The 576,716-nt window shown below is 35.1% G+C and overlaps 3 protein-coding genes, 2 long non-coding RNA genes and 1 other non-coding gene across 9 annotated transcripts; 3 read left to right on the top strand and 3 right to left on the bottom strand.

Annotated features, from left to right (window-relative positions):
* The first annotated feature begins 8,563 nt into the window (after positions 1 to 8,563).
* On the top strand, positions 8,564 to 157,764 carry TSHR (thyroid stimulating hormone receptor). Its single transcript, XM_051977467.1, has 11 exons — positions 8,564 to 8,825; positions 9,331 to 9,539; positions 89,124 to 89,195; positions 95,137 to 95,211; positions 114,413 to 114,487; positions 115,777 to 115,851; positions 117,448 to 117,525; positions 120,709 to 120,777; positions 136,892 to 136,969; positions 152,667 to 152,855; positions 153,842 to 157,764. Exons 2-11 carry the CDS (start codon positions 9,370 to 9,372, stop codon positions 155,247 to 155,249), a joined length of 2,289 nt encoding a protein of 762 aa, XP_051833427.1. The 5' UTR covers positions 8,564 to 8,825; positions 9,331 to 9,369; the 3' UTR covers positions 155,250 to 157,764.
* A 62,146-nt stretch (positions 157,765 to 219,910) lies between these two features.
* Positions 219,911 to 269,301, bottom strand: GTF2A1 (general transcription factor IIA subunit 1). Of its 4 annotated transcripts, XR_007950607.1 has the most exons (10): positions 266,781 to 269,301; positions 261,806 to 261,907; positions 246,358 to 246,565; positions 240,237 to 240,301; positions 238,192 to 238,276; positions 235,976 to 236,109; positions 230,349 to 230,669; positions 229,642 to 229,731; positions 224,453 to 224,818; positions 219,911 to 219,997 (listed from the first exon to the last, which is right to left on the bottom strand). XR_007950607.1 is itself a non-coding variant. In XM_051977464.1 (9 exons), the coding sequence occupies exons 1-9, from the start codon at positions 266,808 to 266,810 to the stop codon at positions 224,711 to 224,713; spliced, it is 1,143 nt and encodes a 380-aa protein (XP_051833424.1). In that variant the 5' UTR covers positions 266,811 to 269,301; the 3' UTR covers positions 220,351 to 224,710. The 4 variants fall into 4 exon arrangements, 3 of the variants coding, with proteins under 3 accessions (XP_051833424.1, XP_051833426.1, XP_051833425.1); XM_051977464.1 differs by lacking the exon at positions 219,911 to 219,997 and having other exon boundaries at positions 220,351 to 224,818; XM_051977466.1 differs by lacking the exon at positions 219,911 to 219,997 and having other exon boundaries at positions 220,351 to 224,818; positions 238,201 to 238,276.
* LOC127552683 (small nucleolar RNA SNORA79) lies at positions 244,116 to 244,260 on the bottom strand. Its single transcript, XR_007951538.1, has one exon. It is a non-coding gene; the product is annotated as a small nucleolar RNA SNORA79 (small nucleolar RNA).
* Positions 265,227 to 378,561, top strand: LOC127549440 (uncharacterized). The gene is made up of 3 exons (XR_007950609.1): positions 265,227 to 265,512; positions 378,257 to 378,316; positions 378,466 to 378,561. It is a non-coding gene; the product is annotated as an uncharacterized LOC127549440 (long non-coding RNA).
* Positions 346,659 to 348,863, top strand: LOC127549441 (uncharacterized). The gene is made up of 2 exons (XR_007950610.1): positions 346,659 to 347,978; positions 348,413 to 348,863. It is a non-coding gene; the product is annotated as an uncharacterized LOC127549441 (long non-coding RNA).
* STON2 (stonin 2) lies at positions 364,195 to 555,140 on the bottom strand. Its single transcript, XM_051977463.1, has 7 exons — positions 554,955 to 555,140; positions 509,413 to 509,660; positions 507,197 to 507,472; positions 483,755 to 483,952; positions 387,170 to 389,014; positions 378,404 to 378,606; positions 364,195 to 371,793 (listed from the first exon to the last, which is right to left on the bottom strand). The coding sequence occupies exons 2-7, from the start codon at positions 509,498 to 509,500 to the stop codon at positions 371,710 to 371,712; spliced, it is 2,694 nt and encodes an 897-aa protein (XP_051833423.1). The 5' UTR covers positions 509,501 to 509,660; positions 554,955 to 555,140; the 3' UTR covers positions 364,195 to 371,709.
* Positions 555,141 to 576,716: the final 21,576 nt, after the last annotated feature.

Below are 576,716 nucleotides of genomic sequence, written 5' to 3'. Positions count from 1 at the left end.
ATTACCAGGCCCCCTGGACCACTCAAAAATTCTTGAAAATTTCCAGATGGGTACAGTACTTAGAAACTGGTTTACAATCCTTCCTTGTATGTGAAGGATGCTAGACCCCCTTACCCAAATTGACTACTCAGAAGCATCTTCAGATACAAACAGGAAGCAGTTATTCAGTCCTTGCAAGGAGAAATCCAAACATACCAGCAGAGCAGACCCAAAGCCTCTCAGCTCCCATCTCCCAGCATGGTGCCTGGCCTCAAGCCAGAAATGTTGAGTTGGTTAAGTAGCAAAAGACTTGGGTTCATTGGATGGACTGAAAAGGAACCATTGACCAGTGGTCAGCAATGCTGTCTACTTCCTATGAGATACATGACTTCTTGAAGCTTAGACCTAGGGTCTGACCTTTTCTGCCCCACAACCTTTGGGAATAGGGATCATGTGATTTCCTGAAACTTAGGCCTAGGGTCCCACTCCATCTCATAGATTTTTTGAGAGATCTTCACCTGGTCCCATTCACTCTTTCCTCTTTTTCATACATTTTCAAATGTTTTTCATATGTTTCTCACACCAATACTGATACATATCTTCCACTAGAACATCTCTGTGACTTAGGCCTTCAGTATGGTTGCTCTCTTCAGTATCAACTGTAACCTGCCCTCTACCATTTAGAACCAACACCTGCCCATCAGTGGAAGCTTTCAGGAACCATTTTAGCTAAGAAATCTTGAACTATTCTAGTGATTAAATGTATAAGCAAGGGGGTGATAAGATATTGCTGCTTAAAACAACGAGTAGGAATCAGAGACCCATCAACTCCCATTGTCTGTCTTGGAAACCCTGTCATCACAGACCAACAAACTGACAGTTGGCAGCCAATGTTATACAGTACTGTGGAGGCCGATGGTCTCTGGGCCATTATCCCATCACCCCCCTCTCAAGTAGTCCAGACCCAGATTCATTTGGGACAAAGGGACGGAGGTCTCATCTTCTGGATCTGCTTTAGGCTGATGAGGGGCATAGAGCAGTCCCTGCCTAGTGGGGTCCAGACTAAGGAGGGGAGACACATGACTTGTAGGCAGCATCAGCACATCTGGTGCTGAATGTCAGAATCAGATCTCAGGGGATTTCAGATTGACCAAGTGGTTGGAATTTCATGGCTTGGAGTTTGGAAGAAACAACTCTCACAAGTAGATTAAAAATGCAAGGACTAAATATGAGCAAAAGAAAAAGAATAAGCAAAAGTGGAGTTAGTATGGGGGTTACTGGAGACAGAAACTAGCAACCCCACCCAGAGGAAGACTAGGGAGAGGGGAAAATGAGGCTGTCATTAATGTCTCTCATCCAGATAGCTTTTCCTAGAATATCAAAAAATGTTTTTGCCAAATTCCTGCTTTTGTTTCTTTAAAGGAGTAGGGGCAATGGGTGGAACATTGTGTCCTGAAGGAAGTATGCTCTCCTTTAGCAAAAATTCTAGATCTTTTTTTTTTTTTTTTAACAGTCCTTGCAGAATTTAAATGCCTGGGAGCTATATGAGGGAATGTAGAGTGAGGAGTTAAGGAATTAAAAGTACCATGGTCAGGAGCAAACAGCAGGGGCAGCTGAATCTGCAAGTCTCTTTTCTTTGGCCTGAAGTGAATCCCCTTTCCTTTACAAAACATAACAGAAACCTCTCTAGGACCATGGACAGCTTGAAGTAATTGTTTCCCTGCATATTTAATGGGGAAATATTTGATTGTCAAATAAATAAATCCCCTTTCTTTCCATATAGCCCCATGATCATGTAAAACATGAAAATGTATTCTCATTTCTTTCCCCAATTCCAAAGCTCTGATATACACAAAAATGCTCCCAACCTGGTGTGGAGCCAGAATCTTAAGATTGACTCAAGATGAGCTTAGGGGCTTCTTCAATTAGAAGGGCTATGACAGATAGCTCTAAGGCCTCAGGATGGTCACCCCAAAGATTCCAGAGACTGAGTTGAGACTCCATAAGACCTGGCCCCACCTTCCATCAATGTACAGTGTAAAAGATAGGACTAAGGCAGGGGAGAGGTCAGTGTAGCTTTCAAGATTTTAAAAATCTTGGTCTTATCAGAGCATGATAAGATTGTCTGCTTCGTGTTATTACTGGGCTTATATCACAATGAGATCTTAAAAGAGGGAAAGGGAACCACATATGCAAAAATGTTTGTGGCAGCCCTTTTCGTACTGGCTGGAAACTGAGAATGGCTGAATAAAGTGTGGTATATGAATGCTATGGAATATTACTGTTCTGTAAGAAACGACCACCAAGATAATTTCACAGAGACCCGGAGAGATTTATGAACTGATGCTAAGTGAAATGAATAGAACCAGGAGATCATTATACATGGCAATAAGAAGACTATATGATGATCAATTCCGATGGACATGGCTTTCTTAAACAATGAATTGATTCAAACAAGTTCTAATTGTGCAGTAAGGAAGAGAGTCATCCACACCCAGAGAAAGGACTATGGGAACTGAGTGTGTACCACAACATAGCATTTTTACTCTTTCTGTTATTGTTTGCTTACATTTTTGTTTTCCTTCTCAGGTTTTTTTTTTTTCCTTTCTAGATCTGATTTTTCTTGTGTAGCAAGATAATTCTATAAATAAGTACATATATATTGGATTTAACATATATTTTAACATATTTAATATGTATTAGACTACCTGTTATCTAGGTTAGAGGGTGGTGGGAAGAAGGGGGAAATTTAGAATAGATGGTTTTGCAAGGGTTAATGTTGAAAAAAATCACCCATGTATGTGTTTTGTAAATAAAAAACTATTAAAAAAAAAAAAAAAGATTGTGTGCTTTATCTCCTAGTAAGCAAAAGGGAGGTGGGAAATGGGCCAAATACTTAGGCAAAGTGGGCCTTCAGACAAAGAAACTCTTTCCCTAAGAAGCAAGAAAGTTAAGGATTTTATAGCAGCAGTCAGAGAAGCCTCCAGGGCTGGGCTGCAGATCAAGATATCATCTACATACTTGTATTGTGCCTCATGTTTTCTACTGATCACTTGCTCTGATTATAGAAATTTTCTGTAAGAGGAAAAAGCAGGAGCATGATTATAATATAATATAATCAATCAGTCAAAACTGATTCTTCAGGGCCTCAATCTGAGAGCACATACATGACAGGATAAAGCATTCTTAGCTCTGACAACCAATCGTGCAGTAACAATTATATTCCATAGCCAGATTCAGAAATAATCAGGTGGGAAGCAAAGAAACAGAACTGGGAAACTAATTCAGAAGGATCCCACCTTAAGCAGAGGCTAAGGTTGTCCTCCCAGCTCCTGCCCAGATCCACCTGTATTAGTTCAGGAAAGCATCCTTCTGAATAATTTATGGCATTTCTCTGGAATAGTGGGTTACTGACTTTATGCTCCATCAGGCAATCATATCCAGATTTGAAACTCAAAACAATATTAGTTATAGTCCCAAGAAATTTCAACTCAATAGCAATTTTCACCAATCAAGGGCTCCAGGTCTATATAAAAACAAAACCAAAAAATCTTACAAACCATTGTGCTTAACCTATCAAATGCACCTTCAAGACAGTCAAAACTAGTACAGGGATATTAGGTTAAAATTCTGTTCTAAGTACTTCAAGAAAGCTATAGATAATATTTGTATCATATTCATTAAACAAGGAGATCACTATGAACTAAAATAAATATTAGATAATTTGCTGAATAGGTCTTAAAATAACTCAGAGAATTTGCAATTAATCAGAAATCTAATAAACTTCTCTTAGAAGTTCCTTGAATTGCTAAGTGGTAGAACCTTTGACACAGCATCATAAATGACTTTGTCTTAAAACAACCACAGACTTGAAAAATAAAAACAAATATTCAATTATTAACACCATGTAAATGTAAGCTATTCCTTTAAACAATAAAAACAATGTTAAAGTAATTTCATTTAACCAGCAAGAGAGGGTGGCAGAAATTGGGGGGAAAGGGGTTGAGCTTCAGTGAGTAGGTTTGTTCTCTCATATCTAAGAAGCATCCACACCTAGTGGGGGAAGGGTAGATTAAATCTTTACCATCCCAAGTGAACAGATCTTTCCCTTTCCCCTTCCCACACCCCTCGTGATATCTCTCCTAACTCTATACTTTCTAATCCCACTTCTCCTCCTTATAGCTAACTCTTTCTGGGTGCCAAGTCCTCCCAGGACCCAGCCCATCAGCCAAGGATATGCCCTAACCTCATGGGGTATCTCCTTTCCCCTGGCAAATGGCAAGTTCCACCAAGAGCTTGCCCCTTTCCATAATAAATCTACCTTTTGCCAAAAACAACAATCAATGTGAATTCCTCACACCCCAACTTTGGTGTTTATCATCATCTGGTATCTACATAACCCACATGATACCTAACATTTTTAAGTTTCAAAATTACAACCATAACCCCAAATAATTTAATTAGCAAATTTTATAATTTTCATAAGTGATAGCCAAATAAATATAACATAGCCTATCATGAAAATGGACGGGAATCTCATATAATTTCCAGTCATTTCCAATTTTAATATGCACAAATTAAAAAGTTACTTTAAAAATCAGTACTTTACCTTGTGATATTCTAAATAGATGTTCCATTCAAACTATCAATTGCTTTTGCAAATTAATTTTTCTTGTCACTTGTTTTTTTTTTTAATCACATTTTTTTAAACTTTAAGATTTACAGTATAGCTAATATCTAAATAACTTTGGACCTAATTTCATATACATGTGTCCAGCAGGGCTGACAAAATTTTTACGAATTACCCAATATACATTTTGGAAAGCAACATACTTCATTTAATTATGGGATGCAAATATATGACTCCCTAATATAAGCTACCAGAACTTTGTTTTAATAACATATTTTTTAAACCTAAAATGAAGTCAAATACAGATTTAAATTTCCAGTAGTAATGTTTCAATATTTGTACAAAAATTTCTAAGACCTTGTGCTTAAACAAACTCACAATTCTAGGACATACCATTTAATAGTGATCGTCTCATATAATTATAAGAGATTCATCATATAAAATTTACAACTCATATCTGAGGAGGTGGCCTTAAGCTCAACATTATTGATGAAAAATCCAATCATTATAAGTTGTTCCTACTTAACAAAATTGTCAATTATCAGTCAACTCATTCCTTTTTTGGGACCTATGTAATTCAAAAAAGTTATTCTTCAGTGGTAATAATCTTATAGTTTTAAGAAGCTTAATGAATTTACAATTTAAGAGGAATTCCAGAAAAAGACTCTTCTTCACTTCTTGTCTATTTACTTTCTTTGATTGACATTGGTTTTCTTTGTTCTCTTTTACCTCTCCCCATTCAGAGCTACATACTCTCAGGTCTCCAGACTTTTAAAAGGCCAACTTGATCCAGATAGGATTTTGTTCTTTTTTTTCTCCTCTATGAAGTAGAAAAGGTTTGCAGACTAAGCTGTTTGCTGACAGGTTTTAAAAATGCTTTTCTGTTTTCCCCAAAGTTCCCAAACTCTTAAATCTTCTGTTAACATAATTCAAAGAGATTACAATTTGTATAAAACTGCTTTTACTACCGTATCTCAAATAACAAATTTCACTGAACTGATTGAGCATATTTTCTTTCTCTTTCACTCACCCCTCCTCCCACATATCCCTTTATCCTATGTACTATCCTCCTTGTGGAGGCCTTAATTTAGTTGAATTTGCTTCCCAAATTACACACATACAATTCATTTATCTCAACATTGATATTGTATGTTGATCACATCTAAAAACCCACATAAATTATCAAAAATGAAGCAATTAAATCCAACAAAGAAGTTAACACTTATATAGCATTTGTTTTATGTTAAGCACTTTGCAATCTTGAAATGACCAATTGCCAAACTTCCTAATCATTGGCTCTCAAAACTTAGCTAACTTTTTCTATCTCCCCCAGCTTGGCCAGAGGTAGGGTCCAGGAAAAAGTCAGGTTTTTTTTTCTCTTAAACAAAATCTAGCTCACAGAACAGATATGACACAGACATTCTGCACAAAAACACAAACACAGACAGACAAAAATACATGGAAGAGGACTGTCCCTTCCCCACACAAAATAATATCTCAAGTGCATTCTCTGGTGGTATTTGAGATTTTTTGCTCCAAAGATTTGGATCTGGACTGCTCCTTCCCCTTCCTCTTCTGAGGAGAACAGCTCCAATCTTATGGTTTGAGATCCTGAAAAACACGGAACTTCTCGACTCAGATCCCCAAGCCCAGAGGGATTGCCCCTATCCAACAGTCATCCAGAGCACCCCTGCTCTGTGCTGTTTATCGGAACTTCCTTCTGGTTTACTAGATTTACAAGTTGTTTTTTTTTTTTTTTTCCTTAACCTTGGATTACCAAACCTTAATGATCCCTTCAGCCTAAATGCAGCCCAAGGCCATAGGCAGTGCCCTGAGGAGAGCAGCTCCAAACTCTGGACTGCTCCTTCCTCTTACCTCTGGATTATATGGCACAAGTTACCTGACTAGCCACTTCACTTGCCCATAGGCTTCTTCTTCTTCAAAGAATTGTGCTCCTCTTTGTATTTGAATGCCTGTCTTTAGGCCCATATTTCACAGAAAAAGAAACTGAGGTTCTGATTTCAAGAATGGATAGAAAAAACCCAACCTGGCCCCTGTTTGAATCAGAGCCCCAGCCATCTCTCTAGGAAGTCACAGATCCTGGAATGAGCCCCCATAAATGGTGTGGGACAGGTGCTAGACCCCCTTACCCAAATTGACTACTCAGAAGCATCTTCAGATACAAACAGGAAGCAGTTATTCAGTCCTTGCAAGAAGAGGTCCAAGCCCACCAGTGCTTCTTGGCTCCCATCTCCCAGCATGGGTGTCTGGCCTCAAACCAGAAACAATGAATTTGGTTAAATAGTTAAATACTTGGGTTCGATGGATGTACTGAAAAGGAAATTACCATCGACCAATGGAAAGCAATGGAAAGCAATGCTGTCTACTCCCTGTGGGACACATGACTTCCTGAAGCTTAGGCCTAGGGTCTGACCCATTCCATTTAATAGACTTTTTGAGAAATTTTCACCTGGTCCCATTCACTTGGAAGTGGAAGAAAGCTGTAGAAAAGTTGTGACATTGAAGAAAAGTAACAGTGTTCAAGAGTTAAAGTACAAGTATTTAGGTAATTTTTTATGTCTTGTTAGGGAAGGACAATACTAGTAGCTTTTTAAGTTTGAACAAATATTGTCAACTTTAGGTAAGGAGCATTTCTCAATGATGTGGACTTCCTGCCAGACCAAGACAGAGATTTTGAAAGTATTCTACTCAAAAGATGTCAGCTTTGGCTGTTATCGAAAATGTAGAACTATAACGTACTATCAGCAAGGGGATCCACAAACTGAATTGTTCAATTGCTCACTGTTAATAAGTTACAGACACTGGTTCTGGAACAAATTTCTCAGTAGACTCACTATGTGGTTTTCAAGAATTCTTGGTTCCAGTTCATTTCTAGGACTCTGTAGCTACATGAAACATGAAAGGTATTGTCTCTGGATCTAGTCTTATTAGAGCTGGAGGTAAGATTACAGAAAACTACAGAATCTTCTGTTCATTAAGGAAGAGGAACATCCTTACTGATTTATGAATCCTGCGTTAAAAGCTGAAAAGCACAACAGAAGTTTTTATAAACTTCCTAAAGAGGTATAAAAAAAATAGCAGAATCTGGGTTTTTCCCATACCAAAGCCTTGAAGCATGAGTAAGAAGCTTTAAATGGTAGGAAATAGCTTAGTGAGTAAAGATCAAGATTTTCCCTCTGAAGTAATTGGTCTCTAGAAAATTTGCATTCTATTTGTTTTCTCTTCTGCAGGTTTATTTGACCCTGATGTGAGTGAAGCTGTTGCTAAGGGATAGCTGAAAGGCATAGGTGAGGGCTATCTAAGCAGTAACTAGTGTTCTTGACAACCAAGCATCCCCACTTAACTCTTTTTTAGTTGATGGGTGGTGTTTTTGTTTATTACTTAAAATTTGAGAATTACAGGGCCTAGCGTATATTTGCTGGTTGCAGACATGATATGGAATCCTGGAGCTAATAGAAGATTGTTTCAGAGCTAGAATTTATAAACAGATACCAGTAGATGGCAAAGTTAAAACTGGAAGGAACCTGAGACATTATCCCATTCAGCTTTTCATTATTGAACAATGGAGATTTAGAGAGGTCACTGAAGGTGCCATGTAGCAAAAGTTACAGAAATGATATGAACCTAGGTTATCTTACTTCAAATCTACTACTTTTCCTATCACACCGGAAAGCCTCTAGATTTGAAGTCTGAGAACTTTCAATTCGAATCCTGGTTCTATTATCTGTGTAATGGGCCACAACATCTCAATTTCCTCTTTGATAAAAGGAGGTAGATTTAGGGATCCTAGGAATTCAGATTCTCAAGCCAGGGTTTATGCATTTCCAATTTCTGCCTGCAGATGGCATCAAACTCCTAGTTTCCTAAATAGTCTCCGCAATTTGCACTGCTTGCTAGAGATTTCTTAAATCATTCATCCCCCGTTGCTTAGAGCAGAATGTTTCGCTGAATTCTACTACCGTTTAGGAAGTTCTGATTAGACTAGGATGCTCTCTACAAAGACCTTACCGCTCTTCTGAATACAACCTGTGCTTTCCCAAACTGGGAACCTAGTGGATTAACAGCTCCAAGAAGATGCTTCTCTGAGACAATTAGGAAAAGCAAGATACAGATATTTTCATCCAAGAGATCAATTGCTCTCCCTGTTCGAAATAGTGCCCGACTCCCCACCGTATTGAAGCATCTCGAAAATCAGGTAAAGGAATTTTTTTTTCCCCCTAGGAGCAAAGAGTGGGGATGGAGCTCAGGAGAATAGTGTCCAAGGGAGCCTAGAAGATAAGGAAAGATGCTAATTGGGATTCAGGGACCGATTATTTATAGAAAAGACTCCAGGGCGAAGGAAATGGGAGTTTGAAGAGGAGGAAAAACGGGGAAAAGGCTTGTAGATAGATTGTGGGGGAGTTTGAAAAGAGGGACGAGAGAGACCTAGAAAAAGAGCAAGAGCTGTCTAAGGACCAGGAAAATATTGAAGCCGGTGTGGAAGATTAGGGGTCAGCGAGAAGAATAAGGTGGTGCTTGGATTCTATAGAAGAGGAAGTACTAAGTCTTCAGTTTGAGAGAATGCTGCCCAGAGAGGCGGAATCCTGAAAAGAGCTACCTCCTCACCTCCTTAGTAGTGAGAAGGAAGGTTCAGTGCTTTTCTAGAGACCTCTTCCTCAATCTTCTTTCTCCAAGTTATCCTCTTTCTCATTCGATTGCAGAAGAGCAGTGGAATGAAGAAATAGAGGTAGCAGTGGAAAATGGGGAAGTGCCAGCTGTCGCTTCTAGTGTTGCTGCTGTTTTTGCGGACAATCCTGGGAGGGAAGCAGTGCCCTTCCCCTGTTTGTGAGTGCTACCAAGAAAGTGACTTCCGCGTTACCTGCAAGGACATCCATTTCATTCCCAGACTGCCTCAGAATACCCAAACATTGTGAGTACTTGGGACAAGGGGAGGAGGACAACTCTGGTATATTGAGAACAACTGAAAAGAGTGGGGAATAATGGAAAGACCATTCCCCAGTGGAAATAACCAGAAACAAGGCAGGGATATCTCTTTTGAAGGGATTAAATGAAGAGGGGGATGGTCGAATCCCAAGCACCCAAGTTTAACCAAGCTATTAACTTTCAAAATTGTGCTTAACGCTGGGAACAAGTGAATCCTATAAAAACAACCATAAAATGTCTAACCATCGATAGGCTTTGTTAAAAATAATGTTGACGCCGTATTTTTTGAAATTTGGTTTGTAATTTGGTTATCAGCAATATAATACAAGGTAAAATATTTTTTAAGTGGAAATAGAAGCATCCTTTCTAGCGAACTAAAATGTGGGGTTTTACCTGCTCCCAATTCTAATTTTTGATCTACTAGCTTCCATAGTTTATTGTACCAAACAGTGTGTAATGAATAAATACCAACAATTTTTTTTTGGGGGGGACGATTGGTAATATATCTTTAATTTGTGTGTGTATGTGAACATGGAAACCTATTGTTTAGCAGAGAATGCTTTGCAATGCGGAAAAAAAAAAAAAAAAAAAAAGATGTGTCCACTAAGCATCTGCACTGAAATCTTTTCATGGTTCGGGTTACAGGTTGCTTTAAAGTTCCAAAGATATTAAATGGGGAGAAAATGCATCTGGTACCCATATGTAAAAAATTACTGAATTAGAAACATGATGATAGACATGTTTAATCTGTTTGGAAAATGTCCAGCAGTTCTTTGACAGAAGTTCAAAACAATGAATAAAAATGTTGAAATGTTACATGGAGAACAAGCCCTTGAAAACAGGAGGATCTAGTGGTTTAAAAAAAAAAAAAAAACCTTTAATTTCTTAAACAGTGTTTTGTGTTGAGGAAAAAAAAGTTTGTTGTTTTTTCTTTTTTTTAACAATGTAAGGGCAAGTAATAAAGCTTATCAGAGAGAAATTTACAGAAAAGTTTTTTTGTTTGTCTAACAAAGATTAATTACTGTTGGAAAATCATCTTAAAATTGAGTAAAACCATTGACTATAGGAGTGAATTTCTGTGTTTTGAATATGAACCTATTTTGATAGATTTTTCTGGATTTTTTTTTCATTTCAATTAATCTTTAAGTAGGAATTTGACATAATTAAAATGGGAAATGTCATGTGTATTAAGGTCCCAAAGTCCTGGAACTGAAGGGGAAAAAAAGGCAGCTGCTTAGGATATGATAGTAAAAAAGCTGTAAGAAGATACATATTTTAATACTTTGTATACATATATACATATAGTGTAATAATAGGAAGGAACAGTAGCCCTGAAGCCAGAAGGGATTTAAATTCAAATCTTACCCTAATGTTATGTGACTGTAAATAAATCATTTCCCTCCACTGACCTTGATTTTCCTAACGTGTAAATTGGGGCTAATAAAAACTGTACTGCATGCTTCATGGGCCTATAATTAGGATCAGATGAAGCAATTCAAGATGTCCCAAAAGTCTTTTGTTTTTGTTCAGCCATTTCAGTCTATTCAATTCTTTGCAACTCCATTTGGGATTTTCATGGCAAAGACAGTGTGATTTGACACATCCTTTTCTACAGCACATTTAACATATATGGAGACTGAGGCAAACCAGTTTAAGTGACTTGCCCAGGACCACAAATGTCTTAGTCATCTCTTAAAGCTTGAAATGCACTAAGATTTTTGGGATAGCCAATATATGTAAGGCACTTTGCAACTCTTAAAGTGATTTATATATTTATATTACATATACATCATAACTGACATTTAAAGATTTGTAAAGCACTCTGTATCCATTATTTTATTTGAGTCACATAATAACTCTGTGAGGAAGGCATCCCCTTCTATAGAAAAGAAAACTGAGGCTCAAAGATGTTAAGTGGTTTTTCTATGGCCACATAACTAGCAAAAGTCAGAGGTGGGATTTGGATCCATGTCTTTTTGAATTTATTCACTCAGATCTAGATTAGACAATAACACATAAAGAGTATGATTTTCAAATTTAGCCAAGGATTCCAAATGACTTAATCCAACATTAGTGTTATAAACCATTGATATGTGATTCAGAGATAATGGCAATGGTTTTTGGCAGTGGGTTTTTTTATGTCATCAGTTCAATAAAATTGTTCCAGCTCTGAAGATTTTCTGCAATGAGGCTTCTAATATCATAATAGCATTAAGAGAATTGAACTTCATTGACTCAAGGTAATATAACATATTATATAGTAAAACTTTGATGTTTTAGTCTCTGAAAATTCAGAAATTTGAATATTTTATTTCCCCAAATCTCTGGGTCCTTTAGCTTTCTATAAATGAATATTCCATTTCCAATTTGAATGTCAGGATGGAGTTTCAACATGGTGTCTGGTGACTGACAATGATCAGAAGAAATAAAGTATTTTCATTTTAGTTTAACTAGATGAACACCCATTAATTCAACAAACAATTATTAAGCCTATGTTGTGCTAGATAATATGGATAATAATAGGAATGATGGTGCATCCTAGTTAAAGTGCAGATTCTTTTCTATCCTGTCACCTAACAGGAAATTCCTTTTTCTGGTACCTGTTCTCAAGATACTTATAATTGAATTCAATTTATTTCACATTTTGGGAAAAAAATAAATTAAGAGTTTAACTTTTTTCTGAATTAGTAAAGTTTACTCTATTTGAACTTTTTGTCATTTTTAGTCATTTTCCTACCCAGATTATTTTAGGTGATGTATGTCAAAGCTAACAGAGAAAAGAAATTCATGATGTTTTCTACTCTGTCACTTAATTGTACACACACACACACACACACACACACACACACACCCCTGTATAGGTGCTAAACAATCCTGGGTAAAGGCACTTATACCCAAAAAATTGGTATAAAAAAGGAGGTGGACTGGTTGTGCAGCAATTTTGAGAGATAATGGATGGAATTAATGGGTTTCAGAGATAGAGGAAAGTATTTTTGGGACTGTGGGTTCCACTGCATTGTGAGCTCAGTGAATGTAGGCTACTCTATAGATGTAGAATCAACAGGAGATATATAGAAGATAGATTAAAACAGAAATTCCAGCATAAAGTGGCCTCAACTGTTCTAGAATAAGGCAATAAAGTCTGTTCTTGATAACACAAAATACTTTTGAAGATTTGAAGTGGGGAGGTAGGAATCACAGACCTGTGGCAAGGTCCTGATTATTCAATCTATGCCTAAATAGGCCAAGTTTCTAATAATCCAGTATTTCAGTGGATCTTTGATCTTATTTATATTGATCCTCCTTTTGGTAATGCACACTGAAACCCACTATATCTTTTCTTCTTGTGTGATTCTTGTCTACATTTTACCATAAGCTCTAATATGCTATATATTTTGCTGTAGAGTAAGGGTTCTTAATCTGGGTTCTGAGAATTTTTATTGATAAATATATTTCAATATAATTAGTTTCCTTATATTTAAATTAAATTATATTAATATAATTACATCATATGATATATGTGTATTATACACATCATAATTGACAATTAATATAATTAATACATAATATTGATAACATAATTATTATTAATATAATAAACTAATTAAACTAAATTAAATATTTTAAAACATTATTCAGAGATCCCTAGACTTTGCCACAATGCCAAAATGTCTATTACAATGCCCACCCCCCCCCAAAGATTTTAAATCCCTATTTCTAGGTGTTTTTATAGAGAATATCAGAAGAATATGGCATGTCTCATTTATTATTCCCTCAGCCTTGCTACACAACCATTCCACCTCCTTTTTATACTATTTCTTGTGTGCAAGTTTCTTTACCCAGGATTAAGTTTAGCACCTCGGTAGATAGGATATGTTGGGGGAAGAGGATGCAATTAGATGATAATATAGATAGAACGATAGGCCTGGATTCAGAATCTTGTTAGCTGTTTGACTTCCGACAGGTCACTTAAAGCTGTTTGCCTTAGTTTCCTCATCTGTGAAGTAAGCTAGAGAAGGAATGGCAAACCACTCCAGTATCTTTGCCAAGAAAATCCCAAATGAGGTCATGAAGAGCTGGACACAAGTGAAAGAACTGAACAACAACATTTATGCAAGGTTAATATTCAATTAAACATCAAAAAGTTGAATTAGTCCTTTAAATGTTTCAAATATACCAAGTATCTGGCATTTCATAGAAAAATTATTTAGATTATTGATTTTTCTTTCACTTTCATCTAAGTGTTTTGACAACTCTGTATCTAGGAAATTTGTTCTCATTTCTTGTTTACAAGGAGTCAGAATAGGTCAGACATCATAACATGGGATCATTTAAATGAGATTGGATAGAGATGAAGCAGCATGCTAGTTGGTTCTCTCCTCCTGCTTTTCTTCCTTTTCATTATGTTCCTTCTCTTCCTTCTTCTCCTAATAATAATAGCATTTATATATCCATTTGTGCTTTACAAAGCACTTTATATGTGTTAACTCACTTTATACTTATAACAATCCTGTAAGATAGGTGCTATTATTATCCCCATTTTACTACTGAAGAAACTAAGAAAAAATTTAAGTGACTTGAAAGCCACAAAAAGTGTTTAAAGCAGGATTCGAACTCAAGTCTTCCTGACTTCAACTCCTATGCTTTATCTACCTAACTGCTTATCATCCTTTTCCCTAGCAGCTCACATAGCTTTGTTTTCACCATTCTCCCTGGTTCTCTTTTAAGAATACTATCAAATAACAGTCACAAATAACATGAAAGGAAAGAAATATTTTTCAAAAAGATCCTTGAATAAAGCTTCTGCAAATATTATGCATGTAGATTTATATTCTACAGAGGGGTGGGGGTCTATAAAAGATCTGTAATTATTCTCTCCAATTTCCAATGGAATGCCTAGAATGTGGTCCATGTTGTCCAACAATTCTTTGGAAATATTCCCAATGACTTTTCTGACCCATCTATTGAAATCCTTCTCTTTTTTATAAGTCTAGGTAAGGTGCCATCTTGTCAATGAAATGTGAATTGATTCCTCTCTCTCTCTCTCTCTCTTTAACCTCTGAGACTCCTACTTCCACACTCTGACATGAAAGGATCTCCCATTCTTCATCTTCAGTTCTTTTGAGACTTACTTTATTTCATTTCTTCATTGTGTAGGTATTAACGAAATATCTAGGTAGTCTATTCTTTGTGACTCAGTGGACCATTAGCAAACTAATACTGTCCATTTTCAGGGATTTTCATGGCAAAGATATTGCAATGGTTTGCCATCTCTTTTTTCAGTGGACAGCATTAAGTGATTTGTCCAGAGTAAAACAGCTAGTAAGTGTTTGAGGATGCATTTGAACTCAGGTCCTGCCTCAAGGCCCAGTGCTTTATTCACTGAACCATCTAAATATCCCCAGGTTATCCAGTGTTTATCTTCAACTGTCTTTATATCACTGTCCTTTTTTATTTCCAGTTAATGAAATATATTGGGTGATTCTTTATGCTACTTCTGTAGAATTCTTCATTGATGATATATTGCAAATTATTCATGTCTACCATGTCCTTCTCTATTACTAATTGACTCACAATTTGGTTGACTCACAATTTAAATCTTCTCAAACTGTAGTGTTCCGTGTCTTACAGCAAGTCAAGAAACATTTATTAAAGCACTTAGTATGTACCAGACACTTTGCTAAGCTGTGTGTTATGAATAAAAAAATAAGCAGAAAGACATTCTCTACTCTCAGGGAGGTTACATTGATTTTTTGTTTGTTTGTTTTATAGTAAAAGCTAAATTCCTTGCTAAATCAATATGAATCCTGCTCCCAACCCTCTTTATTTTTCTATTTTTAATATAAAACTTGTTATTTTCAAAACATATGCATAAATTATTTTCAGCATACACCCTTGCAAAATCTTGTGTTCCATTTTTTCTCCTTTCCTTCTCCCTATCTCCTCCCCTAGATAGCAAGTAATCCAATTCTTAAACATGTGCAATTCTTCTATATTTCCACATTTATCATGATGCACAAGAAAAATTAGATCAAAAAGGAAAAAGTGAGAAAGGAAACAAAATGCAAGAAAACAACAACAAAGTGAAAATACTATGTGGTGGTCCACCCTCAGTCCCCACGGTCCTCTCTCTGGTGCAGAAGGCTCTCTCCATCACAAATATGATGAAATTGGCCTGAATCATCACATTGTTGGGAAAAGCCATGTCCATCAGAATTGATCATTATATAATCTTGCTGTTAATGTGTACAACATTCTCTTGGTTCTACTCACTTCACTCATCATCAGTTCATGCAAGTCTCTCCAGGCTTCTCTAAAATCATGCTGATTGTTTCTTTTCTTTTTTTTTTTTTTAATGTCTTTTTTTTTTCCTGAGGCAATTGGGGTTAAGTGACTTGCTCAGGATCTAGGAAGTGTCTGAGATCAAATTTGAATTCAGGTCCTCCTGACTTCAGGGCTAGTGCTCTATCCACTGAGCCACCTCGCTGCCCCTATGCTGATTGTTTCTTACAGAACAATAATATTCCATAACATTCATATACCATAATTTATTCAGCCATTCATCAGCTGATGGGCATCCACTCAGTTTCCAGTTCCTTGCCACCATAAAAAGGGTTGCAACAAATATTCTAGCACATGTGGGCACTTTAAGGAGCTTACATTGTAATGAAAGAAGACAGCATATATAAGAAAGCTGAAAGGAGATGGGGTGAAAAGAAGATACCTAATAGGGGCATGGTGCAGAAAATCTGTCTAGACAACCAGGCATGGAATCCAGAGAGGAATAAAGGCATCATCTCCTGCTTTGTGGAGGATACATGTTGCCCATGTGAATAAATGGGTCACATGTGGCTCACAGGGAGATATGAATAGATATCTCTAGACTCTTCTACCCACTCCTCTCTGAGGGAGATTTTGATTCTGTCCAAGAGGGAAGCAAGAGGTTGAGACCTCAAGACTATCTGTTTTGTTCTCCTCAAAGGTTGGTAACCAGGCTAGAATTAAGTCTCTTGTTGAATCATTTCACTTGTGTCCAACCCTTTGTGATCCCATTTGAGGTTTTCTTGGCAAAGATGTTGAAGTGATTTACTATTTCTTTCTCCAGCTCATGTTACAGATGAAAAAACTGAAGCAGAATTAAGTGACTTGTCCAGGGTCACACAGCTGGACATGTTGGAGGCTAGATTTGAATTCAGGAAGATGACTCTTCCTGATTCCAAACCCATTGCTCTATGTACTACACCATCTAATTATACCAGAATTATATCTTTCTTCCTTCCCCTCTTAATATTGCTTATGTGAGGGAAATATTTAGGCTCAATACTGGTCACTATATTTTTTAAGAGTACCCCAAGCTATGTATACAAAAGCTTAAAATTCTTCCCACTAAATATCAAAAATCAAAAAACGTTTGTGAGTTACTATTCTGAAATGACCAATTAATCATTTCAAAGTTATGTAGTTTTAGCATGACTATAAGAGGAATTAATTTTAGAGTTTTGCATGACTTTTAGCAGATTTGGGGGGCAAACTTAAGAAAAAAATTTATCAGAAATGACAACAGATACACAGTTAATTTCAACTATTATCTAGATAGCTAGCCAAAAAAAAAAAGAATTTTATTTGTATTTTTATTTGAAAGTTTATGAAAAGATGCCTTGATAGTGGCAGGGATTTTTTTAAATAGTATTGTGATGATTATCTTATAATTTGTCCCATGCCTTGAATAAGTATTTCATACATGTCACTAAATATAAACTGTTTTTCAAATTAGTAGTTTAAAATTTTGATTTTATAAAGTGTTTTGTGACCCAAATCTAATATTAAGTCCGGCACTACTAACCCATTTCTATTAACTCATATCTATGTGTTTTTAGGGTTCAAGTCTAGATACTTGTAAGGTAGAGCTCAAAGTCCAAAGTATTTGAAACAAAGTTTTGAAAGAAAGGGCAAAATATCAAAAACAAAAAACAAAAAAAAACCGCTATATCATCTTTCCTTCTCCTCTCTTGCTTCCCTTTAACCTCCCTTTTGGGAGGTTAAAAGAATCTTGAAGTTGAAAATTTTGTCATTTAGATCAGGGTTTCTTAAATTTTTTTCTGCTTGTGGACAAAGAAAAAAAAATTTTACTACTCTGGGTATATAGGCATACAAATCACATATTTACCGATAATAAAGCATGAATTCACTACCCCTACATTAAGTTATGAGACCCCTTATGGGTCATAACCCACAGTTTAAGAAGCTGGGATTTAGATTATATTGCAAAGAACTTGGCACCGAGGCATAAGACTTAGTTTTGGAGAGGAAAAACATATCACAATCAATGCTCTTACAACTGAAAATGTTACTCCTGCAGAGAAAGAAAGCAGGTAATGATTTTTCCTTAGTCTATTTACTAGGTGTGTGAGGGATTTGACTTTCAAAAAAAAAAAGCAATAATCTCTTATACATAAACTAGAAAAGAGATGATAGAGCTCACTCTCTCTTTTATGAGGAAAAAATTGTACCTCATCTGAGAATTCTAACTGAAACTGTAAGTGAGAAGCAGAGAGAAGGAAGGATATAAGCATTTACTAAGTGCTTACTATGTTTCAGGCACATGCTAAGTATTTTACAAATATTAACTCACTTGATCCTCACAACAATGAGGTAAATGCTATTATTATTCCCACTCATTTTATAGTTGAGAAAACTGAGGCACACAAAGTGATTTGCCTAAGGTCACACAGTCGATAAGTGTCTAAGGTCATATTTGAACTCAGGACTTCCTGGCTGGAGAAGGGTCCAGCTCTCTATCCATTGGGTCACTAAGCTTGCCCAGTGGTTTCAAACATGACAGCAACCATCTGTGATTCCTGAATCAACAGAACACTGTCCACCAATGACCACACAAAACCAGTATTGAGCAACACCTAGCATATATACCATGATTACAATGATTACAATGCAGCAGAGACCATATAGTTGACAGAGAACCTTACCAGAAGATACCTACAATTCTGTAGATTTAGAAGGATGTTACCCCTCTACACATGTATTCTGGCCACACATGATTCTTAGGGGTGTGATCTTCCACATGTGTGCCCTATTGCCACATACTCCCTGTATTCAAGAAGACTTGTGTTCAAATATGGCTTCAGACATTAGATATGTGACCCTGGTCAAGTCATTTAACTTAATTTTCTCCATTTTCTTATCTATAAAATGGGAATTACAATAGCATCTTTCTGGTTATAATGAAATAATTATAAAGTACTTATCATAGTGTCTGGCACATAAACGCTATATAAATGTAAGCTGCTATTATTAATAGCTCCCTGTCTTCCACATCCTTAAAAAACACATCCTTACTTGATCTATATCCATAGTTATCAATAGCTTTTGTTCTTTATTTCTCTTTCCTTTTATGGGTAAATTACTTGAGAAAGTTATATAAGTTCCTCTACTTTTGCTCCTGCATTAAAGGCTTTTTTTACCTTGATCTGATGACTAACTGGTTGTGTTAAAGCTTTCATTTTTCTCAAAGATATGTAAAAATGTCTCTGGATTTCAAGTAATAATAGTGCTCAAACCTAATCTTGATAGCACCTCCATTGAAGCTAGAAGCTGAAAGTAGGAAAAAATTACATACTCATATACAAAGTACATATGAAAGTGAACACTAGCAGCTATGGAGCTGGTGAAACACTGTCTAGTAGTTTTTAGCAGAAACTGCATGTCTAGTAAATATTCTTCTAACAGAGATGACATTCCCATCAAAGATTATGTATCCAGTAGAGACTGGATGCTTTTTGTAACTATTGGTGAACAAACCCAATGAGAACAAACCAACCCTGCCCCCCACAATATTCTTTCTTGCATATCAACCAAGAGTTTACTTTGCAGTTGCTTTTTCTTCAATCCTATCCTAAAACAGTAACAGATCTGAGATTTTGAGACTTGTCTTGATTTTAAGCCTTGGTGTGTTTATTACATCAATTTGTAAAGGGCAGAAATCCAAGCAGTGACCAGACAAACAGCTGTTCAGTTTGAGGATTAAAAGTTTGATTGAGAGAACAGGAGACTTGCCAAATTTTTGTTGTTTTTTAAAATAATTTCCTAGCTTCTTGTAAGGACTTTTCTCCCCCAATAAAGTTGTCATCATTACAGTGAAGAAACTAGAAATCAAATAGGAATCTGTCCCAAAAGATCCCACAAAATTTCTACCAAAAACATATCTGCATTGTGTCAAACTTTGGCTGAAAGATCTGGCAGGGTTTCCTGACTTCCCAGATCCCGTATCAAATGCTAGCTGGCCTTCCCATGGAGCATAATGAGGTTGCCATTTTACAACCATTCCTAGTGTTTGGAATCCAAGACAGCAAAGCCAGCAATTCTGAAATGTACCACATGAAACGCAAAAGAATTCCATAAAACCCTGGCCCCTACAGGTTTCTGTAACAATGGAAGGTGCTTAAATAATGCTGAAGAAATTACTTCCACAGGGGAAAAAAACCCAGACAGTTCAGAGGTAAACATGTATTTGCCAAATATAGTAAAGTTTTGAGTTTTGTTTTCTACTTTTAAGATGTATCTAAATCAGGTAAAAAAAAAAAAAAAAAGTGGTTTTCTCTTTTATCCCAGGAAGGGAGAAAATTGCAGAAAAGGAAAAACAGATGCTTGACGCCACATAAAAGTAAAATGTGCCTAGTCTATGCACTGCATACTTGGAACTGACTTTTTTACTATGTGAATGGCAATTATATATGTTGCTTTACCTCTGTATTGCAACTTAATTCTAATCTAGTTTGCTTTGTCATGTGATTTTGGGCTAGTCATCACATATTTAATTTTAATCCACAAAATGGGCATAAAATTGTTTTCCATTGTCTTTATTTATTAGGGGGCTATAGTGAATACAGTTTCACTCTTCAGAGAAAAAAATGACACCAAACTCAAAATTATAGAAAATTTTTTGCTGTCCAACATAGTTGGAAAAAAACTTGGTTCTAGTAAATCTAATATTCTATTCCAAATTCATTAATGCAAGTTTACAGAGCTAAGGTTTCTTTAAAAAATACTTCACAAATATTTATTAAACATCTACTATATATAAAGTTCTAGATAAAGGAATTACCTTAAGTTTTATTTAAATAAAATGCAGTGAACTTTACCAGTCTGGAAAAAAAGGACAGAATGCTGGCCTTGGAGTCAGGAAGAAATAAGATATTTGGTAAGTACCTGTTATGTGCATGGCATTGTGCTAAATACTTTTAAAATATCTCTTTTGATCCTTGGAAAAGCCTACAAGATAGGTGCTACTATGATCTTCATATTGCCTATAAGGAAACTCAGGAAGATAAGAGATTAAATGACTTGCGGAGAGCCATACAAATAGTTAGTGTTTGATTTCAGTCAGGTCTTTCTGATTCCATTCACAGGCTCTCGTTATTGTAACATCTATTTGCCTCTAAGGCAATAGCCCAACAAGATCTGGTTCAGTTCCTGCCTTTGGCCCACAATGTCTGTGATTCTGCCTTAGTTGTATTGATGAAGTTTGAATGCCCTCAATTCCTGGTGGTCATGAGGTTAGTGGCAATAAGAGAGTTGTTAAAATATCCCCTTTAATTGGCCACAGGTTTAAAAGTAAAAGAATTCACTTATTTCCGAATTATTAATTGCAAAATGAAAGTTTATTCTTGGACAGAAATCAATTTTCTAAGAGACTGACTTCTATAGTAGCAAAGACTAATAGGGAAATGGAATTCGGCACTAAGAATGCTTTCTCAGCAGGCAGAAAGGTTCTAGCAGCTGAGCAAACTACCTAAGGTCTTCCGCAAGGAGCTGGTCCAGATACTGCCTTTTTTTAAAGGAATCTTGGGGCTTCTGGAGCCAGAGTTCCCAGGCTTAGATTCTTATCAGTTTCCTGCCCAGATCTCCTATTGGAATTAACAACACTTTAAAGGGGTGCTTTTTGACCAGGATTTCTAATTGAATCAAAGGCTCTGGCATCCCAGAAAAATAACTTATCTGGGAGATATGCCTTCCCCAGGAGGGGCTGAGACTCTGAAAGGGAACACAATTTCAGTAAAGAGAACAGTTTCCCTCCCTCCTCAGTATCATCTGCTAGCTGTCATGGCCTCTTCCTCGGTGGGAGCCAGGAGCTTTAGGAGCAGCAGAATTAGTGGTACACTCTGAATTCCTCTTTGTCAGTTTTCTCATTGACAAAGCTGTGATGAAGAAGGTTTTTCTCTTCAACAGCAAACTTCAGGCAAATGAGTGAGATCACAGCTTAGTCATATACCTTGCTCCTGATCTCTCCAGACATTTGAGCCCCATTATCCATCCTGCTGTTGCATCCTGAGAACCAAGGAGCTTGTCATCCAATCTGCAGCCCAACCTTGTTCTTTGTATTTTCTCCTTCATTAGAATGTGAACTCATGCCATCTTCACTTTTGTCTTGCCCTTGGACTTCGATGAGTGGAAGAAAGAGAGGGACTTGATTTTTCAAAGCACCACCTCACTTAAATCCAAACTCACACAAATCAAGACATCACCCAAGTGATATCATTGGTTGAGAACAAAGAATGAATAACAAAAACAACAACTTCATGGAGATTAGACATTGTCTCACTTTTCTGTTTTTGTCCCTGGTGCTTAGCACACAAAATAAGTGCTTAATAAATAGCTATTCTTCAAATCCCTATGTCACAAATAATCTAATAATAGGGAAAAAGGAACTTGATGCATGGGGGGGGGGAGACAAAGAGACAGACAGACAGAAAGAAAGAAAGACAGATAGAGAGAGACAGACACAGAGAGACACACAGAGAGAGAGAGAGAGAAAGAGAGAGTCCAAATTATGTGGCAAGGAGGCCTAAAACAAGTTTTTCTTTCTTTTAGAAAGTAAGGGAGGTCAACAAGCATATAGTAAATACTTACTTTGTGCCAGGTAGTATGCTAATATTGGGATACAAATAGATAAAAAGAAAACAGTTCTTGACCTCAAGGAGATTAAATTCTAATGAGTGAAATAACATTGAAATCAATTCAATAAACAGTTAAGTGCCTACAATGTGTCAGATACTGGGCATATAAGTAAGAAAAAGAAAATCCCTGCCCTTTTTTTGATCAATAAATCATGATATTCTTTCTCCCAAGCAATATAAAATGTGAGCATAAACCAAAAGACATATGAGCTTGTCCCAGAAGAACAATTTTCTATGAAATTGTTCTGTAAAAATAGTCATGTCCTCCAGCATGTTCAAGGCTTCTAAACTTTCATCCTATGCTTTCATTCTAGATGCTCACACTTAACCAAAGCTGTAAACCACTAAACATAGCAAGGATCGCTGAAGTGTGAGGAAGAAATACTTATTTTTCAAACAAGTGGCTTAACCTACTTACAAAAAGTCTTGAGATTTTGGATACACTTCAAGATCTCCTGCATATTTTTCTTCAGAGATTTCAGCTCAGAAGTTCAATAGCTTCAATGTGATTTAAGAGAAAAGGTAGGGAAAGAAACTGCTTTCATCAAATAAAGTCAAATTGAAAGCAATGTTGATCTTTTTAAAGCTTTTGTCTCCTTTTATTAACACTACCACTACTTCTAAAATGAATAGGATCTGTTTCATTTATCCCCAGTATATTTTATTGACACCTTTTGTTTGTATATTACAGTCATTTTTAAAACATACTCTACTACTCCTTCTGCCATAGTTCCAAATTAACACTTTACTTGTAAAAAAGAAAAGCAGTTCATCGAGCATACTTGACAAATTAATTCAGTAGAGCAGTCCACACAACATTCTGTCCCCAGTAGTCCTGTACTTCTTTGCCTGGAAAAGGGATATTAGTTCTCAAGAGTCATTATTATGTTTTTTTTTAAACTCAAGCCTTGTCTTGCACTTAGTGACATTTACCTTATAAGTATTGAGATCAGTCATTGAACCTTTATCAAGCACTTAATATGTTCCATGTGTTTAGCATTGGGGATACCAAGAAAGGCAAAAATGGGGGAAAGGACATGCAAAAATAGTACATACAGTATATATATTGTTCAGATTTCACTCATAATCAATTCATACAAATTTTCCCATGATTCTTTAATTCCTTGTATTAATAATTTATATTTTTAATAATACTTAAAATATATTTTTTTAAAATTTTAATTCATGGAATGAAACCATCATTTCCATAACATAGTATATTTTTAAAAAGATGATTACATATGAAACTTCAATCTATTATGTATAACTTGCTATTCCTTTTAAATATGTAACAATATTATGATATAAATTTATTTTTTTTCCTTTATTTTTCTTACTTTCTCTCCTCATTTATCTCCCCTAGAGCTGATTACTATTAGACATAAGGCCAAATGTTTTGTGATTGTGATACAACTCCATAGTGAGTACATATTTTAAAACAAAATAAATGAATGAAATTGTATTTTTTTATGAACACAATCCTGAACTATGCTATAAGAACTAATTCCTTTAAATACTGGGAAATGAATGCTTAGAACTGCTACAGCTATGCATTGTGGGTGGACAAATTAGTTACAATCTCATTGTGAAGCGGAACATGTAATTATTTTATGTGCCTCTAAAATTTTAAAAATACTTTTTCTCACAAAGAAAAATCATCTGAATCTTATTGTTGGCAATTATTTTGAAAAATGAATGTCTTCATAAATTGATGATATTTACATATTTAAATAGCACCTGTCATCATAACAAATTGTTGATTATATATTGTTGCACAAAAAATATTCAGATGAGAATTCTAAGGGAAGATCTTTGAAAATCAAAAAGACATATTGTTGAACCACCAACTGGGGTATCTCTTAAAATTTCTTCTCTCAATTGCTGAATAACTTTATTTATTTATTTTTTTTACTGTCGACCCTATTTGCTTCACAGAGCTATATGCATGTAATTAAGAGTGTGATAGAAGAAATATGTGAACTGGTTCTTGAATGCTGATTGTTAAATTTTCAGTATAAATATTTTACATTTCAGAAACCTACAAAGAGTACAACTCAGTAATTGTTCTGTCAATTGTCTAGACCAGTGGTTTCAAACTCCAACAGAAAGAACTTTATACTGCTTCAGAAAATCACAAATTGATCTCTATGTTCTATTATATTTAGTTAAACATTTTTCAATATGCATGTACTCTCTTTTCCTTAGCTGCACTCTCTTGGCTGGATGACTAAAGACTAAGACTTATAATGTATGAGTAACCTCACCATCATCCATTTTTCTGGCAGGAAATTGGAAGTGTTTCTTCACTCATTTGATCTCCTTTAAATTCATCTTGTACATTTCTCATATATTCTAATTAACTTTGCATTTTTCTTTCTGTGTATCTCATCTCACTATGTTTGTTTATAAATAGCTTGAGGAGGTCTGTAACTCAAAGTGATCAAAGACAAAAGAAAAATACCTAATATGTATAAAAATCTTAATAGCAGTTCTTTTTATGGGGATAAAGAATTGGAAATTGAGAAAATGTCCATCAGTAGGGAAATGACTGAACAAATTGTGGTATGATTATGATAAAGTACTCTAAGAAATGCCAAGCAAGATGCTTTCAGAAAAATCTGGGAAAATTTACATGAAATGATACAAAATGAATAGAACATTGTAATAGCAATATTGCAATTAAGATCAACTATGAAAGACAGCTACTCTGATCAAGACAATGGTTCAAGACAATTCCAAAGTCCACATGATGAAAATTTCTATCTATTCACCTCCAGAGAGACAATTGATGAACTCTGACTATAACTTGAAGAATATTGTTTTTAACTTTATTTTTCTTGTTTTTTTTTTTTAATTGATGGAAAATGGTGCCTACATGAGAATTCAGTACAAGATAAAGGGCATTGAGGGGCTTAAAAATACAATGATTGAAATGGAAAGAAGATATTCAGATACAATGAACATTTTTCATATTTTAGGTTGGTTCAGTGGTTTTAATAATTTAATTGCTTGTGAAGAAAACAAATGAAACAATGAACTTGCCTTCATGGGAGAAATTATCACAAATTAGTCATAAATCTATGTAAGAGCAGCAAAGGACTATGGGAGGCAGACCTGTCAAATTGAAACCAATTACTGGAAGGCTTACTGAACGGCTTAGTAATAGCTTACTGAGGGCTGGGACTTTTGAGCCAAGAAATATGAGGGGCCTTGTCTCTCTGATCGCTTGCCTATAGATGATAAAGAATCTCTGAGCAAAGATTCCACAGATATTGGATTAGGTTCATTGTCCCAGCTGAAAAACAGGATTATAACATTTCAACTGAAGAGATTACAAGAACATTCAGTCAAGACAGTGGCTGAAGATGAAAAAGATTTCAGCTTTCTGTTGATCAAAAAACCCAGAGAGGTTAGCAGATCAGTTGATCAGCCAGTACTGGGGACACACACTCACTCACAAAGTTGGAGTGGGAGTAGATGGGAGTACCTGCTCTCAAGGACTTCATAATTTAATGGGGGACATTTCTATGTATGGAACACATTATATAAAAGATAAATTGAAAATAACAGAGGGAAAGCATTAGAATTAAGGAGAATTGGGAAAAGCTTCCTATAAAAAGATTAAAATTTGAATTGGGACTTGAAGCAAGCCAAGAAACAGATGCAGAGGAAGACAACTGTTCCCCCAATAAAAATCCTAGAAGTTGGGCAGAAAACAGCATTCTGAGAAGAGGCTAGAGCTCAAAGAACTTCCCTGATCTAAGCTGGCAGAAGTTGTTCAACAGCAGAAGTCACTATCCAGAGATAACATCCAGAGATAATGCTGTATCTGGTAGCTTTTGTGCAACAATAATCTGTTCAGTATAGTCCACAAGCCACTTAACCAATGAGAGCCAATGCAGCTGCTGAGTGACCTGCTTCATTCAGCCCAATAGCTAAGTCTTTTTCCATAGCAGAGATTTTCTGTCCTTTGAGAAACCAGCTCAGCTGAGTAATGAAGTAACTTGTCCAGACTTTATATGGACATCATAAGAACCCTTTGGAAAGAGAAATGACACCATGGTCTCAGGGTTCCAGAGTTATGAATTGCCTTGGCTATATGTACCTCACTACCATGGTATTTTAAACTCTTTTCCTTCCTCCCATACACATACACTTTATATATGATAATGAAAAAGTGCATCCCTCATTTGGTGAGGGGGGAAGGTTTTGCAACTTGTTATGGGCCAGAACTCTGAACTTGGAACAAGGTGTTAAGTCAGTGGAATTGATAAAGACAATGGTTATCTGCTTTAACATGGTTCAGTATGATTGATTTAATCTTACAACAAATAATGGTTTCCTAGTGATATAATGATTGGTTTATGCTCAGTGTGGAGCACATAAGCAGGGGCTGAGAGCCACAGAGGACAAGCACACTAGAAGCTCTTGGAGCCAAGAAGACAGAAATTCATTTCATCTTCAGTCAAGCTCCTGGTGGCTGGCCTGGACTCCTGCACTTCCCCCACTAAGACTAAGGCCAGACTGAAAGGCTCTCCAGAAGGCTGCCCTGCATCAGGCAAAGAGATAATAAAGGATCTGGACTATAAGAAAGCTAACTGGGACACAGGAAAGGAGACAAGACTTTGAAAGAGATAATAAAGGATTTGGACTTTAACATCTGGCTGTACTTGTGATGATTACTGAACTGAAACGAAGGCTGCTCCCAAGACCTTCAGAGACCCCAAGAAAACTGAACCAGAGAACATTACAGCAACTATTGTTCTTGCTATGCCATTTGAGTAAATATCTTTACTAAAAAATCAAATCTACTAGGCAATTGTTAATAGCAATCACACTGATAGAAGTTTTTGAACTAATATTAGGAGACTAGCTTCCTATAGGCTTGACACGAGTCCTGAAAATAGCACTAGCTATCCTTTCTGGGACACAATCTGTCAATGTAATTGTGGAATTAAGTGAGTGAGTCCCAAGAGGAATATTATTTTTTCTTATATTTTGTTTTATTTTATCCCTTTCCTTTTATTTATCCAGTGAATCATTCTTTAGCAGACTTAAAAAGGAAAAAAAAAAAAGGAGGGAGCAAAACCAACCAATTAAATCAACTGTATCTGACAATATATGCAATACCTTTCACTCATAGTTGCTCTCCTCTGAAGATAGGTCAGGAATATGAATTTTCCTAATTCTTTTTTTTGGAAGTCATATTTAATCATTATAACAATATAGTATTCACTTTCCTTTTATTATTCTTTCTCTTCGTGTTGTTATAATCAATGTATATATACTTTTCCTGGTTCTGCTTCCTTCACTCTGCATTATTTCATATGTCTTCTCTAAATTCTTTATATTTATTATTTCTTATAGCATACATTCCATTACATACATATAACAAAATTTGTTTAGCTCTTTCTCCCAATTTATGAGTATATACATTGTTTATCATTCTGTTACAGCACCAAAAGAAAAAAAAAAGGTGCTATAGATCCTTTAGTGCATATGGGCTCTATAAAGAGGTATACTGGCAAATGTTTAACAACTGACTCTGAAAATAAAATACATTTGTAAATTTAATCTGTATGATTAATATTTTCTCTATCATTTCCTTATGTTTATGAAAATTACCTAAATAATAAAGCAAACACTAAAATATAGCTCCCCAATATCCAAGTTTATACTGACAATAAACTCTTTTGAGTTGGTATAGATTGGCCCCAACACAGTTACGGACTTATAATTTACTTATATTCCTACCAGTAGGAGCAATGGGTTGAAGAGTATAAATATGTCAATCATTTTTTTGGAAGCCTCAGGAGAACTGTTTCCCTGGCCAACAAGACTGCTGATAGAGAATGAAGTATTAGGAAGGTTGTAAATCCTTTATATTTCTTCCTTTCTTTGGAAGAAATTTAGTACTTTACTCTAGCTCTCTAGTCACTAGAGAAAGGTAACTGAGTATGAATTGAGAGAATGTAGAATATTCAAACCTGAATTATTTTTCAGAGTGATGAGATTCCAGGGATCAGTTTATTGGAGATTGTGGGAAAGGGAAGGGCATATCTTTCCTTGTGATGGAATCCAAAGAGAGCTGCTGATGGAGATTGGGGGAAAACATTTATTAAGCATGTATTATATTCCAAGCACTCTGCTAAATGCTGGAGGTTGAGGCAAAAATACCAAATCCAAAAATAAGTCTGTCCTCAAAAGACTTGTACTTTAATAAGAGATGACATATTCAAAGGTATGATAACCTGGGAGGATAATTTTGGTTTGGAAAGAAATGATGAATAGTGTCATAAAGGGAATAGATTCAGACACACAATTTCCAGGAACGGTGATAAAGCTGATTTGGTAATGATAATTGAAAAGTAGCATAGGAGAGAAGCTTGGAAAATAAATTACAGGAAGTATAGTTACACCTATAGGACATTCAACCTGTATTTCTTAATGTGTCTCACCTTCTATTCACTCTTGACACTAACATTAGATATTAATCCAGCTCTGATTTCTAAGTCAGATGTTTGACTGCTTAATATCTTGGTTTGAGGATCTTCTCTTTGGGATCTATTTCTCTAAACCTTGACTGTAGCTAGGGAATTCCTTATGCATTGGGCAGAGCCTTCCTTCCTTTAGCCAAACAACTCAATAAATCTTAATAAACTTGACTCTAGAGTTTAATTCATGGTTTTAATAAGGCAACAAACCTTATTTCCTTTGCATGATTCCTAGTATTCTGACTCCTAGAGAGAAAATCATATTATCTTGAAACTAGACTGTATTTCAGAGTCTAGTCCAAATCACAGCTAAGCAAGATTCAACTTTGAATACTGTAAAATAATCATAAATCTCTAACTTGAAGGCCTTTAGTGAAAAGGAAGTAGCTATTTTATGCTAATCTCACATAAGATAAGATTTTCCTTATCAAGCTAAAATTTACCTTTTTTTCACCCTTTTTTCAATCTGCTTTTAGTTCTTCCCTCTAGGACCAAGTAGAATTAAAATCCTATAAGGCACTCCAAAATGTGGACGATTGGATGCTAGCCACATTTGCATGAATCTTATCATAGGATCCTGAGGGATAAGAAACTTGATTTAGGGAGACAAATTAGGAGGCTGTTGTGATCAATTAGGGGACAGGTGATGAGGGCCTCAAAGTGATAACTGTGAGATGAGGGAAAGATCAGATATGAAAACTGTTGTAAAGATAGAATTAGCAATATTTAGCAACTGGTTGGATTGAGGGAGAATGAGGAATGGAGGATTGTGCTGTTGTGTTGGAAGGATTGTAGTCCCTTGAACAGGAATAGGAAAATTTGGAAGTAGAGAAAGTTTGGGTAGAAAGATAAGTTCACTTTTGGAGATGATGCAGTTGAGATGTCTCAGAACATAATCTAAGTAGGAATGTTCCAAGGGATTTGGTTAGGGGAGGTAGACCTGAAGCTCAGAGAATAAATGGGGTCACATATATAGATCTAGGGGTCATGTGTATAGAGATGATTGTTCAATTGATAGGAGATCTGACAGAAACAGAGAGAGAAGAAGAGAGGGAGGGAAGGAGTAAGACAGAAACAGAGACAGAGAGATACAGATAGAGGAACAGAGGGCTTAGGATGGACAGAATTTGGGGTAATATCCATAGTTATGGGTCATGCTATAGAGAGCCAATCAAAGAGATTGAAGAAAGACAGCTAGGTAGGAGGAGAACAAAAAAAGTTGGGAAGGATGATGATTGGGAAATGATTATCAGATATGTCAATCAAGAAATTATGTGATTTATACTTATAAGGGACAATATCTGTATATTAATATAAGCAATATAAGTATGTAATTTATATATGTTGTTTAACATTTTATAACACATACTAATACATATGATTAATGCTATTTATAATAATAATATAGGTCATATAATACTAGTTATTATTAACAATAATATAATAATTAGCATTTATATTTACTATATGCCAGACACTGTGCTAAGCTTTACAAACATCTCATCTGAGCCTTACAACAATCCTTAAATGCAGATGTATTATTGTCCCCATTTTACAGATGAGGAAATTGAATCTGAAGTTTAAGTGACTTGCCCAAGATCACACAGATAATAAGCGTTTAAGGTCAGTTTGAACTCAGGTTATCTTGATTTCAAGTCTGGATAATATTTTAGTTTATTGTTGTGATCAGAAGTCAAATTGCGAAGAATTAAAGAGTTAGTGAGAGAAAAAGAAATGGAGATAACTGAGTATAGATAGCTTTTTCAAGGAGTTTCACTGAGAAAGGGAGGAGAAAAATAAGATAATAACTTTGAGGGATCATGGAGTCTAGAGAAAATTTTTTGTCTTTGTTTTGTTTTTAAAAATGCAGGAGACAGGCATTTTTTGAAAGCAGTAGGATAGAATGAATTGATAGGAAAAAGTTGAAAAATTGAGAAAGAGAGGGAATGACTGAAGATGTAGTTCTGTAGGAGAAGACAAGAAAAAATGGTATCAAATGCACATGAAAGTTTGTCCTTAGAAGGGCTACTTTGTCAGAGACTGGGAAAAAGAAGAAAAAGTAGGAGATGATGTCAAGGGGTTTTGAGATGAAGAGAACGGGAAAAGTTTTCAGATGTTGTGTGAGCTTGATTTTCTTCTGGAAAATACCTTGGATAAATGATTGCTATTGTTTATAATTCTAGATTATTACTCTTCTCTCACACTCCTTTACCCCTTTCTCTTGACATAAATGTCATAATTTCAGGGGGGAAATGACTTTTCTGTATATGGACCTTATAATTCATGCTCTTAATTCATCTCCTTGTCCTAAGGCTTCAGACTTTGTCATTTTTATCATCTATTATTTAGAGATGTTTCTTTCTCATCATTGGTAACATGGCTGAAAAATTAACTCAAGTTGACACTTGAATAAGTATAGTCCAATAGTTCTGAATAATTACTAATTATGGCTTGGTCCAATGTAAAGAGAAATAATTATATAGTGTGTTGTCTACACGTAAGATAAAGATAAAGTGGAACATGAAACAAATTTTCTTTTAAAAAACACAAAAAATAAAAACACAAGAATGAAAAATGTATTTGCAGTAAGAATCTGTCTACTTCAGGTGAAAATTTTCTACTCTTTTAGCCTTTGTCTAAATATCTAAATACTGTTCCATGGTATTTATATAGATATAATAATGATCAGCTGGGAGGTACAGTGGATAGAGCACTGGGCCTGGTATCAAAAAGATGAGAGTTCAAATATTATCTCAGATACTTACTACTGTGTGACCCATTGCAAGTCATTTAATCCTGCCTGCATAAAACTGGAGAAGAAAATGGCAAATCACTTTAGTTTCTTTGCCAAGAAGACCTTATGGATAGTCACAAAGAGTTGGACATGATTGAACAACAATAGTCATAGTCAGAATGTTCTTTCAAAAGAATTTTAAGAGATTATCAAAGAATTTTAAAAGCCTCATTTTTAAAACCCAATCCCTTTTTCTATGAAATGATTTTGATCCAAATTTCTCTATGTCATCTTGAAACCACAATAACAATAAAAAAACCAAACACATGTATTTTTTCTTTAAAAAAAGGAGGACTTAACGACCTACAAATTGTAGGTTATCTTATTCATGTAAGAATTATAAAAAAAACCATCTTTTGGGTTTTTTCCCCAATCTAAATCTGTCATTTCATTGATACAGGGAGCTACAAGTAAGGAAACTCTTTTTACCAATGCATATGGAAAAGTATTTGAAATTTAGATTGTTGAAGAGTTAGCTGGGAACCTGAAACTTAACAAAAATTTTACAAATGTATGTCAGAGGTGAGATTGAATATGCATCTTCCTAGTACTAAGATCAGCTCTTTTACCAATAAGCTATACTACTTTTCCTATTAGTCTCCTCTTGACTATTGATTCATTTCTTTGTCCAAATTCCAAATGAGTCTTAGCCCTGACCCGAGATAAACTCATTTATATTGTTTGAATATGAAAAAGATGTTATCCCTTAACCCTCTTAGAAAAAATCTGTTCAAGGACTTTCAGCCTTTATTTGGGGGATGCTAGCAAATGTTGAATAACCAGTTCTCCAAAAAAAAAAAAAAATGTATGCACAGTGCACATTAAGTTAAATATATATTATTAGCATTTTTTGCACTACTTTCTTTTTGTTATTTTAATTTTCTTAATTAAAGCTTTTTATTTTCAAAGTATATACATGGATAATGTTTCAACATTTATCTTTACAAAATTTTGTGTTCCAATTTCCCCCTCCTTTCCTCTACCCCCTTCCCTCTATGGCAAGGAATCCAATATATGTTAAACATGGCAAAAATATATGTTAAATCCAATATATACATACATATTTGTACAATTACCTTGCTGCATAAGAAAAATCAGATTAAAAAGGGAAAAAATTAGAAAAAATAAAATGCAAGCAAACAACAACAAAAAGAGTAAATTATGATCTCGGTTGCCACTTGGTTCCCATAGTCCTCTCTTTGAGTGTAGATGTCCTTTTCATCACAAGATCATTGGAATTAGCCTGAATTATTTCATTTTTGAAAAGAGCCACATCCATCATAACTGATCATCGTATAATCTTCTTGTTGCCATGTACAGTGATCTCCTGGTTCCACTCATTTCACTTAGCATCAGTTCATATAAGTCTCTCCAGACCTCTCTGAAATCATCCTGCTGAGAGTTTCTTACAGGACAATAATATTCCATAATATTCGTATATCATAACTTATTCAGCCTTTCTCCAACTGATGGGCATCCATTGAGTTTCCAGTTTCTTGCCACTACAAAAAGGGCTGCCACAAACTTTTTTGCACATGTGAGTCCCTTGCCTTCCTTTAAGATCTCTTTGGGATATAACCTAGTAGAAACATTGCTATATCAAAGGATATGCACATTTTGATAGCCCTTTAGGCATAGTTCCAAATTGCCTCCAGAATGGTTGGATCAGTTCACAACTCTATCAATAATATATCAGTGTCCCAGTTTTCCCACATTCTTTTGTCATTCTTTTCCTGTCATCTTAGCCAATCTGAGAGATGTGTAGTGGTACCTCAGAGCTGTCTTAATTTGCATTTCTCTGATAAATAGTAATTTAGAGCACTTTTTTATATAACTAGAAATGGTTTTAATTTCATCTGAAAATTATCTGTTCATATCCTTTGACTATTTATTAATTGGAAAAATGGCTTGAATTCTTATAAATTTGAGTCAATTCTCTATATATTTTAGAAATGAGGTTTTTATCAGAACTTTTGAATATAAAAATGTTTTCCCAGTTTATTGCTTCCCTTCTAATCTTGTCTGCATTAGTTTTGTTTGTACAAAAACTTTTTATCTTGATATAATCAAAATTATCTACTTTGTGTTCAATAATGAACTCCAATTCTTCTTTGGCCATAAATTCTTTCCTTCTCCACATATCTGAGCGGTAAACTATCATTTGTTCTTCTAATTTGCTTATAATATCACTCTTTATGTCTAAATCATGAACCCATTTTAATCTTATATTGGTATATAGTGTTAGGTGTGAGTCAATGCCTTGTTTCTGCCGTACTATTTTCCAATTTTCCCAGCAGTTTTTGTCAAATAGTGAGTTCTTATCCCCAAAACTAGGATCTTTGGATTTTTCAAACATAGATTACTATAGTCATTGACTATTTTGACTTGTGAACTTGACCTATTTCGCCAATCAACCACTCTAATTCTTAGCCAATACCAAATGGTTTTGGTGACTGCTGCTTTATAATATAATTTTAGGTTTGACCTAGATAGGCCATATTCATTTGCATTTTTTCATTAATTCCCTTGAAATTCTTGACTTTTTGTTCTTCCAGATAAACTTTATTATTGTTTTTTCTAAATCTATAAAATAATTTCTTGGGAGTTTAATTGATATGGCACTAAATAAATATATTAATTTAGGTAATATCATTGTTATTATATTTGCTCATCCTACTCAAGAACACTTGATATATATCCAATTGATTAGAAATAAAAAGGGAAAACAGTACAAAAATTAATTGGGAACTAAATAATTTAATCCCAAAGAATAAGTGGGTGAAACAACAAATCATAGGTAAAATCAATAATTTTTTTCAAGAGAAAGACAATAATGAGACAATATACCAAAATTTTTGGGATGCAGCCAAAGTGCTTATTAGGGGAAATTTTATATTTTTAGATGCCTATTTGCATAAAATAGAGAAAGAAAAGATCTTACTACTAGGGCTTACAACTAAAAAAGCTAGAAAAAGAACAAATTAAAAAACCCCAATTAAATACCAAATTTGAAATTCTGAAAATAAAAGGGGAGATTAATAAAATTGAAAATAAGAAAATTATTGAATTAATAAATAAAACTGAGTTGATTTTGTGAAAAAAAGCTCAACAAAATAGATATATCTTTAGTTAATTTGATTTGACTCATTCTTTGGGATTAGATTATTTCATTCCCAATTAATATATTATATTATATTATATTATATTATATTATATTATATATATTATATTATATTATATTATATTATATTATATTATATTATATTTTATTTTATTATATATACATATATGTATATATATATGTATATGTATGTGTGTATATATATATATAAAATAACTTTTTATTGACAGAACCCATGCCAGGGTAATTTTTTATAACATTATCCCTTGCACTCACTTCTGTTCCGATTTTTCCCCTACCTCTCTCCACCCCCTCCCCCAGATGGCAAGCAGTCCTATATATGTTAAATATGGCACAATATATCCTAGATACAATATATGTGTGCAGAACCGAACAGTTCTCTTGTTGCACAGAGAGAATTGGATTCAGAAGGTAGAAATAACCCGGGAAGAAAAACAAAAATACAAATAGTTTACATTCATTTCCCAGTGTTCTTTCTTTGGGTGTAGCTGCTTCTGTCCATCATTGATCAATTGAAACTGAGTCAGATCTCTTTGTCAAAGAAATCCACTTCCATCAGAATACATCTTCATATAGTATTGTTGTTGAAGTATATAATGATCTCCTGGTTCTGCTCATTTCACTTAGCATCAGTTCATGTAAGTCTCTCCAAGCCTCTCTGTATTCATCCTGCTGGTCATTCTTACAGGACAATAATATTCCATAACATTCATATACCACAATTTACCCAACCATTCTCCAGTTGATGGGCATCCATTCATTTTCCAGTTTCTAGCCACTACAAACAGGGCTGCCACAAATATTTTGGCACATACAGGTCCCTTTCCCTTCTTTAGTATCTCTTTGGTGTATAAGCCCAGTAATAGCACTGCTGGATCAAAAGGTATGCACAGTTTGATAACTTTTGGGGCATAATTCCAGATTGCTCTCCAGAATGGTTGGATTCATTCACAACTCCACCAACAATGCATCAGTGTCCAGTTTCCCACATCCCCTCCAACATTCATCATTATTTTTTCCTGTTGTTTGACTGACTCTTGAAGTCTCGTTGAGTTATTTGTTTCCATTTGTTAAATTCTAATGTTTAGTGAATTATTTTCTTCAATTAGCTTTTTTTTATCTCCTTTGGCATTTGGCCAATTGAACTTTTAAATGGGGTGCTTTGTTCACTGGATTCTTTTTTTCCATTTCACAAATTCTACTTTTCAACAAATTGGTTTCTTTTTCATATCTATTTTGTAAGGAGTTATATGCTTTTTTCCATTTCATCAAATCTATTCTGTAAGGAATTATTTGCCTTTTCCATTTTGTCAGATTTATTTTGTAGGGAATTATATGCTTTTCCATTTCATCAAATCTATTTTTTATGGAGTTTTCTTCAGATAATTTCTGTTTTTCCTTTTCTACACTCTCCTGCAAAGGTCTCATTTCCCTCCCATTTTTCATCTCTCTTATAAGATTCTTTTTGAATTCTTCCAAGAAAGCTTTATGAAATGGAGACCAACTCATATCACCTTTTTGGGTTTCATCTGGAGCTGATTTGCCTTTGGGATCCTCAGGGTTTGAGGGCTGTTATTCTCTTTCTCCATAAAAGCTGTCTCCAAAAAAAGCTTTTTGCTTTTTTGCTCATTTTTTTTAAAGTGTTGAAGTCTGCTTTTAAGGCAAAGGGGTGACAGCCATTTTAGTTTGCCTTGGGACCTGTGTTGCAGTGCTGAGTAAGTGTGGCCAGGTCCTGTTTTTCTGGGGTTCTAGAGTTCATTTACTTTTTGTTTGCTTTGGGTGTCTCACAGAAAATTTGCTGAACCACTGGCTTGTAACCAGGACAGAGTAGCCTAAAAATCTCAAAGTAGACAACATGGCTCCTCACCTCAACTACTTGTCCCAGGCTCCCTGCACTGCGGTCTGGGCTCAGGCAGCCTTTCCCCTTGCCCAATTGAAACAGACCTTTTTCTTAAATTCTTCCAAAGTATCTTCTTCTGGAAATTTGTTGTACTTCAAATATTTGTGTGTTCTGTCATCCAAACCCAGTTCAAAGGCTTAATCTTCTGTTGATTTGAAGGAAGCTCAGGGGAGCTCAGATAGAGATGTGTCCACTCTCTGCCATTTTTCCTCTGCCTTCCATCACTTTCTTAAGAGCACATTATCAGCAATAACGCTGATTTGAAACATTTACCAATTTTAAATATGTAAAAATACTCACAGTAAAAATTTTTAAATTGGCTCTCCCTAGCTGGTTCCAATATATCCCATAATGCAAGTCAACTTTGAGATCTTTCATCATTCTAGAAAATTCTCCAGTTTAACCTACTAATATTATTACAACTCAGTTGCCTAGAAATTGTAAGAATTATCTATTAGAGGACTGATGATTTTTATGTTACTGCAGAAAGTTTCTATTCTCCCACAAGAGTGAGTATAAAGAGAATTAACTAATCCTATTGCAGAACTATTCTGGCTGTCAAAATCTTAATAACTGCAGAAACTGATCAAAAGAAAAAATTCCCCCAAACTCTATCCTTACTCTTGTTATAAAGAAATGTTGTATTAGAATTCCAAGGATCAAGGCTTTCATGACAATCCTTAAATTCTGACTTTTGCATAAGATACTCTGTATCATAAATATAAAGAGGAGCACTATGATAGAATAGGAAGAGTAACAATCCTCGGTTCAAATTTATTCTTTGCTATTTACTATCTATGAGACCTTGAATAAGTAATGTCATCTGCACATTTTCCATCTGTAAAATCAGAGAATTAGATTAGAGATTTCTAAGGTCCCTCGGTAGCACAGTGAATATAATTGAGTTCAAATCTGACCTTAGATACAAAATAGTTGGCTGACCCTGGGCAAGTCATTTAACCCTGTTTAAGTATCAGAAGCTACATTTGAATCTAGGTCCTCCTTGAATATTTTATCTGTTAGGATACTATCTCTATAGTCTAGATGTACCAGACCTAAAACTATATTATAAAGCAGCAATCATCAAAACCATTTGGTACTAGCTAAGAAATAAAGTAGTTGATCAGTGAAATAGGGCAGGGTCATAAGACACTATAGTCAGTGACTATAGTAATCTAGTGTTTGATAAACCCAAAGACTCCAGCTTCTGGGTTAAGAACCCACTATTTGACAAAAATTCCTGGGAAAACTGCAAAATAACATGGCAGAAACTAGGCATTGATTCATATCTAACACTGTATACCAAGATAAGGTCTCTCTAGCTGCTCTTTCCCGTTTTTCTAAATCAATGATCCTTTGTCATTTCCTGCAGCACAACGGTATCTTCTCATAGTCATATACTGCATTTTGTTTAGCCATTCCCCAATTGATAAGTAGCCCCTTATTTTTTTTAATTCTTTGTCACCAGAAAAAAAAAAAGTATATATTTTTTAAACATGGAAGTCCTTTTTCTTTTCCTTTAATCTCTTTGAAATGTAGACATGGGCTAAATAACTTCTAAGGTGCCTTCCAACTTCAAATAAATGATCTTATGATCTTCTTTCTTCCAGAAAACACATTAGACTGTGGTATGCACATAATGGCTCATAGTTTTTCAGTGCATGATTTGCCAAACAAAGAAGCCAACTTGCTCTTAACTTTTAGAAAGTTTCTCACAATTGGGCTATCAGTTTTTAATCACTATTTTAATGTAATCATTAACATGTATGTAATAATTCATATAACAAATACATGCTGTATTTTCAGCCATTCTATGAAAGGCAGTTAAAAACTAAATTAAAGCCTCACTTGCATACTAGAGAACCAAAATGTTCCCCAACAATGAAAAACTTTAATCTCTTAAACAGCAAGGATTCTAAGGAGAAAGTAGTAGAGTTACATCTTGGCTCTCAACCTCTCTCTCTCTCTCTCCTACTTAAAGGGAATATGAATTAAATTATATCATTCCAGGCCCACTTACCTCTCAGCCCAAGATATATTGCGTGTATAACAGTGAAAGGAAGGTCTTCTTGATCATAGTATGTGATTTATAATGAATTCTGATGACTGCTTTTTTAGCCATGCAATTTCTGTTTTCTTTCTCATAATCACATAGTATTGGAAAGCCACATATTTGGACTGAATTTTGCCTACTACAAATTTTGGTTTCACTGACTAAGGCAATGGGCAACCCCAGGTTGGTTAACTTCCTGAAAAGAATTTTATTTCATCTTACTTTTTTTATTAAATTTTTTTCTGAAAATAATTTTAAAATTGTTTTCAGTTTTTAAAGATGAACATAGACCTTCACCTCCATTTAAATCCTATTTTACAACCTTTTTTGATTATATTACATTTTGCCTTTGATGATTGTCTACAAAAAATTGGGGTGGAAGAATTAGGATTTCTATAAAATTTTAAAGTTCAAAAGAATTTAAATAACTTCTTACCCAATTCCATAATCCTTTGTAGAACATCCTTGACAATGATCTAAACTTTGCTTGAGCCTTTTCAGGGATAGGAAATCCTTTGCCTCTTTAAAATCTGATGTAATAATAGGATTTGAGTTAGTGACAGAATGAATAGAGTGCTGCACCTGAAATCAGGAAGACTCATTTCGAATTTAAGTCTCGGCTCAGACATCAGCTGTATGATCCTGGGCAAGTCACTTGTTTGCCTCAATTTCCTCATTTATAAAATGAGTTGGATAAAATAATAGCAAACCACTCCAGTATCTTTGCAAGAAAACATCAAATAGGGTCATGAAGAGTTGGACAAAAGTGAAAGACAATTGAAGATCTAGACTCTTAAATAATTCAAAACTCATTTTACAATTCAGGAAGCTGAGGCCAGTGAAATAATGTTATTTTTCTAGCATTTCACAATCTAGAGACAAAATTATAGTCCAGATTTTCAGACTCTAAATCTGATATTCTTGCCACTGTACCATACTCTTTTTTTTCCTCCTGCTTTTTTGAGCAACTCAAATGATTAGAAAGTTTTCTTTTAAGCTGAAATATACTGTACCCCTCTGTCACTTCCACTCTGGAGCTAGATACAAAAAGGCCAAACACTTTTAACATGGTATATTATTATCAAAAGACCCTGTAGAATTTAGCAGAATGGGGGAATAAGTCCAGCATGAGCTGCTTCCCCATTTGCAAGCTAGTCCAGGAATACTATTACAACCATTCTATAGAGTGAAAGAAGAATCCTTTATTGTATTCTTGCTAGAAGCAGGTATACTCCCAAGGAGATACGTTAACTACAGAATCAGAAGCAAGCTTCTTACTAGTTCCTTATCCCTCCCTTCAAGATTCAGATTGGTTGAATTTACAGTCAGAATTAATTATGATTGATTGGATTTACAGTCTGAATTACAATTAGATTGGATTTACAATCTGAGTTACAATTGGTCAATTATACAATCTTCTTCATTCTCTCATTCCATATGTCAGTCCTGTTTTGAACTTAGCCAGTTTGGGCCATTTTAAGCCTGGGTCCCATTGTTAGGAACTGTTATTTAGCCAGTTCTTTGACTCACATGGTGATTGGATGGAAATATCTTACAAGATATTTCACCACTCCCTTCATCCAGTTTTGATAATATCCGTGGAAACCTTACTTCTCATACTTCTCACATATATCACATAAATGATACTTAAAGATAGTTATCATATTCCTCCATAAAGTTTCTCCTCTCCTTTCCCTAAATTAAACAATTTGAATTCCTTTAGTTATTTCTCATGCAGATACTTCCAGACCCTTTACTATCCCAATTACTCTTACACTTTTTTACATGAATTGAATTAATGCATTCCTTCTTTATTACTTGTTTTTGAAACCTAAGTTGTTGTTTAGTCATTTCACTTGTGTCCAACTCTTTTCAAAGATAATGGAGTGGTTTGATATTTCCTTCTCCAACTTATTTTATAGATAAGAAGACTGAGGCAAATAGAATTAAGTGACTTGTCTAGGGTCACATAGTTAATAAATGTCTGAAATCAGATTTGAACTCAGGAAGATGAATCTTTCTGACTCCAGATCTAGAGTTCTATCTGCTGGCTGCTCTTTTAAATCTAAATACTGGAACTTTTATTTATTTCTCTTTTTTACATTTCAGATTACTTCAATCTGTGGTTAATTGATCAAATAACAAGCATTTATTAGTCACAAGGTCCTAACTACTTGTCTGTTTGTATCCCAAATCTGTCTTTCAACATACTAATTCTTTTTTCCAGTTTGATTTCATTTGTACATTTGATAAGTATGACTTCTGTCTTGATCCAAGCTGTTAACATTTTCAGTAAGGAGCAGCTATTTTAATAATAAAGATGAAAGTAACATACTTCCTTATTCATGCTAGTCCAGAATACATTTTCTGGATAATTTTTTTTTAAATTAAAACTGATAAAACTTTATAAAATAAGACTTTCTATAAAAAGATCATTATCATACAAGGTTTTTAGGGAGGGGTGAGGTTAAAGGTAAAATTACCTGAAGTAGAATTAATTCTAGGATATCTTTTCCTGAACTATCCAGGAAAAAAAAAGCTAAACTGGTTCTGTACTTACTTTTAGATTTCTTATATAAAATCCAAGGTAATTCCTTTTTTGAATTAAAAATCACTTCAAAAAAGTAATGGAGTAGTTTATGTGTTTCTTTTTTTTTTTCCTTTAAAATTAATTGCAGAGTAAAACTACTTTGGGGGGAAGTTAGCATGTAACATTTCAAAGGGAATTTAGTGAAAAGACTCAGTCAGTTATATGATGAGGTTGATTTTATTGTAGTGTGTAATGGACTGAGGCTTGAGTTGATGCACTGAGGTCCCAAGCACATGAGGCTAAATAGTAATTGGACCATACTCTATTAATATATAAGCTTAGAGAAAGAATGGCTCCCACCCACTCTTTGTGCAAGTCCTGATGTGTTGTATAGGAAATGACGATTTTGGTGGGTGGAGGCAGGGGAGTGGAAAAGGAAGGGGAAGGAGAGACTTTTGGGATTGCTATTGGCATGATTTGCTCAGCTCAGACCTCTCTCTCTCTTTTCTGTTTGTTTCTCTTCTTTTTGCTGAGGCAGTTGGGGTTAAGTGACTTGCCCATGGTCATACAACCAGGAATTGTTAAGTGTCTGAGGCTGGATTTGAACTCAGGTCCTCTTGACTTCAAGGCTGGTGCTCTATCCACTGAGCCATCTCCTCCCCCTCCTCCTATCAATTTCTGAAAATCATTTAAGATGTTTAGCTTCTCTGTTCTTAAGGACAGTTTTTGTACTGTAAGCACCTTAGGGTATACTTCATATCCTAAATATTGAAAAGGAGCATGTCTTTGAATTTTCTCTTCAGCTATGTATAATTTGTAGTATCTTAGTGTTTCTATGGTCTTTTGTAGACATGCTTCTAGCATTTGTTCCTCAGGTGCACATGTCACTTAACCCCAACTGCCTTTTCCACTCCCCTGCCTCCACCCACCAAAATCGTCATTTCCTATACAACACATCAGGACTTGCACAAAGAGTGGGGGCCATTCTTTCTCCAAGCTTACATATTAATAGAGTATGGTCCAATTACTATTTAGCCTCATGTGCTTGGGACCTCAGTGCATCAACTCAAGCCTCAGCCCATTACAGTAGTGGATAAAATGGTACCACAAAAGCCCTACATGGATTCCTAACATGTATGATTTTTGGTTTCATTAATAATAAGAGCGACAACATTGCTATCATCTAGTTGCTCCATAATGTTACCAACGTATTGGTCAATAGACCACATTTAAAATGCATAAATTTACCTTATAAACACAAGTCAAGGTTATATATGTGTATGGGTGTATGTATAATAACACAGCATCAATATGAAAATTCACATGTTATACCTACACATGTTTATATTCATACATATACATAAACTTCGATCATAACTGAGATAAGTTTACATAATAGAATCTAGATTTTGTAGTGATTGAACTTAAGAAATGATTTATGCTTATGTTCCCAGTTAGAAAGCAGAATTCTCACTGAAGTTTTAGCTTCCACTGCTGTACTAAGAAAAGCTTTCTCTCTCCAGTGACTTCTAATGGTCTTCTCCAACATCAAGTAGCAAACAAAGGGTATCAAGCATCTCAAAGACAAGGTCAGGTACAAGAATTTACTATGAAATTAATATTAAAATCCAATAAATTTAGTCTTCTAATAATTTTTTTAAATACACAATTAAGTGGAAAGCATGAATCCACTGGAGAAGAAAATAGCAAATCTTTCCAGTATCTTTGTCAAGAAAACTCCATGGACAGTATTGGTCCACAGGGTTACAAATAGTCAAATTCTTCTTAAGAACTAAACAACAACAATAGTAACAAAAAGGCAGGTATGGGATAGGGATAGCCTTTTCCTTTTGTTAGGATTTCCCTTGGCACCCCTGCTACTAGAAAGAGCCCTGGACAAATTCCATTCACACACATTTTCTCCCCCAGTTACACAAACACATTCACACATATTTTTCCCCCACCTAATTACACACACACACACACACACACACACACACACACACACACACACACACACACACACTTCTCTGCTTGCTCATGGAGAGTCCATCTCTTAGGATTAGTGGGGGAATGAGGGAAAGGGAATAAAAAAAACACTAAAAAACAAAAAAATGGATCTGCAGATTCCATTGGTCTTTGGTTCTAACATTGCACTGCTTTCATCATCTGTCTTTTTTCCTCTTTTCTCACTCTGGCAGGATCCTCTATTGATATCTGTCAAAATTGCACCCTGCTTCCTGCAAGGGTGATCTTTCTCCCCAAATCTGAAAGAACTACAAATCCAGAGGACTTTGTGGCCAACCCACTCTTTGCTCTCAGTGATTACACATATATTTCTAAAACTATAAATACTTTTAGAATTTTCTGCCTCATTTCCGAGGCATTGTCACCTTGGGAACAGAAAGAAGTCACACAAGGATGAAAGACAAGTTACTTTTTATCTTTCTTATGGACTATTACACTAAAAGAATTCTTTCTTCTGGTTCAACCTATAGACAATTAACCTCTCAGTACTTAGCTAGGCAAGTCTTATCTAAATTAGAATAAATCAAAAGCAATTGGATGGAAGAAAAAAATTCTGGGCCAGAAAATTTTTTGATTATATTATTTAAGTACAAATAGGTGTAAGAGACAATCTTATTTTAAATCTCAATCAATAGAATCATTGTCACGGAACTACTTTTATTATGGAATCAGCCTCAGTGTGATTATCATAGAGTTTCAGGAGTAAAAATAAGAGAAATTTATGAAATTTTAAATAAGTTTTCTACAATTAATAAGATTTCTACAATGCTTTAAAGCTCACAAAGCAGCTATGTCAATGCAACCCTAGGAGAAAGATAATATGATTATTATCCAGGTGAGGAAATAGGTTCAGAGATATTAGGAGACTTGTCTTTGGTTCTGATGGTCAGTAAGTGTTAAAGCAGAAATTGAAACTCGGGCATCCTAATCTTGGTTCTCTTTCCAGTGTACCACATTGCCTGTCAATAAAAAGTATTCATGGAATTTGTTTACAAGAGTGTGCTAACAAATGTTTAACAACTAGCTCTCTAGGAAAAAAAAAAAATATATATATATATATACGTACATATATATATGTGTATATATATATATTCTACATACTTTTAAGTTTGAGTTGTATTTTAAACTTTTTATCTTTCACTTTCTTAGATCTAGACTTTGGACAATCAATAAAACAGTAAATCAAGTGTTTGCAAATTTCTTATATGTAAATGCTTACATGGAAAAATCTTCCCATACAAGCCAATATTAGCCAGCTTCAGCATATGGATGATTGTTATGTTCAAATTTTCTTAAAAATGAAAACTCAATTCCTAAATATATTAACCAGATAAAGATATGATTTAGATCCATGATTTCCCAAATGAGGGAACTCTATCACTGAAGCTTAGCACCATCTAATCTCAAACACTTGTTAAGAATAGTGAGAAGTTAAATGAATCTCTTAGAGTGATACTGCCTGTATATGTCAGAGGTAAGACATGAACTAAATCTGCTTGGCTTTGAGGCAAGCCCTCTATTAACTATACCAGACAGTCTCTTATTTATATTAATATTAGCAAATGTCAAGAGCTATCTTCTGTTGGCTTCTCAGGTTATAGCAAATCTAAAAAGTAGCACTGAGATTTTCAGAAGGACTCTATTTAATTTGCTTAAATTTAATTAAAATACTCCTTAATAAGTAGTGAGTTGTTGATTGTCTTCTTTTAAAATCAGATTTTTCATGGTGTATCATAATATCGTAACTTTTCTTGCCTTCTGGTCTGTTCAGTAAATGCTAATCTCTTAATTTAAAGAATATATTAAGGAGACTTCTTTTGAGAAAACTTAGGTTTCCTTTTTTTAGGCAATCATCAAGTACGCTTTAGGACCTAACTCAGCAATGATTGAAACAAAGGCTTATCCTTCAGAAATGTCATCATGGATAACTTTGTAGGACCAATACTATGTAGAAATTTAGCTAAATCTAACACCATTCGATCCATACACAGAAGTAGTGAAAGGCAGACTATGACCCCATAATATTGGGGAGGAATGTTTATGCTTCTAGTCTTGATAGTATAAAAGCTTATATTGTATAAAAGCTTGCTTATATAAAAGCAATTGATGTTAAATGGTTAAATGGAATGAAAATTAGTCACTGATGGTTAAAAATGGGAAACACCCTAGAATTGGGGCTTAGAGCCTGTAAGAGCCATTAGAAAAGACATTCTACCTCTCAGAAGCACCCCCATAACCTTAAGAGAAACTAATTAGGTCCTAGAATAGCAAGTCAAGATAGTACTTGTTACACAACTTTTCCAGCCTAAAGAACAGGTACCCAGTAGAAGGGTTCTAGAAGCTCATGCTACTGTCCTTCTTCCAGGATTTGAAAATTATCTTTTGAGAGGCAGGAAACACATAGAAATTACATATACTCATACTGAGCCCAGATCAGAGACTAGCAATTTGGACAGTGATGTGTCATTCCTTATTATCATAGCCAGTTATTTAAACAATGAAAGTCTGATGAGAAAAGCTACTGTTTGTTGAGCAACCCTAAAGTGTTTTTACCTTCCAGGTATTACCTAGACTACATAGTGACAGTAGGAATATAAGGATTTTGAAATATATTATTGAAGAGAAAAATTCATTGGAATGTCAAATGGTTGCCCCAGTGGAATTACCCATTTCTTTGAAAGTTCAGCCTAACTATTCTTCCTCACCTAATCTCAACCTTGCTTCATTCCTATATGTGTGCTTGGGATATTCCTACCATAGAATGTAAAGTCCTTTGGGCAGAGGCTGCTTCTTGTTTGTTTGTTGCTATTTCACTATTCCAAGCAAAGCATAGATGTGTAATTATTTGTTTAATTGAATTAAATAGGTTTTTGAGAAAGAAGAAATTAAGTAGGGTAGTGAATAGAGTGCCAGGACTTATCTTCCTAACTTAAATCTGGCCTCTGACATTTACTAGCTGTGTTACTCTGGGCAACTAACTTAACCCTGTTTGCCTTAGTTTCCTTATCTGTAAAAATGAGCTAGAAGAAAAAAATGGCAAATCACTTCAGTATCTTTGCCAAGAAAACCCCAAATGGGGTCATGAGCAATCAGACATGACTAAACAACAAAATCAAAAGTTTTTTTAAGAGTTTAGATAATTTTTTTCTAATAGCAAAAATTGAAAAAACAATCAGCATTCATATCTCACAACAACAAACAATATATTTAGCTATATACTCACAGAAAGGGGAAAATTAAAAAAAAGGAGGAGGGAAGAATAAGAAGAAGGAGAAGGAAAAAAGAGAAAGAAAAGGAGAAGGAGGAAAAGAAGAAGAAAAGGCGAAAGAGGGAAGGGAGAAGAAAAAAAGGAGAAGAAAGAGGAGAACAATAACAAGAAGAAGACTTTATAGTTTCCAAGGGATTATTATTTGTTTGTCAAAGATTACTAATTTTGTTGTCAGTAGAAGGAAAAATAAGACTTTTAAAACTAGGTCTTCTGTGGTATCCTTTAGTTTTTCCTTGATTGTGTAAAGAATGAAATTTTTAAAAATGTTATGAGATATTTTTATTGCCTCTTGAAAATAGCTACTGAAGACATTGGGGAAAAATAAAAATAAAAAATTCCCCCTCTTTTCTGTTCTTTGTCTCTAATCTTCCAAATATAATTGAGTCCTACTTAGGCAACATTATCTAGAATGGTTTGGATAAAAATATGATAATTAATCCAAAATCGAAGCCCAAGTACCTGACATTGTTATTTTTAAGTTTTAATAAGATGGTAACTCTTACACAACTGGGTTCAGGATTAAATCAAAGTTTCTAGCTGGTACAATTTCAGTTCAAACATAAAGGAGAATATAATCTTTTAAAAATAAAATTGTTACTAAATTATACTGAAGACATGTCCAACGTCTACCAAGAAAACTAGTTAAAAAACATAAACGACTTGAAACAAGAGGAAATTTTATTGTTTGGTCATTTTTAAGGGCTGTTTGACTCTTCATGACCCCATTTGGGGTTTTCTTCACAAAGATATTGATGTGATTTGCCATCTCCTTTAGCTCATTTTACAGATGAGGAAACTGAGGCAAATGAGGTTAAGTGATTTGCTCAAGGTCACACATCTGATAAGTGTCTGAGGCCAGATTTGAACTTAGGAAACCAATCTTCCTGACTTCAGGCTTAAACTAAATATGTATGCACTGCATCACCTAGCTGCCCCAAAATGAAATATCCTGATTAAATATTGAACATATGAGGTATGAATGTAGGGAAACAAGATGGTTTGTGTATGTGTTTTAAACAAAGCAGAACTCATATTTCCAAGTGAATGTTGTTTCTTTTAAAGATGTTACCTTAGAAGGCTATATACTTATACTATCGATGCTGTCAGTACTATCAGTATCTCTTGGAATTGTCTTCAAGAGCTTAACGCACATTCTTGGAGAGTCTCACTCTTTGGAAAGTAGATCTAATTTTTAGATGTTGCTAAAACTGATTTGATTACAAATTTGGTTAAGCAAGATGAGTGATACAGTTTGGTAATTTCAGTTTTGATTAAAAAATAAAAGTTTTAATTTTCACTGGGGGACATTTGGCAATGATTAATCATTACTCTACAGGACTAATGATCAATTATGCTACTTGTTGCCTGAGAGAGAGGTGAAAGAGTCCAGTTGCAGATTAAGACATACAGTTTTGGACATGGTCATTGTGTTGATTTGTTTTTGTCTGTGATTATTCATTAAAAGGATGTATTTTTCTTTTTTTTTCCACGGGGGAGAAAAAAAGAAGGAGATCTAGCAGTTGGGTTGCTAAAAAGAAGAAAAGATGAAAAGAAATAAGGGGCTTGGAAGCATTTTTTAAGTTCAGAGGTAAATAATCAAGCAGGACTTTGAAAGTAACATTGAATTTATTATACTTTTAAAAATATATATATTTATAATACAGATTTTTGCTTTTACATATGTTTTTCTGTTCTACTTTATATATGGCATGGGTTTTGTTGTTGTTTATTAAGTTCACAATTTTTAATGATAATTTTTTTTTTAAAAAAAAGACAGGACTAAAGTCTTTATAATGGGGATGTGTAAGGCCATAGGTAGACTCTGTCAGAAAAGAGCTGATATTAGGATGTCTAAATTTCCTTGGATGTGAGATGAGAGAATATTCAAGACAGGTCCAGAGAAGCTTCCTTCTTTACTGCCCAATTTTCATGTCTCTTTCCCATGGCTAATTCTAGAAATATTTTGTTTTAATACATAAAAATAATACGAATCAGTTATTTATGCAACCTACTTGCCATTAATGCCTACCTACAATGCAGCACAGTAACAATTATGCATATTATATTATTGTGTGCTAAGTTCACTTTAATTAAAGCTAGTTGACTGTACCACCACATTCCACATTAACTATATTAACCTTCTCAATTATTATGGGGAACAATACCATCATTCCAATACCTCATACTGACAACCTAGGAATTATCGTGGTTTCCTTATTATATTGTATTCTTCATATCCAAGCTGGTGCCTATGTCTGTTGATTTTTATCTTTGCAACATCTCTTGATATGCTCCTTTTCTCCTCTGATAGTTCCACCATTCTAGTACAGGTCCCTATTAATTTATTGTAGTAGCTTGCTGGTGGATCAGTCTGCTTCAAGTCTCTTCTCCCTCCAATCCATTCTTCATTGGGTCAATAAAGTGATTTTCCTAAAACTCAAATCTGTTCATGTCATTTCCCCTTCCCATACTCAGTAAACTTGAGTAGATCCCTCTTACCTACAAGATATAAAATTCTCTGTTTAACATTCAAGGTTCTTCATAACTTAGCCATCTCCCCCATTTTCTATGTTAATACAACTTACTCCCCAAAACATACATATTAATCTAGTACACTGGCTGTTCCCCAAACAAGAGACTCCATCTTTCAGCTCAGGACATTTTCCCTGGCTGTTCTCTTTGTCTAAAAAACTCTTCCTTCTCAACTCCAACTAATGACATCCCTATCTTCCTTTAGTAAGTAAAATCCTATCCTCTACAGAAAGCTTTCCCTAACCTCTCTTAAATCCACTGCTTTCTCTCTTCTAATTATTTCCTGTCTATCCTTTATTTTTATTCTTGATTTTTATATATTTATTTGCAGGTTATTTCTTCCATTAGATTGTAAATTCCCTTGAGGGCAGGGACTTTCTTGCTTTTTTTGTATCCATAGCACTTAGGACAGTGTCTGGCACGTAGTAGGCAATTAACAAATGTTTCTTGAATCAGTATTGAATGAATGTTGATTTACTCACACCTGAAAAAAATTAGAGGGAATATGCCTTCAAATATATATTTATTGATATCATTATTATTAGAAAAGCAGCATGGCATGGTAGATAGAGAACTGATCTCAATGTCAGAAAGACATGAATTTAATTATTGCATCTATTGCATACTGACTATATATCAAGCCACATAGTTTTTCTGTGCTCTAAGCCATTCTCTAACATAATAAATTGGAGAAAAGGTACTAAAGTATGGAAAGAGACAGTTTCCTCATTTGAAAGTTTTCTCTTCCATTGAAATCACATCCTTTATTTTTATTCATTAGTCATAATAGCTCTTAAGGTTATTATTATGTGGATATATAAAACCAAAGAGAATCAGAGTGCTGGAGTGGAAAGAACACTGTTTCCAGAGGTCCTGGAATCTAATTTTTACTCTTTTATTAACTAGCTCTTGACCTGTAATAGAACATTTGCTTTTATTTACTTTGTTTCCTTATTTGCCCTTTATTTACCTTTAGTTTCCTCATTTATAAAATAAGGTAGTTGGCTGTAAATTATTTCAAATGTCCTTCCCAGCTCTATGACTCAGTAAAATAGACAGTAATTGTCATCATTACATTCATTTTCTGAAAAGAAAATTTGAAGTCATTGAAAACCAAGCAGACAATACTGTTTTGAAGCAATTCTTTAAAATGTTAGGATTTTTATGGTAAATTCCAAAGGAAAACAACAAACACAGAGTGCCAGTCTTTCAGCTCTGTTATTAAATGAACTACGTAATCTCCTATATATATATATATAGTTCCTAACATAAACATTTGGCTTGGGCAGATCCCTAACAGCCACTTGGGTTGTTTACATTTTTTAACTGCATTTTGTAGTTTTTTAGTTTCTAGGATTCAATTCAATTCAATAAGCATCACATATCTACTTTAAGGACAGCTAACTGTCACAATGGATAGAGTTCTGGGGCTGGAATCAGGAAAACTCACCTTCCTGAGTTCAAATATGGCCTCAGACATTTACTAGTTATGTCACTTAACCCTATCTGTCTCGGTTTCCTCATCTATAAAATGAATGGGAAAGTAAATGGCAAACCACTCAAATAACTTTACTAAGATAACCTCAAAATGGGATCACAGAGACCAAAAAATTACTAAATAACAATCCACTGTATGCAACACACACTCCAACTGCATTAACAAGTGTTTCTTTTTGGTTTTTATGGGGGGTTGTTATATATGTATAATTTCATTAATACTAGGAATTTCTGATATAAAGAGTCTTCTATTGATACAGATTGGCAAGTTCTCTGAAACTTATAGTCATACAGTCAGTGCAGGAAGCTTCCATACTCAGAAGTGGAACTTGGACCTAGGTCTTCATGACTCAAAGCTGACTATTTATTTCCAAATACTTTTCAACTTGAATATATGGAATAAAACTCAAGTGGATCTTCAATGTCCTGTTCTAAGTTAAGCCCTTTAAATTTTTTTATTGGACTGATTTGAAAACTTTTATGTGCATTTATTATTTTAGAACTTCCTTTTCCTAATTAAAGGCTTCTTGTACATTACAATTATCCTGGGATAATAGACAATTTTCTTTTCTCTATAAAATTTTAGAAAGCTAATTTATAGTTCTCTAAGGCAACTTTCTTATTCAGGATTTTAGACGTCTATTTTCATGACAGAAATTTATCAAACAATTAAGTTTATAATTTTAATTGTGGGCAGTTTTCAAAGACAAAAATATTATAATATCCCATAAAATAGCTAAGTATTTTCTTGGAGAACTAATAATTAATCCTTACTTTCTTATGTTTTTAAGGTCTTGGGAAGATCAGAAAGGCATCATTCAGCCCTCTTGTTACTTTATTGTAGTCAGGGTCTACAGACATATTTTAACTGCTGGTAGAAGGACTCTCATTATAGGTTAATTTAGTGTTTCTGAGACTGTAGCTTGATTTTCTTTTTTTCTTCCATGGGTAATAGGCTAACATTGGTAAACTTGACAAATGAAGATTTATTGTAATAGAAATTATCCCATTTTAATGTAAGCTCAATGAAATCAGTGACTGCTTTACTTAGAATCCTGGACTTAGAATCAGATAGACCTGACTTCAAATATCATCTCAGATACTTTATTGTTATGTGCTCAGAGATGACTCACTTAATGTGACAGGTGGTATACAGGATAGAGCCCAAGGTCTGGAGTCAGAAAATTATTGAGTTCAAATCCAACCTCAGAAACTTGTTGTGTTAGTATGGGCAAGTCACCACCGTTTGTCTCATGTAAAATGTAAATGTAAAATGGGGATAATAGTAGCACCTACGTCTCTGGTTTGTTATGAAGATTATTATGTAAAATTATTGCTAAAAAGAAAACAAACAAAATAATTCATTTGGAAGAACAAAAGGTCAAGTATATCAAGGGAATTAATCAAAAAAAATTCAAAGGAAGGTGGCCTAGAAATATCAGATTTCAAACTATGTTATAAAACAATAATCATCAAAACTATCTGGTATTAGTTAAGAAACAGAATGTTGGATCAGTGGAATAGGAATCAATAACCATAGCAACCTAGGAGTTGATAAAACCCCAAATCCCAATTTTGACAAAAACTTCTGGGCAAACTAGAAAATAGTATTACACAAACTACATTTCACACCATATACCAAGATAAGGTCAAAATTGGTATATGATTTAGACATAAAGAATTATACCATAAGCAAATTAGAAAAGCAAGAAATAGTCTATCTGTGAGAGCTATAGGATAGGGAAGAATTCATGATCAAACAAGAGATAGAGAACATTACACAATGTAAAATAGATAACTTTGATTATATAAAATTAAAATTTTGTGCAAACAAAACCAATGCAACTAAGATTTTAAAAAGAAATCAGAAAGCTGGGAAACAATCTTTATATTTCTGATAAAGACCTCATTTCTCAAATATACAGAGAACTGAGTCAAATTTATAAGAATATAAGCCATTTATGACATTATGTGATGATCAACTGTGATGGATCTGACTGTTTTCAACAATGCTGTGATTCGAAGAAATTTTATTAGACTTGAGATGGAAAATGCTATCTGCATCCAGAGAAAGAACTATGGAGAATAAATGTGGATTGAAGTAAAAAAAAAAAAAAGAATATAAGCTATTCTCCAATTGATACACCATCAAAGGATACAAACAATGAGTTTTCAAATAAAGAAACAAAATCATGGGATTGGACTCATTAACATTCCACCTTATTCTAGATACATTGATATTGTTTGTGCAGAAGCTTTTTATTTTCGTGGAACCAAAGTGATCTATTTTATCTCTTGTAATTAATTGTCTTGTCCCTTGTTTGGCTAGAATACATCTTTTACCCATATCTATGAAAGTTATATGATCTGCATCTTTTCTAATTGTTTTATGAATCATACTTCATAAGGTTACCTATCTATTTTGAATTTGTTATGAAATGTGGTGTAAAGTAGAGGTCTGAGGCTAATTTCTACTATAGTACTTTCTAGTATTCCCAGAAGATTTTATCAAACATAGAGGGTTCTTTCCTAAATAATTTATATTTTCAGGCTTATTGAGACTGGTTGAGTGACTTGTATTTTTTTCTGACTCACCCTGGTCTACTCTTTTCCATTGAAATATTCTATTTTTTTTCCAAACTGTCTCCTTCTCTCTTTTCTAGTCCATCTTTTCCATTCCTATATCTGGCTGATATTACACTTTACACTTCTCTTGTACAATTACTTTTTGGTAATTTGTTCAAAGCTACTTATGTTCACAATATACCAATTCTTCAAAGACATTAACATTCCATAATTTGCAGGTGTTTGGCTCTTTAAAACAGTTGTGTTCAAAAAAAATCACAACAAATAGCTTTTCTTCCTTAAAAGGATGTGAACCCTCCATAAGACCTTGAGACAAAGCAAAAATTAATCTTAGATAAAATCCCGATTGAAAGCAATACAACCATTCATTTATTCAATTATCTGTTAATAGGAGCCATTTTAATGGTTGATTCAAATTTCTTTATCTGTTTAATACTCCATTGTAAAAATTCCAAATCCCATCTTGCAATGGATATTTGTCATATAAACAAAGCATGAACCAAGTAAAGGAACACTCAAGTAGATCTGTGATCTCATTGATCTGCACTTACCCTTATTATAATATGTGTATATTGTATGTAACCCACGTACCTGCCCCATCCTATGAAAATTTGGTTCACACCTTTCCATGAGTTCACCATACTTGATGCACTGGGTAAGGACTTTCCTCAGTTTTTCTTAATAACTTAAGGGTATCAGTAGAACATTCAGGGTTATCATTCTGTACCATGTAACTAGCTCAACTTCTTCTATCATACATTTTCCTGATTACATCATATACTCTTATTCTTCAATGTCCTTCTTTGATATATATTACAAACTTCTAATACTTACTGTATACCTCTCCATTGTACTGTGTAATATTCTTTTTCATTTGTTCAGAGGCTATTGAATTCTTTGGCTCACAATTATATAACAACACTGACTCATTATAAAAATAGAAAACATGTTCTTGTGACATAGGTGGGCAAGGAATCTGTGACTTAGAGCTAGAAAGGACCTTGGTAACATAAAGTATGAATTGAAAGTAGTTCATGAAAGATAAGGAGAAGATGTTTGTTTTTGAGAGCACCCTAAACAAAACAAAATCTATTCATTTTTCAAAATTTTTCAAAAATTTCCCCACTTATTTGTTGAAATAAGTACGGGCAATTCTAGGGAACTTGTCTGAAGCCAAAGACTTCAAGAAAACTGGTTAATACTCAGTGGTCTAAAGAGTCAATGGAGATTTTTGCTTTTCTTTTTCCCCAGGGATAATAGAGATAAAGAGAAATGGGGGTCCACCAAACTACAAATTTAGGAGCTTAGCATCATATAGCTTGTCTGGACTATTTTATGTAGATTGTTTTTTCTGTGGTCTCCTAGCCACCAAAAAAAAAAAAAAATCATTTACTGTCACTAAATGTTAACTACTATTTCCTGTAGAGCTATTGACAGGTTTTAAACACAAGCATTTTGAAATAGAGCTGTTGTCCATTGTTCTGGGGTACCCATGATGTGTAAGTACAGTTAAAATATTAGAATTTAATCTTTGTGGAGTCTTTCTCTTGCAAACTGCAGAGCATTGAGAGGTTTGAGGAGTGGAGTCTCCAGTGAACACTAGAGACTGGAAATGCAGAGGCCAAAAGTGATGTGTAAGCATAGAATTTGGTTGGGGGCCTGCTGATGCCAAGTGTTTACAAATGAAAGGCAGGCACTAGCATTCTAGTGTGAAAAGTGAAGAACTCTTAGAGGAAAAAAAAAAAGCTCACTTCATGGTAAAAGTCCAGTTAAGTGCTTTCTGATGGATGGAAAGCCTAATCCTTATGATCATTTTTTAAAAACTCATAGGTGAAAATAATAACAAAATAATTATTCCTTTTATTTCAGAACAAAGTATATGTACATAAGGAAAATTCTTTTTTATTTATAAAATAGATCGGGATTATTACCAATAACTGATTTTAAATAAAAGTAGAAAATTATTTGTCTTAAGAATAAATATTATGTAATACAGTAGAAGGAACAATGAATTTGAAGTTAGAAGACCTGGCTGGGAGTCCTGACACTAACTCCACTTGATCATGTGATCTCAGCCAAGTCCTATAAGCTTTCTGACCCCTAGTTTACCCATCTGTAAAAAAACAGGCGTAATAATATTTACACTATCCAGTTAATAGAGTCTAAGAATCAAAAGAGATAATTCGTCCAAAAGTGTTTTTTAACTACAGAATTAACATTTATGCAGCACTTGAAAGTTTCTCAAGTGTTTTATATGCATCCATTCATTTGATCCTTAGAACAACCCTGTTAGGTGAATATAATAATCTTTTTCATCATCTTTTTACATATAAGGAAACTGAGGCTTAGAGAGCTTAAGTATAAGAAATAGGTTGAATCTTGACTTTCTACTACAGAATTCTTTGTACTATCTAGTATTGCTTTTCTAGAAACATGCAAAGTGATATGGAAATGTAAATTATATAAAGTTGCTATTATGAGTTATTAATAAGAGTTCTTTATAATTTTCACAAGTAATAATTTTATTATGAGAAAAAATAAAAAGAAAGTCATCTTTGGACTCACTCTTATGTATCATATGTTCTATTTTATATATACTCTATATTTATACATATAGAAACAGTATGGTAGAATGGATACAGAGCCAACTTCAGAGACAAGACTGCCTGAGTTTTAAGTCTCTCTTCTAACACTTTGGTTGTAACCCTTTAGGCTATTACAATTAAAAGATCTACTTTGATAGAGGGAGTTTTCTTATCTGGGAATTACTTCAGCCATTAAAATCATAACTTCTATCCTTGTATAAATGAAATTAATAAATAATAAATCTCACAAGCAGGAATGAAATTTCCTTTACTTGGCCCCTTCATTTTGTAAAACCAGTATTTCATTTAAAAAATATTATATATGCCAGACATAGTCTTTTTTGCTAAGAATGAGGTTGGTGGATCACTTGAATTTGACCTTTTTAAAAATCCATATTATCTTGAATCAATCTAGTGAGCCCCTGGGAGCAAGGGGCACCAGGCTGTCTAGGGAGGAAACAGTTCAGAAACAGAAAAATTCAAAGCTTTCTTCCTGATCAAAATTGTGATCAGGCCCATGAATGGCCTTTCCACTTCTAGCCATGCAAGATAGGGAGACCTAATCTCAAAACAAACAAAAAAAAAATATCCTATAAAAATGAGATCTTATCATTGACAGGGAAACAAAATTATGTGATGATCAATTTTTATGGATGTGGCTCTTGTCAAAAATGAGATTATTCAGACTAGTTCCAATGATTTTGTGATGAAGAGAGCCATCTACACACAGAGCGAGGACTGTGAGAACTGAGTATGGATCACAACATAGCATTTTCACTCTTTTTGTTGTTGTTTGCTTGCATTTTATTTTCTTTCTCATTTTTTCTTTTTGATTTGATTTTTCTTGTGCAGCAAGATAATTGTATAAATATGTAATCATATATTGGATTTAACATATTTTTTACCATGTTTAACATATATTGGATAATTTGCCATATAGGGAAGGGGATGGGGAGAAGGAGGGGAAATTGGAACACAAGATTTTACAAGAGTTAATATTGAAAAATTATCTTGAAAATAAAAAGCTCTAATAAAAAATGAGATATTTTTCCTAGGCATATTATCTGAATTGCTTTATGGATTTTAATTTGTCTTAATAGTTGCTAGAGTTCCATGAATAAAATGTGAAGTGTCTTTTGAGCCTAAATTATCTAGTTTGGTTGTCCACAAATCAGTTGTCATGAAGTTGTAGATCTCCAGTATACTATATACTATATCTATAGTATAGATACAGCTCCAGGTCAAACAATTAAAAAAAAAAAAAAACCCTTGTCAAATACCTATGAAAGCTTTTGTCCTACTTTTCAAATTCCTAAATGTTTTTGATTTCTGGCAAGTGACTTTTGTGCAAAGCATATTTTTCTTTCATTTTGAAATCCATGTATATTTTAAAGAAAATTCTTTTCATGTTTCTTAGTCATTTATACTTTGCTTCCACAGAACACTATATCATATGTTATTCCAGATTCAAAGGGCTAGAGAATATTACGTTAGAAGCTTATAATTTTAAAAAATTTTACTTTGGTTTTACATTTTTTTAAAGTCAGAACTAAAACTTTTTAAGTTCTTGAAAGTTCTTTATTATGGAAATATCCAGGAGTGTGCTGGTAAACATTTAATGATCAGCTCTCTGGAAGAAAAAAAATGTAGGCAGGAAATACATATTTACATTTCCTTCATCACTTTCTTAAATCTAGACATTCAAAAATAATAATAAATTAATCTATGACTTGTAATCTTTTTTTATTTCTGAGGAGAGAAAATAAAATTAACAACTAGATCTCTCTGAAAAAGAGTAGGACCTGGCTCCAGCATACCTCCAAATTTATGAACTCATAATTCCAGGATTTTAATTATGTTCCCTAAATAAAGAAAGCAATATGCCTTCCTAAATGTGGAAGAGAAGCCCCTTACATCTTCATTTTGCACAAATGTTCACAATTATTTCAACAGAAAATAACTCTCCTGGAGTTGTTTCACATGGAACACTAACATATGCTGTCAACACAGCTTGTTTCCACCAAAAAAAAATGTACATAAAGTCCATCTAGCTCTACTTCAAGTTTGCTACAGATTTAAATAGAGTATAACATCAAACTACAGCATTATTTTTTCTCCTGATTGATGATAATAAAAAAAAGAAAAAAATCAGCCAGAAAACAGAAAGAATATGAAGCTAGTTCTGAAAATGTGTTTACCTAAGCCATCACTTTTTTGTCTAACTAAATCCTTCAAAATGTTTATCCTTACATGATCTTTGCCAGAAATGTCTCACAAAAGAATATTGGAAGAGTAGCATACAAGTACTTGAGGGAAAAAATACCCTCTCAAAACATCTTTAGTAAAAAACAGGAGCAACAACCATTAGTATGTCCTTCCTTATTTCTGAGAAGAACATTACTTTAAAAATGAAATAGCTAATTCTCAGCAATATAATGATCCAAGACAGTCCCAAAGGACTAATGATGAAACATACTATCCACCTCCAGAAAAAAAAATGATATTGTTTGAATAGGCTTCTGAAGTATGCTATTTTTTATTTTCATTTTTTCTTTTGAGTGCTTTTGTACAAAATGACTAATATGGAAATATTTTAGTGATTACACATGTATAATCTATATTTGATTACTCAGTCTTACTCTTGGTCTTAAGGAAAGGGAAGTGAAAGGAGGAAATAGGGATAGAGTTTGAAATTCAAAACTTTAAATAAGAATGTTAAAAAAATCTTTTAAAAATAGAGCACCATCAAGAAAGAGGACTATAGAGATTGAATATGGATCACAATATAGTATTTTAACCTTTTTTGTTGTTTTTAACTTGTTTTTTTCTTTTTTTATCTGATTTTTCTTGTTCATCATGATAAATGTGGAAATATTTATAAAAGGATTGAACACGTTTAACCCAAATTGGATTATTTGCTGTGTAGGGGAGGGGGGAAGGAGAGAGAAAAATTTGGAGCACAAGGTTTTGCAAAGGTGAATGTTGAAAACTATCTTTGCATGTATTTTGAAAATAAAAGGCTATTATTAAAAAAAAATTTTAGAGTACTAGACCTGCAATCACGAGGATCTTAGTTTAAATCTGGCCTCAGACACTTAAAACTTACTACTTGTGTGACCCTGGGCAAGTCATTTAACTCTGGAAGAAGAAGAAGAAGAAGAAGAACAAGAACAAGAACAAGAAGAAGAACAAGAAGAAGAACAAGAAGAACAAGAACAAGAAGAAGAACAAGAACAAGAAGAACAAGAACAAGAAGAAGAAGAAGAGAAAGAGAGAGAGAGAGAGAGAGAAAGAAAGAGAGAGAGAGAGAAAGAAAGAAAGAAAGAAAGAAAGAAAGAAAGAAAGAAAGAAAGAAAGAGCGAGCTATCAGTCATTTCTTCTCTATCTTGTAGTGTAAGCTGGTAATTTACCCTCACCATCAATCACCACATTTACCTGGAGATAGAAAAAAACAAACCAAATGAATTGTTGTTGTCTGAAGAGTCAGAAAAAATAGGAAAAAATCTAAATAGGAGTTCATGAATTCAAAATGTTTATTAGGAAGCCTTTAGCCTTTAGTGTGGACTCCAATTTAGGCAATCAACAAAACAATAAATGCAAGTCCTGACTTCTCATGTCTGCCAATTTCCAAGGGGCACAGACTCATGCTGACAATTTAACAAAAGGCCTTTGCAAGTCAGTAGGAGCTGGTTCCAGCACATTTAACAGTATTGCTATTAAAGACTGGGAATCTAAGGAAAAATGCTTATGCTTCAGGAGATAGAAGTTCAATTAGTCATGTAAATCATTTCATTGAGCAATAGATAATATTTTTTGGTTTCATTTAAAGTTGTTTCATAAGAGCTAACAATTTAAATGATTTCTAGAAATTGCTGCTACAAAGAAATTCCCTTCCAAGAGACCACATCTCATATGTGAGATATGCAAAGAACTGAGAAACTATATCCCTCTTGGCAAATATTGACTTTCAAAATTGTGATAAGGAAGCCAAATATAGAGATAGAGATATAATGATGAATGCATATGTATATGTACATATATAGAGATATAATGTATATATGTGTGTGTATGTATATGTAGTATATAGTATATGTAAATAATGTATATGTATATAGTGTAGATTGTGCAGCTATATATAGATATATGCATTATATTTCTACAACTGTGTCTAGTCTATACACTTACATAATACAGTATTATATATCTACATCTTGCCTCCTCACTACAATTATGGGTCATTATGTTATATAGATATATGTGTATACATATATAGTGTGTATATATACACACAATGTATCCATATTCATTATATATATATATACATATATGCTTTGAAATTTTAGTTCTTTTTGTAATTCTCCAAATATAAAGGACAAAATCAATTTTGCTGATAATCTGAAAGGTCTCTCCTTTCCCTTCTTCTTCCTGCTTCAAACAAAAAAGGGGACCAATGATATAATTAAAGTGCTGTCATTTATAAAAATCATTGCACTGCTATCACTTTTTTCCCTTCAAAGTTCCATGATATTCAGCATGGTAATTTTCAAAGTATTTCAAATGCAAACCTCATTTGTTGCCTGCAGTAGTCCTCAAAGGAAGATAGTGAATGTCCTTACTTGTCAAATGGTTGTGAAATCAAATAGAGTGTCTTACAGCTAGTTTATAGTATAATTGGAACTAAAACTCAGGCCGTGAAAACTCCTAGTCCACAGTATTACTGGTTCCCCTTCTCATTTTGGAAGCACAAAACCATAATTTACAAGTTCTTTTTAAATGGGATCATATCAATGTGAAGACAGCATGATACATTAGAAAGAACATTGGATTTGGAGTTAGATGATTTGGATTCACATTCAGGTTCTGTGTGACTATGGACAAGTCATTTTATCTCTCTGGGCATTATTCTCCTGATATATAAAAAGAAAGGTTAGGCTACTTTAGAGATAATCCTTAATATCCCTTTTAACTCTAACCCTATAATCCTGCAGTCATATAGATGCTCAATGAAACCTATGATACTAAATAATGAAGTATGATCCCAGTATTATGACTTCTCTATATATCCTTTCTCCCAGCAGTATCAATTCTCAAATCATTTTGATACCAGAATAATAATAGATTGTACATCTGAAGATTGACATCTCTTCCCTTGATGGTTCTTGGAATAATTTTGATACCGTATTGGTCAAATTTATTTCATCATGTTTCCTATTAAATGTTTCTTTTTTTTTTTAATTTTTATTTAATGATTACTTTATATTGACAACATTATCCCTTGCACTCGTTTCTTTTCCGATTTTTTCCCCCTCCCTCCCTCCACCCCCTCCCCTATATGGCAAGCAGTCCTTTATATGTTGGATATGTTGCAGTATATCCTAGATACAATATATGTTTGCAGAACCGAACAGTTCTCTTGTTGCATAGGGAGAATTGGATTCAGAAGGTATCAATAACCCGGGAAGAAAAACAAAAATGCAGATAGTTCACATTCGTTTCCCAGTGTTCTTTCTTTGGGTGTAGCTACTTTTGTCCGTCATTTATCAATTGAAACTCAGTTAGGTCTCTTTGTTAAAGAAATCCACTTCCATTAAAATATGTCCTCATACAATATCGTTGTCGAAGTGTATAATGATCTCCTGGTTCTGCTCATTTCACTTAGCATCAGTTCATGTAAGTCTCGCCAGTCCTCTCTGTATTCATCCTGCTGGTCATTTCTTACAGAACAATAATATTCCATAACATTCATATACCACAATTTACCCAGCCATTCTCCAATTGATGGGCATCCATTCATTTTCCAGTTTCTAGCCACTACAAATAGGGCTGCTACAAACATTTTGGCACATACAGGTCCCTTTCCCTTCTTTAGTATTTCTTTGGGATATAAGCCCAATAGAAACACTGCTGGATCAAAGGGTATGCACAATTTGATAACTTTTTGGGCATAATTCCAGATTGCTCTCCAGAATGGTTGGATTCATTCACAACTCCACCAACAATGCATTAATGTCCCAGTTTTCCCGCATCCCCTCCAACATTCATCATTATTTTTTCCTGTCATCTTAGCCAATCTGACAGGTGTGTAGTGGTATCTCAGAGTTGTCTTAATTTGCATTTCTCTGATCAATAATGATTTGGAACACTCTTTCATATGGGTAGTAATAGTTTCAATTTCATCCTCTGAAAATTGTCTGTTCATATCCTTTGACCATTTATCAATTGGAGAATGGCTTGATTTCTTATAAATTTGAGTCAGTTCTCTATATATTTTAGAAATGAGGCCTTTATCAGAACCTTTAACTGTGAAAATGTTTTCCCAGTTTGTTGCTTCCCTTCTAATCTTGTTTGCATTAGTTTTGTTTGTACAAAGGCTTTTTAATTTGATGTAATCAAAATTTTCTGTTTTGTGATCAGTAATGGTCTCTAGTTCATCTTTGGTCACAAATTTCTTTCTCCTCCACAAGTCTGAGAGATAAACTATTCTACGTTCCTCTAATTTATTTATAATCTTGTTTTTTATGCCTAGGTCATGGACCCATTTTGATCTTATCTTGGTATATGGTGTTAAGTGTGGGTCCTTGCCTAATTTCTGCCATGCTAATTTCCAATTATCCCAGCAGTTTTTATCAAATAATGAATTCTTTTCCCAGAAGTTAGGGGCTTTGGGTTTGTCAAACACTAGATTGCTATAGTTGACTATTCTGTCTTGTGAACCTAACCTTTTCCTATTAAATGTTTCAATAGAAGTCTTCATATTATGGTAAATCAGTGTTCATTTTAGTTTTTCTAATTTAGATTTATTTATTTTCCTCTATCACATTGCCCTTTCTCCCATGGCTTGCTCTTTCAATAGAGAAAAGCAGCCTGCATTTTCATTTCTTTGTTCTTGTTTTTAACTAAAATTCTAATTCTTAACTAAAATTGTGGGTCATCTACTAAAATAGAAGCACTTCAATTCAGTATTTTGGTTTAAGATTGCTACTGTTCTCATTTTGGACAACATTAAGTATTTTTAGAAATTCTCCATAGAGGACATAGCCATTAGGTTTTCTTCTTAATATTTTATGGATACCAGTGCAGTTCTTAGTCTTCTGACTACATGTCCAATCCATCTCCTTTGTCTAGCACTAAATAAAAAGCCATATGATTTATTATTTATTAAATTCATTGATATGTATTGTTTTAAAACAAGTTTCTTACAAATGTTACCAATACTACCATCTTCTAAACATACACATACAAGCATGATGAATTCATGAACATACACACACACAAAACCCCTGTACAAAATATATTCCGTGGGAGTAATTGTTGTTTGTTTTCAATTATATCTAATTTTTTGTGATACATTTTGGGGTTTTTCTTGGCAAAGATACTGGAGTGGTTTTCCATTCTTTCTTCAGCTCATTTTATAAATGAGGAAAGTGAGATAAATTTAAGTGATTTTTCCAGGGTCACACAGCTAGTCAGTGTCTGAAACCTAATTTGAATTCAGTAAGATGAGGCTTCCTGACTCCAGGCACTATCCATTGAACCACTTATCTGCTCTCAGAGGTGATTTCTATGCTTAGTTAAAGTTTTAGGTGAAACTATTAAAAAGTTGTTCATGAACCTCCCCTGCTAGAATGTTCCTTTTTGTTGTCAGGCAGATTTAATTACATTTTAGAAAGTATTTAATAAACATTATTATAGCATGAACGATTGTCAGTGAAATACCTAAACAAAGGGTTCACTATCATCCTACACACTCAAGATTTCTGGGAAGGTTGGATTTAAATTTAGCACAAATGACCAAAAGTCAAATTCACATCTTTTGTTTTTGTGTAGAGTCCTCATGAAGTTTTTCTTTTGGTATATTTTTCTTTGGCACTCAGAAAATTGGCGCTCTGATGACACTGCTTACCAACTTCAGTAGAAGCTGCTTCTGACTCTGATAGGAACTCTGGATCTTCAGGCTTTTTGAAATAGTTGAACAAAATGAACATTGTGTATGTTACTTTTCTGTTGGGTGGTAGATAAAATGCTTCACTCAGACTCTGGAAGTCTAGTTGGATTGATTAGAGTTCTAAAATCTTTCAAAATTTCAAATCAAAATTTTTAACTTGTACAAATTGTTCTCTTGGTTCTATTAATTTCACTCTGACTCAGTCTATACATAAATCCCCTGTCTGTCACAATTATTGTATAATAATATTGCATTATTTTGGCATACTATGGTTTATTTACTCATTTTCCAACTAATTAATATTTTAGTATATGAAATCCTTGTTTCTGGTTGAAGCATATAAATCATAAAAATGGCTTAATCATATGTCCTGCATAATTACAAATTAGACCAATTCACAGGTTCAACAATTATGCATTTAGTATATCAAACTTTCCCTGTTCTCCAACATTGAATGTCATCATTGTCAATTTCCTGGTTGTAAGGCAGAACCACAGAGGTGTTTTTATTTGCATTTTTTCTGTGATTTGCAACCTGGTTTTATGTTGTTGTTTATAGTGTGCTATTCTTTGGGAAAAAAAATTTTATATATGTCTTTTGATTTTATCTTTTGGGAAATTATTGTTATTAACCAACAGTTTAAAAAATTATTTAAATCTTAGAATTATACATTATGTACAAATCATAGTTATGGCCTTTATTTCATCAAAGAATAGTATTGTGCAAAGAGTGGGCAGCTACCTACCTACATGGGTTATTTTCATGGGAGATTTTACAAAAAAAATAGGAATCTTTTCCTATCTTGATCACTGAGACCTGAAATTCCTTCATTAGGGGAGAAAGCTCTTCATCCCAACCATAAGACAAAGTGATATACACTTGGGAGATGCAGCACAATTGACTTAAATTGACAAAATGCCTCTGTTGTTGTTCTTCACTTGTTTTCAGTCGTGTCTGATTCTTTGTGGCCTATTTGGAGTTTTTTTTGGTAAAGATACTAAAATGGTTTGCCATTTCTTTCTCCAGCCCATATTTCAGATAAGGAAGCTGAGGCAAACTTAAGTGACTTGTCCAGATTGTGTCCAAAGCTAAATTTGAACTTAGGAAGAAGATTCTTTCTGATTCCAAGCCATACATTCTATCCACTATTCTACCTAGCTGATCCTATTCCACAGTGTACATTATGTGTATACATTATGTACAAATCATAGTTATGGCCTTTATTTCATCAAAGAATAGTATTGTGCAAAGAGTGGGCAGCTACCTACCTACATGGGTTATTTTCATGGGAGATTTTACAAAAAAAATAGGAATCTTTTCCTATCTTGATCACTGAGACCACAGCTTTAATCATTGCAGTCTAAGAGGACAGAGATGCATTTTCAGAAATAATACAGTATAACACATCTTTACAGTTACATAATAAAACTGAAAATTATATAAGATTCCATTGTCTTTATTTTTTTACTGTTTTTTAAAAAGCATTTGATTCACCAGAGCAAAATGTCACTTTAATTTCTTTAACACATTTTCTCCAGTGCATATGTTAAAAGCATATAAAATTCCTTGAAAGATGCATCAATGAGATAATGTGGTTCAAAAACTCCCTGATTATCAATATCAATTAAATCATAGAAAGGGACATGAATGCTTGGAATAATTGATTGCTTCTGTCATGGTAGTTATTTAGCCCAGAACTTTATAGGTTCTCATCTGTATATTTGTGGTTTCCTTCCAGTAGAATGAAAGCATCTTACAAGTTCTCTTTCATTTTTGTTGAATCCCCAGAACCTAATAGTGCCTTAAATATCTCATAAATGTTTGTTGAAATGGAATCAGTTAAATTAAAGTTCTGTACAACTTTATCAGATGCTTCTGTTTGTGGGTATCATTATGCTTGATTCTTCAAGTATTGGATTATTGGAGAACACCTAAAAGGATCCACAACCTCTCAAGAGTTTGGCTTAAGTATCCCTCCAGAAAAACCCAAATGAATAAAGAATGTCTATTGTTATAGTTGGTTAAACAACTAGTTGAGCTGGTTTATCAATATGTATAAGTCAGATAGGCAACATGGATGGTTAATGAGTTAAGTCCAAAATTGAACAGAAGAAAACTGGCGTGGGTTACATTTAGGAAATTGTGTAACTCTGTAAATGATACTGAATTTATGCCCAAAATGAAAGCCCATCTTTTTAACAGCAAGATTTTTCTGGCAATATTGTATGGCTATGAATCATGGAATATCAATTTTCAAAGAATTAAAATTGTGGGTCACTAAAAGGACAAATGGGAAGGTATGTGGCAAATAGGCTGCCAAAATGCCTTGTGCATAGTAAGAGCTTAATAAATGCTCATTAGCTGATATGCAAGCAACAAAGGATTACTCAGGAGGAGCAGTATAAAGGATGTGATCAAATGCACGACTAGAAAAATGGGCCAGGTATGTAGTGAAAGCAAGGCATAACTTATGTGGCGTTTTCTTGCTCCAAGTCTCCAATCTCACAGTACCACATGCTGTTAAGAGACTTAGAAGGCCCATAGCCCAAAGTTGATCTTCTGTAGAGAATTTATAGGAGATTAAAGATGGGAAGGTGAGGATGGGCTGCTATCAACACCACTGGAAGAATTACCCACATTAATGAGATCACAGATCTCCTAGAGTTTTTTTTTTAAATAACATACTCTTAGTGAATTTGCCTCCTCATATTAAAATACCACCTTTCTCAGAAACCTGAGGGTTGCATTACTGGTTCTTTTGCTGTATTTTTGTCTCCTTCAATTTAATTTCCTATATATACACTTTAAAATAATGTCCACTATTGTGTTTAATAATAATAAAGCACGTAACTGTAGTTAATAGCACATATCCAAATTGTAAAACATTTTAATATCTCTAGTAGTTTTTTTTAAAAAACAGTCATAATTAGTTTTATTATTGGCTCTTTCAATTAAATAAAAATAGAAAATAATAAATAGTATCCTGACACTTATCTTTTGGGGGAAGTGAATGATACCTGTCAATTTACTTTGGATATTTGGAGAGCATGCTTCTAGACACAATCTCAAGAATAATGCCATCAGGTGAATGAATCATACAAGCAAAATGTAGAGATGAAAGGAATTTTAGAGATCATTTTAACAAACATTTAACAAATGAGTACATTGACACTAAGAAAAATAATTGGTCATATAAGTAATAACATAGTCAGGATTAGAATGTAGGTCTTTTGACTTCTAATATAGTATATTTATTGTATATTTTCCTTGAGAACAGCATTCAACTTTCTGTATTTACTGGGCAAAAATAAAGTTAAAAGTTGGGATAAGAATATGAATAATCATAGCCTAAAACTCACCTAGTAAATACACTAGCTCTGAATCTTGAATTATTTAGACTGAATATGTGTGTATGTACACACACATTCTGTCCCTTTACAGAATTTATGTAGCTTCAGACAAATATATTATATACATACACACATGCATGTTTTATATATATATATATGAATATGTAATTTCAAAATGTATTGAGCATAAAATATATTTTTAAAAAGAATATGAGCTTTGTTGAATTATTGTTCAATTGTTTTTCAGTAGCATTTGACTCTTTGTGACCCTATTTGGGGTTTTCTTGGCAGAAATAATTGAAAAGTTTGACATTTTCTTCTCCTACTCATTTTATAGATGAGGAAACTAAGGCAACCATGGTAAAATGACTTGCCCAATGTCACACAATTAAGCATCTTAAGGTGAATCTTCCTGACTCCAGTTCTGGTACTTTATTTATCTTTTATACCACCTAGCTGCTTCTATAAGCTTTACTTCCCTTATTGTGCTATAAATTACTTGAAGGCAAGGGCCGTGTTTATTGTTTTTATTTTTGTTTTTTTGGAGAGGAATGGGAGGCAGCATGGACAAAAGATAGAAGTAATCCTAAAAGATAAAATAAAATTTTCATTACAGGAAACTGAAAGGCTTTTGCACTAATAATGTCAGGAAAAAAACCAGTAAAATCAGAAAAAAAATTTATATCAACTACCTTTGATAGAGGGAATGAATATGAATGTGGATGAATGTGCAAAGAATATGAATAAACAGTTCTTAAAAGAAAAATTTTGTATTAACAGCATGGAAAAGATTGTGCCAAACTGATGGAAATGGCCACTGAGGCCCAGACAAGCATTCTGTATTATATAGTTTAGCCATTCTTCACAATATAGTCTGGTTTTCCTCTGATCATATGATATATTTTTAATCAGAGAAATACTCCCTGAGTTTACAATTCCTCTGAGTTTCATTTCATATGAAATGGTAGAAATTGTCAGTGTTGAAGGGGATGCAAAAAGACAGGCACATGAATATTCTCTTATCTATGAATTGATTTGTTTTGGAAATTATTTTGGAATTATGCTAAAGAAGTAATTAAAATACAGATATTTTCCCCCTCCAAGGTCACCTTTGATCTTTGAGGTCAAAGATAAAAACCAAGATCCAATATACACCAAAAATATTCATAAGAACATTTTGTGTGATAGCAAAGAAATGAAAACAAAATAGATTTCCATCATTTGCAATATGACAAGTTGTAGGATATGAATATTATTGATCATTTTTCTCATCCATAATAATATCTCCTAGGGCTATTTAGAGGACCAAATGAGATAATGTATGTAAGGACCTTGTAAACCTTTGAAATAAATATGTTAATATATTATAAATATCAATGTAAACTCTTTCTTCTTTGCAGGCCTCACATTATCTAGCACAGTACCTTTCTTGCATATAGTGGATGTTCAAAACTTTTTTGGTTTTGGTCAGTTAAGTAATTCATTACTAAGTAATTACTTAATTAATCATTCTTACCCTCTCTGATGTCCATATGATCAAATAAATGTTTTACAATTTCAAATAACTGATTTATGTGGTTAGATAATCAACTAACAAGAATTTGGTATGCAAAACTGTGTGGGAATGATTGGATGGAAAAGCATTTATTATGCACTTATTACATACAAAGTACTATGCTAAGCACTAGGAAGAAATGCTAATAGAAAGATGAGACAGTACCTTCTCTTTAGGAACTCACATTCTAATAGGAAACTAAGCCTAAGTGAGGTTTCATGTACCCATAATGGGATAGGAAAGAAATATAAGGCAACTTCCTATCCACAAGGAAATTTATAGCTTAAATGAGGCAATAAGATACCCACAAAAGAAAGCTCTCATTTGGAAATTGACATTATGAGCTTGACTGAATTGTATGGGATTAAAAAGCTCAATTGAATTTATTTGAAGGAGCTCATCTTGGACATCCCAGATATATATCAGTTCTGTCATTTATCAGTCCTCAGAATGGTCCTCTGTGCATCAGACTAATTACCTTTTGTGTCCCTACAGCTTACAATGTGGTGATCAAGAAAAAAATTATCTATGTCAACATTTTAAAATTTTTAAACTTTATTAACTTTTTTATATTTACATCACCTACATGTTCCAGCTAGGCAATAGTAGTTGTGAACTTTTCTTTCTCCAAATCATGAATAATGCCTTCACCATTAATAGCAAAATAAATAAATAAATGAAATGAAATGTTATTTTTCTAACTACATATAACACATGAGAAAGAATAAACAATACCTTGCTTTCCTAGATTCCTTAAAATGCTTCTACAAAGCAAAAGGGAAGCAACTTATTTTCTTTAAAAATATTTCACGGAACATACTGTTTTTATCATAATAAAGAAGATGAAAAGTGCCTATTGTCCACAGAATGGTATGCCATTGGAAGGGTAGCTCATTGACCCAGCCTATTCTTATATAACATCCTTGGACAAGGCGTAGTGCCAGACACAAAAACCATGGGGTTTATAGTTCTTTCTAGTTTGGAGAAAGAAGAAATTAATGTAAGATCATGTGTATAGCTATGGTAGGAGCTTGAGGACTCTCAAGAATGAGATGAACAGAAGGGAGGGAAGGCAGTTTCCCATGGCAACAATATGACTGTGACAACGGCTAATGTCTATCACTTCTGCAGTTATTTTCTTTAAAACCATGAGAGATGAGTTCTGAATGGAAACATAAAGAGGTGTGTGATTACATTTTTTCATTGCTGAGGTTGACTCCAGTAGTAAGAGCTCTGAGGAGAAACAAAGCTACTGGAAGAACAATGATGGATTATCCCTACTCCACCCTTTCTTTCCTCTTAAATGTGGTTTCTAAAAATTCTATTTAAGAATATGATTTCTCATAATCATATCATATTATTTCTCATAAATACTTGTTAGAGGACTTGTCTTTTCATTGCTTAATATCCCTTGGATGGCATCCTGAGGGTGCAGTAGGAACCATAGGAGACCTTTTCTGGCTCAGACCTGGGATTTTGTACCCCTCCTTCCTCCAATTATTAGAGTTCTGCTAACTAGGGACAGAGGAATGAGTCATTTCATAACTGTAATTTTGAGAGAAGAATTACTATGAATGGGGACTATATTTTATAAATCTGTCCTCTAGACACAACTCTGAGAATAACTAGATGCTATAAAATTCACAAAACAAAAATAGTTAACATTTATATAGCACTTTAAGGTTTATATACTTGAAAAATACCTCATTTGATCCTTACAATCAAGCATTCGGTGCTATATTCCAACTAAGGAAGGTGAGATGAGACAAGTTAAGTTATTTGCCTAGAATCACACAAATAGTAAGTGTCTGAAGCTGTATATGAATTCAGGTCTTCCTAACACTAGATCCAGAACTCAATCCACTGTACAGATTTATTGTACAGTGAGCCTAGGCTGAATTGAATAGGAAGACAATTAGCTAAATTACATTTGGGAATATCATGAAACACAACAATATCTGAAGAATCAAAATTGTTGATGGTCCAAATGGCTTGAAAAAGGCATGCAGGAAATGTTAAATACACTGCAACATTTTACCAGCAATGACTTGCATCCAAAAGACAAAGAAAAAGATAATTATGAAAATATATGATTAGAAAAGAGAGTGAGCTAGTCATGTAGAAAGAATGAATAGCAGAGAGAAACCTGAGTGATTCTCAGCAAAAATGAAATGTTGAAAGACCCAGAAAGTCCTCTTTTGTTGGGAGATTTTATTTGGAGATGGGTAAGAATCATACAGGATGAGAATGTATGGATGGCTTCTGGTTTACATTGGTGGAGAGAATATCTGAAGCAATGAGTCCTGGATGTATTGGAAAATTGAAATATATGTCAATAAAATAAAAAAATATATTTCATTGTTCTTCTTGTGGCTATCTCACCTCTTGCTCTTTCTCATTCTCTTTTTGGATTTTTTTCCAGCTCATCCCCATTAATGTTTGTCATTCCCCAAGGCTCTGACTAGGGAACTATTTTCCCTCTAATAAACTGTTTTGCTATAGATTGAAGCATCATTTCTATGCATATGACTCAGACCCATAAATGTATCCCTAACCTTTCTCCTGAGTTTTAGACTTCCATAATAAACTGCCTCTTCAACATTTTGAACCAAATGTCCCAAATTCAACATTTCTGTAACAAAACTAATATCTCCTGCAAAACTGTCTCCTTTTTTGAACTTCTGTTATTTTCAAGGTCTCTACTATTCTCCTTGTCACCTAGGCTTGCAACTTTGGTGTCTTCCTCAACTCCTCACTCACTTGCTCATATTGAATCTATCTCCTTGTCTTTGTTTTTTTCTATTTTTACAATATCACTCATGTATATCTACTTCTCTCTACTCCCACAACCACTCAATTCAAGCCCTCATCATCTGATGGCTAGATTATGGCAATAGACTTGTCATTGGTCTCCCTATTTCCAACTCTCCCCCCTCCATTTAGTTGTTAAGGTATTCTTTCTAGAGCACAAGTTTAACCATTATCACCCCTACTCAACAAAATCCAGTGGTTCTCTGCTGCCCTGGGATCATATGATAAAAGTCTTCTATTTGACTTTTCAAGCCTTTCTTGATTTGAATTCTTCTCTATTCTTATTTCTTTTTATATTTTACTTCTTTCCATGTGCTCTAAAATCTGGTAACTCCAGCTTTTTTGCTCCTCCTCCATACAACATTCCATCTTCTCCTTTTGTGCTTTTTCATTGGCTGTCCTTCATGCCTGGAATATATATATATATACTTCTCACCTTCACCTCATGGATCCCCTGGATTTCTTCAGCATCCAGCTTTAGTCCCAATTTCTTCAGGAGTCTCACTGGGCCTCTATTTTCTCTCTAAGCTCACCTCCAATATGTATGTATTTATCCTGTGTGAACAATTTTCCTAATGTTTTCCCCATCAGGATGTGAGCTCTTTGAGTTACAGGGACTTTTTTGCCTTTTGTTGTATTCCAGAATATAGCAAATTGCCTGGGAATAGTAAATACTTAATAAATGCCTCATTCATTCATTTTAATATTTTGAGGGAAAATTTGCTAAAACATTTTATATATTATGTAAGTCCAGAGTTCATGTAGAAAAGGGATTTCCTATAGATGTCAAGTTCTTCAGATGCATCTCTTTACAGGAGAAATTCTCTTGATTGTATCATACAATCACTCAAGGATGTTTAGCTTACATATCCACACAGAAAAGATCAAATAGATGAATATCTGTTGTCCAGATTCCAACATGCCTCTGAATGAACTCCCTATAGAGCTTATCCGACATTATGTACATCTGGAACAGACAATACAGATTGTGGGCACAATATGGATCCACAATTAAAGGAGACTGAGACTCAATTGCTTTCTGGAAAATACAAAGCAATTTCTTCAAGCTTTCCATTACTGCAAAGACCTTTCTTCTTCTTCCTTCTTCTTCTCCCTCCCTTCTCCCCAATATATGTTAAACATGTGCAATTCTTCTATACATATTTCTACATTTATCATTCTGCACAAGAAAAATCAGATCAAAAAAAGGAAAAAATTAGAAAGAAAAAAAACAAGCAATTAACAAATAATAATAATAAATAATAAAAAAGTGAAAATACTATGCTTTGATGCACATTCAGTCCCCACAGCCCTCTCTCTGGATGAGATTCTCTCCATCACAAGTCTATTGAAATTGCCTTGAATCACCTCCTTGTTGTAAAGAGCAAGTCCATCAGAATTGATCATTACATAATCTTGTTGCTATGTGCAATGTTTTCTTGGTTCTACTCACTTCACTTTACATAAGTTCATGTAAGTCTCTTCAGGCCTTTCTGAAATCAGCTGGCTGATTGTTTCTTATTGAACCATAATATTCCATTATATTCATATACCATAACTTATTCGCCTTTCCCCAATTGATGGGCATACAGTTCCTTGCTACCATAAAAGGGCTGCCACAAACATTTTTGAACATGTGAGTCCTTTTCCCTTTTTCATTATCTCTTTGGGATACAGACCAAGTAGAGACATTGCTATATCAAAAGATATGCACAATTTGATAGTCTTTGGGACATAGAATGGTTGGATCAGTTCACAACTCCACCAGCAATGTATTAGTGTCCCAGTTTTCCCACATCCCCTCCAATATTCATCATTATCTTTTCCTAAAAGACCTTCTTTTAAAGAGAAACATGTGTCATTTCATGGCAAAAAATCCTGTCTCAAAAGAACTAAAGATGAGAATCACAGAGAGGCAATGGAAAATCAAATGGAAAGTGGGCAAGCTGTATCATTTACAAATGAGGAATTCTGAGGAAGAACAGAAGTAAAGAATATCATCAAAGAAGTTATAAAAAAAACATGGACTTATCAATTAGTGAGAGCAATGGATAAAAGATGACAGTCCTAGTATTCCGCTGTTACCCTGGCATTGATACAATTGGGGAAAGACTTTATTCTGTGATTTGGGTAGACTCCTGTGGTAAATCTTTGGAAGGACATAGACAACAATCAAATGGAATGGAAATAGGATTCTGGAAAGCTGGCAGAAAACTTTCAGCTCTCTAAATTTCCTTTACAAGAAAAGTCAGAACTTTGCTTCAGAGCAGCAGAAATAAACCTGGGGTAAAGCAGCTAAATAACAAGAAGAACCAAGAAAAGAACTGACCTCTATGGGTAAGGTTCAGCCTGAATAGAGTGCAAACATCTATCCAGAATCAACAAAAAATAACTCCTGGGAGCAGCTGGATTGAGAGGCAGCCATGGTCTTTAGAAACTTTCATTTTGCAGATAGTATGGGGTCTGGCAGCTGACTGAAGTACTTTGCAATGTTGAGGAACCCTAAGCACAGTTATTCTGACTAGACAAGTCCTGAACTGTGCCTGTGGGGAGAAAGAGATAGCACAAACCTGATGAGTACAGTGGCAAAAGTCAGGGGTCTCTATTGGCTGTGGGCACTTGGAAGAGAGCAAAGTCTCTAGTTTTAATTCCAGGGCAGAGAAGACAGCTATGGTTTGCAACGTCAGGGAGCAAAATTATATGTAGCTGGGGGCTTAGGAATGGAGAGGACAGCCCAAGGCTGGGTCCTGAGATAGATCTCAGAAAATAACAGTAAAAGGACCTGAGACTTGGGGCATCATTCCCCCTATCTCAGGACTACAATTTGATTACATTAGTAGCTGCTAAATACAAAAAATAAATTGAGTAAGCAAAGGAGAAAAACCCAATCATAGTTACTATGAAGCTAGAAAAGATCTGGGTTCATATTCCAAGGAAGATAATGGAACTAAAAAAAAAAAAGTCACTCCTTTTTCAATGAGAAATGTCAAATGGTCCCAAGCACAAAAGAAATTCTTAGAAGAACTTAAAAATTACTTTTAAAATTAAGGAAGACAGATTGAGGAAAAATTGGGCCGGGGGCAGGGGGGAGCAATTTAAGAAAACCAAGAAATTATGAAAAGAAAGTCAACCAACTTGAAATAAAAACAAAAACTTAAGAAAGAAAATAATTCCTTGAAAATTGGGCAAGAAGAAGTTAGTGATGTTCTAAGACACCAAGAAGTCACAAAACAAAATTAAAAGAATGAAAAGATAGAAGAGAAGGTGAAATATCTCTTCAGAAAAACAACCATCTGATAAAAGATAGAGAAGAAATAAGAATAATGAGAATACCTGAGAATTATAACTTAAAAAAGAATCTTCATACAACATTACAAGAAATTATCAAGGAAAACTACCCCAAAGTTCTAAATTGTCCTGAATTGTCCCAAAGAAAGCAAAGCAGAAATAAAAATATTCACTAATCACCACTTAAAAGAGATCCCAGGAGGAAAACTTAAAAGAATATCACAGCCAAGTTTCAAAGCTCCCAGATTAAGGAGGAAATCTTGGAAGCAAAAAAGGGAAGAAAACAATTTTAAATATCATGGAGCTATCATAAGGATTACAAAGGACCTAGCAGTTACTACATTGAAGTACCATAAATTGTGGAATACTATGTTCCATACAGCAAGAGAGCTAAGATACTAAAGATAACTTACCCAGTAAAATTGAGTATAATCCTAAATGAAAAAAAAATTGGATATTTAATGAACTAAAAGATTTTCAGGGTTTTTTTGTGTCATAACTCTCAGAACACAAGGGAAAATTTCACCATATAGTATCCAGGAGAAATATAAGATAAACAGTAAAGATTAAGTATAATTAGTCTATAATTATAAGATATTCAATAAAATAAATCATTTATATATGTGAAAATATTAGCAGTACTCATAATTATCATTATTCAAGAAAGAAAGGTTTGGACTGAACTGAGTTTGATGGGATGATCTAAAAAATAAAACTGGTAGAGAGATAAAAAGTAGTAATCATATACAAATGAGGCATAAATGGAAAAATTGACACAAGACGCTAGTAGGGCAAGTAGTACTGGAATTGTACTTTCATCAAAAATGGGTTAAAGGAAGAATATATGTGTATGTGTGTGTGCATATGTGTAATGTATGTGTATGTATATATGTATAAAAGTTCTAAATTTAGAAAGAAATGAGAGGAAAAGGTGAAAAAGTAGGGGGAAAGGATAAGGGAGGGACTTTTAGAGGGGCAGGTAGATAAAAAAAATAGAACAAAGTAACATTTACAAGTAAAGCAAAGGAATGTGAGGAGAAAGTGAGAAAGATAGTGAGGAAAAATAGTAATTGTAATGGTAGCACAGAATGTGAATGGGATAAATTTATTCATAAAATGGGTAATAATGGGTATTATTAACAGATTTTAAAATTTGAATTCAATACATTTCAGGAAATGTTATAAATTGAGAGTTACAAAGATAAAATATAGAGCAAGAGTAGACTGTATTATGTAAAAAAAAGCAGGATAATAGTAATCTGATCTCAGACAAAATTAAAAATAAAATAGATTTAATCAAAGTGAAAAATAGAGAAACTATAATATGTGTCAGCAATATTATTCAATGTTATTTTAGGTCATTTAAAATACCCAGACAGTATAAAATATCAGAGCATATACCTGCTAAAATAGACACAGGAACCATATGAACATAAACATAAGATATTTTATATGAATAAACTCAGATATAAATAATTGAAGTAATATTTATTATTCATGAATAAGTACAGTTAATATAGTTTTTAAAATTACAATTTTATCTAATCTATTTATTCAATATCATACCAATTAAATTACTAAAAATTATTTTGCTGAGTTAGAAAAAATAATAATAAAGTTCATATGGAAGAACATATAGAAAAAACCAGGAAGTAGATTTAGCTTATCAAACTTTAAACTATAAGACAGACCATTGTTGAAGTGTAAAAAAGGTTAATTTTTATTATTTCAAATTAAAATTTTCTTGTATCAATAAAACCCATGAGCCAAGAATAGAAAATTGGGAGGGGGGGGTGGTCTTTCTTAGACAATCACTCAGATAGGATGTGTTTCAGTTGGAATACTGACCTTGCAAATAAATAATGTATATTCCTCATTTAATTGGCTAAATCTTGTCTATGCCACCCGTTTTATGTATTAATGAAGTCATCAAGATAGAAAAAAAAATTCTTCCTGAATTCCATCCCTAATCTCCATGACATTAAATCTGATCTGAGCGACTGTTACTTAAGACCCAAAGAAAAGGGACCTTAAAGTATCCTCAAAAAGATGCATCAATAATCTATATATATAAGTTGGGCCCAAACTAACATCTTCCTCCTCAATCCCCAGTTTCTATTCTGCATTACTTGAAGTTTAATGAAGTAAAGAATTCTAATGGTCAAAATGTAGCCCATAAAGTCAGGAACTATTCACATAGTTAATTCCATTAACATTATTAGAATTATCCAGCTGTCCCCAGCTGCATCATAATAAGCATGATATTAGCTTCGTTCAACAAATAAGCTTAAATTAGAATCCTTGGCATTTCTCCTTCCTCTTATTCAAGCTATATTATTCAAATGGTGACATTTTTCAAATAACTGCTTTCCCAAAGTCCATACAATCCTATTTTATTTGTTTCATCTTACTGGTCTTCTCATTGGTTGTAAAATCTGCTGCAAAGAACATCTTGTCTATTGAAATGGAGAGATTTCATCATTTCTCATCTGTTTCTTTCAAAAATCCTATTTTTTTTACTGCCAAATCCTATGCCAATTGAACCATGAGAAGAATGATTTGTCTTCTGACTTAAAATATTGTGTTTGTTTTTGTGTATGTGTGCTGCACAAAGAGAAGAGAGGCAGAGAAAGACAGAGATAGAGATACACAAAGAATTTATGATCAGGGCAAAATAGGGACTTCTACTTAGGGCATGTCAAATTTTAAGAATATTAAACTGGGTAGAGGGCACCAAATTTAGAAGGCTCAAGTCAAATAGCCCTCCTCACTCCTGCACATCTATATAAGGGAGGGTGATGACAGAAAGTATAGGTCAGCTAGCATTTCCTGCTTAGGTAGCCAACTCAATTTGCTAACTATTGGCTGGCACTGCTGCCAAATGCCAGCTGTTACTTCCTAAGATAAGGGAAGTTTTTAGCAAGGATCTCCTTTTCCTATTAATGGTGAAGGATTCAATACCTTGGACAATGCCTGTTTAATGCAAAACTAGGGAAATGAACGGGGAAGAAAAACTGGAGGAAGGGATCCTAATATTTAAATCTTTGAGCCAGGATGACTCTTAGGGTAAAGGTTTTCCTGAAGTCATAAAACTGCAACAGAACAGATCAAAGGAGTCATAGACCTACATGGCCTTCCTCCAGATGTCTGAGGAGCAGAAGGAATAGGAGGGGACAATAAATCATTATCTGGGGTACTTTTGCCATAAGCTCCTGCCTCCTGAAGCTCTCAGCTTTTTGCCCTCTCAGTCTGAATCACCTGGAACAGAAACTTGCCCTAAGTCCTTACAGAGTGAGGGAGAATAGAGAAACCCTATTTCACATTAGCCCCACCTGGTGGTAAATGAATCAGAGCAGTGATGGAGAGTTGTGAAGAGCAGACTTGTTCATCTTCTCCTATGAATCTATCTGGCTTCCCCAATCCTACTAGTGATTCCTATATAACTGAGACTCTTGGTAAAATAAACAAACAAACAAAAAACCTACTTCTACTCTGAGAAATTGTAATGACTCATTTGAGAGTCTCTTATCTTTTTAGCTCTGAGCCCCTAGCCTAAGACAGCATACTGGCAACATCTCAATATTAGGTCTCTTTCTCTCTTTTCTGAGGCTGTTCTTCCCACAGTTGTTTTCTCTCAAATACTTTTCTATTAAGTACACCCTAATTAGTATTGGTTTTTGGTTGGCAGCCCAACCACACTGTTGTTTTTCAGCGTGGTTTATCAGATTAGTTATTTTACTTTGGAAGTCATGGGATTTCTGATCTTTTTTCTTTTTTAATTTTTATTTTCAGTTCCAAATTCTCTTCCTCTCTTTCGCCTTCACCACCATTGAGAAAGCAAGCAATATGATACGCATTATGCATGTGAAGTTGTGTAAAACATATTTCCATATTAGTCATGTTGCAAAAAAAAAAAAAAGAAAGAAAGAAAGAAGGAAGGGAAAAAAGTGGAAAAATATGTTTCTTTTTTTGTTTGTTTTTGCTGAGGCAATTGGGGTTAAGTGACTTGGCCGGGGTCACACGGCTAGAAAGTGTTAAATGTCTAAGGCCAGATTTAAACTCAGGTCCTTCTGACTTCAGGGCTGGAGCTCTATCTATTGCACCACCTTGTTGCCCCACAAAATATGCTTCTATTTGTAGTCTGAGTTCATTGGCTCTTTGCAGACTAAGCATTTTTCATTATATATGTCCTTTGGAATTCTCATGGATCACTGTAATGATCAGAGTTACTAAGTCTTTCAGTTGATTATTATTACAATATTGCTGTTACTGTCTATAATATTCTCCTTTCTAAGGAGAACATTTCATTTCATTTAAGTCTTTCCAGGTTTTTCTAAAACCATCCTTCATGATTTCTTATAACACAATAATATTCCATCACTATCACGTAGAACAATTTGTTCAGCCATAACCTAATTGATGGGTATCTCTTAAATTTCCAATTCTTTGCCACCACAAACAGAGCTACTATAAATATTTTTGTACATATGGGTCTTTTCCCTTTTTCTTTGGTTTTTCTGAGATATAGATCTAGTAGCAATGTTGTCAAAAAGTCTGTGTGGTTTATAGCCCTTTAGGGATAGTTCCAACTTGTTCTCCAGAATAGTCTGACAAGTTTACAGATCTACTAACAGTGCATTAGTGAACCTATTTTTTCAATATTTCTAATTTTCCCTTTCTATCTCGTTAAGACAATCTGATCAGTAGAAGGCAGTATCTCAGAGTTGTTTTAAAATACAAGTTTCTAATTATTAGTTATTGAGAGCATTTTTCATATAATAATAGCTTTTATTTTTGTTCTAAAAATTACCTGCCCTTTTCCTTTGACCATTTATCAATTAGGAAATGGCTCTTGTTTTTATATACTTGTCTTAGTTCCTTTTTGAGAAAAGGGACTTTTATCCGAGAAACTTGACATAAAAATTTTCTCAATTTTCTTTCCTTATAAATTTTTGTTATATTGGATTTGTTTACACAAAAGCTTTTAAAATCTAATGTAATCATAATTATCTATTTTGTATCTTTATCTCTTGTAAGGTCATAAATTGATATGGAACTTGAACATTAGTAACTTTAATCTTTCCATCCTGTTTCCATTGTCTGGCAGACATAGACCAATTTCTAAGACCATCTTGATCAGCATATCAAAACAGACTGATACCAAGACAGACTGGTACCAAGTCACAAGTCATGTAGACTCTACCAGGCCCCTCCTTGGCCCCTTCCCAGTTTCTCTCTAACTCCTTCCCAAGCCCTCTTCTTTCTCTCTAGATCTTGCCCTTCTTCCCTCAGACTGAGTCAGTTCCACTCAGAAGATGTGGCTTAATCATATATGATTCTGCCTTTCTTAGTCATATTTGATTGAACCCATTAACTATTTCACATAATAAATATCTTGTGCTAAATGTCTCTCATGATTGTTTAAGATCTATTGAACTGCTATTCTAAAATTATGCTTTTCCATCTATTAACTTGGAAATTCTTCTAATAATAAATAATTTTCATTATCCACAAAACTGACAAATAATTTTCCTTATCCTCCTCTAATTTACTTATGATATCACTCTTTATATCCAAATCATGTACCTATTTTTGACCTTATCTTGGTTTATGGTTTAAGATGTTAGTCTATGCCTAGTTTCTGCCAAGACTGCCTTCTAGTTTTCCAGGCAATTTGTGCTGAATAGTGAGTTCTTGACCTAATAACTTGGATTTGGGGTTTATTAAATACTAGGTTACTATGGCATTATATACCTAATCTGTTCCATTGATCAAATACTCAATTTCTTATCTAGTACATATTGTTTTGATGATTACCACTTTAGTATGGTTTGAAATCTGATTCTGCTAGACCACTTTCCTTCATTTTTTTTATTGATTCCTTTTGTTATCATTGATCAGCCACACTGCTCATAAATAAAACAATTTTTTAAAAATTCCCAAACTTAAAAGGAAAGTTTCTGTGATTAGGGACTTTCAAGGACCATTTCTTTTAAACTGAAAAGTCTAAGAAGCAGAGAGGAGGGACAATATTGCAGAACAATAAAGAACAGTAGATGAAAAATGAATATAACATCACCTAGAGTTGCCAAGAATATTTAGGACTAAAGATGGAAGCTAATATTAGTCATGACAGAAATTCCAACTAACATTCCCTTTTTGAGCCTTCAAGGGGTTTATCCTGGCCCAGGGTTTATGCAGTTGGATTTGCCTAACAAACCCATCCTAAAGGAAAAGATTTTTTTCTATATAAATTGCAATATATATTTCAAAAAAAGTGAGAGATTCATAATTAGCAGATCTAAACTTAGCATAATTTTATCTGGAGAATCCTGGCTGTTCAGCTCAAAGCTGAACTAAAGAAAATTATGGATTTATCTTTTTTTATAACTTCCCCAAACAGGGATATATAAATCTCATTATGCTAGCAAATGAATCATCACTTTTGGTGGGGAGAAATTAATTAGTAAGCTGGGTATTACCTTTCCATTTTCTTTCCAAAGTGAGGCCTAAAGGAAAATCAACCCATGCCCAAAGAGCAGAGATAAGGGAATTATTCTAGAGAGAAAATCACACCCAAGGAGCAAATAGAGAAGTGACTAGGAAGTAATGATTCAAAGTACCAGAAAATGAGGACCAGATAGAGCTATAGTACCACTACCTTGTTAAATTCAGTTGGAAAAACAATGTTTTACAGGAATGTGGAGTATGTGAAAAGGAATAAGATGCATTAATTCAGGGAAGTTAGGTGTAGCCAACTTGTAAAGGGATTTAAATTCCAAGCTAAGGAATTTAAATTTTGTTCTTGTAGCAATAGGGAGCCACTGAAGATTTTCAAGCCGAAAACTAACAGAGCTGGATTTGTGACTTAGGAAGCTATGTGGAGGGTAGCTTGGAAAGGAAGCAATTGAACGTCTAGAGGGTAATTATAAGACTATTGCTTAGTCTCAGTGAGACAGTGAGAAGAGGATTATAATTAAATCAGGAAGAGTCAGCAAATGAAAGGATATTACAAATAAGGGATGGAAAGACATCAAGATGGCTCTGAGGTTGTGAACCTGGATGCCTGCGAAAACGGTGGTACTCTTAGCAGAAATAGAAAAACTTGGAAGAAAGGGTAAAGGTAATGAATTTGGTTTTAGACATGCTAATTGTGAGATGTCTATTGTGAAGAAGACCAGCAAGCAGAAAGTTAAGAATATCAAGTTAGTTCTCAAGAGAGATTAACAGCTAGGAATAGCAAGTTATTTAGCTGAAAAAGTATGGGCAGCTAGGAAGTGCAGTGCACAGAGTGCTGGATTTGGGAATCAGAAAGATCCTGAGTTTAAATTTGAACTCACTAGCTATGATCCTGGCCATGTCACTTAACCCTGTTTCTCTTAATTTCTTCAATTGTATAATAAGCTAGAGAAGAATATGGCAAACTATTCTGGTGTCCTTGCCAAGAAAACTCCAAAAAAGTCATCAGGAATCAGAGGTGACTGAAATGACTGAACAATAACAAAGCTGAAAAGGAAAACCATTAACTGTACTCTTTCATGTCTGGACTCCATCCTCATAAGTACAATCATTCCATTCCAAGTCCTTTAGGTCCTGTGGATGTGCCTTTTCTTCACTCAGGGCGTTCATGCTTTCAGAGGTAGATGGAACATCATGAATCTGCCATGGAAAATGCAACAATGGCAGATTTGCCTGAATCTACTAAAGTAACTGCCTCTGAGGGAAGTAATTTCAAATCTATACTCATCTATTTCTTTCTAATACCACAGTTTAGCTCATTCCTTTCTCAGGAGCATTTCAAATGGCTTAATCCTTTCCTTAATTCAGTTGTATGACAAGAGATGGTAGAAACTATAATTGATTAGATCACCAAGAAAATAAATAAAATGTAGAGAGAGAAAAGAGGACAGTCTTAAAGTCCGCTATGACTAGAACGCTAATTGTTCTTCATTCTTGAAAAGGACCATCACTGTGTTAGTTAAGTTACAAGGTGTCTGATTCTGACTGATCGGACAAATATGAGCTTGGAATGCTCTACCACAAGTCAGATACTAATAATCCCTATGAACATTTGGGGTGGATTCTCTAACTCTGTGCTCTCCCATTTCTTCTGAGCTAATTCAGTTCTACTTTGTTCATAGAGCACAGCACCTTCTCTGATAAGGGCACACTATTCTGAGCAGGACTGCTCAGAGAAGGCTACTAGTGTCTTCTGTGTTGTACCATCAATTCCAAGTTCTTGAGAGACCTTGAGAGTGTCTTTGTATAGCTTTTTCTGACATCTGAGTTCCCCATAAAACAATCTTTTTGGCAAGCATACATTTGGCATTCGAGCATTGTGGCCAGACCAACGGAGATGGAATGCTTGGCAGTTTAGTCCAAGAAAGGACCTCAGTGTCTGGTAGCTCATCCTGCCAGGTGATCTTCAGAATCTTCATAAGACAATTCAAATGGAAGTGATTCAGTTTCCTGGCATGGTGCTGGTATACTGTCCAGATTTCATAAGCCTATAACAATGACATGATCAGCCCAATGGCTGCTTCGGTTTAATAGCCAGTCTTATACCTCTTACCTTCCACACTTTCTTTCCAAGCTTCACTAACAAAGGGCAGTATATAGGTGAAAGGCCAGATAAGAAGAGATTGTTATGAATTCGGTACCGATTTTTCACATTTGTGTCCCAAGTTGGTCTCTGGCTCTCCTAACTCTGCCCCCAAGCCCACTAGCAGCTGATCAGGGCACCTTTCTTGCCTCTTGCCCCATGTTAAATGGATAATGACTCATTTGTGCATGTGTATGTATCTTTTGGCAAACTAAGTTATATACTGTAAAAATTGGTACTTTGGAAGATAGAGTATAAATATTATTAGAACTATAAGCCTCAAATAGAGTTTAAGAAACTTTTCAGTTTCAGTCCCAAATTCCATGCTAACTTTGTCACCTCCTTCTACTCTTTCCCTCTTTGTTTGGATATTAAGTTCTGACCATCTGTGCTAATCATTATTATGCAGAGACTAAACCCAAACTTTGTCTAGGCAGTGAGAATTGTACTTTCCCAGCAGTTTCACAATGAAAAAGTACCCTGGAGTCTGATTATATATAGCTCTGCTTGCAGAGTGTTGTCAAGTATTTAGAAAACGTTTGATCTATGACAATGGGAACATGGGTCACATCCCACTCTTCCTAAAATAGTCAATTATAAACTTGTCCCAAACACAGTTACATCACCTCTTTATTCATTAATAGGTCAAGACTCCCTGTTAGACTCCCCTGTCACCACTGGCCTCCTTTTATCACTATTGGTTCTTTAGAGGGATTTTATCCTAATCATAACACAGGTACTCAACTTATTTTATAATTTCATCCTCATCCCATTTCTATCTTTTGTATAAATTTTCCAGGTACATAATTATCAGCACAATACTACTTTTATATAATTCGTAGGACAGGAACTGGTTCTAGACATTGGAGTGGGAATTCCTGGATGAAGAAACTTGTCCTATCACTGCAATATCTTTGGTATAATTTAGAGGCTTTTTAAAAAAAAAATAGTATTTTATTTTCCAATTATATGAAAAGATAATTTAAACATTCATTATTTACAAAATTTTGAGTTCTAAATTTTCTCTCTTCCATTCATTCTTCCATCTCCCCTTCCTAAAATGATTAGCAATTTGATAGAGATTATATATGTGCAATCATGTAAAATATATCTCCACAAGAAGTAACAAGATGGGGTTGACAGAGAAAACCCAAAATACTGATAAAATTATTTCCTGAGGCAAACAGGGAAGGGAACTGATGGGGATCAATTCAATCTTATAATCTCACCCTCTGTGAAAATCGTGGGTAGCCCCACTTTGCTGTGTCCACTCAGAAATCTGAGTTATGTCAAATCCCTGAGGTTAAATTTTCCCTGCAAATCTGTCCATGGCTCATATCATCTTTGTTGAACCCCTTTGAGTTAAGCCTGTTAGGGCACTCTGCCTCCTGGTGTCTTTCTTCTCCTCTCCCCACCATGTTCATAGTGTCTTTCTCCTCTTATCGATAACTCTTTTAGGGTGCTAAATTCCTCTATGGATTTAGCCTGGCAGCCAAGGGCATACTCCAACCTCATAGGATTTTCCCTTTCTCCTGGTTAACTGTGAGTACCACTAGGAAATTTGTCTTTTCCATTGTTAATTGTTACATGCCCTCCTAACTCTTATTTCATATTTACCATTCCTGGTGTCTATTGTATCTTCTCATTTTGTCCACAACCTCTTCTTCTAAATAAACCTACCTTTTGCCAAAGAGAATGGCTATTATGAATTCTTTACATGAACAAACCCCAACATTAAGTGTCTATATCAATCACATCATTTAGTGCCTAAATTGCTCTCCTAAATCACATCACACATTAGTCATGTTGTGAAAGAAGAAACAGAATAAAATGGGGAGAAATGAAAAAAATAAAGTGAAAATAGAAGACATTAATTTGCATTCAGACTCCAAAGAAAGAACTTTGGATAGTATTTTTCATCATGAGTATTTTGAGATTATCTTGGATCATTATATTACTAAGAAGAGTTACCAATCATAGCTGATTATCACACAATTTTGTTGTATAACCTAATGAGTCTTGAGAATTGATCATTGCACTGAGAGATTAAGGCACTTGCCCAAAGACACATAGGATGTCTTAGAGATAAGACTTGAACATAAGACTTTTAGCCCATTGTTGATTACCCATGAAATCATGCTGCCATTGGAATTTATAGGAATATAGATTACATAACTTATATGTAAATTTACATACACACATATATGTATATATCAGAAGAGAATGTATATTAAGGACATAAAATAAAAAAAGTTTGGAGATAACTGATCTAATAAAAAGAATATTGGTCTTGGAGTCAGAAGATCTAATTTGAGTTGTAACTGTGCTGCATACTATCTTTGCAACAAAGGGCAATTCATATTACTTCTGTGTTCTTCATTTTTCTCTTCCAGAATATGGGAATAACAACACTGGCACAACCTATCTCAGAAAACAATTGTCAGAAAAACAATTTATAAATTTAAAAAATGCTACATAAATAATAATTAGTTATTGTTATTAATGGAATTTCCTTCAAGATCCAATTTAGGGGCTATTTCTTCCATGAAACCTATCTTGATTTCTTCCATTTGGTAGTAATATCTCCCTCTTAAATTAATCAGAACCCATCTTTTGCATTTTCATGATTCACAATTCAGCCATTTGTTTGGCATTTTTTTATCTTCTCTATTAGATTTTAAGCTTCTTGAGGAGAACTCACATCTGTTTTCATTTTTGTATTTTCAGCAGCCAGTAAAATGCCTGTCTATAGTTAAATGGGTACTCAAATGGAATATTTTATTTCATTTTAATTCAAAAAGTTGCCATGAGAATAAAATTAAATAATAGGTGTGAAAGCAGCTATTATTAAATGAGGGAGAGAATGTTTGAAGATTAGCACCCTCTTGAATGGTACCTTACTTTTTCTCTGTTATGAACACTGTTTTGTTTTGCAAACATTTTCAGCTTGGAAATCGGGTCTCTTACCTACCAAGTTGCCAGCTAGATCCAGTTTAAGTGAAGTTAAACTAAAGATTTCCAAGCTGAGACAAGTATTTGGTAGCATTTCTGGATTGGTGATAAAGACAGCATCATGCTTTATAATAAAATACCTTAGATTCTAAACAGTTAACAAACTACTCTTTTGTCATTAACCTCAATTCTTTCTTTACTGCCCTGAAGATTAGTAGGTTACATAAATAAATGAGGTTGGAACTGCTTCTTTCTTGATTATGCAGGTTACATATTCATTTCAATCATTGTAGTAACAGAGATCAAAGAAAATGAAACCCAGGGAAATAGAATGATTAATAATAATCTAACAGACTAAATGAAGGTTAATGTGGCTAATAGTTATGAATTGTAGTGAAAATAATGTGAAATTCAACTTACATGTAACAAATATTAATTATTTAGCATTTAGAATTATTTTCATTATGAATTCTTGTCCTCTATTTTCAAGGTTTTATGCCAGGCACAATGGGATACAAAGTTAGATTTAACAGTCTTCATTTTTAAGGATAGTGATGGAGGAAAAAACAAGGTATGTGAAGGCAATACCAAAGTAAGGCTCAAGTAATGTGCCAGTGAAAGGGTGTGTGTGTGTGTGTGTGTGTGTGTGTGTGTGTGTGTGTGTGAGAGAGAGAGAGAGAGAGAGAGAGAGAGAGAGAGAGAGAGAGAGAGAGAGAAGAAAGCCTTCATAAAAGGAAGGTATATGAGATGATGTTTGAAGAGAAGGACTTCAGCAGATGGAGATGGAGAGTGAGAAGAAAATTCATCCTAAACATTAAAAATGCCATTAAAAAATTATAAAGGAAGAATATGGGAAAGGGCATGATAAAAGTGGGCAATGGAGAGTAATACTTCTCTAAAATGCAGAGTATATGAAGAGGCGAGAAGCAGTGGTGTGAGCTGGAAAAAAAGAGGTTAGAGTCATTGAGGGTTTTGAGTAGATCAATGCCATGAATCACGTTGGGTAGAAATGTAGATAGAAATGGGGAAAACAGATTGGAGAGGTAATGGATTGAAGGTGGAAAATCAAGTAGAGTATTACAGTACTCTAGGACAAGAAGTCAGGACCTAAACTAGGGTGATTTCAAGGGGAATGGAGCTACATGTGACATAACTAGCTAGTTAGATTAGGTAGAAAGATAGATAGATAGATAGTCTATAGACAAACAGATAAATAAATGCTTAGATCTAGGTCGGATCTATCTAACTGCTAAGGATACAAACATAAGAAAACAATTCTCAAAAGAATTCCATTCAAGACACATTTAAAGTACCTAGATGGCACAGTGAATAGAGTGAAGGACTTGGAGTCAGGAAAACCTAAGTTCAAATTCTTCTTCAGACACTTATTAGATATGTAGCCCTGGGTAAGTTACTTAATCTCTCAGTTTCCTCATCTATAAAATAGAGATAATAATAGCATCTACTCACAGGACAGCTGTGAGGAATAAATGTAAAAACATGTAAGGCACTTTGAAAATCATGTTCTAGTTTCTACTGGGCTTATACCCCAAAGAGATACTAAAGAAGGGAAAGGGACCTGTATGTGCCAAAATGTTTGTGGCAGCCCTGTTTGTAGTGGCTAGAAGCTGGAAATTGAGTGGATGCCCATCAATTGGAGAATGGTTGAATAAATTGTGGTATATGAATGTTATGGAATATTATTGTTCTGTAAGAAATGACCAGCAGGATGAATACAGAGAGGACTGGCGAGACTTACATGAACTGATGCTAAGTGAAATGAGCAGAACCAGGAGATCATTATATACCTCAACAACGATACTGTTTGAGGATGTATTCTGATGGAAGTGGATCTCTTCGATAAAGAGCTAATTCAGTTTCAATTGATCAAGGATAGACAGAAACAGCTATATCCAAAGAAAGAACACTGGGAAGTGAATGTAAACTGCTTGCATTTTTGTTTTTCTTCCCGGGTTATTTATACCTTCTGAATCCAATTCTCCTTGTGCAACAAGAGAACTGTTCGGTTCTGCACACATATATTGTATCTAGGATATACTGTAACCTATTTAACATGTAAAGGACTGCTTGCCATCTGAGGGAGGGGGTGGAGAGAGGGAGGGGAAAAATCGGAACAGAAATGAGTGCAAGGGATAATGCTGTAAAAAATTACCCTGGCATGGGTTCTGTCAATAAAAAATTATTTAATAATTTTTTTTAAAATAGAAAAAAAATCATATTCTACAAATGCTAGCAGTTATTATTATTGCTAACTACTGCATTTGAATAGGGAAAGACAAAAATAAATGGGGAATATGGGGGAAGGGCTAAAAAGAAGGATGGAACACTGGGCTGCTGGTTAGGAGGAAGAAAAATCTGCACAGTAAGTTGAGGTGAGAGTGGAGTGAGCATGGCTTGGTACCTCATGAAATGGCAATCGCAGAAGAATGATGAAAATGTTGCAGAACTTGAAAAGTTAATCCTTAGCAACTAATTCAATACTAAGATTAGGCATAGTAACAAAAGGAGATCCTTTTTTTAATTAATATTTTTATCATTAGGATCAGTGTTTAGAATAACTCTATGTGCAATGCCTTGATCACAGCCTACTCTGCTTAACACATGTTTCTTAAACAGAACTCGGATGAATTAAAATTGTAACTGATCAACTTTGTTTTATTCCATAGGAAATTCACAGAGACTCATCTGAAAACCATCCCCAGTGATGCATTTGCAAATCTGCCCAACATTTCCAGGATGTAAGTTATACTTTACATTAAATGAATAAGCTTTCATTATCCATTTCTAAAAAGTTGCATAATATTCAAAGAAATAATTTATTACATACCCATAAAACCACTAAATTCCTAGCGATTTAAAGTTGTCAGAATCTAACCATATTTGTCTGGCTCTATGTTCCCATCTTACCTATTCTGATTAGAATTGTATGGCAGTTCTATTTTTTAAAAGTTGTAATTAACATAACACTTCCTAGTTCTATAACCCTGGGTAAGTCACTTAACCCCAATTGCCTCAGGAAAAAAAAAAGTTGTAATTAACAATTTTTAAAATGAAAAATTAATTCAAATTCACTTAGTCCTTAGACTTTTATAACATCCCTTAAAGTGAATCAAATTTCCTCAGCTTTCTAGTAGGATAAATAGAGATATGTCATGGAAAGAATACTGAGCTTGGAGTCAGAAGACCTGATTCTAATGCAGGTTTATTAAGACTGGTCACTAAGCAGTGGGCTTTAACAACTCTCAATCTCTCAGTATCTTGCTTTCTTCACCCATGAAACAGGATAAAAAAATATTTTCCAATCTACTTTTATTGAGATAAAATAAAATATGTAAAACATCTGAAAATACTATACAAATCAAGGCTAACATGATGCTTTCCTAAATTTTCACTCCCAAATCAAATGCACAATTCTTACCACAATACAGAGTTTTTAAGCATGCTCAATTCTATAGCAAACTTGTTTGATCTCTGTTACTCATGACCTCAATTTCTATGCACTTTATGCGCCTCCAATCATTTCAGTTCTTTTCATAACTTACCTTACCATTTAAAGATATTTTCTTCTTTCATTCATCTCACATATTCCAATCAATTCTTCCTCAGCAAATTTAAAACAGCAAAATTTTAGCTTGCTAACTTTTAAGAATATGCTGCAAGTTCAGTTAGATAATGCAATATTTAAAGGCCTGTTATTTTATTGATGTGATTGATCATTTCATCAATGTATCTTTTTTATTATTATAATAACTTTTTATTGACAGAACCAATGCCAGGGTAATTTTTTACAACATTATCCCTTGAACTCACTTCTGTTCCGATTTTTCCCCTCTCTCCCTCCACCCCCTCCCTTAGATGGCAAGCAGTCCTATATATGTTAAATATGTCTCACCAATGTATCATACTCCTTTGGCCAAAAATCTCCTCTGTCAGTGACCAACTTGATACCAAGTGTCTCTGAGCTTATCCACACTGGTCTTCAAATGAAAGACAGTATTCATTACTAGACTCTAACTTGATGTTCTTTCAGTTTGATGGAATTTACAAGTGTACAAAGTCCACTGATAGAGTCTTTGAAAACCCAGAGTCTCCTCCAGTTAACAGTGAAACATCAGAAAAAGAATTTTGTGGAGAAAGTACAAAAAATGCAAAAAAAAAATCATTGTAACAGCAAATCATTGGGGTAGCTAAGGTGGCACAGTGTGATAGAGTGCTAGATCTAGAGTCAGGAAGACCCATCCTCCTGGGTTCAAATTTGTCTTAAGGCACTTATTAGCTGTGTGATCCTGGACAAGACACAACCCTATTTGTCTCAGTTTCTCATCTGTAAAATAAGCTAGAGCAGGAAATGGCAAACTATTCCATTATCTCTGCCAAGAAAACCTCAAATGGAATCTCAAAGAATCAGTTACAACTCAACAACAATAACAACAAAAATAGCAAGACAATTAAGGCACCTTTCTGAAATAAGTTTTGCACCTAGTTACTCCTCTCAATTTAACTCAAATAAACACTTATTAAGTACTTACTAAGTTCTGGTAATACCAAAAAAAAGGGGAAAATACAGTCTATGCTTGTCAATTTAAGATAATCTGCCAAACACTTAAAATTTGGTTTCTGAACTGACTAGCTATTTTATAGGAGATCCCCAAGACAAGACAAGGATGTAGTTTTGTGCTTTTGGCTGATTGAACTCTATTAATAGAGCTGTTCTCACCTGATAAAACTATCAAAGCAAGAGATTTCATTAGTTATTTTAAGTGTAGTGAAATATTCATTGCCCTCCAATCTACTTTTCTTCTACTTTTTTTTTCTTTTTTTTTTCAAGGCAATTGGAGTTAAGTGACTTGCTGAGAGTCACATAGATAGAAAGTGTTAAGTTTCTGTAGCTGGATTTGAACTCAAGTCCTCTTGACTCCAGCATTGGTGATCCTCCTGCTTTTCAATGAAGCTTTATGTTGTCTTGTCATGTCACTAGAGTTAGAGATGATATAGAAGGCATAGGATATATTGTAAGAAAGCAAAAAAGGAATGTTATGTTGTTTTAAAATGCCCAACATTTTATTTCCTTTTTAAGTAGGACTTAACAATTTTGTTTTGATTTTTGACACTACTGGCCCTCCAAGCTAGCACTATATCCTATCCTATCTCTCTATAGTAAAATTTCTGACAATAGACTGATGCCTGGTTGTACAGATCCTAACATTTGTTTTCTCCACTAAATTCCTGGTCATCAATCCCCTATAATCACACACCACAAAATATCACAGGGGAGCTATTTGAGACCATGCCTCTAGAGGTCATTGCATTCAACATATCATCCTGGTGAGAGGACAGAAGGTTCCCCAGAATAGGGACATTGATGAGACTTCTAATCAGCCATCCTCTATTTGGTAATTTCTAAACCTGTTGGATTGAAACTGAAATCTAAAGAAAATTACCCTCCAGCCTTCTCCATCTACAAATAGATCATGAGAATCTTAGGTTTATGAACCTTTCTTTTGACCTAGTGCTACCTTTGGAGACAGAGGACATGGATTAAATCTTCTGTCATCTGCTACATAACCCCAAGGTTATTCAGTTTTCTTGGGATTCAAATTCCTCCTCTATGAAAATGAAGGGGTTAGGCCAGATAGCCTTTAAGTTCCTTTAAACTAAGTTTATGATTTTATGATATTTCATTCCATTGAGGCACCTTGGTAGCTCAATGGATAGAGCACTAAACCTCAAATCAGAATGACCTTAATTCATATCCAGAGTCTCTTATCTGTGTGACTCTGAGAAACTTACTTAACTCCTATCTGCCTGTTTCTTCAACTGAAAGAGAATAACACCCATCTCCCAGAATTGTGGTGAGGAACAAATGATAATATTTGTAAAGTGCCTGACACAGTAGATGCTTACTAAATGCTTCTTTCTTCCTTTCTATGAGATCTATGAGATTCACCAGGATATCTTCCTGAGTCTTTTGGGGACAAGGGTACAAATTCACCTAAGTAAACAAAATTGGTGTATGTTTTGTACTAGCTCCCTTAAACAATACCTACCCAAGTTATATTCATTCATCTTTCTAAGCAAAAGCTATCTATTCCAAAAGGTAAACAACTTCTTTCCATTATGTTTTGTTTTTAATTTGCAAATTCAAAGCAAGGATATTTTTTGAAAATATCACAAATAAAATCTTAGCAACAGCTCTCTCAATCACTTTATTTGCTTACTTTAACTTGCAGAAGGACCCATTTTTCCTTTTTCCTTTCTTGTTATAATAATTTGTGTGGTATTCAGAATTGATGTGAAATCATTTGTTTAAAGCACTTTTACAAAATTACCAGATGGGACAGAAGAAAAAAAAAAGAGAGAGACTAAATTTCCCAGTGAGGTAAATTTCCTTTGCTAATAGAATCTGCACCTGCTCAGTAACCTATAGTTTTTAAGACTTTTGGGGGGTAGGGGATGAGGGTGGGTAAAGGGGGCTGGGAGGTGAAGTGATTTGCCCAGAGTCATACTCAGGATGCTTTACAACAAAGTTTTAACCCTGACTATCTACTATGCAACACCACCTCTCACAATACCTTAGGGGGAAAAAATGTGAATGATAAAAAGAGAACTATTTTTTTTCCTTTCTAGAGGGATTAATATCAGCATTTATATCAATTTCCTGATTTGGAATGCTAACTATGCTAGAGATGTATGTAGTCCCATGTTCTCTTTACCAGATAATTGCAAAGCTCCTGTAGGCGCTATCATTCAATCAATGAAAAAGCAGTTATTGTGCCTTTACTATGTACCAAACTCTGTACTAAATGCTGAAAATACAAAGAAAGGCAAAAATATGGTTCCTGCTCTCCAAGAGCTTACATTCTAATTGGGAAGACAACACGTAAATAGTTAGATATACATATGACTATACATAGTATATAAGAAGTAGCAAGATCAAAGTTCTGTCCCTGACATATGGGCTATGTGACCCCCGGCAAAGTTAGCAAAGAAATTTTCTTCACTGGGAGTTCCCTATTCTGATTAAATTATGGATGCAATTTAAAAAGAAAAACAAAATCCAAACAACCCACAAACTTAACCCTATCCCTACACAGTGAAATTACTTTGTTTTAATGCCTTTCCTTTCCTCACAGTATTTCCTCTGACTCCCCACATAGGATTGAATTCTAAAGCATCTGATGTTATCCCATCTACAAAAGGTTCTAGGTCTCAAGACCTGGTCAATCAAAGGATGATCCTTTAAAACATAGACAATTCAAAAAGTAAATAAGGGCACCGTTAGTGAAATCGATCATAAGCATTGTGAAAATAATTCAAAAACAGTCAAGTAGCAATCCACTTATAAAGATTTTATCCATGTAATTCCTCTATAAGCAGGTGAAATTGAAACTATAATACCATTTTTAATGATCACATTTCTGAAATGTCATGGAAATATCTCCAATTAGAAAAGTCACCTAGATTGTTGCATCTGTAAAAACTTTAAAATTGATTTATGACATGGAAGATGCTGCACAGGATCACCCAGCATGGCGTGCCCCCATCAGAGAAGATTCTGCCCTCTATAAGCAAAGCAGAATTGAAGAAGCTCAAAAGAAATATAAGATAAGTAAAGTTAGAGTATCCACCCCAAATGTTCATTTGTATCCGACCTATGGCAGAGCACTCTGAGCTTGTATTGGTGTGAACAGTCACAGTCACACACATGATAACTTGATTCTAACATAGTATGTCATTTTGGGTCTCTTCTAGAATGAAGTAACAATCAACAACCAACCAACTATTTCCACCACAAAAGGAAATTTGAGAAAATTTTTTAAATCATCAATTTTCATTTTATTAATAAGATGATTTGGATATCTGTTCCTTGATGCTAAAAGTTTGAAATTTTTAAAGAGAATCTACATAGAGTAGATTCCTTGCTAAGTCCCTCAGGAAGTCACCTTTTTCTATGCTTCAGTTTCCTTATTTATAAAGTGAAGGGTAGATTCTGTATTCTCTAAGGCAGCTTCAAATCAATGATTCTCAATCAAGAAGAGATGACTATAGATTTTTAACAAGAGCTATTCTTGTAATTAGTCCATTAAGTACCCTTGCCTGAACTTGAAAGACCCACTGGAACTTACATAGCATATTTGCAATTTCGTGTACAATCTTTTTTTTTTTTTTTGAACTGTTAGGGAAATATTTGTTTTGTTCCTTGAATTGAAAAAATATCTTTTTTAAAGAATATGATGAGGGCAGCTAGATGGTGCAGTGGATAGAGTGCTAGCCCTGAAGTCAGTAGGACCTGAGTTCAAATCCAACCTCAGACATTTAACACTTCCTAGCTGTGTGACCCTGGACAAGTCACTTAACCTCAATTGCCTCAAAAAAAAAAAAAATGTGATGTATATACAAATAAAAAGACTATCTCTCTCCTCCCCATACTCTTTTCCATCTCTATGGCCCCACTGAGAGATGATGAATGTTTTAGAGCAGAGTACTTGTCTCTCATGATATTACTAGCAAAGTATGTGTATGCTCACATTATGCATGTACATATATATATTCTATATCAAAGTTGTCATGTTATAATATCTGAGGTCTTTGGCTCATAGGTTGCCATAAATTAACGGTATGTTTTTACTTCACAACTATTAATTCCCCTTTTTTGTCTTATATTTCTGTGGTGTTTAGCTACTTATCCATAGATGTAACTCTACAAAGACTGGAGGCCCATTCATTCTACAATTTGAGTAAGATGACTCATATGTAAGTATGACAAAATATACTATTTGGAAACAAGTCACATCCTCAAATAATTAACAAGGATAATGTCTTAAATTATGGTGAGCATCATAAACCTATAATGTTGGTCAAAATTATGAAATTATGAAGGACCCAATGCCATAAAGATTTAATTATACCAGTATGCTAATGAAATGAAAAGTATTGTTCTCAGGAGCAACTTTAGAATGGACTTTTTAGTATAAATAAATAGAAGGTTTATAATTTTAAGGCCTTTGGTGAAGCTAATAAATCAAATCATATAATATAGAAGTGTTGTAGTTATTTGGGATAATAATAAGTTCAATGTCTTAAAACTGAGAACTGGATTCAATGGAGGCCTGGTACATAGTAGATATTTAATATTGAATGATTGACAAAGAATATCAAACAGCTCCAGTAATGTTTTTAAAATGTAAAAATGTGAATATGCTAGATTTACCAAACTTCAAAACGTAATTTCTTTCATGATGTGTTCCGCAAATGCAAGTGTTTTCTTGAATCTTTTCTCCAAACCCAGAGATTTGTAAAATTTCCCTGAATTGACATTGGTTATGTTTATATAATTGCTAAAGTACAAGACATGCTGGGATATAAATACCTTCTTTGGTTATATGATTATTTTATGTTCTCCTGTTACATAATGTTTTTGGAGTCTTGGTGCTAAAACAAACATGCAGTGGTGATTATCAAAGTACAGTAAAACCCTACTAATTCAAAATCTGTGATAATTCAGACAGTATGCATGAAATTCTTGGGGGTTTTTGAGTTTTCAAAATCTTACTGGGAAGGAGAATCCAGTCCAAAAAATCAGTAACTCTTTAAAACCAAGGGTTTAATAGGCTAAAAAATCCTTTGAATATAAATTAAATTGGCTTAAGCAATTAATTTTTTGCATGTTAAAGGATTTTTAACCCATTATTGGCTTACTATAATTACTTGTTATGTTTATTATATCTATATGATGAACCAAAGAAAAATAGTACAAATAAAATGACATAATTTAATGGAAAAATTATAATTTATAATAACCTGTAATGGATTAAGTTTTTAATATGCAAACCTTTAACAAACACACCTACATATATATGCATAAATGACATATGTATACATATATATATGGTTAGGGAGTAGAGTTGTGATTTCATTTGTTTACAGAATTCCTAAGAAAGTAAATTTCCTTTTCCAACCCCTTCTCTGCAATTTCAATAGTTACTTGGAACACTTAAAGGTTAATTGACTTGTCAAAGATCACACAGATTATGCCAAAATATGCCTAACACAAATCTACCTGACTTGAGAGCCAGCTATCTGTCCACTATGCTATACTGCTCTCTCCACTATTCTATTCTATTCCATCTACATACTACCATAATATAACTTTATGTTATTCTATATTATCTTACATTTTATATAACATATTTATTGTTACATCATATTATATACTATATTCCATTATATTATGTTACATGGTTATTTTGTTATATTATTTTAGATTCAAGACTCAAAACTTCCTAGTATCACAACAATATAATATATATGTATGTATACATACATGTCATCACTTGGAAAATTATATTAAAGAATGAATGACTAATATTTATATGGTGCCCAAATCTGGAATTCTTTATTCAATTTTATCATTTTATTTTAACAACTCTGGAATATAAGAAGTGCAAATATGATTATTATTATCTTTAATTGTCTATATAAGAAGACAACTTCAAAAAAACCAAATGACGCTCCAAATCACAGTAACTAATCAGCCCTCAAATCCAGTTTTTTTGATTTGTAGTCAGTCCACTTCATAATTCTTTTCAATTAGTTAAAATCAGGTAGTTGTTTGTTGTTGGGTTTTGTTTTGTTTTGTTTTGTTTTTAGCATCTATCATAAGGTATTCTGGATAATGGGTAAAAATAAATGGGTATTCATGATGTAGTAGGAAAATTCCTATATTTGGAGTCAGAAAACCTGGGGTCATTTCTGATCTATTCCATTTATTATCTGTGTGATTGTGGTCAAATCATTGAATTTCTTTGGTTCTTAACATTCTTAATTGTAAAGTGCACAGTTAATGTCAAAATTCCTTAAAATACATCTGAGGATCCTTCTAGTCTAGGTGGTACAAATTTAAATCACATTTAAATAAAACAGATTATTATGCCTTGCTTAATAGATGTTTATGGAATTAAATTGAGCTCTTTGAGCTCCACATGTATTGAATACTGAAGGTCAGATTGACCTTTCCATTATTCTGAAGAATGCTTTAAAAAGAAAACAAAGTATGTAAGTTTGAAAAATACAGTGCCTGGTTAATGACTTCAGTGTTCATTTTGTAACTAATGGTCTTCTAGCTGGTTTCTTTTTAAAAACAATGTCCAAAGTCATTTTTACATTTGTATTTTTTCCCCTTTAAGATACTATAAGATTATCTAGTGCTTATGAAAGTTTGAGATTAATTGCACTGTTTGAGCAGGTGCTATTCTAGTTTCTCCCACCCAGCGCTCGGCCCGGTGTAGTCTGTCTTATGCTGAAATTTTCTCTAGTTACAGTCTCTCTTAACTGTCGGTTTCACTCCCACCCTTGCCTGGAATCTCAGTTCAATTTCATTACTTCCATCAACTTAGCAACCCAAGCCAAACTGAAGTGGAACAATTCAGGGTCATTTAAATCATTTAGAGGAACAATATTACTGGAGAAGATTTTTCTTAAATGTTGTACTCCATGCTAATGATTTCTAGTACTCTAGCTCTTCTTTCTGCTCTGTTCCTATATAGAATCCTTTATTCTTTCCCCAATTCCATTTCTTCCAGGATTATAATTTACCATGAGGCTTGATGGATTTATGTTCCTGCCATAAAGCTGATTTCATTGGGCAAGCAGATTTCTCGAGAGGCTTGTTCTTGGCTCTTCTTGAGGTTTAGGATGGATATTTGGAAGGAAAAAGGAACTGTAGACTCTGATATTTGATTAAATCAACAAACTATGCCAAATTAGTCTGCTGATTTGCAGTAACCCTGCCCCTTAAACAGTGAACAGTCACATTCAATCTGAATTTCTGTTTTTTTAAAATTCAATGAAAAAATGAAAAGTAATATATTAAAAAGTTCTTGTACAAAGTTCTCTTTTCTTTTTTTCAGAATAAAAAGAGAAGTAATGGGAAAGGATTAATAAAATATAGCATGAGTGACCAAGCAGGTTCTTTCTTCAGAGTTTTCCTGGTTTAGAATTAAGTAATGTTAAAGGCAACAAGGTAGCACAGTGTATAGAGTACTAGCTGAGTCAGGAAGACCCAAGTCTGGATCCTGCCTCAGCTAGCTGTTATGTTATCCTGAATAAGTCATTGAATCTCTTTCAGCTTGAGTTTTCTCATAAATAAAATGGAGATTAAAAACAGAACCTACCTCATAAGATTGTTTTAAGGATCAAATATGAGAATGTATATAAAGTGCTTTGCAAACTTTTAAAACAATATGATAATAATAACATTAATGATGATAAATTCGTGACATTAATTATAATCATCTTTATTATTGTTGTTGCTGTTATAGCAGGAAGGGATCTCAGAGATTATCCATTCCAACATTCTCATTTTACACATGAACCAAGGTTCAGAAAGGTTATAATACATGGGACAATGGCCAGTATTAATCTAATTGGTTTAAGAAATCTTAGAACTTCAAGTCCAATCTTCTTTACAATGCACTCAGATAAGAGGAACTGTGTTTTCTATTTATTTTATCTTTTATAGCAAGGAGGTGCTCAATAACTGATTGAAATGTAAAAAGGGAGGGCAGCAAGGTGGCACAGTGGATAGAGTACCAGCCCTGAAGTCAAAAGGACCTGAATTCAAATTTGATCTCAGACATTTAACTCTTCATAGCTGTATGACTCTGGGCAAGTCACTTAACCCGAATTGCCTCAGGAAAAAAAAAATTGTAAAAAAGATTGTATGACTCTATCCATCTTCCATCCCTCTATACTATCGATATAGATATGGAGCAAAGGACTTAAGAGAGTTATGAAGAGAATAGAAAGGCAGCTTTTATGGTCGGTGGCTGAATCAGAAATTACTTTTTTGATTGAGAAAGGAAGTTGATCTCCATTTAAGCTTTATTCTGTAAGTAGATAATTCATCTGTATTGGACTAAAGTTCTGATAGGTAAGTTGAGTTGGTTTGGGACACTAGACTAAGATAGGGGTAATTCATTTTTTTTAATGTTTTGGATATTTTTGGTAATCTAATGAAACCTCCAGACCCATTTTCTTAATAATGTTTTAAAATGCATAAAGTAAAATATATAGGATTATCATGGAAACCAATTATATTGAAATAGTTATCAAAATATTATTTAAAAAAACAAATTCATGCATCCCAAGTTAAGAACTTTTGGGTTATTTGGTTATAGACCAAGATTCAAAGGCAGGCACACCTTTTCTAGCCTTTCAGTATAGTGTAGAAGAAAGAATACAATCATGAGTATAGGGAGACAGAGAAATCATAGAATCTTACAACACTGGAGTTTGAAGGGACAGCAAAAGATCTTCTTTGGATCTTTCCATCAGGACCCTAAGAACCTCATCATTCAATTTGATCAAATGACTCAAAAGGCAGTGGAAAAGATATATGTTAAGTATATTCAGGCCTGGTCAATTAATAATGATGATCTATGCAAGAAGAAAGGTGGTGTATTAGTTATGACAAAGCAGTGATACACAATAAATAGATAATTTGATTATTGATGCCCTTGAAACACTAGAAGAATCAGAGGAAGATCTCTAGCATGTTAAGTGAATCCATTCTAGACATTTTGCAGATTCTAGGTGCAGGGGTCCTCAAACTTTTTAAACAGGGGGCCAGTTCACTGTCCCTCAGACTGTTGGAGGGCCCAACTATAGTAAAAATAAAAACTTTGTTTTGTGGGCCTTTAAATAAAGAAACTTTATAGCCCTGGGTGAGGGGGATAAATGTCCTCAGCTGCTGCATCTGGCCTGCGGGTCGTAGTTTGAGGACCCCTGTAGATATTTGCAGACATTATAGATAACTTGCAGAAGGACACAGGCAAAAACTCCACAGTAGAAAAGTATGGAGAGTTTCCAGTATAAATTGGTAGAGAAAGAAGTATCTACACTGATAAAATCATGGATCTATTAAAGTATTCAGTTTGTAACAAATGGACATAAAATATTTGTGGAAATTCTATTTTGATAATGAGAAAGAATTATAAACATGAAAATACTCATGTTAAAATTATAAGTATCATATGAGAACATGTGTTTTTGAAGATTAAATTATACTCTACAAGTATGAGATAATATAGGCAGCTCTATAATGTGACATATGCATTCTCTAGAAACAGTATACTATACAAACCTGAACCATAAAAACCATAGCACTTATGGGGAAATGGATGTGGAGCAAACATTCAAAAATATCAATAACATCAAAAAAAGATAGAAATCTAATGAAAAATGGTAGTACAGTTTTATAACTGTTAACTGGTTTAAAAGTATATAAAGAATACAATTAACAGTCACTGTGTCCATGGTCTTGGTCTTCTGCTGGGTCTCAAGCAAGTTGAACAGTATCAACTCCAGGTCTCCAGAAAAAGCTTGGGGTAGGAGAATAAGTGGGGGTTGGGAGTGGGGGTAAGAAGAATTCAAATCAGCCCTTCTTCTTTCACAGCTTCTACTGCACCAAAAAATAGACAATAAATATAGCATTTTTCCTTGACAAAGAAATGTTTGCTTGAGGAAGTGGGTATTGGAAGAGCAGTTTCTGAGTTATTGTGAAGCAATTCAATTTTCCATAATCTTGCTTTTTCTCTCAGAAAAAACTGAACAGATGCCAACTTGAAATTTGTGTTTTGCTTACATTGTTCCTTCATATATCAATCATGTTTGAATTAATTCACTTTTTCTAAAACATTGGATATAATAGGATTGACTATTAATGATTAAAGAATCACACTTCATACTCAGGAATTAATTAGTCCATCTCATTTAGAGTCCTATTACTTAATAGTATGATTTTAGCTTGATATCCCTAGTGGAATGAATCAATTGTTATGACTCTTAAAAACGGGGAAAACTTTTAGAAATCACTTAGATCATTGTTTCTCATCTTATAAATGAGGAAACTGAGGTCCAGAAAGAAGAATTTACTTGCTTGAGAATTGTAAGTGTGATTGCTAATCCATTTACTGTCAGTGACTTGAAAAAAATCATGGAGATTGAAAAGGTGCCACAATACTGGAGACAGACAAATGTCCCCAATCTCAAAAGAAGGCAAGCGGGAAAATGCAAAATAGAGGCCAATGAGCCTGTCAATTCAAAACAAAATTCGAGAATCTGTTATTAAAGGATAGCATGTGAGCATTTTGAAAAGGTAGAGGGCTGCCACAAACATTCTTGTACATACAGATCCCTTTCCCTTCTTTAAGATCTCTTTGGGATATAAGCCCAATCTGTTAATCATTTCTTACAGAACAATAATATTCCATAACATTCATATACCATAATTTATTCAGCCATTCCCCATCCAATGGGCATCTACTCAGTTTCCAGTTCCTTGCCACTACAAAAATGGCTGCTACAAATATTTTTGCTCACGTGGGTTTCTTTTTCCTCTTTTCTGATCTCTTTGAATACAGGACCAGTAGAGAGACTTTTGGATCAAAGGATATACACAGTTTGATAGCTCTTTGAGTGTAGTTTTATACTGCTCTTCAGAATGGTTGGACCAGCTCATAACTCAACCATGAATATATCACTATCCCAATTTTCATACATCTCCAACATTCATCATTATTTTTTCCCACTATCTTAGCCAATCTGAGAGGTGCGTAATGGGGCCTCAGAGTTGTCTTAATTTGCATTTCTCGGATCAATAGTGATTTAGAGCATTTTTTCATATGACTACAAATGGTTTTAATTTCTTCATTTGAAAATTATCTGTTCGTATCCTTTGACCATTTATTTATCAATGGTTTGTATTATAAATTTGAGTCAATTCTCTATATATTTTAGAAATGAGGCCTTTATCAGAACTCTTAGATGTAAAAATTTTTTCCCAGCTGACTGCTTCCCTTCTAATTGTGTCTGCATTGGTTTTGTTTGTACAAAAACTCTTTAACTTAATATAATCAAAATTATCCAGTTTTCATTCCATAATGTATTCTGGTTCTTCTTTGGTCATAAATTTCTTCTTAAGGAAAGCTTTTAAGATAGTATTTTGCTGGGACAGCTAGATGGTGCAGTGAATAGATCACCAGCCCTGTAGTCAGGAGGACCTGAATTCAAATCTGATCTCAGACACTTAACATTTTCTAGCTGTGTGACCCTGGGCAAATTGCTTAACCCCAATTGCCTCAGGGGAAAAAATTAAGATAGTATTTTGTCCTATATATCATTTGCTAGGGAAAAAAATTAATACATATAATGGAAGATTTTTTTCTCTATATCTTCCAGCTCTGTTGTGAAAAATAAACCTCCTGCTTTCACCCCTGTACAACTGACACAATCATACTTTCCTCTTAAAGATTTTATGAAAATAAGAGAATAGAAAAGTCTATACTTATTAATCATTTCTTCATTTCTTTTGTTTAGTTAAAATATTGTCCCTTAACTTTTCCCTTCCATTCTTTTCCATTCTATATATGTGTGTATATATATATATATATATATATATATATATATATATATATACACATATATATATATATATGTATATATATATATAGAGAGAGAGAGAGAGAGAGAGAGAGAGAGAGAGAGACAAACAGATAATTGGGGTTAAGTGACTTGCCCAGGATCACACAGCTAGGAAGTGTTAAGTGTCTGAGACCAGATTTGAATTCGGGTCTCCTGACTTCAGTGTTGATGCTCTATCCACCGCATCACCTAGCTGCCCCATCTCTATTTTGGAATAATAATGCTTGAGTGCCTTTAAAATTATGCTACCTCTAGTATGATCTTTCTCTGTGTATAATTGATCAGGTATGGCCACTTTACCTTTTTAAATACCATTGCTAGACCTCACATAATTTAGCAACCCAGTACATTGCATATAACAATCACTTAATGTTGGAATCTTTACAAACTATTAAATTATTAGAGTTGACAGAAACAATAATTATCTAATTTAGCATGGTTCAGTATCATTGATCTAATCCTCCAAAGAGATGTTTTGGGCCAGAACCTGAAACAAGGTACTAAGTAGAACTGATTGATACAATGCTTGTGTTCACACCAGTACTCACTGGAGTTCACAAGTATGGGGGATTCACAAAGTGAACTTTGTAACTTTGTGAATTCACACCTCCCTTGGCTGTGCCTCCAGAAGGAGGAGTCAACCTTTGGGAAATCATATATAAAGAGGCTCCTAGCTTCGGGTTAGTTAGTTACTTTGGGTTAGAGAGAGTTTAGCTGAATTACATTGGAGAAGAGCACTCTTTATGGGGCTACATCCTTTTATGTTAAGATGTTACTAGATAATTTGTCTTATGAAATCCTAACCCTGAATGACTGGAAATCCATATCTAGAACATGTCTAGAACAAGGACAAAATTTATTATGGCTTTAGGAGTATCATGAATTATGTAGGATTCAAGCCCAATGCAACAGGCAAACAGGAGCTATTGGACAAATCACTTTTGACCAACTAGCTGGTGAAAGTCAGTATAAAGAGAATTCAGAACAGATTTATTATCCTATAACAGTGTATGAGCAAATTTCTAAGGCGGCAATAAAAGCTTGGAATTCTCTCCCTGGACAGAAGGATGGAAGTAAAGCTTTTACAAAAATAGAGCAAGGTCCCAATGAACCTTTTGCTGATTTGCAAACAGCTGTAATAAGAACCATTGGAGACAATGCAGCAACAGAAATAATGACTGGACATTTGGTTAAGGAAAATGCCAATGAGGTTTGCAAAAGAATTATAGCGGGACTAGACAAAGATGCTCCTTTAGAGGAGATCATAAGACGCTGTACCACAGTGGGCACAAATGCTTATTACACCCAAACTATGATGAATATGGAAGACAGGGTCCTTCTTGGCAAACGAATTCTAGAGAAACTCGTCGATGTTTTCAGTATGGAAAAGTTGAACATTCGAGAGCTCATTGCAGAAATGGAGATAGAATGAGAAGACAGGGTGAGAAAAAACCCAAAACCCCATGTCCAAAATGTAACCGAAGCTTTCACTGGGACTCTGAATGTAGATTGACTCAGGGAAATGAGAGGCGGGGCCCAGCTTCAGGATCCCAGTGGGGCAAGATGGCAGCTAAGGTTACACTCAGAGAGTCTTTAGAAATTCGATAGTAAGACATGATCAATCAACTAAAAGGCAAGCAGATGGAAGAAGGAGATTATACAATCAATCAGCCCAAAGGCAATCGGAGGGGAAAAAGGAATTGCAATTAAGAAAAACAGAGTTGTATGCAGTAGATATCCCCTGGAGAGGTGAAATCTGTTCCTGTCCAGCCTATGGATCCCTTGCCTCCAAACACAGTAGGCTTGACCATTTCACCTCGCCATTCACACACTGATGTGGGAAACTGGGTAATTTGTAGCTAATATCCCAGTCACTAACACAGGTAGACAACCTGTGATTTATCAACCAGAAGAAGTAGTAGCATCAGGCTTACTGTTACATACCCCCAGTAGACAATGTGATGATGGTTGCCCAGTTTCTGACTTCAAGCAGCAGAGTCCAGGAATATTTTAGACTGCAGCTGTGACAGATGACCGACCTATGCTCATTATTTATGTAAATGGAATACCATTAAAAGGATTGGTAGACACAGGTGCAGATTGTACTGTCTTTAGAAGTGCCAGCTGGCCCAGTCACTGGCCAAAGATTAAGGCAGACACCTACATGTCTGGTGTAGGAGGATCAATAGCAGCAGAAGTTAGTGCTGCCCCTATGAAATGGACATTTGAAAATGAAACAGGAGTTTTCACTCCTTTTGTAGTTGAAAAAATCCCCATCAATCTGTGGGGGAGAGACATTTTACAGCAGATAGGATTAAAATTAAGTACTTCAGCTTTTTAGGCAGGGCTGCTGTTGAAGGCCTGCCAGCACTCTTACCGGTTCCTATTCAGTGGAAAACTGATACACCAGTGTGGGTAGAACAGTGGCCCTTAACAAGAGATAAAATTCAGGCCTTAGTAGATATAGTGCAAGAGCAACTTGACCAAGGACACTTACAACCTTCTCTAAGTTCTTGGAATTCTCCAGTATTTATTATAAAAAAGAAATCTGGAAAATGAAGAATGTTAAGTGATTTAAGAAAGGGAAATGAACAGATGAAAACTATGGGAACTCTTCAGCCTGGACTTCCATCTCCTACTCAGTTGCCTAGAGAAAGGCCTCTTTGGGTTATAGACATCAAGGATTGTTTCTATTCTATCCCTCTAGATAAGGAGGATGTGAAAAGATTTGCCTTTTCAGTGCCCAGTGTTAATTTAGCTGAGCCTTATAAAAGATATGAATGGACAGTTTTGCCACAGGAAATGAAAAATAACCCTGCTATGTGCCAAATGTATGTTGCTGCTGCTCTTGTAAGAAAAGCATGTCCAAAAGTTATGCTATTATATTATATGGATGATATATTGGGTTGTGCACCTGAGGAGCGAATGTTAGAAGCATGTCTACAAAAGATCATAGAAACACTAAGAAACTACAAACTTCATATCACTACAGAAAAAATTCAAAGGCATGCTCCTTTTCAATATTTAGGACATGAAATATATCCTAAGGCACTTATAGTACAAAAACTGTCTTTAAGAACAGAGAGGTTGAACACCTTAAATGATTTCCAAAAATTAATAGGAGATATCCAATGGATGTGTCCAATGTTAGGTTTAACTACCAACCAATTACAACCCCTATATGACATTTTAAGGGGAGACACTGCTTTAAATTCACCACACCAGCTTACAAAAGAAGCTCAAGAGGCTTTGAAAGAAGTTGAACTGGCTTTATCCAATGTGGTTGAAAGAGTCACTCAAAAACCCGTGGAAATATCAGGTTTTGCTACGAAAGAGGCACCCACAGCAGTCCTTCATCAAGGAGACAGTGTGATAGAGTGGGTGAACCTCCCAGCACAACCAGAACAAAGCCTTACTCCTTACCCAGTGCTTGTGGCTAGAATTTTATTAAAGGCCATTAAGCGAGCAGTACAACTTAATATATGCCTATTGATTGATTAATAGAGAACTGAGGTGGTAGAGTCTAAATGTGGCTGTTTTGCTATCAATATTTATAAGAATAAATCTTTATGGATGTTGGCTTATCTGTTCCATTTTACTTGTTTGTTAACCTCCCAGTTTCACATACAAAAGTACTCAGGATGATCTGATAGAAGGATCTCTTATCAAACCCTGCAGACTTATTTTCTCCTCAATTGCTTTTTACTCTTTTTCAAAGTGATAATGCCACCTACAACTTTCCATTATTCTTTTCTAAAATGTTTTTCAAAAAAGCAATTATTCTAAAGCAGACATCCTTCGTTGTTACATTTCTCTTCTTGACAAGATCAAGCAGCTACTTAATTTAAATTTTCATCATTTTCTTTTCACCTATTTTACTTGTCTCTCTTCTGAAAGATCCTTTATCATTTTGTAGATTAATATGATATTGAATCTGTCATCCCACAGAATCATTGTTCTCAAGATGATAAATTTTTTTGGTTTTGTTCCTTTAAAAAAAAATAAAATCCCATAAAGGAAGGTAGATGACCTGAGCAATAGGGCACTCATCCCTTGTAAAACTACTTCCCAACAAAACTTCCCTTAAACAGAGAGAAGTCATACCTGACTCGTAGGAGCATGCAAATAGTTTTTACTCCTTTCTCTTTCCTTGTCCTCCTTCAATCCTATATCCCTTTTCAAAAACAACAAAGACAAACTTGCACAATTTTTTCTCCTTAAAATCTTGGCCATCTAGTTCCAATATTTTATTGTTTTGAAGTTGTCATGTCTTTTGCCCAAGTCCTTCTCTAAAAACACTATCCTCAAAATTTTTCAATATTTGGCCAACTGTTTTGGTTTTGCTATTTCTATTCTTAAGGACTACAAAGTATTGATCTTTGCAAAGGTCACTAAAGGGAAAAAGGCAATTAAAACAGAATCTCACTAAGACAATTTATTTAGAATCAAGGCTGTTTTGTAAAAGTGGAGTAGAGATCAGGTTAGAAAGACAATAGAGAAAAGAAATATCAGAATATGGTTATCATTTCTACATCATGGGGTTTCGGGGTATAATGTCCCCACAATTTTTAAAATCTGAATGAAATTTGCTGGCCCTCCCTTCATACCAGAAGAGAACTTTTGAAATTATCAAGATATTGATAAAATATATTTATATTATGTAACACTACACAAATATTTTATGCATTTCTGAGTTTCTAAACTTTTTGTCATCTACTAGCCTTTGTATGTCGTCTTTGCCCCCCCAAAAAAAAATCCCATTTAATTTTTTTTGCCAAACCAGGATAAATCAAAACCACAGTAGGTAAAATCTTGATGTGAAAGGGATAACTGTTTTTCTTTTTGAAGAATTGAGCACAGTGGTATGCTTATGACAGAGTTTTTATTGTACTATTAAAATTCATATTTTCTTGAGTTTAGTCAAGTATTAATTGATTTGAATTTTTTTGTAACAAATACATTCAGGTACAATTTTTAGACTGTGAATATTGAAACAGAAAAAAACAATCTTTAAACTTATCTTGGACACATATTGTTCCTTTTGACTGAAAACTATATATGTAATGAACTACTTATATAAAATATTCCATGTGGCCAACTCTTTTAAAAAATTAATTTGATTTATTCTATCTTATTCTATCTATCTTTTAAAATCTTTATTTTGACATCCACCAGTTATTTTTGGTATAACAAAATGATTTCTTGGTTTTAATTTTTACTTTCTCATCTCTTATCTTACACTGGTTCAAGATTGCTACCACTCTATGCAAGTTGCACCATCCCATTTTTAAACATTATCTTTTCTTCAGCAAAGTATTTTACTTACAACAATCTTTATGGACATATAGAATTTGAAACCTGAGTAGCAGTTCACTCATTCCCTTCAAAACAACTTTATAACATACCATTTCTTGAACATAGAACTCCTACTTGTGGTTAGGTGTGCAAAAGATATTTTGTTTTGTTTTTTTCCTCTCTTAGTTTCTCTTCCTCTCCTATGTCTCTTTTGGAAGACAACACAGACAAACCAATAGTAACTAATTTCTTTCCTCCAGTTAGTCAACAAGTATTTATTAAATACTTAGTATATACTAATGTGACATGAAAACAGTTTGGGAGACATAATTTCTGGATAATTAATCACTTTATTAATTATGGCAGCAAATAATTAATACAAAGATGATCATTTGGCTTTCTCTCACAAACTAATGAATCATGAGGCTTCTCAATGCTTATATGTTCTTGGCAGAATGTATGTTCCCAAGAGAAGACAATCAACTCTGATTGGTTAGCAATTAATGAGAGAAAGAATATTATGAGGAGAAGTGGACCTATTCTAAGGAGAGGCTAGGAGGGACATGACTTGGATTCTATCAGTCTAAGATTACTGATTCTTAGATCAGTCTTAACTCAAACTACGCCCAGTTTCTAGCAAGCCAGACAAAGGGAGCTATCCTTCACCTAAATTTGCCTGAATAGAACACAATGACTAGAATGTATCTAGATTAGATTCTTTTTACTCTTTAAGCAGAATTAAGCTTCCCAACTGGGTGAGATCTCAAAAAGATTGAGGACAATGTTAAATCAAATCTCATCATCAATCCTGTTGTTCAGATTCGATTGAGTAGAGGATGAAGAAATAGGAAGGGAAAAAACCTGCATCCCTCAATATTAATGGGTTATTATTGATATAAGAGAAAAATAATTATTTCTCTCATTAAGCACTTAGAGATACAAAGAAAGCAAAAGACAGTCCCTGTTCTTTATATATATGTATATATGTATATATATATATATACATATATATATATATGTATGTATCTTTTTATTTACAAGATATATATACATGGGTAATTTTTCAGCATTGACAGTTGCAAAACCTTTTGTTTCAATTTTTCCCCTCCTTCCCCCGACTCTTTCCCCCAGATGGCAGGTTGACCAATATATGTTAAATATGTTAGAGTATATGCTAAATACAATATATGTATACATGTCCATATAGTTATTTTGCTGTACAAAAAGAATCGAACTTTGAAATAGTGTACAATTAACCTGTGAAGGAAATCAAAAATGCAGGTGGACAAAAATATAGGGATTGGGAATTCTATGTAATGGTTCACAGTCATTTCACAGAGTTCTTTCACTGGGTGTAGCTGGTTCAATTCATTACTGCTCTATTGGAACTGGTTCATCATATTGTTGAATCAGAATTGATCATCATATAGCATTGTTGTTAAGTATATAATGATCTCCTGGTTCTGCTCATTTCACTCAGCATCAGTTCATGTAAATCTCTCCAGGCCTTTCTGAAATCATTTGGTCATTTCTTACCGAACAATAATATTCCATAACATTCATATACCACAATTTATTCAGCCATTTTCCAATTGATGGGCATCCTTTCATTTTCCAGCTTCTAGCTACTACAAACAGGGCTACCACAAACATTCTTGCACATACAGGACCCTTTCCCTTCTTTAAGATATCTTTGGGATATAAGCCCAGTAGTAACACTGCTGGATCAAAGGGTATGCACAGTTTGATAACTTTTTGAGCATAGTTCCAAATCACTCTCTAGAATGGCTGGATGTTCACAACTCCACCAACAATGTATCAGTGTCCCAGTTTTCCCACATCCCCTCCAACATTCCTCATTATCTTTCCCTGTCATCTTAGCCAATCTCACAGGTGTGTGGTGGTATCTCAGAGTTGTCTTAATTTACATTTCTCTGATTAATAATGGACAATCCCTGTTCTTACAATTTATAAAGAAGAAATATGCAAATACCTATGTAGAAACAAGATATTTAAAAGGATAAATTAAAGATAACCAAAAAAGAGAAGGCCCTAATATTAAAGGAAATCTGGAAAGGCTTCTTGAGGAAGGTGGAATTTTAGTTGGAACTTGAAAGAAACCAGGAAAACCAAGAGGCAGATGAGGAGGAGGAGAATTCCAAGCATGGGGGACAAGGAGTGAAAATGGCCAGAGTTGGAAAATGGAATATCTGCTATAAGGAACATCTGGGAAACCAGCATCACTAGATCACTGGCTAGTGAAAGGGAAAAAAAAAAGTATAAGAAGACTGGAAAAGTAGGAAGGCTTTATTTGATCTTTTATTTAACAGGGAGTCACTGAAGATTATTGAATTGATAATTGTTAGGTTTACACCTGTCATTTAAGATCTAGGTGATAGTTGAGAGAAGGATAGACTACAGTGGGAAAAGACTTGACACAAGATCACTCAGCAGGCTATTTTAATATTCAGGAGTGAGGTAATAAGGGCCTGCACCAGAGTTGTTGCAGTGTACATAGAAAGTAGACAGTCTATATGAGTTATTCTGAAGATAAAATTGATAAGACTTAGCAACAGATTGAATATGGGGGAAGGGAAGTGCTGAGGATGACCACCTAGGATTTTAGCCTGATTGACTGGGCAGATATCCTCAATGGTAATAGAGAAGTTTGGAAGAGTGGAAGGTGCATGGAAAGAAAAGAAGATAATTTTTACTTTGGACATGCTGAGTTTAAGATGTTTATAAGATATCCAGTTGCAGATGCTAACCTTCCGGTTAGGGTATTGAAGCTAATCTGAGACTCTTGAGCAGAGATGATAATTAAATCCATATAAAATGATGAGATCTTCAATTAAATAGAATAGAGAGGAAAGAGAATAGGGCCCTAAAAGATATCCACCACTAGAGGGCATGATGAGAAAAAAAGATCCAAGTTAGAGACTGAGGAATTTGTAAATCAAAGGAGAGCTAGGATAGAATAGTGTAATGGAAACCTAGAAAGAATAGAGTATCAAGAAAAGAGTGATCAAAAAGTGTCAAAATCCGGAGAGGTCAAGAAGGATGAGGATGACAAAGTACCATTATGTTTTTTCAATTAACACATCATTGTTGAGAGTAATTTCAGTTGAATGTCACAAGCCAGACTGTAGAGAAGCAAAAGAAAACAAATGGAGGTATTTATTGTAGAAGACCTTCTCAAGGAGTTGGCCACAAAAAGGAGGAAAGATATGCAATAATGGCCAATAGGTTTGGATGTATAATAGACATCAATGTGCATGTTGAATTTTCCTCATATGAAGGCATGAACTGTAAAGGAGAGGAGATTGTGAATCAGGGACTAAAAATGAGGAAAAAAGGAAAATGTCCTGGAGGTCAATAGACAACAGTTACCAGAATTTTGATTGGTGAGTAAATGTGGATAGAGTGAAGCTCAAAAAAAAAAAAAAAAAGAGGTTACTGAACGTTGGAGATAGAGGGAGAAAATGGGAGTGGTAATAGAGAACAAGGAGCATTATTACTATTCCCCCATCTTAACCAGAGAGAATGAGTGAAAACACTAGCAGTGCTGGAAAAGTTAGCCAAGTTGTCCATGTCACCTAGGGGAATTCAGATCTCAGTGATAGTCAGAAGAACAGGAAAGGTTTTGTTACTTATTAAGTAAGCACTCCAAAAAGCACAGTAGAAGGATGAATAACTTTAGAGAAGGACACTGGGGGAGTTGGTTTGATAAGAATGGTGGTAAAGAAGCCTTCTCTTTTCTAATTCGCCGCTTTTTTTTTCTATGTTCATGTCTTTTCCTGCTTCAGAGTTCCCATTGGCAGCTGACAGCAGAAACAGCATGTCCTTGGCTAAAACCTGGCAGAAAATTAACCACAACTTTGTGTATTTGAATCCTCATGGTTTTAGTCCTACTATTGTTGTCCTTGAACATTTCCTATTATATACACATATATATGATTTGTGTCTTACCAGACTCTGTTTTCTGTCTTTTCTACTTATTGATCTTTTAAACAACTTTAACACTTCGTATGGGTATTGACTCCTCTCACTGGCCTCCAGTTATACTATTTCTCAGAATGTACCTCTCACTGAATCTACCATACTGTAAAGTATGATATGTAAAGAAAATATGTTTTTATGCCCAACAAGTTTGGCCTGGCCAAGGCTGCATAGTGAGAGTAGAAACAAGCTTTCATTCTTATGTGGCATCTCAGTAATTGGCAGCAACATACCTTTTCACCTTCTCATGTAAATGGTTAACTATCTCAAATTACTCAGTCCCTAGTTAATATGAACTTCTGTTAGTTAGATATGGTTGGCTAATACTGGTGTCATTCATATCTGCTTTGAGCTTACTTAGGGATTTGGGGGTTGGGGCAGCAAGGAGGGACAGAGGTTTTTCTTAACTCACATTTGAATTCCTATTCACTTTTTTCAGTTAATTGAAAAGTAATTAGCTTACTTAATTTTTAATCAAGCTCTATTATAAGCTCATTTGTATACCTATGTCTATATTATTTTATTTTTAAGAGTTGTCATTTTACATTTTGGTCCCGTTTGTTATCATAATATGATTTGATTTCTATTATTTGTTTATTAAATGCAAAAATGGATATGTGAAAGATACTGACTTTGGAAGTGCTGCAGATAGTTAATAGAGATAAGAAAACAAGAAGGCCAGAAAGCAAGAAAGAAAAAATGAAGGCAGGAAGACAAGAAGGAAGGAAGGAAGAAAGGAAGGAAGGAAGGAAGGAAAGAAGGAAGGAAGGAAAGAAGGAAGGAAGGAAGGAAGGAAGGAAGGAAGGAAGGAAGGAAGGAAGGAAGGAAGGAAAGAAGGAAAAAAGAAGGAAGGAAAAGGAAGGAAGGAAGGAGGAAGGAAGGAGGAAGGGAGGAAGGAAGAAAAGAAGGAAGGAAGGAAGGGAGGGAGGGAGGGAGGAAGAAAGGAAGGGAGGAAGGGAGGGAGGGAGAGAGGGAGGAAGGAAGGAAGGAAGGAAGGGAGGGAGGGAGAGAGGGAGGAAGAGAGGGAGGGAGGAAGAAAGGAAGGAAGGAAGGGAGAAAGGGAGGGAGGAAGGAAGGAAGGAAGGAAGGAAGGAAGGAAGGAAGGAAGACGAAGGAAGGAAGGAAGGAGGGAGGAAGGAAGGAAGGAAAGAAGGAAGGAAGGAAGGAAGGAAAGAAGGAAGGAAGGAAGGAAAGAAGGAAGGAAGGAAGGAAGGAAGGAAGGAAGGAAGGAAGGAAGGAAGGAAGGAAGGAAGGAAGGAAGGAAGGAAGAAAAAAAAAAGTTAAGCACTCACTATGAGCCAATAATTCGTGGGAAATGTCTCAAAAAACATTTAACTTTGAATTCTGTTGGCTCTGATTAGCAAGTCTGTAGATTATTCAGGTCCCTTATAAATCCCCTTCTCTTAGACATTTTTCTTATTCATTAGCAACACAAGCAGAAGCAAACTCTAGAAGAAACTCAAACTGGTTGCTTCTGCTGCAATCACTCCGGGAAAAAGTTTGATAGAGGAAGTAGCTAATTATAAAAAGATTCTGGGTTATCAATTAATTACCCATTTTAGTTTTATAATAACTGATAGAATGAATTTTAAAGATCCATTCCAATGTGAACTGGCAATCGCTTAGAAAAATAATGGTCTCCATAGCTGCACTTATTAATAATGATCATCTAAACCACTTAACCTTCTACTTCCCAGTGAGCTGTTTTGCTTTTTAATGTTGCTATTATAAATAACAATAATGGTATTTGCCCACTACCTCCAGCACCATACTGGATAGATTTTGTGTCTGTGTATGTGTGTGTTTTTAATTAGGCCCAAAAGGAAACAAAAAAGTGTCCCTGAATACAACCAAAACAAAGGTTCCCCCATTAACATAGTTTAGCTAGAATCAGGTGAAAGCTGGCTTTTTTTTTTTTTTTGAGAGGTCCAAGAAGCAGCCTAGCTACCATAGGCCACAAAGAATGAGCAGGCCTCTTGTCTCTGAGTTGAGAGCAATTTGTTACTGTACTTTTGCCAGTAGTTATTCTTATCTCCTAATTCAAACTCATTTATTTTTTCCTCTGGGGTTCTTTTAATGTATTGCTTCTTTGAGTTTTGTGACTAATAAATAAAGAACTGAGTTTTTCTTTAGCACAATATTTTTCAGCCTGTAAACTTGTTCATTTTAACTTTTGCAGAGAAATTCGAAATACTAGGAATTTAACTTACATAGATCCCGATGCCCTAAAAGACCTGCCTCTCTTAAAATTCCTGTAAGTATTGCAAACTTTGTTCTTTAGAGGGAAATTACTATGTTGTCATTTGGTCAGAGCTGAGACAAATCACACGATACCTCCCTCCCTTCTCCCAATAACCCTGATCATTTTTACCCAAATGAAAGCAGGTTCAAATGAGCATTAAGGCCACTCTTGAAGGGGAAAGAAGTCACAGATGGACAACTTGAAGCCTGAAGGGAATGTATGTAGAAGGGGGAGAATGGTAGTTCTAGTCCCTTTGCCATGGGAATGGCATAGGTTGATATGTGTGTGTGCATGTGTGCATGTGCCTGTGTTTGAATAGAGATACAGTGCCTTAAGGACTCAAATAAAATAAAAGATTAAGGTAGGATTATTATTAAAATCATTTCTAATTGTTTTCATTTATCTGAACATATTCATATTTGAAGTTTTATGACACTATACTAGTATTCCTGAGCTACTTCAGAGAAAGGCTTATTTCTTAATATCACTGTAAAATATGATTGAGAAAACCAAGGAATCAATATTATACATTATACATCAATGTACCCCTTCTCCACCAAAAACAAAAACCAAAAAAAAAAAATAATACATATCCAATGAGCACACTTTTTGTCTCACTGAATCCAGATGAATGTTGGTTTCCATCTAACTTGATATCTAGTAAGAAAAGTAGAACCTATGTGTCTTAATGCAAGCCCTTCTGAATGACAACGAAAATTTATTATTCATTTATTATGATTAGGTACCGTACTATGTACAGAACATACCAAGTCAAAAATAAAATATGCCCATATTCAAGAATCTTACATCTAACTGGAGGAAACAATATGTACACATATCAATAAATATATATATATGTAATACAAAGTAATTTTAAGACACACTTTATTATATGGGAAATCAGGAAAGGTTCCATGTAAGAAGTAATACTTTAATTGAAATGAGAAGGGAACTAGGGATTTTAAAAAGTGGAAGTGAAAAGAGAGTGTACTCCAAGCATGAGGAATAGCCTGTGCAAAGGCATGGAGATGGAAAATAGAATTTTGTGTCCAAAGAACAAGCAAGAAAGTTAGTAACAGAACTTAACTGTCAGAAAGCATTCTTAGTTCAAGAAGAAGAGGAAAAATCATGAAGTGGGGAAAAAGAAAGCAAGAATGAAGGAATGTCACATTTTTTGAGGAATCTAAACAATAAAAAAATGAACAGATGAATGATCCAGCAAGGGCATAATGTTTAACCCATGTCTGTGATGCTTTCTTAAATCTAACTTCTATTTTTGTCTCTTTGGCCGTGTAATTTAGTGGGATTTTCAATACAGGACTTAAAATATTTCCTGACCTGACCAAAATTGATTCAGTTGATGTGTTCTTTATACTGTAAGTATGCATATAATATTTCAATATTACTGACTCCAAAGATATCAGAGAAATCTCCGGGCCCCCCTCCCCCAAAGATACTGGAAGTATCAGGGAAACCTTGAAATTTAAAATTTTCTTTAACACCACATTTGTTTGGCAAACTTGTATTGGTACTTTGCATTTCATACAACAAAGCTTTCTTCTCTAGTATCACAAAACACTTTCAAGATCAGAATTCTCATGATATACCATACCACACTACATCTATTTGTAAATATTGTCTATATTATTGATATTTGTGGTGATTGCAGCAGTAATTGTAGTAATAATGCTTTAATATTGATATAATATATTCACATGTAAGTTTGTTTTTACTTAATCTTGGGGCAGTTAGATAGTACATCAGAGTACCAGACTAGAGTCAGCAAGACAAGTTCAAGTCTGACCTCAGACATTTACTAACTGTCCCTGGACAAGCTACATCACCCTGTTTGCCTCAATTTTCTCATCTGTCAAATGAACTCCAGAAGGAAATGGTAAATCATTCCAGCATCTTTACCAAGAAAACTCCAAATGGGGTCATGAAGAGTCAGACATGACTGAAAAATGATTAAATTCAGTTCCAGACCTGGCACTCTAACTACTGTGCCACCTACTGGCCTAAATGAGATGATAAAGTGCTTCCTAACCCTTTAAGCACTCTATAAATGCCTTTGCTGTTGTTCAGACTTTTCTGTCATTTAGGGTTTCCTTGGCAAAGATACTAGCGTGTTTTGCCATTTCCTTTTCCATTTCTGGTGTGGCCGTTGGGAAATCACTGATCCACTCTAGATGTCAGTCTGGAACTGAGATTAAACTCCAGGTCTGCATTCTTTTATTCAACCAAAATATATTTGTTGCCTACTTTATTGATTTCTATCCTACTCTATACTGTCTCTCTTCATAATCTTATCAGGCATTTTATAGTTCTGATTATCAATGTCTCAATGGGAAAAGTCAGTTACAGAGAAGTTCATAGGTCAAATTTTTGAAAAGGAGCCAGAAATACCCAAAGATGTTGCCAAAATTGCTAATTCCAAGTCTTTTATTTGATTAAATGGAATACACTGCTTCAGGGCGGCACTGTCCAGATAAAGGGACAAGTCATCTTTAGTAAATTTCATTGGTTTAGAGAAGTAACAAAAATCCATATGTCCAGCAAAATTACTCCAATAAGATAATTCTGGTTAACTCTTCAAAATTTTACATGTCCTTTTGTTTTTTTCTAATCTTTTTTTATAATCATTGCACAGCTGGAGAATTTCAATATCAACTAATATTGACCTTTCTTAGATAATTTGTCAGTTGATGACTATCGCTAATTTAAGAAATGAACAATTTTGCATTATAAATTATTGATCCACCCATGCTTATCAGTCTTCATACTGAAGCAAACTCAACAAGCAAACTAATCGACTTTAGAGGCTCTTTGGGACTAAAATAAAATGAGCTTAGCATTATCTTGGATAACAATTCTCTTGTAGAGCACTTATATAGTAAAAAATCTTGACTACATTAATTCAATGTTTTGATTTTTTTTTCTCATGATAGTTTTTCTTTCTTTCCTTATTGCAGTGAAATCACAGACAACCCTTTTATAACTTCAGTTCCTGTGAATGCTTTCCAAGGGCTGAGCAATGAGACCTTAACCTTGTAAGTTCTGCCAACTGAAATCCCATTTCCTCTACCTTTCGATTCAATTCATTACCATATTCCTGGTAAGGCTAGAATGAAAATGGCTTTTGCATACTCTGCTTGAACTCAATAACTCAAAGGCAAGTTCCCCCAGTGAAGTTTGTTAAGCTTCTGAAAAAGCCTGCATTGTATGGACCTAGTAGTGCTGCTACACAAGCCCTATTTGAATGGTTAGGTTCACTGTATGCTATCAAAAGCAGATTTGTTAAAAAAAAAAAAAAAAAAAAGCAGATTTGTTTTTAATTCTCCTGAAATCTGGGAAATTCCAAGTTTCTAACTGTGAGGATAAATAAGGTGAGGAGAAAAATAACTTAGCTCTTTATGCTTATGTGTAGCAAACACTGCTTTGACAGAAAAGAGCTACTCCACAGAAGCATTAAGTGCTCTCACAGAATTTACCTGAATCCAATCTAGGCCTGGGAAGTCCAGCTAATTACCTTGCCATCAATATCTGTCTTCCAACTCCTCCTCTTCCTTCTCTTCCCCTTTCTCTTCTTCTGAACTTCCCTCTCTTTTCAATCCCTCTCTTCTTTTCTCTCTCCCAATGGAAGGAAAATAAGTACACAAGACATAACTATAGCATAATGCCTGGGAACTACTTCTTCTTCCATATTTCTTTCCCTCTCTGTCTTTTCCCCATAATATCATTTTCTTCATTTGTAAAAAGAAGATCATAACAGCACCTAGCTCACAGTATTGGTGTGAGGATCAAATGAGACAACATATAAAAAACACTTTGCAAACCTTAAAACAATATAGAAATGTTTCCCATTATTATTATTATTGTCTTACTTGTCTATCCTGATTCAAATTAAGAGTATTTTAATGCCTAGGAGCTTCTTCTTTTCTTCATATTGTTGGAGAGAAATTACTAAAATATGACTCTCACTTCTGGAACACAGTGGAGATATATCCTATAAAACCTGGGATTTAGAGTTGGGAAAAAACTTGTGTATTGCCAGAGAAACTGAAGCAAGGCAGAGATTAGTTTTTAATATTTTAATAGTGGAGAATTTGGGCTAGCCCAGTCTAGCCAAAGCTAGTCAGCTGAATGGGATTCTTGTCTCAAAGAATCTAACACTGAGCCATCAATTCCAGAGACTTTTATAGGGCTCCAGTGGCCAGGGAAACAAAGGCAAGGGGGAAAGAACACTGGGTAAGACATAATTTAGTCAGGACAGGTTGGGAGCAGGAGACAAAGAGTCTAGGGCAGGAGACAGTGAGCAATATCCAGGCATTTGAGATAAGCCAACTGGGGTTTTATGACTCACTGGAATTTGAAAGTGGCCAGAGCTTAATAGGTAAGAAGGGGGGATGGCCATAATAATTTTATTCAGAGAATAGCATAATAATTCAGTGAAACTCAGGCATTACACTTGGAAATCATTAATTTATTCTTTCCATTTTACAAATAAGGAAATTTAAGCCCTCTTCTTACTTAAATATAATGTCATCAATTTCACCATCCTCCCTGTAGAATCCAGAGAACAAAAAAAGAGAGCAAAATATTATTCCTACCTAGTCATCCAAAACAGCACAATGACAGATTCAAGGAAGATAGCTTGAAACAATAAAAAAAATATTGACTGACTCTAAAGTTGCGTTGTTTTAGACAAGTCCCTTTCATGCTTCAATTCCCTCATCTGTGAAATTGAAGAATAATGCAGATGAGACTTCCTGAGTTGTTATATATTCTATGAGCTCATTTAAAAGTAATGTGATTTAAATTGTTTTAATCCATGTAAAGACTGAGAATAGTAGTATTGCCTAAGGTGGCCCACTCCCAGGTCCCAGATCTAAATCCTGTGATTCTAAAATCTCGCTATTTTTTTTTAGCTATATTTGACTAAAAGGTGACTATAGACCAACTTTTTTGGAAGAATAGTGAGTTCCTTGTCAGTGGATACCATCAAATGGACAATGAATATCCACTTGTAAGGAATTTAGTAAATAATATTCATTTTTGAGGTAAGGGATAGATCTTTGAAAACCCTTCAACTGTTATTCTTTGATTCTTAAAATATATATATATATATATATCAAACCATATAAATATATTTAAAAGAATATTTCTCTCTTTACTTTTATGTAATGCTGACTTGTATTTGAGGCAAATTTGTAAAATAGGATCCTAATTCATAATAATTCTAGACTTGAAAGGGTAGGTTTTAAATGACTTCTATGAATGCTCCCAGTTAGAAAGCAAAATTCTCTAGCAATGGACTAGATAGAGTTGAAGCTCCTAATTTTACACTAGAAAAGGTCCCTCTCTCTTTGAAGTTTCCCATTGTACCCTCATGACACAAACAAAGGAACACTCAAAAACAAAAGGACAAAGTCAATCATAAATATTTGTGAGAAAAAATATAAAATGTATTATTTGACAGTAAATTTAAGAAAAACAAAAATAGAAGTAATGTGCGGTGGGATAAATCCTTGTTAATTTGTTTCTCTCAGGCAAGCATGTATCTCCCAGCTTTTCCATTTAAATAGATTTCATCTCTCATAGTCTTAAAAAAGAACTACTGATATGGCAGATAACAGCTGCTGTTTCCAATCATGCTACTCCAAGGACCACTATTACCCTGTCTTTCTCCTCTCCTCATTCTCCTTAAGAGGTCTCCATAACTTCCACTGCTAGTCCTCTTTGAGAAAACCTCTGTTTCTCCTCTTGCCTATGCAAGATTTCTTTCTCTTAAGTTTCTTTTCTTTCAAACTACTTCCCAAAGAAGGGAAGGCTATGTCCAGTAAGCTATTTATCCAATTAGTCAGGAATTTTTACATCAATTTCCACTATTCAAAACATTTTAGTAAACCCTCTTTTGAAACTATCTTCAGTGCTTTCACCATACTTTTTTGACTATCCTCAGTGATGATAAATCCTCATCCTTTGGGAATAGGGTTACTTATTCAAAACTAAGTCTGAAGAATAAAGTGAGTTATCAAACTGGTTTTTTTTAGTTTTTTAAAAAATGAGCATAACTATGAAGTAATGAGATCAGTTTTCTTGAAAGACTCACAATTTGCTCTAAAAAGCATTCTATATTTTTCTGACCTTGGAGAAATAAAGACTAAATCTTTCAGAAAATGACCAACATGACATGTTCCAGGTCACTAATTTCTTTCCTTTATGACTTGCAGAAAACTCTATAATAATGGTTTTACCTGGGTTCAAGGACATGCCTTCAATGGGACAAAGTTGGATGCTGTGTAAGTAAAATTATCATCATGATAACTGTCCCCAAATAAGGAGAAGAATAACTTAGAATTGTGAATATGCTTCTAAGTTTTTTTTTTAATAGAACTATTAGGAAAAAACAAGTTTTTGATAAGTTAATAAATCAAGTATAAATACAATAAGCATTGAGGATGTGAATGATGAGTGAGAAAGAAAGGAGTTGAAGAAGATTTATAGAGAGAAAAGACCAGATGTTTCCAAATAAAATAGCCACACAGCACAACACCTGAAGCCAAACAAGAAGTGGAATCACAAAACCTCAGACAAACACAACAACCTTAAACAATCCATTCTATTTATTAATAGATTAATAGATATTACATCAGAGCTGCAAAGCTAGTTTGCCAAGAGGAATAATGAAGTGTTTATTTTCCTCCTGGAATCAAGAAGGTCACTTGGAGTCTATGGAGCATAAGATGATGATTTCATTACATATTGGGGCATAGAATATAACATACCTCATCTGGTTGGGATTCGCTAAGAAATTCCACAGAAAGCTTCTCAGTGGTAGAGTTCATATCATCTGGGTTAGGAAAATTGACAAAGGTGACAGTAGGTGGTGCAGTGGATAGAACACCAGCCCTGAAATCAGAAGGACCTGAGTTCAAATCTGACCTCAGGCACTTAACACTTCCTAGCTGTGTGACCCTGGGAAAGTCACTTAACCCCAATTGCCTCAGCAAAAAAAAAAAAAGAAGAAGAAGAAGAAAGAAAAGAAGAGAAAGAAAATTCACAACAAACAACTTAAGTGACTGATCACCCTGTTCCTAATTTTAACTAGACATGAAGTACCATTATCTCAAGGGGACATTTCTATAAGTGTAAGTGTGTAGAGGTCTGTGTGTGTGTGTGTGTGTGTGTGTGTGTGTATTCAAATCGTGATTTTGACATGAACTTGGGGATGATACTTAATCTTCTTGGCCCCTTGTTTGATCAATTATAAAATAAGATGATTAAGATACATGGCCTCAGGTATTTCTTCCAACTCTAGATCTATGATCGCTATCTTTTCAAGAAAGTGAATTATCAACTAAGTATTGTCAAAAAATAGGTTGAAGATTAAGATTTCTTACTTATTCCTTCATGATATATTCTCAGGAAATATACTTGATTTTATACTTGATTAACTTGGAAATGACCAGGAAGTCCACAGCCTACTTTTTCCCCCTAAAAACAAAAAACAAACAAACAAACAAAAAAAACAAAAAAAAAACAGGTCCAGCATAAATTACAAATAAGTAGATAAATGCTACTATGCATTTTTGTCTTCACCCCTTTCTTGAACATCAGAAGCAGTGGCCACTTGGAATAGAATGCACATTATAACATTCCAAGTTGGAAACATAATACCTTACAAATAAAATATTTTGCTTTTCACTGAATTAATACAAGTCTTTCATTGATCAACCATTACTGGGCCCAGGGGACCTGGGGCACTGTTACCACTGTCTTCTCTAAGGAGCTACTTTGTTTCAAACCCACGAATGAGGTCTGGACTGAGTTCAGTCTTGGGAGAAACCTGGCCTCTAATGAGAAGGGGAGGGAAGCTCCCTTTTCTTCTACTGTTCAGCTAACTAAATCATCATCTTGGTACTCCAAGAATAAATTATTTGAAGTTTAAATTGTGGCTCATTTGTAGATTTCTCCAAAGTTGGAAACAAAAAGGTACTTTCTATACAACAACAGAAATGGTATAAGGATATAACTTTAGTTTCATACATATAAAAGAAATTCTAATAGAAACAAAAGATTCACAGTGTGAGTCAACAGAATGATTTAAAACAAAATTCAGTAGCTTACAACTATAGTTACTGTTACCTGGCAAGGATACTTCAGCAGGACTTGGCAGGATTGCTGATTGCATATTTTACATTTCACCTCAATTAGTTGTCTTTACCAAGGTCCATGTAACCTGACAAACCAGCTCAAGACTTGTCTTATTCACTTGTTTATGGAAATCTTAAGAGTGCTAAAACAGCTTCTGAGAATTCCTCCCCAGGGTACTAGTCACCTCTTTTGAAAAAGATCTAGAATCTCTAAAACTTTCAGAATCAATAGGTACCTTCAATCCTAGACCCTGCCATCTTATAATAGATACTCACCTGCCAAAGTCAGGCAAGAACAAACAAAAAAGACTCATGACTTCGCAGGCAAGACATGCACTTTATCTGCCATATGCTCATGGCCTTCATGGGGCCTGGGATGAAGAATAGGGTAAGTCAAAAGCTTTTCCTCTTAGTGGTAGTCACTATGTCATATGGGTTAAGAAAATTGACAAAGAACAAATTAAGTGATTGTCTACCTTGTCTCTAATTCTAAATAGACATGAATGCATGTCACAGTGTTTCAATACTAAGATATTGGATAAGTTTCATTATCTTGATAGAATAAATGTGTACATACATGTAGAGGCATATATATATATATATGGAGAAGTTGGTAGGAATAAAGGGAAGGACCTCTCCTCAGGATGCAGTTTGGATCCCAATCTGGAAAAAAAGAGAATACTAAGGGTATGGTCACTCCTTTTATATATCCACTTTGTTATCAGCTCTTCCTGCTCAGAGTTCAATAAGGGGAATGTCTAAACATCTTATACTGAATCACCATATATCAGGCTGGAAGTAGACAAGAATTTCACCATCCTAAAATGGTCCAAGAATTGAATCACCATATTCCTGGAAAGCTCCAGATACATGCTCCCTGGGATGGTTCCCCATAGAAGAATTAAACTATCACTCTACAATATGACTAATTTTACTTTGATTTATTTCAATTAATTAATTTTATTTCAATAACACATGCAGTTTGCTTTGAACCAACCAAAGTCTAAGTGAAGAGTGTCTTGAAAGAAAAGGACTTGCATATAAACTCCTTAAAGGCAATGACTGTGACTTATGCATAATTATGCCCTCATAATAATTAGAATGTAGTAGTTGTTGAAAAGTACCTGTGATTTTACTGCTAAAGAGAAGTCCTTATAAGTAAATTGCCTCTCCCAAGATAGACTAGCACCTGCTATATAGCTTCCTGCATCATTGAAAATTTAATGTAGTTAACCAAGGTCACATATGGCATATGTCAAGAGACAGTATTTTTTTTTTGATTAAAGCTATTTTCAAAACATAGGCATAATTTTCAATATTCACCTTTACAAAACCTTGTGTTGCAATTTTTTTTCTTCCCTTCTCCCCACTGCTTCTCCAAAAGGCAAGTAATCCAATATGTTAAACGTACAATTCTTCCATACATATTTCCACAATTATCATGCTGCACAAGAAAAATCAGATCAAAAAGGAAAAAAACGAGAAAGAAAACAAAATGCAAGCAAACAATAATAAAAAAGGTGAAAATACTATGTTGTGATCCACACTCAGTCCCCACAGTCCTCTCTCTAGGTGCAGATGGCTCTCTTCATCACAAGACCATTGAAATTGGTCTGAATCACCTTGTCATTAAAAAGAGCTTTGACCATTATAAATGATCATCACATAATTTTGTTGTTGCTGTGTGCAATGTTCTCCTGGTTCTACTCAATTTACTTAGCATCAGTTTCTGTAAGTTTCTCCAGGCTTCTCTGAAGTCATCCTGCTGATCATTTCTTATAGAAAAATAATATTCCATAACATTTATATACCATAATTTATTCAGCCATTCTCCAACTGATGGGAATCCATTTACTCAGTTTCCAATTTCTTGCCATGACAAAAAGGACTGCTACAAACATTTTTGCACACATAGGTCCGTAGGAGGCAGTATTTAAATGCAGATCTTCCTAACTTTAATATCACTAAGGACTTGAAAAATATATATTAAATTAATGCATATTTTAAAAATTGTATATAGGAGAAGAGGTTCCAAAATAAGCATTTCAAAGAAATTATATATAGAGAGAGCAGAAGAATGGAGTATTCTGAATTTGCTACACTATATTAGGCTTAGATCCCTACCAAAAGCAGAAAACTATGAAACTTCTAAGTCTGCTCTGACTTGCTGATATGACCGACTCAGTAAGCTCAGTTTGCAGGATCATCAATTTATAGCTGGAAAGCTATCTGGTCCAAGCCTCTCATTTTATAGATGAGAAATTTGAGATGAGATACATTAAATGACTTGTCCTTAGTCACCCAATTAGTAAGTGGCAGAATTGGATTGCTGCTGTCAGACCTGGCAAATGTAGTTTTAGACTGGAAACTTAATTAGTTGACTATTTTATTGTATTTGATGAAGTAAATAATATCTATACCCTCCTCTCACTACTTACCAAGATACTGCATCAAGAGGTGATGTGGTGTAGTAGAGAGGAAGCTCACCTTCAAAGTCAGGAAAAGTTATGTTCAAGTTTGTCTCTGAAACAAAGTTTCCTTTTTTTAATTATAGCTTTTTATTTACAAGACATATGCATGGGTAATTTTTCAGCACTGACCCTTGTAAAACCTTGTGTTCCAACTTTTCCCCCCTTTCCCCTCATCCCCTTCCCTAGATAGCAAGTAGACCAATTGTCTTGTCTCTGTGACTTTGGACAAGTTTTCTCACTAAAGCAACATCTGCTTTGGTAGCATTCGTCACTGAAAGCTCCCTATGCTTTTACAAGTCTACTTTTTAAAAGTGGTGGAGGAGAGGCAGCTGTGCTACCAGCTATAAGTGCGTAAGTGTCAGTGTAGAACAGGCTTGGCTGCTGTGCAAGCCACAGACTCACTCAGTCAATCAAGCATGAACTACAGCCTAACCATTAGTGGTACTGACCAGAGACACAGTACCACAGAACAACAGCCCTGCCCCTGATGTGGGGCAGGGATAGAACAGCGGCTATCTCACTGCTCAGCAAAAGCACCACAGCATTAGGGAAATCTCCTATCTGTCCCAGTGTCACCCAGGAATACTCTACTGGAACAATTGGGTGGGATAGTAGATAGAGGGCTAGGCTTAGAGACAGGGAGACCTGAGTTAAAATTTGGCTTTGGATATGACCTTCAACAAATCATTTAACTTCTTTGTATCTCAATTGCTTCAGGATAAAATGAAGATAATAGTATCTGTCTTTTAGGTTTACTGTAAGGATCAAATGGGATAATAATTGCACAGTACTGATAGTTCCTGGCACATAATAGACATGCTATACATGTTAGTTATTATTATTACTGAATAACTAGGTGATGGATCAGCCCCTCCCAAACACACACTTAAATACTCCAGTTCAAGCTAGTTCTACTAGCTTTCTCTTGTCAAATCATAACTTTCTACTATAGAGCTCAACTACAAGGTTAGCCAGTGGTGATTCAAACCCTTCATCGAAGACAGAGCACTTGTCTCAACCTGGGATAGCAGAAAGGAGACATGGTTAGGCTATATTTGACCAGATTTACTGGAGTAATTTCACTTTTATGCCAAAATTTTAAGAACCAAATAAAAGTTTGACAAATTTAAATGTCTTAGGTGAGAATAATAGTGTCTTGATTTGAAAATATGGGTGAGACTATTCTGTGATGGTGATAATTTTATGATTAAATAATAATTTCAGAGGTAAAAAATTCAGGTTTGATTACAGGAAACAAGGGAGATTTTTTTTTCTATTAGTATTTTGGATCCAAACTGTTCTTGTCTATGAATTTTTTGCTCTTTCACTGCCAGTTTCCAGCTCTTGGCAAATTGCTTCCCTAGTGAATCTGAGTACTTCAACAACTTTAAAAAAAATACTATATAAATCTAGTGTATGACCTGATGTTGCTCATTATAAGGCATCAAGGAAGACAGGTTGGGATGGATAAGAAGGCAACAGAGAAGGAAATAAGAAAGGAATGATGTATTAGTCACTATGTTTTTTGGCTTTAAGGTTACATATAAACTTAAATGAATGTAAATACACTTTTCTGTTTATTACTGTATTTTGATTTGGAGGGTAACATATACATTTCAATCATTTGGTAAATTCTGCAGAAGCACATTCAGATATGTATTAAGGTTCTAATTTGAGCTAACATTTAAACAATGTGTCATCTACATGGTAGGGAAAGGGGAGGGAGAGAGAGAAACACAAGTTGAAAATTATTCTAGTGCTAGTTTGCTGAAATGGGTGGGTCTGGTGTAGTTTACATTCACTTGTCTAGAATAACAAAAGATTTTGATGAAAGCAAAAACTAAAGAAATTCTGCATTAATTCCAAGGACTAAACTCCTCAATTGCAGTAGGATGGTTAGGGAGAACATTCATGAAAATTATAGCAGATATGTGAGAACCAGGTCATCTTGCTTTTTTTTCCAAGGAATCATATACACTGTCATCTCTCAAATATGAAATGAATAATAATAATAACAAAGGATCTCTTCCACAGAAATTCACCTGAATTAAAATAACATGAATTAAATGAATTTAATTTATAAATGACTATCCAGAAAAATAACATCTGAGCCCATAAAATTAATGGGTTTTGTGGCTGCCATCCACCATCTTGCCAACTAAAGTATCTTACTTCTTCCTACATATGTTTAATGCCTGCTAATCTCCTTTATTTGTACCCCTAGCACTTAGCACAGTATCTGGCACATAGTCGTCACTTAATAAACATTTATTTTCTGAAAATATTTTAGCAAGTTTTAATATCATTTTGATGTGCTAACAGGCACAAGCTAGCCATTAAATAACAAACCATTAGATTACAAACAGAATAGTGAGCACACTAATTATTTCCCTGATCACTGTCAGACTCTGGAGGCAAAACATCCCAGTTTTGACCACCAGAAAGAAGATAGAGAACAGTACATACTTGGGAAAACTATATTTTTCCCAATGTAAAAATTGGGCATAGTCTAAAATAATAATAATAATAAATGAGATTACAGAAGAATATCTGTATCTCTACTAAGGTAGAAATCCAGTTTTAATTATACTTGGAATTTCCATAAGTCAATCATATTTTGGATGCATATGAAAAGTGAGAAATACTGGAAGATCAAAAATCTATTAAATTGTGCATAATCTTTGACCTAGTGATACTATGACACTACTACCAGGTTCATACTTCAAAGAGATTAAAGGAGGAGAGAAAGCTTGAATATATTCAAAAAAATTTGTAGCAGCTCTTTTTTGTGGTGGCAAAGATTTGGAAATTGAGGAGGTACCCATCAACTAGGGAATGACTGAATAAGTTACATGAGTGTGGAAAAGATGGAATTGGTTTCAGGGAAACCTGGAAAGACTCATATGAACTGATACAAAGTGAAGTAAACAGAACCAGAATAATTTATACAGTAACAATATTGTAAAGAAAACAACTGAAAAAGCTAGGAACTTTGACTAACACAATCACCAGCCACAATTTCAGATGGGGAGGTAATGGAGTGCAAATTGAGACATATCTAAACCTAGATATATTTGGAATGGTCATTGCAGAAATTAGTTTTGTTTCACTACACATTTGTAATGGGTTGTTTTTTTTTTACTTTCTCGATGTTAAATGTGAAGGGCAGTGCAAGGGAGAGAAATCAGGCCTAATATTGTAACATTGATTTTTTTTTTAAAGGGATATTTAGTGCATAAATGTTTTATAACTTCTCTCCCTAATTGTATATAATTTTTCTGATTGATAAAGGTTTTGGGTATGGTTATATGTTTCTTTGTTCTGGAAGTTACCAAAAGTTGAATATGTATAACAGAATGGAGAAAATCATTAGTATTCTATTCAAAACAGAATCAAGTACATCAATTTATTTTTATTGTTAATTACCACATTAATTTTGAAAGGTAAGGGGTTTGAATGATCAAAATGAATTGATCTTGGAGATTTAGTATCTTGATAGCTAGATTTCTCTGTTAAAATTGGCTCTTCCTCCTATTGGTATTTGTTATCTTCTACTGGACTCTGGCTGGCTCTTCAAGTTTGAAGTATTCTTCAATGTTCCTGGAAGACTAGCATTCTTATCACCCAGTTTCATTATCCCCAGGGGCATCTTAAATGTCAGAGGAAAACATAGCTAAACTGGACAAGCAATTATTTAGTTGTTCAGTGATTTCTGGAGAATTAAAAAAGCAGATTATTAAAAATATTATTGCCAGCTAATTTGTGTCAGGCCAGGTTTTTTAGAGTCAAAGACAAAGACAAAAAACCAAAACAAAACAAAACAAAAACCCACAATTTTTTGTTGCTGTCAGAATGAAGGGAACAGTTTGATTAACTCACTTGCTTTTGTCTGTGAAGTAACCCAGAGACAGAATCTAATCTGTAAACTGTATAATCAAAAAAATAAAAAAATAAAAATAAAATAAAAAAAGGAAAATAAGACTGGAGCAATTATGCTGGAAATGTGTTTTGTTTTTTGTCCTCTACCCTCACTCTATCAAAATCATTCTGTATGTCTCCTATCCACTTTTTGTTTCTTTCAAGTTGTCTTTTTTAAAACTCCAATTCTCACTGGTCAAGGGAACTCCGTACATAGATCACTGAACAGCTGAACATTATGAAATTTATCTTTAGATGGAGCTCCTTGCATGAGAAAGGCATTCAAAGCACAGTACATGATAGCTCAATCTCTTAGTGTGACTAAGAGTCCCAGGAGTTACTTCATAAATAGGAAGGTGTATTTTCTGACTTGCTTAGGATAATGCCAAACATGGCTCTAGAACTTAAAAAGAGATTGTTACTGATAGTGATATGAAAGCTAATTGGCCAAATTCAGTTATACACTATGCTCATCATTCTTTCCAATTTATTTTAAATATCATTACATGTCTTTTTTTTTTTTAATGTCCTTTTGCACTAGAACTGAGTTCAAATCTGACTTCAGATACTTCCTAGCTGTGTGACCCTAGGCAAGTCACTAAACCCCAATTGCCTCAGCAGAAAGAAAGAAACAAAGAAACAAATAGAAAGAAAAAAAAAAGAAAGAAAAAGAAAAGAAAAAATGCCCTTCACTAAATGTCTCCTACACTGAATTTTTGATCTACCTTTTTATTCTACTATGGATGATTGCATTAATGTCATGCAAGTGATTATATGCCACAGAGGAAGTTTTTTATGTTCAATATAAATAGCAAAATATTAACCGTGGATAAAAGTATTTGTGAAACATTATACATGGGACAGTTAGGTAGAACAGTGAATAGGACACAGAATTTAAAGTCAGAAAGACCTTATTTCAAATCATGACTTACACACTTATTACCTGTGTGACCCTAAGTCACTTAATCACTTTGTCTCTCAATTTCTTCATCTGTAAAATGAAAATAATCATGCCTTTCTTACAGGATTGTTATGTGGATCAGCTGAATTAATATATGTAAAAATTCTTTGCAAGCCTTAAAGCACTATATAAACAAATATATCCTGTATTTGGAGTAAAAAAAAACAAAACAAAACAAAACAAAAACCCGCAAAAAACCCAGTTACCTAAGTAGTGATATTTCTGAGTCAAATGGTATGCACTTTTGTACCTCATTGGACATACTTCCAAAGTCAAAGTACTCTCCAGGATGTTTGAATCACTTCACAACTCCACCAATGGTGCACTGGTGTCTCAGTTTTCCCATGTGCCCTCCAACATTTGTCATTTTCCTTTTCTGTCATATTAGCCAATCTGACCAGTGTGTGATAACTTTCACTAGTTTGCATTTCTCTAACCAATAGTAATTTAAAGTCTCTTTTCATATTACATATAACTTTGATTTCTTCATCTGAAAATTGATTGTTCATTTCCTTTGACTATTTATCAATTGAGAAATAACTTGTATTCTTATAAATTTGATTCAGTTCTCTATATATTTGAAAAATAAATCCTTTATCAGAGAAAATGCTGTGAAAATTGTTTCCTAGCTTTCTGATTTCCTTTTAATTTTGATTGCACTGGCTTTATCTAAAATCTTTTTAGTTTAGTATAATCAAAATTATTCACTTTACATCTATTAATGGTCTCTATCTTGTTTAGTCATAAGTTCTTCCCTTCTCTATAAATATAATAAACTAATAACTTAATTAACTTAATAAATTATTTCTTGCTCTCCTAATTTGATTATAATATCATGCTTTATGTCTCAATAATTTTGACCATATCTTTTGTTTTTAATCAAATTGCCAAACTATGTTTTCACAAAACCAGCTCTTAGTTTTATTAGTTCAATAGTTTTCTTACATTAAACATTGTTAATTCCCTTTGGTTTTCAAGACTTTGAAATTGGCATTTATTTAGAGATTTTTAATTTGTTCTTTTTCTAGCCTTTTTAGTTTGATGCCCAAATCATTGGTCTGTTCTTTCTCTATTTTACTTACAGATATAAAATTTCCCCTAACCAATGCTTTAGCTACATCCCATAAGTATTGGTATATTGTTTTATTGTCATTTTCTTTGATGAAACTATTGGTTGTTGCTATGGCTTATCGTATAACCCACTCATTCTTTAAGATTGTTTAGTTTCTTCCGGGATACTGATATATTGTTGGTGGAATTGTGAATAGATCCAACCATTCTGGAGAGTAATTTGAAACTATGCTCAAAAAGTTATCAAACTACGCATACCCTTTGACCCAGCAGTGTTACTACTGGGCTTATACCCCAAAGAGATTTTAAAGATGGGAAAGGGACCTATATGTGCAAAAATGTTTGTGGCAGCCCTTGTTGTAGTGGCAAGAAACTGGAAACTGAGTGGATGCCCATCAGTTGGAGAATGACTGAATAAATTATGATATATAAATGTTATGGAATATTATTGTTCTGTAAGAAACAACCAACAGGATGATTTCAAAGAGGCCTGGAGAGACTTACATGAACTGATGCTAAGGGAAATAAGCAGAACCAGGAGATCATTGTGTACAGCAACAACAAGACTATATGATGATTAATTTTAATGGAGGTAGCTCTCTTTGACATTGAGATGATTCAAACCAGTTCCATTTGTTCAGTGATGAAGAGAGACATTTACACCCAGAGAGAGAACTGTGGGAACAGAGTGTGGTTCACAACATTGCATTCTGTCTGTTCTTGTTTGCTTGCATTTTTTTTTTCCTTTATCAGTTTCTTTTTTCCTTCTTAATCCAATTTTTCTTGCGCAGCAAGATAACTATAAATGTGTGTGTGTGTGTGTGTATTGCATTTAACATATTTAACATGTATTGGATGACTTGCCATCTAGAGGAAAGTGTGAGGGAAGAAGGGGAAATTTTGGAACAGAAGGCTTTGCAAAGGTCAATGTTGAAAAATTACCCATGTGAAAATTGGAAACTAGTATGGCAGAAAGTAGGCATAGACTCATACCTATCACTATATACCAAGATAAGGTCAAAATGGGTTCATGATCTAGATATAAAGAATGATATTATAAACAAATTAGAAGAACATAAGATAGTTTACCTCTCAGACCTGTGGAAGAGGAAGGAATTTGTGACCAAAGAACTAGAGACTATTATTGATCACAAAATAAATAATTTTGATTAAGTTAAAAAGTTTTTGTATAAACAAAACTAATGCAGACAAAGATTAGAAGGGAAGCAACAAGCTGGGAAAACATTTTTATATCCAAAGATCTGATAAAGGCCTCATTTCTAAAATATATGGAGAATTGATTCAAATTTGTAATAGTTCATCTTATTCACATTCATAATTATGTATATTTCCCTACAACCTATTTTTCTCTCTCTCCTTTTACTTTGTCCCTCCTGGCCAGTGTTTTACTTCTGATGACTGCCTCTTTCAAACTGCCCTCCCTTCTATTATTCACCCTCTTTTCTTTTCCCATTTCCCTCTTACTTTCCTATAGGGTAAAATAGATTTCTGTACCCAACTGAGTGTCTATAATCTTCTCTCTTTGACCCACTTCTGTCGAGAGTAAAGTTCAAACAATACTCACCCCCTCCCTTTCTTCTATTATAATAGGTTTTTCACACTTCATATAATATAATCTACCCTATTCTGTTGCTCCCTTTCCTCTTCTCCCAACACAATCTTTTTTTTATATACCCCTTTTTTATAACATCTTATCAAAGCCAACTTATACTTGCAAATACTGTATGTATAATCTTCTGACTGCCCTAACAGAGATACAGTTCTTAAAAGTTACAAATATCATCTTCCCATGTAGGGATCTGAAAATCAAATTTTCTGTTCAGAAAGAAAACTTCAGGAAAGTTTGGAAGTCTCCTATTTCACTGAATATACATATTTTCCCTTGAAAGATTATGCTTAGTTTCATTGAGTAGTTGATTCCTAATTGTAATTCAACCAAGATCTCTAGAATCTCATATTCCAAGCCCTCAGATCCTTTAATGTAGAAACTGCTGAGTCTTATGTAATCCGACTATGGTTTCTTGATATTTGAATTGTTTCTTTCTGGCTGTTTGTAATATTTCCTCCTTGACAATTCTGAAATTTGGCTAAAATATTCCTTGGATTCATTTTGGGATTTCTTTCAGGAGATATTAAGTGGATTCTTTCAGTTACTATTTTACCCTCTGGTTCTTGGCTATCATGCCAATTTTCCTTGATAATTTCTTGAAAGATGCCGTCCAGATTTTTTTTTATCATGTTTTTCATGTAGTTCAATAATTCATATATTATCTCTCCTATATCTATTTTCCAGGTCAATTGTTTTTCCAATTAGGTATTTTACATTTTCTTTTATTTTTTCATTCTTTTGATTTTGATTGATTCTTAATGTCTCAAAGAATCATTAGTTTCCACTTGCTCAGTTCTCACTTTTAAGGAATTATTTTCTTCAATGAGCTTTTGTACCTCCTTTTCCATTTAGCTAATTCTACTTTTTAAGAAGTTTTCTTCCCTGGATTTTTGCATCTTTTTTCCCAATTGGACAATTCTCCTTTTTAGGATTATTGCTACTTTCTCACATTAACACACTGAGAAGATGACAAAATATAAATGCCGTGGTTCCATTATTGTTGCTGAGAAGAATCACTACAGAAAAAAGGCTGGCACATTTATTTCATTGCACTTGTCTATTTGTTTTTTCCCCTCTCAGTTTCATTTACTAATTCTCTCAGAATGGGTTTAACGAGACAGTTTTTTAAGCCAAGATCTCTGTGAGCCCATTTCCTTTTTTTAAAAATTTTTAGGGGGACTGTTATGTATGTGGCAGTAATTTTCCATCATCATAGAATCATAAATTTAAAATTTGAAGATACACAAGATGTCATCTAGTATACCCTCTCTTATGGAGACCCATCTTCAGTATTGTTTTGCTATTATACATACATGCTAAATCTGTGGTACATGTCTGTCAGATGTCTTTGCCATTTGTTTGCTGAATAAAGTCTTTTCTGGACTTTTTGGGCTCCATTGTGATGACTTTTATATCAATTATCAGCTTCAAGCTCATTCTGAGTTTCTACACTCAATTCTTACACTATTTTTATAAGACTGTCCCAATTTTTATATTCATCCATTGTTATCTGCCATCTTCTGAACATATCTCTAAAAAATCTAAATCGGTAATTGAGTTCTTGGTGTATTCATACCATTTTATTCAGAAAATTGCTATTTTTCTTCCCCATAATTTTCATTCTTTTTTTTCTTTTACTGAGGCAATTAGGGTTAAGTGACTTGCCCAGGATTACACAGAAGAACTTTCATTCTTAAGTGTTTCCCTTTCTTCCTGGGTTAATGTTTAAACAATTTTAATCCATAGGAATTCTACTTATTCTTCATATGAATACTTTGAGATATGCTTCCTCAAAATCATGAGTACATGTCAGACTACACCTATAACTTTTCTTCTCCTTCCCAATTACAAACTTATGGGGAAATGATTACTTTCCTCTAAAGTTTGCAATATTATTTATTTCCAGAAATCAGTTCTTCCCTGATAGTGAGAATCAGATCCAGGATAGAATTTCCCTTTTTGGTTCTACTACTTCCTAAAAAATGAAATTATCATTATAGCAAGTCAAAAACTTCTTAGTCATCTACTTTTAGCAGAAAGAACTCCACATGAACTGATGCTAAGTGAAATGAGCAATAACAATAATACTATATGATGATCGATTCTGATGGACATGGTTCTCTTCAACAATGAGATGAACCAAATCAGTTCTATTTGTTCAATAATGAATAGAACCAGCTACACCCAGTGAAAGAACTCTGGGAAATGAGTGTGAACCACTACACAGCATTTTCAATCCCTCTATTTTTGTCTGCCTGCATTTTTGATTTCCTTCACAGGTGAAGTATACATTATTTCAAAGTCCAATTCTTCTTGTGCAGCAAAATAACTGTATGGATATGTATACATATATTGTATTTAACATATACTTTAACATATTTAACATGTATTGGTCTACTGCCATCTGGGGGATAGGTGGGGGGAAGGAGGGGAAAAATTGGAACAAAAGGTTTTGCTATTGTCAATGCTGAAAAATTACCCATGCATATATCTTGTAAATAAAAAGTTATAACAAAAAGAAAAAAAAAATTTAAAGAAGAACTCCAGCAGATGATTACATAATTGAAATCCCCCATTGCTATGTCATGCTTCAATGCCAGATTTGTGGTGTTTCCCAGTCTACTCTAGTTCCTCTTTTTTCACAGGTGACATGTAGTATTCTATAATGATAAAAATCACTTGTCCCTCCATTCATTTTTATTCAAATGTTTTCCACCATGCTTCCCCACTTTAGTTTCTGGCTTTCTTTACATGAGTGTATATTTTTCATATTCAATAATACCCTAACCCCTCTCATTCCACTTTTATCTAATGTGTTTTTTTAAATATGCCCTTTCAGAGCCAGATATTAATCATGACTTTTATCCTACCAAGTCAATGATATTTATGAAGTTGAAGATTTCCTTATATTAGGACCTCTATCTTCTGGTTGGTTACTATGCTTTTAGTGTGTGCTTGTTTATGCTACAGACATAACCACAAGTTTTATTCTTTGCTCTTTTTTTGGATTTTGTTTCCTATTAACTTAGGTATGTCTCACTCTCTTTCCTCATTGTAAGAAATCTCTGTGTTAACTAGTATGATAGTACATGTAACCATTTTTCTTTATCATTGAAAATTTAAAACCTTTTGGACTATATTTGCAAGGTACTAGGCAAATACAGTCTTACCAGTCTTTATTAGGTATTCTCCATTTCTAATCAGACATCTGTCATTCTAATATTTTAAGTCATGAAAGCTGAATCCCATTCTTGGATTCTGTCTTCTTTTGTGGTGATTGTTGGTTGAGTCGTCTTTCAGTTGTGTCCCACTCTTCATGACCCCATTTGGATTTTGTTTGTTTGTTTTGGCAAAAATACTCTGCCATCTCTTCCTCGTTTTATAGATGAACAAACTGAGGCAATAGGTTTGAATGACTTGCCTGGGGTCACACAACTAGAAAGTGTTTCTTACTAGAACAAAAACACTTTCTAGAAAATCTAGATTTGAACTCATGAATATGAGTCTTCCAGACTCTAAGTTCAGCACTCTATCCACCTAGCTCTGTCCTCTTAACCAGCTGTTTATTTCCAAAATTAGCTTTTATCTTTTTTAATATGGGCTGTTGAAGAGCAACAGTGAAGAGAACATAAATCCATTCCCTATGATTTTGTTTCTTGACTAAGACCTCATAACCTTTGGCAAAACTTTAAGTTCCTTCTGGCAATGTCATTATTCTTTATTACTAGGAGTAAGTTTCTGTGGAGTGCTAAAAGCACCTTTCCTTTAGAAAGGAAGATGACATAAAAGAAAATATATCAATAAAAATTTTTATCTGAATTCACTGAAAAACTTATTTTTTTGATTCCTCAATTCACTTATATAAGAAGTATGCATATACTTTGCTTCCCTTTCATTTTACTTCAACCCTAAGAAAGCCAGAGATGTTTTGGCATTCTTTAAAGCTTTAGCATTGGAAATGGGGATTAGAATTTTTTGCTTCAAATGCTCCTCCTGCTTTAAAGTTTTTAATTGCTTTTAAATTCTTCCTTTTCTCCTCAAAAGTATGTAGGTTTTTCAAAAGAGAAAGTACTATGGGTCCTTCTGAGCAAAGATAAAAGCCTTTAGTATCCATCAGTAAAGAACATTTTATTCCAAGCACTTTGCTATATTTTTGTTACAGTTATGTAATCTCTGTCCTGAGATACATCTGTGTTTTTTTTTCCTTAGTTACTTAAACAAGAACAAATATCTGACTGTCATTGATGAAGATGCTTTTTTGGGAGTATACAGTGGACCTACCCTGCTGTAAGTAAAACAAAAAAAAAAAAGTAACCTGGTTCAAAATGCTAAAGACATATTAATGGAAGTCATTGATGTTAGGAGCATTGTTTCTTTTTTTAAAAAATATTTTTATCGGATATTAAATGGTAAATTACTGGTACACTGAGCTATTATTTGTGCTTCAATTATTTGTCATATTGAGTATTTTATTCATGTTTGAGTCGTCATGAATCTATTTTTTTTGGGGGGGGGGGTTCTTGGCAAAGATAGTAGAGTAGTCTGTCATTTACTTCTCCAGGTCATTTAACAGGTGGCAAGGGATTCCTAAGGCAAACAGGATTGAGTTGTTCAGGGTTACACAACTAGTGAGTGTCTGAGGCTGTATTTCAATTAAGGAAAATGAGTCTTCCTGATTCCAAGTCCAGGGCTCTATCCACAGCTCTCTATCCACTGTAACAACTAACTGCCTTATCACAACTAGAAACTTTTTCTTCAAATAAGCTATCTTCCTTGGAGAAACCTACCTCCTTCATTAAGTGTTTGTGAACTTCCCTGCTGTTAATTCCTGATCAAGCCACTATAACCATATGGATTCAGAGGAAAGGAAGAAAATAAACATGTATAAAGTAACTAAGGCATTTTACAAATATCTTGTTTGATCCTCAGAACCTTAGGAGATCAGTGCTTTTATAATTCCCATTTTACAGTTCATGAAACTGAAACAGAATTTAAGCGACTTTTCCAAGATCACACAGCTATTAAATATCTGAGGCCATATTTGAACTCAGGTCATCTTGACTCCAAAGTCAGTGCTCCATGCACTGTGGTACCCAGTTACCTCTGCTTCATTGTCCATTGTTGTCACAAACAATCTTCATGAAGTATGACTCTAGGATCATGTATAAAGAGAAAGTATATATTACCTTTATTCTATTAGCTAAATACTAGAAATGAGGCAGTATGACAAGGAGAAAAAATTTGGAGTTAGAAAACCTGAGTCCAAATCCAGGTGATGAGACTTAACCTTTTAGATCATGGGCAAGTCATGGGCAAGTTACTCTTTCCAAACTTTAGGATTTTCATGTGTGATATGAAATATTTATGCTACCCACCTTACAATTATAAATCTCACACTTAGTTCAAAAAACCAAATTCATAAATATTAGATGGAGGAGAAAAAGACTGGGGGAGAGAGGAAGGGTATTGGACAATTAAAGCAATAGGAGTCATTGATATGATGTGGCAATCAAAAATAAATTTAATTCAATCTTGCATAAAGACAACCCTAGCTTCTAGGAATCAGAAGGTGATAGTGCCTTTATATTCTGCCCTGATCCAATGATATCTGGATATTTGTGGTCAGTTCTGGATGCTATGGTTTAGGAAGGATGTTAATAAGCTAGAAGGCATCAAGGGAAAGTTATCAATAATCTAAAAGAATTAGTTGAAATAACTGTGACTATCTAGCCTGAATTAGAGAAGAAACAAATGGGTAGTCATCTTCAATCATTTGAAGACTAAGATGTAGAAAAGAGATTAGACATGTTCTGTTTAGCCCTAAAAAGAAGGACCAAGAGTAATATTCTAATCTCACATTAAATGGAGTTTTAGATAGAAACAGTCCTGAGACAAGTTGTTTTCTTATTATTCCTTTATGTGTAATAATGTTTTGCATGTTATTGTACATCTGGATAAAATGTCAACCTGAAATGATCATTCAAAAAGAATACTATCTTCCTGGAGCATATATTAGGGAAATGATTAAGAGTGTTCTGATATTTCAGATGACCTGATGACCAATACTAACTTCTAATTACACAATTTTATGTTTCACATTTGACTATTTGTATATTTACCTGACTTTACAAAATTATTCTAAATCTAGAGACTAGGTAAAAAGCTGGTCATTTCTAGTTTTTGCTTTTTTTATGTGATTTTTGTTTCAGATGGGAAGATCAATTTATAAAACTTAGGGAAGATTTCATTTTAACTTCATTTTAGATTCAATGATATTAGGTTTAAAAATAGTTGCATTTCAAGTTTCTGCTATTAGAATTTTGTTACAAAGGGAATGCATATGTAAATAAAAATGTCCTTGTTTTGAGAGATACTACATATATTTTTATCATTTCTAGTTTTATAATATCAGAAATGTTTTAATATCTAAAGAGATTTTTTTTTAATTCTTGGAGTAAAATTAATTTCAGTTAATTGGAATTAAGAACTTCCAGCCCAAAAATCATAATTGAATGTCTCTTCAAAGTGTATAAGGTGACCTTGGATTTTCCAAGGATATACTAATGGAATACAAGATGTATAACAATTACATTAATATATTTTATTAAATATTTATATAATTATATAATACGTTACTATTGTATGTTATTATTAATAATATTACACTACAATGTGTAACATTATTTAACCGTTCCTAACCTACGTGATGACATTTCCTGTCTTTTTTTTCTTTTAATGTGTCATTGTTTTTGGTGTATCCCAACACTGCTGGAGTCCAGCTCCTGTAGTGAGATGAAGGATGTGACATACCGGGGCCAAGCGGAGAAGTCCTGGTTATGGACTCTTTGAAGTTTATTGAAGATTTATTGACACACACACACACACACACACACACACACATATATATATATATATACATACCTCAAATGCTCATAGGTTTGATACACACTCTTTTAAAATTCCTATAGCCTAACAATTCTACTGGGATGTAAATGATTAAACCTCTTAAGCCCCGATCTTGATTACTTAGACAGAGATGTAAATAGTTGAGATACTCTCCAGAGTAAAGTTTATTATACCATTATCTCAGGTATCTTTCTCCCAAATGCCTTTAGTCTCCTTGTGGACAATCTTTCCTCCTAAATCCAAAGATTTAGCTTTTAATTCAGAGCAGTGTTTGCATTTTGCTTCAGTCGCTAGGTTATTAGTTTATTGTACTGACAAGCAGTCTCTGCTATTTCAATAAGGGAGTTTTGGTGAGCCAAGGGACTGTAAGATTCAAAACCTGGAATGGAGTCCTATCTCCTGACCCTTCACACAACACCTGTTATCTCAAAAGCCCTCAAAAAAACTCCATTTTGGTTAGAGCAGTGATTTTTAGGAGTACATATGTCAAATTACAGCAGATACATCTATAGAGACCCAGTCACCACCCCCAGATTGGCCACTAGATGATGGAGTCTTTAGCAATGGCTTTAGGGGCTGCTAGGTGGTCTAATAGATACAATGCTGGGCCAGAAAGATCTGAGTTCAGATGTGACCTCAGACACTTTTTAGTGGTCACTGTGATCTTGAGCGAGTCACTTAACCTCTGTTTGCCTTACTCCATTGAAGCAAGAAATAGTAAACTGCTTTAATATTTTTGTCGCAAAGCCCCATGGACAGTACTGGTGTGATATTGGCCATGGAGTCACAAAGAGTCTGGCCCAGTTGAACAACTGGACCACCACAACAAACCATAAAGCTCACCAAAATGCAAAGTCATCAGATCTTTACATCCTCCTTCAATTTCCAGAGGCCAAGGAGTACAAAAGAGAATGAAGGTCGTGAAGACCTATATAATTCTTTAATTATCTAGAAGTTTTATTTGTATTGTTGTTCCTCTAAAATTGAGATCAGACCAACAACCAGCTGGTTAATCACTGGATGATTTGAATCATATGTGTATGTGAGTGTATATACATATACCATATGTGTATCATATATGTGTACATGTGTGTGTGCATATACATATGCTCTTATTATAATTAAATCCAGAAGACAAAAAAAATTATATCTACATAGAAGGATATTTCAGTTTCTCTTCAGAGAGATAAATAAATGAGTTGTCAAAACCGAATTACTCATAATCTATGAATTTGCTTTTCTTGTATTTTGATTACTATTCTAAAAGAATTGATTTTCTTTGTAATCTTATACATTTTAGTTTAAACATTTTAAAATCTTCTGAGAACAGTTCATAGACTGCCAGTGTGGTCCATGTCACAAGCAAGGTTAAGAATTGCTGTTCTATATCTAACATATATAGGACTGCTTGCCATCTAGGGGAAGGGGGTGGAGGGAGAGAGGGGAAAAATCGGAACAGAAACGAGTGCAAGGGATAATGTTGTAAAAAAAAAATTACCCTGGCATAGATTTTGTCAATATAAAGTTATTATTAAATAAAATAAAATAAAATATTTAAAATAAAAAAAAAAAAGAATTGCTGTTCTAAGTTCCAATCCAATTGCAAATCTTTGGTTCTGAGTTTAATTTTCTCCATTTTAAAAATAAAGGAATTAGATTAAATCATCTCTAAGTTTTCTTTCAGTTATAAATCCTATGGTTCAATAGATAAAGAGGAGATTACTAGAAATAATTTCATTTTTATCTGACACTTTAGAAGAATAAATATGGAAGGAATCCAATAAACTATGATTAGGACCTGAGCTTTATGAAAGAAATATACTGAAGTAATGAGAAGCTCTCAAAAATAAAATCTGATAATAGAAAAAATGCTAATGATATTTCTAAAAAGGTTAATATAGCTACATAGGAGACTGATGAGATTTTCTAATAAATATGAGTATGTGAACAGAGATTAAGTCTTAAAATGTAGTTTTAAGAACTGCATGCATACAGGCCATGAAACTATTGAAACCAAATCTCTTTACCTCTTAGTTTGCTAGACTACTCATTAAGATTACAGAGTGGGTTATGACTGGCATTGCTTCCTCCATGGAAGTTCCCTACACCAATGAAATCACATATTTACTGCTTAGGGTCAGTCAATAAACATTTATTAGAAGCCTATCATATATTAAGCATCAGCCTGTGCTAATGTCTAGGGATACCAATGTCTGGGGAAAGACAAAAAACAGTTGCTATTGTAAAGGGGCCCACAGTCTAATGAGGAAGACAACATGTAAACTAAATACAGAATAAATTGGTAATAATCACTAAAGGTAAGAGTCTAGAATTAAGAAGGAATGGGAAAGGCTTCCTATTGAACTGAATATTTTAGCTAAAGAAATGAGCCAAAAGAGGTCAAAGAGGCCAGAAGGAGGAAATAATGGATGACAACAATAGATGAAAAAAAGCAGCAATTCATGATTCTTATTTAGTTTCTAAAAATGGTTATCAGGGAACTGAAATCCAAAGTAATTTTTATGGTGGGTTTTGTTTTTCTTGTCTTCTCAATGAGTGAGGGAAGAAGATGGAAGGAGAGAATTCAGAATGGAAAATAAAATTAAATTTAAAAAAATTTAAAAATTAAAAAAAGAAATCCAGTATATGAGCAGAGATGGTAATCAAAGTATATTGCTGTGCTTGATGAATCCGAGTTACCTGTCCTGGCTGAATTTTATTTCAGAGTATTTTAACAATTTACAAATATTACTGCTGAAAATCCTGTGATTTGGAATAAATTGCAATGCCTCATTTATCTGCAAGAGAATTGGAAAAAGGGAAAAGTTCTGTTTTTCAAAGGGGGTTTTCAAAGAAGATTCTTTCAACTATAGGCTTATGAGCTGATCCTTAGGCAAAATTCTAGAATATCTTAAAGATATGGCTTGTGGTTACTAGGGAAAGAAAGCAGTCCTGACTACAAGCCAGAATTAGTTCATTAAAAGCAGGCCTAAGTAGACTGTCTTCATTCTCTTTTTTGACAGGGGTATATTAGGGAAGTATTTCAGGCATTGTATACCTAGATTTCAGTGAGGCATTTGACAAAATTTCTCATGATATCCATATGAGTATCAATAGAACAACTTTCCAAAAGAAGATAGATTATTTATGCTTCCCTGACTGAACCAAATCTGGAATATGATGACCAACTTGGGGGGGGGGGAGGGTGTCACATTATAGTAATGACAATAATTCATGTTTATATTGTACTTTAAAATTGCAAAATGATTTATAAATAATATTTCATTTTATTTTCCAAATAAAGGGATGGGGTACTATTATTATCCCCATTTGTAAAATGGGGAAACTGAGGCAAGAAAGGATTAAAAACATTAAAAAGACCTTGACAATCTGGAAGCATATGTACCCAGATAGGAAAGAAATTCAATACTGTTCTGTAAAAATGAAGATTGAAGAAACAGGATGTTTAGCCTGAAAATAAGATTTAAGGCACATCTGAATGCTCAATATACTAGTCAACTCTTGGAATCATATGCTCCAACCAAAACTATTCACTCATTACCTTAGGAAAATATATTGGTCATACCACTCACCCCACTTGGAAGAACTTTCTACCTGGGTATCTTAATCTCACACTTCTTCCAATAAGCCTAATTCTCATCTCCAATATGACTTCATAATATAAAATGAATTATCTCTTCTCTGACCACATATAGTGACTAATTTGGATAAATGACTTTACCTTTAGGTCTCCGTTTTCCCATCCTAAAATGATGGAACTGAATAGGATGGTCTCTGATGGCTTATCTACTCATAGCATTAAATACTTCTATAGTTTATTTTAATATTTATATTCATCATTAAGACACTCATGTGGGACCTTGTGATATCTTTCCTATTTTTTTGTGATTTAAATTTTTAAAAGTTTTTTTTATAATTTATAATCTTATAATTTAAGATTGTTATTTTTAAAAATTCTACATGCTCTAAAATCCTAGTCTCATTGTGACATGGAGGTGACCATGGTTTCTTGAAGACTGCACTAGTGGAGTTCAAGCTTAACCAGAAGCTACCAAGTGGGAAATACTTCAAATACAAATCTGATAAAGAGGATTTTTCTCACATATATATATATACACACACAAATATATGTGCACATGTAATACATATAATAAACACACACATACATGCATGCTACATATATGTATGTGTACGTTTAGTAAGGACTAGCCTACCTAGATTTAGAGAGTCACAACTTAATTAATTGGCTGAGGGATAATAAAGTTATTGCCCTCAGCAATTCCTACAGGCAAGTTTGTAGAGATGGTTGTGACTTTTATGGCTAAAAGGTTTACACACACTAAATCACAGAAATTACAGAATCTTTATACTTTTCTGTAAGTATTCACAGATTTATATCTTATGTCCCTAGTGAAAATGCAAGTTCCTTGAGAGCATGAACTATATTTTATATTTCTCTGTATATTCCACAGCAACTAACCCAGTGCCTTGTACATGGAAAGAGTTGGAAAAATATTTTTAATTTGATACTGACTTTTTAAATGGTTATATGAGAAATAGTGATGATCTTCTATAGTTAAAATCCCACTGAACAATACCTCAAATTCCTTCTAAGGGAAAAAGGAAGGGAAAAATTCTGTCGTACTCTTATTCTGTAAAGAGAATAGGACTTCACAGTCATTTATAAAAGCAAACAAAAATAACTAAATTTTCACATTTGGTTTAAAACATTTTTTCAAAATCATTTCTTGAAAACAGAGCCTAATTTAAAGCAGATGCCGACGTTAGAGCAAAGAGAACTGTAGTCTAATTTTATTTATCAAAACAAAGTCTCTAATTTGACTTGGGAGTCTGATGACAGTTTTTCCTCTACTACATTTTGTTTCATACTCTTAAAAGTTTCACAAACAAACTAATTTTGTACTCAGTTTTTAGTATTTTTCCTCTAAAAGTGAAGCATTTGGTAGCTGAAACAAAAGTACATTGAAATGAGCCTTTTTTAAATACCATCTACTCATCTTTATCATTTAACATTGCTGTTACATTTTCATAACATCCTCACTATATCTCCTTTGATCTTTACCATAGATATTTTCATCCCTTTATCACAGATGAAGAAACTGGGGCTTCAAAGGGTTAAGCGACTTGTTCATATCCCCATGATCAATAAGTGATGACAAACTTAATACCATGGAGTCAGGCAGATCTGAGTTCAAATTTGGTTGGGATGGGTAGGAATAGTATTGGACTTATAATCTTTTTTTTTACATTTTTTATTACAGCTTTTTATACAAAACATATGCATGAGTAACTTTTCAACATTGACCTTTGCAAAAACTTCTGTTTCAACTTTTCCCCTCCTTCCCTCCACCCCTTCCTAGATGGCAGGTTGGACTTATAACCTTAATGGTATAAGGAGCTCCCAATGAAGAAATTTTCTCTACTAAGGGAAAATCAGTGTTTTTTCTCTGAAGCTTATGGTTTCAGTGAGTCTCCTTGAACACTATGAATTGAGATGATTTTGCCCAGATAGTTCTTTTATGCATTATATTATTACTTTTTTCACATCATGTTTGCTTCCTCATAATCTTAGTCTACAAATCTCAAAATAATATGTCTATTTTAATTTCTAATTAATCTTTACTATTTTGTAAAACTGCTATTTTAGATGTTACCTAAAAAGTAAATGTTACCATCTGGAGCAATCATATCAGCCTAAATGTATTTAATCTAAAATCTAAGACTAAGACAAAACTCATCTGAAACCAGTCCAGTTCTTTGAAATCTCAAGAAAATTATTATTTTCCCAGTCTGAGTTATTTTTCCCTTTATGTAAAAAGAGAAAAAATGCACATTTGAGTAATGGTTATCTTTTAGAGAATAGGACCCACTTTGTCTTATAATCTGCAGATGTAGCTCTAAACTAGGGGATTTTATTTCTTTTGGGAAACTGGGGAAAGATACTTGGAAAGGGGAAGCAAGTAATACCGCTTAAATTGCAAAGTATTCTTCAATTTCTGCTTTGGACCACTGAGTTAGTTGTTAACCTTTGTGCTTGAAGATCACCAAAATGGTACCACGATGTGAGGGGCAAGATAGAGTGTATCTAACTGTGGTAGATCGGATTAATATAAGCTCATTTAACTTCTCCTATTACCAATACTGACTATATAAATAGCTAGAGCATTATATCTAGTAATATCAGTGGGTTGAAATTGTCAAATAAATGTTGAAATTGAATTGAGCATCTGCTTCTCTAGCCCAGCATCCTTGTGTATCCTCATTTTACCTAGTCTTTTAAGACAAAAAGACCACACACAAAGGGAAAAGAAATCCCAAACCAAAGTGCTCTTTTAATTTGATTTAATATAATTCAATTCAATGCTTCTTTTCCACGCACACCAAGCTGATACTCAGAGCAGCTGTGTTGGGAAGGAAAAGAATGGCAGAAGTCCCTACTGGAGTTACACACCGTGCAAACCTGGCTGCCCAGCTACACCGTTTACCAACCATAAAATGCATTGCAAAGCAGGAAACAAACACACTTCATTCTGTGACAGTCTGTGGCACCATACTGTGTGTATGCCAAGTGAATAATGCTTCTCAGAATATAACTAGAGTATTTTGGCCAAAGGAAAACAAATACACACACACACACACACACACACACACACACACACCAACACACACACACATACACACACACAACTGTTGTGCTCCACAGGCAATGCAAAGTTAAAAGATTGAAACAATCCTATAGAGTAACTACAAAATAAAATCAGCTAGGTGGCAGAGTGCAGGGCTGAAGTCAAGAAAACTTCTATTCCTGAGTTCAAATCTGACCTCAGACACTTATTAGTTATGTGATCCTGGGCAACAATTAACTCTGTTTGACTCAGTTTCCTCATCTGTAAAAATGAGCTGGAGAAGGAAATGGCAAATCACTCTAGTATCTTTGTCAAGAAAACCCCATGGGAGTCAGAAGAGTCAAACGTGACTATTAAATAATTAAACAACCTCAACTCTAAAACATTAGATACATAAATAAGAGGATGCATAAAAATACTGGGAAAATGAGTAGACAGATGGTTTTCAGAAATGTTTTAAAAGCAGGTGGGTGAGGTCCACAGTAGCACACAGAAACCTTAGCTCTGACAGCATCTCGTCACAAGGAATATAGAGCCATGATATCTGGACTGAATAGTTCAAATATGAGTTTTCCTAGCAATAGAGCAATAAAAGTAACCAATGGATCATGACCCAAAGGAGAGAAAAACCAAACTTCTTATACTTGAATGGTTTATAAATATAACGTTTATCTTTGTAAACTATTGAATAATGTTTTGGAATATTAAAGTTGAATATGTATAATATTTTATCTAAATGAGTACCATTAGCTAAATAGTCACTTAAGAGTAATTGGAATATAAACAGCGCTTTAAGCTTTTTTTTCTAGCAAAAACTCTGGAGTAGAGTAGTAAAGAACTTCTCTGGCTTTTTTTACAGAGGACAAATCTGAGGCAAACAGGGTTACATGACTTGCTCAGGCTCACATAGTTAGTAAGTACTTAATGCCAGATTTGAACACAGGTAGAGGAATCTTCCTGACTCCAGGACCGGCATACTATCCAAAGTACTTGAAAATATCAAACTAAGAAGTATAAGCATTATTATCCTCATTTTGCAAGTGAGGAAACTGAGCCTAAGAGACCTGAAGATCCAAAATTTCACATGGCTAGTAGGTCCCCTGCCTCTAGTCCAGTGATATTCCTAGTACACCTTTATAAATATTATGTATCTATGTGATTATTTCTGTTTTCCCCTTTGAATGTAAATTTCTTGAGGGCAAAGATTGGTTTTGACTTTGTATTTCACACCTGACATCCAGTAAGCTATTTTCTTGATTAATTTAAGAGAGGGAGTGGTGGTAGTGTTATCAATTCCTCAAGGCCCCAGTTTAGTATCAGGTCTTTCATGAATCCTGTTTAATCCCCCAAATGAAGATATTCTCTCTCCACTGAACATGGTACTTTGTATCTGACATCATAGGATTAGGGAGCTAAGAATGGAAGGGACAACCAATCCAACCTCCTAAATTTATTATTGAGAAAAGTGAGGCCCAAAACAGTTAAGTGATTTGCCTAAGATAACATAAGTTGCAATTAACAGAACCAAGATTTGAATTTAGAAGTCTTGTGCCTACAAATTAGCATCTTGTAATCATTTCATATTGCCTTAAATTTTCTCTGTTATTCCATATACATCTATCACTCCTTATATGGTAGTTGTTTTTAACTATTTTATCTCCCTTGCTAGACTAAGAGGTCAAGAAGTGCAATAATTATCCTCTGAAAAAAAGAACCTACAGGTATTATAGAACAGTGTCTTACATATATTATGTTCTCAAGAATTATTTTTGAAATAAATGAACATACCACAAGTCAACTATTTGTGCCAATAAAGGAAAGGACTGACATAGATAACCTAAAATTATACATTAAATGGGCAAAAAAAATTATTTGGAATGAACTATATTCTATTTTGTAGTACATCTAATTTCCATTAATGTTTTTTATACAAGCGATTAAAAAATTTACTTTGCCCTCCCTGGGGATTTTTTTTGCTCTTCATTTTAGTTCTCACCTGAAAAATAAAAATCAACAGGTCATTTTCCCTCTTATGCTATTCAGAATAACGGACAGTCTTGTCCTTGGCATAATGCTACATTTTTTTCTCTACAAAAAAATACAATTTTAGTTATTTCAATTCAATACAATTTGAGATGGTTCTCATGACCTATGCATTAAGCTTCAATCCATCTAAAAGAACTGTACTCAGATGGATCTTTGTTTCCTATGTGCATAATACTTTTTAGAGGCTAATTCTCATGGAGTACAAAGATCTTTTTTTTTTGTAATTTCTGTAATTTTAAAAAAACAAAAAGCTTTCTTGATTCACCTATCTACCTCAAGCTATTATCCCTTCTCCTTTCTCCTATACTTGCACTACTGTCTCCACTTCTTCACTACCCACTCATGCCTTCAGTCCCTGCAATTTAGCTCTTATGTGGACCACTTCATTGAAGGAAGCAACTCTCTCCAAGACACCAATGACCTTCTTACCAATGCCCCCATAGTTTTTCTGAGTTATCATCCTCCTTGACTTCTCTGAATCATCTGAATAATTGAGTTTAATAATAAAGTGCCATTACTTAAATGGAATCATAAAAGCAGGCAGAAAGATAACCAGAAATCTTTTCGAAAATACAAAATTCAATGCAAAATGATGCATGATTCTTTTTTTCTCTTTTTTTCTTTATTTTTTCCCTTCCTTTCTCTCTTCCTCTCCCACCCTCCCTCTCCCCCTCTCTTTCTTTTTCCTCTTTCTGTCTTTCTCTTTTTTCTCATTCTTTTTCAGTTCTCATTGTTTTTTTCTTGAGTCTTCTTGTACAAAATGACTAATATAGAAATGTTTTATATGATTGTATAAATGTAAACTATTAGATTGCTTACTGTTTCAGGGGAGGGCAGGATAGAATTTGGAACTCAAAACTTTTAAAAAGAAAGTATTAAAAATTGTTTTAACATACAATTGGGGCGGTTCTGCAAACATATATTGTATCTAGGATATACTGCAACATATCCAACATATAAAGGACTGCTTGCCATCTAGGGGAGGGGGTGGAGGGAGGGAGGGAAAAAAAAATCGGAACAGAAACGAGTGTCAATATAAAGTAATTATTAAATAAAAATTAAATATAAAAAACATACAATTGGGGAAAATATTATATATATTTTTAAAGAAAATACAAAATTCAATTTTGTTAAGTATATTATCTATATTTTGTTAAGTATCAAAAAGTACCATGTTGGACACTGGGGATACAAAGATAAAATAAAAATAAAAACAAGTTTCTGCCATTAGGAGCTTACTGCATATAAAGATACAAAAGCTACACAGATAAATTAAATATCAGATATACACAAAGAGGAAAAAAACCCCACATAATCTCTTCCTCTTTGATTAAAGAACTGAATTCAAATTAACATTATCATTACTTCTGGAAAGATACTATCAGTACCCTACCCTATTATTCTAATATCCCTATAACTCCTAAGACCAAAGCATTCTTTCCTAGCCACTACTCCCTTATATGTATTGTTTCCTTTAAATAGAATATAAGCATGGGTGTTCTGGAGCCAGAGAGCTGATTGTGAAATTTCCAGTGTGTGCATTTATACCTCACAAATCATATAAAATCAAGACTTGATTTATTGTTTTGTTAATTACCTAGTCTTAAGAAACTAACAGAGAACCCTAGAGAAGCCACTTAACTTATGTCTTGCAAAAAGCAAAAAATAATAGAGAAAATGTTAATGATACAGATCAAACTTAAAAGTATGTTGGCATAATTTTGTAGGTTATTAACCATTGACCACCACACTGTTCAAAGTAAGCTTCCTGAAGGAAGATTCTGACTTGCTTTTCATATTAGTATCTCCAGCACTAAGCACAATGCCTAGCATTTAATTAGACCTCCCCTCATTTGACCCATGAAAAGTGAAATGAGTTTTCCAAAGTCATATGAGTATAATATTGTAGAATTGGCATTTAAACCCAACTCCTTTGATTCCAAATCCAGTGCTCTTTTCAAGGGCATTAGCAATTTCTTGTATATTCAATTAAGAATTTCTTATACTTTTGTTTTCCATCATTTCCCCCAGGATACTACTAGAGGATCCTAGCATGGAGAAAATTTAACTGATCTATTGTGATATTCTAGAGTTATAGGAGAAATAGGAGAATACTATAAAAGTCCAATTGTATTTGTATGTTGTTAATTATGTGGATTCTTTATTAAACACTGATCACATACATTTAAATATCCACTCTACAAGTACTATCTATGGCCCTTAGAAGTAAACCCTTTTCTTCCCAAGAGAAGGAAGTCACAAATATTGTATAACATAGAAAAGTTGCACAAATCCAAGAGCTAGACTATATAATTAATCTCAGTTTATACAAATCTGATTCATATTGAGGTTCAGTGAGGCAATTCACAAGAATATGTCCAAGTTAAAGAGTTTGTCTATTTGATGGGAAGTTTTAAAGAAAAGCTGACTAGAAAACTGAACCAGAGTACCCTAATTTCAATTCTCATTATAGTTCTCTTGACTACTGGCTTACTGTATGAGCAGATTACTTATTCTCTCGCTTCCTTTTTTGTATCATCAGTGTTTCTGTCACTTTATCCAACAGAATATATGTTCATAGAGAGCAGGGGTTGTTTCATTTTTGTCTTTGACTCCCTAAGGAGGGACAATTATGTGTACAAAGTAGGCACTTAATAATTACTGATTGTATAAAAAGAGGATGCCAACACAGCTGCCCTTATCCTGCTTCGGTGAAATCTTTCCTAATAGAGCCATGTGTTTATAAAGTAAATAATCACCAGGGGAAGCAAAAAATGATTTGTTTAAAATTACTTCTGTGCCAGACTGTCACAATGTCTGGAATTCAAAGGATCACGGGATCATAGATTTAGAGCTGCAAAGAAGCTCCAAAGTGATCTAGTCCACATTCTCATTTTAAAGGGGAAGAAACTGAAGTAGAGGAATCTAAAAATGCTGTATAACATAACTACCACTTAAAAAAGCATTTATAAATCATTGTACAGTTTTCAAAGCACTTTACCTATATTTTCTCATTTAAATCTCACCTCAACTCTGTGAGGTATATAATACAGGTATCATAGTTCTTGTTTTATAAAACAACACACTCAGAGAGGTTAAGTTATTTGTCAATGACTACATATCTAGTTAAGTTTCAGAGTCAAGATCTGAACCAAAACTTTTTGCTAAAATACAAATATGTTGCCAAAAAGGGACAATATATTAATGTTAGGACTGTTTGATCAGATTCTTTAATGAAGAGTAACATTTTGAGCAAATAGGCCATGGACAGCAAGATTTTACAGGGATTATTGGCTTTCAATAAATGGGTGAAAAAAAAAAAGGCTAGAACATAAGACATAGCTATGATAAAATGGCCTTATCCAATTATTGGGGAGATAATATCAATTAGCTTAGATCAGTCAGTGATAAGGAGATAGAGGCAAGACTATCTGAAACACTAGTCTTCTGAACAAAAGAATAAAAAGAACAAGTTAGCCTGGAAATAACAGCCTCAGAGTAAAGAGGCTCATATGGCAGTCAGGTGGCTCAGTGGATACAGTGTCAGTCCTGGAGTCAGGAGGATCTGAATTTAACTAGCCTCAGATACTTACGATGTGATCCTGAACAAATCCCTTAATCCTATTTATCTCAGTTCCTCATCTATAAAACGAACTGGAGAAGGAATTAATTGGTAAACCACTCTAGTGTCTTTGCCAAAAAGATCCCAAATGGAGTCATAGAGAATCAGGCACAAGTGAAATAACTCAAGTATGGTAGAGGTTAAAGTAGAGAATAGGGTGGGCACTGGCCTGCAGACCTAGAGTGAAGAGGTGACTAGTCCCCCCAAAACTAAAGTGGCCAAAAGATCCAACTTGTAGAATTTAGTTTAGCAACAGTTGAGAGACAGGAGAAATGGACATTTCTGGCAGAGAATTTTAATCTTTGGAATCTAAATCAGAAATATGAGAGTGGAGCCAACATGGGCTTTTCAAAGCTTTGACCAGTGGATGAAGCCTAAGAATTGGGACAGTAGAAGTGAAATCTCTGGCCAAGCCTGGACTTCCATAAGCTTTGAAGGCTACTTTGAATGTTAGATTTTTAAAACCCTGACATTTAACCTCAAAAGACCTAATATTCTGTGAATATACATATGCATATATATATATATATAACTTGTTGCAAGCTGCAAGTAATAAAGATGCATGGTTTAATTCTCTTTTTTTTTCTATTCTTCTTTGTACAGGGAAATATTTGGTTTTTATTGGCTGTTAAATGCTTAATTAAAAAAATTTAAACACATTTACTTACACTTCCCCCCCCTCCCCCGCCCAAAGTCTCCCTGCTAACTAAAGCTCCTTATTGATCCGCTTTTAAACTCACAGGGACATTTCTTACACTAGTGTTACTGCCCTACCACCTAAGGGTCTGGAGCATCTGAAAGAACTGATAGCAAGAAATACTTGGACTCTTAAGAAGCTTCCCTTTTCTTTGAGTTTCCTTCAACTGACACGGGCTGACCTTTCCTACCCAAGTCACTGCTGTGCCTTCAAGAACAGAAAGAAAAACAAAGGGTAAGTGTATGGCATGGCCCCCAGGTTCCTTATCTGAAGAAAGAGGAGGTTTTGACTAGATAAACTCTAAGATCCCTTTTATTTCTAAAATTATGATCCTGATGCCCAAAATTGTGCTTTGTGGGTAGAAGAGAGAGCATAGTGTCAGAAGTAATGATTTTGGACTATCTGCTCATCTTCAATTCAGAAATTAAAGGCCCAGAACTTTGTGACTATCCCAATTATCATGACATAATGGAATGCCATTTGTTTTTGTTGACATCATTTGAATTAGTAGACATTTGTACATAATACTCTACAAAGCAAGTTAGATGGACAAGATCCCTATCCTTTAGTGGTATTATATTTAAGATAAGCAACCAGAATGAAGAATGTCCAATGTGGATTAATTACTCAAAGCAGATTAAGTAACTATCACAATTTCAGGCCATATAGCATACTTCAAAGGTATGGGTCTCTGCCCTTCCATACCAGCTTGATTATCCTCTTCCCCTCTGATCCTATATCCCTTACACTCCCATTCTTCCTTTCTTACCATGATTCCTGACCTCCTCTGCACTTGATTATCTTCCCAACTTCTAAGTATCTATCCATCTGCTTCCTGCACAGATCTATCCTGTTGGTGATAAATCTGGATCCAACTATGGCGGCAGGATCAAACAGGAAAGCAAAAAGTAGAGCAAGGAAGACATCTAGCTGTAACAGAAAACAGGAGCGAGCAGGAAAATGTTTAGGCAGCATGTGGCATTGGGAGAGAGAAACCCTAAAGTAAACCACGTTGGCTTTTCCTCAACTTCAAGATAGATAGGAATAGCCAAATTTTCAGATATGTTACTCTATATCAGGAAAATTACTTGAACTCAGATTAAGAGATGAGATAAGATGAAAACTGTACTTGTTAAGATGGCTGGAATTAAGTCAAAATTAGCTTCCTTCTAGGATGATCACCAGAAAGTATCAAGTCACTGATCTCTGTTGCCTTTCAGAATCCTTGAGTCACTAATGTGCAATCAGAGCAGTATTCAGAGCTTGCGTCAGAAGAAATCTATCAATGCCTTGAATGGTCCCTTCTACCAAGACTATTCAGAGGAACAGAACCACACAAATGAAGTGTATGAGGGAGACTCCACAGACTTCCACAGCAATTCCCATTATTATGTCTTCTTTGAAGAACAGGAGGATGAGAATATTGGATTTGGCCAAGAACTTAAAAACCCTCAAGAGTTGATCATACAGGCATTTGATAGCCATTATGACTATACTGTGTGTGGAGGCAATGAGGATGTGTCATGCTCCCCAGAGCCAGATGAATTCAACCCCTGTGAAGATATAATGGGATATAAGTTTCTTAGAATCATAGTATGGTTTGTCAACCTCCTGGCTCTCCTTGGCAATTTCTTTGTCCTCTTTATTATTCTCACCAGCCATTACAAACTTACTGTCCCACGCTTTCTCATGTGCAACTTAGCCTTTGCTGACTTCTGTATGGGGATTTACTTGCTCCTTATTGCTTCTGTTGACCTCTATACCCGCTCTGAGTACTACAACTATGCCATTGATTGGCAGACTGGTTCTGGATGCAACACAGCTGGATTTTTCACTGTTTTTGCTAGTGAACTATCTGTGTACACACTGACAATCATCACACTAGAGCGCTGGTATGCTATCACTTTTGCCATGCGCCTAGACAGGAAGATCCGCCTACGGCACGCATTTATGATCATGTTAGGTGGTTGGATTTGCTGCTTTCTCCTAGCCTTGCTTCCATTGGTGGGGGTCAGCAGTTATGTCAAAGTTAGTATCTGCCTTCCCATGGATACAGAGACTCCCCTTGCTCTTACCTACATCATTGTAGTCCTGCTGCTGAACATTATTGCTTTTATCATCATCTGCATCTGCTATGTAAAAATCTACATCACTGTCCGAAATCCCCAGTATAGCCCAGGTGACAAAGATACCAAAATTGCCAAGAGGATGGCAGTCCTGATCTTCACTGATTTCATGTGCATGGCCCCAATTTCCTTCTATGCTTTGTCAGCTGTTATGAATAAGCCCCTCATCACTATTAGCAACTCAAAAATCTTGCTAGTCCTTTTCTACCCACTTAATTCGTGTGCCAATCCATTCCTTTATGCAATCTTCACCAAGGCTTTCCGGAGAGATGTTTTCATTCTACTGAGTAAGTTTGGTATCTGTAAGCACCAGGCTCAAGTCTACCGAGGACAGACAATCTCTCCAAAGAATAGCATTGGTATTAATGGCCAGAAAGGTTGTCGGGGAGCAGGGAAAACCCTTGCCAATGTGCAGGATGATTATGAACTACTTGAAAACTTTCATCTGGCCAAAGGCAAGCAGAACCACCTCAACATAGACTGTAAACTGACAGTTTTATAAGCTCTTCTTCATACTCTAAAACATCTCAAAATGGTAATCTGACAAAATCCTGATTTCTTAATTGAAGGTTTTTAATTCTGTGCCACAATTCTTCCTCTTCCTTCTGGTTCCTGCATTTCTTACAATGAATAAAAAAATATATTTTGCACATGAAAGACTAACCTATTTTATCCCAAAAACATATCACCCTTAAGAAAACAAAGAAGTATTACCATGACTAAGATTGCATCTCAAACTTAGATGATAGCAAAATGGTGGATCTTCTCTGGGAGATTTCCCAATTTGTTCTTAAAGCAAGACTAAAGACAAAATGCTTTAAAAGTCAGTAGAGTTGTTGACAGTGGAGATGCTCTAACTTCTGACAGCTCCTGCAGTAATATGGAGTCTGTATTTGGACATTCTCCAATGAACTGGCTGACTTCAGTTTATTATATGCTTCTTTTTAGCATCGTAGTGCTTAGTTTCTTCATGCTGTCACAAAAACCTGAAGCTACTTTGAACCTAAAGTCAAAAAATAAGAATACGAAGAGAGTGACTATGGTAAGCAATAAATAACAGTGGAGATGGGTTGTAAAGGAGATCCTTTTTCAAGATTTTTTTTCTGGTTCTAGCTACTCTTCGAAACCACTCACTTCGAAACTCCACAGATGTGGAGAACTTCATCTCCACAAGGGATTCAATCATTTTGGGTTGCCCAGAAGAATATATAAACTTGTTTCTATGAGTAAAAGCCTAACTTCCTAATGGGTATCTTAGTACAAAGGAATGGAATTGTAGAAACCATATCTGGTTAACAACAGCTGTCTGTTATAGTACTTATAAAAGCCTAAATTTGGCCCATTAAGTACAATATAGTTTTCCTTACATGTTACTATGAAAAGCCTTTTCAACTTTCTACAAAATAAAGTTTACTTGATTTTATCAACATCATCTCTCCTTAACCCAGACCGCTTACTTATTGCTTCTCATTTCCTTCGATATAAGGGAATAGAAAGTATTTTCTTTCTGAAATAGGCTACTTTGAGAGTCAAGAGCCCTGAGTTCTAAACCTGACTCTTATCATTCTTAGGATATGTGACCTTGGGCAAGTCCCTTAATACTGTCTGGCCCACAGTTTCCTCATTTTTAAAGTGAGGTGTTTAGACTAGATGAATCCTAAAGTCCATTATGATAAGATTCCCACAAACACTTATTTCCATGAGAAACATACATGAAGGAAATGGAGTGGAAAAAGAAAGACTGCCATATTTTCTTTAGACCTACTCTCTATTTCTCAGAGGATCCTGGCCAGGTGAGGGCAGGTTTCCTCCTATTCAACCAAGCCATGGAGTTCTTAAGATTACTAAATCAAACAGGTTAGATTCTAATGATGAATTGGGCTGAATCTGAACTGTTAAGTTGGCATCTATTCTATGTTCTATGGTTGTTAAGACAAAAAAGGAATCCTACAAAACTTTTTGGTGAAATTATTGATACAAGTAATATGTATTGTAAAGGATAGTGATGGATCAGAATAATTCCCCACCCAAGAGCACTCAAAGCTTGCTTACACTACCTCTACCTCCTGTCCAAATAGTCATGAGAATCCTCAAGAATTGATATATTTGTTAAGCAAAATTTGGATCAAATTAAGAAGCTTCCAAAAGGTGAGTAAACAATGCCACTTAAACTCATGACATTAAAAAATCCGCACCTAGTGTTGGCTTCTCCTTGGCACCTGAAAATCCTTTATATATATATGTATATATACATACTATCATTTGTTTGCCTATATATATTCTCTGCTGCAAAAAAGACCCCAAACACAGAAGTCATTTTTTTTCTTTATGCTCATTAACTCTTATATTGTGTCAAATTAGGGTGCCAAATGAACCCACTTGCAACTATCAAATCTGATTACAGCTTTCATAGTACCAGTTTATTTGAAGACTTGCACACATTTTAATAGGAAAATTCTAAATACTCTATCATTAATTACTCCCAAGTTGGCATGCAAGTATATAAAATTTATTGAATTTATTATTTTTTTGTATATACTTTGTAACATTTTATAATGTTTTGTCTTAATGAAATTATGCTTTTAAAGCACAGACCTAGAAAATTTACTACAGCAGAATCTTTGGTAGAAATGAATGTGCTACATATTTCTCATGCTTTAAACTTCCTTCTTCTGAAAAGTATTGCCTTGAGTTGCACAATCTTCCTCTCTCTAACTCCAGCATTCTTTTTGTGTCTAATATATGTTTTATAACTAACAATCCCAGGATGAATGTTCAACTAGGAAGAAGAATTAATACCTTTGCCAACAAGGGTCTTGTTGGTTTCTATTATAAATAATAATCCTTTGCTAGCTAGAGATGCTATGCTTAACTTATGTCATTTTGTGAAAACACTGATAGCTAGTAAATTACATACTGTTTTTCTGAAGGTCTGGGAGCTTATATCAAGAAGTTATTAATTTTGACAACGGAACTGTAAACAGAAGCCTAATGAATAAATGAGTTATAAAAAGAAACTGTTTTTATTAATGATTCTCATAATCACTTACATAGATTTATTCTCTCTCTAGTGGTGAGTCTAAGTATTAAGCATTTATTATGGGCCATTCACTTTATCATCTGGGTTATACAAAGACTGACCCTGCTGGTACTGTATCTGCCTTCAAAGAACACATTCTGATAATGGAAATAAACATATATGGTATATACAGAGTAGATCCAAAGCAATCTCAGAAGGTAAGGCACTATGATGGAAGTAGGATTGCAGGGGCAGGAAAGCTTCTTGCAGAAGGAATTTGAGTTAGGTGTTAAAGCTAGCCAAGAGGCAAAGGTGAGGGGAGAGAGGGTATTCCAGGCCCATGGAAAAGCAAAAAGGCTTAGAGTAGAAGTGTGTGTGCAAAGAATAATAAGTAGGCCATTGTAGTTATATTGTAGGGTACTTATAGACCAACATCTTTGACCAAGATCAAAATGGGTACATGATTTAGACATAAAGGATGACATCATAAGCAAATCAAACAAGGAATAGCTTAGCTGTCAGATCTATAGAAAAGAGAAAAATATATAACCAAATAGAGCACTACTCTCATATTATTCTCTTAATTATGTTAAATTTAAAAGGGTTTGCATAAACAAAACCAATGCAACCAATAACAAAGCTAGGTAACAATTTTGACAGCAATTATTTCTGATAAAGGCCTCATTTCTCAAAAATATAGAGAACTGTGTCAAATTTATATGGATACAAGTCATTCGCTGTGGTAATTTTCTTCTTTTAAAATAATATAAAAGTTCTCTCTGGGAGAAGGTTGGTTTCTTGGGGAGGTTTTCTGGAGGCAGCCTTAGTTGCAGTTGAAAGTAATAATCACCCAAAATGCAGCCAGCTGGTAAAAATGCAAGTGTTTATTTTCTCCTTCCTTGGGCCGGGTAAGTTTTCTTAGAGGCCTATCTCTCTGCTTGGTTCTAAGAGCTCTTGTAGCTTGTCCTTTGCCTCTGCTTTCTTCAGCCTCCAGCCAGCACAAAGATGGAATGGATCTCTTATCTCCTTCACTTGGGGCTTGGCTAGCTTTCTGGCAAGTCTTTCAGACCAGCTTGGTCTCAGTGGGGGAAGTACAGGAGCCCAGCCGCCACAGTGGTGTGAGATGAAGTGAATCTGGTTGCGCCTCTGAGAGAGGGCTTCTCCTCAATTGAACTGATGCACCCTTCTCAATCTTCAGCTGAACTCTCCTGACTGGGCTCACTGAAGCTCTATTCCTTCTTCGAGAGAGGGATTGTGGGATGTGAGAGAGAGGGATTATGAGTTTCTCCCAGAGTGCTCTCTGGCCCTGAGAGCTTCAAGGGAGATGTGAATTCACAAAGTTACAAAGTTTACTTTATGAATCTCCCATACTCATGAATTCCAATGAGTATTTAAATACTTCTTGCTTATATGAGCTCTCTAAAGGTGTGAACACAAGCACTGTATCAATTAGTTCTACTTAGTACCTTGTTTCAGGTTCTGGCCCAAAATGTCTCCTTGTAAGATCAGATATCAATGATACTGAACCATGCTAAATTAGATAATTATTGTCTCTTTCAATTCTAATGACTTAACAGATTGTAAAGATTCCAAAAATTCACCAATTGATAAACAGTCAAAGATAGGAACAGATAGTCTTCAGATAAAGAAATTAAAGCTATTTTATAGTCATATGTAGAAAAAAGTGCTCTGAACCACTATTGATTACAGAAATGCAAATTAAAGTCACTCTAAGCCACCATCTTTTACCTATTCGATTGGCTAATGACATAAAAGTAAAATGATAAATGTTTTAGAGAAGATATGGGAAAGTTAGGACACTGAAATATTGGTGATGGAGTTGTGAATTGATCTAACTATTCTGGAGAACAATTTGAAACTATTCCCAAAAGGCAATCAAACTTCACATACTCTTTGATCCAGTAATACCACTGTTAGGGATTTATCACAAAGAGATTTTTAAAAATAAAAAGACCTACAAAAATATTTATAACAACCATTTTTTGTTTGTGGTGACAAAGAATTGGAAACTGAGGGAATGCCCATCAATTGGGGAATGGCTAAACAAGTTGTGGTATATAAATATAATGTAATATTATTGTTCTGTAAGAAATCTGTAACAGTAGACAGATTTCAGAAAAACTTGAACTGAAGCTGAATGAAGTGAGCAGAGCCAAAACATTGTATATAATAAAAGCAACACTGTGAAATGAATGGCTATAAATGACTTGGCAATTCTTAGCAATACAATGATCTGTGATAATTCCAAAGGATGAATACCATCCACTTCCAGAGAAAGAACTGATGGAATCTGAAAGTAGATCGAACTATACTACTTTTACTCATTTTTTTCCTTTTTTTTCCTTTTGGTCTGTTTCTTTTTTTACAACATGACTAATGTGGAAATATTTTACATGTACACATGTAACCTATATCAAATTGATTACCATCTTAGGAAGGAGGAAGTAAGGGAGAAAATTTGGAACTCAAAATTTTAAAAAATAGAGTACTAAGTGGGCTAGATTGTATTTGGGAAATTGTAAATTTCTTAAGAATTCATAAATAAATGAATTAAAAGCATTTTAAAGTAATTTTTTAAAAATTAAATACAAAATGAGAAAGAAAAACACTGTCACATACAGTCAACTACAGGAATGGATTCGATATAAAACAAAAAAACTGAGGCATCTAGGTGCTGCAAAAAAAAAAAAATCCATTTTAATGAAACTATATTGTAATGCCAGAGAAACTGAGGCAAGATGGAGATTAGAGAGTTTTTAATATTTTATTTGAGAGAGATTGTACTGGGACCAAATGGATCCATGGTTTGGTCCCAGGGCTATCCACTTCAAGAATCCAGCAGCCAATGTGAAGTTCCCATGAAATATATATACACACATGTGTTTCTAAACTACTAGGGTAGATCGAGGCAGGGGCGAAGTCTGCGCACTGAGAATGGGAATGGACTATCAATCCGGTTCTGACAGGGTGGGGGGAGGCACGGGACATTCTAATGACTTAGGAGTTAGGAGCCAGGAAGTCTCAACTCCCCCTTATCTTGAGTTTACACATCTATAATTTATAACCTTAGAGGAACTAGCCCTAAATTATATTGGTCCTAATGATCAAGAGGGGACTTGCAAGCAAGGGGTATTAAGGGAGAACAATTCAGGGAAATTGAGGCAGATTTTCAGGGAAACTGAGGCAGAACAATTCAGGGAAACTGAGGCAGGACAATTAGGGAAACTGAGGCAGGAAAATAAAAGAGAACTGTGGCACAATATAATACTAAAAGATCAGTGTAATATCTAAATAATATCAAACTGGAGGGATACCAAGCAGAAGCCTTCCATAAAGCTGAGAGGATTTCTAAATAATCACAAAGCTTTTCTTTCATTTCACTCATAGAGAAAGGAACATACTCACACATCATTCTTCCCATGGGATCAGGGACTTCCCTGATGGATAGGAGAAGTGTGGGTAAAGGTGGAACTAAAAAATGGGATTCTATGATGAGTACTGGAAGGGCTGAGAACAAGATCAGGTACTGGATTTGGGTGGAGGAGGTAGGGAAGTGGAATGGAGTGGGATTCTAGGTCTCTGAAAGTGGATGATGAAAAATCCAGGGTCCTAGAATCTGGGGAGGGAGTGGGTTCTGGATAGAAAATAAGATCTAATCATCAAGAATATCCAGTACCTGCTCCTGGACTATTTTATTTTATTTAGTTACTTGACAGGGATTTAAAAAAAGCATTGGCCAAGAGCATTTTGCAGTTTTTCTTCTTAGTTCAGGATCCTGGGAGAATGCCATAAATGTTAGGATATAAGGCATTTCAGAGCACTTCTTTTCCTCACTGCAGAACAAATCCAATTGCAATATAATATTATAATTTAAACTGCTGTTAGTTGACCATCTTCCTCTATCCTCCAGGAAATCAGATGGCCAGACATTATTTTAAAAAGATAAACCATTGCCTCTTTAAAATGCCTTCTTCAATTTTTTTTCAATTTTTGAGAAGGCACCCCAGGGGTGAGTCCTAAGAGATAGAAGATCCTTCCCATCCTCATAGCTTGACTCCCACAAATGTAGCATTCTAGATAATTGGGGTCCACATCAAAAATGGCAAAGCGACTTAGTCAAGGCATCCCCAATAAAGTCCATTCAAATAGCAATCCAATTATTCTAATGAATCTTTTCCTTCTCTCTCCCTTCCTCACCCTGTAGAAAATAAATTGGGTTTTCATTGAGGGGTCTTGTTACATGTAGGAATAAGATTTAACAAAACTGGAGGGGACCTCTTTTGGCAAGGAGAAGGCCAGCCAGGTTCAACACCAAGATGAGGAAGGTTGGGAGAGCAATTTCTAGTTCAAAAAGTGAGCCACAAAGCACATGTGATGAAATCACAATGGCATTCTCTTTATTTGCAAGAAAAGATCATAGACAAAATCCAAAAATGATTTTGAAACGTGCTTTTGGAAAGAGGGAATTTTTACAGGGAGGAGATAAAGGTGGGATCTTGGGACTGACAAGGATATCGTCTGAGAAAACTTGGTTCTCATGACTGTCTTTAAAGATGATAAGACAGTCTTACAGGTTGGAGTTCTAGATAATGAAAAAAATAAATGGGCTGATTAAGAGAGGTTTGGCTTCGTGTTATTGAGAAAATTGAGGCTCATTTAAGAGTTTGGGTCTCTCATCATTCTATACAAATAGCGACTAGCTTCCTTTTTGTACCTTTTGTTCACTTATTTAATCATGGTTGACTATAGCATATGGGTTCTCTCCAGTATCTTCTTATAAAAGAGAACAACTTGGCTTCACAGTTCCCATCACTAATAATTTAGTTAAATATCTTTCAAACTTATCAATTCAAATAAAGTCACATATCTTATTACCCCTGGCATTTTTGTTCTAAACATTGTAGTTATATAGTGCCTACCACATGCCTTTTCTATGTCCTGAAAGTAACAAAGCCTGCTTTTAGTAATACTTTTAAATGTTTAGTCTATAATTTCTCGGTTTTGTTAACATTCCATGTCAATTAGAAAAGTACCTATAAATGGGATAGCATTTTTTTCAGTTATATTCCCACAAGGTCTGAATAGTATAGTACTTATCCTTTACACAAGCCAGGCACTGTGTTAAGTACTTCACAATTATGTGTTTCTCCCAACAATCCTAGGATATAAGCATAAATAATTATTCTCTTTATACATATAAAGACTGATTAAATTCTCTAATTTACTACTATTACAAGAGTCTCAACCCAATTAATTTTAATATATAATGACTAGTAGCAATAACTAAGCTTTATTTTGAACAAGGCTCAATTATTTTAAGTTGGCTTATATTCAAAAAAATTCATGATGACACCCCAAACTTCCCAATTACAGCTTCTTTGTTTCTCCAGTTACCCAAAGAGTCAAACTAATTCCTTTAAAATTTCTAAATAATGAATCTTTTAGAACAGCTATTTAAACCAGAACAAAGAGATAATCCTTTCTCTATCAATTACCCTAAAAGGTTCTCAGCTATTCTTATCACAATGGTTAAGTTGTTACCTCTCTTCTTTATGATTCACTCAACACTTTTTCTCAAAGGCAATTTCTATTTTGGTGCTTGTTGACTGTGAAAGATCCTAATTCCTAAATGATTTTCTTTTACAAGGTTTTGATATTTTCTAAAACTGTAGTTTTGCTATTAGGAATTTTAATTTTGCCTCTCATCAAAAGAGAAGCTAATTTCCTAATAAACTAGGAGAAATTCTTATTACTCTAATTTAACTTTGAATTCACCTAAATTAAATATAGTTTAAATAATTTAAAAATATCAACTTTTACAAAAGGAATTATCTACCAAGATTCTATATTTCAGGGCCCAGTACCTTCAATATACTCACATTTTTATATGTGTATATATTTTGACATATGTATACGGTTCAATGCCAAATGATGAGACTGATCTAAATAATGAGATTTAAAAAATAATTGGCACCAAATGTTAGAGTTCAGTCAGGCGAAGAATTCATAATGGCCTTCCTATTTGGCAAAAGATAGGTCGATTTATGAGAAGAGGTTACAGACAAAATAGGAGGTACAATAGACACCAGGAATGGTAAATATAAAATAGATTTGGGAGAGCACATAGAGAGGAAAGTGGTTTTAACCATTAACAATGGGAAAGACAAATTTCCTAGTGGAACTCACAATTAACCAGTAGAAAGGGAAAGAGGTGGGAGAACTCCATTGTATAAGCCATATGCTTATTTTAATTTGATTTTTTTCTAATCTGAGCACTCTCTATCAGGTGTGCATGCACTTCATTCTTATATCTATTTGAAAAATACTGTTTAATTCTATCTTCAATAATTCTATCCCTAACTCACTACATCCTAATTTATACAAGTTGAACTTATTTTCACTTACCAACTGTTATGAATACAAGTTTTACTGCGTTTTAATTTACCTAAACAATTGACTTAAACTGCAGTAGTATCATTTACCTTTAGTTGCTTTCTGATTTAAAAATAAGTTTGTTTGTTTTTTGGGGGGGAGGAGACTTTTGGATTCACTTTCAATCTGGGAGCCCTAATCAGAACTTGCTTGGTCCCTTCAGATTAGTTATTTAAAAGCAGTAAATAGCATAAGGGGAAATCCACTATAATTCTACTCCTTTTTTATTCTTTTCGGAAAATGTCTAAAATTTCCTTTTTTTTTTTTAGTATGTCATTACTACTTTATTTTTTGAAATGAGTGTCAATCTATATTACTAGATCTCCACTCAACATTGAATTTTCTTTTTTTAAATAGTTTTTTTAATATATGCAAAAATAGTTTACCTTTTCAAAACTTGGTTTTCCAAATTTTTCTTCCTCTCTTTTCTCAGCTTCTCCTAGACAGCAAGTAATTCAATATATTTTAAACATGTACAATTCTTCTATATATATTTCCACATTTATCATGCTGCACAAGAAAAGTCGGATCAAAAAGGGAAAAAAATAAAAAATAAAAAATAAAAGCAAGCAAACAAGTTCAAAAAGGTGAAAGAACTATGTTGTGATCCACATTTAATCCCCACAGTCTTCTTTCTGGATGCAGGTAGTTCTCTCCAACACAAGTCTATTGGAATTGACCTGAATCACTTCATAGACAGCAAAGTCTAACAAGATTATAAGATGATCAATTCTGATGGGCATGGCTCTCTTCAACAATGAGATGATTCAAACTAATTCCAATTGTTCAGTGATGAAGAGAGCCATCTCTACCCAGAGAGAGAAATGTGGGAACTGAGTGGGTTTAAGATATAGTCTTTTCACTCTTTTTGTTTACTTGCATTTTATTTTGATTCACTTTCTCTCTTGTGCTGCATGATAATTTTATAAATATATATATATGCATATATTGGATTTAGCATATATTTCTTCCATGTTTAACATATATTGGATTACTTGCCATTTAGAGGAGGGTTGGAGGAAAAAGGAGTAAATTGGAACACAGGGTTTTGCAAGGTTAATGTTGAAGATTTGTCCACTCATACGTTTTGAAAAATAAAAAGCTTTAATTAAAAAAAAAAAAAAAAGAGCCAAGTCCATCAGAATTGATCATCACATAGTCTTGTCATTGCTGTGTACATGGTCTCTTGGTTCTATTCACTTAGAATCAGTTCATGTAAGTCTCTCCAGGCCCTCTGAAATCTTCTGATTATTTCTTATAGAACAATAATATTCCATAATATTCATATACCATAACTTATTCAGCCATTCTCCAATTGATGAGCATCGACTCAGTTTCCAGTTCCTTGTACTTCAAAAAAGGCTGCCATAAACACTTTTGCACATGTAGGTCCCTTTTCTTTTTTTATGATCTCTGAAATACAGGCCCAGTAAAGACACTGCTGGATCAAAGGGTATGCACAGTGTGATAGCCCTTTAGGCATAGTTCTGAATTGTTCTCCAGAATGGTTGGAAGTGTTCACAATTCCACCAACAATGTATCAGTCTCCCAGTTACATCCTCTTCAATATTTGTCATTATCTTTTCCTGTCATCTTAGCCACCCTGAGTGTATAATAGTACCTCAGAGTTGTCTTAATTTGTATTTCTTTTGATAGTGATTTAGAGCATTTTTTATATGACTAGAAATGATTTTATTGTCTGTTTTTATCCTTTAACCATTTATCAATTGGAGAATAGCTTATATTCTTATAAATTTGTATCAATTCTTAATCTGCCTTCTAATAAAAATTCCTTCTTGCAATAAATTTATCCCAACTTTTAGTATAATTTTTAGATAAACTTTTATTCTACACTAAAATTAAAACCAATTTCACAGATTGATGCTCCAAAACTTCAGATTTAGAGATTGGCTGACAAACTTCAGGTTTAGCAACTGTGTTTCCTTTTTCAATTTTTGAGTTGTTAAATTGTGTTTACAAGGGTTTTAATCTAATTTCTTTTATACCATTTCCTAAGTATTTATTTTTTAATTACTTCCCTGAATTCCTATTTGATTGAATTTCTCTTTATCTCATGACTAATAAGACAGTCCTTAAAATTCAAAATAGAGCTTTAAGTCAATCGTTAGTTATTTTATTAATAATTGATCAGTGAATAGTTTTGTTTTCATTAGATTGTACAGAGTTTTGAATAGGATAAACTGAGTGAAGATCTCTCATAAAAATGTGGCTTTGACCTATACCTAATTGTGACTTGAGATTTTGCAATAATAAATTGAGATGTAGCTAAAAAGTTGCAGGTATCCCATTGTCTTGGATCAATGTTTCCCTCTGGTTCTCTCTCACTTCTTAATCATAATTCAAGTACTTAATGGGTAAAGAGTTTGTTATTTACTAGTACTCTTTTGTTTCTGGGATAGATTTATAAGATAATAAAGAGTTAAGCCTGGACTCCCTCAGATAATGGGAGAAAAGGTTGGGGGGAGGGAGAAACCTTCTTTTAGGGTGTATAAAATCTTGTGTTTTGTAGTTTGTGCTTTGCATTCCTCTACTGACACCTTGTCTGTTAGGAGTTGCCCTTTCTCCCCATAATAAATTCTTTTTTGCTTTTTACCTTGAAAGACTCTGATTTTCATTTGGGTAAGGGTCACTGTCCTACACAGTTTAATAGTACTCCTAAGTTATCAAAATGCTTTGCAAGACATACGAATTATAATTTAGGAATAAAAGAAATTTGATTATTTCTTTTGGTTTCCAATTGATGGGATTAATAAGATCCCAGCAAAAGACCAGATCCTTTGTAGCTAAGTGGGCCACATACAGGGACACTGACCGGAAAGGCCATTGTTGCATTTAGGTGGGCCTTTGTAGCAGTGGGCCTTAGTTGAAGATCTACAGATACTAGGCCAAGCTATATATGTTATTACTCCCTAGAGCATAGACAGGATTATTTTGTCCTTAAGTGGAATTTTATTGTACTATAGTGGGTTTTTCTTGCAGTGGGCCAAAGTTGAATTTCTTGCATTGACAGGATTTTCTTGATCTCCCAGTTATGGTATCCAATCTGGAAACAGCTATAGATTTCAACTCCTGGGCTTATTCATTTACTATATAAGGTTCTACCTTCTCCATTCTTAATTGAGTTCTTTAAGAACTTTGCCTGCCTTATGGCACCTTCCCTCCTTGCAAATGAAATACTTCACTGCATCTTCCTTCTTATTGAGAGTTCCGCAATTTTTAATCTGCATTTTTTCCCTTGTTAATGGCTAATTCCTTTTTGAAAATTAGTCAATGTTGTAATAATAAATTATTTGCCTCTTGTTTTGGAGATGGCCTAAATCTACAAATCCTTTTGACACATCTTGCAACACTGGCCCAGAATTCCAGTAATTTTGAGACTCAGTCCCATATCCCATAATAATCATTTTTCAGTTATTAGTTTTCAATTAATCTCTGTATTCTTAACAAATTCCAACATGGCCAACATTGGGAACAGAGGGGAAAAAAAAAGATTTGTCCTCTTTTAAGAATTTTTTTTTTAAAAAACAAGTCTGTTTCTTTTGGTTGATGATGCCAAAAGAAAAGGCATAAGTACCTGTTACGTTAGCACAAAGCACAAATAGTATAACATAAACAGATATGTTTTTTCCTATTCTCTTAAAAGATTTTTCCTAATTGTATAAGGTCTCTTTCTACATGAAGTAAAAAAAACCTACTAATGTAATTTTAGCTGCTGCCCTAGCTTCAATATCCAGGATTTTCCTCATTCTCTGTGTCATGAGTTTCATCAGGACAAATTCCATGCATATCCTATCAGAGATATGTCTAATAAGAGGGATTTTTCCCACGCCCATCCTAAAATCTGAGATGGCCCAATTTCCCTGCTTTGCCCTAATTTTCCTATTTTTTTCTTATTTTTCCTTCTCAACATAATTCCTTGACTTATTCTGCTGGGTTGCTTCTTTCCCTTAAAGAGGAGGTCTGCAGGGTTTATTATCCTTTGTCCCAAGTAAATGTCCAAATAAATGTCCTTGCTTGGTCTGGAGACAGTTTGAGCCTGAATTCTGTCAGAGACAACACTGTAACATATGCTCCCACACTTCCAACTATTCCTAAACTTAGTTTCATCAGTTACAAAACACACATAAAACATGTAATAAGAAACAATATTAAATCAGGTCTGAACTTCTAAGTTTTTCTGTAGGAGATTTTGAAGTCAAGATCTTACCTGTCTCCTCTACTAAGTATAGAACTTATAAACCATCTTATAGCTAAAATCCTGCTGTCAGCCCAACATAATTCTTCTATTTCCTAATTATTGTAAATTTTTTATTTTTATTTGTTTTATTTTATTTTTAAATTTTTTTTAAATAAAGCTTTTTATTTTCAAAATATATACATGGATAATTTTCGACATTCACCCTTACAAAACCTTGTGTTCTAATTTTTTTCCTTCTCTTCCCCCCATCCCCTCCTCTAGACAGCAAGTGATCCAATATGTGTTAAACATGTACAATTCTTTTATACATATTTCCACAAATATCATGCTGCAGAAGAAAAATCAGATCAAAAAGGAAAAAAAAAAAAAGAGAAGGAAAACAAAATGCAAACAACCAACAACTAAAAGAGTAAAAATGGCTATGTTGAAGTCCCCATTCAATTACCATTGTCCTCTCTCTGGGTGTAAATGACTTTCTTCATCACCATTAGAACTGGCCTGAATTATCTCATTGTTTCAAAGAGCCACTTCCATCAGAATTGATCATCAAATAATAATCTTGTTGCCATGCATAATGATCTCTCTGGTCCACTCATTTCGCTTAGCAGTCCAGGTCTCTCTGAAATCATCCTGCTGGTCATTTCTTACAGAACAATAATATTACCATAATTTATTCAGCCATTCTTCAATTGATGGGCATCCACTCAGTATTCAGTTTCTTGCCCTTACAAAGGGGGCTGCCACAAACAATTTTGCACATGTGGGTCCCTTTCCCTCCTTTATGATTTCTTTAGGATACAAGCCCAGTAAAGACATTGTGGATCAAAGAGTATATGCAGTTTGGGCATAATTTATGGTAATAATTTTAGAATCTTCTCAATGAAATATGTAATTTAGTAACAGTATGAATTGCTTCAGTCTAATTTGCCAATTGGAGTCACTCATTTAAAGTGTCTTTTTGTATTTAGAACAAATCCCTAACAGAAGATTGCCATTCATTACCTGAGTGAAGATTCTTCACTCCACAGTGAGCCACTCAAAGTTCCCCTCAATTTTTGGCAGAGTATCATAGGTAGAAAAATTGAGATTGATGAAAAGTTAAGCAATATCAATAGTTCATTTGTTCAAAGCTAAAGATTTTGGAAGATTGTACAGCATAATTTCATAACTTTTAAAGTAATCATAAGTTCCATACTTTGGCCAAAACAATTCCCTAAATATTTTGTGCTCTCAACCAAACCTTACAAAGATAAATGGCTCTTTCTTTAGTCTTTCCACAAATCAGGAGTTCACCTTTGTTCACCTTTGGAGATCCTGTAAGATGTATTTATCCTTTTATGTCTGACCCTATCTCTCTTTTGAGAGTCTCCTACTTTGCAAGAGTGGAACTTCTCCTGAGAGAATGAGACTAGATTCCTGAGGTATTTGCTTTTTGTCAGTTCTGCAATGAAGATGCTAACTCCTGCTTTGATTATGAATCAGTGAAGGCAGTCTTTCAGGCACCCGAGTTCCTTCTATTACAATTCTTTTCCTACAGCTAACACTAATATTCAGGGATTTGTTTTGGCTAATTCTTCAGTACTTCCAATTCTTAATTTCTGGGCTTAACCTCTAGGGTCCTAAGACTGGTCAACTAGATCCTAAAGGTCCTTTATAAGTGAACATTTAGCAAAATTTTTACCAGCTCTCTTTTACTTCCTAAAAAGTTATCTTTGATTGTGACTGACTTAATCTTAAAAATATAAGTGATAATAATCTTTCTTTTCCTCATGTCTGTAAAACTAAAATGAGCCTTCTTCTCAGGTCAGAAGAGGATAGAACTACTCATAGGAGGGTCACATACCTTGACAAGCTTATGGTAGAGTTGGGGAATCTCTCCCCTAAGGCTATTGGGTCTGGACTGAATTATTGCTCCCTCCAGGTGATGTCAGAGCCCTGGTTTTCTCTCTTAAACCCTACCCATTCAGGGGACTGGTCATGGAGTACTCTGGATGATTCTTCACTCCACAATGAGCCACTAAAAGTTTCCCTCAACCAATTTAAGAGATTTCTCCACCAGCAACAAGAATGATTTAACTGTTCCTTGTTAAAGAATTTAAAGGCAAAAAAAAAAAAAAAAAAAAAATCAATTTTAATTATCCCAACTGGAATAATTGGTGACTAGTTGCTGAAAGTGAAGAACTAGCAACTCCACTCCCGAATCTCTCTGATCTTAACAAAATGAAAATATTGAAAACAAGAGGGAGAAAAAAAAAACCCAGTAGCGTATGTATAAAAAATGTAAATTATGGACATATAAATCATAGAATTTGAATTCTCTGGAGCTTACAAATTTAATCAAATTAGTTAAAAATTCAAACTTCCTCCTAACCTTTTAAAAAAAATGAATTTAGGGTAAATCAAGGAATACTCACCAATCTTGAAGATACCCTTTGGCTCAGAGAATTTGAATACAGACAGTAAAAGGAGTCTAACCTCCTAGGGTCAGTGTCCTTAGGGGAGTCATTGGCAAAAATTCGACCAGGTATACATTTCTTTTTTGTGTCCCTTACAGGGCTGGCCTAAAGAGGTTAAGGTCCAGGCAAAGAAGTCCCATCGTGGGGTGCCATTAATGTAGGAATTAAAATTGTTTAACCTACAATAAAAGAGACTGAGTCAGAGCTCTGAACTAATGGCCTTTCTGAGAGTCAATAGGCCCACCTCAAAGGAGTGGACTTCACATCTTCCTCACATTCTGAGATATCCCCTTCTTGCAGAACCTAATTTTTGTAAGGCTTGATACCAGGTTTGTTACCTGAACATTCTGGAGGCTATATAAAGTACAAAATTTCATTGGTTGATAGATCTTGCTTCTTAGATGATGCATTAACTAGAAGTGGTATGTATCAGGTTGGGCAAAGCATGGGGCATTCCCATTGACGAAATGGTCATAAGATGGTCATCACATGGTCATCTGCTCATGCTGGACAAGAGAATGGTCTGGTGATACAAAAAAAAGTCGGAAGACTTTCCATTGTAATCCAATCATCTCTACCACATTGGGCTTGGTCACCATGACAAGGAAAAATAAAGGGGAAGGGCTTCTAGTTAGCTTCCTATGATTAGGCAAGTGCACTTAAAATCTGAGGCCCGATATATAGAACTTACAACCACTACCCCTATGGAATCATATCAAACTGATTACTACTGATTGGGATAAAGTAAGGATTCAAGTGAATTATTTCTCACAGTAACATGAAAGATACAGGAAACAGAAACATTCTTGAAAAGAATATAGAAATGAATAACCACATCCTATCTGTCCTAGACCCAATGGGACCTACCATGTAGCTACCAGAGAATTCCTGATGAAGCTCAGTGGAACATCTGCAGGAGAAGAAGAATTCAAAGTTTCTGTTCTAGTAAAAAGAGAGGGAGAAGATGAATGAGACTTCTCATAAGACCTGTACTTTTTTTCCCCCTGAGGCAACTGAATTAAGTGACTTGCTCAGGGATACACAGCTAGGAGGTATTAAATGTCTGAGATCACATTTGAACTCAGGTCCTCCTGACATCAGGGCTGGTGCTCTATCCACTGTGCCATCTAAATGCCCAAGACTTGTACTTTTAAGCCCCACCATAACCGTGGTATTGTTGTTTTGTTATTTTTGTTAGTAGTATTGTTTTGTTTTTGTTTGTGAGTCATTCAGTCATGTATGACTTTGTGACTCGTGGTTCACATGGAGTTTTCTTGGCATTTTCTTCTCCAGTGGACAGAGATTTAAGTGACTCACCTAGGGTCACACAGCTATTAAAGATCTAAGTCCACATTTGAACTCACTTCTTCCTTATTCCAGCCCCAGAATTCTATCCAGTCGCTAGTGATCAGTAGCAGAAGCAGCTGTGTTAAGTGGCTCTGATCTGGCCTCAGACATTTCCTAGCTCTATGATGCTGGGCAAATCATTTAACCATTTTTGCCTCTGTTTACTCCTTTATAATATGAGCTGGAGAAGGAAATGGCAAAGTACTTCAGTATCCTTGGCAAAAAATCATAAACAACAGTAGTAGTGGTGGTAGTGGACACTATCATCATAGTTGTCATTGGCAGTTACAATACTCTCAAGTCACATACTAATTAGCATTCCCTGGCTGGTTCAGTTTATCCACATGACTTTTGGAGGCAACATCACATTTTCTATATTCCAAGATTTAGGCTGTATCTGAGAGCTGGTGGAAGTACAGCCCTGAACACACTCTTTTCAAGGTACAAATCATTTTAAATCCAAAAAGTTCTATTCTGTTAACAACACAAAAGTAATCTTCTCAAGCTGGCACATGTCTCATTGGGCTCTACTTGTTCTGTCAGGAATGATCAGTCTTGTGTGTTGTGGATGGGTGTGTGTGTCAGAAGGAGAGAGAGGTAGAAACCAGTTTGAAAAAAATAGATATCCAACTCTTTAATTATAAAAAGCTACAAGTCACTTTTCAATTTAATTTTATGAAATTCTTGTGCCTATTTTCCTGGGACTTATTGTACTGACAAGGCATTAGGTGAGGAAATCTAAGTCATTCTGTCCCATTCTATTACCCTCAATTCCAAATAAGAAACTGGATGTCAGTTATAATTACAATTTAGCCAAGGATGATCCAATAGTTTCCTAACAAGCTTTTCCATTGCACTGATACATCCCTTCAATATATACATCTTTCTATAGGTACTTCTTAAGACCACATTTTTCAAAATGAGACTAAAACTTAAAGATCAAGAAATAAAACACTTCATTTTCACTATATAGTTCAAGCATTAGAACTCATTTCAGTTGAAGACATCCAACATAATGGTTAGTCATCATAAATATTATTACTTCAGAAAGCTACTCAAATAGGAAGGAATGTGAATATAGTATTGCGATTTCTCCAAACCTTACCTCCTGATAAAAGATGTAACTGTTTCACTCAGTCTGCTCTTGAGATATTTCTCTGATTTATCAATTGTTCCTTAAGCACTCTGACAGAAAAGGAACTAGAATAGGAGAAATGCTAATAGTTTCAACAAACGCTGAAGTAATAAAATACAGTAATCAATCCTTTCTTTGGTCCAGACCAACGATAGATACTAAGCTATCTACCTGTTTTTACCATTTGCAGACTCTCTCTGAAGAAGAGATGAAAACAATGACCACACATCTTTGGCATGTGTATGGTCTTCCCAGTGGCCCAAGCCACAATATGAAGTCATTTTAGCTGGTATCTTCTCTGGACTGTTTTCAACTGGTAAGAAGTCAACATCCAGATGCTAGCCAAAGAACTATCCTTATGAAGAACTGACTTTATGCCCTCAACAATTTACTCAAGGGAGTTTCTTTTTTCATAGCCTGAGCTCCAAAAATTGTGATGTGGTCTTTGCCTTATCTGCCCTTCATACATTTAAATTATCTTGCTAAAGGTAAAGGAAGCTATGAAGATATTAGGCAGAAACTTAATTATCAAGGACAAAGTAGAATTAAGCATTGCATTACAATGGAAGCCTAAAAAGTAGCTGTCCCTATATTTATTAAGGATGTCACTAATAGCTGGGATAGTGTACACTTGTAATCCCTGTTGCTGGAGAGGCTGAAGGTGATGGATTATTTGAGTTTGAAATTTCTGAGCTATAGTAGAGAAAAAGCAGATCTGGTGTCAACACGAAGTCTGGCACTATTATGGTGAATAGCAGAGGGCTGCCAAGCTGCCCAAGGGAGTTGTAAGCCAACCTAGGTCAGAAAAACAGAGCATGTGCCAAAAAGTTTTGGAATTTGCCCATGAATAGCCACCGAACTTCTAGGCAAAGATAAGGGGAACCAATTTAAAAAAAAAAAAAAAAGAGGACACTACAAAGCTCTGAAGAAAACTCTTAACTCATTCTTGATTATTAGGAAGAACATCTATATCTCCAAGTTTCTCTCACTCAATCTAACATAACTATTAAGATATTTAAATATAAACTAAAAATAAGAGGCACCAAGAAACAGTCCTACCTTTCAGGGAACTTTTAATCACTAATCTCAAAATACTTTGATGGAAATCTCATTATTGAGATTATAATGAATATAATTAAACCTTTCCTTAACAATTCAAGGTCATTATAGACAATTATTATGTTCTGAATTGACTCAGTAATCTAATTCCCCTATTAAATGCATAAGGTCATTTGTTCTTACATCAAATATCTGTCAGATTACTATATAGACTATGCTTATTGAACAGTGACTAGTTAGCATCATTTTTCATTTCCTCAGTTTGGCAACTGTTTATTTCTTTATGCTATCTGTAAGCCAGCCTATGCCTAGCCTTCTCCCTGCTTCTCATTTATTAGTTTGGAATTATTGTGGATTTGGAAACCAAATAATCAGTATTATTGATGAGATTCATTTCCCCTCGATTCCTGGTCAGGGAGCCAAAATTGATGAGGTTTGGTGCAGGGCAAGGAGTTGTGGGAATCTCCTTCTGGTCGGCGCAGGTCCTTTATAAATATTTACAAACCTGAAAAGTTAAACTGGCAAAATAAGTTTATTATTAAAACTGAGAAGTCAGCTTTTGCAGACTGACTCCCTTGGTGGCAGAGTCCTGACAGAGAAGTAAAGAACTAGCAGAGAAATCCTGACAGAGAAGTCCTGTTAGGGAAATAGGTAAGAGAGATAAAGAGGGAGTAATGCTGAAAAGAGAATGAGAGAGAGAGAGAGAGAGAGAGAGAGAGAGAGAGAGAGAGAGAGAGAGAGAGAGAGAGAGAGAGAGGAGAGAGAGAGAGAGAGAGAGAGAGAGAGAGAGAGAGAGAGAGAGAGAGAGAGAGAGAGAGAGAGAGAGAGAGAGATTCCTTCTCAGGCTAAGTAAGAGTGGTCCTGGATTCAACCAGTCCAACCCAGATAACAGAATGAAACCATTTTATCTTGATTCCCTAGGGCTGGTCTCTCAGGGGAGAGCTTCTTTAAGGGAGTTGCCCAAGCTTTCCCCCAAAGTCCAAGAGAAAGTGAGAGAGAGTTTCAGGATTCCCCTCTGTCATTATTAGAAATGTGTATAAAATAAGAATAAATAGGATATGACTTATGGAATGAAGGGCTTTAGTATATAGAGTTTTGACTTCTGTTTTCTCTATATAAAGGCATTTTTATTTATTTCCTATTTTTGTTTTCATTCTAAATTACCCAGGGAGCTGAGTTCCAGACAGACGAAGTGTTACTGTGGCCCAAAATAGACCCAGTATGTGCTCTCTTTGGCTGTACATGTACAAAAGAGTCTCAGCAACCTTTGATCCAGAGTTAAATCAAAGTCCACAAATATCCTTTTGCCTTATCCCCTTTTTCTGCCAGTTCTATTGATGTTTTTACATTACATTGTTAGATTATTCCCACATTATGTGATATCTCAAAATAAAGCAAAACTAATAGTGACTTTCATTTTAAAATTCATGTAGCATTTCATATCTATATTTAGATATACCTCTTTATTTACTCTACCTTTTTATTTAAAAAAACTTACAGGGAAGAAAAAGAAAAAAAGAAATTTCTTGTGACTAATAAGTATAGTCAAGCAAAATAAATTCCTTTAATTGTATTTGTATATATCTGTCATCTCTCTGCAATGTTTCATAATCAGTCTACTAATACAGAATCATGAATGTTCCTTTTATTGATCATAGTTCTTACAGCTTTCAAAGTTGTTTGTTTTCCTACTTGTATAACCTTGTACATTTTCCTAATTGTATATAAATTTTTATCCTGTTTCTGGATATTTCATTCTTCATCATTTTATAAATGTCCTCAAAATTGTCCATTTTTATAATATTAATGTTACAATGTAAACTTTTCTCCTGATTCTGCTCATTTCACTCTATATCATTCATATAAATCTTTTAATTTCTTTTTAAATCATCCTTTTTGTTCATTCCTTATAGCATAATAGTGCTCTATCACATTCATATGCTGTCATTTAACTCATTCTCAACTGCTGGACATCTTGTTTCCTTTTTTTTTTCCACCATAAAGGGAATTGCCATAAATACATCTGTACACAAATGATCACTTCCTCTTTCTTTAATCTTTTTTGGGTATACCCTTAGCTGTGTACAAAGCTGAGTCGAAGGGCACAAATCATCTTTTAAACTGGAAAAGAAAAATAGCAACCATACCTGAGTTACAGGGTTCTTATTGTCTGACTCAGCAAAAATCAGTCAAGTCTAAGAGTCAGTGCTTCTAGGAGGTTAAGTGTCTGCCAACTGAAGGATCATCATCGAGGAGTGGAACTTGTGGGGGGAAAAAACACATTAAGTAGTTTTAAGATGTGACACATATTTCCACTTAACAGTATATTTGTGAAATGCAGTCATCTCCCTTGCTTGTCTTTCTAGTACAATGGGGGAGAAAGGAGGAAAAGTGGTTCTCACTAAGGTATTCCTAAGCATTTGGAAATAGCTAACAAATTTTCACTCATCAGTGTTAGAAAGGCTCTGACCATTCTCTTAAAAAGTCCTTTGTCTGAAAGTTTAAGACCCTCCTTCTCTCTCTCTCTCTCTCTCCCTTCTCTTCTTGTATGCCTCTTCCTACCTCCCCAAGTCTCTTTTCCTCTCTCTCCCTTATCACTTGAATGTTTCCTAATCAATATTATCAGCCAATGATGGCTTTCTACAGTGACATTCAAAGAGCAATAAATAATAAAACCAAACATAGTGTGTTCCTCTTTTTAATTGACTTAACAAGATGGGCTATAGGCTATAACTAGAATTATCCATATTAGCTCCCAACTTTTAGTGAACAAGTATTCATTTTCATCCAGTCAATACATATTTATAAAGTGCTTATTCTGTGCCACGCACAGAATGTATTTCCTGTTTCATTTCTCTTGATCAGACTTCTCCTAAAATGAGAAAGTGTGTTTGTTTTAAAATTTAGTAGAGATGGCCAGAGAGAATCTATTACTTTATATAATGAAAAAAACTGGGGTTGGAATTAGGAATTAAGAGTTTAAGATTCTGGCAAATCACTGACCAGCTGTTGAATTCTCAGCAAGTAACAAAAGCTTCTTTCCTTCCAGTCTTTGAGTTTCCAGTTCCCTATATACATACACATACCCTGTAGCCTGGGGAAGAAATTATCTAAAGTTTAATTTTGACTTATATCTAGTATTTACCCAAACCAGTGAGTACTCAATTCACTAATAGTACTCATTATATAATATAAATCAGTTACTGGACAGGTATTTATCTCCTACACCAGTTAATATTGATAGAAAACCTTTTTCTCAATAGTATTTTACTTTTCCAAATACATGTAAAGATAGTTTACCATATTTATTTTTGTAACTCTTTGCTTTCCAAATTTTTCTCTCTTCCTTCTTTATCTCTTCTAGATATCAAGCAATCTGACATAGGTTAAATATGTGCTCCTTTAAAAAATATTCCTGCATTTGTCATAGTGTGCAAGAAAAATCAGACCAAAAGGTGAAAAAAAATTATGAGAAAAAAAAAAAAGAAACAAACAAAAATGGTAAAAATACTAAGCTTTGATCCACATTTGGTCACTATAGTTCTCTCTCTGGATATGATTGGCATTTTCCATCCCAAGTCTGTTGAAATTGCCTTCATTCACCACATTGTACAGAAGAATCAGTATATCACAGTTGATCATCACATAATCTTGTTGATGTATATAATTTTCTCCTGGTTCTGCTCTCTTTACTCAGCATCAGTTCATGTAGAGTTTTGCAGGTTTTCTGAAATCAACTTGCTCATCATTTCTTATAGAACAACAATATTCCATTACTTTCATATACCATAACTTATTTAGCCATTTCCCAACTGATGGGCATGCACTCAATTGACGGAAAGACTTAAGATAGGATTCACAATATTATATTGTTCGACTTCTCAATGAGGAATAAAGGAGAAAAGAGAAGGGAGAGCATTTGGAACACCAAAAAAAAATTTTTAAGCCTGTCTAAAATAAATGAATAAAAAAATCTAGAACAATCTTTCCAAACTAGGTTCATACAAATTTTGGGTTCAGTTTTAGGAAAGCTTAGATCAGTAGAAGAGATCCAGTCTTTTTCATTCCTTGGCTCTTCATATGCTCACCACAGGGTCTTAGGGAAAATCACTTTAAGAAACCATAGGTTAGTACCAGCCCTGAAGTCAGAAATGCCTGAGTTCAAATCTGGCCTCAGACACTTACACTTAACACTTCCTAGCTATGTGACCCTGGGCAAGTCACTTAACCCCAATTGCCTCAGCAAAAAGGAAAAAAAAAGAAAAAAGAAACCATAGGTTTAGCTCAAGTCAGTTCTCACTAAAAAGTACAATTATCCTGATTTATATCTGGCCCTTCATCCCAGATTGCTCTGGAGGGAAAGTGAGGCTGGTGATCTTGCACAGCTCTTCCTCACTTAAATCCAATTCATTTGCATATCATGGTATCACCTCCCTGATGTCATGTTCATATTTGAGAACAAAAGACAAACATCAACAAAACAAATAACATATATAACAAATAACAACATAACAAATAAACATTTATTTCCTCCAAACAAAAGAAATGCTTATAATGTAAACTCAAACAAGCACTTCAAAGACTTCAAAAATAACCCAGTGACCTACAACTCCAGTTATATTCTCTACAGGGATTTGTTACTTAAAACATTTTTTCAGGATTGCTAACCAGTCACTTTACCTTTACCTTTGCTCTGTAAAGTCTGAACAACTCCCTCAAATATCATAAATGACACAGTGGATAGAGTGCAGTCACAAAGATTGAGTTCAAATCCAGCCTCACACACTTTGTTATATGACCCTGGGCAAGTCAATTTAACCTTGTTTGCCTCAGTTTTTTTTCACTATAAAATGGGGGTAATAATAGCATCTACTTCCCAGGATTGGTATAGGGTTCAAACAAGATAATAATTGTAAAGAACTTCGTTGGAATCCTTACAAAGTGTAAAGTCATTAGAGTTGATAGAGACAATAATTATCTAATTTAGCATGGTTCAATATGATTGAACTGATCTTACAAGGAGATGTTATGGGCCAGAAGAAACAAGGTACTAAGTGGAACTTATAGAAACAATGCTTGTGTTCACATCTTTAGGGAGTTCATATAAGCAAGAAGCTCTTAGGGCCAGAGAGCACTCTGGGAGGAAACCCATAATCCCACTCACAGATCCCATAATCCCACTCTCTCAGAGGAGGTCATATATAAGAAGCAGACAGAGGCTCAGTCGGTAGTTCAGCTGAAAAGATTGAGAGGGGAGCGTCAGTTCAGTTAAGGAGAAGCACTCTCTCCGAGGCGCAACCAGAGTCAGCATTCTGGGAGATTGAGAGCCAGAAGCCCTCTCTTGGAGGCAAGAAAGATTCATTCCATCTTCCACCTTTGTGCTGGCTGGAGGCTGAAGAAAGCAGAGGCAAAGGACAATTGCAAGAGCTCTTGGAACTAAGCAGAAAGATAGGCCTCTAAGAAAAACTAACCGGCCTATTTTGGAGGAAGCAATAAAAGATCTGAACTTTTAACACCTGGCTGCATTTGGGTGATTATTACTTTTAACTGAAACTAAGGCTGCCTCCAGAAAACCTCCCCAAGAAACCTGCTCCTAGAGAGAACCCATTATTATTTTAAAGAAGAACACCACAGTATCTGGCACATAGTATTATATAAATGTTAGCTATTATTACTACTATTTAATTATTTTTATTATCTTTTGGTAAGCCAATTATAGTTATGATCTGGTAACTCTTCTCCACCAGAAAAGGAAATGGCAAGCCATTCCAGTGTCTTTACCAAGAAAACCCCATGGGCAATACTATAATGATAAAAGAAATTATATCTGAACATGAATCCATCAAGTTAGAAGGTGTCCAGGTTAAACGATGGGGAAGGAAGACAACTTCAAATAGTTCGAGTATTAATGAAGTGGCAGGCCAAAATTAAAGGAAGTTCAGCTGCAGATATGACTGGTGACAAAAGGAAAATCCAATGCTGTGAAGTTCAATAATGAATAGGAACCTGGAATGTAGGACTTACAAACCATGGTAAGCTGAATGAGCTCAAACAGGAAATGGAAATATTAAACACTGACACTTTGGGTATCAATGAACTTAAATGGATGGGAATGGGTGAGTTTAATTCAGATGATTACTACAAATATTACTATGGGCAAGAATCCTTTAGAATGGATTAGAATGCTAAAGTAGGAAATCAAAAGATAATGAAAATAACATATAAGTTTGGCTTTGAAATACAAAATGAAGCAGAGGAGAGACAAATAAGAGTTCTGTCAAGATAATTCACTGGTCATAACACCCTTTTTGTTGTTGTTTTGGGTTATACATGTACAATCACGTTAAACATATTTCTACATTGGTCATTTTGTGAAAGAACAATCAAACAAAAGGAAAAGAACATAAGAAAAAATAACAACAAAAGTGAAAACAGTGTGCTTCAGATTCAAATAGTTCTTTCTCTGAATGTGGATGGCATTTTTCATCATGAATCTTTTGGAACTGTCCTGGATCACTATATTGCTGAGAATAGCTGAGTCTCTCAAAGTTGATAATCACATAATCTTGCTGTTATTGTGTACAATGTTCTCTTTGTTCTGTTCTCTTTACTAAGCATCAGTTCTTGTCTTTCCAGGTTTTTCTAAAATCAACTCCCTCATCATTTTTTATAGATCAATAGTATTCCTTTACATTTATATACCACAACTTGTTTGGGCCTTTCCCCAGTCAAAGGGCATCCCTACAATTTCCATTTTTTTGCCACCACAAAAAGAGCTATTATGGATATTTGTGTACATGTAGGTCCTTTAATCTTTTTTTATGATCTTTTTGGGATACATACCTAGTGGTGGTGTTGAAGGATCAAAGTGTACACATAGTTTTATAGCCTTTTGGGCATAGTTCCAAATTGCTCTTCAGAATGGTTGGATCAGTTTGCAACTCCACCAACAATGCATCAATCAAACACTCTTTTTCAATAATGCAAGAGGTGATCTACACATGGACATCACCAGATGGTCAATACTGAAATCAAATTGATTATATACTTTGAAGCCAAAGGTGGAGAAGATCTATACAGTCAGTTAAAAAGAGACCTGGAGCTGACTGAGGCTCAGATTATGAGTTTCTTCTGGCAAAATTCAGACTTTCATTGAACAAAGTAGGGAAAACCATCAGACCTAAATATGTATGTGTGTATGTATGTATGACCTAAATAATATATCCTATGAATACGAAATAGAGGTGATCAATAGATTTAAGGGATTAAAACTGGTGGACAAAATGCTTGAAGAGCTATGGACAGAGATTTGCTATATTGTACAGGAAGCAACAATTAAAAACATTTCAAAGAAAAAGAAGATCAAAAAAGTAAAATAGCTATCTGATGAATCTTTGCAAATTGCAGAGAAAAGAAGTGAAAGAAAGGGAAAAGGAGAAATGAAAAGATGGATCCCACTAAATGCAGAATAGGGATGAGGACTGCTTTCTAATTCAATAATTCACAAGCTTCCAATTGTCTGCTTCCTCTCCTGATTGTGAGTTAATATTTAATCAAACAATTAACTTTTTAGAAAGGGGTATTTACTAAGGTGATATATAAGAACATATGATACAAACAAAACATTCTTCCTGTGACATATTCTACCTCCACTACATAGAGAACACAAGGTAAAAGGGGCTCAAACTTAGAAAGCATATGTGACAAAATGTTAACTCGATAGAGACTGATTGCTGCAGTCTTTTCCTTTTCATGAAGTACTCAAAGTTTCCCTCAGGCATGGTTTAGCTTTATGCTAGGCTCTTCCTAAAATCCTAAAGCAGACTTTCCTCAATGCCCCTAGGTGTGTAGTAGATATATTTCTGGTCCTAAAATAAGGAAATTTTAAATTTAAAATTAAATCCAGCTTCATACATTTACCAGCTGTGTGACTCCATACAAGTCACTTAACCTCTATTTGCTTCAGTTTCCTCATCTGTAAAAAGGGGGTAATAATAGTACCCACTTCTGAAGACTGGTATAAGAATCAAATGAGATGATAATTGTAAAGTACTTAGTACAATGCCTAATACATAGTAAGTGCTATATAAATGCTAGCTATTATTATTATTATGTCCCAATGTAAATCTTGCCATTGCTAGCATCCCAAAAGGGAATGCTGCTAAAAATGAGTAGTCTAAATCCTCTCAACTTTCAAAGTTCACAAGGTCCTGTTCTAATTAAGGAAGGGGTGAAAGACTGTGGTCCTATTTCTTACTCCCAAGCAGTAATAATAGGAAGCCAAGCGATAGATGTTAACCCTTAAAATTATTCCTTAATTCCCTCTTAGTTGTGAATTCATTAGAAACTTTGCCTGCCTTATGGCATCACAGTAAAGCTTTTTGCCCTTTAAATGGAACATGGTCTGAGTCATCATTACAGTCAACTCCATACATTCTTGACTTCTTGAACCTCATCAGTACTTACAATTCATAGCTAGAGTAACTAGAATTTTGAGAGTTTAAGTAACTTCCCCAGAGAATCATAGCTAGTATGTATCAAAGGCAAGACCTAAACTCACATCTTCCTGATTCCAAAGCCATCTATTTAATCACTGTACCACACAACCTCTCTCTATAACATTAAAAGGTACTGTTACATAACAATGACATCAGTCTGGGCAGTTTTTCAATGTCCAAATTCTATCCTTGCCTCTCAATCCATCCCTAATCAATGGTTGTAGTTCATTTTATGGATAAAGAAAGTGTTCTTACTAATCTCTGCTAGCAAAACTATGACTAGTATAATTGACACTTTGTTTTCCCAGGGAAAGGAGAGCAGGGGAGAGGAGATGACATCAGTGCAGTTTAATTTGCCCAGTCAGTTGCAAAATAACGCCCCTGCTGCCAGGGGTGAATGAGTCACAACAGGTGTTTTAAAGCTCATAAAGAGTCCTGGGAGATGGCTAAACATCCAACAAATAATCGAGAATGTTGAGGACAGTAAAGGAACAAAGAAGAGACTCAAACTACTACTTTGAAAAGGCTATGTTGCCACCTGATTTCTTCATTCAGTTTTCTCTAGTAAATTAATATGTTACTTGATTTTACACTTTTTTCTCCCCCACTAGGGCCCTGGCTTAAATCTAGAGTCTCCCTTCCTTGGAGTGTCAGAATACTTCCCTTGGAAGCTATTCATCCTAAACAGATTAGCTATCACTCCCAAATCTTATCTTTTTAGCATTCTTTTTTCCTCAAGTATTCTCCACTCTCTTCAACACAAAGTTAAGATATTCCCAACAAAAATGTCTGGAAAATCAAGCCTATCAAGACAAAAAGTTTCAGGCCAAGCCCACTTGATCTTTAATTGCCTCAGAATGAATGTAAATAAAAATTGTTTCTATTATGGGAAAGATTGTTATGACAGTCTTCTCCTCTCAATTGATTACTATTATTATTATTATTATTATTATTTTGACTAAATCAAAAAGACCATTCTTTGCCTCATTTTCTCCTTACCTGCCTTAATCACTGGATCACTTCTCTGGTCACAATCCTGAGTACGAACAATACCTACCTCCAACACAAGGAAGATATTCCCAACAAAAATGTTTGGACAATGAAACCCTTGCTAACTTCTGTTCAGTCAAGCTGACAGATGAAAAAAACTAGAAAACAAAACACCAAACAGGCTACTAAAAAAAGCATGAGTGTGTCTGGAATGAGGGTCTCTAATACCACGGCCTGTAGAAAATGTGGCCAGAAATGTTTCCGCAAGAGAGTGGGTTGAACAGGGAAGAGGCACACATGATGTAAGAACCCATTTGTAACTGCCTATGAGACAACATGTAACTGCTTTTTGCCAGTGTGGTCACTTGCAAGGATCTAGGTGACCACTGATGGGAGATATAAATCTTGAGAGTGAGGACTCATGTGAGGGAATCAGATGCCCCAGAGAAGTTGTGGCCTTTGTAGTACACAGCCAACACAGTTGTGTGTAGTACACACAACAACAACACAAGAGGAACTTACATTTCAGGATGGTAAAAAAGTCATGCTGTGGCACTTTAAGGGTGTGACTATGTGCGGACACCCACTCTTGCAAGATTGTGAATAAAAATCTTTTTCTGGCTTCAACAGCAAGTCTGCAGAATTCTTAAGGCCTTTGTTTCTTTCAAATTGGGGGCCCATCAGGATTCTAAACATCCTAAGAGAGGGACAGTCATTACTAAAGGACAGAAAATCATGACCAGTTGATTTCAGTGATCTAGTGGATTGGCTATGGTTGTCCCTGTTCATGGATTGTTCAGGATCCTAGGACCACATTGATGATTAAATCTACGTCTAATCGAGGAAATTTGGAAGTAAAGGAAGTCACAACTGGTGATCTCGGCAATTCTGTCCATAGACCAAATATAAAAGAGAGCTTTTGAGTATTATCACTGGTGGTTAGCATCTTATAGGGATCTGAGACTGAATATGTATGAAAATAGCATGAAAAGTCAGACAAATAAGACTGGGAAATAGAAATTCAAAGGTGCCAGGGAAACCAAGGGGAAATAATAAAACACAGGTGGACAATCTTCTATATAGTCCCAAAGGGAGAATGTTAAAAGAAATTGGGAGGTATAATCTATACTAGAAAGAAAGACAAGAAATTTTAAATGACTGCTTTTTTCTTCTTTTAGTGTCTCCATTTTTTAAAACCCGGCTTTGTCTTTGTGTTCTTCAGTGCCTCTCTCCCTGTCAGTTAGATTGCAAACGAGATGATTTGGCTGTTTGTTATTCAAGCTAACCTGCATTTTCTTAAAAGTTAAGTTTTTCAGAGATAAAAACTTAGCCTCCAGGCTACTAGTTTTTAAAGGATGACATGCCTTCTTGCATCAGCTTCTCTACATAATCAAATCTAAAATTTATGCCCTCATACTCTCAGCACCCCAACATCTTGGTATCTCAACATTTCTGGAACATAAGGTAGGCAAACCCCAATTGCAGGACCCCTTAGAATTCCCAAATTCCCAATTTGATGCCCTAATAGTCAGGCTTGCTTTCCCACTATGATTACACATTATGTCCAAAATCCCTGTAAACCCCATTCAGGGTCCTAAAGTTTGCCATTTTCCTAATGCCCCTGGTTCTGGGACCCTGCTCCCACAACTTCTCTCTAGATGGTTACTCCCTGTGTCCTCAACCCTCAGGGACCTAAAATTCTCCCTACCAGAATGCATATGTGTAAAAAGGCTCAGTTCCCCCCAGATTGGAACATCTGAGCAGTATCCACACTCCTTCTAGATGAGACACTGCTTTCTACATGGCTTAGGAAAATCTAGGTGGCTTACCTAGCAGGAGCTGCTTAGGTCCCTGAAATATAGGCAGGACCCTACTTTAACAATGTTCTTCTTTTCATTCCCCTTCCCTCCTTTCTTGGCTGCACCAAGACTGGGGAAGAGTAGAGAAAAGAAAATCCAAAAAATTTTAAAATAGTTCCTGGGGGAGACCTAAGTCATTGCCATTATGTCTCCAGGTATCATCTGGAAAAACCCTGAGCCTGTGTGTCTCAGCTTTCAGTCATCTCATATTCTAAATAGTTCATCACCACCTTAAGAATTATGGGGATCCAAGAGAATGGATTTGAATGTCAAATAGTTTCAAGTGGTGAAGATTTGCACCTCCTGAAATAAAAACGGACATATTTAACATTTTTCCTGATTTATAAAAGAAAGAAATAATTTTCTTCCCAAAATGTAACTAAATGTGTATGCATTTAAATTGGAAATCTGATTCTAAATTGTGGAAACCAGAATCACTTTTAACTGGTGTGTGCTAAAATTGTCGGAATACTTCCCTTGTAAGCTATTCATCCTAAACAGATTAGCTATGACTCCCAAATCTAATCTTTTTGCATTCTTTTTCCTCAGAGTATTCTCCACTCTTTTCAACACAAAGTTAAAATATTCCCAACAAAAATTGTTTTTATGGGCATAAGAGTTTAGAAAATTTTGTGCCTTAATATATTAATAACATTACTATGTAACATATATTAATATTATATATAATAGAACCTAATATATTAATATAATACAATTAATATATATTAATCATAAAGATATTAAAGTATTACTACTATTTAAATCTGTATTTAAACAAAGTTCTCTTTTGGTAGCTTACTCAAGCTAATGAGGTTACATGTTTGTATCTTCTTTAATTAGATGTAATTTATTTAAGATATTATGTTGCCTTCTAAATTATATATCACACACAATTTGTAAAGTTGTGTGAGCTATGTTTGGAATTCTATCAGCCCTGCTAAACACATGCTATAAAAAGAAGTTCAGTATAGTTTCATCCAAAATTATTTAGCCATTGCCTGTGTTCTGAATTTTAAGATTTGTCTTTGCTTTCTCCCTTAAACAAAGAAATTTACTTAATGTGATAGAAAAGAAAAGCCTAATTCTTCTCCTGTATACAGTGCTGGCCAAGTTGAATCTATAGAAATTAAATAAGGTAATTGAAGTTGTAGCTATAGAATTTATTAACTTTTTATGAGTTAACTCATAAAAAGTTTTGAAAAATTTTATGTGAATGAGGATTGGAATTTAGAGAACCTTACAAACTAAGTTAAATAGTTTGGTCAATTTTAAAATAACTTTGTTACTCCTACCCATTTTTATAATAGATTATGTCCTTCCTGAATTTTAAGAATTGTCTTATTTCTTCCCTAACTTAAAAAGAAAACTCATTTAAGGGAACGGGAACTCTAAAAACCCCTAAAGCCACAATATCTTGAGAAAAGAAAATCCTACCCAGTTGTATCTATGAAATTCAATAAAAACTAATTGATAAATAATAGATTCTTTCTGAAATTGTAGAACTGAAATTTGACTTGTCATCCAGGGACCTGAATATAAACTGAATTGTAGAGGGCTGAAACTCTGAATCAGACAAAAAAGCATTTAAGGCTACCTATTCGATATGAGACAATGGCTCTGTTAGCATATATTTAGATGATGGCTCTCCTCACAATTGATGCTTGGTGAATGTTTGGTAGTAAGATAATTGTGGGCAAGGATTGGAGGATGGAGGGAGAGAAATGAGAGTCACTTGGCAGCAGGATGAGGAGGAGGAGGAAAGACGCTGGAGACTCTGGACTCCAAATCCAGGATATATCTTTAGCAAGCTTGCCTCCTTCACTTCTCCCCCTAAAGACCAAGGATTTTGATTTATCCTGACTTTGGCTGACCCCAAAGCCCTCCAGGGAGCTAGCTTATGGAAAATGTTTTTAAAAGTTATGTTATTTTATATAACATTTTGTACCTGTCATTTAGGAAACTGAATATTTCTACCATTGCTTGTAAGTTGAGAAGTTAGAGCTAAAACAATTTGGTATCTAACTTAGATATCAAGATGAGTTGTGAATTTTCTGTGATGAATCCCTTATTACCATGTAATACTTATTATTTAGGATATGTGATTCTTGAGAGCTGAACCTGTGATTATTTGCTATTTGAGATGAAATCTCTTGGGATTGCAACTTGAGTCTGAATTTAGGTGAGGATGAAGTCAGTAAACCCACCATCCCAGAGGAATGACTACATGTGTGGTTGTCATTCGTGATTCACATCTCAAGTCAAACAGTGAAAGACACTTTCTGTAATAAATCATAATCCCTGCTTTTTCCTCTTATATCAAATCTCGATGTTCAGAGCAAGTGGTCAGCAGAAGGCATGAATGCAAATATGTAAGATCTTGCTATTTTCAATCTGAAAATGTGTAATCATTGGAAAAATGAATATTTGGCTTCATCATCTGTCTGTTAGTAGATCTATACTAGATATTTACTCTACATACACTTGTATACAGTAAGGTCCTTAAAAGTTTCAAAATTATTTAAGATAAATTGATATAACTATTTGTGGGACTTCACTGTTGTTCCACTAATTAATGAAACTCAATCTGAAACATCTTCAGCATAGTTTGAAAAAGAGAACCTGTGGTACAAACATGTTTTTACCTTTTGATGACAGTGTTCCTTACTCCTGCTTATTAAGATTTGTTTTCTTCTAGGCTTTGGTCAATTCACCTTCAAATGACCAGCACTGTATTGATCAAGTTCAGGGATCTGACTCAGAACTCACTGAATGCTGCTTTGGGATGATTTGGGATGTTGTATGATAACTCAGCTCTATACCTATTCCCTGCAGGAAGAACGCTAGAAGATGAGACCATCTTCCTATATCCCAAAGGACTTTGGGCCCCATTTGTTGTGGGGAATTGGAATTGACTGGTGAATGGTTATGAGCCAGAACTCTGAACTTGAAACAAGGATTCTTACAAGGTGCTAAGTCAGGGGAATTGATAGAGACAATGGTTATCTACTTTAATATGGTGCTTAATAGTTCTCTAAGTTCAGTATGATTGATTTAATCTTACAACAAATAATGGTTTCCTAGTGATATGATGATTGATTTATACTCAGTGTAAAGCATATAAGCTAGGAACTTTAGCCAGGATTCATTCGAAGAGATTCAGAGGGCAGAGAAGATAGGCGGGAGCTTAAGCTCTCAGAACTAAGGGGAGAAATTCAATTTGATCTTCCATCTTCCTGGTGGCTGGCCTGGCCTCCTGCACTTCCCCCAAGTGCACCAAGGCCAGATTGAAAAGCTCTCCAGAAAGCTGCCCAGCATCAGGCAAAGAGAACACCTGGCTACACTTATGATGATTACTAAACTGAAATGAAAGCTGCTCCCAGAGACCCCAAGAAAACCGAACCAGAGAACATTACAGATCCCTGACTAAAATAAAAATTGAACATGTTTGATATATAAATCAAATTCAATTGTCAAGAGTTAAAATGTGATCCCACAATTTTGACTATAAAAGATTGGGAAATGAATTGGACCTATGGGTTTAAAATAAACAGGACAAGTCAAGATCTGGCAATAAGATTTAGGATAGTATTTTGGAAGTACAAGGAAACCTAGTATAACCATAGTGCCCCATGAAATGAAGTTGACAGTGAAGGAATGGAAACCCTTGAATAACCCTAAGATTGTAAAGGTCATCAAAGTTATGGAGAAACAAATGCCTGGGTAGAATGGATAAAGTACACTGAAAAGAGTCTGAAAAAAGCAATTGCTATGCTTCTGCCACTGGTCACTCCACTGCTCAGATAGTACCATTTCCCCTTGAAAAGGAAAGATATGAGACTGAATTCAAGTGCATGGTCCTTCTGTTCCAAAACAATATACCTAGAAAGAATTGCAGTGTTTTGTCCTATTCCTCTTTTCTATTCCCTAACGTAAAGAAAGGGAACATTAAGGCTATACCAACCTCTCATCCAGGTTTAGGAAATAACTCCAAGTTTTTCTTTCATGGAAAGGTATAGGATTCCCAAAGTTAGAAACCTTGTCATCATGCATTCGAAATTGGAATATACCTGGGAGATAGCTATGGCAATTCTCAGGGATAAACATACCTGAAGCAGATCTTTAGTGACATAATGGAGGCAGCACTCTCCAACCTACTTTATTTGGGCATTGGGCAGATACCTGTGCACTAGTTCAATTGACTATTTCTTTTACAGAAATACTGTAATTTGAAAAAGAAGAAGAGGATCAAACCACCAATTTCTAATGGAGTAAGAGAAACTTTCCACATGGGTCGTTTTATGAGTATAGTGATCTCTGGCGAAGTACCTGATGAATTTAAGACTAGAAATCAGGTAGCCTCTGAATTTGAATCATTCCGACATTCATAAGTAACCATGAACAAAAAAGTGGATTGAATCAATTATATATAATCAAGAGAGGTTTATACCAAAGACATAGTAAAGGGAATAACAAAAAAGTTAGAGCAGAATGACATGGGAAAATAAAATGACTTTGGACAAGTTGTTAGTGAAAAAAGGAGGGATATATGTCATAATGAGGGACAGTTGTACTTTCATTCCTAATACTGCTCCAGATGGGACCATTACCAAAGCCTTAAAGGACCCCTTCAAAAGAATTAGCAAAAAATTAGGGAATGACAATCCATTAACTGAGTGGTTAGTCATGGTTTGGAAAATGAGGGGAAAAAATGAAGCAATGATAGCTGCAAGCTGTTGCATAATGCTTTATATAAGAGAAAGGGGGTAGGTTGGTATAGGGATTAATCAGCAATAAAACAGCAATAACAAAACAAATGCTCATGAGCACTCAACCAAATACTTTATTCCCATTAGATGAAGAGACTGAAGTGAACCCCAATTATGACAAGGAAAAGTGGAATAATGTTATCAAGAAGAGAATCTTCTTATGACATAATGGAATAAGATATAGGTACAACAAGGGTAAATAAAAAAAAAAAGGAGGGATTGTAGAAAATGTGGTTGGAAATGCTTCTCCATCAAGGCAAGAGGGGAACAAGTATGTATCTGTAATGTTTTTTGCCAATATAGTCACTTGCAAGGAACTATGTCCAAAGTGACCACCAATGGGAGAAGTAGGTACAGCCAATGGGGAATCAGGGGAGGGATTTGCATTTCTGGACGGGATACAAAAAAGTTATGCTTTGGCACTTTTAGGATGTGTTTATGTGTGTTTACCCATTCTTGAAAGATCGTGAATAAAAATCTTTCCCTGGCTTCATTAACAAGTCTTCAGAGTTTCTATTATTTTTCCTTCTATTCCATTCTATTATTTTTTTTCCTTACAGGCCCTTACTTCCAACCCCTCAAAGTTTTCTAGAACCCAGTTTCTTAAACTGTGGGTTGCAATCTAATATAGGGTCTCATAAGTGAATGTGGGAATTGTTAAATTATTATTTATTATCAGTAAATGTTTGATTTGTTTACCTATTTTATATACCTGGGTCACATAAAAATTTCTCAGGTGAAAAGGAATCACAAGTATAAAAAGTTTAAGAAGCCCTGCTCTAGAACTTTTACTTCTGGGGGCAAATAAAACAAATTCAGTTTGGTTTCAGATCTACTAGTGGGAGTGAGAGTTGGGGAAGCAGTATGTTTGAAAAATAGGCTTTGAAGTAGCAAAAGAGTTAAGTTATAGAGTCATAGAATATTAGATTTAGAAGTTTAAAGATCATTTAATTTAACCTCCTCATTTTACATTTTACAAAGGGAAAAATGAGTCCAAGAAAGAAAAAAAAAATATCTTCCATGTGTGATGCTTATAGGGGAACAAGAAACCATTTTTAAAGGAGTGAACAGCTATCTATAATTATATGAGAAAAAATGCTCTAAATGACTATTAATCTAACTCACAAAGAAATGAAAATTAAAAGCTCTCTAAGGTACCACCTCACACTTACCAGAAATGACAATACTAGAAGGAGTAAGGTTAAAAATAGGCACATTAGTGAATTGTGGATTGAGTTGTGAACAGGTCCAATCATTGTGAAGAACAATTTGGAACTGTGCCCAAAAGGGTTACAAAACTATGCATACCTTTTGACCCAGCCTCACTACCATTACTAGGCCTGTACCCCAAAGAGATCAAAGGAAAAGGAAAAGGATCTACATGTACAAAAATACTTATAACAACTCTATCTATAGTGACAAGAAATTGGAAATTGAGGAATGTCCATTAATTGCAGAATGGCTGAACAAGTTGTGGCATATGATTAATAAGTTGTGGCATATGATTGTGATGGAGTACTTTGTACATAAGAAATGATGGAGATGTCAGGAAAGATATACATAAACTGATGCAAAGTGGGGGAAGCATAAGGATGATCTTTGTACTAACAATACTGTAATGATGATCAACTGTAAAAGACTGACTATTGTGATCAATACAATGATCCAAAACAATTCCAAAGGACTCATGGTGAAAGATGCTATCAATCTTGAGAGAGAATTGATGAACTATGAGTTCAAACTAAAGTACAGTATTCTCTTTTTCTTTATTTTTCTTGCTTTTTTTTTAATATGGATAATATAGAAATGTTTTATGTGATTTCAGATGTAGAAATAATATCACATTGCTTGCCTTCTCAGTGGAAGGGGGAGGGACAGGAGAAAAAAAGAGTTTGGAACTCAAAAAAAAATTTTTTTTAACTCTTAAAAAATAAACGGTACATTAAAAAAAAAAAACAGAGAGAGAGGTCGAGGGAAAAAGAAATAGAGACTTGAACCAGATCAGGTCTTCTTAAACTTTTTCTGCTCACAACCCCTTTTCACCTGAGAAATTTTTATACAACCCCAGATATATAGGTATAGGTATATAAAATAGGTATACAAATCAAACACTTACTGATGACAAATCATAAAGAAATTTATTTTCAAACAATTCTTTTGTATACATATCATTTTACCATTTATTGAAGAAGAAATTTGCATATTAATGAGATGGATGTGCTTATTTATTTTTGCATAAAGAATTAAATGTTGGAGAAATATTTGATACTTTCACTGTTGCCAAATTTTTCTTGGTTTTTTTTTATTATAGCTTTTTATTTACAAGATATATGCATGGGTAATTTTTCAGCATTGACCCTTGCAAAACCTTCTGTTCCAACTTTTCCCCTCCTTCCCTTTCCCCTCCCCCAGATGGTAGGTAGACCAATACATGTTAAATATGTTAAAGTATATGTTAAATACAATATATGTATACATTTCCATATTTTTTTGCTGCACAAGAAAAATTGGACTTTGAAATAAGGTAAAAATTAACCTGAGAAGGAAATCAAAAATGCAAGCTGACAAAAACAGAGGGATTGGAAATGCTATGTAGTTCACACTCATTTCCCAAAGATCTTTCACTGGGTGTAGCTGGTTCTATTCATTATTGAACAAATGGAACTGATTTGGTTCATCTCATTGTTGAAGAGAGCCACATCCATCAGAATTGATCATCATATAGTATTTTTGTTGAGGTATATAATGATCTCTTGGTCCTGCTCATTTCACTCATCATCAGTTCATGTAAGTCTCTCCATGTTGCCAAATTTTTCACAACTCCCACATTCAATTATATGAGTCCACATAGGGTCATAATTGACAATTTAAGCAACTCTGGACTAGATAACTTCTATTTTTCAGTTCTAAATCCCTTCTTTTATCAATAAAAGCAAAAAATGACTATCAGTTACTTACTTTCTTATTGGCAATTCCATGACCAGAAAAAGGTCATAATTATAAAAGATGGAAGAATGTGATAAGAACACAGGAAGTAGGGATTTGTGATGTTAAAAATATTATTAAATATTAACAAATGTGCAAGGAAAGATAAAATGTGTACCTCATAATCTTGTCACAAGGCATTGTTTATTAAATCAGTATTTATTAAGTACCTATGTGACAGGCATTGTGATAATTTCTGGGGATACAAAGAAAAGCAAAAATATAGTTTCTTTCCTCAAGGTGTTCACCATCTAATGGGGGAGACAAAATGCAAAAAGTAATTGTACACAGGAGACACACACAGTGTTAATAACAAGTATTAATGGCAAAGACTACTAGCAAAGAGGTCATGCAGAAGGTAGAATTTGTGATGAAGTGTGAAGGGATTCAGAGAAATCAGAAGATAGAGGTAAGGAGGGAGAACATTCTAGACATTAAGGACAGTCATTCAGGAAATGAAGTTTTATATGCAAGAGACAATCTAGAAGGTGTGAGAGGTGATTTATATACACCACTACTCTATTTCAATCAGTATCACTTAGAATCATTTCAAAGTTCTATATATCCCCAGAGCTTGAGCTGCAGATTCTAAGTTCAGTTGTTTAACTATATGAAGTTAACCAAAGGCCCTTCACGCTTGTTTTGCCTTGTCGTGTTAACCAAACCCAATGTGGCAGAGGCAACAACTATATGGAAAATTCCCCAAAATATTTTTGTACCTTCATATCAATCCCTTGTCCAATAGGAGCAGATGACCATCTTATGACTATTTAGGTCACTGTCTGTGATAACTTGTACCATTTCCTCTAGCCCAAACTAAGAAGAAGGCTGTTTGTCTTATGTGGAGATATTCCTTACGTCACCTAACTTGTGCCTTATGGACATATTATTTTGCTTATTTTAACTTATGCATTACATGTCAATTATTGGAATTATTCTGTATTTGATAGAGCTATTCTTGAATAACTGGACATCTAACCCTATTAAAAATAGAGCCCTAGGAATAGGCCTCTCAGATCATGAGGAAGATCTGAGGTCCACTTCTAGAGAAGATGATGAATCCTTTAATAAAGTACCATTGGCTAAGATCTCTGCCTCAGTCTCTTTTAATATAGGTGGGATAATGTTAATCCCCACAAAGGCAGAGTAGCTAGATCATAGAATATATAGAGTAGAATAAAGTATAAGATGATTGAATAGGAAGGAACTATATTGTAAAAGGCTTTAAAAGCTAAATAGGAGGATTTTATATCTGACCCTAAAAGTAACAGAGAGCTTTTGCAATTCACTGAAAGAGGTATTTATATGATTAGACCTGTGTTTTAGGAAGATCAGTTTGACAACTTGAATACAGGATGGGCTGGAAGAAGGAGAGACTTGAGGCTAGAAATCCAACCAGAAGATTATTGAAGTAGTCTAGCCTTGAGATGATGAGGATCTACACCAGAATGGCAGCTGTGTAAGGGAAGAGAACTATACAAGAAATATCATAAAGGAAGAAATTATAAGACTTGGCAACAGACTGGATATGTGGGATGAATGCAGGTAGGAGTTAAGTTTGGAATACTGGGAAAATGGTGGTTTCCTCCAAAGTAATAGGGAAGTTAGGAGGTGGAATAGGTTTAGGAGGGGGGAAATCAATGAGATCTTTTAAATTTATTTTGGAGGTAATCAGGATTAAGTGACATGCCCAGGGGCACACAGCTAATAAATGTCAGGGACCCCATTTGAACTCAAGTTCTTTTGACTTCAGGGCCAGTGCTCAATGCACTGTACTACCTAATTGCCTCAAAGAGCTCTATTTTAGATACAAAGTGTTGTGAGCTTTTTCTTCTCAAAACGCAGCCAGGTGATAAAAGTTCAGATCTTTTATTATCTCCAATATAGCCCGGTTAGCTTAGAGACCTATCTCTCTGCTTGGTTCCAAGAGCTCTCTCCGAATGTCGCCAAATCCAAAGGTCTGGTCCTTCAGCCTCTGCCTCTGCTTTCTTCAGCCTCCAGCCAGCTCCACTCTTCATGTCATTCCGGTGAAATCTCGACTTGTAGCTTCTTCACTCTGAAGAACTTCTTTGACTGGCCCATTGAAGCTCTATTTATGCTCCTTCAAGAGAGGGATTGTGGGTTTTCTCTCATAGTGCTCTCTGGCCCAAAGAGCTTCAAGGGAGGTGTGAACTCATTGAACTCCAATGAATAAAGGTGTGAACACAAGCCTTGTATTAATTAGTTCTACTTAGTTCCTTGTTTTCAGGTTCTGCCCAAAACATCTTCTTGTAAGATTAGATCAACTCTAATTAGTTAGCAGTTTGTAAGGATTCCAACAACAAAGAGTTTGAGATATCTATTGGACATGCAATCCTAATTATATGTAAAAATAATTTTTAACAATGGGTGGTTTTTTTAGTGTTGAATTCCAAATTCTATCTTTCCTTTCTTCCCCTCCCCCTTCCCTGAGACAATATATGTCATGTATGAGCAATCATGTAAACATTTCCACATTAATCATTTTGTGGAAGAAAATTCAAATTAAAAAAATAAGAGAGAGAGAGAGAAAGAAAGTGTAAAATAGTATGCTTTGCTTTGTATTCAAACACCATCAGTTCTTTCGCAGGAGGATAACATTTTTCATTAAGAGTTCTTTGAGATTGCTTGGATCATTTGCTCATTGTACAACATTCTTCTGGTTCTGGTCACCTCACTCTGTATTAGTTCACATAAGTCTTTTCATCCAGCTTGTCATTTCTCTCTCTCTTTTTTTTTATTTATTTTTTATTTTATTTTATAATAACTTTTTTATTGACAGAACCCATGCTAGGGTAATTTTTTTACAACATTATCCCTTGCACTCGCTTCTGTTCCGATTTTTTCCCCTCCCTCTCTCCACCCCCTTCCCTAGATGGCAAGCAGTCCTATATGTGTTAAATATATTGTAGTATATCCTAGATACAATATATGTTTGCAGAACCGAACAGGTCTCTTGTTGCACAGGGAGAATTGGATTCAGAAGGTAAAAATAACCCGGGAAGAAAAACAAAAATGCAAATAGTTTACATTCATTTCCCAGTGCTCTTTCTTTGGGTGTAAGCTTGTCATTTCTCAAAGCACAATAATATTCCATTACAATCTTATATCACAACTTATTAAGCCATTCCCCAATTGATGGGCATTTCTAATTCTTAGCCACCACAAAAAAAAAAAAAAAAGCAGTTTATAAATATTTTTGTGTACATGTGAGTCTTTCTCCCCTTTTTTATGATCTTTTTGGGATACTGACTTAGTGGTGGTATTGCTGGATCACCCTTTGGCATAGCTCTAAATTGCTCTCTAGGATGATTGGATTAGTTTACAACTCCACAAACAATGCAATATTGTTGAACATGAAAATTGACAAGTCTTAAGAAGCTATCTTAAGAAGGTAATATGAAATTGGAAATCAGGAAAGAGTTTAGAGTTAGACATATAGACTCATCAATTATCTATGTAATTGAACCACTGGGGAACTGATAAAAATCACCAGTGAGATAGTAAAGAAAGGATCAAAATACAGTCCTTTAGTGGGCATGAACTAAGTGAAGATCCAGCAAAGGAGACTGAAAAAGAATATTTAAGTGAGAAAGAACTAAGTTGGAGAAGAACCAGGAGAGACTAATATGAAAAATTAAAGAGAGACTATATAGATGATTAAAAATGTAACTAATTGTTTCAACAATTATAGAGAGGCTAAAAAATACTGAGAAAAAGGCCATTGAATCTGGCAATTTAAAGACCATTGGTGGCTTGAGAAAAAAGTAGTTTTAGTTAAATGATAAGATAGGAGCCAGGAAAATGAATGGATGCCCATCAATTGGAGAATGGCTGGGTAAATTGTGGTATATGAATGTTATGGAATATTATTGCTCTGTAAGGAATGACCAGCAGGATGAATACAGAGAGGCTTGGAGAGACCTACATGGACTGATGCTAAGTGAGATGAGCAGAACCAGGAGATCATTATACACTTCGACAATGATATTGTATGAGGATGTATTCTGATGGAAGTGGATTTCTATGACAAAGAGACCTAAATGAGTTTCAATGGATAAATGATGGACAGAAACAGCTACACCCAAAGACGGAACACTGGGAAACGAATGTGAACTATTTGCATTTTTGATTTTCTTCCCGAGTTATTTTTACCTTCTGAATCTAATTCTCCCTGTGCAACAGGAGAACTGTTCGGTTCTGCAAATATGTATTGTATCTAGGATATACTGCAACATATTTAATATATATAGGACTGCTTGCCATCTTGGGGGAGGGGGGGTGGAGGAAGGTAGGGGAAAGGACGAAACATAAGCGAGTGCAAGGGATAATGTTGTAAAAGATTACCCTGGCATGGATTCTGTCAATACAAAGTTATTATTAAATAAAATAAAATTAAAATTAAAAAAATAAAAATAAAAAAAAAGATAGGAGCCAGGTTGCAGAGTCTTTAGAACTGTGTGAGAGAAGTAGTAAAGACAACTATTGTATATAGTTATTCAATTATTCAATAACCAATAGAATAACAGGCCCCATAGATAGTTGTATTAAGAGCCAGCTGTTCTTAAATCAGTTTGAAACATTTAAGGCCTTATACATATACATCTACTAACAGACAAATGATTAGACCAAATACTCATTTACCTAATTTTAGGATATAATATCTAAGTTTAGGATATAATGATTACACATTTTCAGGTTGAAATGAGCAAGATCTTACATACTGTTTTGTTCTCATGTCTTCTACTGACCACTTGTTCTGATTATACAAATTTACTATAAAGTGTTTCCTTTTATAAAAATAAAAAGCAGGGACATGATTATAACAGCACCAAAGTGGTCCTTCAGGCTGAAATCTAAAGGCACATATATGGGAAGGTTAAGGCATCCTTAGCTCTGTTTGACATCAGATAAGAGTCACAGTTGACAACCAATCATGCAGTAACAATTCCATCTCATAGCCAGACTCAGAAATAATCAGGTGGAAAACAATCCTGTTCAAAGAACAAAATTGGAAAACTGAGTTAGGAGGATCCAACTTTTAGATGAGGCTAAAATTATCCTTCCAGCTCTTGCCTAGAGATAGCTGTCCACCTGTAACAGTTCAGGATCACATCCTTCTGAGTAGTTTATGGTATTTCTCTCAGATGTTGGATTACTGACTTAGTGATTCATTAGACAATTATACCTGAATTAAAACTCAAAACAGTATCAGTTACGGTCCCAAGAGATTTTATCTCAAATAGTTTCACTAATCACAGCTTAGGAATAGACACAATCAACTTTCATAAAGTTGTAATAAGCAATCAAAGTTTACCAGATCCAACACATAAGTGATTTCACTTAATATCTCTCATTTATTTTGATTTTTCTTCTTGAATTAAAACGTCCTGGTATAAAGACCTATCATTAGAAATCACTTCTATCTAACAATCTTGTAGTCTTAATAAACTCATTCTTGTTTGGAAACTTTAACACCTCAAAAGAGCTCTTTTCTCAGGCCTGATGACTTTGCCCACATAGATAATTTTAAGAAATATGACAAATTTACAAATTAAGGGAAGCTGACAGGAACTCCAGAGAAGAAGGTTCCTGTCCTTAGGGCTTCTGTGGGCTTCTCTCTGACATCTTCCCCAACTCTGTGAAGGGTGTAGTGGTGCTGCACACACTCATAGCCCAAGGCTTTCACCTCATCCCTCTTTTTCCACACACAGTAATTACCAATTTTATGTTTTAACAATATGACAATAGCTCCAAATAACTTAAGTTAACAATCTTACAATTTTTATAAATGACAAATTGTCTTAGTTGTAACTTCTGCTTAATTTCAAGCAAAGGCGAACATATTTCTCTTTACAGATCTGGGGCAAAGATAAAATAAATTGCCATAAATCACATAGCTGATACATTTTTGTAAATGAAACAGAGAAGGATGGACTTACCAAAGCAGAGCTTGGCTTTTCTCCAACTTGTACAATCACATCAAGTGCTGCCTAGGAGCACCCAACTCTCGGGCAACAGCTAGGTGGGAAGTGCCAAGGGCTAGACCAGCCTAGGAGACATTGGCTGACAAGGCTTTGGGGAGTGCGACAGAAGGTACTGCTGAGGGGGCTAGGATAGCTAGTGTCAATATTTCTCTCTGGTGGTCTTTTCACAGGTCAGAGCTCAGGAAATGCTGACCATGGGGCCTGACCCCCCCCACCTCCCCACTACTCCCAAATGGGTTGGGAAGCTTCCAAGACAGTGGGGCCCCTACTACAATTGCTGCTTCCCCCATTTCGACCAGGTGGGATGGAATCCAAGTGTCCCTATAATTCTCCAGCATTCTTTTTTTAATCTGATATGAGATGAGTATTTAACAAAGGAACAAGAGCTGTAATGATTGTGTTAACAATCTCTACAAACTGAGATACACTCATGAGTCCCGGAAGCAGGGTTTGCTCAGTGATCAGGGTTGTGGAGAGGGTCCCTCAATACCTTCTGCTTTCCCTTTTCAGCATCTACCTTAGCCTTTATGTAAAGGGGACTATATTTTCCTTTCCTAATGGGGCAGAAAGAGGATTTGAGACAAAATAAGAAGTCAAGAAAGGATTAACAAAGGATTGCTACTTACCTGTTCTTTTCTTCATTCTATTCATTTCTGAATTTTGCCAACTAACTTTTTTTCACTGCCCTAGAATAATGAAGCTATTAATCTTAATTACTTTCAAAACCTTTTTTTAAAAAATAAAAGTTTTTTTTTAAAATAACTTTTATAAGATTCAATCCTTATTTTTCCTTAAAACAAGCTCTAGACAGCGATATTTTAAAACAAAGATATTTCAGAAGGGGGTTAATTCCTGGAATTACTCCCAAGTCTCAGGGACTTTCATCTTAAATTGACTAATCCAATTTTTAAAATGACTAATTGCCAAATCCCTTAATTATTAATCTCAAAACCTCCAGAATCTACTAAGATGTTTTCAGCAGTTTTACAATTTTAATTATCCAACTTTATTTCTCTAATTTTATTTCTCTTTATTTCTCTAATCTCAACTTGGCCAGTATCAGGACTAAAAAAAAAGTCTTAGACGCGAGTTAGTTATGCTAATAAATATATGCTCTAACTATAACTCTTAGAGAAGCTTTTTTTCTGGCTGGTTTGTACATATATTTTAGACCTCAGATCATTTTTCTTCCCATTTACAGAACAAGTCCAATTATAAAACAGTATTGTAATTTAGTGACCCATTCACTACTTCTCATGATTTTCTAAAGTATATTGTGACCAGACCATATGGCTGAGAAAGACTGGATGCTTCTGTTTTAAGATCCTGTGCCCCAGATTTCTTCCAATTTGTCAGCAAGGAACCGAGAGGGGAATTTCTGGGGATTGAAGGTCCTTACCCCATGACTCACAGCTTCCTTCCAAACTTCAGCGTCTCAAAGGCTGGAAGGAGAAAAAGGAAAATAGACTTGGATATAGGGCATCCCCTCTAGGGAGCTCAAGTAGCATGGCAACCATAGCAGGGGTACATAGTAGTTGGTCTCCCCTAAAACCAAAAGCCACCAGTTGCTGCTGGAGAGTTAGGAGCTCTTCCAGAGGACCCAGTGTGAGACTAAGAGACAAAGAAAGGGAAAAAGATGGGATATTCCAGCAAAGGGACAAAGGAAAGGAGAGAGATGGGATAGTCCAGAGAAGCACCTATTTCGGCTTCTTCTGGTTGAAAGAGGGTCCTAGGATCAACAAAGGAGATGCCTTTTCCTGAGTTTGTGGCACTAGGAAAAATGCTGTGGGAGAGCATGTGGTTCAGAGTCAGATTGAGAACAAACCACATAGGATTCTCTTTCAGTCAAAGTTTTATTTTGCCAAAGCAGGAAGACCACATATAGCATGGGTAATTAATTGGCTATCAGGGCAGGAGGGAAGAATGCTTAAATACCATAAATAAGATTCTAAGCCATAGTTAGGAAAACTAAAATTACTATAGAAATGACTAGCCATAAGAATCACTGAATACAGAAATTGTCAAAATTTCTATCTGATTCCCTGAGTTCAAGGGACAGTTACTTGGGAAGTGTTCCTCTTGTATCCTTAATAAGTGATTATCAGTGATTTTGCAAAATACTTATGCTAGTAATTTTCATAGGCTAGCCTGACAAACATAAAAAAAATCTAATGTGAGTGAATTCTGCCCACTGTGTTCCATTAAGGCTTGAGGGAGGGGAGATTGCCCAGAGTTAAGGGTAGACTTCTGTAAGAGTGATATAATCAAAGTTAGATCCCTCAGTCCCTTAATAAATAGGCCCTTCTTTTATAATATTTATCCTATCATTAATTGTTAATCATCAGAGTTGACAGACACCTGTCAGGAACACCCATTCTTTCAAGAGCATATGAGCATCAAAAGTGAGCAAGATCCCTCTTTGGCATTCCAGAGTGTTACTTTTTATTAATTATATGCTAGCAATATTTAATAAAATGATTAATTACTCAGAAACTATATCTCAAACTTTTTATATATAACATGATCATAAGCAAATCACTCAACTTCTGTTTCCCCAAATGTAAAATGGGAATAATAATAGCATTCACCCAGAAGGGTTGATAAAGCACTTAGCACAGTACCTAGCAATTAGTAGTTAATACATAAATATTTATTCCCTCCAGTTTCTTCTCCCTCCATTCCAACAGACTTCTGGTTCAGTTTCCAGAAAGACTAAGGAACAGCACTCTTCACTCAACTCTACCCTTTATTTGAAAATGGATTTTTTTTTAATTATAGTTTTTTATTTACAAGTTATATGCATGGGTAATTTTACAGCATTGACAATTGTTAAACTTTCTGTTCCAATTTTTTCCCTCCTTTCTCCTCCCCCTCCCCCCCATGGCAGGTTGACCAATACTTGTTAAATATGTTAAAGTATAAATTAAATACAAGTATACATGTCCTAACAGTTATTTTGCTGTACAGAAAGAATCAGACTTTGAAATAGTGTATTATTAGCCTGTGAAGGAAATCAAAAATGCAGGCGGACAAAAATATAGGGACTGGGAATTCTATGTAATGGTTCTTAGTCATCTCCTAGAGTTCTTTCACTGGGTGTAGCTGGTTCAATTCATTACTGCTCCATTGGAACTGATTTGGTTCATCTCATTGCTGGAGATGGCCACATCCATCAGAATTGATCATCATATAGTATTGTTGTTGAAGGAAAATGGGATTTTTTTAAATGAAAATTAAAAAAATAAAAAAGATTCACTGATCCCATAGTTTTTCAACATCCCAAAAATTAACCAAACAATACAAGTATCTGTACCTTTCTCTCCTAATTATAATTATCCAGTCCTACTGAGAATTAACAAACTCCTTGAGAAATCTCCCTAGACACAGCTGAGAGTCAGTTTTATTTCAGCAAAAGATTAATTTTCCTTTGAGAAAATGATAGTTTTTATCAACTCATCAGGCTCAAAACCCAAAGGAAAGTAGGGTTAAGTGTTACCTATTTTTGTGTTGGGGTAGATAATTTCAAATTACTTTACCTCCGAAGGAGTAATAAATGGAGTTGGCAGGGGTGGGGTGGGGGGAAATCCCTGAAATATAAGTTAAAGCATCATTATGTGCTTACACTTGGCTTATGTCAAAAAAAAAAAAAGAGCCTCGGTTCTAAAATTCACTTTCCTTCCTTATTAGACTACTCTTTTGTCTTATTTCTCCTTCCCAATCCCATGAATAAGTGAGCCATGCTGGATAGTATGACTTGCACTCTAACACAGAGCAAAACCAAGAATTCTTTCTCCACATTTCTGACAAGTGATATTTTTCTTTCTTTTTTTTTTTTTTAAATTTCTGATAGGGGGACACTCTCTACCTTCTATAGATACCATTCTACTTAGAAAAGCTCTGTTAGGAAATACTTTTCATAGGATCTTTAAATCATTAACTCTAGGGCCAGGAGATCAATATATACTTCAACAACAATACTATATGATGATCAATTCTGATGGACCTAGCCATCTTCAGCAATGAGATGAACCAAATCAGTACCAATGGGGCAGTAATGAACTGAACCAGCTACACCCAGTGAAAAGAACTCTGGGTGATGACTAAGAACCATTACATTGAATTTCCAATCATATTTTTGCTTACCTGCATTTTCGATTTCCTTCACAGTATAATTGTACAATATTTCAGAGTCCAATTCTTTTTGTACAGCAAAATAACGGTTTAGTCATGTATACTTATTGTATATTTAATTTATACATTAATATATTTAACATCTACTGGTCATCCTGCCATCTAAGGGAGGTGGTGGGAGGAAGGAGGGGAAAAATTAGAACAAAAGGTTTGACAACTGTCAATGCTGTAAAATTACCCATGCATATAACTTGCAAATAAAAAACTATATTTAAAAAAAAATGTCTATTTGCAAAACAAGGAGCTAAACGTGGCAACGTAATTCTTTGTACAGTCTATTGTTTTTGTATTTTATCATAAAATGGAAAAAAATAACAATCTAATGAATTAGTCTTCATGTCTTAAAAACTGTGAACAAAATTTCCAGTGTTTGGTTTCAATATTTTCATTTTTAATTAATCTTGGATGTTATTTATTAACCACAAAATTAAAACATTAATTTGAAATAATTTTATCATGTATAAATAAATAAATAAGTCATCAATTCTAGAATTTCTACCTTGCCAAGTCATGATTACTATATATCCACCCAAAAGTAATTGTCCAATTTTTTTTTTGATCTTCCTCTTTTATTTTGAAAGATCTTTTTCTAGTTGTGCTTAGCCTTCTTTTGTAGACTTAACTTCTTCTAAGAAAAAAAAATAAACAAAATCCTAAAGGGAAAGAGATTAACCAAAAAGAGAGAGAAAGAGAGAGAGAGAGAGAGAGAGAGAGAGAGATCGATCAGTGGTAGAAGTCATTATTAGCCAAATAAGATATAGAAAAAATTACAAAAGATAAAACAGGTATTTGATTATTTAAAACCAAAAAAATCCTGTATAGACAATTACTAATACATCTTAGATGAGAAGAGAAGTGGTAGAATAGGAAAAAAAAAATCTACATATCAATTTCTTCTCATTAGGGTTTGGTATCCAAAAAAAGTTAATACATATGAGACTAATATCTATTCCCCAAAAGATATATATTCAAATGGTATGAATATATGAATAAACAATTCTTAAAAGAATTGTAAAGCATTCACAACATAATTATATAAATATTATATATTATATTTATACAATTATACATACATATATATATGTATATATATATAACAAGCACATAAAAATGTTCCAAATCACTAATAAGAGAAATACAACTCAAAACAACCCTGAGATTTTACCATACACCCTACAAATTTGGCAAAAATGGCAACAATCAATATTGGAGGAACTGTGAAAAGATGGGTACATTAATGCACTGTTGGTGGAGCTGTGAAATGATACAACCATTTTGGGAAGCAATTTGGAATCATGCAAATAAAAAGACTAAAATATCTATATTCTTTGAACTGGAGCCTATACTACTGGACTTATATCTCAGGGAAGACATCAATAAGAAAAAATATCCCCATATGCTCCAAAATATTTATAGTAGAACTTTTTGGGAAAAGGCTGTTCCCAATCACATAGTAAGCCAAGGGAAAATGTCCACATGTGAACGTCCATATCCTCCAATTTCCCTGAAGCAGTTTCCTACTGTCTTCCAAGAGGAGGACATCTTGGCAAACTAAATGTGACTATATAAGGGCCAATTCCTACAAAAGTCATTCTAATCTATTCCCTCCCCAATATTATCTTCCATTATAATTCTCTTTTCTCTATGCTTGTTTCTCTGTTTAGTTTGATGTACTTGTGTGTGTTAAGACTGTATTCAACCCTTTTTAGTACTTTTCAAATGAGTTTCATCTCATACCCACAACCCTCACCCCCTCCTTCATATTTGTATACTCTTCTCATTTCTCTCAAAAGACACAAGTCTCTCTTTCATCTTCTGGAATACAGTACTTCAAGATATTCTACCACATATAATAGAAGCTGCCAGATCTCTTGATGATTCTGACTGTAGTTCCTTGGTATTTGAACTACTTCTTTGGATGCCTACAGTATTTTTTTTTCCTTGGTTGCAAGAGTTATGGATTTTCATCTTGATATTCCTAAGATTTTTTTTTTAAGTGCTCCTTTCAGTAGACTATCGGTGGATTCTTTCTCTATTTTATATTCTGATTCTAGTACACCCAGGCAATTTTAATCTATGATTTTTTTTTAGTAGTCCAAGGTTTTTATTAAAAAATCATAATTTTCCAAGAGTCCAATGATTTTTAAAGCTATTTTTCCTTGATTTGTTTTCCAAATTAGTTCTGGATATCTTCAGATATCTTGGGTTTTTTAATTTTTTAAAAATTTTATCACAATATTTCTTGCCATCTCATAGATATATTGATTTCTAGTTGGTATACTCTAACTTCCTAAAACAAACTAATGGTCTTCTTCTTTCAAGACTCACCAGCCTGTTGCCAGACTTAGTGTGGACATCTAATTGTCATCAATTCAGAATTTTGGGATTCAAATGTTCCATTAGCCTCTGATTCCCTAGCAAGAAAAACTACAGGAATGTGCCATTTCACTAACTGAGCCTATTTCTTGAAATTTATCCCTTTCTCTTCTAAACTACTTATTCTCCTAGTCAGGGGTCCTCAAACTTTTTAAATAGGGGTCAGTTCACTGTCCCTCAGACTGTTGAAACGCCGGGCTATAGTAAAAACAAAACTTTGTTTTGTGGGCCTTTAAATAAAGAAACTTCATAGCCCTGGGTGAGGGGGATAATTGTCCTCAGCTGCCGCATCTGGCTCACGGCAGTAGTTTGAGGACCCCTGTTAGTTCTTTCTCTCATTAAAAAATATTACTGATTTCTTCTAGATACTTATAATTCTTGTGGAAGATTCATTTTCTTCCTCTGAGTCAATTGTGAAGTATTCTTTCCTTTTTGGAAAATCTATAGATTTGCAACAGTATTTGCTACTGAGCAGTGGGTTTTGCTTTATGTATTTATTTTGATTCATTCATCTTTCAGCTTTAGTTCCTAAAATGGATAGTTTCTAGTCCCCACTCAAGTTTTGGGTAAAATGGTAAGTCCTATTTAGACTTGCACTGGATACTCCAATTTCTTGTGCTGACCTCCATTTTTCAAAGAAAAGTACCTTAGAATAAGGAGAAGACCATGAGTCAGGTATTGAACTCCTTGAGATAATAAAATGTATTGGTAAATACCAACAAATAAGATACAGATTGAATGATAAATTTGAATGAAGTAAACCTCAAAGGAAAAGAAATGGTTAAGTGATGACAGCAAAAAGAAAATCTAGAAATGGCAGTGGAGCGAAACTTTCATCCAGCATATGGGTAACAAAGGGGAACGTTGGTATTACAGAGGCTGCATTTAGTGATACAGTAGAGTAATACAGAAGACTAGGGACTCTGTCATATTAAGGATTTGAGTCTATATGAAAATCAACCAATCAGTAAATATTTATTAAGCACATCTCCACCTAATTAAACAATATCTTGCTATAAGGTTGTTTCCCTAGACCCTCAAGACATCCCTTTCAGATCCCCACAAGTATGTTAGGGATCTTGCAAGAGGAAATGATATCAACATAAGGAGACCCATCAGGGAAAACAGGATGACAGGCACTATGCTAAGAATTGAGGATACAAAAAGAAGCACAAGATTGTCTGTGCCTTTAAGAAGTTTATAATTTAATGAGGGAGACAAAATGCAAACATATATGAAACAAGATATATGTTGCATGATCACACATGTATAATTTATATCAAATTGCTTGCCATTTCAGGGAAAGGGAAAGGCAAATAGGAAGGGAGAAAATTTGAAACTCAAAATTAAAAAAAATATTAAACATTGTTTTTACAAGTAATTAGAAAATGCAATTAAATAAATAAAAAAGTAAACAATCTGGGGCTATAACTCCTTTAATTAACAGATTAACCTTTAACCCCCAAAAAGATGTATATATTGGGGACATCTAGGTGGTGCAGTGGATAGAGTACCAGCCCTTGAGTCAGGAGGATCTGAGTTCAAATCTGTTCTCAGACACTTAACAATTCCTAGCTGGGTGATCCTGGGCAAGTCACTTAACCCCAATTGCCTCAGCAAAAAGCAAAAAAAAGAAAAATTGTATATATTATCATAGTAGAAACCACATCATTTTTGTTTTCCTTATTTTTTATAGCCATTTTCTCTTACTCTATATAAAATGGATTTCTTGTTACTCTTGTCTTTGATTTTATTGTTGTAGTGATTGTTTTACTGTTCTTTTTAGTTCCTTGGGATTTTTCTTATCTTTTTTTTGTATATTATTCCTCACAAATAATAATTTCAAGTCTTCAGTTTTATGACATAACATTTCATTACATTCACATAGCATAATTTATTTAGCCATTATCCAGTCATTGGATACCTCCTTCAGAATTCTAGTGACTGGTAGGTGATTTCTCTTCCTTCCTTCCCTATCAGCAGTGATAACTACATGTTGATGACAATGAAAGTATGTGCTTAATGAAAGCATGTCTAAGAGTGGGCCCTCAAGTTCCTTATGCTTCCTTCCCTGAGCACAAGTGATCAAATAATGATCTCAAGGTAAGAGCTTTGGTGGCAAAAGCATGCCATGTATACAGATTCATGAATGTTTAGATAGATGCTAGTTATTCAGAAGATGATCTCAACAGCACCTTCTCGGGAGATAATTGCCACCAAGAAGAAACTACAGATGAAAATAAAGAAAGTCCAAATCCTGCCCTGGGTTGCCAGTAAATCTGGACTTGCTCGTTGCATAGTTGTTTAAAAATCCCACTAGTTTTCTGGCATTTCCTACTTCCCAACAGAATATAAGAAAGAGTAACCCATTTGTCAGTGGGAACTTTTCTATTTCAGGCATTTCTTTTGCAGTTTAAGAACAAATGGCTTTCCTATTGCTTAGCTATTTTATGTATTTGAGTACCTTTCTGGAAGGGACTGTTAATTCCTTTTAGGGGGAAACCTTGAATATGGATCATTCCTAAACTTTTGAAATTTTCTTGTGAGTTCTACTCTAAGGTAAGAACATAATGATCTAGACAAAAAGTGCCAGATCCCGTTGATTTGGGAGCCAAAGACATGAGTTGGTCTATGTGTCCAGAACCAAGATCTCTTGATAGTGATGCAGTTTGAATGCTCTCAATTTCTGGTGGTCAAGAGGTTAGTGGCAATAAGAGAGTTGTTAAATATCCCCTTTAAATCGGCAGCAGGTTTAGAGTGAAAGAATTCACTCATTCCCGAATTATTAGTTGCAAAATGAAAGTTTTTTTGTTGGATAGAAATCTGTTTGCTAAGGGACTGACTTCTATAGTGACAAAGATCTATTAAGGAAATAAAGAGTTTTGGCACTGAGAATATTTCCTCAGCGTGCAGAAAGGTCTTGGCAGCTGAGCAAGCTACTTAGGGCCATCTGCAAAGACCTTAGTTGAGGAAAGCTGTTAATAATGGGTATCTTGATGGGGACTGGGACAGACCAAGCTGATCAGACCAGGATTCCTCAATTGAATGAGAATTTAAAATTTCTATGGGAGTTTATTTGCCCCTGAATAGTATTGCTTCTCTTATTCTGAAAGGTTTGGGCTCTGTCTTGACTCCTTGGAGCCTGAAAGAACCTCTGAGATCAGAAAAGAGGCCACAATCCCTAAGAGTGATAATCTTAAAGGGAAGAGTCCTCCTCCCCCTTCAACAGGACAATGGCATCTATGTCCTGATACCCATAAATGTACTTATTATTTCATCTTTAAAATATAAGTTCTTTTATGGTCAGGTATACTCTTTCATTTGTATCCATGTCTCCAGTATTTGGCAAAGTATCTTGCTAAATAGTAAGTGCTAAAAGAAATTAACATTATACTAGTTAATAGCTAATTTTTAATTCTTGACCCATTCTTTTCTTCCCATTTCTGTTAAGAACCAACTCCTAAACAAGTCTGGCAGTTTCAGAAAGCAAAGATAATCTCTCAGGCTCAAGGCTGGGCATTTCCTAGGCAGGAACCCATACTAAAGCCAGTTTCAGATAGATCTTTTCTTGTCTTTGATTTCCACTAATAGAGGTTAGGTTCCCCCCAAGGCATTTCAAAGTTTTCTTTAGTGTCTTTGGTCAACAAGAAAATTACCAACCATGAATTTATAATTAGATAGCCTAATTTACTGATTATTAATTGCATGGAAGCTTCCTCAAGGGTTTTTATTCACTACAATGCCTAACAAATACTTATTGACTCTTTTGAAAATCTAATTATTCATATTCATCATGCTAATAAATGTGTTAATTTTGATGTCAGATCATAGAAATGAATAAAGATTTTTCTTCAATTTCTTTTCCTTCTGAATTCGCTACTTTTTGTTAACTAAAGTTTTTTTTTTTTTAATAAAAGCATATTCATCTATTTTGATTCAATTTCTTCTAAACATTTTGCAGTGTGAAAGAAAATTATTTTCTAGCTTAAGATTTTGCTTTGTTCAGCTTCCTGAACCATTTGGAATTTATCATGAGAAATGGTATAAAATTTTCATCTTCCCATTTTTCTATCTAGTTTTCTTATAATTTTTTTTTTTTGAACAACACTTTTCTCTAACTATTATTGTGTGCTCTGGCTCTACCTCGTTCTCACTTAACTCATTAAAATGCTTTTTTTTTTTTTTTGATAATTTCTACTTTATAGGATGAATTAGTAGAATATTAGACTTAAAAGTTCAAATCCTGCCTCATACACTAATAACCTATGTGACCTGGGTTTCCTCATCTACAAGATGGGAATACCACTATAGTATAAATTGAGATAATTTTTATAAAGGGGTTGTGCGCTATCCATAATAATTTATAACCTAGAAATACAATTTCCATTCTTACTTCCTTCCCCCTTCCTCCCATCTCCCCCGTTTCCCATGCCCTCCCCCCCCCTAAATTCCATGGAAAATTTGACCCCATGCTATTGATCAATGTCTATTTTGTACATACCCCTGTAATACTATTTGCCCTTTTCTTTTTTGATTCTGGTAATATTATTTTCTTTTTAAATTTGATTGATGATTTTGGTTTTGATAAGTTTTTTTTGTTTTGTTTTCAATTCTGTTAATTTCCCATTTGACTTTAGCAATTTTCTTTTGTGATCATCTTGGTATGTTGTTTTCCTGTGACTTTTTTAAGCTTCAATCTCAACTTATTCCTTTTTTATTAATATGAACACTCAGAGAATAAGCTTTAAAAATTGCTTACGCTATATCCTATAAATTTTTATTTTACTGAATTGTTAGTATTGTTCACATACTTTCAATTATGTCCATAATTTATTTTGCTCTTAGGATTAAAAACTTTTTCAAATTCTTTTTCTAATTAAAAAATCAGATGTATTTTTAGTCAGTATCTCTTCCCTACCTCTCACCAGTTGAACCAAAGTTTTTGTAATCGTTTTTGAAGTGAAAATCATAGACACTCCAGTTATTCTGATATTCAGGAAGATAGTTACAGCTTTCTCTAGCCCATTATTTTGCAACTACATGAACTTCTTTTCCCAGAAAACTCAAATTCAAATCCTGACACTTTTTCTATTGTTGTTGCATCTGATTTTCTATGACCTACTTAGGGTTTTTGTGGCAAAGATACTGGAGTCTGCCATTTCCTTCTCCAGCTCAATTTACAGAGAAGGAAATTGAGGCAAACAGGGTTAAATGACTTTCCCAGGATCACATAGCTAGGAAGTATCTGAAGTTGGATTTAAAAATAGGGAAGATGAGTCTTTCTAATTCCATGTCCAGTTTTCTATCCACTATGCTACCTAGGTGCTGATAATTTTTTATCTTAGGTTTAGTCTCTTAACTACTTACGTTACTCAGTTTCCTCCTATATAAAAGAACATTGGACTGGAAACATTAAATGGTTTAAGTTCCTACTAGATCTCAGTCTATGATCCTATGAAGCCTTTTTAAGTTTGGACACATATAATGCTCATAAATTTCTTTTTTTAGTTCCTTCTCACAACCTTTTGAAATAATTTAGGCTCTTATTATACCTAGTGTTTTTTCACTAGTAAAAAAAACAGCACTAGATTTGGAATTAGAAACCTTGCATTAAATTACTGGTTCTGCCATTGACTAGCTGTGTGACTTCCTGTATTTTAAATGCAAAATCAGAAGGGGGAGGGGGACATTAGATAACTAAGTTACTTCCTATAGGAAACTATATAACTTTATTAGCACTAAAAACCTCTGATCATAACTAAGTTTAATGATTTATCAATTCAGTTTAATTTGGCATCCATCATATGGAATGGCATGTCAAAATATCCTCTAATATGACATTTCCATGATTTAAAATGTAAAGCTGCAAAAGAATAGGAGTGATATTATTTGAGTGGTCTAGATTCCACGTGGTCTAGAGGTTAGTGGCTATAAGAGAGTTATTAAGAATCCCCATTAAATCGGCTGCAGGTTTCAGAAGTGAAAGAATTCATTCATTCCCAAATATTAGTTGCAAAATGAAAGTTTATTGTTAGATAGAAATCAGTTTAACCAGAGACTAACTTCTATAATGGCAGATCTATGGAAAATGGAATTTTGCACTGAGAATACAGTTCTCAGTGGACAGAAGGTCCTGGCAGTAAAGAGGGCTGCCAAGGTCCATCTGCAAGGACTTTAGTTGATGGAAGCTTATTATATTGGTTATCTTGGTGGAGGGGTTGGGAAGCCCGAGCAGATCAGAATCAGTGAGAGTTGGGCAGCTTAAGCAAGTCAGAATGGGGGCTGGGACAAGCTTGGATCTCCTATTGGAATTCAAGGGGTGCTTTTTGACCAGGATTTGTAATTGAATCAAAGGCTCTGGCATCCTGGAAAGACAACTTGTCTGGGGAGGATATGCCTCTGTCAGGAGGGGCTGGGAATCTGAAAGGAATCACAGATCAATAGGAAATACAGTTTATTAAAGGAACCACAACCTACTTCAGGAACACCTGATCTAGTCTTCATTTTACATAAGAAACATAGCTCTAAGTGAAGAGGGAATCCTGAAACTCTAAAAATCCTTAAAGGAGAAAATCTCCTTCAACTCTGCCTCATCGAAGGACCCCGCACCGAGGGAGAAAGTTTCATAACAGTTTCATCCTTGTTATCTAGGTGGGGTCAGCTCAGTCCTGAAACTTATTTTATTCAATTCAAATTCCAGCTCAAGCTGAAACCCAGCTAGGAGCCAACTTGGGACTCCACCCACGAGTCCCCTTCAGCTAAAGCTCCCATTATAAAAGAGCCAAACTAAAACCTTCTCTTTGCAGAGGTTCCAAACATGCCAGCTCCATGCTTGGCAAGCCAAGGAGCCTCTGACCGCTGGAATATTCTTTTCCAGTACCACCCTCTCTCTACCCTCAGCTATTTCCTTAAACAGATTTTATGCCTCTCTGTCAGGATTTCTAACCTTACTTCCAATCTCCATAATAAACCACTTTTATCAGTCTAAGTTTTCGGGTCTGTAAATTCTTTTACAGAGAACCTCTGTGCTGCCAGAAGAGAGTCCTCAAAACTCCCTACCCTTGTGCCGAATCCCAAGAGGTTGCAGGGGAACCAAACCTCTCCATTTGGTTCCCTGAACCCTGAACCTACCACTAGACCTTATCATTTAACTCCCTGACACCAGAAACCCTAATCTCATTTTGGTTTCCTAAATCTAAACCTTATCATAAGGAGGGCAAGGGATTTGCTCTATATCAGGTAGGTAATAAATGTCTGAGGCAGGATGTTGTTTTATATCTATGAATCTCTAGGTAATTATTTTATACCTAAAGAAGTATTAGAAAAACATCAGAAACTGAAAATATCTGCAAAGATCCATACAATTCACAGTACCACGAATTCAACTCTATGGAACAAAATGTCCTCAGGATAAGATCTTTGCTTCTAATCTCATCTCCATGTAGTTAACTCAAGTCTTCAAAAATTCCTCCTCAGCCTACTTTTTTTCCTTGGTTTGGAGACCAGGAAGGTGGAATATCAAACTTTTCCCAATGCTTTCTATAAGGACAGAAAGCAGGATGTTCAGAACACTCTACTTTGCATTTGCTGCCCTACAGAACAAGACTACCCTATAAAGGGATAAAGTTTCCTTTGGTGTCCCTTCCCCCATTTCCTGCCTCCTCATTTACTTTTAGATTTTAACCCTAGAGCTGGAAATGTTTCTTTTTTATCAATTATATCCTCAGCCTAGAGTAGTGCTTAGCACTTAGTAGGCACTTAAAGTTTACTGGATTCCTTGGAATGGGATAGAGAAAAGATACCTTTCCCTCCCCTTCTGTCCTTTTGACCAAGAACATCCTGGGTAGCACCCTAGTCCACTCTCACAAGGCCCCTATCTTAATCAGTCACACTCTAGCCCTTTAGCTGATAACCAACTGCAAAACCACAAGATTATTTTCCTCATTTAGCACCTGGGCAAGTCTTACTCTAGTTTAACCTCTAGTAATCCTAGAACTATTAGAACGATTTACTTTATGCTTGGCTCCTCTCCTGGTGGGCAAATCAAGTGCATTCTGAGACACTGCATGCAAGGATCAGAAAATCCTCACACTTTGCTTACATACCTAGTATTACCTCATCTTCCTGCCAGCATTGCATGTTTCCCTTTTATAAAAACTAACCTTATCAAGGAAAGCTGCTGCCTTTTTTTTTTTTTTTTGGCTGCCTCTTTTAAGAAGAATCCACTAGAATCATTATCCCAAATAAATGCCTTTACTTAATTTGGAGAATGACTGGGCCTGAATTCTTTTGGAATGACACCACCACAGATGACCATTACCTCGGCACTTTTTGTCTAGTGACTCCAACAGATGAGTCTTATGTGTTCTGTTTCTCTGATGTTTCATTTGTCCTTCCAAATTTCAAGTACTGGAGGTAATGTAACCCCAAAGAGCTCCAGCCATTTTTGGAGCCAGGATTGCAGGTGGGATTTTCCAGTGAGTCAGCCCAACAGGGAAACCCTGAGAAGCCCAAGTTCTGGAGACATGAACCCAAGGGGGCTTTGTACTTAAAACTTGGGATACTGCAGGAATTGAGTAAAATTATGAGATTCAATTCTTTTCCTAGAGACTGAAGCAGTCTATCAGAGGAAATTAAGCCTCACACTTTGGTTAGTTTATATATTTGTGATTATAATTTTGAAATAGACATTTCTTTGTAAAGGTTAATATGACTGTTAGATGGCTAAATGGAACTGGAGTGCAGGGGACCCACCCCTATAATTGAAAGAACACCATAGATGGGGATGGAAGCCAATAGCAGAAAACCCATGACAACCTAAAGTCCCTTAAAATTACCAAGAGAATTCCCGAGGAATGAAATGTAATATAACTGGTTTTCAGGCAATAGAGGCCTAGGCAGTCAGTGTTATATTATGAATCAAAGTTATCATTACCACTTTAAAATAACTGTTCATTTCAATGACTTTTTATTCATTTTGCTTTACCTGTTTGTGGCTTTTGACTACCAAGCATTCTCTCTTCCTTCAAATACTTTATCTTCTGTCACTATTCTCAATGTGTATATGTGATTCCTCAGAATCTATAGCTAGATCATTTATCTCTTGCCAAATGGGTGGTTCCAAGATTCTGTTTTCAAAGGTTCCCTACTATCAATCGCAACTTTCTAAAATTTGGCTTTACCTAGCTTTCCAGTCTAATTTAGCATTATTCCCCTTCACAGGTTGTAACTTCGGCCAAACAGAGTTACTAGCTTTTCCCTGAAGACTCCATCTTTTACTTCAATGCCTTTAGTTCCCTATATCTAATAATATACTCCTCTTCCTCACCTCTTCCTCTGAGAATTCCTTGCCTTCTTTAAGGCTATTGCTATATGCTCCAAAGAATATAAATTACTCAAGGGCAGAACTTTCACTTTTGCCTTTGAATCCTTAACCTCTAACAATGCACGAGGGTTTATTCCTTCTTCTAATTTGAACTTTTCATTCCAGTCTTCCTCGGTCTTGTTTGCCTCTATTCTTTATCCTTATAACTTACAGTTCTTATCACCCTCAGTTCTCTCCCAAACCATTAACTACTCTATAATTTCCCATTTAGACATTTTGGTCAACCAGTTCAATCCTCTATAATCTTTTGCCTCTATTTCCTATTATCTATCTTGCCCTGCCAAGCCTCATCCTTGATTATTTCCACCAGCTGCTACCCTTGTTCCTACTCACATGCTGATCAAAATTAAAGAAAATCATGAAACTTTGCTGATGCTAATTGGGGCCCCTAGAGATTTGTTACATAATCTTAACTGCACCCTCAATGTGGCAACTCCTTATCAACTGATTCATTCACTATCTCACTCATAGTAGTTGTGTTTCCAAAACTTTTCATCCCTCCTCAAACATCCATGGTTCTCTTTCTCCCTCTCACCTAAGAAACTTCCTCTATTTGCTGAAAAAAACCTGAGGCTATTTACTCCTTTGCTCTTCTACTCCTCCCACTCAGAAGCCTTCTACAATCTGCTACCTTCACTCCCTCTGACAATGCAAAAGCAGAAACCCTCTCCTCCCACATGAGGCCATCTTATCCCATTTTTTCAAGCAGATTCCCTTCTCTATTAACCTCACTCTCACTTTAATTTCTCCTTATCTACTAGATATTTCCCTCCTGCTTATAAAACATGTCCATGTCTCTCCCCTGTTCTCATAAATCTTCACTTGACTCATCCCTTTCCCATGATCAATGGTCTTGTTTCTCCTTTGTCTTTCATGACAAAACTCTTGAGAATCCTATAATCAGTGCCTTTACATCCTTTTTTCTCATTCTATTCTAAACTCTGCAGTCTGGCTCCTAACAACTTAAATGCTATCTTATCTGTCAATTCTAAAGACCTTTTCTTAATTCTCATCCTCTTTGATCTCTTATCTTCTCTTTAGGTTTTCATGCATTGCTCTCTCTTTTGTTCCTTCTACCCAACTATTCCTCAGAATCTTTTGTTGGATATTTTTCTAGTTTCTATCCATTAACCACATGAATCCCTCAAGGCTCTATCTATCCTGACTATGCTCAAAAAGCTATCAAACTGTGCATATCCTTTTGACCCAGCGGGGTTACTATTGGGCTTATATCCCAAAAAGATTTTAAAGAAGGGAAAGGGACCTGTATGTTCAAGAATGTTTGTGGCAGCCTTCTTTGTAGTGGCCAGAAGCTGGAAACTGAGTGGATGCCCATCAATTGGAGGATGGCTGAATAAATTGTGGTATGTGAATATTATGGAATATTGTTCAGTAAGAAATGACTAACAGGATGATTTCAGAAAGGCCTGATGAGACTTACATGAACTGATGCTGAGTGAAATGAGCAGGACCAGGAGATCATTATATACTTCAACAACAATACTATATGATGATCAATTCTGATGGACGTGGCCCTCTTCGACAATGAGATGAACCAAATCAGTTCCAATAAAGCAGTAATTAACTGAACCAGCTACACCCAGGGAAAGAACTCTAGGAGATGACTATGAACTACTACATAGAATTCCCAATCCCTCTATTTTTGTCTACCTGCATTTTTGATTTTCTTCACAGGCTAACTGTACACTATTTCAAAGTCCGATTCTTTTTATACAGCAAATTAACTGTTTGGAGGTGTATACATATATTGTGTTCAACTTATACTTTAACATATTTAACATGTATTGGTCAATCTGCCATCTGGGGGAAAGGGTGGGGGGAAGGAGGGAAAAAGTTGGAACAAAAGGATTTGCAACTGTCAATGCTGAAAAATTACCTATGTATATATCTTGTAAATAAAAAGATATTTTTAAAAAAGGCTCTATCTATACTGGGAAACCTTTCTCTCTACACTATTTCACATGGCGATGTCACCAGCTTCCATGGCTTCAACTGTCATCTCTATGAAAATGACTCATTCTTAGATAAATTTGTACAGCCTTAACTTTTCTCCTTACTTCCTATCTTGCATCTCCAACTTGAACTGGGTATCTCATAAGACATCTTAAACTCCATTATGTCTCATACTCTGTCCCTCCAAATACTCCCCAACCCATCCCTTCTCCTTCCCAACTTCCCAATGACTTTCAAAGGTATCTGCACCTTTCTTTACTCAGCCTTAAATTTAGGCATCATCTTCTATTCTTCCTTCTCACCCCTCCTCCATATCTAATTGCTTCCCAAGTCTGATTGTTTCAACCTTCTGAAGATTATATACATCTCATTCCCAATGACACTGCCATTCCCATCCTAGGGGAGGTCCCTGACTCCTCAAGTTTTAACTATTACAATAGCCTGCTAGTTGGTCTTCCTGTCCCGCTTCTTAATCCAGTACATCTTTCACTGAATCATTAAATTGATCTTCCTAAAATCATTTAACAATGTTATTCTCCTCCCATAAATTACAGTAATTTGCTTATTCATTTCAGGATCAAATGCAAAATTCCTTTTTGCTTTTAAAGCTCTTCATAAGGCTGCCCTTCCTATCTTTCTAGTCTTCTTATACTTTACTCATGTACTGTGATCTAGTGACACTTACCTCCTTGTTCTTTTAACACGATACTCCTGGACTCCAGGAATTTTACTAACTTTTCCTGCATGTCTGGAACTCTTCCCTCATCTTCACTGTCCACTTTCCTTCAAGTCTAAGGTAAAATTCACTTTCTGCAAAAAAAAAACAACTCTTCTTGCTCTCAATTTTATTAGATTACAAAGCCTGAGACTAACTCAAATTTACCATGCCCTTTGATTTTATGAGGTCTTTAAGCCATTTTTCAGTTCAAGACAGTTATTTGGGTGGGAGAGGGAGGAGAGGAAGTGTCTTAAGTATCATGTAATTACATTCCTATTTGAAGAAATGAATTGTCAGCATTCTGAGGGGCTTAAAGGAAGACAAAGCTTTGCTGAGTAACAGGCTAAGAGAGTAGTGATACTAGTCCAAGTAAAAACTTTCACTATAAAAACCCACATCTTTAATCTATATTTAATATACTGAGTATAAACACATTTAAAAAGGTAAAGAAAGTTTAAGGAAATAATTTTTCTTTTAAATGTAAATGATCTAAAAAATAGAAAAGGACCCACATGTGCAAAAATATTTGTGACAGGCCTTTCTGTAGTGGTAAAGAACTGGAAATGGGTGTTGGAAAATGGCTAAGTTATGGTATATGAATGTTATGGAATATTATTATTTTATAAGAACCAATCAGCAAGGTGATTTCAGAAAGGCTTGGAAAAACTTACGTGAACTACTAAGTGAAGTGAGCAGAACCAGAAGATCATTGTACACAGCAACAAGAAGATTATATGATCAATTCCAATGGTGGCTCTTTTCAACAGTGAGGTGTTTCAGACCAGTTATTCTAGTCTTGTAATGAAGAGAGCCATCTACACTCAGAGAGAGGACAGTGAGGACTGAAAGTGGATCACAAAATAATATTTTCATTTTTTTGTTTTGCTGTTTTGTTTGCATTTTGTTTTTTCTCGCTTTTTTCCTTTTTGATCTGATTTTTCTTGTATAGCATGATAATAGTAGAAATATGTGTTTAACATGTATTGGATTACATATTATCTGGTAGGAGAAGGTAGGGAAAAAAAAATTTGGAATACAATGTTTTGCAAGGGTGAATATTGAGAACCATGCATATCTTGTTTTTGTTTTTTGTTTTGCTGAGGCAATCAGTGTTAAGTGACTTGCCCAGGGTCACACAGCTAGGAAATGTCAAAAGTGTCTTGAGACCAGATTTGAACTCAGGTCCTCCTGACTTCAGGACTGGTGCTCTATCCATGGTGCCACCTATATGCCCCATTTATATGTTTTGAAAATAAAAAGCTAAAACAATGGATTAGTAATGAGAGCTCATCTTAAAAGAAAAATGTAAGTGATCAAGTACTTCCTTGAAAGTACTTTAAAATATAAAGCATTTCAGGACAGTATTATTAAGTCAGTAGAGGCAGGTCAGCAACATATTCAGTGACTACAGCAATGTAAAGAAAAAGAAGAAAATTGAAACTGAATGCTGTGAAACAATAACCAGAGATAGGGAAATGTAAGCCTTCCCAGATATTCCCCTCCTTCCGCCAATCCCCTGGGTTCCTTTGCTGAAGTAAGGTACACTGAGACAGAATGACAAATATTATAACATCAAACTTATCTGAGATATTGGTTGGACCTGAAGAACTTTTTTCCCCTTCTTTTTTTTAAATTTACAGAATGGCTTGTTGGAAGGGGTAAGGAAAGGATACAATGGAAACCGTAAATATGAAAAGATGTCAATAAAAACATTTTTTAACCCCTACCTTGTTTCAAATCCCAGTTCTGCCAATGTCTGTGCCTGTGAAACATTAGGCAAGGTCACTTTCCCTCTTCAGAACTCAATTTATTCATCTATAAAAAAAGAGGAACGCACTAGATTCCTTTCTAGGGCCCTCTTTTAGTTCTAAATCTTGATTCTATACCCTATTCACTAAATAGGGTTCCATTTTTTGAGCTCAATATTATTCACATGTACTTGAAGACACTTAAAAATTATTCAATATTTATACATATATTCTTATTTATTCAGATTAGTGTTCTCTCACTAACTTAATCAGGTTTTATATTTTCCCACAATGGATCACTGCAATTACCATCATTCAGAAGCATTTCCCTAATTTGCCAAAGGATATAACTTCATATAGTAACCTTTGTGTGAAAATAAATTTTATTATTAAACAAGTAAAATAAAATAAAAAAACTAGTTTTTTTTTTTTAAATAACATCTTTAATTAAAGTTTTTGCAAAGGCAAAATATTAAACTTAAAATAGGTCTTAGTACATCAAAATACTAAGTTCTCTAATTGTATTCCAAGCATGGCCTTTGAAACATAATATCCTGTATATCACAGAAGAGCAACCTTGATCTGTAATTGTACAGAATGACTTTTACAAACATAATAAATATATTTACCCCCGTACACATAATAGTATGTACAACAGCAGTTGACAATTGTAGCTCAGAACAGCAAAAAAAGGATATGAGTCCCTCCCCCTACCAAAAAAATATTGTAGTTCATTGGTACACCTTGATACACACTGGACTATAGGTGTAAATAACCCAAAATAGTTTCTCCCATAAAAAGTTCCTTTTGTTCCTCATAATACGCATAGCCAAAATTATTTTTTAAAAGCCACAGCAAATGTCCGAAAGTAAATGAGAACAAAATTATGTAAAAATGAATGTAAATTTAAATATCACTTCCCCAGCATGATAATGGGAAGAATCAAAACTGTGTATGTGCATGTGTGTGAATCCTATATTTAACCGTTGAACTTGGAAATCTGAAAAATATTAATTTGATACTGGTACAGGGGCTATAAGGGGCTTCAGAGAAAAAAAAATTAAAATGCCGATGAAAGTGTCTTATTAACAATTAACATTGCACAACAATTTTAAACAATAACAAAAAATTCAGCGTGAAATCAATCTGCAAATAAAGGAACGTTTTTCAAATGGGAAGAAATTACAAAATTTTTAAAAAGGGAACTCTTATGGGAATCTACTTGACTGTTTTCCTGTAGTGGGATTACGAATATTCCCCCTATGGAAGTAGTTTATGGTGACATTATTGCTATTGGGTATTCATGAAATACTTTCAACAGAGGGAAATCCACATCCCTCAACCTTACCCCCCTCCCCCCCAAAAAAAGGCCAAAAAAAAGAGAAAGAAAAAGCCCAACCCTTGATTTTTCATTTTACACTCTAGCAAAGGAAAACATGTATACATCATGTTTTCATGTTGTTTTCTAAGAACATTGTATATTAGAACTATGCTTCTCAAAAAACACACTGAAAATTATCATGTATTTTTGAAATCATGATGTATTACTCAGAGGACTATGTCAATGCGGCCTATGATGCAAGGGACAACATGGATGCAACATTAGGATGAAATTTAATTACTTAGCAATAACAAAAATTGAACATTAAAAATATAACAGTCCAATATAAAGTTCCTTATATGTCTATTCCCCTCAATAGCAGACATTTTACTTATTTGATTTTAGAAATTGATTGCACATTAAGAGTTTTTAAAGATACATTTGGAACTCCGCAAAAATTAAATGTCCTCTCAGGAATTCAAGTGGCCTGGCTTATTCAAATGACCACCAACAAAGACTCTGTATACTGAAAGGCACAAATTTCTACACTTTATCCAGTTGCTATGCAAATGTCCATTAGAGCTGATGATTAATGTTAAAGATATTTCCCCATTTTTTCAAGTTAAAAGGTGCTGTTACCATCTGTGCAAATCTAAACTTAACTCTTTTGAAACCTTTCATCTCCGTAATATTAATACTGAACTATTTCTTCTACTTCAAATAAACAAGTTATATTAATTTTAAAAATCAAAGTGGGAATTCCTTGTCCTCTTCAAAGGAATGACAAATTCTATGGAACCTAATGAAATGGTCTGTTTAATTACAATGTTTAAAACCATGATTAAAATTCAAGTACAATAAAAGGTAAGCAAGCTACATTCTTACAGCAAATTGCTACAAAATAAAATTGAAAAGTTTGATTTAAAAGGAACACTTGAAGTAGCAATATGTAAGAGCACAATTTGGTAAGTCATTTTGTTTGACTGGCTTTCAAAAAACTTCACAGGTAATTTTAAAAAAAAAATCCCTCATTTGCCAAGCATGCCATAATTAATATGTAAGACACAGGTGCAAATACAAATGGTTATTAACCTGCTTCAAAAATAACTGAAAAATTACTTTGAAAGCAGTGGTTATATCACAAAATGTAATATAGTGAACAAGCCAGTTTATAATGCTGCTAATATGAACAAAAAAGATATCTGTCTACCACAGAAGACCCCAAGACACAAAAGAGAATAAGCATATTGTAACATGGGTTCTAGTAGTAAAACTGCTAAGAAGCTAAAAGATTTCATTTGTTCAATTGTGTGCAGCATTGCTAAACTTTTTCAGGTAGATGATTGATTTTTTTTGAGTAAACAAACCTATTTGGCAGCTTTACTACCTGACAATTCAAAAAAAAAAAAAAGTAAGGGTTAACTAGTCTGGTTTCCCCACCCCACCCCAGCATATAAATGACCTCCAAAAAAATTGCATGTGCTTTTAGCATAGTGGTAATTAAAAACAAACTTTTTTCTAAAAAAGACTTAGATTATATCCTAAATTAATTAAGACAAATCAAAATAAAAATCATACTCAAAATCTTTACATCAAAACAGCACTTAATTATTATTAATGTGACTGGAAACCAACTTTATAATGAGGTTTACAACATATAAGCAAAGACAAGAGGGGCAGTAATTTGATTAGGCTCTCTGGTGAGGAGACAATTTTAGAGATCTAAGTGGTGTTAAAAAACCCATATAATGGTTCATCACAGTTTTCTTCCTTGCAATGTACTTTAAGGTTTTCATGTAAGCTACTGCTGCAAACATATTGAGAGGCAAGTAAAAGGAAGACTAAGATGGAAGAGGGAAAAGAAAAGCAATTTAAATATACAGGAGGTTAAATACATTTGGAGTTTTATCAACCAAAACCAAGACAAAATTTTAAGTATCCATAAGGAACAATGTCCATGAAAATGTCCTTTTAGTTTACTAAGGATAATAACTGATCCTCTCCCAAGTAGCTGAGATAAGTAAACATTACAGTGCTACACAGTTATAGAATCTCTGGTAGGACACTGAACTGTGACTACTATCTAGCCCAAAACCACTATCTTCCTTTCTGCTGAACTGGAGTAGCTGCTTACACTGGCCCATCACTTGGTTTAAAAGTAGGGCTGCCACGTAAACAAGAAGGACACATTCACACATAAGCAAAAAAGGTTTTACCTAAGAGTCACTTCAAAAACACCCATTGACAATTAGATTTTTGTTATCAAGTTTTGCTATTCTTTCCCAATAAGCACAAGAAACTTGTTCATAGTAACTAAATTGTTTAATAAAATCAGTGTCCTCACCTTCAACTATAATAAATGCACTGGATATCTAAAAGCTTGGAGAGTAAACTCACCAAGATAAATTTCAGCCTAATTATAGGAATAAATCAATGTATTTGCACATGTATATACAACTTTAATCAGATGGTACCCTTTGAAATAAAACTATTCCTGAGGAGCCAATTTGGCTTTAAAAGGGGGAAAAGGATGAGGAAAGCGGGACAGGCCCTCCTTAAGGAGATTAAACTTACCACTGTTATTTCCTCTCAACTCCTGTAAAAAGTTTTTGAATTATACTGAATAGATTTTAAAAACTTAATTTTTAAGATAATATATAAAGTTTTAGGTCAAATAAAGATGTGGCCTCCAAAAGTGAATTTAACTGGAAAGCAATATGGTATAAGAATGAGTCCAAATCCAGCAAAGAACCTGGGTTCAAATTCCAGCATCTATAAAACAAGGTTCTGGTAAAATACCTCTGAGGCCCCTTCCAGTGCTAAGTCTATGATCCTATGAATATTATCACTGATTATATTCTTTTCTCTTAAACAGATGCTGAGAAAAGGAAGGGGTAGGGATATAGAAGGAATATCACTGAGGGATAATGGCAAGTAAAATTGCTTAAGACCTATCAAATAGAATTTAAATCTTTTCCTTATACAAGAGAATTTTAATTCAATACCATAATTCTTTCCCTTTTGTAAAAAGCCCCCACACAAATTTAGTCTATATAATGACTACACACAAGAAGTTCCAGATCAGTCTATCAAAAGGGAAGAGTTCCTTCAATTTGTTCCAAGAAATATTTTCTGATTTAACAAGTTAGAGGGAGAAAGATGGCAACAAAGTCTTACATGCTAATTACTGGCTGTAGGTACCTGTATGTTGAAGTGATAATTATGGTATTCCTAACAAAAACTCAGCTCTCAACAACGCCAGGTGCTATAGTTCCATGGTTTGCCAGTCTGAAGTAGTGTCTACGCTGTCATGGTCAATCTTTGTTCCAGTAGCTTTGCTTCTACCATACTTTTCTGACATGCAGAAGTAATTTTGGTTGAAATGTATGTCCTAAGTTTTCAACCAGTCCAGCTTTAATAATCCTTTTTTTGTTTGTTTATTTTTTTAAAGGCAATTCTTCACCATTCAGCATCTCCAATGGCTTTGGAAAACACATAATCTCTTCCATTAAGATTCATAATGCCATCTTTGAGGTGAAACTTCCACTTGTTTTTACTTCTGTGGATCTAAATAAACAAAAAAAAAAAGTAAGATGAAAATAAGAGTATGAAAAAAATAAGAAAATTTTTTAAATTAAAAAACAAAATACCATAATTCCATTTAAAGACTAAATAAATAATGATAAATTATAATGAATAAGCTAGAATCTCAGAGAACTACCAAATACATCTTCCCATCTTTTCAGTGTGTGTTATGTGGGGGTGGGGGGAGTGAGGCAGGAAGGATGACCCTATGTCCAGTTATTTCTGCTTAATTTTTTTTTTAAAAGAAAGGATTCAATAGGGTAAGAGAGCTTTCTGATTATGATTACCAGAGCATAAGAATAAAAAAATAAAAGCAAATGTAAAATCAGTTGATTCTGACTACTTTCTATAAGAATTTTAATGAAGTGTAAATTTTAAAAATAAAACTAATAAGATCTTCACTATCTATGCTAAATTTGTAATATTTCATTATTTTAAAGTTTAAAACGGGTTTTCTTTACAACAATCCTGTGAGATACTATAATCCCAATTTTTAAAAAAGGAAACCGAAGCTCAGAGAGATCAAGTGGTTAAGCTCCAGGTACAAATCTACTAAACATGAGAATTGAGGAGAGGTTGTTAAAAAGTAGTGTGGTGCAAAACCAAAAAACAAAGCTAAGTTTTTTAAAAGTCAATTACATAAAATTATTTACCAACTTATATTATCTGAGTCCTGCAAATGCTTTCCCACAAAGATCTTGCACATAGAAATGAAGAACAGAGAATGAGGTGGTTTATCTGTCTCTCACCTGAATATAGAATAAGGTTTCTATCTATTAGGCAGTCTTCAACTCCCTGCAGATTATACCTACCTACAAATTCACTTAATAATTAAGGTTAAAAATAAAAGAGCATGTTTTACTTTTCTTCATCTTTAATTATTTCAGTTGAGAAGGAAAATAAAAGAAGTAAATCTAAAACCAATTCATTCTAATAACTTTTTATTAAAATTTTGATGGATTAGGAAGTAGAAATTCAAACAATTAAAAGATGTCCATTATTTACGCTAATCTGGTTCCCTGTCACTATGCCTAACTTATAAATAAAAACAAGTCACTTCTAATTCCAGTTTATAACACATTTTCTTTACTATACAACACTGTAATCGTCACTTAAGATAGAGACAGAGGGTCTCCATCAAAGGGTCAAAGAGATTAAATTATTAACCCTCAGGCACAAATCTATTAAATAGGTCCTTAGACTCCAAGTTTAGGGCTCTTCTTATAAAGCAAGTTATTTGGCATGTCACTAACAACCTCTTTGTCAGCTTGGTGAAATCTCTGGACTCTCCCCTCTGCCTTTCTCAAAATGTCTTAAAAATGCACAAAATAAAATTTTAGAAGATTACCCCAAAAATCAATTATGCTGAAATAGTTATTCACAGACCACCAACTCCTGCTATTGAGGCATCATGAGGGGAAAAAAAAAAGAACTGGATTTGAGACAAATGACCTGATGTTGAAATCTCTCAACTACCATCTTCTTGACCTTCTCCTCAAATGCAGGAACTGAACTAAGTCATCTTTAAGATTCTTCCCAATTCTAAATCCTATGATTTCCTTCTTAAATCATTTACTTTTCTGTACCTCAAAAATATCATCCCTCACCAAGATCACAAAATTTTGTCCATTTTTATTTCAATATGTCCTTTTATTAATTCCATTCCCATTGCTGCCATACTATTTTAAGACAATGTTTCTTGAGGACATCAATCTCCTTAATTGGTTGACTCATTTTAATAGGATACCCTTTGCAAAACTAAAAAATTCTTTTGCCCTGAATCCAATTCAGAATTATAGGAGGATTGTAAAATATTGCCTTCCAACATGGCACTGTTGAAAGTTGTTTCTTTCCTTTTTGAAAAAAAAATTTTCCTGTGAGAAATCGAATTCCTAGACATTTCTATTCAGTGGGTATAAAATTCTGCCCTTGATCTTTAGACAAGCTAATTTCTCTTCTATATAACAATCCTTCAAATAGATGATTTCTTTAATTATATCCACTTCTAAAGAAAAAAAAATCATCTGTTAATTTCCAGTCCATCTGTATGTATATATGCACTTATGTTTTATATACACATAATTGGCAGGTATAGTATAATTAGTACTTGTGAAAGCATTCTAATTAACTTAAAACAGATTTTAAAATGCTATAATGTCTGTCATACACCTAAAAAATTAAGAGAATTTTGACCTCAGCAGTCTAATTTGTAGTTGGGATATGACTGATACTAAGTATTTTAGATTATGAGCTTGGTCTTTTATCTACTACTTTTGGGTGCCCTCTGGTGGAAAAATTAGTGAAATGGACAAAATGTACGCACCGCACACACACAGACAGACTCAGACACACAGACACACACACGGCACAGGCACACATAGGCAGATATAATAATAGACATTTGTGAAAGAATCCTAATTAAATTAGCAAAGCAAAACATATTGAAATAATTGCAACCTACATAAACATTAAGAGACTTTTGATCTGAAAAGTCCAATTCATTGAATAATTGAAAAGTACACTAGAATTAAGAGTCAGAAAATATGGATTCTAGTTTTAGCTAGCATTACCTACCTACTATATGAATAGAGGAAAGTCACAACTTTTCTATCTAGGCCTATTTCTTAATTTGTAAAGTGAAAGATATGCTCTAGAAGATTTCTAAGCTTCTTCAGTAACTGTCTTCTATTACACATAAAGCAAGGAACAAGACCACAACTCATATCCTATACAAACCAAATGTTTGACACTACAAATGATGTGAAAAAAAGTCTTTTTTAAAATCCCACTAGGTCACCATTATATTTATACTAGTAAGTATTTATTCACTATTTCTCAAATAGTGGTAAGATTTACACTAAAATTTCTGAAATAGATAATAAATGATAGTCAAAGGATTTTGAATGAGAAGTGATCCAATCCCTTTATTTTAGGTGTGAGGAAAGCAAGAGACTCAAAATGTAAGGGATAGTAGTAAGCAGAACTGGAATTCAAACCTATCTATATCTTCTAAGTTCAAATTCAATTCTTTATTACACCACAAACTGACAATACTTTTTTCAATCCTGCAGCTAATGTCAAATGATTCTGAAATGCAGAATGCATGTGCTTTGAACTGAAAAGATGGGGATGGTGTTACACTTCTCTTCAATTTTTCTATCATAGTCCTCAGTTCCCTTACTTATCATCACCTTCCTATTCATCACAGAGCTGATATCTATGTCACTTTAAAGTCTGCCAATTTTATGCAGTTTTTCATGTGAGACACATTACAGCTCTACAAGGAAGGTACTGTAGTATTATTATTAACATTGTACAGATAAGCAAAGACTGGCAAGGTGAATTACAAACCTGTGGATCACACATCTATTGAGTGTCAAAGATGACAACTGAATCTAGGACTTTTCCACTCTAAATCCAGCACACATGACTTCCTTGGGGATAGTACTCCTCAATCAGGCCAATGATCACCTACCTGCTGTCCTGGATCCCTTTCCCTTCCATATCTTTCAAGATCTTATTCCACTATCATCTTTTTCATTTATCTTTGCATTTCTCTTTCTCTATTATTCTCTTCTCAGTTGCCTACAAATACACTCAAACTATCCCTAATTTAAAAGTTTTTCCTTGACCCTCCCACTCTACACCCAATTACTATTCCCTTTCTCCCCATCACTGTTTCCTAGAACTTAACACATGAATAAGCACTAAATAAATGCTACATATTTCTAATTTCTCACTCCCCAAAATTGTCCTCAAAACTTTAAAACTGGATTTCTGACCTCATTACTGAAACCATCCTTACAAAATATACCTCAAAAGTTATATTCAATGGCTTGTCAGTCTTCACGTTTGTAGATATTAAGCATTTTGCTCATTTTTTTCTCTAGTACATTCTCTTTACTTTGTTAGGGACAGAATATTCTGTTCTACCATTCCAGGGCTTTTTCTATCTTGGAGGTTTGGCTCTTTAATCTTTTCTTGTTCCTTTAATGTATTACCCAACATTTTTGTTAAGGACCACGCGTAAGTGTGAAAGGGCAGATTGGTTCTCTGGAAGCCCCCACAATTGTGAATCATAACACCCCTGAAGGAATTGCCAATCAGCCTTTACTGACACAGATGTTGCTTGTGAATTAAGAACGAAATAAATCAGAAGCTAGAGGAAAGACTAGAGACATCAGATAATGCAACTGCCTCAGTCTCCTTATAGTGTTATCATTCCCTCCCATGAAGGGATCTATTCTGCTGATTAGAGTTAGATCCCAGAAGCCACTAGCAGATGTTAGTTATACCTTAATACCCAGCAGCCACTAGCAAGTTGTTCTCATAACAATTTTCTTCTTTTACACACACTCTACAATGGAAATCTCCTCCACTCCCAACATTTCATTTATATGCAAATTTAACTCCCAAATCATCCACACTTGTACTTCCAACTATCTCTGAAATACTTCCACCTGGAGGTCAGCAGGACCTGAAAAATCATCATCTTTCTTCTTCCACTTGCTATTACTTTGGTCTCTATCAACCATCAACCTCCCGAAACCTTCCTTTTCTTTTCTCTTCTATTCAGTTAACAGCCTTAAAATTCCACTTCTCCATTTCCTCTTTTATCCCAACTGTCACTTCACCACAAAAAAAGCCCCTTATTAATATCTGTTTATATTACTGCAATACTCATTTAAATAGGTCTTTTTATTTTTATTCTCTTAAAATCAAATATGTAAATATTAGCAATAGGAAGAAAACCAGATAAGAAATTTCAATACAAACAACCTCTTATAATTTGTTAAATTCGTTACCTTATCATATTGGCACACAACAACGTTCTCTGTATCAAATAGTTCCTGTCCTTCTTCATCACTCACATCATCTTCACTATTCAGGGGTTCCTAGGAAAAACAGGTTTATGTTAATTTATCATCAATCAATATTACGAACATTAAACCCTACTAATATTCAGCAAACCGAAACTCTCTGAAAGTATACATATGAGCATAATGGTAGAATAATTTGTCATCTCTGACTTTAATTGCCAAAAGCAGCAATGCAGGAGACTTGGAAATTCTTTACATGAAAGATATTGTTTATCTAGGGTTTCTTTTCATTTCTGAATCGTCTTATTTACTGATAGTAACCTAGTAAATCAAGAACTTGAATATTTAGCCTATTCTATGAATTCAAGAATTGGAATTGAAGTATTTTAACTACAAGATAGACATAAGTACTATGATTTAATTGCCATAAATCCCATCACTGTACACTTTTAATCATTGAGAAAATCTAAATAGCAACCAAACTTTTAAGGAAAAGAATATATTAAATGTTTTCTTTTTAGCTACCTCAATCTCAATCCCAAAGATCTATGAAGAACTTAAAGCAGTAATGTTATATTCTAAAAGTTGCTCCCTAAACAATCAGCACTTAAATACTGACCTTCCAAATAAGAGCTGTATGAAAAATATAAAATCAGCAGTCGTTTTTCACCTCCAACTTTTCCCAGTCTTACCTCTTCAACTTGTCCATCTTCTCCTCCATCTTTCTCTTTATCATCTTCTTCTTCATCATCATAATCTTCCTCTTCATCTTCATCTTCTTCAGATGAAGTGTCCCCAGCTCCATCTACTTGTAGCACCAAAGGAGCTTGTGGTTGGGCAGTCTGCTGTTGTGGTTGCTGCTGACCAGTTGGAGTGATCTGTGCTTGTGCTGCAGTGGGAGCTGCCACTGTGGTAGGGATGACTTGTGTCTTGTTTCCTGTAAATAAGATCTGCTGAGGTTGTATGATGACACCTGTTGGTGGTGGTATCCCTCCAGGGATAGGAGCCAAAACCTGACACATAAGGAAATGGAATGTTAAAGTCTCATTTGAACTTATTTCATCCATGATAACTGGGTCCACAACAAACTTACACTAACTTCAACTGCATTAAACAGAAATCTTTTAAATCATTTCTTCACATTCCCATGACCTAAATCTCTATATTTTCATTGTCCCCTTGCCTCACCTCTTTTTATCCCAGTAAAAAGATAAAAACACTTATGAAAAACTCTCTCATTGCCCTCCCTATGTTTTTCAACTATCCGCTTATCCTACTCTCATGAGTCCATCAAGTATTAATACTTTTACAGATAAATTGAATAGACACAAAATAAAATACTAACAACTATTGTAAAGCTCCTTGAAGGAGGCATAACTTCAGCTGAGCTTTGAAGGGAGCCACAGATTACTACAAGAAGTAAAAGGAGAGCATTCCAGATATAGGCATAACTAACACAATGCATGGAAGGAGAAAATGTAAAGTTTTATTTGAGTAACACTAACCACTAAGGTTTTACTGGAGTTTAGACAGAATGCAAGAGGGAAAGAAATGTGGCAAAGATAGGCTGGAGCCAGATTATCAAGGGTTTTTAAATACCAGAAATGCTGGAGATTTATATTATATTGTATTAAGGCAGTAAGAGAAGCCACTGAGATATCTTTGAACATGGGAGGGACAAGGTAGTAGCTGAATATCTATCTATTTGTCAGCAATGTGGAAGCTGGATTAAAAGGGAAGAAAATGGATTTGGAAAGATTTAGGAGAGGCAATTTCAGTAATAGGATGACAAAGGCCTATACCAAAATGGCTGTGGTTTGACTAAAAGGAAATAAAATAAGGAACTGACAGGACTTAACAAATGACTTAACATGCAGAATAGAGTTCAGTGACTCCCAGGTGACTAAAAGAATGGCACCCATTCAACTGAAAAAGCAAGCTAAGAGGAGGGTGGACTTATGAAGAAAAGTATTGAGTCATATTTTAAATATGTTGTCATCTTACTTGAAAAAGCAAACGTAGCCACTTGCATTCATATTTTAATATTCTGGTCTTCTTTGGAAGCCTGTGACACCTATCATTCCCATTTACTTTTCTTTTTCTTTACTTCTCTAAAGCTTCTTTACCCAGTTTTCCCACAAATATGCTATTTCTTTTACCTTAAGCAAATTTTCCCATTGTCTTATTACCTCAACTTTAACAATTTAAACAATTACATTGTCTTCATTTTTCTTTAGTGGTTGTTCTTCCTAGTTCCAAACATATTTTCCATGACTATTCTCAGTCTTCTTTTCTTTTTTTTCCTCTTTACAGGATTTATTCACTTGCCTAGCTTTGACCCAACACCACTTTTAAATTAAACTCCTAACTGCCCCAAATTTGTCAAGCTTTATCCCCATAATAAAGTGAAATCTGCTCTTCACCCAGGCCATGAATTAAGAACAAGAAAGTATGAAGAAAGTATGGAGAAAATACTATACTTGTCAAATGTGATTGACGAAGACCCACACTGGTGGGGCATAAATGATATTACCTAATGAAGAAGAGTGCTAAAATAAAAGGAGAGTCACCAAAACCAAAGAGAAATACCAATGAGATCCTTACAATAATCCATCATACCCTAGAAACAGGGTCTGTAGCCAGCATATACTCTAGGGGGAAAAGTTTAAAATCCTAGACCTTGTGATAGGTGATTAAGCAAGGGAATTCAGGCAATAATCAGAAACCAGGCCTGAAGCGAGGTTAAGACTAGTCTTGATTGCTGCCTAAAGTCAATGACCTCCTGGTGAGTATGCAAGACACAGGGATTCAGGAAGACCTCCAGAATTGAACTAAAGTAACAGATTGAGCCAAGGATAGGGCTTAGTCTCTATTTTAGATTCAACCTAGTCCTTCAGATGGAAGCAAGGCCTGACCCTAAGCAGCTATTTTGACAGTAAATTTTCTGATTTCCAACCACTTTTTAGTTCCTAAAATGTCATACTTAAAATCAAGATATGCACAGACTGTGGTAGAGTAGTGATACTTTAATAACCTCCCTTCCTTTGGACATTATGTATTTATCTAATTATAAAGCTAAACATCACATTTCTTTTTTCTAACTACCATATTACATTGTTTAACAAACTAAGATTTCAATTCACTAAATCTCTGGTATTCTCCTCACATGAAATGTTTTCAAATCATATTTCTCTTTCCTTTGTTGTTGTTCAGTATTTTTAAGCCATGTCCAACTCTTCCTGATCCCATTTGGGGGCTTTTGCAGAGGTACTAGAGTGGTTTGCCATTTCCTTCTACAAATTATTTTACATATGAATAAACTGAGGCAAACAGAATGAAGTGATTTGCCCAGAGACATTCAGCTATTAAGTGTCAGAAACCATTTTTGAACTCAGGAAGATGAGACTTCCTGGCTCCAAGCCTGACACTCTATTCACACACTATTTAGCTGCCCTTCTTTTGTCCTATATTTGCATAATTTTTTTTTAACATGTTAAAGACTTTACAATAATTTTTAATTATTTTCCATTATATTAAATTTGGCACATTTTTCTATCCTGTTAAGATCTTTTTTATTATGATCACAGTCAATGTTTTAACTAACCTTCCCAACTTTATAAATTTGCCATTTTATATTTCCATCCACATTACTGATAAAAATATTACACAGGACCAGTCTCTACTAGAAAATGTCTTCATGACCGACACCAATGCTTTCCTTTTTTTTAAATCATACTATTACTTTTCCAGTTATCAAAACATGAAACCTTCAAATTATCCTTGACTCTTGAGACTTCTGACTCATCTGCCAAATCTATTAATTGCTGAATACCTCATGAATCATTTTTCTCTTATCTACCTGGTTCCTTTCCACTTCTTGAGCGCTAGTGTAGGTACTCATTATTCTAATCCTAACTATGAAATAGTTTCCTGACTGGCTTTTTGGTACCACTATCTCTCCTGTCCTAATCATTTTTCATATCTCTATTGTAAAATTAACAATCTCCTTGTCATTTTTAGCATTTTTTCATTTCTATTAAGCAACTGGTCAATCGGAAAAACAGGAAAACATTTGCTTTGTGAGGTAGTTTCCCCTCCATTAATCAAGGAAAATTTGTGTGAGTGTGTGTGTGTGTGTGTGTGTGTGAGAGAGAAAGAGAGAGAGAGAGAGAGAGAGAGAGAGAGAGAGAGAGAGAGAGAGAGAGTGTGTGTGTGTGTGTGTGTGTGTGTGTGTGTAGAAGAAAAAGCAACTATATTTAAGAATGCTCAAGATTATCTGCTAGATCCAGTTTCCCACAATACCTGGGCATCTGGCTATAAAATACGGGGAATAAGAACATGGGCTTAAAGGTTGTCTGAGGATCACTTTGGTTAGGCTAGCTTCAAAAACTGAATAACAAGTAAACATGCTCATACCCTGTTCTAGGTAACGAAGATCAAAATATAAAGAGTAAAACAAAATTTACATCTGATGGGAAAGATGAAACTACTATGCATAAATTTAAAACAAATACATAGTAAACCATTAAATATAAAGTACTTTAGGAGAGGGAGGGCACTAGCAGTTGAAGAACAGAAAATACTTCATGAAGAAGATGGTGCTTGAACTATGTCTTAAAGGAAGAATTTATTTTTTTAAATAACCACAAAATAAATGTCCCAAAAATCAATTCAACAGTTTCTGTACATGCATATTTCATTCAAATCTTCAACCTACAAATGCTGAAAACTCTTTATCACCTAGTCTATTTTCCTCCCCATTTAAAGTATATGATCTAAAAACTTGTAGTCAGGGAAGCTATATGATGTAGTAAATAGAACACTAGCCCTGGAATCTGGAGGACCTCAGTTCAAATTCTGCATTAGACAATTTACTAGCTGCGTAACCATGGGCAAGTCACTTAACCCCAATTTCTTTGCAAATAAAAAATTTAAAAAACAAAATAACAAAATTAGTCTGAATCTGTTTTACAAAACCAAACAGAAAAATACAGAAGAAAACAATATGACAGATTGTAAGTAATAAGCACATATAAAATTGATAAATAAAAATAAATAAACAAACAAGAAAAAAAAAGCAAAGTTAAAATACTTGCTGGAATTAAGTGAATTACAGACATAGGGAATGGCCAGTTCAAAGATGAAAGGAGACAGCATGCTATATATATATATGGAACAGAGAGAAGGCTAGTTAAGGTTGGAACCATCTTGGATAGGGCTTTAAAAGTCAAATAGAAAGCTTTATATTTTATCCAAGAGGCAATAAGAAGTCACTGGATTAGCTGTACTTGGCAGTGGGAGGGATAGGAGGCTAGCCTAGGTGACATACTTGACATAGGGAGACCAATTAGGAGGCTGTTGGAATAATCTAGGCAATTTGAATTGCTATACAATTTGAAGAAAAGGAGAAAGCAAGGGCACTTCAAGGCACAAGAAAAGGACTATCTGAAAATAGAAATAAGTTCATCTAGCCTTTATATCATCAAGTTCTTTTCCTAATACAGGTCTCCATACATTTCAGCTTAGCTCAAACTAGATTATTTCCAATTCTGGTCTGCCTTCTCACTCTTATGTGCATTTATTCACATACCCAAACCAGTCACCCCTTAACTTTTATATCGTGTGAAATCTTCCTCTATATTTAAGGACTAATTCAGGTACTACTCTCTGAAATTTTCCAAGATCTGCTCAGTTAAGTTTCTTCCTCTATGAAACTTACACACCCTTGATTTTTTGCAATAGTTGTCAATTTTAAATTGTATTTATATACACCTGTTCTCTCTCCAACCTTCTTCACTTTTGTATGCACAGCTCCTAACAATTCCCTGGATAAAGTTTAAAATTTACTTAAATTATGCTCACTTTGGCAGCACATATACTAAAAAAAGACTGACTTGAATTAAATACAAAAGTTTTTGAATCTCAAAACTTTACATACATAGAAAGATTTTCAAAATGTCAAGTTAGAAGTATTAGTTTTATGTGTGAAGAGTAGTCTTTCTACAGCAGTTGAAAACTTTAGTTTGAAGAACAAAAGAAAGAAAATTCATGAGGCTGTTTCCTTTCTGCTACCAAGAATCCCAACAGTCTGCTATTTAACACCTTTGATGGAGACATACTACATAGATCTTGGCAAAGGATTTCTAGATACCTGGCAAGCTAATCCCATCTTTTCTCAACCATCTAGTTTTACCTCTGCAAGGCTTCTGATGGTATTTAAAGACACTGTGGCCCATACTCATCTAGAGAGAATTAACACCACTTGTAGGTGACATACACATACATACATAGTATTCCTTATCATTAAAGATTCTTTTACCTGTTGTATAACAGGAGCTTGTACGCCCCCAGGCTGCATCTGTGGTATAACCTGCTGCTGCAAAACCACTGACTGCTGCGGCTGAAGGATGTACTGGGCACCACTGGCAGTCCTGACTACCTGTAGAATCTGGCCTATAACAAAAACAAAAAGTTATTCAGATTACCTTTTAAGTAACGATTTCCATAGCTTATCACAAGTTAGGCTTCGATGAAAAACTCTCAAAATAGGTTAGCTGACAATAAGCCTAAAAATTAACTTTAGAGTTTTCATCTATACTTAATATATTCTTCTACATTCCTTTCTTTTATTTCTTCCCCTTTTTGGGGTACAAATTCTAGTAAAAATGCTGCTTTAAAATATGGCACTTTCTGTTGTTCTCATCTTCTTGCGACCCTCCAACAGGTTTTTATTAAGAGTGTGATTTGATTAGAGGATCCAAACTGCTGACAGAGTCTGAGTCTACTAGTTAGCTAATTAAGAGTGAATCCAGAGTGAGTAGAAAACTGGACTTTAAAAATCCTAATTCTGCTATTTATCGCTTAATGCCCCTGCCTCAGTTTCCTCATTTCAAAAGTGAGAATGTCTAAATGACATGTGACATGTCTAAATCAGGAGTTCTTATCCTAAACTCTGTGAACTTTAAATACTTAAATATGTACATTTTGATAATTGCATTTCAATGTAATTGATTTTCTTTATAAATCTTTATCTTTTTGAAAAGATGAGAGATTTTTGAACCCCTGTGCAAAAATCCTATGATCCTACTTGTGTTACTTAATAAAGTACATTTTTCAGACTTCTAGAGTGCTAAATGGAAATGACTACATTTAAAATGGAACCCCGGTAGCCTAACAGGTTGACATCTATGAGTCCTTCTTCCTAAATAAAATAAGTTAATAGCAAAATCAAAGTGAGAAGATTATTGAAAATGCTTAAGAGAAAACCTTATGAACTTTAAAAACAGACTTGCGCATTGTACACATGCAGACACACACAAATGATTATACTTATTTTAGCAGACTGGTGATTACACTGGTCAAGAATTCCCGAGAAGGAATCTCCTCTGAGCAGAATAGATTTGGCAGCTGCTCTGCATCTCATAGTTTTACCAAGTTGCCTGGTGCATAAGGGGTTAATGACATCAAAAGAACCAGTCTATGTACCAGAGGTAGGACTTGAACCCATGTCTTCCTGACCATAGATATCCCTGGTCTACTCTATGCTGCCTCTTCTTGAATAGCATTCTAAATTAACAGTGCTTGTTCCTTAAAACTTTTATTACACCCCTAGAAGATACCATCTCCAAGGGTATACCTCCAAATATTAAACATTATTATTTTGCTTAACCAAATCAAAACCCTTATTTATACTTTGTACTTTGCTTTATCTTGGTAAAAGAACATATCTTTGTTTCTTAAACACTATAAAATCAATTAACAAATAAGAATTTGTCGTGCATAATTTTCTAATATAATGATAACAATAGCTAATATTTATTTAGCACTCTGAGATTTGCAAAACATTTTACAAATATCTCATTTGTTCCTTACAACATCCCTGTGGATTAGATAGCATTATTGGTCTCATTTTACAGATGAATACACAGAAAAAAGCAGAGATTAAATGACTTGGAACTCAGATCTTCCTGACTCTAGTTCTAGAATTTAATCTGTAGTGCCATCTAGCTACCTGTGTGCCAGCTGAAATGGAACAAGGCCTTAATCTAGGTTACACTCACTTTTAATTTATAGGGGATTCCAATGCTTAGCTACATACACATGTGTAATTTTATACGTATATATTTATATAAATTGTCTCTGACAGCCATTGATTAAATGAACATTTTTTTTCTTTTACACTATTTAAGCAAAGATAATAACACCATAATAATACTGAACAAAGTAAACTATGATTTACATATTTGCAAATGTGGTTTACCCATATATAAAAAAAAAAGTAAAACATAAAGATATAAACAATTTAGTGTTCAGATTTTAGTGCTCAATATTACTGTATATATTCTTCTCTGTTATTTCCATGAACAGAATTTATATTGAGGAATAATGAAATGTTATAGTGAAAGCACAACATAGGCATTAAAAGCTCACAATTACTCTCAGTCACCTAATTAAATGAAACCATAAATTCGTCAATCAAGACTAAGTGATAATATAATTTTTGAGATGTCAAATAGACCTATCATTTTGAATTACCTGAATTACCTGAATTAGTTATAATCTGCTGAACAGGAGTAACTCCAGCAGGCAGTGCCAAGGTAGCAGCAGTAGCAGCAGCACTCTGGGGAAGAAGATGTAAAAACAAAATGAGGTGTCCAATTGTAAATACTGAACCAAAACAGAAAAACCCCCAAATAAGAAATCCAAAATGGGAGAAAATGGACAGAGTTAAATCTATCTTCAGGATTATTTTTGGAAGAAAAACAAGTTTATTTTGAGGAGGATATAGTAAAAAACTTTGCTGAGATATCAGAAATTTTTGGATACTCTCAAAGAATTTAAATTTATGACAGAGGATTCTTAATCCTCAAACTTAAGAGAATTCCCTTTCCTGGATACAGTTACATCACCTGTTCATACACTTATAACCAAAAAGATAGAAAGGGAAAGGAAAAAAAAAGGAAGGACAAAGACATGCAGGTGCTAGATCCCCCTTGGCCCTTCATTCATACTGAAGCTTGGTACCACTCTGGTTAGAGAAAAGCTAGAACAGGAGGTCTAGATTGGGTCAGCAAAATTTTTAAAAATTAGTATCTAAATTTCAATATAAACAATTTCAGGAATATACATTCCTGAAAAAAGGTCCACTGACTTCACCAGACTGCATAATCGACAAAATTTAAAATCCCTGAGAAGACAAAAAAGTTAAGAAATGGAAATCATATACAATTGAGAAAGATTGTCTTGCTAAATTTAACTGAACTGTGACTTGTGAAAAGCAAATGACTAAGAGGAAATGGATATAGCATAAATCTCAAGGTAAACTCCAGATAGTTTGCACTATGAACCAAGAAAACAATCTGGTAGCTATCAAAAAACAGCACTATGGACAAGGAGAATGGGTAGTTTAGTCTCTGTATCTGCAAGGATAAAACAGGTGTTTATAACTCAAGAAGTGCCTAAATTAATTTTTTTGTAAACACTAAAGATCATGAGTAGAAATATTGCAATTGAGATCTTAATCTCAAAATATTAGAAAAAAATCCTTTTCTTGTTAAGTTAAACAGCACATTAAAAAAATTAGAAATTTAATCAATTTTGCAGCGATTCTTTTGGCATTAGCCAACAATATATTAACAATTCAAGTCAATAAGCACATATTAAGCACTTATAAGTGGCAGACTTGCTAAGCATGGGAGATAGAAAGAAAGGCAAAAAACAACCTTTATACTCAAAGAACTCACATTTGAAATGGGAGATAAGGGAACAATAATCAAAAGCATACTACATAAGGGGCATTTGTGTATGCGTGTGTAAGTATGCACATGCTATTATAATAACCTTCTACGATTCACTTAAATACTACTCCCTTTCTAAAAAGTTGTAGCCTGAAAACATTGATAGATGATCAAGGAGAACTAGAAAACAGAATTCATATAAAGTACTTTATTCCAAAAACAAAAAACATTCCTGCAGTTACAAAGTCCAAAAATAATTTGAGGGTTTGCTAAAATACTTATAAAGTTAAATTAAGGACATACACATACACACACACACACACACACACACACACACACACACACACACACCCCTCCCTTTTGGACATAATAACTTTAAAATAAGGAATTTCCATCATGCTTTCTCCGGCATTAATTTAATTAGATTAGATGTCCCAACAGACACACATATAAAATTAGTTTCTGAAAACACTTCTTGCCTCCCACAAAGACTTAGATTTTACATGTTTTGCCAAAGAGATTTAAAATTCAACTTCTGTCCATTAATTTTTTTTCCCACTGCTAAATCCAAAAAATAAAATAATTTATTTGTAACCATTCCTTAAAGGTTTTCTCTTGATTTACTATTTCTTTTATTAATATTCATTTATATCACTATGTTAATAAAAATCCTATTAAGAATGAAGTTAACATATTTAACATATAGGAATACAAGGTTTTGCAAGGGTCAATGGTGAAAAATTATCCTTGCATGTATTTTGAAAATAAAAAGCAATAAAAAATAAAAATAAAAAGAATGAAGTTATGCTAAGATTAATCAAAATATTAAATTGTGAATCTTACCATACTTGAGGGATTCATATGTTGTAACAACTTAGACTCTGGCACAATAACTTGAGGCGGTGCTGCTGAAAACATAAAACAATAATATGAGCATAATGAATTAATAACTTTATATAAAGAGTTAGGAATCTTAAAAGGTATTAAAAATTCATTACTTCAAAATGGTAATTACAGTTCTAAAAATATGCATACTTTAAAAAATCAATTAATACTATTTTCCCATCCTATGTTTAAAAAACAACAACAAATATACACTAGTAGTAAAGGAAAACAAAAGTAGGGTTAGTCTTGTGAGCACCCAGGAAAAACATCAATCTTTAGCACAAATCTTAAAGGCAATAAAAGCGATTCTCATATGAAAATCACATGAGTTCACTAATAGTCTCAACAATATTGGTATTTCAAAATCATTTGGATCTCATAACTAATTTTACATGTTCAGAGAAAAAAGTTTTATGTCCCAAGTGGCTATTCAGCTAACTTAAGTTTCTATCCTTTTTGATTAAAAAAATAAACAATTAAAATCTAGTATATAATTCTCTGCATTCTTGTATAGCACAGAGTGCATAATTAAAAAAAAAAAACTTTTCCTTGATTACTCAAAGTCATTAGGAAAATCCATTATTACACTATGTAGTAATATAGTGATGATCTCCAAAAGAGGGCTATCTGCTATTTGCTTTACAGTTATTGCAGTGTCCTTCTTCACTGCTAGCTGTCATTCCTCAGTCTTTTTCATCTTTAACAACCCCAATAACTTGGTCCTTCTTATTTACTATTCTGATTTTATGTCCATTCACTTCATGTTATCAACATGTTATCAACAATTCCAAATCTAATATAAAATACATATAGCTCCAGCTCTAGTTTATGGTATAAAATATAGTTTTTTCCTCTGAGGTCTTAGGATACTTCTCAGTTCCCAAATAATTACATTCTAGATATTTAAGGCTGGTGAAAGCTTGGGCACTGTTACTTTCAAAACATAAACAAACATATGTAAAGTGTGTGTGTGCCTACTCTCAGCATTAGAGAGTAGTCTTCAGTATATCTGAACTTATTCAGTTAATAAATTTTCCAGTACTAGGCACCAAAATTTGAGATACTGGTAAGCTAAATAGGATACAAAAGTGGGTGTAGTTTAGAGTCCTACCACTGAATTACAAACATTTAGCCTGAAGAAGAAAACATGACAAATGTCTTCAATTTGTCAACTAGTAAAACAAGACTAGTTGTTCAGTTCAGTTCCAAAAACCAAAACTTGGACTAAAAGATATAAGCCACAGTGAAAAGGACATTGATTTAACAGAAAGAAAAACTTTTTTAGCAACTGAGAAATATCTATATATGAAATGGACTGTCCCTCATAAATGAAGGAACGCTATCTAATTGAGAAGTCTTCAAGCTATGCTTGGGAGTACATTTGTAAAGGACTTTTTGTAGTAGAGATCCATGATTTTTTTTTTTTTTTGGTATTTGAGCCCAGAGGTCCTTCAATATTTACTGGTATAACTCATAGACCAAAAAAAAAAAAAAAAAAAAAAAAAAGATTTTTGGTCATTTACAATACAAGATCTAACAAATGAGATTATTTAAGAATTATCCGAAAAGTCATGCCTTTACCACATCAACTTTTATATTATATAACTAAGAGTAATCAGTGATAATGAGCTCTACTTCGCTCAAGTTCCCCAAGTATCCCCAACTATTTATAGCAGCATTGTTTGTGATGCAAAAAAATTGCAAACTAAGTTGATACCCATAAATTAGGAAATGGCTACATAAGAACATGGTCCATGAATGTAATGGATATCATCATAGTTTAAGAAATGCTGAATGAGGGGCAGCTAGGTGGCACAGTGAATAGAGCACAAGTCCTGAAGTCAAGAGTTCAAATATGGCCTCAGACATTTAATACTTCCTAGCTGTTTGAATTTGGGCAAGTCACTTTAACCCCAATTGCCTCAGGGGGAAAAATGCTGAATGTATTAAGTACATAGAAATAAATTGAAGAACCTAAAAAATAATATACACAATGACTATAATGGTATAAATGGAAAGGAAACATATATACACAAAAGTGCATTATTAGATCTAACTTATATAGTTATAATTATAAAATTATAAAGAATAAGCATGTCTCAAAAAAAAAAAAGATATTCAGACATTCATGATGGAAGTCCACAAATACTGAACCCTGCACATATTTCCAGACTTTTTCAATATACTGATCAGTTAGCTGATTTTTCTTATTTTTTTTTCTTTAAAAAATGGGTTGATTAAGTGAGAAAGGGATTATGGGGAAAACGATGGTGATGTAAAAAAATAAATAAATAAAACAGTATTTCCAAAAATTATTGTCCCACAGTCATCAAAACCATTTGGTACTGGCTAAGAAACAGAGCAGTGGATCAGTGGAATAGTTTAGGTACAGAAGTGTTTGATAAACCCAAAGACTCCAGGTTCTTGAATAACAACTCACTATTTGAAAAAAAAAAAATTGCTGGGAAAATTAGAAAGTAATATGGCAGAAACAGGCAATAACTAACATCTAACACCTTATACCAAGATAAGCGTAAAACATACAGAAAGATACTATCAGCAAATTAGTACACGAAGGGAGAGTCTACTTATATCAGATCTGTGGAGAATGGAGGAATTTATGGCCAAAGAAAAACTTTAGAGAACAATAAAAAATTTTAAATGGATAATTTAAATTACATTAAATTTAAAGTTATTGCACAAAGCCAATGCAGATAAGATTAGAAGGGAAACAGAAATCTGAGGAAAATTTTTTTTAAAGTGTTACCTATAAAGGCCTCATTTCTAAAAAAAACTCAAATATATAAAAATACCAGTCATTCCTCGATTAATAAACTGTCAAAATATATCAACAACGTTCAGATAAAGAAATTAAAGCCATTTACAGTCATATTTTTTGAAAAAAAAATGCTCTAAATCATCAATTAGAGCAATGCAAATTTAGACAATTCTTAAGGTACCACCTCATATCTTTCAGATCCATGGAGTTGTGAAGTGATCTAACCATTCTGGAGATAATTTGGAAGTATGCCCAAAGGGCTACAAAACAATGTCAAGACTGAGTCTATATCTCAGAGGGGAAAGAACCTAGAGTTACAAAAATGTAGCAGCTCTTTTTTTGTATCACTTTGGGAATGTCTAAATATGCTACAGTATATGAATATAATAGAATATTATTATTTTATAAGAAATGATGAGCAGGCTGATTTTAGAAAAGTCTGAAAAGACTTAGATGAAATGATGCTGAGTGAGGAAAGCAGAACTAGGAGACCATAGTACAAGATTACACAATGATCAATTGTTATGGACTAAGCTCTTAACAATTCAGTAACTCAAGGCAATTCCAATAGATTTAGGATAGAAAATGATAATCTTATCAAGAGAGAGACATGGAGACTGAATGTAAATCAAAGCATATTTTCACCTTTTTGTTTGTTTTTTTTCTTTCTCATGGTTCCCCCCTCCCTTTTGCAATGATTTTTCTTGCACAACCTAACAAATGTGGAAATATGTTTTAAAAGATTGTACTTATTTAATCTATATCTGATAGCTTGTTTTAGGGAGGGGGGAAGGTAAGGGAGTAAAAATAGAACACAAGAATTTTACAAAAATGAATGTAGAAAACTATCTTTACATGAATTTGGAAAAATGTAAAATACTATTGGGGAAAAAATTATTGCCCCAAATTTAGCATCATTATATGTTAGTAATATATCCATGTCAATTGTCAGTAATAATAATTTGGCTTATTCTCTAGCTTCAAATTTACCACTAACTCCTAACCAATATTTTTTAAAATATTTAAACAATTTAATATTTAAATGCTTAATATTTTAAAAATGTCTGACTCCGCAAATTTCAGAGAAAAGAAGGATAACCCATTTATCCCAAATATTCTCTGAGTGAAGAAAGTCAAATTTTAATGTATGATGACATAAAATCCTAATGCCAGAGCTTTAGGCAATAGGAGGAACAGTCATCAAGCCAGAAAGGAAAAAATTACTGTCAAGTTTATTACATGAAAATTACCAGTTTTAGAAAAAGAAAACCCCTCTACCTTTAAGTAAATTATAGGCTGTTAAAATTCTCCAATGAACAAATTAATTTTCTTCATATCTAATTGTTTTTATACCTACATACTACATTAAAATACTATTTATTTAACCCTTCACTGAAACCTTACTCTAGAGTCTCATTTTGGCATGGAAGTAATAAACTTATGCCAGCAGAGTATAACCCAAGCTAAACTGATACCTGAAGAGCCAGCTAGCCAATTGGAGCCAGATTTATCACTACAAGATGAATCACCAGGTGAAGTTTTTTTTTTTTGTCACAGAATCAGAAAAGCTTATCTTAGACAGGTGAGTAAGGTACAGGTGCTGTGATCTAAATTGAATCATCACTCTTCTGAAATGTAATTAATACATTGTCACAGATATTTATAAATTTGTACACACCTTTTCCATTACATAAAATTCTTTGGGGGTTAATGACTTAGGATAAACATATGCTTTACTATCCAAATAAATAAAATAAGTAAGACATGTCTGAAAATATATGAAGCAATATCTAGGATTTTTGTACCTAGTCAAAATAAATATGTAGAATTTAGCAAAATAAAACTCACCATTGACAAAAAAGACAAAAAAGAAATGTCACAAATATTGAAAACATCAATTAAAGGCATAAAGTTAACTTTACTATTACAAGGTCAGCCCACCTTATGGAAACCAAATACTAGAAAATAAAGAAATTCATAGGTATTCAAAAATAAAGTACCTGTAAATGATCTGACACAAGTTAACTGACAACTAAGTAGTAAGAACAATAAGTATTTCTGCAAGAAAAAATTAAAACTGCTTCTGACTAAGTTTGGGCATAGGGAGTATTTCAAATGTAAAATACTAATTCATTATTTAGACAGACAAGGTAAATAAGAAAATAGTGTAATGGAATGAGGATTAAGTTTTGTGGGCATAGTGGGAATTGAGTGAACCACACTGAATCCATCTTATGATTCAATTCTGGAGCTAGCTCAGTTCCCTTTCTATTCAATTATGAGCCTAGTCCAAATTCTGATTTCTGAAGTTCTCAACAAACTTCATTGCATTGTTTAAAGCCAGCCCTGTGTGACTGGGATGCTGGACCACCTCTACTTGTTGCTTATAGTTCCTTTATTGAGGACAATCAGAAACATGGTCAGATCCAAATACTGATTCAATAACAAATCAAGCAACCCATGCGCCTTATCTGAAAATACTCCAAGCTTGTTGATTAGTAATTACTTTCTTCTTCCTTTAACTGAAAACAGACACTTGGGAGGTATTGGGGTACCTCTCTCAATTTCTGGGAATTATATCTTGAAAAGTCCCTAATCTTCCCTCCAATTAGAAGTCAAATTACTTAATCTTGTATACTTGTTTATATCATATTGTTTTTTTTAGTGCACAAAAATTTCCTGTATTCAGGGATCCAGTGACAAACTGAGGAGACCTGTTTCTGATTTGTTATACAACTGGCATACATTGGCTTATGTTCAGAAGCTCAAATTTTTTTGTTCTTAGTTATTTCAGATTTCATTTATCTGATATAAGATAATAGGTTTGAATCCCAGTCCTTTTATATATTAGCTATGTGACTTTTATCAAGTCACAAGAATTTTTTTGATCTTTTCCTCCTCTATAAAATAAAGGGGTTGGACTAATAAAGATTATTTTTGGATATTATAACAATAGATTATTATCTTTAAGGTCCTTTCCACTTCTAACTCTTGATCCTATTGAAATGAGACTAGGCATTAATTTGATTCCACAAACATTTAAGTACCCACCTATGTTCAAGGCACTATGATAGTATTTCCTAAGTTAGACTAATCTTAGAGGAGTAAATGAATATGCATATAACTGAGCCAAAAGAAAGAATCTGGGACATCAGCCAGCATTAATATTTCATGCTACTTTTTAGTTTCACTAAGCACCATTTAACCATGATTGGTTTAACTCTTTCAGATTTAATTTCTCCTGAAACAGAAGAAAATAAAGGTTGGCATCCAAAAGTCTGAAATCAATTTCATACAAACCTTGCTGTGATGCAGGGATAAGGACCTGTTGAGTTTGGGATGGCTGTTGCACAGTCTGTTGGGGTTGTGCTTGTTGATGATGGTGATGATGGTGATGTTGCTGCTGCTGCTGCTGCTGCTGCTGTTGTTGCTGCACTTGTATTAAATATTGTTCTTCTGAATGAAATCCATCTACTGCCTTAGATTGCATCAGCTTATTCTCCCATAACTAAAGTAAAAGGGGAAAAAAAAAAGACTAAATGAAGTACATATTCTATGGTTTTATAGTATGTTGTCAATTCCAACAATAAATGTAGTCACACTACATATATACACTCTTTAAACAGTACCAATATGTATTAATTTTAATACAAAAAATTTAAATAAGATTGAATTTATAATTCCTTTACAACACAATACAATATGGCTAAGATATAAAAACTCATGATGTTACAGAGTAATGATACTATCAGTATTATATTATATTTTAATAGTTACACCCTCAGAGTTTATTGTAGGGTAAGCTTTCATTTCTTTGTATTCTGACTTTACTAGGTATAAAAAATTATCATAGATGATTGGATAGAAAATTTAAGAGAGATGAGAAGTCTCAACCTTCACAGTATAGTAAAAAAAATAAGGTATCAACAAATAACTAGTTCAGAAGTAAAGGAGAATAGAAAAACAAGGACATCAGTACATTAAGTAGATTCACAAAGCATCATTTTTACTCAAATTTCAAAAAACACAACCATCTTTCTACTTAACCTCATTCCTCTATTTGTATCAAGACTATTATTTCAGTGACCTAGATTTCTTACATACCATCTTTCTGCCTTGCACATCGGTGTCCTTCTCTCTACCATCAGACTTTGTCCAGTCTAATGGAATGTCTTCACAGCTCTCCTCTAAACTAGATTCTCCCCTCTCCAATCCTTCCTCTCTAAAGCTGCCAAAATATTTGTAAAGCACAGGTCTAACCATGTCATCTCCTGTTAAAGAATTAGTGATTTCCCTACTATCTTTTAGTATAGGATATAAACTCTAATATTTAAAAGCCTTGACAAACTGCCTCCAGATTTTCTAGTCTTATGATTACAAACATCTTCCTCTAACATGCTTTGATTTGGCTCTAGCCAATTAGATCTATTTGCTATTCCCTATACACAACATTCCATCTCTTGCCTCTTTGCGAGGAATGCTCTCATCTCTACTCGTGGTTTTCTTCAAATTACTAAACTCAAGTGCCTCTGCCCTGTTTGTAGTGGCTAGAAACTGGAAAATGAATGGATGCCCATCAATTGGAGAATGGCTGGGTAAATTGTGGTATATGAATGTTATGGAATATTATTGCTCTGTAAGGAATGACCAGCAGAATGAATACAGAGAGGCTTGGAGAGACCTACATGAACTGATGCTAAGTGAAATGAGCAGAACCAGGAGATCATTATACACTTCGACAACGATATTGTATGAGGATGTATTCTGATGGAAGTGGATTTCTTTGACAACGAGACCTAACTGAGTTTCAATGGATAAATGATGGACAGAAACAGCTACACCCAAAGAAAGAACACTGGGAAACGAATATGAACTATTTGCATTTTTGATTTTCTTCCCGAGTTATTTTTACCTTCTGAATCCAATTCTCCCTGTGAAACAAGAGAACTGTTCGGTTCTGCAAACATATATTGTATCTAGGATATACTGCAACATATTTAACATATATAGGACTGCTTGCCATCTTGGGGAGGGGGTGGAGGGAGGGAGGGGAAAAATCGAAACATAAGCGAGTGCAAGGGATAATGTCGTAAAAAATTACCCTGGCATGGATTCTGTCAATATAAAGTTATTATTAAATAAAATTAAATTAAAAAAAAAACCTCAAGTGCCTCCTCCTTCCCTGAATGCCTCAAGGAAGGCATTCTCCTCCAAATCATGATGTACATTACTACTGTAGAACATAAGCTTCTTGAGGTGAGAGAAGATTGTGTCTCACTTTTTATATTTGTATCCAAAGTACCTACACAGTACCTAGTAGGCAGTTATTGAGTAAGATAACAATGAAAATATACAACAGCACCAGAACATGAATGGTCTCATGTCACTTGAAAAAGTCTTGAGTAACACTTGAAGGGTTCTGAATTTTATTCAGTGAGAAAGAAGAAAGAAATGGTTAGATCTATGTATGAAACAGACTTTTAGCACCCATAAGAAGAATGTATTACAAAGTGAAAGAATGCAGAAGCTAGGAAGTTGTTACAATAATTCTATATTTGATAGAAATAAGTTCTTCCATTCTGATATTAGAAGTGAGAAAAGGTGATTGAGCAGGGAGATATTGTGCAGTTAGCAGCAACACCTGCACTTAACAAGAAGATGACACGTGAGAGAGAACACAATCTCAAAATCTGGAAAACAAGAGAAGCGGTATGTGATACTACAGACAAGCAACAAATTTAGATTGACTTACTGTAGGTTTTTGGCAATATGTTTAAAGCTCAGAAAAAAAGGTAAGAACAGAGGTTATAGATTTCAGAGTTGTTTGTATAGGGGTAAATTAAGATTGTGCAGGGAAAGTACAGACTCAAGATGGTCAAGAAAAGGCTCTAAGGAATACAAATATTCAAAGATAAGTTAGATGTGAAGCCAACTTAGGCCTTAAAAAAGGAACAATTACAGAAGCAAAGAACCAAAGAAGACTGCTAGCTATAAAATCAAAGAGAAATAAAATACTTTGTCAGATGGGACAATTAATACCATATTAAGTTAAAAGGAAAGTTAAAAAATAAGAGCAAGAAAGAGAGAATCTTTAAAAGACCACTGGTTTAGTCACTGATGACAGATGGAAAAACAGTTTCATAGTGAGGGTGAAGAAGTGAAGCCCAAGAGATATTAGGTATTAAGATAGACAGCATTCAATAAGTTTAGCAGTGAAGGGCAGAGAAAGATGAGTATCTGAAGAGAGTAAAAACATCAATAAAGGATTCTCTCTTCCCTAATCTCCCACTCCTAAGAATCAGAAAAGAAGGAAGTTATGAAGGAATCAGTGGGAGAGGGAAATACTAAAGACACACAAGAAGAGTTTGCTAGAACAAAATTCCTTAAGAGGTAAACAGGAAAAAGGAGATCAAGAATGCCCATAGGAAAATCAATTCTAGTAAGATACCTAAGGAAAGAAGAAAGTGAATATAAAGTTGAGAAATTCCAAAGAAACTAAGGGATGGGAACTGAAAGGTGCTCATGCTGGACAATCTCAACCCTCTGGATGAATTAAAGAGTGCCAGGTCTTCTGTTACAATGAAGGAATTAAAGTGCAATTAGATGGCTAGGAAAGTAAAGAAAATGTGTAAACAACTTCTATAAAGAATGAGGGAAGAGTCAATATCAAGCACCAAGGCCAGCCTGTAATAAGAGGCTTTTTTTCCTTCTCAGATCACAGATCTGCTCCAGATGGTTGAAAACCATAATTTCAAAAAGGATTAATTTTTGCCTCCTCTTATGCTTTTAATTTCCTTTTCTTATTGCTGGCATTTCTATAAATATGTCAGAGTGGGGACTCTATTTCTCTATTTATTGAAAAAGCATCTGGTATTTTTCCACTAAGTAAAATGCTATCTTTTTGTTATCATATTAAAAAGGTCTATGTCTAACTTCTGTAGGGCTTTAAATTAAATGAATTTTATGTCAAAGGTTTTTTCTCCATCTACTGACAAAATCTCACAGAATTGGAAGGTTTTATTGTCAACATGATTACTTTCATTTAACATAGAGCTTAGAACTCAAGCTAAATGGCTTGAGACTATAAAGCCAGTTTTGATCATCATGAATAATTTTTTTGGATAAATACTTCTTTTTTGCTCTTCAACCATTTTTATTCCATGTTTTTTGCTCTAGTCTTCACATCATAAAACAACTTCCATTACGACCCCAAGGGTTCTAAGGCTTCTGACTGGCAACTTTTCATTTATAGCCCAACCCAGATTTACCACAAGGCTGCAATTAAGGCATCTTCAAGCTAACAAAACCTCTTCTAATCCCACTTTCTACCTCTTGTTCTGGAATATTAATAAAATCAAACACTGCCATTGGAGGAAAGGGCGAAAAGATATATTAATTAACCAATGGCTCCATTTTCAATCCCTCAGACTTCCCTTAACAAAATACTTCTCCCTGGCCACAGTTCCTTAATGTGATGTCTTCCCTTTTTAGAATGTAAACTCCTTAAGATCAGGGATCAACTTGCTTTTTGCATTTGCAACCTCCTGCTTAACACAGTACCTGGTACAAAGTAAGCCCTTAAAATAAAAGCTTTTTCATTTTATTAAAAAATTTTTTTCCAATCAATAATCATTAATGATATATTATAGTTCACTTTATCTTACCCAGAATCAGGTCTCTATTCACTTCTTAGCAATCATTTCCAACCCCTTTCATACTCTCCTATCCTTTTCTCAGCTCTTTTATGTGTTGTTCTCTCCAGTCCTTCCAGAAATTAACACTGTTACGCTCCTCCAAGGCAGGTGCAGTCTTTACTTTCTAGCACTTGCATCCTCAGTGCTTAGCTCAGGGCAAATAAAAAAGCATTTAAATGATTTATCATCTCAGGTCAGGAAGCATCACTTTCTCAGTTAAGAATAAATTATCTGTAAAAACCTACCCCAAGTAATCAACTTTTAACATACAAATTTTTAATCTGCTATAGATAAGATTAAGATAAATTATTAAAATCACATTAGGAAATTTACCAATATAAAAATTTTTATTAATGCAAGATAATCTGAATCTTGGAAATTATAACATAATGTAACAACTATCACTGTAAATTTAATGACTAAGGAATAAAAAGCCAGATACTGTTAATCTTCAATTTTGAATCAAGGTCTGTCTTGGGGGTACTTGGCCCCATAGGAACAATGTAACCAATTGGGTGATTAAATTTAAGGCCAGCCAACAAAAATCTTTTCATCACCCACAAAAAGAGCTATACAATTGTATTACTGTAACTACCTAAGGAGGCAGGTGTGATACATGTAAAACAATACTAGATGTGGACCCAATTAGCTGAACTCTTAACAAGCTATCTCATTTTAGGAAAGTCACTTTGTCCCTGCTGAGTGTTGTTTCCTTCAGCTATGAAATGAGGGTAACAGTGCTTATCCTTCATAAAAAACCCATTAGGATTATCACAGAATGGGAGGTATGAATACAGGATTTTGCAGCATCTATCTGTAGCATCCACGTCTTCAGATTCTACCAAACTAAAAAAAGCTTCCAGTAACAAAAGGCATCTGCCAAGGGCCAGCCTGGCTGAGTATATAGAGAATCAATAAAGATTCATCAAATTTGACACAGTAAACCATCACACTACTAAATATGAAAAATATTCCACTATTTCATATGTCCCTTTCCCAACTTTTGTTTTCACAGAGAACATAGCACAGTGTCAGAAAAATGGGATAAAGATATTAATAACTGAAATTTTAAGATTTATAAAAATTTAAAAGTGTTAGTATTCTTAAAACATGCAATCTTTATTCAATCACTAAGGATTGGGATAGATTAATGGAGGAATTAAACTCCACTCTCATTAATAGTCTCATTATATATAAAACCAGAAAAGAAACTGAAAATTAATACAAGAATAGTTCAGTTTTTCCAATGATACAAATATTATCTATTTCTAGAAAACCTTTTTAAGTCTAGACTAGCTATTCATATCTGAGGTCCGTGAGCTTGCCTTTAAAAAATATTTTGGTAACTATATTTCAATGTAATTGGATTCTTTTGTAATTCTATGTATTTTATTTTCCACATTTAAAAATATTATTTTTAGGAGGGATGGAGAGAATTTACAAGACTATCATGAAAAGGAAACAAACTTCTGTCACTTTTAAACAGCTGAGCATGTCTTCAGTCTCACTAAAAAAGTTTACAGAAATTAAGAGCCTTATGTCTGTTATTGATAAAACATTACTCAGGAGAACAGAAATAGTGCTTCAAAGGCCCTCTTCTCCAAAAAGACCCATTCTAAGAATATCACAGTACCTCGGAATTTGGAAGGATCTCACAACATCTAATATAACCACTTAAATCTCCTACACAAACATACCCAAAGGTCACCCAGATTATGCTTTGAAAAAATATGGAGCTGCCACTATTTGCCATGGTGCCCCATTCCACTTCTGGTCGGTTCTTTATAATTTCCTTCTCTGAACATCAAGCCTGTATCTGCCTTTTGGCAACCCTGAGCTGCTATTACGCTTCCTACTGCCTTCTGAGGTCAAGTGGAAAGTCTGATCCCTAGTTTACATGACAGTCCTGCAAATATCGTAAAGGACAGCTGTTATTTCTCTCCAAGCCTTCTCACTTCAGGTATCCTCAGTTGCTTCAAAATATTCCCAGAGTACTTAGTATCAATCCTCAAATCCTGAATGCTATACCTTTCAATGCAGTTTAAGATTTTGATTGCTTTATCAAACTACTGACCCATGTTAAGCTTCAATACTACTGCCAGAATCAACTTTCTTCAGATAATCTATCTTATAAAATCTTTGATTCTTTGTACTTGTACACATATTCTAAGATAAATTCCATGAGAATTGAAACAAAATAAATTTGAATTCACTGAAATCAACATCAAACAAGAAATTAAACAGAAAGACAATCAACTGCCAAAGGAACTCATCAGTCTTATATTTATTAAGTTCCTATTATGTGAACCTATTAGGTATTGGATACACATTGACAATTGAACAAATCCATCAGTACATGTACGTACATATGTAAATACACACACAAACACAGAAATGCACGTGTGGGCATGCACGATCAATAAGCAGGACCTTTACTAAATAAATGGAATATACTTTGGAAAGTTCGCAATACTTTCATATATGCTTTCCACAAAAATCTAATTTTAAAATAGCAGTTTATTCTGACTGATGCAAAACATGGACTGACATCAACACAGAATAATCAACACCCACAGATGACTCAAAAGAACATAAAGAAACATGGTACATATAAGTAGTCTAAAGCATATTATTAACAATGTCTTGCACATGGGAAGGGAAAAGAATAAGGAACAAGCATTTTTTAAAGTACTTAACATGTATAAGGACTTTACAAATATCTTATTTAATCCTCACAACTATCCTGAGAGGCAAAGACTATTAATTATCTACATTTTACAGTTGAGGAAAAGTGAGGCAGACAGAAATTAGGCTATGAAGTGTCTGAAGCTGGATTTAGAATTCTTGATTTCGATTCTTGATTTCCCTGACTCCAGGCTGAGACTTAGCTGAAAAAATGCAAAAGAAATGCCTGAAAAGAAGAAACAATAGAAGGATCTCCACTCCTACACTCTAGTGGCAGATCCAGTATGGAAGTTTTATAGAAAGATATAGGTAAAACTGTAGCATAAACAAAAAAGAATAGAGAAGTTACAAAATTAATTCAAGGTGAAGCCTCTCATATCCACAAGATCAAAATTCTATTAAAACATGAAAGCTTAAGTACTATGTTGCAAGGGTATTAAAAAAAAATAGTAAAGGACTATATAAAATTGGAGCTGCCATCATTGCTATTTATAACATTTTTTTCCCCTATGAGAAATTTCCAGTTCTAGTATCACAGGATTAGATACATTAGAGGTTATCTCATTCTACACTCTCATATCAAAACTAAGATAATACTAAGACCCAGATTTATTCAAGGTCACACAAATAAGTAGAAAGGGAAAGGGATTCCCTCTGGTAGGCTAATGAAAACCAGCCTACTTTTTAAGAAAAGATACCTAAAAATTTTTGTTAGGACTTTATATCCTTAATGTGTTAAATATTTTTGTGTTTATTTTCTGGTTAATTTTGTAAAATCAAAATTTCATACAAATAACATTATATAAATTTATTATTTAAATAAAAGTTAAAGACTTGGGTGCCAATAGCTATATAATATAGCATGGCAAAAAGTATCCAAATATGATAACTAAAAATCATTTTATTAACCAGTCCTCTCACAGTTCAATTTCACATTAATGATTTCCAATTCCCTTTTATAAAATCAGATCGTTCAGTTTTCCAAATTAATTCCAGAATTAATCTCTGAAAAAAAGTATTATATGAGTCTATCACTTTAAGATATATTGTAATAGGCATTTATTTCTTTCACATAATTTCTAAAACCAAAACCTACCTCTCTCTGGATTTTCTATTACCATCCTATTTCTGAAGGCACGAGAAGGAAAACTGATTAATAATATTTACATAAAGTTAAAAATCAGAGATTATTATTCTGAACAATCAGGAATGGCAGAGCTAAAAAGTGCTAGAAGCTGGCACCAAAAAAGGACAAAAACATTTATACTATGTATAGGGTAAGGAAACAAAGGAGGGAGAGAGAGAGAAAGAGAAAAAGAGAGAGAGAGAGAGAGAGAGAGACAGGGGAAGAGAGAGAGAATAAAGAGCTTCCCATGTGCCCCATACTGTGTCAAGTGCTTTGCAACTATTATGTCATTTGATCTTCACAATAACTCTTCCAAGTAGGTGCTATTATTTTCCCCATTTTATAGTTGAGGAAATTAAAGCAAACAGAGGGTAAATGACTTGCTCAGAGTAACAAAACTAGGAAATATCTAAGGCTGGATCTGAAATCAAGTTTTTCTAGATTCCAGACTCAATGTTCTACCATGAAGTTGTCTATGCCCAGTCATTCTTTTTTTTTTAATAGCTTTTTAATAGCTTTTTATTGACAAACATATGCATGGGTAATTTTTCAACTCTGACCCTTGCAAAAACTTCTATTACAACTTTCCCCTTCCTTCTCTCCATCCCCTCCCCTAGACGTGCCCAGTCATTCTTTTTTTTTTTTTTTATGCCCAGTCATTCTTTAAGGAAAGAAGAAGTGGCAAAGATGACAAAAAAGACAATTACTGAAATGTTTCTGGAGAAGCAGGCATACTAATAATAGGCTGAAACTATTAATTGTATTAGGAATTAGTCCAGCAAATTTGAAAAGCAATTTATAACTATGCCCCCAAACCCCCTAAACTTTGAGTTGGTTATACTACTACCAGTTCTATGTGATAAAAACAGTCAAGAAAGAAGAAAAATATCTGTTGTAAAGCAGTTCTTTTTGTAGCTACAAATAAAACGTGCCAGTCTATTGCAGAATGGCTAAAGTAATCATGACATATGTGTATGTGTGTGTGTGTATGTGTATAAGTATATGAATATAATGGAATATTATTGTACCATAAGAGAAACTTGGGAAGATATATTATTACCTGATAATATAGTGAAATGAGCAGAACTATAACAGTTTATATAATCATATCATTATACAGAAAAATAAATTTGAAAGACTTGAGAACTCTGATCAATGCAATGACCAATTAATTATGATTAAGAATGATGATGCAACATGCTACCCCCATCTCTGATGGATGGATGCAAGATGCCAAATTAGAAGCCAATGTAGAAATTTATTATGAAGGTATTGTTTTTCTTTTTCTTTTCAATAGGGGCAAGGGTAGTTTGAGTGAAATGAGAAAGGAATACAACAAAAGAAAAACAGAAAGGAAGACTAGAAAGATGCACAATAAGCAGGACACCTTTGAAAGCTACAGACTAAAATTATCAATTTAGAAAAGCAAACTGTGTGTAACAGAAATATTACTTTCATGTACAATTCCCTTTTTCAGTCCTACTATGCAAATGGAAATATCGATTTTATTTGGTGTCAAGGACACAAATGACAAAAATAAGAGCTATATAGCTAACAAGACAGATGAAAAACAATGAGATCCAAACGATCACACAAGTAATGGGCAAAAATTAAAATGATGAATTTAAATGTATAAACATAAAACTTTTCACTTTGGTTGAGGGAAAAAAAAATTATTATTTTTTTAATTTATTATTTTGTTTGGAAGAGACCCAGCTAAATACGCTGTACAATAGGTACAGAGTTAATTAAATTTTAAACACATTCCACTATCACTTAAAAAAAAAAAAAACGAGAAGTTATAGACATGAAAGCAGAACTACTACATTTCATGCTAATTTCTCATCATCCTTCTAATAATATCTATAATTGTTCTTAGAGATACAGCTTAGCTAAGTGGGTCCTATGCTCTGTCTAAAATTCTATATGCAATGCCTCACAAACAATAAGTATTCAGTGAATGTTTTATTATACACATCAATTTAACTTTCAATCAGCCTTGCATTGTTTAATAAGGTTATTATGAAACAATTCAATCTTTCTGTCCTTTGTAATTCTGGACAACTGTTTATGATCGTTGAAAGTTACAGAGCAAGTACATGAGGTAAACTCCTGATTTAAAATGTTTCTATTATGTTATAGCTTACTTGCTGTGATATAAATTTTGCAAATTATAAAATATATTCAAAGTAGTAAGAAGTGAAAAGAAAACTTATCTGAGGCTTTACCAGCTTTAATATTTTTTAATAAAAAGATAACATGTTGTCTACTAACAATTTACCTTCCTTTTTTAAAAAGTTCATATTCTGCACTTAACATGAAATAAAATAGCTATTTTCATATTCATCATAGAAGAGAAAAAGAACTGGTTATGAAATTGTTTCAGTATCATTTACATAATCCTATAAACTTAAAAAAAGGGTAGTTTTAAAACAATATTGACAGTCATTATTTTTACTTTGGTAATTTTCCATACTGTAGAACGTCCATATCTTTTTTTAATAATATACATCAAACATACTGTAGCTATATGCAACATATCCTTTTGATATTTATATTTTTTAAAAAGGTATTAATGATTAACCTATATGGGCAGCTGATTTAGAAATGGTTTCCCATTATCAGGAACCAATTATTTAAAATTATGTTATACTCACTACATCTAAATACAACATCTGCCTCTTCACTGCTATCATGAAGTATTAAGGTAAATAAATATGGCTTAATTTAGAGGAATCTGCTAAGTTCTTCCTAGACCTTTCCTACTTACTTATCTGTTGCAGAAATGTGAAAATATAAACTGTTAATTTATCCTCAGGATGGTCTATTTGTTTACTTACACACGAAATGCTGGGCAAGCTAAACAAGCATACAATGATGTAACATTTCTTATTGCCTTCAGTTACAGGACTAATCAATTCTGTCAAATCTTTCATTTACCTTTGAGGACAGTCTGTAAACTATTCTGCCATTTAAAAGATGTTAATTATTTATGTTATGGCTTTGTAGCAATAAAATTAGGATCATCCTGGTTTAGTTCTTCTGATAGTGTATCAATGTTTTTGTCAATGGGACAAAAATCTAACACCTAGTAGCAAAAGTTAAATTGTTTGTAGACAACTTAACAACTATACAGTTCTCAACTGTTTGTTGTCCCCATTCCTTTGATACTATTACTTTTGCTACAGAAAATGAATAGAACTGTGTAGCCTGTGGATTATTTTGTAATTTTATCCTTGTTCTGGAAAAAAAAAAAACTTCACACTGTAGAGGGCCAGAACTCTGAAAAAGTGCATTTAAATCTAGGGCAGCAAGGTACTTAGAGTTAAGTACATACTTGGTACTTAGTATGGTGATATAATGGTTGCTCATGCATGCTCAGTGTGCTGTAGTGATGTAATTGTACTGAGGTATTTAAGGGAGCCCCAGACACAGAATACTCTCAGCCATAGCCACAAGAGAAGACACCAGACTCCCGGACACCATCTTTGACCAGGCATGTGGCTCTCCTGCCTCCTTCACTTCTCCACTAAGACAAGGACTCTGGCTGATCCCGAGGTCCTCCAGAGAGCTAGTCCAGACATTACATTACACAACTGGCTATGTTGGTTCTCAGAGAAAAGCTATGGACAGTTCATATTCAAAGTCCTCCCAATTTAGCAAGAACCTTTAACAACTTACACTCTGCATAGCATACAAAACCCCACTGTCCATTCTTTGTAATGATAAGGAATGACTAAGGTGTATGCAGAGTTCCAGGTTATTTTCAAATAAATTTTTTGAAGGAATCTATTTTTCATTAACATATATGGATATAACTATTTCTAGATATATTATACCAACCTTATCTATTGGTTATAAATTTTCATTATTTAAACAATACTACTAGCATTAAACAAGAAATACAAAATAATTCCTTATTCCCAGAAGTATAATACACATTTATGGTCCAGAAATAAAAAGATTTAATGGGATTATCAGATTAGCTATTTATTATATTAAAAAACAAAGGGAACCTGACTCAGAGAAGTTAAGTAAAATCAAGAGGTACAATGAGAAAGAAGTGAAGGGGGAAAAAGCAGAAAAGCAGAGAATGACTAAGGAAGGTATTCAAATGAGGTCTCTAAACTGGATAGTACTTCTGGGGCTAAGGAAATATTTATGATAGTTATCAGATGATAGCTCTAGGTTATGATCTATTGATATATATGGCTTATCATGTCATAATTCACATTTTAAATATCATAGATGACACTTAAGATGAACATAGGTCAATGTTCATCTGCCCTGGAACTAACAATTGCTGAGCACTGTGCTCTAGTCTCTGAGAATATAGTCTTAAATGATATAATTTCAAAGAATTTACATCTTATAGAATAAAACATGTTCATATGTAAACATACATGGAAAGGTTAAGTACTACTGTATATTAGACTAGAAGGAAAAATGAAAGCTTATTTCATTTCTTAAATAGGATTCACTTAAGTTGATATCCTCAAAGGCTAGAGATAGAATACCTATATCTATTAGGCACTTAAAAGCTTGTTGATTGATACATGATAGGAAAGCAACAGTTGGAGTATCACAAGTCTAAAATATGAATTCTCATTCTAAAAGGAAAAATTCTTAATCTGAGTAGGAGTAATTCCTTAGCTTCACAAAAAGATGTAGCAGAAAGTTATAAAGAGAATTAGGCTATGAGAAATGAATATTGAGTTTCCTGGAAAAACTTATGCCTAAACAAATTTACCTATAAAATATAGCTAAATGGTATGAAAATATATTAATGCAAAGAATAAACCCTACTGCTACAAGTCTAATATTTAAAGAATCTAAAATAAACCCATTATTTTTTATCCATCACGACATATCTGTATGATATTTGAGTATTTGCCATTGTTTATTTTCACTCTCTCTCAGTTCACTCAATACCTGTTATTCCAGAAGATTTTACCAATTTAACTTCTATTCATACTGAGAAATCAAGTCTGGAACTCCTAAAACCACATTATACCTCACACTCACATGTTTCCCATTCAATAATCAGCCAGAAGATAAAATTATTTCACTGTAAAATTAACGAAAAAACATAGTAGAAAGAAGTCACTGCCCACCATAAACTTAGAATATTACTACAAAGATAACATTCCATTAAGAAAGAAACTAAACAAGCAGGAGGATCTTCCCTTCCCCTCTCCCTTTCCAGTTTCCTTTTAAGTGTTATGTTCCCCCATATGAAAGTTAGCTACTTGAGGATAGGGATTACTGCTTCTTTCTGCTTCTATTTGTATTCTGAGAATACAACCACACACATAAATGCTAGCTGACTTATCTTTTCCACTCTACCCTGTACCTGTAAAAGGTACAAATGAATTCAAGCACTCAGAATTTGCTGACTCATGAAGCTGTTTTCTTGACTGAGAAAGCTACAATCTATTATTGCCTGTTAAACTTTCAATTTCTCCGATTTGCCCAAATCAATTTGCAGGCCGAGAAAAGATAAACAAGACAATGTATACCCAAGGACAAGTCCTTTTAGCAGCATTCTTTGACCTTTTTAGATATTAGCTTTTCTACTACAAGTCTGAATGAAGTCCTATCAGCCTGAAGGCTCAAATGACCAGGGAGTTCCTTAATTAAAAGCCCATTCATCATACATGAAATTATAGAGAAAGCTGACCACAAGTATCATGCTCATATAAGCATCATATAAATCCAACATTTTCAAAATAAAATTGTCATTTAAACTTTCCCATTTCAGTTGAAGACACATCACCAAATTCTTCCAAATACCCAAGATGGCAATTGGCATTATCATTTTCCTTCTCCCACATACTAAATAATTCATCAATTCCTGCCATTTCTACAATATTATTCTCACTCAACCTTTTCTCTATTTACAGAATTACTACCTAAATTTACACACATCACTTCTAGCCTAGCTTATTGTTAACAGCCTCCTCACCTTAAATCCATGTCTCCAGTCCAACATCCAGATATGCTAGTCAGTTTCTTTGAAGGTCAATCTGTCTATATCACTCTCCTTTCCAAATCCCTATTACTCCTGGAATAAACTATAAATTCCTTCGTTAAGCTTTTAAAGCTCTCTATTTCCTGTCCCACACTCTGTGATCCAGGTAAGTTGGCCTTCTTGCTCTCTTGTCACACAAGAATTCCATTTCCTGCAAAGCATTAGCCAGACCCATCTTTGGAATGCAATCCTTTCTCACTTCCACCTCCTCCTTTCAAGATACAGCTTGGGCACCACCTTTCACATGAAGATTTTTCTGATTGTTCCAATAGAAGATTACCCCCACGACCATCACGTACTTATTTGTATTCATCTTTTTATATCTACTTCATCTATGCTTATATACAAACAGTGTAAGCTATTTATTGTTATTATTGCATTTGACAGAACAGAATTTGCTTGAGACGAGATTGTTTCATTCTTTATACCCTTAGCATTTCCTAGCACTTAAATGCTTATTGATTAACACACAAGTTTTACTGACCTTTAAAATAAGATTCATTTTATGGGGGAAAAATTTTTAATTATGGCCTTTCTTCCCAACTTGCTATATAACAAACTAGGACAATTATGAATATGTCAATTATTTTTATACTCCCTACAACATCTGGTACTATGTGCTCAGGAACATAGTAAGACACTGAATAAATTTATTTACTGAAATGAATTATCATACATCAAAATAAAAATAGCTAGAGAAGAGTTATGTTATGTTCACATATCACATACTGGAATATCATCACTGACCAGTTAGCTATGGAATACTTGAATTATAAAAAATGCTGCCAAAAAAAAAAAATCTCACACACACACACACTTGGTATCACATCACTATATTAACAGTAAGAAAATATAAATTTTGAATGAAAATAAATATACAATATTGTCTAAACCTAAGACAATGCCCAGGCATAATCATGATTTTCACTTTAGAACCATTAAACTGAAGACACGAAAAGCGTATCCTTTGACCTTCATAAAACCTTAGATAGGAATTAGATTAAAATTATGAGACATTATTCAAACTATGACATTTTACATACCTTAATATCAACCTAACCTTCAAAAATTAAAGCAAATTATCAAAGGTATAATTGGGGAAACTATGACTTTTTTATAATGGATATCACCTTTAACAATGTAAAAATTGTCTTAACATGTTTGGGAAACAATGGTATGGCTATAAATGTTTTTGAACAAATGATAACTCACTGTTTTTAATTCCATAAGGACTTGTTCATCTACTCCATCATCCAGGAAAACTTCTCTTACATCATTAAGGACATCTTCCATGACAGATCTATATAATTTGGGCTGTAAAGAAAAAAGAAGTTGTTGAAAAACAAACTCATTTAGTTTATACTGCATTCAAAACAGTAGTCATTTTACAAAATATCTTAGTTTGGGAAGCATTATCACAAAAATTGGAGTTTTGTCCATTGGATTACCTTAAAACAAATATTTTTAACATAGCGGATAAATTATATAATCACAGGTAATTTAATGAATTTTTTAATAGTCTTCCTCTTTTGAGTAAAATCGAAACCCATTATTCATTAATATAAAGAATTTACATATTAGAATAAAAATTCTAGCATCTCAATGTCAAATATTAATTCTGTTCAACAGATTTTCAAATTACTCAGATTTGGTTTCTGTCACTATTCTACTTTATCTTGACACCTTCTCCTTCCCACTCCACCCCCACCTTATAACCTTCCAAAGCTTCATGCCAGCCTCTGCTCCTCAGTTTGACCTTTAGATTTTAGACCTGGGACCCAAAAGTATAACTCCTGACTCCTGTTTCTGGATAATCTTAAGCTGACTACTTATTGCCATCCCCCTTTGACATCCTCGTTTGGATTCCTACTGTTTTATTCTCTTACCTTCTCTCTTCACCTACAAAGACTCCCAAGTTAGCCTTTTTTCCCTTTGTGTTCAGGTGTATGCCTCTTTTCTATACAACCTAAATATGGGTTTGTACAGGAGGGTTATGGGTGGAATGCTCTTTTATATTTTAATAAAACAGCTAAATCAGATCAATAGAAGTAGCATGATACAGAAGAAAAAATACTATGGAGTCCAAGGTTTGAATACTGGCATATTTATCTATAACACTTGAGTAAGGTATTTATTCTCTACAAGCCTCATTTTCCCCATTTATAAAATTTAAAGATTTCATTAGATAAGGGCCCTTCTAGCTCTACAAATATGAAACTGAATTATTTCATCACAACATATTTCTCACTTAGTTTTCAAAGGGATCTTTTTTAAAAAGATCTTTTTATTAGGGAAAAAGTTAATGAAAACATGAACTAGACGGTACCAAGGTCATTTGCAATCTCCAGAGCAACTGTTTAGAAATTTTCATGCTTAATTGTATGATCACAAATATTATTAGTCACAAGAGGCCATCTAGGAGATAGGTTAAAATACGGTCTATGAACTTAAAAAAAAATTCTTTTTATAAGTTTCAATAACTGGCTCCCTTTATAATCCTATATAGTGTGTGGATTTAAAAACATTTTGAAAGGTCCATAGGCCTCACAAGACTACTAAAAGAAGTCCATAAAATATAGTTAACTACCCTTGAACAAAAAAAAAAAAAAAAAAACTTCTTTTAATTACAATGTAGACTCAACACAATCCTTACAAAAACAATTTGGGAACTTTCTATTGTATAATTCATATACATGGGAGATTTAATTTCTTAAATACCAGACTTCTATGCCAACCCCCAAATTCCCATCCCAAAAACAATTTGGGAACTTTCTATTGTATAATTCATATACATGGGAGATTTAATTTCTTAAATACCAGACTTCTATGCCAACCCCCAAATTCCCATACAAAAAAATCTCACTATAAAGAGATTATCATAACAAAAATGTTTATTTCTAAGATTATGTGAAGAAATTAGTAAGCAGTAGCCCAAATTATAAATTATCAAAATTTCCCCATCAATAATAACATTTCTGATGATAAATTAGTTATAGACATTTTTAGCTTACAAACTCAGGCACTTAGAGGCACCTAAAATTACTATCAGAAACGTCTTCGTTTTTGTACATACTATTCAATGAATAGTTGGGGGGGGAGGGGAAGGGGGAGAGAATATTTGCCCTGCCCCCTGATTAAACTGTATCTTATGCTATTTAATGGATTTATGTTCTATACAACATAACCTTACATTCTTACAAATGCAATAGAATAATTATCTTCATAAAGCATATTGTATACTTTGTTCACAACCCAAAGAGGTTTTTAAAATATCAGTATTAAGATACTTCAGAGACCACTCAGAATAAAAATCATTTCTAAAGGCATTTCCTAGTCAATCTGAATGAAAGCTACAAACTGCACCACACATACTGGTTCAGGGAAATAAAGATATATCATAACTTAGAAAAACAGGATATTAAAAAAAAAAAAAACTTTACAATTAGCTACATTAGGTGAATATTTCCATTACCAAAAAATTTACTACCGAAGAGAGGCAGCTGTATTAGATAAGATTTACAACAGAAATGTTCCTTAGGGTCCATGTGGAAGTCTCTTTTTAATGATAAAGAGACAGAAGGCTAGTTGCAGTAAGACTAGTATCAAGGATGTGATTTGAAAAACATCTTGTCTCCAAATTCTGCCCCTAGTCCATCCAACTTTTGTTAGGAATACAACTTTGGACTTCGTTTTTTCATCAATAAAATTGTTCAAATATTTTAATTTCCTATTTAACAGAGCTAAGGATCAAATGAATACATGTAGTTATGTAGTTGTCATCTATTATTTACAAAGTTCCTCTAATGTGGATAACTGGTTCTAATAACAAAAACTACTTACAGCCACACTAATCAATAACAAAAGGCAATAGATACTATATGGTCCGTGTAAATTTAAGAGTAACTCTAATGAAGATTGTCAATCTGTTATCTATGGATTTAGAATCCTGTATAGAAACATAAATTGAAATTGTGTAACAAGAGGATGTTAATCTGTGGTCTGTTAACTTTTTTAAAAATCCAGTGTTTGTACTCCAAAGCACCTCTTCATTAATAATAAAAATATTCTCCATTAACAATAAAAATACTATTTTCCTTCAAAAGGCACAGAAGGTAGATTACATTTAAGATTTACTATAGGAATCTAGAATCTATTCCAGATTTTAAAGGATCTCTTTTTAAACATGTTTTACATTTTAAAATTTTTAAAAATAAACTGTGAATTTTTAAAACCTCTATTTTAAAGTCATCTGTAATCAGATGCTAAGTCCTGGATACAGCCTGTCCTGTATTTTCCACATAAGTTAATACAAATGTGCTTTATTTTTCACTTCCAAATACTTTGGAAAGATTTGGGCTATTAGGAAGGAAATGGAAATAAGGCCTTTTACTTTTTTCCTTCTTTGAAAAAAAAAAAAACAAACACAAAAATCATCAATAATAGCCTCCTACTGTTTAAAAAGTAAAAAGAAAAAGAAGCTACTGCAGCAAAAGCCAGGGTCGATGAGCAATGTAGAGTGGACCCAAGAGCTGCAAAATTAAAAGTGCAAGAAGAGGCCACAGGAAAAAAAAAACAAAACAAAACAAAACAAAAAAAAAAAACAAAAAAAAAAAAAAACTATGCTGTGCACGAATCAGTTTCTCACTCCGGAGCATGCACCTCCCAGCCTCGCTCTCCGCAGCTCTCACTATTTAAAGCCTGATCTGGTGTTTAAATGGAGAGCCGGTGACGTAGGACTGAAAAGCACCTTCCCATCCTGGCAGAGTCTATATTAGAGAGCGCAATGGCTCTATATAAACAGGGCAGCCAAAGGGAGGAGGACCACAAGGAGCAGGGACTGAAAAGCAGGGGAAGCTGCAGCAGCCATGATGGATCGATCTCTCTCTGAGAGTCGCAAACAAGGGGGCCAAGTCTCCACGGTACAGTCCTGGGCAGAGAGGGTTTGTTTTCGGCATTTGGGGAGGGGGATGTCATTTTTTATTGTTATTAGTCTTATAATAAAGGAGAGTCGGGTGGATCGAGGATCACATTGCACTGGTGATTGCAAAGGTTATTTATGTGACTGCTTTTTGCAAACCTATGTGACTGCAAGTACCAAAAAAAATAAAGAGACACGGGAATGGATTGGAGGATAAGGCAGCGTTTAAGGCAAAGGGGTGCCTTGGGTCAATGTAATTTTCTTTTCCTCTTGCTAGTCGAAGATATGACGGGATTTTGTTTCCCCTACGCCATTTTAACGATTCTAAAGGAGATGGGACAAGTGCTTTTCAACCTTTTTAAAACGTAAAATGGCCCCATCCAGCACCAAAGAAACTAAACACCACAAAACTCAAAAGATCGCCTCATACTTCGTTCTAGTCCAAGGCATTCTCGCTCAAAAAAAAAAAAGGAAAGGGAGGGGGGGGATAAGCAAAAAAAACATCCCCCCCACCTCCCAGCAAACTGGATCGGGGCGGGGTCTGGGAGATTAATCTTCCCCAAGACCCGGATTTTTTACCCTCGATCGGAACTAAATAGTTGAGTGTTGCCTGGCGGGACGAGCCCGCTCCAGTCGGCTCGGGCTTCGGGGACTCCCGGAGCCACTTCTCTCTCCTCACTAGTCTAAAGAGATTAACATAGATTTCGGTTGCCCCGGAGGATCGGACTCCTTTCTAAACTCCTCCCTCTACCATTAACTCTCCCCCCCCCCCTAAAACAAAACCAACTCTCCTTCCACCAAAACCATTTTATGGCGGTTTTTTTTGGGGGGGAAGGGGACGGAAGGAGAGAGTATCTGCCTCCGTCCCCTCCCCTTTCTCAAGTTTTTAGCCTCTTCTTCGCTCGAGTGGTGACTAATCTGAGGGAAACCTTCCCTAAACCCTGAAAGCACCGAGAGCCCTCCACTTACTTCTCCCCACCCCTTCTCAAGACCCTTCCATCATGGAGAAGGAAGGGATCCCCACCCTACGCCCCCCCATGAGCCCCACATTCTTGCCTCCACCCCAACCCCCCTCCCCCGCCCTCGGCCCAGGTCTTCCCTTCGGCGGGAAGAGGTGGCGGCGGCGACAGCAAGAGGCTGAGGGTGGGGGTGGGGTAGGGGGAAAAGAGTTGAGCCCGGCTAAGGCTCCTGGGCCCCCAGCCCGCGCCCGCCCCCGCCGCCACCCAGCTCCGGCCGTGGCCGCCACCGGTCACCGAGTCACATCCTTACCACGGGGTTTGTATTTGCCGAGTTCGCCATTTCCACACACAACACAACAACAAAAAAATAAAAAAAAAAGAAATTAAAAAAAAGAAATAAAAACAAAAACAAAAGACCCCGACTGTAACCAGATCACCGAGATTAAAAAAAAAAAAATGAAAAATGAAATCGAATCCCGAAGGTGGAGTAGGGGGAAGGGGGGGGGCGGTGAAGGGAGGGGATCCTCCGGGAGCTGAGATCTTCGAGAATCGCCCTTAAAAAAAAAAAAAAATCGACCCTTCGGGGGTCCAGGGGAGCGTTCCCCGCCCCCCGCCCGGGGCAAAGGAGCGAAACCGCCACCGGTCGCCGCCCCCCGCGCTGCCGCTATCGCCGCCGCCGCACGGGCTGCAGCCACCAGCCGTCTTCTCCGCCCGCTTCTCTCCTTTATATAGTGAGCCAACGAGCTGCGCGAGCCACCACCGTCGAGAGACAGGGGCAGGAGGAAGGGGAGGGGAAGGGAGGGGAGGGAAAAGGGAGGAGGGAAGGAGCGGAGTAGAAGAGGGAGGAGTAAGAATGGGGGAGGTAGGTAGGCGGTGCGAGACACCGCGAGAGCGGCCGGGTGCACGCACGCGTGGGGGCGCGCGAGACTGCCAAAATGACTCGCGGTCGGCGGACGTCTCCGCACGGTGCGAAGGTGGGGAGGGAACCGAGGCTGGGGAGCTGGGAAATTGACCGGCTTACTCCCGCCCCCCCCCACTCCCAATCGCCTTTCGTGCCGGGGTCACGTGGCTTGCCTCCGCCGTGACCCAGGCGGAAGTTTCTTTTTGCGTCTCTCACTTTGGTAAGATAAGAGTTAAAAAAAAAAAAAAAAAAAAAAAAAAGGCTAAACCGGCTCCAGAGAAAGGCGGGAGCTTCAATCGAAGCAGCTTGCGAGTCTAGGAGCGGTCGCCCGTTCTCTAGTCCCTCGGGGCGCGCAGCATGAGCTGGGCGAAATTTCAGAAGTGGCGCTTACTTGAAACCCTGTTAGCTCTGGACTTGGGGGGTAGGCCGATGATTAATTGATCATGTGACTCCTTTTTCTGTCCCACCGAGCCGGTCACTGATTTAAGTTTCGATCTGCGGAGTCATCACTCCAAAAACCGAGAGACACCTGGTACGAGCTCTCCCTGCTGCTGCTTGGCTAGAGCACCACGTTCGCGCTTCTCCGGAAGAAGCGCCTACAGTGTTCTGTCCCGAAAATATCTGCTGCACGCAATTCCAGTAAAGGAGATGGAGCATAAGGTTTTGTTCACTTATGGATGTATAATTTTTAAATTAGATGGGGTAGAGCGCTCCTCTCCAGCTTTTTTTTTCACATATTAACACATTTGTCCTTTATTACTTTTAAGTCCGATTAGTAGAAATACGTTAGGTTCATATTATCTAATTTTAGCATTCTATTGGCAATTTGTCTTGGAATAATTTCTTTAGTTCTCTGTCATCATCAAGAGACAGCATCAATCTTTTCTGATTTTTAGTATTTCTAGGGTTTACACACTAAATTCAGTTCAGCAGTTTATTAAGCCACGTGAGCAACCCCGACTCTCTCTACCACTTCAATTCTTGAAATGCTCCACATCATTAACTAGGTCGACCAAATTGCATCTCCCAGGCCACCTCTCCCCGATGTATCTTCATTATTTTAGAATGTAAATTCTTCAAGGCTAAAGGATAGCTTTTTTTTTTTTTTTTTTAATTTACCTACTTAGCACTGGTCTTGCCCTATAGCGAGTACTTAAGTGCTTTGGCATTCAAAGCTCTTCATAAACTGCCCGTCTCCCCTTCCCTCCACTTTTCCAGTCTTTTTACATCTTAATCCTCATGCCAAGGTCCCTCTCAACTAAAATACTCCAATTCTGGGGCAATGGCCTCTGTGATTCCTCAAACAATACCCTCAGCCTCCCGACAAGGGCTTTTGCACTTCCCTCTCTGTATCTGGAATTCAGTCCCTCATCATTTTCGCCTCCGGATTTCTCTGGTTTTCTTCAAATCCTGGCTATATTTTTACCTTCTACAGGAAGTCTTTCCTGATGCCCCGTAATTCTAGTGCTTTCTCTCTGTTGATTATTTCCCATGTATCCTGTATGTAGCTTGCTTGCACATAGTTGTTTGCATGTTGTCTTTCCCCATTAGACCATGATCTTGAGAGCAAGGGCTCTTTTATCTTAGTATTTCCATTGCTTAGCTGGCACATAAATGTTTATTGACTGATTCATTAATCTACTGTATTTAAAGGTCCATCCCACTCTTAAATCTGTGTTCTTAGGGGAAATATGCCTCATGGAATGGCATTCTTTAAGTAGTAATTTTAGTCCTAGGTATTCTCATTATCCATGGATGTATGTTATTTGCCTTTACTTAAGAAAACAATGATATGTAAAAATCCTAGACACTATGAAGACAGAAATAGTGTTTAGGGTATAAGCACAACAGCCTGAATTGAAAAGTTCAAAGGCCGCATTGATCCAGAATGCAAATAACCAGAAGCCGGCCAACTCAGATTTTTTTCCATAATGTTATGCAATGATATCATATTATAAATCATCATTATGTATGATTCTGAGTCATCCAATTACTAGATCTAGGGAATTGGGGAAAGGATCATATTTGGCACTAAGTAAGGCTGAAATGACATTTTTTGTAGAAATGAAATCAAATTCAAATGAATCAGCAAGAACAGTCTTAAAAGTGGGGGGGGGATCACAAAATGTGGCATTTGAAGGGGAAAAATTACTGAGAAAAGATCTCCTCTTCATGAAGAGGAGAAATGAAGGTTGTGAATATAAGACCTTGTTCAGCCTCAATTAAGCAAGATATTTCACTCTTAACACTCTCCAAATGTCTCCCTAAGTCACTACCCATCTAATTGGTCACAGCAAAGCCAAACCACACAGAAGCAGAACTCCCTAAAAGCATGAATTCCATCTATCATCTAAAAATCATTGAATGTGTTTTATTATGTTTTGATCTGTGTTAATCAATGTAGCAAATTATTTGGAACATAACGTTTTTGTTAACTTTAAGATCATAACAGTACTGGAAAGTACCTTAAATATCTAGAATAATCGTCTTTTATTTTGCAGGTAAGGAAAATGAAACCATGAAGAGGTTAAGTGATCTTCCTAGGTTCACAGTAGTAAATAGTAGAGCAAAGATTAGAATCCAAGGCTATTTAGTCAACAATGCATCTTGGATTCTTATTCCAGTGGGATTAGATCATTTTTAGAATTAGCTAGGTGTTTTCCATAGTGTTGGATAATTCAGAAAGACCTAAATTTGAATCCTGTCTCAAATATTTGCTTTTTATTGTGTCTTAACTTCATGACCCCATTTGGAGTTTTCTTGGCAAAGATACTGGAGTAGTTTGTCATTTCCTCCTCCAGCTCATTTTACAAATAAGGAACTAAAGCAGACAGGGTTAAATGACTTATACAGGGTCACACAGCTGAGTGTGAGGTTAGATTTGAATTTAGGCCATCTTATCTCTATGAAAGGATGGGTTAGGAGGTGTCCTTTCATATCTTCATTTAAGTTCTGCTTGCTCATAATTTTGCTACATTTACTGTTTTTTTTGGTGTATAATTGTTATTTCCATTTATACTATTTTACTTACCATTATTTTCTTGACTGCTTATTTCATACTTTATCAGTTCCTATAGATCTTTCCATGTTTCTCTCTTTTCATTTCATATGTCAGTATGATAATAATTCATTACATTCATGTAACACAGTTTGTTTAGCCAATCCCCATTCGTAGACATTGAAATGCTGCTATAAATATTTTGACATATATGGGAACTTTTTTTAATTGATGACTTTCTTAGGCCCAGTAATGGAGTTTCTGGTTCAAAATATAAGTACATTTTAGTAATTTTATTTGCATAATTCAAAATTGTTTTCCAAAATGATTATACCATTTCACAACTCCACCAATAATGTATTAGTGTGCTTATTATTTCACAATACCTCCAACACTGATTGCCATATTTTGGTCATTTTTGTCAATTTGCAGAGAATAAGGTTAAAATTTCAGTCTTATTTCAGTTTGACTTTCTCTTGTTTTAGAGAGCACTCTTTCATGTGATTGTAAATATTTTGCAATTCTTTTGAAAACTATTCACATCCTTTGATCACTTATCCATTGGGAAATGGATATTAATTATACAAATATATGGCTATTTATGTATGCATATTGTAGTTTCTATATCTTAGATGTCAAATCCTTATCAGAGAAATTTTTTATAAAGATTTTTTTTCTCACATAACAACTTCCCTTCTTATCTTAGATGTTTCAATTTTGTCTGTTCAAAGGCCTTTCAGTTTCAAGTAATCAAAATTATTTTATTTTTTGCAATTGGCTCTATTTCTTGTTTGGTTAAGACTATTTTTTACCCATAATTAAGGAAGACATATATATTGCTCTTCTAATTTTTTTATAGTGTGATATTGAATATTAATGTAATGTGTCCTTTAGGATGTACTGTGTAAGATGGCATAAGAGGTTTGTTTAAGCTTAATTTAGCCAGACTTCTTTCCATTTTCCTAGCAGATTTTACCAAATAAGATGTTTTTTACCTGGGTAATTTTTGTTTTCCACATTATCCAGTGAGGTTACTGAGTTCTATTGTTTCTGAATCTCTTTTGTCTTATTTGTTTCATTGATATATATATATATATACATATACATATTTTTTTTTTACCAAAACTAGATGATTTTGATGACTGCATGTTTATAAAATAGTTTGCAGTCCAAGAATGCAATTCCCCCTTCATCCTTGTTTCTTCTCATCATTTCCCTTGATATTCTAAATCTTTTGTTTTTCCAAATGAATTTTATTATTATTTTATGGGGTTCTATAAAATATCTCTGATAATTTGATTGGTATAACATTAAAAGGCCATGCCAACATACCAAAAATGACAATCTTACTATAATTTGCTTATACTTCTAACTTCACAAAGAGTTGGATACAATTAAACTGAACAATAGTAAAAAGAGAGAGATTAGAGGCAGGAAAACTAAATAGGAGGTTATTACTATAATCCAGACCCCAGTTGAACTATAGTGATGGTTATATGAGTAGAAAAGAGATGAATTTGAAAGAGGAGGAGGTAGTTAAGAGTGAGGTGAATATGTGGGGTAAGGAAAACTAAGAAGCTGAAAATGACATTAATATTTTTAACTTGGGTGACTGGAAATATAGTGGTATTCTTAACAGAGATAAAAAAAATTCAGAGCAGTGGTGAGTTTTAGGGAAAGATAAAGAGATCTGTTTCCAACTTGTTGAATTTGAGATGCCCACAGGATATGGAGTCTTCTACATATAGTTGACAAGTAAACCTGTGGTATCTGATGAATTCTCATATATGTACAGGTTGACTTTGATGAGAGGCACCTCTATCTCAGACTACAATAAAGGAGAAAATGTTAAGAGGTTATGAGATATAGAGAAGGGAAAAATAGGGCTTTTAGGGCAAATGGTCCTTACTTTTTCACTAGAGTATAGGCAATTAGAGGAGGTATACAGAAGGAGCACCAATAGGAAAGAGAACTCTCAAGACTCCCTGCTGGAGCCCTACTCAGGGCAGCTTTGAAAGTGATCTAAACCAGTGTATAAAATGAGTATATATGGCCCTTCAAGCCAAATATTGACTTAATTTTAAAATGTAATATTGTCTGTTTTATTGCATTTTTATTTATTTATTAAATATTTCTCAATTACATTTTAATCTGGTCACACTCAGGAATATTGTGGATTACATGAGAGGCTGATATACCCACAGTTTGAATGTTAAATTGTTGTGAAAACAAAAGTGTTAAACTTTTGACTTGAACTATTCAGATTTGGAGGGTAAGGGGGAGAGGTTGCTCACAAATGGATATTGTTGTTTTCTTTGAGTTCTTAAATGAGTTTTATTTATTTCTTTTAACTTTGTAAATAAACTTGTTCATGTTTTGAGCCTTGTCAACCTGTGTATTTGTAATGGGAGTTGGTGTCTATGCCCCAGGAGAATTAAGACGAGATATTAAAGTTCCTGTATTGTCTGATTAGGAGCAATGAGGCAGAGAAATGTGAAGTTCCCCAGGGTTACCTAGTCTCTGCTTTTCAGAAAGGAGATATTTACAAAAAAGGTAAGAGGTCTTACAACTTTAAAGATCTATGTAAATAGAATCACAAATATTAGATAGTTTTCAACTTTTTTTCCCCTAGTTTCCACGTAAATTACCCTTCTTCTGTTATGAGAGCATAATGAATTTTAGTACCAACTAATTTAATAATTTAATATGGTTTTTAGTTGGAGAGTCATCAGAAATTTATGTACAAACATCTTTTAGGCTGGTTTATTTCTATATAGCTAATCTCATTCAGTTTATATTGTCTTAACTTTTATTTCAAAGGGTCTGTAGTTTCTGTATCCTCACAATAGGACAATCAAAAATAAACACTCAGCCTCAGAGAGAGAGACAGAGAGACAGAGAAGGAGAGAAGGGGAGGAGAAGGAGACAGACAGAGAAAAAGAGAGAGAATGAATAACTGCTATTTCCAGCCATTAGTAGAAAGGAAGATCTATGAGGGTCTTAACACTTGGCATTTATCAACGTGAAGGTCCTTTAGAATGGCATCCCTGGGATTATCATAAGATAGTATATGAACAGTAATGAGGAGATAAGAGAAAAAAAATGGTATATTATCATATCAGTGAAAATCTTATTCTATTTATCCATTCAAGGCTTACAGTCACTTGAATTGGGACAAACCTCCAGATAATTAATTCACTTGATGTGGAAAGTTCAGAGTGAAATGAGAAAGGATCATAGCTACTTGATAACCCAGGAAAATTTTCAGAGTAAACAGATAAAGTTTGAAGGACTACAGTTTAGAAATTCTACTTTGATTGTAGACTTCACAAAAATGTTGAAAGAATATAATAAACAATCAATATAAAAATACTTTGTAAAAGTTAAAAATATTAGGTTATCTGAGTTTTATTTTGACTCTACTGAAAAGTTTTAGTACATCATCAAAACAAAAAACATCATGTTCATTTTCTGACTTGTATCATAAAAAATAGTCTTTATTCTTGTCCTGAGGGATTCCATTCTGTGTGAATTTGGTATCTGAGGTTTACTACCACCTTCCTTCTCCCTTTGGATCCTTGCCCTAGAAAAATTAAGCAAAAGTTTAATATTTTTACTATAGGTGATGAAACAGGTTCCCCCAGGGAAGCTCCCAAGCCCAGTTCCCAAGGCAGTTTTGTTCTTGAGTAACTCTCTGCTTCCATGACTCAGGAAATGAGCAAGAACCCTACCACCCCCCCCCCCCCCCCAAGATCTCCTAGACTAGGACAGAGAACCAGATTTTTTCATTTCCACTGCTGTACACTATGAGTGGTTAATTCAGAAGTACAAATCATTTTGGTACAGTAGAAGGCAATCTCTGGACCTACATTATATATAAAAAAGGTTAGGTGTAGGCATAAAATCTCATGTTACTCAATTAACTCAGCATAGATATGAAATCTTAATCAGTCTCTTCAAAGACACTCCTTTATTTTACCTCCCAGTTGGGTAAGTCCCAGGCCTTTCTGCCTCTTCTCCCAGCTCTTTGGATTCCCAGGTTGAATATGTCTTTGGAGAAACTGGATCTTCTTCCTTCTACTTTAAAAATCAAAATTGTTGTACCTGAAGCACTCTATATTCAATTTAGAGGTGTTCTTCTGGAGAAATCTCAGCAACTAAGCTTTGTTTTGAGAGTTTGAGTTTGCTGCCAACATTTCATGGCTATTATTTAAAATCCCTTCAATCATTTCTCTCTATTTTTATTTTTAGTGCTGCCACCATCTACTCTAATCCCAATCAGTTCATATTCTTGGCTAAAAGTCCTTCCTTCATCTTCTCTTTCCCCTCAATAAGACAAGTGGCCTATTTCCAAAGTTGTATATTCACATTACAAAGAATTCTCCTATAGTCTTACCTGCTTCTTTCTCTTGGGGGTAACATAATAAAAAAACTTAGATATGCATTTTATCACACTCTGGCTTGAATTGGATCAAAGACTAATCAAGAAATGGAGAGATGGAGAATTTTCTCTATATCAGATACCAGATAAAAATATGGACCCCTGGATATATGTTTATCAGAATGATCACAAGTTTATCAAAAATGTCCAAAAAATCATTAGACATTTCATTTAGAAATAAGATAATTAGATTATAGATCTAAAAGGAAGGAACCTCAAAGACTAGCTACTCCAACCCTCTCATTTTATAGAAGAAACAGATTTAGGGAATTTTAAGTTATTTGCATAAAGATTTTTATTTCTTACCTAAACATACTGAAAGTTTATAATTTAAAGTAATTTGAAAATCACTTAATTCTAAAATCCAGTTTTAAAACATGCTTCTGTCATTTTTGCTGTTAAATCTAGAAGGCACCTTAGAGATTATTCACTATGACCATTTCATCAATGATGGAACAAGATTATACAGTTAATTGCAAAGAGAAGATTCCACCAAGCAGTTTTTGGACCACACAAGTTTAAAAAAAAAAAAAAAAAAAGACTTAAAAATTTTTTTTCTTTCAACTTCTGCTAGTTTAAACTCACTGTTTTATTGTTTACTCTATTCCATTCTCTCCAAGAAAGTTATGGTGATTCTAATTAATCACATTCCCTCTTTTCCTCCTTCCATTTGCCCTAGGGTTCAAAACTCTTCCATTGTTTTATTCCTCTGGGGAGATAGGTTCTACTTTTCCCAGCTGTGACCAAACTGTACTTTCTCCCCCATGGGTTTTTGTGTGTGTGTGTGTGTGTGTGTGTGTGTGTGTGTGTGTGTGTGTGTGTGTGTGTTTTGAGGAGGAGGGAGGGAACCTAAACTCACATGATTGTTATCAATTTTCTAAATCTTAAGTTAGAAGTTATAGGTTTTCTAGGAAGCAAATAATCCTTCTTCCCAACTAGGGCTATCTTAATTTTCTATTTGTATCCCTGGCATTTAGCTATCTTTGCATTATAATGAGGGCTTACTTACTTAATAAGTATTTCATTCTCTCATTCATGCTCTTAAGAATATCACTAAATTCTCTTCCTATTCACTCATCCCATTTTAAGAGAATTTCTGCTAAATTGGTGTCTCAGGTTTATACAACTAAGATTTACTAGCCATTCAGCAGCACTATGCTCTCCAGCTTTATCATGTCAGCCCAACTAAAAGCCACAGACCTAGTCAAACTTGTGAATGGAATTGGGCCATTTTATGTTTGTGTTTTCTTTCCTTTGATAAAAGATCTTTTGAGATTTCAATGAAGTCTTTCCAATCCTAGGTACCTGAGGGGTGAAGTATTGGTTACTGAAGTAGTTGTGACAAAAAATAGCACCTGAGATACATCATCAAAGAAGCAAAGCCCACATAATTTTAATTGGGTGAAGTAAAATGTAAAATAGCTCATGAGTCGCCCTGTTCCAAAAGTCCCAGCATGGCTTTGCCTCTCAACTAATTATAATTATACTAAGATTCCCTTTCTTGTGTAAAAATAAGACATACTGTTCCATACCTAATTCATGTTTATACTAGACCCCCAAATAGTATTGGTCCTCAGGAATTTTGTTTGGTGTAGAATTGAAGGACTGGGCCCTTAATTTTCTATTGACATTTTCTGATAGTATCCCCTCTCTCTACCCTCTTAGTTGTCTTTCCAACTTGGGGAGCACTTTCTAGAGAGACAGATTCTCTCTGTCTCTCTTTCTGCTTCTATTTCTGATTCTGTCTGTCTGTCTCCCTCCTTTAGGCTTACTGGGTAATTCTGGGAAAAATGGAGCTCATTTCTGCTTCTTAGCTTAACTACCATTTTTCTTCCTCACCACTAAAGTTTTTCATTTGAAGGAGGGAAATAAACTAATCTCACTTATATTCTGAATCATATGAAATTGCAGTTGAATCAAAGAAGCAAAATATTAAAAGAATGGTTTTCAAAAATACTTGATCAATTGAATTATTGACTTTTGGATTGACATATTTTGTACACAGTGTGCTTCCCCAGAAAGTACAAATAATTTAAACTAGTTCTAGGAGGTGGATGTTAGGATATCACTCATTATACAACTTCCCCTGGGCTTCTGTTTTCTTGATTTCAAATGAAGCTAATTTTACTGACCCATTTAGACATTATTGAGAGCACCTATAAGCTAATATGTACAAGAAGTATAAAACAAAAGTTTCTTGGCCTCAAGATAAAGGCATCATACCAACTAATCTTTGTTCTTTGAAAACTTTATGTTCTACAGCATATAGATTAAAAGTTATCTTAATTCAGTTCATTTCAACAAACGTGTAGACTCCTTAAACTTCTGATTCTTCAGCTCCACCTCTACAATTAAACGTAATGTTTAATTTTGCTTCCTTTCTTTAGTATTTACACTAATTATAGCCTTCCATATCTAGTGCTTTCTTTTTTTCTTTTCTCTCTCTCTCTCTCTCTCTCTCTCTCTCTCTCTCTCTCTCAATTTGGGTAAAGGGGAAAAAGAGATAATAAGGAACTGACAGTTGGAGGAATACTTTACATTTCTTAAAAGTTCAGAAAAAAAGGACTATCCTATTATATGAGCTTTCTTTCTTTTTTTTTTTTAAATAGCTTTTTATTTACAAGTTATATGTATGGATAATTTTACAGCATTAACAATTGCCAAACCTTTTGTTCCAGTTTTTCACCTCCTTCTCCCCACCCCCTCCCCTAGATGGCAGGATGACCAGTAGATGTTAAATATATTAAAGTATAAATTAGATACACAATAAGTATACATGACCAAACTGTTATTTTGCTATACAAAAAGAATCGAACTCTGAAATATTGTACAATTAGCCTGTGAAGGAAATCCAAAATGCAGGCAGGCAAAAATATAGGGATTGGAAATTCAATGTAATGGTTCATCTCCCAGAATTCTTTCGCTGGGTATAGATGGTTCAGTTCATTACTGCTCCATTGGAACTGATTTGGTTCATCTCATTGCTGAAGATGGCCAGGTCCATCAGAATTGTCATCATATAGTATTGTTGTTGAAGTATATAAGGATCTCTTGGCCCTGCTTGTTTCACTCAGCATCAGTTTGTGTAAGTTTCTCCAGGCCTTTCTGAAATCATCCTGTTGGTCATTTCTTACCGAACAATAATATTCTATAACATTCATATACCACAATTTACCCAACCATTCTCCAATTGATGGGCATCTACTCAGTTTCCAGTTTCTGGCCACTACAAACAGGGCTGCCACAAACATTCGTGCACATACAGGTCCCTTTCCCTTCTTTATGATCTCTTTGGAATATAAGCCTAGTAATAACATTGCTGAATCAAAGGGTATGCACAGTTTGATATCATATGAGCTTTCTCAAAGTAACACACCACATTTTTTTCAAAGCTGATTTGGGATTGTTTCTTGCATTCAATAAAGAATCTTTGCTGCTATAAGCAGATTAACAAAAATAAATAAGTCAATACAGAAGTAGCATGACATAATAGAATGAGCAATCAACTAGAAACTAGGAGAAAAAGTGAGATTTAAAATTGTAAACAGAAGTGTGCTGGAACTAGTTCAAACTGACTCTTGAGAGCCAATTTTTAAATTTTCAGGGTCAGCTTTGGCTTATAAATCCACAAATACAATAAATCAGAGTTTGCCTTATTGTTTGGTGGATTGTCTAGATTTAAGGAGAAAAATAAAACTGAGAGGAGAGAAGATCCTTAGATGGCTCTAGAGGATAAAGTGAGGCAGGTGTGACCACACAGCCTTCCCTCACTTAAATCCAATTCATTTGCATGTCATGGCATCATCTCCCTGATATCATGGTCCTCTTCAAAAATAAAAGATAACAACAGATTTAGAGAAATTGTGGAATAATATTAATAATATAGATGAGAACTTTTCTATTAAATTCATCAGAAACTGAAGGACAGTAAACTAAACTAACTATAAAGTACCTATTGATTAAGTTGAAAAGGCATCGAATACTTCTAATCATTGGATTAATGTCAGATGAGAACATCTCTATAAAATTCATCAGAAACTCAAGGATAGTAAACTAAACTATAAAGTACCTATTTGATTAAGTTGAAAAGGCATAGAATACTTCTAGTCCTTGGATTAAATGATATGTGATACAGAATTGGGAACATGTAGGTGGTGCAGTGAATAGCTTGCTGGCTCTGAAGTCAGGAAGACCTGAGTTCAAATTTTTAGGGTGCTTTCTAGAGCCCCCAAGATGAGGTGCCAAAATGTAATATGCTTTCTAGAGCCCCCATGCTGGGATACCAAAATATACCATCCAGACTAGCTCTCTGGAGGTTCTCGGGACCAGCCTGAGTCCTTGGTCTTAGGGGAGGAGTGATGAGGCAGGGACTCACGAGGATGGTCAAAGATGGAGTCTGTTTATTTCAAGTCCTCTCAGCCCTTAAATACCTTAGTACAATGGTTCTCAAACTTTTGTTTTCAGTATCTTTATCCTATTAAATATTATTGAGGATCTCTCCAAAGCATTTTTATTTATCTGGATTATATTTACCATATTGGAAATAAAAACTATTTTTGAATTTGTAGACCCTCTAAAAGGGTTTCAGAAATCCCCAGGATTTTTAGACCAGGGGTCCTCAAACTACCGCCGGTGGGCCAGATGTGGCAGCTGAGGACTTTTATCCTCCTCATGCAGGGCTGTGAAGTTTCTTTATTTAAAGGCCCACAAAATAAAGTTTTTGTTTTTACTATAGTCCCAACCTCCAACAGTCTGAGGGACAGTGAACTGGCCCCCTATTTAAAAAGTTTGAGGACCCCTGCTCTAGACCATACTTTGAGAACCACTGCCCTAGTACAATTATATCACTACAGCATACTGAGCATGTGCTAACTATAAGCATCCTGCTATTAATATATAAATGCTGTTCTTACTATAAGTATCTCTGCTTCATGTAGAACACCTCTCTCTCCCCGCCACTTCTCAGGAAGGCTGATTTGCCTCAAGGGGAAATGAGAGTCAAACCAGATATCATCAGCAGGTTCCCTCTGGATTGAAAGGTCTTATACCTCACTGAGAGTTCCCCCGCTGTCTGTGGCACTCTACACAAATTTGATTCTACACACTTACTAGCTAGTTGTGTGGCCTTGGGGAAATAACTTGCCTGAAAAAAAAAAGAAAGAAAGAAAAAGAAAAAAAATAATGTATTGAAATTGGGTAAAATCTTTCATGCCCTATCTTCTTTATATAAAATACCAAGTTAGTTTGAAATTCCAGGCATTAGATTGCTTGACCAACTTAGTGGTGAAAGCTATTCTATCCAAACCTTTGAGAAGAAACCATGTGAAGAGCTGGGGTGAGAGGGGGAAATTCTTTTCTCCACCTCCCCCTTGACCAAAGGAAGACATTTCAAACTTCAAAAGGTCCAAAAGACTTATACTTCCCATGAGCATCCTAGCAGTGTCTCAGTAACAGCTAATCACTTTAGGAGATGAAGAGGAAGTAAATATATTGAGAAGAGACAGCTTTAGAACTCTACAAAGGGCATAGCACAAAACTATAGCATATCTAAGGGGATTTTGTTAGAATTTTATAAGGGAGCGAGGATTTCTAGCAAAAAGACTTTCAGGTGTGATGACAACCTTTTGTCTTACTATAAGCTCCAGTTTCCTAGACTCGGATGTACTTGTAGGAGGGTATGCCCTTAATATGGAGGAATGTTTTGTACCAACTATTCTTACTGTGTCTCCTTAGTTAATATCCATTTCTAAAAACTAATTGCTAACAAGTGATCATCTGGAGGAAACACACCAAAGTATAGTATTACAGAAACTTCCCCCCTTCTCTAGTGAAACTTCTAGTCCCTCTGGGTTATCTTTAAACCTAAATGGGAAAATTAGTTAGACACCTTTTGGGGATCCAGCACTAACTGGCAATTGGGCTTGGAACCAGAACCTGAGCTACAGATACCAGTATTAACATTGATACCTAAGCCAGAAAAAGATATAGTGGAAAAAAGAGCTATAGAATTCCTATTCCTAATAAATACTGACTTGAAAATAGTGAATGAAGTATTACCAAAGAAGCTGCAAAACATATTAAAAACATTATACACTATATCCAGCTTGTATTTATACCAAGAATTCAAGTTTGGGTCAGTATTTGGTAAACTAAAATAGAATTCATTTTAATAGCAAAAAGAACAAAAATTACATGATGAAAGTCTAACTATAGCAACAAAATGAAAAATAAGTATTGACAAAGAGGAAAAAAAGATTATTGTTTTTTTCCCATGATATAATGGCCCAGTTAGAGAACCTTAGGGATTCAATTAAACATTAATTGAAACAATAAATTCAGCAGTAACGAAATATAAAATAAGCCTATGTAAATCATCATACTTTCTATTTTCTACCAACAAAATTCAACAAAAAGAGATAAAAAGATAAATTCTATTCAGAATAACTATAGTATGTATAAAGTATTAGGAGTCAATCTATCCAGATGCACACAGAAATTATACAAATGCAACTATGTAGCACTTGTTATAGAAGTAAAGATCTTAAAAGCTGAACAAATATTAATTGCTTATGGTTTATGTGACTGGTAAAATCTAAAATAATTGAAGAAACAAAGGTTTGAACTTTCAAGCATATTGATTTATTAAGCAATGAATGCCAATTACAAAACAAATTGGGATCAAGCCTAGCTCAGGTTGGCACTGGAACTGCAATATGGGGAAACAGATTTTTATGCATTAAAAGTAAACAATTGGCTGTAAACCAAGGATACAAGATTAGGTAATCTGATTTCTATCTGGAGGCAAGATTAAGAACTTTCCATGTTGGAAAGGGGAGAGTATTCATTATTGATTCAAACAATTCAGTGAAATTTTCTCACAATTCCCATAATTGAATAAAGTTTTCTCACAAAGCATAAATTGTATTAGACCCATGATTGAACAGAAAAGAAACTGAGGTAACTCCACAATTGAGTCACAAGATGGAGTCAATGTGGTTCACTCAATTCCCATAATTTCTCCAGTTGGTCAGTACCAATATAATAGTTACAATACTACCCAAGTTAATTTACTTATTCAGTGCCATACCAATAAGACCATGCAAAGATTACCTCTTTGAGCTTGAAAAAACAATAACAAATTCATCTGAAGGAATAGAAGGTTAAAAATCTCAGGGAAAAAAAGTGGGAAGAAAGTGAACCTAGTATTGTAACTCAAACTATATTATAAAAATATTAATCGCCAAAACTATTTTATATAAGTTAAAAAATTAAAAAGTTGGGGGAAAATTCTGGGAAGATAGCAGAGTAAGTTGGTAAGTTTTAAGATCTCCAGAATTCCCCCACAAATAGAACAAATTTGCACCTCAGAGCAAACATAGACTAGTGAAAAATCAAGATTTGAGACAGAATAGGAGCCCTCCTAGTACAACTCAATTTGATCTGAAGAAAGACCCCAAGCTCTGTCTTTCACAGGAAAGACCCTGTGAGGTCCAAATACCTCCAGGCTAGCTGGATGGGGCTGGAGCCTCAGCAGGAACCACAGACTTTCACCTTCTAGACTGTTTGTGGAGTTGGAATTGGAGTCCAGGAAAACTGAGTGAACTTCGGCTGATTAGAAATACCAGGCCTAACAGTGTTGAAGAGACAGCTTTGGGTGAGAAGGAACCAGCATCTGCTGAGTGGAGAGGCAGTGAGGTAGGACTGGCTGGGGAACTCTTGGTTTAGGGTTCTGACCTAGGTCAGAGGGGAGAGCTGAAATGAAGCTAGAAATACCATCTCATCATCTCATGATTAGAGATGCTTGTTACAATACTTCTTATTAAAAAAAAAAAAATGAAGTGGCAAAGAAGAAAGAACCCCACCATAGAGACTTACTATGAGAACAGGGAAGATCAAGGTTCATCTTCAGAGGAGGACACTGAAGTAAAAAAAAAAAAAAAAAAAAAGCTTCTACTCCAAAGAGTACTATTAAATGGTTCCCTGCCCAAAGAGAATTTATAAAAGAATCAAAAAAGAATTTATTTATTTTTTATAATTTTTTTTATTAGAGCTTTTTATTTACAAGATATATGCATGGGTAATTTTTCAGCATTGACCCTTGCAAAACTTTCTGTTCCAACTTTTCCCCTCCTTCCTCCTCCCCCCTCCCCCTGATGGCAGGTAGAACAATACATGTTAAATATGTTAAAATATATGTTAAATACAATATATGTATATATATATCCATATGGTTATTTTGCTATACAAGAATCGGACTTTGAAATAAGGTAAAATTAACCTGGGAAGGAAATCAAAAATGCAAGTGGATTAAAAACAAAGGGATAGGAAATGCTACGTAGTGGTTCACACTCATTTCCCAGAGTTCTTTCGCTACGTGTAACTGGTTCTATTTATTATTGAACAAATGAAAGTGATTTGGTTCATCTCATTGTTGAAGAGAGCCACATTCATCAGAATTGATCATCATATACTATTGTTGTTGAAGTATATGATGATCTCCTGGTCCTGCTCATTTCACTCAGCATCAGTTCATATAAGTCTCTCCAGGTCTTTCTGAATTCTTCCTGCTGATCATTTCTTATAGAACAATAATATTCCATAGCATTCATATACCACAATTTTTTCAGCCATTCTCCAATCGATGGGCATCCATTCAATTTCCAGTTTCTAGCCATTACAAAAAGGGCTGCCACAAACATTTTTGCACATACAGGTCCCTTTCCCTTCTTTAATATCTCTTTGGGAGATAAGCACAGTAGTAACACTGCTGGATCAAAGGGTATGCACAGTTTGATAACTTTTTGAACATAGTTCCAAATTGCTCTCCAGAATGGCAGAATGTATTCACAATTCCATCAACAATGTATCAGTGTCCCAGTTTTCCCACATCCCCTTCAACATTCAGCATTATCTTTTCCTGTCATCCTAGCCAATCTGACAAGTGTGTAGTGGTAAGTCAGAGTTGTTTTCATTTGCATTTCTCTGATATTAACTTGGAGCATCTTTTCATATGGCTAGAAATAGTTTCAATTTCTTCATCTGAGAATTGTCTGTTCATATCCTTTAACCATTTATCAATTGGAGAATGGCTTGATTTCTTATAAATTAGAGTCAATTCTCTATATATTTTGGAAATGAGGCCTTTATCAGGACCTTTGACTGGGAAAAATGTTTTCCCAGTTTATTGTTTCCCTTCTAGTCTGCATTAGTTTTGTTTGTACAAAAGCTTTTTAATTTGATATAATCAAAATTTTCTTTTTTGTGATCAATGATGATCTCTAGTTCTTCTTTGGTCACAAATTCCTTCCTCCTCCACAAGTCTCAGAGGTAAACCTATCCTATTTTCCTTTAATTTATCTATGATCTTGTTCTTTATGCCTAAATCATGGACCCATTTTGAACTTATCCTAGTGTACAGTGTTAATTGTGGGTCTATGCCTAGTTTCTGCCATACTAATTTCCATTTTTCCAGCAGTTTTTGTCAAATAGTGAATTCTTTTTCCAAAAGTTGGGATCTTGGAGTTTGTAAAACACTAGATTGCTATAGTTATTGACTATTTTGTCCTGTGAACCTAACCTATTCCACTGATCAACTAGTCCATTTCTTTAACCAATACCAAATGGCTTTGGTGACCACTGCTTTAGAATATAGTTTGAGATCAGGAACCTGATCTAGGCTGAGTTAGGCCACCTTCATTTGATTTTTTTTTTCATTAGCTCCCCTGAAATTCTTGACCTTTTGTTCTTCCATATGAATTTTGTTGTTATTTTTTCTAGGTCATAAAAATAGTTTCTTGGGAGTCTGATTGGTATAGCATTAAATAAATAGATTAGTCTAGGTAGTATTGTCATCTTTCTTATATTCACTCGGCCTATCCAAGAGCACTTAATATTTTTCCAATTATTTAAATCTGACTTTATTTGTTGTGGAAAGTGTTTTGTAATTTTGCTCATATAATTCCTGACTTTCCTTTGGTACATAGATTCCCAAATATTTTATACTATTGGCAGTTACTTTAAATAGAACTTCTCCTTGTATCTCTAACTGTTGGATTTTGTTAGTGATATATAAGAATGCTGATGATTTATGTGGATTTATTTTGCATCCTACAACTTTGCTAAGTTGTGGATCATTTCTAATAGCTTTTTAGTAGAATCTCTGGAGTTTTCTAAGTATACCATTGTATCATCTGCAAAGAACGATAATTTAGTTTCCTTATTACCTATTCTAATTCCTTTAATCTCTTCCTCATCTCTTATTGCTGAAGCTAGAATTTCTAATACAATATTGAATAGTAATGGTGATAGTGAGCAACCTTGTTTCACTCCTGATCTTATTGGGAATGGTTCCAATTTATCCCCATTACAAATGATGCTTACTGAAGGTTTTAAATAGACTATTTTAAGGAAAAGTCTATTTATTCCTATCCTCTCAAGTGTTTTTAATAGGAATGAATGTTGGATTTTATCAAATGCTTTTTGTGCATCTATTGAGAGGATCATATGGTTTTTGTTAATTTGCTTATTGATATAGTCAATTATGCTAATAGTTTTCTTAATATTGAACCAGCCCTGCATTCCTGGTATAAATCCTACTTGGTCATAGTGTATTATCCTGGGGATGATTTTCTGTAATCTTTTTGCTAATATTTAAGATTTTAGCATCAATATTCATTAGGGAGATTGGTCTATAATTTTCTCTGTTTTCAGCCTACCTGGTTTAGGTATCAGTACCATGTCTGTGTCATAAAAGGAATTTGGTAGAAGTCCTTCATTCCCTATTTTTTCAAATAGTTTATATAACATTATTGTTAATTGTTCTTTAAATGTTTGGTAGAATTCACATATATTCACCTGGTCCTGGGGATTTTTTCTTAGGGAGTTGATTAATAGCTTGTTCTATTTCTTTTTCTGAAATGGGACTATTTAAGCAATTTACTTCCTCCTCTGTTAATCTGGGAAGCCTATATTTTTGAAGGTAGCCATCCATTTCGCTTAGGTTATCAAATTTATTGGCATAAAGTTGGGCAAAGTAACTCCTTATTATTGCTCTAATTTCCTCTTCATTTGGTGGAAAGTTCTCCCTTCTCATTTTTAAGACTAACAATTTGATTTTCCTCTTTCTTTTTCTAATCAGATTTACCAAAGGTTTATTATCTATTTTGTTGGGTTTTTAAATAAAACTAACTTTTAGTTTTATTTATTAATTCAGTAGTTTTTTTACTTTCAATTTTGCAATTTCTCCTTTTAATTTTAGAATTTCAAATTTAGCATTTTATTGGAGGTTTTAAATTTGCTCTTTTTCTAGCTTTTTAAATTGCAAGCCCAGTTCATTGATCTTCTCTTTATTTTATTCAAGTAAGCCTCTAAAGATATGAAATTTCCCTTTATTATCACTTTGGCTGAATCCTACAAATTTTGGTATGTTGTCTCATTGTTGTCATTCTCTTGGGTGAGACTATTAATTGTGTCTATGATTTGCTATTTCACCCATTCATTCTTTAGGATGAAATTATTTAGTTTCCAATTACTTTTTGGTCTATTTACCCCTAGCTTTTTGTTGAATCTAGTTTTTATTGCATTGTGATCTGAAAAGAATGCATTTACTATTTCTGCCTTTCTGCATTTAATTTTGAGGTCTTTATGTCCTAATAATGGTCAATTTTTGTATAGGTTCCACGAACTGCTGAAAAGAAAGTGTACTCCTTTGTCTCCATTCAGTTTTCTCCAAAGATGTGGCAATCTTTTTCTTCTAAAATAAGTAGAATAGTTCTCTTTGGGGGAGAGGGTAGGTTTCTCAGGGAGGTTTTCTTGGAGGCAGCTTTAGTATCAGTTGAAAGTAATAATCACCTCAAAACGCAGCCAGGTGATAAAAGTTCAGATTTTTTTATTGTCTCTAATATAGCCCGGTTAGCTTAGAGCCCTCCGAATGTCTCCAAATCCAAAGGTTTTGTCCCTCAGCCTCTGCCTCTGCTTTCTTCAGCCTCCAGCCAGCACAAAGATGGAATGAATCTCTTGTCTCCTTCAGTTGGGGCTCGGCTAGCTTTCTGGTGAGTCTTTCAGACCAGCTTGGTCTCAGTGGGGGGAGTGCAGGAACCCAGCCACCAACCACAGTGGTGTGAGATGAAGATGAATCTGGTTGTCCGCTGAACTCTCGACTCGTAGCTTCTTCCTCTGAAAACTCTTCTTCTGCCACTAGCCAGCCAAGTGGAAAATATTCTCATGAATCTCTCTTTACTGGGCTTATATAGGACTCTGTCCAGAACTGGCTGGACAGAGTGTGTGTATAAAGGCCCTGCAAAGAGAGAAGAGGAAGGGCGGGACAAGAGACATGCAAAATTGGAGACAAGACAGGCTTTCTGATCAAGTCTCGTTTATTGTGGGCAAAAGTACAAGTATTTATGGTGGTTTGTGAGGGAGTGGGGGTCGTGTAAACTCAGTACAGAGGAGACCCTAAATAAAGGGTTTATTTCCCGCCAAAAGAGGAGTTGACCAGAGGCCTTTGATGATGTAGGAAGCTCCAGGAGGCGTCTAGATGTCTGTTTGTTCAAGGTTAGAGGAGTCTTAGGAATGTGGCTTTATCACCTGTAGATTAGTGCCGGCTCCCCACAGGTCCCCCTTTTTGTATTTATATAAAGAATAGAATTTTTCATTTCCCGACCTGTGCCTGGCTTAGGTTGTCCCTATGGGGAGAAGCCTTACCTGTCATAGGAAGGATGTACAAAAACATTTCTTCCTGGCTTAGATTGGCTAATCCTTGAGGGATCTTACCCGTCATTGGCTAACCAGGTCTCGATGCTTTTGGGAAATTTTGATTGCTCATATGAGCATCAAAGGGGTCATCATCAGTCTCAAGGCGATGATAATGTATGTGAATGGGTTTTGCCAGTGCACAATCTATCTGGGACTTTACAAAGGATGTGATTTTCCGGAAAGCCCAGGGTCCAAAGGATAAAAGTACGAGAAAGCCAATTAAAGGCCCAAGTAAGGGAAGGATATAAGCGAGTATCCCATGGAGCCCACTCCAAAGAGGATTGTCAAAAAGTTCCTTGCACTGCTTAACCAGGTCTTCTTGGAGCTTCCTAATTTTGTCTTTTACAATTCCAGATTTATTAGCATAGAAGCAACAGCATTCTTGGAGGGCTAAACATATCCCTCCTTGTTCTGCAGTGAGGAGGTCCAGGCCTTGTCTGTTTTGCAAGACAACATCAGCTAAACTATTGATCTGATCCTGAAGATCATTTATAGTACTGGAGAGGGCCTGGAAGCAGGTGCCAGTCCATGGTCTCATTTTAAAAACTGCTGCTCCAGGCTGTGAAATGTGGGTGCGTCATGCTCACAGTCAAAGCTGATCAAAGCTGATCCAGGTCCCAGAAGCAAGCCAATATCTGTAATTTGACTAAAATCTAGAACAAAAACACAAATCTAACAAATAAAGATTAGATCATTCTTAGACAGAAAGATTCAGTTCACCAGACTGCTGCAAAAGATAGGGAGGCCAAAATAAATTGTTTCCTATGTGAAGAAATGAGTTCGCTTTACAGGCCAGGCAAACAGCTGCAATCTTACAGACCATTATTAATTGTCCTCTTATCATGTAGAAAACTTAAAGAAACAAAACACAAATATCCAGTAACAGACAGATGACCAGGTGAAATACTCAGTTGCCCAAGCATTTAGGATACCATGATTACATATAACCAGACTGAAAATAGCAAGGCATGACATAATTGAATTGCATTAACAGTTCTATTGACCATTGCTCTGATCAGAGAGATCAGTTACAAAAGGAAAAATGCAATAACATAACATAAGCAATTAAAACTCAATCTTCAGCAGATAACCTTGTAGTAATAACAGAAAGAAATTTTGTCTTAGTAAGTTCACAACTTAGAACAATTATCATATCTAAGTAGATGTTACATGAGTGAACATTATACATACAAATAATTTTGCTTTTAAAATACCCGATACATAGAAAAATATCCCAAATTGCATATTGTCCATAACAGAAACATCTTCAAAAGGACAAAGGAAAAAACTATTATGTTCAGAGGCCCTTTAAATAACCTCAGGATGACCCAATACAATCAATTTAAACTTATACAAAAGACCCAATTCCACATAAAAGAATTCAGGAAGGTTTTTTTAACATAGCAATTAAAATCTTAGAAATATTCGTACCAAAGTATGGATCACATTTACGACCATATCTCTTAACCAAAAAAACCTTTATGTATCAAAAAAACAAATATTCAATCAATTAACCTAAAAGTAAGCATGCCCTAAAAAATCAGTTTGTTGCACTGGCCGTAATCAGATAAGGAAAAAAAAACGGCAGGAACACACTTAGAGGGGTGAGGGGAAGAGAGGATTTCACATGGCCACCCTTCCCCCACTCCTGGCCCCCTAGAAAAAACTTCCCTCAGGTTCCCCATTCAAATTCCTACATGAGGATCCTTTTCAAGATTTAGCCCATCAGTTTATTTACTTTCTTCCCAAATCTACCAAGTTCCAAACCTTCTCCTTCCTTCAAAAACCTGTAAGATTCACACTATAGTGAATAGCCCAAACCTCCATAAAACCCACACATGTCCAGCAGAGCTGGATTTAAAGAATGACTTACGTTAACAAATAACTCAATATATTTCAGAAAGTAACAAACTGAATTAAACAGCTGTTTTTAAAAAAAAATTTTTTTTTCTACCACCTTTCTTCTAACAGCTATCAGCATCTTATCTCCAAAGCTTTTTATTGCCCAGGCCAGGCTAAGCTTGAATTTTATTGTTCTTTAGTAGGCTTTTCCTTAAAAAAGTTTAAAATCACAAGCAAATTTTCTTTATTTCATTGTTCTTAAAACTTAACAAAGCTCTTAAATCAGCAAACAGACTAGGGGCTTTTTCCAGGACCTCCACCCCCAGAGAGAAGTTTGTTTCACCTTGAATTCCCTTTTTTTTTTCCTTCCAGAATCCAAAGGGGCTTCTGCGAACTTCCAAGCCTGTTTAGTGCTTTTCTCTGCCTTCACAGAGAATGCCTAGATATTCCATTCAAACTTCTTTTCTTTAAATGTTAGCACACTGGTCTTCTATATATATTTAACTTTCCGAACTTTCAAATCCCTTTAATCTATTTTTTTTATTCATTTCTTTTCTTTTCTTTTTTTTCTCTTTTTCTCTCCCTTTTCTCCCTTTTTCTCACAGGCTGCTGCAGTCAGCCAGAGACAGAAGGAGAAAGAAAGATTTTTCAAGCTTCTTGATATTTTCTAAGCCTGCACACAGAGGCTGAATTCTTATCTCTTACAATTTTGCTAACTTTTAACACAGACACACAAAGACACACGTGGAGCTCCATTTTACTAAGCACAGTTGCAACGTTGTTCTTAAAAAATTTTTCAATCAACAACAAAACAGACAAATCACACAGAACATAGAACACACATCACACAGACTACATAGTTAGAACATTAAACAAACATATAACACATACCCAGAGGATATTTTCCAGCGTCCCAGAAAATATCCATCTCAGAACTTTTAAACCCATCGGTTTTATTCTGAGACCACAGATAGCTAGCCAACAGACCAGAACAGAACCAGAAAAGAATCAAAAGGTCTACTCTCTTGTTTATCTCGCTATTTTATAACCTCAGAGCAAATAGTCTTCAGTCTTAATGGGTCAGAGGGGGAGGGGAGTTTTACAGTTTAGGAGATTGAGACAGAACAGTTAAGGAAACTGAGACAAGGAAAACTAGTGCAGGGAAACTGAGTCAGGACAGTTAAAGAGAACTGTGGCATAACATTCAATACTCTCTCCCCTAAATATTCAAACCTTTGAATATTAGTACCTTCCTCTAGATACCCAGGAGGTCTTAGCACCATAATTTTGACCAACCCAAAATAAAACTAGAAAAATGTAAGAACTCATATGGCAAGAGCAAGTCTCCCCCTGATAACCCCAGAGTTAACAGCTGTACAAAGGCTCCCTTGTTGCAAGCATGTCAGGTCATCTACAATTCTGGAGCACCACCTCAGCCAGAAAATCCAGTTTGAGATGGACAGTTAGGTCTGTGGTCATTTGTGCACTTTACTAACAACAGGGCCCAAGAGCTCAACTCACTCCAGGGAAGAAGGGTAAGGCTTGGAGTAGCTTCACCGTCCCCGCCCAGAGCTGCTGCTACTAGAATACAGATTTCTGAGCAGATTATGCACAGTAAAACCATCAAGGCAGGCAAACTCCAAACTTTTTAAATGCCTGATATCAAACAAGGTCCTTTGAAATGTTGAGGTACTAATTAATGAATTGGGGTTACAGGACTGAAGAAAAACAGATCAGAGAGACTGACAGTCCCAAGTCAGGTGTCTGATTTCTAAAACTTTTCTAAAAAAATATAATCCCCAAAACTGAGTCTGCCAGGGCAATTTTAACAAAATAAGGGATTCTAAAGCTAAAATATTCAAATCCAATCTGAACTAGTGAGATAGGGGGTGGGGCAGAAATGCCTAAGGCAAGTGAATAGGAGCTAGGGGTTCCCATTCTATCAGGTATTTTGAAAAAAAAATATACCAGTTTCCCCAATGTTCTATCTCTTCCTTCCCCTTTTATTTTTTATTTATTATTATTATATTTTTTTTCTCACGGAAAGGAATTATCAAGTGACTATTCCCCATATTTAAACCCCAAGAGTGAATCAAAATCCCTATACATAACAGACTTGTACAGTAGCATTTCCTAAAAATCCCTCAAACATAACAACAACAACTACACAATTTAATAGATGATCCAGGCAAGGTTTAACAATCAGTCATCAATCATTCCCCAAAGTCCCTTATATCAGTCCAAAGTACACTAGATGCAGGATCTAAAGGCTTGTGGTTTGGGGAAGTTAAAGAAAAGCTGTTGAAGGGATAGATTTTTTCCCTTGTCTGTTATCTCCCTTCCATTGTTATGGGAACTTAATTCGAGCCTAGAATTGGTGCCCTTAAGGGCATCTTTTAAGAAAGAGGAACTGTCCTGAATAACTTTGTTAACATTTGTTAACATCCTCTTCTTGTTGATGGGCAGCAAGTAGGCCGCTTATGCAATTCCAATAATTGAAAGCTGTGATAGGGACCTTTCAGGTCCAAAAGTTCTATATATCTATATATCTATATAGTTTATATATCTATAAAAATCATTAAGGCAATCTCCAACTCTTTTCCACCTTTTCATATCAATAGTTCCTTCCTGCGGGAACTATGGACAAACATCTTCTAAAAACTTAAAAAATTTCACAAGTCTTTTTTTAACCCTTACTCTACGCGCCCTTAATGAGTCTTTGAGACCCTCAACAAACTTATGTACACTAATGTCCTGTTCCATATCAAAAACCTCACTCACCAGGCCTCTTTCTCCGGGGCGGGTGGACGCAAGCGGACCTTCTTCTCTTTATTCTCTGGGACTGTGCAGTTCTATTTCTTCAGAGGTTTTTTGATCCAGCAGTGGCTCCTCCTAACTCCACAATCTTCCGGACCCCACGTTTTGGCGCCAATTGTCCAGAACCGGCTGGAGAGAGTGTGTGTATAAAGGCCCTGCAAAGAGAGAAGAGGAAGGGCGGGACAAGAGACGCACAGAATTGGAGACAAGACAGGCTTTCTGATCAAGTCTCGTTTATTGTGGGCAAAAGTACAAGTATTTATGGTGGTTTGTGAGGGAGTGGGGGTCGTGCAAACTCAGTACAGAGGAGACCCTAGATAAAGGGTTTGTTTTCCTCCGAAAGAGGAGTTGACCAGAGGCCTTTGATGATGTAGGAAGCTCCAGGAGGGTCTAGATGTCTGTTTGTTCAAGGTTAGAGAAGTCTTAGGAATGTGGCTTTATCACCTGTAGATTAGTGCTGACTCCCCACAGGACTCTTCTGAGAGAATGGGATTATGGGTTTTCTCCCATAGTGCTCTCTGGCCCTAAGAGCTTCAAGGGAGTGTGAATTCAGATATCTCATACTAAACCCTGAAATTTCCCAAATGTGTGAACTTCAATGAGTAAAAATGCAAACACAAGCAAACAAGCTTGTACTTAGTACCTTGTTTCAGGTTCCGGCCCAAAACATCTCCTTGTAAGATCAGATCAATAATCTATCAACTCTAATGAGTTAGCAGTTTGTAAAGATTCCAACACAAAGATCTATCATACCTAACTTTTCTAATATACTATTTACCTCTTTAACTTCTTTCTTATTTGTTTTGTGATTTGATTTATGTAATTCTGAGAGTGCAAGGTTGAGATCTCCCACTATTATATTTTTGTTGTCTATTTCTTCTTGCAACTCTCTTAATTTCTCCTTTAGGAAGTTAGATGCTACACCACTTGGTGCATATATGTTTAGTATTGATATTGCTTCATTATCTATGCTACACTTTAGCAAGATATAGTTTCCTGCCTTATTTCTTTTAATTAGATCAATTTTTGCTTTTGTTTGAGATAAGGATGGGTACCCCTGCTTTTTTGACTTTACCTGAAGCATAATAGATTCTGCTGCAGCCTTCTATCTTTACTCTGTATGTATCATCCTTCTTTAAATGTGTTTCCTGTAAACAACATATTGTAGGATTCTGGCTTTTGATCCAATCTGCTATCTGCCTCCACTTTATGGGAGAGTTCATCCCATTTACATTTATGGTTAAAATGACTAATTCTGTATTTCCTGCCATCTTATTATCCCCAGATTATGCTTTTCTTTTTCTTTTCCCCTTTACCCCCTCCCCAGTATTAAACTTATGGGCACCACTTGCCTCACACAACTCTCCCTCTTTAGAATTCCAATGGAACAGTAATAAATTGAACCAGCTATGCCCAGCGAAAGAACTCTGGGAGATGACGAAGAACCATTACATTGAATTTCCAATCCCTATATTTTTGCACACCTGCATTTTTGAGTTCCTTCACAGGCTAATTGTACAATATTTCAGAGTCCGATTCTTTTTGTACAGCAAAATAACAGTTTGGTCATATATACTTATTGTGTATCTAATTTATACTCTAATATATTTAACATCTACTGGTCATCCTGCCATCTGGGGAGGCAATGGGGGGAAGAAGGGGAAAAATTGGAACAAAAGGTTTGGCAATTGTCAATTCTGTAAAATTTTCCATACATATAACTTGTAATTAAAAAGCTATGAAATTAAAAAAAAAAAATAACCTAGGAAAAAAGATTACAACATAAACAAATTTGAGGAGTTAAGAAGAAAACTATGTCTAGGAGAAGAACCCTTAACTAAACAAAGGATAGGAAGGATTAGAGGGATAAAAGTGGACAATTTTGAATACATGAAATTGACATGATTTTATATAGATAAAATCAGTGTAGCTAAAATTAGGAGGGAAACAGTAAATTGTAAACTTCTTTACAATGAATTAATATTAGATATTCCAAAAAAATCTAGGGTATATAGAAAACACTCTCTCACTTTCTCTCTCTCTTTCTCTCTCTCTCTTTTTCTCTCTCTTTCCCTCTCTCTCTCTCTCTCTCTCTCTCTCTCTCTCTCTCTCTCTCTCTTCTCTCTCTCTCTCTCTCTCACACACACACACACACACACACACACACACCCCAGAGCCATTCCCAAATAGATAAATGGTCAAAGGATATGAACAAGCTATATCTCTAAGAAAATCAAATTAACTTCCTTGCTTACCATCTAGTTCTCATTCCTTTGTAACCTCAGTTTCTGATCCCAGCACTCAACTGAATATGAACTCTCTGAGGTTACAAAGTCTTTTCATAACAAAATCCATAATTTTTTTGGTCTCTGCAACTTTTGACACTCATCACAGTCTTTTCCTCTTAGTGCCATTCTTCTCTCTGGATCCCTCTTCCACCTAGCTGACTGCTTCTTGTTAATGTTGTTTGCTGTATCATCATTTATTCCCTCTCCATAAGTATCCCCTAAAATGATATCCTTGGTTCTCTTCTCTCACTTGTTTATCAGATATCATGGGTTTAACCATCATATCTATACAGAGGTAACTCCTAGATCTATGTATTGCCAATCCTAATCTCTTTTCTGAGTTCTAGTTTCACATAGCCAGCTGCTAGTAACACTTTGAAATAAATGATTTGTAGACATTTCAAACTCAGTATTTAATTTTAGATGAAAGAGTATTTCATTATTCATTAAACTGTTAAGTTCTTCATCATTTAAATTTTCTTGAGACTCCATTTCTACTATCTCTATAATGGGAATAACAAATGATGGTGGTGATAATGATACTGGAGGCAGCTAGCTAGTACAGTGGATAGAGTGGACTGCCAGGCCTGGAGTTTAGAGGTTCTTAGTTCAAGCCCTGCCTCAGACACTCACTAGTTGTGTGACCCTGGGCAAATCACTGTTTGTCTTAATTTTCCCACCTACAATTTAGGGATAATAATAGTACCCACTTCCTAGGATTGTTGTAAGGATAAGTGCTGGCACAAAGTAATTACCATAAATGTTAACTACGATAATGATAATAATGTTGCCTGGAAAACTCTCCCTTTCAAATCCCATCTTCTTCAAGAAGCCTTTCTCTGTCTTTGCTCCCTCTATCTCACGGATAATACCTTCCCTCTGAGATTACCTTCCTTTTATTATGTATGTATTTTACATGCATATAGTTATTTCCATGTGGTCTACTCTTTTGTTTCTTTAGCTTAATTTAGCACAATGCCCAGAATACAGTAAGTGCTTAATCAACATAATAAGTGACTATTGATGGATTATTGATTAATGATTTGGCTGCCTCTACGTGATCCCTCGACAACCCTCTTCCATACTCTAAGCAGGCATTGCCATTTGGTAAAGATCAGTTTTTGCCAAGATCAGGTTCCACTTCTGCTTAAAGACTCCAGTTGGCTGCAACTTGATCAATGAAAAATTAACAATTTTTTTCTCTCCTTTTTTCCCTCTTTCTCTAGCTATTTTGCTTTCCATGACTCATTTGATGTTCAACCTTAGGGCTCTATTATGGGCAAGAAAGGCAAACAAATTAAAAATTTTACATGAATGTTATCTCTGGTCATTAATTTTTAACTCATGCCAAAGGGAGGCATGTCTAGTTGGGGAGGGAGGGTGGGATTTTTTTTTTTAGTCAAAAAGATAAGACTGAAAAGTTGTTCTGTATTTTAGGAAAAGGAAAAAGGTTTGGTTAAAACAAGACCTTTGCAAAATTTCTCTTTTTAAAATAAAGTTTCATTATTTTTTTATGAATTAAACTAAGCTACATTTTAAGATCATTAGTTTGATAAATACAAATAAAATAATGTCTTTTATAACTAAGTATTCATATGTGTTCACCTTTGAAAAAATGAAATTCAATTCTTCTGGATCACATGTTAATGAAGTATACTGTGCAAAAATCTGATGCTTAATAAATATCTGTTGAATTTAATTGAATAGATAATAAGATTAAATATTTTTAAAGTATCCTATTAAGAAATTAGAGGATAACAGATGATTCTGTTGCTTACATCTAATGATGGAGAATGAATTTACAACCAGCTGCTACATAGAATATTATAAAGCCAAAATAAATAACATCAGTTATATAAAAATAAAAAGCTTTTGCACAAATAAAATAAGAATCTGGAAAAGAAGAAAAGATACAGATTAAGAAAATCATTGCAAAAAAGAAAAAAAGAATAACCCCAAACCAAGACTCATAGATTGAGAGTTTAATAATCAAGATGCTTAGGGAATCAACAACAAAAAATTTTAAATTAAAAACTATTCACCCTCAATTGATAAGTTGCCAAAGCATAGAAAGAAAGCATTCTCAAAAGAAGAAATGCAAACTATCAGCAATGATCTAAAAACTACTCAAAATCATTAATATCAGAGAAATGCAAATTAAAAGAACATTGGGGTATCAACAGGCATGAAAAACAAATTGGCATAAATATTAAATGATGTAAAAATTTCAAGGATGATCTTGATGAAGTAAAAGTTACATTAAGTCAGGTGTTTGCAAACTTTTTGGTTTTTGGGTCCCTTTATGCTCTTAAAAATTATTGAATCCAATCCAATTTAGTAAATATTACGTGCCTACTTTATGTCAGGCACTGAGCTAAATTGAGATACAATTGATTTTGAAAAGGACAGTCCTTGTCCTGAAGGAGCTTACAATCTAAAAGGAAAAAAGCAAAAAAAAAAAAGACACACAAAAGGAGTCAGGAATGTCCAGAAGAGGGGAACAGGATAATAGGAAATATCTGAGGGCTGGGAGTGCAACATTTAGGCAGGGAAGCAGATGTAAAATGAAGTGAGCTAAGAGTCCAGTTTCTGCCCTCCATAAAGGAAGTCATTAGGAGAAGATGGTAACTCTGCCTTTCAGCTGTTCAGTCAGAGAGGAGAAAAAGCTAAGGGAGATGAAGTCAATAAATGCTTGAGTTAGATGCATGGTGAAGAGTTTAGAAGTGATAATCTTGTTTCAGGAGGGGCATTTCATTCCATGAAGTTAAAACCATAAGGTGCAAAGTGGACTTCCCCCAAGGTATTCTTGTGTGTGGATATTAGGGATTTAAAAGTCTTAAGAATTATTATCAAAATAATTTTGATCTCACAGACTCCCTGAAAAGTTCTTGAGGACCCCCAGGGATCCTCACTCTGTATCCTGAAAATTGTTGCTCTAAGTTGTTGTTGTTGTTGTTGTTGAGTTGCTCCAATCATTTTCAAAAACATTTTGGAATTGTTCAAAAAAATTACAAAATTATTGTCTCCCCTCTACATTGCAGTTTGACCTGACAATTGAGTTTATGCCCCCAAAGAAGTTATTGACAACAACAAAAGTCCTTTCTGTACAAAAATACACATATCAGCACTATTTGCAACAACAAAAAATAAGACACAAACTCTGTGCCCTGTGATTGGGGAATAGGTGAGCAAATTCTATAATTTATATAAGTAGCTGATAAAACACAAGCCTGCCATTTCTTTTTAATAAATGATAAATTACAGAAGCAAAAAAAAAATAAAATAAAACAAAAAAGATGTGTTATCAATCAAAACAACTCATATGTTGTTTTCTATAACTGTTTTGGTGATTGGGGCTTTGTTTTAGGGATTATATATTGTAATGGATTCAATTTTGAATACTTTAGAGTTTTGTATGATGTGTCAAAGATAGAATTTGTTTTCAAAAAAAAAAATAGAAAATGACATGGAAATTTAAGGTTTTATGATAAATAAAAAAAGAGGAAGAAGAAGAAAGAGGAGAAAGAGGAAATGGAGGAGGAAAAGGAGGAGAATGAGATAAACAAGAACAAGAATGAGAAAGATAACAAGAAAAGAGAAAGATTTGGGGTCAGGAAGATTTGAATCCAAATCCTACCTTTGATTCATACTGGCTTTGTGAACAGGAACAAATTGTTTAACCTCTCAGTACCTGAGAGGTATGTGTGGTATTAAAGGGGGACTAGCATCTCTGGTGTGAGGGATTGCCAAGCTGCTCATCTACTTGGTAAGTGAGTATCTACCTGGTATTTACTTCTCACTATGGTTTCAAGAAGCTGTAGTATATGCAGTGGCCACATTCTGTAAACCCACATCTCTCTGAGCTAAACCAGATTGAGGATAACTAATGGGTCTCATAATCCAATGGTGAGTGAAGAGGGTGTATATCCATGCATGGCAAGTCCTGAAGGGCAGAATGGTCAGATGAGAGCAATTTATTCCAGTAGCCATGAAGGTAGCTGAAGCAAATGCTATGGAGGGGTTAGACAGCAAAGACAACAAAGTCAACCACTGCATCCCAGGTCATTGCTAATCATCTTGGCTTTTGTCTTGCATAAACCCATTTAGAATGTATTGCAGAATATGATATAGAGTGTGTGTCTCAACTTAATATCTGTCAGACTTTTTTTTCCCAGTTTTTCCAGCACTTTTTTTTTTTTATCAAATAACTTTTTTCCTAGGTAATTTATGTTTTCCACTTTATCAAATACTGGATTATTGAGTTCTATTGTCCTGCTCTCTCTGTTCCTCAGTTCTTTGGCCCAGCATTGGCATTTCAGAGTTTTGCAGCATTTGGGATTAAAAAATTGATTTCCATCAGGCTTTTGCTCCTGAAGCCTGTCACCTGTCATGCTAAATTGGCTAGTACTGTCTAGCAGTCTTCTCAATCCTGGAGCCTAGGATCTCCATGGCACTGGAAGGAGGGAAAGGACACTAGAGTAAAGAGGTAGGTTTCATTGTAAGTCTGTAACAGATTTTCTGGTCTGCCAGTTTAAACTTACTGCTAGTAGTGGGAGGTGGAAATGGTATGCTGAATGAACTTAGGGTAATCGACTGTCAGTTAATGTTGTTTGTTTTGTTTTGTTTTTACCTTTTGGGTGTCCTAGACCAGACTTCTTAAATCATGGGTTACAATCACAAATGGGTTCTCATAACTAAATGTGGGATTGTAAAATTATGATTAATTATCAGTAAAATTTTTTATCTATATACCTATTTTATATATCTATATGCCCAGCATCACGTAAAAATTTTTCAAGATCACAACCAGAAAAGGTTTAAGAAGGCCTGCATTAGACCAAGGAGACAGTTGAAGTTGCTTTATCTCTGTTTTGGAGAGTTTTGAGAAGTTGTGGCATCCAGAGAAAGTCTACTCTCCCATCTTGTTGTTTACATGTCTAACATCATGTTAACTCTTTGTTATTACATTCTAGCCTTTTTGAATTGGGGACAGAGAGAAAGATTGATCAAAGATCAATTACCTTACATTATTCATCTCTAACATGTGCAGCAGTTAAGTCATGTGGAAATTGTAGTTATGAAAAGTGATATATGCAAAAATACTTTCTGATATGCAACTATAATGTTAATGATAGTATTATATCAATGGATGAGTCAATATGTATGAAGCACCTAAATCAGATGGCTCTGGAGGGAAGAGTGACGTACGTGATTTTGCAATCACCTTATTTAAATCCTTATTTAAACCCAATTCACTTACATGTCATGGTATAACCACCCTGATGTCATGGTCCTCTTTGAAAATGAAAGACAAACAACAACATTGTGGCAGGCCCTACTCTTAAGTGTCAGGAATACAAACACACAAAAAAGAAATTTCAAACTCCAAACTTCAAAGAGCTCACATTCTATGGAGGGAGAGAAAATTTAAATACATGGGTACATACAGGACATATACAAATCAAATATATGGAAATCTTGAAGGGGGAAACATTAGTAGTTGAGGACTAGTAATAATAGTGACATGAATCCTCTGCAGAACTTCTCAAACACAGTTAAGGGCTGATTGGACCTTCCTGAACACTATAGAAAGCAAATGATAACAGGAGCATGGTCTAAGATGGGTTTTTGCAACATAGAACCTTTTGGAAGCCCCCTTTTAGGACAATTTTTCTAAATAATTGAAGGAAATGTTACATATCAGTTAGAGATTAATAAAAATAAAGATGTATTTTTTTTTTTGGTTCCAGTTCAGAAACCCCTTAAAATCTAACTATAGATTTCTTGGTCCAATGGATCCCAAATTAATAATCCCTGATCCAAGAATTCTCAATGGCCATTTATTAGCATACAATTAGACTTCTATTCAAAACTCTTTACACGGTCTACTAAAAGAATGTGAGCTCTGTGTGGATAGGAAATGTCTCACTCTAATATTTGTGTCCCTAGAGTTCAGCATAGTACCTAGAACATAGAAGACATTGAAGAATACTTATGGGTTGTTGGCAAGATCTGATATTATAGTATGATTCATATTAATGCCATAGTTAATGACTGAAGTTTCCTTTTTTTATTTATGACTCAGAGATCTTAGCCAGGAATGCTCATTTTGAGTTCCACTTGGAATAACTGTGATTGTGAATATCCAAAGGTAGTATGAAAGGATATTTGCTCAGAACATCATTTGGAGATACATTTTAAATAAACCAATAAATGATGATTAGATGAGGTTTTTCTTACTATCATTACCAGAAGTAAATCTTAAAAGATTGTAAAATGATTCATCCAAAGACAGCTCTCTAATATTTATACAATTTCTTAGGGGAGAGGCAGAGGGGAGAAGGTCAGGTATAGATGGACCTGTGATTTTATTGGTTTGGGAAACTCCAAATATGAAAATTTGCTCCTCTAATGGAGATTAGCAGCTTTCCCTAGATCATAATTTTAGAGGATTACCTGGGTCACTGAGAGGACTAAGTGACTAGTTCATGTATTTTGGCAGGTATTGTGTACGAGTTTGCTAATAGCTTGAACCAGTATTCAGTTTTCAGTGTGAGAATTCACACTTTAGAAACCAGCAAATGGAAGAGGAAAAGGTTCATAGTCCTCCTTGAAACCAGGTAATTATTTAGCAGGAAGATTTTTGACAGTTTCCAAACAGTGTAAAAAGTGGTGTGTCACTGTCCTACAAAGAACTTTCTCTTATAGAGGATTACTATGGAAAAATAAAAACAAAGCAGAGATATTGGATCAACAATTGTGAGGTAATTCTTAAAAGGCAAAGAATAGGGATATAACTATTAGCAAACAAGAGAGAACAAGGAAAGGAAAATGAGAGTTTGAATTTCTTTACCTGAGATTTAACCAGAAGATTTAATCAAAGATAAATTGAGGTGTCAAGTGAAATTTAATCTATGTGTATACATCCATATATATATATGTGGGGGGGGGGGGGTGTGGGGGTGTGTGTGTGTATTATATGTAGCATATGTATTTGCACATGTACATATAAATGGAAAAACAAAACATAGCCATATTAATTATCTATATTAAATGTACTTATGACTGTATAGACATATCATCAAAAAGCATTTATTGTCATTGTTGTTTGTAATTTTTTGAAGAAGACCATTAACATCAAGGAGTGATATCTTGATTCATGGGTGAATTGAATTCAAGTGGGAGAGAGTCAGCAATCTTATTCTTCCAGAGCCATTGAAGTCTAGTAGCAAGACAAAAGTCAAAAAGATGATTGGTAATGGCCTGGGATGCAGTGGATGACCTCAGTGTCTTCTATGTCTGAACAACCTCTAAGAGTTACACAGTACATGCTTCAACAGCCTTCATAGCCATTGGAATAAATGGTTCTCATCTACCCATTGTGCCTTGTGAAGTCATCACATGCTTAGGCAAGACTCGCCAATAGCTTACCAATAGGTTTGAAGCATATTGGTTACCCTCAACCTGGTTTAATCTGTGTGCTGAGAAAGTTTTACTGAGGTGTGGCCACTGTACATTCTGTAGCTTCTTGGAACCACAAGTAAGAGTTAGGTGACAGACACCAAAGGTGAATGAATAGCACTGAAAAGGACTTGGTAAGACCTCATATCAGAGGTGCTGGTGTTGGGGGAAAGCTTGGGAGTCCAGACTAGGGTCATGCATAGTGAACTAGAAATTTATACGCTTTATACATAAATGTCTATTATGCATAGATTTTTATGTCTATATTGTCACAAAAGTATTTGCAGGCTCAGATCCATCTCCAAGTCAAAAGGCAAAGTTTATTATAATTATAATGCCAATTAGAGCAGGCTACATTCCAAAAGAAGTTAGCAAAGAACCAGGAGCAGAAAGATAAATTTATAGAGAAAAGTTAGAGAGATCAGATGCTTCATGTCACTAATATGCTAATTTTATGACAGAGGTAGAGTTGAAGAGTGATCTGGTTCTGACCTTGTGCCTAGGTACAATATTCATAGTTCTCTGAGCAGAGCTCATGGGGAAAACTTCCAGAGGTGTGTTTTTAGACCTGAAATATCAGGTCCAGTGGTGGACGCTCAATTTTGTTCTGAGCCTGTGTTAACTTTAAATACCTCATTATTGTTGTTCATTAGTTTTAGAAACTCTGTTATCTCTGATCAATAGGCTGTTATCTGACAGCCAGCAATATTTGTGGCCTCAGCATCCTGATCATATAGAATAAACTGGGGCAGGATAGCACAGGGGAAGAAATAAATCATTTTTAAAACAGCATTCCCAAGGCCAGGTGGCCTTGGGGTTATTTCTACATCCTTCTGAAAGGTTGCACCATATCATTGGTCTTCCCTGAACACCCCTCATTTCCTTTGTGAACCTATTGATGTTTTAAAAAAATTTTATGTTTTTAATGTCAGCTGAAAATTATTGAATCTCTGGTCCAAATAACACTTACTAGGTTATTTTAGTTGCCACTAAGCTATTTTTTAAACAAATGCTGTAATTATCACTTATGTCTAGTTTTAGGATTTGTATTCTATGGAATTTACTGTATGCTAAAGGCTCCAAGAAATAGCAATATATACATCTTAGATGATTAACTCCTCACTAAAAGATTGAAGAACAATTCTTCATATGTTAGTAACTTTTGTAGTAAAAATTCTTAAATAAGTGATGGCATCATTTTTGTTGAGAAATATATAAATTATGCTGTGCTTACTCAATCTACTAATTAAGCTATGAAGTAGAATTTAGAATTTGTGTGGCTTTATAAACTCACTAAAGGGAGTTGTGAATTCAAATTCTGTTTTTGAATATGCTTTTTGTGGAATCCTTATTCTTCTGATTCTAAAATATGGAGAGTATAATATTTTAATTTAAAACTCATTCAGTGAGCTAGCATTTATTAAATGCCTTCTATGTACCAGACACTGTACTAGGTGCTGGGGATATAACGTTAAAAAGATTATCTCTACCTGTGAGGATTTTGCATTCTCTTGCAGAAGACATATCTGAGTAGACAAGGCAAGCTAAAGAAGGGAAAGCCTTTTATCTCAGTATCCCTTTTTAATATAACTAGCCTTCAAATAATTGGAGAAAATTATCATGCTGATAATTAACTCAATAGTATTTATTTTAGTAGTTTTAAGAAGCAATCCTCTTTACTACACTAAAAAAAATGACTATAATGAGAAATGGAATAATTTGAGTAGTCTAAAAGTATCTAGAGTATTGTTAGAGGAATTTCATTAATGAAAAGTATTTGAGGAGCCAGAGTTCATCTTGGACTTTGTGTTGTGTGTGTGTTCTACTTCCAGTTAGAAAATGTCATCATTCAAAATCCTTATTAGTAAAAGGAAAGCATCACAAAATTGAAAAGGAATTTGGATATTATCTAATCCTGAAGCTCAAGAACACCCTAGGAGTTAAGGGCAGAGCTGGGCATAAACCCCAAATTTGTGGATCTCCCTAATCAAATCCTTTTCACTATTCTGTTTTATCTTAATAATCTTTTAAAGGAGACATTTGTTTTCTTGATTAAGACCTGTCACTGATCTGTATAGGAAACTTGCTGTTTTAAAAGATTCCTTTCATGGAGGCTACCTGGTAACTCAGCTGTAGTTGAGTAGTTTTCTAGAGCCCTGAGATGTTAGGTGACTTGCTTATGGTTGAATACCTAGCATGTATCAAAAGCAGATTTCTTGGTTTTCAAGCCAGTCATTTAACTGTTGTGCTAATGAGTCAGGATATTATCAGTTGGAAGAATGAGAGATTACTGTAGCATTTTGTCTATTCAATATATTAACTTTATTTCCATTGTTGGGAATTGTAAACAGCTTCCTGAAATTTACAGATAGACAGATTTTTTTTTTTAATTGTTAATGACTGTGAGAACATCTCTTGAATATATTAGTATGAACAAAGATGAAAAAATTTACCGGCAATGTAAAGGCCAACTTTTTTCTTCCTGTTATTTAATTGAAGAGAGTATAAATGGCTAAGATAGATCATTTAATTGCAGATGTGAGTCAGTCATGGGATTTGAAGCTGGTGGGCTCTTAGACACAATGCGTACCAACCAGAGAAGTTAAATTATTACTGAAAGGAGGGGAAAGCACTAAAAAGGAGAAGATTACACTCTCCCTGACTTCTCAGAAAGAGAAATGAAAAACATCAAAGGGAAGTGGGAAGTCAAACCAGATAGTGTTAGCAGGTTTCTGGGCTGAAGGATCTTACTAGAAACAGGGATGCATAAACCCATCAGCATGGGAGGTGTTACACAAGCACATAACAATAAAGCATAGGCTAGCAGTGATGACTCTTCCCACAGCTGGTGCAGGCTCAATGTGGTGTAACAAACATGAATTGTATATGCAAGTAGTGGCATAACAAACAATATAAAACAACATGGTGTTGTAAAAGATTTCCAGAAGTCCTAGAAGGAGGGTATATAAATAACAATCACACATATGCCTCCTTCAGCAGCCAAGAGATAGTCCAAAACCAATCTATTGTTCATTGCTTCACAAGTCAGGGAATCCAATGATCCCTACAAGTTTTTGAAGTCCTGGAACAGTCTTTTTATGTGTTAGGGAATCCAATGATTCCAGCAGATTTTGAAGTCTTGCAACAGTCTTAAGTCTCAGAGAATCCAATGATTCCTTAGGGTTTTGAAGTCCAACACATTTTGATGTCCATGAGTCACTCACTATAACTGGTCATGCTCCTTCAGTGGTGGGCACAATCAGCGATGGGCACAATCAGCATTGGAACCACCTAATATTTCTTGGGTCTTCTCCTTCTTTCATGAATCTGCTCCATCTCTCTCTAATGGACAAGGTGAATACATCTCATTGGCACCCATCTGATTCCTTCTCCATCTGTAGAGATACAAGCAAATCCTCTCCTCCAAGCAGTTAACCTATTTGGTCCCTTCCATTCACCACTTTCTGGATCTTTCCACATCACCTGGTGATTATCTAACGATAGTGGAGCTGCCTTTACTGGACACTGCCCTTCCAGTGCCCACACATTGTCTGCCGAAAGCAGTGCATCTTTGTCAAAAATCAAGAAGTTAATAGTATAAAGAGCTAGATTTAGAAGTTCTCTAGGGTTACCTGTGGCTCCCCCTTTCTTGGGGGAAGTGTCTTGATGTCTCTGTTTCTCCTCTCTACCACTGCCTATCCTTGAGGATTAAAGGGTATGCCAATGGTGTGTAAAATCTTATACTGTACACGAAAGTGTGCAAAATGTTTAGAGGTATATGCAGGACCATTGTCTGTTTTTATTGCTTGTGGCATACCCATAATTGCAAATGCTTGGAAAAGGAATTCAGTGACCACTCAGGCTGTCTCTTTTGCTGCTGGTATTGCAAAAGTGAATCCTGAAAAGGTGTCTACCACAACATGGATAAAAGACAGATGACCAAAAGGTTTATAATGGGTCACATCTATTTGCCAAATTTCATTGGGTCTCAAACCATGAGGGTTTTTCCCTAGAGGCAGTGTAGGAGCATGGAAAGGAAGGCAAGCTGTACAGGCTTTTACTATGCTCCTTGCTTCCTCTCTTTTTATTCCAAATTGTAAACATAAAGCTTGAGCAACCTGATGATATTTAGAATGAGATTCCTGGGCTTCTTGAAATAAAGGAGTTTTGGCCAACATAGTTAGAAGGCTATCTGTCTTTGAATTACCATCAAAAATAGGACCTGGAAGTCCACTATGAGAGTGGACATGCAAGATATAAATCTTACCTGGATGCTTTCTCACTTGCTTTTAAAGAGTTGATATATATTAGAGGCTACAGATTTTATTTGGGCTGTGACAATTCTTTGTACCACACCTACTGAATAGGCTGAATCAGATATTATAGTTATATCTCCTGGATAATAAATAAGAGCTAGAATGATTGCATACAATTCATTCTGCTGAGCGGACTGAAAAGGAGCTCTGACTACTCTCTTTATAGTTAAGTCACGAGAGTATAAAAAGCAAATATTATGTTTGGATGCATCTGTAAAGATAGTTGGTCCTTTAAGAGGAAGCTTAGAAACCTTTTCTTCAAGAATCTATTGCCAATTATGTAATAGTCTGGTCATCTTTAATGGAGACCTGTGTGTAAAATTTGGAGCTGTGGCAAATAAAATTTGTCACTCTGGGATGGTTTCACAGCATACATTAATTTGTGCATTAGTATAAAAGGTGTATATCTAGTCAGATCTTATCCCAGATAATTGTACTGCTCACTTAATGGCCTTTAATAAAATTCTAGCCACAAGCACTGGGTAAGGAGTAAGTCTTTGTTCTGGTTGTGCTGGGAGGTTCACCCAGTCTATCACACTGTATCCTTGATGAAGGAATGCTGTGGGTGCCTCTTTTGTAGCAAAAACTGATATTTCCAAGGGTTTTTGAGTGATCCTTTCAATCATATTGGATAAAGCCAGTTCAACTTCTCTCAAAGCCTCTTGAGCTTCTTTTGTAAGCTGATATGGTGAGTTTAAAGCACTATCTCCCCTTAAAATGTCATACAATGGTTGCAATTGATAGGTGGTCAAGCCTAACACTGGACGCATCCATTGGATTTCTCCTATCAATTTCTGAAAGTCATTTAAGGTATTTAGCTTCTCTGTTCTTAAGGAAAGTTTTTATACTGTAAGCACCCTAGGATACACTTCATATCCTAAATATTGAAAAGGAGCATGTCTTTGAATTTTTTCTGGAGCTATATGCAATTTGTAGTTCCTTAGTGTTTCTATGGTCTTTTGTAGACATACTTCTAACATTTGTTCCTCAGGTGCACATCCCAATATATCATCCATGTAATGTAATAACATTACTTTTGGAAATGCTTTCCTTACTGGAGTAAGAGCAGCAACAACATATATTTGCACATAGTAGAGTTGGTTTTCATTCCCTGTGGCAAAACTGTCCATTCATATCTTTTATAAGGCTCAGTTAAGTTAACTCTGGGCACTGAAAAGGCAAATTTTTTCATATTCTCCTTCTCTAAAGGGATAGAATAGAAACAATCCTTAATGCCTATAACTCAAAGAGGCCATTCTCTAGGCAATTGAGTAGGAGACGAAAGTCCAGGCTGAAAGTCCATATCAAATTTCCCATAATTTCCATCTGTTCATTTACTCTTCTTAAATCAGTCAACATCCTCCATTTTCCAGAATTCTTTCTTACAACAAATACTAGGGAATTCCAAGGACTTAGAGAAGATTGTAAGTGTCCTTGGTCAAGTTGCTCCTGCACTATATCTAATAAGGCCTGAATTTTTTCACTAGCTAAGGGTCACAGTTCTATCCACACTGGTGTATCAGTTTTCCATTGGATAGGAACAGGTGAAAGTGTTGGCAGGCCTTCAACACTAGCCCTGCCTAAAAAACCAAAGTACTCATTTGTAATCCTAATTGTTGTAAAATGTCTCTTCCCCACAGCTTGATGGGGATTTTTTCCAACTATAAAAGGAGTAAAAACTCCTGTTTCTCCTTCAAAAGTCCATCTCAAAGAGGTAGCACTTACTTCGGCTGCTATTACTACTCCTATGCCAGAAATGTAGTTGTCTGCCTTAATCTTTGGCCAGTGATTGGGCCAGTTGGTACCTCTAATGACTGTATGATCTGTACCTGTGTCTACCAATCTTTCTAATGGTATGCCATTTATATAGATAGTGAGCATAGGATGGTTAGCTGTAACTGCTGCAGTCTAGAATATTCCTGGATTCTGTTGCTTGGAGTCAGAATCTGGGCAACTATCACCAGATTGCTTATTAGAAGTCTGTATCAGTAAACAGGATGCTATTACTTCTCCGGGTTGATAAGTCACATGTTGCCTACCTGTATTAATGACTGGGATATTATCTACAAATTCCCCAGTTTCCCACATCAGTGTATGGATGAACACTATTTTGTAAGTACTCTCAGGAGGTGAAATGTCAAGCCTACTGTGCCTGGAGGCAAGAGATCCATAGGCTGGAGAGGAACAGATTTCACCTCTCCAGGGGGTATCTCAGTAGTCCCATCTGCATACAACTCTGTTCTTCTCAATTGTAATCCCTTTCTCCCTTCAGGTTGCTTCCTGACTGATTGATTGTGTAATCCCTTTCTCCCATCAGATTGTTTCCTAGCTGATTGGTCATATCTGGGTATTGAACTTCTAAGGCTCTCTGGGTATAACATCAGCTGCCATCATACCTCAAGTATTTTTTGTTTTGGGCCCTGGGGCTGGGTCCCTCATTTTGTTTCTCTGAATCAGTCTACATTCTGATGCCCAATGGAAGCCTCTGTTGCATTTTGGACATGGGGTTTGGGGTCTTGTTCTCCCACCTTATTTTCTCACTCTGTCTCTGTGCCAACATTGAGCTTTCAGATGCCCTACTTTACCACATTGAAAGCATTGACGAGTCTCTCTGGAAGTCCCTTGCCAAAAGGGACCCTGTCTTCCCATGTTCGGATCTTGGGAAGTCTGCATCATAGCCTGGCTATAAAAGGTATTTGTGCCCACTGTGGCACAGCATCTTATGATCTCCTCTAAAGGAGCATCCTTGTGTACTCCTAATATAATTCTTTTATAAGCCTCATTAGCATTTTCTTTAGCAAGTTGCCTTATCATAATTTCTGTTGCTGCATTTTCACCAATAGTTTGTATGACAGCTGTCTGCAGATGTCCCACGAGATCAGCAAAGGGTTCATTTGGCCTTTGTGCTATTTTCGTGAAAGGCTCTCCTCTGTCCTGTTTACCTGGGATAAAACCCCATGCTTTGATAGCAACAGAAGCAATTTGCTCATATGCTGCTATGGGATAATTAATCTGTACTGAAGTGTCTGCATAAGAACCTACACCTGTTAGTTGGCCATAGGTGATTGGAGTATTAGCTCTACTTTGACTATTTCGTTGGGCTTGTCTCCTACAAAGCTCACTATATTCAGAAAGCCACAATAAGTTTTGTCTAGGTTCTAAACATGTCCTTGCTATAGATTTCCAGTCACTAGGGGTTAAAATTTCATAAGCCAAATTCTGTAATAACATCTTAACATAAGATGATGTATCCCCATAAAGAGTGAAAGCCTTTTTCAGGTTTTTGATGATTTCTAGATCAAAAGAAGTGTATCTTCTACTTTCTTGACCTGAAGAGTTAAACGGTTGAATCACAGGATACATTTCTATTCTCAAATCAGAGGTATTCTGCCCTTCTTCTGTGGTTTTTAAGTAGTGCCTTTTGCGACCTAGTCATAGGAGGAGGTGTTTGCTGGGGGGAGAGGGGGAGGTGCTGGTGATATCACTGCCTCTCCCACTCCTCTTCTACCCAAGAAGGCAAAGTTGATGAGGGAGGGTCAAGGACCTTCTCTGGTGTAAGCAGGGTTGAAGTTGGGCTGTGAGAGTAAGAATCATCATACCCTTTAAATTTACTTAAGTCCTCATGCCCTCTGGTGATATTGCCATTAATCTGTCCTTTGTCTTCCTCTTTTTCCTCACACTTCCTCATCTGGCTGTTCTTAAAACTTTTCTTTTTTCTGTAACTTACAGGATTCTTTAAGGCCAATTGTATTATGTTTTATATATAGAACGTTTCCTTAGAAAATGAAATAGCACCTTTATCATTGTAGTATTCACATAATTGATCTCCTACTAGTTTCCAATTATCTGCCTTTATTCTTCCTTGAAGAACCAAGGGAAAATGCATGCTAATGTATCCTAGAGTCCACCAATCTGCTCCCAAGTTACAAGCAAACCTTGTCTCTTGATCAACCTAAGTATGCTTTCTGTAGAGCTCCCTCAGGTCAGGGGTGGGGGTGGAGTTGGGTATCGGGTAGAATCTTTTCCTAATATCTGCCCCATTTCAGCTAGAAAAGGTTACTAGTTTAGTTCTTAACAAAGTAAGTCTATTTGTCTCTTAAAATACTTACCCTATTTCCTTCTTCAGTGGAACTAAGGACTTCTTCAGTGAAATTAGAGTCCTTGGTTCACATGTTGGGTGCCAAAATATAAAGTTTGGGCTAGCTCCCTAGGGGCATCAGGAATCAGGATAAGTAAAAGTCCTTGCTTTTTAGGGGGAGAAGTGAAGGAAACAGACAAAACTGCCATGAGGCTTCTGGATTCTCGAGTCCAAAGTCATCACCTCTCTCTCCTCCTCATCCTGCGGGCCAAGTGAAGTCCTCTGGTCTCTCTCACTCCATCTCCTAATCCTTACCTACAATTCTCTTAACCCCAAACATTGAGCCAGCATTAACTGTGAGCAATTCCAAACATACACTAATAGAGTCATTGTCCAATAGGTAATTAGCCTTAAGTGCTCAGTTGTCTGATTCAAGTGCATCTATTAAAAGTTTCAGCCCTTTACAGATTGGTTCAAGTTATGGATTGTAATCACTTTTTTGTGCTGAGTTTATATAAAGGAGCAGACAGATCTACAGAAATCCTTTGTATATAATAAAATCTCTAAAATCAGAGACTTAGAACTGACTTTTGGTCAACCCAATCTCTTAAGCTTTAGACATAGCATGAAAAAGCATCTTGCCTCAAAAGAGAGGCAACTAAGAGCAATGATATCACACATTGAAATTTTATACATTTTCAATGAGATAGGGATACTCCAAGAAGTATTACAAGGAGTTATTATTATATCCATACCTTCCCTGAGAAGATGTCACTAAAATCTTAAACTGTGACTTATAATCTTTTACCTTCAATAACTTGATTGCCATTCTATAGGTGGAAGATTCTATACTTTTCCCTATTTGAAAATAAAGATAACATTTGTCTACTTCCATTCCTGTAGAAACTCTTCTGTTGAACAAAGACATTTTCAAAGATTACAAACAGTGACTTAATTGTGACATATGCAAGTGTTTTTAGTACCTCAGGATAGATTTCATCTAGCTCAAGAAAACTAAACACACTGAAGGCAACTATGTACTTTCTTTTTTTTTTTTTTCATGAATCTTAGATTTTAATTACCTATTAATTGAAAAGGGAAGAAATGGAAATACTAGCTCTGCATACCAACCAAGTTAGATTACATAGTGAGCAGCTGCAATGCAGTAGTAACATAGATGCCTAGTATTTCTTGGAAGACAAAATTTTTTTAAAAAGAGCCAGCAATAAAACCCATTACCTCTCTATAAATGTCTATGATATCAATATTTTTTAAATCATAGATAACAATCAAGGTTAACTAGAAAAACTAGCAGAAAGAGGCAAATTTGGCTTAATTAAGATTGTGAGATAAGACATTTCTGGAATATACACCTGGAATGTAATATCTCATTTAAAAGAAACAGAATTGTTTTAAAAGTCATCATTTATTGAGAAGATATGAGAAAAAAGTTATCAAACTGTGCATACCCTTTGATCTAGCAGTGTTACTACTGGACTTATATCCCAAAGAGATTTTTTTTAAATTTTATTTTATTTAATAATAACTCCCAAAGAGATTTTAAAGAAGAAAAAGGACCTGTATGTACAAGAATGTTTGTGGCAGCCCTCTTTGTAGTGGCTAGAAACTGGAAACTGAGTGGATGCCCATCGATTGGAGAATGGCTGAATAAATTGTGGTATATTAATATTGTGGAATATTATTGTTCTGTAAGAAATGACCAGCAGGTTGATTTCAGAAAGGCCTGGAAAGACTTAAATGAACTGATGCTGAGTGAAATGAGCAGGACCAGGAAATCATTATATACTTCAACAACAATACTATATGATGATCAATTCTGATGGATGTGGCCCTCTTCGACAATGAGATGAACCAAATCAGTTCCAATAGAGCAGTAATGAATTGAACCAGCTATACCCAGTTAAAGAACTCTGGGAGATGACTATGAACCACTACATAGAATTCCCAATCCCTCTATTTTTGTCTGCCTAAACTTTTAATTTTTTTCACAGGCTAATTGTACACTATTTCAAAGTCTGAATTTTTTTGTACAGCATAGAAATATGTATGGACATGTATGCATATATTGTATTTAACTTATACTTCAATATATTTAACATGTATTGGTCAACCTGCCAACTGGGGGAAGGGGTGGGGGGAACGAGGGGAAAAGTTGGAACAAAAAGTCCTATGCATATATCTTGTAAATAAAAAGCTATAATAAAAAAACAAAAAAAATAAATAAAAAGAAGATATAAGGAAAACCAGGAACGAAGAGTTAGACAAAAATGATGGAGAGCATCTGAGTGAAAATCAATGAAGAGAAAAATAAAAGTGATATTGTCATGGGAGTTTATTACAGACCTGCTGGTATGAAATAGATGAGTTTGAGGTAACAAGATGTGGGATTTCCATTCTTCAGACATCTATTGAATCTCTTTTTCACAAAAGCAAAGCAACTAATGCATTTTTTGACTTGTCTTAATAATAATTTCATTCTTCAAAAAGTGGAGCAAGTGAAGAGGAAATTGCTATTCTCAACTAACATTATTGATTTAGAATATTACAACTTTGGGTGGGGGAGGAGAGAAAGAAGTAACCATTATATATTAAAATTTATGATTTGAAAAACTAGTTTAATCTGATATATAACCTAGCTTTTGGGAGAGTAGATTTCTTATAAAAGATAAGATCCCATGGCATAAAATTCTAGAGAAGACACCATCCCAGGAAGAATGGGAAATTTAAATATTAAACTCTAAAAGCACAAACAGAAATGATTTTAATGATGATAAAACAGGTGGGATTTCTTTTTCTTTTTTTTTTTTTTTAAATAACCTTTTATTGACAGAATCCATGCCAGGATAATTTTTTTACAACAATGTCCCTTGCACTCACTTCTGTTCCAATTTTTCCCCTCTCTTCCTCCACCCCCTCCCCGAGATGGCAGGCGGTCCTATACATGTTAAATAGATTACAGTATATCCTAGATACAATATATGTGTGCAGAACCGAACAGTTCTCTTGTTGCACAGAGAGAATTGTATTCAGAAGGTATAATAACCTGGGAAGAAAAACAAAAATGCAAGCAGTTTATAATCATTTCCCAATGTTCTTTCTTTGGGCGTAGCTGCTTCTGTCCATCCTTGATCAATTGAAACTGAGTTAGATCTCTTTGTCGAAGAAATCCACTTCCATCAGAATACAAGGTGGGGGGGGGGAGGATTTCTTAATAAATCAATGTATATGCATAAGGAACCCAATGATCAACTTATATTTTAAAAAGACATATATAACATATGGATTCAAGGGAAGGTAAGGGAGAACCAATACAAATATGTGACAGTCCTAAAGAATGTCAGAAGTCGTAAAGTTCAGAATGATCTGAGGCTAGGAAAGAATTCTAAGAATGACAGAAAGATTTGGATTGTGTACATGTGTTTGTGTATGTGTATATTTAAAGCTGTATCATGAAAAATAGAAAAATCAAGGAAAGGGTAGGATCAAAAAAAAAAGATAACACTTTCTATTTTCAAGAGATATTGAAGGAAGGCAGAAAGGTAGAAAGAAACAAAGAGGGGGCAGCTAGGTGATGCAGTGGATAGAGCACCAGCCCTAAAGTCAGAAGGACCTAAATTCAAATCTGGCCTTAGACACTTAACACATCCTAGCTGTGTTACCCTAGGCAAGTCACTTAACCCCAAAGAAAACCCCAAAGAAAAAAAGAAAGGAACAAAGAAAGGAAGGAAAGAAGGAAGAAAAAAAGGAAGGAAAAAGCATTTATTAATCACTATGTACTTACACAATGCAGAAAGAAACAAGGAACACAAATAGAAAACAAAACAGTGCCTGCTGTTAAGGGGCTCACACTGTAGGTAACACATAGAGATTTATCTGCAGAATGGATAGAGAGGTCCAGTAATCCTCAAGGTTCATTGACAACAGGTAGTAATGCCTGGGGCTCTGCAGGGCATAATGGTAGGACAGATAGAAAAACCTAAATACTGGTAGTCCAGATAGCTCTTTTATGTTGCTTCTGTTTTCTTTGTCAAAGAAAAAGACATATGGACTAAAAAGGACAGAACAAAAATGGTCAATTGGGAATGAAAATATCAGATAAATAAGAAAGTAATAATAACACATAGTGGTCCTTGAGTTATTTAAGTCACCAGATCAAGATGAATTATATTCCAAGCTAATAAAAGAATTGGAAGATGTTATAATTGATCTTCAAAAGACTTCAGTGAACATATTTATCAAAAGAATGAAGAACAAATGTCCCAATTTTCAAAAAACAGAATATAGACTACATGCTATGTATGCTAGTGAGACTAAGTTTGATTCAATTCAATCCAACATAAAAATTGTTGTAACTGTGTTCAAAGATTTGTGGGGATACAAAAGCAAAAAAAACTCTGTCCTCCAGGAACTTATATTCTGGTAGTTCTATTTCTTACCTCCTCCACTAAGAGCCTCATACATCTCCACACTTTCTCAGCCATGCCTCCTATCCTGGCCTACCTTTTGTCCTTGACTTCTGCTGCCTACACCTTTCCTCACCTCATGTCAATCTTCCTTACTTGGCAAATATCTTATATATGCCTGGAAGTGTTTCATTTAACCTCCAAGGGCCCTCATTTATTACCCAGTTTAGTTCTAGCCTTTCTGTACCTGAATATAGCAGGGTTTCAAAATTTTCTGGCAAAATTCTAGAACATATTAATTAGTAAGCACTTAGAGAAAAATTGACCAAACTATGATAAGTTAGCTCTTCTCAGCAATACAGTGATCCAAGACAATTCCAATAAACTTGGGATGGAAAATGCCATCCATAACCAGAGAGAGAACTATCAAGAATGAATGTGGATAGCAGAGTATTTTCATCTTTGTTATTGTTGTTTTTTGTTTTTTTTTTTTATTTTTTATTTAATAATTACTTTATATTGACACTCGTTTCTGTTCCGATTTTTTCCCCCTCCCTCCCTCCACCCCCTCCCCTAGATGGCAAGCAGTCCTTTATATGTTGGATATGTTGCAGTATATCCTAGATACAATATATGTTTGCAGAACCGAACAGTTCTCTTGTTGCGTAGGGAGAATTGGATTCAGAAGGTATAAATAATCCGGGAAGAAAAACAAAAATGCAGATAGTTTACATTCGTTTCCCAGTGTTCTTTCTTTGGGTGTAGCTGCTTTTGTCCGTCATTTATCAATTGAAACTCAGGTCTCTTTGTCAAAGAAATCCACTTCCATCAAAATATGTCCTCATACAATATCGTTGTCGAAGTGTATAATGATCTCCTGGTTCTGCTCATTTCACTTAGCATCAGTTCATGTAAGTCTCGCCAGTCCTCTCTGTATTCATCCTGCTGGTCATTTCTTACAGAACAATAATATTCCATAACATTCATATACCACAATTTACCCAGCCATTCTCCAATTGATGGGCATCCATTCATTTTCCAGTTTCTAGCCACTACAAACAGGGCTGCTACAAACATTTTGGCACATACAGGTCCCTTTCCCTTCTTTAGTATTTCTTTGGGATATAAGCCCAATAGAAACACTGCTGGATCAAAGGGTATGCACAATTTGATAATTTTTTGGGCATAATTCCAGATTGCTCTCCAGAATGGTTGGATTCGTTCACAACTCCACCAACAATGCATTAGTGTCCCAGTTTTCCCGCATCCCCTCCAACATTCATCATTATTTTTTCCTGCCATCTTAGCCAATCTGACAGGTGTGTAGTGGTATCTCAGAGTTGTCTTAATTTGCATTTCTCTGATCAATAATGATTTGGAACACTCTTTCATATGAGTGGTAATAGTTTCAATCTCATCCTCTGAAAATTGTCTGTTCATATCCTTTGACCATTTATCAATTGGAGAATGGCTTGATTTCTTATAAATTTGAGTCAGTTCTCTATATATTTTGGAAATGAGGCCTTTATCAGAACCTTTAACTGTGAAAATGTTTTCCCAGTTTGTTGCTTCCCTTCTAATCTTGTTTGCATTAGTTTTATTTGTACAAAAGCTTTTTAATTTGATGTAATCGAAATTTTCTATTCTGTGATCAGTAATGGTCTCTAGTTCATCTTTGGTCACAAATTTCTTTCTCCTCCACAAGTCTGAGAGATAAACTATTCTATGTTCCTCTAATTTATTTATAGTCTCGTTCTTTATGCCTAGGTCATAGACCCATTTTGATCTTATCTTGGTATATGGTGTTAAGTGTGGGTCCATGCCTAATTTCTGCCATACTAATTTCCAATTATCCCAGCAGTTTTTATCAAATAATGAATTCTTTTCCCAGAAGTTAGGGGCTTTGGGTTTGTCAAACACTAGATTGCTATAATTGACTATTCTGTCTTGTGAGCCTAGCCTTTTCCACTGATCCACTAATCTATTTCTTAGCCAATACCAAATGGTTTTGGTGACTGCTGCTTTATAATATAATTTTAGATCAGGTACAGCTAGGCCACCTTCATTTGATTTTTTTTTCATTAATTCCCTTGAGATTCTCGACTTTTTATTGTTCCATATGAATTTTGTTGTTATTTTTTCTAGATCAATAAAATATTTTCTTGGAAGTCTGATTGGTATAGCACTAAATAAATAGATTAGTTTAGGGAGTATTGTCATCTTTATTATGTTCGCTCGGCCGATCCAAGAGCACTTAATATTTTTCCAATTATTTAAGTCTGACTTTATTTGTGTGGAGACTTTTTTATAATTTTGCTCATATAATTCCTGACTTTCCTTTGGTAGATAGATTCCCAAATATTTTATGGTATCAACAGTTATTCTGAATGGAATTTCTCTTTGTATCTCTTGCTGTTGGGTTTTGTTGGTGATGTATAAAAATGCTGAGGATTTATGGGGATTTATTTTGTAGCCAGCTACTTTGCTAAAATTATGAATTATTTCCAATAGCTTTTTGGTAGAATCTCTGGGGTTCTCTAGGTATACCATCATATCATCTGCAAAGAGTGATAGTTTGGTTTCCTCATTGCCTACTCTAATTCCTTTTATATCTTTCTCGACTCTTATTGCCGAGGCTAGTGTTTCTAATACGATATTAAATAATAATGGTGATAGTGGGCAACCTTGCTTCACTCCAGATCTTACTGGGAAAGGTTCCAGTTTTTCCCCATTGCATATGATGCTTACTGATGGTTTTAAATATATGCTCCTGACTATTTTAAGGAAAAGTCCATTTATTCCTATGCTCTCAAGTGTTTTTATTAGGAATGGATGTTGGATTTTATCAAATGCTTTTTCTGCATCTATTGAGATGATCATGTGGTTTTTGTTTGTTTGGTTATTGATATAGTCAATTATGCTAATAGTTTTCCTAATATTGAACCAGCCCTGCATTCCTGGTATAAATCCTAGTTGGTCATAGTGTATTATCCTGGTGACAATTTTCTGTAATCTTTTTGCTAATATTTTATTTAAGATTTTAGCATCAATATTCATTAGGGAGATTGGTCTATAATTTTCTTTCTCTGTTTTCAGCCTACCTGGTTTAGGTATCAGTACCATATCTGTGTCATAAAAGGAGTTTGGTAGGACTCCTTCAATCCCTATTTTTTCAAATAGTTTATATAACATTGGAGTTAATTGCTCTTTAAATGTTTGGTAGAATTCACATGTAAATCCATCTGGTCCTGGGGATTTTTTCTTAGGGAGTTGATTGATAGTTTGTTCTATTTCTTTTTCTGAGATGGGACTGTTTAGGATATTTACTTCTTCCTCTGTTAGTTTGGGCAAGCTGTATTTTTGGAGGTATTTTTCTATTTCATTTAAGTTGTCGAATTTATTGGCATAAAGTTGGGCAAAGTAACTCCTAATTATTGCTCTAATTTCCTCTTCGTTAGTGGTGAGTTCTCCCTTTTCATTTTTAAGACTAACAATTTGATTTTCCTCTTTCCTTTTTTTTAATCAGATTTACTAAGGGTTTGTCTATTTTGTTGGTTTTTTCATAGAACCAACTCTTAGTTTTATTAATCAATTCAATAGTTTTTTTACTTTCAATTTTATTGATCTCACCTTTTACTTTTAGAATTTCAAGTTTAGTGTTTGACTGGGGGTTTTTAATTTGTTCCTTTTCTAGCATTTTTAATTGCAAACCCAATTCATTGACCTTCTCTTTCTCTATTTTATACAAATAGGCCTCTAGAGATATGAAATTTCCCCTTATTACCGCTTTGGCTGCATCCCATACATTTTGGTATGATGTCTCATTATTATCGTTTTCTTGGGTGAAGTTATTAATTATGTCTATGATTTGCTGTTTCACCCAATCATTCTTTAGTATGAGATTATTTAGTTTCCAATTATTTTTTGGTCTACTTCCCCCTGCTTTTTTGTTGAATGTAATTTTCATTGCATCATGGTCTGAAAAGGATGCATTTACTATTTCTGCCTTACTACATTTGAGTTTGAGGTTTTTATGTCCTAATATATGGTCAATTTTTGTATAGGTTCCATGAACTGCTGAAAAGAAAGTGTATTCCTTTCTGTCTCCATTACATTTTCTCCAGAGATCTATCATATCTAACTTTTCTAGTATTCTATTTACCTCTTTGACTTCTTTCTTATTTATTTTGTGGTTTGATTTATCTAATTCTGAGAGTGCAAGGTTAAGATCTCCCACTATTATAGTTTTACTGTCTATTTCTTCTTGCAGCTCTCTTAGTTTCTCTTTTAAGAATTTAGATGCTACCCCACTTGGTGCATATATGTTTAATATAGATAGTGCTTCATTATCCATGCTACCCTTTAGCAAGATATAGTGTCCTTCCTTATCTCTTTTAATTAGGTCAATTTTTGCTTTAGCTTGATCTGAGATCAGGATGGCTACCCCTGCTTTTTTGACTTCACCTGAAGCATAGTAGATTTTGCTCCAACCTTTTACCTTTAACCTGCATGTATCTCCCCGCTTCAGGTGTGTTTCCTGTAAACAACATATTGTAGGATTCTGGCTTTTAATCCATTCTGCTAACCGTTTCCTCTTTATGGGGGAGTTTACCCCGTTCACATTTATGGTTAGAATGACCAATTCTGTATTACTTGCCATCTTGTTAACCCCGGTTTATGCTTTCCTCCCTTCTTTCCCCTTTCCCCCCTTCCAAGTATTAAGCTTGTGAGCACCCTTGCTTCTCACAGCCCTCCCTTTTTAGTGTCCCTCCCCCCGCCTTAGAGTTCCTCCCCCTATCTTACCCCTTTCCCTCCCAGTTCCCGTATTCCCTTCCGCTTAGCTTATTCCTTCCCTTTCCACTTTTCCCTTCTCACTTTTCAATGAGGTGGGAGAAGTTTCACCATAGATTGAATATGTCTTAAGATTTTTCACTTAAAGCCAATTCTGAAGGCAGTAAGATACCCACTATATTCATCCCCCTCCATTCTTTCTCTCAGATATAATAGGTTTCCTATGCCTCTTCATGAGATGTACTACCCCCACTTTACCCTTTTTCTGGTACAATGTCCTTTCCACATCAATTTCTAGAACAAGGTATACATGTATTCTTTATACATCTATATAGTCAAAATATAGTTCCCAAGATTAATCTTTACCTTTTTAGATTTCTCTTGAGTTCTATATTTGTAGATCAAACTTTTTGTTAAGTTCTGGTTTTTTCATCAGAAATAGATGAAATTCGCTTACTTCGTTGAATGTCCATCTTCTTCCCTGGAAAAAGATGCTCATTCTCGCTGGGTAAGTTATTTTTGGTTGCATACCAAGTTCCTTAGCCTTTCGGAATATCATATTCCAGGCCCTTCGATCTTTTAATGTGGATGCTGCCAGATCCTGGGTGATCCTTATTGTGGCTCCTTGATACTTGAATTGGGTTTTTCTAGCTGCTTGCAATATTTTTTCTTTCATCTGAGGGTTCTGGCATTTGGCCACTATATTCCTTGGTGTTTTGATTTTAGGATCCCTTTCAGTGGGTGATCGATGAATCCTTTCAATGTTTATTTTTTCCTCTGTTCCTATGACTTCTGGGCAGTTCTCTTTGATAATTTCCTGGAAGACAGTGTCCAGGCTCTTTTTTTCATCATGTTTTTCTGGGAGTCCAATGATTCTCAGATTGTCTCTCCTGGATCTGTTTTCCAGGTCTGTTGTCTTCCCCAGAAGGTATTTCACATTTTTCTCCATTGTTTGATTTTTTTGGATTTGCTTGACTGATTCTTCTTGTCTCCTCGAGTCATTCAATTCCACTTGTTCAATTCTGATTTTCAGTGAAGTATTCTCTTCACTCACTTTTTTAAAATCTTTCTCTAATTGTCCAATTGAGTTCTTTTGTTCTGTGGAATTTTTTTCCATTTCGCCAATTTTGTTTTTTAGAGAGCTGTTTTCTGTTTCCAGTTCACTAATCCTATTTTTCAAGGATTTTACTTCTTTATCCACTCTCTCTTTAACTTTCTCCAGGCTCTTTTGCCAAGCCTCCCTCTCCTTTTCCAAGCCTCACTCTGCTTTCCCCATTTTTCTTCTAGCTCCCTTGTGAGAGCCTTTTTAATCACTTCTATGAGGTTCATCTGTGCTGAGGAACAGATGATTTCCTCCTTTGGGGATTCACCTGGGGACTGCCTGTTTTTAGTCTCCTCAGGATTTAGAGTCTGCTCTCTATCTGTATAGAAGCTTTCAAGGGTTAAAGTCCTCTTCAGCTTCTTGCTCATTCTGTCTATTAATCAGAGACAAACTACCAAAGAAAAACAGAAAAAACTGGAGTCTTTCTTTGGGGGGGGGCTGGGTGTGTTATCGAGCTTCCTCTACAGACTGTGGGGGGCAGCAGTGAGGCACTAGCAGGACTGTGCTGCACCTGCGCTCTGAGATCCCAGAGCGTGCTGAGTCACTGGGGGGGGAAGGGAGGGGCGGCCAGGTCCTGAGAGACTCCAGCTGTTTGGGGTTGTGTTCTTCAGCCCCGGTGTTTTTAGCTTCTCTGCTGGGCTGTTGACTTGCTGCCGGAGGAAAGTATCCAAACCTGTAGCGAAGCTCTCCCCGCAGAGACGGCTACAATCACTCTCCACCCCCTCTCCAGTCTGCTCCCGTGCTCTCACTGCCGCTGCCCGCCGCCTGCGCCCGATCTAAAACCGCCCCAGCCCTCCAGTAAAGACAGACCTTTCTTGGCGGATCTCAAGGATGGCTTCTCTTGGTAACTATTTGTGGGTTTTTTTCAGTCAAGCATTGATTCAGAGGCTTGTAATGAAATGGATAGTGAGAGAAAGCGTGGAGCTTATGCAGCTGTGAGCCTCCTCTCCGCCATCTTAACCGGAAGTCTATAATTGATCTTCAAAAGACTTCAGTGAACATATTTATCAAAAGAATGAAGAACAAATGTCCCAATTTTCAAAAAACAGAATATAGACTACATGCTATGTATGCTAGTGAGACTAAGTTTGATTCAATTCAATCCAACATAAAAATTGTTGTAACTGTGTTCAAAGATTTGTGGGGATACAAAAGCAAAAAAAACTCTGTCCTCCAGGAACTTTTATTCTGGTAGTTCTATTTCTTACCTCCTCCACTAAGAGCCTCATACATCTCCACACTTTCTCAGCCATGCCTCCTATCCTGGCCTACCTTTTGTCCTTGACTTCTGCTGCCCACACCTTTCCTCACGTCATGTCAATCTTCCTTACTTGGCAAATATCTTATATATGCCTGGAAAGTGTTTCATTTAACCTCCAAGGGCCCTCATTTATTACCCAGTTTAGTTCTAGCCTTTCTGTACCTGAATATAGCAGGGTTTCAAAATTTTCTGGCAAAATTCTAGAACATATTAATTAGTAAGCACTTAGAGAAAAATTGACCAAACTATGATAAGTTAGCTCTTCTCAGCAATACAGTGATCCAAGACAATTCCAATAAACTTGGGATGGAAAATGCCATCCATAACCAGAGAGAGAACTATCAAGAATGAATGTGGATAGCAGAGTATTTTCATCTTTGTTATTGTTGTTTTTTGTTTTTTTATTGTGGTTTTTTCCTTTTGGTCTAATTATTCTTTCAAATGACAAATAGGGAAATATGTTTAAAGGATTGTACATGTATAACCTATAATTGGATTGCTTGCTTTCTTGTGGAGACAGAAATTGGGAGAGGAAGGGAGAAAAAATTTGGAACACAAAATCTTACAGAGATGAATGCTGAAAACTAGATATCTTTACATGTATTTGGAAAAATAAAATATTATTGAGGAAAAAAAAGAAAAAATTGGTCATAGTTAGCATGGCTTCTTTCATTTTTCCCCTCTTTCTATTTCTCCTTTCCTTCCTTCCTCTCTTACTTTCCTTCTTTTTTTCCTTTTTCTTCCTTTTTACCTTTCTTCTCTTCCTCCTTTTTTCCCTTCTTTCTTTCAATTTCCCTTCTTCTCTCTCTTCCTTCTTCATTCCAGAGTTAATTGACCAGTAAATCTGGAATTACTATAAATTTATCTAGTTTTCAGGAGTGCAATTGAGACAGTCTCATGCTATCCTTAAAAGCAAGATGGAGAGAAGTGGTCAAGATCAGTAGTCTCCAAAGTGGGGCCATGGCAAGTAGGAATCAGAGGGAACTTACTACAGTTCTGCCAATTTGGAGTTTGTCCCTAATATACTATATTATACTATATCCTTTATCTATCTATACCTCCATCCTTCTTCACTGTACCACTCTTCTCCCCCTTTGATAGCTCTGCTAGCTTTTGGCCCTTCAGCATTCAAAAATCTAACTGCCTATGAGAAACTTGTAGTAACTGCAAAATTCCACATGTACATCTAATCCATTGTCCCCACACCTGGGTCTTTATATCAACTTGTGGTTATGGCAGGATGCCTTTAGTGGGTGGTCTCTATGCAGGCATACATGGGGTTATAATCTGCATCTTCAATTTTATCTTACCTTTCTACATAAGTCCACCCCTCTGTAAGGAATCCTAGTGAAAAAGGAATTTTAAGTAAGTCTCAGCCATGTCTTTTGTGTAATTTCTTTTTGCTGAGAACATAAGAATGTGCTTGGAGTTATCTGATGGAATGTCAGGAAAGCATAAAGAAAGGAAGGTCATTCTTATGCATTAATCAGTGAGTATCCTTTATTGCAGACCTGTGTTTATCCCAGAAACCTGGCCAGTCCCTGGAGTAAACATAATCCCCCTAAAGGAATGAACAAATATTCTCTTTGGTGGGCTTGTTGTGATGGAGCATCCTGTACCTGAGAGGTTGCTACATCTCAAGACTCATATATTAAATGACAGTACTTAGCATAGTGCTTTGTTCTCAGCCTATAAAAACCCCTTACTGGAAAGAAACTTTGAATATTTGGACTAGAAAGTTTTGTACAGCTTTTCTAGAAATGGCTCCCACTCGAGACACCAAATAGCTATGACCATGAATCCTCCCAGTCAAGGAATTCAGATGTTTGTGCTTCCTCAGAGTGGTGATGACATGCTGTGTATTGTTTGTTTGTTATAGTGGCCACTGTGTTGGTTAATTGTGTATTACTTTTGTGCTATGAGTTTCCTCTTCCCTTATGTATTATTTAAATCAAGGTTCTGAGCAGTAAGAAATTTTTACCCACCCTATTTAAGACTATGCCTTTTGAAATGTGAATTCCAAACCTAGATTAATCTTACACTGTCTTCCAAATTTCCCAGTTTTTCCACATCATCATTCTTCTAGTCACCCAGATTTACATTATTAATGTCATCCTCAACTTCTCCCTTTCTCTTATCTCACATAGCCAGTCAATCTCCAAGACTTGAAATTGTAACTCAACCTCACCTCTTGAAGCTCTCTCTTTTCCTCTACTCAAATAGCTACCATCCTGAGTGCTCCAGAGATGTCTCCTTGGCCTTGTGCTGATGAATATTTTAATCAATGAGTTGGACGTAGTCATAGACCACTAGGTTATCAAATCTGCTGATGACACAAAACTAGAAGGATTTAACAAAGAAGACGTGACAAATGAGGATCCAAAAAGGTCTTGAGTGGCTTGAACATTTCTGTTATTGTTCAGTTGTGTCTGATTTTTTGTGACCCTGGAATTTTCTTGGCAAAAATATTGGAGTAGTTTGCCATTTCATTCTTTAATTCACTTTCCAGGAAACTGAGTTAAGTAATTTACCTAATATCACACAGCTATCTGAGGTCAAATTCAAACTCAGGAAAATTAGTTTTTCTAACTCCAGGCCCAGCTCTCTATTCACTGTGCCACCTACCTGCCCTTTTCTTGTTCTAGTTCATGGATTGCCTTAAAAGCATATATCTACAAGTATAAATCTATAAAACTTATTCTCTTTTATCTCATCTGTTGTTTTTGAGTAAGGTCACATTTCTATCATGGTTCATTCTCATTGATACCAAGGAGGTCAAATTTATCTCCTTGTGTTAAGATCTTTAACTTTTGATTTTTGTTCTTTGCTTCAGGGCATCTGAGGCCATAAATTTATTTCTTCTTGGATAGTCTTTCTTCTGATATTCTTTTTTCTATATGATTCTTGTTACTCTCTGTGTTAAATTACAGGACAATTTTCTCCTTTCCCTTCTATTTTCAGTATGAAGTCTTTTTGATTAAATTGGCAAATCTCCAAGCAAATATTATTTTACTGACCTTCTTTAGAGGAACTGTCCTTTATTAGGAACCCATAATCTTCTATCTTAAGCTGTGGCCCAGAAATTCACATTTGTTTCTTACATAACATTTTCATGATCAGCTGTTAATTTCTCAAATCTTTCTTTTCTGAAGACCTTATATTCAATTAACAATAGTAATGAAACATTACAAAGACTCAGGTTCTTTACCAGAACTTCTTTGCAACATTTTCTAGGTTCTTTCTGATGGTGTCATTCATTTCTATGTATAGGATGGGGATAAAGACTGGAACTAAAATTTCAGTGGCATAGGGAATTCCTAGATATAGAAACAATCTACCAGTGCAGCTAAGTTCTTTTCCTGCAATTTGCAGTTTTAGAAAGTTGCCTAATGATGAATATGGAAATATGTTTAGAAGAATAGCACATGTTTAACCCATATTGGATTGCTTGCTCTCTATGGGAGAGGGTGGGAAGGAGAAAGGAAGAAAAATTTTGAACACAAGCTTTTGCAAAGGTGATTGTTAAAAAATATCTTTGCATGTATTTGGAAATATAAAATATTACTAAAATTAAATTAAAAAAACAAAATTGTCTAGATCACTGAGAGTTTAAGTGACTTGCCTAGGGTCACACAGTCAACATTTATCAGCAGCAGTATTTGAATCAGTCAGCAGTACAGAAGCAATCTTAGTTCTAAGCTTGACTCTCTTAACAACTATATAATTCTGTCTTTCAACAGAAATGACTACTGGACTCTGGATTTGACATACTTCAGAAGGCTCTCTATCATGTCCCCATTATATCCTCAGAAGTTAGCATATTTTTTTAATCTTTCATGTCAGGTTGAATTGGCATTCCTAAACAAGGGTACCAATAAAATTGCTGTCACCAAAGTTTGTCTCCTTTACTTCCAGGTACAGATTAGGAGAGCCTTCTGTCTCTTCAGATTCTTTTTCCTCATTGGTTTCACTTTGAAAGTCTTTCTAAAACAGACTTTCTCTAATAAGATGGAGATTAAAGAGGCATTCTTCTAGCTTTTTTACCTTCTCCATCAATTTCCACTTTATGCTCATGTGGTAGTTACTTAAGACTGGTAAAAATTGAAACAAGACGTGTTTTCTGCAGGTCATTGGGAAAAAAATTGCCGAAACTAAGAGCCTCAGTTTTCTATCCCGCTCATGACCGATTCTCTTGGTTAAGAGCCAGGCCATACTGTTTGCTAAAGGAAGTAAGATGGTATGCTTAGTGGCTGGGGTCTCCTGAAAGAAGCTTTATCAATAGTAGCCTTTCCCTGACTTTTTCCTGGGATAGGCTACTACTTGCTGGCTTGTACAGTGTATTCGATCTATCATTAGCAGATTCCTGACTCAGCCTAATGAAAATAGAACCTTCTCTCAGGTATTGTCTAAGGCTTGCCATGTAAAATAGTCATGTTGTGAAAAAAAAAGTCATACAAATATGTAAATATGTTTAGAAGAATTTCATATCTTTAATCTATATTGGATTGCTTCTTGCTGGCTTGGGGAGGGGGGGAAAGGGAAGAAAGTGAAAATTTTGGAACACCAAGTCTTGCAAAGGTAAATGTTGAAAACTATCTCTTATTTGAAATGAAATACTATTTTTAAAAACCACCCAAAAAGTCATATAGAAATCCCATTTCTAATCATTTCTTAACTCTTTTCTCCCTTCTTTTCCTTTTTCATTTCTGACAAGACTTCAGAAATTATCCATCCTTTTCCTGTCTCATTGGTTTTCTGACTCCCCTGGGGCTAGTAAAACTTTATCTATTAGTGCTTTCCTTACTTTTTGTTTCCCTTCTCAATATTACTTGCTCACCTGCTCGGGAACATTTGATCCAAAACTATCTGTTTTCTACTAAACCTCCAGCTTCTTTGTAGACTGTTTCACAGTATATTAGTCATGTAATCTTGTCCTAATGGAGCAACTTCTCCAAGGAATAGATCCAAGGAACTTCAGTGATAACTGGAAATAGACTAGGCCTTGTGGTCTGTCAGATCCAGGTTCAAACTATAACGGCTGTTAGAGAAATAAGTAGATAGATACAGGTAGATAGGCAAATAGATAGATGATATTTAGATAGATAGATAGATAGCTGACAGTCAGATAGACAGATGGACACATAGAGCATTTGTTAAAGCATTTATTTTGTGCCAGGCACTATGCTAAGCTGATGATACAAGTACAAGAAAGTCAAGTAGCTTTGTATTTGAGAAACATTTACTGGAACATGAGCATTATGCAGTAATCCAAGATCTAAACTTTTCCTTTTGATTTTTTCCCCTATTTTCACTCCTGGCCAAATTCTAGACACTATCTACTTCTGTCTTAAAGAATCTTAGAACTAAGGGGGAAAAATCAAATCTAATTACTTTTCCATTTAGTGCTCTGTTAGCCACTAACCTGATTTTATTCATAGGATCATAGATTTAGAGCTATAACCTACCTTAAAGGTTCTTTGAAGTCCAGTCCCTCATTTTTATAGAACAGAAAAACAAAATCAAAAGAGATAAAGTTAAGAGGCTTGCCCAATATCAGATAGCTAGTAAGTGTCTAAAGTGGGATTTGATCCCAAATTTTCTTAATTCAAAGTCAAACCTTATCTACAATTCCTCCAATAGAAATGATCAAGTGTTTGGAATCCCACACTTCCCTGGAAAGTTATGATACTATAATCCACTAAGTAGGGTTCCACTGAGTTTTTCACAGAGTGGAAACTTTTTCTTAACTCTTCTTTCTGAGTTCTAAATCTTAGATAGCATAGTTAAATGTGGACTTGCCAAATCAGAATCAGCTTTGAATTCCAATCTTCTTTGTTGACTGTTTCACAGTATATTAGTGATGTAATCTTGTCCTAATGGAGCAACTTCTCTAGGAACTTCAGTGATGGCATGAAATAGAATGGGCCTTGTGGGCAGGTTCAAATCCTACCTCAGTCTTGCTGATTGTGTGACTTTGGATAATTCACTGAATGTCTATGGGACTCAGTTTCCTCATTTATAAGATAAGGGACTTGAATTATGACCTCTAAGGATCCTCTATAATCATTGACCTCTATGATCCATTGCACAGTTCTAATTCTATGATCCCTATAAAATTTTATTCTTACAATAGATCCAATAAAAGTGATTACAGTATGTAATAAAAGATCTACTTGTGCCTGCGGACCCACAGCTTTCCTAGTTAATAGTCAATAAATATTTATTGTCTATTATGTGCCAGACATATATTAGGGGCAGTTAGGTGGCACCATAGTGCACAGAGTTCAAATCTGTCCTCAGATACTTATTAGTTGTGTGTCCCTAGGAAAGTTCCTTAACCCAGTTGGTTTGTCTCAGTTTCTTCATCTGTAAAATGAGATTGACAAGGAAATGACAAATCACTCTTGTATTTTTACCAAGAAAACCAAATGGGGTCACAAAGTGTTGGCACAACTGAAAAATGACGAAATATGTATCAGGGATTTAGCTAAGTATTAGGAGTACAAATATAAAAAAGAATGACAGTTTCTGTCCTTTTGGGGGAGCTTATAATTCTAATTCTAATTATATTCTAATTTACAGTAAGTAAAGGAGGCATGATAAAAAGCCAAAGGATTTGAAAATGAGTGCAGCCAAGGCAAAAAAATCCAAAATGAATATAGCCAGAAGCAAAGTGAAATGTCTGAGGAGAGACAGGAAGTTTCCAGATAGTACATATATTCAAAGGAAGGCTTTCTAGGTCTGCTTAGATCCATCATGGTCTCTCCTCCTGTGAGCAGGCCAAGGATTATAGGAAATACAACAGTTGGGTTTTCAAAATTATTATTTTTTTCAATCAACAAAAATTCAGCCTTTCTATCTTTTCTCCCAATCTTGTGCATTAAAAAAACTAAAACCAAAACCAAAACCAAAAACAAAAACCTTCTTAAAAAAACAACCTAGTAACAAATAAGCATGGTGAAGCAAAACAAATCTCCACAATGATCATGTCCTAAAATGTCTGAAAATTACATTCTGAATCCATCATTCCTTTAACAGAAGATGGATAGTATATAGAAATTCATCTTTAATAAGTTTTGCTGTTAAAATTTTTCCTAAGTTGGAGTCTGAATGAAGCTGAACCAAAATTTTTTTTTAACTTTCTTCATTATTTTTGTTTTTGTCTACATTTTCTTTTGCAACATTGTTTAACAGAGTAATGTTTTACATGACTACATATATATAATCCATATATATGCCTTCTAAAGAAAAGATAAGGGGAGGGAGAGAAGGAATATGAAACTCAATTTTTTTTTTTTAAATGATTGTTAACATTTATAAGTTAGTAAGAAAAAAACTAAATGGAAAAAAAAAAAAGATTTCCTAGTTCTTGCTCTCTTTGTCTCTCTCTGTATGTCTTTGTTTTTCCATCTTTCTGTCTCTGTCTCTGACTTTGTCTATTTGTCTCTCAATTGCTTTCTTTGTCTCCATCTAATTTGTTAATTTTAGGATTGGCCATTCCAATCTCACCCAGGCCAGAAATACTGTGACCACTCATTGACTCTACAACTAATTGGCCCAGGAGCTTTGATTTAAATTGTTTAATTCCTCCTTAGGCAACGTTGCAGCATACTGATTGTGATGACTCACTATGTTGGTATGGGTGTTATTTTGAAGAGCCAATCAACTTAGCTCTTCAAAACTCATTCAGAGTTGGACACAAATGAAGTGATTCAACAACATAACTAGCTTTGATTTCTTTTTTTATATCCTTTGACTATTTGTAAATTGGAAAATGGCTCTTATTTTTATACATTTTAATCAGTTCAAATGTATATATCTTGGATCTAAGACATCTGTAAGAAAAACTTGCACAGATTTTCCCTTTTAATCTTAGCTGCTTTGTCCAAAACCTTTTTAATTTTAATTTCCCTCTGTCTTATTCTCTCATACTTATTTTCTTTTTTTTGATCCTTGATTTCTCTGTACATAGAAGAAGATGGCTATGGAACAAGAATGTGCTTAATATCAAAAATTTATGCCTGCTAAAAACAGCTTCTATTCTATTGTTTTGTTTTGTTTTTTTTGCTTTCACCCAAATCCCACTCACAAATTCTTACCCTTTCTTTCCTGATTAAAATCTCTCTTCATGATCCCCAATGTGTAATCTCTTTTTTATTTATCATTTTCCCTTCTCCTCCTTTATTTCTATTTTCTTATTGAGATTTCTATGCTAATCTCTGTCTTTCTGAACGTGGGTGTATATTTACTTTTGTTTAACCAGTTCAAGTGATACCTCAACCCCACCTTCTTCCTCATTTATATAAACTTCTACTTGTATTCCTTGATCATGTGAGATAGTATATTTCCTTCCAATTTCTCTTCTTCCCTAATGTGTATTTCTTCCACCCTTTTCATTCTTCTTTTAAGATCATAAAAATATGGGAGGGAAAAACACTTCCAGGCTCTCACATATCAAGACTGTCTTTGCTAACAATTATTCTCCACTTTCTCTTGTGAGTAGCAATAATTGATTAAAGCTATATTGTGTAGGAGCCATTTCAGCTAGATTTCCATATACTACTGTAATGCTGGAGAAATTGAGCAAGACAGAGATTAGAGAGTATTTAATAATTTATTTAAATGGGAGAGATTTACGAGGACCAAATGGATCCATGGTTTGGTCCCATGGCTGAATGTCAGATACAAGATTTTTTTATAGGGTGACAAGAACAATGACATAATGGGGGAGGTACCTGGATAGGGATGACCTAATGGGGGGAGGCACCTAGAATGAACATGATATAATGGGGGGAGGCACCTAGGATGACATAATGGAGGGAGGTACTGGAGAGGCTCCTGATAGTCTAATGTCTAAAATGGATAAAGACCTTTATCCCATCAAACATTAAAAGGGAATGATTATAGCCTAAGGTTCAGGAATCCTCAAACTACGGCCTGGGGGCCAGATGCGGGAGCTGAGGACAATTATCCCCCTCACCCAGAGCTATGAAGTTTCTTTATTTAAAGGCCCACAAAACAAAGTTTTTGTTTTTACTACAGTCCTGCCCTGCAACAGTCTGAGGGACAGTGAACTGGTCCCCTATTTTAAAAGTTTGAGGACCTCTGGAGATATAAGACCTTTATCCTATCAAACATTAAGAAAGAATGGTTATAACCTGAGGCAGAATAACTGAATAGAACAATTAGGGAAACTGGGTCAGGACATTAAAAAGGAACTGTGACACAACATTACTACATAGCTATTATGGAGTTATTTTGGGGAGGGTTTATGTCTTGAGCACAACTAGCATTATCTTTTTTGTTTATTCCTTTTTTTCCCTCAATAATATTTCATTTTTTCAATTACATTTAAGGATAGTTTTCAACATTCATTTTTGTAAAATTTTGAGTTCCAAATTTTTTCTCTCTCCTTCCCTCCCTTATCATCCCTCTTCCCAAAGACAGAAATCTGATATAGGTTATACATGTGCAATCATTTTATTATCTGTTGCTTATTCATTCTTGCAGAGATCTATTCTAGGCAACCCTGTGTTCCAGGTCTATCTGAGAGCTAGGGGAACTTAATCTGAAATCCCAGGGACCATAATTTAATCTAAGTTCTGTGGTGGAGGATCCCTTGCTTGGGGTTCTGACCACAAAGTCCATACTCCAGTCTCCTTGAGGATACCCCATATTCTCAGCTTGAGGTGAGGCTGGAGCTAAGTCCAAGAACAGTTCTGAGAGTCTTCATGCTGCTGGTCTAGTTGGGAGCTCTGGGCACTGAATCCCTCAGGCAACTGGCCTGGGCTTGGTCCCCATCTTTAATACTTGATAGAAAAGTTTCTGGGAAAAAATGTTCACCAATTAAAATCAGCTGTTGATATTTAGTAAACTGGTTGATATGTAAGAAACAAACAAGTGAAAGAGAAGGAATCTTATTCCCCACAATCAAAAAGAAAGGTAATAGAGTCCTTTGCTGTGGTCACATCCTCAATGCTTAGGTGATCAAAAGGCTACCTTTTGGATTGAAAAGAAAAATTATTAGACAAGCGGGAGTTGCTGTGTTTTCATCCATTTCTTTTCTAGAAGAACTTTGGTATTTTAAAACAATGGGAATATAACATATAAAATAATAATTTGTCAAGTATAAATTGAATTTCTATTCCTCAGAAACCTCTAATTAGACGGAAATTACTCTGTATGAAAACAAGGCTTTGTGATAAGAATACTCTAGACAGATTTTCCTTCACTTTACCTAATAAAGTGGATCTGTGATGTTTTCCTCCCAAGAACATGAGCAACGTTTAGATACTATTATTTTGCCACAAGAATTGCAAATGTGACTGAGCCAAGACAAATGGCAAACATCCTCTTTATTACCTATTATTTATTACTTATACTCTCATTAGTTTTGTTGGGACAATAAAATTGTATTCTTTCTTGGTGCCTCTGGTAACACTGGGAGAGTTTTCGGCTCTCAATGCCATTTTTACTCTGAATGGCACGGGAAATACCCTTAATAATTTGGATAACTCTACCTACTTGGTTCCTTGGGACCTGAAGAAATAATGGAGAGAGAGTGAGTTGAAATTTTCTTGAGTATCTAGAATTATGGGAGATGTTCATGGGGCTAGAGGCATATTAGCTGGGCAGTTCGGGGAGAGAATTTGTAGGCCTGATATTGGGGATGGAGACAAACTTAAAAGATACTCTTGACTACCAGGCACCTTCTGTGAGATTAGAGATTTGCAAAATTGTAGTAAGGGATGAGATTTGAAATTCAGTACCTTGTTTGGAACTGTCTCTAATTGCATTAAAGTTAGAGGGAAGCCCAAACAAGAAAACTCTTAGATAATCCCATATATACAGGATTTACCTTTAATTGGTACATTGTAGGTTGAATGTATCAAAAGATGTCAGGCACCACCTACTGGAAGGTGAGAAAATTGAAGGTGTAGTTATATTCTAGGAAGATTAAAAAAATGCTGAATAATGGCAAGCCTCATGATGCTATGTAAGGTATCAGAGGAGCCAGGAAATGAATATAGGTATTGTCCTGTAAACAAACCTCTTCGTTCTTTGAATGAAGCTTTGAGGTTTGTAGACCATGTATTTGCAAGGGGAGTTAGTGAAAACACATTGATAGTCTGAGAAACAAGTATACTAGTATGTTGTTGTTGGAGTTATGAATCGGTCCATCTATTCTGAAAACCAACTTGGAACTATGCCCAGAATGTTACCAGACTCTGCATACTCTTTGATCCAACTATACCACAACTAAGCCAATGCCCTCAAAAAATTCAAGAAATGGAAAAAAAAAAAAAAAAAGGACTTATACTTACAGAATTATTTATATCAGTTCTTTTTCTGATAGTCCATAATTAGAAACTAAGTAGATAACCTATTGGGGAATGGCTAAATAAATGGTTTTATATTAATATAATAGGATATTATTGTGCTATACGAAATGAGGAAATAGAAAAAATTTTAAAATAACTTTTAATTAATTTTTTAAAAATATCTCCATAATTGTCCCTTCCCATTATTTCTCACCTACTAGAGATCCATAATAATGGGAGGGGACAATTGTGGAGATTTTTTCCCTTTATTAAAGCTTTTTATTTTTCAAAACATATGTGTGGACAATTATTCAACATTAGCCCTTGCAAAAACCTTGTGTTCCAATTTCCCCTCCTTTCCTCACCCTTTCCCCTAGATGGCAAGTAGTCCAATATATGTTAAACATAGTAGAAATATATGTCAAATCCAATACATGCATACATATTTATACAATTATCTTGCTGCACAAGCTGGTTCAATATTAGGAAAACTATTAGCATAATTGACTATATCAATAACCAACCAAACAAAAACCATATGATCATCTCAATAGATGCAGAAAAAGCATTTGATAAAATTCAACATCCATTCCTAATAAAAACACTTGAGAGCATAGGAATAAATGGACTTTTCCTTAAAATAGTCAGGAGCATATATTTAAAACCACCAGTAAGCATCATATGCAATGGGGAAAAACTGGAATCTTTCCCAGTAAGATCTGGAGTGAAGCAAGGTTGCCCACTATCACCATTATTATTCAATATCGTGTTAGAAACACTAGCCTCTGCAATAAGAGTCGAGAAAGATATTAAAGGAATTAGAGTAGGCAATGAGGAAACCAAACTATCACTCTTTGCAGATGATATGATGGTATACCTAGAGAACCCCAGAGATTCTACTAAAAAGCTATTATAAATAATTCACAATTTTAGCAAAGTAGCTGGTTACAAAATAAATCCCCATAAATCTTCAGCATTTTTATACATCACCAACAAAATCCAACAGCAAGAGATACAAAGAGAAATTCCATTCAGAATAACTGTTGATAGCATAAAATATTTGAGAATCTATCTACCAAAGGAAAGTCAGCAATTATATGAACAAAACTACAAAAAAGTTTCCACACAAATAAAGTCAGACTTAAATAATTGGAAAAATATTAAGTGCTCTTGGATAGGCCGAGTGAATATAATAAAGATGACAATACTCCCTAAACTAATCTATTTATTTAGTGCTATACCAATCAGACTTCCAAGAAAATATTTTAATGATCTAGAAAAAATAACAACAAAATTCATATGGAACAATAAAAAGTCGAGAATCTCAAGGGAATTAATGAAAAAAAAATGAAATGAAGGTGGCCTAGCTGTACCTGATCTAAAATTATATTATAAAGCAGCAGTCACCAAAACCAATTGGTATTGGCTAAGAAATAGATTAGTTGATCAATGGAAAAGGTTAGAGTCACAAGACAGAATAGTCAACTATAGCTATCTAGTGTTTGACAAATCCAAAGATCCTAACTTTTGGGATAAGAATTCATTATTCGATAAAAACTGCTGGGATAACTGGAAATTAGTATGGCAGAAATTAGGCAAGGACCCACACAACACCATATACCAAAATAAGATCAAAATGGGTCCATGACCTAGGCATAAAGAATGAGATTATAAATAAATTAGAGGAACATAGGATAGTTTATCTCCCAGACTTGTGGAGGAGAAAGAAATTTGTGACCAAAGATGAACTAGAGACCATTACTGATCACAAAATAGAAAATTTTGATTACATCAAATTAAAAAGCCTTTGTACAAACAAAACTAATGCAAACAAGATTAGAAGGGAAGCAACAAACTGGGAAAACATCTTTACAGTTAAAGGTTCTGATAAAGGCCTCATTTCCAAAATATATAGAGAACTGACTCAAATTTATAAGAAATCAAGCCATTCTCCAATTGATAAATGGTCAAAGAATATGAACAGACAATTTTCAGATGATGAAATTGAAATATTACCACTCATATGAAAGAGTGTTCCAAATCATTATTGATCAGAGAAATGCAAATTAAGACAACTCTGAGATACCACTATACACCTGTCAGATTGGCTAAGATGACAGGAAAAAATAATGATGAATGTTGGAGGGGATGTGGGAAAACTGGGACACTGATGCATTGTTGGTGGAACTGTGAACGAATCCAACCATTCTGGAGAGCAATCTGGAATTATGCCCAAAAAGTTATCAAACTGTGCATACCCTTTGACCCAGCAGTGTTTCTATTGGGCTTATATCCCAAAAAAATACTAAAGAAGGGAAAGGGACCTGTATGTGCCAAAATGTTTGTAGCAGCCCTGTTTTTGTAGTGGCTAGAAACTGGAAATTGAATGGATGCTCATCAATTGGAGAATGGCTGGGTAAATTGTGGTATATGAATGTTATGGAATATTATTGTTCTGTAAGAAATGACCAGCAGGATGAATACAGAGAGGCTTGGAGAGACATACATGAACTGATGCTAAGTGAAATGAGCAGAACCAGGAGATCACTTTACACTTCGACAACGATATTGTATGAGGATGTATTCTGATGGAAGTGGATTTCTTTGACAAAGACTCAGTTTCAATTGATAAATGATGGACAGAAGCAGCTACACCCAAAGAAAGAACACTGGGAAACGAATGTGAACTATTTGCATTTTTGTTTTTCTTTCCGAGTTGTTTTTACCTTCTGAATCCAATTCTCCCTCTGCAACAAGAGAATTGTTCGGTTCTGCAAACATATATTGTATCTAGGATATACTGCAACATATTTAACATATATAGGACTGCTTGCCATCTGGGGGAGGGGGTGGAGGGAGGGAGGGAGGGGAAAAATCGGAACAGAAGTGATTGCAAGGGATAATGTTGTAAAAAAATTACCCTGGCATGGATTCTGTCAATATAAAGTTATTATAAAATAAAATATTTTTAAAAAAATTATCTTGCTGCACAAGAAAAATCGAATGAAACCAGAAAAAAATGAGAAGCAAAATAAAATGCAAGCAAACAGCAAAAAAATGTTGTGAACAAACTCAGTTTCCATTGTCCTCTTTCTGGATGTAGATGGCTCTCTTAATCACAAACAATTAGACCTGATCTGAATCATCTCATTGTTGAAGAGAGCAATGTCCATTAGAACATATAATCTTGTTGTTGTTGTATATAACAATCTCCTGGTTCTGCTCATTTCATTTAGCATCAGTTCATGTGAGTCTCTACAGGCCTCTCTGAAACTATCCTGCTGGTCATTTCTTATAGAACAATAATATTTATGGAGATATTTTTTAAAAATTAATTTAAAAATTTACAAGTTTGATCAGCACATGATAAATCAAGAATATATAAAAGTTAGCCATTCTCCAATAAACAAAAGAATAAAGATGAAACAGACCACTTGCCACCTAAACAAGAGGTGATGAACTATAATTGCAGACAGATTTATATTTTTGGATGTGATAATTTATTTTTCTGGATTACACAACTAGGTGGCAAAGTGGGTAAGAGTGTTGAACTTAGAGTCAGGAAGACTTGAGTTCAAATTGGAACTTAGACCCTAGCTGTGTGACTCTGGACAAATCCCTTATCCTTTGCTAGGCTCAGTTTTTCTTATCTGCAAAATGGGGATAACAATAAGACCTATCTTGCAGAGTTGTTGTGAGAATAAAAAAAAGAAAGAAAAGGAAAAAAGAAGAAAATGTATGGCATTTTACAAAACTAAAAGAGCGTTATATACGGTAACTGTACTATGTACCAAGGGCTTTATTTTTCCAGGAGCTATAAAAGCACATATTAATTTTTAACCCTCATTTATTGAAAAATTAAAAATTACCTATTAAAGAAAAAAGACAGCATGTTGAATGGTGTCAGTCACTTCCCAAATTATCTATGTGGATGGGGGCAACTACACAACTGAAAAAGCCAGTAATTAATAATAGATCCCTTTAGCTGTCTAGTAAAGTCCATAGAGACCTTTCTCACAATACTTTTTTTAAAATGCATGAAATAACAGGATTACAAAGGAATACAATTATATTGAACTATAGTTCTCTGTCTCTGTCTTTGTCTCTCTAAATTCATGTGCCCCAGGTTAAGAACTCCTGCTCTAAAGTATATTTAGGGCCTTTGTTAAGTGAGAGTCCTTGAAAGAAATGTTGTGTTTATTTGTGGTGGAGTAGAAAAATTATTAGACTGGAGTCAAGAGGTCTAGTTTTCACTCCTAGTTTTTACATTTATTAGTTGTGTGTTCCTCAACCAATCACTTTCTTTCTATAGAGAGAATTAGATTAAAGATCACTTGGATTTTTTCTAAGTCTATAATTATAATTCTGAGTTCCCATTTCAGGTTTTAAAAAATTAATCTCATCCATCAAATTAAACCACAACTTTCTAACTAACCTAATTTTTCATTATTTCTCTGAATGGATTTTCTGTTCCTTTCTCCCTACCTTCCCACATTCTATTTAATCATACCTTTAGTATCCTTTTCAAGAGCTCTTTTCTTTCTTCAAAACCTACCATCCAGGAAAATAAGTTTCCTCTCACCTTCCCCACTGCTGTTTCTTTATCCATGAGATACTTGAAGCTAGTGGAAGCTCAATGATTAGTCCAAGATTTAAGAGATCACAGAGTTAGGCCTGAAAATATTATGCCAACTCCAAAATTCTATCCATAGGTATCCTAACTGGTTTCTCTGCTTCCAATTTCTCCCCCATCTAATCTATCCTATACATCACTGGAAGAGTAAAATACAGCTCTGCTTTTATTACTACTCTGCTAGAAGCTCATCTTAAAAATTAAATTAAAAAAATTTTCTCCATGGCCTATTCTCTCTCTTTCTCTCTCTCTCTCTCTCTCTCTCTCTCTCTCTCTCTCTTTTTTAAATAACTTTTTATTGACAGAACCCATGTCAGGGTAATTTTTTACAGCATTATCCCTTGCACTCACTTCTGTTCCGATTTTTCCCCTCCCTCCCTCCACTCCCTCCCTCAGATGGCAAGCAGTCCTTTACATGTTTAAATAGGTTACAGGATATCCTAAATACAATATATGTGTGCAGAACTGAACAGTTCTCTTGTTGCACAGGGAGAATTGGATTCAGAAGGTAGAAATAACCCGGGAAGAAAAACAAAAATGCAAGCAGTTTATATTCATATTCTTTCTTTAGTGTTCTTTCTTAGGGTGTAGCTGCTTCTGTCCATCCTTGATCAATTGAAACTGAATTAGCTCTCTTTATCGAAGAGATCCCCTTCCATCAGAATACATCCTGAAACAGTATCGTTGCTGAGGTATATAATGATCTCCTGGTTCTGCTCATTTCACTTAGCATCAGTTCATGTAAGTCTCGTCCATGGCCTATTCTCAAACCTATTTTTCCAAATTTACTGAACAAATTCCTAATGTATAGCTCAGATTATATATTATATACTATCTTCTCTAGTCAAACTAGAATACTTTAAGTTCCTAGAACTTTTCTACATTTTTGTGTCTCTGCTTACATTTTCTTTCTGTGATATACTCCCTCCTTAGTGTTTATTGAAATAAGATTGATTTTTCTTGCTTTTTTTAAAAATGGGTTTACATTCTATTTATTTATTTATATGGTATTTTGTTTTCCCAAACATATGCAAATTTTTAAAATTACCTTTGTAAAACCTTGTGTTTCAAATTTATCGCCCTCTCCTTCCATTTCTCTCTTCCTCAAGAGAGCAAGCTATTAGTATAGGATAAACATGTGTAATTCTTTTAAACATATTTCCATTTTCATCATGCTGCGCACAAACATACACACACACACACAGATCAAAAGGGGAAAAAAATGAGAAAGAAAAAAAAAACCAAGCAAACAAATGAACAACATCAACAAAGGTTAAAAGATACTATTCTTTGACCACATTCAGTCTCCATAGTTCTCTCTTTGAATGCAGATGACACTTTTCATCATAAGTCTATTGGAATTGCCTTGAATCACTTCACTGTTGAGAAGAGTCAAGTCCAATACAATTGATCATCACATAATCTTATTGTTATATACAATATATCTCTTGGTTCTGCTCACTTCACTTAGCATCAGTTCATATAAGTCTTTTCAAGTTTTTCTGAAATCATCCTGCTGATCATTTCTTATAGAACAATAATATTCCATAACAATCATAGACCATAACTTATTCAGCTGCAGAGAACTCCTAGGAAGCTAGAAACTTTGTTAAATGGGATATTTCCCTTCTCCTAAGATTAATCAAGGGCTTGAAATCATAAGAAAACATAAGGTCCTGATACAATTACTGGGGCATTGTGAACTTTAAATAAGATTGAGTCCCTAGAAACTAGCAACATGCTTTAGAGAGTTAGATCATAGAAAACAGAAACCAGTGTTGGTTACAGAACAATGCCTTTCATAGTAACATGGTTTTAAGATATATAAGCAACATGATTTCTCTCAATAAATGGCTCTGTTGAATTATCAGCAATCCCATCTCTTTATTTTCAATTGCCACTAGCCCATTTGTGTTGTGCTGGTCACATCATTCAGCCATTGCCCCAGCTGGGCATCCACCTGTTTCCAGTTCCTTGCCACTATAAAGAGGACTGCCACAAATATTTTTGCATATGTGGGTCTTTTTCCCTTTTTTATGATCTCTTTGGGACACAGGCCCAGTAGAGACATGCCAAATTAAAGGTATCCACAGTTTGATAGCCTTCTGTAAGAAGTGATTTCCCCTCCCTTTTGAACTTCCCATATCACTTTGTAACTTTCTTGTGCCCTTTTCAAATTCTGTCTTGTACAGAATCCTGATTCATCTCTCACACATGGCAAACAGTAAAGTTTGGTTATTGACTTTAACAAAGATTCCCAGGTTTTTATAAATTAAATTTCAAACTTCTTAGCCTGACATTCAATGACCTATAAAAGCTGGTCCCTATCTTCCTTTTTCCAGTATTCAATTACTTTAGTTAACTTTATCTATTCATTATTTCCCAATGTAACAACACCCCCTTCCCACTCCATCCCATCACCAACCCTATATATAGCTTTGGTGGAGCTGTCTACTATTCCCTCTGTCTATTATTGACTCATTTTCTTCTCTTGTTCTGAAATTAAGTGGCATGGTTATTTTCTCATAAATTATTTAAAATTGCAATAGCTCTCATTAATTATTTGGCTCTCAGATTTACCCCAGTTCGTTAAATATAATTAACTGGAGAAACCACTTTTTACATAAGCTTTCACTTATTTTTCTCTCAAATCCTCGCATCTCTTAGGCTTAAATAAATATCAAGGCAACTGCTTATACAATTTATTATTGGAATGACAAGCAATAAAACCAATAATAATTTATTATTTAGCATCTTGGAAACAGACAGTAGCGTCAGCTCCAACTATTACCACTACTGTCAGTTCCTTAATTCGGGAAACAACATTAACTGTTTTAGATTGCTAATTAAATTCTATTCTCCATAATCATCTTCAGAATGCATACACATGTGTATATATGCACAAATATGCATGCATACACGTTCTGTTACATTTATATATGACATTTGGTTCAGACATTCCCTTGTCACTGGGCACACAGTATATTTCTAGCTTCCATTTATCATCTGTAATGTTGCTGTGGATATTTTATTTAAGTAAGTCTTTTATTGCAATCCTAAACTATTTAGAGGTGTAAACTGAGTAATAGCATCTTGGGGTGAAAAGGGTATATGAACAATTTAGTATATTTTCTTTTAAAAACATGTAAAAATTCCATTTTGCTTCCAGATCTGTATTCTTTCCTTCATATCACTCTTCCCATTGAAAAACCATTTATGTATGTGTATACACACACACACATATATATATATATATGCATATATATAGTACATTACAAGACATTGTTCTTTTAACTTATTCTCTATCAGTAACTGAATATATATGTATATATACATATTTTGCATGTTTATAGCTATATTCTTGCCTTTACTCATGTTGTTCCTCTCACCTAAAATGCTCTTTTCTTATTAAGTTCAATCTTTTTATTGATAATCTAAACACAACAGGTATGTTTGAGACATACCCACAAAACCATTCCCCCAAAACAGTTAACATAACCACCTGAAGAGTTATACTTTAATGTTCATATTTTGGTATTGTGAGGAATTAACTGAGTGAAAATGTTCTTCATGGGAACATAGCTTTAAACTATACTTTATGACTTAAGACTTTATAATAACAAATAGAGGTATAGCTAAAAGTTGCAGGTGATTATCTCCTCCTATTTTCCACTACTCCTTAATTAGCATTTAAGTACTTCTTTTAAAGGTGATGATGTCTGAATTATATCTGCTGGTATATCAGTTCTTTAGGGAAACTTAAATTAAGAGTTTATTATTATTGACTTATATTCTTTTGTTTCTAAGTTAGATTTCCATGATTAGAATGTAAGCCTGGACTCCCCCAAACAAAAAAGGTTAGCCTTGGGTGAGGGCTTTGGGGGCTTCTGTGTTCAGGGACCTATTTAATCTTGTGTTTTGCAGTTTATGTTTTGCACTTCTACTGAAAAACACATTGTCAGATGGGAAATGTCCTTTCTCAAATCCTTTTGCTTTTTCTTATTCTGAGAGTCTCTGTTTTTATGGATGATACTGTCTTACCCAATTAGAGGACTCGTCCAGGATATTTCCTATTCGTGAGGGGTGTCTTCTGTACAGAATCCTTGGGCAGGTACCCTCCAGGGAATTCTCTGGTGGTCCTTGGATTTGGTTTAGCAACTCCAGCTCTGATCAGGTAAAACCCAGAATCGAGACACTGGGAGAAAGCAAAAATGGAAGTGGGCCAGCAAAAATAGAGGATTACTTTGGCCCAGGAGATAAATCAGCTGAGAAAAGTTTATAATCAGTAATGTAATCCTGGTAAAGCCAAAAACTGGTAAGGGTTGGAGAGATTGCTAAATCTAGGCAGTTAAAAGGCTCCCATTTCTCTTTGATTTTGAGGAAATCCTAGATGATTCAGGCCATAAGGATTTTCTTATTTTCCTTTGTTAAAATCAAGCGAGTCTTCTATTAGAGAGGACAAGATATTGTGAATCATGGGAAAAGGAACAATCTAAAGTAGCTGGCTCTAAGAACCTGTATAGTATACCGAAGATAGCCCTCTAAATAATAGGCTCACAAACTGGGAGAAAATATCAAAATGTACAGAGAAGGAAAAAAAGAAAATTATTAAACACTGTTGTTTTGTTTGGGCAGGTGCCCCACTTGGAGGAAACATCTTCTGGCCAAGGCACTGACAAGGTTTGGGTATGCCAAAAATGGAATCAGTATGTAAATTCAAAGGAGCCTGTTAATTCTGAGGAGAGTGAATATGCAACCTTGTGGTTGCTGACTGTGGGACTGTTTTGAAGGAGGAGAGAGAAGAGCTAGAGAAATTCTATTCTTGGGACCTCCTCTTCACATTGCTTACTCCCTATCCAGGATCCTCAAACTACGCCCGTGGGCCAGATGTGGCAGCTGAGGACGATTATCCCCTCACCCAGGGCTATGAAGTTTCTTTATTTAAAGGACCACAAAACAAAGTTTTTGTTTTTACTATAGTCCGGCCCTCCAATAGTCTGAGGGACAGTGAACTGGCCCCTATTTAAAAAGTTTGAGGACCCCTGCCCATCTGACTACTGCTCCTAAGGCTTCTGCTCCAGGATTCCCAGAATTCCTTCCTTAATTCCATCCCAGGGAGGAGTCAAAGAAGGAAACTCAATTGATTTAAAACCATTAACTATTTCCTCTCCTCCTGGCCCTCTTCAGTAGGAGCTTTAGCAGCAAGAAAACCTTCCACTCCCCACAAAGACTAGCTTGTTCCTAGTTAGAGAAGTCATTCTTCCAGAAAGGAATTGCATTTGTAAATGCTCCCTTGTAGAGTGTGGAGATGAAAAACTTTAAAAAAGAGATGAAAGTCCTTATAGAAGATCATCTGGATTAGCAGAGCAGTTTGACCAATTTCTGAGTCCTAACGTCTACACCTGGCTGGAATTGATGTCAATGTTAGGGATCCTCTTCACTGTAGAAGAATTGGGGCAGATTAGGAGAGCTGCAATGAGGACCTGGGATAATTCCTACCTGGTTGCATAAGGAGGACTCAGAGGAGGATAAAAATCCCCCTTCAGGATCCCAGTTGGGATTATAACAATCCAGCTCACAAAGAAAATATGAGGGATCTAAGATAGATGATCATTCAAGGTATTGGAAATGCAGTCCCTTAAAGTCAATATATGAATAATAGAAATTAAGCAAGAAAAAGAAGAGACCCCCTCAACCTTTTTAAATAGACTCAAGGAATGCATTAAGAAGTATTTAGGGTTAGGAGAAAATGATGCTATGGCGAAAAGTCTACTTTGGGCATATTTTGTCACCAATACTCGTCACCAAAAAGCTCCAGAAGCAAGAGGGGTGGCTGACCAAGCCCTTGGATGAATTATTAGAAATGGTCCTTGATGTGGGAAAGATTCCTTTCTAGATTCCCATCCTCTCCTAGTTAATAATGTAAATTGCCCTTTAACTCACAAATCCTGGTGCCTTTGAATTCCAATAGAAGATCTGGACCTGTCCCAGCCCCACCCGGATCTGAGCCAACTTTGGGGCTACACCCCAAAGCCCCAGCCCCAAAGCCCCTTGAGCTAAGTTTCCTATTATAAAAAGGCCACTCTGAGAACCCCTCTTTGCAGAGATTCCAAACATGGCTACCGTGTGAAGACCCTCTTGTCCACTGGACCCTCTGTCCGGTGCCCTCCTTATCTCTACCTTCATCTATACTTTAACTTTGCTTATCCAATAATAAACCTCTTCTATCAATCTAGCTCTCCGGGCCAATAAATGCTTTTATTGGGAACTCGCGCTGCTACTAGACTCCCTTGCGCCGAATCTGTACCCCAAACCTGCCACTAGACCTTAACCCTAATCTCATTTAGGTACCCCAAATCTAGACCTCAACATATGGTTCCCTGACAAAACGAACACTGGAAGCTAGATAATTTGGCGATCAAACTGGACCCCAGCCTTTTCGGGGCACTCAGAACCAATCTGGGTTTTGAGCTGTTCAGGCAGTATTCCGGGAAGAATCTGCGTTCTTTCTTTGATCTCTATCTCTAAAGGTAGTGGGGAGAATATCTGTGTTCCGTCTCACCCTACTTCCATTTCAGGTGAAAAGGCTTTTATTTTTATAGATAGCAGGACCAGGCAATCCGGAACTCTGGACAAGGTAAAAGACTTTTTCTTTCCTTATCTTGCAGTGGATACCCAAAGCCCTCGGGTCGGGCTTGGGTCGTTGTTGGGAGCTCTAAGCTCTGGCACAATTCTTTAAGAATTGTTGCAGATTGACAAAAGGCCTTCTTTTGTCGGCCCTCTGTCTCTAAGAGATACAAGGAAGCTGCAAGGATTTGGAAAAATAAAAGTTTTTACCTGTCCACAATCTAGACACTGCCCTGCCTCTAAAGTCTTTCCTGGAGCAGATGCTTTGCTTGAGGAAACTTCCTCTGACCAAATCCTTTGGAGAGAGAAAGGCCCTTCCTTTGCATCTCAATGCATTTCTAATCTTTTTTTTCTGTCACCAGATAGTCCTGCTCTCCAGCAGGAACTGTTGAGACATGAGAGGAAGTGTCTCTTTAACACTCCACCCCAGACCAAGGAGACATGTGGCTGTTCTGGGGACCCCACCCCTTTTGGGGGTCCCAGGCCAGCGCTCTCTTTGCTCTGTTCTGGGAGGATAGCCGGAGAAACTTAAGAGGAGCCGTGTTTGAGCCCTTCTCCCACTCCACTGTTAAATGCAATGGAGTTTCTAATGGTCAGGCTGTAGCCACGAGGAGAAAGGTCACTGAATTGGGGTGAGCTTAGAGAACGTCTCTGCCCATGGCTGCTACTCCTGGACAGGGGTAAGCTGTCTCTCCTTCAGGCCTTGATCTCCCAGCAAGATTTGGGGGCTTAGATGAGCTGCCCTGCCTTCAAGTTCCAGCATGGAACTTAGAGGAGCCCTGGCCATTCAAGACGCACTGCGCTGGGTAAGATGGCATCTCTTCCTCCCCCACCCTCGTTCTGGCCTTTTCTCCCCCTTCTTCCATGGAGTGGGGAGTGTAGAACTTGAGGCCTGTTTCAGACCTCTCCCATGTGGCTTGGCCACCTGCCATTTAAATGCTCCTATCCTGTCCCCTTCTTGGGGTTACTGTACAGTGGGGAGATTAGGGACTCAATCTTAATCTTCTCAAATCTCCGGAAAGGTTTTCACCAACTTTTAAAATAGAAATTTGCTAGCAATTTGGACAAGTGGGCCGCGCCCTTTCCAGACCTTTACTTGGCTCTTAAAGCCACAGCTTCCAGCCCTCAGGAAGTGTGCTCCTCCCATACATTTTAAACGGGACTCAGTTTCCCTAATTTGGTCATCCTGCATTAACTGTAGAAACCTCAGAATTAAGCTTTTATATGCTCACAAGGCTGTCTACAAAGACTGAGGATTTTAAACTGCTCTCTGTATTTTTCTTAGCCTCAGGGCACTACTTAACACTATTTCTCAGCTGCTTGTGGAGAGATAACCTAGGTAAACCAGGCTAGGTCTGTCTGTCTCACACTTTCCTACCTAACCCTAGAGGTGGGAACTCTTTTGCTCCTAATTTTCTTAGTCCTAAGACCTTTTGCTCTTAGCACACTCGGTTCTGGTTCTATTCTTTTCTGGATTGGCATTCTATGTCCCTGCCAACAGAGGGTTTTTTCCTGGGCTCCAACCCTGGCCAGGTTGCAGCTTCAAGAAAGACCTTAGGAATGATGGCTGGGGAATAAAATTTTAGGTCAAGGCAAATTAAATGCTTTAAAAGATGGCTTTTTATTTCTTTTCTCCCCTCATTCCTTGACTGCAGCAAGAAATGAGTTAATGGGAGAAACTGAAGCCATTTAAGAATTCGGTGAATACCTTTAGGAAAGAAGTCTGTTTTTCCTGTGTGCTTTTCTCATGTTCTCTAGACTTGTTCCCTGTTTTCCCTCCCCCATTCTTTGAGAAGTTTTTGAGGGGACTAAGATGGGAATAGAAAATATAGGTTATTAAAACAAAATGCTGGTAGTTTCCTTCCTACTTAGATGGTGTGTTTTCTAGAGGTATTGGGTAATTTGTAATTGAGTTATGCCTTAAAATTTGTCATCTCTGTTGGGCAATTATAAATTATATGAAGTTTGGTTCAGTTACTTGTGAACTTCCAAGATCTGTGTAATGTTAAATTTAAAACTGTCTACTTAGATAAGAAAGATAACTGTATAAGCTGTAAACCCTTTACTGTGATTCTTGAGAACTAGATTCATCTGAAGTCCTTGATTAATGATAACTGATGTAGAAGATAAAATCCTTTGGGACTGCAGCTAATATTTGCTGGGAGTTTTGAATTCAGGTGTGACTGCATAGGTCATAAGATGGAATGGTTAAAACTTAAGGACAGTTACCTGAAGTAAAACTGCCTTAAATAGATATTTTAATTTGCGGCCAGAGTTTGGTTGCTGCTATTAATCTTTTAACCTTTTTTACTTCCTGGGGCTAGAGTTTCTTTATCTAAAAGTTTACTTGCAGAAGTACTTGGGCCACTCCCACCTTGTCTTTGAGAAAGCTAGGAATCTCATCACCCTGAATAGGCTTAGGCCTAGAGCCTTTTACACTGTGTGTTGATGGAAGGCAGGGCTAGGCCCCTGACTTGCTGCTCAAAGAGCCCAGGGCTATAGAATATGCATACTGTCTAGAGTTAAGAGAGGAGCTATTGAAAGGAGAACACACCCACTCCTACCACATCTCTCCTTTGCTACCTTGCCCTCAATGTTGGTGGCCCTCTTAGGAGGTTTCCACTGAGGCAAACCCACCATGTCATGCTTCTATAATGAGGGGCGGCTCAAATTCCCGGGCTAATTTGAGCTTGCTGGGAGACTCCGGAAGTCTTGGGGATTTGTTGCTCATAGAACGCTGTGAGGATGAAATCCTGGTTTTTTTTTTTTTTTTGGCAAACGGTCTTCTGGGAGGGCCCTTTGTGACACCTTCTAGAGACGTCTAGGAAGGTTACGTTTTAGAATGCGAAAGTTTTCGGGTTTTGCCATGAATTAGCTTTCTTCCCCATCCCTGTAGAGATTTTAAACTGTCTCTTAATGCAGAGACAAACACTGGGCTTGAGAAAAATGCCTCAATCTCAACACCTGAACTCTGAATAGATTAGCTGAATTCCAATCTCTCTGGACCAGTCCATCCTTTAAAGTGCTTTTTTTCTTTCTAATCCTGGGACTGATTAACACTTATGCCCTCGGGCAAAAGCGTCGAGCCAAAACACACCCAGCACTCTTGTCTCTTTAAAAGCTGAAAGACTCAGCCTAGTGAAACCTAGGACCCACCCACCACCTCAACTTTTTCGGGATCCAAACCTCAATGTTTCTTCCACTCTGCTGCTAACAGCTGTTGGTTTCCCTTTAACTCTAACCTGAGACACTGAGCTCTTTTCTTCTCAGAGCAGCTTCTGCCTCCTGAAAACATTTGGAGCGGAAGCACCCTTTAATACAAATCTCTCCCAGACTTAGTCCTATAGGGGCTCTGGAAACTGTCCAAGGAGACCCCAGTCTCTGTCCTGAGTTCGAGCAGGAGGAACAATGGAGAAACTGCGTCACACGACAGGGGCTGGCATCCTGCTCCCCGGTAGGGAATTGGGGTCTGGCCCTGTTTCCCTTTTTATCCCAGGACAATCCCAATACCTCAGGGACCCGTAAGCTGGGTTGGCAGTGCTGAGACACTTTGCACTCCCTCTGACCCCTTCCACCCCTCCCCCATAAGAGTGGGGAAAGTGGGGGGAAGGCTTAGGATCTTTGCTTATTGAGGAACCAACTCCTTTTAAAGAAAGGCAGCACAGTTAAAAGATTTCTAAGAGCTTAAATTGCATTCTTATCTTGATTAGATATATAGGCCTCCAGTTTTCCCCTGACTTCTTAGTCCACACCCTGAACCAACACCAGGAGAAATTAGCTTTCCTGGAAATTAAGAGTGAAAGGGCTAAACTCGAGGCTACTTAACACTTTTTATTATAGACAAATAATCTTTTGCTGCCAGCATTTTCTCCTACTTCTCCTTGTTAGATGGGCCATCAGCATTCTTACAGGCAGCCCACAGAAGGGACCTGCTGTCATCATCTCCACCCTGGATGACACCATGGTTTCCACCCTGGTTTTAACCTGCTCCCGAGATCTGGGCTTCAATCTTTGGACTCTCAACTGCCCTTCAGCCTGGAGAACATGGGACAACTGACTGGGAATGACTGACCGGATACACACCCCTTAGAGGTCCTGCTGCCATCCTCAAACCCCACACCTCATGCCTCACCTCCTGGCATGAACCCCAAATCTCTACGACCCTTGCCAGCTCGAAGCAGTTAAGAGGAGATCGGCGCCCCTTTTCCCACATGCATTTGGAGGTGACGGCTTGAGGGGGGAATGAAGAGGGGACCCCCGAACTTGGAAAATCCTGGAAGGAGAAAATCTTCAATTCTGTCTCAATAAGAGACTTTGTCCCATGTCTTTTTTCCTTAAATGAATTTAAGTTCCAACTGCTTGAGGGGGGAATAATGATGTGGGAAAGATTCCTTTCTAGATTCCCATCCTCTCCTAGTTAATAATGTAAATTGCCCTTTAACTCACAAATCCTGGTCCCTTTGAATTCCAATAGAAGATCTGGACCTGTCCCAGCCCCACCCGGATCTGAGCCAACTTTGGGGCTACACCCCAAAGCCCCTTGAGTTAAGTCTCCTATTATAAAAAGGCCACGCTGGGAACCCCTCTTTGCAGAGATTCCAAACATGGCTACCATGTGAGGACCCTCTGTCCACTGGACCCTCTGTCTGGTGCCCTCCTTATCTCTACCTTCACCTATACTTTAACTTTGCTTATCCAATAATAAAACTCTTTTATCAATCTAGCTAATATCAATCTAGCTCTCCGGGCCAATAAATGCTTTTATTGGGAACTCGTGCCACTACTAGACCCCCTTGCGCCAAATCTGTACTCCAGATTCTCTGTTTCTTAACAACAGAAAGAGAGATTAAAGTTATGCTTCAGATAGTGAAACAGTTGCTAAGTCTGTAATGAAAAATCAAGGGAAACCTGGTAGAGGCAGGGGAAGGAGAGCTTTTTTCCCTGAAATCCAGCCAGCAGGAGATTCAGAAAAAAAAAAAAAAAAAGTGAGTGGGCTACCTAGTATCAACTCCACTAATTTGTTTCAATTGTGGACTAGAAGAGCATTTGAAGAAGGATTGCTCACAGGCGAAGAGGAGAGGGAAACTGGGATCTCATATTTAACAGAGGAGACAAATTCCTCAGGAATTGTGTGTTCTCTGGTAAAACAGTTGACTATATTTCAGAGTAAAGGGCTGATTGCTCAGACTCCACCACTAGGATTTCTTGTACACAAATTTCAGCCTGGGACTGGGTGCTGATCCAGACCTGGAAAGAGGAAAAATTCACTCCCTCTTGGGAGGGACCTTTCTAAGTTTTGCTGATGTCAGATATCACTGTGAGTACCAGGGACTTATCACACTTGGACTAAAGGACCAGTTACTATTCCCGTGGATTAGACTGTGGATTCAAACAATCCCAGGAACTTCCCACTGGATGAATACATGAGTCTTGAGAATATGTGTTTGGTTATGATCTAGTTGTCTGTTTTAGCATTTCTGTTTATGATAGACATTTGTACTCTAATTACTGGAGACACCAGTGGTTGGGTGATAGATGGACCCCACTTGGGAATTGGGAGTAACAAACCCCAATTTGTATGCTGAACAAACTCAATAGCGTCCTCAAACTATGACCCGCCGGCCAAATGCGGCCGGCTGAGGACATTTATCCCCCTCACCCAGGGCTATGAAGTTTCTTTATTTAAAGGCCCACAAAACAAAGTTTTTGTTTACTATAGTCCGGACCTCCAACAGTCTGAGGGACAGTGAACTGGCCCCTATTTTAAAAGTTGCAGGATGGGAGACCATGGTCTGTCAGACCACAAAAGGCAGTGGATTCATTAGCAGACCAAACCATCTACAATACTTCATGGTAGTTTTGGTCTGGAAGCAGCTGGTTCTTCCTGATAGCTTTAAATGGTTAGGATACCAGAGATTGGAGACTAAGAATAAGCCAGTTGAGGAAATATATCAAGAATGGTGTGAGAGGTCTTCAAAGGAGAAATAAAAAGTGAAGGGATTGTGAGGAATTAACGGAGTGAAGATGCTTTCATGGGAATATAGCCTTAAACTATACTTTGTGACTTGAGACTTTATAATAACAAATAGAATGATAGCTAAAAGTTGCAAGTGATTGTCCTCTCCCATTTCCCACTGCTCCTTCATTAGCATTTAAGTACTTCTTTTAAGGTGATATTGGCTTTGAATTATATCTGCTTGCATATCAGTTCTTTAAGGAAATTTAAATTAAGAATTTATTATTATTGACTTGTATTCTTTTATTTCTGGGTTAGATTTCCATGATTAGAAGAATATAACCCTGGACTCCTCTAACTAATGGGAGAAAAGGTGGGCTTCTATGTTCAGGGACTTATTTAATCTTGTGTTTAGCAGTTTATGCTGTGCATTTCTACTGACAAACACCTTGTCAGGTGGAAGATGCCCTTTATCAGGAAATCATGATAAACTCCTTTTTGCTTTTTCTTACTCTAAGACTCTCTGTTTTTGTGGGTGATATTGTCCCATACAGTATCAACATTGTCCATTGTATTTGACCTGTCTTCTTGCCTTTTAGATTTTTATCTATTTATACATTATAATAGTTATTGTTCTTTTGGCTCAACTTTATTCTTCAATTCAATCAATCAATCAATTCAAATCAATTCAATTCAATTCAATCAATTCAAATAAGTATCCCTATGATACAGTTAGTGGCAGTGCAGAGAACTGAGGTGTGAGAATCCCCTTCTAGTTGGAGCAGGTTCAACGTGAAAGAATTCACTAACCCGAAAAGTTTGATTGGCAAAAGGGAAGTTTTATTGACACTGAGAAGTCAGTCCAGGCAGAGAGATAAAGGTCCTAGCAAAGAAATCCTGGTAGTGAGATAAACAGGTGTTAACACTGAGAAAAGAATATCTTCACTGCGGACAGGGATCCTGACAAGTAGCTATGCCAAAGAAAGAGAGATTCCTTGACAAGGAAGGCATAGTCCTGCTTTGGGCCTCTGCAAATTATGTGTTTAAAATTGCCCTTTTTAATAAGAAATCAATTGAATGAAATTCCTTCAATATTGTCATTGCCCCCAGGCCTAGATTTCCAGTTGAATAAGATCACTTAAATTCAAGTTGTTGGAGTGATCCTGGACTAATTTTCAACTCAACAGAGAGTGCAACTAGCTAGTCAATAGAGGGTGCAGCTAGTCCCACCAAGATAACAGAATGAAGCCACTTTATCTTGATTCCCTGAGGCGGGCCTCTCCCAGAGGAGAGTTTCTCAAGAGTTCAAGGAGAGTTTCAAGAGTTCACCTATAGCTTCCTTCCCACCCCCCAAAGTCAGAGGACAGTTTCAAGGTTCCCCCCATCACCTCTAATTATATTTGTCATTTCTAATGTCATGGTAATATTTCATCACTTTTTTTTTATGCTTCAGACATTCTGCAGTCAGACATATAATATGTTTCTAGTTACTATCAATAATGCTGCTGCAAATATATATATGAATCTTCTATTGCAGTTATTAACCTATTTGGAGATATAAATTGAATAGTAGGCTCTCTGAGTGAAAAGGATATGAAGAATGTAGTGCACACACATGTATATATTAAATTTAAATTACATTTTACTTTTAGTTCAATATTTTTTCCCTCCAATGTCACCCTTTTCTCAACTCCACCCCCACCATTGAGAATGTAAGAAAAACAATACCCTGCTACAAACATTATAGTCAAATGAAATAAATTTTTGCTTTGGCCATGTTTGGAAAAAAAAAGTCTCAATTTCTATGTCTATGAGGAGATGGCTAGCATGGTTCATCTTGAGGCCTTTAGAATTACAGTTGGTCATTATGTTGATTAAAATTTCTAAGTGTTTCAAAGATATTTGTCTTTATAGTATTACTTTTATTGTTGAAATTGTTCTTCTAGTTCTACTCACTTCACTATTAATCAGTTGTTTTCCTAGGTTTCTCTGAAACCATCCTTTTCATCTTTTTTTATAGCATTATAAAGAGTGTTATATCACATTCACATGTCATAGCTTGTTCGATTCGGCACTTCCTCAATTTCCAATCCTTTGCAATCACAAAAAAGCATTGTGGTAAGTATTTTTTGCCATTATGGGTCAAAATATAGACCCAAAGCAGTCAGGCAAGTGGGACAACCTGTGCAAACACATGAAGAAAGGAAATGAAATATCAAATTCAGGGAACTCTGAGTAGATGAAGTTGACTGAAACAAAAACATGCATAAAGTAGAATAATATTGAACAGGACTAGATGAAGCTTTCTCAAAAAGTCTATGAGAGTAGGTTAGACTTTAGGCCTAAGTCACATGATCCCTGTTCCCAGAGGTGTGCAGAGCTGGAAGATCAGGACTTGGGCCCAGCTTGTAGGAAGTCACATGATCTCTAGGCCTAGAAGTCTCTAAAGGGCAAGACCCTAGGTCTGTGACAGGACCCAAAGGAAACAGATAACACTGGTCAATGATGGTTACTTCCTTTTAATCCATCCAGTGAAAAGGCTTGGGTCTTTTGCTATTTAACCAGCTTTCCTGTTTCTGACTTGTCAGATTGAGCACATGTTGAGACTTAAGATGCTTCCCAAGTGTGCTTGGACCTCTCCCTGCAAGGACTTAATAAATGCTTTCTTTTTGTACCTGAAGATGTTTCTGTTTAGTTAATTTGGGGAAGGGAGTCTAGCACCCATCCCACACATATGAAGTAAATTTGAAGAAAAATGTGACTTTGAACTTTTCCTTCTCCCCACTTCCTCTTAGAATTCTCTATTTTTCAGGCTAAGTCAGTCTACCATTGTCCCCATAAAACCTCTTCTTTTCTCAATAGTTGTTTATGTTTTCTTGTGCCTATAATTTCTAGGTATAATTATCAGTATTGTTTCCCTAGCAGATCTTAAGTCTTTAAGGACAGAGATTCTTTTTTGGTCTTTGTAGCCCAAATACCTTGCATACATTGTAATTGTTTAACAAAGTTTATTAGAATAAATTGAATCTTTGCCAATTTGATGGGTGTGAGGTGAAATCTCTGAACTATTTTCATTTGCATTTCTATTATTATTTAATCTTATTCTTCTATTAAGATACAAAGTCCCACTCACTTCCTTTATGAATGAATCCCTTACTGAATACTCCACCCATTAATAATGAACTCTACTTTCCTGACCTTCCATTGTCCATGCTTTATTCATTTGGCATTTAACCTCAGTTTCCTCATCTATAAAATGAGATTGGACTTGGTGATCTTTCACTTACCTTTCAGGTTTAACATACAATAGTTCTATATGCTATCTTGCATTGCTGTTACCTTTCCATTATTTATGTTGTTTGGCCAATTAGAATATAAGCTTCTTGAGAGTAGGAAATGAATTTCATCCTACTATGAGAGTAGGAAATGAAATTTATTTACATCCATAATGCCTACCACAGACACCCAATAAATGTCAATGAAGAGATTGTATAAATAGTGGCAGAAAGTGTACTAAGAGGTCTGATTAGAATTATTTCACACATATTTCTAAGGTAATGTTCATATATTTTGTATTAACTGTTTCTTCAAGTCAAATAAATTAAATCAGCATTAATTTTTTAAAAATTTGTTATCTCTTAACATCATCTTTATTTCCAAGTATTTCCCTACTCTCCCCTCTACTTAATAAGTCATTCCTTTAACATACACATCAAAAGAAATAGAGGAAAATAAAGAATCAGTTCAACAAAACTAACCAAAACCTTAAACCAGTATGACAAGGAATGCAATGTTTCCCTCACCTGGGTATTGTTGGAGTTAATTTGATTTGAGGCCATATGAATCTCGTTAACTCCTAACAAAGGGAGAGTAAAAAAGGGAACTAGAAAAAAATTGATGGTTGTTTCTCTGCCAAATAGTCTTCTTATCCATGTCTATACAGATATAAGTTGAAGAGTTGTTGTATTTCTTACTGCTGCATATTCTAGGGGAAAAAAGGAAGAGGGACAGAGAGAACACGCAAAAACTTTTGATTCCTTGCTCTACCTAAGAAGAGGATGGAAGTAGAATTGAGAAGCTGTTATTTCCCTGATTGACTGGGAGAGGAGGTCAGAGGACACTTAGGAGTCCTGTGCCCTAAAGGTCTACCTACAATTTCTGGTTGTCAGATCAAATGTTCCCAGGCATGTTCCTTCTTGTGGGGATCTGTACCTGCTGCTTAGCTCCTTCCCCAATTGTGAGGCAATATTTTTTTTTCTTCAACAATTCAGGTTTTGCTAGCTCTGAAGGTTAATTCACATGGTGGCCTTTTTCCCAGGAGGGAGTCGATTTTTAATCAAGGACATCTTGCTCCACTAACAAACAAAAAACTGCCTCCACAATCCACACATTTTTTCTAAAATTTTGAATCAAGGTAGAACACTACACAATGAACTCATGACCTATTGGGAGCACTGAGACCTATTGCAACCAGATGGAGTTAGATTGAGGGAGGAGCAGCACATCCTATGTCACATGCCCCAGTTGCAAATGGCTTGATGTGATGTTATGTTTTTTATATTGCCAAATATAACTGACCAGGAAGCCTTGAAACAACCTCATTGATTAGTTAATAGCCACTACTGTGCCTTCTATATCATGACTAATCATAAAACATCCTAGCTGGCATGATGATAAGAATTAGCAAAGAATTTGCAAAGAATTGCAAAGTTAAAACGATGAGATCAAAGTCATAGATTAAAAATGCTGGAAGAGACTCCAGAGAGAATCTACAGAGAGAATTTTACAGATGAGGTAATAGAGGCCCCAAAGAGTTAAATGACTAGTCCAAAATCATTCTTAGTGAATAGAGCATCAAGAACTAGAACAAAGTTCCCTGAATTCCATTGAGGCTCTTTCCATGCCTCAACCACCATTTTGCTAGGATCACGAAAACTCTAGGTGTTAGGCTTGAGTAATAGGAGTTCTGCATTTCAAAATTTCTGCCTACCTGTATTCATGCTCCCTTGATTCAAGACACAATGAATGGTGAATGAATATTGAAAGCTTTCCATAATATGGCCTCTAATAGGCTAATTACTTATAACTAGGAGTTATGCACCTAAATTAAAAAAAGGAATGCAAAAGAGGATGGAAAGATTTTTGGTGAGGTCATATTCATTCATTCATTTACTGAATTTACTGAATACTCTTGGCCTATAGTTTTGTGTACCTCCTTGTGGCATGGAGATTTAATATGATGTTGTAGAAAAAAAAAACCTGACAGTTTCTACTGAATTGGAAAGTTTTCTAGTATAGGTCCAGCAATGAGTACTTTAAGTCCTTTTTCTAAGGACCATCCTAGCTAAGACTACTGATAATTTTTTTTTTTAATCACAGCAAATCTTAAATGATTAAATGATAAAGAATTCATCCCATCCTCTTATTAACAAACTCAACTTTATCCTGGATTTCTTTACCTTTTACTCTTTTATCTTCATTTTTAACTGAAACTTGGTTTCCTCCAGAAGATGCTGCATTCCTAGCTTCAACTTCTGCTAATAATTAATTGAATAATGTGGGAGAAGAGAGGGATCATGATCTATTATGTGTAAGAAGGATTAAATTTATTTAGCTTGGTTCCGGATGATAGCACTAGTAGCTATGGAGAATGAGATGGAGAGAGCAAGTTAAAGACAGAGAGATAGAGAATAGGTAGAAAGAGATAGATGTAATGTCCAGAGTAGCTCTCTGGAGGATCTCCGTACCAGCCCTTAGTCCTTGATCTTAGAAGAGGAGTGAAGATGTGGGACTCATATGGATAGTCAAACGTGGAGTCCGTTTATTCCAAATTCTCTCAGCCTTATATACCCTAATATCCTTACAGAACTATAGCACACTGCTCATGCCCTAACCACATACTGCGAATGGAGGACCACATAAACAACTTGCTATTGTGTGTAGATGTCTTTTTTCCACCTGGTATCACTCTGCTTCAATCACAACACAGGTTGTCACTGCCCCTTGACTTCTCAGGAAGACTAAGAGCCCTTGGAGGGGATGGGGAGCCAAATCAGACACTGTTGGCAGGGTTCCTTTTACTGGACTCAATGACCTTATACCTCATCCAGGGTTCCCCACTATCTGTGGCCCTCTAGAGATAGATGCATAAATAGAGCATTTACTAAGTGCCTACTATGTGCCAGGCACTGTGCTAAGTAGTAGGGTTATGAAAACAAGAAAACAAATTCTTCTCAAGGGAGACAATTGGGTGCCTACTTATCAAATATATTGTGTTGGATATATTGTGTATTCTTTTTCAAGTAATGGGAGGGGATAGGGAAGGTTATTTGGAGGCCAATGAGGAAATCAGATGGAGGCAGAGTAGAGTCTTATGGAGACCTAAAGAGACCTGTAGGTTCTATGTAAGGAAAAACTTCCTAACAATTAGGGTTGTCCCAAAGCTAGATGAGGGTACATCAAGAAGTAGGGGTTGAGTTTCCCTTTAGTAGGCATCTGTAAGTAGAGCCTACAAGAACATTTATCCAGAAAGTTGTAAAGAGAATTCCATTTCAGGGCTGAACATGATGACTTCTGAAGTTTCTTTGAGTTCTGGAGCCTTTGAGAGGCAGCATTCATATTTATCCTGGGATCTAAATAGTTGACTTCAGCAAAAATATTTTAAGTGCCTACTGTATGTGAGGCACTTACTAAATTTGAGTGCCTTCAAAGACACTCTATACTAATTTTTAGTGTCTTTTTAAAAAATTTTGGCGTACTTGCCTTATTTTTAATTTGTCTTAATGTCATAGAAAGTGGCATTATTACTTCTATTTCATAGGCAATCTTCCTAGGTTAACTGCATCTATTCTGATCATTTCTTTTAATTCACAACCTTTTAGCACTTATGAATTTCATTTGTACTGTTTTGAAAACTTTATAATTTAAGTTATTTTAGATCTGCATCTTATCTACACCTAAAAAGGGTATGTGTTTCTTAAAAGCAAGACCATCAGTCAAGTTTTGGACAGAACATCTGCTATATAAGCCTTGTATTTAGCACTATTGTGTATAATGAATTAATACACTTGTTAGATTTAGCAATATATAATTTTAGTGCTAAATTGTGTGGCATAGAATATAAGCAGCATAGGGGTTCAAAGAAGGGAAGATCAATATGATTCTGAGTAGTTGGGAAAATTTCATGGAAGCTTCCACAACTTCTAGGAATTTCCTATCTCTTTTCATTTCCTTTATCCTATTCTAGAGTTTTTAATCTCATACTGGTATCATTTTTCACTTTTTTTTTACCTGTCTCTAATCTTTCTGTTTATTTAAAAATATCCTCTACATGGATTAATTTCAAAACAATGTTCTCACTATTATTCTCATTTAAGATCTCCTAATGGTTCCCTACTTATAAAGAAAACACATTATTTCGATGTTATAAAGAATCTCAGAAGCCATTGGATATTTGCTTCTTTATTCTGCTTCTGATCATCTCTGGGTTCCCTCAAGACTCAGCACACCTTCTAAAGGTGAAGACTCACCTTCTAAAAAAAGTTTCCTAACTTCTAGAACCTCTTTCCTCACTTCTAGCTTCTAGTGCCTTCCACTATAGACGATTACCTTCTATCTACTCTGTGTTGATTTTAAATATAACTATTAAGGCATATGGTTTCCTCTACCAAATCATTACTTTGAAAACGAATATACAATATATCCTACAATTTGACAAGTAGTCACCCAGTTTTTGCTTGAATTCCTCCAGTGAGGGATAGCTATTACTTCCCAAGGCAGCCAATTATACTTTTGAAAAATTTTAATTGTTGAAAGTTTTAAATTTGCCTCTTACACAACTGTTCACATTGCTACTACTACCTTCAGGGATCAAATAAAATGAGTATATTCCTTTTTTTACATAACATCCCTTCAAGAATTTGAAGATAGTTATCATAAGCCCCCCCCCCCCCCTTCCTTCCCCCAAGTCTTTTCTTCTCCTGGCTCAACATCTTCAGTTTCATCAGTTGATACTCATATGTCATGATCTCAAAGCCCTTATCTCCTTCCTCTGATGCTTATGAATTAATCAACATTCCTCCTAAAATGTGAAGCACTGATCTGTCAGCATTACACTAGATTTGAACAGACTAGGACAGTGCAGCTGAATGGGTGATCTATTTAGCCCAAGATTATTAATTCTTTTGGCTTTTATATCACATTTATTTTGATTCATACTGAAATTGAAGCTCATTAAAAATCCCCCAAAATTCCTCCATCCCTTCTTCTCTCCCTCCGTCTCTCCTTTCCTCCCTTTCTCCCTTCCTCCCTTTCTCCCTTCTTCCCTCCCTTCCTCCTTTCCTCTCTCTCCTTTTCTTCTTCCCTCCTTTCTTCCCTATCCTTTTCCCTCTCTTCTTCCCTCCCTCTCTCCTTCTCTCCCTTCTTCCCTCTCTCCCTCCCTTTTCCTTACTCTTCTTCCCTCCTTCCTTCCCTCCCTCCCTCTTTTTTGGTGAATCATTATTTTCTGTCTAGTTTGTACCCCCTCTATTTTGTATCAAGTTGCATCAAATCCAGATTTTCAATCTGGCATTTAAAATTATAATCTGGCTCCATTTCATTAAACCATATATTTGACTGTTGCTCAACATCAACCCTTTGTTTAAGTCACACTGCTTGGTTGTTTTTTTTTTTTTTTTTTGTCTGCTCTCCCCCAAATGTCATGCTTCTCTTTCCTCTCTCTCTGTTCCTTTTTGCCTTTTTTTCTGTTTTTTCTTTTTCCTTCTTTTCTGTTGCTCCTTCTTTCCCTCTCTTCTTTTTTTTCTTTTTTTTCCTTCTTCCTTTCCTCTCTCTCCCTTCCTTCCTTGCTTACTCCCTCCTTTCTTCCTTTCCTCCTTCTTTTCTCTATTGCTCCTTTTCACTTTCCCTTATTTTCTTCCTTCCTTCCTTTCTTCCCTTTTCCTTACTCTCTCCCTTCATTCTTTCCTTTGTTCCTTCTCTCCCTCTTTCCCTTCTCTCTTCTTCCCTTCCTCCCTCCTTCCCCCTTTCTTCCCTTCATCCCTTCCTTCCTTCCTCCCTTCATTCCTTTCTTCCTTCCCTCCTTTTTTGTCTGTTCCTTCTCTCCCTTATTTTTTCTTCCTTTATTTCTTCCCTCTTTCCTTATTCCCTTCTTTCCTTTGTTCCTTCCCTCCTTCATTCCCTTCTTCCTCCTCTCTTCCCTTTGTTTTTCCTTCCTCCTTCCTTCCTCCCTTCCTCCCTCCCTTCTTCCTTCCTTCTCTTTCCTTTCTCTTTTCCTCCCTCCCTCTCTTCTTCCCTCCCTCCTTTTCTTCTCTCCTTTTCTTCCCTCTCTCCCTTCCTCTTTCCCTCCCTTCCTCCTTCCTTCTCTCTCCTTTTCTTCTTCCCTACTTTCCTCCCTCCCCTTTTCCCTCTCTTCTCCTCTCCCTCCCTCTTCTCCCTTCTTCCCTCTCTCCTTCCCTTTTCCTCTCTCTTCTTCCCTCCCTCTTTCCCTTCCTTCCTCCTTTTTCCCTCCCTTCTTCCTTCCTCCCTCCTTCCTTTCCTCCCTCCCTCTTTCCTTCCTCCTCCCTCCTTCCCTTCTTTCTTCCTTTCTTCCTCCTTCCTTCCTCGTTCCCTCCTTCCTTCCTCCCTCCTTCCTTCCTTCCTTCCTTCTTTCTTCCTTTCTTCCTCCTTCCTCTTTTTCTTCCTTCCTTCCTTCCTTTCTTCCTCCCTCCCTCCCTCCCTCCTTCCTTCCTTCCTTCCTTCCTTCCTTCCTTCCTTCCTTCCTTCCTTCCTTCCTTTCTTCCTTCCTTCCTTTCTTCCTTTCTTCCTTCCTTCCTCCCTTCCATTTCTTACTATACTGTCTTCCATGATTCATCTCCCAATTACTTTAGCTGACATTGATCTCATAACTCTGAATTAATTGCATTTATCTGTATCACATATATTAACATACACTAACAAAGTGTCTGTGGATAAAGGTGATACAATTTGAGCAATATCTTTGTCTTTTTATATTTCTTTCTAGGGTGCTATTTCTGGTCCTTTCCTGAGACTTTTTTGGATTTTACTTTAGAAAAAGATGGTGGTACCTTGATTCTTACTTTAAATAAAACCAAACCAGATCTTCACCTTAAGATTTGTGTTTGCTTTTTGTTTTGGCTTGGTCACAGCTTTACTTAAGGAATGGTTTCTTGGCAGATAGCCTAATTCCACATGGCCTTGGCGAAGCTTATCTTAAGTAAGATGAGGCCCTTGAGCATAGGCAAAAACTAAAGATGTAGTTACCTAATGTGCAGAATTTCCCAAATAGGGGTTTTTGTCTCTGCGATTGCATTAAAAAAAAAAAAAACTGTACATTTTCTTAAATTGCAGGTTTGAGTACATATTTATAGGAATTCTAAAGGAAAGGAAAAGGAGGGCTTATGCGTGGTTACTGGTGAGTTATTCAAACCTTCTAGGACTCAGGGTTGATTTAATAGTTACTTTTTAGACCTCAACATAGGGGTTTTTAATCTGGGAATTTTTATTTTGAAATTTAAAGATATTACTCAGAAAAGGGATCAAAGGCTTCACACTGCCAAAGGGGTCTATGTCACAAGAAAGATTAGGAACCCTATCTTACTCATTATAATACAATCAAGAAGTGATCAAATGTGGCACCCTGGGAGCTTGAAGAAGCATCTATAGGAGGTACAAAGATACCATGTTTCACCCTTACTTAGCAAAATGAGCTTGCTGTAGAATTGTCTGAGTAAAAGTTAAATCAACAACATAAGGTTGTTTGTTGTTACATCATTGTGAAGGGGAATAGAGCATCTTGCTTCAGTGTGGATCTCATTGTAACTAATTATTAACCAGCTCATTTTTTACAGAACTGTATATTGTGTTTTCCTATTACCTAGGAGCAATGAACTATATGTACCCTTATATCAAACCAATTATAAAAATGTTCTTATAATCACTGGATGTTAAATCTTGAGCTCTAAGGGGCCCTGTGAAGGCCATGTGATTCAGTTTCCTCATTTTACAGATAAGGAAACTGAGGTCCAGAGAGATGAAATATCCTCTCCACATAGGTAGTAAGGCAGGATTTGAACCCAGGTGTTTTAATTCAATTTCTTAAATTTTAAGGTAGGGTGGAATGCTTAAACAAATAATTATAGGAATTCTAATGGGGAGAGGGGTGTTGACTCATTTGTTATATAGACTCTTCAGTGCTACAGAGACAGAGGAGATGATACCATTTCACCTACACAAGAAGGTAGGAATAGTAGATTGATAAGGAAGAATATTTTAATTAGAAGCAGATGGAAGGATTACCAGATTTGGGCCAAATAAGTCACAGCTTCTGTGGAAGATTATTGGTTCCACAATAGCTATTTACTCCATCAGTACAGATTACAACTCCTAGATAAATTCCTATCCTGTGGGATTCTCCTTATCATTCTAGTAATCCTCAGAAGATCTACCCAAATAAGGGAGAAGGAGGGACAACCTACACTGGTTCATTTGAGATCTTGAAAACAGCAGTGTAGCATTTAGGTGCTCAACCTATATTGCCTTTCTCACTTTGTGACTATAACTCCTGTCATTCTAGTCATGTGTAACAGCTAGCATTTATATAGTGTTTTACAAATATTTAATTTCAATATGATTGAGGCCAGTTCCAATGATTTTGTGATAAAGAGACCCTCTATACCCAGAGAGAGGACTATGGGAACTGAGTGTAGAACAAAGCAGCATTTTCACTCTTTTTGTTGTTTGCTTGCATTTTGTTTTCTTATTTTTTTTCTTTTTTGATCTGATTTTTCTTGTGCAGCATGATTATTATTTAAATACGTATACTTATATTGGATTTAACATATACATTTTTTTTTTTTTTTTTTTTTTTTTTGCTGAGACCATTGGGGTTAAATGACTTGCCCAGAGTCACACAGCTAGAAAGTGTTAAGTATCTGAGACCAAATTTGAACTCAGGTCCTCCTGTCTTCAAAGCAGGTGCTCTATCCACTGCGCCACCTAGCTGCCCTTAACATATATATATTTAAAACATGTTTAACATATATTGGATTACTTGCCATCCAGGGAAGGGTGTTGGGGAAAGGGAGGGAAAATTTGGAACATAAGGTTTTGCAAGGGTTGATGTTGAAAAATTATCCATAAGTATGTTTTGAAAGTAAAAAGCTGTAATAAAAATAATTTAAAAAACCCCATTTCATTTCATCTTTACAAGGCAAAGTTGTTATGATGATCAGATGAGATATTCGTAGTTGTTTGATTGGTTGTTGTCCTTTGTTCTTGAACAGGACCAAAATGAAACCACTCTTTTAGAGTCAAATTACAGTGTGTCTGACTATGGATGATCAGACAGGAAGTTAGGCTTGGAATGCTCTACTTCAGGTCAGACACAAATAAATAGTCCATGTGAATACTTGGAGTGAATTCTCTAAATTTGTTCAAAGAACACAGCAACTTCTGTAATGAGGGCATGGCATGCTGGGTCAGTTCTGCCAATGTCTCCCATGTCACACAATCAATTCCAAACATTTGTAAAGTGATTAGCAAAGTGCCTGCCACATAGTAGGTGCTGAATAAATGCTTATTTCTTCCCCTTTATCCTTTCTTTCTCAATTACCTGGGAAGGTAGATGTTATTATTATTCCCATTTCACAGAAGAAGAAACTGAAGCTAGAATGATTAAAGGATTTACTGAGGGTCATCCAGCTAGTATCTGAGGCAGGATTTGAATTCATCTTCCTGACTCCAAGGTCAGCTTTCTATCCATATGCATATTTTTGATGATACCTTTTACACCCATTTTCTTATATGTAAGTCATGGCTGGCAATAGCAACAGTGGCAATTATGACAGCTTTTATTTATGTAAGATGCTAGCAATGTCTTCATGTCTTACCAGACTGTACTCTGGTACACGTTTCCCATGTATCTTTCTACCATGATTTAGAAACCTTTCTATCCTGGAAGGTCCCTCCAGCACTGTTATTCTCTATGCCCTATATTGCCTCAAGATTCAAACAAAAATGCTCTGTTTGTTACACAAAGCCCTTCATGATCTACCTTCTTAGTATTCTTATACCTTACTATTCGCCACATATTTTTTGATCTAGTGACACTGGCTAGCCTCCTGGTGTTTCATGAGTCTATCTCTTAGCTCTTGGTATTTTCTCTGATTGTCCCCCTATGTAAGCTCCTTTTAGGGTAAAGGTTTATCTTTTTTTGCTTTTATTTGCATTTTCCTTTTCTGTATTACAGTGTCTGGTACAAAGGATTAATAAATGTAAAGTAAAATAAAATTAAAAAACCCCCAAGACCCTAATTAACAAAAGTTGCCCAATATTGCTTTATGTAGTTTATAAAGCCATTTCCTCACAAAACTCTGTGAAATTAGATTATGTCCATTTTACAGATTAAGAAATTAAGGCTCAGATGTTAAGTAACTTAGCATCATGAAGATTGCTAGCAAGTAGGGAAGTCGGCATTTGAACCCAGATCTTTTGGTTCAGTCCAACACTTTTCATTTTACTATGGCATAAACAAGATTATAAATTTTTTGAGAGGCTTTTAATACTATTTCAATAATCTCACAGAGCTGGGAACAGAATAGGTACTAAATAAATAAATGACTATATTGCTTAAATGTTACATTTAACTGCAGACAGTTAACTAAGCAAACCATATGGTTGAGAAAATTATCAACAAGACCCGATGTACTTTTACCAATCATTGAATGAATGTAAAAGCATTTATTAAGCACTTATCATGCTAATATGCACTAAGAATCACTGATGGACAATGGCTAATCAATGACACACCGATGAACTTTAGCTCTGAAAAGTATGCGATATTACTCTTAAATCATACATGATCTACATCAAATTTCAACAAAAAAACAACTTTGAAAACTTTTTATTAACAGTTCATTTCTATTAACAAAAATTGGCATCACTCATTATCCTCAATAGGAATGTGAAAACAAACAAATTCCATTTCTACAAAGTTGGCCAGTGTGTAGACTTTATTATATATGCACATATAAAAAAATTAAACTGCTTATTACATAAAATCAATTACAATAGTGCAAGGAGTTACATTAAGTGAAAATAAATGATGAACAAGTGTAAGAGCAGCTAAAATGAGATTCTAGTCTCAGCCATTCTGATGGTTTAGAATTTGTTACAGACAAGATCATAGGAAGATTCAGAGCTTGAGAAGGCCTTAGACATCATTTAGCCCAATACCCTTATTTTGCAGATAAGGGGACTGAGGAATCTGGGAAGAAGTGGCTTTTTCAAAGTCACTTAGGGGAAAAGTGGTAGAGTTGAGATTTCCTGCCTAGGTCTTTTGATCACAAAACCTTTCACTATGCCAAGATGTATGCAAGAGGCATACAGCTAAGTCACCCCTTATCAGAATTTTTCTGTTTCTAGTTTATCCCATGAAAATACCAAAGCAACCTTCCAGGATCTATCAGCCATTGGAAATAAAGATTAAATGTCTACTTGACTTCAATTTTGGTTTAATTTTTCTGTTTCTAGTTTATCCCATGAAAGTACCAAAGCAATCTTCCAGGATCTATCAGCCATTGGAAATAAAGATTAAATGTCTACTTGACTTCAATTTTGGTTATCCTGGCACTCTTAGGAACCTGTTTCACTTTGGAACACTTGAATTCCTATGCCGACATGGCTATAAGCTTCTGAGAGGGCTTCTGCATGTTTCCAGTTAATGTTTTCATTAACCTTTCCATAAGACACTATATGGTATATGTACAGCTGGCCCTAAAGCACTCTGAGGTGAGGTGATGGTGCTTAAGGCTTCATGAAATCACAGTTTGGCTAGAATGGGTGCCCAAGATAACACCAGAGGCAGAACGTAAGTAGGGAAGAGAAGCAGAGACAGGCACTCTTTACTGGGTTTGAACAGTTTCAACTCAATTAAAATTAATTCAAAACATGCTTAAGCATATCACAAGTAAAAGAAGAAATGATATTTTGTAGCTGGCCCTTGGTGAGATGTTTGTAGCTTTAAAAAAAATGGAGAGTATTTCCAAGAGCTTGGTTGAAGAATTTTCAGATTTATAAAGACCTGGAAGGGAATTCACAGTTGATTTATTACAAACCTCTCATTTTATAGATGAGAGAACTGAGATCTAGGGACTTGAGGCAGTTTTAGAACCCAAGCCCTCTGATTTGAGCTTCTAAGACTTGAATAATATGCAATATTTTTGAAAGAATTATAGGATGTTAACTAATTATACATCTCATTTTTTAATAATTTTGATGCTATAGAGGCAAAAGATATACTTTCACTCAGGTAAGAAGGTAGGCAAGGTAAGGTAAAAAGATAGTTTGGCAGAGCAAAATCTCTTGGTTTTACTTTTCATACAAAAGTGCCAAGTATATTTACCTCTCTTCTCCATCTTAAACATTTTTATAGGAATATATAAATAATTTGAGGCCAAGCAATATTAGCCTGATAAGGCTTTTCAAGGTCTAATGAAAGCTTTCTATTATTCAACCCAATTAAAGGATGTTCTGGTTGTTTCTAATTCTCATAATTCTGATATTTTACTCACTCGTTTAGAGGTTAGGTTCCCTCAAAGATATAGAGCAAACCCTCTTACTCCAAACAGTTCATGGGGTGCTATTCTCCAATTAATTATCTCTACTCTGCTCTGGTCGCCTAATTTCTTCCTATCTTTTTTTGTATTAAAAAGTCTTATGGAGAACAACAGACTACAGCATTTCCTTTATTTCCATTCTGGGCAAATAGTAGCAATTAGGGAAGAGGAAATGCTGATCGAAGATTTCAGAGCAAGACAAATTAATTTTTACCTGCATTATAATTTTAAAATCCCTTGGTTCGTAAGAACACAAGAAATAATATACAGGGTCAGACCCATGATCCATTTGTTATTTTGGATACCAAATGGCATTAAGGGACATTTTATAAAAGAATCATAAAATACTGTGGCTGGCAGGAACCTTAGGAATCATCTAATTTGGCCCAATCATTTTACAGATAAGGGTACTGAGGCCTAGAGAGGTGAATTGTTTTATATGGTAATCATTCGTGTTAATCATGAAATTTTGGTCTTTAAAAAATTAAGGATGTGCACTAACCATTCCCTTAGATTGATAGTCAATTATCATACATGGATTCATCTAAACTTTTTTGATTTCTTTATTTTCAACCCTTATGACTTGTTAAGGTAATGAAATTCTTATGTTTAATCTTGCTATATAAAGCTGTTTTTAAAAAGCAGTCATCATGCAATCACTCATATTCTCATAGTATCTTATGGTTTAATAAGTGTTGTTCAGCCACAACAACCCTGAGGAAACATCGCCACTCTACAGTTGAAGAAATAGGTGAAACGCAGATGTGACTTGACCAACGCCACAAAACTTAAAAAATTCAGAGTAGGGTCTCCAAATTCCAATAACAAGGTCTAAACTCTAGCTGTCATTGTTTGGCCTAGGACTCATTTCTACTCTTGTGACTTCAGTTTCCTCATCGGTAAAATTACAATCGATGGTGGTGAAAATTTTGGACAAAAGTCTTCAAGATGACCCTTCCAGTTGTAACATTTTATGATGTATTCCAACATTCTAATATAAACATTTAAGGGCACTTCCCATCTTAATATTCTTCAATTTTGTGACTATGTCTATGTTCAACTTGTCTTGAATTTTGAGTCTATATTCATGAAACCTGCTATATTTCATTTGCCATTTTGGCAGTGCTTTTCTGAAGTTCTCTAGTTCCATCATATCTTCCTGAAGGATTGATGTAAAATACCAGGTATATCTATGCCAAGGTTTAAACAAAGTTAATGTAGCACATTAGATTAATATATTTAAGGAACAGGCTACCATCTTAATTTTGGGACCAATAAATTTAGAAGAACAAAGCAGAGGTCTCTCTAGATATTCAAAAACAATCTTATTGGTTTGAGGCTTTGAAAACTGTTTGGTTCTAGAAATTCAGAAGAAGCTAGAGAAACATTTATTTCTTCAAATTTTAAACAAAAAAAAAAGGGGTAGCTCTCAATTACTGTTGAATATGGTCTAAATAGTATAAAAATTTTATTCACCATTCTTCATCTACTATCTTTGCTAAATAGGCGCATGTCTAGTTTCAACATCTGATGACCTCATACAGACTCTTTACTTTGAATTATTTGTTTAAAATACACATACTTCATGAAATCCATCATTACTCCCATTTTTGATATAAAACCTCTGGTGAGACAAAACATTCCTTCTCTTTTAATAAATAACTTCTGAGAAAGGTATACAACTTTCCATAAAAAATATACTTTTCTTTCTAACAGAAAAATAAAAAACAAACAAAACTCCCAATCTGGCCAGAGTAGGAATTATGAGATGTCAAAGCTAAAGAGAATAGGCACTACAGAGAACTGGCACCAACAGATATGAGTTCAGGACTCAACAAACGAGTTCAGGAGACTGGACGTCACAGCCTTGGCCAGAGGCATTTACATAGTTGCCAAGATTGGCTAGAGATTTTTCATGTGTACGCATGTGTACATACATATATAACATATACATACATACATTTTGGTGGGGGTAAGAAGGAAGGAGATTTCATTTTTAAATGCTTCCCTATTTCTGGAAAATGTGGACTATTCCATTGTTCTATCTTCCAGATTACAGGGAAATCAATTATAATATAATTGATCTCTCTCTTCTCTCTGTGTGTATATATTTATTTGTATATACACATACACATATACATATATTCTCAAATCAGGTAAGACTCTACTAAATTATTATGGAAATGTAAAAATCTAGATAAGAAAAATTATATTTAATTCCTGGGCTGGTTCTGAGGAAAATCGCACAAGTAAAAGTTTGATGCACCAAGGCCAAAATAAACATTTTAGTGTCTGGGTTCTTCTAACTTTGAGAGAGCCCAAACTGAGTCCATACCCTTGAACTAAGAAGATATCTATATTTTACTATCCTTTGAATAACAGTCATAAATAGAGAAGAAGAGGGCGTAATAAATACAACAATCCATTAAATGAGATAAGTGCTGTTACCATTGGGAAATGGAAAGGAGTGGGAGGAGAATGATTGAATTCCTTTGGGAAATAGGAGGCATTTCTTGCTTTAGTATGCGCTTTCACTGAGGCACAGGTGAGAATTAATGAAGCTTCTATTTTCATTCCTTCTGAGAAGGGACTAAAGGCAATTAGAAATAAGTAAGGTGAAGTCTTTTGCCTACCTGCTAATGCATTTTTAGAAGTGAGAGGAAGAAAATATTTTAAGAATATTTAAAATTCTTAATAGAGGCAAAGTCTCCATTGGTCCCCCTGCCCTCATCTCTTCTATATCTCCCCCAAAAGGAGTAGTAAACTAAAGATTACTAATTTACTTCTAAAAATCTTAGTATGTATTGAGTTCATTTAGTATAAACAATTATCTGGGAAAATAAAACTACACTTCTGCCACCTTCCCCACTTTTCTCCCCCCTCAAAAACTGTATAAAAATAGAAATGATTTCACATTTGAAAGGTGAAAATATCTTTATTTACATTTCATATGTTATGAGTCCTGGAAGTTGTAGAAGAAAAAAAGGAAGAATGAAAATGACAAGAAATAACCAAAAAAAAAAAAAAAAAATAGACTGGTCAAGCAGGAGTCTTTATCCAAACAGTAAAATGCAAAACAAAACCAAAAAAAAAAAAAAAAAACAAAAAACAAATAAAATATAAGAAATGATCAGGATGAGCAAAAGTTTGGGGAGGAGGAAATGAATGGTTCAAAAAATACCTATCCTAGATATGCTTCTTTGTCAGGTCCTCCTGAATTCATTTCTTAGCCTTTTACTTGGATTAATGAGTATAGGCCTAAAACAAGGAAATTTTAAATTTTAAATTTTACAGCCTGTGGAATTGCTTGATCTGTGTTGTGACTAATAAAAAAGTCTCACTCCATAATTTAGTGACACAGAGAAGACTCTTTGAAGCCAAGTATAAAAATTCCCTTCCAAAGCAGTCAGTAAGTATGCACATCAAAAACGAAGGCTAATTTCCAAAGGCTGTATTCCTTGGGTCTGTTATACACAATGCCCCAAGCCAAGAAGTCCCTAAATGGGACTTAAAGTCACAGTATCCTAATGACTTCAGGCTAAGTTTGAAGTAAATGTAAAAGACTCTCTCTTTTTTTGGTGGCTGAACTAATGACCTTGACAGCAGAAAGATTTTAGGAACTTTCTGTTCTATTCCCTGGGGTCAAGCGGAAAAAAACAAGAAACAAAAAACAAGTCATAAAACTAATCCCTCTTCTGGGTAACAGCTCTTCAAATGCTTGAAGTCAGGAATCATTTCTTTTTCCAGGCTCAACATTTCCAGTTGATCAGATGACAATAGTTCTTATACCCTATATTACTTTTGTCGCCCCCTTGTGGACATACTCAAACTTGTAATTTAACTTAACCAGTGTGATCTACCCAGTGGAAAAGAATGTGTTTATTGCTGCCTTTTCTGGACGGCATACCCTCTCTCTATTAGTGAAGTTTAAGATTGTTATTAGTTTTTTAAAGCAGCAATGATATAATGTTTGCTTATACTAACTTCATCATGAACTAAATGCACACATCTGTTTTCCCTCCAACATGGATTGCTATTAGGTTAAGCTGTATTTTTTTCTTCTCCTCGTGTGCTTTTTTTTTTTTTTTTTTGGGGGGGGGGAAGCATGGGATTTTACATTTATTTAGTTAATTTTGCCTCATTTTTTCAGCCTGTCAATTTTAAAAATATCTGATTCTGATTTGTCCCAGTGTTGTACCTACCTCTAATAAGTTTTATGCCATCTGAGTACTTGCTAAAAGGTACTATATGTTTTTCATTATGGAAGGATGATAAGGATGAGAGGGAGGGCCAAGAGTGAGCAAACCCCTCAACCCAAAAGAAAGAAAATCTAATTATGCTTTTGACAGACAAAACTATACTAGATGGGGGAGGTGGAGGAAGTGGCACTGAGTATGGCTAAGGTAAGGGGAAGTGTTGAGAAAATTTAGTGTTCCAAAAGCATTATCTTCAGAACCAGGATTCTACATTCAATAACAAAAACAAAACCTTCCTTCTCTCTATTAAACTGGTCTTTGCTACTAGTAGACTTGTTAAAAAGAACAAACAATAATTTTATCATGTTACTGATATTTTGGACACACTTGTGTAAATTAAATTTTAAAAGTGTTCTAAATTTGTTTTTTTTTTAATTATTTTCAAATGAAATGTAAGTGCTAAGAAGTACCTGCATATCTGCTCTGAAGTATAAATAAGGAAACGTTTTTGTCATTGTTTTATTTTCAAGGTTCTTCTAAATACAAACAATATTTATTTTACACACTGAATGAAAGTGTTCCTCTCATGAATTGAATATAAACTGGTGACTAATGCTCTGGGCTGAAAAAGACTTTATTCAAATAAACTTTCTTTCCTTTCAAATGATTGCCTGGCACAGGACTACTGATCTAATCTTTAAAAACTACTCTCCTGGGCCTTTATCTTGAATTCCTACTATAACCTAGCGTGAACAGCCTTGTAAGGGCAAGTTTATGGAACTGAAATCTTAGAAGGATAAAGAAAGTGTTTCTAAAGTGAAGACTAAAAATGACTCTGAAATCTTGCTGTTGTTTAGTGTTTAAAGTTAAAGGATGAGGGGAAACATCAAAGAGGTCCAGATAGGAAGAACAGAAGATTGGTTTTATATCTCTTCTGAATTTTTCCTAAACTAAAGAGATGGAGATATTAGTACTTGGTGAATTTATCTCTCAGGAATATGTGTCTGCCACACAATCCCCAACATAAACATCTCTCTCTTTTTAAAAAGGAAACTCACACAAGGGATAGAAAAATACCTTGGAGAAATATTCCAACTCTAAGATGGAAGGAGTTATGTCTAAAGCAGTCTATATACCACACATCACTTCTGAAAGGCAAGCAGAGAAAAATCAGGGAGATAGGCAGGCTTAATTGGACAGTAAGCCCCCAAAGTCAATTGAACTACATGTTCAATTCATAATCTAAAGCCAACCAGTCTTGTCAAACCAACCACCATTCAGTTTCCTGTCTAAATCCAGGAGGTTGTGAGCAGGGAATTCCAAGACACTGCCACATTGAAGAGTGGTTGTGGTAAAGTACTGACTTGTACTTCTATTAGGCAGGATGAGAAACCATCATTGCTTCGGTGCAGTAGGTCTTGTTCACTGTACTCCACACTCCTTGGGATTTTCAATTTCGTCTCCTTCAAAGTCTGATCTCAAATTCTGTTTCTGTTCAATTTCCACCTGTCAAGAAAATAATTTAAATAGGAAAGAATATAATTTTTTTTAAAGGAAAAAGCAAACCTCTTTAAGCATTTATTGAGGTATTTATATATAATGGGAAAGGTTTTGGAGTTGGGCCTGGCTTCAAATCCTGTTGTCATAACCTATGTGATATTGGAGCTCAATTTTCTCATCTGTAAAATACAGGAGTAATAGACTAAATTCCTTTTAATCCTGTTATAGTGTCTTTTCCTTTCTACCTTCACAATATTTCTTTTGTATGTCCTCTGTCTATTCTCTCTAGCAGGTTCTTCACAATATAGCATTTAAAAAAATCTTTCTATTTTCTCCTATTTTATTTCCCTCCACACATTCAATGATCCAGCCACATGGACCTTCTTGCTGTTCCTAATTTTCTGATGAAATGTGGGCAAAGGAGTATTTACATATCTATTCTGAAGTATCAAAAATGAGGAGATTTTCGTTGTTTTTATATTCAAGGTCTCCTGGGGTGATACAAACAGAGAATGAAACTGATATTCCATCTTCCAACTTTGAGCTTTCACTGGCTGTCCCTTATGCCTAGTATGCTTTTTCTTATCTCCAGCTCCTGATTTCCCAAAAGATTTGGGTTCAAATGTTACCTTCAAGAAGCTTTTCCTAGTCTCCCTTCCTTCTCTTTTCCCCTCCTACTGTTGGTATGTTCTCTCTGGGATTACCTCACATTTAGAGTGCATGTATCTTCTATGTAGCTTGTGTCTTGTATGCCTATTAGAATGTGAGTTCCTTTAGGCTAGGAACCACTTTCCCTCCTCCCTCCCCCTTTAGTACCTGTCATAGAGTAAATGCATAATAGATACTTATTAAATGACATATTGATTGATTAAATCTGTGATCCTATGATTTGCTGTGGTCCCCAGCATCCTCTCCAATGGGTGGGGTTGGATATACAGATTAAATTCGGTGATGAGAACACTAGACAGGCAGTGTGTCAGTGTCAGGAGTGATAGTGGGGGCATCTCTATGTACCAATTTCTTTCCCACATTATCCCACAGATCTTTGGGTGTAGTTTAATCCAGTCAATAGACCTATCTGGAAGTAAGATTATAGGTTTAGAGTTGAGAGGGATCTTAGAGGTGATCTAGTTGAAAATCTTTTACAAGATGAGGGAAGCCAGATCCAGAGAAGCCAATGAAGTATCCAAGCCCACATGAACAGAAAATAGCACACCTTGGATTTGGACCCAAATTCTCATCCCAATTTCATTCTTTTTTCTACTATCACATTGCTTCCTATGGTTGTCAAAATTAAAAGCATCTCTATAGCTTCAACCTGCTTACCTCGGCCTCAACCAGGAACAGAGTTTACTGAAAACAAACCATTGCAGTTCCTTCCTGTGGTCTCACATCTTCAGTACCCATCCAAAAGCATAATGGGAGCCAAAGGGCAAATAGCTTCTCCCCTATTCTCTCTATAACAACAATTCACATGAATATTATTCTTTGTCTATTACAAATCAAAATTTTTTATCCAACCCGTATCTTTATAGGAATTCCTTCTAACAATACTCCCAAAGTAGTTGTTTAACCTCTACATGAAGACCTCTATCGGGGGTGGTGAGGGTGGTGGTGGTGGGGGGGTGGTTTACATTCATTCTCTCATTTGCTCGTCACAATAATTCTGTGAGAGTAACATAGTAGTAATAGAACCAAGAGAAAAGGGATTGCTTCTCTGAACTCTGAAAAAATGCTCATCCTCATCTATGCCATGGAAACTGGCATAAATATTATCATCCTCTTTTTTTTTAAATTAGAAAATGAAGGCCCAAAGAGGTGCCCTAGATCACACAATTAGTAAGTGGCTTAACTAGTAAACTAGGCCTTAAAGCCACAAAAGTAGACTTTCTTATTCCTGAAGTTGGAAGACTTGAGTTCAAATCCATTCTCAGACATTACCTCTGTGATTCTGAGCAAATCACTTTACCTATGTTTGTTTCAGTTTCCTCAAAATGGGTATAACAAAATGGAGATAATAGGATTATCTGCTTCCCAGGGTTGTTGTAAGGATTAAATAAGAAAATATTTGCAAAGCACTTAGCCTGGTGTCTAGCACAGAGGAGACACTATGTAAATGTTAGATACCATCAACATTATTTCCAACATAGTTGACCTCTTAGACCCCCAAACTTTGGTTTTCAATGTACCATTATCACCCAAAATTCCATGGATCTTTTTCTAAGATCTTCAATTTGTTCTCCCTAGGCTCCAGTTAAGATGCATCTCCAGCAAAGATGCATCAGCAGTCAATATATTTCAGTTGGGTCCAAACTAAAATCTTGCCCCTCAATCCCCAGTTTCCATTCTACATTACTTGAAATTTAGTAAAGTAAAGAATTCTAATGGCCAAAATGTAGCTTATAAAGTCAGGAACTATTCAAATAGTTGATCCTTATTCCTAATTACCTCCCAAATGAACAAGCATGATAGACCATTGAAGACAAACCAATGCTAATACTTTTCTCACACAATGTTAGTCATCTTAGTGTTTTACAATGCACACAAAAGGTTGCAGAGTACAGAAACAGGAGCACTGACTTAGTATCAGAGACATAGGTCTAAAACCTGATTATGACTATTACTAATTGGGTGACCTTGGGCAAGGGTTAATCCTTCAAGTCTGTTTTAATCTGTAAAATCAGTATAGTAATACTTCCTTTATCTCACATGACTTTCATAATACTGTTGTGATGTTCAAATGGGATAATGTATAAGAAAGTGCCTAGTCTGGGGTTTGGGGGGGGGTCCCTCAAAGAAACTGATATGGTCCCTTTTACTATTTCGTAGATAGCTTCTAGCTGTCTATCTAGCTGATAGGAGACAAGCCTTTTCAGCATATATATATATCATCCAGTCTCCATATCTTTTAGAGGTTTAAAGGAGAGACTTTTATTCACTATTTACTTGAAAATCAACCATTGTCTTATAGATGTAACTTAATTTTTCTCCTTTAAAAAAGTGTGGGGGGAGGAACTTAATTTTTCATATTATAACTTCTCTTACAAAAGCTATTAGGTTATTTCTAATTTCCATGGCATAGACGAGGATGAGCATTTTCTCAGAGTTTAATAAACGTCATTTCTCTTTTTCTTTTTTCTTCTCTCTCTCTCTCTTTTTTTTTTTTTTGGGCTCAGGCAAGTAGGGTTAAGTGACTTGCAAAGGGTCACACAGCTACAAAGTGTTAATTATCTGAGACCAGATTTGAACTCAGGTTCTCCCGACTTCAAAGCTGATGCTCTATCTACTGCACCATGTAGTTGCCCCCTAAAACCCAATTTCTCTTGGTTCTGTTACTTACTACTATGTTACTCTGAAAAAGTCATAAAAGCTCTCTGGCCTCAGCTTCCTTTTCTGTAAAATCAGAGTGTAGGTTGAATAATCCCTAAGGTTCTTTCTAATTTCAAAATTCTGTAATTCTAAAAAGTTCTGATCTAATTAGATTGTAAATTCATTGAGTTCAGGAATGTAGAAGTTTGTAGCCACGTGAAACAATGTTTAGCGGGTGGGCAAATCTGAACTTCAGTATTTAAGAACAGCACATTTTTTAAAGCTATAAAATTCTCCCCCCCAAAAGAAAGGGAGAATCTAATGCAAAAACAGACACAAAAAAGAATTCCACCCCAGACAATAAAGTCCATTGTTCTGGTGATCTTATAAAAATCCTTCCTTACAAAAAATCTTGAACTAAATCCTATTTAAAATGAAAATATTAAGGCCTTGTTGAACAAAATAAAACTTTTCGGGTTCATTTGATCATATTTTATTTTTCTACCTCAAATCCTTTCTTTGCCTTTTAAAAAACAAAGAACTTCTGAATTGCAAGGTATATGGTGACTTGCCCACATTTGCTTTTCAAAATCCTGAAGCTTTATTCTTACATGGTGTAATTGGAATCATGTTGTTAAAGAGACAAAGATGTAGTAAGAATTTTTGTTATATCAAATGATGTAAAGTTTAGAACACTAGAACAGCATCATAAAGTTGTTCTTTATGGCAGCTCCAAGTATGTGTTATTTCATTGGGGTGGATATACATCTTATTGTTAGATATTCATGTTTTTCTGAAGATAAAAATATTCATCACCCTTGATCAACCTTCTGGTGATGAGTCTCAATGCTATGTGGCTGGTCTCTAGAAGACCTATATACAGCCTTCTGTTTGGCCTGTTCTTGAAGCTTTTCCAGTTTGGTAGGACAAACCAGATTTTATACTTTTCCAGCAGAGCCTTAGAAAACTCAGGAACACCTCCATATCAAAATGAGGACACTGAAGTAGGTCTTGAATATATTGGAATTTTAATCAACATCCTTGGTACTGTATGATATGGGTTCTAAGGCAATAAAATATATGGACAGGCTAGTATATGGATAACCTTTTGTGAGTTCTAGGGCTAAAAAAAATCCCACAAGAGGGAGCTCTTGTTCTTTCTGGTGGTTAGGGAATTTGGCATCAAAAACATGACAAAGTGAAAGCACTATGGAAAAAAGTACCACACAAAGATAAGGTTATTACAGTTACTGTGTCTTGTACTCCTTAAATAAATACTTCCTTTTCTCTTTTGGAAATCATTCTCTTTACTATCTTGTACCCAATCTGTTTGTAAAAAATCCACCTAGCTTTGTATATATCTCAGAACACTATAATAAAGTTATTGTCCTACAACATGGCTTTTCTGATATATCAAGAAATTTCTTTAACCAACCATTGTGTTTGTCAATGGTGGCAAGCCAAAGGGGGAAGACTGAACATTTCCTACTTTTATTCTCAGGTTCATAACAACCACTCCTGCAGCAACAATTTTTGCTTTGAATTCCTAACTTGGCTTGCCACAACTCTGCCACCTTCAATTTCTCTTCCCTGCAGCATATATTAAAGCATAAACTTCAAATATTCTCTGTACCATACTTCTGTTCTTTCTTCAGTAATGGTGGGAAGACCGAAGTAAACATGAATGAATGAAATGAAAAAGAATTTGTAGAGAAACTGGTATGTTCTAAGTACTGAGGATACAAAATATAGGGAAGTTTTTAATCCCTCTCTGCCTTTTTTTAAAAACCCAATCTGTCATTTTATAATTATAGTTTTTTTCCCTATTCTATCCCATTCTGCCCTACTATTTCAGCATGAAAGCAGATTTTTCCATCTGTCATTTGTAGCAAGAAAGGGGATGAAATATAGTCTGGGGGAAATATTCCTTCACTTGCAATATTCTTAATTTCACTGGTTAAGTCCCTCCGATGAAACAGATAAGCAAAAATCTCTACTCCTTAATATTTACTTAAGCAAATTATTATAGCTAAAAAAAAATCCCCAGTACCTTAAAGTCAAAGTTTGGGTGATAAGTCCTTGTGAAGTTAATTAATCACTTAATCAAAAAGCATTTGAGTGGTTACTATGTGCCATCACTCTATTAGGCATTGGTGATGGGACTAAGCCTGGGATTGCCCTGTGTTGTGATGTCATTCATTTAGGGAAGCTCTGGGAGAGGAAATTTCTACAATGCAGGTCAGCACTTTTTCTTTGCAACCTTTAACCACGAGTAGCACTGAGAAATCAGGTGACTTGTCTGTTGTCCCAGAGCCAATATGCGTCAAAGATGGGAGTTAACCCATATGTTCCTGGTTTTGAGGCCAGTTTTCTAATCATTGTGAAATATAGCTCCTCCTCTCAAGGAGGTTTCATTCTGACCCTTCTATCAGGGTAAACTACATGTATATAAGAAACATATATACATACACACATAAATACATATATATGTATATGTGTGTGTGTATCTACACGCAACACATATGCATGTGTATATCTATATGCATACATATAAATGCATATCTACATACATTTAAGATTATATACTTACATATTAAATATACTTATAAACAAAATAAATATGAGGAAATATTTTAGGAGGCAAAGTGGGCAATAGCAGATGAAAGAATTAGAAAAGGCTCCATATAGAAAGTCATACTTGAGCTGTGTTTTGAAGCAAAGAAGAGATTGTGATAGGAACAAGCAACAAGGGAAAGCATTGCAAGAATGAGAAATAATTACTGCAGGGACACGGGGGTAGGGGGAGATAGTTGGATTAAACTCTGGGGAGCAGGGAGGAGAGTAATTTTTAATACAATTGGGAAGATTAATTGTAAAAGGCATTAAAAGACAAATCAAGGAATTTGTGTTTGATTCTAAAGGCAATAGGAGGTCTTTGGAGTTTATTAAATAGTGGAATAACGATCAGATCAACACTTGAAGAAAATCATTTTAGAAATTATTTAGAGGCTAGATTAAAGTGGAGGGAAATTTGAGGCAGGGAGACCAATTAGGAAGCTACTATCCAGGGGACATGTCTTCAGAAGTCAGAACTATAGATTATTATTGATTCCATAAACAAAACATTTTCAGCTTGATAGGATCTGTTTGTGCTCAACAGGTACAGCCTTCAAAAATCTCAAGGACAATCCTCTGCATCCACGATGAAGCTTTGAAGTAGGTAAGACTCTTGATATAGAGAAGGTGGTGATGGGTGAAAAATAGACAAAAGCATCTAGGAATGTGTGCCAATCCCAAATAATGCTACCTTGTAGCTGTAGTGTGCAGAATAGTTGACCCATTTCCTGACATCAGTCTTGTCTTCCACAGAGATGGATCTGACGGTGGCTTTGGAGGCAGAGGTGGTTGGCATGTTGAACTCAACATTTACGTGGCGAGCAAATCTGGAAGGCACTTCCCGGTCAGAGCCAAGTTCAAGGTGACAGAAGAAGCAGTGAGGGTGACCAGAAGCTAAAGAAAGAAAAATGGAGATAGCAAAGTTGAATTAATTATAACTGAACTCATATATGTATGTGTGTGTGTGTGTGTGTGTGTGTGTGTACATATAGCATTTTGAGTTTATGAAACAGTTTAACAACCTTGTGAGTATAAGCATGATTACCATTTTACAGACAAGGAAAATTAACTCTCAGGAAGTGATGTACTTACCCAAGATCATACAAATAATCAATCAGTGGCATTGGATGAATTCAGGTCTTTCAATTCTAAATCTAGTGTTCTTTCTGTCTCCTTCATGAACAACTCTGAATAGCCAATTGAAAGTGAGAAGCAGTTTGAGGACTGTCTGTAGGCTTTACAGCTGCATATATTTTGAGAGAAGTCCTCGAAACTAAATAGAGAGGTTGTCTCAGCTGCGAGTCATGCTTTGCACCATTTGATGTAACATTATCTGATTACAGTAATTTGGTTTCCTAGTAATAAAGCCCTGAGCTGAAAAAAGAGATCATCCTAGATGCTTGTGTTAATGATGGACAGTGGAATATGGCACAAATATTCAGGAGCAAGGACCGTGACATTAGGAGAAAGAAAAAAAAAGGCTTGCAGCTAAAAGTGAGTTAGGAAAACATCAAGGATGGCTTTCCTCTTTGGATGACTTTAGAAGGCAGTATGGATTGGGAGAATCCCAATCTGGATTGAATTCTCTGGAGTGGATTTGAATTTTGTACTACCTGTATGAGCTCAGGAAAATGATAACCTTCTTCTGAGCTTTAGTTTTCTCATCCATAAAAGAGGTTGGGTTAGATAATCTTTGAGGTCCCTTCCAGCTATATATTTCTGATACTTGATCCTAAATTATATGTTCACAGATCATACATAGGTATTTTTACTTGTATATGGAGCCATCAGAATTCAGTGCAAAGAGAACTTTACTCAGTGTCAGATACCTGAGATCTAGGTTCCAGATTTATTGTGGCATTTTTGTTTCATAATCTATAAAATGAAGCAACTGGACTAAGTGATCCCTAAAGCCTTATAGCTTTACTATTCTACATGGCAAGTTCTTGAGAGTAGAAATTGTCTTATGCTCTTGAACCCATAGGACTTTCTCCAGAGTCATTTCTCAAATATATATTTGTTAACAGTTATGTTTGTTAACTATAATGATAGTTTTAAAATATTTTTGAGCTTAAATATCAGGTTGTGTACTTTATTGTGTTTCTGGCTCATAAAGTAAGATCCCTCTGAATCAAAGGATTTGTCCTTCCCCAGTACAAATCAAGGGATTTGTTTATTAAACAAAAGGCAAGGGGAACACAGGGTTCCTCTTGAAGCAAATACATTTTTCTATATGCACAAATTTCTTGAAATCCAAGCCAAAAGGAGATGCAGAATGAATTTAGTTTCTTTAAGATGTACTGTCTGATTTTCATTAAGACTTCCAAGGTTTTTTTCAGGTCCTGGGCATTTGGGTCAGAGACCAGTCTCATAATTATGACCCCACAAGAGTTTAAAAGAAAAACAAACTAGTCTTTTATTACTGCCCAATATGAATGACACTCTATTGCTGACTCCAAATCTAATGAGCTCACTGTATATTTATACAGGATGCAGAGAGCACTGTAGAAAAAGTGACTAAAGGTTGTAGAAGTTCACACTATAATTACAGCTTTTATATATATATATATATATATATATATTTTAAATGTTTTCAACTTCAGTACTCCAAAGATTTCATATATCTGGGTTTCCTTTTCCATAGAACAAATGATAACTCCCTTCCATTACTAGATGGCTATATGAATTATTGTGATCAAAAAAGTAAATCATCATCTAGTGGTTAACAAGATGGAGATGAAACTCCTCGAGCATGATTAGGCTGCTCCTCAACCATGTTGAGGATACAATCTGTTCCTTATCTTGATTTAGATTCACCACAACTTGTACATAAATTGCTGGTGGTATTGGTTTCGAGAAATCAATGTTAAGGTGACGAGACTGGAACTAGACTGGAAATGCGATTTTAGTAATCCAGGGAAATTCTTAGGAAAGAAATTTCCTCCACCAATGAAAACCAGCATTTTCTTTGGTGATCTGGAGCAGTAGGAGGTTAGATGACTTGCCCATGATCACATGTCAAGGATGTATCCAAGAAAACACTTGAAATCAGGTGAGCCTAGTTTGGAAGCCAGTTTTCACTATAGGCCAGTCATTATGCCCTGATAACCTCCCAGACACTGGAGAAACAAAGACAAAAGTAAATAGACCCTGCCTTAAAGGAGTTTACATATTACTTGGTGAGATTACACATACAAAATTACACAAAAAATAAATATGAGATAATGGGTGGGGGAGTGACAGATGGAGGAATCAGGAAAGACTTCATGCAGAAAATGATAGGAATTTTGAAAGAATTAAGAGTCTAAGAAGTGGAGTCAACAAAAGAAGTCCCACAGCAAGCTTTTAAGCAAAGAACTCAGCTGGAAGGTCCAATCCACTCAGGCCTAGAGACATTAAGTAATTTGCCCAGATCACATAGTTTGAAACATAGTAACGATTCACACCCAGGTCTTTTGACTATATGTCCAATACTCCTTTTTCTGTGTGGTGCTGCATCTTAAATACATGGTAAAACACTGGGGAGTGAGGACTGACATTAAAAGTGTGAGGATTTCCTCAATGACCCATTATGCTTGGGAACAATGGCCAGTTAAAGGCCAGGACCTAGAAATAAGGATTAATAACCTAGAGACCAGAAATGAGGTAAAGTTATGAAAGCCAGAAAGTCTGAGCTTGGCCCATAATACTGGTAATTAACAGCAGTAAAGACCAAGCTAAAGATTTGGGATCCAAGAGGTTAACCACACTGCTTCCAAAGGGGCTTTGACTTAAAATGAAAGAAAATTCCTCACTGCTTTCCCCAATGTGTGTATTTAGGGGTGAATTCGTTTGTCTGGGAGATGGACATCTGGAACTCCCCATCCTCATATTCCCAAAGCAAACGATATTAGTTATCTCCATTGGTCTGAGAAGGGCTTTTTAATCTCAGAAAGTAAGAACATACACACCCACTCTCCAAGGAAAATATTACTTGGTGAAGTACTTGTTTTGCTCCATTTCACATATTTAAAATGCCTCAAAAGTGTTTATAATGAGTAATACTTGGAGAAATTACTTAGAAAACTGATTCAGTCTTTAAGAAACTGAAGAAGGGTAAGTAATACTGTAAGTTTCAACATACAACTAAAAATTTGCTATGAAATATTGCACTGAAGTTATATTACTTCAAAGAATGTAAAAAGTAAGGGAATCTATTTATAATTTCCTAGCAATTGAAAGAATAATTTTCTATAATCACTTCTTTTGCATACTTGCAGACAGATTGTGACTCTTCCGAGTTTATGACATTATGGTGCAAATCCTTATAAATAAACAATTGACCATTCTTCAATTCTCCTTCCTTCTCCCCCCCTAAAAAAAAATATACAACAATAACAACAACAAAACACAAAACACTGTATTCTATAGCATGGTATGCTGTTGGTTAAATTAATATAATCTAACCTTTTTCTGTATGTTGAGTACAAATTGTTACTTGAGCTACATACTCAGGTAAATAGCTATTAAGGCTAGCATGGTATCAAAAATGACTAAGAGATGGAGAAATACATTATTTTCAATACTAATAAAAGAATGGATTAACAGTATGGTATAGTGAAGTGGTTCTTGAAAATTTATCACAAAAAATCTCTTTTCATTAAATGACTCAATAATATACAAATGTACCTTTTAAAGACTGAATAAATAATATCTTACATACTATTTTTCACATATATGTAGATGCTATGATGAGTAACAAAACAAAATCATTTATAAATATTATAGAACTTATAATGGCTTATTATAGATTAGGTATATTCTCATTCAATGGGTAGTAATAGTAGCACTACGATGAAGAGGTATGATATATTTTTGAGATTTAAAGTGTCCTCATTCTTGAAAAGATTGTATAATGGAAAGAATTATCCAAAAAGAAACAGAATATCTGTTATCTATGTGACCAAGATGTAGCAAGTCACCTCTTTTTTTTTTTACTCCTCAGCTTTTCATTGTAAAATGAGTATAATAACAATTATTATTCTATTTGTTTTGTTTTGAGTTTTTCAAAGAGTTTTCCTCACAACAATTTTGTCAGCCTTTTGTCATAAGCATTTTTAAGAGTCTGCTATGTGCAAGGCACTGGGATAAGTACTGAATAAGTGAATATTATTGCCTCTTTTTCATATATGAGGAAACTAGCATTCAAGGAAGTTAAATAATTTCTTTGAGATCATAGCTAGCTCTATAGAGCAAATGAAATAATGTGGGTGACAGTGCTTTCAAATCAAAAAGTATTACTTTAATATCAGTGATTGTTATTTTTTGAAATTAGTATTCAAATCCAGTCTACTTTTTTGTTTCATATTTTCTAATGATAAATTTTATTTTGAAACAAGACATACTTCCCAAACAAATTCTCCTGTTCTCACAAAATGTATTTCCTCAAAACAGGAAGCAAAACTGCCTTAATATTATGATTGTGATAGGTAATATATGCCATCTTTAGTTTAACAATTATTATTAGGGCAACTAGGTAGCAGTGGATAGTGTTTGCTGAGCCAAGAATCAGGAAGACTCATCTTCCTGAATTAAATTCAGCCTTAAACACTTACTAGCTGCGTGATGCTGGGCAAGTCACTTAACTCTACTTGCCTCAGTTTCCTCATCTAAAATGAATTGGAAAAGGAAATGGCAAACCACTCTAGTATGTTTGCCAAAAAAAAAAAAGCAACAAATCCCAAATGGGGTCATGAAGAATCAGACATGACTAAAACGCAACAATGATGATGAAAATTACAAGGGATATATGTTTTCTTTAGCTTTCACAGTATGGATATCAACACTACATGTACTAATTGATCTACCTTTTCCTAATAACAGAAACAAAGTGAGTTTATTCTCAATTCTTATATAGTCTGATAGAAACTAGAATTTTAGTTTCTATTCAAGGAAGAGATTCTTCCTATTCAAGAAAGGAATTTTTTAAAAAAGTACCGTATATACTCGAGTATAAGCCGAGTTTTTCTGCCCAATTTTTGGGCAGAAAATCCCCTCCTCGGCTTATACTCGAGTCACTAGATAAAACATGTGTAAATATCCCTTTGAATGCCCCCTGCTGTGTAGTATACAGTGAGAGTGCCGACTGTGATACTATAGGGGCGGCCATTGCTACGGTGATGCAGCTGTTCCTGTAGTATCACAGTCAGTAACCGGACTGTATACTAATGCTGGCAACCGCTCTACATACGTATACCGGCACCCGCTCTCCTCCTCTGCCAGCACCAGTGCGCTACCTAAACCTACTGATATAACAAGTTTTCCCAGATTTTTGGGTTAAAATTAGGGGCCTCGGCTTATATTCGGGTCGGCTTATACTCGAGTATATACGGTATTAAAAATATTCAAAAGTAATAATCATGTTTACTCAGAATTGGGAATAAAACAGAAGCTCTTAACCTAAAGCCCATAACTTGTTATTTAATGTTTTGATAACTATTTTAATATAATTGGCTTCCTTTGTAATCCTATGAACTTAAAAACATTCTGAGAAGGGGTCCATAGGCTTTATCACATTGCTAAAATGGTCCAGGACACAAAAAAGGTAAGATCCCTCCAAAGATTCTTTGGGGGATAGGATGGGAAATAGTTTTAAAAAAGTAATAGATTTATAAAAATGATGAAAAACGAGGTAGATGTTAATAATTGTTTGTAACTTTAAGGTCATTTTGTCAAATGCTGGGATTATTGCAACTTTAAGAGATTCCTAAATGAAGCTTAACTGAGACAGGAACAGAAGAAATGTTGTCATTAGATCATACCATAAGCCACCTGGATATGAGGAATTTGGGAAAAAAGATTAAAACTCCACATGGAGGCATAACTTAATAGTGATGAGTTAGAATTAAATTATGTGAATATTTCTCTCTCTCTCTCTCTCTCTCTCTCTCTCTCTCTCTCTCTCTCTCTCTCTCTCTCTCTCTCTCTCTCCTTTCTCTTCTCCCCTAAAAATCATTTCATGCTTCAAAACATAAAGGAAGGAACAACTGGACCTTTTAATCTAAACCTAATTCTGACCACAAAGGTATGATCAGAAATATATGGTTGCTTAGTTGTGAAAATGGAAACTCTTACCAATTTGGGTAGAAATTTGGGATAGAAAAGAAGAAATCTGAACAAAGTCTGATGTATACGTTAGGTTTTTAGAGAACAGATTTCAGAAAGGTTCAGAGAAGGGATAAATAGTATCCTGTGGATTAAAACTCTATGAGACAGCTGATTCCAAGAGAGATGGAGCTTTTAAGAATGAAATTCTGAGGTCACAAATGGAAACAATTCCAATGAGAAAGAAAAAAGAAAATGGAGGCATAAGGAATTTGTTAATAAACCTACATTTTAATGAGATGTGTACTAAAGAATGGAGAGCAATGCAGGCCAAAAAAAAAAAAAAAAAAAAAAAGATGAAAAATGTGGAACAGTCCTCTTAAGAATAATATCAGGAGCACTTAAATTCAAAAATGAAGCTGGTTGGGGATGCTTCTTTGATACTTTGGTGAATTTGTGACTTCATTGATATGGTTGTACAGACTGCATTTCATTGTCTTCCAATTAATCACTTCCTAAGAACAATCCAGCTCAATCTCCACTTTTTTAGCTTCTTATCTATCTGCAGTGTTTTTCTTTCTTTCTTTCTTTCTTTCTTTTTTGAAGTTTATTTATTTATTTTTAAAATTTTTATTTAATAATTACTTTATATTGACAGAATCCATGACAGGGTACAAGATTAGAAGGGAAGTATCTGCAGTGTTTTTCAAATGATATGTACCAATAGCCCAGCCAGAAAGAGACTGCCTATTCAACTGCAGTTATAGACAATGCCTGGAATGTAGTAAATACTTACATGCTTTTTTTTTTTTTTAAATCTCATTTGATGTAGAAGAACTTTGAGGCAATCAGTACCATATTATCTGCTTAGAGTATCATCTGAAGAACATTACCAACCAAAAGGAATCTCTCTTTCATTGGACACTCTCCATGACAGTGACTATCACCTCTGACAAACTAAGTTTTCTTGTTTTACACTTCAGTTAATATTTATAATCCAAGACTGTTGGATTAAGTTATCTCTATTCTAGCATTCAAGGGATATTCTATGATTTTTACATATGCAAGAAAACAAGCTTTTGGGTCATAATCCTGCTCTTAATACTGCTTTCCTTTAACCAAATGATGCATCTGTTTTTGTTTACTTAGCAGTAGAAAGTAGTATTATCTATTCTCTGTTCTTTTCAGTCAATTTTATGAATTTGGATGTGGTCTGCTGTAGAGTGTCAAGTTGCCTGTTATCTTCTCATAATGTTTAATTACATGGCCTCTAAGCTCACTTTAAAATCCAGGATTCTTTGAGACTACATTTCTCTGTAGGTCATTATTAAACTTAACTGACAGAGTAGAAAAGATGCACTTGAGGCAACTAGGGTGGCACAGTGTGTAGGCTGCTGGACATGGACTCAGAAAGACTTCAGTTCAAATCCAGACTCAAAGACTTACTAGCTGTGTCATTCTGGGCAATTCACTTAATCTCTGCCTGCCTCAAGTTTCTTTAATTGTAAAATAAGAATCATAATATGATGGATTTCCCAGGATGGTTATGAGGACAAAATGTGCTAATATTTACAAAGTGCTCTGTAAACTTTAAATCACTATATAAATGCTAGCTATCATTATTATTAGCGATTATTACAATTGAGAAAATTATTGACATTTATTGCCATAGTTTTCAATTAACAGGTACACTTCTTATAAAGTATCACCAAATTTAATATAAACCAGGAAGGCAATTGTTTTTTCAGAGACTCTAAGACCTGAAATTACTGCCTGTAATTTCTTCCCAGGCTCACTCACTGAAAGGTACTTGCTAATGAAATTGCAATACGGGATCTCATTAAGTATCACTAGGACTTGGAATGGAGAGAACAGATATTTGAAGAAGGTCACTGCTCTGTCTCCAACACAAAAGCATCTCTGATCCCCTTTTTATAAAAATGGCTGTGATTAGACTATCTGGGACTGAATGGATAATTTAAGAGCTATGTCCTATTTTTGCACCATTTTATCACTATCTTAAAGGTCTTTCAAGTACATTTTCTGAACATCATCTCTTTCTTTCTTTCAGTTCCCCAGTTAGCTTAATGTAATAGACAGTTGTAAGATCGAGATTCAAGTAAGATCTACTAATTCTGTGAATCTTGTTTTATTTTAACTATCTACCTCATGGGGTTGTTACAAAAACCAAAAAGATAATGTATCATGGTGTAGTGGTCAAGAAGACTTCTTGTTAACCAAGCTGGGGATACAAGGAAAGGCAAAACAAACAACAAAAATCAGAACTTAAAGTAACAAAGATTTGAAATAGTGATATCAGCCCTGTTAATAACTTTCATGCTATTCATTTATTAGAGAAAAATCATCTACCTACCTGAGTTTTTGTCAGGTAGTCGATTTATCCTCCATACAATGGAGTTGAAAGCATGCTCATACTTGGCAGTACCCAAAGTTACTCTCATGACTGGCTCAGAGCCAGATATACTGGTTGATCCAAAACTGGCCCCCTTGTTCACTTTGGCTTTTAAAGATTTTTCCCCTAGAACACTTTCCCTCCGGAAATTTTTCACCCACTCATTGGGCACTGGATATCGGATCATCACATTCTCACAGGGAACCTGGGTGAGAGGGTCACGATTAGAGGAGAAGCCAGCTGACATCCTTAGCCAGCTTTGTAGTTCTACTTCTGCCCCATTGATGCTTGCCACAGTCCTAAGGGTGAAAGGCAAGGTCTTTTCTGCAAAAACTGTCCTAAACCGCATTAACTCAAAACGACATGCATCTAAGGGGTTGAACAGGATGATCCGGGAGTTGTTGAACACCTCCTCAACTACACATCCATGAAATTGGCAGTTATGGAGTTTTATCCACTTGGTGGTGGTGGTGGGCATGATATCCTGCCGGGAGACGATTTCATTCCCTTTCACAAGGATGTCATTGAGGCCCAGATGGCACTCTGCAAGTCCAGAAAGAAAACTTAGCACGTGAATATGTGTTAGGACTTGGTGATGAAGAATCTGGTTGTCTCCTTTGCTCAGGACTCCAGAGAATTCATCTTTGACATCCACTGTAATCTCCTCCTCTAGATAGTTCAAGCCCACTGTGCTTAGGTCCATGGATGACACTGGCAAACTCATAAGGTGGTCCTGGATTGCCCTGATGAAACTCAGGAAGTCTTCATAGCTGGTGGTTCCTAGCTTAATTATTTGCTCCCGTTCAGCCATATGAGCCACAGCTGGTTTAGGTTGATATTTCTTCTTCTCTTTGTATGTAACACGGTCTATTCTCATGCTGTGAATTCTCCCATTTTCATCATAGTTCTGGAGCTTAGGTTCCGAAATCTCATGGCACATCTCCAGTTTGAATTCTCGGAATGGTTTCTCCAAGCCCTTCTCATAATACAACTGTAAGCAGCCACTGTCTGTGAGCTTTACATAGATTGGTCCCCAATGCCTAGAAGACATAATGTTCTTCTTTTCAGGGATCCTTAGCATCATGGGCCAACCATCTCTGGGCCAAGACAGGTTTGAACTCTTCAGCTCATCATCCAGTCCACTCCATGATGCTGGGTCATCATCAGGTAGCGTGGTGCTGCCAAGGTGGTCCGGATCCCCAATCTGTAGTTGTTTGAGCTTCTCAACAGCATCAGAGTGTGTTCTCTTCTTAACTGAATCATCAAAGGTAATGGCCTCTGACTCCTGATATATGACAATGAGGGAATCCCTCTGGCTTTTTCCTGTGGTGCTGGAGATGGAATTATTGTGGGAACGCCTTTCTTGCTCCTCAAAGAAGGCACTGAAAGGGTTAATGGGAGAAGGCTGCACATCTTTCAGGGTTTCATTCAGGAAAGGATTAGTTGCCCTCCAAGGTGGAGGCTCACTTATGGAAGGTGGTCTGTTTAAGGAGGAAATATCTAGTTTTTGAACTTTTGAGAAGTCTACCAAGCTACTCTTGGGACGTTCTCTCTTCTTAAAGGATCCAGTTAAGTTACAATTCACATCTTGGATAGGAGGTACAATGGAAGCTGGGGCTGGCTGTAAAGTAGAAGTGCTTTGTGGAAGAAGGCAGCTGATTTCATTGTCATCAAAAGTCACCCAGCTGGGGAAACGAACTGAGGTCACTGGGGTGGCAGCTGGCCCATTCATAGCTGGGTCATTAGTGTGCCAGCTGATGGTTTCCATCTCTACTTCTTCATCTTCCTGGAGAGAGGAAGAATTATCTAAAGGAAAAATAGAAAAATATGTAAAAATGATAGGAAATAAGGAGTTTCTAGAATTTTATTTGGATTTTGTGAAATTTTATTATTGTTCATTGCTCACATGCATAATAGGTATATACCTAATCTGGACAGTGATTATAGATTTACAGTATATAGGATGGACTCTCATGTATACACTTATTAGTTGTGTGACTCTGCTCCATGGCTATCCTAGATCACAAATATACCACTGACTGCCTCACTTTCTTCATCTATAAAGTGGATACAAATAGCACTATATCATAGAGCCACTTAAGTTCTTAGTATAGTGCCTGACACATAGGAAATATTTAACAAATTCTTGTTCTTTTTCTTTCTTCTCCTATACTTAGATTATACTATACTTCTTCTTCTATGCTGATGAAAACAGGAATAATTCATTCTGGAAGCCTTGACAATTTTACTACTTAAGTAATAATATATTGCCACTCAAAACAACGATGGTGGTAGAGACAAAGTAGTCTCAAATTCGTATTCTCATTTGTTCTCCTTTGTATTTTACAAACTGCTTATGAAATACTATTTAAATAATATCACGAAATAAATAATATATTCGTATTTATAAATGAAATAAGTTTATTATTTTCCTTAGTAAATTTAAATTCAGAAAAATCAAGCTTATAAAAACTGAAAAGAATCTTCTTTGCAATGGGGTATAAAACCAAGTTTCTTGTTTAGTTATATCTGAACTGGTTAGAAAGTCTATGGCCCTTAATGCTGCCCACTGCTCATGGCTATTCTCTTCTTTGTTTTCTGTACTTTTCAGGGATAGCCTTGCTGGAAAGTAGAACAGAAGCCATTGATGTGATATAATTTAAAGTGATACCAAAAGTTCCTTCTTAAGGATGTTTCATCCATTGCCTGCCCCAAACACTCCATATTCCCAACCTAAAAGTATCATTTTGGATCACAACAACTGAAGTCACTTGGTAAAATGTAAACATTACCAGAGGGATAAGATGTTAAATTGATAACAGTTTAGGAACACCCTGGTACAAATTGTGACATTAATTAGCATATCCTGAGGGAAACTGAAGAAATGAGGCAATGGATGAAAGGAAAGAAGCTTTAGACTTAAAGGGCATCACAAGGGAGATATTAAAAAAGGAACAAAAATGCAACAGTAACACGTCTTACCCTCATTATAATTCTTCCTAGAACCAGCACTGGTCCTACCTTTCTAGTATTGTAGTGAGTACAGGTTTCTACTGTGATCATTCAAAACATCCTATTGGTGATGACTTAAGATAGAAGAATAGGATATTAACTATACTGCTAGATACTTGAAATAATTATGATGGTTCAAGCAACATATATGTGTGTGTGTGTGTGTGTGTGTGTGTGTATAAAAATAACTTGCTATATACCATCATGGAGGAGGATATCTAGCCTCACAAATTTAATAGTATAATATATAATTACCTGTGGACAAGATTGAGGTTTTAACATTTGACTTAAGTTTTGGGGGGCTTTTTGAGACTGGGTTTCTTTTTCTTACCCTGGCTGGTAGTGCAGTAACCACACTTAGGCCAGTTCCAATATTGATTGAAACAGAAGCTGTAACTTGAGCTGGTTCACTCCTACTTAGGGGGACAGGTAAATGGCACAGAGGATAAAGTACCAGCCCTGAAGTCAGGAAGACCTGAGTTCCAATCTGGTCTCAGACACTTAACCCTTCCTAGCTGTGTGACCCTGTGCAAGTCACTTAACCCCAATCACCTCAGCCAAAAAAAAAAAAAAGTACACTCCTACTTAGGAAGATTAATGACCTTGTAATCCCGGGGGGCTCAGAATTAATGCAAGTCACTCAATTAACTTCAGCCCTACTACAATTCAAAACTTCTGAACTGCTAAAATCAATTAGAGCCTTAGCTATTCCCCATAGCAGAAATGGCAAGTATGTCTTTCAAATCATACTCACTCATTTTTGTGTCTAGATAGCAAGTGCCATCAACAGTTATCTTTGAAAGTAAAGACTGATATACATGCAAGTACATAATTTATACATCTGTCAATCTAAATATATACATAATGATGAAAAACATTTAATAACTGTGAAATCATATAAGAATTACACAGTATTTAAAATTAAGACCCAGATTCATATGTTATGTAATATTATGATTCATCCCATTTTTCAGCTGGATACCTTGGTTATTGTGTTCTCCAAAATGTATACAAATAGGAAGAAGAGCTTGGGAGTTAAAGAGGGTTAGTGGTTCCTAGCTTCCTGTTTTAAAGCCCTAAGCAGTACTTCTAGCAGCCTCCTTGACTGATACTTTAATACTGATACTTGACTGATAATTTAATCAGAGAAACTATTTTCAAATCAGTGAAAAGCACACAAATAAAAATGCCTGTGGATTTCATGTCTTTTTCCTTTGTCTCTTTTTTTCTGTTTCTTTTGTCTCTTAATCCTGGTTTCCACCCATCAGATCTCACATTACTTTATAGCCTGTGCTGAGTAAGTGGTCACACCCATTCTTCTAGGGATTTGTCCTATTCTACTGAGATTAAGGCCTTTCCTTTGCTTACAGATTTTCAAAAGCAAGATGAAGCTTCTTCCTTAGGGGCTGGCTTAAAAATGAATGTATGGATAATTTCTCTAGAAGGATTATGCATATGACATAAAAGCTTTGTGAAAATCTCATTTGTGAAAATAATTTTCCATCTTTCTATCCAAAAAAAATATTTTTTGAACATAACAGAAAAGGTTCTCCATTCCAAATTTAAGACTGTAAAACAGTGAGTGCTATCCACTGTAAAACAAAATTTCTTTAAATGTCACCAAGTAATTAGGCTTTACTGAAAAGTTTTGCAATATTCTATAATTTTAAAAGTAGCTATATCCAGGTTTAGTGTGATTAGTTTGGGATAATTTCATTTCATATTCCCGAGTCACCATCTGAGATATTACTCTTTTGCCAGATCATGCCAAAGACACATACATCCAATAGCAAAAACATTTAATTGACACAAAACAACGTAAACAGCAAGGAAGAGAAACAAAATAGGAATATATCTGTACACATACACAAAAGATTGCCGATTTCCTATTCCCTTCAGGGAAGAAGGTATAATTTGATTCTCTTTAAATTCTTCCTCCTCTCTGGTACAGGAGGAAGAGGATGGCCACATCAGAACTCACAGTCCCCGGGGGTAAATGCTTAGAGTGCTGTGCTGTCTGCCTTTGATGATATCTTTCCCAGGATTTCAATGGGGGAGGCTGAAAGTTTAAAGTCCTCACAATGGATCTGTAGTTGTTATGGTCCATAAGTGACAATAGGATTCTGGGACACCATGGTCCAATATTCCATGTGATCTCTCCCACTCCTGTCTGCTTATGCTCTTACTTATGTGCAGCCCTGTATAAATCTCCTGTCTTGTAAAGCCTCTTCATCAAACAGGGTCTTTCCCTGATGACATCACCATGGTTTGGACTCACCCAGAGACCTTTCTAGGAGATGCTTCCTTGGCTCTGAACACTGTATGAAATTAAGTTCTATGCACATCCTTTACATGAAAATCTCCTGAAATTTAGAGGAGGAAATATGAAATAAAAAGTCTTGGTTTGCTTATTTTTGAGGCTTGTGACTTTTTTTTTTCCTTTAACTGGCACAAATACTCTAATGTCTTTTGACAATTTCACTCCTTCCTACAACCTGGTTGAAATTTAACTCCTATCTTTGTGAGGTCACAGTCAGCCCAGAACAATCACTTATGATGTCATTATCTAAATATCAGGATATTCAGGTGTTAAAGTAGTTAAAATAAGCAAAACTTCTGAAGAAAATCAATTTTCTTGTGAATAAATTTTGGAGAAATTTATTATTTTTTTTAATGAAAAAGTTCCACAAAACTATCTACTTCATATTACAAGATTATCCTGCTATTTAATAAGAGAAGTTGATTTGCAATGGAGGCAAGTATGAGAACTTCCAAAACCTTTAAGAAATCATTAATAATCCTGGGGATAAAATAAACACTCCTGACACAGGTTACATGGATATATTAATAACTATAACTTGTTGATTTGTAAGACTCTCCTTATATGTCTACAGCTGGTAGAATGAAGTAGTAGAGAATGAGAATGAAAGCAGGCTGGAAGATGACCAAGCCCTTACCCTCGGAAGAAATCAACCTAAAATGTCTCTCTTACAACTCCACCTTATTCTATTTACTGACTTATTCTATAATCACAACATTTTAATTAGCAGCTTTTCCTTTCCTTCCAACCCTGCTCTCTGGGCCCCAAATTCAGCATAATGTGAACTAGATTACTGCCAAATACTACAGATAATAGATGTCTACTACAACGTTATATTCCCTCAATCTCAACTACCCAATTCGGTTCTATTGACTATATAAATGTAACTCCAAGGGAAAGTGATGGACATTTTCATAATTTGGGACCCATTAAAAGATTATGTTGTCTCAAAATAAAAGCATGTGAGACATTTCGTTATTTTCAAGTTTATGAAAAATCACCAAATGTTTGAATGTCTGCTAAATGAATAAGACAACATAAAATCCAGTATGGTTTCAGGGTAATTCAGAGAAATGGCAGGTTAAGAAACCTAATTATCAGATATTTGAGTTATTGAAGATCATTCAGAATTTTTTAAAAAAGGAAAAAAACCCTGTAGGATTAGCCATTCACATGAATTATTTACTTAGACTTATAATGTTAGAATTGTGGAATATTAGAAATTATTTAGTCCAAATCCCAGAGCTAAACCAAAATATTTATCTGTTCTTGGCAAGGTTTGAAAATTAATTCTCTTGTGTATTACTATCCACCTGATGCTTTGAGCTTCATTTTTGTTCTGGGAGTACCACAACTGTATGTCCCAGATTTTCCAAGACAATTCTAATTTAAGGGAAAAAAACTATTTTTAAAATGAGGTTTTGAAAAATTAATATCATTTGCCAAATTATGTGTTTTGATTTGGGGTTTGGGAAATATTGTCAACTGTATAGGTGCTACCTGACTTATTTAAAAAAAAAACCCAGACATCATGAAAAACCAAATTTTCTCACAATATAAATATATGTATTTGTTTTAAAGTAGCTCTCATTATATCTCACCTTAAATACTATTTCTCCCTAGGTGTCTGCTTTACATTTTCTACTCCTTTTTCTTCATGTTGCCAAATTCCCTCATTTTACAGATGAGGAAACTGTTTCATAGAATTTATTTTCATGTTTATGTCCTGCCATCCCTTTAGATTGTAGTAACAATGGGAATAGAGACTACTGCCTACTATTTCATTTCTATCTCACAAGAGCAACTAACATGATACATATGTTTCAAAAAAAATTGTAATTCTTATGTAATGTGAAATCATCATCAACTGTCTTCATTTCTCAGAAAAACCCTAAAACAGCCCAATATGAGCAAACTTTCAGGTAATGAACATCCATTAGTCAGAGGCATACTTTTATTTATTTCCAAATTCTAACACTCATACTTTTTAAAACACACAAGCTTCAAAAAGTTGGTACCTCTTTCTATTTGGCTCCACTCATCCCAAGACCAATTCCTTCTTTCACCCAGCTCCTAATCCTTACTTCTGATTCAGTTCTTGGGAGGTACAGCACAGCAGAGGCCAAAGAGGTCAAAGGTAGATAATTGGAGTATGTGAGCAGATGCCAACAGAGTTTGAGTTGGAAAACATTTGTTTAGAATAAGGAATTCACTGGAAAATGGCACTCAATTCCTGTGACTTGGAGGCCAAAACACCTTTCCCGGACTGGCCATCACTCTTCTCTATTAGAATACAAGTCCCCAAGACAAGGAAAGACTTAAACTGATGCAGAATAAAGACAGTAGACCCGAAAGAATAATGTATACTATAATAGCTATATTACTATAAAAATGAAAAAATTTGGATTTAGAAACTCTGATCAACTCATGACTCTGACTCATAATGAACTTAAATCCATTGTATATTACAGAGATAACTGACAAATATGCAAAACAGAAAATTCATTTTTGGACATGTCTAATATGGGTATATGTTTAACTTGACTCTACTTAGGCAATGTAGGGTTTTTTTTTTTTGTTGTTGTTGTTTTTTTTTGTTGGGGGAAAGGTAAGAAAAAATTCTAATAAATGCATGTTCTTTGATGGTAAAGACTGTGTTTCCTTTTGTATTTGCTCACCATAGTAAGCAATAGGAATACACACATAGACACTCAATAAATGTTTTTTTCTTCATGCATTCATTCATTCACAACTGGAGTTTACTTATAAGATACAATGGCCTAATTATACAGGTATAAAGAGTTCTCACACAGCTTGGTACTAGCTACCGATAAACTGTCATTAAAAATTTTTTTTAATATCTTAAGTGGCTGTGACAGATACTGTTTTTTTACAGTGGAATGTGTAATTGAGGTAGAGGTTTTTGAGAGAGGAAGAGTGGGGCCATGCTTTAGAATCCCTGTTGTGTAGAAGCGCTTGTTTCTGCTTCTGACTGAAATAGTCACATTCTGGAGTTTTCAGTTCTTCTATTAGATTGGAAGCTTCTTCAGGGTAGATAGGTAAAGAAAGCTTATCTATCATGTAGTTCTTTATAGGTCTAGAATATAACAGATGAAATAACTCAATCTTAGAAAAAGAAATTGAACGAGCCATCAATGAATTTCCTAAGAAAAAATTCCCAGGACCAAATAGATTCATGAGTGAATTCTACCAAATGTTTAAAAAATAACTAATTTCAATGCTAAATAAATTATTTTAACAAATAGGTGGAGTCCTATCAAATTCCTTTTATGACACAAATATGGTGCTGATACCTAAACCAGGAAGAATCAAAACAGAGAAAGAAAATTACAGATCAGTGTCCTTACTGAATATCAACATAAAAATTTTAAATAAAATACTAGCAAAAAAATTACAGCAATATATCACATCTGAAAGGGAGATAAGCTAGAAGTTTTTCCATTTCAATCAGGGACAAAACAAGGACGTCTATTATCACTTCTATTTAATATTGGACTAGAAATATAAGCTATGGCAATAAAAGAAAAAGAAATTAAGGAATTAGAACAGGTAATTTTGCAGATGATGTTACATTTAGAAAATCCTAGAGAATCAACTATTTGACACAATTAACAACTTTAGCAAAGTGGCAGGATAGAAATCAACATTTCTGTACATAACCAATAAAGCCCAGCAGCAAGAGACAGAAAGAGAAATTCTATTTAAAATAGCTATAGAAAATATAAAATGCTTGGGAGTCTGCCTGCCAAGATAAACTCAGGAACTATATTAACAACTGCATAAAACTATATAAACTTTTTCACATAGAGTCACAACTAAACAACTGGAGAAATAGTAATTGCTCATGGGTAGGCTGAACCAATATAATAATAACAATCCTGCCTAAATTAATCTATTTATTCAGTGCCTTACCCAATTACCAAAAATTATTTTATAGAGCTAGAAAAAGTAATAACAAAATTCATCTGGAAGAAAGCTCAAAGACATCAAGAGAATCAATAAAAAAATGCAAAAGAAGGTGCTCCTAGGCATATTAGATCTCTAATTTTATTATTAAGTGGTAATTATCAAAACAATCTTGTACTGCCTAAGAAATAGAGTGATGGATCAGTGGAACTGACTAGGTACAGATTATATTATGATAAATGACCATGATAATCAAATATTTTATAAGCCCAAAGGCCCAAGCTTTTGAAGCAAAAACTCATTTTTTAACAAAAACTTTTGGGAAAACTAGAAAATAAGATAGCACAAACTAGGTACAAACCAACATCTCACACCATATATCAAAATAAGGTCAAAATGGGTACATGATTTACACATAAAAGGTGATACAAAGACAATTTAAGACAACATGGAATAGTTTTATCTGTCAGATTTATGGATAAGGGGAAAATTTAGGATCAAAGAAGATATAAAGAACATTACAAAATGTAAAGTAGATAATTTTGATTTTATAAAATTAAATATAATTTGATATTATATTTATTATATTATATATTATATTGCATATATTAAAAATAAAGACAATAAAAGTAAAAGTAAGAGCAAAACCAATGCAGCCAAAATAAAAGGAAAGCAAAAAAATGGGGAGGGAGGAATCTGCAACAGGTATTCTGATAAAGGCATCATTTCTCAAATATATCGAGAATTAAGTCAAATTTTTTAAAAATACAAGTTATTCCCCAGTTGATAAATGGTCAAAGGATATGAACAGGTGGCTTTCATAGAAAGAAATAAGTATCTGTAGTTATATAAAAAATGCTCTAAATCTATTGATTTCAAATTAAAACAACTCTGAGGTACCCACTCACAATCAGATTGATTGATATGACAAAAATGGAAAATGTTGGTTGTTGGAGGGGATATGGGAAAACTGGGACACTAATACAGTTGTGAGCTGATCCAACCATTCTGGAGAGCAATTTGAAACTGTGCCAAAGAGCTATATAGCTGTATATACTCTTTGGTCCAGCAATATCAGTGCTGTCTACATCTCAAAGACATTCAAAAAAAGGGAAAAAGGACCTATTTGTACAAAAATATTTATAGCAGCTCTCTTTGTGATGGCTAAGAAAATTGGAAATTAGAGGGATACCTATCAATTGGGAAATGTCTAATCAAGCTGTGGTGTATGATTATAATGAAATATGATTGTGCCATAAGAAATGACAAGCAGGATAATTTCAGAAAAATCTGGATATAACAATTGATTCACAGTGAACAGAACAGGAGAATATAATACACAGTATCAGTAATATTGTTTGATGAAGAACTGTGAACAACTTAGCTATTATTAGTAATAGTTATCTAAAACAATCTGAAAGGACTCATGATGAAGTATTCTATCAACCTTCATAGAAAAAAACTGATATTTGAATACAGACTGAAGCATGCCATTTTTCACTTTCTTTTTTTATTTTTCTTTTATTCAAATCTTTTTGTACAACTGTCTACTATAGAAATGTTTTTACATAATTGCATATCTATAACCTATATCTGATTGCTTACTGGGGAAAGACCTATGTTAAAAGTCTTCCTCTAACTCATATTTATACTCAGCCAGTAATTTTCCTAAAATTCAGGTCTAATTATATTATGCACTCCTCCCAATCAATAAACTTCAGGACTTTCCTATCACTTCAAGGATCAAATACAAAAATCAGTTTGGCAATCAAAACCCTTTATATATTAGCTTTGGGGCTGCAGGTAGCACAAAGCACCAAACCTAGTGTCTGGAAGTCCAGAGTTCAAATCTAACCTGAGACATTTATTGGCTATAGGGTTACTGGACTTATCACTTGATCTCTAGTGGCCTCAGTTTCTTCAACCACAAAATGGGGATGAATAATAGCACTTAACCTGAAAAGATTATTGTGAGGATCAAATGAGATAATATTTATAAAAAGCATTTAGCACAGAGACTGACACATAGTAGGTACTAGTTTATTACTATTATTTACTAGTTTATTCTCTTCTCTCTCCCCCTCCTCTCTTCCGCCGCCCTATCTTTCCAATCTTTCTACTTCTTGTTCCCCAACTCATATGCTTGACCTCCTGTTGTCCATTAATAAAACACTCGATCTCTCAGTTATGTATATTTTCTCTGGCTGACCCCCATGTCTGAAATGCTCTTCTCCTAAACATTTCTACTATCTCTGACTTCGTTGCTTGCCTCTTTTACCTGGAAGCCTTCTAAATTCCTCTTAATTCTAGCATTTTCCCTGTGTTAATTACTTCCTATTTATCCTGTGGATGGCTTGCTGGTACATATTTGTTTGCTCATTGTCTTCCCGTTAGATTTTGAGATCCTCTAGGGTAGGACCTGTCTTTTGCCTCCTTTTGTACCCCCAGAACTTCGTACAGTATGTTTGGCACATAGCAGACTATGACTGCTACTGAATGCCTGACTACTGAATTTTGGCTCTGTGACTATGGACAAGACACTTCTCAAACCACAGGCAACTCTCTAAGATTAAAAGATGCAGAGCAAGGACTGATGTTTGCACTGGTACAGGAAGTTCCCCAACCAGTGAAAGCACAGGTCACATCTTCCCTCAAAAATGACAATGTCCTGGCTAACCATATTTACCCCTCTTCTAACATACACTTCAATATTTCCACTCTGGGCCATTCCATACCTTTCTCACATTACCACCCCAGATTTCCTCAAAAAGTCTGAGTATAATAACAGACATTTATAAAGTTGTTTTGCCTAAGTCGAATCACAAACTTATGAGGTAATCAGTTTATATATAGTGATTTCTATCTTACAGAATCAAGCAAAGTTCAGATATATGAGAAGGACTTGCCCAGTGTCACATAGCAATTAACATAACTGAAGTCAGGTTTTTAATTTCAAGTCCACTGTTCTTTCTAATGGATAGAACACTGGATCTGGAGTCAAGAAGACTCATTTTCCTGAGTTCAAATCCAGTCTCAGACAATCATTAGTTATGTGACTTTGGGCAAGTTACTTAACCCTGCCTCAGTTCCTCATAAAATGAACTGGAGAAGAAAATAGCAAACCACTACAATATCTTTACCAATAAAATGAGGTCACAAAGAGTTAGACACAACTGAAAAAAAATGACTGAACAACTACTCATCCACTATAGACCACTGAGAAACAGATCAGTAGAGATTTATCTAGCTTTGAACTTGTCATATGATCAGTCACAACTTTTTCTGCCTCCCAATACTGGATTGAAGACATTTTCAAAAATACTTGGAGGAGTTAATCAGAACAGATACTACTTCTGTACCTCTTTAGCCACAAATGAAGGAAACAGATACTTCATATTACTTTGGATCAGACAGGGAAGTCTCATCTCACTTAAAATGACTACAAAAAATTCAAAACTTTCCTTGGATAAAATCATCCTGCCAACTTCTTATACATCCTTCACTTTCCAGAGCATGCTTAGAATGGTCCTCCTAGTCATGTAGAAATCAGCTTCCTCATGCAAACTGATTTCAATGAAACCTTGTTGTTCCATTACCCCCAACTCTACTTTCCTACCATTTAAAAAATGGGTAAAAATTCAACAGGTAAAGGAAAGTATGAATGATATTTTAAGCATAGCGAGCACTATGTATAAAGCATCATTGGAGAATAGAGAATATACCAGTATGGCTATTGAATATGAGTATTAGAATAAGATAAAGTTGAAAAGAAAGAGTAATACCACATTGTGGAAGACCTTATATGCTAGGCAAAGGAAACAGAACTTTATTTAGGAGGCAATAAGGAGCCACTAAAGATTTTTTTTTATAATGACATTACCAGGTCTAAGAATTTTTAAGAGAAAAACACATCAAGTCAGCAAGCATTTTAGAATATGAATTTCATTAGATACATGTTAAACCAAAACTTGTACATATAAAATAGGTTCTGTGTATCAAAGGTTTAAATATCAAATTTACCAAGATTGTGATCTTTCTAAGAACTTTCCCAGAGACCAAAAAATGGATTGAAAGAATCAGACAGAAATAATTTTTTTTTGAGAAAGATGAATGAAATTAACCCAGATAACAGGAAAAAAGGAAGGGAAATGATCCTTTGACACTCTCTCATCCATCTAAGGCTGACAAGATGCTAATGAATGAATCCTCTGTGCAGCAGAAGCCAAGAGCAGAGGTTGAACATTTTGCCTCAAAAGAGGTCAACCAGGGCTTTTAAGCACATGCCAGGCTTATACAGTCCCAGAGGTTTAGTCCAATAAACTTTGTATTTATGTCAATTTGTTTTAGAGGTTACACTTTAAAATGACTTTTGGTAAGTCACAGTTCTAATTTCTTATTATATTTCTTTTCATGAATATAAATACTGAGGTGACGGAACATAAATTTATAGTTGCGGAAAGGAGAACATTGCCATATTCTCCTTACAAGCAAAGCAGATAGAATTTGCTTGGTCTGTGTGCTTCACTAGTTAACAGCAGTGTCTGATTCTTGTTGACATTTAAGAGCATAGGGTTTCAGCTGACAAGAAATGAGGTGATGGGACTAAGATTTCTATTTTCAAATCTAAAGCTTCTTGGCCTCCTGTGACACAGCCCTGAAAATGTGGATCATTGTGCCCCCTTCCACTTCTTAAAATAGAAACATTGGCTTCCTGTATGCAGGGCATTTCCTGGGGAATTTAGTTTAATTTCACTGGTAGTCAAAGACATAACCAGTCTCTGAAAGCCATTTCCTTTCAAAAATCTTTTTCTACATGTATAGGATGGATTATAGGATGGATCTGATCTCTTTCCCTGTCTCTCTGTTTGTTTGTTTGCTTTTTTCCTCAACCTGTGTTTTCTTTGGTATACAAAACTCCCAGTGAGAAGAGTTCCCTACCTTTATTATTCCTTTATCAACTTTCTTTTAACATTAATACAGAGTTTTAAGGCTTCTTTACACCAAACCTATAAGATAATTAGTGTTTCATCCTCATTTGACCACTATAGCAAATGAAACACAGGGAGTTTAAATCACATAGCTAGGACTCAAACCCAGGCATTCTCCCTCCACATTGGACACTTATCATACTACATCTAAACACCCAAAAAAATCAAAGGAGGAAATACAAAACACAACATAGAAATTGGTACAATGCAAAATATTTCACAGGCCATAAAATATACACACTTAGGACCATGCATATCCCTTTTTTAAGAATGTTCAATCTTAAATATTTAACAATACTGCAGAGTTGTTATAGTTTGGTTGAATAAATAGGAGAAACAGTACTGTACTATTGTTGTAGGCAAAATTTAGAGAGCAATAATGCAATTATACATTCACCACCCTTTTTTTTTTTTACATATAGTTCAGATACAATGATCCATTCTCTGGAATCTGACATTTTTAACAACAATTCTTGAAAATATACCATAGGGTAACAGTTCTGTTTCAGGATTCATCTACATTCTTAAAAGTTACTATCTCCAACTCTTCCCCCAACAAAGCGTTTTTATTTACATGGGTTATGCTTATTAATATTTGAGATATTAGAATTATTAAAATAATTTAGATCTTTCAAATGCTTTGTAAGAGTCTTAGGAACCATCAGGAATCCCTAGACCACACTTTGAGAATCACTGTTATATGGCATTTAAATATGGTTGGAAATAGTCATTCTTAGAGTTATTTTAAAATTGGCTTAAGGAAAGACATCCCTGTGGATTCTAATACACTTCTCTATATTAAGTGGAAATAATAACAAATCTTGTTCCCTGGAAACTCTATTTCTTGACCTGGACTACTAGAAATTTTCCTAGGCTCTTGGGAAGATATAGTCACAACCTTATTGTGGCAAAATGCTATGGTTAATGTCTGTGAAAGACCTCCACTATAGCAGATTATTACAAATTTTTTTTTTAAAAGGCTTGTTTTTTGAAGGCAGCACCTGGTGTACACCTGCAACTTCCTTCACTTAGATTTGAGCAATTTTTTGCTCACTATTAATAAATATATTTTGGTAATCGATAAGAAAAATAGCCCACATTCACTGATAAGCATTCAGTACATAAAAAAAAAAAAGTTATGAAACCACCTGCCGCAGTAACTACAGGATATAGCAAAGAAAAAGATAAAAACAGTGATTCACCATCATGATCCTGGTTTAAGATGATTCCTTTGGGATTTTTAGAAATCTGTTGATAGAGTACTGCTCTAGTTGCTAGAGACTGAGTGACATTTCCTGAACACATACAAGGGGAAATGAGTTTTCTTTCAAGGATTTGTGTGTCTCAAGATAATCTAGATGGTAACTTCCTTCATAGGCCATAAAAAACAAAGCATAAAAAGTAAACATTTTTCTCTGACTCCATAACTAAAAAGTATAATATCGTATGGCTGCTGTAGCCACCATATATATTCAGTATTTCTTACATATGTAGGCTTTGTAATGTCACTGATTAAAAATCTTCAATGGCTGGCTACTGGTGCTTACCAAATTAAGACTGTAATCTGATAAAATGGTAACTCTTGTCTTATTATATGCATATGTTTGTGTGTATCACTACACCCCTACTACTATCATCATCATCATCATCATCACTAACCTTTATTCAGCACTTACTATGTAACCAGGGACTATGCGAAGTGCTTTTTACAATTATTTGATTCTTGCAACAATCCTGGGAACTAGATGCTATTATTTACCCATATTTTGCAGATAAGAAAACAGGCAAAACAGTGCTTAAATGATTTGCCTTGACTCATAGAGCAAGCGTCTGAGATCAAATCAGAATTCAGGTCTTTCTGACTGCAGGCCCAGAGCTCCATCCACTGTACCACCCTGCTGCCATGGCAAGTATATGTATATGTATGTGGATGCTGTGTGTGTGTGTGTGTGTGTGTGTGTGTGTGTGTGTGTGTGTGTTTATATTATTCATCTCCCTCTCCCTCTCCCATTCTTTCTCTGCCTTCTTCCATCCCTCCCTCCCTCTCCCTCTGTTTTTCTTTCCCTCCCTCCCTCTGTCCCTCTCTGTCCCTGTCTCTCTCTCTCTCTCTCTCTCTCTCTCTCTCTCTCTTTCTCTCTCTGTTTCCACATACTTTATGCTTTAACTAAATTGTTCTACTCTATGGCCCCTGAATATATTATGATATTTCTTGTCTCTCTGCCTTTGCTCACATTGCTTCTGTGTCTGGAATCTTTTCATTTCCTTTGTTTATTAAATTCCTACTCATCCTTTAAAGATTAAGTTAAATACTATCTATTCAGGAAGCCTTTTTGGTCCATAAAAACTCTTCCTCTAAAATATCAAATAGTACCTTATTTTTCAATTCTTAAGTCTTGCAATATTGTATATTATAGCTACTTGTTTTTGTATCTTATCCTTCTATTTGGATATGAGTGCCATTAAGGTAATCATATCTTGCAACCATGGGTTACCTCCAACATCCAGCCTTCTATTTCCTTACATGTAGGTTATCAAATGTGATGAGAGGGATTATCCAACTGACTGGACCTACTGCATATATATGTTATCTAATTTTAAGTGCTCAATAATGAAAAGCTGGGTTTATTCTTCTTTGATTACTCTGTTTATCACACTATATACAATACCTATGGCAAACCTCTCCTCAAGTCCCCTACACTTTTCACTACATATTTTCTATCAGTAGAGGATTTTGCCTTTTACTTTATTGAACAAATAGAGAAGTTTTCTATTTTCCTATTTTATATCAAATTCCTCTGTAATTTTTTTCCTCCTTTTTTTCTGTACTGTCTCTGAGATAGATGTGGGTCTTGCTTTGCTAAGGAAAATCGCTTGACTTGTGTTCTTGATCTCCTCCCTTCCTGTGCCCTTTGGGAGTTTCCCATCTGAATTATTCCCTTTCTCTCACCACCAATTTCTCTTCATTTAAGAGTTTTTTCCCTGTCACCCACAAACATGCTCAATATTTCCATATGTTTTAAAAAACCATCACATCTTTGACCTTATTAGTTGACTATTGCAATTATGTACTGTTCTGTATCCTTCAATATCCCATATTCCCTTGTCCAATCAATATTCACATTTTGCTAAAATGTAATCCTAAACCACTACATTGATATAATCCATTCTTGTTTCTATGCTGCTGGAGAAAATTATATACCACAAGACTGACTGAGTACATAACACATTTATGCCATTTAATCTCAACAGGTTCTTTACTACTGAACAGTATCCCTTTTATTCATTCCAAAACTCTATCACATTCCTTATAGTGGCTTTTCAGAGAAGAATCAGACCTCATCCTTTTTGCTCATATCCCATTTCACTCTTATCCTTTACCACTCAGCAGAGGATCTTGCCTCTGATTTTGCTTTAAAAAAATCAAGGACATCTACTGTGAGCTTCCTCTTCTCCCTCATATCTCAACTCCCCTAGGCACTTCTTGCTGTTCCCTCCTTATGTTGTCTTGTCAAGGTCTACTTATCCCCTTAACCCCACTTTGTGCTGCTGGTTCCCCCTCCTCCAAGAATTTAATCATTTATTCATTCCCTCTCTTTCCTTATCTACATGTACTTTCCCCACTGCCTACAACAAGCATGCCTACATCCATCCTTTAAAAACTGTTAACTTGGCCCTACCACACTCTGATGACTTTTTCATGTTCATAATCAAACTCCTAGAAAAAAAGATCATTTACACTCACTGCCTCAGTTATGTCACATTTTAACTCTTTATAATCTGGCTTCTTATCTCCCCATTCAACTGTGAATGACCTCTCAAAGGTGACCAGGTATCTCAACTGCTAAATCTGATGGCCCTTCCACTGAATCTTCATCCTCCCTTAACTTTGTGTCCCGAGATATTCCTTCCCTGGATGTTCTCTCTTTTCCTGGCATAGCACTATTCTTCCCTGGTCACCCTATTTTTTTTTGGTTTCTTTTTTTATAGCTTTTTATTTACAAAATGGGTTACAAAAATTTTTCAGCATTGACAGTTGCAAAACCTTTTGTTCCAATTTTTCCCCTCCTTCCCCTCACTCCCTCCCACAGATGGCAATTTGACCAATACATATTCAATATGTTAAAGTATAAGTTAAATACAATATTATGTATACATGTCCATACAGTTATTTTGCTATACAAAAAGAATTGGACTTTGAAATAGTGTACAACTAACCTGTGAAAGAAATCAAAAATGCAGGTGGACAAAAATAGAGGGATTGGGAATTCTATGTAGTAGTTCATACTCATTTCCCAGAGTTCTTTCACTGGATGTAGCTGTTTCAATTCATTACTGCTCTACTGGAACTGATTTGGTTCATCTCATTGTTGAAGAGGGCCACATCCATCCGAATTGATCATCATATAGTATTGTTGTTGAAGTATATAATGATTTCCTGGTCCTGCTCATTTCACTCAGCATCAATTCATATAAGTCTCATCAGGCCTTTCTGAAATCATCCTTCTGGTCATTTCTTACAGAACAATAACATTCCATAATATTCATATACCACAATTTATTCAGCCATTCTCCAATTGATGGGCATCCACTCAGTTTCCACACCTTATTGTTTTAACATTTCTTTTCAATCTCTTTTGCTCAGTCAGAATTCATGTCAAATGTCCTAAGGGTCCTCCTTAGTTTCTACCTTGAACCTTCTCTTTTCTTTCTATGCCTTCTCTGAGTGATCTCAGCTAGGTGGGTAAGAGCATTGTACTCAGAGACAGAATGATCTGGATTCAGATATTTATTGTTTTTTGGACAAGTCACCTAACCTTTACTTGCCTCAGTTTCCTCATGTGTAAAATAAGGATAACAACAGTACTTACCTCTCAGGGTTTTTATAAGGATAAAATGAGATAGATAATATTTGTAAAACACAAAATATACTATATAAATGCTAGCTATTATTATGATTATATTATCATCTCCACAGAAATGACTCACAGATCTACAACATTCAGTCTTAATCTCTCTCGTGAACCCCACTGCTTAAGGCATATTTAATAATTCAGCCTTACAAATGATATCAGTCCAAAATAGAATCCTTCATTTCCTCCCTTAAATCTACTCTCCTCCAAACCTCCCTATTTCTTTTGAGCAAACTAAGAATTTTCCTAGTAACTCAAGATTAACAAATTTGGAAGTGTCTCTAGGATAAAATACAAATATCTCAGTCATTCATTTGTGGAAGTTCTTAGCCTAGGATTCATGAACTTGTCTTTTAAATATTTTGATAGCAGCATTTCAGTATAATTGGTTTCCTTTGTAATCTTGTGTATTTTACTTATAACTTCAATAATATTATTTTGAGAAAGGGTCCATAGGCTTCACCAGATAATCAAGTCTGTTATCAATTTAATTCAATTCAATAAACATTTATTAGGTGCTAACTATAAAAAGATACTCTGCTAAAAAAAAAAAAAAGATACAAAAGGTATTCCCTGCTCTCTGATGTAAAATTTTTTGCCAAATAAACTGAATGTCCATCAATTGGAGAATGGTTAAACAAATTATGGTATATGACTGTGATGGAATATTATTGTGCTATAAGAAATGATGAATGGGATGGTTTTTAACTGTTTTGGACTGATGCATAGTGAAATGAACAGAACCAGGAGATCATTGTATACAATAACAGCAAAATAACATACTATGATCAACTATGAACAACTTATCATTTCTCAGCAACAACGATATAGTTCCAAAGAATTTATAATAAATTATAATAAATAATAAAAATGCTATCTCCAGAAAAAGGACTGATAGAGTCTGAATGCAGATTGAAGTATACTGTTCCCCCATTTCTTTATTTTTCTTGGTTTTTTTTTTTTTTGGTGTAAGATAAGGGGAATCTGTGTTTTCTTTTATAACATGGCTAATATGGAAATGTTTTGCATAATTTTACATATGTTTAATCCATGTCAAAGTGCTTGCTTTCTCAAAGGAAGAAGAGGGAAGAAAGGGAAGAAATTTGGAACTCAAAAATTGTAAAAAAAACAAAACAAATGTTAATTTTTTTTTATGTGAACTGAGAAAAAACAAAGTTTTTGCCAATCCAGTTCCAATGTACATTTCAGGAATTATTTTATTACTTTCCTTTATACTCTCTCTATTCTATTCAAACCATTGCCCAAATTCAGCAATCCAGCTATCAGCTTCCTTTCTTTTGTAAGGGCTGACCTCCTTGCCCTGGACTATGACATTACATCTGCCCTTTAGAATCCTTCACTTCTTTTGAAGACTTAGTTCAGGTGCCATCTCCTATAGAAGACCCTTTTTGTTTCTACCCCACCTCTTTTCCTCCTGTTCCTTCCCTCTACTTCCTGGCCCTCTCCTTTATCTCAAATAATCTTATAGGTACTTACCTGTGTATATCTAACATTCTTCACATTACTATTCCCTTCAGAATTTGAGGGCAGGACTGTTTTGTTTTTGTCTTTATACCTCTACTGCATACAGTAGGCATTTAACAAAGTTTTGCTGAATTAAACTGGAATCTCACTTCTAGCATATATGAGGACAAATGGGAGTAGCTACAGCTCTTGATCTCAGAAGCATACAATGAACATGTCTCTATAATATTAATCCCTCACATTTGAGTTCAAATCTGGTCTCAGACACTTAATACTTCCTAGTTGTGTGACCCTGGGCAAGTCACTTAACCCCAATTACCTCAGCAAATATATACTATATATATGTATATGTATATATACACACACATATATATACGTATATATGTATATATTAATCCTTCACTTCTGTTGTTTAGTCATGTTTGAGTCTTTATGACTCTGTGGATCCATGGTCCTTGAGTTTTTCTTGGTAAAGATCTTGCAGTGGTTTGGCATTTCTTTCTACAATGAATCAAGGCAAAAAAATTAAGTGACATGTCCAGGGTCACATAGTTACTGTTTAAAGCCAAATTTGACCTCAAGTCTTCCTGTCTCAAGGTCCAGCACTTTATCCACTGAACCTTCATTTTAATCAGCTTTAAGTCCTTCTATCTTTCCCAACATTTTCACAACAGGGTAGGTAAATCGGTCCAAAAGAGGCAGCACAGCCAGAGAGGGCTCAAAACAAATAGCACTTTCTCTGGACACATTATCTTTTCCTTCACTGCCTATAGCAGTAGACCGCATATGAAATTTTAATATAGATGAGAGATGTTTATCATAATTGCTAATGGGGAGCAGGTTAGCCCAGATGAACAGGTGAGGCATCAAGAGAGATGGGTTACTGTAAGGGCTATTTTGAATTGTTGTTCCATGACTGTGGAGCACAGTCCTGCCTGAGAAGCAGGCATGTTAAACAATATGCTTTGATTTACCTATACTCAAATGATGATGCCAAATGTAAAGCAGTGCAAGTTATTTTAAAAAATGAGAGCAATGCCATCTAAGGGGGAAGGTGGGGGAAGGCGGGGAAAATTTGGAACACAAGGCTATGCACGGATCAATGCTGAAAAATTATCTGTACATATGTTTTGAAAAAAATTAATTAATATTTCAACATCATAATCAGGAAACCTGTGGAATACTATGTAGTTTTCATATATATATATATGTAAACTATAAATGCTTAATTATGTGTTTATATATTAATAAACCATATTTGTTGCTGGGAAAAAATGAGAGCAAGCAAATTTACCACTGGATGAGCATAAAACATACTTATAGATAATATTTATTAGAGATAAATGTGGAAGGGAATGTAGGAAAGAATATCATAGGATCATAGAATTAGAACTGGAAGGGGCCTTCAAGGACATCCTTACTTTTCCTTACTTTTCAGATGAGGAAATTGAAATCTTTGGACAAGAAGTAAGTTACAATGTTATTCCCAGTGGTCCTCAAATTTGCAAATAAGTAAACAACTTCTGTAAATTTAATAAATGTTTCATATACATTATGATAACAACAACAAGGAAGATGATGATAATGATAGTAGCTAGCATTTCTAGAGTGCCTAACATGTGCCAAAACTGTGCTAAGATCTTTACAATTTAACCTTGGAATGTAGGTGCTATTATTATTCCCATTTTATAGTTGAGAAAACTGAGGCAAACAAAGATAGAATGCTTTGCCCAAAGTCACACTTTTAGTATCTTAGGTCAGATTTGAGTTCAGGTCTTCCTGACTTCAGACTCAGTGTTCAATCTAGTATCTGCTGTAAATACGTGTATATGGACACATATAACCGAACTGCCATTTTTCAAAATGAAAGTAGCTACTGTGATTAACAAAATACAAATTTATTTTAAAGTGCCACTATTTTCATAGTAGTTTTTTTTAGTAATTATTTTAATCATAAAACTCAAATAGATATAATATTACAACCATCACTATGAAGGAGAGCAGAAGTGTGCTAATAAATACTTAACCTCTCAAAAAATATATGGAGGACACAATTTAAAATTTAAACTGCACTATTACATTTTCTCCAGCACTTTCTTAAGACAATCAACAAAAATAAATCAAACTCTCTTTGCCCATTTTGGAAATGTAAATGTTCACAAAAATTTAACAACTGGCAAGAGACTCTTAAAGAATAGATTCTGGCCTGGGTAGGGGGAAATGGGGAAAAAAAGAGAGGACCATGAATTTTTTTTAACTTTAAAAAGGGGTTGGGAATCACTACACTAGATTCCCTGGGAATGTAGATTCCCAGCAGATAAAACCTTGTCTTATTTTTCTTTATATCTCTCAGTACAAAGCTGGATATCTATCAGAGTACTTAGGAATAAATGAATAAATACCTGGAATAAGCAGTAAATTCATGCATAGGCATGGCTGTGACTAAATAAAGGAAAAAAGAAACTAATTGGTAGTACCATGTTATTAGTAACAAGCAGGGGCATTGGTTAAGGCAGTGCCGCTTATCCTAGTAGGAGACTCAGTGTAGTGACACAACATGGTAGAGCTCCAAAAACACAACAGGGCAGGAATGTGAAAAATCATTCCCTAACATGAGGCAATAAAAGCCATATAAAAACTCCAAACCATTACAAAAACTGATTTTGTTGGTCTTTATTCTTTAAGTATCTTACCAAGCTTGCACATTATTAAGTCAAATCTGGGCTCCTTTCCTCCTGGTGTCCTTTGAGCATGCCTAAAATATGCATTTTGGGGAGGTTTCTTTATTTCCCAGGGTCATTTTAAGGGCTACAAGACAAGGCATCTGTTTATCTTAAAGTATCACATAAATGTCAATTATTGCTGTTTCTATCCCTTTCCTAAAAGTACATACCATCAAATATGTTTTACATAATTACACACATACAGTCTATATCAGATTATTTACTGGCTCAGGGAATAGGGAAAGGAGAGAAGGAAGAAAAGAATCTAGAACTTTAAAAAAATTCACCAAAATATTAAAAATTGTTTTTATATGTAATTCGGGGAAAATAAAATGTTATTTTTTTAAAAGACCCAAAAGAGTACATAGCATCAAAGACTAAAGGAATTAATAATAAAGATGATGTTTGATATTTATGAAGCACTTTTAATATCTACAAAATTTTTATGCTTATTACCTATTCAATCCTTAAAATTGTGGATTAAAACTGTAGCTATTACTATCCTCATTTTATGGATGGTGTTCAGAGAGGTTAACTGACTTGCCTAACAACTCACAGCTAATATCAGATATCTCCTGACTCCAATTCCAGTGCCCTTCCTAAATTTTTTGGGGGAGGCAGGGTGAAACAATTGGGGTTAAATGACTCGCTGCAGGTTACATAGGTAGTTAAGTATCATGTATCTGAGGTCATTTTTGAACTCAGATCCTCCTGATTCCAGGGCTGATGCTCTATCTACTATACTACCTAGCTTCCCTTTGTGCCTTTCCTGTAATACTTCACTGCCTTCATTCTTGAAAATGAAGGAAACATCATCCCAAGAATATGGGACGTATATCAAAACAATCCAAGGAGACATTTAGAAAGAAGGCTGTTTTGCATGTATATCCTACTTCTTGGCTCCAGACTAGAACTTAACACTGGGCAGCTATCAAACTTTGTGACAGGCACATCAAATCTATATGAAAAACTAAACTCATCATCTTGCTCCCCAAAAAGCTTTTCTTTCTTAACAGCTCTATTTCTGTCAAGAGTACTATTATTTCTCTAGGCAGTTAGGGCCCAAACCTCCAGATCATCTTGGATTTCTTTTCCCTTGGTGCCATACACAATCAGCAATACATAACATTGTACATTCTTCCAATTCATCTCTGTAGCATCCATTTCCCAGTACCTTTGTTCAAAAATAAATTATTTCATTTCTGTATCTTTTATCATATCATTTCCTAACCTCTCTACCCACGTTAGTATCTCTTCTTTCTCCTCTTGTTGTTCAATTGTTTTTCAGTCATGTCTGATTCTTTGTGATCCCAATTGAGGTTTTCTTGACAAAAATACTGGAGAAGTTTGCTATTTCCTTCTCTGATTCATTTTTTACAGATGAGGAAACTGAGGTAAACATAGTTAAAAGACTTGCCCAGAGTCACACAGCTACTGTCTGAGGCCACATTTGAACTCTTATTGTTCCTAATGCAATGCCCTGCACTTTATACACTGTACCACATAGCTGTTTCATTTTCCTTCCTTTCTATTTAATTTGTATCCTTTAAACTTCAACTTTGGTGTCATTTTTCCATACCTTCTCTGATTACTCTAATTAACAGTGATAGATCTTTTCCTTTAAATATTCTTATAGTATATACTATCCATAATTACTTGGCATTTTTTACACACTGCTTCAAATTGTGAGTTATATTTTTAAAGTATTACATAACTTTTTTATGTTAGTATCTTGAGGTTAGAGCCTGAATTGCAACTTGGCAAAATAGATGTTCAGTAAAGAATACTTTTTCTAAATTCAGTTTATAGAAAATATATAGAGTGTATAGAAAATGATTGAAGATGGCAGAGTCAGAAGATAGAAGTTAAAATCCCTGCTCTGTTATTTAATATGTGTGATCTTAGGTCCCACTTTTCTCATCTCTGAAAAAGAAATTACATAAGGTGACTTCTAAACTTATGAACTTCTATAAAAATTCTTGCTGTAGGAAAATCAATTTGTTTCCTTATAACTAAATCTTTTTTTCAGACACAATCTCTTCTTTCTCTGGATACAGATTGCATTTTTCAATATAAGTTCTTCAGAGTAATCATATCATCATATTGCGAGAATTTGCAAAGCCATTCATAACTGATCAAACCAGAACATTGCTATTACTTTGCATACAGCAAGGTTCATTTTTAATGAGCTCAAAGAGGAATTTCAAAACTTTTTTTCTGAGAGCATCTTGCTCATCATTTTCCATAGAACAATAATATTTCATCATAATCACATCCCACAATTTATTCAGCCACTCCCCAGTTGAAGGGCATCCTCTCATTTTCCAATTCTTTGCCCTGAGAAAAGAACTGTTACAAATAATTTTGCACATATAGGTCCTTTTCCTTCTTTTTAAATCTCTTTTGAAATGGATGTCTAGTAATGGTATTGTTAGGTCAAAGGATGTGCATGATTTTATAGCCCTTTGGGCGTAGTGCCAAATTGTTCAATAGAATAGTTGGTTCAGTTCACAATTTTACCAACAATGCATTAAATGTCTCATTTTGTCTCCACATTCCCTGCAACATTTGTTATTTCCCTTTTTCTTGCCCATTAGCCAATCTAATAAGTATGAGTAGTACCTCAGAATTGTTTTAATTTGCATTTCTCCAATCAATAGAGTTAGCAGCTCATTATTTCTAAAGACCACCATGCTGCTCATCTACCTGATCTTCCTGTCCCCTCTAATTATAGGGTTCAAGATTGGAAGACCAAACTCCTTCCAATGCTTTCTGAAAACAGATACTGGACTTCACTTCACATTTACTGCTCTGTCTGCTTTCATTTCCAAGGAATAAAATGCCCTGATGGGAATGCCTGGGTGTCCTCTCCCCATCTCCCAACCCCCCATCTTTTTTTGAGTATGATCTACCCCTCTGTTACTATAAGCTACTGGAGAATAGTAATTGTCTTTCTTTTTATAAATTATATCTTCAGTACCTACATTGTAGTACAATAGCTAGCACTGAGAGGTTGCTTAATAAGTATTTATTGGACTGGATTAGAAAAACAATAATATCTATGCCATTCTTTTATTCTTAGAGAAAGCATAAGAGGAGAAAAAACTAGTCTATAGTTCTAAAATAAAATTAGCTTTAAAAGTAATTGATCATTAATCTCCTAAATAAATTTTAAAGTAAATTAAGAGCAATTCAGTAGTTTCTTCAAGTGAAAATTGCTATCTTTTTTTTGCTGGCATGTAGATTCTTTAAAAAGGTACTTGATACTGTACTTTTTGGGCATTTGTTGTTGTTTCATGTTATTATAGCTAATAGGACTTAACTAAAATGAATAGCAAGCATGTAGTACAACCAAATATGAAGTGAGACTAAAAACTATTATAGTTGATTTTTAAAAAATATAAAGGTACAAGGGCTGGTACATGTGCACAGTATAATTAGAACTTGTATTTATATTATAATTAAGTTTAGAAGGCACTTTCCTCACAATCACACTGCATAGTAGATAGAATGAATATTGCCACCTTAAAAACAATCACCCTAGGGAGCTACACTTATTCTAATGATATTGTCATTGCTTCAAACATTTTGGGAATCCTTTTGGAATTGCCCATAGGGCATAAAGGAAAATTATTCATTACTTTATAATCACGTTTCATTTGTCACAAAAACAATTTACCCAGTTTGGAATGGGGTCATTCACCTTATTCACCAGCTGTGACTCAAAATTACTTTTGATTATTTCATAAAATCAACCAATTTGAGAAAAATTTCTAATGTTATAGTTAAAAACCTTCTCCACCACCATAAATAATACAGTTATGAGTTAATTCAGTTATTGAATAGTGCTTCAACTCAGCTGTAATGTAGGCTCACCTATCTTTATCATAGCAAAACAGGAAATAACAGAAGGGAAAAATTATCTTACTGTGTTTCCCAATAATAAGACCTATCCCAAAAATAAGCCCTCCCCTTACTGTGTAAGATTCCTCTAAAATAAGCCCTCCCCCGAAAATAAGCCCTATTGAGATTGCTACTGTAGTGAAGGTGATCCCTTGCGCCACACGCTACATTACGGTACCCTCTGTATGCACCGTTCTCCGCCTCCCTCCCCTCCCCCCAGCCCGGGTGAAATGCACACCACGCTCCAAGCTGCATCCAATCAGAGCTGCAGCAGTGAGCGCGTCATCCTGTTCTTCCCCAGTGATTTGCTTGCCATTGAGAGCAGTGCCGCGGAGGAGAGCTGAGGCAGGACAACATAAAAACCCGGTATGTAAGCGGGAATGGGGGGGCATGATGGAGGATAAAAGAAGAACTCAGGGGGCATCATAGAGGATAGAAGGAGCACTCAGGGAGCATGATGGGGTTAAAACATTATTGAGGGGCATGATGACGTGAAAAGAAGGACTGATGGTCATAATTTTATTATTTTGTCTGCACGGGTCACCTGTGTTTTGGCAATTCGTTTGGATGGAAAGAAAGCCACACCTCTAATCATCAGTAAGGGCAAGAAAGATAAGATTGAACATGTATCAGGCATTTACGTTCTTGAAACCGAAAAAGCCTAGTATACACGAGCTATTATAAGAAAGTGGGTCGATTTAATGCTGCCACTTGTTATGTGAGGTAACCAAAGAAGTCTGATAATCTGGGATTCAGCCAGCACTCACCGCGCTAAAGAAATGAAGAACTTCCTTGCAGAGAGAAGAATAGATCAAGTAATGATTCCTGCAGGAATGACTGCCTATCTCCAGACCCTTGATATTGCAATAAACAAGCCATTCAAGGACCATTTGCGCATGGAAGTCAATGACTACATTGAAAATAGAATGGAAAGAAATCAGCGTGGAAACTTTGTGAAGCCCTGTCTGCAAGAAGTCGTGACTTGGGTGAAGAAGTCATGGGATAAAATTACTGACAGCTGTGCCGCCAAGGCACTACGAGCAGGTTACCTGGACAAGACATGTTCATTTAAAGAGAGCTAGATTGCTGGACATGACAGATTGGGTCCACTTCTTCTGAAGGAAATAGAGGCGCAAGACATTCAGGATGGAATTCAGGGTATGGACACTTATGACGACGTTGTTGAAGAAGATGACATGATCATTATTGAATAAAGGTACTTTTTTTTTATTCACATTTACCTGTTTATTAAAATTGCTGTCAATGTTCATTAAAATAAGTCCTCCCCTGAAAATAAGCCCTCTGGTGTTTTTCTGTCCAAAAAAATTAATAAGACAGTGTCTTATTATCAGGGAAACACGGTAGCAACAGAAATAGACATCATTAAGTCTATGTACAAAGCTACTATACTGATGGTTGAGTCTCTCATTAAGATCTCAGCTGAAAGGTTCCCTACTCCCAAACTCTTAACAAAATCTCAACCATCCAGGAGGAAGAATAATGATAATCATAACAATAATAGTAACAATAACAGCAATAATCACTGACACAAAGTATTTTATGGTTTGAAGTGTATTTACATGCATTATTTCATTTGCTCCTTTATGGGGAAGACCCCATGATTTCAAAAGACAATCTTTTGTTAACCCTGTAGGAACCTGAATACTCTGAGAATTATGTCTACTTTCATGTGGCATTATTTAAAGACATGGGATAACTTCTAATATAACTTTCAGCTCTAATCTATGAAGTAGACATCGAAGAATTTAGGTGGTTAAGGTATCAGAGAACAAGAGCTGGTTGCTCTTGTCAGACTAAGAAGAGTTTGCCTTAAATCTAAAACAATTTGTGATACTGATAGAGGTCTTGATCTTTAGAGTGCTACTTGAATTAGAGGATTTAGAGTTTAAAGGAATTTTAAATGTCATATCTGATTTTTCCATATGAGGAAGCTAAAAACCCTAAAAAAGATTAAGTTGATGTGAATAAACTCGCTTGTGAACTCTAAACCTGCTTATTCTCAGTAATTGCTAAAAAAAAAAAAAAAAGCCCATCCTGTTCCAATTATCAATCATAATCACAATCATTTCATTTTTCTCAGACTGTCTTGTGAGCATAGAATGATGTGATACCTAATTTCTACATTACTTTAAGTATATCTAATCAGCACAATATAAAATTCCTTGAGGAAAGATGATCTAAGATCCTGGTCTGTTTGACTTCACCATTTCTTCAGGTCCCTTGGTGATATAGTCCTGCTAATTTGTTCATCTCTTTCTTTCTACAAAATAGATGATACAAAGACCATTCCCTCATGTTTTATATGTAATTCCAAAAATCCTGGTGGACTGGGTTCTAAATCCATACTAATAAGAAGCAGATAATGACAAAAATAAGGTCAAACTTCATATATAGAAGAAAACAAAAAATTTAGAAGGACAAAAGGGACAATTAAAACTTTTTTTTTTTTTTTTACTACTTGTGATGTGGTTGGTGTAGCGAATGATGTAGTTACAAATGGAATGATGTACACCAAATGTTAGGATTTGGTCTCATAATGGCCATTCTCTTTGGGAAAAGGAAGGTTTATTTAGGAGAAGAGGTTATAGACAAAATGGTAAATATGAAATAGAGTTAGGAGAGCATACAATGATGGAAAAGACAAGTTTCTTAGTGGAATTCACAATTGGTCAGGAGAAAGTTAATACCCCATAAAGCTGGAGTATGCCCTTAGCTCTACACATGGTAATATGGTTAATTAGCTATAAAAAAGAGAGATACCATAAGGCATGGTGAGGTGGGGTTGAGAGGAGAGACTCCACGCGGCATGGGGGAGGGGAAAGGCACTGCCAGGCAGAGTGTTGTGACAGACTGACCCAAAAGGGTGCAGCAAAAATGACATCATGGACAGATTTATAGGGAAAATTTTACTTCAGGGAAGTGACTGAGGTTTCTGACAGGACATAGCAAGGTGAGGCTGCTCATGACTTCCACAAAGCGGGGCCTCATGGGTTTGACACAGCTTGGATTTCTTGGCTGGACACAGCAAGGTGGGGATATAAGGTTAAACTGATCCCCATCAGTCTTCTTCACTGTTTGTCTCAGGGCAACACTTCAATCTTTCTCTGCCAACCTCACTCAACCATCTAAGACTCCATCATTTTATAACATGCAGAGAGTAAATGTTACATAAAACTATACAACAAAATTTCATAGATTTATATACAATCTTCTTTTTTCTTTGAATATTGAACTATTTGTTGATTAAGTTTCATAATAAAAAAGATTTAAAAAAAAGCAGATGTCTTGGTCTGTTGCAATTATCCCAGGGTTTAGATGTTTTCACAAAAGAGGCAGATGGTCCAGTGATTCTAAAAGCAAGTAGGTTTTTATTACGGGTACATTTTAACTCACGTAAGGGAAGGACTTAAATGCATGTGAGCTATCAGAAGCAAAAGAAGATGTCAAAGATATCTAAGAACAGGAACAAGTAAGAATAACTTGGGGTGGGTGGGAAGAGAAACAATCAGTGATAGAATAACAGAGGTCTCTGAAATCCATTACTTAATGATTTTAAGCATAAAGATATTAAAAGGAAGAAAGTGATCAGTAATGTCCCTATGAAGTGTCACCATCCATATTTGGTACATTCAGAGCCGAATTCTTATTTAGTGGATCATTACTTGATATACCTCTGAGCGTGATTCTGTAGAAAAAGACTATGGGTGAAAAAGAGGATTCTTATTCAGAAGCATCTGATGAATTTTTTATCTCTTTATGTCACTTGATATGGAAATAAAGATGAAACTTTATTATTTAGCTCAGGAAACTAACTCTATAACATGGGGCATTTCCAGCCCAGAAAATTCCAGGGAGAAAAATATTTGGCAAGAGGAGGAAAAATTGTGTGTAGAGTAGAGTTTGCTTTTTACATGGAAATTATTAAGGATTTTAGATTCTTTACCACCACCACCACCATGATTTCTACAGAATATCAAAGTAGATGAGAATTCAAAAACTATAGCAACTGGACCACTTACTGTAAGGACAAAGTCCTCCTACACATTTCAAGAGTCTCTAGCAGAATCATAGGATTACATAGTGTATCTTATAATAATTGGATTTCAGTATGAACTTGAATCATCAGTAAAGGTCAAATCATGGCCATATGGCCAGTAAGTGGCAGAGCCTTATCCTTCTGTCTAGTGTCTTTTTGTATTATTTAAATACTTGTCCAATTGGAACAGTACCAAATACCCTCCAAATTCAAAGATGGGCAAGACACAGTCACTGCCCACAAACAGTTTATAGTACAATAAAGGGAAAAGAGGTAGTGAGAGAAAGAAAGAGAATCAGAATTTACTATGCATGTGCCAAGCAATGTGCTAAGTGCTTTACAAATATTATCTCAGTGGGTGAAAACTAAGATATACATATAGATATAAAATAAGAATAAAAATATTTAAGTAAGATAAGTGGCATTTGGTTGCTTGTAACAAATTTAGCGATTTGAAAGGAAGATGGAGCAAAATTTTAGAATAAACCGATGTTAAAAGCAGATAAGCTGATGTTCATATGTGGGTGGAGAGAAAAACTTAGTCTGGACATGTAACTTTTTTACACCTTGAATCAAGTAACCATCAATATGCTTACAATTTGCACTGTGTACAGTTTCATTTTCCATATTCTCATTTATGTTTTTATCATCCTATTTCAGAAAGATCAGTGTGTGTCTCATGAATTTATAAACAGCAAAGAAGTTAAATCCCTTATCAAAGACCACAGATTAAATTAGTAATCAGATCTGAAAAAGGTACCCACTTCTATTGGTATCCAGTCTCATGTTCCTTATAATTATTTTTCATAGTGCAAAAGACCAGATGACATCTGTCTCTGAGGTAATAGGGCTTTTTCTATTCATACCTCCTGCTCAGCCAAAACAACAGATACAGTTTAATCATTTCCCTTTTAGCTTGAACACAACATGTCATTTGATGTACCATTTGTACATCTCCATGTGTTTTTGTTTACAATGCTGACCTTTCTTTGGAGTTAAAAGACCAGAATATAAAAAATTCTCCTACAAAGAATTACTTCACAATGAAAAGAAAGCCGTTCAATAATGTGAGACTCTTTGCTTGAGAAATCCTTCCTCCACTATGAGAATTTTTGTCTGTGGGAAGTGAAGAGGACTGTCTGCCACTGGACATAATGCATTTTGGGTCATCCTGCAGAAGGGAGAAAACAGGAATCACTCAACCAGTTATCACTTCCCCTCTTTCATATACCACCAGACTCATCTTTCATTTACCAATAATTAGTAGAGGAGTATAAAGATTTTGCTAGGGAGTAACTTCCCTAGGAGACAATTCCTACATCTAAGAGAAATGTAATCAGACTTTTAAATGAGAGATTTTTGGGGATTTAAGAGATTCCATAAAGTGTACACACACACACACACACACACACACACACACACACACACACAGAGATAGAAATAACATCAGCTTGGCAATCAAAGAGACTGAATTCCTCTTTCACTAACAAGATTTGTGACCTTACTGAAAACTTTTTAAATTTCTGTGATTTGCTCTTCTAATCTGTCTATTAAAGAGGTTCAATTAAATATTCCCCTAGTCCCTTCTATTTGGAAAATTTTATTATTCTCATATCATTTGTTTCTGGCTTTTCTTTCCCATGGGACAAAAACAACAACAGACTTTTACCAAGATTAAGAGGAAGATGCAGGTATTCTTTTGAACAATCAGTCAATAAGCATTAAATTCTGACTTCTATCAAGCACTCTGCAAGGTTCTGGAGAGAGACAAATACAAAGGATGAAACAATTCCTATGAGGAATCACTATGACAGATGATAAATTCTTATAAGAAACCAAAATGTAACATTACTGTTTTAGGTGCATTAATAAAGGAGACCTGGACTGATGATAATCTTCAAGGACGGACCTCAAGACTTTCTAAGACGAACAGCATTAGAGAAATAATTGTCAAAAGCAGAATCATCTCTTACTTACTCATGCTAATTATCTCCTAAATAGAATGAATAATTGTGATGAAAAGGTAACTCCTCAAAGGGGCTCATTTAATTTTGACCTTTTTCCTTGCAGATAATTAGATCAATCGACTGACTTAAGCTTCTTCCAGTCTTTGTTTCCTAAGAAATGAAGTACAAAATGCAAAAGTAAAAAGTTTAATCAGCTCCTAAATTATGAACTATTACTTGGAGATAAGAAACAGAGAAAATGGAGACTAATTGTTCTCTTTCATAATGGGAAGGAAGGGAACAGGAAATTTACTTCCCTTGCCTCTCCACCCTATCCTCTCTTTTCCAGGTTAAATGTTTTATGTCACAATTATATCATGCTTGAGAGAATAACATAGGACTGGAAACACAACTCAATAATTTATCTGCCTTTTGACTTTTTAAACCTGGTTTTCCCATTTAATATTTTCTTCCTTTCCCAAAACACCTCACTTTGGCCAATCTCTCCTTAGTTTATCATCCATACCTGCAACTACCCATTCTTTTAATAAATTTATTTATAAACTTACTATTTGAAAACAATAAGAGCAGTTTCTTGTGAACTGGGCCAAAAAAAATCAGTTAATAATTAGCAACTATTTATTAAGCAGCATTATGTGTCAAGCACTGTGGGAAGCAAACAACAACAAACTGTCCCTGCCCTCAAGAAGATTACTTTTTATTAGACATCAGTAATAGGGAAAGATGTGGCGTATAACTTTCTATAGGGCAGAGGGGAGATTTGGGTATTTTTCTTCCTATGACACTTAGCCATGTAAAACATAACCAAAATTATTTTTTTTCCATTATAGTGATAGAGTGAATAAGGGGATCCTCATTTATCTCCTGCAAGATCAATTTAAAAGAGGCTAATGAAAAGATTAAAAAAAAAACTGGGACCCCTGCATTCTTATGTGTAAAATGATGAAATTCTTAGAAATGAAATAAAAATTCTACCAATTTTTCAATCAAACATTTATTGAGTGTATTCGTAGGCATATTTTAGATGTTATAAATAATCCATGATCTAGTCAAGAAGAGCTCATTTCTTTTGCATAGTTAAGAGGGGAAAAGGGAAACTTCTTTTGCTTTAGTTGGGGTAGAAAAACCTTTATCATTCTCCAATTCTCTCTAGAATACAATTTTTTTAATCCAAAAAATGATAGGACTTTACTATATGATTTTTAAGATGCCTCCCAACTGTAAATCATATAATTTATTCTTCTGTATTTCCTCTTTTAAGAGCCTATGCTCCTGGAAGATGTAACACATATGAAAACAATGAAAACTCTGAAAACTTGAAAACTCATGGAACAAATAATTTGATTCGTGTTAAAAAAAACAAAACAGAAAATTGATACCTGCAATAAATGGCATTGTTCTGAGAATGTGGGTCAACAGAAAAGGAAAATCTGTGAGACAGGTTCTATAAGCAGTGGCAGAAACAACCTATTGAGGAAAAGCTAGAATGAATTATGTTGGGTATTTTGATTGCATGGAAGATTGTAAAGAATAGAGACTAGATAATAATAAAGATTATGAATCAAAGAGTGAGAGTCTAGAACAGACAGAGAGGATGAATAATGAAGATAATGAGAATTATTCTTTTTTCTAAAGGAGCAGAAAAAAATGAAATTTACAAAATCAAATGAACAGAATTAGTTGAAGGGAAGGAGGAGGGGGAATCAACTGACTGAAAAAATGGGGGCAAAATAATATAACCAGATAAAACAGGAACAAAAAGAAACCAATAAGTAAAACCCCAAAGGAAAAGGGTAAAAAATAATATAAATAATAATATAATAAAAATGGGCTCAGGGACTAAAAACAAGAGCTACTGATCCAAATGGAGACTTTTAACAATAAAATCCTAAATAATGAGTAGGTCAAAGAATAAAAGAAATAAATAATAATGATGTAAAAAAAAAAAAAAGGATAATAATGAAACAACATACCAGAATTCCTAGAATGCAGCAAAAATGGTCTTCCAGGGGGAAAATCATATCCTTACAAGCATACATTAACAAAATAGAAAAGGAGAGGGTTAATGAATAGAATAGACATTTTCTGAAATTAGAAAGCCAACAAATAAACAAACCTAAAATAAGCACAGAAAAAGAAATACTAAAAATTAAGGGAAAATAGATAAATTGGAAAGAAGAAAATACACAGAAAAGATAAATAAGCTGAAAACTAGTTCTTTGAAAAGACTGATAAAAATTGAATCTTTAATTGACTTAATTAAAAAGAGAGTGAAAAATCAAATCTGTAAAATAACAAATGAACAAAGTGATACCACAACAACACTCAGAGAAATAAAAAGAACAATAATAATATACTATTCACAGTTATATCCTAATAAAACTGAGGACACAAAATAGAGGAATTATCTTCAAAAATATTAATATCCAAACTATCAGAAGATCAGATAAAGATCTTAAAGAGTCCAATCTCAGAAAATGAACTCTATCTAGCTCTGAAGGAACTATCAAGGGAGAAAGGGAAGGGAACGTTTTGATTTTGATGGATTCACAAAAGAATGTATCAAACTTTTAAATAATACTTGGCATTCATATTTCACAAATTATTCTCAAAAATTGAAAAAGAAAGCACCTTACCAAAACTTTTGTGAAATAAATATTTCCCTGATATCTAAACTAGAGGAAGGGAAAACCCAGAAAGAAAACTATATACCAACATTATTAAGGAATATTCACCCAAAAACCTTGTCAGACTGTCAGAAACAGATAAGAGCTATTAATCAAAAAAAAAAAAATCCATTATGCTATTCATTAATGATGAACTGGGATTTATTCTAGGGATGGAAGAATGGTCCAAGATTAGGAAAACAGTCAACAATCATATGAAAAACCCAAACTTTCAAAACTATATAATCATCTCAATAGATACAGAAAAAGGTTTTGACAATACCACACTCTTTCATACTAAGAACTCTGTTAAATATAGGCATGAAAGATCTTTTAAAAATATGATACTAGGCATGTATTTAAGACCAAAAGAAAGCATCATATATAATGGAGATACACTAGAACTTTCCCCAACAAATACAGAAATGAAGTATTATTTGATACTATTATCTCCCCACTATTATCTGATATAGTCCTAGAAATGTTAGGAATAGCAATAAGAAAAGAGAAAGAAATTAAAGATAGGTAAAGAGGAAATAAAACTATTCCAATTTAATGGTGATATGATACTATATTTGGAAAAGCCTGGAGGATCAGCAAAGACATTGAGAAAGTTACTAACTTCACCCAAGTTGTGAGCTACAAAATCCTCAAAATTCAAGAATAATTGAAGCAGTTTTATCAAAACCCAAAAGACAATAATAGAAATAGAAATCTCATTAAAAAAACACAAACCAAATTCTATAAATTGCAAAAAGTATCTACAGAATGACCCATCAAAGCATACAAAAGACTTTTATATAATATTAAAGAATGAAACTACAGAAGTAAGAATTCACTATTAAGCAGAAAAGTGCTGGAAATATTGGAAAGCAGTCTGGCAAAAACTAGATATAGATCAAGATCCAGTGGATAATATTCCTATACATATATTAGTGATGGGGGTGAACCCTGAAACTATTCTCCTTGACTTTTGGGGGGAAGCAATGGGGGTGAACTCTGAAACTCTACTCTGACAGAGACCCACCTTTCAGGGCAATTAAGTGGTTTCATTCTGTTGGAAGATTAGCCCAGGACCATTCCCAGTAGCTCAAACTTAAGTGGTCTCATTCAGTTGGTGATCTGGGCCTGATATTCCTATTGAGTGGCTTGAAAAATAAATACTCTCTTTTCAACTGGAAATCTAGGCCTGAGGGGATTGACATTGAGGAATTCTCATTCAATAGAACTTCAAGCCCCAGACTGCCAATAAAAACACAACTCTGAACCCCAAATGTTTGCAAAAGTCCTAAACTAGATCATGCCTTGCCAAGGGACCTTGGCAGTGGTCCCTCTTCTCAGTGATAACCTTTGTTATATCTCTGACAGAAACTTGCCACTGAGGAGCTGTTTTCCTAGCAAAGCTGGCTTCTCAGTGCCAACAATAATCCCTTTTGCCATTCAGACTTTTCAAGTTTGTGAATTCTTTCATGTTGTATCTGTGTGACCAGAGGGGATTCCCCATCCCAATTCTCACCACTCTCTGCACTGCCACTAACTGCATCATTAGGTCATATCATAATCAAATTAAAGGAACATATAACTAAATATAGGTGAAGATTTCTTGACTAATTAAAGAATATCAGGAGGGACATAGTTAAGGAATGGGAAAATCTATGCAGTAAATGTCTTTAATGAAAGTTTGATATACAAGATCTATAGAAAACTGATACAAAAATAGAATGTCATTCCACAGTCAAATAGTCAAAATATATAAAAAACAAGCAGAACTTGGAAGAAAAGTTATTAACAACCACATAAAAATGCTCCAAATTATTACTAACATGAAATAAAAACTAAAACAACTTTCAAATTCTACTGCGTATGCATCAGATTGGTAAAGATGATTTTTTAAAAATGACAATGACAATTATTGGAGGCGCTATGGGAGATTGTGATATAAACTGTGTACCCTTTAACTTGGGGGGGAGGGGCTCTGAAACTATGACCTCTTAAATCTATGAGACAAGGGTGTTTCAAGCTCTTCCCTGGGAGGGATATACCCTTCTGTCCATTAGGGAAACTCCCAGTTAAGTAATCTCATTCATTGGCGATCTTGGCCAGGGACATAATCACCACCCTCTATTTAAATTGAAGATTAGTACTTCCTCTCAAACTCCCAGTTAAGTGATCTTATTCAATTGGAGATCTCATAGTCAATAGTCCTCTACTGAGTGGCTCAAACTGAGCCCCGGCCCCCAGGCCATATAACCAAAGGTGGTTCAAACCTATCTTCACAGACATCCTAATAGGACCTTGCCCACTGTTGAAGATATTTTCTTCTTAGTGTAATCCACCTTTGCTATATTCTTTGCCCACTAAGAAATCTGTCTGCCTAGCAAGCTGACTTCTTAGTGTGAATAAACCCATCCTTTGCCACAAATCTTATACCTGTATTCATTGGGGTTTGCAAATTCTTTCCCAAAGCCTGCTACCGGCCAACGGATCCCATTGCTATAAGGGGATCTCTCAACCTCTTTTCTTGCATCTCATCATTTGCACCTCATCAGTTGGGTACACTAATGCATTGTTGATGAAACTGAATTAGTATAGTCATTGAGGAAAGTCCTTTGGAACTATCCCCAAAAGTCATCAAATTGTGTTTACCTTTCCCCCCACTTATGCTGACAAAGGAGCCCTGAAACTCTTTAAAACTCCTTCAAGGAGAAAATCTCCTTGAATCCTACCCCTGTGAGACCCACCTCAAGGAACCAAGATAAAGTGGTTTATCTTGGTGGGAATAGTTGAAGTAGTCAATTCCAAGATTTTCTATCCTTATTGTTGGCTCAAAACCACTCCCAGTAAGGTCTCATCTAAGCCGGGGGGCAGTGACGGCATTGAGGGAAACTTCTGTCTCAGATTTCCTTATAAAAACGGTGATTTTAAACTCACTCCTTGCAGACGACCTAATATGCCATCCCTGGCATAGCAGCACACTTTGCCTGCTGAAATGATATTCTCTTTCAGTGTTATCCTCTCTTTATCTCACTTATTTCCCTAAGAAAACTTTATACATCTCTGACAGGTCTCCTCCACAACTTTACTCCACTGTTGGGACCTTGCCACTAAGGAATTCAGCCTTTCTATTCATGCACAGCAAAAGCTGACTTCCAAATGCCAATAATAAACTTCTTTTTTTTATCAGTCTAGCTTTACAAAGGACCTCTGCTTCAACAGAAGGAGGTTCCCAAAACTCCCTACTCGTGCGCTGAATCCCAAGGGGATTTAGGGGAGCCAAACCTCTTCATTTGGTTCCCTGAAGCTAGACCCCAAAGAGATTTTTTTTTAAAAGAGGAAAAAGATCTAAAATAATTTATAGCTTTTTGTTTTCATAAAGAACTAAAAATTAAAGAAGTCCCCATTGATTGATGAATACCTGAAGAAATTGTAAGTGAATATAATGGAATGTTAGCTCATTAAAAAAAAAAAAACTACAAAAAAGAGAAGTTCAGAAAAACTTAGGGAAACTTGAATAACTGATACAGTGTAAAGTGATCAGAATCAGCAGAACAATTTATATGACTATAATAATGTAAAGGAAGACAACTATGAATATCTTAATAAGTTTACCAGTATCCAGCAAGTATTTATTTTACTTGAAAAAAAAAATAAAGTACAGTGGGACTTTTTGGGGAAAGGGTAAAAGATCATGTTTTTCAGGTAATCATGTGATTTTTAGAGAATTTCTCTTTGATCACTTTACCAGGTCACAGTTGTTTATAATAAAATACACCTTATATCTTTTTCTGTCTTTTCAAACTTTTACTTGGTTTTATTAATTCTTATTTTCTCATTTGTATCATTTTGCTTTTCAATGAATTCAACTCTTGGGTAAGGTTTACCAGTTGTTTTAAGGTAATTTTTGTTACTGTTCTTTCTCCATTATTTATTCCATTTTACACCATATGTTTAACTTCTTCCAGGCATTCTCTTGTTGCCAGAATATTTTTCTAAGGCTCTAAGAGCTCAGGGGCTTTATAAATTAGATCTTACTATGAAGAAAAGATAAACAAGTTCTGGATATATTTCAGGTCCATAAACAAAAATGGAAAAAAAAATCACATCTTTAATTTTCACTTACTTTTCGCTCCCCTTCACATACATACTTATGTACTTAAAAATATTCTGAGAAGGAATCCCTAGGCTTCACTTCTAAAAAAAGGTTTGTGACATACACAAAAAGATTTAAGATTATCTGTTTCATGGAGACTTGTGGAATTTATTCTCTTCTGGGTTTGCCTCTGCGGTTTTCATCTTCATTTTAAATGAAACTTTATAAGTGACTGCTCTGGTTTCACAATGCTTTTTATTTTTTGCCCATATTACCTATAACTGCATTACTTTATATTAACCTATCCTGTCTTTTTTAAAAATCAACATTCTAGGGTAAGAGCCCTCACCCACAGGATCTGCAATATCTATGTGACAACCAGTGTCAGTATGAATTGTTTGATCCAGATTCTTACTTTGTAAATCTTGGCTGTCATAAGCAAAAAGCCTTACACACACATTGATTACAAAGAAAACAATTCAATAAAGTTATTTCTTCCTTGTGTTTGGTTTTCTTCTGTTTACTCATATCTCTAGCTTTGGTTGCTAGATTTGGTTGCAGGCCAAACTCTGTTCTTATATTCCTGTTTAGTATAGGTAGACCCTAACTAATTTTAAATTTAGTGACTAAAATGAAGATCTGAATTTTAAAGATGTTAGGCTTTGTCTTCTGCTGTGGTTTAGGACAAAGCTATCTTTATACTGAGTTGTGCAAGGCTACCTGGATATTGGTTTGGCACTTCACCTTCCAAATGCCCTATTTTCACTCAGAGTTTCTGCTGGACTTTGGCAGTCACTTTTTTTGTGAAATATTTGTGCTCTAGATTGAATTATTACTGATTCCCTTTAATTTTCTTTATCATTATTCTTTAAAGTCCATTTTTAGAGCTTTACTTGTATACTTGTAAGAGTTCTGGGTCCTCTAGGTTCTGCCATGGCACTACCATCTTACAATCCTTAGAATATTTGCCTTTAAAGGGGCTATTGTTTGTGGGAAATGAACCCAAAGCTAAAGAACACTTCTTATAACAAAAGAGGGTTTCTCTTTCCCTTATTCAGGGCATTTTCTCTTTTCTCAACAAACATCACAGAAGCACTTATTTAGTCAAATATCCATTCCTGAAATGACCTTGGGAAGGAAATCAGCCTTGCTAATGTTCAAAATCTAAACTGAAACAAATATGAAGACAATCCTATATGTTAGAAATAATACAGAGGCGGCTACAAGCAGAACAGAGAAAGAGCAGAGCTGTTAGAGCAGAGTAAGACTTCAGGTATTTTGCTTAATACTCTAGATAGCAATTCTTACTCTGGGGCCCATAAACTTGTTTTAATATCTTACTTATTATATTTTAATGTAATTGGTTTTCCTTATGATCACATATACTTTATTTTATTCATTTATGAAAACATTATTATAGGAAGAGATCTATAGGTTTCATCAAATTGTCAACAGAGACCATGCCACATAAATCAGTTAAAATCTCTGTTCTAGAGAAAGGGATTAGAAGGATAAACCTGTATCTATTGCCAACATTACCTCTGTTCTGGAAGAAAAAAATACCTTTTAGGCTCAGAGGCTATCATCTGTTGCTTGTTTTGCTAAAAATCAAGCCAGTAGGTAAAATTCTCCTAGGCAACCCTCTAAAATACAAATAGAATGAGATTAAAAGACATTCTGTATTCTATTAGGATTCATTATAAATTAAGTACTATACCCTGATTGGCTGAAAGTCCACTTCACCCACTAATCCAAAAATTCCTGGCTCTCAATTCCTGGTTTTAATATGGGGACCCAGGCTGCCACTAACTAAAACAAAATCACATTTTATTCTTCATTTATATAAAATTGTATAACTAACTGATAGTTCTGGTTTCACAGTGCTTTTTTTTTTCTCCCCATAATGCCCAAAGCAATATTATCTATATAAGTCTATCCATTCTCTTAAAATCTATATTCTGGGAACTAAAAGTACAAAGAATTTTTAAATACACTCCATTTTAGTTCACTTAGGGTTTCTGAGAGCTTTTACCCATAAAATCTACACCATTCATGTGGCAAATCAGAGTCAGTGAGAATTGTTTCATTTAGGTTCTTGCTTGTAAATCTTGACCATCATGTGAAAAAAGCCTTAAAGACACATTGATTATAAGAAGAACAATTCTATAAGGCTTGCTTAGGGAATTCCATCTCAATTCTTTACACATACACATTTACTTATATCATCTTTTGTGAATATACTTCTCAGAAATTTGTTTCTTAATTGTCTCTCTTTCCCTCTCCATTAAAGTCATAGAGGATTTCACAAAAGGTTAATTAGCTCAAACAGCAGAATAATGAAAGCATAAAACTTACCTGGAAATCAGGACAGTAAAAGGGAGTCAATCCTTATCCCTATTACAATCAATAAAAACTAGATGATTTAAAAAAAAATTCTTCTTTATAAATTAGGAAATGAGAAAGAAGAGGAGGAAAAACAAATGTAAAAACCCTTTTATTTTAAACCACTTTCATGCCTTTTTTTGCACACCTGTTTTAAGGTCAAATGGAATATTAGTTATCATACAATCACTATTATTTTATTGATAAGAAAACTGAGGTTTAGAGAGATATATTGGAGTTTCAAGGCCATGTGGGACTAGACTACAACTCAGGTCTTTGGAATCTCAATCATTCTTTCCATTACTCCAAAATATTAATAAAAAGAACCCAGAGTGGACCTCTCAGTAACTTGGTCAGCTCTACTGTTATTTCTATGCAAATAACTTCCACATCTACTTTTTTTGCCTTACTCTCTTTCTTTATCTCTAGTTCCACATCACTAACTGCATACCAGATATTTCCATCTATGTAACTTCCTGGGTGTTTCAAATGCAACATGTCCAAAACAGAACTCTTTATGTTCCCTCCCCAATCTATCCCACCTCAAAACCCCCTTTTTCTGTTGACTACTCAGAATCCCAACTTATAATCAGCCTTCAATTTTCTCTCCTTCAATTTCTTTATCCAATTTGTGCCCACTATGTCTATTCCACCTACTTTTCTTTTATACATGTCATCTATCTTTGTTCAGTTCTGTCACCTCCCATCTTGATTATTTTAATAACCTTTTATTTGGCTTACTTATTTCCTGTTTCTCTCCCTGATAAAGTCTATCCTTATCTGACTTTGTCAATCTCCTATTTGAAAATCTTAAATTGCTCCTTAGATTGCTTCAAGGGTGGAATATAAAACCTTCAGCCTGTCTTTCAAGCCTGGATCCAACCTACCTTTCATTTTTCCAGTGTTATTTTGTACTGTATATTTCATTTACAAGATCTCTTTTCTAATCAATCCACAAACATTTAAGAAATTTTATTAGCTGTTTCCTAATAAAACATTTTATCTTCCTCCTCTGTGCACAGGCTATCTTCCCATGCCTGGAACACATTCACTCCTCACTTCTATTAGAATTTTTACCCTCTTTCAGATACAGCTCAAATACCACCTCTTACAATAGGTCATTCTTGTTATATTCTACTTTTGGAAATTAGCTTGTATTATTTTGTATTTGCTTATTTGTATACATTTTATATCAATCTTAGTAGAATGTAAAATCCTTGTGGGAAGGTCTCATTTTATTTTTGTATTTGTATTCTTGGCATCTAGCATAGTTCCTATTATATATTAAATTCACAATAGATATTTGTTGAACTAAACTGAACAGTAAAAAGATTTTGCTTCAGAAAAAATCTTAATGGCAAAAAAAAAAAAATCATCAAAAGGATGTGTTGAAATACTGGAAGAAAAGAGATTTTAAAATAAAAATAAGATATCTTATTGATAGAAATATTGATAGATTTTAACATCTTTTAAATCAAAAAGGAGAATAAAAATTTATTAAACACATACTATGTATCAAGTTCTGTAATAAATGCTGTTATGAAAATTATCTCATTTATCATGACACCCTAGGAAATAGATACTATTACTATTACTGTTTTACAATTGAAGAAACTGAAATAAATAGAGATTAACTAATTTGCCCAGGATCATATAATGAGAAACTGTTTAAGGCCACATTTGAACTCAGATCTTCTTGACTCCGGGTCCAAATTTTATTCACAGTGACAACCCAGTTGCCTCTAAAGAGGCCTTTAAAGACCTGCTGAACATAAGCATGTCCTTAGCAGAATTTGAAGACCAAATGACACTACTAAGTCAAAATTTCTTGCAATGAAAAACTAGCAGCAGAAATAGATAGTCAAATTTCACTATCTGAGTGCAAAATAAAAGCAAATCATGTAAGGTAACACTTTTTATAAGTAAGATTATTAAACAAATCTATCCAAAAAAGATGATTTCATCCAAAAGATGATTTCAAAATAGTGTCCACTTATTTCATACACATTTTTAGTCCTGTGCTTGCACAAAGCTACAGCCCTTGTCCCCATCAGCCTTCTCCCTGGTTGTTGTGTTGCCTCTGTTTCACTGAGATTTCTTACAAAAAATCCCAAAGTGCTGGCTCCCAAAAAGCTTGTGAAATATTTTTTCTGGCAATCTCATGGCATTTTATTGTAAAAGCCCATCCTTCCTCATTTTCTTCTCTTTTCACAACACTGCAAAGTTGCTTAGAAATAGAATCTTAATTCCTTTAGCATTCAATCCACCGTGGTTTCCCTCAGATGATACAGCCATCACAGAAACCTACATCTTCTGTCTGTGCATAGCTGTCTCCAGTATAAAAATGAACATGGGAATAACAATTAACGGTAACAATATGGTTACAATGGTAACAATAATGGGAAATAAACAATTAATAGTAACTCTACTTATCAAAATTGTGGTACTCAATGAAAGTTGTGAAATGTTAGTGGGGGAGGAGTACTAGAGCGGACTCAAAAGAAAAGCATTATTAAGAAATTAAGGAACCTAGGGGAAAATTACAGTTTTTTACTTTAAACTACCCTTTTGCAGTCAATGACTGCAAATACTCTTGCAATCAAAACTTAATTTCTTTCTTTCTATCTCTCCATTTCTATGATACTTAGACCCTATTTTGTGTTGGTGCCTTTATCTCTAAAAAGAAGCTGCTTTATTGAAAGTTCATAGAAAAGACAGTTGTCCTATAGACAATAAAGCCGTCTGCACACCAGGAATTTTTGAACAGAGGCTGTCACAATGCAGGCAGAATTTTCAACCTGTTGCTATAGTAGCAGAAGGAATGCGATTCAGGGGCAAACTGCATTACTGCTGTTCTCCATAACCAAATCCCTCCTAACAGGCTTCACAAATGCTCCAGTAAGCAGATGGACATTAACCCTTAGAATACTATCATCCTCTCCAGCAGCAACATTGGAGAAATCTACTCAATTTTGTTCTAAAAACATCTTGAAGACAGAATAGCTAGGCTAGAAGGGATGCAACAAGAAAAAAAAGAAAAAAAAGAAGCTATTCAACTTACCCAGTTTTGGGTTAACCGCACACTGACTTTATTCTTGTGTCACTGTGATGCTTTTAAATAACCTTTTTATTTCTAGATTGATGATTCCAGAAATGAAAATTTGGTTTTTACATAGGCTACACTGATAAGAATCTCTCAAATAAGTTAATTCAGTTATCACATAATATTTAAACGGTGTACCCATTCCATATCATATTGATCACAAAATTATTCCAGGCAATTGCTGGGGATGAGATTACAACTGAAAAGTTAAAATCAATAGCTGCTAATATAATGGGCAAATAAAACAAGCAACCACAGCCTAAGGGAACTAAAGGGATCCTCAGAAGAGCCTCCCTCATTTTTGTCAGGAATTAAGAGCAAAAATGGATAGACTTCAAAACATAACATTTAAAATCCTCTTCTATACACTGATTGGATCCCTTCCCCTTCTAGTAGCACTACTACACCTACATAATAGCCTAGGCTGCCATCACTAATCTCGCTGACCCTAGACACTATATCAACCTCCCTACTCTGAGAGAGTAGGATTCTGGGTATTAAAACTGTGATATAGAAAAATCATAAGACCAGATTATTGTACTTGACAATTTTATAGATAGATAGATAGATAGTTATTCAGAGTTCAAATACCAGGAAGAGAGGAAGAGGTACAAAATTTGCATTTTAGATTAGCTACTTTTGAGCTATTTGAGTCTTAATTTCCACAACTGTAAAAATGGGCATTTTACTACTAGTTCCACCTACAAATAGGAAAAAAATCAACAGAATAAAAGCATTAGAATTAAGAGGGATTGGGAAAGGCTTTCTGTAGAAGGTAAGTTTTTATCTGGGACTTGAAGAAAGCCAGGGAAGCCAAGAGGTGGAAATGAAGAGAACATTTTATGCATGGTGAAAGGAGACAGGATTGAAGATTCAAGAAAATTGGAAAAGTGTGTGAGTACAGGTGGGTATTTTGAGTAAGGTTAGTAGGTTATGATGGTTTTTGAATGATAAACAGAAGAGTTAATATTTGATCCTGAACGTATAGAGAATCCCTGGGCTTTAATTGAGTGGGGGTGGGTGAGGTTGTGACATAGTTGGATCTGGGTTTTAGGAAGCTCACTTTGGCAGATGAATAGAAGACAGACTGGAGTGAGAAGTTTATGGCAGACCAACCAGCAGATTATATAGTAGTAGTCCATAAATAGGAAAATGAGGGTTTACACCAGGGTGGTAGCAGTATCAAAAGTGAGGAGGGAGATTTTACAAAAGTAAAATTGGCAGTTCTTGGCAACAAATATGGTACATGGTTCAGCAGAGTGGGGGACTGTTAAGACAGAGTGAGAAGTTGAGGATGACAATTAGGTTTTGAGTCTGGGGGACTGCAAGGATATGGATGTACTTGATGATAATAGAAAAGTTTGGAAGAAGTAAAGGCTAATAAGAATAGTATGTATGGAATTTTAACATGTAATTGGGGGAAAAATAAATAAAATCTCTATAGGACAACCAGTTCAAGATGCAAGTAGCTTTTTATACCAGAAAATAACCTCATAAAAATAACTAATAACTTAAGTAGATATGAGTATGGGAGAAAGACAAAAGCTAAAAAATCCAGACATCATAAATGCTGATGTCTATTTTTAAAAAAATAATTATAACTTTTTATTGACAGAACCCATGCCTGGGTAATTTTTTACAACATTATCCCTTGCACTCACTTCTGTTCTGACTTCCCCCCCCCTTTTCTCCATCTCCCTCCCCCAGATGGCAAGCAGTCCTATACATATTAAATATATTACAGTATATCCTAGGTACAATATATGTGTGTGCAGAACCGAACAGTTCTCTTGTGCATAGGAAAAATTGGATTCAGAAGGTAAAAATAACCCAGGAAGAAAGACCAAAATGCAAACAGTTTACATTCATTTCCCAGTGTTCTTTCTTTGGGTGTAGCTGCTTCTGTCCATTATTGATCAATTGAAACTGGGTTAGATCTTCTCTTTGTCAAAGAAACCCACTTCTATAAGAATACATCTTCATACAGTATCATTGTTGAAGTATATAATGATCTCCTGGTTCTGCTCATTTCAATTAGTATCAGTTCATGTAAGTCTCTTCAAGCCTCTCTGTATTCATCCCGCTGGTCATTTCTTATAGAATAATAATATTCCATAACATTCATATACCACAATTTATTCAACCATTCTCCAATTGATGGGCTTCCACTCATTTTCCAGTTTCTAGCCACTACAAATAGGGCTGCCACAAACATTTTGGCACATACAGGTCCCTTTCCTTTCTTTAACATCTTTTTGGAGTATAAGCCCAGTAGTAATGCTGATGTCTATTAATAAAAATCTGTGATACCTCAGGCAAATTACTTAATCTCTATGTGCCTTCATTTCCCTGGTTATAAATTAGGAATCCAGTGATAAAGGTGACTAATAACAGAAGATTGTAAAGTACTTTGCCAGAAATAAAATATTTTATTATTATTAATAAGAACCAGCACAATTTGTCCTAAAAATTTAAAACCTCAATTATAGTTTAGAACTTTGCTTTTCTGTCTTTCTTAGCCCACACAACTCAGTGTAAAACAAGCAAGCCAGAAAAGGAATAGGTCACAATGGAAAGAAATTAGGAAAATTCTCTTAAACAATAAAGTTCTTTTTTGTTATCCTGGATTTTTGTCTGGAGCGAAAAGAGGTGCTAGATAAAAAAGAAGTATGGCACAATCCCCAAAAAAGTGACTCATTATGATATTCCTCTGACTATATGATGAGTTTGTGATACTCCTATGGCACAACTCCTTTGAAAATGTGGCTGATTACTGCATTGATTAAAGTTCTTAATCATCTCAAAGTTATTAATTTTTACAATGCTTTTGTTACTGCATAAATTTGCTCACTTCACTATGAAGCATATTATATGAGTTTTCTGAAGTTTCTTTGAAACCATCCATTTTTATCATTTCTTATGGCACAGTAATATTCCATTACATTACCAAACATAAATTGTTCAGTCACTCCCGAACTGATGAGAATCTCTTTAATTCACAGTTCTCTCCTACTTAAAAAATTGCTGTATTTTTCTATACAAGAGTTTTTTTCTCTTTCCATGATCTTTTTTGAGATAGAAGCCTACTAGTATTTTAACTGAGTCAAAAGGTATGTGTAATTTAGTAACTTTCTGGGTGAATTTACAAATTGCTTTTCAAAGACTATGTATTTTATTGAGGTTTTTTTGCACATGGGTAATTTTTATAGGAGAATATTTATTGAATGTTGAATAATAAAGGCCATTATTTTATTCACCAAATAAACTAAAGAAATTAAAACTTAACGAAACTTAATGTAAAAAAAAATCAATATCTAATGTTTTAACATACAAACTTTGTAAAGATCTCCCTTTAATCAAATCCTTCTCTTTACTCTAAAATACAAAACAACTTTTGCAGCCTTATCTTCTTGGATTAAAAAAAAAAACCAGACTATATTTCAAATAGTCTATACTTTTCTAGCCCAATGAAGAGGTGTTGGTAGCATTTAAGGACTGGTGACTAAAAGTGGTCTTTTAGAATTTAAAACGAAATCCTTTTTTTGGGGAGGGAAAGGGAAGGGCATTATTCCTTGCCTTTATCAACCAGAGTCTTAGAGTTGAATACCATGTACTGAACCAGGAGAAAAAAGTGACCAGAGGAATCAAAATATGATGAGGAAAAAAGACAAGGGGTTGGGAGGGAAAAAGACAAGGGGTTGGGAGGAAAAGGGAAAGAAGAAAGTAAAGGTGACTTTTCTTTGACTAAGCTGAAGCCATTTAGTTTCTGGGCAGAAGTAAAGGCCTCCTGGGAGCAAAAAGGAGAAGGGCAGATGGCTCAACTGATCAAGATAGGAACAGTGTTTCAACAAAGAATTATTACTGATATAGAAGAAAAAGTACTTCAGAGTGTCTGGAAAAGGATCATGTCCTGAATACTAGGCAATAAATTAAGTATACATGCCTCCACCTTCTTCTTCTATTAGGCCCTCAGGGAAAAATTAAGAAGAAGGAACATGACAATGGTAGTGGTAGCAATTGTAGCAACACCTTTTCTCAAAGCCTGGGAAAACCACCTCTACTTCCAGTGGGCTCCAAATCCTAGGCAACTACCATGATGAGTGGAAAGCTGGTACATTAGGATGTTCCTGATCATATTCAGCAATTATATGCATGTCTATGATGAGGATGGGGGAATTTTGGCTCCAACTGTATCTGCTGAGAAATATGCCTATTGCAATAAATCCCTTTTCCTTTACATTCTTCCATCTAATCCAATAAATTATTAAGTACTTTCTAAGTGCCAAGCTAGATAGATGTTTCCATCTGTATGCAGTGGTGTCCTGCCAGACCCAGGGAAAGACAGTTCTCTTGTCTTTAATCAATTAATCAAACTCAGGTGCTGTACGATAGAAAGAAAGGTAAAAATACTGTCTTTGTCTGCAAAGGACTTAGTTCTCTTTCATGTAGACACTTAATTGTAGAATTGAATCTCATTGCCCTAGCTGCTAACTATAAATCAATCACTTAAATTTCCTATGTTTAGAATGACAGGAAACTGGGACTGAACATGTAGAGGTAATTACATAATTAGAAGGAAAAAATCTGTATCCTCTAGGATTAAGAAAAATGTAGCTGTCACTGGTTAGTCACATTTTTCTCCCTAGTCAGGAGAAGCTAAAGAGCTCAGTTAACAGTCTCATATGTGGCTTTTTATCTCCTAAACAACACCTTCCCCCTCCCCTACCACACTCTATCTCAGTGATGCTATGTAGCCTTAACACAAGATCGAATCTTCTATATGAGCTATCAGGACTATTTCCCACTGCTCTTCAGTTTTGGCATAGTTATCTATGCAAAAACATCCTTAGGAATTTTAATAGGCATGACATGATTAAAATGAGCATCAAGGACAACAGTACTTAAAACAAATATCTGAAAGAGTGGTCAGTAGTAGGAATGCAATAAAGAGAAAATGCTGAGAAAATTTGAGGGAGAGCTTGGAAAGACTGCATGTTTATGCACATGTTGTTTTAGCCATCAGTTGGTGTTGTGATACAGGAGCCCCCTGCCAGTGGCTGCTGGAGGTCTAACTCAGACCTGTAGAATAGATCCCTTCATGTGAGAGGATGATGATGATACAAGGAGACTGAGAGGCAGTTGCGTTCTCTGATTTCTCTCCTCTTCCCTCTGCCTCCAATTTATTTCATTTCCAATCCACAAGGAACATTTGCATAGGTAAAGGCTGCTTTGCAACCCCTTCAAGTTTATGATTCACAGCTGTGGAGGCTCTCACAGAATTGACCTGCCCCTTCACCTAGGCATGGTCCTTAACAAGCTGGTAGCTCACTCCTACCTCTCCACAGCAATTAAGGGTCAAGCACTTGGGCTGTCAAAAGGAAGGTTCTGCAATCCTTAGTAAGGGACTTAATATGGCATCTGCTTTAAGAGATATGGTATGCAGAGAGATATGGGGCAGGTAGGTGGGGCAGTGGATATGCAGCTTGTCCAGCAGTCAGGAAGACTTAACTAACAGAGTTCAAATCTAGCCCAAGGCATCTATTAGTTGAGTGATCCTAGGTAAGTCACTTAATCCTGTTTACTTTAGCTCCCTCATCTGCAAATTGAGCTGGGGAAGGAAATGGTAAAATGTTCCTGTATCTTTGCCAAGAAAACTCAAAATGGGGTCACAAAGACTTGGGCATGACTGAAAAACAACTGAACAAGATGCATGGAAGCTACTTAGACTACAGTAACAGATCTTTCTGGCTTTTGATCCACAGATCTTTCTGTGAGCTGGTTTGTACTGAGGCAGATGATCTAGGGAATACTTTGATCATTTTCTTCCATATCTGTATACCTGCACGCTAAGCCCCAAATGGGGATCGAAGTAACCAACTTTCAGATTTAGACTTCTTTGGCTTTGCCAGTGGATCCTAAGTTGGAAGATTTCCATACTGCTCCAGGGCTTTTTCTCTCCGGACCCATGACCTAATGTCCATAGGCTGACTATCTTTTTGTGTGGACTGGAACTGGAAAAACAACTTTGGATTTCTTGATCATTTCTGTCAAGTGCTTCTGCTGAATGCCATTTGGAGGAGTTGACTTAACAAGAAGCTTACGTTCTAATAAAACACACACACACACACACACAACACACACACACACACACACACGAGATGCAGGCAAGGACAGGCACTTAGAAAATACCAAGGAGAAAGTAGATTGACATTCTCCTTTCAGAAAAAATGGCAGAAAAGATGGACTGATCATAGAGTGAGAATAAGATGGATGACCTGAATGCTACCTTATTATACAAATGCTGGGATTTTTAAAAAATTAATGAAATAAGAACATTTTAATATACAAGAACAGAAAAAAAAAGTTTGTAACTGTTCTGTAAAACTTCTTTTGAAGCACATAATTAAATTTAACATAACAGTCCCAACACTTCTGCTAGTGGGTAGCCTCTTTTGAACTGCTCTCCCTCCACTCTTTTTTATATTTTCAATGTTTCCTGAATGCTTCTTTCTTTTTTAGAAATCTCTATCATTATTACTCCCTTTCTCCAAAGGAAAAGCCCTATCTTTGAAAGTACATTCAAGAAAAAACATTCAAGTAAAAACAAATTTATACAAGTCTTTGTATAAATTGTTCTGCTTCTGTTCTTTTCATATAAAAACAGTGTTCCTGTGTTTCTCTGAATCTGTCCCTTTTATCATTATATTCTATTACATTCATCATGAGTTGTTGGATTGATGAATACCCATCAATTATCTCCAGTTTTTTGCTACCATGAAAAGTTCTGCTAAAATTTTTTGTAAATATATATGTCTTTATTCTTGTTTTTGGCTTTCTTGTAACCCATGAAATGTTTTTAGATATAAAGGAAGGCATGTTAGATGAATTCTTCTCTTCTACAATGATATATGGATGAACATGGATAAGAGTTACATAGATTGGGAAGTTACTAATCTCTTGCATCTCTGGAGGCAGTAGCTCCACAGTGACATTACTGATCTATTGAAATATATGCACACACACACACACACACACACACACACACACACACACACCAGGGAAAAGAACGGGAGAAGAAAGAAGAAACCTAGAATAGTGGACAAAAGGCAATTTTGGAGTCTGTAAGACAATTTAAGATCTGTATCTAACATATACTAGCAGTGTCATCATGGGCAGATTTCCTTGTCAGTGAGCCAGGCAAATCTCCAAGACATCATGTTATAGTTAAGTTATCCATCTGATTTTTTTTTTTTTATAAAAAAAGGCAATATGAAGAACAGAGGTTTTTAACCTGTTGCTAAATCAGAGAAAGGAACAAACATTTATTAAACACTATGTACTAGGCACTCTAATGACCATTTTACAAATATTACCTCATTTGATCCTCACAACAACTCTGGAAAGTAGGTGCTATTATTATCCCCGTTTAAAGTTGAGAGAAAATAAGATGAACTGAGGTTAAGTGATCTGAAGCTAGATTTGAATTTAGGTCTTCCTAACTGTCGATTCCAGAATTCTATATACTATGCCACTAGATGGAAGGCAAAACTTTTTTCTCTTGGTTTACATTAAAATACATACATACATTTCTATTTATATTGTAACAAGTTTCCATATACTAGTAAGATCAATGGGAAAAAGTCTTCCAAAGCAACTAGGTTGAGTAATACCAAAAAACATCACAATATTAACAGAAGATATTGGAAACACCTTAAACTTAAAGCTCAAGTCACCAGAAGTCTATCCTCTTCTAAGCTGGATAAACTATATTTTTCATATATTTGTAAGTAATGAATATGGGAGGAGAATGAGCTAGAGAACAAGAAGCAGCTTTTCAACTTAACATACAACCTGCTATAGATGGTGAACAAAATAAGTACCAGAAACTAATGATAAACCATCAGTGACGAAACTTTACTTTTGAATCTTCAAGAATTAGAAGGTCTGTTCCAACTCTAGAACTATGATCTCTATGTGTTTAGACACAGGACTGTGGATTTAGGCCTAGAAGGGCCTTAAGAGCCCATATAATCCTATTTATAATGGAGTAAACTGAGGCTCAAAGAATTTTTTGAAGACCTCACTGATGACTGCAAAGTTGTATCAGATAAGATCTGAAACCCAGCTGGCAAACCATTCAAGTATCTTTGCCAGAAAACCTAAAATGGAGTCACAAAAAGTTGGACATCACTGTACAATTAACTCCCTCTCTGTGACTCCACATCCAGTATTCTTTCTGAAATATTCCCATCCAATACCTCTCTGGGTTATTTTTATCTTTGTTACAGGAATCTCAAGAAAGGAAGGAAAAAGAAAAGGAGGATGACAAGAAGGACGAAGAGGAGTTAAGAACTTTTCTCTAGGGCAAAAACCTTCATGCTGTTGTCATGGATACCATCAAACAAGGTCAAGAACCTAAGCATGCATGATCCCAGACATCACTACTGGCCCAGCTCTTCCCCACAATTTTTGAGTATTACCATCTTTTTAAACACAGACATACACGTGAGATTTGTTTCATGGTCATTGCATTTATACACACATATAATCATTGCATATGTGGCCTAACACACACCCTGACAAAATGCATTTCACCCCTTGGTTTGATTTTGTTGTAATGTATAATGTAATATACATTAGTTTTCCCCTCTTATTTGATTGAAAACTTGAGGGTTTGGTTGGAGAATTATTTCTCCCACAACCTGTCAAATTCAATAGTTAACTGGAGGAATGGGGGGATATTTGTGAATATTACATTTTTTAATACTTAAACATAGATCAGTCTATATAGGTTGTTACAAGCATTAAATGAAACAATATTTGTAAAATACTTTATAAATCTTACATCACTGTGTAAATGCTAATTGTTGTTGTTGTTAAAGAAGACAAAATTGGGCACCTTCCTGTCCTCCCTTCCCCTTGTGAAAAAGAATTCACAATTTCAAATCATGCTTATGACATGCCATCAGTCCCTATTCAAGAAATATCCAGCTTAACAAGGATAAACTTCTTCACAGCTTAAATTACAAAACTGACCATGTACATGGTTCCAAATAAAAGTCACTGTTATATTTCTTTGCAAAGAGAAAGCAGATCAGGCATGTGTGTCAGACTGATATATGTGCACCGTGAGAGTGTACTTCTGGCCTGAGCAATTCCTATTCAGATTTCCTGGACCACTTTTCTTTAAAACTACTTAGCTACTTCACACTCTAATATAATCAAGATGCAATTCACATGGCTGTTTAAAAATAACAGGGCTGTTAGAAAAAGACTGAGTATCAAATTTACCTTCCTATGATCAAGACAGATCAGCTTTTCCTTGAACATCTTTCTCTCTTGCTTTGAAATCTCCATATCAACACAGTTTTCAAAGACTGAATTATTTTACAAACTGAGGGCAGCAGTTGCATTCTTTTACATACCAGCCATCAGCTTCTTAAATTTAGAGCAAATATTTGAAACAGATGACCCGGTTCACAATGCAGGGCTTGATTGAAATGAATTGCTCTCTCACCCACTGCAAGTGAACAGAGAAACCCTTGGCACTGCTGACAGAGAAAAAACCCTGCTCTCCAGCCACCTCTTTCTGCCTCCAAAACATCCTACATACTGCTTTACAAAAGATCTCCGTTTTTTGAATGTCATATATTGCAATTCTGATTTTTCTTACTGGGGCTTATTTTTCCTCAAAGCATTACCACTCATACAGAAAGAGTATAAAAAGTTCCTATGTCAATTTTATTAATTTGCCTTTTTTACCTTCTCAAACCCTGCTCTACTCCAACCCCACCCCACAATAAACTTTCAATTGCCTTTTAGTTATATATATTTTAAATCGGAGACACAGAACACCCTTACAGCCTCATTTAAGGGCTATCTGGAGCCATAATAAATCATTCTCTCTCTCTCTCTCTCTCTCTCTCTCTCTCTCTCTTTTTTTTTTTTTTGAGAGTTGCACAGGTACTAGGGCAACCCCTGGCACCTTCCTCTCTTCAAAAATCTATTAATAAATCTTTGTAACTTTTTTCCTTTAGGGGTAAGGGATAAACTCCCTGTAGGCAAGGTAATGTAAAGTTTCATTCCAAGACCATGATATCAGGTTACAAGTTGCAATATATTATGAAGAAATGAAAGACATTTCTTTGTCCCATAACTTCTAAAAAGTCAACCAAAGCACTCCTACAATCCTACGAAAGCTCCAATCTTAGGACACCCAACAAGAAGGATCAGTATTGAAGCATTTAAATGAAATGAATGGAGTCCTCTACTCATTGTACTTACCAGTAAGAAGGAATGAAGCACTTCCCCAGTCCCACACTGGCCCTGCAGTTCAGTCTCTTCCTGGAGTGATAGTGTATGTGGCTGTGTGTGGAGGGGTGAGTGAGTCTGCATGTGTGCTTGTGTAGGTATGCACTTTGCATGCTTGAACAGAACCCAAGGTTGTCTGTCTGCCACTCAATCCTCTTGTCTGCGTGGGATGGGCCAACATGAAAAAAAAAAAAAAAAAAAAAAAACGAACCAACCCATACAGGTTAACTCACTGGCTTTCCCAGCATCGACACACCCTGAGAGGGAGGGGAGCCAGGAGAAGCTGACAGACAGGGACATTTCAGTGGCTATATACAAAGATCCTATTTTTAATTCTATTTTTTAAAAATGAATTTCAATGGCAATTGCCTACACAAAAGCAAGGTATATGGGCAAACAATAGCTGGATAATAAGATTTCAAAGCAATTTAACACATATTATTTTCTAAAAGTAAATAAAAACATCTTATTCTTTTAAAATTTTTATTTACCCATTCTTTATATATAGGTTGGTCCTATAGTGAACTCAGATATAGTTATTATTGGTCTCTAAAAATGGGGTGAGGACAATGAACTGGAGCAAGAGATTTAGTACAGCCTAAAGAAAGCATCTGACTGAGTCAATGAAAATGGACTTTAATCTCAGATTTTTGCCCTGCCTTATCTACCAGTGTCCCAAAGACAGATAACACCTCAGTTTATGTGATGGATTAGTTCCAGAGAAGTTATATTTAAACCTCTTTTTTTTTTTTTTAAACAAACATTCCTATTTTAAATGCCCTATGGAAGGGGATTGTAATAGATCTAGAAATTAACTGTTTTACAAAGTGAAAAATCCTTCAATGAAGTGAATGATCATTCCTAATTTGAATAAATAAAGATGAATATGTGAGAATAAATACATGTACACCTAGACATATCTGTCTCTCTGTGTATACACACACATTTGGATATGTGTGTATATATAGGATATATCTTATTCCAACTATGTAGATCTAGGGATGGTTAACCTTTTTATGTCACAGTCACCTTTGGCAGTCTGGTAAAGTCTATGGGTCCTTTATCAAAATAATGCTCTTAAATGCAGAAATAAAATACAGAATTATACAGGAAAATAATCCTACTGCAATACAGTTATCAAAATAATACCACCACAAACACCACAAAAAAATAAAAGTTTATGAATACAGGATAGGGACTTCCAACTGTAGGAGACGAAGCCCTATAACAACTGAGCTCCTAACAAGCTTGAGGTTTTGTTATACTTGTAATAAAATTGTTTGGAATCCACTTTTCTATTTTCCTTATTTTTTTTATGGTGACTGGAAGAGAATCAGATTAGTGAATTTGAGTAAATAAAGTTGACAGCATGTTTAATGTGAAACTACTAGGCTGAGCATACCTACTGATGTCAACATAATTCATATAAGTTCTTACTTTTTGCCACGTGTTCCTGAAGCTAACATAAAGTGTATCCCTGTAAAACTGAAATATCTCTTCTTTATTTTGTATTTCTCTTATGTAATTATCACATCCCACTCTGTATTCTATTGATTTATTCTCTACTACTACCATGATGGCGACAGTGACGATGATGACTCCTACTACTGCTGCTGCTACTACTAGACAGTCCCTGTTTTTAAAGTTTATAATCATATCTTCATCTTTTCCCTCTTCACTTAGGCAGTGCTGTGTGTGAGTATATATATATTTATCAGATAAAAAAATGAATGAATAAGTAATTAGCAAAACAAAAAATACAAACACAATTCATAATTCAATATACAAAAACTATATATTTCTATAAAAATAATAAATAACAAGAACTGATACAAAGTCATAGAAATTTACAGAAATGAAGAATTTATAAATTCAATCTCAGTTAAGGCATCTAAGCCTTAAGGCTGGATTGGGAACTTGTCTAAGGTCAAAGAGGTACTTAGTAGTAGATCTGGGAAAAGAACCCAGGCCTCCTGACTCCTAGGCTAATATTATTTCCATTACAGCACAAAGTCTTTCTTTATAAAAGTCCTATTTAATGGACATGAGGATTATACAATGGGCTTTCATGTACTATAGTAATAATAGCTAATGTTTATTTGGTGCCTTAAGGTTTGCAAAATATTTTGCGTTTATTATGTCATTTGATCTCCACAACAATCCTATTGTAGGTGCTACTTTTAATCACCATTTTATAGATAAGGAAATTGAGCTTAAGGGAGGTTATGACTTGCCAAGAGTCATTTTATTTATAGTTATAAGTTCTTGAGGATGATCTGAACTTAGGTCTTTCTAATGCCAAGTTTAGTACTCTTATCTACTGTACCACCTAATTAAATGATATATAAGACTACTGTATCACAAATTTGATTTTAAATGAATATGTAAGCAATAATAAATCTTGATAAATGACTTTTTTTTTGCTCATCTCAGAATTAGAAAATCTTTTTTTAAATTATGTGGATGATTTATATATATATATATATATATATATATATATATATATATATAATTTTTTTTTTTTTTTTGCTGAGACAACTGGGGTTAAGTGATTTAACCAGGGTCACACAGCTAGAAAGTGGTGTCTGAGGGCAGATTTGAACTCAGATCCTCCTGACTTCAAGGCTGGTACTCTTTCCACGGCACCATCTAGCTGCCCCAGATGATTTACATATTTTAAGAGAGCAACTAATGAAAGTCTGAAGTAATTCTTTTAAATTGTGGCAAATTTTTTTCTGTAGCAAGCAGAGATGTGAGAGTGTTTAGAGACTAATAACTTCCTAGAACCTGGCCCTCATTCATTATCTTTTCTTTATTATTGTCCCTAAACAAGGACAAAAAAAAAATCATAAAAAGGTGAACTGATGGGTATTTGCAAACAGAGAGAAAAGTAGTCTTACCCCTTTACTTTGGTGATATTAGTTGTGTGAATGTGGTATATGTGCCTATTTTAAGAAAACCTGAAAGCTACAGAAATTAAATTCATACTTAATTTTTCAGGAAAATATCTATTCTACAATACTAAGTAAAGGTATTATGGAAATCATTTTATAAGATTCCATGGACTAAGAAAAAGGCTCTTTCCTCACCTCCACACCAAACTTTCATTCACATCAGTGTAAACACACGTTATTCATCTGAACACAGTTATTTATTGGCTAATTTTTCAGTTTTCCATCTTTGCCATTCTTTGCCCCTCAGGAATAATTATAATCCAAAGCACTGATTTATAATTGCTTATCCAGACAAATAAAAACCACTTCATTTCCAAATTAAAAAATGAGAATTTCAATTCAATTTAACAAATATTTATTAAGCATTTTCTATGATCAAGGTGAAAGACAATATTGTAAAGTGGATTAGAGGCCCTACCTCAAAGTCAGAATAACTTGGGTCCAAGTGCTATCTCAAACCCATGTTATCTGTGTGACTGTAGACAAATTATACAATATCTCAATGTGCCAGGCAACTCTTCTTAGATTTAAAGTTACAGATGAGCTATTACTCTATACTTGTGAAGAGAAAGTAACCCCAGGTATATACAATAACAAACTCCATACAAAAAATGGGCTACTGTTATGGGCCAGAACTCTGAACTTGAAACAAAGGATTCTTACAAGGTACTAAATCAATGGAATTGATAGAGACAATGGTTATTTAGCATGATGCTTAACAGTTCTCTAGTTCATTACATGTACTTAGTACTTACTATAGTTCTATAAGACTCACACCTTTGATTAGAGACCATATAAGCTTGGATAAACTCAGCCAGAATCAGAACTGGAAGACAGAGACGGTGGTGGTGGTCCTCCTGCCTTCCCCACAGAAACTAAGACACATTCAGGAGGACCTCAAGAAGCTGGCAGAAGCAGAGTAGGCAAAAGGACTGGTGGCAGGAGTTTAAGCTCCCAGAACCAAAGAGAGAGAGAGGCTTCTAAGAAAGCTAAATGGGCCCCAGGAAAGGAAACAAGACTTGGAAAAAGGCAATAAAGGATTTGGACTTTAATCTCTGGCTACTCATGTGGTGATCACTGAACTGAAACAAAGTCTGCTTCGAGAGATCCCCAAGAAAACCTCAACAGAGAATATTACAGGATACAAAAACAAAAATTAAAAAGGCCCTGCCCTCAAGCTTACAATCTACTTTAACTTTTTGATAAACTTGATGTATGTGGCCATATGTGGAGAGTGGAAAGGTGTTAAAAGTGGAAATATTTTTGTTGTTGTTCAGTCATATTTTCAGTCATGTCTGATACTTCATGACCCCATGTGAGATTTTCTTGGCAAAGTTTGTCATTTCCCTCTCCAGCTCGTTTTACAAATGAAGAAATTGAAGCAAACAGAGTTAAGTGATTCAGCCAGGTCAGATAGCTAACGAGTGTCTGAGGATAGATTTAGCTGACTGCCCCTAAAATGTAGTATTGGTCAAGCCTAACTCCAGGTGCATTGACTATTTTGCTTGACTTTCTTCATAGATATTAAAAAACCCTAAACAAGTCTGGTATAACAATTTTTTTTTCTTTTAAATTATCTAGGCTGCTTCTCATAATGGACTGATTCCATCTTAATCTCTTCATCCACATTGCTCTCTTAGATATCATTTTAATAAAAGATAACTTTCCAACAAGAAAGATTCTCAGTTTTGCTTCTTGCTTTCGATTTGAGACAAGAGAAAATGAATAGTCCACATTAGGGACAAAGAAGTCACAGACATCACTTACATAGAAAAATAGTTTTGAAAAAACCATTTTTACTTCTAGTAAAAAGCATTGTAAGTGCTTAATAAATGTTTATTATTAACTGATTCCTTCTGCAGGTTTATCCAAGGTTCTGATTTCATCAACACTAGCATTCTTGAATGCAGATTATAACTGTTATATTTACATATAGAAATTTATAAGTTTAAGGTTATTGTGTTTAGTATTTATTTTACCCTAGTATAGCTGTAGTTTCTAGACTAGACTCCTCAACAGAATGCTAATAAACAAAATGAATTCAGTCTCTATTAAGCACTTACTGAGTACAGAGGTCTATGCTAAGTATGGGAGTAACTAAGTATAGTTTTAGTTAAGTCATGGTCCGTGCCTTTATATTACATACCTAGGCAATATGACACACAAACAACCATATTACATAATAAATGCATGAGAAGTTCAAGAAGATTGATATATAAGGTCAGGGAAGGGATTGCCAATTAGAGGAGGACTAGAAAAGTGTTCTTGAAAGAGCTAGTTTTAAAAAATGAATAGGAATTAAACTAGATGAGAATGTGGAGCAAAACACAAACACAAAGAATACTGGCAGGAAATACAAGGAGAACAGAAAAGGAAGTATGGGAAAATGGCCATTTTCACTAACATGTAGTCTACATAGAGGAGAATAGTGTAAAAAAAGTCTGTGACAGCATCAGATAACGGACCCTTAATGCCAGCATTTGGGGGTTAATTTGGTTACCAATTTTTTTTTGTTGTTGTTGTTGTTTGTAGAGAAAATGCATGATGATGTCTACAGATAAGGAAGATAAATCTGGAAGATGTATAAAGGATTGGAGGGAGCACACAACTCAGTTGCAAAAATTATTAGAAGCTTATTGCTATGATCCAAGTGGATGGCAATGAAGGGCTAAATTAAGGTAGGTTCAATGAGAATAAAGAGCCAGGGTCAGATGCAAGAGATATTTCTTATGTACAACCAAAGAGGAGGCAGCTAAATGGCACAGTAGAAAGATTTCGGCCCTGGAAATCTTCCTGAGTTCAAATCTGGTCTTAGTTACTAGCTGTGTGAATGTCATTTAATCCTGTTTGCCTTAGTTTTCTTATCTGTAAAAATGAGCTGAGAAGAAAATGGCAAACAACTCCAGTATCTCTGCCAAGAAACTCCAAATGGATCAGAGTCAGGCAAAACTAAAAATGACCAAACTATGACAACAAAAGAATTAAAGAGCTTGATAATTTATAAGAAATGGAGAAAGATTAACCAATAAAGCACTTACCAGGAATGTGTTAGAATACAAGGAATGAACAGCAACAACAACAAAAATCCCAGTCTTTACCCTCAAGGAGCCTATATTCTAATGGGAGAAGAAAATATATAACAGAAAGCTGGAAAGGGGCTGGGGAATAGAAGCATATCCATGCAGGATGGGGCAAGGTGACTGGTAAGGAGAAGTCAAAAGAATGAATTGAAATAGTTGTCCCAGTATGGAGATTTCTCCAAAGTTACGATTGAAATCTCAGATGTGGGAGATTGAATGAATAGCTTTATGTTACAAAGCAATCATGATAACAGGAAGGAGCAACAGTTTTAAAGGGAAAATTAATAAACTCAATAGTAAAGATAACTGATCAAAAAGTTCACTACCCAGTGGACCACCTTCTTTTATAGAACCTCTCACAATTTAGTGAGGCTAGTTCTCAGATGAGAGTCATACAGTTAATTCCTTGCGCCAATCTCAAAGGCTTCCCTGCTTAATAGACCCTGTTAGAGGTTTCATTTCTTTTGCAATAGCTGTAAAGAACCCCAGCTTCTCCAGGATAAGGGTTAAGCTTTATGGAAAGAGAAGGTCACATCTAGTTACCTAGTCTGAAATGGGTTAATTAGCTCAGTTGATAATGTGACATACAAGACACCAATAGACAATGAGGATCATAGGTCCAGTGCTTCATGGAGCAATCAAGTTCACTGTATTCCAGAGGTCATTGATTCCAAATCTTCTCCTGTCTAAATGGTTTCAGACTATGTACCTTTGATTATGAGGGGGCAAGATAATACCCTATAGTGGGATCAATGCATATCCATTCTCATTATTATCTAAGAGTAAAAAAAAAATGACTAAAAGCAAGTAGGTTTGGATTTGTGATTTCATTTATATAGAGAACTCCCATTAGTATAAGGAATTTCTTTCTACCAATACAAATCAGCCAATGTTCTGCAACTTATAGACATAGAGAGTTGCTTGGTTATACTGAGAATCTAAGTACTTACATAATATTACATTGTTGCTATATGTCAGAAAAAGACTTTGAAACCATGTCCTCCTGATTCTAGGCCAGCTCTCTCAACTACAGCAGCAAGCTTCTTCATACACACACACAAACACACGCACTCTCTTTCATACACACAAGTATATTTGAAAATGCACACCCACTTATTTAGTTTTCTTTGGATACTGTTAGAATCCATGAGTTGTTGCCATTTGGTAACCTTGGTAGAATGTCAGTTTTTAAAAGACGGGCTTTTTGCTCGAATGGGAAGTTTGGGGTTACTAAAAAAAACATTTACAGAGGACAATGGGAAGATGAATGGTGATTATAAGAGACCTGTGATTTTTAACTAATGAGGAGCTCAGAAGAATGGGAATAAAAAATCTCATCACCAATAAATGCATGATATAAAGAGAAGATGACCTGGTCATGTGTCAAGGGATGGTAGGTGGATAGTCAGAATGCTCCACTGGTACCTGAACAATATCTAGAGAAAACAAGGAAGGCCTTTAGCACATCAGATAGATCTCTTCTGATGAACTTATGGAAGGACATGCCACAAGTCTCATAGGAAGGGAACAGGTTGCGCTCACTGGAAAGAACTTACTAAGGAATGAGATCACAGATTCATCTGAGCATTAAAAATGTATATACTTATGTATATAAAACACATCTTGTTAATATTATTAGAACACTGTGAACTACAAAGTGCTATAAAATATGCATTATTGTTATCATCCTTATACTTCATTGTTTTCTCCACTAGGAATTATGCACAAAGAAATGGAACAACCTACTGCTTGTTTAAATCATTTGGGGGAGGGAGAATGAGGAAAAAGTAAAACCATATAATTTTGAGAACTTTGTTCAGTCCTAATTCAACCTTACTTTGTCAGTACCTAAGGCAGATTCAGTACATTGCACAAGTATCAACAGGCAAATGCTGATTAACTTGAAGATCGGTGGCAAAAGCCACAGAACTTGTCAGCACAGATGCTGCTGAGTTGAGCATGCTCCTTTAGGAAGTTGGCTGCTTTCATGCCCTTTCACAGAGAGAAAAAAAAAGAAAAGGAACACTTTACTACTTCATAATATACTTCCCTTCACTTGCCCCTGGGGGGCAAGCTTCCTGGAAAATAGCATTGAAAGGAGCAAAGAAAATGATGTTACACAGTTTTATGAATTCAAAAGAATTTTGAGGGAAAGGATTACAATCTGCTATTCTGTTTATTAGAACAACATAAAGGGCTGGTCTTGAGGTCAAGAAGATTTGAGTCTAGATCCCACTTCTGACACTGCATGATGCTGAATATGTCACTAAACTCTCAGGTTTCTAGATGACAGGTTTCTAGATAATTGGTAGAGGGTTTCCTCATCAAGTGAAAGCACAGTCTAGTTCCTAGACTGTTCCTATTTTATGACTATGATCCAATCAAGAACCTTCTAGGTACAGGACACTAGAGAATACGAATAAATGAAAATGGATTTAAGTCCTATGAACCAAACATTGCAAATAGAAAAATGAGATAATACTGACTCTCAAAGAACTCAAACTCTTAATTGGAAGAGAAGACACATAAAAGACAGTATGACTGTATAGCAAATAGAAAGTCCTGGAAATCCTAAGGGGATTTCTGGAGAGTTTCTGCAGAGTCTGAAAGGCTCAGACATTGAAACAACTAAGACGACAATGCTGGAAAATTGCAGTAAATAGTAATTAGTAGTAAGACCTGGAGGAAGACATAGTTTTATATCCAACTTTAAGCACCTCCAAGCACTTATTATTAATAATAATAACTAGCATTTACATAGCACTTTAAAGTTTAAAAAAAACATTTTTACCCATATGATCTCATTTGAGCCTCACTACCCTGGCAGGTGTGTGCTATCATTATTATTATTCCCATTTTACAGACAAGGAAACCAAAGCTGAAAGAATTTAAGTAATTTGCCTATAGTCATTCAGTTAGCAAATACCTGAAGGAGGATTTGAAAAGCTTTTTGACTCCAAGTTATTTGCACTTACTATGTATACTATGTTTGGATAGAGATAAAAATGACAAAGGGCAAAGAATTCATAAGATTATCCTTTTTTTCCTCTCTGCTACTGCATCTATATCACAATAATGAAATCAAAAGAGATATTTCCTAAGTTCTTGTTTTTATGGTAGTTCACAACAGTTCACTATACTATCAAGTGAAAGTGGGTATTATATGTCCAGGTGTGAAAGTATATTTAACTGCTTGTTAATCTTTGTGTGGCGGAGGGCAATGCTAGGTAGAGGAGTGTGGGACATTATTTATCATGTCATATTTTCATATGCTTTATTTTCAGCAGCATAGAATAATCAGAAGTTGATTCTACCTAGGAGCAGCAGCAGGTAAGGTCAATATTGTATATAATATAAACAAATCCATTTTTCTTTTCTTTGGGAAAATGCAGTGGAACTGTATAAAGAGGAAAGATAACACTATGAAATAATACTAGAAATACTTTAAGGCAAAAAGAGGCAGGAATTAGTTGTCAGCAATCACTTTCCAGAGAAAAGTAGTTATGGGGGCTACTTATCTCAGGGCTATACAATGAAAGACTTTTCTCTTACTGCCAAACTTTTATTTAGTTGACAGGGGAGGAAATCTGATTTTCCATGCACTTCTCCCAACTGACACATTCTTCCATCATTCCCACAAACTTTTTGAGTTCTCACCAGAAAAAGGAGGAAGGGCTCAATCTCTCACGCTACAAAATGGTAATCACCACCACTCACCTAGAAAAAAATTATCAAGCAAAAGACTTTTTTTCCACTCTCCTCCTTTACTCATATACCCCTAAAATCATAACAGTAAGTTACAAGATCAGCTAAGGATAGAGGAAAGGAAAAGAACTAAATGAAAAGGAAAGCCAGGATTAAAATTAGCTCCCCTTGGTCTCTCTCTACCATCATACTGAGCTACTAATTGAAGCTAGAGCTATAGAAATCAAACAAAGGCTTTGCAGGGCCCACAAATCACAGGGTTACTGCTGCCAGTCATAGTCTGAATGGATAATGGGAGCCGCTGACCTCCTTCATATTCCAGCCCACATCAGCAGCTTAATGAAGATTCAACTTGTCACTCTTTTTGGTGAATAAACTCCACAGCTTCTTGAAAGAGATTTAGTGTTACTTTTAAACCCAGTGAAAGGTCTCTTTTTAAGACAAAATCCAGCTATAACAAGCCTATATACAGGGCTAAAAAGCCTTTATGACACTGGTTATTGGAATTGTCTTCTGGCTCAACACCTGTCAAAATAAAACTGCTCAGGAAATTCTTTGAACATCATCAGTGACAGAGGTAGAGAAAGCTTTGTTTGGGTCCCAGATTCCTGCAGCATAGAGACAACTTCCCTAATACAGAGACGTTTTTTTTAGCCACTCCTATCTTAGGCCCATTAACTTGCTGGTTCTCTGAAGTTAATAGCTGAGTTACCTGGAATTTTCTATTAATGGGTGAAAATAATAAATTTGGATTATTACTGGACTTGAGAGGCTTGGAAAAAATTAACTACCAAGCTACTTAGACTTACTCTGACCTTGTTTTTCTAGTTTAGTCCAAATTCTACAATTGCCTTTTAAGAAAAATTAGCTCTACCTAGAGTAGTTCAGACCTCTTTCCTTCTTTGCTCTCTTTGTGGAAGCATAAGATTTCTTTTTGCCTTGGTTTCCACAAAGCTTTGAAAACCTCCAAAAGTTTGTCAAGAAGTTTAAATAAGAAATACAGGCCACAAGATGCATGTCTACCATTTTTCTCATAAGCTTCCCCATAGAAACCATGGAAAATCTTGATTATAATAATAGAGGCCAGGGAATAAATACAATGATTGGACATCAGAGTTGGAAGGACCCTCCAAGACTGTCTATTCCATCTCCAATTCCAGTTTGAGGACACTGTCATACACAGAGGTGAAATGATTTGTCTATAGTCACATGGGTAATAAAGAAACAGCCAAGATTCAAACTCATACCCTCTGATTCCAAATCCAGAGCTTTTTCTGTATCAACCTTTTAAATTCAGAATGGAGTAGATGTGGTTAGACAGCAGTTTGGCTAAAAAGCACTGGGACTTTTTAGTAGACTTCAAGTTCAATGTAAGTCAAAACTTTGACATAGCATTAAAAAAAAAAAGTTAATGTGATCTTAAAATATGTTAAGAAAAACGCAGTATTTAGCAATGATAATCCCACAGTGGGATGTACCCTTTTCTGATCAGGCTACATCTATAATTGCGGATAGAGATAACTGGATCTATGGAGTCCAAAAATCTCTTCTTAATCATATGTTTCACTTTTCTCCAAACAGTCAAATTTGATTCCCATTTCTTCTCCCGCAATTTCTGCCCCCTGTTGGAGGTGCCAAAGAGCAAAGAAATGCCCTGAAAGAAAAGTGAACTTAAATAATGTCTCCCATTATAGATAACTCAGAACTTTCCAGTATCTTCCATGTTCCATTAGCAGTTTCATTTGGTTTCCATTCCATAAACATCATGCCTCCCTCAAAATGAACTCATCACATGAAGCTCATCATCAGAGCAATAAACTCCTCCCAAAAAGAGACAAATTTAGGTTTGATCATTTCTTAAGTTAAACTTCTTTGGAAAGAGGTAATGGGTCGCCCCTATTTTTGAGGGCTACATGAAAAGGTTATATTGTTGGGTATGTTGTCCTGGGTATTCTTTTTCGAGCTTGGCTTGGATTCAATGCCTTTGAGGCTTCTTCAGATTCTAAAATTCTTTGCATTTCTGTTAGACCCAAATCAGGGATGTGCTAGAGCCAGCTCGAATGGCTTTTTTTTTTCTCTCTCTTTTTTTTAATACTGCCTTTTAAAATTGGATTGTTAAATTTTAATGTGAACATTTAAATTTTGGAAATCAGAAAATGTTACAAATAATGATTTGAGTTGTTTTGCTGTTTTTGTTTTTATTCATTTGTTTCAGTCATGTATCACTCATCATGACCCCATCTGGGGTTTTCTTGGCAAAGATACTGGAGTGTTTGCCATTTCCTTTTCCAGCTCATTTGACAAATGAGGAAAATGAGGCAAACAGGTTAAGTGATTTGCTTTGGGTCATACACATATTAACTGTCTCTCAATTTGTACTCAGGAAAATAAGTCTTTCTGATTTTAAACCTAGTATTTTATCTACTGCACTACCAAACTTAAGAAAGTTATGAAGAAAATGTTAAAAAGCAGGTTAAACTCATAAGGATGTGTACATATATTTCCCCCCAGAGAACTACTTGTTAAACATTTATTAACATTCAAGCATCATCAACAGGGCCAAAACCATCACTGGAAGTCTGAGCTTCCAAGTCATATTTTGTGATATTTTGTGTGTGTGTGTGTGTGTGTGTGTGTGCACATGTGAGTGCATGCTTAAGCAAGTGTGCACACATACAGAATGACCAAAGTGGAAATCAAGGAAAGAACAGAAAGAAAAGAAAAAGGCACAATTTCTAGTCCTATGAAAAAAATGCTCTAAATCATGACTTGATTAGAAAAGTGCAAATTAAGATAACTTTGAGGTACCACATCACACTTCTCTAGCTAACTTGACAGGAAAAGATAATGATGAATGTTGGAGGGGACGTGGGAAAACTGGGACACTAATGCATTGTTGGTGAAACTGTGAACTGATCCAACCATTCTGGAGAACAGTTTGGAACTATGCCCAAAGGGCTATTAGATTGTGCATACTCTTTGGATCAGCAATGTCTCTACTGGGTCCGTATTCCAGAGATCATAAAAAAGGGAAAAGGACCCACGTGTGCAAAAATGTTTGTAGCAGTCCTTTTTGTAGTGGCAAGAAACTGGAAACTGAATGGATGCCCATCAGTTGGGAAATGGTTGAATAAGCTGTGGTATATGAATGTTATGGAATATTATTGTTATATAAGAAACAATCATTAGGCTTACATGAACTGATGCTAAGTGAAGTGAGTAGAACCCAGAGAACATTATACACAGCAACAACCAGATTATGTGATGATCAGTTATGAAGGATATGACTGTTTTCAACAATGAAGTGATTCAGGCTAGTTCTAATGGATTTATGAGGGAGAGAGCCATCTGCACGGAGAGAGTGGACTGTGGGAACTTAGTGTGGATCACCATGTGGTATTTTCACTTTTTCCCCCCTTTTTGATCTGATTTTTCTTTTGCAGCAAGATAATTTATGGAAATATGTGTAGAAGAATTGCACGTTTAACATATATTGGATTGTTTGCTGTCTAGAGGAGGGGAAAGGAAGGGAGGAAAGGAGAAATTTGGAACACAAAGTTCCGCAAGGGTAAATACTGAAAACTATCTTTGCATGTATTTGAAAAACAAAAAAGCTATTATTTAAAACAAAAAGAAGAGGAGGCCCATATGATAGAAATAACTTCAATGCTATATAGATTGCTAACCCAGATCTTAACCCAAACTTTTAAAACTGATTTATTTAACTCTTGACTTTTCTATCTGGGAGATACTGCGACTTATTGGTTTATTTTGAGCTAAGAAACTATTATTGGGAGAAAGAGGACAATTAGAAGAAGAAAGTGTTACCATTTCTCCTCTCTCTCAACACCTGTTTTTTCTGTAAGTTCAGATAGGCACACAAGACAAATTAGTTTTGTTCAACGGACAGACACAGCTGGTCTGTCAATCACAAGACAGAAAAAATTCCTTTCATTCCAAGATCCTTTAAAAACATACCTTGATATCTATGGAGGGGAGGGGGAAAAAGAGAAAATTCAAATTGAAGATGAATATGGTTTCTCAGTAAAGTCTTGGATTTTGAATATATTTTCAAAATTGTTGGGTTTTCTATGTAGTTGACCTTGATAACTGCTACGGCTACAACAGATAATGATGTGAGAGAAATGATTGTTAATAACCAATGATTTGGGGAGATTCACATTTTCCCCCTTTTTCTTTTATCCTCATTTTAAGACTTCAGTCTCTGAATGTTGAACTCTCCTCACCTCTTTCTTTTCAGACCCCACCCAGGTAGGGAAGTCATAGTGTTCCCCTGAGTTTGGGTGGGGATAAATTCTTTGAATAGATTGTCCAAAGCTGAGGCTAACTAAAAGTAAATGACATAATCGAATCCACTCCCTCACTGTAGTATTCATTCTCTCATTAAGCGTAACTAATCAGAGTTGATTGCCACTCTCAGAACACCTTCATTCAAAGGCCATATAAACTTAAGCCTGCTGCCATATATTTGGTCTAAGAGAAAGACATCCAAATAACCATCCTTGTATTAAAATGCTAGCATTAATATTTAATCATTAAATTATTAATGATTATTTTATCATTAAATTAAAATATTTTAATTTATTAAATTATCTAGAAATTATGTCTCTTGAATCCTTTTTTTTAAAACACCTCAGATAATAACAGATTACATTCATTATAATTAAAGCACCAGGCCTAGGGTCAAAAAGACCTGGATTCAAATCTAGCCTCATCACTTAATCTTTGAGTCCCTTTAGTTTTCTTTTAACTACAAAATGGGAATAACAGGGTTGTTGTGAGGACCAAAGAAAATGATATTTTTAAAGCACTTAGCACAATATAAACAAAATGTAAAGTGTAAATCACTTAGCACATAGTAAGTTCTCTATAAATACTATTACCGTTATTCTGCACTTTATAGGTTACAGAGTAGTTCTATACATTACTATTTGATCTGTACAACAACTCTACTGAAGTAAGGAAGGTAGGTATTATCCCTGTCTTAAAGATAAAGAAATTGAGATCCTAAGAGGAAAATCAATGTCTTCGAGTATCACGCTAGTGTCGCAAGCAATATTTTTCTTTCATGAATAAGAACATCAATTATTCTTTATGTAGTGGGCTTTATACAGAAGGTTTATAAGGTTTATACAGAACTTTCCTCCTAACAAGCCTGAAAGGTAAATAGTAAAAATATTATTATTCCTACTTTATAGATGAGAAAACTGAATCTCTGAGTCATCATGTGACTTGACAGTGTATTATGTGACACTGTGGAAAGAAGGGATCTATCTTTTGAAAGGAAGGTTATAATTATTATCAGGTACAAGAAGAAAATGACCAAAAAAAAAGAATATTTGGCTATCTTCTCTTTTACAATTTTGTTTTTTACCTAACAGTTTTCATAGTTCGGTACAAAGAGTATTTTTAGGTAAAACAAATTACATGTAGATTATAAAAAAACAAATAAGCAAACAAAACCCAAAATGTTACAGCATAGATACTCAATTATTCTTTGCAGTTCGCCTCCTCATCCAGTTTGTGCCTCTTAGATCCTGTCAGCCTTTCAGAACCCTCCTTTTCTACATCTGCCCTGTCATTGGCACTGTATATTGCAATATTTTTCTATTTCTCCTTTAGCTTAGCTACTTTACATTCATAAGATTGTCTTTGGCTAACAAAAGGCCAACAGCCTAGCTAAGGTAGGATAATCTTGAATTTCTAGAAGTGGGAACTAGAAGAAAAACAGGAAAAATGGTTACAGTAGGAGAGTATGGGGTGGGGACAGTGAGAGGACCTGTAATATTTGTATATGGGACCTCCCAGGTGAGAAAGCTCTTTACCCATGCAGATTAGTCCTTTCATTGGGGCTTATAGTCTTAAAAAGTTACCTAGAGCACACAGAAATTACTAGCTTGCTCAAGGAAGACCAGCTATCTGCTTTCAAACTAACTCCACTATTTAATCCTGTTTCTCAGGACAGTATTAGAGAAGATAATTAATGAAGCAGATAATTAATGTTAGGTGAGAGGAAGTCCAAGAGGTCCAGTGAAAGAAAGAAAAGAGGAAGTAATAAAGTAGGGAAGAAAGGAAGAAACAAACATTTGTTAAGCAATTACTATTGTGCCAGGTGAGGCACAAGGTAGAACATTAGATAGAGCACCAAGTCTGGAGTCAGGAAAACCCAAGTTCAAATTTGGTCTTAGACATTTACTATTTTGGACAAGTTACTAACCCCATTTGTCTCAGTTTCCTCATTTGTAAAAATGAGCTAGAGTAGGAAATGGCAAACCATCTCGGTATTACTGCCAACAAAACCCCCAAAAGAGGTCTCAAAGAGTTGAATATAACTGAAAACAACAAAAAATGTGCTAGGCACCATTCTAAGTACTTTACAAATATTATTCTCATCTGATCCTCACAACAACTATAAGAGTTAAGTGCTATTATTTTTTTTTTGTAGTTGAGGAAACTGAGGCAAATTAAGATTAAATGACTTGACCTGGATCACATAGCTATAATAAGGATATGAGACTGGATGTGAACTCAGTTGCTCTAGTTGGTATGTATACAGAACCTGGTTTCAGTTACAATAAACTATCAGTAGATGACAAGGAGAGAGGCAGAAAATCAGGTGGTCAGCATTAAGGAGGTCTGGTAACAAGTAGTGAGGACCAGCCATGAGGGTTCTAGTTCAGGGAACTGGGCTATTGCCCTTTGGAAGCCTGGCAAGATGGTAAAGCAGGTCTCCAATTCTGGAGAAGCTCCCCAATGATTAGTGCTAGAATCCAAGAACAAAACAGCAAGGGTGGGTAGCTTGATGTTCACATGCTCTAGGTAAAGATGCTTCTCTCATCTCTAACCTGCTTACTATTGTTAGGGCAAAGCTTGCAGGTGGATACTCCAGTTAGAAGAATATAGGAGCAAGAATTTGTCAGTCATTATAGAAATGAGAGAGCTTATGGCAGATGGCTTGATTTTTCTCAGCAATGTGGGACTCAACATGATCAGAGAATGAACAGTGATTTGGGAGGTGTGGAGACCATGCAGATCATTATAGGGAATGCAGTAGGTAGTCAAAAGCATGGTCCAGTGGAAAAGAGCTCTGTGTATAAAGACAGTTTAAGATCAAATGCCATCCTCTGAGGCTTACTATCTGTATTGAGAAAAGCATTTAGTCTCCCTTGGTCTCAATTTCCTTATCTGTAAAATTAGTACTTGGTGGCCTCTGAGGCCCCTCCAGGTCTATATGTATGATCCCATGATTTATGAGCAGCAGGCTTTCACTTAGAAGTAATTACATGCTTCAAATAAATATTTTTGTAGTCTGTTAGAAAAAAAATATATCTTTGACATGGTAAGAATTACACTGACAAATATTTTTCTGCAAAAAGCATTTTTCTAAGGTCAGCATTTTCACTCAAGAATACTCTGTTAGATAGCTTAGAGTAACTGCTAAAGACATGATTCACTCTCATAGCTACGAATGTTTGGAATCTTTCAACTGGTCATCATTTTCTTGTTGCTGGGTTGGCAAAAGGCTTGTTAGATAATGAAAAAAGTTGGAACAGAATTCAAAGAGAGCAATACAGTTTCTTTAAAGGAAATAAGAAAGGAACTATGGGTCCAGTAGATGTTAGAGAGCATGAATTTATAATGAACCTAATCAGCACAGTTTCATGACTTTCCTGCAGTGCTCAGCAGGCTGAGAGGAAAAGAACTAAAATTGTAATGCAGACTTCCCAGGGATGAGAATAACAGGTATGGCAGAATAATAACAATTCATCTTTACACAATTCTTTGGTATTTAATAAACATGCTCTTAATAAAGTAGATTGCACAAATACAATTATCTTCATTTTATGGATAGGGAAAATGAGGGTCAGAGATTTGCCCACAGTCTCACAGCTAGAAAATGTCAGAGTTGTGAAGCAAACCCAGGTTTTCTGGAATAAAGAAAGTGCTTTCAACTACTGTAAATGATTCTACTGACCTCAAAAGGCCAATGAAGAGAAGATGATAGGGAAAAAACCTCATTAGAACAACTGACAAAGAGGTCCAGCTTAATAAAGGGAAATCAATTCAAATGAGTTTAATTCAAAGATTTTTTTAAGCACCTCCTTAAGCACCTAACTTTTGTTTTGCCAAAAGGGGGTTTACAATTTAGGAGAAAAATGAAAGATAGTGGGACTGAAGATCTTAAAAGGTGACTTCCACAAGAAGTAAGAAATTGAAAAACTGAAGACACAGAAGGGAGAGTGTCATCAGAGAAAAGAATTGCATAGCTGAGATGGAAATGAGGCAGTTCTAAATGATGTGATCCCAAGAAGCAGCTTTACAAGTCTTACATTTAAAATGTAAACTCCTGGAGAGGAAGACCTGTTTTTTATTAACAGGTTGAAATTACAAACATGTATAGTGAAGCCATGAGGAATGACTATCAGGGATTAACTGAAGGAAAAGGACCATGAGCCAAGTACTGATGCCAGGTGAGAAGGAACATCCCCTGCATATCTATAAATGATAATAAATTTCCTCCTCATTTTTCATTTAGGTTGAATCAAAAAGAGTTAGGAAAAGCTGCCACCATTGGAGGGAATTATAAGAAGTGATATCATCAGAGAAAAGTTGGGTCACAAAGTGAGAGACTACTATAAAGATAAATGGGTAGAGTTCATTTAGTCATGAGAAGGACTGAGCAGACAGAGATGAAAGTATAAAAGGTAAAAACCAGTATGCCCAGTAGAGTAACTGAGATGAAGGAAGTAGGAAAATGGGGGTAAGGCTAAAAGGATATATTTGTGATAAGGAAAAATTATCTTATGAAAAGAGTTTACATAACTAAGCCTTTAAACATTCTCTTTGGAATGCTCTTTTGAGCCTCTGAAAATTTATTTCCTGTATGCTGAGCTTTCTTTGATAATAAATTTGGCTTACAGGGAAAATGGGTTATGTGTCTCCCCATTTGCTCCCTAGAAAATATTCACTCTCTGATTTACCTAATTAACAAATTTATTATTGAACCACTCTGTTCAATTGATAGTCCATCTTGTATAGCACAGGAGCTCCAAAGAATAACATACTTTGCCTTCCTTAATCAACTTCCTCATGAATTTATGGCTGAGTGAAATAGAATTAGTGCCATTTTTAAGGATAGTTTTCCCCATTTCTAAAGCAGGATGTCAAGAGAAAATGAGTCATAAGAAAACGTAAAGATGAACAAAATAAAAAGAGGGTCACATCTGGATCTTGGACAGGTCAGTGAGTTTTAAAAAAAACTTTAAATAGTATTTTATTTCCCCCCAGATACACGTCAAAAATATTTTGAGCATTGATTTTTTTACAAGATTTTGACCTATATTTTTCTTCTTCTTCTTTCTCTCCCTCTCCTACACTTTTCCAAAGGTAGTAGGCAGTTTGATATGGTTTATAGATATGTTATTAGATAAAGCATATTTCCATATTAGTCACAGTTGAGAATGAAGAAAGAGATCAATAGGAAAAAAAAAACAAGAGAATAAATTAATTGAAAAAATGTTTTGATATGCATTCAAAATATATCAGTTCTTTATCTGTTTAAAAGTAGCATTTACCTTCATGAGATCTTTGTATTAGACTTGGATCATGTTGCTGAGAAAAGTTGAGTCAGTCACAGTTGATTATCACATAATTTTACTGATGCTGTGAACAATGTTTTTTCCTTGTTCTGCTCATTTTACTTTGCATCAGTTCATATAAATCTTTCCAGGTTTTTCTTTAATCTTCCTGTTTGTCCTTTTTTACTGCACAAAAGTATGCCACCACATTCACATGCCACAGTTTTTATCAGCCATTCCCCAAATGATGAACATCCCCTCAATTTCTAATATTTTGCTACCACAAAAGGGCTGATATAAATATTTTGCACATGCCAGTCCTTTTCCCCTTTTTTATGATCTCTTTGGGACATAAACTTAATAGTGGAATTGCTGGGCTAAAGGGATTATGCACAGTTTGGTGCCCTTTGGGCATAGTTCCAAAATGCTCTCCAGAGTGGTTGGATCAGTTCACAACTCTACCAACAATGCATTAGTTTTCCCACATCCTCTCCAACACTTATCACTTCCCTTTTTTGGTAATATTGGCCAATCTGATAGGTGTCAGGTAGTACCTCCAAAACAGTTTTAATTTGCATTTCTCTAATCAAACATGAGTTAGAACACTTACCCATATATCTGCAGATAATTTTGATTTCTTCATATGAAAACTGCCTGTTCACATTTTTTAACCATTTATCAACTGGAGAATGGCTTGCATCCTTAAAAATTTGGCTCAGTTCTCTATATGTTTGAAAAATTAGGCCTTTATTAGAGATGCTTGCTATAAAGATTCTTTCCCAGGTTTCTGCTTTCCTTTTAATTTTGGTTGCCTTGGTTTTATTTGTGTGAAAGCCTTTTAATTTAAGCAAAATTTTGTTTTTTGCATTTTGTAATGCACTCTATCTCTTATTTCATCATGAATTTTATGCCTTTCCACAAGTTTCACAGGTAAATTATTCCTTGTTCTTCTAATTTGTTTGTCCCCCTTTATGTCTAAATCATGTACCCATTTTGACTTTATCTTGGTGTGTTGTGAAATGTTCATCTACATCTAGCTGGTGTCCTATTTCTTTCTGCTTTTCTCAAATTTTTGTCAAATATTGAGTTCTTATCTCAAAATCTAAAAATCTTTAGATTTATCATACACTAAGTTATTTTTGTCGTTGACGAGTGTATCTTGTTTACCTAATCTATTCTGCTAATCCACCACTCTGTTTCTTAGGCACTACCAGATAGTTTTGATGATTATTATTTTATAACATAGTTTAAGATCTGGTACTGTGAGGCCACCTTCCTTTGTATTTTTTTTTCCCATTCATTCCCTTGATATTCTTGATCTTTTGTTCTTCTGGATGAATTTTGATATTTTTTCTAGTTCTATCAGATAGTTTCTTTTAGTTATTTGATTGGTACAGCACTGAATAACTAGATTAGGAAAAAATTGTTATTTTTATGATATTGGACTGGTCTACCCATGAGCAAAAAATTTTTCCATTTGTTTAGGTCTGACTTTTTGTGTGAAAAATGTTTTGTAATTGTGTTCATATAGTTCGTATGTTTGTCTTGACAATTAGACTCCCAAATATTTTATATTATTTACAGTTATTTTAAATGGAATTTTTCTTTCTATTTCTTGCTTCTAAGCTGGTCATATGAAGAAATGCTGATAATTTGTGTGCATTTATGTTATCTTCTGCAAATTTGCTTACATTGTTAATTATTTCAAGTATATTTTAAATTGATAATTTATGATTCACTAAGTATGCCATCATATCATCTGTAAATAGTGATAGTTTTGTTTCTTCAATGCCTCTTCATTTCTTTTTCTTTTTTTATTGCTGCAAATCTAACATTTCTAGTCAACAATTCTTCAAAAGAAATTCTACATTATTTTTATTAGGAACAACAAGAACAAAAACAATGATGCTTTAAAAATATTTATTATCATTATTTATAAGAGGCTGTATAGTATAGCAGAAGAAGTCCTATTATGAAATCAGATAGAATTCAAGATCCACAAGTTGCGGGGAACCTTGGGGAAAATCACTCCTTCTTGTTTTGAGTCTTAGTTTTCTTATCTATATAATGATATCTTTCTTCAGTCATTTCACTAAGTTGTGAGAATCAAAAGAGAACATTTATGTGAAAATGCTTTGAAAATAGAAAAAGAAAATAAATATATGAAGGCTAGTATGTTTATTTTTTTTCTCCTTAAGAGTAAGATGTAGCAGGAGCCAGAAAATCAAATCCCAATTCTGACATTTTCTGGGTAACTGGGCTTCTCTGAATTTCAGTTTCCTCATCCAAGGAAAGTACTTTTGTAAAGTCTAAAGTGCTATATAACAGAGAACTATCATTATTATGACTGCTATGACTGTTTGCTCTGGCCAGTGCCATGATTTCCAGTCTCATTCTGGACAGTTAGGTTTTTTGGGTTCCATGGTTATAGTCAGTACCCTTACCTTAGGCAGTCATGATATGTGTGTGTGTGTGTGTGTGTGTGTATGTGTGTGTGTGTGTGTGTGTATGTATGTGTATATATATACTTTTTGCACTTTTTGCATACTGAAATATTCAGACATACATACGTGTATATACAAACATACACACACACACACACACACACATATGAGAAATAGCCACAGATAAATATGTGTATTTAAATATGTGTATGTGTCTTGTGTATTCTTCTTACAACAACCTACAAAGTTTTTTTTCCCAAACTCCCTCTGGGATAACCCAGCCCTGTACACTATAATAAATATTTCTCCAGACGTCACATGCTTTTGACTGGCTACAAGTCTTACAGCAGTAGAATTCCTTAGTACCTTTTCTTTCCCTAATATCAGAGTTAGTATGGAGTGTTTATAAAGGAAGGAGATGCTTCAGTGATTGTTGCTACAGTTGATTGATTTCTGGAAAGGATTTACAATGAAGTAAAATCTTAAAATATTTCATTCCAGAAAAGTGAAATGCCCAAGATCCTAATATCCTCTGTGGTTACAAAAAATCAAACAGAGAAGAAGAAAATGGTGCATCTCTAGGGAAACACTATTGGCTCATATTAGCAATGTGTTGCTTAAGGCAACCAATTCTATACAAACAACCTAATCCCACAGAGGAAGAAAATGGATTCATAAGAGCAAAACTTCTGTCAGAGCCTCTCCCAAGCTCTGAGAAAGGAAAATTTCCTCTAATTCTTTATCTTTATCTCTTAAACAAAGGCAATCTAAAAAAGCTTACTTGGTGAGACTTTTACTAGAGCCTGTTCTAAATTATAAAGTATATGAAATATGGCTAAAAAGCAGAATGAATTTGCAAGTACCTATTCAGAGATGTAAAATCCAACAACTTCCTAATATATAACATCTATGTTTAGCAGTTTTTACCTCCTCCTGTTTCTTTTTTCTCTGATACAGTACTGAGATGCTATAAGGATTAATTTTTAAAGGTATACACTGAAAGAATTTAGAATCCACAAATGAGAAGATAAAGCCTTTTCTCAGAATACTAGATTTTTTAAGGAGACAAAACCTACCTTACTCATAAAATTTTAAATCTAGATCCCCCTAAACACATTGTGTTTCTGTCCCATTACCCTCTGATCCCAAAAGATACTTTCAGTAGTAGGAGCAACAGGAGGGATAATAGTAACATAACACTTTCAGATTTGCCTAAGGGGTGTGTGTGTGTGTGTGTGTGTGTGTGTGTGTGTGTGTGTGGTTTGATTCTCACAATTCTGTAATATAGGTTATTATCCCCATTTAATAAATGAGGAAACTGAAGTTAATTGACATGCGCTGGATCCCACAACTAATAGTTAAATGTTCAAGACGGACTCAAATTCAAATCTTCCTAAGTCCAAACCCAGCACTCTACCTATTAGACTGCCTTACTGTTGTTACTCTGTAACTTTCTAAATATGAGTAATTACTGTATTTTTCAAAATAGAAATCATGACACCCAAGAGGTTCATGGTAGAATCCAGAAGGGATTTCAAGGAGATCTGAGTGACAATACTGGGCATAATTCCATTAAAAATTCCATGAATTAGATTTTCCATGCCTTTCCTATAAAGCTTTGCACTCTCCTTACATATTTTAGTTTCTTCCTTTTTTTTTTTCCCTGATTCCTGGCTTACTTGAACAGAGTCTCAGGAAAGAAATTTGCTCTTATGTTTAAAGGGCCTTTCTTGGTCACCACTTTTCCTCCTCTCACTTTAAAGAAGTTCACCAGGCCCATTTGGATGGGCAAAACAAAACAAAAAAAATGCAGTACTATCATTTGCTCCTTCTCAGCAGAATGTAATCATTTCCATTCTTTGCGTATATGACAGATAGGAAAATAGTAATCATAAATGCTAACTGAAACAGACTCTAAAAAAAATCTGAAAATTGTAACTGGTCTACAAAAAAAATGATCCCACGTCTAGTTTGAGACACAGATTAATTATGAAGAATCCAAGAGTAATGCCTATTTTCACCTCCCTTTGCCTAGTTTTCTTTTTAAAAAAATTATATATTATGTCTAGCACCATACTAACTAACATTAATACACGCTCAAAATATTTGTGGAATATATGTAGAATACATGTTGTTTACCTATACAAGTCTGATTTATCTTCTAGAACCATCTCCAAAATCTTATTATTCTACCTGGTCAATTAAAAAAAATTCAGTCTGTCTTATGCACTTTGAGAAGTAATGTGGCATAGTGGACAGAGTGCTAGGAGAATAAGGACAATTTGGGTTCAAGTCGTACCTTTGAGAATTATTAGACAAAAGTCTATTGGTGACCCAGCTAATATCTTTGGGAATTAAGAAATCCATTAAGACTAAATTATAGGTGAATTGTGCTAAGCTTCGTTCCTTCACTAACAATTATAAGTCCTTGATATATTGCTATATTTAGGTCCCTTTATTATATACTAGAATTATACAATGTTTTTCACCAACCTGCCCCAGGATTTTTTCCTAAGAACATTGCAAAAAATATAATTTTGATTCTACTAAAGAATCTCTGAGCATAGTAAGTAACCATCAGCAAACCTTAGTGGTAAATTAAGACAGATGTTCATTCATGTATATGCCTTTGTCAATATCTCAAACTTGAGTTTTAAATAGCAGTGAACTTTCCCATGTTCATAGTTGAATGGCACTGAATAGCATTATTTAAATAAGTAGTCCACAAATACTTACTGAAGAACTCCTTCTATGGAGCAATGCATCAGGCATTGCTGGGGGGGAAACCACAAAGCTGAGGTCAGGACTGGAAGATCTAGCTGGGTAAGTAATTCTCAGTATCCATTCAGTGGAGCATCAAAAAAATCTAATTGGGAGATTCATGAAGCATGACAAGTTTTTAATTTCCTCTCTTTTTTGTAACTGTCTGCCTTCTGTCTCTGAAGTAAGCAACTGATAACCTTTCCAGAGACCTAAATTTACTCAGGTAAAAGCAAACAAACAAAAAAAAAAAATGGTGGGTAAAACCTGAAAGTTTCAGTTCAGGAAATATCTCTTATAGCAAATCTAATTCCTTATAGACATCTAGGCTACACCCTATGCTAAAGGGTTTTCCTTACATTTCCAAAAACATCAACAGCCAGTGGAAAGTTTTCTCACCTTAGGAGAACTCCCAGCTTCCCTGGCTTCCTTCAAGACTAAGCTTGAATGCTACCTTCTATAGTAGGTACTCATGCCTTCCCTCTAGAATTATTTTCCATCTAAGATATATATTTTGTATGCACGTAGCTATTCATTCAATGAGCTCCTTGAGGACAGAGATTGTATTTCTGTTTTCTGAGTATCACAGAGATTAATGCTGAGCATGACACATAGACATCATTTAATAAATGCTTGCTGAAGATATGATGATCAATTATCGTGACTTGGCTCTTTTCAACAATGAGGTGATCAGACCAATTCCAATAGACTTGTGAGGAAGAGAACCATCTGCATCCAGAGGACTATGGGACTGAATGTGGTTCACAACATAGTATTTTTTTTAAATCTTTTTTTTTGTTGTTGCATGTTTGCTTGCTCTTTTCTTTCTCATTTTTCCCTTTTGATCTGATTTTTCTTGTGAAGCATGATAAATGTGGAAATATGTTTAGAAAAATTTCATGTTTAACCTATAAATATAGGTTACTTGTTGTCTGGGGAGGGAGGAAGAAAAATTTGGAACACAAGGTTTTGTGAGGTTGAATGTTAAAAACTATCTTTGCATGTATTTTGAAAAATAAAAATCGATTAATCTATAAAAATGCTGCTGACTAACTGACTATAGAATAAGCCATAAGGTAAGAGTTAAGAGAATTCTGGCAAATCAATTTCTTTTATTTCTTTTTAAAATTTCTTTCTCTCTATCTATCTATTTTGATGAGGCAATTGGGATTAAGTGACTTGCCAGGATCACACAGCAAGGAAATAGTAAGTGTCTGAGATCAGATTTGAACTCAGGTCCTCCTCACTTCAGGGCTGGTGCTCTATTCACTGCACCACCTAGCTGCCCCAATTGCTTTTGTTTTTCATGTGTTTTATGATCTAATTCTTGCCTTGGGATAGTGGTGATTAAATTATATAAAATTCTCCTCTTCATTTGATATCATTAAGAACAGCTACCTTCCATATTCAAGAAACCTTGTTTTCATTTAAGCTAGCAAAGACGTCTTCCATAACAATTTGAACATGGAAAGAAGCAGCAAATTTAAGCAAAGGTTAAGGAGGGAGAAAAAATCTTCAAACGTAAAAGATAAAAAATTAAATAAAGGATGAAGATGACTAAAAAGAATTGATTAATTATCATAACTATGGCATTTGCTCACACTTAATAGCTATACAATAAGAATTATCTCCATATAGTGGGTTCAAATCCTGGGTCTATTGCTTATTACTTATGTGACCCTGAGCAAGTTGCATAACACCTGTAATCTCTGCTTCTGCATTTACAAAATAAGGTAGTTAGACTGGATGACATCTTTCAGCACAGCCCTAAATTTATGATCCTATGTCATGTAGCACTTGGTAATCTAAGAAGCTCTGGATTGGGAATCAGGTTAGAGTTTAGATCTGCAACTAAGTAGTTTGCCATCCTGTGCAAGTCTATTTCTCTGGGTTTCATTTTCCCCACATGAAAAATGAAGGAGTTCAAATAGTTACCTTCTAAGACTTAAAGACAAATTATAGAATTCTGTGGTTTTAAGAAATATCCACAACCACACCACATTAATTAGAATAACATTTCTCTTTCCACAGATTCTCAACCAGATTTATTTTAAATCTAAATACTTATAGGGTATCTCAAGTCACATCTTATTATCTGAAAATGCAACTAAAATCTTTTCCCAGCTCAACGAATGTTTAAATAAATTCCTTATGCAAAATACTGTACTAAGCAAAGGGGCAGATACAAAATTAGGTAAGACACAATCTGTATCTTCATTTATGTTGTTTTTTTCCTGATTCCCACATTTCTTGATGAGTCTCAGGATCAGAAATTATAGCCAAAAATTATCTTAGTGGTAACATGTTCAAGCTGTGTCATTTTATAAATGAGAATACTGAGTCCCAGAGAGAAGGAGTGACTTTTCCATGATCATCTAAATAATAAGTATCTAGATTCAAAACCAGAATAAATAGTTAGGACAAGGACCTGAGAGAAAGAGTTTTATTCCTAACTCACTTTGTCGTCCCACAATATAGTATCAAAATTGGTGAGGAAGAATTTTTTCTAATAGCTATGGAGAATTTACTTAAAGATAGAGACGGTGCCTTTCCCAAGAGAATCTAACAAATGTAGTGTGAGCTGTATAAATTTAAAATATTAAAAAAAATAGGCAGAAACTTTTTCTAAGTTATCTTTAGATAACCAAATATTTTTTTAATTAAAGCTTTTTAATTTTTAAAAGATATGCATGGATAAATTTTCAACACTGACCCCTGGCAAAACTTTTTGTTCCAATCCCTCCCCTCCCCTAGATAGCAAGTAATCCAACATATGTTAAACATGGTAAAAATATATGTTAAATTCAATATATGCATACATATTTATGCAAATATCTTACTGCACAAGGCAAATCAAATCAAAAAGGAAAAAAATGAGAAAGAAAATAAAATGCAAGCAAATAACAATAAAAAGAGTGAAAATGTTATGTTGTGGTCCACACTCAGTTTCTACAGTCCTCTCTTTGGGTATAGATGGCTCTATTTAACACAATATCATTGGAACTGGTCTGAATCATCTCATTGTTGAAAAGAGCCATGTCCATCAAAACAATAGCTGTGTACAATGATCTCCTGGTTCTGCTCATTTTACTTAGCATTAGTTCATGTACATCTCTGCAGATCTTTCTGAAATCATCCTAATTGTTTCTTACAATATAATATTCATATACCATAACTTATTCATTCTCCAACTGATGGGCATCCACTCATTTTCCAATTTCTTGCCACTACAAAAAGGGCTGCAACAAATATTTTTGCATATATGGGTTCCTTTCCCTACTTTAAGATTTTTTTTTAGGATATAAGCCCAGTAGAAACACTACTGGATCAAAGGGTGTGCACATTTTGATAGCCCTTTAGACATATTTCCTAATTGCTTTCCATGATGGTTGAATAACTCACAACTCCACCAACATTGTATTAGTGGCCCAGTTTTCCTATAACCTCTTCCAACATTCATCATTGTCTTTTCCTGTCATCCTAGCCAATCTGAGAGATGTGTGGTAATAACCAAGTATTTTCAAAGCAAAACTATTCTTCCTATCTGAATGAAGATAGAACAAGGGCTTATAATTCAGAAAATCAAACTTGGACTTTTTCTGATGTTATGGAAACTGCTCAAAGAGTACTACTACTATCTTCAGATTTGGTCATTCAATACAGATTTAGTTCCAGAATGGTCTTTCAAAATAAGCATGGTGTTCCAGTAATAATACTGTATTTAGAGTCATATGGCCAGAATCTGATGCCAGGTCTGCTACTTATCTGAATGAACATAGGTAAAGAACACATTTCTCTACTATACATAAAACAGGAAAGTTGGCTTGGATGATCCCTGAAGTCAAGCTATCAATAAACATTTATTTATTCTATCTACTATGTAATAGTAGGCACTGTGCTAAGTTATGAGAATGTAAAGACAAATAATCCCTTTTTTAAAGGGTGCTCTGCTCCAATTTTCCTGTCATTAAACCTTTCCCCCTCCTATTCAACAATAACTTCTCTTATTCCCACTACTGCAGGAGAGAACTCAAAATCCCCTTTCTACTTGAAACTTCAGAACCATTCTATCATTTCCATTAAGAATGGAGGAGCCTTTCTAGGCTACCAATAATCCTATGGAACAAATGTAGATGCTCATGCAATTTGGATGGGTGGAAAATCACCAACAAACAACATCCTTTCTATAAATGGAAGACCTCTAGGCCTTATCATTAACCCTGTTGCTATACCTTCCAGATCTAAAGGCACTACCCATATAACCTGCTAATGTACCTAAGAACTTTTGGGGTCTTGCCATCAATACCCTGTGGTACACCATTAGAAATTCCTGGCTTTTTCTTGGGCATAGCAGCTGAACTCTCTTATATTTGTTGTCTTACTCATTTAGAGAGTGCCATTTTTGAGTTTAAGAGGCTATCTAACTTTTCCATTTCTTTCTCCAACTCTTATAGGTGCTTGGCACATAGTAAGCACATAGAAATGCTTTTCCTTTTATCCTGGGAGTTTGCATTCTTTGGAAACAAGCGCATGCACACATATATAAGATTGATTTAAAATATAAAATAGCTAGAGAGAAGACTAGAATTCAGGGTAGTGATAACAACTAAGATTTATATAAAATTTTGAAGTTTGCAAAATACTTTACATATATTATGGTCAAAGACACAGAAAAGCTGTCCTGACAGGGATGGACAATGTAGAGGATAAAGATATTATTGTTATTATTGAAATGAAATAATAGATGATACAATTTTTCTCTTTGAAACAACTGGGAAACATTAAGATAAGTTTATTTTAAAAAGGTACAAAGACAATGCATGAATAATGGATCAAAGTGCTGTTGAAATGTAATTAAATCAAAGAGTTATTGTTGGGTTGTGGGATATTAATTCAAATGAAGAGAACCAAGGATTCTTATTAAAAACACCTTTAAAACATGATCTAAACATACATACAGGGAAAAATAAACTCAAGTAATTAGTTAATAATGGAAATCCCAAGAGTAGGATCTATTTTGATAGTTAAAAATTTTTTGATGATATTTTGAACCCTGAAATTCTATTTCAACAAATACACATACAATTTTCCAAAGAAACTAGAAGTGGTTAGGTAATTTAGAAGATTGAATAAGACCATGGATAACAGTCAACTAACTTTACCTGAGGATAATGAATGTCTATTCACTTTTTGTTAACACTAAAGTTGAACTTTCAAACAGTTTTACAGAGGAAGGAAATATAAAAACCTTAGCTTTAAAAGACTATTTTGCCCTATCCAGGAAGACTAATGTGATCATACACATTTTTATATCACCAATGAATGACTGTTGGTGTGAATTTATATTACAATTTGAAATCTGAAGAAGCACATAAAAAGATGGTATAAATAATAATGTGGCAAAATCTATATTTCTTTGATTTTGTCAAGTTTGATAGACTATTTAAAGGGTCAGTTACATTTCTCATTTCACCCCAAGAAAAGTCAGAAGAAGGAAAAATAATTTCTAAGTGAAAAAAATCAGGAAAGACTTTTTAAGTTTCTCCCTAACTCAAAAATTGTATGATTGCTAGAGCAGTGAACTACTATTTATGTTTATGTAAATATTGAATTTAAAATAAACTTAAATAAAACACACAAGAGTACACTCTGTATCTGTTGCTCTGCCCGGTTTCAACTCTATGGAAAAAGATGCCCCCATGACAGTTACCTCCTGCTCCCCTCCTCCTTTTTCTTTCCTTCTTTTGAGTGCTATTTCTCCCCATTTGATTGTAATCTCCTTGAAGTCAAGGACTAGCTTTCTTTATATTAATTGTATTTCTAGCACTTAACATAGGGCCTGGCACATAATAGGTACAAAATACATTTTTAACTGAAATGGATGTTTGGATAACAGTTTTTCCCCTCCCTATAAATTATCTCAATCTCATTTATAGGAATCTAGAAAAGACTGAGCACAAGATCCATTAACATAAGAACCAACATTATTGTTCACATGGGACACTGATACAGGCTGTGTGGCAAACCTATTTGGAAGAATAAAAAGTCCAACTAGGTCTTGACCTGAAACACCATTGCAAAAAGGAAAGGGATAGGGAAAGAGAAAAACAAAAGCAAGAGTAAGAAAAGAAAAGGGGAAAGGGAAAGGAATCTGAGGCATTGGCAAACAAAGTATAGATGAGATCAATGTAATACCACCTTATGTTTATATAGTACTTTTTGATATTCAAAGTATTTTCACATGTATTTTATCTTATTCAATCCTTACAACAATCCAGTAGAATAGGAATAGGAAAAATCATTACCTCCACTTTGCAGATAAGGAAACTAGACAAAGACATTTAGGAACTAAGCTCATGATATACAACTAGGAAATGACAGGGCTGGGTCTAGAATTCAAATTTTCTAATTTCTAGCCTAATTTTCTTAAACTATAAGACAAATTGTGTCAAGAGTCTATAGAAAGACTAATGGTTACACAATTAATAGTCAATACACATTAAGTGTCTACAGTATGTCAGGCACCACATTAAGTGCTAGGGATACAGAAAGAAGCAAAAAAGTCATTCCCTGATTTCAAGGAGCTCACAATCCAATGTGGGAGACAACATGCAAATATATACAAACAAGCTATATACAAGAATAATTGGAAATAAGAGAGGGAAGGCACTAGAATTAAGAAGGGGCAGAAAAGGCTTTCTATAGAAAATGGGATTTTAGTTGCCAGGGAAGCCAGGAGGTGGATGGAGATGAGGAGGGAGAGCATTCTAGGGTGGGCTGGGATAGGGATGGGGGATGAGGAGGAAAGAACAATGTCCATAGCCAAGAGGCAGATTATCTTGTTTGTGGAATTTCAAAGATACCAGTATCACTAGATCAGAAAGCACATGGGGGTGGGAGGTGTAAGAAGACAGGAAAGAGAAGAACTGGGTCATAAAGGTTCTGATAGCCAAACAGCATCCTAATGGTGACAGGAAGCATTTGAGTTTATTGAGGTTGCCATGTATAACCTACACTTTAGGAAAATCACTTTAGTGGTTGAGGCAGGCAGATCGACCAATAAGATATTGTGATCTCACCAGGGGTGAGATGATGAAGGTCTACACCAGAATGTTGGCAGCATCAGGGAAGAGAAGGGGTTGTATTGGGATGGTAGTGCAGCAGTGAACCTATGAAGTCTTGGCCACAGATTATACATGGAGAAGGCTGTGAACCTGAGGGCCTGGAAAGATGGTGTTGCCTACAATTCTAGGAAAGGTAAGGGATGGGGATGGTTTTAGGGAAAGATAATGAGTTTGGTTTTGCACATGTTGAGTTTAAGATATTTCATTGACTTTAGTGATAAGTGGAGATATTTAGGAACCTCTCATGGTTCTCAATGGCAAGCTATTAACAGAGATCCTATTTTCCAGAACTAAGCCTTTCCCCTCCCAACAAAGCCGTGCCCTGAACTTGATCTTTTGCGCTCACCTTCTGGAACTGTTGGTCCCTGAGCTCAACAACAGGTCCAGACACAAAACTGCTATGAATGGACTTTTTGTTGCTAATCAATCTTAACTCATTAATTGCTGTTGTGCCTCACTATTGTTGCTACACTATATTGTTTGACTCTTTGTATAACCATAAGTATATAAATTGAAGTTCAGCCACAGAAGTGGGTCCTCCCAATAGGTTTGGGGGCCCAGCATGTGTTTAATCTGCCTCCTTCTTGAAAACCATTTCCCTCACTTTGAAATTAAACTTGTTTGACTTCTGATTCTCCTGTTTCTAACCTGCTCAGCTCAGCTCTGGCCATCCACAGATTAGCAGCAGACATAAGCTAGCTTGAATTCTTATAGCTTACATCTAGTCTATTTACCATGAAGCAAAAACACTCATTTCTGAGAAAAAGTAAGTCAAAGCTTAGAAGCCATTCTACTACTCTGGCAAAACACCACTTTAATGAGGGAAGTATAATTAAATAACACACATGTTCTAAATTTGCCTTGAAATACATGTAGGTTTAAATATGATATATGTTTGGCAAAATACCGGATTGGGTTGTGCTAAATCCAAAATATTTAAAATATAGTTCAAGGATATTTGATGGAGCATGAGAAAAAAATAGTTTAACCATCCCTCAAAGAGTGGACTAATTTCACAGAAGAAAACATTTGGCTACTTAACAAAGAAAACACAGAGCATCAATAAAATCTCTGTTTTGTTAGTATTCTTGATTTTCATGCTGTGCTACAACTTTCCCTTGACAGAACTACAAATCAATATTACATTTTATGTGTGAGCACAATCCAACTACAGTTAAGTTAGATAAGTAGTGTCGTGGGAAAAAAAGTCACTTGAGATTAGGATACCTCAGTTCTAGATCTAGCTAGCTGTGACCAGAAATCAATTACCACAGATTCTTGAAAAAGATGAAAATAATAAAATGATTAACTTTTATATAGCATTCAAAGGTTTCTAAGATACTTACATATACCTCACAACAAACCTTGGAGATAGGAAGCACAGTTATCACTAACTTCATTATCTATGATAACATCATTACATCAATAGAATATATCAAAGGCAGGATTGAAATATAGATATTCTTGACTTCAAGCCTAGAACTCTATTCCTTAAGACAGGTTGCCTTTTTAAACAAATGGGTTGTGACCACTTAAATTAAAAAAAAAGAATATCACCATTAGTCAATGAGAGTTCATTAAGACCAAGTTCAAGCTTCTTAGCTGGCATCCCAAGCTCTACATACTTCCCACCCTCACCCCATCTTATGCCATGCTATTTCTAATTTGTTTCATTAATACCCTACATTTACAATATTTCAGCCCAACTGGAGCATTCACCAGTCTTTATATGTGTCCAGTGATTTTCCTACTTTCGAGTCCTTGCTCAAGCCATTTATTATAACTGGAGTCTCCATCTCCACATCACTTTATCTCTTGAAATCTGATTTATATTTCAAAGATCTAGCTCAAATACCACCTCCTCCTTGATTTTCTTAAGTAAAAAATGGTCTTTCCTTATTATAACCTCTCCTAGCTTTTTTTATCTATTCTGTTATTACTGCACTTTTTTTTTTTAGGAGAACTTACTATCTGGCATTGATTATATACCTTCTGAGCTTAAATTACTAACAATAGATTTAACTGGGACCAAAGAAACCTAGACTCTGAAGGAGTTTTTGTTTTGGCTGTTAGTTCTTTTTTTGTTTATTTTTTGGTGTAGAGGTGATGCTGGAAGTGTGTGTGTGTGTGTGTGTGTGTGTGTGTGTGTTGGCACTTGCATGAACACTGCATGGAACAGATATACCTCGATAGCAAATCATGTGAAAAAGGTTTTAATTTAAATACAAGTTCAATATAAGTCCATAAAGTGACATGGCTATTAAAAATCTAATACAACCTTAGGCTGAATTAACAGAAGTATTTGATGAGATCAAAAGAGGTAATGGTTTGGTCATACAATATCTGGGGCATTAGGTTCAATTCTAGACTCCTAATATCAAAAGGAATTTTCATAAACTGGGTGATGTCTAGGAGAGTAAAAAGGACAGTGAACTGTAAAGATGAATTGCAAACATTATTACCTTAAAATCAACTGAAAGAACTCAGGAATAATTTTTCAAAAAAAAAAAAAAAGAAGAAGCAAAAAAGAATTAATTTGGTAAAGGAGGGATGAGGTCATTGTTTGGGACTCTTCATTATCTGTCAATGCCTTGATTATGCCTTCTAAATCAAACTCTCTAGGGCTTGGATAATTGTTGGTCCATTCACACCTCAGAGGATGAGCAATTAAGTCTCAGAATTGGGGATAATTGGATTGGCCCAGGCTACTGTGGAAGTTAGCCATCTCTTTATATTTGGCTTATAAAAAGAAGCAAATAGATTTGGTGGAATAGCTAAACTGACATCCACAGACAGCTGAGACTTGACAGAAAACTTTGGTGAGGAGGAGGAAGAGGGGCAAGTAGGTCAAATCTGTATATTGTCATAAAGTGACATGGCTACTAAAAATCTAATACCTTAGGCTGAATTAACAGAAGTCCCCTGGAACCACCTATCCCCTTTCTCCTAGATAAGTTGGCCAGATATCTGGTGGCAGATCATTTTGGCCTAAGAGAGGGCAAAAACTTGGGACAGTAGAACAGTGGCAAGACTTCCTGGCCATGAAGCAGGTAATACAGGTTACATGATAGGATTAGCCTCCAAGAAGCTGTAAAACACAAGTTTTCTGAAGGTTTCTTCACACTTCCTGGACAGAGATTTTAGTGCAAGACTCGTCAGATGAAGTAGAAGCAAGGAACGAAACCAAAACATGGAAGAGCAAAATTGAACTTTGCTCTTCACTTTTATCATTCAGACAATTCATTCAGACAATTTCTCTTTTCTTAGAGGGTGAGGGGGATTCTAAACTCTTACAGTAGTACTATAAATTGAGGGGCCAATAAGTGTCCTGGGGTAGAAAATAAGACATCTTAGAATGTGAATGTGTTCTCCTTTACAAGGAGTACAAACCTTTAGTGTAGTATAGCTGATGGGCTATATAGGTTGGGGGTGAAGCTAGGCATATTGGAAAGGGAAGGAAAATTGAACTGATTATAAGTTATTGAGAATCTTTTGTAGTTTTCTGCTGTTGGGGTAAAAGAGAAGGTAGATGTGAAATGATGATTTGGGGTGACAATCCCAAAGACTGAACTAGGTTTGTCTGCTGATTACAGAATATTGGAACTCATGCATGACAGCAGTTTAGGCAGCTGAAGACCTATGAATTAGACTCATTTTATGTTGCTCAAGAGGGCACTAAGGACTAATAGACATTAGAAAGACACAAATTTCATTTCAATACATAGAACTGGAATGGGTTGCACAGGAGAAAGTTCTCTGTGATTGCAGCTATTCAAGTAGACAATTATTTCACCTCTGTGAAGTACATCTTCACTGGGTAAAAAGCTGAACTAGTAGGTATCTTCTAAAGGAAGTTTACAATCCCTTAGCTTTTAAATATCTAGAGTCTAAAAATCATCCAAGAATTAGGGGACTGGCTTTGTTTTTTTGTTTTGCTTTTGTTTTTTTGTTTTTTTTTAAATTGTAAGCACTTGATGAAAAGGCAAAGAACTATTTCTTATTTATCTTTGTACAGCCTGATATTTTGGACTAATTTACCTCTTCTCTTCCTGGATCTATTTATGCTTTTAATTTTCTTAAGATAACCAACTCTACCAGACCCCCATCTTGCCTCCATTTTTTAATATACATCTCACTGTTCTCCTATAGCTAGATATAAGTGCTCTATTCATTTCCATGGGACAGAAATGTTTTGGGTCAAGATGCATTGTCTCACTTTTGCTCTTCAGTCATTCCTCATACCATATTAATGCCTGCAGTTCATATACATAATATCACATGCAAAGAGTGAATTATTTTTTAAAAGCCAAAATAATATATCACTAATAGGAGCTTTTTTCAATTCAGAAATCTATTATTCCCTGTTGGAAACGATTTCAAAAGCAAGGTGCCTTCAACTCTCTTTGACCTCAGCTTCTAATTTGAAATCAGTATTGAAGAATTAATTTTTTCCATTGAGGACTAATAGAGCTTCTCAGCTTTGTCAAAACTAGAAATGTTTATTAGAAAGAAAGAAGAGAAAAAGATGGCTGGAATGGAAAAACACTCTTACCTAGCCTTAATTCTATTGACATTTCCTTTGATAATGAATCAAACCCAAGGGCAGTCCTGAACCCATGAATACATATACTGAGCTATATAATCCTTAGCCTGCTTCACATCCTGTGATTAAACCAAGGTGAGGAAATTGATTTGTTTTCTTTCTCCTAATTGTCCCTATGGAGGAAAAATGAAAGTAAAGAGTAGGTAGAATACATATAGTTTCCATTTACAATTATGCGACCAGACAAAATTGTCTTGTGCTGGCAGCTAAATCCCCAGCAGAACTCCTGTTTTAATGACAAAAGCTAGCAGCTCTGAGAAGTATATTACAATGCAGGAGTCAAGTGAACAGGGGGCTGGGGAACCATAATACTTTCAAACACAAAGAAGAGGATTTTGCCCTGCCTTCCAGGACTTCCTAAGGTGAAATGAATAGCATCTGTACATGGCTACTATCCAGAGCCTGCTGTGTTGCTGAGCAAAAGAGATGATTATTTAGGCTCAAGACTGAAGCTAAAATTCCATTGCATCCTCTTTTCTATATCTACCTTTCTCACCATTTCTACTTCTACTTTAAACTCATACAGAGAAAAAAATTTGAGCTTATGGAGAGCTGACAAAAAAGATACAAGACCAGCAATCATTTTTCTCAAGGCCAGTCTTACATCTTAAAGCTCTCAAAAGATAAAATCACTATTGTCCTCGACCTTAAAAACAAAACAAAACCAACACAAACCTTCACCTGATCCTACAATGCCCACTGGCTGTCATCCTATATCTTTCTATCTCTTCATGGCTAAACTTCTTGAGGAAGTAATATATACACATTTTCTCTCCTCTCATTCTCTTCTAAAAACTCTGAAATCTGGTTTCTCATTTCATTATCCAACTGAAACAACTTTCTCCAAAATTAGCAATGATCTCTTAATTCCCAAATCCAATGGCTTTTTAAAATTCATTTTAAGATTCTCTCCAGCCATTGATACTCTTGATCACCTTCTCCTCCTAGATATTCTTTTTTCCTTAGGTTTTTATGACCCTTTCCCTGGTTCTTCTTTACTTATCCAAACACTCTTCAGTCTCCTTTGCTAGTTCTTCATCCATGTCATATTCTCTTTGTGGTATCCCCAAACCTCAGTCCTGAGTCTTCTTAACTGTGCCACAAATTCTATGATCCAGTTTTACTAGCCTACTTGCAAATTCCTTGAACAAATACTTAACTCTCATATTTACATTGACTATTCCCCATTCCTAGAAGACTGCCACCTCACCTCCACCTCCTAGTTTTCATGTCTTTCTTCAAAATTTAGCCCAAAACTTATACTCTGAAGGAGGCGAGGCTTTTCCTAGTCCTGTCAGTTGTTAATATCATTCCCTTTCAGATTTCCTTCTTCTATTATGTATTTATCTTATATGTATCTGGTAATTTACATATTGTCTCCTCAATCAAAATATAAACTCCTACAAGGCAGAGAATTGGTGGTGTTTTTTTTTTTTTTTAATTCTAGCACCTATCTTAGTAATTGGCACATAGTAAATAATAAATAATGCTAATTGATCTGACTTGACTTGTTTCCTTTTTACATTTACTTGATATCTCCTCATTCCTTCCCTGAGAATCAAGGATCTGGAGTTAAAGGGAACCTCAGAGGCCATTTGGTCCAATTCTCTGGTCTTACAGATGAGAAAACTGAGGCCTAAAGAGTCCAAATGACTTGCCTTAAGATAATAGAAATCATAACCATAGTAATTGAGGCAAGACTCAAAATTAAGTCCTCTGATTCAAGCAGTAAAACTTTTTAAAAATAATATGCCTAATACTTTGGTTACAACTACATGATCTTATAACCTCAGTACTATCAGGGTAGCTATTATTTCATCTAGAGATGATAAGCAAAGTAGTTTGACAAGGAATAATACTTCATTAGAAGTACATTGAGGTATCTAACTTTATAGATCATGTCATCAGTTTTAGCTTAAATAGCTTACAATTTCTAGATGAGATTATTGTCCCAGATATGACATTAGTTTCTGACCAAGGATCATTAATGCTTAATGAAAAATATCTATGATCAAACTTCTCAACGTTTGTCTTAGTCCAAAGGCTAAAGAAATTACAATTTTTCATTTTTCTCTTTTATTTTCTTTTTCTTTCAAGTGTTCATTTGGAAAATATTTGATAAGAGAAAATGAACATATCTGCAAACAAAATAACTCAATGCTATGATCAGCTTTATTCCTACATTTGATTATATCAATACATCTTACACAAAGTCTCTTCTTCTTAGGTGTAGGCAAAGAATAGGAGGAAAAAACCTAATCGAAGGACATATATTGTTTCCCATCTTTAAGAAGCTTGAACTTATCTCCTAAAGAATCACCTGAGAAGAGCATCCTTCTGCAAATAGATTTCCATAACAAACCGGATAATTTATATTCAATCAAGTAAAACATCTCAGCAGTTGATCTGTATTTCCCTACATTTAAGGAGACTAACTACATTAATATAGCTGTGTCTTTAAACAATGACTCATAGCTCTGCTCAGAGGGGAAAAAAAAAAAAAAAAAACCCAGCTTCTTTCTAAAGCAGTCTCTCTTTTTCCCCATTGAATCAGGGAGTTAAAAATCAGCCCATGTAGCCTTACTACACAATCCCACTCTTCCAAAACTTGTGTCTTATTTATATGATTGATGCCTAACAGGTGCTATCTAAACTGTTGCTTGGATTCAGGTAAGTTGCTTAAAGAAAAGAATATTCTCAACATTCTTGCCTCATTTCTGTCTTTGCATCTTTAAACTGGATAAGCTTAGATGTCTATTAATTTCTACCATTCAATTCCTTTCTTACTTCCTTGACTGGGATCAGACCCTAGGAGTAATTTTTATTCAAGTTTGTCAGAAAATCATATTCATATGGAATGGGAAAATGGAGACACTAGAATTTTACTTTTGAGATAAATTAATCATGTCTATGGCAGGTGAGCCATATTTGAAATATCATTATATACTAAAGCTTTTCCATGTTAAGATTTTTAAACCAGGTACAGGGATCCTCTAAAGTATATCTTAGACCGGACAAACATTTTCACTCTCCTGAAGTGAAAAAATTCCTTCTGGTGAAAGAAATGAGACTATGGAGGAATGATGAAACAGTAAATCACAGAAGGAACACAGAAGAGTTACTGAAACTAAGCATAATTTTACTGGATATACATTTCCCCTCTTCTATCCTCTCCTCAAACCTTTGAAAAGGAGAAGGCTGAGGCTTCTTATGAATCACAAGGAAGACAGTGTGTTAGCTTCATAATTGACCAGGTTATTTGGAAGATTAACTAGTCAATCTTTATCAATTAGTTACTCTTCTGATGGTGAGGCCTCCTGCTTTTTCTCTGGGAACCCAAGAATAACAAAGTGTCTCTGAAAATTACCTAAATACTCTAGGAATGGACTTTGAAAAACCACTTAACTCTGAAATGGAGAGGCAAACAACATTGAAATACAAAGTGGCTCACATCTTTCATATAAAAATCATCAACGGCACTAGAAATCAACAAGGAAAATGTCTTTTGAATTAAAGAAACCAATGAAATGGTATACATCATTTCTTTTACATGCCCTTTTTTCTTACCCTCAATCCAGTACATCATCAATACATATATATTAAAGATTTCAAATATAAAAGCAGTCAAGAAAGGCTTGTCCACTTACTAGTATTCCATAGGCGAGAAAAAGTAAACATGACTCTCTAGTCTACTATTTAGTTTAAAGCATTAGGGGTCATAGAATGCACAGACTGATATGAAGAATATTTACATTATGACAGGAAAAACTGCAAAGAAACAGTAGAATGGAGTAGTTTCTAGGGTCCCAATTTTTATCTCCTTCCAGATGCTGTCTGTCTCTTTTTTAAAATGAACTTTATTCTATGTCAATAGAGCTCTGCGGGCAGAAGAGATGTGTGGGAGGCAGAGAAAAATGAAAGATTTAGCTTTGTACATACTGTTCACAGTTCATAGATATATGGAGGGGAAAATAAATGGATGGAGGAAAGGACTGGTGCTGAATAGAATCTGCAAATGCCTCATTGTAATATATATAAAATAATAACAATATTAATTAGCACTTATATAATTCTTTAATATTTAGAACAAAACACTTTATATGTATATTATCTCATTTGATCCTTACAATAATGCCAGAATGAGGCTAATATTATCCAGAATGACACTGCTAATGACTAAGGCAGATTTTGAACTCAAGTCTTCCTAATTCCAAATCCAATTCTAAATATGCACTGTGTCAATCATCTCATATGTTCCCTGACATTAAAATTCTGGTGAATCCAATGAAACCTACCTTCTTATTGCAATTTTTATGTTACTTTGGATGGAAATGTTCTGAACAAAGTCCTAACAAATACCACAAACCAAACTGGATAAGAGAGCTTTAAAGAAAGAAAGATACTGAAATGTCTTTCACTTTGATTTGTCTTACCAGCAGAATCAGCTCCTGAGGCTCCACCACTTGTTTGCTCTTCAGCATCAAGAGTTTGCATGTCTATATAAGATGGGCCAATACTTGGGCTACTAGTGTCCTCAGAGTGGGTGGTCCAGCTGCTCTCTGAAGCGAGGGGACATCTTCCCAAGGTGTTGAAAGAGGGACATGTCCAGCAGGACATGGTTAGTGGTGAGGCTAGAGACAAAAAAAAAAAAAAAAAGCAACTACTATTAATGAATAGTGCTACCTTCACTGATATTGTTTCTCCCCTTTAAGAGTTCAAAGAGTTTTCATAATTCTTATCTCATTTGATTCTCAAAGTAGTCATCTGAGACAGAAGGGTAAATAGAATGAAAGAAGAAGCTAGATAATTTATTCAAAGACACATCATAGGTGATGTCAGGTTTATAGTTTAGCATAGACTTTAGGTTATAACTTTGCTCAAAACAAAGAGAAATGAATTTAGCAGCAACATTTTGAAGTTCATGCATTTAGAGATAGATCATCATCCTCAATATAATCAATTCATTCATATTCCTAAGCAAATGTATTTGTGTTGTATATAATATTACATATCTGAGTACAGCTTATAATTATGTTTGTTTTGTAAAGCTATTGTATATATACCTACAATGGTAACCTTTTTCCTCTTTCTTTGTTGCCCTATCATCCTTTAACCCTCTAACTCAAAACCTGTTTTCTAGGAAACCTTTTCTGACTTTCCCCAATCTGTAGCTTTCTTCTCCCTTGACCTCATATTCCATTTAACTTTTATCTCTCTTATTCACTCATGTAATATTTCAAAGTTCAATCAATTTTTTTTCAATGAACAAAAATTTATTTTCTTTCTCTACCACTACCCCATCCATTGCAGGGGGAGAATTCTTGTGAAAGATGGATATAGCCAAGCAAAACAAAATACTAATCAAGTATCATAACAGAAAGCTTTTTAAATTGTGCATCATGATTCCCTATAAAGATTGCATAACTGAACATGGGGGTCACAAAATTATGATTTATTATCAATCAATGTTTTTATACTTTTATTACCTACTTTAATCTATGTTTATATATGTATACTTATAATTATATGTCTATATACCTGGGGTCACATAAAATTTTCTCAAGCAAATAGGAATTGGGAGCTAGAAAGCCCATGATATATTAGACTTATCTGTGTTTGGCACACTTTTCCCTGCTATGCTGTAAGTTCCACAAAACCACTCACCACCAGTATTTTATTTGTCCTTGCATACCTCCACTGTCTAGATTAAAATTGTTTTAGTTGTCCAACTGTGCCTGACTCTATATGACCTCATGGACCATAGTACATCAATCCTATCTGTAATGTCCAGGATAGCTTTCTGGAGGATCTCTGGATGGGCCTTGATCCTTAGGTGGAGAAATAATGAATGCAGGAAAGCCACGAGGATGGTCAAAATGGAGTCCTGAGTTTTCTCTGTGTCTGTGTCTGAGACTCCTTCCGTGTCTGTGTCTGAGAGACTCTCTCTTAAATACCTCAGTATGATTATATCACTACAACAACTGAGCATTTGCCAACTGCCTATTACATCACCATGACATTAAGTATGTTTAGAGAACCATTATCTCACACTGAGTATACTATAACTATAAGCACTCTGCTTCCTTGATTTAAGTACACCTTTTCAGAGTTTGGTTCTCACCTCCCTTCCTGAGAAGTCAGGGAGGGAGGATCACTGTCTTTTTGGTGTTTTCACCTCCTTTCCTGAGAAGCCAGGGAGGGCATAAAACAAAAGAAAGCAGGAGATGTAGAGAGTCAGAATTGTGAAAAGGTGTAGCAGGATGCTTATAGTTAAGCACCTACTCAGTATGAGATAATGGTTCTCTAAACATATACTCAATGTGATGGTGATGTTAATGGGCAGTTGGCACATGTTCAGTTGTTGTAGTGATATAATCATACTGAGGTATTTAAGAGAGAGTCTCTCACATACAGACACAGAGAAGACTCAGGACTCCATCTTTGACCAGCCTCGTGGTGGCTTTCCTGCCTTCATCACTTTTCCACCTGAAGACCAAGACTCATCCAGGGATCATCCAGAAAGCTAGCCCAGACATTACACCTATCCATGGAGTTTACTTGGCAAAGATACCACAGTGGCTTGTCCATCCATTAAGTCAGAGGTAAGACTGCTTACAGTTACACAGCTAGTAAGTGTCTGAGTCTGGATTTGAAGTCAGGTCTTCCTGAAGCCAAAGCTAGCACTCTACACACTGAGCCATCTAGCTGCTTAGATAATGCTCTGTTTGTTGTTTTAGCCTTGTTCTTTGTCTTTTGGTTAGAAATAAAAATTTCTTTCTTCTGGGTTAAACTTCTCCCCACAAATCTGATATCCTACAATATAGTATTCCAAATTCTCTAATGGGAAAAAGTATATTATCTGGATTATTTCTTTTTGTTTTATGGCCCAAATTCAGCATTTTTTAATATCATATTTGGAGATTAAAAGTACAGTGTTTCAAAGCACTCAGAGCTCTGGAAGCTGCCTTGCCTTCCTGAGAAAAGCAAGATAATTAAAATTATCATAGTCACTGCCCTCACATTTTATCCTCTCAAATTTACTGAAAAGCACAGAATATCTCTGGTTAATGACATGTGCAAGTTTATTCATTTGGAAGTGTCATATTCAAATTCAGGAAAATATTATGTTTGTTCCATGCATAGGTGAGTTAGCTATATAGTGATGAACCAAGGTATAATCCCAGATTTCAAGAAACACAGTCTGGTAGGAGAAATAAAATATGTACAGATAAGTCTACTACAAATAACAAGAGAAGTGAATGGGGGGGGGTATGAACAAAAGGGTACTAAAAGACTTAAGGCAGGAAAAGGACTTAGGAACATCCTTGTGGGAAAATAAGGCAACTGTGCTGGACTTTGGGGAAAAGAGAAGGCTTGAATAGGCAGAGATGTGAATATGTAGTGGAAGAGTATTTTGTCTATTGCTGGCATTGGAGACTGTACCCATAAGACCACAAAGGTAAAAGAGGGAAGAACTATACTGATAAAGAGTAAGTAATCTAATACAGCTAGAACTCATAGTACATAAATAGGAATAGTGTGAAATAAGACTGAAAAGGTAGGTAGGCCTTAGGAAGTGAAGACGGACACTCAGTGGGGAACATGATTAGGGCAGTATATTAGACAATAATCCTTCCCAAAGAAACCTCACTTGATCTAACACCAGGGACATGGGATGAGGGTATTCAAGCAAGTTCTGGTTTCCTGGCTTGTTTGCTTTCTGAAGAAATACTGCTGAAGTGACAACTGTGTTCTGAGACCTCAAAGGGCTTTCACAGCTCTCATCTCAGTGTGTGGTAACCTATCGTGCCTCACAATGTCCTCCAATCCCAGGATTTTAATGGCTTCTCACCTCACCCACCCCTCTCTCTGCCAGTGAAAATTCTTCCCTTTCTTTAAGTAGAGTTCAGGTACCACTCCCTCCAAAATACCTTCTTTGATGCTTGAGTTAGAAATGATTTCTCTCATTCAATCTCACCTAATACTTTGAATCCTTTTCCTATGCAGGGAATAAAATACAAATGACAAAGAAGTTGGCAACCCTTCTGGCTAGAAGTGCATTTGTGAGATAGTATAGAAAAAAAGCAGAACACACACATAGAACCTATGTAAGGTACTTAATAAATGCTTGTTAAATAACATGCAAGAGTGTGTACATAAGGTGTGTTAAGCATGCATAGGCACACCCTTTCTCAGAAATGTGGCTTTGTGTTTAATTTAATATCATACTATGTTCTCTTAAATTTAAAGTTTAGATGATTGCATAATATAGATGTTGTAGAAACACATAGGAAGCTGATATTATTCAAGACATGCCTTCCCCATGGTGATGGCAGTAACAGTGTTAAAAGGGTATCCTCCTAATTGAGAGGAGCAGATTAAAGGGTGGGACACAGTCAGTGATTGGCTATAAGGTTGGGGAGTGGTTCAAAAAGGTGATGATGGAATTCACCAACTACTTGTTAATTTAAAAAAAATTTAAATTTAGGTTTATTGAGTTTGATGAATATGAAGAATGTATTTTCTGATTGGATATTCAAAAAATACTCATCTTTAAAAATTAAATTCCCTGGATGTACAACTTGAAATGCACTGCACATGCTTATCTTACAGATAACATATATGTATAATCCAGCTCATATTTATTATATAGTTCACATATCTGTTTTATATATGCTATGTTGAGGATGTATAGATAAAAGAATGTTAACACATCCCAGAATAAGAAAAAAGTTAATAGCATTATTTAAAATCTATTTTAAAAATAATAAAGTGTTTTCAATCTTTAAGCTTAGGAATTGATAAGATATATTGTTTCCTTCCACCTCTTCCCCTCCTCAACCATATACAAAAGGAGACATTTTTATGTTGATTTGGACAACTAAAAGGAACATAAATTCTTCTAACCCATAAAAACATACTGCAATCAAATGAACAAATGAGCTAATATTTGCAAAGCACTCTATAAACTTTAAAGCACTGTATATTAGCTATCATAATATGCCATTAAAATGTTTGTAAAAAATATTATTATTATCTTAGGACTATGTCATTTAGAAATCAACTAGCCAACAGTAAGTATCTTCATTCTACAGATCAAAAGACACCCTTTAATCTGCTCCTCTCAATTAGGAGGATACCCTTTTAACACTGTTACTGCCATCACCATGGGGAAGGCATGTCACGAATAATATCCGCTTCCTATGTGTTTCTACAATATCTATATTATGCAATTCTACTTTTATTGAAAAATAAAATCATCTAAACTTTAAGCTTAAAGGAGGTAAAAAACCTTGGCCAAGGTCATTTAAAGCTAGATGTACTGATGGTAAATCCAGTGCTACTACTTAGAGATGGAAATGTATTAATTATTTTCATTCTGGCTAGTTTCATTGGATCTTCTCAATCTTTTTATATTTAACAAGCCTCAAGCTGAACTTAAAGAACAACTCTTTCTAGAAGAGGGAAGCCAGATGTCAACGCAGCTCAGTAATTGCTTTTGCCTGGTTCAACACATTTGCTAACTTATGTCAGTTTAGAAATCCGTTAATGTGGCAATTTATTTAAGTCCCTAATGAAATTCACTCAGACCATAAAATTAGCTGAAAAGGCTTGGAATTGATTCTCTCCCAAAAGTCAAGCCTGGGATATTTATGCTATGGAATAGTAAGATTCTATTGTCACCTTGTCATGCTCCTCATCCCCTGCCTCCAGCCCTTTCCTGCCATAAAATGGAAAAACATTAGACAGATTCAAATGTGCTTTTCCATTTTGCAGCCACCCATGGGTTGTTAACTAATGGTATCTTTTCTTTAAAATTCTGAGCCACTTGGTAGATAGTTAAACTGAAATAAATTCCTATGTATGGATTAAGTTCTAAAGTCAATAAGACAAAAATCCCATATGGTCAAAATTATCCTTGAACATTCCTTAAATCACTCATAAAATACAGTACAATATCTTTTAACACTTGTAATTAGAATATGATGCATCTCCATTAAAGGTGTTTTGGATACATATTCCTTATAGATTTTGATACAATAACAGGCCATATATTCACCACATCATTAGCTAATGGGCAGATTTATAGATAAGATTAGTTCAATTTTCACTTTCTTTTGTAGTTTAATTATGACTTCATCTAAAGAAGTACTAAGTGGTTGCACCAGTGATTCATTTGGAGGAAGTAGGCTAACGCTCAGAATGCTCTAATTGTCCTAGATTGCCAATTTGGTGCTATTCTAAACTAGGCTTAATTTAGGCTTGTTTGGTGGTTCAGCTTAGGAATTAGAACACAAAAACACATTTGTGGGCCATAAAATATTTAACAAAGAGAAGCTTACCCAGTCATAAAAAGGATCAATAAGGATACAACATTGATTCTAACAAGCAAAGATCTCAACTACTTTCCCATCCATTAATCAGTCACCAATCAAGTCCTTTCCTAAGTGCTTACTTAATAACTTAAAATTTAAAAACAACAACTGTAGTAACAATTACAAAAGATCCTGCTCTCAAAGAGCTTGGTTGTTGTCTACCAGGTCAGAAAGATACTGACTCAAAGGACAGTGGAATTCTTTTAATCTTGAGTCACCTTCATCAGTTAGATTTTTTATACCTCATGCAGCCAGGAAATCATTACAAATCCTAATCTCATAGAACCTAGTGATCCTCAAAGTGTGGGTTTTTCAAAAAAACTCTCCTCCTTCCACTATAACATTTTCCAAAGGGAAAACCCCTTTGATAGGAACAATTGACTGAATTGAAGCTTGTAATCATAAAAGGATAGATTAGCTTTCCTCATCTATTTGATTAAATGAAAATCAAACAATCTGGAATTATTTGAGAATTCAAAGGGAAAGTAAAAAATGAAAAGCCAAGAATTTAGCTTTTTTGAAAAGTACATCAGTCTATTTAAAGCTCTTAGCTAAAATCTACAAACATAAGTAGGTTTCAATAAGTTTCAATAAGTCGTACCAACTGGGATATGAGGGCTATAAAAGTTGACAACATGGAAGTAATGGGAATGGATATTATATGTAGTCAGGAAGACCAAAATTCAAATCCTACTTCAAACACTTCCTAGGAGTGGGGCCCTGGACCAGTCAATCTGTTTTTTCCTTAGTTCTTCATATGTCAAATGAGAATAATAATGATATTTACTTCTCAGAATTGAGATGAGGATCAAAAGAGAAGACACAAATAAAATGCTTTGCAACTTTTAAAGTCCTAAATAAAAATGCTAAATAATTGTTTTTATTACTTCAAATAGTCTAACAGAAGAAGGCTAGTTTTGTGGGGTATTTCAGAAAACAAAATGTCTTCCATACATGAGGAAAAAAAAACACCATTTTTTTGGTCCAAAAAGACAGAAAGGAGATAAAAAAAGGATTGTTGGTTTTTAGTATCTTCCCAATAAGCAAATGTTTCAGATGTTCCTCCTCCAATTCGTTGAATGGCTAAATTTTCTATTGGTAACTGGATACATCCTCACAAATGAGTCTTTCTCTGAATTTGAAAATTAATTTTACCAATGCAAAAGGAAATTTTAAAAAAGCTAATGAGGAGAAGAATACCTTATGAAGCAATATTGGTCATATGGGAAAAGAGGTAACAAAAGCTCACTGAGGAAAATAATTCCTTGACTATTAGAATTGAGCAAATGGAAGCTAATGGTTTATGAGAAATCAAGAAACAATAAAACAAAACTAAATGAATGAAAAAACAGAAAATAATCTGAAGTATCTCATTGGAAAAAGAACTGATCTAAAAAGTAGATTCAGGTAAGTTAATTGAAAGATTATTGGCCTACCTAAAACCAAGATTTAAAAAGTGCCTAGACATCAACTTTCAGGAAATTATCAAGGAAATCTATCCTGATATTTTAAATCAATTTGTCCACATTCAAGTCTAAGCATCCTATACTAGGACATTTTTGGAATATATGCACATTCTTTGCTTTGAGTAAACTTTTAAAAAAATTAGATATAAAGAAGGCCAACAAGGAGGATATTGGAACTAGACACCAGGGTTATGCAAGAACTAGTTGAAGGAACTGAGAATGTTTCACTAGAAAGAATATTTAGCAATGGATATGATAGGAAGTAATGATAACTGTCTTCAAGAATCTGAAAGATTGCCATATAAAAGGGATACTGGATTTCTTCTTGGCCTCAAAAGGCAGAAGGACTAAAAATGATTAGTAGAAGTTGTCTTTGATGTCTGGGAAAACTACCCAATAATCTGAGCTGTCCAAAAGGAGAATGCTTCAGGAGATAGTGGGTTATATTACTGAAAGCTCTCCAGCAAAGCCTAGATAACCGTGAGGAATAGATAGCAGATATATATCCTATTCAAGTATTGGTTGATATGGATCACCTCTGGGTCTTTTCCTAATTCTAATTCTGTGAGTGCAATGAGGCATTAGGTCACCTACTCCAATCCTTTAACTTTGTACTTGAAGAAACTGAGGTTTGGAGAGATTGATCATAAAAATCACAGATCTAAAATTAGAAGGGATCTCATAGTCCATATGTTTCAAACCTCCTTATTTTACAGATAAAGAAACTGATATCCTAGGTAGTTAAAGAAGTTACCCAATCTATAAAACAAGTAAGCATTCAGGACAGGACCTGACCCAGGTTCTCAGAGACCTAATGAAGTGGTTCTTTACATGTATACCATGTTGTTTCCACATGACTGTAGAGTTTGTTGGTCAGATAGCTTAGTCTGGTACATGAACATTTTCTATTTCACCACAATAGAAGCAGCTAAATTGTACAATGGATACAGTGCTGGGCCCAGAACCTGGAAGACTTGAATTCAAATCCACCCTCAGAAAATTACAGATATGTAACAAATCACTTAATTCTTGTCTGCCTTAGTTTCCACATATGTAAAAATGAAGATAATAGTATCTACCTCTCAGGGCTTTTGTGAGGAACATATGGAGATAATATTTGTAAGGTACTTAGCATAGGGTCTGCCAAATAGTAGGTGAATTAAGAAATATTGCCTTGCTTCTTCTTTCCTCCCTCTTCAATGTTTTAAATACAACAAAATAACAGTTCATCTTCGAGAATAGGATCATAGCATCTTAGGTTAAGGACTACAAGACATCAAAGGAAGAATTTTTCTCTATTTTACATTAAATTTTTTTTTTTTTTTTTACTATTTTACCATTTACCAAAGACTATTTTACTACTGAAGAAGCTGAGGTGCAGAAAGTTTATGATTTATCCATTTTAATAGTTTTAGAAAATATAGCATATTGAGTCAATTCAATTTTGAACAGGTTGACTAGACTGACTTTTTTTTAAGTAAGGGGGAAAGATCACTTTGGTTTGGTTCATGGTTCAGAAAAAATGCCTAGATTCAACAAAGTAGTTCAGACTACTGCTGTTTATTACCACTCTTCTCTCTTCCTGTGCTTTTTCACATGTCTCCAAAAAGGATCAAAAATTAATTTAAGCTTAGGTATCAAAATAATATTTAAGGTTCTGCTTGCTACCACTTCCAGGAAAAAAACAAACAAACAAACAAAACATTTAACACTGAGAGACATGAAGGCATCTCCTTCAAGACAAAAGATGTTAATTTTATCATTTAAGTCAGTTTAGAGTGGCTTCAATCATGCACCAGAGGGCACTCTTATTTTACATTAGACCCAAGGGGTAGGCTCTTTTTTATCTCCTAATTCCTGCCATCCTTTGGATCCTGATGTTTGTACCTCCTTTCCAGTCCCATATAACATTTTAAAAATAGGCTACTGCCTTTTTTTTAAAAACGCTATCTGAAAGAGATTATTCATCTCCTATTTCTTGGGCTAAGAATCTGACCAAGATGGCATTTCTCTCTTATATTCTCTCCTAGCTAGAATTTTAAAGAAAATCATAGATGGATTGTCCTTCTTTAGTGTTTTACACATATCTAGGGCTGTTCTCATCACCAAGTGGTTGCTCTTGGTTATCCAATCAACCTCAGAATGTTTCAGCACACAATGAAATTAATATCCTTGCCATTGGGGCTGCTCAATGGTTATTGAAAATTTCATTGGCTCTGTCCTTCTGTTACTCTCACTAAGTTCCCCAGACAGTCTGGTCTGGCTATTCAAACCACACAAAATAAGAGATTTAACATTAGAGACAGCCTCTTTGTCTCCAGCTCCACTATGGTTACAGCCTTCGTGCATTTTAATTAGGCTGAATAGTACATTCCCATTCTAGGCCGTAATCCAACCTTCTTTTGCATCATTTAGGCCTCCTTAGGTGTGTGTGTGTGGAACCTAAAGTCCACCTTCAGACACTGACTTCAACACACTGCTGGATTTACTACAAAGAAAGTGTAGAGATGGAAACCAGGGAAGGTTAAGGACAACCTAGAAGTTATTCCTTAATCAAGTTCCTTGCTGTGAAATTACTCTCTGTTCCTATTTCTTAGTGCATGATAGGACATTAAGCTGTTGCATAATTCACTGAGAAAATACTTGAAATCCAAGAAAAAGCAGAGATCCATTCTCATTCTTCCAAATATTGTTTTAAGCCAAATAGAAAATGAATTCTTCAGAAAGGTACAACCTAGAGAAAAACTACTCTCTTAAGACATTTGCATCAGAATACATCACCATTAATATTTAAAAAAAAACAAAACCCAAAAACCTGAGTTATACTGGAACAGAATGCTCCTGGCACACAAGATGCAAGTGTCATGAAATACATAGAGGGAAGGAACAGAATCACACCCAGAAAAGAAAAAATGGATTTTCCACTTATTAATCTTAATGATACTAATGAAAAGATGAAAAAAAAAAAAACCCAAGATTGCTGCTTCTTTTTTCAACCTCATCCCTCTTTGCATACATATAACCCACATATCCCAAAGCGCCAAAATCCTCTATTCTATACCAAATATCCTGTTTGTCAAAACCCACTTAAATTCACAACAGTCTCTGGGGGGTGGGTGGGAGGAAAGTTTTACTTAATTAGCTTTAGAATGCAACCTTCCAGAAGACCAGGACTGTCTTTCTATGTACTTTTATTTGTATTCTAAAACTTACCTAGGAATAATGCCTATGGGCACTATTGCTGTTGTTCAGTCATTTTTCCTAGTCAGTCCAATTCTTCATGACCCTATTTGGGTTTTTTTTGGCAAAGATATGAGAGGGGTTCACTATTTCCTTTTTCAACTCATTTTATAGATGAGGAACTGAGGCAAACAGGGCTAAGTGGCTTGCCCAGGGTCACGTATCCAGAAATTATCTGAGACCAGATTTGAACTTAAAAAGATGAGTCTTATGATGGAGAAAGCCGTCTGCATTCATTTCGGATTGAATGTGCATCACAACATAGTTTTTTTTTTTTTTTTAATCCTTTTTTGTTATTTGCTTGCTTTTTCCCCCTCATTTTTTTCTTTTTGAACTGATTTTTCTTATGCATCATGACTAATGTGGAAATATGTATAGAAGAATTACACAAGTTTAACATATATTGGATTACTTGCTGTTTAGGAGAGAGGATTGGGAAGGAAGGGAGAAAATTCTGGAACACAAGGTTTTGTAAGGGTGAATGTTGAAAACTATCTTTGTATCTATTTTGAAAATTAAAAGTTGTTTTTTTTTTTTTAATAAAAAGATGAGTCTATCTACTCTGTCACTAGCTGCCCTGCCTAATCCTAGTTAAGTGCTTAATAATGCTTGTTAATAATCCCAAAAGATCCATGATGAAAAATGCAGATTAAAGCAAATTTTTCTTTATTTTTCTTGGGTTTTATATGTTTTCTTTTGCAACATGGCTAATGTGGAAATATTTTCTATAACTTCACATTAATAATCAGTGTTATATTGCTTGCATTCTTAAGGATGTAGGGGAAGGGAGGAACTCAAAATTTTAAAAACATTTTACATATAATTGAAAAATATTTAAAAATAACTGCATGTTGTCTTTAAATAAAGGTATATATTAAATAGTCTTGAAAGACTGATTTGAAGTGAATTAAGAAGATAAACAGAAAGGAAAACTTTTTTAGGAAAACGAAGACTGGAAAATGGAGCATCATGAAAATTTTTTATTAGGTAAGAATAAAAATTTTAAGACTTTTGATCTGAGTTAAATTCCTGGCTAAAATCTATGCCTAACTATCAGGGCAGCCTTATCTATTTGCATCAGATGTAATGAATACCACAGATTGCTTGGATCTTTGGAAAGCCCAGTACACTATTGCTGTGAAGTACAGAGTGATTAACAAGTAGTGGCTACTTGTTAATCCCCTAGGAGTCAGGATGCTTTGTTTTAAATTCTGACTTTAACTCTTTGTAGGAAAAACCACAATGTAGACAGAGTTCAATAGCCAAATCATAAGATAAAGTTACATTTTTTTGAGGCAAACACATCTTTACAGTCAATCTAAAATTTTCAATTATATATATACATATGTATATGTATATATATATAATCTATATATATTTTAATGGACACAAGACCTATTGCAGAAAGAATATTTTTTTGGAGGCACATCTGAAAAAAATCAACTTTGAAAGTTTTATTCCCTTAAAAAAATTGTAATATCAAGTACTTATTGTGTGTAAAGATGGTTGGTTAGAAGATACATAAAGTTTAGACAAGACAAAAGGCTTTCTTTCTAGTACTTAGAGTTTCTTCTCAATAGAAAAAGCACTTCCTGAAGACTTGGGAAGTATAAGAAGCATCTATTATATCTAGAAGATATAATGGAAATCCAGGCAGAATTGAACAAAGACCTTCATGACGTATGTGTGTTATCTTTAAAACAACAACAAAACAGAGCAACAATACCAACAACAACAACAAAAAAAACCCGGGCATTTTATTTCTTAAAGTTTTATTGTTGCATTTTTTTGTTTGTTTTAATATCACACTGATTTGCCACTGAAACCTTCCCAGCAGGAATCTTTCCTTGTAACAAAGGAAAAGTAGCATAAAACAGAGCAAACAGTAATCAACTAAGTGATAAGGGATTTCATTCATAATCCCAGACCAGTTTACAGAAAGTATGTTTGTTATCAGTTCTCCAGGATAGTCTGCTCATTATAATTCTTTACAATTCAACTTGTTCTTACCTTTACCAACTACTTTTATTCATGACAGGAGCTTGTGAAAGGAATTATATGTGGCAGAAAATTCCTTTAAGAATCATTTTTTTTTTTCTTCAGCTGGTGATAAAAAGCAGGAATGTGATAGCTGATACTGTTCTATATCTTTTCTTATATATCTCAATTCCCACATTGTCTTTTTGTTCACAGAAATGAATTTTCATTTCCTATGCACTTCCTCCTAGGTTTCTTAAATACTGATTTCAGGATTAGAATTTATTTACATGACTCAGGACTATATTCAGCAATAATAATATTTTAACTTTTTCATGATGATGATGATTTAATATGGAAATCTCTATTACACACTTCACACATCTTCATTATACCTCTCTGCTCCCCACTTTTGCCTCCCCCTTTCTCTGACTGAGTACCCTTTGGCACTTTTCCTTCCCTTTTCAGCTTTCTTTTGTTTTGTTATTTCTTTAACATTTTGTTGCAATCTCTCTGAGAGGAGAAACCTTATCTACGACTTAGCACGGGGCCTGACACACAGTAGATGCTTAATAAATCTTTACTGTATTACATTGTTCCTAATCTTGTAATCTCTATTGGGATTTTCTTTAGGATTCATCCAGGTTTATGAAATAATCAGGAAATATAGAATCATATTTTCATTTCTTACCACTACCACCATAACAGTTTCTTACTTTGAATGTGCCAATCAATAGATCAATTTCAAGTTCAGGCTTTACAGTGATACTTCTGAAAAGTTGTTCTTTCCTAGTAATATAGGGAAAGAAAATAAGATTTGGAGTCATAGAACATGGGTTGGAATCCCCGCTCTATCCCTTGCTAACTATGTGATTTGAGGAAAATCATTTCATATTTCTAGCTTTGGTCTCCTCTTCTACAAAGTTGGATTACAGGATATCTAAGGTTCCTACCAGCTCTAAATTCTATGATCTTATGGGCATCCACTGAGTAAAATCTTTTACTTTTCCATATCAGAAATGGTTAGGAGAGTAGAACATTAAGGTGCAGGCCTAAACAAAAGTGTATTATTTTATTTTCTTTCTTCATCCTCACTCAATTATAAACTACTCCTCTCAAGAGATCAAGAAAAAGTTATCAAATCAGGCTGATTTCAGATATTCAGACTGGGAAAACTTACATGAACTGATGCTAAATGAAGTGAGCAGAATCAACAGAATATTGTACACAGGAATAACAAAATTATGTAATGATCAACTGTGATGGACTTGGCTATTTTCAACAATGAGGTGATTCAAGGCACATAGACTTGTGATGAAAAGTGCCATCCACATCCAGAGAGAGAACTATGGAGATTGAATGTAGATCAAGGAATAATATCTTCACCTTTCTGTTTGTTTGTTTGTTTGTTTGTTTGTTTTTTCGTTCTCAGGGTTTTTCCCTTCCTTTGATCTGATTTTTCTTGTTCAGTGTGATGAATATGGAAATATGTCTAGAAGAATTATACATATTTAACTTATGCTATATTGCTGTCTTGGAGAGAAAGGAGGGAGGAAGAGAGAGAGGAAGAAAAATTTGGAACATAAGGTTTTACAAAGATAAATGTTGAAAACTATTTTTGTATGTATTTGGAAAAATAAAATACTATTAATAAAAAAGTCATCAAAAGGCAGTTGATGAGCATTAAGTGGATCTGAACCCAATAGAACCAATTTGATAATATTTTAATAGTAGTCATACTAGTCATGAATCGTCTTCCCTCAAAATATTAAATATTATAAACACATATATCTCTATACATATATGCTTTATGTGTATATATGGATCTCTCTCTGTCTCTGTCTCTTTGACTCTCTCTTCCTTTTCCCCTCTTTCTAAGAGCCAAGCCTAGTCAGAAAGATGAGTTAAAATCTCAAATCTCAGAGACTTTACTAGCTGGGGCAAGTTACTTAACATCCATTTGACTTAGTTTCCCCATCTGTAAAATGGAGAAAATAATAGTGCCTACCTCTTATGTTGTTGTGAGGACTAAATGATAAAAAATATGAAGTACTTAGCATGTGTGCATTTTATATGTGTGTGTACATATATGTATGTATACATATATATATGTACACACATTCTGTATATCTGCATACCTTTATATACATATATATATATATATATATATATTCCTTGTACATCCTTCAGGTTCATACCAATATAAAGGACACTCAGTCTTTGGGCAGGGACAGCCACAAAATAGGAGCAGCTAAATCAAAGAAACAAACCAACAAAGCCACACACAAATTGACTCTTTGCCTTTCCTTTTGGATAACTCAAAATGTCCTGGAAAAGTGTAATTATTATTCCAGTTTTCAAAAAAGAAAGGAGAATCTACTCTGTAAAGTAGAAATCAATAATCTTTACTTCTCAGATCTGTGATTTCATCAGTGTGGCTATTCTCTCCAACAATGGAGGCTGCAATCAGCCTCACTCCTGGCAACTGTTGTCTAAATCTTTCTATTAGTTCTATGAATGAGGATCCACCAAAGACACTAGAAGCTTTTGGTTTTCTCTTAACATCACAAGGAAGTTACTTCTATAACAATCAGTACTAAATGCTAGCTAGTTCTACACAAACACTCTTGCTGGATACTTGCTAGCTTTTTCCTTATCTCATGCCCAGCCCATCTTCCTTTTCAATTATATGTATCTTTACTCCAGTGTCTTAAAGTTTCTTATTTGTTATATATAACAGCTTGCTTACATCCACCTCTCCAATGCCCTTTGTGTGATATGCACTTTTAATTCTTCACAGACTGTGTTATTCCATGACTCATGGCTAGTGGAATACTGCCATGAAAAAGATGGTCCTTTGTTTCTGGGAAAAGTTTGGGGTCATTAATGTAGCATAAGTTTTCCCAAAGACAATTCAGCATGCTTTCCTCCTCATATTTAATTCTTGGCCCAATTCCTTGTCCATTTGTGCTCTCTGTCCTAAACACATATATAATGGGGATTATACCCATGGAATATGCACAGAGCTGTGCTGCCTGTTTCCAGCTACCATCTGTGTTGGCTCAGCTATTTTTAAGATGACAAAATGCCCCCCTTAGCCCTGTGATGGCAGTGAGGGTGGGGACACAGCAGTTAAAAAAGAGAGATAGATTCTAGCTTATTCTCCAGGTAGTATGATATAATTCTGGGACTTTCTCTGAGGGATAGGGGAAGAAAGAACTTCTAACTTGCAATATGTCAACTGCTTCCACATGGAACTTAGAGCAAGGAGCTCAGCTAGAGGAGCATGTTGGCCTTTTAATTGCCTCTTCTGCTTTGTTACATACCTAGTAATTATCTGAGAGTGGATTTGAACTCAAGTCTTCCAGATTCTGGGCCCAGCACTCTACCAGTTATACCATTTAGCGGCTTCTACTTGTGGAAGTAGAAAATGGTCATGTATCAGACCAAACTATCTGATAAATTCTACAGTCATGTGGAAACAACATGGTACAGTGTAAAGAACCACTGCATTAGGTCTCTGAGGACCTGAGTCAGGTCCTGTCCTGAATGCTTACTTGCTACATTGTGGGTTTCAAAGGTCTCTAGATCTAGGTTTCTTGGTCAGAGCTGACTGGTAGATTTGTTAGAAGACATGGATCTGGAAGACGTGGCAGAGCAGAAGTATTTTTTAAGCTCTTTTGATTTTGTCTGGTAGTTGATTTTTATCAATTAACTTTAGGTATGAAATTATTATGTTATATATATATGCTCTCTCTTCTTTATATTACCCATTGTCATCAGTAATTGGTTTGAAGAGATCAGGATGGAGTTGTTTAAATTTAAATTAAAAAAATTTTTTTTTCTTTTGGGCTAATTTCAATCTCTTTCCTAACAACCTGCTGACCTTACTACACAACAGATAAGGGAACAATTCCTATATCAGCAACAAGTCATTTTCTGTTTGTTAAAATATGATCAATTTCAATGTTATTTAGTGCTCACTAGGTCCACTGCCTACTATTTTTTCCCCCTTAAAGAAGGTTTTCATGATGTATAAGAATAAGGATTCTGTGTGGTCGATTAATTTTGACCTTTTTTTCAATCTTTTTCTTAATCCATGTTTTCCAATATGTTTCCTGCTATCCCCATCTATAACTATTTTTTAGTTAAAAATAGAGTATATCAAAATAAATGTTGATTAAATTTAGAAGGTCTTCTTGAGGTCTTCATTAGAATCTTTTTACCTTTTCATTCTCTGTTATAGCTATAGTTGCATGACCTGCAATTATTGTCAAGGTCTTTTTGTAAAGCATAATAATGCAAAGTAATTAAAAGTCCCATGAAATGATGTTTCTTATTGCTTTTGGGCAGCTCCACTAAAAGTCAGCACTGGCACAGGGTGCAAAAATTCATCTGTGTGAGTTAACTTCCATCTTCTCTAGCACATCTGATGTCTAGCCTCTGGTGGGAAGGGGAGAGATAAGGCAGGAACTTCATTTGCTTTCCATCTCATGCTGTGTGAAGAGAAGGAAAGGCAGCAGAGGGCCTCATGTCTTTCATTTCCTGTTGTTCCAGTGCTATTTCCACATTCTGCTCTGCCATCTCCTGCCTGATCTCAGAGTTGGGAAGGAAGCTTCCATCCCCCCATCTTGGGCTATAAGTATCTTCTGCCTGATCTCTAGTCTCCTCTGGGAAGAGGAGAGGCACCTTTCACTTAATGATGATTAACATACACCAGGATATTCCCTAATTGTTTCACTGATTCTGAACCCCGGAGGTCCTCATCCATACCACATTCTCCATCCCTTAGCATCCAATTCCTTATTCCCATCAACCCCAACTCTCCTACCCCAAATTCCCAATATTACCCACCATTTCCACTGTGCCATCTGGAATGTCTGCTTCATAGGCAACAAACTTACCTCAATTTTAAATCTTTCCCTTCCATTTTCTGGCAGTCAATGAGACCTGAATTTCCTCAGTTCCATCTCATCCCTATTGGTATACCCTTTCTGGCAACCTTTTCTAGTACAGGCTGCCCTTTCACTCATTGCCTTGATCACTGTTCAAGGTGGAGAAATTGGAATATTCTTTGCTCATCGTTGCCATTTCCAAGTACTCTTCCTACCATCATCAATCAACAATCTCTCTTCCTTTGATGTCCAAACAATCCATACTTACTACCCAACCAAAATCCCAATAGTTATTGTTACAGACCTCAAAAAACATTCCCCTTCTTTCCTCAATGAGTTAATATCTGGCTTACATCTTTCTCTCTTCCCAACTCCTACCCTCATACTAGAGGACTTCAACATGATAGTGACACATTCTCAAAAACCCTCACCTCCCAGCTCTTCAACTTATCTCATTTCCCATCCCATACAAAGATGGTCATAGCCTTTATCTTGTCATCACCTACAAGTGCATCATTTCCATGTTCAAAAAATACTGAAATTCTTTTACCTAATTATAATCTACTGGCTTTCCACCTTTACCTTCCCATACTAAACTATTCCTCTTTTACAGTGTGACTTCCAATCCTTTGATGCCTTGGTTATCATTCAGACCATCACTCCTGCAGTCACCATTCTCTCCTTGAATCCCTTCATGTGCTAGTTCAATTCTACACTGTCCTCTTCTCTTTAGTTTCTGGTCTCCTTATCATATCGCCAATCTTGTACTGCTAAGCTTTAGCTTTTGAGCTTCTGCATCCTCATTCCTACACACATTCTGCTGAACAATGGAAGAGAAATGCAATCATTCTGATGACATCTACTATAAATTTATGTTATACGATCTCAACTGGGCCCTCAGTACTGCCAAGCAATCCTTTACCTAACTCACTTTTTTTCTCCACAGCAGCTTTTTGAAACCTTTTCATCCCTCATCAAATCTCCCATGGCTACCTCACCTCATTCCACCTTCTCAATTGAGAATATTGTCTCTTATTTTACTGAAAAAAAACTGAGGCTATTTGCTGATGGTTCTTCCATCTCTACTTCTATTCATCTCATATCACTCAGATTCTTTCTGCCTCCTTTTCCCCTGCCTCACCTAAAAAGCCCTCCTTGCCAAGGCAAACCTTTCTGCCTCATAAGTGATCCAATTCTATTCCATCTATTCCAACAGATTGTCCCCCTCTGACATCCCACTCTCATTTATTTTCAATATGCCTATTGGCTCATTCCTTACTATATATATATATATATATATTCACATCTTCCTCTTCCTCCCAAAACCTTCACTTGATGCTTCCATCTTAACAAATTATCATTCTATATCCACCTGCAGCTAAATTCCTTGCGAAGACCATCTCCATAGGTGTCTCTATGTCCTCCTCTCTTATTCTCTTGTTGACTTTTTATGTTCCAGCTTCTAGTGTCATTATTCAACTAAAACTGCTCTCTCCAAAGAAATCAATGATCTCCTAATGTCTGTCTGTATTCTCTGACACTGTAGAAACCCTCTTCTCCTTAATACTCTTTTCTCCCTGGGTTTTTAGGCCACTATTCTCTCCAGGTTTTCCTCCTATCTATCTGACATCTCTTTCTTGGTCTCCTTTATTAAATCCTCATCTCACTGACTTTGGTGTCCAAAAGGGCTCTGTCCTGGGCATTCTTGTCTTCTACCTCTAGAGAGTTTCTTAAATTTTTTCTACTTGCAATCCCTTTTCATCTGAGAAATTTTTAAACAAACCCAAATATACAGATAAACAAAATACATATGCAAATCAAATATTTATTGATAATAAATCATAATTTTGTGACCCCCTTATATTCAGTTATGAGACCTCTTATGAGGTAGTCCATACTACTTCACTTGATGATCTCATCAGCTCCAATAGATTTCATTATTCTCAGTGCTAATGATTTTCAAATCTACTTATCTAGCACTAACTTTCCTGCATACCTTCAGTCTTGCATCCTCAATTGCCATTTAGACACATAGAACCAGATGTCTACAGACATTTCACACCCAACAAGTCCTTTTGGACTTGTTTTTTAACTTATCTTCTCCTCCAAACCCTCTACCCTTCTAAATTCTTTTATTGCTGTTGAGGGCACCACTATCCCACTAGTCTCCCTGGCTCACTACTTGTCCTCCTTGACTCCTCATTATCAGTCACATCCCCTACTCCCTCATGTCCAATTATTATCAGAGGTTCTCTATTTCAGCTTTGCAATGTCTCTTGAATGTACCTCCATCTCTCATCTGCTATTGCCACCACTCTAGTACAGGCCCTTATGTTCTCATGCCCGAGTTGATCTGCCTGACACAAGTCTTTTTCCATTCCTGTTTTTCCTCCATTTAGTCATTAAAGTGATTTTTCTAAAATGCAAGTCTGAACATGTTACTACCCTGGTCTTTAAACACCAGTGGCTTCCCAACACCTCCAGTATCAATTATAAAATCTTCTGGTATTCGAAGCTCCTTTCAGTATTCTTCTTTTTATATCTTCTGTGTACTTTCTGATTCAATGGCACTGACTTCCTTGCTGTTCCATGAAGAAGATATATCTCTTAGTTGCAGGAATTTTCTCATGCTATCCCTCATTCTTCCTCATCTAAGGATGAGGAAATTCCCTTGACTTTCTTCAAGTCCTTTCTTCAGCTAAACAATATTTTCTCCAGAAAACCCTTTCTCAATCCTCTTAATTTTAGCACTTTCTCTTGGTTTTTTAACTGCCTATTTATCCTGCATATAGCTTGTTCATACATCTTTGCTTATTTGTGAGGTCCTCAAGGGCAGAGCCTATCTTTTGCCTTTCTTTTCATTCCTAGTATTTAGAACATTGCCTAGCTCATAGTAGATATTTAATAAATGCTTGCTGATGAACTGACATTATTTGCCTTTCAAAGGAGAACCTGAATCGTTTTTACATTTAGATAAAACTTCCTTATTTCTTCTGGTTTTGTTTAAATCAAGAATGTCAAGATTAAGATGATTCAGTTTTTTCAATAATATAGCTATTCACTGGTTATTAGATAAGAATCTCATATTTTGACAAATACCATAGTCGCATTCAAGTTTATAGATGTTCTACAATTCTCTGCTTTCTTTCTTCCCATTCTGACACTGTCATTCCAAAAACACAAATGGTCCACATAGGACTAAGAATTATTTTGTATTTTATTCATTTCACTGAGTTGCCAAGAAGTCAAAAAAGGAAAACTCTACTACATCCAATGGCCTTCTTCCTTTCCATCCCATATTCATTTGAAACAGAGCTTCCCTATTCATTTCTAGTGAACCATATACATTGGATCAACACTGAAGGATATTGACCTGTATCAAGACTTCTTGTGTAAAAATTATATCTTTATTCAATTTTAGTACCTTGCAGAAGCTGATGAGTATTTGGTAAATAGTATACATAATGATAGAAGAGTTCAATTTTAGTTTAGTTAAATATTGGAGTTGGCAGTTAGAAGATTTGGGTCCAAGCCCCAACTCTGACATCTGGATGTGAACACTTGTCTCCTCCCCTACATACTTTACAAGGTCATTGAAAGGATCAAATAATATAATGTCTATAAAAGTGAAAACTTCATATATATATATATATATATATACACACACACACACACACACACACACACACACACACACACACACACACATATATATGGGGTGTTATTATTACTAGTTACTGAGTACCTACTTAAAGAATGGTTGTTTTATAGATTTTAATTAACATTACAATTGGAGATACCCAAATATATTGAATCTTTTTGCTGTCATTACTTTTTGGGTGTACAATAAAACAGATTCTATTAACCCTCTTTTGCCTCTCCAAAGACAGGCTATGAGCCTTTCTTCCTTCCTTTTAGCTACAGTTTTTCTTTTCTCTTCCAGTTTCATTTATAATGACAAGGAAAATATTGATGAAGCTCAGTTCCTCAAATAGTACACTACTTTTTTGATAGGTCATTGGATAAGGACAATGTCTGTAAATGGTATGATTTTGAGTGGCCTCTGCCCCCCCCCCCCCATTCCACCATACTTTCATTATTGTTGGAGAAGTAGCACAGGTTGGAAGATAATTTTGTATTTTGTTTCATGGGTTTCCATGGCCAAAGAATTTATCATCAAGGAAACAAACCAGGGGTGATAAGCCTCTCCATATTTATCTGGGCTGACTCTTGGGAGTAGGGAGTAGGCAGCCTGTACTAGAAAAGGTTGCCATTGGCAGGATTGTTCCACCATGAAAATAACTGCAACTTAGGAAGAAACACCTGTTACAGAGGATAAACAGGCAGAAGAAATTCTATGAAGAATTCATTAACCCCCTTAGAGTTAAATCAACAAATACTACCTATGTTCTTCAGGAACCTCAAAGCAAAGAAAGGAATAGATGACAAGAAATATGTTAGATTATGCATTATGTTCCTAAAGTCATAGTTCAATTTTAAGGTTTAATAGTTTATGGTTTAGAGACAGTCTAGTGATATTCTAAAATGTAAAATCCTTTAATAGCTTAAAATTTCATTAAGATTCTGGACACCTAGTATAGAACTTCAGGAATAAAGAATGAGAAAAGCCAAAAACTTATACTACTATATACTACTTTCTTTGAGAAAAAAAAATTGGTAGGCAAAGGTTCACTTCATATGCCCCATATAATATCACCAAAAGTAAAGCTGATTTGTGTTATAACACGCAGGAAGAAATTCATAACTGAAGTGGGAGTTATTCCCGAATCAGCTGCTATACAGTTACCACTAATTTGTTACAATAAGCAAAATACTCCATACCTGCAGAAATATTGTAAGGACTACAGGCATACTATAGCCCTAGGTACTTGAATAAAACTGCTGAAATATATGGAAAAAAAGGTGAATAAGGTATAATTCTAGCATTTAAAAACATTTACTATTTAGTTCAGCAGGAGCTGAGTGGATAATTCCAGTGCCTACTGTTTATATATACATACTTCACAATTCTCTCTGTGATTTGAGTCTCTTCAGTTGTGTCCAACTCTTCATGACTTGTTTTGGAGGTCTTCTTGGAAAAATATTGGAATAGCTTGCCAGCTATTTTTACAGATGAAGAAACTGAGGCAAACAGGGATAATGACTTGCCCAGGGTTACACAATTAGTGAGTGTCTGAGGGCAGATTTGAACTTCCTGTTTCCAAGCCCAGTGCTCTATCCATTGCACCACCTACTTCTTCTGGGACTTTCCTTGTCTATACAGATTTAATCTCCTTATACTTGAGAAGACAGCCTTCCTGAGTTCCTGTGGATGAATAAATCTAATAGCTTTCCAAAATTCAGGGTGAATCAATTGGGCAAATAAGTCCTCAGATGAAAGAATCTGTCACCATATGCTTATTTGTATCTGTAGATGTAGTATCCCTACAGCACAACCTCTATTTTTTTGGGTTTAAGTCCCCAGTATTCAGTACTATGACTTGAACATAGTAAGTGCTTAATAAGTGTTTGTTGAATAGAAATGATTGGTAGGACCTTCTGAGGCATTTGCTTTCCTAAATAAGCCTTTAAGAATTATGGATCATATTGAGACATTGTTAAAAGATTTTAGTAGATACCCAGAGACATATTTGCAAACACAATTAGTAATCAAGGCTAGGGATAAAGGATTCAAAAAGACAAGGATCTGACTTATTACACAATTTGCTTAAATGTACAAAAGCTAATTTCTTGATAAAACCAATTTACATCTGTATGCAGCCCTCAAACTGGTTAAATCAATATTTTCAGAGAAGCAAAATGAGGAGTATCAGTTATACTCATATAGAACTTTTTCCCACAGAAAAAATTCCCAAGCTAGTTTGGTATCTAATTTTTCTTACCCTTCCCACCAGCCCCACCTGTTTCTTTGTGAGTTGTCGAAGTGTTGGTCCATTGTGTATCTTCTTCAAATTGGACCCAAGTGCTAATGGCGGAGGCCAAATCTGGTTTGGGTTGGACCAGGTTGTCAGGTGGGGATGATGGCTCTGAGATGAGACCCAGTTTCTCTGAACTATCACCCTGCTCTGAATGAGAGAGATCTTGAGATTCTCCATCCAGTGTCTGGTTTTCCCCAGAGGAGCTCTCTGACCTTTCTGAGGAAGAAGACAGCCCTGGAACAAGATTCTCAGGATCACCTGAAACAGAGAAAAAAACACAGATATCTCAATATAGTTCACTGTTCAGAACTATCTTAAAGAAGACATAGACAGAGTCAGGGAAAAAAAAACCTATAAAGATTTCTAATAAAGAAATGGGGGAAGGAAGCAGCAGAAAAATACCTACTCATCCAGTTCTATACTAATGTGATCATTCTCTCTAATAATGGGCCTAAGTTAAAAATAATATACATATGATATAGTGGTTACCATATTAATATTCAAACAAGATTTTAGTAAAATTAAAGAAAAAGAACTTAAGAACCTGGAGAAGAAAAGTCTCAGAGGAAAAGAGAACTATTTGCAAGTACCCAAAGAGATAGCAGACACAGGATCATAGAGTTAAGAAGTGAAAGGGACCTTGGAGGTAATTGAGTCCAATCTCTTCATTTTACAGTTGAATACAGTAAGGCTTAGAGATGTTAAGTGGCTTGCTAAGTAGGCAAATATTTGGGTGGTTAAGACAAGCTTCAAAGTCCAGACTTTCTGATAACAAGCCACAACTCTGATTCTTCTGTCCTACATGGTCCGGGAAGACAAAATAAGGAGCAATGGGTAGAATTAAAATGAGAGTTTTAGGTATGATATCAGGAAAAAATTTGTAAAACTTAAAACTATCCAAAGGTGGGATGGTCTGCCTTGGAATGTAGTATGTCTTCCCCTCTGCCTCCTCATTGTAAATGTTGATTCAAATAAAGACTAGACAATCACTTCTCAGATATGTTTAAGTGAATATTCTTTTCAAGATATGAGTTAGACAACGTGGACACTGATATCTCTTCCAACTCTGAAACTGTCATTCTATAAAGTTTTCTCCTGAGATGGAGACTGAGTGTGGATCAAAGCATAGTATTTATACCTTTTTAAAAATGTGTTTCTTTGCTTTTTCTTTCTTGTGGTTTTCTTCCTTTGGGTTTAATTTTGCTTATATAACCGTAACAAATATGGAAATATGTTTAAAAGGACTGCATGTATTAAACCTATATCAGATTTACTGCTGCTTTTGGGAGGGAAGAGGTAAAGGAGGAAGAGAGAAAAATTTGGAACACAAAGTCTTTCAAAAATTAAAGTTGATAGGGCAGCTAGGTGGAGCAGTAGATAGAGCACCAGCCTTGAAGTAAGGAGGACCTGAGTTCAAATCTGGCCTCAGAACTTAACTGTGTGACTCTGGGCAAATCACTTAACCCCAATTGCCTCAGGAAAAAAAAAATAAAGTTGAAAACTATCTTTACATGTATTTGGAAAAATAAAATGCTATTGAGAAAAATAAATAAAAGTTTTCTCCTAAGCTAATCCAAACAAAAAGGACCAACTCATATTTAATTAACATCATTTTCAAGCATAGAAATAACTAAATAGTAAATATTAGAACCAAGAGATTTGAACTGACTGAAATTTACTAGACCTTGCCTTCACACATAATCCTGTGTTGAGGGAAAAGTTATTTAACAGCTCCGTGTTACTAGTTTCACAAAAAGAACAGAAAAATAACAATAGGCATGATAGCTATTTTGCTATGAAGGAAAATAACTGCACAATGCAATGCAACCTGTAAAATTATCTTAAATTTTATTTTTAAATTATCTTTAATACTCCTTCCAAGTCCAAATACTATGATCCCAAGATGATGAAGTGCTCTACAACTACAGAGCCTGGAGAAAGAGAACAAATTTCTTATTATCAGAAGTGAATTTGATTTTTCAGATTATCTTTTGGTGTCACAGAAATAGATATGATATTCTAGTCCACTAAATGGAAGAAAGAGTAGATCATGGATGTCTTTCTAGTGACTAGTTTACCTTATTTAAATACGAGGACCAATTCCATGGATGGCTAAAACTAAAGAGTTAGAAGTCAAAAAAATTCTGATGTATTAGTCTTTTTTTTTTTCAACTCTAGGAAATAAGAGGAGATTTTACCTTCTGAAGTAACAGGAAAGAGTGACTCCTCATTGAAAGATACCCACTCAGACTGGTGGGTGGCGATGACATTGCTAAGGGTCGTCATACTAGAGATGCATCTTTCCACAGTTGATTTCAGTTAGACTCTTTGGCAATATCTCAGTTATAGGAAAGCAGTAAATGATGTGGCCAAACAGGTAGAGTAATAATTACTTCTTAGAGATCGAACCCTCTTTCCTCAGGCTTCCTGATGGATTGGAAACACCCTGTCAAAAAATAAAAGAAAAAAAAGAAAGAAAAGGAATGCTGAAATTACATATGAAGATACTTTCAGGCATGAACAATCTGCCAATTTGCTTTGCTCAGCTATACTTATTATTAGGAAGTGCTTAATGATATAGAAATAAAAACTGGAACTATGATTTTGTTGGTATAGGTAACTCCAAAGTGAGAAAACTTTCTCTATCAATGAAGGTTACTATCACTGTGGATTAAGACACTGAGCAGGACCACAGAGCCAGGACATAGCAGAAAAATTGGACCTAGGTCTTCCTGGTTTCCAATTCAGCTCTCTACTATATCATGCTTTTTCAGCAATTAGGGGAAAAAAGAAAAAGCAGAGTTTTAATAAAACACTAAAATACAATGAAGAAGTGGCTCTCTAGGAAGGAGATCTGGGGGTGAGGGGGGGAGAAACATGGACAATGGGGAAAAATGTCAATAAAAATCTATTAAAATATACTGAAATACCAAAATGTGTCCAGAAGAAAACAATAATATGAATTTTGTTACAATCTTGTCACATTTAATATATTTTTTCAAAGTAAACTAACATAAATTCACAGATTTCTATATAATCTATTTTGTTCTTTGAATGTGGAATGTTTGTGGATGATTAAGTGCATGATAAAAAATTTTAAAATTAAACACATATGTAATAGACACATGGATCTATTTAAAAAAACTCACAAAAATGAATCATTTGAAGATGATAAACTAATCTACCCTAAGAGAACATTTTGCTTACTTTATTCTTCACTCAATTCCCTTGCCCTAATTTAGGAGGTATCATATTAGGACCTCAAAAAAATTAGCCTTTAAATCAGCTTTGATGGTGTAGCTCTCAAAACATATATCAATGACTTAGAGATAATGCAGCGCTTTCTGGTTTGGACAAAGCATTTCAAGGATCTGAAGATTAATCTCACCAAAAAGAAAAAAAAAATTGGATGAAAACAAAGAAAAAGAAAAAGCAAGACCTGGCAAGCGAATGGAACAAAATACCCTAACCAGAAATAAGCAAAGACTTTTTAAAGTGACCTGGTAGCTAGCGAGTTTGTTATTGATTTGTCATTAGTAAAGAATAGTCTCTTGAAGTTAGAAGAATGATGAGAAGTCCAGTTTGGAAAAATAACAACCCTGCTACTCATTACCATGACAAAAGATCTTCATCATGGGGGCAAGGCAATACAAAGACTAAAGTAATTGAAATTGGAAAAAAGGCAAATTTTACTTTTGAATTCAAGTGAGAACCAAAATTTTTATCAGAACAAGTCCAGGTAAGTCTTTATATCCATTCTAAAAATGTTTTGGGAATTTTAAAACTTCTAGTATTTTTAAACTTCCTTGTCTCCATTAAAGAATGATGAACTCTCATAATTATATTGCTATTTGGAGAAGCAAAATTGTTCTGGAATTATAGAAGTACTTAAATGGAGATGGAATATTATCTCATACCATTGTGTATCCCAGGAAAGGTTAAGAAGTTTATCCAAAAAAGGAAGATAAATATTTTCAATTACTTGGCAAGTCACCTAATTTAAACTTCATAGAAATCCTATGGAATATAATAAAGGCTAGTCTTGGGAAACATGGACTATTTTTTAAAGATACATTTGGTAATCTATGTAATAAGTGTGTTTTTCTTACGATGACTTTAAGAAATATTGTCAAAATTTTAAAGATTCAATGCCAAATCACCTAAAAGAAGTAATTGTGGTAAAATACTGGATATTAAAAGCCCTCCAATGATGAAAGAAATGATGCAAAATTTATGAAATAAGTCAATAAGTTTTATTATTTTACTCCCCCCCAAAAAGCTTTATTTTTTATTAAAGTTCACAAATTCTGCTAAGCTGCCAAACATTTTAATTAACTCATTAATCTCCCAAGGATGAAATCTGCTATTTATTCAACATTGTTACTACATTTGTCAGGTGCTAATTGCAAGATTGATTTAAACACGTGGCACAATTTATTGAAGTTTAGAGATCAAAAGCGTCCAGAGATTTTAGCCAAGCATATTTCACAGCATAAGAACAGCAAAAGTCCACTACATGCTCGCTCAAATTGGCATTAATAAGCTTCCAGCCCTATTGGCACAGCTGGATTAAAAGAAACCATTACATAACAGGCACACAGAGTGAGAGTAAAAAATGAAGGCAGCTGCCACAAAAGGTGTAGGAAAATCGGTAAGGTGGGGCAAATAGATTCTTGAAACCTGCATTTTGCCTTGTAATCCAGTACTGAAGTCCCTACTCCAACCCACAAATCTATATTCCTCTAATCAGTTTTTCATGTCTGCCTTGATCAACTCTTTGGATTTTGTACAGCTAGAGAAACTCTTTCTGGTACCATAAGGGGCAAGGTGGATAGAATAGGATAGAATCCTGAACTTATAGGCAGAAACAACTATGTCCACATCCTGACTCCAAAACATACTAGCTATGCCCCCATAAGCAAATTACTTAACTTTTAAAGTCTTAATTTAATTTATAAAATGGGCATAACAGAAGGAAATAATATTTGTAAAAATTATTTGGCAAACAGAACTAACAAGATGGAGCTTTGGACACTTTCTCCAGATTGCAGTGCACTAAGACTTCAAGCTTTCAAAGAAGCAATACATGCCAAATGGAGAACAATTATAGCTGAATCCAGAGAAAGAAAAGAGAACTTCCATAAGCTCAAAATTTCTTATTAATTGAATTAACATAGGAAAATGCTAATCACTGATTTAACACCCTACCTAATCAGAATTCCTTCAGCAAATTTTGAGTGCATACCTTATCCTTTGACTCATATTTTTTTCTAAAAGAACTAAAAAGAACTTTACGATAGCAGGCAAGTTATGGAGGAAAGAGAGTTTATGGGAATCAAACTACATCAAAGTAGTGTGAGCAAAACCAAACAAAAGCAGAGTTTTTATGTGAAAGGGAAAAAGGATTAAGTTTTTTAGAAACAATATTAAAGATACAAATGGAAGAAACCATAACTGGATTCTACAAAGTAATTTTAAATGTGAATGGACTAAAAAATTCAAAAAAGGAAAAATGTCACAATGCCAAAAGCAGGCCCCAAAGGACCAAATGGTCAACTAGAACCAAAGGACAATTTTAAGTATGTTCTCTGTGATGGCTGGGGCAATTAACAGAAATTTATAAGACCAAAAGCCATATTGCAACAGATAATGTGCATAAGATAAAGGATACTGGTGCAATGGATTGAGCACAAGGCCTAGAGCTGAGAAGACCTGAGTTCAGGTTTGACCTCGTTCACTAAGTAGATATGTGACCTTGGGCAAGCACTTAACTTCTGTCTCAGTTTCCTCAAGTACAGCAATTACCTTGAGGATCAAATGAGATAATATTTGTAGACACTCTTTGGTATAGAACCAATCACATAGTAGCACTATAAATATGCTTATTCCTTTCACTTTCTTGTCATATTAAGGAATATTTCAAATCATTAATAATACAAAATGCAAATCAAGCCAACCCTAAGGTTTCATTCCATACCCAGCAAATTAGTAAAGATAGTAAAAATTGGAATAGTCAACACTGAAAGGGTTGTTAGAAAGATGGGCACACTAATTCATTATTGGAGCTTATATTTTTTCCATTTGGGGAAACAATTTGAAATTATGCAAATAAAATAGCTCCATTGTCCATATCTTTTGATTCCTTATCTAGGTATAATTTCCTTTTAAAAAAATACTTTTTTATTTTCAAAATACATGCAAAGATAGTTTTCAACATTTCTCTCTCTCTCCCTTCCCCCTCCTTTTCTATACAGCAAGTAATTCAATATATGTTAAACATGTTCAATTCTATACATATTTCCACATTTATCATGCTGTACAAGAAAAAAATGGAAGAAAAAATGAGAAAAAAAGCAAGCAAACAATAACAAAAAGGTAAAAATACTATATTGTGATCCCCATTCAGCACCCATAATCCTTTTTCTGGATAGAACTGACTGTCCCCATCACAAGTCTATTGGAATTGATTATTGAATCACCTTGTTGTTGAAAAGAGCCACATACATTAAGAGTTAATCATCACGCTGTCTTGTTGCTGTCTACAATGTTCTAATGATTCTATTCACTTCACTCAGCATCAGTTCATAAAAGTCTCTTCAGGCCTTTCTCAAAACATCCTGCTGATCATTTCTTATAGAACAATAATATTCCATATATCATAATTTATTCAGCCATTCCCCAACTTATGGGCATCCACTCAGTTTCAAAAAAGAAAAATCTTGTACATTACAAAAAGAAGAGCCCTGTATGTAATTGTGGCAGTACTAGAACAAAAAGAAGAAGCCCATCAATTGAGAAATGGCTACATGCATTACTATACATGAATGTAATGGAATGTTATTGTAATGTAAGAAATGATGAATATGATGAATACATAAGATGTGTGGAAAGATTTGCATGAATTGGTGCAAAATGAAGTTAAATAGAACAAGGAAAACAATATGCACAATGACTAAAATAAAAATGGAAAGTATAACAAAATAACTTCAATTAAATATTGCACAATTATTATAACAAAGTTTGGTCCCAAAGAAAGGTCACGAGATACCTTCCACTGTTTCTTTTCAGAAGTGAGGGTCTATGAGTGTAGCACACTGTATATAATTTATACTGTTTCAATTTTTTGGTTATTATTATAGATTCTTTCCTCAATCTCCCCCTCCTCCCCTTTTTTAAAAAATAAGGAATGAGCCTCTGGGAGGGAAAGAGCAAATATAAGAATTACATTGGGAAATACATGATGTAAAATATCAACAAAAAGTAATTTTCCAAATATTTTGGAAAATCCTAAAAGTGATATAAATTATTATTATTATTAACATAGCTTGGCATTTTGGTTTATATTTGTTTAGATTCAGTAGATATTTTAAGTTATCACCAAGTTCTATGGTCCAAGAACTGATCAGACCTGAAGTTTCAGATTTGTTTAAAAAAACTTACTCCAATGGGCACTTTAAAATCAAGAAGTATTTTGTTGTTGTTGAGTATCTTCTGTAGCTTGGGATTCATTCATTTACCTATGTTGGTTATTGACATAATAACAATCTAATAGGTAACTGTAAATGAAACCAAGATGAAATCTTGAAATCTTGCTTTGTCACTCTTAAACTCAACAAATTCTGATAACTTCCTATTATTCTACAATAAAAAATTATTTCATCTTTGTAGTGAGCTTTTTCTTCTCAAAACGTAGTCAGGTGATAAAAGTTCAGATCTTTTATTATCTCCAATATAGCCCGGTTAGCTTAGAGGCCTATCTCTCTGCTTGGTTCCAAGAGCTCTCTCCGAATGTTGCCAAATCCAAAGGTCTGGTCCTTCAGCCTCTGCCTCTGCTTTCTTCAGCCTCCAGCCAGCTCCAACTCTTCATGTCATTCCAGTGAAATCTCGACTTGTAGCTTCTTCACTCTGAAGGACTTCCTTGACTGGCCCATTGAAGCTCTATTTATGCTCCCAAAGAGCTTCAAGGGAGGTGTGAACTCATTGAACTCCAATGAGTAAAGATGTGAACACAAGCCTTGTATTAATTAGTTCTACTTAGTACCTTGTTTCAGGTTCTGCCCAAAATATCTTCTTGTAAGATTAGATCAACTCTAATTAGTTAGCAGTTAGTAAGGATTCCAACATCTCCCCCTTTCTTTTGTTAGATGAAAACACCAAAGGAAATAGGAAATCTAATCAGATTAGTGGGTTTCTGAAGGGGTACACATAAATCCATCAATATGATATACATGGTATACATAAATCCATCAATATGGGAGGCATTATACATAATTTACATAAGCACATAGCAATATAACACAGGCTAGTAGTAATGTAACAACATAAATCAACCTGAAAATTTACACATGTCCATAAGTCCTAGAAATAGTCCATAAGCAATCCATTAGTTCATGTGCCAGGAATCTAATAATTCCTGTAAGCTCTGAAGTACTGCAAAAAGTCTCATCAACAATTTTTCATCTCAGGGAACCCAATGATTCTTGCTGGTTTTTCAGGAACTGAAAGCTGAAGATTTTAAAGTTCTTTTGACAGTCTCATTGTTAGCCTTTTCCACCTGTGGAAATATAAGCAGATCCTCTTCCCCAAGCAATTAACCTAATTCCCTTCTATTTACCAAATTTGGGATTTCTCCTCATCATCTGGTAATTACATTGGAGCTGTTTGCATTGGATATTGTCTTGTTGTCTTAAATGGCCTGTATTCTTCCCAACTGTAATCCTGATTGCTTTTCTGTTGGTTGATGACATCAGAATTCTGAATTTCTAAAGTCTCTCTGGGTGTAACCTCAGCTGCTATCATGCCCCACCTGTCCTTTGATTGGTACTTTAGAGCTGGGCCCTGCCTCTCATTCCTCTGGGTCAATATACATTTAGAGGCCCAGTGAAAGCCTCCGTTACATTTTGGACATGGGGTTTTGGGTTTTCTCTCACCCTGTCTTCTCACTCTATCTCCATATCTACAATGAGCTCTCAAATGTCCAATTTTTCTGCACTGAAAACATCGACGAGTTTCTCTAGAATTCTTCTGCCAAGAAGGACCTTGTCTTTCCATGTTCATCATAGTCTGAGCATAATAAGCATTTGTGCCCACTGTGGCACAGCATCTTATGATTTCCTCTAAAGGAGCATCTTTGTCTAGCCCCCATATAATTCTTTTGCAAACCTCATTGGCATTTTCCTTAGCCAAATGTTTAGTCATTATTTCTGTTGCTGCATTGTCTCCAATGGTTCTTATTACAGTTGTTTGTAAACGTCCCACAAAATCTGCAAAAGTTTCATTGGGACCTTGCTCTATTTTTGTGAAAGCATTATTTCCATCTTTCTGTCCAGGGAGAGAATTCCAAGCTTTTATTGCAGCCTTAGAAATTTGCTCATACACTGTTATGGGATAATAAATTTGTTCTGAACTCTCTGCATACTGACCTTCACCAGCTAGTTGGTCAAAAGTGATTTGTACAACAGCTCCTGTTTGCCTATTGCGTTGGGCTTGAACCCTACATAATTCATGAAACTCCGAAAGCCACAATAAATTTTGTCCCGGTTCTAGACAAGTTTTCACTATGGATTTCCAGTCATTCGGGGTTAGGATTTCATAAGACAAATTATCTAGTTACATCTTCACATAAGATGATGTAGCCCCATAAAGAGTGCAACCCTTTTTCAAATCTTTAATTTTTCCCAAATTAAAAGGAGTGTATTTTCTCTCTTTTTGACCTGAGGAGTTGAGCTCTTCAATCACAGGATATGCATTTATAAAATCAGATATATCTTCTCCTTCATTTTTTGCTTTAATTAATGCTTTTTCTAATCTTGTCAAATTCTGCTTTACAGGAGAAGCTGACTGTGTTTCTGTCTCTCTCCCTCCCCCTTGTTCCACCCATGAAGGGTTAATTGCGGGGGGAGGGTCATGAGATGTGGAATCACCTAATTCCTCCTGCTGTGAAGTATCATACTCAGAATTGTAATTAACTCCATTCCCATCTGATTCGTCCTCCTTTTCACCTAGTAAAGTTGGCACTTCTTCCTCCTGTACTTTCCTTTTCATCATTCTATCACTTAAATAACTTCTTATAGCCAATTGTATTACATTATATGTATTAATTATTGAGTTAGGCCCATTTTTATCATAGAATTGACAAAGATCCTCTCCAACCAATTTCCATTCATTTAGATCTAATTCCTTATCAAGAGAGAAATAAGGACATATGTCCTTTACAGTTTGTAAAAGTTCAGTGATTTGCTGTAAACTTATAATTAAACCTTGGCTTTCCATAACTTTGACAATGCTCTCTAAACATTTTCCTTGAACAGAAACAGGCTGTTTTCTAAATATCTGTCCCATCTTAGATGAAATTCTACTTTAACTCTTCTAACAAAATTTCTTTGTTGCACTCACCCTAATTTCTGGGTTGAAGAGTCTTTTCCACTGGATCAGGATCAGAGGCTTTTCCACTTGAATCAGGATTGGAGCTTTTCCACTGAAATCCACTGAGGGGGTCTGTTAGCCCCAAGTTCAGGGAGCCAAAATGTTGTGATCTGGTTCAGATGGATCTGAATCGGTCCCTGTTCAGGCGCCAAAATGTGGTGAGCTTTTTCTTCTCAAAACGCAGTCAGGTGATAAAAGTTCAGATCTTTTATTATCTCCAATATAGCCTGGTTAGCTTAGAGGCCTATCTCTCTGCTTGGTTCCAAGAGCTCTCTCCGAATGTTGCCAAATCCAAAGGTCTGGTCCTTCAGCCTCTGCCTCTGCTTTCTTCAGCCTCCAGCCAGCTCCAACTCTTCATGTCATTCCAGTGAAATCTCGACTTGTAGCTTCTTCACTCTGAAGGACTTCCTTGACTGGCCCATTGAAGCTCTATTTATGCTCCCAAAGAGCTTCAAGGGAGGTGTGAACTCATTGAACTCCAATGAGTAAAGGTGTGAACACAAGCCTTGTATTAATTAGTTCTACTTAGTACCTTGTTTCAGGTTCTGCCCAAAATATCTTCTTGTAAGATTAGATCAACTCTAATTAGTTAGCAGTTAGTAAGGATTCCAACACATCTTCATCTCATTATCTCTTTAAAAATTTCTATTTTGCATATATATTGTGATATTCATTGTACTAATTATGATTAGTATACACATTTAGTTTATAAGTAAAAATATACATACTGAAGTCTGTATTCAAAATTATTTTTACTGATATGAGATTCATGATTGAAAAGCTTGAAGACCACTGAGTTAAATCACTGGGAAAAGCACTTTTCACATATAAACTGCTAAGGGAATATAATAATTACTTAGTATAAAATTTCCCAAATTATTTCATAGAAAATTATAGTTCCACTAAATAAGACTGGGGAGAAGTGCCATTAGAAAATTCTGATGTGAATAATATTTTGTCCTCTAAAATGCTAGACATAAAAGGATGTGAGATCCAACATAGCATAATGTAGTGAGCCAGAAATACCTGTGTTCAATTCCTACCTCAGACACATAACTTGATTTTGTATTGGGAGAATGCGGTTTCTTAGCTATAGGTTTCTTCACCTATATCAGTGAAGTCACAGATCGTTTCTATCATTATGATATTACATATTCAAATGTTTATTATATGTATCTATCTCTTTAAAAAAAGAAACCATGAAAATATGCTTAGTATCCTCTATTTTGACCTCAAATTTCCCCAACACCCTTTAATTCTAGGTGTAGTCTATACATGCAGACCTGCTCTGTGATTTTATGAATAATTTCAGTTTCCAAAGAATTTTGTGGACAAAATGCTATGGGAAATGCTGATCTAGTATAACTCCTTGAAGAAAATTACTCAAGCCAAACTAAGTATAGAAAGTTCAGTATGCCCTTTCACTAAGCTCTTACTCCATTTGTGGAGCCAAACTTCAGCAGGCTGCACAGGTATGAGAATTAGACATGAATCCTGCTCTACCAGTAAAAAAGTAGGCAAAGTGCCCACAAACCAAAACATCAGATCTGTTTGAATTTCCAGGCACACAGCCATTTTCATGTCCTGTCAGACACAATGTCCCTCACTACTGTAAGATCTGCTGGCCAAGATAAGTGTATAAAATTCAAGAGTCAAATCTCCCCTCTCACTACCACCAGCACTACCAACACAAAAACAAGCAAATTTTGGAAAAAAAAATTCAAGTCATATATGTACAATGAGGGAAAACAAACATCTCAGACAGTAAAGATTACAATACTTGAGAATCAAGAGAAATGGCTTAATTAAGGGGAATAGGATAGAAATGAAAAGGAAAAGTGAAACAGAAATTCCTTTAAAATCATACAATTTTAGAATTGAAAGAAATCTTAAAGATTTAGCTGAATTTTATTATTTTTGAAAAGAAGAAACAGACTCAGAGAGATTAATTGATTTACCAAAAAGTCACACAGCAACTTAGGGGTAGGGTTAGGTTTTCTGATTCCCAGTCCTAGATTTCCCTATACTATTCTGGTTTTAATGATCTTTCTCAGCATGAGTTAAGAGTGAGACCAGCTGTAAGGGCAGAGACCCAATATCAGAGGCCCCAAGGCAGATTCTGAAAATTCCTATTTACAAACATGTTTCTCAAACAGATTAGGCATGTAATACAGATTGTACTAAGGACATAACTCAGAAAATATGGACTACAGAAGACTGAAGGTTTCCCAGAGGACTCACCCACCCTTCTTTAGCTTCCCTGTCTCAGATCCAGATGTGAGCTGGTTATAAGAAGCTAGAAATCCCACAAGAGAATGGCTGAGACATCTTATTAGAGACTAACCTCACTACACAATGTAATGCCATTAAAGAGATTTCAGGTATTCACTGGGAAATGACCACATTCAACATGCAGAATAAGATGCTACACCTTCAGGAATGCTGCTCAAGCAGCTGTTTCTTTTTTCCTGATACAAGACGTAAGACTCCACTTCCCACTGGAGAAGCTTGAAACAAGACAAAACAAAGCCACCTCCCACCCCATTCTTTCAATGTGCATAACATGCCAACATTCATAATCACTGCAAGCCAATGACTCAATATCTTCAACAGAATTACCCCCAGAGATGCAAAGCAAGAAAAGGATAAATCACATTCTGAGAATGTTAGCCTTTCAGAAAAATACCTCTTTTTCAATGAGATCACAGGATTTCAAACTGGAAGGAACCTTAAAAATCTATTCCAAACCTCTCACTTTCCAAATAAGGAAAGAGTAACCCAGAAAGGCAACAATTTACCCAAGTAAAGTAGATGCTGTGAGATGAAAATTCAGATCCTCTGAATTCAAAGTATGTTTGTTATGGTACCAAATGGAGGAATCTTGGGAAGCTAAAGCTTAGAGATCTTTTCTTACTATGACTGTGTGAAATAAACAAATATTTATCCAATACTTAATATTTGGCACCATGATGAGCATGAAGAAGTAAAATCACTGAACTACAGAATTCCTCAATATCTCCTTCTGTAATGTCCCCTCCCAGTCCCAATGTGTCCAAATGGGCTCCTTCTCCCTGCTCTCTCCCAAGCAGCTTACAAACTAGTTGGGGAGAGAAGACTGATAAGAAATAATAGCAGACTAAAAACACTAAACAATATGGCAACAAACTAAATATAGGATTTTATAAGAGAGAGATCAGAGGCTAAACTAGTCAGGAAGACTGTAATGAATTATTCGGGTTGAGCCTTGGTGGACATAAAAGATTTGGACAGATATGAGGAAAAAGGGATGACATTCCAAGCAAGGAGGACAGCATGAATAAAGCCCTGAAATGTAGAATGAATGTGTCAAGTTGGGAAGATGGTAAAGAGATCACACCGTCAGGAGTCAAGGAAAAATTCATCTCAAAGGAGGAGAGATCTCAAACTTTCCATCTACATTTTCTTCCCAGGAAATCCATTTTATAGATTTATTTTATTATTATAAATAAATAATATTATTATTTTAAATAAATTATTATAAATAAATAAATTATTATAAATAAATAATTCATTTTATAGAATTATTAGAGTAATTCTTATAAAACATCATTTTGCACTCATAGATAACAGGGAACTAAGGAAACTATTTTTAAGAGAATCAAGGTCAAACTTTTTAATTTGGCATTCTAGAGGCTCCACAATTTGAATCTATCTTATGTTTCTTGTCTTATCTTCTATTGTTCCCCTCTATAGACCCACAAAATATCAGAGTAGTCTGAAACCTCAGAGGTTCATCTAGTCACCAGCTTCTTAAACTGTGGTTCATGACTCTGTCTGGGATCTTGTAACTGAATGTGGAAGGAGTTGCAAAATTATGATTTATTATCAACAAATGTTTGATTTTTATACCTGTTTTATATACCTATATACATGAGGTCACATGAAAATTTCTTGGGTGAAAAGGGGTCATCAATGGAAAAAGTTTAAGAAGCCCTAATCTAGTCCAATCTACATGCCTGAAAAGTGAAAATTAAAACCTTCTAAACTTATAAATCATTCAAATATCTCTTATGGATATGGAGAGATAAGCTATATGATAAAGAAAATGAACCTACCTTCCTACCCACCATTAGACTGTGAGTTCTTTGAAAGCAGGGAGTGTCTTTTGTTTTTCTTTGTACGCTCAATACTTAACACAATGCCAGGGTCTACAGTAGGCACTTAATAAATGCTTGTAATTTTTTTTTTCCCTTTTCTCCCTTGAAATATTATAGAAACTTAACTGTACAGGTCTATACAGCTTCTTCACATTACATAGGCACTTTAGGATCAGAAGACTTGGACCTAAAAGAGATCACAAAGGTAGCTCAATGGTCTCATTTGATAGATAAAGAAATTGAAGCCTAGGAAAATAAAGTTAAAGATAAAGATGAAGCTGTTCCTAAAATTACATTACTAAGGACAAAAAAGAGCCAAGATCCAAACCCATATCCTCTTGACTCCAGATGCAGTATTCTTTTCACTATGCCTTGATGCTCTTGGGAGAGGGAAAGAGGATTCTTTGCTACGCTGACCTTTCCCATCTTTGTTTTTGTCTTTTACCTCCCAAATTAATGTCTACAGAACAAGAGGAAACTCAAAGATTTCATATCAACTCTGAAATTCATGCTTCCTCAGCATCCCATGTCCCTCAGGTCTGCTTCCTCCATTTACTCCCACTGTAGAGATTGGACATCAGAGAGCTCCTAGATCCTTCATTTAGGGACAGAGGCCAGGGCAGACATGTCTTAATTTCCCACTTGGCTGAAGGATTTCATCATGAACTTCAAACAAGATACCCTCTCTCCACCAAACATTTTCAGCTTCTTTTTATGTGCTGTCTTCTACCATTCAATTGTGAGGTCGTTGAGAGGAAGATCTGTCTCCCCCGCACTCCCTTTTTTTGTATCCCCAGAGCTTAGTACAGTACCTGGCACTTAACAAGCATTTAATAAATGTTTACTGACTGACTGCTATCTCAAACAAAATTCATATACATTTCAAGTTTTTTTATGAAGAACTTGAAAAGGAAGGATGATTTTTATTTCTGTTATAATTAGGTACTTGCCTCTGACACTCACATATAGTCATAAAGTAGAAGAGAAAGAACCTTAAGATAATGATTCTTAAATATCATGCCAGTAAACTTTTCATTTAATTTAGCTATCCATTTACCCCACAAAGGTGGACCCTATATTCAGCAACAGGAAATCAACGCTTTTGAAAAATATTATGAAAATAAAACTTAAAAACAAGTTAAAATTTGTCTCTAAACCTGAAGAAAACAGGGTCTTGGGGTAGTCATATTCACTTAATTCATGAGTGGATACCTATCAGGCTATCAAAGGAATGTGTGACTTAAACAATTGTCACTGACAGAATGGCTCAGATTCAGATATCAACAATTTTGATATATGCTTTACTGTTTTACCTCATTTCCTAATAGCTTGAAGGGGTGAGAAAAAACAAAGAATTCTTATAATCTGTTTCTAAGATAATAATAGAAATAATAACAATAGATACCATTTCTGTAGCTCTTTAAAGTTTGCCAGTTCCATTACATACAATATTTCATTTGATTCAGAATATTAATTTAAGCAGTTAATGGAGTTTATACTTCACTGTAAAAACATCAGTTTCTTGAAGTCTCAAAGCAGAGGCGTTTACTCTGCTTGGCAATTGAGAGTGTGCTTCTATTTTCCCTATTCAGGAGCCTCCCACAAAATGATATCCAAATCCAGAAAACGATGAAGATAAATTAACAAAGACTCTCAGTTAAATTTTTTTAAAAATCACTTAGAAAAAAGGATTTACCTATCACTTATCTCCAAATTATAGCTAAATAAGATTCTTTAGGTAATTTGGCACTGAATACAAGACATTACATGAGATTTTAACTATTGAAATCTTGTTCATGTTAATGAGATAATATATTAATCACAGATAGTTCTATCCTCAACAGCTGATAATCAAAGAGATCTATAATAAATAAGCAGATATGACTTCCTAATATGCTTCACTTAAGCAAATGTGAAACTAGTTTGTTTTCCCTAATTACACACCAGCCAGAGGGTGTGGTGAATTAGCTCAGTTTAAACATTTGTTACAGATAATTGAGAGCTGACTTTACCTGTACAAACCTGGAAAATCAGTACATACTATTAAACAAATTCCTAGAGTGCACTCAGAATAATTTTTTATTGCAGAAATTTCCTATCACAGGATATTATTTGGTAAATACTTGTTGACTGATTTATTAGGCACAAGAATAAATGTAATCTTGCCAATGGCCTTGACAGTAAAAGATATTAAATCACTGGAATAGGTTATGGAAGGAAAAATATAAACTTTCCTTCTCTAGAAATTCTTTGCAAAAATGGTATGGGTTTTCATCTCGTTGTAAAAATGGTCAGGGCTTTAATCTAAATGAGAATAAAGTAACAATCACAGAGTAAAGAGTTTAAATACAGCATCATATATCAAAATTATAACAAAAAATAAGAAGAGGGAAGAGAAAGAGGAGGGAAAAGCATGTTTAAAGCATTTTAATATTTGCAAAATGCTTTATAAATATTATCTCATTTTATTATTATCTCCATTTTACAGATGAGCAAATTGATGTAGACAAATGAACTACTTGATTTGCCCAGGCTTGCAAAAGCCTATTAAATGTTTAAAGTTGAATTCAGATTCAGGATACTTAGCTTTGTTATTTTTGATGATGAGTCATTTCAATGCTATGCCTGAGGACATAGTAAAGTGGAGTAGCTAAATTATTTCAGAAGACCTTCTCATTGAGAATAGTGAAAGGCAATTATTATGCATTGGAATCTACTGAATGCAGATCAAATGTATCTGGATTAAATGACGTTTTTTGTAAGGCAATTAAGTAGAGTCACATAGTTAGTAGATGTTAAATATTCGATTTGAACTCAGGTTTTCCTGACTCCAGGGCTGATACTCTACTCACTATTCCACCTAGAGGCCTTAGATCAAATGTATCTGAATAGGGAATATCAGATAAGTGAACAATCCAGAAATCCTGATGCATTAACAAAACAAAACAACAAAAACTATCCCTCTCCAACTTACACCACCCATTTGGGATCATCTTAAAAAAAAAATTCTCTATTCCTAATTGTTGATGATATTTGAGGCAGTCTGATTATATTTCCCCATTCCCTTCTTAGTGTAACACCTGGATTGCTCCTCAGAGATTTTTCATCTTTCCAAATAATTTTTTATGCATACCCTCAATGCAGTGTTTGTTGTTTTGACTAGATGAGATGAGATGAGATGTGCTGGACATTCACTTCTGATAGGTGAAGAGAAAATTTATAATAGTGTTCTTATTTTGTGTATCTGCTTTATACTGCATTGAAACTTTGAAAGATTAAGAACTCTGATCAACGCAGTGATCAAGCCCAATTTCAAAGGACTCTGGATGAAAAAATATAAACCATTTTCTGACAAGAGAAGTGACAGATTCAGGATATGAACTGAGATTTATTTTTTCAACATGGCTAATGCATGATTTGATTTTGCTTCACTAAGCATATTTGTTCTAAGAATTTTTTCCCAATCACTGGGGTGAGGGAAGATGGAAAGGAGAGAAAATAATTTAAAATTTTTAAATGCATGTATTATATATAAGATTAAAACTTTATATTAGTATGGAGCTCTACCCCATAAAGACATAGTTGGTTATTATTATTTTATTTGTTTGATGTTATGAAAAGACTTCTATAATGATTTAATAGGAAAATGACTTTTAAAAACTTCTTTTCCTCATATCTTTCTCCTGAATGCCCTCTCTACTTACTAAAATTCAGCTTCCTTCATGGTACAACTCAGGTGTGACTTCCTTCAGGAGACCTTTTCTAATATACTAAAATGTTAATGTCCTTCTCTCTATCCTCTCAAATTACTTTGTACTTATTTTGTTCATACTTTGTGAAACACAATTCCCTGTACATATGAATAAATATTCTAAACTCAAAACCATATAGGATGGGTATTTTACCATATGTAGTACGTATGTAGTAGAATGAAAAATGATGTTATATACATGAAACTTGAGGTTTTTATTATATACAATTTGTTTTGTTTTGCAAATATATAAGACCAATCTATGACTTTAAAAGCATGGCAAAGATTTTTGTCAATCTTGTTTTCTCCCCATTTTAAAAAATAGAGGCCTCAATGACCCTCTTTTCTGCTCTCCCTCCCCCAATTCCTCTTTCTCCTCTCCATCCTCCCCATCATCACTGGAAATGACAAACAACCCAAAATATATAGGAAAAATGAAATTAATGAAAACTTGTGCCAAACCTAACTAAGCAAAATTATTCCAAGGACTTTAAGAATGAAACTGGAAAGAAGGCAACAAATATGGGGATAAAAATAGGAAAAGATTTGCAAATATTTTTATAACGACCATTTCACCATTTATTAGAGCAGAGTAATAGCTAGATACCAACATCACAGTTCCTCATGTCTTACATAAGGAAGTTGAATGATGCTAAAAAACAAAACAAAACAAAACAATAACAACAAAAAAAAAGATAGAATTCTTCAACTAGAACAAAAGTGGACAGTAACATAGTTTTGGATGTTTCAATGGGCTGATTCACAAGATTCCTTAAGGAAGGGAGGAGACTAAAGGACATAAAATTTTTTTAGAATGTATATAACAAGATGACCTTATGTTTATTTTTTTTTAATTTTTAGAAAAATTTCATGGTAATCTACACACATATATTATAGATATTCTTGAAGGAATTAGAAGGCTTTTGGTTAGTCAATAAACATTTATTAAATGCCTTCTTTGTTCCAAGCGCTATATTAAGCACAGAGGATACAAGGAAAGACATAGGACAGTCCCTGCTCCAAAAAAAGTACAGTCTTATGAAGTAGATGACATGCAAACAACTGTGTATAAAATAAGATATGTACCAAATAAATAAGAAATAATCAATTGAAGGAAGGACCTGAAATTGATGTATAAATCAGGAAAGTTGTCTTATATGAAGTGAGATTTTAGTTGAGATTTGAAATTAGCGAGGAAACCAAGAGGAAAGAGGAAAAGAGCATTGGGCATGAGATAGCCAGTAAAAAGGCCTAGAATCAAAAGACAGAATGTCTTGTTCATGACCAATGTCACTGGATTGATGAATACATAGAGTATAAGAAGACTGGACAGGTGGAAATGTAAAGTTCTTCTTTTCAACAAGATTCTTCCAGTGATATTCTGTTGCTCTAAATCCTGAAATGTCTATGGTGAATTAAAGTTGAGGGTCACTGAAATAGTAGTGCAGAAGTACAAAATGGGTATGATTCAGCAGCACATTACATCAAGCACAAGAGAAATACCATAAAGAATGTCATCAGAGATGTGTGCTTGGTTTAAAAAAAAAAGTGGGTAGGTAGTTTCCTGAAAGTGGAAGATAACAAAGGAACACAATGTCAAGAAAATAGAAGATTCTGATATATCAGTTGTCCACTCACCCCCTTCCACAGGTGGATTAAGAGAAAGGCATGTTTCTGAATGAAAAGGCATGTTTGGCTCACAATCTGCATTACTGAAGAGAATACTAATTTTCTTTTTTTCTTTTTTTACTTTTTATTGACAGAGCCCATGCCTGGTAGTTTTTTTTTTACATTATCCTTTGCACTTACTTTTCCCCTCCCTCCCTTCACCCCCTCCCTCAGATGGCAAGCAGTCCTATGCAAATTATATATGTCACAGTATATCCTAGATACAATATATGTGAGCAGAACTGAACAGTTCACTGTTTGCACAGGAAGAATTGGATTCAGAAGGTAAAAATAACCCGGGAAGAAAAACAAAAATGCAAGCAGTTTATATTCATTTCCCAGTGTTCTTTCTTTGGGTGTAGCTGCTTCTGTCCATCCTTGATCAATTGAAACTGATTAGATCTCTGTTGAAGAAATCCACTTCCATCAGAATACATCCTCATACAGTATCATTGTTGAGATATATAATGATCTCCTGGTTCTGCTCATTTCACTTAGCATCAGTTCATGTAAGTCTCGCCAAGCCTCTCTGTATTCATCCTGCTGATCATTTTTTACAGAATAATAATAGAGAATACTAATTCTGATAAGCTCACAGATCTAACCAGATATTGAAGTAATGACAAGCTACAACCCTTTCAGAAGAAGGAAGACAGGATGGTGAGGGAACAGGAGATCATGCTAACAGATTGAAAGTACTCAGATCTTCGGCCTGAAGAAAAGATAGAGGTTGTGTTGCCACAGATAGTTGTTTTAAAATAGTTTAAGAAATGCCACAGACACCAAGAGGCAAAACCAGAAACAACAGGGGAGATTTGCATGCTAAATATCATGGGAAATTTAGACAGATGTCTAAAAGTGAAATTGATATTTTCTTAGGATACATTGAATTTTGTACAGTGAAGGTCTAGAAACTTAGGGTGGTAGATTACTTGTCAGTTGATGTAAATGCAATGAATTCCTGCTAAATTAGGATCTTTTCAGGCTTCAAAAAATTGTGATTCTCAAATACTAATGATAATAAAGCATTCAAATTTATGTAACTCCTGGTGATTTACTAAGCACTTTCCCTCTAACAATCCTCTGAGTATTATTCTCATTTTATAGATGAGGAAGCGGAGTCTCTCAGAGATAATATGATTTGCCCATGGTTACCTAGCTATTGTCAGTGTTAAGATTAAAACCCAATTATCCTGACTCCAACTTCAGTAATCTTTCCATCATAACTTACTATGTGGATACAGTTCTTTCCTTTCTTAGGAATCTGTGAGTTAACAAGCTTAGCAAGGAAAAGGATCACAATCCTTTCTCCACATTTTTAATCAATCATTTACTTTGACCCAGTTCCTTATCAATGAAATCTGGATAATAACACCTTACCCACTAGAGGGAAAGAGTTTTGTCACATGATTTCTAATCATACTAATACACAAAAGACAAAAAATAAGCAACAGAGTTCTCTTTAAAAGGAGGGATTGTTGGCAGTATAATTTACAACATGAAAAAAGAGATTTCTTCTATTTGATTCCTCATATCCAGGGCAAAAAGAAAAGAAAAAACCCAAGCATTAATTATAAAATATGATAATTCTGCCACCAGACAGTATTTTATAAAACTCTGGTGAGTTTTCAGTTCAGATTAATCAACATATAAAGTATTGATAGAGATGATAAGATAAGGACAGACATCAAGACTAAAATCCAATCCTATACAAATTTATTTTAGGTTTTCTCATTTTCCTTCTCAAGAGCAGCTTATATGAAATAAGGAGTTGCAACACCAGAAAATTAGACATAGTTAGGAAATCCACTAATTTGAGGTATGCATTTTAGCAAACTATTTCAACAAACATTTACTGACTCTATAAGCAAACACCAAGGATACAAAGATATAGCAAAATACTCCTCAAGGAATTTATTGGACAAACAACATGCATATATATATATAAGTAGAATGTATATATAAAAATAATTTCCAGAGGGAAGGCACAGATCACATATGAAAGTTTATGAGAATTATTTGACATAAAATTTTTATTAGCATTTCTTTTTGAAATTTAACCCTAATTTACTCTAATTTTCCTTGTTTTTAATGGATTTTTTTAAAAAAGTACTTCTTCAATTGATACAGCTTGTTCTTAAATTCTAGTCTTTGCAGTGTTAACAAAAGAAAAGGAGTTCTAGCAGGTCAATGGAAGCATAAGGAAATGTGAAATAAAGAAATATATGACTAAGCCAGAGCAGGATGTAATTTTCTGAGAAAGAAGCTTCCAGCCTGAACACTTAAAATTCAGTACATTTAGGAGGTGTAGGGTCCAATTTGCTATGCTAAGCAGGCCAACTTTTATCCAGGTATGATTTATCCTGAGTATGTCTAAAGACAATTCATTATGACATATAAGGACACATTTTCCCCAAGTTCTTCCTCTGTCTTAGAGGTCCATGATTCCCTAAGTCCAACAATACTAAGGATAGTTGTTCATTTTCTACCACTGAAAGGTATAAGCTACTGTCATATTTCCTAGACAAGAGATCTACTTGTTGTGATCATCAAATATTTAGAGGGTTCTTTTCTTCCCCAAATGGAAAGTGATTGACTTTTCTGGAAAATAGAGATGGCGACTATATTTGTGATTTTATGGGTATAGGACACTTCTTCAACAAGTATTAAGTCAGTATCTTCTTTACAATTCATTAGCTGTGTGATCCTGGGGAAATCACTTCAGTTTCTGCAACTGTAAAATAGTGATAACAACATCATCAATTTCAAAGGGTCATAGTGAAGATCAAAGTACATAGCACATAGTAGTAAGTGATTAATAAGTGTTTATTCCTTTCCCTTTGAGATAAAAAAAAAAGTCATGTTAATTGTCTTTCTGCTTCAAGGCCAACTTTCTATCCATAGCGCCACAATGCCTCTTCCAAAAAATAACAAGAATATAACCAAATAAGCCCTATATGATATTGTCTTATTTAAAAGTTTAAATTATAAAAGTTAATATTGGAACTGCCAAAACAATGAGCCTTTACTTAATAGAATAACTCATAGTTCTCCCCAAGGAAGAATAACAATGATTAAAAGAAAATATAGCCTGAGGCCATACTAAGCTGTGATAGGCCCAAAGAGCTGACTCTACTGCGTTAGATTCAATGAAACTCTTTCACAAAGGGTTATATTAATCTTCTTGGCAAATGGCAGAAATGGAAAGCATCTATCTCCCCTGCCTTCTTTCCAACAAATAAAATCCTCTGTGAAGATTCAGCAATCAAATCTCCTTTGCTCCCTGCTCTGCCTTATCCTCTAATCCTGACAAAAAAGGGTTACTTATAATAATCAAGATGAAACCTTTGGTCAATTTTAAAAATTAGCAGAAATCCAGTACAATTCAATAAACAATCAAATGCCCATTATATACAAGACATTGTACAAGATGCTAGGGATAAAAAAACAAACAAACAAAAAACAAACAAGGCTGTGTAATTTGGTAATTACCAGCCCCCAAATGGCATACACTGTACAATAGGAGATGAATTATATACCAATAAATAAATAGAAAAACATATAAAATAAATATAGATAATTTGGGGGGAAACGATGAGCGCTCTAATTATCCCTTAGGTAAAAGTGCTATTGGATCAGAGCAATCCTTAAGTACATTTGAATAGCAACACTAAGTGCTTCTCCTATTGAAACTGATCCATTAGCCTCCTACACATCCTTAAGAACAACCTGGTGGTATTATAAGATTGGTTGTGAGCATAGAAAGATTACCCAGTTTAATGTTAGCCCTGACCTTTTGGACAATTGTAGCATCTTCTCCCTGGCCAAAAGACACAGAAAAATTTATGGTGTAAGTACTTGGTATAAAATGATTGGTGTACATCTCTCTAGGGAAGTCCATCTCAAATTTGCATTTCCAGGAACCTGTGTAACATTAAACAATACCAAGAAGCATATACCACCTGTACATACTCCTTCAATTATCCATGCTCCTCCCCCACCTCCAAGTTATCAAAATACATTTGCTATTTAGATCTAGAAATTATATACATCAATTCAGTAATTAAAATCAACAAATATAGTAACATAGGGTCACAGAATTAAAGCTAGATGGGATTTGAAACCATTTAGTTCAACCCTCTCATTTTGCAGTTGGGGAAACTAAGATTCAGGGAAGAAATGACATCCAAAGGCACATGGTAAAGTAGCAGAAGCGGGATCTGAGGTTAGGTCTTTTAAATATTAATAATGACAAAGTTTGCAAAGCACTTTATATGTCATCTGAACTTCACAGCAACCCTATTAGGATGATAATAAGTATTATGACTATCCTGTCCCAGGGAACCCTTCATGGTACTAGTCCCATCCCAATTCTTAAGTAAAATCCCACCTGCTATAATTCAATATTATTCTTTCTAGTGGTGCTTTCATATACAGATACTTATTCACCTGCATCCATACATTTTCTTTTTTATCACCTTTAGCTTCTTGTCAGTTCTTTCAGCTTCAAGTTAAATAAAATGTAGTTATAGTTTGAAATATAAGTAAATACAGTCTTGTAAATAAAAGCAGTTTAGCCAGCACACACTAGTCTCTTTTGAAACAGCCTATATGCCTGCACTGAGGTGATGATAAGGATACCGCAGTATTTTTTACTCACTTGGCAGAGATTGCAAGTCATCCTGAGCCAAGTAAGCAAATGTCTATTTTCAGGGATGACTTTTGTTACTAATTCTTTGAGTGGATTTTCTTAAGTCACTTAACTCCATTGCATCTCAGTTTCAGCTGATGTAAAATGAGACTAAGAGAACTTAATTACAGAATTATTGAAGAATCTTAAAACTGGGAAAGGAGAGTAAATGGTTAATTCTCTGTAATACTATACATAAACCAAACTAGGAAAGATGCTTGGGAGCTAGCCTGAGAAACATTAGTAAGGCTTAAATGATGGACTTCTCCTAAAAACAACCTTTATACACTATATATCTTTAGACAACTTCCATACCCTTCAAAACAAAACCAAAAATCATTCCAAAGAAGTATAGTAGAGGGAAGAAGGGAATTGTGGCTTCTGCTGACCCTTCACTGATAACTTTTCATTTCCTCCGACATGGGAGGGGAGAGGAGAGCTTTCCTTTTCTGAGAAAAAAAACCAAAACCATCCGCATACGGTAAAACAAAACAAAAACAGCAACAACACAGCCAAATGTGATAACTCATGCAGCTGCAGCACATCTCCTAAAACGGACACCACCAAGAAATCTTTTCTGTTTGGATGTTGACTAATCACATGAAACAAGATGTAAACTCCTTAGTTTGGCATTTAAAAACCACTCACAATTTGGTTTTTCCAGGGTTGCTGCACTTTAGGGACTAAATACTTTAGGAACTAAATACTTTAGGGATTACATATACTCCACCATAGGTTTATTCAGAGCCCTAAAGGGTCAGGAAAGGGAAAACAATTAGGTGAAAATCTATAGATAGGGATTCTGAGAAGTGGAGGTAAGGAGAGAATGCATTCCAAATATGAAGGGAATCTACTTGGAAAAGTAGGTAATGGGGTATAGTATGACCAATAGGCCAGTTTGGTTGTATTGAGGCACTGGCTGTGTGTGCTGATGTACTCTAAGGGAGCATTCCCAAGTCTTTTCATTCCTCAGAATCAGTGAGAATGCAGTTAAAGTCCTTTCTTGAGTAGATTTTATTTTGTATTTTCTTTTTCAATATAATTTGATTTATCCTTAATCACATGTCACTTGAACAAAATGTAAGACCCCTGAAAATAGACTGTTTTCCTTTTCCTATTTTGTATTTGTATGTCCTGTGCCTAGCATAGTGCCTGCCACATTGCAAATACTAAATAAATGCTTACAATATAAGTAAAGGAAAGCCATAACTAAGGAAAAATGGCATGAAACTGAGCAGCAAAGGAGAAACCATTTCAACTTTTGCTGGCTAGGGGTTTGGCGAAACAGATTAAGACTAAAATTTGGGTAGATCAAAGAAACTGTCAAAAATTGCAGATTGCAAACCTAGAAGTATTACTTTTCCATTTACTGGATTATGCCTAGTTAAAAGAAAACAGAGGTCCTATTTCAAGAAAGCCCAATGTACAAGTCCAAATTTAAGAAAATAGATAAATTAGCAGATTTTTCAGTTCAAGAAACAAACATTAAGATCTTCTATGTGCATAGAAGTGTGTTGGGTGCTGGGGGGAGATATAAGATACAATTTTTGCTTTCAGAGTTAATAATGTAAGAAAGTTAAGATAGACATACAAACAACTTTACACAAAAATGTGCTTTTTTACTTCAAGGGTTCATAATTCCATTAGTGTGAGATGCCATCTTCTTTAAGAAGCCTTTCTAAAGCTCTTTCTAAAAATTTAATTTTCTTTTTATTTTCAGTTCCAAATTTTTTCTCTTCCCTCCATCCTTTCCCCTCAACCATTGAGGAGGCAAGAAAAACAATACCCTTTATACTATATGACGTCACGCAAAACATATTTCCACAGTAACCATATTCTGAAAAAGAAAAAAAAAATCCAAGATAAAGAAAGAAAAATGCTTCAATCAGCACTCTCCGCCCTTCAGTTCTCTCTCTGGAGATGAATTTTTTTTATTATGAGTTCTTTGGAATTCTGATGGATCATTGTATTCATCAGAGTTACTAAGTCTTTTGTAGTTAATTATGTGTACAGTATGGCTATTGGTTCTCCTACTTCTCACTTCATTTTGCGTCAGTTCACACAAATTTTCTCTGGGTCTCTTTCTTTCTTTTTTATTTTTTTATTTAAACTTTTTATTTTTCAAAACATATGCATGGACAACTCTTCAACATAAGCCCTTGCAAAACCTGTGTTCCAATCCCCCCCCCCTTCTCCCATGCCCTCCCCTAGATGGCAAGTAGTACAATATATGTTAAACATGGTAGAAATATATGTTAAACCCAATGTATGCATACATATTTATACAATTATCGTCCCACACAAGAAAAAATGAGAAGGAAAACAAAATGCAAGCAAACAACAAGAAAAAGTGAAAATGCCACCCTTAGTTCCCATGGTTCTCTCTCTGGGTGCAGATGATTCTTTTCATCACTAAACAATTGGAACTGGTTTGAATTGCCTCATTGTTGAAGAGAGACATGTCCATCAGAATTGATCATCATATGATCTTGTTGTTGCTGCTCATCTCACTTAGAATCAGTTCATGGAAATCTCTCCAGGCCTCTCTGAAATCATCCTGCTGGTCATTTCTTACAGAACAATAATATTCCATAACATTTATATGCCATAACTTATTCAGCCATTCTCCATCTTATGGGTATCCATTCAGTTTTTTGGGGGTCTCTTTCAATGGAAAAACCATCCTTTGAGATGATCTCTAATTTACCTTGTACAATATATCCAATTTACTTTTAAATAGACATAGTTGTTTATTGTCTCACCCATTAGACTATGGTGTGAGCTTTCGGAGGACAGGAACTGTTTTCATCTCTTTTTGCATCTCCAGTGCTTAGCACAATTTGTGGTGTGTAGTAATAAATGCTTATTGACATGTTGATTTATATGGATAATTTTTCCACTAATGCAAATGTAATTCATTTCATGAATTTCTGTGACCAAAAAAATCACAGACTTTAATTGATGACTAAGTCTTATGGTAAGGAATCCTATAGAATTACCAGAACATACTATTAAAAAAAAAAAAAACCCAAAACAAAAAACTACCATTGTTCTGGTAATGGGATGAGTATTGTAGTCTTTTTTTCTCAACCTCATTTGTACAGGCATATATAACGTACTTTGCCAACCTTAAAGCACTATATAAATGTTAGCTCTAATAATTATTTCAATTCATCCTATGCAAGTGTGTATATACTATACAGTCTGTCAAGACCTTTGCAGTTTTGTAGATGCTGTCAGATCTTATATTCTACAGATATAGCTTATGAGAATACAGGATAACAACCAAAATGAAACATGAAAAATACACAAATGATACAAATAAAGAATTATGTGGAATCCAAAAATGGAATAATTTTTTTTCTTCCAAGGCTGGGAAAATTAAGGAAGATTAAACGGAAAGAACAACCCATATGTTTATATGAGGTTTTACAATTTACAAAGTGCTTTTTTAGTATTATTAGAGCCATTTTACAGATTAGAAATACAAAACTCAAAGAGGTTAAGCATCTTGCCTGCAGACACAATTTTAAAAGTATATAGCAGAGAAGGAACTCAAATCCAGGTTTTGTGACAGTAACTTCACTATTAAATCACACTGTTTTTCTAGAAATTTCGATGTTGAAGCTGGGTCCCAAAGCATGGATAGAATTTTAGCAAATAGAGATTTGGGGGTAGAAGCATGTCAGGCCTAAGTGCATGACAGCTTTGTGGTATAGAGAGCCCTGGACCTGGATTCAGAAAGTTGTTGTTCAGTAGTTTTCAGTCATGTCCAACTCTTTGTGATCTCATTTGGGATTCCTTTGACAAAAACATTGGAATGTTTTGACATTTTCTTCTCCAACTCATTTTTACACAAAAGAAAACTGAGGCAAATAGTGTTAACTGACTTGTGCCGAGTCACATAGCTACTAAATATCTGAGGCCAGATTTGAACTCAGGAAAAGGAGATGATTCTAGGCCCACTGCACTCTATCCACTGTATCACTTAGCTGCAAAGGTCAGAAAGATCTGAGTTCAAATCCAAACTCAGACACTCGGTAGCTCTGTGACTCTGAGCAAGTTACTGATTTAACCTTTGTTTGCCTTAGTTTCCTCATCTGTAAAATGGAGATATTAATAGCATCTACCTCCCAGGATTGTTATGAAGGAAAAATTAAATTATTTGTAAAGTACTCTGCGCAAAACAAAAACCACTCTAAGCCTTCTATGCTATGTACTCTAGCTATTATTATAAGAAAAATGGTGAGCAAACATAATCAATAATTTGGAGCTAAGAAAGCATGAGTTATATTCAGAAGTCAGTGAATAATCCAGTTTGGTTTGCCATTTCCTTTTCCAAATCATTTTACAAGTGAGCAAACTGTGGCAAAAAGGGCCAGATGAAAAGTCATGAAGATGAGTCTTCCTGACTCCAGGCCCAGCATTCTATTCACAGAGCCATCTCATCTAGCTAAATAGTCCAGTTTGGTTGAAGTACTGAATGCTGGAGAGGAGAAGATAAAAACAAATGTGAGAAAAGCTTGGAAAGATCAGTTATGCTAGACTGTGATCATTTGATATGCAAAATCCTTTTTTTGTGACCATATATACCATTGGTCATATTTAAATACTGTGATTCCAAATACATTAAAGAAGTGTCGTTGCAGCTTAATCTGCCTTTGACTTCGGAATAAACTTTGTACCAAACCAACATCCCAGCTTTACCCCATAATTTCTTTAGCGCTACTGGCTTCCCTGCTGCCTCTCCCAACCCCTCAAGCTCTTTGCCCCACCTAATAAGGACTACAACAGTTCCTAAGAAGTTGATATTTCTAGGAGGGAAGTTATAGGTGGTAGATCTAGAAAACTTAGGGATATATATATATATATATATTATAATATATTATAATATTTTATATTATATAATATAATATTATAAAATATTATTATATATATTATATATATATTATATATATATATATAATAAGGTGACTCTAGGGGAAGCTCTCTATTCTCTTCAATCAGAACTATAACTCATCATGCTTTGTCATCATAGGTTCCCTGAACCCACTCAATGATGAAGGACCTTCAAGTCTCTTTCACCCACAAACACAGGTTTAGTCAGGGCAACATGAGATTTTAGAAAGTAACCAAAGGATTTAGAGCTAGGAAGGATTCCACTAGAAATAACAATTAGAAGTTAGAAAGACATTGCCCCTGCCACTTATTCTATGGACTTGTTTTTAGGGTCTCAGTTTCCTTAGCTATAAAATGTGAGAGAGAATGGGGTAAGGGGAAGGGGAGGCATAAATGGAATAAATACTCATCATGATCCTTTCTAGCCCTAATTTTTGTGCCATTTATTATCTTAAAATGAAATATTATTTTTAAATAGAAGAAGTAGTCAACAAAAGGCAAATGGGAAGCAATCACTTAGCCTTATGACTCCCTGTCTCTATCATTTTGATGGCTAAGAATTATGCACACTATTATTTTTCCAAGTCGATGGAAATTTCCCATAGTTTATGCCTTTTCTCTTCTCTACCTCCTTTTTCTGGACAGATGAAATAGAAAACTTAGTAAATAAATAGTTCTGTTCTATAAATTTACTCCACCTTACTTTTTATAACTTATTCAAAGGCCAAACATTCATCAAATGCCTAGCATGTGAATGCATTATGCCTCTCACTAAGGGATAGATGAGGATAAAAATGGACAAATTTGGAGTCAGAAGAATTCCTATCCAAATCTCAATTCTGCCACCTTACAGCCTCTGTGACCTAGGCAAATATGGGCTTCAATTTCCTCATCTGTAAAATATAAGGCTGAACTATCTGACATTTAAGGCCTTTTCCAGATTTTATCTATGACTCCGTACTCTCAAGGTATTTATTTCTCTTTACCTTTACTCTTTTAACCTGCAGGTGAATACTGATTCTTAAAAATTCCATTGGGGATTTAGACACAAACCCTTATTACATACACTTAGTCATACCACCACTAATTTCCCATGCTAGACTTATCACTGTCAGCAGCTCTTGCGAAACAGAAAAACCACAAATTCAAACCATATAAGCCATAAATGGAAACAGCAGATTTCCTCATTAGGGAATATAAGAGGCAAGCTCAGTTCCCTAAGATCTCAGGTTTTTTATTTGGCTTTCAAAGAGACAGTGAATTCCAGAGGAAGTTCAATTACTTCACCTGAAATGTAAAATGCCTATCTTACAAAGGGTAATGGGAAGTGGGAACTGAATCGCTTTTACCAGATTACTATTGTCCTTTTCCATTTTTAAGCCTTCATGAACCAGTGTAAAGACTGTCACTTATACTAACCAGATCTAGTCTTTGGAAGTAATGGTTCAATTATGGAAATATAAAAGAGGAAGAAAATGTGTGAGAAATTTACTGCTGTGTGCTCTTCTCCTCAACACATAATTGTTTAATAAAGAAAGACGATTAGGTAGAAAAAATTCCTTTCTCATGAAATAACTAAAAATGCATTCTCAAGTTCAGAAAAAATATGAAAGGATTCTAGGAAGTTTGAACAGTCATTGTTCTTGGATTGCTGAACTCTATCGTGCTGGCTAGCCAATGAAGCAGAATTATGAAGGTTGATCCAACATGAAAAAACTGTAACCAATGGAAAATGAATCCAACTTATATCCCACTGGGGGAAATTCAATCAAAGAGGCCAGTTTTCCCCTGGCAAAGTGAAGCAGAGAACTAAGGCAAATGGATATCCAGAAAGCTTAAGGCTAATATGGTTTCTTTATGTGAATTCTCAGTAATTTCCTTAATGTTCTGTTTTGCCCATGAGGATATAAGCACTCTTAAAAAGATGCTTTTAACTTCACCTCGGGTGGCGGTTTCAGTCTTCATGAGATTTACAGTTAGAATCACAGGATCAGTCATTCCAGATCACTTGCAGAGGCTGCAATATTATACCATCCACAGCAGAACATTCAGTTTTAAATAACCAGGGAACAAGAGTCTAGTTAATTCCAACTACCTAGGCAAAAGGGACACTTATACAAGTGTTCCCACTTTATGTCGATTTTGTCTTTATGTAGAAATAAATGCTTAATTGGTTAAATGAAGAAGAGATTATTTACTTAACAGAAGTGATTACTTGATATACCAAATGAATTCCCAATAGAATTCTTTTAAATGACCCCAGAAGAAAAGAGACCCCAGAAACAAGTCAATAGAATAAATGATACAGGCAAAGACTGCCTTGCTAACTTGTAGCAGAGGCAATGCCTCTCTAACTTGTAATTGTTATTCCTAAGTAGTGGGATCCCTCCTATCCCTTAAATCCTTTGATTACTTTTTGCAATCCTATGTTTCCCTGATTAAACTTGGTCTTGTGGGAGAAATGGACTTGAAGGTCCTCCACCAGCACTTTGAAAATGGTTCCATTTAAAAGAATACATCTATACTATAAAGCAACCTTCCCTTGTAAATATGCTATCCTTTCTATGTTTCTAATGACTCACTATCCAAAAGGGCACAATTATGGGTTTTTCCCCCGTGATATAGATTCTAGCTTCTTAAACGGTGGGTGGCAACCCAATATGGAATCTCACATGTGGGTTTTGCAAAATTATGATTTATTATTAGTAAAGGTTTCATTTGTATACCTATTTCATATACATATATACCTATGGTCATGTAAACATTTTTCAGGCAAAAAGGGGCTGTGGACAAAAAAATTTTTAAGAAGCCCTGAACATATAATTGGACTAATTTATCTCTGCATTCTCATATGGTTTTGTTTATGACCAATGACAACTATTTACAAATTGAATGGACAATGTTAAAGAGCGCAAACTCCGTTCTTTAAAAGACCAAAGCAAAGCTAATATGCCCCATAACTTTGGGGCATAGAATTATATTCTAACCAAAAAGGTTAACTAGCCAAAGGTTTCTGTGAAAGGAAAGGGAGTGACCATTAAAAAACAAACACATATTTTCATCTGAGTAAGGAGGGTAGGAGAGATTGGAACTAAACAAATAAAACCAGGGCCAATTTTGATTGGTATGGAGTATTCACTACTTCTGCAAATTAGGTTGATAACTGAGATATCTGTATTCACTCAACTAAACACACTTCTTTACCTTTTATTTCCTGAAAGTGGTAGGGAGTGTTTGAGTAAAAAAAGAGAGCAAAAACAATCTTTGGCTGTGTCTTCCAGAGGATGAAACTAAAGGATAATGAAGAAGAAGAAGAGAATTTCTTCCTAACAGAGCCTCTGAAGACCTGGTCAAAGAAAATGACCCTTTTCAACAGGGGTTTAAAGCATTCTTCCTTTTACCTTCAGACAAGGTTTTTCAGTCTTTCAACTGCTCTGAACAACCTTGAGACTGAGTCAAGAAGGACAAAATATCAGAGATAGGGAAAATTGAAGACTGAGGTAAGTGCAAGGATAACACAGAGAAAGAAAAAAATGTTAAGTAAATGTAAGATTAACAAAGTCACATACCAGGCAGTGTTTAGAGAATTTATTCCTGGATCATCCCATCTTTGCACAACTCTTCCACATAGATATGATTATAAAAATGTATAAACATAATCTTTCCTTTGTCATGATCCATTTTCCCAGTAAAACACTAGGAAGTATTCATTTAGATAACTAAGTGCTATGAGATCACCAAGGAAAGCCACACATTTGGACTTTTAAAAGGAATATATAAATAGTTCTAAAAATGTTTTAATTTTTAAGCATTTTTATACTTCTTCAGTTTCAAGGGTCTCCATTCAAGTGATGCCATCAAAATTGTAGGATACATCATTGTACTTAAGACATGTAGGCAGAGAAAAAGTCTCTAGAGAAGTATAATACTTGCCATCATGAAACTGAGCATGGAAATGCTTAAAATGTAGTTTCTTACAAATTTTGAAGCATACACCACAAAACCATAGCCAAAAGTAGTACCTTCTGTTCATCTCTACCCCTATCCCCGCAAGTGAAAAACTCTTGGGGCTTAAAAAAAATTCTACTATTAGCTGGTAAAAATCTAGCAAAAAGGTCAGACACCAATTCAATGTCCACATTCACAAATTATAACCATCTTTGCAGAAATCTTTAATTTACATCAGAATTAAGATTTATCTAGAGAGAAGACTACTGTGCTTAGAGTAAAAAGACAAACTCAAACCTTGGTTTTACCATCTACTAGTTATATGACTTTGGCCAATGCTTCTTTATTCTTGGCTGCAGATTGCTTATTTTTAAAATAAAGTGTTCAATAAAATCACAGAATCATAGGCTTAGAGTTAGATGGGAACTTAGAGGGTCATATAATGAAACATCTTCATATTATAGCCAAGGAAACTGAGGTCCACAATAGTAAATGGTAAAAGTCAATTAGTATGTGACTTGACTCATATTTGTAAAGTGTTTTATAAACTTTAAAGTGCCATATGAATGTCATCATGAGGATGTCATACAATCAGTATCATTTTGTAAACAGAAAGAACACATACCACCTTGCTGCCAGAAAAGGTACACAGAATTCAATCTTTTGAAAACCAGTGGGATAAAAAGATCTTTATTTATAAAATGACTATCTCAAAAAGGTCAAGAACACATGCAGTTAGTTATCAAATAAAGGGTTACCATTCAATAGGAAACAAGAGGTCAACGACAATAACAATAAAGGAGCAATAGGACATGGTAAACAGAAACTTAGTCTTGGAGTCTGGAAGAACTGGATACAAATCAAGTGCCTGACATACTGGCTGTATGACCATGAGTAAGTTATTTAACTTTTCCATGTTAATTTTGTATTAATTAATTGTAGAGCTGTATCAGTGAAGAGCTGCCAACACGGAAGAAATCATAGATTCCTCAATCCCAGCCCAACCAAAACCAAAAAGATTAATAACAATTATAGCTATTATCACATTACAGTGATTATTCTTATCACTTGTATTATCTCCTTTTGAATGGGATCAAAATCTGTAATTAGATGGTTAGTTTTCTTTTTGGAACCACACTTGAGATTTAAGAGTTTTGAGGAATTCCAGAGAAGAGAACTTCTTTGACCAATGCAAACTACCCCCTGCCCTGCAATTTAGAGGTGAATTGCCCAGGGTCCTAAGAGAAGAGATGGCTTAATTACGCAGTCAATATCCATCAGCGAGAGGACTTAGACCCAGGTCTTCCTAATCCCAAAACCAGCCAATATGCCAAAGTGCCTCAAACAGAATTTTGCCAATGCAAATAAGAAATGTACTTGGAACTTAGTCCCTAGAGAAACTGTAAATGGGAAATTGTGTTCTTCTGATATAACTCTATTACCTCCTTCTAGAACTATAACAACCTATCCAAATTCCATTTCTCACTTCCAAAATATGCCTTAAACTTTTTATCTTATTAGTTTTTGTGCATGCTGTTTTTCCCACTTGAATCAGGGAATCTCAATGTTGTAAAGGAATTCAGAGCCAACTGGTCCAACCTGTCTCAGAACAAAAATCCTCCTTTCAATACAATAGAAGTGTCAACATGCTACTGACAGGGAAATATTTAAAGAAAAATTTTTTAAAAATACAATAGAACAAAGATAATGTTTTCTAAATCATTATGTGGTTTAGTGAGTCTTTCTATTTGAATTTGACCTCTGCACTATAACATAGCCATCCAAGCTCTGCTTAAAAACTTCCAATGAGAGAAAACCCCTTAACTCCTGAGGCAGCCTATCCATGTTCAGATAGCTCTCACTGCCAGAGCTATGCACCATCAAGCCTAAATAAACTTCTCTCATCTGCCCTCCTAGTGCTGCCCTTTAGGATTAAGCAGAAAAGTTGGGTTCCTCTACCATACTGAAGGCCCTTCAAATATTTGAAGTTAATGTTATCTCCCCACCTCTCCCAAGTCCTTTCTTCTCCAGGATAAGCATTCTTAGCTCCTGGATAGGGATAATCTTGAGAAACCTTATCATCTAGGCTGCTTTCCTCTGAACATTCTCCTCCATATTAGCCATTTCCTTCTTAAAATGTATTGCCTATTCCAAAAGACTTGTGATGGAATATACCATCTGCATACAGAGAAAAGGCTATGGAGACTGGATGTGGATCAAAACTATAGGCTTTTCACAACCTTGTTGTTATTGTTGTTGTTTGCTTTTTTTTTTTCTCTTATGTTTTTTTTTTCACCTTTTGATCTGGGTGTACAGCATGATGAATGTGGAAATATGTTTAGAAGAACTGTGTATGTTTAACCTATATTGGATTATTTGATGTCTATGGGGGGGGGGGAGAGAGGGAGAAAAATTTGGAACACAAGATTTTGCAAAGATGAATGTCGAAAATATCTTTGCATATATTTGGAAAAATAAAAAGCCATTAAAATAATAAAATATATTGTTCAGAACAGAACACAGTACTCAAGATATTCTCTGACTAGGGCATATTCAGCAATACGATCACTCTTTAGCTGTTTATCACTTTATCACTGTTGTGACAGTTAAGAAAGGAAATGTAATTTAAGCTTTAGTCACAACAAACCACTGATAATTTTACATTTGCAGTCCATGGTCCATGCAGTCCACTGCTATGTACATGGAATTCTTTTGGCATTTAAGTTCAGAATTTTAAAAAATAATTTTTAAAAGAAAAAACCTTGCTTTCTATTTAAACCTCTGAATCTTTTTCAAACTCCTGCCTAGCCATATCTATGCTATCTAATATTTATGAAAGTTATTTTTAAAAACTCAAGTATAAGACTACCTTTATCCGAACCAAATTTTATCTTATTCAATTTGGTCTAGAAATCTATAATCTAGTTTGCCCAGATGTTTTTGGATATCACGTGGCCTTCTTTGTATCATTTGCAAATATCATAAGCATGCCACCTGTGCCTTTTTCCAAGTCACTGATAAAGTAACTTTATAATATCCTCCTCTTTTCTTTTTTTGCCCATCCAAATCCTATTGAGCCTAGCTCAGAATCTACTTTCTCCCCAAGATGTTTCAATTCTATTTCAGCTCAGTGATCTTTCCTAAATCCAAACCTAATGGGCTCACTATCTGTAACATTCATTTGGTAACACGGTTATTATATAGTGAAGTATGTCAATGTTTCTATAATCTTGACAATGTGAGTTTTCCCTCCAATGGTATAAATCATAACCCATTCATAATTTATCATAAATCCTTCATAAAGGCTCTACTTAAGGCAATGACATTTTTTAGGCTTTTTGGACATTCTGTGGTTCCTAGTACAAACACGCTTAGGTTTTCCATGTTATCACTTCCACTCATTACATATATATATAAGACTTGTCCACTTACTTTTCTACTCAAGTGTATACTTTATACAAAGGTATGCAAATCATAATTGGTATTCTGTTATGCCCTATTTACAGCTAAGGAGACAGTAGGGTGCTATGAATGAAGAATTGCTTTGTAACTGGGTTCAAATCTTACCTCTGAACCATGCCATTTGGATGATCTTGTGAAAGTGATTTAACTCCAGTGCTTTAAGCAACTAATATTGTGACAGAGAAAGTGCTAAACCTGCACTGGAGGAGCACTTCCTCATCTGGGACTTTTATAGTCAATGAAATCGTAGGTCCTCTTTGTATTTATATACACAATGTTCCTTTCCATTGCCATTTGGGCTATTTTCCATTTTAAATCTTCAGAAATCATTGTTAAAAAACAGGTTTGTATATTAGGGAGCAGCCTGGGAAGAAGTGAAAATGCCATGCAATTTTTCAAAAATAGTCCAGTTCACTCTATTACTTATTCAATTCTGAGTCCAGGAGCTCACTGACTGCTTGTTGTTCCTGTCACAGATCTATGTACTGATGCTTTATTTAATTCAGTGAGCTACTCATCCAACTGCATGTCACAATATATATTACAATATAGAGCAAGGGTTCTTAACTTGGGATTTATGTACTTGGTCATTTAAATATTTTGATAACTATTTCAAAAGAACTTTGTAATCACATTTATTTTATTTTATGCATTTAAGAATATTATTCTAAAACACAGTCTATAGGCTTTCCCAGATTGTCAAAGAGGCTTATAAAACATACACACACACATACACTTTAAGAACTCCTAGTACAGAGGGAAAAGCATTGGATTTGGAGTAAAGGGCCGGAAATGGAATATTAGCTCTACCATTTATCAGCTGTATGAACTTGGACAAATCATTTTACCTCCACCGACTTTAGTGCCTTAAAAATTAATCTCAAAAATGAGTAACCTAAACTAAGCCCCTATTCAAATCCAAATTCCATAATCCTACATAGATAATCAGACTGAGTTCTCTTTTGTGTATCTCACTGAGGAGATCCTGTAGTATTCAGTGACTTGAGGTAATTGGTACAATGGCATCCACAAAAGGGGGTGTCTGGAAGACCTTATAATCTATAGTGAATTTTTTCTTCTATTTAGATTTTGTGCAGGATATCCTTCATAACAATATACTACTGGGTACACTATATCTTCCTGTTTTATAAGTCTTGAAGCATATTAGGGAATCCAAGGTCACCAAATATCTATGAATGTTGACTGGAAGCTAAACTAGACTTTTTAGTGTTCTTCATTTAGATGAAAGCAACTGTGGAGATGGAGAAATTGTAATTTATTATCGGCAAATGTTTGATCTGTATACCTATTTATATACCCACTTTTCCTGGGTCACGTAAAAATTTCTCAGGCAAACAAGGATCAAGAATGGAAAAAGTTTAAGAATCCCTGGTCTAAAGCATGAAATCTCTTCTCTGTTCCTTTGTACAGACTCTCCCTCATACCTGAAATACAGATCTCTTATCTATATCTGAGAATCTCTAGTTTCCTTCAAAACTCAGATCATATTGCCTCCTACCTGAGGTCTCTTCTGATACTTCCTAAGCTGATAATTGATTCCTCCTTAGTCTGAAAAATATTTTGTATTACATATATATAAGTATGTAGAAATATAACGAATATGTTACTATAGAAATGTAAGTGTGTTTATATGTACAGTCATTGACTGCTTGGGCAGTTTTCCCCAGTAGAATGTTAGATCCTTGAGGACAAAGGCTTTCATTTTGTTTTTGAATTTTTAGTGCTTAACATGGAGCCAGGTACAAAGTAGACACTGAACACATACTTGTATGTTGATTTAGTTTTGAAAAATCTTTACACGTATTTAGACTTTCTCTACCTCTTTAATCTATGCAACAGACACTGATGTATAATTCCACAAACATCTATTTCACCAGGCACCATGTTTGCTCTGAGAATAAAAAGCTACAGACAAAACTCATTATGTAGATTATATTCATCACAAATGTTAAGATGACCAATTGTCCCATGAAATGATGCTTCTTCTTACTCTTTGATACAGCATAAAACCACCTAGAGCAACTCTTTTATTTGACTTTGCTTTAAATATATAACCTTGGTGGTGATTAAAGAGAGACTTTATATTTAGAGTACCAAAACTTAATTATTTTCCAGATAACTGTTAAATACCTTCTAATTCATTTTCCACTTCTCTATTACCCTTAGTAGTGAAATAGAAAGAGAACAGAGGGACATTAGGGGAAGGAGGGTGAGAAGTAGTCACAGGAATCAAAGACAGCATTTTTTGCTTCCTAAGTTATCATAGCCAAAAGGTCAAATCCTGCCTCTGCTCATTACCCATATGCCTTTGGATAAGTCATTTTATCTTTCTAGAATTTAGGTAATACATTGGATAGAGCATTGGGACTGAAGTCAAGAAGCCCCAAGCTCCAATCTGATGTCAGACATTTTCTGGCAATGTGACAATGTGCAAATTTAACCTCTTTGCCTGATGTAAAGGGGATGTAAGGACCTCCCTTCCATTATTGTTATGAAGCTCAAGTAAGAATCACTGCAAAACACTAATAATACAGGAAATAACATAATATGCACTATATAAATGTTAACAACTACCTGATTTATAAAATGAAGAGTTTGGACTAGATTAAGTCCCCGCCAGTTGTAAACCCTATGGATTTTTATGTATTTGTGCCTTATCTAAACTAGACTACTAATATTGGAGGACAAGGATTAAGTGATATACTTGAAAGCTTCCATAACGCCTAAGCAAGCATATAGTAGTTACTTAGCAAATACCTGTTAACATTTGCTTCATGTTTCCTTCCTAAAATGACTGACTTTCTATCATCTCTAGGATTAAATATAAAATTCTGTTTGGCATTCAATGCCTTTTATGATTTACCTCCCCTGCCCCAAATTATCCATTTAAAAAATAACAAGCAATTTCCAGTATTTTTACACTTTAATATTCCAAACCACTTCCTTTTCTTTGATCCATATAGACTGGCCTCCATGCTCTTCCTTGAACAAGACACTGCATCCCTCAACAATCTGGCTCTATCCTATGTCTGGAATGTTTTCTCTTCTTTTCTCCACCTCTTGGCTTTCTGGGCTTCAGTCAAGCTTCAGTTAAAATCTTGTCTTCTAAAGGAAGCCTTTCCCAATCCCTCTAAATACTAGTGCCTTTCCTTTATTGATTATTTCCCATTTATCCTGAACATAGCTTGTTTGAGCACAGTTGTTTGCACACTGTCTCCTTCATCAGTGACTTCAATCTAAGGGTAGGAACTGTCTTTTGCCCTTCTCTGTATCACTCCAGTGTTTAGCACAGTGCCTGGCACATGTTTAGTTAATGTGTACTGACTGACCCAGAAGCAGGTTTTGGGGTTGCTTCCAACCCCTCCTGTTAACTAGCCATCACAGAAAGGAAAGACAATCTGTCATTTTTTATTGGTAACTGAGACTGCCTTACAGAATGTAGTCTTGGCTCAGGATACTCAGTAGAGAGCTAGGCATTTGAGGAACCAAGCATTTTGATTCCTATACTGATACTTTCTGCAAACTCTCCTTCTCTTGGTTACTTCAACTAAGAGAGACAGAGACAATACTAGAAACCTGCCTTCTTGAATTGCTGGGAGATGGGGGGGGAGGAGGAAGTGGGTAGGAGAGGAGGAGTAGGGAGGGGGTCTAATAGCAACAGAAGGCATTTTGTAAATATCAAATTGCTAGATAAATGGTGTTAGTAACACCTCCCAATGAATGTGTTAAGGGCTTTAAATGTCTCCTGAATGGTTTCCTCACTCCTTTCCCCACTGGCTCTCACTCTAGTGGGGTGTTGCTTGCTTCTTTTGAAACTTCAGGCTGAGTTTCCAGGGAAACCTAAGAAGGAGGGAACTGCAGGAGTTTATTACCGAATTGACAAAGGGAAGGCATTACTGCAGCAAAGCACACAGTTGGGAGGAGGGGAGGAGGGTGGAGGATGATGGACTTTCTGAAGTTAACTACAGATGGAAACAGATGGTTCTGACCAATGTTGGGTGTAGTGTAAATCTCTTGGTGAGGTTATGTCTCACAGCTTTCTTATCCACATATAGTGGGATTCTGCTAAATGACAGGTATATGTATAATTTCTGCAAATTCATCAAAATGTTTCTGGCTCAAAATACACCTTCTAGCAAGGCAACTTTGTTCCAATCCTTAATAAAACTTAAAGCCTTTTCAGTCTCCATGTCTCCATTTAAAGCTCAAGAACACCAGCATTCTTTGCATTAAGAGGAAAGAAATCTGGATATTTGTGTAGAAAATAGCATGATGAGAAGATAAGTAAGATTTCATTGGATGGAGGAAGCTATGAGTTATCTCTGTGAAAGCACTTTGCAACCTTACGGCACTAGATAATCTACTATCATTTCTCTAAGATCCAGTTTTCATGTTTATAAAAGAAGGCTTTTTGGATTATATCCATTTTATATTTCCTTTATATGCTCCATACTGCTCAACCCTAGGAAAGTAGCAGGCATATGGTAAAAATTCACTTAACTGAAATAGAGCAATGGGGTTAGAGAAAGCTATAACACCTTGTTACATTTATTTTAGAATAAAAATGTTATGATTATGTGTAAATAACTTTCAGAGCAGTCATGTCATTTCAATTCCACTTCAGCCAACATCCCCTAATCCTCCCCACCAGAGAACTAGACTTTCTTCTGAAGCCACTCAGGGTTTACATAGGCCACCTTTGTCTGAGCTTGCTTAGCTCCAGGCCTCTGAAATATTTTCTAGAAACCCTCCCCCTTAGTAACTCTTCTTCAAAAGGTAAACTCTTTGAAGGCAGGGATTGTTCTGTTTGTTTTGATTCTAGCACTTAGCACAAATGCTTAATAAACATTATGTGAGGAACAAGAAATCCAAGGAAACAAAGTAGTTTCCTTTTAAGAATTTTTGCAAATTCTTGAGACAACTAGATTCTAGAGACAACTAGAATATCACAGAACCAAAAAAGGATCTTACTACGATGGGAGACCTTGCAGAACACAAATATTACTTTTATAGCTCTAATTTCTAGAGAACTTTAAGGTTCATAAAGCACCTTCTTTACAACAATCTGATGGCTGAAGTAGTACAAATGTTATTTCCATTTTACAGAGAAGAAAACCAGGACTTGGAGGAAGAAGAGAATGATAAGCTAAAGATCCCACAGTTAGTAGGTACCAGGGCTTAGATTCAAACCAAGACCAGTATTCTTTATTCTATACATGCTGCTGCCTCTATTGGTATTTTTTAATCAAAGTTCCATTGGAGTTATTTGTATATTGACATCTCAAAAGACCATTTTTCACTTATCACTCACTCCTGTTTGCCAAAAGCTCAGGAATTTCTTCAAAACAGATTCTACAAAGGGCATAAATATTTAACAATTGTGATTTTTTTTGAAATTGAAATATAAATGTTAAAATTGAGATTGTGTTAAGTAATTATAGCTCCAAAAATTATTGGATAGAGTCTAAACTATGTAGTATCTTTACCAAAAGATGGGGGAAGGGAGGAGAAAGATAGTAAATTTTTTTTAAAAGGGTAAAGAGAGCTATGGGAGGTCAGCCTAATACTGACCATATACCTGGCTTTCACTTCAGTTACTGGTAGCAACCTGTTTAAAATTCTGGTTAAAAGGTTAGAGGATGGTTTTTAACCCAGTCAAAAACTGAGCAAGTCATTTAAGCCTCAGTAAAGTTCAAGTTTTAGAATAAGTAAAGACCTAGTAAAAACAAAAACAAACCTCATCATATATCTATATTATACTTATGTTGAATACCATATTGGAATGTAAGCCTTTTCTCCTCAAAGGCAATTCTAGGAATGCATTGTCATTACAGATGTAGTGAGTCACTGTTAAGAGAACTGCTATTATTTTACCCATAATCTTAAATTAATTTAAGAACACTGTTCTGTATTAACTTGGGTCATTCACCTTGGTGGAGTTATAGGGAGGCAGTTATAATCAGAATGACCAAGAAGCACCAATGTTAACTTACTAGTGACCCCAATGAAATCACAGCTTTGTTGATTCTTACGAAAACTACCCAAAATTACCACCAAGCAAGAACGTTCAGTTCTAAATGGGGTATGGTGAGAGGTATTTTGGTTTAGAACTGGGATATGTTGACAGATATTGGTGAGGAATTTTAACCATTTTAAATGACAGGATGCTCTAAGCCAGGATTATGGGAGTCTGGGCAGAGTTTCAAAGGGCCAGGACAAGGCAAGACTTGTATATTTCCAGTTTTCCACAACCTGATTTCTTATTAGTCCTCACTAATGAAAAATTAACTCTACTTAACAAAAGAGATCCACTCATTTGTATAGATTCTACTGCCCATATTCAGGGTAGGTCCATAAACAAAAATATGAAGTAAGAAAAGTCCTTCCAACTTTTGATTTCTTAAGCTCTCTTTCCTTCTTGTTCTTATAGCATCAAAGAAAATTGATTTTTATTTAAATTATAAACAATTATAAATTATTTTTTATTAACAAATGCCCTGTAAAAACAAACAATTCTGAAATCCTTAAGAACACAATAATAATCTATGATTCTAGAGAATTAATGGTGAACAATGCTGCCTACCTCAAAACAGATCAATGACTATGCAGAATGAGATACAAGTTTTTGGACATGGACAATTTGGGAATCTGTTTTGTTTGATTATGCTTATTTGTTTAAAAAAGTTTTGTTTTTCTTTCTTTTTTCAAGGAGGGAGAGAGGGAAAGAAAAATAAATGTTTGATGATTGAAAAGGTATTTAATTTTTAAAATATTAATTGATAAGAAAGTAGCTTAAGGGACTGCCCCTCCAAGAATTTTTATATTTTTATAAATAGCTCATGGAGAAAAAAAGCCTTTAATAGTTTAATAACTCTTAATAATAATGAAGAAATACAGGCAGCTAACTGGCACAGTGGACAGAGTGCCAGTCCTGAAGTCAAAAAGACTCACCTTCTTCAGTTCAAATCTGGCCTCATACATTTACTTGCTATGTAATCTGAGCAAGTGATTAAACCTGTTTGTCTCAGTTTCCTTATCTGTAAAAATGACCTGGAAAAGGTAATAGCAAACTACTACAGTATCTTTGCTAAGAAGACTCCAAATGGGGTCACAAAGAATTAGACACAACTGAACAAGAAATCTAAGAGAACAACAGATTGCTAGTGGTTTTTGACACTGCTGAGAGGCAGTAGGAGAAATACACCTAGGTGGGAATAAAAATTTGTATATCAAATTACACTATGCAATAATAATAATAATTCACATTAATACAGTAGTTTACAGTTTACAAAAACATTTTCTTTACCATGACTATGGCCATGATGATTATGGTCTCCATATTCTGTTTGAGAAGACTGAAAAGACTAACTTAAGAAATGTAATATAATCTTCCTGGGTTCACACAGCTAATAGTAATAATGAGGAGACTGAAAAGACTAACTTAAGAAATGTAAAATAATCTTCCTGGGGTCACACAGTTAATGAGAATCAAGCTAGAATTCAGATATTCCACTTTGCACCCAAAGTTCTACCTGGTTTCAACTCTACAGAACAAGATGCTCCTCCATTCTAAGAGGTATCTAATCTCTTTCAATTTCTTCAACAAGCAATTAACTCAAACCTGGATATTATTTACCTCAGCCTCTTCTCCCCTCTAACTGGAGGACTGGAGGATAGAGTACCCAACTCCTCCAAAATCTTCAGATATTAAAGGTGGAAAGTGGACTCTCAATTTACTATAGCTCACGACTATCTGCAGCTCAGCCAGGTTTCAACTCCATGGAACAAAATCCCCTCTTCTCCTATGCTTTTCCAGCCTCTTTTTGTGTATTGTCTTCTTTCATTAGACTGTAATCTCCTTCTGGGCAGGAGCTATCTTTCTTTTCTTATTTGTATCCTCAGTGCCTAGCACAGTACTGGTTACATAGTAGGCCCTTAATAAATGTTTGTAGACTTATTGATTTCTGTCACCAAGTCTGGAATTCTGTCTACTACATAATTGTCAGTCTTTATTCTATCATTCACTGTGTACCTTTGTTCTACTTTGATGGTCAGGTCTAATAACCATCACCAGGAAGGATTCAGTTAGGACTTCATGCTTCACAATACTAAGAAACCTTTGACTACAATTAAAGTATTTAAAAAAATACTAAACAGTGCACATATCCAAAACTTGCTCAAGCAGCAACTTAATTGTGTAATTGAAATGTAGTATTTTACCAATCCCTTTTACCTATTTCCCAGCCTAAGGAAAGTATATTTAAATATACACATTCTTGCTACTGTTTCCCAAAAGAATAGTGTTGACTCTGTGTGTGTGTGTGTGTGTGTGGTGTGTGTGCGTGTGTGTGGTGTGTGTGCATGTGAGAGAGAGAGAGAGAGAGAGAGAGAAATTTAGAATACCAACTAAAGCTGCTACATGTTGATACCATAGGTTTTAAAGAAAATAAACAGGGAAGAGATGTTTGTTTGAATAACCTAGAGGATTAAGCAAGGAAAAGAAACAGGAAATAGTTATACATAAATGAATCAAATCATCAGGGCATATAAGTAACTGGCCAAAACATTTGAAATTACAAATGAAAGAAGTAAAATAGTTTTAAACATTTGCTCCAACGGTAAGAATCAAGGTTAATTCACCAGTGTCATCAACAGAATCTCTCACTGATTGTCTTTTCCTTTACCTTATCCCAAATTTCTATTTCCAATTCACTGCGGCATCAAAAAATGTCTTTTCCATTGCTAGTTGGCTAAAGCCACCTCATGTAACTTTATGTTCTAATATTTTAGCATTTTCAAAGTATGTTATATTATTTTTAATTACAACATGAATGCAAATGGCTATCTCCCTCTCTCTCTTAGGTCACATAGAAGAGCCTAAGTAAATCCAGGGCCCCAAGTTAAACTATGCTGACTTACCTTTTAGGTACATCTTCTAAAAAATAAAGCTGCATATAGACAAGTTTCAAAGAAGAATAGAATCATTTCAACAAAAACAAATAGATTGTGGAGAAAGAGAATAAAGCCAAGAGAATTATCTAATTCTATGTGACCTCAAACTAGAAGGGAGTAAGAATCTAAGAAGAGCCAAAAAGACACTCAAAATAAAATAATTTGATGTTTGATTTTGGAATAAAATACAAGAATACAGTGGAAGTACCACTGCATTTTGACTAAGGAGGTCTGGGTTTGAGCCCCAGCTTCTCATCTCTATAATTCAGATTACTCTCTAACCCTCAGTTTCCTTATCTGTAGAAAAAGAATTGGACTTGTTGATCTGTAAGAACTCTCTAATAGATGTAATATTTATGACTGTGGGAGTTTTTTTTTTTTTTTTTCATTTCCTATCCTCAGCTCCTCCCTCTACCCTCTTTAAAGGGTGGAAAGACATTTGTAATATATTATGTTAAAGGAAGCATTCACATTTATTTATTCAATCCTGGAAAAATAGTGATACAAAGGAAAAAGGCCATACAAAAGCCATACAAAAGGAAAAATATTAGGGAACATTTGCTGATTGAAGCAGGGGTGCCAGTAGCTTCCAAATACCACTCTTAATGATTCACTCACATCCATCTCCCGTTGCCAGCTTCCTTCTGTAAGGGCATCAAGAGAATATGGTCTCTTGATGTGAAGCTGGCTTTCAGCACTTCCATTCTGAAGGGCTGCAGGAGACATGTAAACAAATACACTTTTTTCACCCCTGTCATCCCACGTCCCCCCTCCCCAAGTGTTATACACTCAGATAAGTAGATCCACAGGTAACTAGCCCCGAAAGACAACCAAAGAAGTTAGAAGGAAGCTATAGTAATAAAATTTACTTTTCCTTCTCCTTATTCTTTACAATCATAAGGTATAATAAGCATTATGGAGAGGTTATTGAGAAAACTACCAGAAACAAGTCTAAGGTTCCAGAAAAACGAAGGTTTGAATCCTCATTACCAGAGCCAATCTATTTAGTGTGACAAGTAGGCAGTGGGACTGAGAGCAGCTGCTGGTGTCTGCATCACTACAGAGAGACAGACGCTGAGGTGCTCCAGGACAAAGCACTGGAGAATAATAAGCAGAAGGAGACAAGGAGAGGGAAATCTGTCTAGTTGGTCACTTGCTCTACCCGGCAGTCTCTGAACAGACCCTACACCACCACTACCATTCTAGATGGAAGTCCAACGCGTAATTGGTCAATTCCCCCCCACGCCCCCACCCCCAAGGGAGGAAATTTTCAATACTTCAGATGTCCGTTACGAGAGATCACACTAGCAAACGTGCCTCCCAGTTTTTCCTTCAACCTAGCCCGGTTCACCCCAGCGCAGCCCTGCCATCTCTCTAAACTGGCCGTAGTAGTTACTCTAGGCAGGCGTCGGAGAGGTTGGAGAAGGTCCTCACTGCCATTCCTCACACTTTTTTTTTCTTCCCATTACTCACCTCCCCCTTAGGAGTTACACACTCAGATGAAGCAGATTCATAGTAAGCTCTAAGTGGAACAGAGACTCCCAGACTAGCTAGAGGAAGAAGACGCTAGGAGAGTGGGCAGCGGAGAAATCAAAAGCAAAGCTCGCTTCCTCGGGTGAGGGGAAGGAAGGGCCAGAGGGGAGGGAACCTCAATGGCACTAGGACCTAGCAGACGTCCCTTCTCTCTCCAGCTCCACCTGCCTTTCTCTCCGGTCTCTAGAGACACTTCACAGGTTTGTAAGGAGTGGGCAAGGGGTGGCGGTGTCTGGAAAGGCAGGGCTGGGTTACCTCGACAACTGCCAGCAGGGCCAACGGACGCCGGTAGGGAAGTCACACAGCAGCAGCGTCGGCGGCGGTGGCGATGAAGGCGACAGGCGCCCCGCCGAAGAGTCGTGAAGAGTGCTCCGGCTCCGCTCTGAACCCGGGGCTAGGAGCACCCTGCTCCCAACCCCAGCTCCGCTCCCGCCGCTCCTGATTGGCCAGAGGAGAAGCTGGAGGAGCGACCTGATTGGACAGTGCAGGAAGCCAAGCAGGAGGAGTGGGGATGAGGGCAAGGGAGACACTCAGGGTTTCTCAGGGTTTCCAAGTCTTCCTCCTCAGGTTGTTCAGAGTCTGAAATCCATAGTTGCGCAACTCTCCAGGTCGTAGCTCAGGACAGAACTGAGGGACTCCTGGGCAATGAAATCTGCGTGTGCGTGGTGAGGATGGTGGGGACTGGGGGCGGGGAATATGATCACGTCTTCGCAGTTCCCACCCACGCTGTCCTTGCTTGCCAGCTTGTAAAACGCCGAGGATGCAGAGTACTCTCTGCCCCACGTGGTTCCAGGCGTTGGAATGACCACTGCTTCAATTAAGCTTTTCCACCTCACTATTATGTACTCGCACAATCGTTTCTACTATACTCGAAGATGCAGCATTCGAGCAAGGCAGAAGAGCTAATCGGTTTTTACACACACACACACACACACACACACACACACACACACACACACACACTTACGCTTCTTAGACATCTCTTTAAGACCTGGTTCCTAGTGATATAGAGCTTAGTGAGCTAGGGAGTAGAGTTGTAGCGAGGGAGAGATGAGCTGATATTTGCTCAATACACCAGGCACTGACAGCATTATACAACTAAGCCTAGCATCTAATTAGCAATAATACTTAGTTAAAATAGGAAGCTACCATATGAGAGCTTCAGACATATGTATTCTACATAAGCTCCTTGCCTACCTGGTCCAATCTTACTTCCTCTCCCAGAGTCTCTGGTGATGTCTCACAGTCTCTGCTGTGAAAGGTGTTCTAGAGTTCTCTTTGTGTAGACATGTTCCCCACAGTTCCTAGGCCTTCAAAAACAAACTGATATGAGGTTGCCATTTGTACTGCTTCCCTACAATTTGTTTTATAGTGTTTGTCTATGTACTGGTTTTTAGCTCTACTAATTAATAAATACATTTTCACATGAAAAGTGAAATTGAAAATACAGATAGAGAAAACTTGACTATTCTTCTTGTCTGAATTCTGCACAGACGCCAAAACAGTGGATACAAAACAGTGAAATCCCAATAAAATGAAATGTATTTCCACCTCAAATCTCCCCTGTCTTCAATCCAGCCTCCACACAATTGCCATATTGGTATCCCTAAAACACAAGTATGTGTTTTACCATGCTTGGTGAACCTTAATAAACTTGTCTAGTGTTTGAAGCCCTTTAAACTCTGGCTCCAGACATCTTAGATGCAACCACTTGGAAGCAGTATGATAAAGGAAAAGGAACCAAAATATTGGAATCAGGGGACTTAGGTTCAAAAGCTTTATCTCTGACACTTATCATGTGGGCAAGATATTTAAGCTCCCTTAGTCTCAATATTGACCTCTACAAAATAAGGGGAATGAAGACTGGACTAGATAGCTTTTCAAGTTCTTTCCAGATCTATGAACTTTTTTTAGGTATGTTACATATCATGTCATACTCTCCCTTCCAAGTATACTGGCCTACTGCTCTTCATACAAAAATCTGTCATTTCTGAGTCTTGGCATAAACTGCTTTTCATGCCTGGAATGCACTTTCTCTTCACCTCTGCCTCCTAAAATCCTCAACTTTCCTTTACAATTCATTCCAAGGGTTATCACATATAGGGCCTTACCTCATCTATTCAGCTCTAGCATCTCCCTGACAAATTTATCTTGCATTTATTTTATTTGATAAATATCTTGTATATATATATATATTTTTATATTTAAAAGCTGTTTCTCCTCATAAAATGTCAGGACAAGTACTATTTCACATTTTCCCCCTTTTGTATATCTGATTATTAGCATAGGGCTTGACCTATAGTAAGTTCTTAATTAATGTGGATTCATTAATACTTCTGTTACTGCATTTCCTTACTCCTATTTATGTTAAGCCCTTGTTTTAAAAAATTATAAATCTGTTTTCTCCTTCAGTTCCTATTGAACTTATTCAGTTTACTGCACCTACCTTTCACCCCTATCACCTTTATAGACAATCTTAGAACAAAGTAAGCCAACAGTATGGGCTCCTCTGAGTTTTCTGCTCCCCTCCCACACACACTAGCAGGTTGGGTCACCCTAACAACCACTCCATATTCAAGGTACTCTGAGAGTCTTTATTCACAAAACTATAGCCTACAAGCCAATGCCAATGTGTTTTCTTTCAGAAGTGATTCAACAACGGACCTGGAAAATAGATCTAGGAGAGAGAACCTGAGGATCATTGGACTACCCGAAAATTATGATGAAAAAAAGAGCCTAGATACTATTTTACAGGAAATCATCAAAGAGAACTGCCCAGAAGTAATAGAACCGGAAGGTAAAATAGGCATTGAAAGAATTCATCGAACACCTTCTGAAAAAGACCCTAAAATAAAGACTTCGAGGAATATTGTGGCCAAACTTCAGAATTTTCAGACTAAAGAAAACATTTTACAAGCAGCCACGAAAAAACAGTTCAAATACTGAGGTGCCACAATAAGGGTCACGCAAGATCTGGCTGCCTCAACATTAAAGGATCAAAGGGCCTGGAATCAGATATTCTGAAAGGCTAAAGAGCTTGGAATGCAGCCAAGAATAAACTACCCAGCTAAGCTGAGTATTTTTTTTCCATGGAAGAAGATGGACATTTAGTGAAATAGAGAAATTCCATTTGTTTCTAAGGAAAAAACCAGACTTAAACAAAAAATTTGATCTCCAGCAACAGGACTCAAGAGAAGTAGAAAAAGGTAAAAGGAACTCTTGAGAACTGTATTTCTGTTGTGGATATACATAAAAACCATATGTATAATTTGATTTTATTGATATAACATAAAAAAGGAAGTAGAAATGGAAAGGGGATGGTGTCAGAAAAAGAGAAAAGGGGAGATAAAAAGAGGGAAACTACATGCGAAGATGAGGTAAAGGAAACTTATCATATCTGAAGGAACTTAGAGAGAGGATGGAACATTGGGTGAATCCTACTCTCATCAGAGTTGGCTCAAAGAGAAAATAATTGACATATTTGTTTTACAGAGAATCTTCTCTCACTTCATTATAAAGTGGGAAAGGAAAGGGGAAAAGAAAAAGAGTAATAAGGGAAGGGTACAAGAAAAGATAAGGGATTCAAAGGAAAGAGGGAAGAATACTAAAGAGGGAGAGCTGCATGATGCAAGTGGGACCAATAAGTTTAATACTAGGGAAGGAGGGAAGGAGGGCAAGAAAAGGAAAAGCATAATCTGGGGATATTAGGATGGCAGGAAATACAGAATTAGTCATTTTAACTGTAAATGTGAATGGGATGAACTCTCCCATAAAGAGGAGGCGGATAGCAGACTGGATCAAAAGTCAGAACTCTACAATATGTTGTTTACAGGAAACACATTTAAAACAGGGAGATACATACAGAGTAAAGGTTAAAGGCTGGAGCAGAATCTATTATGCTTCAAGTGAAGTCAAAAAAGCAGGGAGAAGTGATTCAGAGGTCACAAATGGTTCAAAATAAAGACATTTTCTAAAATGTGAGAGGAAGAAACAAGACATTTCCCTTAAATGTCCCTTAAACCTGTAATACACTAACATAAATATGCAAAGTTTCATGGAAAAGGCATCCATAGAGTTCATAAATAAAAGGGCATAAATACAAGTAACATCATTAAGATTGTGAACTCCCTGAGAACAGGAATTATTGGTGGGTTTTTGCCTTTTTTTTGTTCCCAAAAGTTAGCATAGTGCTTGACATATAGTAGGTACTTATAGATTTGATGTGAAGTCAAGGCACACCTGCTATAAACCAGAACCCATATCCTAGAATTAGCTTGATAGATGGATGCTTCTTGTTATCTGCCCTGTCACTGACCAATACATTTTTGATCTCCAGTTTCCCACCTCAAGCTTAAGGCACAGTCATCAAATCAATAGATCTACTCACCATCCCTGTGACTCCTCAAATAAAAATTCCCTTCCCTTCCTCTAAATGTGCAATCTCCTCCTACCCTCATACATTTAAAAGTAAGCTGCTTTGAGTTGCAGTTTTTGCATTTGTATCCCTAGCACTTAGCTCTGTGCCCAGTACATACTAAGCACTTAATTGTTTTATCATTCATTCATAAAAATTTAAAAGGTTCTTAAGTTTAGAAGCATTTATATTTTTGAAAGCCATTATATTAGCATTTTAATACTATTTTTCCATCTAATAAGTTCTCACATTTGACAGGATAAGCGTTGAGTCAATAATTTGCCTTGTCAGGGAAGTAGTTAAAGAGCTTTTTGAAAAACTGCCCTGCTCCACTTTGAAGGAATTCAGATGGGATAACATTCCATTATTCTCAGGTTTACTGAAGGGTAAGGCATAAGGTCATTTACTTTGAAGAGCCTTGTGCCCAGAACTCAGGCAGCAAGAACAGCCAAGTTTTCTCCTGCCCATATTAATTGGCAAACAGCTGGCTTCCCATTGGAAGAAGTGACAGACTGGCTATAGGCAAAACCCTTGCCTCTCATGAAAAGTAATTTAGGTAGGAAGCAGGTTGATTCATATTTGTGAAGGGAATTTTCAACAAAAGGTGGGAAGTAGGTTTAGACATCAGTTCAAACAAAATTTAATTTGATGAAGTTTTGTCCCTGTCCCTATAGCAGACCAGGAATTCAATTTGGATTTACATTATTACCAGGTGTTTGAGTGGATGATTCAATAGAATCAAAGCTAGGAATTCTCTTACCTGGGCCAAATTCATTGTGTGTGTCTGTGTGTGTGTGTGTGTGTGTGTGTGTGTGTGTGTGTGCAAGATGATGTCTATGTGCGATCAAGATAGATTATAGTCAGAAGTCATAAGAATTAAGGAAGCTGGAAAACTGGGAGTTCAGCATTCTTACAAAGGTTAAGTGTTTTCTGAATGGAGGTGATAGGTAGATAGTCTAAAAGTGGTAATAATATGAGGTGATTGCCCACCTCCTGGCCAGAGTGTCAGAGATGTATATGATAGAAGGTAGATTTATAGCCTGAAATCTGAGGGCCTTCATTCAAACTCTACCTCTGATGTTTGCTACTTTCTTAGAAATGCTGGGAGTTGCCTTATTTTATTTTATTTTTTTAAGGATCTACTATATATAGAGAAACGTACAAAGATCTGGGAAAGATAAAAGGTTTAGATAAATCCCAAGTTCCTTCTCTCTTAGAATTTATAGTCTGACCTATATGACCCAAGCAAGCCTAGCTGTAATACAAAACACTGTATAAAAGTCTAATCAAGAGATATCACTCTGTGATATCTGAATGGAGGAAAATAGCTAGATAAGGCTTTATGAAGGCATTTTGACTACGTCGAAGGATGAAGGATATATCCTTAAATTTCATTCCTTTTCTTAAATTGTCCATTATCATTCTATACTAATATGATATACTAATATGTCCCCAGTACAAAAATACATTTTCTCCTTGACCTCCTCCACCTTTTTTTCTGCTGCTTTTCCACAAATTACATTTTTCCTTTCAGGTACAAGCCTATATTTAAGGAAAGAAAGAGTCCCCCTTTAAAGTTCCAAACTGTTCTTTCTCTTTCCAAATTTTTCTTCATTAAGTCTCATTGTTTTCTCAATTTTTTCCCCCTTGCATTATCTTTCCTTTTCCATTTTCTTCTCTAGCTCTCATTTCATTTATAAAATAACTTTAAACTCTCTCTTTTTAAAAAAAATCTTGCTTTACATATTTTAGAAATTCTAGTTGTACTTGTACACATTCTCTGTTTTAATTTATGTTTAAATTGTAAATGGCTTTTCCCCACCTGGGTTTGTTGAGCATGCATCCCTGTCCCCCAATATGCTCTTTTTTGGTGGAGTTCCTTTCTTGTTTGCTTATTCTTCCTATCTTTGCTTTCAGAATTCCAATTGTTGGGGCCAGACTGTACACACTTTTGAAGAGAATATTTGAGCCACATTTGATCTGTTGTATGTCCTGTGGGGTACTCCTGCTGCTTTCTTTGGGTGTTGAGTGTTGTGTCATTCTAGGATCTGAAACAACTCAACAGAGATCTGCAATCTTCCAGTGTGCCCAAAAGTAGTCAAATCTAGGATGAAATCTGGGTGCCATCATCCTAGTCTGAGCTCTGCATGGTTCTGATCTGGGTGTGGATGTAAATAAAACACTGCTTGGGACTCTAGTATATGTCTGCTGGATTCTGCCATCACTATTAGCTAAATGGAAAACTGTGGCGGTTCAGTGACAGAGTTCCAGGTTCCCCTTTGGTCTGAACTTCCTACCAGGGTTTAGGTTTCAGACTATGCTGGGTTAGAGATAGCACTCCACTCTGCTCTCAGAGTTAAAGCCATATAAATGCTTCTTAGTTCTCTACATGTTCCTTGCCCTGTACACAGCTGAGGGCCTTAAATCACCACTTGTCCTGTAATGCCATACCTAGGTGCGGGTCCCCTCCTCAGTCAGCATTGAATCTGTGATTCACAATTGGACAATGAGCAACAGAGTTTCCAGTTGGCTCCTTGTTTTTCTTCCTTGCACAAGGTCAGGCCCTGGAGTGAGCCAAAGCCAGTTCTAACTGGCTTTTAAGAGCCAACTTAAATTTTCAACATTAAGTGTGCTCAATAGAAATCAGCAAACATTACAAATCAGGATTTGATTTATCCTTTTGTGGCTTGTCTAGACTTAAGAAAGTGATAGAGAAAATGGTAATAATGCAGATTAAAATTAAAAGCATGTCATGCATACTTTTTAAAAATGTTGATTGCTAAATATTTATGATTTGGCCTGTTCTGTTCATTCTCCACCCTGTAATGCTTTAGGTTGGCTTTCCTAAATAGACTGTCCTTAGTGTTTATATACTTCTTTAGCTCTACATGCAAACCTGGTCTGGAAAAAATAACTGTAGTTTTGTTTTCTTGGATTTACTGTTCACTATTTGTTTTTTGGTTTTTTTTTTTTATAATTTTATAATAATTCTAGAGTAGTTACGGGATAGACATCAGCTGTACTACTAGTTTCTGCTAGGCCATCTTGGCTGGTCTCTTTGGAATTCTTCCTATTCAGAGGATTCACCTACAATGAGAGCTTTGATAGGAAGTTTAAAAAAGTGTTGTGAGAGGGTTACATTTCATGGCCTCCTGTGTTGCTAACTGATTTTTATGTCTTTTTTTTACCCCTAGCTATAGTCCAAGTTTCTTTTCTATTACTACTGAATTCCTTGAATAAACTATTTACACCCATAGTTTCTACTTCCTATTCATCCATTACCTTCTTAATTCACCGCATTCAAGCTTTCATTACTTCTGCTCTATGTAAAAGCATTCTCTCTGGTGTTACCAAGTGATATTCCTAAAATGTAGGTGGGTTGGAACATGTCACTACACTGCTTATTATCTCTAAATGGAATACAAATTCCATTGTCTGACATTTAAACCACAGTCTGATTCTGATCTACCTGTCCAGATTTATTCTAAATTACTGTTCTTCACTCTTATCTATTCATGTTGATTTAATTGCTGTTGCTTAAACAAAATGTTTCATCTCCTATCTAAATGCCCTTGCATTGTTTGTTTCTCATATTTACAGTGTTCTCCCTCCTCACCTATGCCTCCCATCTTACCTTAATTCTTTTAAGACTTAAGTTCAAATTCTACTTCATGTAGGAGTCCTTTCCCCAATCCTCTTGCTACTAGGACTTTCCCTTTTAGATTACTATCAACTCTCTATTTACCTCCAGTGAACCTAGTGCCTTGCATATTTCCTCTCACGTTCAAATGTAAACTTCTTGAGGTCAGGACTTATTTTTCCCTTTCTTTATACCCCAGAACTTACTATATAGAAAATGTCTAAAAATACTTCTTGACTAACTGACTGATTGATTAGCTATGAGATCATAAACAAGTCTTTTAGCTTTCCAGGGTCTCATTAATGCTATCTGGATGGTCAATTTCATAATTGTTGTGAAAGTCAAATATGTTAAAAGTGCCTTGAAAATTACAATACATTGTTGGTGGAATTGTGAATTGATCCAGCCATTCCAGAGAACAATTTGGAACTATATCCAAAGGACTATAAAACTATGCGTCCCTTTTGTCACTACTGATTCTGTATCCCAAAGCAGTCATAAAAGAGGGAGAAGGGCCCACATGTGTAAAAATGTTTGTAGCACTTCTTTTTGAGGTGGCAAGGAATTGGAAATGGAAGGAATGCCTATTAATTGGGGAATGGCAGAATAAGCTGTGGTATATGAATGTAATGAGATATTTTTGTACTATAAGAAATGATGAGTGGGCTGATTTTGAAGAGTCCAGAAAGATGTACATGAACTGATGCTGGGTGAACAGAATCAGGAGAACATTGTATATAGAAATAGCAAGATTGTGTGATGATCAACTATGACCAACAATTCTTTTCAGCAAGACAGTGATTCAAGACAATTCCAATGGACTTGGCATGGAAAATGTCAACTGCATCCAAAGAGAAAACTAGGGAGACTGAGTATGGATTGAAGCATATATTTCCAACTTTTAAAATTTGTTTTTTTTTCCCTTTTGTTCTGATTTTTCTTTCACAACATAACTAATATGAACATATGTTTAAAATGATTGTGCATGTTAAAAATTATAGCAGATTGCTTGCTGTCTTGGGGAAAGGAGAGGGAAGGAAAGGAAGAAGAAAAAAATTTGGAACTCAAAATCTTACAAAAATGAATGTTGAAAACCATCTTTACATGTAATTGGAAAAAATAAAATACTATAAAATTTAAAAATAAAAAATTATAATATACTATACAAATATAAAATACTAGGCAAATGAGAGATATGATGATGATGTATTATTATTATTTTTATACTTCAATTATCATTTCAATGTGGATGTCTCAAATCTCAATCTCCACCTTAGATCTTTAGCCTACAGTATCTCTCCACTCAGACAAGCAAATCCAATGTATCTAAAATAGAACTTATCATAAAACCTCAGAGTTGGAAATGACCTCAAGTCATTTGTTTTATCTCTTTCCTAAGTTGTGAATTCTAACTTCAACATCCATGAAAAGTGGATCCTCACTTGATGAAATGGAAAATCAGTTAGTAAATGAGCATTTATTAAGTATTTACCATGAGCACTGGGAATGGAATAGGAATATGAGTAAATAGAATTAGAAAGCTGAAAAAGGAGGAGGTTAGGAATGGAAGGTACCCAATTGAGGGAATATGATAAATAAATCTGGATTGTAGCCTGGTAAGAAATAAAGAGACAGCTGACCTGGACACATTCTATAAATAGAAGTTCTAGAAAGTGCCATCTAATCAGAGGGAGGAGCTACAAGAGTAGAAGGTACTTCCAAGGTGTAAATTCCAATGTTAAAATGATCTCCCAGGGTGAAGATATTTTAGGGGCATGATGGGAAAGTCCCAAGTGTAATCTGGTGAAAAATGAAGACGGAGAAACTCAATACTTCCTGTTAGTCCATCCATTGCATTCTGGGACACAGTTGTTAGCAGTTTTTTTTCCTTCTTCTGAGTCAAAATCTACTTCTCTGTAACTTCCATCCATTGGTTTTAGTTCTGTCCTCTTACCAAGAAGGATAAATTAAGTCTTTCTTTCATATAAGAAACATTCAAATATTAGAGGACCATAATCATGTTTTCAATCTGCTTCCAAGTGTGCTATCCCCACTTTTTTCAACTAATCCTTAAATGGCATTGTTTCGAGTTACCACTCTTATCCTGGTTGATATTATTTGTATGTGTTCCTATTTTTAACATCTCTTCTTTGTTTAATGTTAATATGTATTTTTTTATTAAAGTGTTTTATTTTCAAAACATATGCATGGATAATTTTTCAACATTGACCCTTGCAAAACCTTGTGTTGGAAATTTCCCCCTATCCCCCCACCCACACTTCCCCTAGATGGCAAGTAATCCCAATATATGTTAAACATGTTAAAAATATATGATTAACATCTCTTCTAAAAAGTAGTCCCCAGGATAATGACAAGGTTTGTGATTTATTTTAGCTTTGGGGATCCTCCAGGTGAGGAAGCTCCCTCTATCAAAGCTGGTCAGCACCTTCTTTGTAATTAATTTGCGGTCTTAAAGAATTGCATATCAGAATAGAGAAGTTAAGCAACTTGTCTAGAATCACATAAGCCAATATTTATCATAGGTGTAACTTGAGCCTTGGCTTTTGTGGTTCCGAGGATACTCTCTTACTGTGCTACACTGATTTTCAGTCCCAAGAACAAGAAAAAATTCTAGACACTTTCTGAGCAGGGCTTAGTATGGTATGACTATTTCCTCCCTTGTTCTTGGCACCATTTTTCTATTAGTGAAGATTAAGGGAATATTAGTGTAGCAGACATGTATAAGAGCTGACAGATGGCTGAGCCTTTTCTCCTCTCCTGCCTCTTGAGAGGGGTGAAAGGATAAAGAAGAGGAAAGATGAATACCAATTGTTCTGTAGCAAAGTAAAGAAAAAAACCCTTCTTTTCACAGAATAATGTGAATGTACACAATCAAAAAAGGACCAGGACAGGAGATTGGAAGATCTCCTTCCTGAGGAGGAAGAAGTGCTGTCCAAGAGAATGGGATGTTCAGGAAACAACCATTTCCAGGGCAAAAAGTTAGCACTTTTAGGGCAAGCTGGGATCTATAGGGGGCAGGTTAGAAATACGGTAAATAGGTGGAACAGCCAGGAAGACTGGGATATAAAAGCTGTCACAGGACCCATTCATCAGTGTTCTCCAGACAGTTGACTATTCCTTCAGACTCTCCCAGTGATGTGGGCCTTTTTTTTTTTTTGGGGGGGGGTATAGATTGAGATGAAATTATTGTGGAAAGAGGGAAGAATTTAGAAACTGCACTCACCAGAAATACTTCCTAATGGATTTTTTTCTAAAGAAAGTGGTGAACCCCTTCTTTGACCTCTTACTGTCCTAAATAAATAAATGCTCTATGGTTAAATGCTGATTTGAAGCTTTAATTTTCTTGTGGCTATGCTGAACTGAATACCCTAAATAAGAGCTAAATTCAGATGTTTCTGGATTGATATGCTGGAGGCAATGTAGAAATATGGAAAGAATAGATAGTATCCAGGATTGAATCTGGTGCATCTGTCCTCATTTTGCATTAGTTTTTGTGACTGTTATTCCCACTGATGACTCAAGCTGAGCTAGCAGTTCATGCAAATCCCATGTCTTTTTCTACATAAACTTCTATACAGTGTTTCCATAATTCTGTTCAATTGCTCATTTAAAAACCTATTAAATGCAAAACTTTGTGTTTCTATTCACTTTTATTGTATTAGATCTAGTCCCTACTTTGAGTCTATTATGTTTGGATCTTAATTCTGTTATCTAACGTCATTACTTATCTTTCCCACCTTTGAGTCAGACAGCCGCAAATTAGATAAGCTTTTCATCCATGTTTTTATCTTCCCCCTTAAACTAGTTTTATTTTTAAGTCCTCCTCTCCCAATTCATAAGGCTTTGCCAATAGCATCATTATTTTCTGCCTCACTTAGATTTGAAATCAACTTTGATATATTTTTTATTTCCTTTAGTTTGTCAACAAGTCCTGTTGTCTCCTGGAAATGGTTCTTGAATTTTCTCCTTTCTCTTTATTCCTAGACTATCACTATTCTAGTTAAATTTATCACATTTCACACCTGGATTATAATCACTCCTTAGCTATGGTCTCTCCCTTCTCCCCCATCCATTCCAATCCATTCAGTTTACATACAGCCCCGCTAATCTTCCTAAAACATTGGTTACTGTCAATCAGGTAATTTTCCCATTACTTCTGTTCATTATAACCTATAAAGATTCTCTCTTCTTCACCAAATCAAATACAAACTCTTCTGTCTGGTTTTCTAGGCCTTTTACCATTTGACTTCGCATTCTCTATTAAATCTTTTTTCTCCCCACTTTCAATAAAACTGGAATTTTCATTGGTTAATAACATTCCATGCTGATATCCTGCTTTCAGTTCACTGAATATCACTCTAACCTAGTACCTGTTCCTTTTATCCTGGAATTCTTGTCCATCCTTCATTTTTCAGTCTATCATAGTATTAATCGAACAAATAAATGCTCAAGAGAACAGGATTCTAATCACTGCTCTGATATGTAGTGGTGTGTGAATTGGGCAAATTATTTATCTTTTATGAGCTATTTCTCAATCTCTATGTAACAAGGGTAATCAGAGGAACTTCTTCAAGCATTTTGCTCTTTATTGAGTGACACGTTCTTTCCTAGGACTCCAGGTGACAAGGGCACGATATATGATGTAGTGGATAGAGCTCCAGGCTTGGAGTCAGGAAAACTTATCTCCCTGAGTTTAAATCTGGTCAAATCTGTGTAATCCTGGGCAAGTCACTTAATCTTGTTTGCCTCAGTTTCCTCATCTGTAAAATGATTTGAAGAAGGAAATGGCAAGCCATTCCACTATCTTTGCCAAGAAAATCCTAAATGGGGACACAAAATTGGACTCTACTGAACAAAACATCTTCCAGCAGGTAAACAAATATATACTTTTGAGGAGATCTTTCATATGAATCATATCTTCACTTTGATTTAGACATTCCCCTAAATCTTATTCCAAGTCCAATAGCAATGAATGAGACAGAGAAAACCCCTCTTCAGATGAATCTGTGTTGGTGTGAGTCAGAGCTTCTCCAGGGAAGAAATGCCCTGTTTTGAGAGGTACTTATAAAATCAGAATAACAATATTTGCAAAAAATGGTTGTTGTAAAGAAAGTATTTTGCAAACCTTGAAGAGCTGTGAATCTGTGAGATATTATCTCAGTCTTAACCATCCTTCAAAGCCTTGTTCAGGTTCCATCTCTTCCAAAGAATCCTTTTTAACTACTCTAATTGATAGAAATTTTTTCTTAATATGAAATTCAAAAGACAATATTGAGCCTGAGATCATCTACATAATGCCCTAGACCAGTAGATATTATGAATCAATAATAATTGTCATCGCCAATCATTTGAAATTATCCAGTTCAAAAAAACAAATCCAGTTCCAACCTTTCTCACTATGAATGTAACAGTAATGCTGTTGGATTTGTTGCTAATAGTTATCAAATCATAGATCCTTTCAGGATCTAAGTTCAGATATGCAGGAAGCTCCCACCTCATAAGCTTCACACTGTATCTCCATCACTCTCACATGCTTCCTAAATGCTATTTTTTTTTTAATTTCCTAGAGGACATCTAATTGCATTAGTGGGTTTCAATATTGACTCTGGTATTTAGTTCTTTGCTATTAATTTCACATTTGGCCACAGTTTAAAGCAGATTTGTAGCCATGCTGGAAAATTTGTAAACATTGTCTTTTTGGGATATACCTAGAAGTTCCCTTCCTATGTAGGGATCTAGATGTCTCTTCTCCTTTACCACCTATTCATTTCTCAATTCTCTGCAATTATTACCACTGCTTAGCACAGCACATAGTAAGTACTGAATAAATGCTCATGATCTACCTAACTAATTGTATTGATACTACTCTCTTTAAAATTATAAGAAACCTTTTAATTGCCTAGGTCAATAATTTATATTCAATGTTCATCTTCCTTGACCTTTCTTAACTAATTTATGAACTGAACTTTGCGTTTATATGAATTGGGTTCAGTTTGGGGGAGTTTCTCAAGTAAGTCACTCTTTGGTTTGTTTTCCCCCAAATGATCATAATTTGGCTCATGTCTTTTTGAGTCTTTTTTTAGTCATGTCTGACTCTTCATGATCCCACTTGGAATTTTCTTGGTAAAGATATTGGAGTGTTTTGCCATTTCCATCTTCAGCTCTTTGCAGATGAGGAAATTGAGATAAATGGGATTAAGTGGTTTGCCAGAGTTACACTGCTGGTAAATGTGTGAAGCTGGTTTTGAGCCCTGATTCTAGGCCTGATGCTCTGTCTGTTGTGTCACCTAGATGCCCTTGCTTGTGTTTAATTCTTTATAAAAAAGGAAAGGGATCACTAGATCTGACACACATACTCAAACACTGATTATAGAACATGCTTTATTTAGCCTGCCCTCCCCCAAAAAAAACAAAAATAAAAACAAACTACAGAGCCTTCATACTTGAGCCTATAAACAGTCAAAATAATTCTTCTTTCCTTTGGTAAGCCTTACTTTTCTCCAGGGACTTACATAGTCCTCCATATACTACATAGACTAGTCTGGTCACCCTTCCTCCATATACAGCTTTTAATAGGGTATTAAAGCAACACCCTCTTCTAGCAAGGATGTATTAGAGGCTGCTCAAACTGTCTCCGGTGAGCCCATTGTTGAATTTTCAGTGTGAACATTTATGCCTCTGAAATGAATAAACATCAAGGGCTTGATTTGTGGTTTTGTTGATTATCTAGACTTAAGGAAGAAATGGAGAAAATATAAATAATATGGATTAAATTTAAGTTTTAAAAAATTTACTTATTTTTTTAATAAGAAAAAAGAAAAAGCAACATAAAACATAATGAAATAAAAGGAAAGAGAACATTATCATGTGGCCAGCAGAACATCAGGGAGGATTCAAAATATATAACAACATATACCACTTTAAGAAACTATATATATTAGAAGAAGAAATATTCATGAAAGTCCCTTTTTTCTTTACTTCCTTGTAAATTGTTCTTTTGTTCCTCTGCTGCATGCTTTTTTTTATTTTATTCTTTTTTTTTTCACATTCATCCCCACCTCCACCCCCAAGCAGGCTATAGTTAAGAAAGGATATATTTATATATACATATGTAGATATATACATACACATACATATACACATATATCTCCTTTTATCCCCCATGCCCCCAAGCAAACTACAATTAAGAAAAGATATATTTAACATATGTAGATATATACATACATACACACAGATACATACATATCCCACATCACATATGTCTTTCCTATCCCTGCTGACTCTTTCATTAAATTCTGCTCCATAACTTGACTTACTATTACTTGACATTACCCCACCCAGGGATTCCCTCCCTTGTTTTTTCCCTAACCTTTTGTTTCCCCATCCACCTACCCTTCTCCTCTTATTTCTTTATAGATTTTGGAAGATGCTGTACCCTTCACAGTATATAGGTAGTGTTACCTATTGAACCTATTCCCAAAGTGAGTGGATTTTCAGAACTATGAGCCCTACCTACTCCTCCCTCTAATCCCTCTGTTTCTATTTTTCTTTTGTACCTCATTTTTATAACATGATTATTATTTTTACCTTTACTTGGCTAATCTTTCTTTTGAGCTTATCCATTGTTGATGGAAATCTTAAACATAAAGTATAAAAAATTTGTCCATGTTGAAACAGTTTGTCCATCTTGAGTTCCTCAAAACTAATCATTGATATTGGCTCTTATATGTTAAATTTTCTATTAAGTTTGCGTTTGGTTGATAGAAAATCCTGAAAATTTGTAAGTTTGTTGAATGTCCATTTTTTTCTCATTGAAAAGTGGAGATAATTTTGCTGAATATGATATTTTTGGTTGGCCTAGTTCTTTCACTTGTCTATGGATATGATTCCAAGTCTTTTGTTATAACTGCTGATAAATCTTGTATAATTCTAATTGTAGCTCTAGCATATTTGAATTTCTTTTTTCTTGTTTCTTGCAAGAAAGATTGTTCTTTGATCTGGGAGTTTTGAAATTTAGCAATAATATTTCCAGAAAGGATTTCTTTGAGATGGTGATCAATGGATTTTTAAAAATTTATTTTATTAAAAAAAAGAATAGAAAAACAGAAAAAGAAAATAAAATAAAGCAAAACAAAACAAAACTGAACATTGTCAAGTGCCAAACAGAACATCAGGGAGGATTCAGAATACATAACAATAAATTACCAGTTCAAGAAAGAATATATAATAGTAGAAGAAATTATATTCATGAGCATCCATCTTTTCTTTGCTTCCTTGTAGATTATTTCTTGGTTCCTTGTAGGTTATTCTTTTGTTGTGCTTACTTTTTTTACTTTATTCTTTTTTCCCCTTTCATTTCCTTCCGTACCTCCCCAAAGCAAGCTATAGTTAAGCACAGATATATGTTATATACTTATATAAATATATACATATGCACATGTACACAGACACTCGACCCCCTCCTACATACACACACGTATATATATGTCTATGTACATATACATTTACAACCGCCCATAGACCTACTCACACATACACATCTATATACATACATACATACATATCTACATATACTAAGACATATATATATATATGGAGAGAGAGAGAGAGAGAGAGAGAGAGAGAGAGAGAGAGAGAGAAAGAGAGAGATGGATAGATAGATATTCACACATATCCGTCCACATGCTGTTTCTGGGGAGCTTGCCTGGAGGTATTTGCACTTCACATCAGTTAATTCCTGGCCTGGGGTCTTTCTTCAGATTTTCTTGGGTTGTACCAGGAGGACCCTGTTCTGCCCCAAGTCTTCTTGATTTTTTACCAGTTCATGTTCCTCTTGAGATGCAAATTTATTCTGTTTGTGAGGGAAATCTGGAGAGTTGAAATGTACTGACCTATTCTTCCATCTTCCCAGAATCCTCCCCAACTTTTTAACTTAATTTTTTTACTTCTTGGAGGACTAATTGTTAAATTTTTACCAGCACTTCTTGCCCTCCAGGGACCTTTATAATTCTCTAGATTTGTAGTACTTTCCTTGGGTCTTGAATTCTCTGCTAGGGAATACCAGTAAGATAGCTCAACTTTTGTTCATACCTGCACAAATCCATTTAATTTATAGATCCAATGAAGAGCAAGTTTCAGGTTTGCTCCTTCATTGTAACTCTGTTCCTGGTTATTACATGTTATTCCTGTTCGTGCTTCATTATCCCTTTGGTTCTGTTCATATTCACCAGTTCTTTGATACACAAGATTCCTTGGAAGGACCACATAGCTGGGAAGACTTCTCACCAAGGAAGCAAATGCATGTGTATAGCATTTGTTGTTTTGTCTAACCTTGAAACTCAGATGGTCCATTTTTCTGGTCCCTTTTAAACTCCAAGACCAAGTTCAGGGGTTTAAACCAGCTCTATGGCAATCTGAAATTATGCCCCAAAAGTTATCAAACTGTACATACTCTTTGATCCAGCAGTACTGGGATACTAAAGAAGGGAAAGGGAGCTATATGTGCTAAAATGTTTGTGGCAGCCCTGTTTGTCATGGCGAGAAACTGGACAATGAATGGATGCCCATCAATTGGAGAATGGTTGGGTAAACTGTGGTATATGAATGTTATGGAATATTATTGTTCTGTAAGAAATGACCAACTGGGTGAATACAGAGAGGCTTGGAGAGACTTACATGAACTGATGCTGAGTAAAATGAGCAGGACTAGGAAATCATTATATACCTCAACAACAATACTGTATGAGGATGTATTCTGACAGAAGTGGATTTCTTTGACAAAGAGAAGATCTATTTTAGTTCCAATTGATCAATGATGGACAAAAACAGCTACACCCAGAAAAGGAACACTGGGAAATGAGTGTAAACTGTTTGCATTTTTGTTTTTCTTCCTGGGTTATTTTTACCTTCTGAATCCAATTCTTCCTGTGCAACAAGAGAATTGTTTGGTTCTACACACATATATTATATCTAGTATATACTATAACATATTTAACATGGATAAGACTGTCCCATCTAGGGAAGGGGGTGTAAAGAGGGAAGGGAAAAGTCAGAACAGAAATGAGTGCAAGGGAGTTGTAAAAAAAATTACTCATGCATATGTTCTGTCAATAAAAAGTTATACTAATAAATTTTTTAAAAATAAAGGTTAAAAAAAAACAGGTCTTTGAACCAGCTGTGAACTGTCAACCATCCTCTCTATTAATATAAATGGGACAACCCAGGAAAAGGCAAGAAAAGTTTTATCTTATTTAAAAAATCACAGATATTAGGACAAATTCCTCTTATTTACAAAGATTTTTTTTTATATACAAAGAATTTTATACATGTATATGTCTCTCTCTCTATATTTTATTTAATACTCACAAAATTCTTATGAAGTAGGTCTCACAAAATGATTATGACTCAGACTCTCATTAGTTCAGACTCAGCCTTCCACAAGGGTTCCTTTTCTCACACCCCAAAAGCTCTGGCTCAGAGCAAGGTAGACTGTGGACTCAAAATATTTATGGTTGAAAGGTCTCATGATGAATGAACTAATGAGTAAATCAACTAAAGACAAATGAATGAACAAAGATCAGAAAGATTAAATGTAAGTTATCACACTATCTCTCACTATATTATGCGATTTCTAATCGTTGGCTATCACTCTTTCTATGATAAACTTCTCTTTCTTTGTATTCCATGACACAGATCTCCCTTTTCTTCTACCTATCTGAAAGCTACTTCTCAATCTCCCTTTTCTTCCCCCAAAGTGACACAGTATAAATGTAAGAATTCCTAAGGGTCCTGTTCTTGACTCTCTTTTTATCTGTCTTCTGAATCTTCCTTAATCTTCCAGATGAGGAGTCAGTCTTTCAGGAGATCTTTGCTTCTTTTCTCCTCTCCCTTGAAAAGTCCCATCATCCCAGATACCCATCAATTGGGGAATGGTTGAACAAATTGTGGTATGTGGTTATGATAGAATATGATTGTGCTATAAGAAGTGATGAGCAGGATACTCTCAGAAAAACATGGAAAGACTTACACTAATGAAAAGTGAAATATACTGTGTACAAAGTCACAGCAGTATTGTAAGATGATCAGCTGTGAATGACTTAGCTATTCTCAGTAACACAACAATCCAAGACAATTCTGAAGAATTTATAATAAAAATGCTCTCCATATCCAGACAAAGAACTGATGTCTGAATGCAGATTGAAACATACTTTTTTTCCCTTGACTTTTTTTATTTTTTCTTGAGGTATTTTTGGTTTTGGTCTTTGTTTTCTTTCACAACATGACTATTCTGGAAATGTTTTGTGTAACTACACATTTATTGAATTGTTTGCCTTCTTAATGGGGGAGGGAAGGATGGAGAGGGAGAAGGAGAATTTGGAACTCCAAAGTTTTAAAAAATGAATGTTAAAAATTGTTTTTACATGTAACTGGAGGAAAATAAAATACTAAATAAATTTAATAAAATAAACCTCCCCAAACATGGAAAGACTTATATGAACTGATGCAAAGTGAAGTGATCAGAACTAGAACATTGTACAAAATAACAACAACCATCAACTATGAATGACTTAACTATTCACAGCAATACAATGGTTTTAAGGACTCATGATGAAAAATACTATCCACATCCAGAGAAAAAAACTGATGAAGTGTAAAATCATACTATTTTTCACTTTTTTTATTTTTTCATGATCTTTTGATCTGTTTCTTCTTTCACAACATAACTAATATGGGGAATGTTTTCATGATTGCACATACATAACCTATATAAAATTGCTTTCAGTCTTAGTGGGGGCAGGGTTTAGGGCAGGAGGAAAAAAGCTTGGAACTCAAAATGTTCAAAAAACAAATGTTAAAACTATCTTTATATATAATTAGAAAAAAATATAATAAAAAAAAAAGAAAAATCTCATATGCCTTCTTGGCTCTAATTTTCATGTATGTGTATGATTTTGAAATCTATATCTCTAACCTTTTACAGTGAGCCTTTCCAAATGCCTCCTGGAGTACTTCCACCTGACTGTCCCATTAGCAAGTACTTTGAGTTCATTTATAGGTCAAAAGTAACCTATCCCACAATGATTTAACTCGCACATAAAGTATGATTTTTTTTTGTTTTTACTTAACATAAAATTCAACTTTTTCATCTACCTTTCTAAACCTATTCACCTTCTGAAATTCTTCATTTCTGTTGTTGCCATTATTATTCAATGACCCAGATTTAAATGACTTTTCAGAGTCATTGTTGATTCTTTTTTTTGCCCTTCTTGCAAAATATAGTAAGGTTGCCAAACATTGTTGATTCTACCTCTAAAATATGTCTCACCTCTAGATTCATGCCATCCTACCTCCATTTACAAAATCCCTAGTTCAGGCCCACAACACTTTCACTTGCACTATTATAACAACCAACAGTTCTCTCTGCTTTTAGTCTCCATCATGTCCAGCTTATCCTTTAAACCATTATCAAAGTAATATTTTTAATATTCAGATACAATTATACCCAAACAATTTCAGTGACTGCCCCTTGCTTACTAATTTTTAAAAAATAGCTCACATTTATATAGAATTTTAATATTTGTGTAACACTTTACAAACATTATATCATCTTAGACAGATAGGTGGTACAATGGATAGAATGACAGGCAGGAAGACCCGAATTTGAATCCTGCCTCAGATATTTACTAGTTGTATGACCCAGGGGAATACTGGTTATCTTGATTTCTTTATCTACAATACCAGAATAATAAAAGTGTTGGGAGTTTGTAAAGTGTTTCACAAACTTTAAAGTCTTCTATGAAACTAGCTAATAATATTATTATCATTTGATCTTCAGAGCAATCTTGTGAGATATGTGCTGTTATTATCTCAGTTTTTCAGATGAGGAAACTGAGGCTCAGATAGCTTTTATAAGGAAACTCATCTGAGATTTATCTAGGACCACATACTCTGTAAGTAACTGAGATGAGATGTGACTCCAAGTTAATATTTTATCCACTATACCACAATGAAATAAAAAATACAAACTCCCTCTCATGGAAATAAAATCTTTCCATAATTTGTCTCAACTTCCATCTCCAAGCTGTTTCATGCCTCCTGTACCTTGGTACACACCATCCCTTCATGGCTGGAACAGACAGTGTCACACCTCCATTTTCACTTATGGAGATCGTTCAACTCCTCCAAAGATCAACTCAGGTGTTACTTTCTCCATTAGGCTTTTCCTGATCTGAGCCAGAATGCTTGAAGGAAGTGAAGGTTTGAATTATGGATGTCTGATTTCATCTATATATTTCATTTAATTTATTTACATTATTTGTGAATGCATCTTATTCTCCCCTACTACATTTTAAGCTCTAAGAGGGTAGAGAATGTCTAATTTTTCTGTTTTTATATCCATAGTACTTTACATTTGTTATTGTTGTTTGGTGGTTTTAGTTGTGTTGTCTTTTGTGATGTCATTTGGGGTTTTCTTAGCAGAGATACAGGAGAGGTTTCTCAATTCCTTCTCCAGTTCATTTTACAAAGGAGAAAACTGAGACAAATAGGATTAAGTGACTTGCCCAGGGTCACACAGCTTGTAAATGTCTGAGGTCAGATTTGAACTCAGGAAGGCAAATCTTCCTGATTTCAGTCTTAGTACTCTATTATACCACTCAACTACCTTGCATGTATCAGGCTCTAAAATCAAATTATGTGCCCCATAGCTATCTCTGAGGATTCTATTTGTATGAATTCTGCCTCAAAGTACCATTAAAAAAACAAACCCGGAAAAATCCTTGAAAAACATAACATTAGTCAATGTTACCAAATGCTTATTATTATGGACACAACCCAATGCTTATCTCCAATATGTAGTAGTAGAAGCAAGAATGCTGGACTTATAGCCAGGAAAACATGGTTTGAATCTTGCTTCCCACATTTTACCAATTGTATGCCCCTG

This window comes from Antechinus flavipes, chromosome 2 (assembly GCF_016432865.1).
Source record: "Antechinus flavipes isolate AdamAnt ecotype Samford, QLD, Australia chromosome 2, AdamAnt_v2, whole genome shotgun sequence".
Taxonomy (NCBI): domain Eukaryota; kingdom Metazoa; phylum Chordata; class Mammalia; order Dasyuromorphia; family Dasyuridae; genus Antechinus; species Antechinus flavipes.
Note: the sequence above shows the minus strand (reverse complement) of the source record. Positions and strands in the feature narration are given on the sequence as shown.

Bases quoted from the DNA above. Each gene is read 5' to 3' on its own strand.
- TSHR (XM_051977467.1), top strand. From the start codon at position 9,370: ATGGGGAAGTGCCAGCTGTCGCTTCTAGTGTTGCTGCTGTTTTTGCGG. The intron at 114,488-115,776 runs GTAAGTATTGCA...CGTGTAATTTAG, and splicing joins CTGCCTCTCTTAAAATTCCT to TGGGATTTTCAATACAGGAC. The intron at 115,852-117,447 runs GTAAGTATGCAT...TCCTTATTGCAG, and splicing joins GTTGATGTGTTCTTTATACT to TGAAATCACAGACAACCCTT.
- GTF2A1 (XM_051977464.1), bottom strand. From the start codon at position 266,810: ATGGCGAACTCGGCAAATACAAACCCCGTG. The intron at 240,302-246,357 runs GTTTGTATGAAA...TTATGTTTTCAG, and splicing joins TATCCCTGCATCACAGCAAG to CAGCACCGCCTCAAGTTATT. The intron at 238,277-240,236 runs GTAAGATTCACA...CTTCTTCCCCAG, and splicing joins ATATGAATCCCTCAAGTATG to AGTGCTGCTGCTACTGCTGC.
- STON2 (XM_051977463.1), bottom strand. From the start codon at position 509,500: ATGACGACCCTTAGCAATGTCATCGCCACCCACCAGTCTGAGTGGGTA. The intron at 378,607-387,169 runs GTAGGTAGATGA...TTCTTTCTTTAG, and splicing joins ACTACCTGACAAAAACTCAG to CTTCTGGTCACCCTCACTGC. The intron at 371,794-378,403 runs GTAGCATTATTT...TTTTCTTGACAG, and splicing joins CTGCACACTACAGCTACAAG to GTGGAAATTGAACAGAAACA.